Here is a 524,788-nt window from a genome sequence, read left to right as displayed (position 1 = left end):
CCCTCCTCTCTAGCACCCGCTCAGCTGTGGTCCCCACCTCAGCCTCCCACCACTGCCTCACCCACATCCTGGACCACTCCCTCCATCGTAATCTCTCTATCTGCCTCAAGTGGCACAAGGCTACCCGGCGGCAGTCAGCTGTTTAGGTCTTAGACCAAGGCTTTCTTGAAGAGGAATACTTTATCACTGTCAGTGTTTAGAACTGCTTGTGCATCATGATAATAGACAGCAGACTGATTTTCGTTTTATTATTCTTACGTTCTCTGTAGGTCATGCCCCCCTGATGGCCTACACCCAGAGAGGACCTCTCCCACTTCCTACCCCACCATCCACATGCCTCCACTGCCACCTCTGCCTCTTAACTGGCCTGTGCTTTGCCTTCTCTCTACCCCTACTGCCCTCCTTACTTTATCCCACCCTGGGTGGCTATGGAGCTCACAGCCTCAATCCCTAAAACCGCATCAGCTGCTACTCCCCAGCTACTGAATGTTGCTGAAGGAAGTCCCAGAAACATAGACTTGAAATGCTATAAATTCAAGCTGTTTGCCTTCAAATTACTTCTTAGAAATGCTTTTATTCAATTTCATTAATTCCCGAGAACAGGTATTCTCAACCTGGGGTCCATAGACCCCTAACTCTTTATGCATGATTTTGTATATATGTGCTTTTTTCTGGGTCCATCATACTATTTATCATGGTATTAAAGAGATCACAGAACCCAAAAGTTAGACATTTATTCCAAACTCTCTCCTCTTGCTTTTATCTCCCTACCAGCCTGCATCCTTTCCTGGCCCAATATTCCTGCCCCTTGTTGATTGAGATGATCCGAGTCATCTGGTGTGAGCTTCCTTCTCTAGCCTCAACTCTCACAAGACCCATCTTTTCAATGGGAATAATAATTGACACTTTTCTCAGAGGGTTAACGTACAGATTAAGTTAACTAATACTTGCAAATTGCTTAAAATGATATCTGGCTCAATTTTTGTAGTAGTAGTAGCATTTGTAATACAAATATAGGCAAAACCTATATGGAAAAAGTTATAAAATTTTATACATGGACATAAAATAATTGACCAAAAAATAGGAAAATATATGGATAGACATGGCCATTTTCTTGAAAATGTGAATTTCCCCATTTTAGTCTATTAATTCAATTCATTTCCAATTAAAATGCCAACAGATTTTATGGCCCTTGAAATATCAAATCTAAAATATGTAAGGAAGAATAACTGCACGAGAATAACCAAATACAGTTCTGAAATATATCAAGAAGGGTACTAGGAATTAAAGTATATTACAGAGCTATAGTAGAAATACTACAAAGAGTATGTACTGGTTAAGGGAATGGATCAAAAACAATTCCCTGTGTACGTGTGAACTTGGCATAAGGAAGCATTAAAATAAATGGGGACCAGTTCTTCAATAAATGGGACAACTTGTTTTCTTATGGAATATTAAAAAAATTAAAAGACCCATCTTTTCCTTCTCTTTCACTCTTAAAAGAGAAGGTGTTCTTCTATCTTCTCAAGGTCAATAGTTCCTCATTTTAATCTTAATCTTATATCTTCTACTTACTTAGATACCTTGCTCCATCAATTATCTCATGTTTTTCTAGCATCTTTAATGGCTTATACTCTCCCCACTTCCCCTTCACGCACTGTGGGGATTGTTCAAAGGGGAAAATGCCTCTGCCTCACTCTACTGCCCATCCCCTCCCCCTGATATTTGATGGGCAGGGAATGAGAGTAATTAAGGTGAGCACAATCTCCGCCTTGGCAGAATGTCCACTGTATTCAAGGATGCAGACAAGTGACCTCACAGTGGTACTCAGAACCATGACAAAAGCAAAGCTGGGTGCCCGTGAGAACACACAGCATTAACCCAGACTTGGGGTCTGGGAGGCATGCAGGGGGATCATAGCAGAGTGATTAAGAGTAAAGATGCTGGGCCACTCGTCTGGTTATCAAACCTCATCTCTACTATTGTATTAGTTATGTGACCTCGGGCAAATTATTTGATTTCACTGGCCTGAGTTCCCTCATCTAGAAAATGGGGATAAGAACAGTGTCTGTTTTCTACGCTGTTGTGAGGGTGAGGTCGACTGATACATGTAGAGAACTGGGAAGAGTGTGTGGCACATAGGAAATGCTATATGTGTTAACTAGTCTTGTAATATTTATACCAGGCTCTGGACTAGACTGTTCACATACATTATTTTATTTATTCTTCACAATAATCCTATGAATTAGGTATTAGCTTTCTTTTCTTCCTTCAATTTTTAAAAATTATAGTTTCCAATTCTACACTACTTCTCCACTACAGAATTATACACTGACATCCTTGCTGTGAGATGGCTCAGGACCTCCCACTCAGGCAGGTGGAGCATGTTTCTCCTCCTACCTGAGCTTATTGCACGCGACTTGCTTGAGCTTTGGAACGTTAGCAGACAGGACACAAACAGAGGTCTTGAATACGCCTACACGATTCAACTGGGTCGCCTGTACTTCTGAGTACATTTACCGTGAGAAAATCCCATCTTTGTCCAAAGGGAATGAGGAGATGCATGAAGTCAACCTGAAACTGACCCGCAGCCCAGGCCAACTCCAGCTCACCATGTTCTGAAGCAGAGCCATCCCGGCTGACGCAGGAATCTAGGTTTGTTGTTGTAAACAGTTGAGATTCAGGGTTGTTTACGAGGCAGCAGTATCACAGAAACAGATGACTTGTACTTCCCCTGCCACGACCAGCTATTTAAAACTGTACTCCTACTCCTGTCGTTTCCAATCATCCTCACTCTGTTCTTCCACAGATTTAACACCTGCTAACACACATGTTAAAGATGAAGCTTACTGTCTCCTCCCAAAAATAAGCTCAACTTCGGGCAGGTCTTTACGGCTCTTGGAGCAGCAGCAGTGCCCAGTGACGGGATGGCATGAATGAATGTTTACTGCAATTTTGCTTGACAGAAAAAATATGAAGATAACAGGAGAGGGAATATGTAAACTGTGGTTCAGTACCGTATCCAGAAGTTAAAATGAGTGAATGGAACTAGATTGACTAAGTAAGAGTGAACTTTGAAAATATAAAGTTGGTGTAAAGCAAAAGTTGCGGAATACTACTAATATATTTGTATACATTTAAAAGAACTATTTAGTGTGGTTTACGGATATGTCTGTACCTGTGTGTGTTTATAATGAAAATATGTCTGAGAAATGATAAATACCAATTCAAGAACACGGCTACTCTGGCAAGTTAGGGAGGTAGTGGGAAGGGAGACAGAAGAATTCAACTACGTCCACAGCAAAATGTTGAGATTCGGCAAAAACAAGTGTTGGATACGACAGTGTTGATTATGATATTCTCTTTCATCATGTTTTAAACACTATCCATTTAAACTTAAAAATTAATTTCTTGATTAATAATATATGCACATGGCTCAAAATTCAAAAGATGCAATGAATTATTTAGTAAAAATATTATCTTCCAACTCTATCCTCTGGCAACCCATTTCCCCTTTATTTTTTTAATAATGGCTTTATTGAGATATGATTCACATACCATAAAACTCACCTTTTAAAAGTGAAATTTAGTGCTTATAGTATACTGACAGAGTTGGGCAACCATCATACTATGTAATTCCAGAACATTTTCATCACCCCCCAAGAGAAAGCACCAGCAGTTACTCTCCATTTGACCCCCAACCTCCCAAACCCTCAGCCACTATTGTAATTTTTGTCCCTACAGATTTCTTGTTACGGACATATCATATGAATGGAACTGTACAATATGTGGTCTTTAGTGTCTAGCTTCTTTTACTTAGCAGCATGTTTTTAAGGCTCATTCATGTTGTAACATGGATGAGTACTTCATTCCTTCCTATGGGACAATAATAGCCACTCTACAGATACACCACATTTTATTGGTCCATTCATTAACAGATAAACATCCGAGTTGTTTCCACCATTCGGATATTATGAATAACGTTGCTGTGGACATTTGTGCACACACTTTGTGTGGACATACATTTGAATTTTTTAATAAAGTAATACATGTATATCGTTTTAGAAGTCAAACGTTACCTCCGGGTTTATAATGAAACACTGGTCTCCTGACACACTCCTTCTCTACCTCTGATTCCTATTCCCCAGAAACAATTATTTTCAACAGTTTAGCTATTTCTTCTGCTACTTCATATTTCTAGAGCCTATGCTTATACTATGTCTTGATTGTTCAGGTTCAATTCTTTTTTAACTTCTTACTTGGGAGCTGAAGATTTGACCCTCTCCCTCCCCCAGTGTGTACACACCAGCCTTCCCACCATCCTCTAAAATAGGTTATAATACCTTTAAACCAACGTGCAGTTTTGACAATGACTATGTAAATACTCATAGTTATGTAGAGCAAAATGTTTATATTTCCTTTCCCGTATCTTGCTTTTTTCATTTGTTAGGTTTCTACGTGCACATCAGTAATCCTGTACTAAACTCTCCAACAGAGCTAAAACGCAATTTGAAAAACCAGGAAATGAATCCATTCCTCTCTTTCCCTCCTGGAGAGGTCCTTCCCAGAGTCTTCCATCCTGCTGCCTGGTCCTGCTTTCCAGCTGCCATCTAGAAGCTTCCCTTCACCATCATCCTGGGAATCCCCTTCTCCCTGTGGGTTGGATCTTCTGTTTCTGGACCACAGACCTTCCACTTTCTTGGTCTACTTCATTGTCTTAACAAGCATATCCTCCAGCAGATTCCTGAGAAAGACTACATGGGACAGAAGCTTCTTGAGATGTTTTATAGCTGAAAACATACATAGTCTACCTTCATTCTTGGAAGTCCACACCATCATTTTCTTTCAAAATTCTGAAGAAATTGTTCCAGTGCTGTTGTTGAGAGATCTGCTGACCTATGGTCCTGACTTACAGTCCCTTGCATGTCACTTTTTCTTTCTGGAAATATTTAGGGTTTTTACTATATGCCTGACATTCCAAAATTTTATGCTATGTCTTAAAGTGGGCCTGTTTCCATCCACTGTGCTAGGGACTCAGTGGTCTCTTAATTTGGAAATTCAAAGATTTAAGTTCTGATAAATTTTCTCTCCCTTTTTCTCTCTTACTCCCTTTCCTTACTTTTTTTATGTTCTTTTTCCTTGAGACTAGATTTACTTGGATGTTGGGCTTCCCAAACTGATCTTCTAATTTTCTGCCTCTTGACCTTCCTGTTCTACTGTCAGGGAAGTGTTTTAACCTTTTCTTCAAAACTTCTATTGAACATTTTCTTTCTTTTATCATTTTTAAAAATAACTCAAAGCTCTTTCTTTTTCTATGAATCTCCCTTTTTTATAGCAAGGTAGGGGTCAGGATGGGGTTAGGAACGTCTTGTGCTCCTTATATAAGCTTTCTACCCATGCTTCTGTTTGATAGCTCTATCCTGCACCCCTGCCTTCAAAGATACATGGTATCTCAGAGGTCTGAGCTTTGCTGAGAGTCTATGGTGGGCTTTGAATTGCTTCGTGTTGCCTTCCCTCATTACAGGTTTGGGGTCCAGCTCTGTCATGTGTGCTTGGGCATTTTCCACAGTCCACCTGTTCAATGGCCCCCAACATTCTGCTGACGTTGCTCGTCCACTGTTGCCTCATTTGCCATTGGTCTCTCCTGCGAGACTGGGAATCCCATGAGGCCAAGGGCTGTGTTTGTTTTGTTAACGTCCAAATACTATACCTGGCATTTCGAAAAGATTTGTTGAATAAACAAATGAAGAGGACTAAGCTGAGACTTGAAGGATGAGATGGAATGGAAAGGCAGAAATGTACTCTGACCGCAAGGGACTGGCATGTGCGGAAGATCGTTGGTGACAGAAAGCAAGGAACATCTAGAACCTGATACAGCTGAGCACTCCTGCAGTGAAGAGTGCAAGGCAGCTGGGGGTGGGGGTGGGGTGGGGGGAGGATGCAAAGAAAGAGGAAAGGCTGGAGAATGCAGCAGAGACCAGGTGGTGGTGGGTCTTCTAGCTGTGTTAAGCACTTTGGGCTTTACCCAGCAAGCAATGGGGAGCTCTTGTAGGGTCTGTATTGGTGCGCTAGGGCTGCTGTAACAAAGTGTCAGAGATTGGGTAGTTTAAAATAACAGAAACGTATGGTCTCATGGTTCTGGAGGCTAGAGTCCGAAATCAAGATGGCAGCAGGGTTGGTTCCTTCTGAGGGCTGTGAGGGACAATCTGTTCCATGCCCTTCCCCCAGCTTCTGGTGGTTGCTGGCAAAATGAAAAAATGGGATTCTTCGTTGAAAAATGATTAAGAATTTTCAGACCCTGACAGCAGAGCATTAAGCCAAGTGCGGAGCCCTTCTGAGCACAGGGCCCCACGTGGCAAATGCCACACGCCCACGGAGGGGCCCCCAGTCGAGAATCCTTCCTTGACCATCAATCTAGTCTTTCTTCTCCTCCTAAAACCTAGTGTTGGTTTATAAGCTATTCTTTACATTGACTGCATGCTACCTTTGTCAATTAGTCTCTATGACTAGCTGTCTATGTGTTTGCAGCATCTTTGTTCATTCAACAAGCTTTTATTAGGAACATACTATGTTCCAAGTCCTCAGAAAACAAACCCAAAAGATTCAGTCTCATAAACTCGAGGAGTTCACAATCTGGGAGGTTACCCAACGCACTAACAATTATCATCCCCTGTGACAAACATTGTGATAGAGAGATGCTTAATGTACCAATGACAGGGGAGCGGGGAAGCAGGCAGGAAGGCGTCTTAGAAGATGTGTAGCTGAACCTCCAAAATGCTTAGAAGCTCGTCAGGCAAAGGACGGGAAAGAGAGCGATAAAGGGCGTTTCAGATAGAGGGACCAGCATATGTACAGTGTGGTCATCTCCCAACTAAAATGTCAGCTTCTGGAGGAGAGGAACTGCACCCTCTCCTACCACCTAACACAATTCATTGCTCACAGTACAAATTCAACAAATATTTGGTTAGTTGAGAAGGCAAATTGATTTTATGAACAATATGGCATTTAAAGGTTAAACCAAAGAGCAAAGGCAATTAGATGTTTTAAATATACCTCTAAAATTCACTAAGTATGATAGTTCTCCCAGAGAATTTATATATGCAGCTGCCATATAAAGACTGACTTTCACACATGTTTAATGCTAATTTTACTTTCCCTTTCTGATAATGGTGCAATGAAAGCTAATTATAGCTATTATTGCCAGATAGATTATAAAAGGAAGAGGGCAAAAAAAAAAAAAAAAAAAAAAAGGAAGAGGGCTGTTCATAGCTGCAAATTTTATTTTCACAAAATGTCAAGTATATAAAAATGTTATCTCTGCAATATTTCTAAGTATTAAAAAGTTGAATCCAGCACAGTATGTGGTCTATGACCATTTCAGAAGTAGAGCATCTGCACATCTTTAGTTTATAACAACTCCCTAGATATTCACTGACATTTAATAACCCATTTGCACTAACAGAGTCATTAAAACAGATGCAGGCTGAAATGTACACTACTTACATTCAACTTACACTGGAAATACAATATTTTCTCACCTTTTGTAAATAGATACGCTGCTGCTCCAGCTGAGACCATGTTTGAGACACTCCCAACCACCAAGAATACAAATACAAGGACAATGATTTTTAAATAAGCATACAGAAAACAATAAAAGAAAAAGAGTGTGAATGAGCCTTTTAACAATGCAAACCTAAAAATAATAAAAATTTAAAAACTAATAAGAAAACTCTTTGAGGATGGTACACAGGAAAAGCAAAAGACCTGAAATTAAAAATTTTAGAGGCAAATCCTGATTCCAGCATACGCTAACAGATCTTGAGTGAGGCATTTTCCCTTTCCTTAGCTGAACTTACATGTACATTAGAGAAAATACCCCCTATATCATAGGGTTACTTTGAAAATTAAACGAGATGATATATGCTAACACACCCAACACCGTGGTCCTAGTTAGTGCCAAATTTTAGTTGAATCTGAATTTGTAAATTGTGATTTATATAAAATACCTAAATATTTCATTATATTGATTCAAATTCATTCCATCCATCAATCTTGTTTTTTAGTAAGATTCAGTTGGAATTGATTTTACATCTACTACTGCCCTGAGCTGGGGGCCGTAATGCATCACATTGAATACCTCCAACAAACCCATGATATAAGTGGCATTTACTCTATCCTAAAGTAAAGAAACTGAGGCCCAGATGAAAAGTTTTTCTCTTTTCCGTTTATCTGCAGCTGCAATATGAAAATACTTCTGGTCAAGTTCTCCATTCTTTAAATAGAGATATGAATCAGCCGCTAATTCTCTGCGTATTAGGCCAAAGGATAGTCAGCAGAGTTTCAGTGAATTCACATGATACAGTTTCCAGATTTCACTCACTCACTTATTAAGCAAGTATTTACTGTGTACAATGAAGTGTCAAGGAAGACACAAAGCAGACCCAGGTAAAGAGCATCTTAGGAAACATACACAATAGAAAGTAAAACAGTGAAATAGATGATTTTAGATTAGTCTGGTGGCAGAGAAATGGGATGGATGGGAAATGACTGGAAACAGGGAGAAGGGTTAGGAAGCCATGGCTACTGACAAGGTATGAGGCAGTAACTGCTGGGTCTAGACGGTGGCAGTGGGCACCTAAGAGATGTTTCTGAGGCTAACTGTCTATAGAAAATAAATGAGAAGATGAGTCATGGATGACTTTGAGGTAAGTCAGCTGCGGGAAGAGTGATCTCCTGGATGGAAATGTGGCACTTAGGGAGGAAAAGGATGAACTCCACGTGACCACAATGAGGTTAGGGCCACACGGAAAAGGCTCAGGAGAGCTCACCTGTGCAAAATGCAAGCTGTGTAACTGCAGGGTGAGGCTAGATCAAGGCAGAAGATACAGATCCGAGCCTCATCACCATGGAGATAACTAAAACCATGGGATGGAGTCAACTCTCTAGGAGGGGGAAGCGTTTAGAAGCATGTGAGCAGAAGTTCGAGGACTGACATCTAACATTAAGAGAGGGAGAAAGAAGGGCCAATATGATCAATTTTGGGCGTGTACTGGAATATATTTAGATAATATTGTTTTAGCATTCATATTATTTTAAATTAGATGAGCTAATAAAGGACTATATTTTATTCCTGTTTTTCTGTGCCCAGTAAAGGTTAAGTATCAACAAAAGAGAAGGCACATACACTTTCAATTCTGCCCATTTTGAGAAGAATCATATTCAGGGAAAGGAAATCATGGCTGAAAATGAAGTCCCTTCAACCAAATGGGAATATTTAGAATCCATTTCCATTTACACCAACGTGTAACATCTGTTTCCATCAGCAAGACCCTGAAAGTGCCCAGCTTCTGCCTTCAGTGATCCCAACATCCAAATTCATTCACTATTTTCCTCATTCATCCTACTTTCTGCAAGGTGCTCAGCCAGACACTGAGAGGACAGTGATGGATAAGACGGACACACTCTCTGTTCTTGTGTAGTTCATAGTCTAGTCCACAATTCATATCCTGCCTCTTTGCTTCTAATCCAAAGCAATCAGGATTGAACTTCAGTAACATTTCCCATTGTCCTCTGGCCACGTACTTCTTCTTTATTGTTTTAAATTTATTTATTTATTTTTGGCTGCATTGGATCTTCATTGCTGCACGTGGGCTTTCTCTAGTTGGGGTGAGTGGGGGCTACTCTTGGTTGCAGTGCACAGGCTTCTCATTGCGGTGGCTTCTCTTGTTGCGGAGCACAGGCTCTAGGCACGGGGGCTTCAGTAGTTGTGGTGCACGGGCTTAGTTGCTCCACGGCATGTGGGATGTTCCCAGATCAGGGCTCGAACCTGTGTCCCCTGCACTGGCAGGTGGATTCTTAACCACTGCGCCACCAGGGAAGTCCCTGGCCACATACTTTTTACAGATGAAGGCTGAGCGTTTGTTAACCAGCAAGTAGAAGTCTTCTTTTAAATGAATTATAGAGTAGCCAGCAAATGTGACAAATATATGCCCCAGTGGTTACACATTTTAACCTGAGTAGTTTAACAGGAACTTGTGGTTCCTGTTACCACTCCAGAGGGTTGTGTCAGTTGTCAACACAGTGAGGTCTGGGCCTTACAGAGGCCTCCTAGTCCTTTATGACTCCAGTCAGAGGAATGAGAACATGGAAGGGGGAAGAATCCTTTGCCATCTCATCTCCTTTCTCATCTCATTGCTCCTTCCCATGTAAATCAAAAGAAACGAAGGGTAGGGCTTCCCTGGTGGCGCAGTGGTTGAGAGTCCACCTGCCAATGCAGGGGACACGGGTTCGTGTCCTGGTCCGGGAAGATCCCACATGCCACGGAGCAGCTGGGCCTGTGAGCCATGGCCGCTGAGCCTGCACGTCCGGAGCCTGTGCTCCGCAACGGGAGAGGCCACAACAGTGAGAGGCCCGCATACCGCAAAAAACAAAACAAAACAAAACAAACAAACAAAAAAAGAAATGAAGGGTAAACAAAAGATAAACAAAAATATATATACTTTAAAATTAGGAATAAAAAAAGAAATGAATGAGCTAGAATGAATGAACTTCTCCAAAACTACTTCCAGTGGTAGTTTCACTGAAACTACTGAATTTATAAATTTTCATTAAGTGTTCAGAGAGAGGAAGCAAAGCTTCAGAGTAAGTACACAACTCTGCCTACTGTAGCAGGTGGCAACAGTGAGCACACAGGGTTGTTTTAATCTCTAAGCCATTTCCCTGCCTATGGTTTGAGTCCATCTCAAATACCTCCAGGGACCAGGCAGGTAACTAAACTGAGCTAAATGGGCCAAGTGTAGGTGGCAGCAACTGACACACACTGGAAAATGTATGTCTTGTCTAAAGGTAGTAGCAGAAGGAAGGCAAATTTGATTGTTCAAGAGAAACCAAAAATCTGATTTTTTTGGAAATCATCTGATTTTTAAAAATATTGGCAATGAATTTAAAAATATTAAATGTCATATCGGTTACTCTGTAACTGATTCATCCAGAGGTCATTAATTTACAACCTCTGGTCTATGGCAAGTTTGCTGTGTTTGCACAGAAACATGGAACTCATCACAGGTTTACAAACATGATTAACCTTAGCATATGCAATCAGTGCAAAAGACTTAAGAATGCTGAAATAACCTAAAGGAAGAGGCATGCAATTATAATTGACATGACAAAAGAGAAAAATTTTAAACTTAAGAATAACAAGAAAATAATGACCATTACTAGTGCATATTGGATGAAGATGTGACAGTAAAGATGATACTGAAAGGTTGATAACAAATCATGCAAAATGTTGAAACAGGCTTTACCTATGTAATCATTACCATCATCATCAACATCAACATATCACCTGCAAGAAACTAGGGAAAAATCTTTGGTGTGATAAATGTTGGATGTCTAATGTTAATTTAGAGAAAGAAAGCTAAGAATCTGAGTCATAACATACTGCGGCAAATTACTGCTCAAAGTTGTTGCAAGGCGTGGATAAGTCTATTGGTTCAAAGCCTGTTTCACTAAGGCTTGTGTTGAGGTTCCAGTACAGATTCATGCATCCATCCATTCATTCAACGAATATTTATTGAGCACTTACTATGTGCCAGGTACCATCAGAGGCACTGGAGATACAATAGTGCATGAATCAGACAAAAGTTCCTGACCTTCTGGAGTTGACATTCCAGTTAAGAGAGACAGACAATACACAATATAAATAAGTATATTCTATATTACATACTGATAAGTCTTAGGGGGAAAAATTAAATCAGGAAAGGGGAATAGAAGTTTGTTTTTGTGTAGTATGTGTGCATCCTTTTGCAGGGAGAAGGGTGAAGAGGATTTGAAATTCTAAATAAGGGGAACAGGAAAGGCCTTACTGAGAAAGAAACGTTTGCATAGAGACATGAGGGGGGTGAGGGCTGACACTGAGGGAGTGGAAGCGGAGCAAGCCTTGAGATATCTGGGGTAAGAAAAGTCCAGGCAGAAGGAACAAGTGTAAAGGTCCCGAGGGAAAGGTGCATGTGTCACTTTCAAGAGCAACATGATAAATCCAAGAACTAGGGGCAGAGCAGTAGCAGATGAGGTCAGGGCGGCCTGATCACACAGAGGGCTGGCTTTTACCATCAGTGGTACCGGAAGTCATTGCAGGGAAGGTGGTCTAATCAAAGGAGTTACAAGATTTGACATATGTTCTAAAAGGATCCTCTGACTGCTGTCATGATTGAACCAAAAGACAGCAAAGCCGGGGCAGTGAGACCAGTTGGGAGGCTGTTTCAATAATCTAGGTGAGAGACAATGATGGCTTGGACTAAGGTCTTGGCAGTGGAGACAGCAAGAAGGCATCAGATTCTGTGTATATTTTTATTGTAGCTCTGGGAGGATTTGCTGACATTCTTTGCGGCAGATGAGAAAATGAAGAGGCAAGGATGACTCCAAGGCCTTTGGCCTGAGCCACTGGAAGGATGAAGCTGGCATTAATTGATGTGGAGAAGACTAGATGAAAGCAGGCTTGGGGGTGGAGAACAGCAAGAGTTCAGTTTTAGACCCATTAAGCCTACTGGGGATCCAATCAGGAGATGTGGCATAGGCAGTTGGATATAGTGTCTGGAGGTCCACACTTTAGGTTTAAATTTGAAGTCATCAGCATATATTTGGTATTTAAAGGTGTGAGATTGGATGAGATCACCTAGAGGGTGAATACAGATAAAGAAGAGAAATGGACCAGGCTCTGAGCTTTGGGGGCACTCTAACATAAAAGGTTAAGAAAATGAAGAGGGACCAGCAAAGCATACTAAGAAGGAACTCTTAGTGAGGTAGGAGATAAATCAGGTGATGGTAATGATTTGAAGGCCTAGGGAAGATAGATCTCAAGTTGGGGAGAAGGCTCAACCTCTGAAAAGCCACTGGTGGTCATTTAAGGATGGACAACTACTGGCCACTAGATACAGAAACACGGAGGCCGTTAGTAGTCATGTAAGAGCAGTCTGGTGGAGGAGTGGGGCAAAAGTCCCATTGGAGAGCTTCCCTAAAAGAATGGGAGGGAAGAAATTGGAGATAGCAACTATAAACAAATTTCAAAAGATTTATTATAAAGGGAAGAAGAGAAATGTTGTGGAAGCTTGTTCAAGGGGGAAGTGGGCTCAAGGGATTTTTTTTTTTTAAGACAGGAGAAATAACAGTACATTTCTATGATTCCAGGAATTATCCAGCAGAGAGAAAGATAAAAATAATGCAAGAGACAGGGGGAAGATTAGCTGGGACAATTTTCTCGTATAAGAGAAAAGATAAGAAAAGATAAGCTCTAGTGAACAGTAGAGGGCTCAGCCTTGGCTAGGAGCAGAGACAGCTCATCTACAACGACAGGAGAGAGAGCTGAGTAAATGGTCACAGGTGCTGGGAGGTCGGGCTGTGGAAATTCTTCTGATTGCCTCTATATTCACAGTGAAGGATTTGGGGGAAGCTATGGAAGGGTTAAAGAGAAAGCAGAGTGTATGAAATAACTGTTGAGGAGGTTGGAAGAGTGAATGCTTCAGGGGCAGAGGGTATGATGGCTGAGCAACATCTAAGGCTAGTGATTACATTTAAAAAATATTTTTCTTTTAATTTCTTAACTTTTCATCTTGAAATCATTTCGGAACTACAAAAAGACGCAAAAATAGTTCAGAGAATTCCCATGTGCACTTCACTCAACTTCCCCAAATGTTAACATCTTATATAATCACAGTATAACTGTCCGTATCAGGAAGTTATCACTGATCCACCACTCTTCATTAAACTAGACCTTTTTCAAATTTAGAAAACTGTCCTATGAATGTTCTTTTTCTGGAGTAGGATCCAATCCATGATCCCATATTCTATCGAGTTGTGTTGTCTTCTTAGTCTCCTGTAATCTGGGACAGTTCTTCAGTCTGTCTTTCATTACCTTGACACCTTAGAAAAGGCTAGTCATAGAATGTCCCTCGGTTTGGGCTTGTCTGTTTCCTCACAATTTAAATCAGGTACATAGTTTTGGCAAGAATATCACAGAAGTGATGTGTTGTTTTTAGTACATCGCATCGCGGCACGTGATCTCTGCCAGGGTTCCCCTCTGTAAAGGTACTATTTCCTTTATAATTAATAATACAGCGATCATGGACTTTAAAATACAAGCATTCCGTATGTTTTCTTCCCCACCCCATTCATCTCCACTGGTGCAGGTACTGAGTAAGTGGAGGGTTGATTTAATATTGTGGTTTATCAAGTGAGGACCTCAACCAAGGTATAACTAAAACAGTTGTAGATATCATCAAAGAGAAGGGTTAACTGCCTCAAAAGATTTTTAAAGTACACCAAGACAATCAGTTATAGAAGAGATGTTTGATAGATTGATTATCAAAGGAGATAAACAGACCTGATTTTAAAGTTTTCCAGGACTGGTTGATTTACACCCATCTTTACTGGAAATACTTCTGGGGACTTTTGGGAAATACTACTTCAGTCCACTTTCATCATTATAGACTTATATACAAGTGTACTTGAAAACAGCCTTCTGAAATCTAACCTGTTCATAAGTAGAAAAGAGATTCTAGATTTTCATTCATCCATCCAACAAATACTTATTAGACCAATATCTGGTCCAAAACCTGAATACCTGGTTTGTGCTACAGGTGACAGAGAAAACGAAAGATGTGTCAAATATCTGATGAAAACATTCCAGAGGCTCCATGAAAAGTCAAATATTTTCCCAAATGACATTAAAAATATGATTAAATATTCTAAACTTCTGACACAGTAGATATGCCTAATTAAACATTTTTCTTGCAATAGGATCTTGAACTACTCTGTGGTTTCACCTATATACTCTCAAAGAAATGGAGGCCTGGGGTGAGGTGGAAAATACACCTGACCACAAGTCAAGAGATCCTGGATCAAAATTTGGCTGTTTCAACTTGTGTGGCCAGATGAAGCCAGTATAGCTAGGTGATAAACAGCACATGCCCTGGAGTTACAAAGGTCTGGGTTCCTAACTTGGTTCCTAGGTTTATTGTCTTTGTGCCTTTGGACAAGCTTCTTAATCCCTGTAAGCCTGTTTTTTCATCAGAATGGGAAAAGTAAACAGCACTCACAGCCTAGCATAGTTACAAGGTGTACAGGAAGTGATGCATGGAGAGCACTTAGTATAATGACCAATATACAAGATATGAACCAAAAGTAAGTCGTATTTGATAATTTTTATTATAGTTACTATTATTATTAGTCACGATTCTGTGCTTCGTTTTACGTAACTGTAAAATATGAGGGGCATCAGCTAGACCAGAATTTCTCGAACATGAATAAATATCTGGAAAAATTATCCGAAACGCCCAAAGTTGTCTTTATTTCTATTACGTGAGCAACCATAAAACTTGGCATAAACTGCTAATGCCGTCAGAGCCTAAGTATAAATCCAAAATCAGGTTAACTTCAAAACAACAATAACAACAAAACCAAATTATTTTAATGAGGATATTGGTGATTTTCTGGAATTAAATCGCCTTGTGAACATGGCGCTGATCCCCCATTGTGCGAGTTCTTCTGTGTTCACCGTCCAGGTTGTCTACTGTGTTCTGCTCAGTTCTCCCACTTCGCTTTCTTTGAACAACTGCAGGCTTCAGTGACATCATTTGGCCTTCACTTTGCATGAGCTCATGAATTACCTGGAGCTGGTTCTTTTTCATTAGCTCTTGAAAATTAAGGGAGGGAGTTGGTCTCAATTCTAGATACATCTCTTAATGCAGATCCCCGTGGATTCCCAGCTCCAAATCTTTCAGTAGCTCTCTGCCTGTCAAAATCCTGACATTTAAGTCTCTCCCAGACTTACATTTGCAGCCTTACCTACCCATCTTCTCTCTAGTCAAACTAGGATACCTCTTGCCATAGACTGTCGGTGTCCCTTCAAAACTCATACGTTAAAACCTAATCCCCAGGGTGATGGTATCTGGAGGTGAGGCCTTTGGGTGGAGCTCCCATGAATGGGATTAGTGCCCTTTTAAAAGAGATCCCAGAGAGCTCCCTTGCCCCTTCCATCATGTAAGGACACAGCAGAAGACAGCCATCTATGGAACAGGAAACGGGCCTCACCAGACATCGAATCTGCTGGTGCCTTGAACTTAGACTTCCCAGCTTCCAGAACTGTGAGAAATAAATGTTTATTAGGCACCAGTCTATGGTAATTTTGTTATAGCAGCCAGAACAGACAAAGACACTTGCAAAATATTTTTTTAGAATTTGCTGAGATTTTCTTTATGGCTAAGTAAGCATCAATCTTGGTCAATATTTCTTGTGTACTGAAGAGACTGTGTGTTCTCTGGTTATTGGATACAGTTATCTATATATGTCTATCAGATCAAACTTGTCAATTGGGTTATTCAAATTTTCTATATCCTTAGTACTCTTTTGTTTGCTTGATCTCTTAGTAACTGAGAGACGTGTTTTTTTAAAATCCCCATTTTAGAAATGAATGTATCAATAACATCTCCTTGTAATTTTGTCCATTTTTGTTTCATGTATTTAGAAGTTATGTTGTTAGGTACAGACAGTCTCATGTTGACATGTCATCTTGATGAATCATTTCCTTGCATCCTTAAAAAATAAGTCCATGAGAGCCTACTTTGTCCAATATTTGTATATTTCTTGCCCAGCCTTATGGTCAACTTCCTTGACACTTCACTGGCTAAGGTGTAGATTTTCTAGCTCCAGAGGATGGGTCTCAGTTTTGAGGCTCTCAACTTTATTCAGAGTGTTTTGATTCAGTTCTCTGCCCACTGCAGACTAGAGAGCTCATCTTTACTTCCTGTGTCAGTGGTACAATCCCAGTGCCTGGCCCCTAAAACTTCACGTCGGATACCAAGATCCATTTCAGTTTAATTTAGCAACAAAGAAAGCCACTGTTATATGTAATTATAATAATAATGATCAGGAGTGTAGCCTTTTCTTTATACTATTAGATTCTGGAATTATCATTGGGAAAAAATGATAGCTGACATTTATTGAGCATTTTCAATACTCCAGGGACTGTATTAAAGCACTTTGAGGACATTCTCATTTAATTTTCACAACAGTTCTATGTAGGGTAGGCGCCATTACTGTCCCAATTTTACAGATGTGGACGTTAATAGTTAGAGGGTTGAGAAACTTGACCAAAGTCTTACAACTAGTAAATGGTGGAGACAGTACTCAAACCATGCCTGTTTGGTTTTAGGGCCCAAATATGTAACCACTTTATGTCTCATCTTAAATAGCTGAGGTAGACAAACTGGGTACATTAGGTATCTATACTATACAAAGATTCCCTTCAAAATCACCAGGGGGAATAATAAATACTAAAATGTAAAAATAGGCAAGAGACTAGAGTAAGTCATTTATAATAGAAAACATTCAGTAATAAACAGAGGAAAAGATGTTTAAGCTCATTAATAATCAAATGCTAATTAAAATAAGATGTTATTTCCCACCTACTAGAATAGCAAAGCTTAAAAAATTGACTAATTCCCAGGATCAGTTAGAATGAAGGGAAATAAACACTCTTACACACAGCTGATAGATGCTTAAATCAGGATTTCTAGAAGAAAAATAGGGGGACTTCCCTGGTGGCACAGTGGTTAAGAATCCACCTGCCAATGCAGGGGACACGGGTTCAAGCCCTGGTCCAGGAAGATCCCACAATCCGTGGAGCAACTAAGCCCATGCACCACAACTACTGAGCCTGTGCTCTAGAGCCCACGTGCCACAACTACTGAAGCCCACATGCCTGGAGCCCCTGCTCCACAAGAGAAGCCACCACAATAAGAAGCCCGTGCACCGCAATGAAGAGTAGATCCCACTCGCCGCAACTAGAGAAAGCCCGTGCGCAGCAACGAAGACCCAATGCAGCCAAAAATAAATAAAAACCTTGAGGATATTTAAAAACACAAACAAAAAACCCCACTCTGGATCAAGTCTAGTCCTCAGGTGTGGGTCTAAAAATCACAGCTGCTCTAATTCATTACAGCTCGTCTTACACCAGAAGATTAGCAAAACCGGCCATTCTGGTTCCTAACTAACTAACTCCTACTAAGCAAATGGTGACAAGCTGGATTTGTTATACTTGTGGTTCCACTTTCAGTCACTGTGGTCTATCAGCTTAGCTCCTCACTGACCCCATAAGTCCCTTTTCCATTCACTGGGGACATCAAGTGCCTCACGACCATGTACTGAGAAGAAGCAGAGTGAGTGTGAGGCTGAGATGCTTTTCTCCTCCCAAAAGGGATCACCTGGGCAAAGTGATATGAGAAGGTACAACTCCCCTGGATGCAAATCCTTTTCCATGCCAGGAGTCTGGGTTTGGGAAGTGGGTGTTGGGGAAGAAGGGGATGGTCTGGTTTCCTTAGCTCCTACTGAAAGAAGGGATGAGTAGAGGTATCTCCTTATGGGTCTCCTCATGGGTCTGATTCGGGTGGGTGGGTAGTGTGGGGTTCGTGGGTGCAAGGAAGGTACCCCACCAGCAATGGCATGCGAGGTCTCCATGATTCAGGACGAGGTACCATCTGATGAAAAGCAGGAGCACAGACTTACTCTCATGCTATTTGGTGGTTTGCATGCAAATCTCTCGTAGTTACCGAACCTCTTCTTTAAAGCAAGTCTTAAGCGGAGCCATATTAATATGTCAAACAGATAAAAGGGTTGTTGCTCTACTTGGAACTGCGGTGGAGGGAAGAGCAAAGCCCCATGATCTGTCTTCCCCATGGCTCCTGAACAGAGCTGGACACCGTATCTCTTCCATTGGAGGGTATTACCTCATCTGGAATAACTGGCAGAGGAAATGAAGGAACAGTACCCTGGGATTTACTAAGTTCAATCCTGATATACTCTCCAACATCAAAACATAAGGGTGGGGGGACTGAGATTGTTGTAACTCTTGAAGAACTGTCAAGAGCATATTAAACTCACTGTGTGACACTGAAACAAAAGTGATGGTTCTGTTAGTCCGGTTGTGGTGTAAGAAATGTGAGTTCTTCACCAACATGGAGAATATAAAGCACCATGACATGTGCAGGCAACCTGTGCTCTTCCCCACCTGCCATCCCCAGGCCTCATTACACTTAGGACTGTCAGCATAAAGCAGAGTAAGTTTGAAAAGCAAATCCACCATATTTACTGTTTAAGATCATAAATTGCTATTTGCCTTAGAATGAAGAGTAAGTCATTACAAAGCATTTCTGCTTACCTATGGTTCTACATGCTAGAGGTCTTTTTTTTTTTTTTTGCTTTGCGGTACGCGGGCCTCTCACTGTTGTGGCCTCTCCCGCTGCGGAGCACAGGCTCCGGACGCGCAGGCGCAGCGGCCACGGCTCACGGGCCCAGCTGCTCCGCGGCGTGTGGGATCCTCCCGGACCGGGGCACGAACCCGCGTCCCCTGCATCGGCAGGCGGACTCTCAACCACTGCGCCACCAGGGAAGCCCCATAGGTCTTTTTTGAGGACTGAACAGAAGGCACGCAGCGCCTACACCTCCTGCGTATGGCACATACTCCTTGTAAGTTTAGGACTAAATCCTAGCTGGTCCCAGGGACTCAGTAGATTATTCTCCCAAAGTCCAGTGAGCACTTTAGAAAACCTGAGAAAAATTATATACTTTCAGAACATCTTTCCCTCTAGCAATTCTGAGGAGGGACACACTGCAGCCTTTTGGCCTTTTCCACTTTTGTTTGGCTCACCAGCTGGCCTGGAGGACACCGAGAACAAGGCGGCTTTCATCCTTGGGTCACAGGTTGACATTCATCATGGATTCGGTCCAGCTCAGTCAATGCTGACAGCAGCTCACGGACTCAACTCACGTGAATGACACAGGTCAAGGTCTCTTTACTCACATCACTGCACTGGGACATTTTCAGGCATGAGCTGTCCCGTGGCTCCTCTGCGGCCCAGAAGGGTATAAGGACCAGTGACAGAATGTAAGGACCTGCCCTGGAGCATGCACTGCATTTGTTCACAATCTGAGAGGTGCAGACCTCTTTCACCAACATACCAGAGACGCTAGCAAACCAAGTGTGATACTTTATGGATAAATGCCCAGGATTCACCCTTCAACCCTCCAAATACTTTGCTTAACATCGACTATAATCACATAAAGCAGGGACAACGCAGACAGGAAATCTGAGCTATTTGTTTTTAACGGTTAGCATCTAATGAGGACTCACCTGTACCCAGCAGAACCTAAGTCCTTGACCTAGATTCTCTCTCTAAATCCTCACAACATCCTGAGTCAGGTACCATTTTACCCGAGTTTTACAGGTGAAGAGACCACAGGAGCTTTAATGGGTTGAGTAGCTGGTCCAAGGGCACAGAGCTATCAAGTAGCGGCCAGGGATTTGAACCCAGCCGAGCTGAGCTATGCTGCCTTGGATTGACATATGATGCAGGTCATAGAATTTTCAGTTAACGTGAGAACTGTGGAGTAAGATAAAACATAAAATCAACACTTAGACCAGTGCCTTCCACATGGTAAGTAACCACCATTGACATTTCATCACTCACAGCATGAAAGGCAATGCTGCTTAGTCAACCTAACATTAAGGAAACAAGTATCATCTGCCCTTTTCTGGTGAAGGTCACAATCATACAATATACACAGATATCTAGTATCAGCTGGGCGCAGACAGTCTAAAACAATCACTGAAACTAGGGAAATACAGAACTGTTCCTAAGTGTTCGGGGTACTGTGAATACATAACAGTATTCTATCCGAGCAACATAATAAGAAAATGTTAAAAAAAATTTAAAAACCTCAAGTAGTCATAATTATAAAGACTGAAAAGATTTAAAATTTCATTTTAATGTCTAAAATTATAAAGCCTCAAATGAATCATTACATGTTGTTTTAATAAAGTTTAAAGTTTAGCACCTAGCAAAGAGCCTTACACACAGGTTCCAATAAATCATTCTGGAATGAATGGCTGAATTCATGAATATGCTTTTATAACAGATAGACATTGTTCTTTCACTATGTCTGGGAATTTTTCTTAATTCTATGATGCAGGTTGCATGACCTTTCCTTATTAATAATGATTTTTCTGAAAAAAATCCCAGGACTATCATCATGAAAGACAAAAAGGAAAAACTAAATAACCCGCCCCTAAATAATTAAGAACAGAAACGAAGTTTTTGCCTTTGCAATGAGATAGGAGAGGTAAAAAGAAAAGCAGCTTCTTCAAAATATCTTTATTAACATTTAAGAAAATATAAAATTGCTCTCTATGCAGCAGCATGAAAACACATGAAACAAAAGTATACATTTAAGCCACTGTGACTGGTGAAGAGTAAAGACATTTCTCAGTATATATATAAGAAAACAGGTAAACTCAGATCAAGAAAATACCTCTTTCTCAAAAGCTTTTTGTGCCTTGGTTTACCCTGGGGACTCAACAGTTTATTCAATGTGCTCTCAAAAATAACTGTTTTTTTAAAAAGAACTTCTAAAAAACTAATATGAGCACAAAAATACAGATCACTGCAGTTATTTCCATAAAGTAAAATGCTAACTTAAATCTACACTGACCAAACTATTTTGTAAACCTCCATCCTGTTTAAAAGGAAAACAAACAAATAGAGCGGTATATAGAGAATAGTTTTTCTATATATAGAAGATTTCCAGCAACAGTTTCTGCACCATTCCAACAGAGCTGTGTCCTTTCACCAAGAGCAAATCTGAGATTCCCCAAGTACTCCCCACTCGTTAGGAAAATCAAAAGCATTACCTGCAGGGTGCGTAGGGTTGCTTGTGCATAAGGCTTTTATCTCATTTTAGCAACATTAAAAAAACAACAAAAAAAACCGCAGGATGTATACAACCTTGGCGCTCACCATTACTGTGGCCTCCTTAATACAGTCTGCTAAAAGTGCTGTGGTTCAGTTTGACAAGCTTCATCACACAGCTAATGCGACAAACAAAAAGGATGACTGTACTGTGTATCAGGTGAAGGAGACCCTTAAAATCAGAGGGAGTTGTATTATTTAAAGAGACATGATTATTTTTAAAAAAGAAAAGGAGATTGAGGTAGCAATATTTCCCCCTCAAATTTAAAAATTAATAAATTAAATAAAAACAGTAAAAGAATCCAAATTGAATGTGATGTGTACTTTCTAAATCCGGCCTGCACTTGTACATCATTTCCATAGACGAAGCACGTAATCTGTGTCAGAAAAACTGATATATGCATATGAAACACACCAAGCCATGAATTTAATTTTCATAATCACGATCTCATTTACCTAAATGTTTGGTGCTAAGTAACAGAAGTAGTAAGTAGTGGAAGACAAAATATTCACACCTAAGGAGGTTACATATTAAACAGCCTTAGTTTCTGCCTGCTATTTGCTAGAAGAAATCTGCAGGGAATGAAGCCTGATGCCTGATTCCATGTGTGACAAAGCATTTAAAAAAAAAACTACTGATAAGTGCATCGCTTTGATTTTGACTATGCAGTACTAAGTACAAATTTTAAAGGCCAAGCATTGGTCAGTAAAACTGAATCCCAGTAGTTCTCACGGTTCAAACAACTTTTAAGAGGACAGGAACCTGACTCAATTTATCTATTGGAACATAACTATTTTTCATGGTTAAAAATATAAACATTTTTCACACTTACAAAATATACACAACAAATATTACTTGAGACAAAACCTAGCAAACAGATCTGCCTATTGTCAACTTTCTTAGCTTTCTGAGAAGCTAATTAATCCATGCAATTAAGAGTGGAATAAGTTCATAGAGCTGAGCAGCAGCTTAATTGGGACATAGTTATCTTACAAGGAAAAGAGACCACATACAAAGGAAAACAAGGTGCAGAATATTTCCCAGAGTCTGAGGAAATACTTTTTTACTTTTCCACTTTTTTCACTGACTGTTTAAAAATATATGCTTGTTCCTAAGGAGAAAAAGGAAGACTTGGTTAGGGAGTAAATCTTCAAAGACCCCAGAGTTACAAAGATTTACACACAAGTCTCATCTTCCAACAACTGTACTGAAGTTCCTACACTTGTACTTGCAAAATAAAGCAAAACAAAACAAAACACAAGACTGGAAGGTAGCTCCGTCTACTTCACTTTCTGAGCTGGGATTTACACACCTACCTAATGAGTTTTCTCTCTCGCACTTTCTCCATCAAATCTCCAGAGAAACACATGCGCATACATGCAAACACACACGATGTATCGATCACTGTACTTACAGGTTCATCAACAACAGGACACAAGTCACAACACGATAGAACAAATAACTAGGACAGTGAGAAATGGGTTTCATTTAAAGCTTTCTTGGATCCTTAATGCCCCTATGCCTACACATTTCCTATTCATCCAGGCACTTTAAAGGATCAGAAAGACAAAACAGGTTGCATTAAAGGAAGAGAAACAAAACATAATGTTCGCTATTCGGGGGCCCTGTAAAATCAGCCCCGGAACCCGGCTGCGCAGAAGTGCAGCATGAAAGAATGCCAGCCTGGACCCTAGACACCCGAGTTAAGCACCTTGCAAGCGAGGAAAGTAAATACATAATAGTGGTCATTGTCATTAAGAATAAAAACAGTAATAACGATTGTCACCACGGGGTTCCGTACAGCAGGTGCACGTGGAGCGGGCTTCTCCTGCAGCCCGGCACAGCGGCTGGGCAAAGCGAATGGCCTCGGCGCGCGCCGCCCGGTGGGGCGGGACCCGCTGCGCAGTGCTCCGCAGGCGGGTGCGCTCCCCGCCCGGCCCCGCCCGGCCCGCCCTCCCCTCTGCGCCTGCGCATCCGGCGGCCGGGACGCTTTTATCGGTTTCCGGTTGCTAGGGCCTGTCTCCTTGGCCTCGGGTCGCACCTGGCGGTTGGGTGAGGGTGGCCTGGGTGCTTTCTTTCCGGACAGCATATACCGCGGGAAGACCTGCGACCTCACTTGACCTTAACCTGCCTAAATTCCCAGGAAGAGGAGATAAAAAAAGGAAAAGCTGATTGTTTTGAGAAGCAGCTGATTGCCCTAAAGGAGAGCGTACGAGTCCAACGTTTCCAAGCATCTCTTCCAATAATGAGAACGGAAAATTACAGGCATCAAGTGGGACGTACTACCAGGAAGCATACCTTGAGTGCTTGTGTGCAAGTCATCCTGGGGGTATAAAGCGGCCCATTTGTGCAGCTCCAGAGCGTACCTGCCTAGACTGTCAACGGAATAGTGATGTCCCAGGCACTTTGATATTGTCCCGACTAAGCACACATATTTGGTTCTATCTTCTGGTGTCATTTCTCAAACAGTACTAATTGGGACCGCGATCCTGGAAAATCTCATTATACTGAAGACCATTTTATTTTGGGGTTAAATAGTTATGGCCGAAGTGTAGTGGCTGAAATTTAAAATAAGTCATTTTTACAGAAAGGAAACAACTTATCTGTGAAGAGTTAGGTACTGTGGGTCTTCAGAGGCCATGGAAGGACTTCCTCACCTTTTTGACCAAAAACTCTTTCCAAATTTATAAATTGATAATATTTTGGAGGTAGAAAAAAAATGAGTGTCAGTTCTACTGTTCTGGAAAATCAGTATTTACTAGCTGAAATAACACTGACTGAACTTTTTGCTAACGTGAAATTTTAAAATGATCCTGACTGGTAACAGTATATGTATTTTTAAATTTTGTATTAATTATAAACCTAAATTTTATTTAGATTCTAGAAGTTTTAAGAAATTATTTTCTTCCCCTCTTTTCCTTTTATAGGAATTCTGCTTGGACCCAGTATAGTATTAGTGCAGAACAAGTTTCATTAGGATGTAATCTGCATTCGAATGAATTATTTTTCAGCAACAATTCAAACATATTCAAAAACTTTTCAATTCTCAATAGCTGTGAAAAACAGTGCTTATTAGTAAAATGCAAAACCATCCACAACTTCTTAGAAGACCCTTACCTCCAAATCTCCCTAAGCTGTCTTTATGTCAGAAGAAAGCCCGTGCAGGTATGTGCATTACTCAGATGTTTAACTTTATTTTTTTACAGAAGTCTCTCAACCTGCACAGCTCAGAATCACAATAAGGACATTCACTAATAACCAGCAACTTACAAATGTTTGTTGTAAGCTGGTAACATCCAATTCATTTCTACAAGTACAGTTTATCCTCATCATTTGTGGGTTCTGTAGGAGTGAATTTACCTAACTGCTAGAATCTATTTGTAACCTCCCAATCAGTACACTGTACTATATTTTGTCTTTTTAGCTCCAAAATATACCATGAAGAACACTTCGGAGCAGTATATAGAGCTCTTTCTCAGTCCTTTTATAACAGTGAAACTGTGCAGGAGGGGGGTATATATGATAATTCTCGGACACATGCAGGGCATTGAAAACACACATGTTCCCAGCTGAGGTCAAAGAAAGATATGGCTGTGCCTTCTTGTTTTAGCTCTCATATTACAAATAACTGCCCTTTTCCTGGTCTAGTTTGTACCATGTTTTCTGAATTCTGTACTTTCTGTTGGTGATTTAACAGTCTAAAATAGCCCCTAAGTATAGTACAAGAAGGCTGTGATGTGCCTTTTGGAGAAAATATATGCCTTAGAGAAGCTTCCTTCAGGCCTGAGTTACAGTGTTGTTGGCTGAGAGTTCAATGTTAATGAATGAACGATCTATATTAAATAAAGTGTCTTGAAATAGAAGCACATATAAAACAAGGTTATGTATTGATTGGCTGCTGGTAATGTTGAGACCAGAGGCTTGGAGGAACCTAACCCCGTATTTTCCCAAGAAGTAATGGTTCAGTGTTGGATAACTCAGTGCTCACTGAGACTACAGAACAGAACTGCCACAAATCGTGAGAACTGAGTGTACTTATAAGCACAGTGCTAAGAACTGGAGATATAATAGTGAGCAAAACCACGTCTGCCACTCCTCTCTCTTAGTTACCCTCTGGTGAGATCCAATGATCTGATCACACAACTAAATGTAAAATTATCTGTGGTAAGTGCTGTGAAGTAAAGATGAGCCACTTTTATGATTATAACTTTATATAATACCCTTAATCCTCTATTTCTGTATATGGTATTTATTAACTCCTTACTTACAAGCAATGGTAAAATTAGCATATTTCCTCTTCTTTCCCCTTTTCAGTCTCCTCTACCCCGATTTTAGTTGATTATATTAATTATTTCAGTGTCTAAGTGTGAACTAAGACTTGAGGAATTAGTGAAAGTGAAATGAAATATGTTTAATTATAGAGGAGACCCATGTAGTTTTTGATGGCAGAGGAGTCTATTGGAAAAGTGGAATTTTAACGTACTAGAAGAAAAAGAAATCATGGGGATGGGGAAATGTATCAAAAAATAGGGAAGTCTATGGGCTTCCCTGGTGGCGCAGTGGTTGAGAGTCCACCTGCCGATGCAGGGGGTGCGGGTTTGTGCCCCGGTCCGGGAAGATCCCACATGCCGCGGAGCGGCTGGGCCCGTGAGCCGTGGCCGCTGAGCCTGCGCGTCCGGAGCCTGTGCTCCGCAATGGGAGAGGCCACAACAGTGAGAGGCCCACATACCGCAAAAATAAATAAATAAATAAAATAGGGAAGTCTAAATTGAGAAGACAGATATCATCTTCATTGGGCAGATTTCCCTAAGCACCTCTTCTCTCTTCACCCAGTCAGAGTGCTTACCTTTATGGTCCCAGAGTATCCCCTATCTACCCCCTTACTGAGCTCTTATTCTCTAGTGTAACTGTTTACCTGCCTAGTTTCTATATTAAATCATGAGATCGTTGATGGTAGTAAGGTTTGTGCTGTGTGATTGTACCCTCAGCACTATGTGTACAGCTAGCACATGGGAGGTGTTAAATGTTTGTTTCATTAAGTAATGAGAACGGTAAGTATGGGTTGTGTTAATCAAGAAGGATGGATTGTATAAGGTTTAAGGTAGACTTTGGCAAAGGAAAATGATTTAAATTGGTTGGTAAGAGAAAGTATTCCACACTGTGTGAGCAACAAAAGAAACTCAGGTCTACCTAAAAAAAGAAGAGTGTCAGAGAAGGATAAGTGATCTCACTTGATCTAATAGGTAAGTCTCTGTTCTAAGCAAGAATAGCAACGATGTACTGGGTGATTATAGCACAAGGATAAATGGAACGAATGACGGCGGTGTTATAAGGAATGGAGAGAAGAATTGGGACTATTCTGTTAAAAGATACTCGCCATACCCATTAGGCAGTGTAGTGTTTATTGAAAGTAGACTTAGATTCGCTGTAAATGTATATTGCAAACTCTAGGGCAACCACTTTTAAAAAAATTTTATAAGTATAATTGATATGCTAAGAAAGGAATGAAACTGAAGGAGAGACACTGACTCATAAAATTCTCACCTAAAACCAGAAAAGACAGAAAAAGAGTGGAAGATTTCAAAAAGACAAAGAAGTAAAACAACGGCAATGAATAGAAAACTTTACAAATGTGGTAGATGTTAAGCCAACGATGTCAGTAATTCGTTAAAACGTGAATGGTCTAAGTGTACCAGTTAAGTGATAGAAACTGTCAGAGTAGATAAAAGACAAGAGCTAATTATATACTGTCTGCAAGAAACTTCCTGTAAATATAAAAACACAGATAGATGAAATGTAAAGGGATAGAGAAAGATACATCATACTAACACTAATCGAAAGAAAGCTGGAAGTGTATATATGGCCATGCTACTCTCTCACTTCGTCCCAGCTTCCCATCCCCCGCCCTCCACCCCTGCCACAGTGTCCTCAAGTCCATTCTCTATGTCTGCGTCTTTATTCCTGTTCCGCCCTTAGGTTCATCAGAACCATTTTTGTTTTTAGATTCCATATATATGTGTTAATATACAGTAATATTTTTTTCTGACTTCTTCACTCTATATGACAGACTCCAGGTCCATCCACCTCATTACAAATAACTCAATTTCGTTTCTTTTTATGGCTGAGTCATATTCCATTGTATATATGTGCCACATCTTCTTTATCCATTCATCTGTTGATGGACACTTAGGTTGCTTCCATGTCCTGGCTATTGTACATAGTGCTGCAATGAACATTGGGGTGCATGTGTCTTTTTGAATTATGGTTTTCTCAGGGTATATGCCCAGTAGTGGGATTGCTGGGTCACATGGTAGTTCTATTTTTAGTTTTTTAAGGAACCTCCATACTGTTCTCCATAGTGGCTGTATCAATTTACATTCCCACCAACAGTGCAAGAGGGTTCCCTTTTCTCCACACCGTCTCCAGCATTTATTGTTTGTAGATTTTTTGATGGTGGCCATTCTGACTGGTGTGAGGTGACACCTCATGGTAGTTTTGATTTGCATTTCTCTGATGATTAGTGATGATGAGCATCCTCTCATGTGTTTGTTGGCAATCTGTAAAATAGATAGCTAGTGGGAAGCAGCTGCATAGCACAGGGAGATCAGCTCGGTGCTTTGTGACCTAGATGGGTGGGATAGGGAGGGTGGGAGGGAGACACAAGAGGGAGGGGATAGGGGGATATATGTATACGTATAGCTGATTCACTTTGTTATACAGCAGAAACTAACACAACATTGTAAAGCAATCATACCCCAATAAAGATGTAAAAAAAGAAAAAAAAAGCTGGAGTAGCTGTGTTCATTGGCTTGTTTTCTTATTGTTGAGTTGAAGAGCTCTTTATTTTGGATGCAATTCCTTTATCAGATGAGTGTTTTGCAAATATTTTCTCTCAGTGCATGGCTTGTCTTTTTCTTCTTTTAAGAATGTCTTTCACAGAGTAGAAGTTTTTAATTTTAATGAAGTCCAACTTAACCGTTTTTTCTTTCGTGGATTGTTGTTTTGGTGTCATATCTAAAAAGTCATTCTGAATAGCACAGGGAACTCTATTCAATACTCTGTAATGACCTGTATGGGAAAATAATCTAAAAAAAACCGGAGTGGATAGATGTGTATGTATAACTACTTTGCTGTACAGCAGAAACGAACACAACATTGTAAATCAACTATACTCCAATAAAAAAATTAATTAAGAATAAAAGTCACTGCCACACCTAACATCACCTAGATTTTGCTCATGTTATGTTTTGTTTTAATATGAGAAAGAGAGAAAGGAAAGTTGAAGATGGTGGTGTAACCATTTTATGGAATGAGCTAGCTTTGATAAGTTCCATATAAGCAGGAAGCAAACATTATCCTTCTCCTACTACTGCCCTTTAAACTCACATGGCACACATCTCTCTACCGAGGCTTTTCTAGTCACTTTCATCTATTAGCCTTGTCTCGTTTCAATCTAAATCAATACTTTCATCTAGCATGCAATTAAACCTTGCCCTTTCTCCCAGCTCAGACTAGGTCTGCTAATTTTTAGACAAGCCAAGGGAAACAGGGGCATGATAAATGCTTCCATCTTGTTCTTTTACTTCTCTTCCCCAACTCATAGTTTCTGGTATCTTCATAGGTGTGGCTAGGAGTGGGAAAGAGTTAAGGAGTTAAGAGTGAAGGTGAGAATCCGTCATCAGTCTCTGTACCCCCCTGAAATGCCAGAAGGTAGAGGTCAAGTAGATTCAAGGATTCTCTTGCCTTATACAAGTTGCGACACAGCAATGGGAGGGCCAATACATTTCTGTTACTCTGTAGGTATAAGGGGGTTGGGGGAACCATGGCAGGGAGTGATGAGATGTTATCCTCTCCTTGTGGCATACACTCCTGTTCTCTGTAGATGGTTCTCTGAGAATCCCCCTCACTTGGTTTGAGGTTGGGGTAAATCCTCCTCTACCCACCACAAGGAGGGGAAGATCGGAGAAACACATAGCACGCCAATAGCTCAATTCAGAAGAAATCCTCTCTGCGAATGTAGATCAACCTCTAGCCATCTCTCATATACAGACAACAGGTGAGACTTGGGCTTGTTTTGGCCATCTCTTTGCAAATCTTGCCTCAATAAATCTCTTATCTTCTCATCAGAATGCTGAGGTCCTCATCATTTATTGTACTCAACTGAGATGATGGACAAAAATGTTATTTAACATTCTGTCACAGAAGAAAGAGAAAGCACGATTTGATATAGTGAGGTCCCTAAGAATGCAGACACAATGCATTTTCTGGACCTAAGAGAGATAAGAATACTTCTGGTTGTAACCTGAGTGAACTCGTGGTACCCTGTAGCCAGTATCAGCATGTTATCATGTTCCAAAGCCATCTTGGTCTGATATCTGGCTTTGAAAAGAAATGTAAATCTTTGCTCAAAAAGTTTCAAATGAGGAAGTGATAATGATAAATAGCGAAACTTCAGTGAGTCATTTTTACCTCTCCATATTGCCAGAGTTTTCTGTGGCAACTGCTCAAAAATCTCCCTTTATGTCCTACTCTTCTTCATCCATTCTGTTCTTCCAGGAGTAGCCCCCTAATCTTTCTAAATCTAATACAATTTAGCCTTCCTGATTCTCCAATTGTTCATGCAAACTTTATCCCAGTAAGGTAAGCAAAAGTCCTGATAGCTGAGTGAGTGTATACAGAAACGTTTTTATAAGGTGAGAGAGGGTGAGTGGATAAAGAAAAGCTATGAATGCTGAGACGTTAATAGTTCTGCCCCTGACACCTTGATAAACATAATCTAATTCTGCCTTATTTTTTTTTTTTCTGGTTTAGGAAAGACTGGTGAAACTAAGCTACCACGTGTACGGTTCATTCCAGATAAAACCGCTTCATTTGAAAGAGATAAAACTAGTTTTCCTGACGTTCCAAGAGATCAGTCACAACCCCCTGTTAATATTCAAAATCTCTTTCTTGATCATCGTGTACAAAAAAGAGTGACTACTATTTCAACAACCACAAAATCTTCTAAGCGTGTCTATTGGCACATTCCAGAGACTGCTACTGGTTCCATATTTTTTCCCAAGTGTCGTTCAGCTTCAAGTCGAGTTTTTGGGAAAGAAACAAGCAAGATGGAAAGTTCCAGAAAATCAGACGAGCCATTAAAAATAACAAATATTTATGCTAACATTTTAAAAGAGATTCTGATTCTCTCCTCAGAGTTCTCCAAACTACCAAGTGCCCCTTCTTCAGTGCCCACTCCCAAACTCAAGGAAGTTCATTCTGACCAGTTTTTACAAATGAGCAGTACCTATACTTTTAAGCAGCCCCTGTTACGTTTAAGTGCAACAGTGCCAATCCCTGTACCGAGGACTATACCTGTTAAAGCTGAAAGTCAGCAGTCTGACCGTTTACAATGTCGTACGGTGACACTAAATATTAAAGATTTTCCAGGTCCCATTTTCATACCGACGCCGGTTTTACCAAGGAAACCTCGAAGACAGTCTGTGATAGGTAAATCCAGTCTGAACATGGTCTGTAATAATGGGGTCAAGTAGAGCAAAAGGGAGAGAAGGCATCCAAGCATATGGTGGTTCCCCCGTGGGTCTGCAGAACGGGATGGTGGGATCCCTTTTCACCTGTACATTTAATGTATGGGGCAGAATGCAGTAGCAGAAATCCTGACCTTGCAGGTCTGCCAAGGGCAAACTGGGAACTCCACCCAGATGGTGGTGATGGAAACCAGATAAAGCAGTTCAAAGGATCAGAAAAGCTCACATAAAGGAGGAGTGTGAATGAACAGTCATCCGTAAGGTGGTCTAGATGAACTCTAGAAGCAGAATGCCAGTGCTCATGGATGCCTTCATGGGCACTTTTCCATGGATAACCTCAATTCATTAAAAGATGAACAATTATAATGAAGTCATAATACCCTCAACATGAATTTTCACACGGATTTAAACATTATCCTATTTAAAATTTTTTTCCTAGAAAGTCGTGTAACAGAATATGAACATGTAGAAAGTGTCCCAAAGCAAAGCATGCTGAACGTATGTGAAGGTAAATGCTAGGTTTATATCATTCTTTTAAAAATTGTATATATGATTATCTCTCCATGAAAGTATTTGTGATTTTGTGTGTTTGTGTATATGTGTGTGATTCACACATATGTCCCACCTCATTTTCCATTCCTTAAGCTATTTACTGAGCAACTATTTTTAGAGTGTTGACTATAAACCCAACTTTGTACTGATGTTGGGAACATAAACGATGGAGTATTCTTAATCTGGATGGAGAAGATAGACATGCAATCATGACAGTTAACTGCTTGCCATGTGCCAGCACTGTTTTAAGTGCTTTGACCTTAGTTACCTAGCAGAAACAAATGAAAAATCATCTTTCAAGAAAGATTACATCATCCTACATCTCACACTATTTCTATAAACAATTTCACAAATACAGTGTGTAGCAAACAATTCACAATTATCAGGTACACAAAGAAAAACAAAATGAATGAAAACTAGCAGAAATAGTAAGCAGTAGAAACATACCCACAGGAGTTCCAGCTATTAGAATGATCAGATTCAGATTTTTAAATAACCTAATGACTTTTGGTTCTAGCCAAGATTGAGTAGCTTGTATTGGACAATCCCTCCCACCAAAATCAGTTATTAAAGCTGCCCACAAATATATAAAATAACCATTGAGGTTACTGGAGAGTAACCCTTGCAAGCATGACTTGAGTGGTTACCATCTTTGAAATTAGCTGAATTAGCTGTACATTTACCTTGGCTTTTGCTTGAGGGGTTTTGTGGTGTTGGAGAACAGGGCACAGGTAGAAAGAAGGTGATAGTTTTACTGGATTGAGGAGATAGCTGTCAGACTTCAGAGTTGACAAGATAGCTGGGATAGAGGGGTAATATATCAGAGAGGAGAGAACTGAATTCAAATATCTGCATACAAACTCCCTTAAGAGTGTTGGCTGATTTCTAAGCTGGGCATGTACAGGACAATACGCTAAGAAACACACCAGAAACCATCAGCTGAGATGCTAAGGAAGTGAGCCTAGATTTTGACAGCTGCACCGAAGACAATTATTGGAGTTCAAGCTCTGCTGAAATGAAGGGGTCTTGGTAAACACACTGGGCTTTCAGTTGCAGACCCAGAAGACCTATGCCTTGGGAATAAGAATGACGCTGTAGGAGAAAGGACAAAACTAAAATAGGTTATCCCCTACAAAAGTCAAAACCAGTCCTTGATAAATCAAAGTGGTACTTCCTGCCTAGTCAAAGAAAACCTAACACTTATTAGACACAGATAATATTATCCAGACCCTTTAAAATTTTCATTCACAATGTCCAGCATTAAACTTAAAAATCACAAGGCATCCTGAAAACAGGATTAAAGGTCTGGAAACCAGTAGAAAGAGGCAAAAGAAAGAGAACCATAGGATCAGATATGGGAGTTTTCAAACAAGGAGTTTAAAATAACTATGATTACTATGTTGAAGAAAATAAAAAGTTGAAGAATTTTATCAGAGAACTGGAATTTCTGCTTTTAAAAATTAGAGTCATATCAAATTTTAGAACAGAAAAAGTAATATAACAAATTAATGATTCACAGATGTGTTTAGTAGGAGATGATACACAGAAGAACACTCCAGCCATAAAACTTTCTCTTTTTTCCCCAGTTGTATTGAGATACAAGTCACATGCAACTCTGTATAAAGTTAAGGTATACATTATAATGATTTGATACATGAATATACAGTATGGTGAAATGATTACCACAATAAATTCAGTTAATACCCATCACCTGACAACTTTTTCTTGCGACAAGAAATTTTAGGCTTCACTCTCTCAGAAACTTTCAAATATACACTGTAGTATCATTAACTACAGCAATCATAAGACCTTCTGAGCACACGACCCTTCCAGCAGTTCCCTATCCCTGTCTGTGACATAAATTAACCACTGGGTCTCCTCCACATCATAGGCCTAAACAAGTCATGTTACCATTTCTGACTTAGGGAGTTTATTCCACTCTGGTGTTTCCCTCTTTGAAAAGTTCCCAGGGAAGTCTAAGCATCCTGAGATCCTTCAGAGATCTTTCAGGGAATTTCTAGCCACCTCTGCACCTCCATCTCCCTCCTTTTCACTCAAAACTCAACTGCTTGAGCTTAGCCCATAAGTGTGGGTGGGCAGGAAGCAGGCCACAGACTTAATTCTTAACTCATTCTCCATTCCTCTTGCTCCATCCCCTCCCACAAGACAAGGAATCTCCATATCACATCACACATCTTTCTTCATTCTGTGGTTAACTTTCACATCGATTGACCTGAAATGGGCACAAAGGCCTGTTTTAGAAATTAACAACTGAACATTGTTTTCTTTGGTCTAGGATGCCTCGTTTCTTCTCATTGAAGCAATGGTATAAGAATTATTGAGATGATAAAATATGTTGCAGCAAGTAATACAGCAAGAATGGCTGGGAGTGTAAAATATATTTCAAAATATTTTCCCACCACACCTGGGTGTGTGCTTGAACATGCCATTTTTGACAAAAGGGGAAACCCACGAGGGTTGTGATAAAGTAAATGTAGGTGGTCGCTGTTTGGCTACTCCTGAGTGGTCTGCTTTTTCCCCCCCCTTTCTTGTGTGAGGTCTTTAAACTGAGGGAAGAGCTTAGTTACATAGGGTATTTGAACCATGCATCAATGTGTTATTAAAGCAAAAAGCAAGATTTCTCCTTGGGATATGATCTCTATCTGAGATATGCTTATATGGTGTCCTTTATTCATTTTGTGAAGAAAGAAGTTGTTTATGTAATTCATCATAAAATAAGATGTTTTTACATACAGCACAAGACTCAGACTGATGGAATCTAAATTATTGAGGTAGAAATCTATGAGCTTATGGTTTTCTTTTGGGAAGAAAAGTTTGCTATCTAATATTAGTCTGCTATCTAATATTAAAATGTTTGGCCAACAGAACCAACTGAGGTTGGGTGGATGGAGGTTATAGGGAATCTCCAACGTGAGGTTGGGTGGGTGAAAGTCATGGGGAATCTCTTCCAAAGGAGGCATCCAGGTAACCTATTTATGATGACTTACCGTTATCATAACATGAATACCTTTTAACTTTCACTCTAAGTGATGACACATTTACGTTTCCTGTCTTGTTTTATTTAGGTAGCATTAAATCTAGAAGAATCGAAACCTCAGTGGCACATATCGTACATGGTGACGGTTTAAAGCCTGTTGTGGCAACATGCTATGGAACAGTAACAGCCATGACCAAGCTGGCCATAGTAAACTGTCAAATTCATGGAAGAAATGCACTTAATCTTAAGGTATTACTACATCTTCTCAATGGCAATTTCCTGTTGTATCATCGGTCATTTTTGTTTTACGTTTCCTAACTTAGGTTATTCTCCATGGTATTGAAGGAACAACATAAAGTGGTGGTGGCTGAGGGAGTGATGGAGTTGTATAGTAACAAAACTTTTGTGTGCTATTGAAGTTAACTTGGTATCAATCCAAACTAGACGTTTTAAATTTAGGATGCCGATCGTAATCTTCATGGTAACCACTCCTAAGAAACTGTCTTAAAAATGTACACAAAAGGGAATGAGAAAGGAATCAACATGACAGATTACAAAAAATTAATTAAACACCAAGGAGGCAGTAATGTAGTAAACGTGAAATAACAACAACAAAAATTCCAGAAAAGGTAAAACTATGGTGACAGTAAATATATCAGTGGTTGTAAGGGATTTTGGAGGGAGGGAGGGAAGGATGAATAGGAGGAACACAGGGGATTCTTAGGGCAGTGAAATTATTCTGTATGATACTGTCATACTGGATACACATTTCATTATACGTCTGTCAAGACCCATAGAATATACAACAAAAGGTCTGAACTCTAACATAATTTACGGATTTATGTTGATAATGATGTGCTAATGTTAGTCCATTGATTATGACAAATATACTGGTGTGTGAGATGTTGATGGTACTGGATGTGTGTGGGGAAGGGGTATGTGGAAAAGAAAGATCTCAAATAAGTAACCTAACTTTGCACTTTAAGGAGCTTGAACAAAAGAGCGAACTACACCCAAAATTAGCAGAAAGAAGGAAATAAAGATTAGAACAGAGATAAATAAAACAGAGGATAGAAAAGCAATAGAATCAATGAAACCAAAAGTTAGTTCTTTGAAAAGACTGACAAAGTTGACCTTTGGCTAGACTAAGAAAAAATAGAGACAAGGTCCAAATAAATAAAATCAGAAATGAAAATGGAAACATTTCTACTGGCTTCACAGAAGCAGAAAGGATTATAAGAGAATACTATGAACAACTGCATGCCTGCAAATTAAATATCCTAGATGAAATGAAACATTTTCTAGAAAAACATAAATTACCAAAACTGACTCCACAACAAACAGAAATTTGAGCAGACCTATAAAAAGTAAAGAGATTGAAAAAATAATCAAAACCTCCCAACAAAGAACAGTGCAGGTCCAGATAGCTTTATGGGTGAATTCTGCTAATCGTTTAAAGAAAAAGGAACATATATACTTCTCTAAATCTTCCAGAAAATAAAAGAGGAAGGAACACCACCCAATTCCACTGTTGTGCTGGTGGAGGGGGTGGGAATCCCACATCACCCAACAGTTCTTGGACACCAGCTGGGTGTCCTACAATTCAACTCAATTCTGACACTATCTACCCCGAGATAACATCAGATTCCACAGGTAAGGTGCTCAGTCCCATAAGACTGCTCTACACTTCAGACGCCAATCACAAGCCCAGGTGGTTACCTGTGATTCTGACCAACCACCTACAGACTGGAGGTTCCAAGGACCCCCTCCAACTCAGGATGCCAATCACAAGTTGTTACCTATAGTTCTGATTGACTGGCTATAAATCAGAAATTCCCACAACCCCTCCTGATTAATTCGCTAGAGTGGCTCACAGAACTCAGGAAAGCTATTTACTTACTTGATTACTGGTTTATTACAAAGGATATTAAGGGATGTGAATCAACAGTTATATGAAGAAAAACACAGGACATGGTATGAGGAAAGGGTGTGGAGACCCTACACCCTCTCCGGGTGCTACTCTCCCCAAATCTCCAGGTGTTCACCAACCTGGAAGCTCTCCAAATCCTGTCCTTCTGGTTTTTATGGAGGTTTCATTAATAGTATAATTGATTAAATCATTGGCCACTGCTGATTGAGCTCAGTCTTCAATCCCTTTCCCTCTTCAGAGGTGAGGGGATTGAAAGTTCCAACCTTCTAATCACATGGTTGGTTCTTCTGACACCCAGCCCCTTTCAAAAGTCACCTCATCAACATAAATCCAGTTGTGGTGGAAACGGGTTTGTTATGAATAACAAGACACCCATTTTGCCTTTATGGTTCTGAAGCAATTTCAGGAGCTGAAGATAAGAGAATAAGTATTATGACAAAAGACGCTCCCATTGCTCTTATTGTTCAGGAAATTCCAAGGGTTTTGGGAGCTGGTAGCGAGGAACCATGGATAAAGTCCAACTACATATGAGAAATGGATTTTGGTCATTCAGATGACCAAATATATTTTTTAACAAGTAAAAATATCAACAACATATAACACATTTTATGCTATCAGTATAACCCAGATATCAAGGGAAGATAAAGACACCACAAGAAAACTACAGATCAATATCCTTTGTTAATTAATTAATAAAATTGCTAAATCCATGATAGGATTAAGAAAAAAGAAACACTAAATACCAAATTCAAAATTTAAAAAGGGGAAATCACCACATTTCCTACAGACATTAAAATAGAAAATAATGAAATAATAAGAACATTTTCCCAATAAATGCAACAACTGTGATGAAATGGAAAAATTTTTTGAAAAACACAACTTGCTGAAACAGGCACAACAAGGACTAGAACATCAGAATAGTCTTGCACCTGTAAAAACCTAATTGAAATTTTAATTAAGAGCCTTCACACAGAGAAAGCTCCAGGCACAAACAGCCTCACTGGTGATTCTATCAGACAATGAAGAAGGAAATAATATCAGTTTAGGCTAACTCCTTCAGAAATCAGACGAGGAAGAACACTTGCTAACTCATTGTTTGATGCCTGTGTAACTCTCCTACTATCTCTTCAGATATTGCTCCTGTCTCATTCCTTTTGTCCTCTTCTATCAGACTCCAGCTACATGTATCTTAGGCCTTTTCATCTTGTCCCATATATCCCTTACTCTCTTCCTGTATCCCTTTTACTCTCTGTGCTTTATTCTGAGCATTTTCTTCTTACCTAAATTCTGGTTCATTCATTCTCTTTTCTGCTTTGTGAAATCTGCTGTTAAACCCTTTATCAAGTCCTTAATTTTGGTTGGTTTCTTTTATAATCTAATTTCTTTGAACTTTAAATGCTTTATCTTATAATTTGATTTTTCGAGCCTACTAATCACAGTTAACTTTTTTTTGTTTAACACATCTGATGTATCCAAAATATGGACCTTCCATGGGCCTATTTCTATGGTCTATCATTTCTCTTGATTTTTGTCCAAGTATTATCTTTTTGCATGACTTTTTATTTTTGATTGCATGATAGATGTTGTGTAGAAATAATTTGAGGCCCTAGATAATGTTATGTTCTTCCAAAAATTTTTTATTGTTGCTTCTGACAGGCCAAGAGGCTAGGGGATGTTCATCTTAATCTAATCAAAATCAGCTGGTTTAATGCTGGACTTTAATTTTTGTAGAGATTTCCTGTTAAACTTCTTTCCTAAGGCTGTAGCCTTTAAGCCACCTTGTATCAAGTCTGAAGTCCCTTCTCCTTGGGAAGCCCTGAATTCCAATTTTTGTCTCCCTAGCCCTGTGAGACTGGCTGTAGTTCACCACCACAGCTTTGAATTAGGCAAATGACTTTTGGAGAAAAATAGTGTTGAGTGCTGTGTTTAACACCCTGAGATTCCCTTCTTTCTGGAATTTTGGCTTAAGACCTAGCTACTTTAGTCATTCTCCAAGTCTTTGTTTTGTTGTGTTTGTTTCCCTTTTTGGTTTTAGTTGAAGGGCTGGTTTGAAACAAGGCTGTTGCCCATTAGTATAAGTGAAAAAATCAGATTATCTGGTTTTGAAGTGAATTACTTTATTTATTTATTTTTTAATAAATTTATTTATTTTATTTATTTATTTTTGGCTGCATTGGGTCTTCACTGCTGCACACAGGCTTTCTCTAGTTGCGGCGAGTGGGGCCTACTCTTTGTTGCAGTGCATGGGCTTCTCATTGTGGTGGGTTCTCTTGTTTCAGAACACGGGCTCTAGGCTCATGGGCTTCAGTAGTTGTGGTGCATGGGCTCAGTAGTTGTGGCTCGTGGGCTCTACAGTGTAGGCTCTGTAGTTGTGGTGCATGGGCTTAGTTGCTCTGCAGCATGTGGGATCTTCCCGGTCCAGGGCTTGAACCTGTGTCCCCTGCATTGGCAGGTGGATTCTTAGCCACTGTGCCACCAGGGAAGTCCCAAAGTGAATTACTTTAAATCAGAGGTTGGCAAGGTTTTTCTGTAATGGGACAGATAAGTAAAATTTTAGACTTTGAAGTCTACATGGTCTCTGTCATAACTACTCAACTCTGTTGTGTAGTATAAGAACAGCCATATTACAACACCCAAACTTAGTGTGGCTGTGTTCCAATAAAACTTTATTTATAGAAACAGGTGGCAGACTGTAGCTCACTGATTCCTGCTTTAAATTGAGGAAGAGTATATCTTCTAAAGAGTTAAATGGAGCTAGTCAAGAGAAACATCTACTTACACAGTCATCAATATTACTTTAAAAGAATATTTGACTCCAGAGTAGAATCCTGAGCTCTGTGGGGGTGATATAAAAGAATTGAAAGTAATAATTTCTAATCTATCTCATGGACTTATTAAGGAAACAGATTTTACATGAATAGAATTTACACAAAACAAATGTACTGATTAATTTAATACAGACTCAGTGCATCAATGCTTAAATGTTGCTAGAGCAATTCAAGAGATTGAGAAAGCCTCCACTTTCTTGGTGTTGTTTAATTCTTCACATCCTTATTGTGGTAACTGCAGCAAACAGGTTTTATGATGGGATGGTAAAAGAGAGATCCAGCATACCTATGCTGGGCAGACCTCATAGTATATCCACAGTGAAGGTCCCTGGGATTCCATGAGGCAACAAGAAGGTCCTGGATAGTCACTCATTCAGCCAATATTTATTAATAACCCACTATGTACCCAGTGGTAAACTATGTATCTCATTATGTATCAGTGTGCAAAACAGAAAAAAGAAACCTATTTCATGGAGCTTATACTTTAGTAGGATGAGATCATACATACATACATACGTACATTTATATATAGTCTGTCCTCTGGTGATAAGAGTTATGAAGAAAAATAAAGCAAGTGGAGGGGACAGAGAGCCATCAATGGGGCACTGGTTTGAGAGGTTGCTATTTGTGATAGGATGTGATGACTTATGAGCAGACAGCTGCCTATAAGCAACCTGTGAATGAAGTGAGAAGATACTTCATGAGGACAGATGGGGGAAGAGCCTTCCAGGCAGAAGAAAATGTAAAGGCACTAGTTATCTGAGCACACTTAGTGGAATGATTACAGACTGTGACAGACACTTTCCTGCTACATAATTTAGTGTACTACTAGTTATGTCGAGAAGAGATGAATGTTTGGTGACAGGAAGAAAGAACACGTACTCTTCTATAGGTGTATATGTCTACCAACATCTAGACATTTACAAATATTGATATTTTAATAAGAGGTCAGTCTTGAAACCAGTACTGTCAATTCGAAGATTCTTTAGCCATGAACCTCATCTCTCTCATACAGTGCGTGCCATAACCCAATGCATTGGTAGCAATGCCTCCCTTCACTATAAGCTGAGGTTTGATCCTTCAGCATTAGAGTTCCTTGGTTCATTCAGTTGAACACTACTGATCCTATGATACTTAAGAAACAAATGTACCAACTTTACTGGAATATTAAGATACTGGGGGCACTAAGCATGTCTTGGTCAATTTGGGCTGCTACGACAAAATGCCATAGAGTGGCTTAAACAAGGGACATTTACTTCTCACAGTTCTGGTGGCTGGGAAGTCTGACACTGAGGTGTCAGCCAATTTGGTTCCTGGTGAGCGCTCTCTTTTTCACAGCTGGCTTTTTGCTGTATCCTCACATGCAGAGAGAAAGAGATCTCTGGTCCACTGTTCTTCTTATAAGGACACCGATTCCATCGTGAGGGCTCCATCCTTAAGACCTCATCTAACCCAAATTACTTCCCAAAGACTTCACTTCTAAATGCCATCATGTTGGGGATTAGAGCTTCAACAAATGAATTTTGGGGGAACACGAACATTTAGTCCATAACAAAGGCATATGTTTTCCTCAATCAGAAATTGGCATATTTAAGCAAGAAACTTTAAGAATATGTTAGATTAATAGAAAGATAACAGAGAAATAGAAGTAGAAACATGAAAAAAAGAGGGGGTAAAGAGAATTAAATATAAAATATATTTAATGACTTATTTCAGCATGTAGTGGACAGTCAATAAATGTTTGCTTGTTATTAACTGAAATAATGCCTTTCACACATGTAACACTATATTTATTACATATGTAAATACTTAGTTTTTCTATTTTGTTTCTTTACATATTTAAGAAATTATTACCATGAAAGACTAAAATAAATGAATGGAAGATTATTATAGGCTTGTTATTAGGTCACACATTTAGATTATGTGCTCATTTTTTAAACACTTGTATAAAATATTTTGTGCATGGTAAATAATTAATTCTTATCTTTTGTCACTTTCTTTTAGGGCTTTTTTCTCCTGAATTGTCCAGACCTAACACCTTTGGCTTTCCAATTGATATATCTTAATTTATCATATAATAACATCTGTTGCTTTCCCACAGAAGTGAGTCCATTTTTATTATTGTATATATTGTCATAATTTCTTATTATTAATAATAATTTAAAAATAGACACTTATGATACCCTGGAGTTACTATAAATAAATATATTTTGGATTGTATCCTAAAAGGCTTATTTTTAGAAGTACCAAAAGTATAGTACATTTTTCTTAGCAAGTCCCATGACACAATCCTCAAAGACTGTGTTATGGTCAGGCTCTCAAATATGTTCTCATAATTGTACAACGTGTATAAAATTATTTATTTTTCTGATTCTGAATAAAACCTAAGATATACTTTATCCATGTTAATTGGAAGCTTTAAAGGCAATGTTTAGTGACAAGGTAATATGATGTTGTAACAAGTTTTAATTACAATAGGCTGAAATAGGATATTCTGCTTAATAAAACATACCAAGGATAATCAGATATGGGATGAGATGATTCAATGTCATTATATAAACAAGTCATTATAAGTAATTAGGACAGATTATGTTTTCAGTGTCTTTAGTCATTGTTTCATTGGTCACGGGGTGTTTTGTTGCTTTGTGAATTGATTTCCAGAGTATTAACTTTTAGTGAATTGATTTCTAGCAAATTGACTTGCTTTCTATTTCAAACACGTAGTATTAGAAACATGTATTTTCCATAATTTCTATGATATTGTGTTTTTATTTTCACTAGAAGAGTTATTTGTTCTTTTCTAGTATATCACACTAGTTTTATTAATTTGACTAAGACAAGTTGACAAGAATTCCCAAGGAATATAGGGATCTTACTTCTTCACATTAATTTTAACCTTTCTTCTAAACAGTCATATATGAGACTTGTGCATCTGCCAAAGAATACTCTAACCACTCAAGGAGAATGTATAACCATATGGGAGATTTTCAGGTGTAAAATATAAAGCGCTCATTTTTAAAGTGATAGAAATAAGCAGAACTTGCCATTAAAATGCAGATCAGTGTTGTACAGCTATAGACAAAATGTTCCAATGAAAATGGCAATATCCAGGCTTGGAAGGGCCGTACTAAGGGTAGGCAAATGATGCCAAGCTATTAGCATAGTGTAAGTGAAATGAACAGAAGACTAGAGGCTGGCATACACGTGGTGATTGGACAAGTTTCATGGAAAATTCAAGATGGTAGACTCTGGCAGAGACAGAGCCTACTGAAATAGTTTAGCATAGGAAAAGGTAGAAGCAGAAATGGTAAATATAACAAACCATATAAATATATACTTGGTTTCCTTTCTTCTCTTAGCTTCTTTAAAAGACACAAAATCACATACAATAGTAATTAATTATAATAACGTATTGTTACGTTTGTAACATATATAGATGTAATGTGTATAACAATTATAGTACAAAAAAGGAAGAGGGAATAGAGCTATCTAGGAACAACATCTCCATATCTCACTGGAATTAAGTTAGTGTAAATCTGAAGTAGATTCTGGTAAGTCAAGGTGTATATTACAACCCCTAAAGCAATCACTAAGAAAATAACTGAAGAGAATACAGTGGGAAAAAAAATCATTAAAGTAATTAAAATGTTATACTAGAAAATATCCAGTTGATGCAAAAGAAGCCAGTAAAGGAGGAACAAAAATGACATGACATTTAGAAAACTATAAGTGACATTGTGATATAAATCCAACCATGTCAATAACATTAAATGTTAATACATGAAACAATCCAATAAAAAAATACAGTTTGTCAGCCCCAGTGGTAGTCTGTCTAAAGGAGATACACTTAAGAGTGAAAGATCCAAAGAGGTTAAAAGTAAAAGTATAGGAAAAGATATACCATGCAAATAGCAATCATAAGAAAGCTGGAGTGACTATACTAATATCAGACAAAATAAATTTTAAAACAAAAAATGTCACTAGAGATAAAGAGGGACATTTTGTCAATCTTTCAGGATGCTGTAACTATAAACATTTAGGTACTTAACAACAGAGCCCCAGAATACATGAAGCAAAAACTGAAAGAACTGAGGGAAGAAATAGAGAATTCAAAAATAATAGTTGGACACTTCAATACCCCACTTTCAATAACACACAGATCAACTAGACAGAAGATGAAAGTGAAATGGAAGACATGAACAACATTACAAACCAATAAGACCTAACAGACATTTATGGGACACTCCAACCAAAAGTATCAGAATACATAATACTCAAATTCACATGGAACATTTTCCAGAAGAGACCATAGGTTAGTCTACAAAAAATTTTTTAAAAATTGAAAGTCACAGAAAGTGTATTTTTGGGCCACAATGAAATGTAATTAGAAATCAGTAGTTGAAAGAAATTTGGAAATAAATGGAAATTAAGCAACACACTCTTAAATAACCAATGAGTCATTGAAGAAATCAAAAGGGAAATTAAAAATTACTTTGAAATAAATAAAAATCAAAACACAACAATCCAAAATTTATGGGATGCATCTACATCAGTGCTCAGAGGGAAATTTATAGCTATCAGTTACTATATTAAAAAGGAAAAAATCGAAACCTAACATTCCATCTTAAGCCACAAGAGAAAAAGAGCTAAATAAATCTAAAGAAAGAATAAGGAAGGACATAATAAAAATTAGTGAAACAGGGAACAGAAAAACAATGTCAGCAAAACCTAATACTGTTACTTTGAAAAGATCAACAAAATTGACTAACCTGACATGAACTGACCAAGAAAAAATGAAGATTCAAGTTACTAATATTAGGAGTGAAGGATGGGATATCATACCAACCTTACAGAAAAATTTTAAAAAGATTTTAAGAGAATACTACAAATAACTGTATACCAGCCAACTAGATAATGTAGATGAAGTGGACACATATTTAGGAAGACACAAGAATGGACTCAAGAATAAATAGAAAACCTGAATGGTTCTCTAAAAAAAGAAAGAGTTTCAGTAGTAATTTTTAAACTTTCCTCAAAGGAAAGTCCAGGATCAGATAGCTCCATTGGCGAATTCTGCCAGATGTCTTAAAAAGAATTAACACCAATCCTTTACAAACTCTTATGAAAAATCGGAGAAAATGTTCTCATTCAAACTATGAAACCAGTAATACCCTGATACCAAAACTAGACAAAGATATAGAAAGAAAAGCAAACTACAGAACAATAGCTCATGAATATAGATGCAATAATCCTCAACAAAATGCTAGTAAACCAAATTCAGCAACATATAAAGAGGGTTTTCCACCATAACCAAGTGAGATCTATTCCAGGAATGCAAGGATGGTTAAACATACAAAAATCAATGTGATTCCACATTAACATAGTGAAGGGTTAAAAAAAACTATACAATTATATCAACAGAGACAGAAAAATCATTTTACAAAATCCAACATACTTTCATGACAAAAGCATTCAACATCTATGAATAGAAGGGGGGCATCCTCAACTCGATAAAGGGTGTCTACAAAAAACCCATAGCCAATACCATACTTAATGGTGAAAAACTGAAAATTTTCTTCCTAAGATCAGGAACAAGATGAAGATGTCTACTCGTGTCACTGTGTATTGTACTGGAGTTTCTAGCCAAGACAATTAGACAAGAAAAAGAAGTAAAAGGCATTCACACTAAAAAGGAAGGAGTTTAAACTATCTTTTGTTGTAGCTGATACAGTCTTATATATAGAAATCCTAAGGCATTCACTAAAAACTATTAGAACTAATGAGTGAGTTAATCAAGGGTGCAGTGTGCAAGATCAATATACAAAAATCAATTGTATTTCTACATACTGGCAACAAACAATTCTGACAATAAAATTAATAAAGCAAATCTACTTACACGAAAAAGAAGAAAATACTTAGAAGTTTAACAAAAGCACAAAACTTATAGTGTGAAAACTACAGATCATTGTTAAAAGAAATTAAAGAAGACATAATTATATGACAAGACATCCCATGTTCATGGATCTGAAAACATTGTTAAGATGGCAATACTTGCAAATTGATCTACAGATTCATTGCACTCTCTATGAAAATTACAACTTGCCTTTTTTTTCAGAATTTGACAGGCTGATCCTAAAGTTCATATGGAATTGTAAGGGATTCCAAATAGCCAAAACAATCTTGAAAGGAAAAAACAGACTTGGAGGACTTAAACTTTCTGATGGCAAGAATAAGCATGCTCTACTCCACCAATTTTAAATCTTCATGATATAAAAAGTTTTAATTTAATGTTAAAGAGAGCTAATGTAAAAGCTTGTTAAGATTCACTAGAGAAGAAGAAATATATAAATCAAGCAAAGATTGTGGAATTAAATGGCATACTCTATTTTTAAATTTCATATGAAAAATCAGTTATTTACAAATAACTGTGATATCAGAGTGAATCAAGCTGGCTATGACATCAGACACCCCATGGTTGCTACGGTTAATTCCACTTATTTTCTTGATTCTGCAGGTATCTCCTACATTCCTCATTCTTGACATGGTTGCCTCTTATGAAACCGTGAGCTTGATCAAACAGCATGATTTTCCCATTTAGAAAAGGAACATTCTTGAGTCAAGGGCCTATGAGTACAGTAGCTGCACTATCTTACCATATCATACATATGAATGCTGGTTAGTTATTTTCAAGGCTTACCAAAGGTATTTATTGAGATATATGACACAGCCAATTAGTGTTACCATACCGATTTGACTGCATTAGTTCAAAGGGTTTATAAAATGGAAAAAATAAGGATTCGCACACTTTAGTATTCTACTCATGCTTATTTCTCTTTTCCATTTTTCAGATATTCTGTCTTAAAAATTTACAAATACTGAATCTGAGAAATAATCCTATCAAAGAAATCCCTTCTACAATTCAACAACTTAAGTTCCTTAGAACTTTCAACATCGCCTTTAATTTGATTACTACGCTTCCACCTGGGTAAGGTTGATAGTCTGAGATTCTAAACACAGAAAATAAAGAGCATGTAATTTAGAAAAGGATCAATTTCCCTTCTGAAAGCAGCTAGCTACTTTTTAGCCATTTGATAATTTTTATTCAGTTCCAGTTAGCTGATTTGCTTCTAATTACTGTGTTAAAAAAAAAAAAAAAAACACCTACCAGCTACATAGATGGCAATTAATCTGGGGCTAGTAAATACATATCTAGACATCCATTATCTGAGTATGGATTAAGTCATATAAAGAAGCTCAGGTGAGAAACTTACACGTATCCCTTGGAAGCCTTTTTGGATATCGAAAGAACTCTGAACTTGGAATTAAGAATTCTAGCCTTGGGACTTCCCTGGTGGCGCAGTGGTTAAGAATCCACCTGCCAATGCAGGGGACATGGGTTTGGGCCCTGTTCTGGGAAGATCCCACATGCAGTGGAGCAACTAAGCCTGTGCACCACAACTACTGAGCCTGTGCTCTAGAGCCCGCGAGCCACAACTACTGAAGCACATGTGCCTAGAGCCCATGCTCCACAACAAGACAAGCCACTGCAACGAGAAGCCCACACACCACAACAAAGAGTAGACCCTGTTTAACACAAGTAGTGAAAGCCTACACACAGCAGTGAAGACCCAATGCAGCCAAAAATAAATAAATAATAAATAAATTTATTAAAAAAAAAAAGATCGAGAATAAAAAAAGAATTCTAGACTTTTAACTTCAAAGTTGAGAATTATCTATTTGATCTGGAGAAAGACACAAGTCCATTCTAGGCCTCAATTTCCTAATCTATGAACTAAGAAATTACCTGTATGATGTCTAAGATCCTTTAAACTCTAATAGGAATGTTGATATCCAGGTATAAAAGAGATGGATTTTTTCCCCACATATGGACTGGTAATTATTTAAGCCTTAATGAAAGTTTTGAACCAAAACCTTAACCAAATGCCAAAACAAGATATCTCTTCCAGTTAGATTTTAACAAATTGAATGTAGGTTAAGGGCAAAAAGTTAAGAGCACAGGGACTCTTAAATAGTTGAATAACATTTTGCAAAAGAAGGTTCTTATAGTAATTAAGAAAGTGCATCAAAATTCATTTATAAAACTGTTCATCCAGCATTGTTTGTAATTAACAATCCAAGATCTACATTAAAACACTGTAAAACTATTCATTTTGAAAAATTAAAAAGTATATAAAAGTTATATCATTTCTGTGTAAAAACGCTTATATACACATCACACATTACACATAAAGTGTATTTTAAAAGAAAGAATAAATACTAAGTAAAGATATTGCATTATGAGTTTTATTTTTGTTTGACTATCTTTCCACAGTAACATAAACTGTACTGCCTTGATTCCCTGCCTTGATACTAGAATCAGCCATTCCTCTTAGGAAACCCTATTTCCTTTTTATTGGAGGATGGTATTTAAAAAACAAGATCTGGGTGCTGGATATTCCCACTGCTATTGGGATGATATTGATTCTAGACACTCTCAGTGGACAGAGATAGATAACTTATGTATGTATACTAATCTGTGTACACACATATCTATAATTGTTTCTGTGTACACACACACACACGTACATCTTTGTACACACACCTCACTCCCTGAAGTTATGAAGCCATAACTGTAACAAAAGTTTAAAAAAAATGCTCTTATCTTTTTCTCAGTGGATACCAGGAGGAAAATGACATAGAAAATTACTACTTTTAACTAACAGAATCAAAGTTTTGCCTTGTTTTGGTTCAGTTTGATTTAATTAGCCAGCATGTTCTTTGGGAAAGAGAAGCTGTTTGGAATAAAGAATTTAAGAACATACTTGTGAACCCTGAAGTAAGAGCTGATTCTAAAAATGCACAAATTTATTTTCCCATATTGGTATTGATTAAAGATAGGGATTGAATTACTTTGTATCCATATACTTGAAGAACAGGGAGTACTAATTTGATTTCATACTGACTTGGATAAACTACTTAACTTCTTATAGCTTCCTTTTTGTTTTTTTTTACAGTTCTTTTTTTTTTAAAATATCTTTATTGGAGTATAATTGCTTTACAATGTTGTGTTAGTTTCTGTTGTACAACAAAGTGAATCAGCTATAAGTATACATATATCCCCACAGCCCTTCCCTCTTGAGCCTCCCTCCCATCCTCCCTATCCCACTCCTCTAGGTCATCACAAAGCATGGAGCTGATCTCCCTGTGCTATATGCAGCAGCTTCCCACTAGCCATCCATTCTACATTTGGTGGTGTATATATGTCAATGCTACTCTCTCATTTTGTCCCAGCTTCCCCTTCCCCCCCACCCCGCATTTTCTAAGACTGTGTCTTTATCCCTGCCCTGCCACTAGGTTCATCAGTACCATTTTTTTTAGATTCCATACACCTGTGTTAGCATATGGTATTTGTTTTTCTCTTTCTGACTTACTTCACTCTGTATGACAGACTCTAGGTCCATCCACCTCACTACAAATAACTCAATTTCGTTCCTTTTTATGGCTGCGTAATATTCCATTAATATGTGTGCCACATCTTCTTTATCCATTCATCTGTCGATGGACACTTAGGTTGCTTCCATGTCCTGGTTACTGTAAATAGTGCTGCAATGAACATTGTGGCACATGTCTCTTTTTGAATTATGGTTTTCTCAGGGTATATGCCCAGTAGTGGGATTGCTGGGTCATATGGTAGTTCTAGTTTTAGTTTTTTAAGGAACCTCCATACTGTTCTCCATAGTGGCTGTATCAATTTACATTCCCACCAACAGTGCAAGAGGGTTCCCTTTTCTCCACACCGTCTCCAGCATTTATTGTTTGTAGATTTTTTTGATGATGGCCACTCTGACTGGTGTGAGGTAATACTTCATTGTGGTTTTGATTTGCATTTCTCTAATAATTAGTGATGTTGAGCATCTTTTCATGTGTTTGTTGGCAATCTGTATGTCTTTGGAGAAATGTCTATTTAGGTCTTCCACCCGTTTTTGAATTGGGTTGTTTTTTTGGTATTGAGCTGCATGTGCTATTTGTATATTTTGGAGATTAATCCTTTGTCAGTTGCTTCATTTGCAAATATTTTCTCCCATTCTGAGGGTGTATTTTCATCTTGTTTATGGTTTCCTTTGCTGTGCAAAAGCTTTTAAGTTTCACTAGGTCTCATTTGTTTATTTTAAATTTTATTTCCATTACTCTAAGAGGTGGGTCAAAAAAGATCTTGCTGTGGGCTTCCCTGGTGGCGCAGTAGTTGAGGGTTTGCCTGCCGATGCAGGGGACACGGGTTCGTGCCCCGGACCGGGAGGATCCCACGTGCCGTGGAGCGGCTGGGCCCGTGAGCCATGGCTGCTGGGCCTGCATGTCCGGAGCCTGTGCTCCACAGCGGGAGAGGCCACAGTGGTGAGAGGCCCGCGTACCGCAAAAAAAAAAGATCTTGCTGTGATTTACGTCAAAGAGTGTTCTGCCTATGTTTTCCTCTAAGAGTTTTAGAGTGTCTGGCCTTATATTTAGGTCTTTAATCCATTTTGAGTTTATTTTCGTGTATGGTGTTAAGAAGTGTTCTAATTTCATTCTTTTACATGTAGCTGTCCAGTTTTCCCAACTCCTCTTATTGAAGAGGCTATCTTTCCCCCATTGTATATTCTTGCCTCCTTTGTCAAAGATAAGGTGACCGTATGTGTGTGGGTTTATCTCTGGGCTTTCTATCCTGTTCCATTGATCTATATTTCTGTTTTTGTGCCAGTACCGTACTGTCTTGATTACTGTAGCTTTGTAGTATAGTCTGAAGTCAGGGAGCCTGATTCCTCCAGATGTTTTTCTTTCTCAAGTTTGCTTTGGCTAGTTGTGGTCTCTTGTGTTTCCATACAAACTGTAAAATTTTTTGTTCTAGTTCTGTGAAAAATTCCATTGGCAATTTGACAGGGATTGCACTGAATCTGTAAATTGCTTTGGGTAGTATAGTCATTTTCACAGTGTTGATTCTTCCAGTCCAAGGACATGGTATATCTTTCCATCTGTTTGTATCATCTTTGATTTCTTTCATCAGTGTCTTATAGTTTTCTGCATACAGGTCTTTTCCCTCCTTAGGTAGGTTTATTCCTAGGTATTTTATTCTTTTTGAACACTCTCATTTACCACTGCAAGGAATCAAGGTAGCTTCCATTTTTTAAATCTGTAAATAATATTAACAATATTGCTGTGGTCCAATGAAAGACCATTCTAAACTGCCACAAACACATAGTAGGCTCTCAATAAATAATATTTATGTTGCTGTGGTGGTGATTAATGTTATGACATGCAAATATTAATGCTAGCACAATCTTCCAAGCCAACAGCAAGCGTCTAGTTTAAGCATCTCATTGCTCAATGATATGCTGATAAATAAAACAATGAAATAAATGTAAAACATTCTATACACCCTGAAAATTGTGATAGATTTGTTGCTAGTGGGGTATAGAGTATCAAACCAAACTAAGGCTGTCTAAACAAATGTGCTCTCTAAAATCATATATAGATGAGATAAATTTCAACTCTAGAGCCTATGAAATTTCATAATTAGCTTTCTCAGTGCTGTCTACAAGCCCAATTAAACATCACAATCAATAGGAATTTATCATCAACAGTGAAAGCCTAGAACCAGACTAGTTTGCTTGTACTGAAGTAATAAGGGAATACAAAATGACTCTAGAAACTGCCTAAGGCAAGAAAATGAAATAACATAATTTTGAATTAAAAAAATGGAACAGATGGTACTAATATTTTCTTTACAGAGGTGGAAAAAAAGTCTGAGATGAACACTGAACTGAAAAGTTTTTTTTTTTTTTTTTTGCTTTTCTATTCAATCTCATTACTTTCTCAGAGCAAATGATTTTATATTAACTGGGGTCACCATACCTTTTATTCAATTGTGATTTCATAAGCACTTTTGATGTGCTAGGCACTGGCCAAAGCACTGGATATACAGAAATGTAAAATAGAATCCTTGGCCTCCAGAATGTCATAGTTTAGGAGACATTTATTACACAGTGTGATAAATTCTATGATAGTGGTAAGCAGAGAAGTACAGAAGAGGCAGCTCACCTATTCTGAAAGATGCAGGAAGAGTTCCTTGGAAGAGGTAACATCTAAGCCAAGACTTAAAAAATGAAAGACACTGATCAAATTTGGGGGAACTGGAGATATGTGAGAACTGGGCTAATTCAGGGAAATTCAGCAAATAAATTCTGGGCCTGAGGTGAAAGTTGGGTAGTGTGAGAGGTGAGTTGAGGGAGTAGTCTGGGGACAGATCATGAGGACCATTATAATCCACACTAAAATAGTACGAAGTTAATGAAATATTGTGCTCGTGATGCCTTAGTTAATAATCACGCAAGTAATTTTTCATCCTTTAAGGAAAACAGGAAGGTATTTGAGAAGAGCATTCACAAAGAGGGGAATATTTACTAGGGATTTTGGTAAATGTCATACTTCAATTCCAGTCTCCAAGAAGCAACTCCCACTCCCACCCCCCAGGAGACAGGACTCTCTGCGTTAGCCTTTGTGTTCTTTGGTTCTTACTTTTAAGTACTTTGCTTAATAGAAAGAAAGACCAAAGATATTTCACCAGGAAAATCTTAATGCAACTGCACTGGGTTGAATGGTGCCCTTCAAAAATTCATGTCCATGCAGAACCTTAGAATGTGATCTTATTTGGAAATAGGATCTTTGCAGATGTAACTAGTTAACATGAGGTCATACTGGATTAGGGTGGGATTAGGGTGGGTTCTAAATCCAATAAATGGTGTCCTTATAAGAAGGCCATGTGAAGACAAAGGTGGAGATTAGAGTTATGCTGCCACAAACCAAGGAACACCAAGGATGGCTGGCAACCACCAGAAGCTAGGAGAGGGGCAAGGGACAGTTTCTCCCTCAGAGCCTCCAGAGGAACCAACTCTGCCGACCCCTTTATTTCAGACTTCTGGCCTCCTGTATTGTGAGAGAATAAATTTCTGTTGCTTTAAGCCACCCAGATTGTGATATTTGTTATGTCAGCCCTAGGGAACTAATAGAGGTGGTTTTTTCTAGATGGGGCTTTACAAACTCTAAACATTTCAAACCAGTCTTAAGGGATAGATGAATCATTTTTAGGAAATTTCATTGTAATTATACCATCTATAATTTTTTAAAAAGTCTATAAGTTGAAAAATCTTAGAAAAATACAGTTTCTCTATGCTTCTATTTACTGAAGAATTAAATTCTTTATTAATGCTCAGTAACTGTAAACATATAATCATTTTCTCTTTCTATTTAAGGTTATTTTGCTTGTTTAATCTTGAGGAACTTGATATTTCCTACAATAGTATTGCTTTTATTCCAAACGAAATCCAGAAACTCAGGTATTTTGGAAGTAGTAAGTACCCATAAGACATATGTCCCTTAAGGATATATTAGGTGATGATTGTGATGGATAAAATTGAGTCCTTTCATTTATTCAGTAGCCATAAAACATAATATGTGAAGCATAAGGTTTACCGAAATGTAAAGTGAATGACTGGTGTTTAGTATTTTTAAGACATAACATTTTCAGTAATTATTTAAAAGCTAGTATTGATGACCACCTTAACAGAATGACAAGCTGCTTTTGTCCATTTATCCATGCGTGCACGTGGAATTCTTATCAGTTGATTTTTTTGTAAGGAAATACATATACACAAAATGCTAGTAATACACAGTGCTTTAATACTAAGATCTGATTCTTTCTTGTACTAATTTCTAAAAAGTCTCTGAAGTTGATCTCTGACCTTCTAGGTCAGTACCATACTATTTTGATTATGACTTTGGAATAATTTTAATAAGTAGTATGGAGATTGTTTTTCAATAATAGTCTCAACTAGTCTCTTTAGATTATGATCTTTAAAATCATTTAATATCATTCTAAGCCCCTCCTCCCCCCAAAAACATACAACTGTGTTGCTACTATGAATGTAGTATTTTCTGTAATTTCCATTTCTAGTTGACTATCGCCAGTGAGAATAGAGAAATAAAGAATACAACAGAATAGAGAAGAGCTATTTACTTCTTTACATTTTAAAATCAAACTATGTAAAAAATTATCTTAGTTCTGATTGAGTTTTACTAGATTTTATTTGGTTTCTAGAAGCATTATCTTATCTTCAGTAAAATGAGATCATTTTGTTTCTGCTTTCTAATATTTATACCAATTATTTAATTTCCTGTGTAACAATCCTTGTACTTTAATAGAATGCAGCCTGTTCATATTTGTTATAATTTTTTACCTTCTGTTTTACTTTGTATTTACTATTTATTCACTTTCTCCTTTTCATATTTCTTTTTTTGGGGGGGGAGAATTTTTTTTCAGGATTCTATCTGTTCTCTTTTTTTCTCCCTTGTTAATTTTGGAACTCCACTGAACTTTCTGAGTCTATTGCAGACTATCTTTCCTTCCCCAAAATTCACAAACACATTTTTCTTTAATATTTTATAAAAGCAAGATAAAAAGCTTCCCCCAGCATGATGGTCTGTTTCCCCACTGCTGCCTTCCACCCATAGTTGAGACCTTTACCCGAATGAATAAAAAGTACGTGTTAATGTTTAATTTGTCTATGAAAATAAATTCTTTCTTTGTATCACTGTACTACACTATATTATATTTTATGTAGTGTAACATTCATTCTTCTGTTTGTGATTATTTCTTTTTCCATAGCGATGACTTGTTGCAAAGACCCAAAATATGTGCTTTAACTCTACTATTTACACAAATGCACTTATTTCCATGATAATATATTGGTTTGGTTGCTTTTTAGTTAATTCTCTTGATTTTAAGGAAATACTTAACACATATTACTACTAAGTTTTATACCAATTTTTGGGAACACTGGGACAGATTCTTCTTCTATCTTTTAAAATATGGTTTCCTTTATTTGCAGATCACTTGAAACACTGATCGCTGATGGAAATGAACTGACTAGTTTTCCACATGCAATTCTGAAGCTTAACCTGAAAAAAATCCTATTTGAGAAAAATTTCACTCATCCTAGTTTTTGGAAAGAGAATTCTATGAATAGTCCACAACGTCTTACTCAACTCACTTCTTTGTTCTTTTTAAAGAATAATCTACATAAATATTATAATGTGATCCCAGTGGAAATTCAAAAGTTACTAAAATGGTGAGCAAATTCTGAAGCTCTATTTACCAAGACACACTTTTAGGGTTTAAAATATTCTTTATTACAGGGCCAGATGATAGTTTTACCGTACACACACACACACACACACACCACCACACACCAAAATATCCATGCAATCTTTCAGACTGTTCCTCTGGCTCTTCAGGCATAATGCTGTAGTCTGAATTCAGCCCACCTTCTCAAGTTATTACTTAAATCCAATGTGAGGTACAGACTGCTGGGGGTATAGTGGCAATATCTATACAGTTGTAGTTTAAGTCTTTTCTATGAATCCCTAAGGACAAAGAAGGGGATTCTTCCAGAAAAAGATTCTTTAGTGCCAGGCACACTATGAAGGGAAATGCTTTATTCTACTCTAACTTCACAGAGACGAGGAATAGAGCAGACACACACAGGGCAACTTCTCTTCCTCAGGGGTCGAAAGCCAGTGTGGGAATTATTGCCTCTCTCAGGACTAGGATTCTCAAAGCCCACACACTAAGAGTCCACTCAGGCTCACCTCTTATTTCCTTTCAGATGGTGTAAAACTATTTTTTTACCGCACTACCGATGATCAGTGCTTGTATTACTGATATAACTTTTTTTTTTTTTTTTTTTTTTTTTGGCTGTGCTGCATGGCTTGTAGGATCTTAGTTCCCTGACCAGGAATTGAACCCAGGCCACAGCAGTGAGGGTGCTGAGTCCTAACCACTGGACCACCAGGGAATTCCCTGATATAACAAATATTTGTTGTATGTCTAAGTAAAATGGTCTTCCAGGACTATATTAGTCAACAATATTGACTGAATAAAAGAAAACCTGAACAGACTAGTAACCATTGGAGAAACTGAAAAAGTAATTAAAAATCTATCAATAAAAAAAGGAACCAGGTGCCAAAGTTTTCAATTTTAATGCACTATGTCAACGTTTATGAGTTTGAATGCACATAAGAAAGTAAGAAAATCACCAAGGACAGAAACATTTAAAAAGAATTAAAACCTAACTAGTGACTGTAAACATATATGGGACCAAGAGATTTGAATTCACCACAAAGCAGGGAAGCTGAAAATGGTATTCCTGAGTGAAATCTGTACCGCCAAAGGGGCTGGTGGCCCCAGAGCAGTGAATACTTCTCTTTCAGCAGAACAAATGTTTTTGAGAGAAACATCCTCAATTTAGACATTAAAGATTCCAGAAAAGTAATTTCAAATGAATATTATCTCAAAATTAAAACTTTCAAATACATGAGGAAATAAACCACCAAGAGTAAAAATTAGCACAATCAATAGATATGAATCTCCAAGGATCCAAGATATTAGAATTGCTGACAGAATATGAATTACCTTCTTTAAGAGTTTAAAGAAGTAAGATATAATTTTTTAAATTGTTAAGGAATAAAAGACCATCAAATATGACCAGGCAAATAAGAGAAAGAAATTTTAAACACAATTAAATTCTAGAGACTAAAAGTGCATTGGTTTAACAGACAATTGGTGCATGGGTTTAACAGACAATTATCCACATATGAAGAGAAATCTGGAGAAATTATTGTGTGTATGTGGACAGGAGGCAAAGAGACACGGACAGTAAAAGGAGAAAATTTCACATATCCTTAGAGTCCCAGAGAATGTTGGGAGTCATTGTTCAATGAGGTAGTGACTGTAAATTCTCAGAAGTGATGAAAGGAGTGAATTCACAGAGATTGAACACTCTACACAAGCCAAGTAAAACACCTTGTGGTGAAAGTGAAGAACACCAAAGACAAAGACTTAGAAATCAGCTGGAAAAAAAGTCACTTACAAAGTACAACAAATAAGCTGCTAGCAACAATGGAACAATAACTGAAGAAACGTTATTTAGCCCAGCAAAACTAACTTTTAAGAACAAGGGAGAAAAATGGATTTTCATATAATAAAACAGAGAATTTATTCCCCACAGATTTTCACTTTAGTGAAATGAAACTTGCAAGGAATGTGCATCAGAAAGAAGGAAGATAACTCCAGAAGTATGTTCTGAGATGTAAGAAGGGATGGAGGGAAAAGAAATTAAACAAATATGATCTCTACGACCTATAAAGTAATAGTAACAACAAAGTCTATGGTGTGGTGTTAAAAAGAAGATGTAACTAAAATCAGACATCAAACAGTTAGAAATGTGATTTTTAAAAAGATACCTTTTATGATAGCAATAAAAAACATAATGTACCTAGGAATACATCAAGTGAAGTATGTCCAAGATATTTATGGAGAAAAAGATTACAACTTTACAAAAAGGTAAAGAAGGCTGAATTAAATGGGAGAGATACACACACTCAGGTATAATAAGATTTAATACCAAAAATATATCAGTTCTGGGCTTCCCTGGTGGCGCAGTGGTTGAGAGCCCGCCTGCTGATGCAGGGGACACGGGTTCGTGCCCCGGTCCGGGAAGATCCCACATGCCGCGGAGCAGCTGGGCCCGTGAGCCATGGCCAATGAGTCTGCGCGTCCGGACCCGTGCTCCGCAACGGGAGAGGCCACAACAGCCAGAGGCCCGCGTACCGCAAAAAAAAAAAAAAAAAAAAAAAAAAAAATATATATATATATATATATATACACATATAGATAGATACAGATATAGAGATATATAGAGATATATAGAGAGAGATATAGATATATATATCAGTTCTCCCCAAATAGAGCTACAGATTCAATGCAATTCTGGTCAAAATCTGAACAGAATTTTCTGAGAAACTTGATACGCTGATTATAAAATGTGTATGGAAAAGCAGAGACTCCAAAATAGCCAAAGCAAGCCTGAAAAAGGAGCCTAACATTGGGCACTTGCCTATCAGATACAAAGACTTATAAAACCAGAGAAATACAGTTGATATTACATGCAAGGAAAGACAATCTAACCAATGAAGAATACATAGCTCAGTTATGTTCTCATGTACATGTGAAACTTGACGTTGGACAAAAATAGCACTGTGGATCAGTAGGGAAAGGAGAGACTTTTCAATAAATGACACTGAAACATCTGATCATCTGTAAGTAAGAAGTATATAATTATGTTTCTGCTATGTATATGTTACCATCACTTACAAAATCATTTCCAGTTGGATTAATGACTTAAATACGAAAAGCAAAATTTTAAAGCCTTAACAAGCAAGTATAGGAGACTATCTGTATGACTTCAAGGTAGAGAAAGATACCTTAAACAAACCTCAAAAATATAAACAGTAAAGCAAAGTTTCATAAATTTGACAAAAGATGTTTCTACATAATATTATAACCATCAATAATATTAAGAGGCAAGCTATTAACTGAAAGAAGATATTGCAATGCTTATAACTGTCTAAACATATATCTCCCACAAATCAATAAGAAAAGATATAACCCATAGGAAAGTGGTTAAATGATAGGAATATGTAATTCATGGAAGACAATACATAGATAGATGATAAACATAAAGAATGTTACATCTCTCTAGTAACCAAGGAACTGCAATGTAAAATAGCAACAATAGGGCTTTTTACCTGTTTTATCAAAATTAAAAAGATTGATATTAAGTGTTGCCCTTGCATGCCCAGAAACAAGATTACCACGCACCATTGGTGGCACTGTCAGGTTGGTGGAAGTTTTGTGGAAGGTTAATCTGACAGTATCTTACATATTCCTTAAAACAGAAATTTAAATTTTAGTAATATGTCTTATAGAAATAGCGGTATGTGAACACACAGTTAGGCAGAGGGATGATAACTGCAGACCAAGCAGGCATCAATAAAAACGTGGTAAGATAAAATGGTGCATCCGTATTTTGGAACATTATGGTGCTGTTAATAAGAATGAAGTAAAACAAAATGTATTGACACAGAAAGCTGTCCAGTGCATCTTGTTAAATCAGAAAAGCAAGCTGTATGTACAGACACATACAGAGAGAACACATACACAAGAGAGATTCCATTTATGTAGAGAAGAGTCATGTGTCTGGGAGCTAGAGGGAACACCACCAATATGAGCTTTAGTTATTCTACAAAGGGGAGTTAGAATGATTTAAAGGAGGAATAAAGGGGAACTTCTGTGCTTTTTTTCCTGTATGCGTCTATATTTTTTGGGAAATTTTACAAGGATGGGTTTTCATGTAAATAAAGTGACAAATGAATTACAAATAAAAGGGGCTAGGGAAGGAAAGATTACAACTACAGCTGGGAAAATAGGGAAAAGATTTAGGAATGAAACGGTGTTTGAAAAGAGTCTTAGAAGAACAGGTAAAATTTATATATTTGGAAATATGTGTTGTATTGAAGAGACATTCCAGGGAGAGGGAACCAAGTGGGGAAATGAACCGAAGTTGAGTAAAAATAGGAACTTGGGCAAAGAGAAAAGTGAATGTCCAGCCAGAACAAAACATCTATGAAGAGTAGCAAAAAGTAAGTTTAAAAAGGAAGGTTAGAGCTAGCTTATGGAGACCACTGATGGGGTCTCTTCTTTAGGCCATGGGAGCCATTGCAGGTGATAGCAAGACCTGGCAGTAGTGTCGAAGATGGGCTAGAGTAGCGGAAGGCTGGGTGGAGCTCACTTAAAGTGCTCTTGTAACTGGTAAGGGGAGATTAAACTAAAGTAATAGGCATAGGAGTAAATGGGTAGGAAATGACACAAGACAAATTATGAAGGTAAAATGAACTCAATGGCTGCCTGAGTATGTGAGGCAAGTAAAAGAGGCAGGAGTAAAAACGATGAGGGGTTCAATCTCATCAAGGACAACTGTCATATTAATAAAGAAACAACGAAGGAGGCATTTGTCACCCAACCCCACCCTCATCCTCTAACGTCTACTCTTGGCTTTGATCCTTAATTTCCAACCTCCGTCCCGAGTACTATGTTTGCTGAGTCTGGATGGTGGCTCAGCTCTGGGCTCTGTACAACGTCTGCTCCTAGGCTGCTCCAAGCCCAGCTTCTGCCGCTACCCCAGTGATTTGGGCCCTACCCATTAGCAGCTGTGAGCTTCTTTTTTGACCCCTACAACTTCTCTTTGCATTTTGCCTCCCTGTGTCTCTACCTGCATTCTATCACCTCAATCAGACAGAGAATCTGCCTTTGTTGAGAGCTGGGTCAGAAGACTCACGTTCCATGGGATTTTACCTTAACTTCCTTGCGCACGAGAATGATAGAAATGTTTACTTAGAGATATAGACTAAAGTTTCAAAAGTATTATTCAGTTTCACTAAACTATAAAGCCTTGATCATACTTAATACTTGGAAGTCATCTTTACTAGAGATAGATCAGTATGTTTTTTTTTAACATCTTTATAGCCTTCCATTTTTCATTATTGTGCAAAAGTCTTTGAATTTTTTGATAAAATTATATTAAATATTGCAATTTAATTTTCCATGTGATTTTATTAGTACCAGCGTATTTTCTCAAGTATATATCGCTTACTTGGGGACAGTAATAGAACTATTTAGTTAGAGGAAATAAGGAAATAACAACTCAGGCCACTAAACTCCCGTATTCTGAAGATGACATTCCTCAAGAGTTTAGGTGACCTGCTCAACCAAATTTTCTTCTCTTTAAAATAATTTTATCTTTTATGGGCTTCCCTGGTGGCGCAGTGGTTGAGAGTCCGCCTTCCAATTCAGGGGACACGGGTTCGTGCCCCGGTCCGGGAAGATCCCACATGCCGCGGAGCGGCTGGGCCCGTGAGCCATGGCCGCTGAGCCTGCGCGTCCGGAGCCTGTGCCCCGCAATGGGAGAGGCCACAACAGTGAGAGGCCCGCGTACTACAAAAAAAAAAAAAAAAAAAAAAAAAAAAAAAAAATAATTTTATCTTTTAACAACACAAGTATTTAGTTTAAAAGATCAAATGTTTACTACGGGTCTTTCCATGAAACTCACCCCTGCCCGCATCTCTATCCCCCTTCACTCTTTACCTCCAGAGTCACCTATTGCCAAACTCTTTTTGCAATTCTCCTCTGGGTGTTCGCTCTCATATTTTTTTAAATTTTATTTTCAATTGTGGTAAAATACACATAACAGAATTTACCATCTTGGTCATTTTAAAGTGTACTGTTTAGCAATCAGCACATTTTTATTTCTGTGCATCCAATCTCCAGAAGTCTTTTCAACTTGCAAAACTGGAATCGGTCTTTATACCCATAAAAGAACAACTCCCCACTTCTCCCTCCCCCTAGCCCATGGAAAACAGCCTTCTACTTTCTGTCTCTATGAGTTTGACGACTCCAGAAACATCCCATATAAGTGGAATCATGCAATATTAGTGTTTTTTTGTGATGAGCTTATTTCACTTAACATGATGTCCTCAAGGTTCATCCATGCTGTAGCATGTGTCAGAATTTCCTTCCTTTTAAAAGTTGAATAATATTCCATTGTATGGATACACCACATTTTGTTTATCCATTCATCTGTTGAAGGACATTTGCATTGCTGCCACCTTTTGGCTATTGTGAATACTGCTATGAACATGGTTGTACAAATACCTGCTTTCCATTTTTCTTCTATTTCCAGAAGTGAAATTGCTGTATTATATGGTAATTGAATTTTTCATTTTCTGAGGAACAGCAACAGTGCTTTTTATAGAGGCTGCACCATTCTACATTCCCACCAGCAGTGCACAGGGTTCCAATTTCTTCACATCCTCTCCAACACTTATGTTCTGTTTTGCTTCTGTTTTTGTTTTTTATATTGGCCATCCTAATGGGTGTGAGGTGGGATCTCACCGTGGTTCTCACTGCATTTCTCTAATTATCAGTGATTCTGAGTATCCTTTCATGTGCTTTTTGGCCATCTGTGTATCTTCTTTGAAGAAATGTCTATTCAGGTCTTTTGCCTATTTTTAAATTGGATTGTTTGTGTTTTCTCTTGTCAAGTTGTAGTTGCTTATATATTTTGGATATTAACCTCCTTTAAAATACAATTTACAAATATTTTCCCCCATTCAGTCAGTTGCCTTTTCCCACTGTTGATGATGTCCTTTAATGAACAAAAGTTTTTAATTTTGCTGAAGTACAACCTAATCTATTTTTTCTTTTGTTTCCTGTGCTTTTGGTGTCATTTACAAGAAGTTATTACCAAATCTAATGTCATGAAGCTTTTCCCCATATATATATATATTTTTTTTTATTAATTAATTAATTTTTGGCTGCTTTGGTTCTTTGTTGCTGTGCGCAGGCTTTCTCTAGTTGCGGCAAGCGGGGGCTACTCTTTGTTGCGGTGCATGGGTTTCTCATTGCAGTGGCTTCTCTTGTTGCAGAGCACGGGCTCTAGGCACGCGGGCTTCAGTAGCTGTGGCTGGCGGGCTCTAGAGCGCAGGCTCAGTAGTTGTGGCGCACAGGCTTAGCTGCTCCGTGGCATGTGGGATCCTCCCGGACCAGGGCTCAAACCCGTGTCCCCTGCATTGGCAGTTAGATTCTTAACCACTGCCCCACCTGGAAGTCCCTCCCCTATATTTTTTTCTAAGAGTTTCATAGTTTTAGCTCTTACAGTTAGGTTTTTGATCCAGTTTGAGTATATTTTTGGATATGGTGTGAGTAAGGGTCCAACTTCATTTTTTTTATGTGTGGATATTCAGTTTTCCCAGGACCATTTGTTGAAAAGACTGTCCTTTCCCCACTGAATTGTCTTGGCACCCTTACTGAAAATCATTTGACCAGATATATGAGGATTTATTTTGGAGCTGCCTCTATGTTTTTAAATAGCATCCTTGAGTCATTCTTCTTGTGTTTTCAATTTTAGCTATTATCTCTAAATTTCCTACTAAGCAAGATAGGTATTAGGACTCTTATCAGCCCTCATATATACCTGTCTTCTTCCTCCAACCTCACAATATATTTATAGAATGTTTAAAAGTTCAAGCATCCTATGCCTCACATTACTGGCACTCCTTATTCCTCCCTCTTCATTGCTTTAATTTTTCTCTGTAGCACTTACCATCACCTCATTTTATATTTTACCTAATTATTTTATTTAATATCAGGCTGGTCCTCTAGTATGTAAACTTCATGAAGAGAAGAACACATGACAGTTTTGTTCATTAATGTTATCTCCAGTACCTAGGATAGTTCTGGTGACATAATAAATGATTAATACTTCTTAAGTAAAATAATGATTTTAAGTTAAATCAATAATTATTATTTAAATTATTATAAAATCTAAGTAATGCATAGTTAGGCTACACAGTGTACTATGAATATATTTCTTTTACTGTACAACTTTTTGTTTTTCCTAGAAAGAGTAATTGACTTTTATTCATTTACTTTGCTTTATGTGTTTATCATTAATTCTGCCATGAAAATTCTAATAGAATTATTTAAATCTTTATCAGTATGAATGTATCAGATATGGCTATCAGTCCTATTAATTTTTTTTAATACATCATCCTGGAGCCCTGTGTCTTTCTGCCCTAATTTAGAAATGTTGCTGTCTAGATCTGGTGCACAACTGTTATTCCAAGACTTCCCTTCACTATTATCTTGGAATTTCCTTTACTATAGTCACATCGGATACCTTGTTCTTTGTTTACCTCCACATTTTGGTGAAGGCAGCCCTCCAGTGTCTCCCTGCAAAAGAATGCATGGAAATAAAAATTTAACACCATGTGTATTTGAATATGCCTTTATTCTGCACTCAGACTTGATTGATAATTTGGCTGGGTATAAAACTCTGGGTTCAATCATTTTCTTCAGGATTTTGGAGACACCGCTTCATCATCTTCTACTTTTCTATTTTTTATTTGAGATCTACAGCTTTCTTATTCCTTATCCTTTATATATAACCTATACCTTTTTTTTTTTGGAAGGGGAAGCTTTTTGAATCTTCTCTTTTTTTTGCTAGTTGTTTAAAATTTTCAAGATGATGTGCCGTTGTGAGTGTTTTTTTTTTTTTAACTCAATGTGTTCAGTACTTGATGTATCCTTTCAATCTGGAAACTCATGTATCTTAATTCTGAAAAATGTTCTTACACTATTACTTTGAAAATTCTATCTTCTATTTTTCTGTGCTCTTTCTGGGACTATAGCAAATATTGGACCTTCTGAATTTTTCCACTTTCTTAAGGCTACCAGAATATGCCACCCCAAAATATGCTTCTTTGACATAGGTATTATTTTGAGCTTAAGGCAACTGAGATCTAGCAGATGCAGGAAAAGCTCTTTACCTCCCAGTAACTACCTTAAAATAGAACATAAATATCTCCTTTTGGAAATTTCCATTTGTAAAATGTTTTCACACCAGGAAGAGAACTACTTCAGGAGACAACCCTTATCACCTGAAAGACTCTTAGCTGTATAACAAGACAACCCTTATTTACCATATATTTCCACCCTTTGCCTTCCCATAACTGGGCTTCTCAGCCCAGAAGCCCAAATCCCCTTTTCCTTTGTTTAGCCTAAGATGGTATATAAGCCTCAATCATTTGGCTGCTTCTTTGAGTCTCATTTCTTTGAGAAAGTCCCATGTATGTGTACATAATTAAACTGTTTTTTTCTCTTGCTAATCCGTTTGACAAGTTTAAACTGACAAATTTAATTTCCAGGGCCCCAGCCAATGAACCTAAGATGTATAGAGGAAAAGATACTTTTCTTCTCTAACAATTCCTGGCCAGAGGAGGCTTGTTTTTGTCTTTTTTTTTTTTTAACAATATTGTATATATTTAAATTGTACAATAGGATTATTTGATATACATACACATCATGAAATGATTACAAAGATAATGTTAATTAACACATCCGTTGCCTCATATAGTTAGCTCTTGTTTTATGAGGTGAGAACATTCAAGGTTTACTTTTAGCAAATTTCAAGTATATAATACCACATTAACTATAGTCACCATGTTGTACATTAGATCCTTAGAACGTATTCATCTTATAACTGAAAGTTTGTACCCTTTGACCTACATATCTCCATTTCCCTCTTCCCCCAGCCCCTGGCAACCATCACTCTACTCTTTCTATGAGTATGTACATCTTCAACCTAAGTAGAAATTGCCAAGTTGCTCCAAAGTGATTACACCAATTTATACTCCACCAATTTATATGTATCCTCACCAAACTTTGCACTATCAGACTTTTACATTCTTCCCATCTGATGATTTATGAAATGGTATTCTTTTGTTATTTTGTTTTGTATTCCCTGATTACTAATGAAATTGAGAAGCTTTACTTTTCACTGTTTTCTGGATGTTCAAGTTTCATCTTCTGTGAATAGTCCATTCATGTGCTACTCTTAATATACTAATGGGCTGATGTCTTTTTTTAACTGATTTGTGAGCATTTAAAAATATACATGGACACTAATCCTACACTAGGTTACAACAGTCCCTTTATTTTTAAAATGATATATTTATTTTGAGTTATAAAAATAATATGTATTTATTATAGAAAATTTGGGAAATACAGAAAAACATTATGAAGAAGTTTAAAATTCCCTGTGATCACATAGGAGAATAGGTCCAAGGATAATTACTGTCTTCCATTTGGGGTTTATCCTTAGGGTGTTTTCTTACTATGAATCTATACTTTTTTTGTTTTAGAGAACTAGGATTATTTTATACACATATATTTATTTTTTAGCATTTAGTTTTTCACTTGCGTATGTCTTAGCTCCTCAAGGAGATGGTAAGATCGATAATGAGAAAGGCCCTATTTTATACTACTTTGAGTCTTACATAGCATCAAGCAAAATGTCTTTCCTTTAGTAGATCTGATGTTTCCTTCATTGCAGCACATCCCGATGTGAATGGTGTCATGGTCCAATGTTCGGTGAAGGTTTTCGCATCATCCGATCCTGCAATATTTTTGGAGTAACACAGTTTCCTGTTATATTTTATGTCTGTTCCTCTTCCTGCTACAGAAAAGTAAAGGAAAGCAATTTTGTTTTCTATAATGTTCCTGGTAAAAGAATATCTCTAAATCCCGAGTTGATGAATCATACAGTGATTTATGAGTCCCACTCTGAAAGCCATTAAAGTTTACGTATATAATCATTCATGTCTTTGAGAGCACAGGTTCTGTGTGGAAGATAAGTGTCTTCTCATGTGAATCCTCTTTGTAATCCTAGCTCCTAATGAAAGTCTGCGATTGTTAGGGAATCTTTGCAGAATATTTCCTTAAGAATGATTAGTAAAAAGGTCTTCGGGGATTTCAAAGAAGATCTAGAAAATTTCTTTCAGCGCATGTTTACAATAAAAAGAAAAATGTTAGAATCCTTTGCAAAAAGTGTTTATCTTACAGTTGGCCTTTTTATGCATCCATTCTCAGGGATAAGATAGTAATCAAAGTCGTCAGTGGGGTTTGGGCCTCATATGGATTCAAAGTCATGTACCCAAGTTCTCAATATTTGTGCATTTCTGTGGAAATTTGTCCAGTGCCAACCATCTCAACTGTGGATTGCTTTGGGGAATAAAAGATTAATTCCAGGACTATATTTAGTTGTTTGAATTCATTATCCAGGCTCTAAGAAAACTGGTACAATTTTTCAGTTATCCTGACTGCCATCTCATAAAGCCTGATTCCACAGGCTAGTGCCAGCATTCAGCAGGCTTTCAGTGACAGCCTGGCAAGAAAATAAAGTAAAACGTACAAAATTACATTGCAAAGCAACATATGGATACAGTAGAACTTGAGGCTTTAAGAATTAGTATTTAGTAAGAAGAAGGTAAAAGAGCGTTGTGAGATAACAAACAATTTTAGAAAGGCATAGAATTGTTTCATATACGGCGTATCTTTTATGTGCAGGTAACTTAAATCTAAAATGTCATTGCTAATGAAACCTGATGAAATGAAACGACTTAAATTTATACAACTATCGTATCATTAGAGAATGTCAGAAAATACATTTTATGTCAGTTTGTGTGTATCATGTAGTAGTATCGTTTAAATAAAAAAAATAGGCCAGGCAAAATAATTTTTCTGACTAATGAATTCAATAAATTGGGATGCCTGTATTCTTCTCCTTGAGAATTAATTCAATTTTAAGCAGAAATAGGAAAACCTTGCCTGAGAAGTATACAAGGTATTGTCCAGCAAAAGAATAAACGTATTAATGTAGGAGAAGTAACTACCATATCACACATGTAATCCAGAAGGGGATATTTACAGCATGATAATAAATTCATTAAAAATGTAATATACCCATAATTGTGAAACAAGATTTAAAAAAATAAATCCTAATTCACTAAATCCTAGTGGCATATAGCCTACTAACGCTTACACTTGTCCCTGAAATATTTCTTGGAGGAAAAGTATATTTATTTTTTATTTAAAATAATGTTGTTTCTTGGTTTGAGTAACTGGGTAGTGTCATACTGAAATAAGAATAAACAGGAAAGAATAGGGTTCATGGGAAATTACAATATCTAAGAGACATTGCAGAGAAACAAATATACCTAGACATTTGGACAAACATGAAACATACTTAGAGCTCAATCTCGCTATTTCTTCATGTTCAGTACAAACCCAGAATCTAAGTGATCTCTTATAGATCTTTAAAAAAATAACTTACAGTGTGTTTCTTAAATATGAAAGTAAGACGTACATTATAGAGGGGTTTCCCTGGTGGCGCAGTGGCTAAGAATCCGCCTGCCAATGCAGGGGGCATGGGTTCGAGCCCTGGTCCGGGAAGATCCCACATGCCTCGGAGCAACTAAGCCCGTGTGCCACAACTACTGAGCCTGCCCTCTAGAGCCCACGAGCCACAACTACTGAGCCTGTGCACCACAACTACTGAAGCCCGCGCGCCCTGGAGCCCATGCTCTGCAACAAGAGAAGTCACTGCTCACTGTAGCTAGAGAAAGCTCGCATGCAGCAACAAAGACCCAATGTAGCCTAAAATAAATAATTTTTTTAAAAAAGGCATACATTACAGAAATATTTGAAAATAGAACTAAACCTAGGGAAAACAAAATCTCTGTTGTAATGCCACCACACAATGAACAAGAGATAATCATTCTGACAGGTATATGTGTATATGTGCACACTGAAATAATGTATTATTCTACTTTAAAAAATGGGATCTGTATCTCCCTCACACCACACATAACAATTAATTTCCAGATTCCTAAAGGTCAAAATTGAAAATATAAAGAGATAAATAGGGTCTTAATAAAAATTCAGAATGAGAAGGATCTTTTTAAGTAGGAAATGAAACCCAAGAGAAAAGATGAACAGATTCACTGTGTAAAATTTTTAAAAATTCCTGTACAGCCAAAACCACTGCAAATAAAGCCAAAAGACAAAGCAGCATACTGGAGAAAACATCTGTAATACATACGACTGACAGAGCACTAGACTATTCACCCAGGAATCTTGATTGTAAATGACAGAAACCCACTAGAACCAGTGGAAGCAACAAAAGGAAATGTATTAGTAGTCATTTGTGCATGAGTCTTCAGGCAAGCAAATTCAGTTCAAACCGTGTCATCAAGGCATTATCTATTTTCCTATCTATCTATCTATCATCTACCTCTTAGTAACACCTTTCTGTCAGTCTGTCTCATTTCTAGGTAGCAAGGATGACGACTGATGATTCCAGGTTCGTGTATCGGAATGTCAGGAACCTCAGAGAAAAGGGCACTATCTATCTCCACTGTTACTGTAAAACACATTAGGGATGATTTTCACTGGTTCAACATGGTTCTCACATGTCCATATATGAACAAATCATTCTAGATGCATGAATGGAATACTCTGATTGGCTGAGTCACATGCCCATTTCTGTAACTGGGAAAAGGGAAATTAGCCCCTCCCCAAACACATGAAATAGATTCTTTACAAGGAAGAAGAGTTCTGGAACTGAAAATTGGGGAAAGGAAAAATGTTTTGGGCAGCTAAAATCTAGAGCTATCAGAGACTTTTTTACAAATAACAACAAAAAGATGAACTAAATATTTAAATAGCTATAACAATCAAAATTTAATATGTGTATTTTTTATCCTAATAACTGTAAGAATTTATTGCTCAAAAATACTTGCACAGGACTTCCCTAGTGACGCAGTGGTTAAGAATCCACCTGCCAATCCAGGAGACACGGGTTCGAGCTCTGGTCCGGGAAGATCCCACATGCCACAGAGCAACTAAGCCTGTGCGTGAGCCACAACTATTGAACCTGCCCTCTAGAGCCCATGCTCCGCAACAGGAGAAGCCACCGCAAGGAGAAGCCCGTGCACCACAACGAAGAGTAGGCCCTGCTCACTGCGACTAGAGAAAGCCCGTGCCCAGCAACGAAGACCCAACACAGCCAAAAATTTAAAAATAATTTAAAAAAGAAAACTTGTACATGTATGCAAAAATATATCCAAAGACATTCACTGCAATGATACTTACAATAGTGAAAAATTAGAAACATTCTAAGTTTTCATCAGTGGAGAGTTGGTTAAATATGGTAAATCCAACAAGGTAGTATCATTCAGCCACTTAAAAAATTAGATAGCTTTGTTTTGCCTGACATGAAAAGATATCTACCAAGTATTGTTAGAGAAATATTTACCAGGTATTAAAATCACGTAACTCAAAATTTAAAAGATACAAAAGAGTATATCTTAAAAATTCTTTAACCCCAGTGCCCTGTCATCCATTTCCCTTCTCAGAGACAACCAATGATATCAAGCCTTTTATATTCTTCCAGGATACTTTATGTACATGTAAGCTAATAAATATATATATTTCCTACTATTTATAAAATATTAAAATAATACATGTTCCTTTCTGCACCCTTCCATTTAATATTATGTCACAGAGATAGTTTCGCATCAGCATATTATTAGCTTATATTATTTTTTATGATTGCATATTATTCCGCTGAGCACTGTATATGGTTTATTTTACCAGTTCACTTTAGTAGTGAACTTTCAAATTTTTGTAAACTCTTGCTATGAAAAGAAAATGTTGCAGTGAATAACCTTGTCATTTGCACATGCTTAGATATAGCTGTGGGATATATCCCTAGAAGTGACAGTGCTGGTTCAAAAGGTATGTGTGTTTATATTTAATAGGGGATATATATTTGTTTTATTTACTTTTGAATGAATAACAGTAGCACATAATACCCAGTTCAAAAAAGATTTAGGTGAGAGTGAAAAGTAAGTCTGCCTCATATGAATTTTTTTCAGAAACCAGTTTTCAGAGGCAAACAATGCTACCAGCTCCAGAGAAATTACAAGCACATATAAGCATGCATTTGTATACAGAAGAACCTCCCCTATTCCAGTAGGCTTAAAAAAGTTTTTTGCATTATATTCTATATTAGCATCATTTGTAAGCTTCTTGGAAATGCAGATTCTCAGATCCACCCCAAACCTACTAGATCAGAATCTCTGGGGATGGTATCCAGGAATCTTCATAACTACTATCTCTCCAGGTTGTTCGAAGGCTCACTGAAGCTGGAATCATTGGTCTCCAGAGGCCAGAAGGCTCACAGACAGATGCTGATTAAATAAGAGATGCAGATTTTGGTGTAAAATACTTTATTGTCTTCTCATTCCATCTCAGCCATACACTGTCATCTTTGAGATCCCATCTATAAAGATCATCCCAGGAATGCAGGACTGGTTTAACCTTCAAAAATCAATCAGTATAGGGGCTTCCTTACTGGCGCAGTGGTTAAGAATCTGCCTGCCAGGCTCCCTGACTTCAGACTACACTACAAAGCTACAGTAATCAAGACAGTATGGTACTGGCACAAAAACAGAAATATAGATCAATGGAAAAGGATAGAAAGCCCAGAGATAAACCCACGGACATATGGTCACCTTATCTTTGATAAAGGAGGCAGGAATGTACAGTGGAGAAAGGACAGCCTCTTCAATAAGTGGTGCTGGGAAAACTGGACAGGTACATGTAAAAGTATGAGATTAGAACACTCCCTAACACCATACACAAAAATAAGCTCAAAATGGATTAAAGACCTAAATGTAAGGCCAGACACTATCAAACTCTTAGAGGAAAACATAGGCAGAACACTCTATGAAATAAATCACAGCAAGATCCTTTTTGACCCACCTCCTAGAGAAATGGAAATACAAATAAACAAATGGGACCTAATGAAACTTAAAAGCTTTTGCACAGCAAAGGAAACCATGAACAAGACCAAAAGACAACCCTCAGAATGGGAGAAAATATTTGCAAATGAAGCAACTGACAAAGGATTAATCTCCAAAATTTACAAGCAGCTCATGCAACTCAACATCAAAAAAACAAACCACCCAATCCAAAAATGGGCAGAAGACCTAAACAGACATTTCTCTAAAGAAGATGTACAGATTGCCAACAAACACATGAAAGAATGCTCAACATCATTAATCATTAGAGAAATGCAAATCAAAACTACAATGAGATATCATCTCACACCAGTCAGAATGGCCATCATCAAAAAATCTAGAAACAATAAATGCTAGAGAGGGTGTGGAGAAAAGGGAACACTCTTGCACTGCTGGTGGGAATGTGAATTGGTACAGCCACTATGGAGAACAGTATGGAGGTTCCTTAAAAAACTACAAATAGAACTACCATATGACCCAGCAATCCCACTACTGGGCATATACCCTGAGAAAAACCATAATTCAAAAAGAGTCATGTACCAAAATGTTCACTGCAGCTCTATTTACAATAGCCCGGAGATGGAAACAACCTAAGTGTCCATCATCGGATGAATGGATAAAGAAGATGTGGCACATATATACAATGGAATATTACTCAGCCATAAAAAGAAACGAAATTGAGCAATTTGTAATTAGGTGAATAGACCTAGAGTCTGTCATACCGAGTGAAGTAAGTCAGAAAGAGAAAGACAAATACCGTATGCTAACACATATATATGGAATTAAAGAAAAAACATGTCATGAAGAACCTAGGGGTAAGACAGGAATAAAGACACAGACCTACTAGAGAACGGACTTCAGGATATGGGGAGGGGGAAGGGTAAGCTGTGACAAAGCGAGAGAGAGGCATGGACATATATACACTACCAAACGTAAGGTAGATAGCTAGTGGGAAGCAGCCGCATAGCAGAGGGAGATCAGCTAGGTGCTTTGTGACCACCTAGAGGGGTGGGGTAGGGAGGGTGGGAGGGAGATGCAAGAGGGAAGAGATATGGGAACATATGTATATGTATGGCTGATTCACTTTGTTATAAAGCAGAAACGAACACACCATTGTAAAGCAATTATACTCCAATAAAGATGTAAAAAAAAAAGAAATATTTAGAATATAAAATATAAAAAATATAAGTATAAATAAAATATAAATAAATATTAACATGAATAAATATATAAATATAAAATAAAATATAAAAAATATTTTAAAAATATAAAATTAGTAGATGTTGAACATGATGGAGGGAGGGAAGTCTCTAGAATGATTCCCTTGTTTTATACTTCATAGGAGGACGAAGTATGAAAAAAATCTTTATTTCATTCATTAATTCACCAAGACTATAACTTTGTTATAGGAAAAAATTAGTTTTATAGAGCTGATATGATATTTAAAAACTATGTTAGTTTTAAGTCATATTCTGTTCTCTTCTGGGCACTGAAGTGGAGTTGAGGCCACTTTACGCAAGTGTCACATATTAAAAAAATCTAGGTTTGTCAAACAAAGTAAGGGTGATTATTCTCTTAATAAAAGCATTCTTTGAAAATCTTTATATGGCATCTTTAAATTATTAGCTCTAAGTATGATTTAATATACCACTCCTCAGAAACATATTTATAAAACCATACATATATAAGGACTTCCCTGGCAGTCCAGTGGTTAAGACTCCGTGCTCCCAATGCAGAAGGCATGGGTTCGATCCCTGGTTGGGGAACTAGGCTCCCGCATGACGTGGCCTAAAAAAAAATAAAGAAAAACATACATATATATATACTTTCAAGTTGATTTATGTTTTGTTATTTTAGAGTAGGAGGCAGGTCAATATTTTCTAGGATGTATTCAGTCATTCACTCAATTAACAAATATTTATTGGGTTCCTATTGTATGCCAGACACTGTCCTAGACCGTTCAGTTATAGCAGTGAATGAAAGTGACAAAAGTTCCTGTCCTCATGAAATTCACATTCTAATGGATTGGCCATTCTTTTTTCCTTTTTAAAAATAGGGTATGCCATTTTCCCTTTTGCTAGTTTTTCAGGTATTTTCTACTACAATGCCTTACACATAGCAGGCACCTTCTATGTTTTTATTCAATTGAATAAATTTTCAACAGAACAGAAAGTGAGTCTAATAACATATTGTAAAATGACTTCACAATATTCTGATCTATTGCCAGACTCAGATGAGATGCCAGACTATACATTCTCATTTAAAAAAAAAATTCAGATATATGGTCACAATGTTTAAGTTATTTATCAGGAGAAAAAGACACTACGATTTGAATACTCTTAATTTGCTCATTTAACCTCTCACCAAATAGTGCCCTGTCTTTGCATCACTTCAAACTCTTACAACCCATTAGAAACCAGATTACATTGCTAAATATTTTATAATTTGCAAAGCATTTTCATATACCAAAAGAATGGAGGGATTTTAAAGCCATTGCTTTTCTAGTATTACCTGTGTGGCACAGAAGACTGATAACCCACAGCATTTCGTTTCTCCTTTTCCTCGTTAGGACCAGAATCTTGATTTTTAGCTAGGCACATTGCCTCCCAGTATAAGATACTGAATTTCCCAGGCTCCCTTGAGGCTAGATTTGATGACGAAATTATGGCCAATGAGACATGAAAGTTTCCACAGGGCTCCAGGAAGTCTGTTTAAAGGGATCAGATTGATCCCAGAGAAGACCCTTTCTGCCCTTTCCTCCTTCCTCCAGCCTAGGATGAAAACCAGACAACTGGAGCCATTTTGGGCCATGAGGTGACCTCGAGAATAGAAAGAAGGATCCCAGGTACCTCATGACACCATAAACCACAATGTCAGACCTGGTACTGCATATCTTGTATATGAGAGAGGAATTAATTTCTAGCTTGGTTTAGCCACTGATATTTTGCATTTGCTGTTATCTCCAGCCAGACCTAACCCTAACAAATATGGCTTGTCGTGTGACTCCAATCAACCATACCAGCAAAGAGTAATATGCCCCCTGCTAAAGTCATCTGTCTTGAGCTCACTTATTTTTCCCTTGAAGCTGCTCTTTTAAACCTGATTTCACTTAGGTTTATAATGTTAGGTTGGGAACAAGGTTAAGCAAACTGACAAACTGATTTGCTGTGATCCCACTCGTGGGGTGGGGCAGGGGGCCCGTGTCTTTCACCTCACCAGACACTGGTCTATCTAGCCTACTGGCAAGGAAGAAAGCAACCACTCCTTGTCCAATTACTTTCTTTTTTGTACCTCTGTACACCTCTTCAAAGAAAAAAAAATCTTCTAAAGAGCAAACCAAGATAGACTGGGAACAGCATGTAAGATCTGCTTTGTTATTGAGCCCCCAACATCTTCTGGGACCAGCAGACACCTAGCCCCGCGTCATCATATTCCCCAGCTCCCTGCAGGCATTACTAATCAATCCTAACACTCACACCTGCTAGGTCCTGACCTACCTCTGAATCCTTATCAGTATAACTTGTCAGACTAAGTTTTTCTTTGTTTACATGTTAGCACCTTATAAATGCATTTGATATCACTTCTTGGGTTCTAATCTATTGTTTGATACTGGTTAGCAACTGTAACAGGATGCTAAAGTGGGACTCTTGGTGTTTGTTTTGCGGGGGCCTGAATGCTTAAAATAAGTTTCCAAATTGAGGTGTTACACATAACATTTCAAGTCAAAACGTTATATAGAGCTTGGAAATAAGGTGGACAAAACTAGATTTGTGACCGTCGCAGACAAGCAGACAGACAGGTATCCTCCAGTTACCCAAAAGAAATCGTGGAGGTAGCTTCCCCCTTGCCTTAAGGCACCTGGGAGAGGTTTCTAGGGCCTGCTTGATGAGTTGTACGTTCACTGGAACTTCACGAACACAAGGCACTGGTGAAGGACACGCACAAAGAATTCTAAAGGGAAGAGGCTGTGGCTACAGGCCTGAGGTGGCCAAGCAAAGATAAAAGAGACAGGACAGCTTGGGCACGAGCGGCAGGACCACACTCAGGCGCAAGGATGCAGGAGTTTCCCTTTGAGTCAGGTGACCAGAGGGAACATCAGGCCTGGAGTCATTGTGAAAGGGTTCTCTCTGGGAGCTCTACTGGGGTGTGGAGTCAAATGATTCTGCAGGGGGATCTACTGCTGTAGGTACAGGGCTTGAGGGAGACGGAAGCGGCAACTGAAGGAAGCATTGCCTGACTAGTGGGAGCCGCAATGGGGGATTCCTGGGCGTGGCGGACTCTCCAAGAAACCCCCAAAACTGCCAGAAAGAGAGGGCTTCGAGCATCCACCAAGCCCACACGGCACACTGCCAGATCATGACAGCGACACAAGACTGTGTCCTTTTCTCCTCATCCCCTCCCCCCCGGGGCACCTCTCTGAAAGGTCAGAAACTGTAGCTAAGCAATCAGAGAGCAAGGTGGGGGAGGGTAGTGAGGGGTGACAGATGCAGCCCCTCCCCTCCATGGGTTCCAGGCCTGACCCAATATGTTCTTACTTGCTGAAGAGCTCAGAGTGTGATTATCTCACTGGACTGGTTGCTTTGGTACTGAAAGGATACTGCTTAGGACACAGAGGGGAGGAGGACTTGGGGATCTAGCAGAAATTCCATGCAGGGGCAGGGAAAGAACCAGCCCTTGGACGTGGATATAAACGGCTGTGCTGAGAAAGGGTCAAGTTACTCGGTGCCGCCCCCTTCCCGACAACGGCCTCCGCCCTCACCGGGTCCCACTCGCTCAAAAAGGGCAGCTGCAGCCCCCTCGCCATCGGGCCCTCGTGGCCCAAGGACAATGCACGAGTGCAGGACGCTGGGACCACCTGTCCCTTTTGAGAGAATTTCTACCCCGGCTGCTTCTGAAAATTGGAAAGGATGTTTCCTGGCGCCGGAGCGTGAGAAGAACAAGGCTCCGCCTCCTCACGGTGTCAGTTTTGAAATGCTGTCTGACCCGCCTTAACAGCATTTCCACAGCAATTTGCTGAGTGTGTTTGATCCCTGGGAAAACCTGAACCAACTAAATTTTCACTGGGTTTCAAATACAGGAATTTGATGTTAGAAAATTCTGCAGAAGCCAGAGTTGAAACTTTACGGGGACAAGTGGCATATCCCTTGGCAACTCAGCTAAGCCACTTACCAATAATTTTAAAAAGTTCAGTGAGAACCATGGGCTTACTTGAAACTGTACAAATGACAGTCATCTTGCTTTTCTTCCTTTACTTTTTCTTAGCTCAATTTCACACAGCCTTTAAACGGTGGGTGTTTTCTGTACTAAAAAGAGATGCACACTGATTGCGTTTTTTGATCCCTGAGTCACTCTTGCTTTGGTCATACACTTTTCACTTAAGGAGCAAGGCACTAAAAAGTAAGAATCACCCCGGTAATTTATAGTAATGCAAAACTTGGCTCAGCTCACAGATCAATAGTCTCCATAAGGCCTAGGACAGATACAGAGGCAATTACAAAAAGTCATTATCTATTTGGGAAATATCTGCTCGGCCACCACATTTCCAATTGACCTTAACTGAAGAGGCTCTTGGCCCAGAAAGCACGATAACAGGCAGTCCTTGAAACAGCGTCCAGGAAAGGGCGCTGTTTTGTAACATCACGTGTCATAGAAAGAACTGCCTTAACTGGAACTTTCCAATTTCATTTTCCCCGTCCGCCTGGCAATACACCAAGAAAGAGACCCAAAATGATGTACAGTATTCCTTTTGGTGATTTCTCAAAGAACCCCCAAACGTCCCTGAATTTACTTTGCAGCTGTCTTCATTCCCTTGTGATGACAGAGGGTGTTTGTTATCATGACTGCTGGATCTATCTCCTTGACCTCCTTTTTACAGAGCAAATGGAATTACCACTATTTATAGTTCACAATGGACACAAGCAGATAGCATGTCCTGTGTAAAAGACAAACAGGTTTTTAAAAGATAGGAAAACAATATTACCTTATAATGGTAATGGGGATGCCATTAAGCACTGTCCCAGCCTGAGGGTCTCTCTTTCAGCTGACAAAACACAGGGCAGGTGGAGCCCAGGTTTACCCTATATGCAGCTCAGCAGTGGAGGGGACGGAGGTCTCTACATGTGTGAACGCTTGTGGGTCAGTGATGGAGACACCATTCAAGGCGGCTCCAACTGCATGAGAAGGACCCAGGACAGGTCTATCAGTCTACTCCCCTCCCCAATTCCCCCTCTCCGTCCCCGGGCAGCCCCTCCGCATTCTGAGCATCCCCTCTAAAGTCCCAGGTAACTAGCTCTCCATCCCATAAACACTACTTTCAGCGTTCTCTTCTCTGTTTTCTGTGAGTTCCTGTTGCACACTCCCTTTATTGTCTTCCCAAAAAGCCGAATTCTCCTCTTTCCTTTCACAACAGACTTTGATTTGCTCATCCAAACTACAGCCCAATCATTACCAGCCAAAGCAATCTGAATTCCTGTTCCTTAGGGGCCAGGAAGGCTCATCATCAAAGACCTTTGAAAACCTTCAAACAGACCCAGACCCTAATCCTACACACCTGCTGCTTATAAAGTTCAATCAGCCCACATGAAACGCACAATTCCAGGCACTGAGTGCTCACTAGAATGTTCCCTCAGAAAACGAAGTTTAGGGACTTCCCTGGCAGTCCAGTGGTTAGGACTTCACCTTCCAATGCAGGGGATGTTGGTTCGATCCCTGGTTGGGAAGCTAAGATCCCACATGCCTCATGGCGAAAAAAACCAAAACATAAAACAGAAGCAATATTGTAACAAATGCAATAAAGACTTTAAAAGTGGTTCACATCAAAAAAATCTTAAAAAAATCAAACAAAGTTTACCCTAAAAGCAATCCATAAAAATTATATGTGTAGTTTTCTTACGTCAAAGAAGTCCTGGACTTCCCTGGTGGCGCAGTGGTTGAGGGTCCGCCTGCCGATGCAGGGGACACGGGTTCGTGCCCCGGTCTGGGAGGATCCCACATGCTGCAGAGCAGCTGGGCCCGTGAGCCGTGGCCGCTGAGCCTGCGCGTCCGGAGCCTGTGCTCCGCAACGGGAGAGGCCACAACAGTGAAGAGGCCCGCGTACCACAAAAAAAAAAAAAAAAAAAAAAGAAGTCCTTAACCCTTTTTATGACAATATGTCTGAATTAAATCAAAAGCTCCAGTTTACGTAACTTTGAGACATCTTAAGAGATCTATTTCCAGAGCTGAATGAGCAGTGGGTGGACCAAAGCTCTCTTCCTAAAATATTTTTTTAGGTTTGTTCAAGCACACAGGGTACCAATATCTGAAAGTTCTATGCCACCATGTTGTAATAATTTTTATCTGGAAAGATTCTTATTTTTTTCATCAATAATTCTGCCTAACATTTGTCTAGCACACATTGTGTGCCAGTTTTCCATTATTTAATTCTCAAATCACCCTATGAAATAGTCTCTATTAATATCTCTATTTTAGAGATAAGGAAACTGAAAGGATGAGTTTAAAAAGGATGAATTCTGAACAGTATCATTTCAGGGTTACATATATAAACACGCTGAAGGCTCTTGACACAGAAAGCCAGTTTGCTTTCTGGAAAATGTGTGTGCTCACTCATGTACACACCAGCCATCTACATCACCTTTTTCACCACGCACTCACCAAAACACTGAGGACTGTCATTTAAAATTTTTAATCATTTGATAGGGGAAACTGGTATCTTATTGTGGTTATTTGAATTGTCTTTTTAAAATTTCCTATTTTCTACTAGTTTAATTTTGTAATAAAATTAAATAAATTTGATTGCCATAAATCTTAAGGAAATAGATTAAATGCTTCACTATTTTACCTGGAGCCAGACTTAGCTATTTTATTCTAAAAAAATTAGGAAAGGGGGAAGCTAAAAGTATCCCACACTTCTACAGCTTGTTTCAGAAACAGAAACAGCTTCTTTACTCTGAGAAACCACTAAAAAGTTTGTTCCTCTTCTCAACAGCCAGCGGGTCCCCACCAGCATCAGTATCACCAGAGAAGCTGAGGGCGACACACCCATGTGATTGGAAGCGAGCAGACAAGCATGTGTCCAAACTGGGTTGAGCCTCACGCTGCATTTTCTCCTTTTTTTATATAAACTCATCACTGGCAACGGTCATATTATGGTGTCTCCACACGCTGAGAATTTTATGCAATGTAATGAGTACCCAGTTATGAAACATGCAAATCCCAATGCCTGTGCTCGAGTATAAGGAAGTGGGTCAAACAGAGCAGGTCGCTGCCCTTTCACACTGCATCAAAGGCTTGCATCAAACAGGATGATGGGTGTTGCAAGGGGCAGAGACCACAAACCGTCTGCGGCCACCACTGCCAGGCACCACGGAACCTCATTGTTGCTGCTCCCTTAACCCTTTCCTGGCAAACAGCGCCTGACACATTGCAAGAAGGCAGCTCTAACTAAAATGTACAATCAGGCAAGAGAAAAACAAAATCAGATTATTAGCTATTTTAGAATACATCTGAATTCCCAAGTGTGATGACTCCCAAATGAAATCACTGTTTCTAACCCACATAGCTAAAGGCAACTGAGAAACAGCAGGAGAGAAGCTACACCCTCAAAAGAAGCTGGCTTTCTGCTCTGGCTGGCTTTGTTAGAGCATATTCTGCCCCAAAATACCACTATGAGATATGTCCTCCAAAGAGCTATGTCTTCCAGAAGATAAGTAAAGGCTGCTCTAGGAAAGCAGGAATCACGCTCAGATGAAAGGTATATTCGTTTCCTAGAGCTACTGTAACAAATTACCACAAATCAGTGGCTTAAAACAACACAATTTTGTTATCATATAGTTCTGGAGGATTTATGTCTGAAATGGGTCTCACTGGGTTTAGGGTTTAAGTCACGGTGTCGGCAAGGCTGCGTTTCTTCCGGAGGCTCTAGGGGAGAATCCATTTTCTTGCCTTTTCCAGATTCTAGAGGCTGCCTTCATTCCTTTGCTCATGACACCCTTCTATCTTCAAAGCCAGCGATGATTCTGTCTCTCGCTGTCATCTCTAATATTTCCTCTTCTTTCTCCGTCTTTTGAGGATTCTTATCCTCTTGACAATGGTCCCACCCAGATGATCCAGGATAATCTCTCCATCTCAAGATCATCTGATTAACACACCTTAACTCCACCTGCCAACCTAAATTCTCCCATTGCCATGTGACATGACACAGTCACAGGTTCCGAGGTTTAGGACCGAGACATCTTCGGGGGACCATTATTCTGCCTACCACAAGAGGGAACACCAGAGACGTTAGTTTTGTATCTCTAATCCATACAGCAAACGTCAAGGTGGGACGTTTACGATATAAGAAACTGAGGTTTTGAGAATCTAAATAATTTTCCCAAAGATATTCTTCTAGTAAGAGACAGCTGGAACATGACCCCTTTCATCCTCCACATCCAGGAGGGCAACCCTGGCCCTTCCACTAAATCCCATGTCAGATGGAGCCTGAAGACTATTCAACAGGAATCTCAGAGGAAATTCATCTTCCTTTGGGAATTTCAGGGGGTGCTGGTGAGGAGATTTAGGACACTTGGCCTTGACTTCATATGGAATTGCACCCACTGTGTGACTCTAGGCAATTTACTAAAACTTTCAGGTTCTCAGTATCCTACACTGTAAAACCAAGGATTTGGACTGGATGGGGTCTAGCATTCCTTCCAGCTCTAAAATTCTAAAATTGAATAATCCTCTGGGTGAAACCACTGTGTTGCAGGACAGTGCTACACGATGCATGTTTTGTGGCTCCCTGTCAGTCCACAGACTATTTGTTACCTATCTGGTAGTCCGTTCAGGCTGCTACGACAACACAACACCGACTGGGTAGCTTGTAAACGACAGAAGTTTATTATTCACAGTTCTGGAGCTGGAAGTCCAAGATCAATGATTTTTGTCTTCAACTTGTTTGGTAAACTTGGCGTTTTTTCCTCTGCTTTTTTGTTCCGCCCAGGGAATTGAATCAACAGTAGTAACATTTATAAAGTGTATTATGAGAAACACTAATTTTTAGAAACAAATCTATATTTTAAATACAGGAAGAATTTCTACAGGAAGACTTTCTGTTACATGGTAGGCATGGATGTACAAAACGCCTTTATTTCACTTCACTCTCATATAATAATTTAGGCAAGTACAGAGTTCCAGGCTGATGACAATTTCACTTCAGCACTGTGACATTTATCTTTTGTACCTATTGTTGATAAGTCTGTTCTCTGCATGACTACTATTCTTTCGTAGGTAACCTATGGATCCTCTCATTGTGTTTAGTATTTCCTTGTTGTCTTTGATATTCTGAAGTTTGACCCTAATATATTTAGTGTGGACTTGGTTTTATTTTTTATGCTTGGGAATTCAGAATGCTTCTTCAAACTGAGACCGCATACTGCTCCTCTCTAGAAAATTCTTAGCCATTGGCTTTTCATTGGCCTCTCCCTCCTTCCCTCCATGCTTTCCTTCTAGATGTAATTTTTAAAAATCTCTTATTTAGTTCCCCATGTCTTTGAACTTTTCTCATTTATATTTCCATCTCTTTATTTTGGTGTACTGCATTCAAGACGATTTCTTCAAATTTATCTTCCAGTATTTCAGCTGTTCCTAACATGCTGTTTAATTCATACAAGTTTTTTTCGATGACTTATTTCTAGAAATTCTATTTGATTCTTTCTTAACTCTCTTTTTCATAGAACGTATGCTGTTATTATGATTTCTAAGCTTATTAAAAATTTGGTCACTATAAATATGTTTATTTCATTTGTTTTGGCCGTGACTCTAGACCTTTCGATGCCTCTGGATCAGTTTGTACGTTCACTTCTTGGCTTGAGTTTCACAATCCATACAAGCAGGATACATTGATAAGTCATGCCTGTTTGTGGTTCATGCCCAGAGTTTTCATTTTTTATGGGTGACTTTTTCCCCCACGTGCCCATAGATATGATTAATTTTCCCACAACTTCCTCAAGCAAGTGGCCAACATTTTTCTAATATTGTATTTATTTCCAGAACTGCTCCAGGGCTTTGCTCACAGCCCTTCAAATTCCATTTTTAGCAGGAGTGTCCTTGCTCCAAACCTGCCAACTCCCCCACCTTTAGCAGTAGTTACCATAAATCTTTTTCTTTTTTTAAATTTTATTATTTTTTATTAATTATTATTAATAATGTATCATTGATGTGGGAGTTACACTCTTTTTTTCTTCTGGTTTTTTTTTCTTTTCTTTCTTTCTTTTTTAACATCTTTATTAGAGTATACCATAAATCTTTAAGTTAAAGGGTCCAGCAATAAGAAAGGAAGCTACAAACAGACAAAACCAGACGGGACCAGCTGGGACCAAGATGCTGAGGAATCTGACCTCCAACAGACCCTGAGTCTCATTATACGCTGATTTTACTACATTAGCACATAAAATAACACACCCTCCTGCAGCCAAAACCTAAGAATAAGGACCCAAAAAGGATAAAAAGGGGGTAGCACCCCTCTCCCTCTGAAAAAGCCCTGCCCCTTCTCCAGCGGACTAATGCACATGCCTCCCCTCGCTCCTCCTCCCTTTGCCTTTAGTGTTTAAAATTAAACCACTCTCCCCAGGTAGGTGAGAAGCTGATCTGTGAACCTAGTTCCCGCTTCTCCATTCTTTGGCCACTGAATAAAGCTTGTGCTGTGTTGCTATCTCCGCTTCGGTTTCCTTATTCACCTACTGAACCCAAGTGGAAAAAGAACCCTCCCCTGCAGAGACAGTGGGCCTCTGTGGGGCTAGGACCCGGAAGAGGGTCCGTACTCAGTTAGGTAACATATCGGATCACCCCCGACTCCGTTGGCCAACTCTGCCCCCCCCCCCACCCCCGCCCTTTTCCTGTCCAGGGCAAAGTCCAGCTTCAACTCTTCTTGGGGTTTGGAAAGTTCTCATCCCCTGAGCTTCATCATTGGAGTTGGCATCCTCCAGCCACTCCCTTCACAGTTCTGAGATTTTGTTAAAACCAAACATTTTCCAAACTCAAAATTCGCCATCTTAGTTTGCTACTTTAGAAAATCCCTGGGCAAACTTAGAATACTAGTGGCATACCTCTGGTGGTTCCAGGTGTCAACATGGCTAAGCTAAACGGCATTTTCCAGCATCTCCTTCCCGGTAGGTGTCCAGGTAGAGAGAAACCACAGGAGTTACATTTGCACGCGGCACCAGGCCTCTCTTCCCGCTGGAGACCGAGGGCGAGCGGAGCCTGACGCAGCGCACGCGCACTGTCATGGCTCTGCCGGCTTCTCTTGCTGAGGCGGGGCAGCGGCTGCGCCCAAAGCCCCTCCAGCTCCCGCGAGATCAGCATACAGAAGGAGAACACCAACGGTGTACCGTTTACTTGTCCGGGAAGAACAATACTTTTAGTACTTTTAGTGCCTTGTTTGTACCAGCATAGTTATTGCATATGCATTTGTATTTACTCTCCTCTTGCATTTGCATGAAACTCATGACAAAACTTTCGTTTGTGAACATCGAAACAACGAAGTCTCAGCGGCGTATTTCATGTTTCTTCTGGTGAGACTCATTTGGTTGCAAGCAACACAAGACTTAAAGCTAACTCAAATAAAGGGACTTCATATAGGACACGAATAAAGTAATAGGGAAGGTGGGCTGTCTTTCAAACTTGAAAGCACGTCCTCTTACCGGGACTGGATCTGGAGAGGGTTTCTGGATCCACAGACACCCTAGGGGTCTGAGTAGCAGCTGTGGTATTCTTTCACTCTTGGGCTGTGGTTTTAATACGACTTATCTATACTCTGTGGGTCCCTTTATTCTTGTCCTACGGACAAGAGTTTTTTTTTTTTTTTTCTCTTTAACTTTGCTCATTGCTTTACCTTCACTTCTGTTGTTGTTGTTTTTTTTTTATGCGGGCCTCTCACTGTTGTGGCCTCTCTCGCTGCGGAGCACAGGTTCTGGACGCGCAGGCTCAGTGGCCGTGGCTCACGGGCCCAGCCGCTCCGCGTCATGTGGGATCTTCCCGGACCAGGGCACGAACCCGTGTCCCCTGCATCGGCAGGCGGACTCTCAACCACTGCGCCACCAGGGAAGCCCCACTTGTGTTTTATGTGAGACTTTTTCAGTATTATTTTTCAGCCCTTTACTCTTTTGGAACTATCATTTTTAACCTCAAAGAAATTTGTCTTCTTTTGATTATTTTCATAGTATCTTATTCTTGTTTGGGATGCAATACCTTCTCTTAACACACTGAGGATATTCGTTTTTTAACTTTTTATTTTGAAATAATTATAGATGGTTGGGAAGTTGCAAAGATGCATAAAGATGTAACACCAGGAGGTCCCAAGTACCCTTTACCCAGTTTCCCCAAATGGTTATATCTTACGTTAACTTACTTGTAACACAATATCAAAACCAGGAAACTGACATTGGTACAATGTGTGTGTATAAGTCTATGTTATTTTATCACATAAGATACATCACCACCAAGATCAGCCTGTGCTATCCCTTTAAAATCTTACCTTCCCTCCTCCACCATAGAATGTTAATTTATTTTTTTCTGTTTTCAGCATGATCTGTTTCCTCTATATTTGTTCTTTCCTTCCTCCCTCCCTCCCTCCCTCCCTTTCTTCCTTCCTTTTTCTTTCTCTTTCCCTCTCTCTCTCTTCCATTTTGTAGCTACCCACAAAATGCCGGTGATCTTGCCTATTCTTTCACATTTAAGCACGAAGCTAATTGCAAGTTCAGTTGTGAGTATTGGTGGGGCGTCACCCCCGGGAGATCAATTGGCAAGTTCCCGTTTTCATTTGGGGGGAGGGAGGTCCTCCAGTGTTGGTGCCTGGGATCTTTTTTCTTGGTTTATTCACAGGCTTCAGAGAAGAATCCCCGGAGTGTGGGGTGGGGGATGAGAGCCTACTGTTCAATGGGCAGATTTTCACTTAAGTCCCTTGTTTTCAACTTGTATCCCATCTCTCCCCACCCCACTTCACTATGATTCTCCCAAGTTTCTTAAGGTCAGTTTCTCTAGAGAATAAGCCTCCAGACTCTGAGGGATGGGGAGGGCAGTTACCAGACTTCACGAGGATGGGAAGGACGGCAAACTGCTCCATAGACAGACTTCCAGAAAATCCTCGTTCTCAGCGTGTTGCCTTGTGGGACTGCATACCTTGGGAAGCCTTTCTGTGGGTCCGAAGAGGAACCCTTGGCTTCCCATCCTGCCGCCTTCTTTGCAAATCCTCCATCACCCAAAACTGTGTTGAAATCTCTCTCATCTGATGCTGTTTCGTATCCAATTCACTTTGTCCTCTTGGATTCTTTTATTTATTTATATTTTACTACCTTTGCAGTCATTTTAATAAGATTCTAGGAGGGAGGGTGGGAAGGAGCATGTAGTGAATCTGCCAGCCTCATGTAGCACACAACAATCATTTTTTAAAAAAACAATATTTGAAACATACGATGAAAACCAAATTTTTCTCTGAGTGCATTTTCAATATAGATGTAACATGGGAGTTTAGTTCAGACAAGGCATTACAAAAAAAGATTGATTCCTTCCACAGCTTCAGGACAGAAGTAATATTTTTTTCCTCATTTGCCTTTAAAACTTTGTTGCGTGACATACGGCTCTATCTTCCACACATATTTACCCCCCTTTGCTGCTATTGCATTATCAGTGTTGTGAAATTTGCCAGGATATGTGAGGAGGGCTAAGTTTAAATGAGCTCCAGACAGTAGGAACCTTTTGTCTCTGGAGTTAATTACCTCTAACGAAAGACATGGACCCACAGGACTCTTTCTTTGGGTTCTTGGCAGATGACTTGAATGAATGATGATTTTGTCTGCTCTTCTTTGTCTTATAGAATCCACACTGCTTCTGACTGACCATGGCCCAAGGGGATGTCAAACAGGGTGGGAGGGGGCTGAGTACAGGGGTTATTCATTGAAAAGTTGGCTTTGAAAGATATGAGTAAGGTCTCCTGAAGGTTGGAGACTGGCAACAAGCATGGAAGCATGAGAGAGACCCCATCAAGAAGAAAGAAGTTAGTAAGAATGAGAACAAAGAGATAAGTGGACAGTAATGGAGAGAAAGACAGTGGAGAATATATAAGAGAAAACTGAAAGCAATGTGAAAGACAAGACACATACCAAACAAGAAGAAAGCTAGGACCATGAACCAACAAATACTGACCTGAACAGAATTGAAGTCAGCACACTCATTCACTTAACAAAATTCATTAAATCTCTATTGAGCAGCTACTATGTACAAGCCCTGTATAGGACAGAATAAAATAGACCATAAACGTATTTTTTTAAGTGAGAAAGGAAAATATCAGATAGTGAGAATTAAAATAAGGTGAAGTAGTTAAGAGTGACAGGTGTCTCAAAGTGGTGATGTTTAAGCTCAAATTTTAATGACCAAAGGGAACCAACCCCATAGCTATCGGGGCAGGTGATCAGCAAAATGCAACGTTCTGTAATTTGGAAACTATTTCAAAATAAAAACGTTTAAAAAATTAAGGTATTAGAGCTAAGGAAGAGAACGAAAAGGAGGGAGAGAAAGAGAAAGTGAAGGGAGAAGAGGAGGAGACCTTGGAGGAGAAGGAGGAGGGGGAGGAGGAGAAGGAGGGGGAGAGGGAGGAGGGGGAGGAGGAGAAGGAGGGGGAGAGGGAGGAGGGGGAGGGGGAGAAGGAGGGAGAGAGGGAGGAGGGGGGAGGACTATTCCCTCTGAGCACATACATACCCACAGGCTCTCCTGCAATATGATTCCTCTCCATAAACACACACCATCAATGTTGCCTTTGCCATGAGGTCTGTAGTCTGACACCGCCTTCAAAACTTTATCTCCATTAAGCAATTTAGTTGTAGGAAACTAGAGACCCAAACAAATTGCTTTGAAAAAAAGCGGGGGACAGGCTGCTGCAGAAACCCTCCATCTCCTTCAGCCCTTCCCTGGCACACGGTCCCATCCCGCTCATGGCCCTCGTGCCTCCTGCGGTGTGTGTGCTCCTCTGTGACACCTCAGCCCCGTCCCCTCACCTGCTGGCTCGGAGTGGTCACCCAGGCCTCCCTTGCCCCTTTCTCCCTCATGATTTGTCAGCTGAACCCCCACTGCTCATCACCTCTGTCTTTTGATAACTTAGATCTCAGGGAACAGGGGACCCAGCCAGTTGAAGGACTGGACACCCTGGGCTCAGATGTGACTGGAGAGGAGGGAGGAGCACAAAATATGGGTGTCTGAGCCCCAGGGACTGTGGGTGGAGCAGGTTCCCTTAAAGGGGCCTTGGGTGTGAAAAATGCTCTCAGGCTCAGCCTGTCAAATGCCATCTTGAATACGTCAGTCCTCCGAGCTCGTCCGGAGGAAAGGACCAGTACAGAATCCGGTGTTTCCCTTTTTTTTTTTTTTTTTCAATCCCTCTCTCTCTCTCTCTCACACACACACACACACACACACACACACACACACACACCAGCAGCTGCCTCTCATTTCAGCTCGGCACTGCTGTTAACCCATTTGATGCCGTTCTTCCTTCCAGAAAGATTGTTTCCGTCCTGCCGTCCAACTCCACAGAGAATGTTCCTGGAGTAGATTTCCTGCCACTATGTTGGTTTTGTAAGTCATGCTCACCAGCTCCACAGTTAGCCTCCTGTGGCTATAACTGCAAAATCCGGTTGTCGGATTCCGTCATCTGCAGGGTCTCTATCGGTTCTCACATCTGTGGTTCCGCAGCTCAGGAGAAATCCGACGGAGGAGGCGGGCAAAACTGCCTGCAGGGCTTTCCAACCGGATTTGAAAATGCTTGGAGGCAAAAACTGTGTGGCTGGCGCCCTCTTGTGGGCACATCTGACACCTCGAACAACTGCAGAGCCGTGAGGAAATCACAAAATCAGAGCACCAACAAAACACTTAGATGATAATGGTTAACGTTGAGTTGAGGGCTTAGTAAATGTGCCTGCTGGCCGTTATCTCCATTAACCCTGTGGCACCCCTGCCACTTTAGATGAAACTTAGGAACCCCAGGCTGAAGCCACCTGTCCAAAGTCACAGCTCACAGAGCGATCCCACTCAAGAAGCAGGATTCCAAGCTGTATTTCAGAACTCGACGTTACGCTGTCTCATCAGAGGAAAATGCCTCTAAATGTTTTTTAAAATGCAAAAACCACGTTGGAGATCATCTTGCCAGCATCTCCCCAAATGGCCCACGGTCTGGAGGTCGTTGTGCATGAGGAAAATAAAGTTATGGGTCTGTGATGGTGGGGACAGGGTGGCAGAGTGTTCCATGATCAAACGAGGCTGAGAAACGCCAGGTCAAAGAGCACTTACGGTGATGCTTCTGTCTTCATCATGCTAATGTGTGTGGAGAAAGAAGGTGATGGGATACGCTCCGTAAGTCTCAAGCTCATTAGACCAGGGTTTCTCATTAAATCTTAGTTCCTCAAACTTATAACACTCTGGGAGGGATAATTCTTTGTCCTGGGGACTGTTCTATGCATTGTAGGGTAGGTAGCAGCATCCCTGGCTTCCACCCACTAGAAGCCAGGGCCGTCCCCCTTTCCTAATCTGTGACAAAAATGTCTCCAGACATGGCCAGATGTCCCCTGAGGGGCAATCAAAACGACTGCTTTAGACCACAGAACTCTTTTCTTCATGGAGCAACTCAACGGACTAATGTTCCAGGGAACTCACTGATTTAGTTCAGTTCTGCTCAGTTTAAAGGCAAGGAGATGAAGGCCCAGAGAGGCGAGGTGACTTGTGTATGTCGGTCGTATAACTTAAGCGATGCAGGGAAGACCTATGTTTCCAAATAAACCCTGGCCCTTTGGGCTTCAGGCCTATCCTAGCCTCTCTTAGGTGACACTGACAATGTGGGCTGGGGGTGGGATCAGGAGACAGCCCTCACTCAGCTCTGTGAAGCCCTATCTTTGTCACTGGTGCTGCTTCAGAGATATTCAAATACTGTACACATTTGTTTTTCTTCTCTTATTGATGCAGTTCATGGACCCAGGGCACTTAGACACTCACTGAAGGACAGACCAGCTCATGGCTGACCCTGTGGTCCTACTGTAATGAATTTCTGGTTTTCAACCAAAAGGAAGAAAAAGGCTAAGTTCAGAAAGAGTCCCTTTTCCATACTGGATTCTCCAGTAGTCACTTTCCTTTGTGGATTTCCTAACAGTGGTAGTGTTGGGGCCAACATTGGCATCTCACACCTTCTTTCCCTCAAGAACCTTTGGAATGGGGGCAGATTTCCATTTATTGAGGCTGATTTGAATGTGGAATTAGGATCGGGGTGTAAATGACAGGGGGTCAGTTGACTTTGGGAGAGCACACGCTGTGCTTTCTGAGGCCAGGACGCCACAGGAGCGGGAGGTTGGACCAGGTGCAAATTTAGGTTCCACTCTGCCTCTCCATGGGCTTGACGTGTAGCCCATTCTAGAAGCAGGGACACACCTTATGCCTCTCTGTCCACTTCAACTTGGGGTTTTGACCACCTGGATTCTATCCTTGAGAAAATAAGGAGGTATTCTGTGACCCGTTGCTCCTGGCTTGGGGTGGTGAGTGTTTGGTGCTCTGCAAAGCTGTTCTCACCCTTAAAACGCACACACGCGATAGCGACAATATTCACCATCAATTGTATCGTGCTTCCCAATGCAGCCAGTACTGCTCTGATGCTTTACACTTACAACCCATTTAATCTTCACAACAACCCCATGTGACAGACGCTGCTGTTATGTACATTTTACAGATGAGGAAACTGAGACACAAGCATTACATAACTTGCACAAGGTCATAGAACTAGTAAGTATGAGACAGCTTTGAAACTCAAGTGGTCTGGATCCTGAGGTTCCTAAGCTTTGCTCTGCCCATCGCCCCTTCTCCACCCCCCCCCACCCCCACCCCAGCCCCAGGTCTAAGAACAGCCCTGGGAGTTCCACCTTTAAAGAGGTAAAGACACTGTAGATTTAACCAGGAAATCACTCCTGGTGCAGTGTGGTGCTTTGTAATGGCTGGAAAGATAGGATAAACCGACTCTTCCTTATAAAAAGGTGATATGTTGTCCTTATGGGGAAATGACATGTTTAAATTACAATCTGATCGACCACCTTCCTAAAGGGTGATTTTCTAGATGATGATAATGATTGATTCGCTGCTTCTTTGCCTGTGGAGACACCAAAGTGAGCTTGAAATGCTGTTGATTTTGGTAGCTTTGATGTGCACGTTTCACTGCTTGAGGCTCAAACTCAAAGCCGTGCTGCCACCTGCTGTAGAGATGGATGATATTTTTTTTCTTTTTTTCTCTTTCCTCAACCATGTTAACAGTCATAGAAACAAAGGAGGGAGAGAGGAGATGATCAGTCTCAACCGATCTCCCCAAGCGCTGAGTGGGGTGCCTAGCTGCGGTCGTGGCCAAAGATGTAATTTTGTTACTGCATTTCTTCTCACAACGGAGCCTAAGTATACTTCGAGGTCTTAATCACAACATTGATGCCTGGACAACAGACCATCAACTTCTCTCAACTCCACTGCTGCCATTGCAGTTTTTGGCACCATTAGCTCCTGCCTGGACTTGGGTTGCCTCCAGCTCAGCCACCACTTCTTCCCCTAAACATGCCCTTCTCCGGGGTGATCACTTTATTTATTTATTTAACTTTTTATTTTATACTGGAGTATAGCCGATTAACAATGCTGTGATAGTTTCAGAAGCAAAGCAAAGGGACTCAGCCATACATGTACATGTACCCATTCTCCCCCAGACTCCCCTCCCATCCAGGCTGCCACGTAACATCGATGATCACTTTTTTTTTTTTTTTTTTTTTTGCGGTACACGGGCCTCTCACTGTTGTGGCCTCTCCCGTTGCGGAGCACAGGCTCCAGACGCGCAGGCTCAGCGGCCATGGCTCACGGGCCCAGCCGCTCCGCGGCATGTGGGATCTTCCCGGACCGGGGCACGAACCCGCGTCCCCTGCATCGGCAGGCGGACTCTCAACCACTGCGCCACCAGGGAAGCCCACGATGATCACTTTTAAATGTAGAGCAGACCATGCTACTCCCCTTCACGCAATCCTCCAATGGGCTTCTGCTTCACACAGAACGAAATCCAGACTCCTTCCCATGGCCTCGGCAGCCTCACGTGCTCCAGCTCCTGCCTGCTCTCTGATTGCTGCCTGGGTTGCTCTAGCCATGATCTTCTGGTTTTTGGACTTGGCACTTTGGGTCTTCAGCCTTTGCCATTTTTCCTGCCAAAGAATGCTCAGGCCACGGATCTTTGCATGTCCTTCTGCTCTTTGTTATTTAAGGCTCAGAATCAACGTCATTGCCCCAGAGAGAATTTCTCCGGCCATTTATTTTTAAGATAGAAAACCTCAGACTCTACCACATAACAGATGCACAGCAAATATTCATTTTCTCCCTTTTCCCAGACATCCCAGGCTCTGGTGCTGTTAACACAGACAAAGCTGGGGGCAAAAGATTTATCGTTTGAAGTCCTTACCTGCCCCCAGCTCTGAAGTTGGTACAAAACTGGGAGAACGCAATAACCTGTTAGCATAAGTTAGTGTAGCTGGGAAGGCTGAGGGGATAGTCATAAGTAGGTGAGTTTGGCTTGTGTCGATGTGAGGCTGAGGCCCTCGGGACACGGAGGTCTAGTTGAAGCATCAGAGGACCTCGTTAAAGGAACTGGACTAAACTAAGGGAAGGCCGGGGTCCATAGCCATCCTCCCCCTACACACCTGCCTGTTCACCCTTACAGTTACCCACACCCTGGGTCCCCTACTGCTACCACCAATCCACATTTATAAAAACAAACACCTCCAGATTAGGTCTCTCCTCTCAGGCCGAATATCAGAGAGGGGTCTTGGGACAGAGAGAAACGAGAGAGTGGAAGGAAAGAAGTTGTTTCAAGGCCAGACCGGAAGTAATGGGCACCATCTCCACTTGAATTTCACTGGTCCCTCTTTTGCTACATTGGCTGAGCCAGATGCATGGGGCTAGGACCATGTGCCCAGGAAGAGAAGAGCAATACTGATGGACATGCTACAAGCTGGAGACACATCTTTCTTTCTGTTTTTTTTTAATAGACTCATGGTTCACGGGAGCCACTGTCCATTAACTTGATGTAATAAAGATCGCCCACCAGCTACTAATAAGCCATCTTCTGTTCAATATTAATAGAGAAGCTGTCCCCAGAGGCCTCCCCCTTCAGCGGGAAGGCACGGTGCTCTTGTCTGCCACTTGTGGGGTCCATAATGAGAAGAGTTCAGGGGAAGGAGTTCAGACCCTGGTACCTCGAGTCTGGGTTCTAGCCCTTTCCCAAAGGTACCTTTATGTGCCTGGCAAAAGCACCCCCCAACAAATGGCCTATGGAATAGCATCGTTAATTTGTTTTCAATGTTGAAATTTGTTTAAAGTGAATGGGACCGAGGGCAAGAACAACAGAGTGGGGATAGGGCGGTGGCAGAAGGGGACACTTCCCAAATGAGCAAGTAGAAGCTTCTCTGCCTCTTTGTAGCTGCGGCAGGAGGGCTCTGTGGGCGGAAGGCTGCTTTGCGGGCTCGTGGCTCTGGACGCCAAGACCGGACCTAGTGCATCCTGGCGGCCTCCCTGCAGCCGCCTTCCTCTTCTCGCTGAAAGGAACAGTGTAGACATGTGAGCGAGGTGTTGGGAACCTCGGTCCCTGCCGCCACGGCTCAGCTGGTTTCACGCCAACCGGATATCACATACACGAAGCCTCCATCACGAGACTTCTCAAGGTCATTTCCGAAGGGGGACGTGGGAGAGAATCTCACCGTCTCGTTGTCAACATCCTTTATAAGGTGCTTCCTTATAAGGATCTCTATCTTTAAATAATCCCCCAACTGGTTTGGAAAGAGGAATCAGAGTTCTCTTTTTCACTTCACCAGAAACTAAAATAGTGCTTTCATGAGTGATGTCACAGATGGCAGACTGCAAACACAACTGGAAAACCTCAGCCTAAAACTGAGAAAACACGCTTCTCCGCTTCCTCACACACGTAGGGCCAGCTCTCCTGGCCGACAGGACTAAGGATGTGAGAGATTAACCCCAGAGTTGAGGCAAATCCTGTGCTTCTCTCTGCATTTTGTCAGGCTCCTGCCTGCACCTCCAGGCATCTCTCTTCCCAGGGCCCCTCCTGACCTTCATCTTGCTGCGTTCCTGCCTCCATGCTCCTTGCCTCTGCTGGGTGCTTCATTTTCGTGTCAAATCCTCATATCCACTACAGATCGTTATTATCCCCCAGTTTTCACACAGAAGCTCAGGTACTGATAATTTAAGTAGCGTGGTCAGAGTCACACAGGTAGGAAGTGGCAGATCTGGGATTCGGTCCATAGTTCTGGCCAAAGATTCTTACCCGAGTCATCACACCAGGACGACTTTGGGATGGCTCAGCCTCCTTGCCCCATGTCCCCTGGTATAACTCCCTACTTGCAGCTGAGAATCACGACTGTAAAGGACATGTTATTGGGATTTTCCCAGTAAAGAGTATAAAGGCAGAAGATTGACCCCTGAGATCCTGGGACTGAACCCCAGTGCCTCACGGTGGGCGATGGCCTGATGAGAAATGCTAGGTCTTCGTCTACCTTCCAGCAGCCATGGGAAAACCAGGCAAGGAGTAAATCCCATTAAAGAGCAAAATATGTCACAACTAATTACTCCCCTCCGGGGTGGGCTGAGGCCACTTCTCTGTTCCAACAGGTACCTCACTGGGAAGGAGCCTCTGTTACCAGGGCAGGGAGGAACCACAGCCCAGTCAAACCTGTGGACTGGTGATTTAAATGGCCTCATTCTTCCTCAAAATAAAAAACCAAAAGCATCACTTCCTGGTAGCTCCTGTGCACGCTTCCTCAACATCAAAAATGTGTCTCACACCCATACACACACGCACACACACACACACACACACACACACACACAACACTGGATGAGGTGAGGGAACGACCTGTCCCACTTTACTGCTTGCCTGTGCTGTTTGACAAGTTCATTCTGAGTAGGTTTACTTAGGGCGTGAGAATCCTGGGGACATGACACCACGTTCCAGACTAAAGATGTGCCGAGAAGGGACCCAGCCCCAGGGCCCTTTCTGAAGTAGGAGAAAGTATATAGGAGGTGGAAGAAAAGCATGTAAATATAAGAAATATTAGGAAAAAGAAATTTATAAAGGTTTAGTGATTCACTTAACCTTGTTAATGGAATGTCTATGATTTTAAAGTTATTACTACAATCACATTGTGTTCATCAACAGCATTTCCCCACAGCGTATTTAAGTCTTCAAATATCTTATGGTCCATTTTATGTCTATGAGACAAAACACTGAAAGTTCTACCCACCCATGCGTCCCTTGACTTTGTGGAACAAAGGTGACAAATACAGGTTTGATTTGTGCCACCTGAAAGAGCGCCATCTAGAGGCAACTGCTTCAAACGGCACCTGCGTACCCCGCTAAGCATAAACTCATCTTGACACAGATGTAACTGCAAAAGTCATACGTACCCTCTGTACAAACCCTGGAATAAGTAAATCTGTAAGACTGATACAATTACAAAATGGAATTTAAGTTGGAAGAAAATGCCTGAGCAAACAGATTTTTGGTTGCCTTTTTGTTCCTTGGAAGTACCAATCCCTTTCACGAAACAAGCTTCACGGGAAGAGGAACTGAGTCATTTGCCTTGTCAGTTACAATTCATAAAAAATAGGTTCTACCATTAGCTAAATACAACTATTCAAATACAATTTAAGAATTATCAAAAGAAAAAAAAACCTTAAAAAACCAGTAGCAGCAAAAACATTGAACATCTGTAAACAAAATCACCGGTAACAACCCTAGGCTTAATAGCAAAGGATCTGCATTCTTGTAAAATATTAAATATATATAATGAAGAGAATATTGGCCATCTTTTTTCTTAATAGACAACACTCAATAATAAAACAATCTTGGGCTTCCCTGGTGGCGCAGTGGTTGAGAGTCCGCGTGCCGATGCAGGGGACGCGGGTTCGTGCCCCAGTCCGGGAAGATCCCGCATGCCGCGGAGCGGCTGGGCCCGTGAGCCATGGCCGCTGCGCCTGCGCGTCCGGAGCCTGTGCTCCGCAACGGGAGAGGCCACAGCGGTGAGAGGCCCGCGTACCGCAAAAATAAAATAAAATAAAATAAAATAATAAAACAATCTTATCAACAGGAGACGTGATCATAACAAGTGTTTCACAGTCTTTCTCACGACAGTCAAGGGCATGATGTCGCCACAGAGGGCAAACTTTCCAAAAGTCTTCTCCTTGCTGCGATCCTCGCACACCGGGGGCACTCGGAGGCCTGGAAGCACTGCTTGTGAAAGCAAGCCCTGCATGCTGCAAGCAAGGAGGACAGCCGTCAACTAACAGGTAGCTGGTTTTCTCAAATATGTACAGACGCTTATCCCCATCCCGGGGAGAGAGGGGATCTGAACCCAGAAACCAGAGTCTTCCAAAGAGAAGTCAGGCAGGTTGAAACTCAGAGGGACTATAAAGTCCCCAGTAGGTCATGAGGGCCAGTAGAACATGAGGCTCAGACAGCTTGATGTCATGGATGCTGCAGTGCCTCCCAGATCTGTCCAAAGACCACCCCCCAGGGTGCTAAGAGTGCATCACCACATCAATGGCTGATGGCTCAGGAGGAAGCATCCCTTCTCTGGAAATGGCCCTGACTAAAGAGAGCTGGATTGATCAAGGTCATGCCCCCTCGCTGGCCCCAGCCCGCATCTAGTGACTGGTCAGTATGAGGTTTAAAGACCTGGCTGGCTCTCTTGTCTCCAGTTTGGCAAAATGCCGTAAAACCATCCCAGCTCCCCTGAGATGCACTGAGTCTTCATGGCTACCCCACCACAGTTCAACTTCTCCCTCTGCCCAACCCTGCTGCCTTCATACTCTCGCAGGTGTTGAACCTGAGAAGTGCCCTAGTGAACTTGGGATTGACTGTGATTCAATTACAAAACAGGGGGGCAGCTGGGGCTTCCCTGGTGGCACAGTGGTTGAGAGTCCGCCTGCCGACGCAGGAGACACGGGTTCCTGCCCCGGTCTGGGAAGATCCCACATGCTGTGGAGCGGCTGGGCCCGTGAGCCATGGCCGCTGAGCCTGCGCGTCCGGAGCCTGTGCTCCGCAACGGGAGAGGCCACAACAGTGAGAGGCCTGCGTACCGCAACAAAACAAAACAAAACAAAACAAAACAAAACAGGGGCAGCTGTACCTTGCCCTGATGTAGAAGAATTGGGGGACAGGCCAAACAGGGACCACCTCCTCTCTCCAAACCCTGTTCCATAAGACATCATCCTTTAGCTCTGCCCCACTCAGATTCTCCCCCCTGTGCACCCAAACCTTTATAGGCTCCAATTCAACACAGAAGCACACACCAGCATTATTATACTTTAAAGAAATAACACAGTGCTTTAGTTATTAAGCTGTTTTTAAGCTTAAGTTATTTGTGCTTAAGTCATCAAACTTAACTTTGCACTTAAGTTATTAAGCCACTATAAAGCTTAAGGTATTATCGCATTATGATACCTGAACATCTTCTACACGTCGCGGTCTGAAATGGGAAGATGACAGCTGTACTCCGGCAAAATTCACAAATGAAACCCTTTCCTTGACACAGCTGTAAGAATAGGAGTCAAAAAGTGAGAGTCCTCATTGGTAATGCTTCTCCTGACGCAGAAGCTGCGTTACCACTTTCACAGAACTTTATAAACACCAGTTTTTTCCCCAGGTATTGAAATCTTTTATTCTAGCATCCCCCAGATTGACTGTGGAAGTAACAAGTTTCTGCATTTAAAACGCTTATATAAATTCACGAATTGCAATTTTCATAGAAGTCAAATGAAACATTCTGCATAGGACAAAAGATATGCCTATGCAACATATCATATTTGCACAAGGCCACTGAATGTCGTGGACATACGTAACAATTAAAAAGCTTGTCTACAGCAGATGATGTAAAGATTTCAGCTTGGTATTCTATAAGCCAAGACTGTACACTGCTCTTACTATACAAGAGTTCTAATGACATACAGAGTTCTGTAAACATCAATGTTTAAATGTCTATGACTCTAGCCTCTAGAAGGAACGGGATGCTGTAACCTGCCACAATGGAAGAATCAGAACAATAAATGTGCATTTGTTTTGTCTGGAGAAATTACACATCAGGGCAGTTTGAGGCACCAGAGAAAGATCATGATTTTAAGTAGGATCTCATTTTGTTTCTGATAGCTCCCCTGCAACTTGTCAGGCTCTGAAGACACAGAGGTCCTGATCGACTGGATCCTGAGTCTACACAGCTGCATTTGGCACGTCAGGGCAGATGGGAGTCGAGGGAGGCCCCCGCACAGCGCTGGGCGCCCAGACGACAAGTCGGTTGGCCCAGGCTTGCATCCCAGTAAGATGCTCTTGGTCTGGTACTTAACAGCTCTGAACCTCATTTTTTCTCATCTGCAAATAGTGTTGCTGGTACTTTCCTCAGAGATTGTGAGGGTTAAACGAGGCAAGTGCAGAACACCCTGCCCAGGCCTGGCCACAGAAGGGACAGTTCAGGGATGCACCCACCAGGGCAGACAAACCTCACCTCACAGCTGGCCACGTGCGCGAGGGAAACTTTCAGAATGTCCTTGAGCAGGGGCGCCAGCAGCCCTTTCTTGACCCGGACCAGGTCCTCCAGGGAGAACAGGTTAAGCTCATCAGTCAAGTGTCCTGGCACCTGTTCAAACTCCTTTAACGTGCTGCCGGAAAGGAAACCAAGGGGAAATCAAACCCACCTGACACAGGCAAGGGCAGAAACAGGGGGGTGCTTTTTCCTGGCACTCACACTGAATATTTTGAATTCAACTTTTTAAAAAATTGCCCCAGGAACAAGTTAACTTTACTCCCCACTTTACATTTTGCCAATCTGCTTGGAAGCCAGGAAGTTAAAATTCCATAAACACCGAATTTCAAAAAGCTGAACAAGAAAAGTGTCTCTGGCAGCCTGCCCATGTGCACGTTGAGCAAAAGAAAACTGAAAATTTGTTTTTCCAGTCCTGCAAACGTGTACTGAGATAAAAATTACCACTTGATTCATTTCCACTACATTTCAAGTCCATCAGCATCACTGAGTGATGCCTCAGGAGGGTTACTATGACTCCCAAACCACTGGTCCAGCACTGAGATTAAGATGCAGGCATCCAGTGCTTCCCTGGTGGCGCAGTGGTTAAGAATCCGCCCGCCGATGCAGGGGACGCGGGTTCGTGCCCCGGTCCGGGGAGATCCCACATGCCGTGGAGCGGCTGGGCCCGCGAGCCATGGCCGCTGAGCCTGCGCGTCCGGAGCCTGTTGCTCCGCAACGGGAGAGGCCACAGCAGTGAGAGGCCCGCGTACGGCAAAAATCTCTGCTAAATTCATGCCTGTGCCTTTATGGACATGGCCTTCAGAAGTTCATCCTCAGGCTATACCCATGGATGCGGTCGGAGATTCAGCTAAAGCTTAGTGCTTTTTTTTTTTTTAATAACAAAAGATATTTAAAATGTATGAGGTGTTCAGTAATAGGACAATACTTAATACCACATCATAGTACAGACTCTAACACAGCCAATAAAAGTTGACATGCCTCTCTATCAGCATAGCAACACTCGTCACAACAAGCAAAAGAAAGCAACCCAAGAAGGGTGGATGGGTCCACAACAGGTGGAATATACATACAATGCAGTGTCATTCAGCCTTACAAAAGAAGGACATCCTGACACAGGCCACAGCGTGGGGTGAAGCTCAAAGACATGATACTACACGAAATAAGCCAGTCACAAAATGACAAAAACTGTTTGATTCCACTCATATGAGGTACTTGGAATAGCCAAAATCATAGAGGCAGAAAAGAGAAGGGTGGTTCCCATGGGCTGGGGGAATGGAGCTGGGGAGATGGTGTTGAATGGGTACAGAGCTTCAGTTTTATAAGATGAAAAGAGTTCTGTGGATGGATGGTGGTGATGGTTGGCCAGCAATGTGAACGTACTTAACCCCTTAACTGGACACTTACAAAGGGTTAGGATGGTAAATTTTATGTTATGTGTATTTTATCGCAATTTAAAATAATGATAATAATAATAATAGCCCACTGGTTAGAGCTGTTCCATCCTTATACTGGTCCATTCTTCTTAACATGTTAAATTCCCTGCTAGTGAGCTAGAAGGCTTCGCAACACTCAAGAGGGGCTCCGCATCCCCAAGGAGAGTCACAAGGTGATTGCTATGTACTGGAGGAGCTGGGCCTGGAGGCACAAAGGGTCAGCAAGTGCGTGGGGTTATCAGACCTCCCATTCACAGGCCCGCCCGCCAGCCCAGCCAGCAGTAGCACCTTTCAGCAAACCTGCAGGTCTTCAACAGCTTCCTGATATGAAATAGCTGCTCCTGGATTTCCTGATGTGAGGAACCAAACAGGGGGAAAAGTAAATGTGATAAAATAACACTGGAGGATGTATGTACACGTGTAGCTGATTCACTTTGTGATACAGCAGAAACTAACACACCATTGTAAAGCAATTCTACTCCATTAAAGATGTTAAAAAAAAACCACTGGAAATGTACAAGTCAAAATTAAATGTTATTTCTAACCTTGAAATGCTACAACTCTAGAAAATAAGCTTTTGAAATACACGGTCTTTATAGCAGGGGTTCATTACTGAGTCCAGAGATCTACAGAGGGTCCAGGAGGGACCCAGGTCTCGGGGAACCTGAAGCTTATACAATGTTGGGGGCCTTCTTTAAGAAAAACACCAAACTATATACAAAAGGATGAGGTCCTGCGATTTGACACACCATGGATGAACCTGGAGGACATTATGCTAAGTGAGATAAACCAGACACAGAAAGACGAAAACTGCATGATCTCACTTGTATGTGGAATCTAAAAAAGTCAGGTACATAAAAGCAGAGACTAGAAGGGTGGTCCCTAGGGGGGAAGAAGTGAGGGAAATGGGGGGATGCTGGTCCAGGGTACAGAGTTGCAGTTACGTAGGAGAAGTCTAGAGACCCCATGTATAGCATCATGACTACAGTTCACGAGACTATATTAAATACTGGAAATCTGCTGAGAGAGTAAATTTCAGGTGTTCTTACCACACACACCCAGCAGGTAACTGTGTGTGGGGACGGATATGTTCATTAGCTTGACCAGCAATCATTTCACCACGTATACGTATACCAAATCGTCATGTTGTACACCTTAAACACATACAATTTTTATTCAAAAGAGAATAAAATTCAAAAGCTAGGTATAAATGAAAACTACGCATAAATGTGAAATTTGGTTTGGGACCACGGAAAGAGCCCAAGCAGGCGAGGGTCTCTGAAGCATAAGCTCCATCCGCTGGATGGTAAATCCGCCCCTTTGAGGGTCTGTCTGGATGCCCTGAGCTGGGGGAGATGTCCATTTACTGCCACAGGACCCGTTCAGCCACTGGACTCCCTTCCCCGGAAAGGCAGTTGCTCACCCTCACTCTGTCCAGCTCCTTGGCCTTCGTATACAGGCCGTGGCCGACGTGCAGCAAGTTGAAGATGGGCTGGTGCCATATGCTATCCAGCAGCCGTTTGGAGAAATTGCTGACATAGTACCTCCTGAAGTCCCACATCCTGAGGATGCGGGCAGGGATGCACGACTCCGCGTACGAGTGGCAACAGTCACAGAAATACTTGCCCAGGTATTCGCAGTACCGGAGCCGCTTCACAAATTCTGCAGGACACACGGAAGGATGAGCACTGATCACCTGACGCTGGAAACCCACCCTTGCCTGTCCCCGCCTCCAATTCCCTCCCAAGGGCAAGACTCAGCTCGCTGTTTTCACGACGCTGAAGCCGTGCTGGGGAAGCTCTGGCAGACACCGGAGGCCTTGAGTCATGGCCATGCATGAGCTTTGCTTTTGTGTAACAGATGTTGGGAAATAGAACCCTCCCGAAACACTCTTGGATTTGGAAGATGGGCCTTTTAAACTGACGTGTGGTCAAAAGAATATGAGATTCAGGGTCTGGGGATTTGGTGGGAGTCCAGTCTCAACCCCTTACTGGCAGGAAGACTCTTATAAGCCCGAATCTCTTCGGGCTAACTGTCCTGAAGCCACGAAAACAACTCAGAACTGGATTCCGTGATATCACACATATGAAAAATGCTTTGGAAATGATAACGCACTCTGTGTAGACTGTTAGGAAGTAGCACCCCAAAGAGTTCTTGAATAAATCAGTGAGGAAAAAAATAAAAACACGCACAAAGGCTGGGAATACATAGGAAGAGGAAACACAGCCAGTAAAGATGTAAAAAACACTCAGTCTCAGTAACACAGACATGCATATAAAATGAGTGAAATACTTGGCTTTGCCTCAGACTGTCACACATTTAAGAGATCCAGAGCTGGTGAGGTGTAGAGTGGTGGGCACTCACTCACAGGGCTGACAGGAGAGGCTACCTTTTAGGACATTTCCGTGATACAGTTCAATTCTTAAACATGAGGCAGTAATCTTAATTCTGCAGCATTAGACAGAAATGCTAACTTACACGTGTGGCAATAGAGAAAAGCGTTCATTACAGCACATTTATAATAGATGCGGGGGGCGATCTAAATATCCATTAAGAAGCAACTGGTTAGATAGATAAGCATGGCGCACTCAACAGTGAGATGCCCGGGGGTCTATGAAATACAGGGAAGAGTGTGGGCAGTGGCCGTGCAGGTATAGGTGTGTATAATGTGATCTGTATTTTGTTTTTAAAAATAACCTCACACAGTCCGAAAAAGTGCCCACCAAAAAGCCATCACTGAATACTTCTAGAGGGTGGGGGAAAGAAAGGAGTTTTGCTCTTTGCACTTTTTAATTTGCTAAAATGAACATGCATTGCTTTTGGAAATATTGTTAATAGAACATATTGACAAACAAAAGGTATAGAAATTAATGCAACCAATACCTGGGTGCCCACCCCCTGGCTTAAGAAAGAAAATGGCAGTTCAGTTAAGCCTCCTGTGCGCTCCTCCCTCAAGACTAGGGTCTAAGATGAGCCGAGGGTGACCTTTATCATTCATGAAGGAAGCTGATTTTCTCCTTAGGGCACATCACAGCCTTCCTGTGGTTAGGAACACTGGACAGCATTTCAGCACTATGCTTGGGGGCCATTTTAAACAGCTGAAACCATCCCAAAATGCAAAAACGTAAAAACACATGGCACTAAACAAACTGTGAAAAGGACTTGTTTACAGCATGAGAGCTGAAACAAGGAGGCAGAGCTGCCTTGTTCAATTTCAGCTGAGAGCGAGTGCGTCGGGCAACTCACATTTCAGGCGACACATTTTTCGGTGCTTTGCACATACCTGTGAATGCCTGTGCAAACACCGTGAGCACTGATTGTGGAGTCACAAGTAAATTTTAGGGAGTAGGCAAATTTGCAAATACGGAATTCGTGAGTGATGAGGGTCAACAGTAAGTACATATGTACACACGCTATTATCAAACTCTACATTAACATATGACACTTCTCTAGGGTTGACAAATTATTTGTGAAGAACTTATTAAGTGCTTAATGATTCATGTCTGAGCTCTCAAATTTGAAACTTTGAAAAGTCTACTGTACTGTGTCTACTTCCCACCTTGGATTAAGATCTCTAATATGAAGAATAATGAGTATTATTTTGCGTATGATAGGACCTCAACGCGTTTTATATTAAACGGGAAAAACACAGGGATATCCCGGCCCCTGAACTCTAGTTTCCTGATCGAACTTAGCAAGATGCGAAGACAGAGGAGGACAGAAGGGGCCAGTGCATTTTCCTGTCAGAGTGCATCTTTCTCTAACATCTAAAATCCTAACGTTTCAACATCCAGCCACTCATTCACCAAATTTCATTGAATACATACTAAGCATTATACTATCAATACAGAATGAATTACGTCCATCTCTTTTGGTTTCCTCAGTCCTTGAATTAAAACAGAACAAAACAAAGCACCCTAAACCAGCGGTTCTCGACCAGGAGTGATTTTCCCCCTAAGGGACATTTGGAAATGTCTAGACAACTTTGGCTGTCACCACTGGGGAGCTGCTAGAGGCATCTAGGGATGCTGCTCAACTTCCTACAACTCACGGGGTAGTCTCCCCCATGCCCCTCCCAACAACGCACAGCATAGTCTCTCCCACCCCATCCCCCACACATAACAAAGTCAGCAGCACTGAGGTTGAGAAACTCTGCTCTGAACCACAGTCGTCCTCATCTCAGGAAAAGTCAGTGTCATAGAAAAAAAATAAGAGGGAAAAATTCTAGAACAGCGCTGTCCAACAGAGCTCTCTGTGAGGACAGAAACGTTCTTGATCTGTGCTGTCCGATACAGTCACTACTGGCCAGAGGTGGCTGCTAGGCGCTTGAAATGTGACCCGTGTGCTTGAGAAACTGGATTTTTTATTTTAATTAACTTTAATTTTCAGTAGCCGCAGGGGCTAGTGGCTACCATACTGGACAGTGCAGTTCTAGCATAAAGCTGACTAAAGAGAAATAATGACGAAATGCAATGTATGAAACTTGGTGGACAAATTAGCTATAAACATCATCTTGAGGACCACGAACGAATCTGGACTAGTATTAGACAACATTAGAGAATCGTTGTTCATTTTCTTTGGTGGGATAACTGTTCATCAGCCTTATTTTTAGGACCTGCTAAAGGGTAAAATACCATCCTTTCTGCTGCTTACGTTTCAAATGATTCAGTTTGTGTGAGATCGGAGGAGAGTAAGAAGATACGACAACTAAATTGAGTGTGGAATTCTGGATTGGACCCTGGAACGGATAGTGGTCATTAGTGGAACCCAAATAAACACTGTAGGTTAGTTACCAGGATTGTATCAATGCTAATGTATCAGTTTTAATAATTATACTATGATTATTGTAAGGTGAAGGGTGGGTGAAGGGTATATGGGTTGTGCCTGTACTATTTTTGCAACTCCTCTGTAAGTCTAAAAATATCTCAAAATGAAAAGTTAAAATTATCCTAAGAACTATAGGAGGTTCACGGGAAAAGTCCGAAATGATTTCCACGGTTGCTAACGCTCCTGCCGTCTGTGCTCTGCCTACCTCTGTGGCATGTTGTCTGATCTTGTTCCTACTCTCCAGTCATACAGGACTTCTTTGCAGTAGCCTTGGGCCCTTTACATATGGTGACCCCCCAAACCCGTATACACACACACACACACACACACACTATCTCTCCCCCTCCCCCTCCCCTCTCCCTCCCCCTCCCTCTCTCTCTCTTTCTCTCTCTCTCTCTCTCTCTCTCTCTCTCTCTCTCTCTCTCCTTTGGGGACAGTCACTTCCTTATGAAACCTTTCACTCCCAGCCCCCTGAGCCCAGACTAAGTTCCCTGGCTTAAGTTCCCATAGCACTCTTGCCTTTCTCTTTTGTCGCAGGCATCACCCTGTTATTTACTTGGCTGATGACTTCCTGTCAGCAAGCTCCATGAGGGAAGGACCATGCTATTATCAGTGGTGCAGGCCTACGTCTCCACATGTGAACAGACTCTGGGAAGTACTTTAAAAGTTGGTGGAATCATAGGCACGCATTCACACTTTCTGAGTCATGCATTCAATATTTACTGAGGTACCAGGATACAGTGGTTAACCAAAGAGACATGGTCCCCACTAGACCAGCGGGGAAGAGGGTCATTCAAAGAAAATTAGTTACAACTGTGATGCATGGCAGGCACTATCATTCAGCATGGCAGAAGGAAGTTCAGATAGATTTCTGCTTTCTATTTTTATTTCTTGAGGTGGAGATGCTCAAAGTCTTTTTCCTTCCAAGATTGCCTATCAAAGGAATGCTTTCCCACAAAGCTCCTTTCCCAGCCTTCTCAGGTTAGACCTATGGATGCCTTCACAGCAAAAAACAAGTGATTCCCAGTCTCAAGAGAGCAACTCGCCTTTCTGACGGGGTGAAACCTAATTTTCTAGGCCCTGGGGCCACTCCCTGAAACCCTCTTAGAGGAGTCTGGCTAGCTCCTGCATAAGCCATTCAGTCATTCAACAAATATCTTCTGAGTCCCAACTGTGTGCCAGGTACGCTTGTAGGAGCAACAGATAAAGCAATGGATAAAACAGACCACATATCTGTCCTCATGGAACTAGAGTCTTCTGACGGAGACAGACAATAATAAGAAAAATCAGTAAAATAGGAAAGAATATTTTAGGGAGATAAGCGGTTGAATAAAAAATAGGAAGGGGAATATAAAGTGTGTATGTGTGTGTTTGTGGCCAGGAGGGTGGTGAGGTGGACAGTTTCGATAGGGTAGCCAGGGAAGATCTGTGAATGAAGATGGGACGGAAGGAAGAGAACCAGTCAGGGGGACGCTGTAGGGAGGGCATTCCAGGGAGAGAGAAGCACAAATGCAAATCCCGGAGTCAGGAGAGAGCCTGCCGCCTTCAAGGACCAACAGGGAGGACTTGTGGCTGGAGCTCAATGCCCGACGGGGAGAAAGTTAGGAGATAAGTGTCGGAGAGGTAATGGGCAGTCACAGAGCCTTGCACGTCACGGTGGCCTCTTCATGAAAGAGAGGGCGGCATCATGAAACGCCTATAACTTCTCATCAAAGGCATCTCTGACAAAAACAATGCACCGCCCAACTCTGATGTATAGAGGGATAAACAGGAAATATAAGAATTGGTTATTTGGGGGTGCTTTTTAACTTACAGTATTTAAAAATGCAAGGGTATGGACATGAAATTATGTAAATTTCATTCACATGCTTATGAATCAAATCATTGTTGAACAGAAGATTTGTTGCTGTGTAATTATTGCTTGTATGCATTTGAGAGAAAAAATATACCCATACTTACGTTTTAAGAAAACAATGTTATCACCTAATAAGCAGGCAACCCATTTTCCATACTTACTAGGTTCTATCGGAGTTCCACAGCCAGCACAGAAAAAATTTTGGGCCGCTACCATGAGATCCCTCCTGAGGGCAGAAAATGATTAAGAGTTACATTTCAGAAAAGGCCAAGGGGGATATTTTTCACTGATTGGAAGAGAAATTGACATCATCATACTTTTCTTGGCATGGGGGCTTAATTTTATCATTTTTCATTCGGGAAAGAAATAGAATTATTCAGTAGAGTTTTCTAGTTGAAATCTCTCGGTCTTTTAAAAGCCCCTGCTACCACCAAAGCAGAAGTCGGTATCACGAGTAACTATTCCACCGAGGGGTCTTTAGAGACTTCTCACTGGGCATACACAGAATTCTCTCTCCACGGAGAACTAGAGGCACGTAATACACGGGAGAACGTTCAGGGGTACGAGACATCAAGAGATGATGCACTCGGGCAGTTTACAGATGGACCCAAAGACATTTAGATGAATAAGAGGTAATATAAGACAATGCCATCAAACATTTTTGGTGAAAGATAGTCTACTGAAGTGTTTGCTATTGAACTGTTAGTGTCACAGTTCCACATGGGATTTTGGAAATATGGAGAAAGTTGTAAATGTTTAATACAGTTTAGGGTCAGCAAAAGTGGCCACGGTAAAAATATGTGGAACCCTACTCATGTGTCTTTGAGAGGACCCAGGGAAACCCCAGAGGAAAGACATCCCACACCAAGGGAAATGACCCCTCAACAAGGCTTGGAGAGGGGGCTCTTCGGCCCAAGCAGCCCCAGAGAACTTCCTGGCATTCTCTTGAGAGAAAAAAATAAAGTCAGTCTATAAGGCACCGCCACAGGGAAGGCAATGACCCTTACCAGTCCCCTCATAACACTGCAGTCTGTACACTGAATTAAATACCAACCAAGAGGAATGAAAAAAACTGTATTTCGTTACAATGTCCCTTTGTCTACAATGCCATCTAGTCTCAGAATAAACACTACTTTAAATCATTATATATATTTATATATAATGTATTTATTTCCTTTTTTTGCACCATCTTGGTTTTTTTGTCTTTTAGGATTTTGTTACTTCACAGAGAACAAAGATGTTTTTATTTGCATTCTGTTATGTTTCTTAACTATAGGTGCGTTTTTCAAGATTAAATTTTCCTTTAAAAAAAGTAATTCATTGATTTTTACTTCACATTGCACTGGAAAATAGTGGGCTAGTCTTCAAATTATCGTGTGTAATTTTTAAGGCTCCCTGTTAGCCACTTAATACGAGCCTATTTACTTTTCAATTGTTATGTAACGTTCATAATTAAGGACACATAGTTAAATTCTCAAGTTGTCAAAACTTACAGAACCCAAAAGCCCATGATAAACAGGGTGCCAAGAAAGCTAACTCAGAAAAATATACCCAACTCTACTCTTCCTAAAACAAATTCTTCTTTGTCCCTTGGTATATTATTTTTTGCCTTCACCTATTTTCAGAACGAGTCAGGTGGGACCCCTAACAACTTGTTTTAACTGGACTGGAGGGTCCAAGCAGCAACCCAGACTTACTTGAGTGGTGGATGAACATTAAATATGATTTGAAACCTAGGGGGCGCCCAGTCTCCAGTGCCTCTGATCCTCGACTTCAATTTAATTTCCTGTACTATATCCGTGCTGGATTCAAAGTCTTTCTGGACACATTCTTCATTTACAACCTGCATAAATAACCCAGAAGAGGATTTAGGAGCAACAGGCATATTTCAGGAACTGAAATAAAAGAACATTCAGGGCTTCCCTGGTGGGGCAGTGATTGAGAGTCCGCCTGCCGATGCAGGGGACACGTGTTCGTGCCCCGGTCCGGGAAGATCCCACATGCCGCGGAGCGGCTGGGCCCGTGAGCCGTGGCCGCTGAGCCTGCGCGTCCGGAGCCTGTGCTCCGCAACGGGAGACGCCACAACGGTGAGAGGCCCGCGTACCGCAAAAAAAAAAAAGAAAAAAAAAAAAGAACATTCAAATGTGTTCCCAACATTAAAATTTACCTTGAGAAATGAAAACTGCTTTCATCTGAACTAAAGGACCTGGGCAGAGCCTTCCCTGTGTCTAAAACCCTCTGCAGGAGACTTGCTTAAGACACCACACAGCTGAGATCACTTTGCTTGGTATTTTTCGGTTAGTTCTTTTGTTTCCAGACTTCAAATTGCTGTAAGTAGGTCAGTGTGACCTGGAATGCTTTCCTGCACAGCAGAACCTTACCCTGCCTAGTCAATAGGCTGACAAATGGTGCGGATCAGAATCCCCTGTTGTAGTCAGACTTTTCCAGAAGCAGCTCTCTGCAGACACTTCCCGGCTTATACAGGTGCAGAGGCACCTCTCCCTACCATTATACTTTCCTCTTAGCATCTAAAATCCAAACTCCTGAACTTAGCATCTATGCCCTCCATAGTTTGGTCGTTTTCGAGCTTAATTTCCAAGGAAGATTAAGATTAACTGTCCCCAAAACACACCCAGCTACACACAAACACACGTTTTCCAACCACACCGAATCACTCTGCTCAAGAAACACACCATGTGGACTTCCCTGGTGGAGCAGCAGTTAAGAATCCGCCTGCCAATGTGGGGGACACAGGTTCAATGCCTGGTCCGGGAAGGTCCCACATGCCGCGGAACAACTAAGCCTGTGCGCCACAACTACTGAGCCTGCACTCTAGAGCCCGCGAGTCACAACTACTGAGCCCACGAGTCACAACTACTGAGCCCACATGTCACAAGTACTGAAGCCCGCGCGCCTAGAGCCTGTGCTCTGCAACAAGAGAAGCCACCGCAATGAGAAGCCCACACACCGCAACAAAGAGCAGCCCCCGCTCACTGCAACTAGAGAAAAGCCCGCCAGAAGAAACAAAGACCCAATGCAGCCAAAGATAACTAAACTAATTAATTTTTTAAAATATTAAGAAAAAAAAGAAACACACCACGCGGACTTCCCTGGCGGTCCAGTGGTTAAGACTCTGAGCTTCCACAGCAGGGGGTGCAGGTTTGATCCCTGGTCGGGGAACTAAGATCTCGCATGCCCTGTGGCATGGCCAAAAAAAAAAAAAAAAGGGAAACACACCCCGCACCTCCCTGTCACTTTTGCTGCAGCTGCCCTTTGCCAAGAGTGCCCTTCACGTACCCCTACCTGCTACAATTCTGCCTGGCCTGACACTTACCTTGAATTCTGAGATCGCCTATCAGCCTTCCCAAGTTCCCCTGATGAAATGGAACACTGCCTTCCCTGCACTTCCAGAGTGCTTTTCTCCCACCCCGACTTTAGCCTCTGCCACAGAGTCCTCTGCCGCGGTGGGTGGCCTGCTCGGCAGGCAGTGTGGAAGGGAACCAGCCTGGGCTTTCAAACAAGGCAGCCTGGGGCTCGACTCCCGCCACTCTACCACTGACCAGCCCCACTGAGGGTCTGGAACTAACACTTTAAAATTAAAATAACAGTAGCATCTACCTAATAGGAGACTTGTGAGGATTAAAACATGAATTGCTAAGCACAGACCCCGGTGCATCACAAGCGCTCAATAAACATCAGATCCATCAGCACCCAGCAACAAAGAAAGACAGAAACATCTGATGTGAACAGCAGGCAAAATGAGAATTCAGGAACCTTTGATTCAAGGTCAACTTCTGTTGATACTTACTATGGAGCCAGCTGCATTCAGGGAGCCTGCCAGCTGATAATTAACTTCTGACATCCAGCATTTCTTGAAGAGGTGGTATAACTCTTTGGCTATTAGCTCAGCCGAATTGAAGTTTGGCTCATAAACGACACTAAAATGTAAGAGATGCAAAAATGGAACACTATATTCACGAGGAGTGTTTTACGGTCTTGTGCTTCAGGTTTTCAACTATCCTTCCCTCTCCAAAAACCAGAGGAGGTGTCATACGACAGACCGTGCATCTTACCGTGCCCACCGACGGTTATCTTACTCGACTCAATGCCTCCACGCTCAACAGGGCAGCTTGTGTTTGTTGAGGGTACCAAGGGGAGGGGTGGTGAAAAGAGCACCAGATGTAGAGTCAGAAGACCTGAGCGCAAAGCCCTACCTCTGCTCTTTAACAGCACGGCGTCCTGAGGCACATCTCGTCCGAACCTCAGTTTCTGCATCCATAAAATGGGGTTTAAGAAAACCCGCCCATCCCACCCATGAGGATTAATGAGAATGTGTACAAGAGTCTTTGAAAGGGGCTTCCCTGGTGGCGCAGTGGTTGAGAGTCCGCCTGCCGATGCAGGGGACACGGGTTCATGCCCCGGTCCGGGAAGATCCCACGTGCCGCAGAGCGGCTGGACCCGTGAGCCATGGCCGCTGCGCCTGCGCGTCCGGAGCCTGTGCTCCGCAACAGGAGAGGCCACAACAGTGAGAGGCCCGCGTACCGCCAAAAAAAAAACCACTTAAAAAGAAAAAGTATTTGAAACACTCTATAAACACTGTAGGAACTTTAGTAGTGATGGCTTCATTTCTAAGCAGTAATCCTTGTTATTGGAACTGGCTGAATTTGGCCCAAGATGTCAGAGGCCTGGGGTCTACGGTGCCTCAGAGGTGATGGCCCGGGGGTCTGTGTGCAGATGATACCTCTTAGAGGAGCTGCAGGAACATCCACAGGTCTCTGTGGTATTACTGAAATCTCCAAGTTCTGTGGGAAAATCAAAGAAAGGGTAGTGAGGTCTTTTAATCTGTTTCACCTCATCGTAGTCAAGTTTATGAGAACACAGAAAGAGCTGCCTGCATCTCAGAAGGGACCAATTATTCAGCATCTCCATACTTCACATTCTTTTGTGTTTCTACTATGAGACTACAGCTAATGACCAAAGATGGGATTTCAAAATAGGCCCATCTGAAATTTCATCAAAATATAATCGAGGCGCCAAACAGATATCAGACCATAACGAGCACCTGCTTTTGCATTCAAATCTACAAATGAGATGAGAGATTAATATCGAGACATCTTATTTTTTATATCAGGGACATTGTCTGATCTTGGGAGGAGCTTCTCTGAATGCCACGTAAGGTGGTACTGTGTGTGAAGAGTGCCAGTATGTATGTGGGGAGGAGGGTACCTAGTCACAGATCATGAGTTTCCGAATCTTACCTACGATAACGAATTCATCCAAGTCACATTTGCAGTCCTCTTTCATCACATCACAGTAAGTAGGTGTTTCAACCACTGGGCTGACCTGTAACACAGCACAACCTAGAAGAAGAAAGGAAGGAGATTTCACCAACAAGAAGAAAAAGGACTGCCCAACCTGCAACACCCAGCTAAATCGAAATTGGGGAATGAAAGGGCTAGTTGATTTTTTTTTTTAATTTTAAAATTCAGCTGTAAGAATTAAAAAGTACAGGGAGCTCTTTTTGTGGGGTCCATAGGAATATTCTGCCTACTTTTATGTAAGTTTGAAAATGTCCGTAATACAAAGTTTTACAAAATGAAAGAGGGGGAAAAACACTTTTTTTTTCACAGTGAGGCAAAGAGTATAGGTGACAAACATTGTACTGGGTTGAACATGTCCCCCAAAATCATGTCTACCCAGAACCTGTGAATGTGACGTGATTTGGAAATAGGGTCATTGAATTGTAATCAAGTTAAGCTGAGGTCGTACTGGATCAGGGCAAGCCCTAGACCCAATACGACTGGTGTCATAAAAAGAGGGAGATTTAGACACAGACACAGATATTCGGAGAAAGAACATCCTGTGAAGATGGAGGCAGAGACTGGAGGGATGTGTCTACACACCAAGGAACATCAAGGATCCCCAGCAACTGCTAGAAGCCAGGAGACAGGCGTGGACCAGAGCCTCTGGAAGGAACCAACCTTTCCAACAACTTCATGGCTGACCTCTGGCCTCCACGACTGTGAGAGGATAAATTTCTGTTGTCTTACGTCACCCGGTTTGTCATATTTGGCTACAGGAGTCCCAGGAAACGAATACAAATACGTGTATGCTTTTCTATCCCTAATACCAGTTTGGGGAATTATCCTAAGAATGTCATTAAACTGAGGGAAAAAAGTGAAAGAGGAAGGTTTTGATCACAAAGGAGCTATCTGCAGTCCTTTTAAAGTGTTAAAATATTGAAAGCTACCTAAATGCCAAAGAATTGGGAAATGATTTTGCAAATCACGGTATTACCTCAAGAAACACCCTCACTGAAAAATGTGATCATTGAAAAACCATTCTAGCTGGGGGACAATCAACTTCTCAGCTTGCTTTCCTCATGGGTTAAATGGGGACAATTTCACCCACCTCTGTGTTTCTCACACTCTTTCGATCATGGTCAGCAGTAACATACAATTTACATAGCAACCTAGTACAGGCACAAAAATAGACTTAACTGATAAAGTTCCAGGAAGCATCGCTCACCCTATGTGAAGTGCATGCTGATACTGTCTAGTTTTTTGTTTTTTGTTTTTAATACTCTCTTGATCAACCTGCAATTTGTTGAACGCCTGCCTTACCTCATGGGGTAACCTCTATGACCATAAATGTCACAAGAGTGATAAAAGATAAATATTTTTATCTGTGTGGTAGAAATATTTTAAAATTTCATTTCACATATTCATATTTTTAAAAATTTTCAGCTAAGGGCTTCCCTGGTGGCGCAGTGGTTGAGAGTCCGCCTGCCGATGCAGGGGACACGGGTTCGTGCCCCGGTCCGGGAAGATCCCACATGCCGCGGAGCGGCTGGGCCCGTGAGCCATGGCCGCTGAGCCTGCGCGTCCGGAGCCTGTGCTCCGCAACGGGAGAGGCCACAGCAGTGAGAGACCCGCTTACTGCAAAAACAAAAACAACAAAAACAAAATTTCAGCTAAGCATGAGCTTCCAGTCAACCATTCAACAAATATTTATAAAATATTTCAGGCCAGGCACTATATTGAATGCAAATATAAATAAGACAAATTCTAATCTCTCAAAGAGCTTAAGACCTCATGAGGGGGCTGAGACACCGACACATTTAACCACAAGAAAGCAAGGTGTGTGTCGTAGGCCTTCAGAAGTTCAGAGGTCGGGGGAGCCATGCACATAGATAATCACAGAGCATCCTGGAGCACAGCTTACGATTCATTTCCCATGAATGGTCCCTCTGCCCTGTGATACAAATCAGGGAGCACGCCACAGAGCTCGTACTGGGAGATTGCTTTTGAAGAATGAGAAGGAGGAAGGAACTGGTGTGCTGTTCCTGGGGAACCGGCAATCCAGGGGAGCCCAGGGAAGCAAAGGGAGGGAGGCAGGGGCTTATGAAAAATGTCTGCCAGTGAGTAGAACAGGCTAGTAAAACTGGAGCCCATGGTACAGCACAGGGAAGCAAATGGCGGGAGATGCCTGTTGGAGAGGCAGGGAGCAGGTGGACCCCAAAGGCTGAAATCCCAGGGTAAAATGTGGAACAAACTCAGCAGGCCATTTTAGAGGATTAGAAGCTGTGTTCTAGGAGAACAGATGTGTGTAGAATAAACGAGGGGAAAGAGGCTGAAAGTAAAGAGAGAAAACCAAAGACAGCAAACATACACGGAGGACCTAGATGCAGCTGTTACAGAATGACTGGCCAGAGGCTGCTGTGATGGTCCAGGTTAAAGGTGGGACTGGGGCACAGGTGGTAGGATGTTGTGTTACTGTTAAGTCAGAACTGATTTTTTTCCCTTGTAGAAACAGGACGGAGCATGGGTATGAGGAAGAAGAGGCACAGGTAGAGCCCCGTGTACAGGAATACGAACCCCTTCTTTTCTCCCCACGGGTGGCCTCAAGGGGGACAATGGTCCATATCACATTCCCCGGCTCCCCTGGCCACCGCTGGCTGACCAGTTGTGGACACCCAGTCAAAGCAGGCCCAGCCAGGTGCCGTTCCCTGGGAATGTGGACTTGGGGTCCTGAAAGGCTAGGTTGAGCTGTGAGACCCTGACTGAGCCATCAGGGGGACTGCCGAGCTGAAACCAGATGCTAGGGGGAGGGTAGAAGTCTAGCCGCAGGAAAAGACTGCACGAAGAGAAGTAATGAGAAGCCACAAAACCCCAGAAAAGACAGATACCAGAGCTGCCTCTCTACTGGTCAGTTCTGTACTGGCCACCACTGGGTTCGATGAGGATGCTTTGTATCCTTTTTTTAACAAATCCCTGTAAATATGAGCGAGGTAGTATATTTGACATCTATTGATCGCACACCTGTTTTGTGCCAGGCATTGTGCTACACACGGAGCCGGTGCCTCCCTCGTCACTGGAAGGTTCCTGATTAAGATGCTAAGTAAAGGCAGTCCCAGCGAAAAGGAGGCTTTAGTTTTCATCTTTTTTTTTGAAAGGAGGGGGGTTGTAAGGGAATGATAGATGACTAGCTTAGACAAGTTAAGTTAGTTACCTGCCCACCAGGTAAACGTGTTCAACAGCTCCCAGGCTTGTGAAGCAAGCCCTTAGAAGAGAGGTGAAGGGCTGGGAAGAAACTGGGGAGATATCAAGGGAGAAGGAATAATGGAAAAGCATTGCAGCGGATGGAATCTCCCAGGAAGTAAATATAGAGAAAGAATCTAGGACTGAAGCAGGACTCAGACTTAGGAAATGGGAAGAAAATGGTTAAGTCCTAACTTCAGTTCTCAGCTTAGGTCCCCTCCGGTCCAGGAAGGCTCCCTGGATCCCAGAATAAAGAGAGATGCCCTGAGCCCGTGACTCGCCATGCCGGGCCCTTGCTTCTGTTAGCCCAGCGATCACGCATCCCTTTCTCAGCCTCTGCTCTGGCGTGACGGCTCCCTGGGGAAAGGAGCACATCCTGTTTCCTGCGGATTCCCAGCACCCAGCGCGTCATGGGCTCCTTGTTATTGGGATGAATGAAAGAGGTCTACGGGGTGGGGGGGGGGTGAAGGAAGCCTGTGTAAGAGGGATGCTGAATGACAAGACAGAGGAAGAGGGAAAGCAGGATGGTGCCCAAGAAAAAAGCACATCGATTTCATAACTGAATGGAGCACAGTGACCAATGCCAAGCCAAGCGGCAGAAATGGTGGGCATTGTACAGGTTACTCCAGAAGCTTTAGACAGAGGGGATGCACGTGGCAAATACAGCAGGAAGCTTTCTCATATTTGCCCCACTTGCCTTCAGAGCCACTGTCGGACGAAGCGGAAGAGCCGGATTCCTGCTTTATGTGGCTATAAAACATCACTTCCAAGTCTGCCGGCTCATTCCCGAGCGACCCGCTGGCCCCTCCTGTACTCCAGGTCTCTGTGTGCTGTTGACTCAGAATACTACACTTCATATTCTCCATGACTGAGATAATCATATCTGCGATGTAAAAGTGGGCATTTTCCTGCAGAAGAAAAGATGATCAGTTAAAATTCTCACAGGCATAATCAACTTTTTTTTTCCACTGAGGGTGTATTAGATTGAAAAATCAAGAAGTCGTATTTAAGCGGAGTTAATGCGTAGACATATAAATGTTTATTTAACTGCGTTATCATAGGTCATTATATCAAGTACAGCCCATATCTTCCAGAGACGGAAGATTTAGCCCACTGCAACCAAAAGATGACCCAAGTTGAACTTCTTGTGATATGAAACCCTAGACCGGTGGTGCCTCAGTGGGAGACCTCATTCATCAATCATGGAGAACTTCCCAGCTGAGTGCACACATTACCAATCAAATGCTGAAATGAAACTTATTTGCCACGTGTCATCCAGTGAAGCTTCCAGACTGAAATCAGAACAGCACGTTCTAGGGGATTACCGCTCTCGGTGGTTTTAAAAAGAAAAAAGAAGCTGTGTTCACCTTTTCTACATCCACAGGGAGCACGAATGCCTCTGGTGAGACGGAATTTGAAGAAACGGTTCTTCCACCGACTTGAATAGCACCTGCCAATACAGCAAGTTATTAAAAATAGAGAAAAAGAAGTTCAAAGGTTATCTGAGAACAATTCTAGGGAGTGGTTTTTAAGTGCTGTTTTAAAAATCAGCACAGGCTCTTCCCTGGTGTCCAGTGGTAAAGAATCTGCCTTGCAATGCAGGGGACGCAGGTTCGATCCCTGGTCGGGGAACTAAGATCCCACATGCCGCAGGGCAACTAAGCCCGAGCACCACAACTACTGAGCCCGCGTGCCGCAAACTACGGGGCCCACGTGCTCTGGAGCCTGTGCGCCATGCGCCACCACTAGAGAGAGAAAACCCACACACCACAGCTAGAGAGAAGCCCTCGCGCCGCAACAAAGAGCCTTCTGATGGTAGACCTTGCAGATGGCAGAGGGTCATCATTTCTGCAAGAAGCTTCTGGAGTAACTTGGGAGGAATCCTCAGAGAAGGATTCCCAGAGAGCCATGGGAATGGAGGAGACCGATGAGGAAAGAGGGTGGAAAGAGAAGAGGATCGTGGAATCTACCTACAGGAGATGCAGGGTGAGAAGGGGCAGTGTAGAAGCAGGGCCTCAAGAACTGTGGGCTCATTCCTCCAACTCACTGCATTTGACCTAAAACTTCCTGTTTACAGAAACAAAATCTATCTGAAAAAGGTCAGCGCTGCTTCTCTAAAACGTTCTTCCTCCAGCCAAGAACAAGAAGAAGATGCAGAGGATAAATTCAGCTGACTCATCCACTCTGCGTCCTTATTAAGCCACTCCATTACTGGCAATGAACACCACCAAGACAAAAATGAGGCCTGTCATGTGACATCTTATTGCAGCTTGTAAGGCAAACCATTTCTGTGAGAGCCATAAGCGCTGTTGTCCCAACCTGGTGAATCAGAACTAAATGGTACAGATGTTTTGAAGGCTTTACAGCTCTCGGGGTGGCAAACAGAGAGGCAAGCAGAATCCCTCCAACCCCTCTGCCTCGTCTTCAAGAAGTCCACTCTTGCATGAAAACTTTGGACCTCTTAGCTTCAGAAGCTGTCTGGGGTGGGCAAACTTTTCCTGAAAAGGACTAGGTAGTAAATATTGTAGGATCTGAGGGCCACACAGCATGCGTTGCAATTACTACTCAGTTCTGCCACTGTCCTGAGAAAGCAGCTACAGACAAAACAAACACAACGGTATTTGTAAAATCAGGAGTCTGGCGGGGTTTGGCTACAGGTCATAGTTTGGGGACCCTGAGGATAGAGGAAAAAGCACAGAGCAAAATCAGACAGTGGATTCCGGTTCCAGGCCCACCCCCACCCCACCCCACCCCACCCCCGTTCACCAGCTATGCCTCTGCAGTAAAGTTTCCTCATCCCTGGAATTGGGATAATTATTATTATTGGGATATTTACCTTATTAGGAAACTGAAGGAGATAAGGAATGTGAAACCACTTTGTAAACGTGTAGATCCTACGCAGACAAAAGGAATTGTTTCTTACAGCCCCAGGAAATGCTGACAGGCTCAGGTGTCTTTCCCTCCCAAATAATCTAAAAAAGGAAAACCCTGCTGCTGCCCTTTGAGAGGCAGCAGATCCAGGAAAATCCCAGGCCTTGTGGCAAATGCCTGCTCTCCCCACTGCTGCCCCCATATCAAAGAAAGAAAGAACCATCTCCCTCGGGACTTCTTTTTCTTAAGCCCATGGAATGAATCCCCTTACCAAGTTTAAGAGATACTCTCAAAAGACAGAGTGGTTTTTAAAGGTACTTAGATTGCTGGGAATCACTGTTTTTGGACAAAGCGGCTGGGGTGCCTGTTTTCTTTCTTGGAGAAAGGATAACTTGAAATTGCAGAACCACTTCCTGTAGAGGAATACAAAAAATGATTTGGGGCAGGGGTACACTAGGCCCTACAGGTCATCTTCCATCACTTTATAAGTTGTCGTGGTGGTGGCCTGCGGGAGAGAGGCCTTTCAATTTTCCGTTTTTTCCTCACTCTCCCCTGAGACAACCTAGTAGGAAACTAATTTCTCACTTTTCAACCAGTGGATTTACAAGTCACTCTTTTCCTGAGAGCTATCCGACCAGGTGAGCGAAAAGAGAAAAAAGGCCTATAGTCAGACTGTGCCATTTTGCTCAAATTTGGTTCTGAACTCAAACTTAGCCCACGGAGACTGTCCAAAATCTGCTCCTCTTAAACTATTAATAATATGTTAAAGATGGTCACCATCTTTGACTTTTCAAAAGTTTCAATAGAACAAATAAACCCCGTATCTTAGGAAAGTGGGAGGACTGGTTCCTGCTAGTGAGAAATAAATACACACACACACACACACACACACACACACACACACACACACACACAAAGGCAGGCAGCTTTTAAAACTGTTTTGAAAGAAAAAACTTCATTGACTATTTGAACAAGGATTCCAACAGAAATACACATTAATGCAAAGCGTGAATATAGGGCTTCCCTGGTGGCGCAGTGGTTGAGAGTCTGCCTGCCGATGCAGGGGACGTGGGTTCGTGCCCCGGTCCGGGAGGATCCCACATGCCGCCGAGCGGCTGGGCCCGTGAGCCATGGCCGCTGAGCCCGCGCGTCCGGAGCCTGTGCTCCGCAACGGGAGAGGCCACAACAGTGAGAAATGTGAATATAGCATAATGAGTATTTAAAAATAAACTAAGCATGCCACACATTTTAACAAGAATTGCTAATTTATTGACTCTTGAGTGGCGTTTGGTATGGATTATCCCATTTTAGGAATTTCAGTATTTTAGGAATATGTGTGTCACCTCATAGCCCTGGTTTTAACAGGAAAAGGTTTTCTCCAGTTTGGAGGAATTGTGGTTACTGTGTTTAAGTATTACTTTTTTTCTAGCCACACCCTGTCCAGGTAAATCTAACAGGGGAGGCGAGTTCCTCTCCTACCTCAGCACTGGTGTGAACCGGAGCCCACTCTGTCCGGACCACCTTCCATCACCACACTGAATGCAGAGCACTTCTGGTGCTCTCCTGCAGGGCACATACCTGCTCCAAGATGGCAGGTGACACTGATTATCAACTAAGTTGAGCTAAGATGACATTTCCCTACAGTCTAAGGAGAAGGGGAATCCTTGACTCCGCCCATCATGACCCATGGTGCTGGGCCAAAGACAGCATGAACTGAGCCCATGCCCTGGATCGTGGGCAAAGTGGAAACTCAGGAGCTTTTCCCTCGCGAGGAACACCTGGCCTCAGCCCCGGGCAGAGCTGGTGTGAGAACAGACAGGAAGGAGGGCAGTCCCCACCAGAGTTACCTGCATCAGTGGAAGCTGTCAGCTGGGAAGGCTTGAAAAAAGTATTGTCAGCCTCACGACACGGGGAGGCAGCCAAGTCAATCTTGGAGCTTGTGAACAGAGGCGTCCAAGGACAGCGTCCTGGGAGCACTGCCCGTTCTTCCTTTGAAGTAAGAGAGAAGTCACCGCCTTTTTCAGCTGAGCCCCGGGCAGAGGAGCTGCCCATGGAGTCCACAGTGCCCTTCGACAATGATGTCTCCACCACGGAGTCCCCAAGAGATAACGGTGAAGGGCCCAAGGGAGAGGCAGCGTCCCAGGCAACACGGCTCTCTCTGTTCCCCACTGCTGGCACCTGGGGGGGCAAGTCCTGCAGCTGTTGCTGCTCACACTGGGGGTTAATCCAGGCAGCTCTGTGCCTCGTAAACCTGATGTTTGATGCGCAAGAGAGGTGGTCCGTGTCCAGGAGGCTGGGCGAACCATCAATGTCGCCAGGGTCATTGCTGATTCCTTCCCAGGGGTCCACAGGAGAGGCCTGCCGGCCCGCCGACTGTGACACCATCTTCGAGGCTCAGGGCTGGTGTGAATTCCCTTGTGCTGTTGGATTAGGACCTTGAACTCACCACCTGGTCAGCTAGAGGGCTAGGGAGCTTACCTGCAATGAGCAAGAATCATTCACGATAAACAAGGGCTCGATCATATTTTTAACTCCAAATTCTTTTAAGGAAGCAAAGAAACAAGAAATAAAGTTTGTACTTCGTCCTATACAACACAGTAAATTCCGCTTGGATTAAAAAGGAAAAAATTAATAAATGAATCAGCCATAAAACTAGAAGCAAATGTAAGGGATATGACATTTGGATAGGAAAGGGATTTCAAAGCATAAAAATATTATTTTTATACCAGGATAAAGTCGTATAAGGATACTGCTGATAAAAACACAGGTAAAAATGTAAAACGTCCATGCATTAAATGTCAAACTCAAAATGGGAATGCCATCTGGAAGTAAAGACACATGTTCATAGTTTCTTATTCCTATTTAGTTTGTGTTTGTATTTCAACAAAGTAGGCATGTGAAACTGAGAACAACCAATAGCACCAAAAACTTTTGTTTTGTATAACTTTGCATGAGCCTGTAATACTTAGATTATAACAGCAATTCAAATTTACGATTAGCTTACAATATCTAAAGACCACACTACAAACCTAGACTCTGTCTTTAAGATGGTCCACTCACTTTTCAGCCCCGTCTTTAGCTTTAGTAAATTAGGCAGTGATTACGATGTTGAGAGCCACACAAATGAGAAGCGCTCTCGTCACTAATTACAGGCCCAGCACATGTGTCTTCCTAATGTTCTCCCACTGTCCTTCACGTTGTCAAGCTCCAAACAGCCTTCAACAGCCAAAGCAAGGTTGGCAGGGGGAAGGTTTAGAGATGGAGGTGTCTGCTTGGGCAGTGACCCTAAAGGAAGGGTGAAATCCACGGGCACACTGCAGTGAGCCTCCGACTTTGGTTCTCATAAAGTTCCAGGGCTTTGGGCTTCCCTGGCGGCACAGTGGTTGAGAGTCCGCCTGCCGATGCAGAGGACACGGGTTCATGCTCCGGTCTGGGAAGATCCCACATGCAGCGGAGCCAATGGGCCCGGGAGCCATGGCCGCTGAGCCTGCGCATCCGGAGCCTGTGCTCCGCAGCGGGAGAGGCCACAACAGTGAGAGGCCCGCGTATCGCAAAAAAAAAAAAAAAAAAGTTCCAGGGCTTTAAACACCATCATTATGTATAGGCGGCTCCCACATGGATCTCTATTCCTGACCTCCCCTGAACTCTGGGCTAGCGTATCTTACTGCTTATTTGACGTTTGTCAAGAAGGCATCACAACCTGATATATTCAAAAGAGACACTGATTTTCCCCCCCCAAATCTGCTCCTGCCTGGTTTTCCCCATCTCAGCAACCCCCTAGTTGCTGAAGCCCCGAATGTAGGAGTCAGTCCTGACCCTACCTTCCCAGGCGCTCCATCTTTAACCTACCAGCAAGCTTATATCTACAGCCACCACCCTAGTGTAAGTCAGCATCTTCTCCCACTGGATCTCCCGCCATCTTCCCAATGGTCTCTGTGCTTCCACTCTCACATATTTATAATCAAGTTATTCAGAGATATCTTTTATAAACCTAAATCATTCCCCTAATCGACCCCCCCCATAGCTTCCCATCAAATCTGGAATAAAATCCAAAATCCTTACCTTGTCCTCCAGGCATGACATGATCCTGTCCCGCAGACCTCTCTCACCTGGCTAACCTCCAGAAGTCCCAACCATGCAGCAAACTCTTGAGTCCCACACGCCCTTGCCCACTCTCTGGGCCCCGTTGTAATCTCTCTGCTTGGACCACTCTTCCCTCAAATGATCACACATCTGGCTCCTTCCTGTCTTATGCGTGCCTGGGTTTATGAATGACTTCCTCAAAGAAGTCTTTCCTAACTACCTCTCTTAACGTAGTTCCCTGGTTATGCCTTCTCACAGCACTTTGCTTAATTTTCATCACAGTAGTTCTCACTTCCTGATACTTCCTGTCATCTCTGCCCAGCCCCCTGACTAGAAGCTCCGGGAGAGCAGGGGCCTTGTCTAAGAGTGGCAGATGGGGGCTCAATAAAAGTTACAGACTGAATGAATAAATCCAACAAAGTGGAAATAAAGTCATGGGTAGAGGAAAGCCGTCTGTGGTCGATACAACTGCTCTATTATGGTAGCAGATTTACTCATCCAGGGATGGAAGTGAATCAATGTTTCCTAAAGATACAAAATTTTTCTCACCCAATGCTTACAAATAGACCAAAAGAAGGTAATGTGGAAACTGGGTTTTCTTGATTTGTGGGTCCTCCATTGTAGGTCACAGTTTTTGGAGTGATGTAGGACATCTATGTATATATATCATCCTGAGAACACAGCACAAGCTCCAACTCACCAGTCACAAAATATCACAGGATTTGGTGAGAACGGCCAGCGCTCACTACCTGAAGTGTTTCATCTTCCTTCTTCCGACCTCAAATCTCACTTTGTGCCCCAATTTCTCTTTGTCGCACATCTTTTCCTCTCCAGTAATTTCGAGTGTTATAATTACCAAAAACCCCACTCATGACTATGGTTTTATAAAATGCCAAAAACACAGAAGCCTGGAGTAAAAGCTGAAGCAGTGTCACTGCACCAAGCCCCCACCAATCCTGCTTCTTTCCCAGAAATAACATCGTCAACCATTTTATTCCATCCAGACCTTTTTCTATGAATTAACATACATATGTCAGATCAGAAGATATGTCTTATTTTCTTTTTTATATACACACGAGATCATACTAAACGTACTCTAAACCTACCTTCTTTTTCTCTCATCAACATGTCTTGAGGGTATATATTCTTTTTTTAAATTATTTACGGCTGTGTTGGGTCTTCATTGCTGCACGAGGGCTTTCTCTATTTGTAGCAAGCGGAGTCTACTCTTCGTTGCGGTGCGCGGGAGGTGGCTTCTCTTGCTGCGGAGCACGGTCTCTAGGCACGCAGGCTTCAGTAGTTGCAGCACACGGGCTCAGTAGTTGTGGCTCGTGGGCTCTAGAGTGCAGGCTCAGTAGTTGTGGCTCACGGGCTCTAGAGCACAGGCTCAGTAGTTGTGGCGCACGGGATTAGTTGCTCTGCGGCATGTGGGATCTTCCCGGACCAGGGCTCGAACCCGTGTCCCCTGAACTGGCAGGCAGATTCTTAACCACTGCACCACCAGGGAAGTCCCATTGAGGGTGTATATTCTTTACCTTAACTATTTTACCACTTTTTATGGTACAAATATATCATAAGTTCTTAGCCAGACTCCTATTGATGAAACTTTTCAGTTTTTCACTATTATAAAATATACAGCAATGAACATCTTCAATCACGTTGCTTTTGATTGACTTTCTTTTACTAGATCTTTTCTTTCACAAGACAAAAGTCTTGCAGACCTTAAGCAGCCAGCATTTTGATGGTAGCGAGGAGATGGCTTTAGCTCCTAATACCCCTAAGAATCTTAAAGATCCTCCAGGGCTAGGAGCGAGCATGTCAGGTTTAGGATTTAGGATTTTCTCTGCCTCAGCGCTAGTACCTGAATACATAACTGGGAGCATCAAAGACTCATCTTAAATGTGACCTTCTCTGTGAGGCCTCCCTGCTCACCCTATAAATAATGGCAACTACCCCTCGCCCGTAGTTCCTCTCCCCCTTCGCAACTATCTTTCTCTCCTTACTCCTCAGCACTACCCCTCATTTCATTTAACCTCAGTGACTAACACCCACTAGAAGGTAAAATCTTTGAGGGCATTTTAAAAACTTGTAATTTTCTTCAATGATCTGTCCCTAGTATCTAGAACAGGGGCATATCATAGGTACTCAATAAATATATTGAGTATATGAATAAAAGAATGAACAAACTGACCAACAGTACCTAAGTATGGTTATATTGGTTATTTCTGTTGCCCAAGAAAGGAAGCCAAGAACAGACGTCACCCTGTAGAAGAAACTGGAGATCACGACCTAAAATACCTGCCAACCATTTCCTTAGAATAAAGGGTATTAGAGAAATCACAAACGAGAGTTGAGGGTGAAAGGTCAAATTCACTTCTCTCAGTTTCATGGTGTCTTACTGAGCATATGCCAGGTGAGAGACAAAAGCAAGCAGAGAATGAAATGACCTTTAACCACAGCATGTGAGCTCTTTGGTTAACACAGTTCCCAGGACCTCTTCCCATCTTTCTGTATCTACTTCCATTCATGCTTTGACTTTAAGCAAAGGCTAATATCCCCCAAGGATGTCTACAGACTCAAGCGATCACAGATCACACAGAAACCTTTAAGATGCCCAATAATGCAACTCCATAGCTTCCATGACAGTGGCCAGGAATCAGAGTAAACTGCAGTTTTGAGACAGCTGCAGCTTCACTGCACATGTGCTGAATGCTGTGTTCTCATACGAAAAGCACCAGGAAGGAAACAGTGCCACACCGCAGTGGTGGCTGGTGACATCACAGGACTCCTCTCCGTCCAAGTCAACCTTTGGCAATGACCCTTCATCTTGAAGGTCTGTTGTCAGAAGAACACAGAGGAAGGACAGAAAGCAGGGTGGGGTGGGAAGGGGAAGACCCAGCCAGGGAAAAGTTCAAGGAAACCCAGATATTTGCCTAAGAAAACTGCAGGGTTGCACAAGATGAACAGATGACTAACTTTCTGTGGCCACTGCATCTGTCATACTCACCACTCTCGTTCTGCACAATGAAAATTTATGATATTTCGCGTGTTATTAGGCCAATTTGGGAACTGAAATGCAGACCTTTAGGGGACTTGCCCAAAGTCTCACCATTAGTAATCAGCAGAAGTAGAATAAAAATAAAAGTCCAACACCTGATCCAAAGCTCCTTCCACTGGTATTTACACGTTCCATTTGGGCTGAAATTAGCAGGATATTTTCAATTTCTTTAGCAAAGTAATTTTAAGAATCTCCCCATCAAAATTGTCACAAAGCATGGGATTAATGACCACACAGCTACATATATTTGATCCCATGCCTTTAGAACAGTTGTCCCCAGAATTTTATATGACTTCCTACTTGTAAAAAAAAAAACCTTTGCATTTACATCTCCAATATAGGACTAGTTACTTATAAACCTTACATATACACAGATATTCTAATACATTGTATAATTATAAAGCATCATTGAAAAGATGCAAGAACACAGCATTTTGTTCTTGTTTTCCAATGAATCATCTTGTACCCTAAAGGTACATAACTTCCACTTTGGGGACCACTGCTCAAGTAATGCTTTACTCAAAAATCAAAAACAGGGGCTTCCCTGGTGGCGCAGTGGTTAAGAATCCTCCCGCCAATGCAGGGGACACGCGGTCAAGCCGTGGTCCAGGAAGATCCCATGTGCCACTGAGCAACTGAGGCCATGCACCACAACTACTGAGCCTGTGCTCTAGAGTCCGCAAGCCACAACTACTGAACCCGTGCGCCACAACTACTGAAGCCCGCGCACCTAGAGCCCGTGCTCTGCAACAAGAGAAGCCACCACATTGAGAAGCCCACGCATTGTAACAAAGAGCAGCCCCTTCTCGCCGCAACTAGAGAAAGCACGCGCATAGCAGCGAAGACCCAACGCAGCCAAAATATAATTTTAAAAAAAGAAACAACAAAAAACATCAATAACAAAAAGGCTTCTACATGAATATAATTAGATAACTAAATAAGACTTAGAAAAATATGAATACAAAAATTTACCCAAAGTAAGGGTGGGTACCTGCACTTGAAAGATAGCTAGATTCCCATATTTGGGCAAAATAAACTGGGGAGCTATATTATTGAAAGAAAACAGTCTGACAGTTCCTCAGATGGTTCAACATCCAGTTACCATTTGAACAAGCAATTCCACTCCTGGCTATATACCCAAGAGAAATGAAAGTATATGTTACCACAAAAATTTACACATGAATTTTAAAAATCAAGATGTAATTGACACACAGCCCCGTATAAGTTTAAGGTTTACAGCATAATGATTTGATTTACATACACTGTGAAGCAATGATCACAGTATGTTTAGGGAACATCCATCCTCTCGTATAGGTACAAAATCAAAGAAATAGAAAAAAACGTTTTTTCTTCTGATGAGAACTCTTCGAATTTCCTCTCTTAACAATTTTCATATATAACATACAGATGTGCTAATTCTATTATAATCATGTTGTACATTACATCACGAGCACTTATTTGTGTTATAGCTGGAAGTTTGTACCTTTTGACTATCTTCATCCAATCCCCCTCCCCTCCCCCTCCAACCTCATCACTGGCAACCACAAGTCTGATCTCTTTCTCTATAAATTTGTTTGTTTTTGAAGTATAATTGACCTACAACACTATGTTAGTTCCCGTTACAAAACAGTGATTTGATGTTTCTATACCTACGTGAATGTTAATGGCAGTATTATTCAGAATAGCTAAAAAGTGGAAACAACCCAAATGTTCATCGACTGAAAAATGGATAAACAAAGTACACTACAGCCATATAATGTAATATTATTCAGCCATCCTAAGAAGGGAAGTACTAATGCATGCTACAACATGGATGAGCCCTGAAAACATCCTACGAAGTGAAAGAAGCCAGTGACAAAAATATTTCTTATGTATTTATTTATTTATGAATGAATGAAATGTCCAGATAGGCAAATCCATAGGACAGAAAGCGGATTAGCAGTTGCTTTGGGGGATGGGAAGATAGGGAGTAACAGGTCAAAGGTATCTTTTTGAGGTTCTAAATGTTCTCAAACCAACCGTGGGAATCCTGGCACATACCTGTGAAGACACTAAAACCACGGATTGTACACTTTAATTGGGTGAATTCTATGTTATGTCAATTCTATCTCAATCTCAATAATGCTGTTGAAAAAATGAAATGGGCCAAGTACGCATCTCCCTTCAAAAAGGTCTGAGAAGACTATAGAGCACTGGTATTCCGTGTGCCACAGAGATCAAAGGAGCACAAGCTGTAAGTCAGGCTGAGAAAAAAAGCACTGAAAGCTAAAAGGGGAAAAAGAGAGTAGATAAAGGGAGTACGGGATAAATGTGCCTAAAGTAGGCATGGAGAAGGGAGAGAGTAAGTAGAAGTGAAAATGCCATGACTGAACTATGTAGGAAAAAAAAAACCCAAGGGAGAGTAAGGACAATACCATCAGCATGATGGCTGAATAATGGGAAACCGATTGTCTACACTGAGGGCTCCAAGCATCCACCCTTATCTTTACACAAGCACTGCAGGGGAGGTTCTGCTGGTCCCAATTTAGAGATGGGAAAACAAAGTCAAAGAGATTAAGTATCATGGTCATGTTTGGTTAAGTGCCTATCTTTTAGAAATATATACAGAAGGATTTAGAAATAATTGATAGAATTTCTTGAATTTGCTTTAAAATAAAACAGTGCCAGTGGGGGGATATGGATGAAACACAATTGGCCATTTTGATCATTGTTGAAGGTGGGAGAAGGGCACATAGACTGTTCTCTCTACTTAATGGTTGAAATTTTCCATAAGGAAATTCCCAAGTTAAAAAAAAACTTCAACATGTGCTATATCTGTCTGTGTCCCTAAGTTACCTTTCTGATCCCCTTATTTACCTCTGTACCCCTACACCTCTATACCCCTCTGCAACCCTACACCACTATACCCCTTTACACCCCTACACCCTCCTACCCCCTGGTCTTACTCAAATTTACCTTTGGGTTGAGAATTTCCCTATCACCCTGTTAAAAACTGCATCCCTACAAGTATACCCTATCCCCATTTACTGCCTTTTTTTTTTTTTTCACACTGCACAGCATGTGGGATCTTAGTTCCCTGACCAGGGATTGAACTCATGCTCCATGCAGTGGAAGCGTGGAGTCTTAACCACTGGACCACCAGGGAAGTACCTGCCCTGTTTCTTTTTCCATAGCACTCATCATCATTACTAACACTTAGATGGCATTTACTATGTGCCTGACACTGTTCTAAGCTTTCTACACACACACACACACACACACACACACACACACACACACACACACACCTGATCCTCCTAATAACCTATGAGGTAGATATGACAACACTGTCTTTATTTTACAGATGAGAAATTGAGGCACGGTTAGTCAATGGAGCCAGTTTCCCAGCCAGGCAGTCTCGCTCCAAATCCACATTCTAACCTACAACAGCACAGGGGTGAAGGGAAGACCTTTAAATAGCACGGATCCAAACATCACTCCAGATCATCAAAATTCACCAAGCGCGGACCGGCTGCTGTGAGCCTGGCCACATCAGTAACACTGACACGGTTACCTCCCTCAGCCCAAATCTCCATCAAGACCACACTCTAAATTAAGAGTGAGAACCTCCCCCAAAAAAGATTTTACGCAGGTCACAGGAGAGTTCAAATGATTTGACAGCTGAACCGTATTGTTTAAAATACACTTAATATAAGCATATATGGAAATTCAAGTTTCCTCACCCACCAGATTTAAACTGGCTGTCCCAAAAGCTGTCTTCTAAGAACAATTTCCAAACAAAGAAAGAGAGGATAGGGAAGTAACTTACATATATTTTCAGGACTCGGTTGTTCTCTGACCCACTATAGCTTGTTGGAATAAAAGGATGTAGAATGTAAGGATTAAAAAACAAACAAACAAACCCTCCACCCTCCAATTTTCATCACCTGAACTCAACCAGAGAAAAGCACGTGCTGGCTGTGAGTGTTATTCAATGTTACTTGCCAGAAAAACTCTGAGGTCTAATTTGCATTTATCTCTTTTAATAAACGTAACGCTAAGGATCCAAGAACAGAACTCAAGAATTTTTTAAAACAAATTTCAAACATAATTGTTGGGTAAATCACATTGTGTGTAGTCTCCTCCAGCTTTTACTCATTTGCCACCTGCCAGCCTACTGTTAACCGATGACAAAAACACTTTGACTCTGAAACTTCCCTTTACATGCTGAGAAGTATTTCTTTCACAGTTCACGCTCCATGTTCATGTGAGAAATAAAGCATTCGCTCAATCTGGAATTATTATCACTATTTTGTGGATGAGAAAACCGAGGCTCAGAAAAAAGTAAAGACCACACAGCAACTTGGCAGCAAGCTCAGGGTCCTGAATCCCTGCTCCAGAGCCCTTAGTCTCACTCCTGACCACCTGTATGTGTGGGAGAAAACCCAGCGCAGAAGTTAAGAAATAAACACAAGAGTACCAATCAAATGTAATTGTTATGCCAATCTGAGAGAAATTCTCCACTACTAGCTGTGTGACCTTGGGCAAGGCACTCAACGTCTCTGTGCTTCAGTTTCTTTACAGACTTTTGTGAGAACTAAATGGATTGTAACATGCATATCAGAGTCTGGCACACAATAGTCTATAAAAGTTAGCTTTATTATCACCCTTTGTGTTATTTTATAAAGTATTAGACAATCTAGTTTTTTTATAAACTTATTTATTTATTCACTTATTTAATTTTTGGCTGCATTGGGTCTTCGCTGCTGCACGCGGGCTTTACTCTAGTTGCGGTGAGCGGGGGCTACTCTTTGTTGCGGGGCGCAGGCTCCTCATTGCGGTGGCTTCTCTTGTTGCGGAGCACAGGCTCTAGGCGCGCGGGCTTCAGTAGTTGTGGCACACAGGCTTCAGTAGTTGTGGCTCGCGGGCTCTAGAGCGCAGGCTCAGTAGTTGTGGCGCACGGGCTTAGTTGCTCCGCGGCATGTGGGATCCTCCCGGACCAGGGCTCGAACCCGTGTCCCCTGCATTGGCAGGCGGATTCTTAACCACTGCGCCACCAGGGAAGCCCCTAGACAATCTAGTTTTATTTCCCAATCTCTTAAATGAGTCATCTTTCAACTCCTTTTAGTTAAAATGGAAAAGCCAGTCAGAGGTCTTGTTTGGTATCATGAAAAGATACAATATGACATACAGGCTCTAGCATTGCTCACTTTTATAGCCTCTGGAAGGGCTGGACACGCTTATCTCAAATGGACTGCTTAAATTTTAACAGTAACACAACCAACCATGCGAATCTCTCCTTTCAGTATTAGATATATGAATCTAAATTTGGTAATAAGAGAAACTCTTCTAACTTGTCCTTGCTAATATGTGCTATGATTTGTGTGGGAAACATTTCCTGAGCTCTTTACCTAGCTTCCTCTAAAAGCATTCGAATTAAAATGCTTATTCTTGGATGTCTATCCTTGGCTCTGACAGAATTTTCCCCGCGTCAGAAAACAAGAACTCCAACTTCAGAAAGCCAACAATGTTTTCGGAGCTAAAGCTGTTCTCCTGAAGAACACGTGCAATCAAATCTAACCCCCCAGCCGCTCCAACAAAGACTTTCAACTTTCGTGCACTCTCCCAGCACCTCCCCCGCTTTGTACCCGCCCTAAAGAAGCTGATGAACAAGACAAAGTTCCTGTCCCCTGATGTCACACTGTGCTGGGCAGTTTCACGACGGCTGTGCCGTGAAGAGGAACTGCAACAAGAGATTGAGAAACAGACGCATGTCGCCCCTCTGACAGGTAACCAGGAAAAGGCCCTCACTGCCGCGAAGTTCCTGCCTTAACTCGGCTATGAGCAAGGTTCCGTCGGTGTCCAGGAAAAAGGTGTGGGCAGCAATGCTTAATTTGTACAAACCACACTTTATACTTTTCAAAATACCACCGTCCCTCCAATTCTCTTCCAAACCACCCAGTGAGGTGGGGCAGGAACCATCCCCACGCTTCTCACACTTAAGTTCAAAGAGGTTTCCTGACTTGCTGAGACCTCTGCTATTCGGCCTCAGGACAGGGTCTAAGAAACCCAAGTCTGCCGACCCTCAGTCCTTTGCACTTTGCCTGCACATCTTCAATTTAAAGATCCTTCCAAATTGCACTGGCATAACACAGGGAAGCTCTTGAATATCCCCTTTCCTTTGAGTCTTCGTTCCCATTAAGGTTAAAGGACCCCTCTTCTGAAGGTGCTCTACCTTCTCCAAGCCGACAGCATCAATTTCGCAGGGGGTCGGTAGCAAACCTCCCGCGCGGCCACGGGCAGGCGGGGTGAGGGTGAAACGCAGCATCCGCTATCGCCGCTGCAATCTCAGCAGGTGGATGTCACACCTGGCGGCCGGACGAAACCTTGCGCGGCGCTTTCGCACTCTAACGTAGTTCAGTTAAGCCGCCAAAAGTTGCTTGCCACCAGGTTTGGGCGTGTTAGGCGGGTGCTCCTCCGCAGACCTTCGCCTGCTGTGTGGGCGCTTTTTGTAGAACCGGGAAAAGCCACCGAGTCCGGAGCCCAGCGTCCGGGACCACGCAGGGCGCAGGATTCGCGCTTACTGAGAGTCGCCCTGCGCAAAAGTGCCTGGTGATCCGGCTCCTGCGCCCCTCGGACCCAAGCCGAGCACAGGGTCGTCCCCACCCCCACCCCCTGCAAGGCAACTCCACAAAAATCCGCCACCCTTACCCAGATGCCCCCTCCTACCTTCTCCCGGGGCGGGGCGGGGAGGGCGGGACTCGGCACTTCCCTGACCTACCTCGGGGTCTCTCGAGTCTCCGCTCTGTGCTCGCCTACCTGGCGTCCCTCCCCCTCTCCCAGCACCTCCCGCAGCTCTCGCGTCCCCGGCCCCGCATGGCTCAACCAAGCGGCGGAAAACCATGTGGGCGCCGCGCGGCGTCTCGTCTCTGGCGCGGCTCCGAGCCGCGTTGCGCGGTCACTGCGCCCCCAAGCGGCCGAGAGGGGGAACGAGGAGGGGGAAGCGGCGCCCTGACGCCGCCACCCCCATCTCCCCGCGCCAACCAAAAAATCCGGGGCTCCGGCAGCAATCCGAGAAGCCCCCCAGGGAAGCGAAGCGCCACTCCCCGGCCTGCTGCTCGCGGGAAGACGCCAAAGAGGCGAGCTGGAAGCCACTCGGGCCCCCTGCGCTCCCCCCGACACCGGGCCCTGGGTGATGCGGGCTGGGGACCGCCGGAGCAGCTGTGCTCCCTCCTCCCTCGGTTCCCTCCGGAAATCCCACCCTACCCCTCGCTGGGGGCCCAGATGGAACCGCGCTTTCCGGGGTCGAAACGAGATAATCACACACCTGGCGGACTTAGATGTCCAACCCCAAAGCTCAAAGCATTCATCTTCAGCGTCGGTGCTATGGCCTGAAATGATCTTCCTTAGTAATTTGGATTCAAGTCTGCACTGCAATCAATGGGCCCAGCGGGGACCTGCAACTTACCCGGAGCGCGAGCCGCGTCTTTCTGACCTCAGCGGGCTGCTCCCCGCGGAACCCCACTCCGAGGACGCCACCGCCAGCATTCGTTCAACCTAATCGTCCTTGTCCGCCTGCAGCGAGGGTTTGGAAACCCATCACAGCTGTGCCGCGCAGAGCACGCAGATCGCGGTGGAGGCTGGCGAGAAGCAGCCAACCAATACAGAAAGTTTTCACAAATAGAAACCTAAGCCCTGACAGTACGGCTGAGTGCACGGCGTCCCTCGGCCCCTAGGGAGCTTCAGCGCGCTCCAGCAGCGCCCTAACGTCTCTAGGGGAAAGAATCTCCCAGTTACCTGCTCAGTAACAACACGCAGGTGAGCCAGTCCTGGCCCTTCTGCTCGGTAAAACCAAACCCGCACCGCAATCCTTTTGGTTCCTTGGCTTTGTCCTTTGTCACTTCCAGGAACATGGAAGTGACATTGTGGAACCATGTCAGAGGTATTTTTGGCTTTATTTGCCGGGGGTCTCTCTGAAACATCCCCCTCCTTGGCGCAGCCTGGCGTGGAGTTAGTTAAGGGGCGGCGCCGCGTAGACGCTGCTTCTTCTGATGAAGACCTAAGGGAGAATCAAGATCAAAAGCCAGGTGAATGCTAGCTGTCAGTCACCCGCTTCCACTGAGGGCAGCCGGTGTGGAGCCTAGTTTGGCTTAGACCTGAAAGAGCTCTAGACATTTGGGGTTCTGTCTCAGGAATTCACGTCTGCGGAAGGCCGACTGGGAAGGGCTTACACTAAACTAGATCAAGAAAGGAAAGGGCATGGGATGTGTGCTAACGTTTGCCGAGTCTCTGCTATGTGCCAGGTACTTTTCCTGATTATTTTCAACATCCCCGAGAATAACAAATCATTTATTCCCATTTCACAGAGGAGGGATCTGTGGCTTAGAGAGGTTAAGTCACTCGCCCAAGGTCACACAGCCAGGAAGTAGCACAGTCAGGCTTTGAAAGCAGATGTATCTAACACAAAACCCCATGTCCAATTGCCACCGTGCCACTAGCAAGACACAGAGGAAGAATGAAATGACACAGAAGGGGCCAAGCCAGAGCCTTTCTAAGGAATATTTAAAGGAAGAATCAGGAGGAAGCTGAGAGAAAGAATCTTAAAACAAGGGCAAATGTCATGCAAAGTAAATCAGAGAGTCTACTAGTCAAAATCAAACAAACAGGGGCTTCCGTGGTGGCGCAGTGGTTGGGACTCCGTCTGCCAATGCAGGGGACGGGGGTTCGTGCCCCGGTCCGGGAGGATCCCACGTGCCGCGGAGCGGCTGGGCCCGTGAGCCATGGCCGCTGAGCCTGCGCGTCCGGAGCCTGTGCTCCGTAACGGGAGAGGCCTGTGTACCACCAAAAAAAAAAAAAAAAAAAAAAATCAAACAAACAAACAAAAAACAACAACAAGAAAAACTGAGTAGGTACTAGACTACACAGAGTCTCAGGCAAGAAAGTATTCTTGTAGAGAGACCAGGAGATCTTGCACCAAGACGATAAGGTTTGGTCAGTTCCCTCTGAAGCCACTTTGAAATCATCTGTACTAACAGGTAAAGAGGTAAATAGCCTGGCCTATGCACTGTTGTGTGGGGCATTCTATAAATTTGAATGTACACATTCCACATCTAATCACAGATAAAGGAAGCCCATGTTCTGGAGGAGTATCTCTAGAATTAAGAAAATTCGAGGACAGATTTTTCAAATTAGGAATACTCACTGGAAATCTGCCCTGGCCCCTCAGGGATCTGGAAGTAGAATTTTCCAGTCGCTAAATGCTGAGGGATAGATAGGCTTTCCAAGACTGCCTTATTGACTGGTCAGTCCTGAAAAAGTCACAGATAATTACAAACCAAGAACCATGCAGGAGAAGCAGAGGCAAGTTTTATTTTTCATGGGGAAGGTCATCTGCCAGGTCATAGTGCCCTCCAGGCCCCAGGTCTCAAGGGCAGTGAGAGCAAGTACCAGGAACAACTTAGCGCTTCAGCCAGCAGGGCTCCCCCCCCCAGCACCCGTTGGTCACACACAAAGCTCCTTTGTGACCGGGACAGCCTTGTAGGAGACTAGAAGCCTGGCAGCTGCCCGTCCAAACCCAGCCGGGCTGCACAAGGAGTTATTTGTGCCAGGAGCAGAGACGCGACCCTGCTTTTAAGCTCAGCTGACAGAGCCAGCAAAGGGGAAATCAGCTTCTGTACGGAGCAGGGAGGAACTGAGCTGAAACGAACAGCAGAAGGAGCTTCAGGAAGGCACATAATGGTATGGTCACCATGCAGACGTGCAGGGATGAAGGGGCCATCCTGTGTGGGAGGGAAGCCAGGACACGTGCCAGGGGATCTGAGAGATACCCACTTTTTTTTAACCCACAAAACCCCAAATCTGTATGATTCCATTTACATGAGGAAGCTAGAATAGGCAAATTCATGGAGACAGAAAATAGAATAGAGGGTACCAGGTCCTGGAGGAGGGAAAATGGGGAGTTGTTTCACGCGTACAGAGTACTTGTTTAGGATGCTGAGAAAGTTCTGGATATGGATAGCGGTGATGGTTGCACATGACTGCAAAAGTACTAAATGCCACTGAATTATATTCTTAAAAAGTGTTTAAAATAGTGTCATGTATATTTACCATAATGAAATAGATATGTATTTTATTATAATAAATACATATGTACGTATTGAAAATCTACTATCACGATGTGACACTTCTTTGGAGTAAAAGCCCAAGTGAAAGCACGATGCTAAGAGAGGGGCCCCGACCTCTGGGGATTAGTTTCTTAAATTTTAATAAATCTTGCTCTCTTTTGCTTTCCTTCAGGGGTATCAGAGACCAGCTTTGGGGAAGGAAGAAGAGTCCCGCCATTTTACTATTTGCTTCTGCTGCGATAGGTAGCCTGGGGTTTGTTAGTGGCATACTCAGAGATACCACGCCCTGAAAGAGCCTCTTTACCTGCAAGAGACAGAGGCAGCTAAAACAAAAGGATTGTGGCCCCAGGTGAAAATACTCTTTGCTTCAAGGAATACCTGGCACCAACAGTCCCACAGCTTCAGGCAAACCCCGATGCCCAGGGTCAGCCTGTTCCACGGAGATGTCAGGATGAGGGGCCTGTGCCCTTGGCCTGACAGATAATGAGTAAATATTGCCCTCTATTCCTCCTCCTCCTCTCTCTCTTTATTACGCAATTCCTGCTTTTCCTTTCTGAAGATGCTCTCAGCTGGACGAGTAGAACCGGAAGCTGCACCTGTTCTCTGGTCCCTTTTCGTGATGAAAAATGTGGTATGCACAAAACTCTGAGGTCTCGCATGAGTGCAGTGGTAAACGGTTATTTGCGTTAGAACTAAAAATACTACGTTGTTTGTATTCTGTCTTGCCCACTAGATTGTGGACCCAGAGGACCTTACTTATTTCTGAATTCCTTCCCCCACGATGCCTCCTCCCCAGGACCCAGTCCTGTACTTCATATGTTTTAGGTGTTTCATTAAAATTCCAACTGTTCATGTGGCTTGTGGGGTATAATTTGAATGCCATCCTACAAAAGAGGAAGACATTCAGCTAAGATTATCCCATGTTTGGGGACAGTTAGTGTGTCCAAAGTTCAGTGTCTTAGTCAACATTTAAAGTGTTCTTTACTGTGGTCTCGACCCAATTTTCAGTCTCTTCTTTCACCCCTGCCTCAATTACTCTGAGATCCACAATGGCCCACCAACTGCTCTGGGAGAATTCTTCATATTTTCCTACCTTTTGTAACTCAAGCGATTAACCACGTCTTATATTTTTCACACCTGCTTCCCAGAGCCTGCAACTCCTGCCTTTTTGCTTATCGTATGACAAAACCACAATTACACCAAATACAAAAATCTCTTATCTCTGACCCGGGGGATTCAAAGCCCTGCTGGCCCTTTCCAGGGAGGTAAGAGAAAAGTGGTCTCATTCATTCAGATTTTTCTGCAAAGCAGTAAGAACAGAAAAACTGAGTTTCTTAAGAAATTATTTTGCCACATGAAATTTAAAAATTAAAAACATTTAACGTGCCAGTACAATGAATACCAATGGATGAACGGAAGTTACGTCTCTATAACATAGATGGATCCAACCAACAGCTTCTCTCTCACTGATTCATTTCAGCAGCCATTAAAATCATTCAGCTTTATTTGATGTTCTGATTTCATGCTCTCCAAGCTATCTTCTATTTAAAAATTGATTTTCTGTGTCAATTTGCCTACGGGGAAATGAGATGCTGACCAGCCAATATGGGCATTCCCACCTACTCCATTTCCCCAGAGTTACATTTCTCACAGTAAATAGTAATAAATTATCGTTCTTGCTTATATATAAATCTCCAGTGAGTTTCATCAGATCCTGTGATAGGGAGAGCAGTGGCCCCCCAAAGATGTCCACATCCTAATGCCCAGAACCTGTAGTTATGTTATGTTGCATAGCGAGGGGGAATTTAGGTTGCAGATAGAAATAAGGCTGCTGGGGCTTCCCTGGTGGCGCAGTGGCTGAGAGTCCGCCTGCCGATGCAGGGGACACGGGTTCGTGCCCCGGTCGGGGAAGATCCCACATGCCGCGGAGCGGCTGGGCCCATGAGCCATGGCCGCTGAGCCTGCGCGTCCGGAGCCTGTGCTCCACAGCGGGAGAGGCCACAAGAGTGAGAGGCCCGCGTACAGCAAAAAAGAAATAAGGCTGCTGATCAGCTGACTTGGATGATTCCCCATGGGCCCATTGTAATCACGAGCGTCCTTATAAGTAAAAAAGGGAGGCAGGAGAGTCAAAGTGATGCAAGCGACAAAGATTCAACCAGCCATCGCAGGCTTTGAAGATGAAAGGAGGCCATGAGCCAAAGACAGCCTCTCTGTCTAGGAGAGACAGGAAATGGATTCTTCCCTGGAGCCTCCAGAAGGAATGTAGCCCAGCTGACACCTTGATTTTAACCCCGTGAGACCCATTTTAGACTTCTGACCCCCAAAACTGTGCAATAACAAGTTTGTATTGTTTTAAGCCACTAAATTCTTAATACTGTGAGTCGGCAATAGGACACTGCTACAGCTCTACGATAGGGAATTGTTACTGCTATAGTACAGACCGCAAGAGACGAGTGATTGATTGATTGATTGATTTTTAAATTTATTTATTTATTTATGGCGGTGTTGGGTCTTCGTTTCTGTGCGAGGGCTTTCTCTCTCTAGTTGCGGCGAGCGGGGGCCACTCTTCATCGCGGTGCGCGGGCCTCTCACTATCGCGGCCTCTCTTGTTGCAGAGCACAGGCTCCAGACGCGCAGGCTCAGTAGTTGTGGCACACGGGCCTAGTTGCTCCGCGGCATGTGGGATCTTCCCAGACCGGGGCTCGAACCCGTGTCCCCTGCGTTGGCAGGCAGATTCTCAACCACTGCGCCACCAGGGAAGCCCGAGACTAAGTGATTTTGATTGCACTGATGAAATGCAGTTCCTGGAGCTGCAGTCTCGTATCCGTGCCAAATGGGTTCCTGCACTCCCCTGAAAATATCTCAATATTTTTCCCTCTCTCTGATCAACAAAGTGCTCTGAACATAATATAGGCCCTTAAAAATATTTGTTGAATCAATGAGTTTTTGGCAAAATATAGAGACGGTGAGCCATAACTGGTGTGTTATTGATAGTCTGAAAATTTTAAGGCTTAACCATCTCTCTCTGTAACTAGTTGTGAGTGAATGCCTCTATTATCAGGACATTGGTAGTTAAATTATACGGACTTGAAGTAACAGAGAATTTGGGATGAGAATACCCAGCTCTCTTTTCCACTTACAGGGAAAATGTGAATTCAATTTAAAAATCAAAGCTTAGTCTTAGCCTCGGGTAGTAACTTCCCTCCTGCAAGAGGAAGCTTCATTTCTATTCTGAGGCACGTGGAAGCTCTTCAGGCTGGCTGGTGAAAGAGCTGGTGACATTCTTGTCAACACAGCTGACATCCGTATCATGTCCAACACTAAACACTAGGCCTATTTGAAGAAGGAAAGGCAAGTACAGCATGTCAATGAGTCATGACAACCTTTGGTGGGCTAAGAAGAGCTCCGGAGCGTCCTGTTGTCATTCTCCGGTATTGGAGCTGCTGCCAGAGAGTCAAACCAAGGGTAAATAAAATGGTCCCTTGGAAAATGCCATCAGTTGAAAGTTGCTGACTCAAGAACCCTTCTGGGAAGAGAAGTGCTTCTCACATTGAGCTGTGTGAGGAGCTGATACCCTGACTTGGCCACAGTCACACTCGCCAGGCTCCTACGGGCCGGGAGAGCTTTCTCATGTGTTCATTGTTCCTAAGCGCTACTATATTTCTTTGGCTTTAGAACGCCCCTATTTCAGTTTGCAGAAATATATGCAGCACGTAGAGTGAAAAGAAAGCCTGGCTGGTTCGCACAGCTGCTCTAAGTTGAGTCTGGGGAGAATATAAGAGGGAAGAGGAGGGAGAGGCGCCTAGAGACTGAGTCTAAAGCCCCCTTAAGGAGTTGGAGCCTTATCCTCATGGCAGTCGGAGCTACTAAAGGGTTCTGAATGATGGCACTGATGTCTGCATTTTCCTTCCTTGGTGATCTAATATGTCTCAAGTTCTCAGACTTTAATGTGCATAGGAATTACCTTGAATCTTCATAAGATGCAGATTTGGATCCAGTAGCTCTCAGGTGGGGCCCCAGATGCTGCAACAAGCTCGTGGGTGATGCCAGAGCTGCTGAGCCATGGACCACGCTTTCGGTAGCAAAGGCCTAAACAGAATTTCTTGTCTGCATCCACCATTGATTTTTTTCAGAGCCTGCAGGAAGGCGAAGGAGCAGCTGGAGGGCACACACCAAGCTCTTTTCCACCCTCAAAATGCCTGTGTGTTTTCCTGGGGTGACCTAATAGCCCGGGCAGAGAACATTGTGGAAATCTCCTTGGTCATTCGTTCCGAGTGCTTCGCTTGTTCTGGACCATTGCTCCGACTCTCTGCACTTTTAGCTCAGAACTCTCTGTCTCATCTTGCCGTCTGTATGCTTAGTTACCAAATAGGCATTGAAATTCCTTTTTCCTGATGTCTTTAGCAGGATAGGCTTCTCAAATTCTTGAGGATGACACCAAGCCAAGAATCTCACATTCTTCAAAAATGACCACCGTGCTGTGGTTTGGATAATTGAGGGATGTGAAGGAAGGTTGAAGATAAATAAATTAGGTTCCTTTAAATTGACATTACAGAGTGAAATACAGGACTCTTAGAGCCTTTGCTTGGTCAATATAGTATATATACACACCATTGTACACTATAAATGAAATGATCAATGTAAAGTATTTCAACACAGTGTCTATCTAGCACAAAGGAAGCATCCAATATATGGTAGCTATTCTTATTATTTTTACAAAATGACATACTAGTTTATTCAATGTTTTGCAACAATAGATTAACACCACCTTTTTGAAACAAATCACATCCAGTCTTATCGAATTTGTTTCCTCAACTGTAAAATAAGCATAATAATACTTGCATCTTCAGGTTCACATAACTTCGTGGGTTCAAATTCTGGCTCTGCTACTTTTAGCTCTGTGACCTTGGACAAGAAACTTAGTGTCTCTGTGCTTCAGTTTCCTCATATGTGAAATGGGGCTAATAAGAATAGGTATCTCATAGAGTTGTTTTAAGAATTCAGTGAGTGAATAGATGTGAAGTGCTACAGCAGAGACTGAAACAAAGTCAGGCTCTGTAAATGTTGACTATCATTATTATTAGGGGAGGATTAGCTATGATAACACCTGTGAAAATGAATTGTCACATTGCAGAAACGTAGGAGAAGCTTCAGGTGTATACGTGTGGGTGTGTGCATTTTTATCCTCGCCACAGCAATGAATAGTGCTTAAAGGTGTGGGCTCTGTAGCTGTATTGTTCAGAATCAGATTCTGGATCCACGTGTACCAGCTGTGTTTACTGGCAAATTACTCAACCTCTCTTTTCCTAAATATCCTCACTCATCTTAAAAGTGACAATAATAATAATAGTAATAATACCTCCTTTATTGTATAGTTTTGTGGCATACATGCTCTTATTTGTGACGGATCCAACGTCACTGAGGCCTTAACGTACCAACGCCATTTACTCTCCCAGTTCTACAGCACAGTCTGACCTTGTGTGTCCGTTTTGGCGAGTAAAGCGGATGGTGAGAGGCTGAATATTAAGTCCCAGCCTTGGATTTAGCTTATTCTGCCTTATAACATGCAAACACTTAATACAAATCTGGATTTTTCCCACCCTGGCTAATCATTACTTCTCAAAAATGCTGACCAAATCTGAAAATAATCTTCAGATCCGTCATTCATTTAAGACGTAATGCTTTCCAGCATGGCTAGCTTTCTCAAGCCACTCTCCCGCTGAATTACATTCATTACTGTGGTGGGTATTCAGTTTTGCTAAATTAATCTTTTAAGAGTGAGTGGTGACCACAGCGTTGGAGTATTTTTCTTCTCGGAGTGGGGGATGGAGCTTGTTTATTTTTTTTTATTAATTTTTATTGGTGCGTGGTCGCTTTACAACGTTGTGTTGGCCTCCACTGCACAACAAGGTGAGACATACACATACAGATATCCCCTCCCTTTGGGACTTCCCACCCATTTAGGTTGCCACAGTGCATTAGGTAGAGTTCCCTGTTATGGTAGCTATTATTATCAAAATCTATACCTGAGAGACAGGTCGTGAGAGTTGAGTAACACATGAAAAGCGCTTAGAACAGCACAAGGTAGATGTCGGTCACACTATAGCGATCATGTGATGATGGTGACGAGAAGGAAGAGGATATGATGATGATGGGCTTCTGTCCCCTCTTCCGTCAGTAGAATTCCCTCCCTAGGATGAGATTTTGGGAGGATTAAGGAAGTAAGGTAAGTTGCTTAAACACATTTCAACAACCAACAATAATCGCAACACGACCGAAACCCTTTCTTGGCATTTCTTGAGCATCATCAAAGGTGATCCAGAGCTTCCCTGGTGGCGCAGTGGTTGAGAGTCCGCCTGCCGATGCAGGGGACACGGGTTCGTGCCCCGGTCCGGGAAGATCCCACATGCCCCAGAGCGGCTGGGCCCGTGAGCCATGGCCGCTGAGCCTGCGCTCCACAACGGGAGAGGCCACAACAGTGAGAGGCCTGCGTATCGCCACAAAAAAAAAAAAAAAAAAAGGTGATCCAACTCAGAACTCTCCACCCCCACTTCATTGCCTTCCTTTTCCCCCTCGCCTCCGATTCATTTACACCCAGAATCTACTCCCAAGCATCCCTCTCTCTCTCCAAAGGCCACTTTTTGCGTCGAGTTACTCAACTCACTGTGGCTTCCTTCGTTTGACACAGAGCACATCATATAGTGAGGGCTCAGCAAACAATTGCAAAATTGAATGGAGTTTTATCAGAATACAGAGTTCTTACTCCAAAAGTACTAGAGTAAATGGCTATTTCTTACCAAAAAAAATAAAAAATAAACCCTTCAACTTCAGTCACCTCTCTCACCCACCCAAGACAGAAAAGAGCACGAGGAACAGGATGTGGGCGTCTCCCTGACAAAATGACACATCAGTACTTCCCCATCCTATCATCCTACTGGATTAATTCAATAAGACAGTGACCAGGGAGTGACCTCAGTGAAAGTCAGCATGCTGTGTGCTCTCCGGCTCTGGAGTTCTCCTAACTCCTTAGGACGGAATGAGATGTTCTTCCCCAAAAGTGCACGACCTAGTTTTCCCCTAGTTTTTACCAAGGGGAATTGAATCCCACCGTGCAAATTAACCTCTCCTCTTCACCTCTATCAACCCAGATACACATATACACCTACTCTTCGCTATTCTGGTGAGAGAAGGCTCCTGTCGCTGCTTCCGCGGATCTCATTACAACAGCAGAATCCTCAGAGGCATTTGTCTCTAAGGAAAATATAGTAGGCTATTAGATAACACTTCTGGAAAAAAAAAAAGAAGAAAAAAGCTTATTCGGAAGTTCAAGAGAGGTTTACAATCCCTTTAAATATGATGGTAACAAAAATCAAGTTACAGTCTGATAAACGACGTTTTCTGATTTGTAATCATAGAATTCATAAAGTTATAAAAATTGAGCTAGACTTGCTTAAACACATACTAATTTGCTTTTATTGTAAAGAAAACAATAGAATTTAATCGCACTTGTCTGGAATATCCATGAAACAAGGCTACCTTGCCCATGTGGGTTTCGTTGAAGTGCCAACGGGCATAATTCTAAAAGCAGCTCAAATTCCCTAAATCAGCTTATATGCTTGTGACTCTGTTTTTTTCTTTCTTATAAAATTTAAATGGCTTCAAATTTACTTCAACACATTTCAACAACCAGCAAAAGTTGTAATGCAACCAAAACCCTTTCTTTGCATTTCTTGAGGGTCATCAAAGGTGATCCACCCCCTTCATTGCTTTCCTTCACCACCCGCAATTCATTTATACCCAGAATCTACTCCCAAGCAGCCCGCTCTCTCTCCAAAGGTCACCTAAACTCTCTCTCAACACACTAGCCAAACAACTTTTGGCTTCTCTCTTTTATAGTATATAAACCTTTTTAGACACTTTCCAAACAAGCAAGACTCTTTGTATAAGTGACAAAGTGGCAGAAACTAAACAGGCAAATACAGGATTTGTTTTACAGGGTGCATATGGTGAGGAAAGACCAGAATACTTACATGCTGATAATTTTTTGGTCCATCAGATATTATTGTATTCAATATACGTTTTCACCTCCCAGGAACTTTTCTTAAAAATTTATGTGGCTTTATAATTTAGTTACTATAGTAAACTGTGTTAAACCTAGGTCTTCTTTTCCTTCCAACCTCAGAAAAACAGTATAACTCACTAGTGAATGCTAAAGGCTTTCATTGACTAATTGATCAAGGGAACAAAAGAGAAAGTCCAAACACAGACTCAGAGATCTATGGTCACTTGATTGACAGCAAAGGTGCCACTGCAGTTCAGTGGGGCAAGTACGGTCCTTTCAGATAAATATAGATGGTGCCTGGGCAATTTGATTGCATGTGGAATAAAACTGAACGTTGACCTCCACCTCACACAATACACAAAAAATTAGCTTGAGGTGGATCACAGACCTTAATGGGAAAGGTAGAACAATAAGACTTCTTTTAAAAAACACATGAACAAAGATTACATAATCAGGACACAAGAGGCACTAATCATAAAAGATATGATTGGCATTTGGAATAATATATTCAGTAATACCTACAATTTAGCTGTCTTTTATACTAGCTATGGTTTGTATTTATTAGAGATTCACAATGTATTGTGAACAACTACTCAGATGGACCCAGATGCTCACACACACAAAGCCTTACGTTTCACACTGATTTTGTGGCTGCATTACAGTTGCAAAATACCAGACCCTTTCCCAACTCATGATTTACAAGAGAGAACATAAAAGAGGAATCGGTTGTGCTTTTAGAATCCCCTTAAAAAGACCACAGGATAGGAAGAAAACAGGCTCTCAGTGCATAGAGCTCTTGATGAAAGTGTCAGCATAACTTGCGTCATGGGACCCTCCCAGCCACTGGAGTGATGATCTTGTTTTTCTCAAACTTTTTTCAGCAGGTCATTCACCATCAGATGTAAGGATGAACTTATTGACCTTAAAGGTTGGTAGTTCTGGGGACGTCTTTAAATAAAATGCGAGACCATCATCTGTGCAATGTGCTTTGGATTCCTCTATCAGAAAAAGAGGATAATAAGGTAGATAATTTCGGAAAGCCCTGTGACTTTTTCTTTTTTCGCCATACCACACGGCATATGGAACTTCCCCACCAGGGATCAGACCTGTGCCCCCTGCAGTGTAATCCTGGAGTCTTAACCACTGGACCACCAGGGAAGTCCGATTCTTTATTACTTTAACTGCTTTTTTCCAAGCTAAAAATTTATGTCACACATTTGGTTCATTGACTTCAGTTACCATCTTATCCATTTTATTTTCTTCCATAAATCCTCATCTTCCTCTTATGGTTTTTGGTCCCTGACTCAAATCTTTTCGAAGGTAACAATGAGAAGAAGCTGAAACAGGATTGGTATAGAAACGCAGTCCCTCTTCCTCGGCCAGCAGCCTTCCCCTCAGTTCAGTTTCTGAAATGCTAAGCTGGGTGTTTAGTGCTGGGGCTCAGAGACAGATATCTACAGGTTCCCATCCTCTTTGCCACTTACCAGCTGCGTGCCTTGAGCAAGATACTTCTCTCTGAGCCTTAATTCCCTTCTTTGCAAAATGAACATAATACTAATACCATCTAGCACGTAGCATTAGACATCCGGACCGTAGCACAGGGTCCAGCAAGGGGGAGTTAACTATTCGTATGATGATCATACCTCTTTTGTGCACCAGAGCTATGTTTCTATTTTTGCCCTACACTCATACTCCTTAAGATTCAACCCCCCCAAATGCTTCATATTTAATCAGGCTCTCCTTAACGCCTAGAATCTATGCTTCCCAGGGTCCCAAACAATAGTGTATATCACATTATTATGGAAACTAAAGAAAAATGGGCAGCCTTAGTAGACTGAGATGCAAGTTTGAAGACATGGGATCCTCTTTAACCCAGGCTTTCACTGATTATCAAGAATGGAAAAGTAGGGCTTCCCTGGTGGTGCAGTGGTTGAGAGTCCGCCTGCCGATGCAGGGGATGCGGGTTCGTGCCCTGGTCTGGGAGGATCCCATGTGCTGTGGAGCGGCTGGGCCCGTGAGCCGTGGCCGCTGAGCCTGCGCGTCCGGAGCCTGTGCTCTGCAACGGGAGAGGCTGCAACAGTGAGAGGCCCGCGTACCGCAAAAAAAAACAAAACAAAAAAAGAATGGAAAAGTAACTTGCCCAAATTTACCTATCTGGTATTGGAATGTATATCTCAGAGATAGGCTTAGGACTAACAGAGACTAAATTTTTTATGTCAAGGACAGAGCAATAAATAGTAAAAATGATGTATGTTTATTTGACATTGGGCATGACATTTAAGGTCTCTAAGCCTCCATTTTCTTATTTGTAAACCGTACTACATGAGAAGAGTATCTACTTCAATAGGGTGACTATGAAGATTAAACTAGGTATATGGATATTTAGTATAGCCTATCATATAATAAACATTCAAAACATTATTGATTCCTAATGATGATAATTTCATTATAACTTAATTTCCCCAACTGTAAAAGAGGATACTAATACCTATTATATAGGTTTTTATGAATATTAGATGAGATACTATTTTAAAATATGCATGGTACAGTTTCTGATACACTGTAAGAACTTAATAAATGTTAGCTTTTTAAAGTAAATTTTTGTTAGTTGTTTGCTTCACTAGCCATGTAGACACACACACACACACACACACACACACACACACATGCACATTTCCCCTGGTCAGCATTGATACTGTTGAGCAAGGAGGAAAAATCTGCACGTTGTTTCATGAACCTGTGTAATGCCTGAGGTCTTTGGAAAGGCTCAGGTCCAGTCATAGTGATTTGTGCCATCAAACTTATTGGATAGATAAAAATGAGTATTCTTTTTAATGTATTCTTTTCCTTGAATAAAATTATACTTGGGGGTTTTGTAATAACCTATAAGGGAAAAGAATCTGAAAAAGAATATCTATATATCTATATGTATATATATATATAACGGAATCGCTTTGCTGTGCACCTGAAACTAACACAACGTTGTAAATCAACTCTACTTCAATACAAATTAATTAATTAATTCCTGGAACCAACAAAAATATTATACTTGGTGGCAGAAGGGCAGTTTCATCTTTTTTTTTTTTTACATTTTTGCAATTGTTTCTTTCACTTTATGGTTTCTCTTTTTTTTATTATGTGTATTTATTTATTTATTTTCTTATTAGTCATCCATTTTATACACATCATTGTATACAAGTCAATCCCAATCTCCCAATTCATCACACCACCACCCCCAACCCCCAGCCACTTTCCCCCCTTGGTGTCCATATGTTTGTTCTCTACATCTGTGTCTCAACTTCTGCCCTGCAAACTGCTTCATCTGTACCATTTTTCTAGGTTCCACATATATGAGTTAATATATGATATTTGTTTTTCTCTTTCTGACTTACTTCATTCTGTATGATAGTCTCTAGATCCCTTCATGTCACTACAAATGACCCAATTTCATTCCTTTTCATGACTGAGTAATATTCCATTGTATATATGTACCACATCTTCTTTATCAATTCATCTGTCAGTGGGCATTTAGGTTGCTTCCAATACCTGGCTATTGTAAACAGTACTGCAATGAACGTTGGGGTGCATGTGTCTTTTTGAATTATGGTTTTCTCTGGGTATATGCCCAGTAGTGGGATTGCTGTCATATGGTAATTCTAATTTTAGTTCTTTAAGGAACCTCCATACTGTTCTCCATAGTGGCTAGATCAATTTACATTCCCACCAACAGTGCAAGAGGGTCCCCTTTTCTCCACACCCTCTCCAGCATTTGTTGTTTGTAGATTTTCTGATGATGCCCATTCTAACTGGTGTGAGGTGATATCTCATTGTAGTTTTGATTTGCATTTCTCTAATAATTAGTGATGTTGATCAACTTTTCACATGCTTCTTGGCCATCTGTATGTCTTCTTTGGAGAAATGTCTATTTAGGTCTTCTGCCCATTTTTGGATTGGGTTGTTTGTCTCTTTAATATTGAGCTGCATGAGCTGTTTATACATTTTGGAGATTAATCCTTTGTCCGATGATTCATTTGCAAGTATTTTCTCCCATTCTGAGGGTTGTCTTTTTGTCTTGTTTATGGTTTCCTTTGCTGTGCAAAACTTGGAAGTTTCATTAGGTCCCATTTGTTTATTTTTATTTCTATGACTCTAGGAGGTGGATCAAAAAAGATCTTGCTGTGATTTATGTCAAAGAGTGTTCTTCCTATGTTTTCCTCTAAGAGTTTTATAGTGCATGGTCTTACATTTAGGTCTCTAATCCATTTTGAGTTTATTTTTGTGTATGGTGTTAGGGAGTATTCTAATTTCATTCTTTCACATGTAGCTGTCCAGTTTTCCCAGCACCACTTATTGAAGAGACTGTCTTTTCTCCATTGTATATCCTTGCCTCCTTTGTCATAGATTAGTTGACCATAGGTGCATGGGTTTATCTCTGGGCTTTCTACCCTGTTCCATTGATCTATATTTCTGTTTCTGTGCCAGTACCATATTGTCTTGATTACTGTAGCTTTGGAGTGTAGTCTGAAGTCAGGGAGTCTGATTCCTCCATCTCCGTTTTTTTCCCTCAAGATTACTTTGGCTATTCGGGGTCTTTTGTGTCTCCATACAAATTTTAAGATTTTTTGTTCTAGTTCTGTAAAAAATGCCATTGGTGATTTGATAGGGATTGCATTGAATCTGAAGATTGCTTTGGGTAGTATAGTCATTTTCACAATATTGATTCTTCTAATCCAGGAACATGGTATATCTCTCCATCTGTTGGTATCATCATTAATTTCTTTCATCAGTGTCATAGTTTTCTGCATACAGGTCTTTTGTCTCCCTAGGTAGGTTTATTCCTAGCTATTTTATTCTTTTTGTTGCAATGGTAAATGGGAGTGTTTCCTTAATTTCTCTTTCAGATTTTTCATCATTAATGTATAGGAATGCAAGAGATTTCTGTGCGTTAATTTTGTATCCTGCAACTTTACCAAATTCATTGATTAGCTCTAGTAGTTTTCTGGTGTCATCTTTAGGATTCTCTATGTATAGTATCATATCATCTGTGAACAGTGACAGTTTTACTTCTTCTCTTCCAATTTGTATTCCTTTTATTTCTTTTTCTTCCCTGATTTCCATGGCTAGGACTTCCAAAACTATGTTGAATAATAGTGGTCAGAGTGGACATCCTTGTCTCGTTCCTGATCTTAGAGGAAATGCTTTCAGTTTTTCACCATTGAGAATGATGTTTGCTGTGGGTTTGTCGTATATGGCCTTTATTATGTTGAGGTAGTTTCCCTCTATGCCCACATTCTGAAGAGTTTTTATCATAAATCGGTGCTGAATTTTGTCAAAAGCTTTTTCTGCATCTATTGAGATGATCATATGGTTTTTATTCTTCAATTTGTTAATATGGTGTATCACATCGATTGATTTGCATATATTGAAGAATCCTTGCATCCCTGGGATAAATCCCACTTGATCATGGTGTATGATCCTTTTAATGTGCTGTTGGATTCTGTTTGCTAGTATTTTGTTGAGGATTTCTGCATCTATATTCATCAGTGATATTGGTCTGTAATTTTCTTTTTTTGTAGTATCTTTGTCTGGTTTTGGTATCTTTGGTATCTGGTTTGTAGTATCTTTGTCTGGTGGCCTCATAGGATGAGTTTGGGAGTGTTCCTTCCTCTGCAATTTTTTGGAAGAGTTTGAGAAGGATGGGTGTTAGCCCTTCTCTAAATGTTTGATAGAATTTACCTGTGAAGCCATCTGGTCCTGGACTTTTGTTTGTTGGAAGATTTTTAATCACAGTTTCAATTTCATTACTTGTGATTGGTCTGTTCATATTTTCTGTTTCTTCCTGGTTCAGTCTTGGAAGTTTATACCTTTCTAAGAATTTGTCCATTTCTTCCAGGTTGTCCATTTTATTGGCATAGAGTTGCTTATGGTAGTCTCTTAGGATGCTTTGTATTTCTGCAGTGTCTGTTGTATCTTCTCCTTTTTCACTTCTAATTTTATTGATTTGAGTCCTCTCCCTCTTTTTCTTGAGGAGTCTGGCTAAGGGTTTATCGATTTTGTTTATCTTCTCAAAGAACCAGCTTTTAGTTTTATTGATCTTTGCTATTGTTTTCTTTGTTTCTATTTCATGTATTTCTGCTCTGATCTTTATGATTTCTTTCCTTCTGCTAACTTTGAGTTTTCTTTGTTGTTCTTTTTCTAGTTCCTTTAGGTGTAACGTTAGATTGTTTACTTGAGATTTTTCTTGTTTCTTGAGGTAGGCTTGTATAGCTATAAACTTCCCTCTTAGAACTGCTTTTGCTGCATCCCATAGGTTTTGGATCATCGTGTTTTCATTGTAATTTGTCTGTAGGTATTTTTTGATTTCCTCTTTGATTTCTTCAGTGATCTCTTGGTTATTTAGTAACATATTGTTTAACCTCATGTGTTTGTGTTTTTTATGGTTTTTTCCCCCGTAATTGATTTCTAATCTCATAGCATTGTGGTCAGAAAAGATGCTTGATACGATTTCAATTTTATTAAATTTACTGAGGCTTGATTTGTGACCCAAATGATTATGTGATCTATCCTGGAGAATGTTCCATATGCACTTGAGAAGAAAGTGTAATCTGCTCTTTTTGGATGGAATGTCCTATAAATATCAATTAAATCTATGTGGTCTATTGTGTCATTTACATCTTGTATTTCCTTATTAATTTTTTGTTTGGATGATCTGTCCATTGGTGTAAGTGAGGTGTTAAAGTCCCCAGTATTATTGTGTTACTGTTGATTTCCTCTTTTAGAGCTATTTATCCTGTGTCCATTGATTTTTTTCCCTAATCCAAATGGAAATCATAAACCACATAATCTGTTTGAAACACACATTTCCCTGTAGTACTGTTCTCTCTCCTCAAGCCATTGTCATAAAAAGCCAGTCACTTCCCATCTAACTTCTCATAAAGCCCAACTGGTGTGGTCTTTGTCCCAGTCCATCAGACCTCAGGTCATTTCTCTCTAAGTGAATCAACATCATCCTTTTTCGTAGGCTTTTATATTTACGTTTATGAGTAACTTGGTAATGTGTCCCAATAAATGTCTTTTTTTTAAACAAAGAAGTATTTGTTTAAGCAGCTAAGTAGAGTAATTACTCAATACAATTTTTGCCCCCTCCACATACTTTTAGGAAAGGAACTGTGTTTTGTGTCAATGACACAAAGCAATGGAGTACAAATGATGTCTTTGTTTGATCTTGGGCGAGATGGTTAAGGTCTCTAAACCTCAGTTTGAAAGTTAAAATAGATAGTATGAATATTTAGTACAGTCCTGTTTTTCTTTAGATGACTAATTATCTATTAAAGGCATCTAAATCATAAGAAAAAAAGTCTTCCTATTTCCCATAGAGTTACCACACATTTATCCCTGTGGTCTCCATTTCCAGCACTCTGCAATCCTTTGTGTAGATCCAGGTAGAGCTGAAGTAGAGCATAGGGCCACCAGGTCCCTGCAGTTCCTGTCTAAGCCCACTCTGTCAGTGCAAGTCTGAGGTCTCTAGGCTTCCTGGCAGGAATCCCCTCAATGCCAGCACATGGCGGTTCACCAGTTACAGAGGGTGTTCAATGGAGTTGTAAGCAAGTGGACACCTTCAGGTTATTCTTGGGCATCAGTTACCTCCTGGCAGTGATAATGCCACTGACCAACTAAAGGAAAAAGACTTCGAGCTGCTTCTCCAGCACTTTTCAGTAGCTTTTTGTTTAGAGACAACTCTGCAGATTTGGGGTAGCATGTGGCTGAGAAACCAAAGGGAATAGTTTGAAAAATGATCAAGTTTATCTTCCTGGCCTTATCAACATCTACTTTAATCACCTTCACTAGTGTTCCAGAAAATAGATTAGACACTTTGGGATTTACAGTTCTTTGAAATGTTCAAAACGTGAATTTTTTCCCCTAATTTTAAGTAAAATATATCCATTGTAGGATAGCTGGAATGGAAAAATATTCTAAATTTCTAAATCATACATAATCTTACAACTTATAGACAGCCACTCTAAGTATTTTGTCATATTCCTTTTATATTTTTACATCTATATGTACATATATGTTATATTACATATGTATATGTATACACACACATTACAAAATGGGAACTTATCTTGTATATACAGTATTATCCAGTTTTTAAAAATAGTATTATAGCATCAGCGTTTTTACAATTCATGAAAAATATCTTTTTAAAAACCTGATTTTGAGTGACTGGTTAATAGTCCATCACATGACTGATCCACAATTTATTTAACCAACACTCACTGCTTCAGCTGATAAAATTATCATTCTACCACAGGGAATCTTATAGAAAGAATGAAATGTATCTCAGGTACTGCCTAATATATATTCTCTTTCTGGGGATATAATTTGCTCTTTTAATGCAAAGGGTGGGTCAAGCTCTATTTGTATAGTTGGAGACCAAAGGATACCTTAATGGTTTAAATATCTGAAGTGGAAGATGTACAAGAAATGACAGCAGACAAGTACTTTGACTGGGTCTTCATTTTTTCACAACCCCAAAACTTTGCCTTGAAGGGGGTCACACGATGAACGATGTGTGTGTCTATGGAGATAAACACTTGGTAAGTTTTTACATTGATTCCCATATTTAGTTCTTCACTCACATATTCCCAGAGGATCCTAAAGAATAAAAGCCCTGATGGTGAATGAATTATTTGTTCATTTGATAAACTAACTCCTACCATGTGTTGCTATTCCTCTTGGCCATGCCGAGTTGTAGATGAATGAATTCTAATGTGAGAGGAGATTTGTATTTACAGTTGAAAGAAAGGGATATTCAAACTAAGTGAAATGTATATTTTAGACTCCACATACAAGTGATATCATACAGTATTTGTCTTTCTCTGACTTATTTCACTGAGCATAATTCTCTCCAAATTCATCCATGCTACTGCAAATGGCAAAATTTCATTCTTTTTTATGGCTGACTGGTATTCTTTTGTGTATATATACCACATCTTCTTAAACTAATAGGTACTGATGGGGAGCAGGGGAGGGGGGGAGTAGGGGGTACAAGCTACTGAATGTAAGAGAAGCTCAGTGATGTATTATACAACTAGGGGAATATAGCCAATATTTTGGAATAGCTGTAAATGGAAAGTAACCTTGAGAAGTTGTATAAAATTTTTAAAATATCTTTTAAAAAAGCAATGCAAAACTTTAAAAAAACTAAGTTAAATGTAAACTCTTCCCATAAATCCTAAACATATCTAGCTCTTCCTTTTATTTTCAAAAGGTGAGGTGTGGACTGATTTTCTTCCATAAAAACTCTTTTTCTGGCATTGCCCCACTTTGCCGCTGAGCCAGCCCCACTCTCTGGCCCATGCCAGCCCCATATACCTGCCACCCTCAACTGTGAGCTCTGCCTGGCCCTCTGGGGATGGGTTTATGAGGAACCCTCTGCTCACTGCTATTCTCATTTTAATAATCGTGTCTTATTAACAGAGCAGCTGAGGATGAGAACTGACCCTAAAACCGTAATAACTGCAAACATCTCAGTATCCTATCCAAAACACTAAAAGGAAGTCATATACCAAGCTGACTACTTTCGAAACTTATAAAGCACTGCAGAATTTAAGGAATCTTTCATTAAGAAAAAAAAAATGCTGCAGTACATCCTGGTGGAACGGGGATGTATAATACATGGACTAGATTTTATCCAGGGCAAACGGAAATAAAGTGAGACTTTGTTTGGGAGAGGGGTGAGAAGGCGGTAGGCGGAGGCAAGGAAGGACGTCTAATCACTTAACTTTGTGCTGGGATTTTTTTTTTTTTCTTTTTTTCTTTTTTTGGCCTAGACGCGCAGCATGTGGGATCTTAGTTCCCGCCCCAGCCCTGGCATTGGGAGCCTGGTGTCTTAACCGCTGGAGCACCAGGGAAGTCCGGGATTTGTCTTTTTTTAATCTGTTGGCAGCAAATGAGAGAACAGAGAAAACATACCTCCCAGCCCCACCTGGGTATGTTCCCGGGTTGCAGAGGTAAAATCAGCTCCGAAGTTGAACTCCCAGCATCGACTCTTTAAAGGGTATTCTTACGCTAAACTCTGCCGCGTGCAGTCTCCAGAAGCCATGGCACCCTGACCTGTGGCTGCCGGAGACAGCCTTCAGCTGCTTTTTGCAGTCACCCGATCTCCCTCCGCATGGAGCTACCCAACCGCCTTCGCTCCAGGAAGGAGAGGTCTTGACAGGAAGTTTGGCTGAGCACCAAGTGGTCGTCTAAACTTCCTGTTTCATTTCCTCCTTTTTCCTGGATTTGCTATCCTGCAAATGGTTATGTGAGAGCTAATCTCGCCCATTCCATAACTCGTTGGTAGGAGAATGTTTGGCTGTGCGAGGGGTAGAAACACAAAGGCAACGGGGCTGTGCGGGTCTGCCTGGGGATAAGAGTAGTTCGCTAAGACTGCATAAATCCAACTCCTCAGCAGCTGGGAGCCTGGGTAAGAAATAGAACCTGCTGATGCAGCCCTTTGTAACCACCGCACACTGGCCAGACTACCCTAGTGCGGAGCATGAATGAGCTCAGAGCAGTGGGTGGATTTATGCAACAATTTCTTGGAAACACAATGGAAGCGTCTGACTTGGTTGCCAACATAAGAGGGTTTTATTTATTTATTTATTCATTCATTCATTCATTCATTCTTTGCCTCAGAATGATCACACTCAGAGTTTAAGTCAGTTCTGGGTGACACCACTGATACAGAAAGCCACGTTTGGAACAAGGTCAAGAGGCGTGACTTTCGTTACTCATGGCAACCCAGAGAATACACTCAGGCCCTATTTATAAGATTGTGTGACATAAATACAACTGCACAAACAGGCTTCCCAGAAGATTTAGCTTGAATCAAAAAACTCACTAACGTCACTACTTTTAAAAAATTGTTATAGGGGCTTCCCTGGTGGCGCATTGGTTGAGAGTCCGCCTGCCGATGCAGGGGACACGGGTTCGTGCCCCGGTCTGGGAAGATCCCACATGCCGCGGAGCGGCTGGGCCCGTGAGCCATGGCCGCTGAGCCTGCGCGTCCGGAGCCTGTGCTCCGCAACGGGAGAGGCCACGGCAGTGAGACGCCCGCGCACCGCAAAAAAAAAAAAAAAAAAAAAAAATTGTTATAGTCTAGAATTAGATGATCTCAATTCTAAGAGATATGAATGTGCTCTAGAATTGGGGTACTTCAAAATGCATTGGTGTGTTCCCTTTGAAAACCCTAGAGAAAAGCTTCTCTTTATAAGAGATGAATTGTTAGCGGCTCCACGTTGATTGTTTTTATCCAAGATTGGCTAACTCTTCAATATTCTTTTCCTACCTCAGGGCAATGGCCTCAGGAATTCTCTTTCTTTGTCCACAGAATAAGAGCTTGTATATTTACATACTAGGTGCCAATGCAAGTCACTGAGCATTTGGATCTCTATTACAAATGTGCAGATGTAGAGATAAGAGAGCGTCTTATGTTCTTTGTTTTGTTGAAGGGGTGAGTAGTAGGCAGCTGGGAGGGAGAGTCTGTGCTGCAGAACTGGGTTTACTATTACCGAGCAATCTGGAGAGCGTAGCAATAAACCCCACCTGGAAACTGCAGGTCACATTCCAAGGAAGCCTGGACTGAGAAAAGGGTGAACGTAGTAATAGTGATTCTTGCTAGATTCTGCTAGTACAGGCAGAATGGCAAAAAAGGAAAATGTGTTTTAAGAACAACTTTCTCAGAAAAAATTGTGACCATCAAAGAAGTAGACATAAAAAATACATATAGGGCTTCCCTGGTGGCGCAGTGGTTGAGAGTCCGCCTGCCGATGCAGGGGACACGGGTTCGTGCCCCGGTCTGGGAAGGTCCCACGTGCCGCGGAGCGGCTGGGCCCGTGAGCCATGGCCGCTGAGCCTGCGCGTCCGGAGCCTGTCCTCCGCAGCGGGAGAGGCCACAACAGTGAGAAGCCCGCGTAACGCATAAAAAAAAAAAAAAAAAAAAAAAAAAAAAAAAATACATATGTTTTGTTTCCATTCATATAAAGTTCCGAATAGACAAAACTCAACTTTATTTTTTAGGGATGTATACATAAGTGGTACAGCTACAAAGGAAAATGAAGAAATAGACACAAAAGTCAGTGTGGTGGTTCCCACTAGGACTTGGGGTGGGGACAGGTTGCAACTGGGTAGAAGCATCAGAGGGTTGCTTGATCGCTGGTCATGTTCTATTTTTTAATCTAGGTGGTAACCATATAGGTGTTTGCTATATAATTATTATTAAATGACACATGTGTGCTTTATACATTTTTTTCTGAGTGTGTGTTTTACTTCACAATTTTAAAAAAGAATATGAAACAGATGGCTGCTTTAATCATCCCTAGGAAGGTAAACACTCTCTTAAGGATGAGACCATTGACTATTCAGTGACTGACATACTCTGGGTTGTACCAGAGAGAAGCTCTCACTTGGAGATCTCTGAAAGCCCTTCATACTTAGGACTCGAGGCTGAGAGTGACACTGACCTTGATGTCGTCTTCTCCGTGGCCATGCTGGGACCCCAGGCAGCAAGGGCAGGAGCTGGAATGAGGAGGGTTGGCAGAAAGGTGAGGGAGTGAGATGAATGAGGCAGAAAGCACAGTGCGGCCAAGGAGACCAGAGGTCACGATGGGGGCTGAAGGTCCAGTGGGCAGAGCTATTGCTGGTAAGAACAAGGCTACACAGGCAAGCCGAGGTCCAGACATCTATGAATTATTGGCAAATTGTCAGAATGGAAACTTAGTGCTCAGGAGATGTGACGCTGAGCCTCCTGGCGTGGGGCCAACTGAGCTGGGGAGGGAGAGAGAGGTGGGAACTGGAAATTACACACCTACTGTCATGGCAGCAGCACTTGGGGTCGCAGACAGGCTCTGTAAGAAATAACAGAGCGACAGGCAGTTTAGCCTAAGGATTCATTAAAATACTTATATATATATTTTTTGGCCACTCAGCTCGTGAGATCTTAGTTCCCCAACCAGGGATTGAATCCAGGCCACCACAGTGGAAGCGCGGAGTCCTATAACCACTGGACCACCATTAACATGCTTATCGAGAAATCTAGTGTAAACAAAATAATCCGTGCATTCCTGGAACTTATATTCTAGGATGTAGTGAAGTAGCAAGACAGACCGTTGATAAGTAAGTAATTCTACAACTAAGCAGGTAATTCCACAGAGTACTATCAAGAAAATAAGACAGGATGATAGAGAATGGCTTGGGGAGGGGGAAGTACTCAAGACTGATGAGAAATACTCACCTAGAACAAGAGCAAGTAGAAAGACCACGAGATAAGACGTGACCTGTGTTCTGAAAGGAGTTGTCAAGTGCAGAAAAGAAGCAGAGATGAGGCCTGTTGAGTGAGGTTCAGCTGTTGAACTTGGCTCAGGGTCAGGACTCTAAGCACCTGGGAAAATTGGAAAGATCAGGAACAGCCTGGTCCTAAGAGGGCTGAGACCACCGGACCCGTGATCAAGGCAGGGGGCCAGGCTTGGCCAAGCCCAGCAGAGAACGTGACTTCAAGGGGGGTCGACCTGGAGCTTGCTCCCAGGGACGTGTCAGAAGTCAGAGCCAGTCCACACAACCAGAAAATTCTCCACTGAAGTCACAAGATTCTGTTTCCTGAGCCCATTGCCTTTTCCCCAATGAAACCTCAGATCTCTGATTTGGAGCGTTCACTGTGATGTATCACATACTGCTTGAAGCACATCAAAGCACGTGAAAGCTGGAGGATGCTACCGGATTCTCTCTTCTTCGCTTAGGATGGCTGCCATATTCTACTTGTCCTGAGCACACAGAGACAGACAAGAGCAGAGTAGAGCCCCTGAGCCTCCAGAGAAGTCCAGACACATTTTGTCAGTGGTCTACTTTCAGAGTCTCTTGATAAGGCATTTTTAGAACACTGATCTTGGAAAGCCATGGAACCGAACAGGGTAGGGTTGGTGATCTCTTACAGCCTTGTCTACCTCATGGCCTGCTTCTTTACATATTCACAATGAGCCCTTAGCCATTCAAGTATGCATTCTGGGAGGGTCACTTAGCCTCCCTGCTAGGTTATAAACTCATTTTCTGGTAGAATTAAGTTACTTAAGGAACATCTGTTGGTGTGCTTATGGCGGCTACAAGCACCAGCAGTGTTTTGGCAATGGAGTTACTGGGATCAAGAAGGCTAGATGCCTGCCCCCAAGGAGTTTGCGATCCAGTACAATAATTCTCCAGATTGGCTGCAAATTGCGGTCACCTGGGGAGATTCTGATTCAGCTGGTCTGGGATTGGTCAGGCACGTGGGGAATCTTAACTTTCTAGTTGGCTTCATTGTGCAACCCAAGGTGAGAAATGTTCTTCTAGTGGATGAAAAGAAGCACATCATTGCAGTATAATGTGGAGGGTGCTATGGCTGAAGCAGTCCTGGGGTGCTGTGAAAGCCCAGAGGTGAAGCACCCTTCCAGAGAGTCTCAACCTTGTACGTTAGAAGCACTCGTGGAATTTACAAAATGCCCTGGCTCTCTCCCAAGCTCAGGGACTCAGAATCTCAGCTCTCAGGGCATGAGTGTGTTTTAAAAGCTCCCCAGGTGATTCTGATACCCAGAGGGGCTTGAAAACCATTGGAACGCACCTAGGGAGATATAATGGGGGAATCGCTTTCTAGCAGAGGTAACAGCTGCATGGAGACTAGAAGAGTACACGTGATAATTCAGGCAAAGGAGGAGGGTAGGCCTTGTTATTCTACCTTGCTCCTTCCGTAATGCCCACATGGACCCTGGAACATGGTAGTTACTCAATAAACCACTGTTAAATAAATGTTCAGGACATAAATGATCACTGGGGTTCATATGTGGAAGCACACCTATATTGGTTTCCTAAGGCTACCATAACAAAGTACTCAGGACTGGGTGGCTTAACACAACAGAAAGTTATTCTCACAGTTCTAGAGGCCAGAAATTCGAAATCCAGGTGTTGGGCAGGGCTGCTTCCTTTTTGGAAAGTCTGAGGGAGAATCGACTCCATGCCTCTTTCCTAACTTCTGGTGGCTGCCAGCAATCCTTGGCATTCCTTAGCTTCTAGATGCATCACTCCAATCCCTGCCATTATTGTCACGCGAACTTCTCCCCTTGTGTGTGTTTCTGTGTCCAAATTTCTCTCTTTCTGTAAGGACACCAGTCATTGGATTTGGGCCCACCCTAATCGGTATGACCTCATCTTAACTTGATTACATCAGTGAAGACCCCATCTTGAAATAAGGTCATATTCACAGGTAACTGGGGTTAGGACTTGGACATATTTGGAGGTGGGGGAAGGACACAGTTCAACCCACAATGACATCCCAAAGGGCAGGAGAAGCTGGTGGTCACAGAATGGAGGGAGGTGGGCAGGGGAGCAGCCCTGAACTCAGCCTGTCCCTGCTCCCACTACGTCTATTCACGTGAGTGACCGGTTTGAAACTTTTTCCACCTTATGAACCCCTAGCTTTTGTATGACTTCCACACATAGCACATTGGTGATTTGTGAAAGTGACGTTTCTCGTTTTTAGGGAGCAATGAGAAATATTCTCTAAACCAGTTTGAGATTGTGTGACATCTCCTTTCCTCCATTCAAGCCCGCAGGCTGTATTGATTTGATACTCACTTTAGCTCTGACTAAAGTGGAACACACACTCACAGACTCAAGACATTCTGTGCTAAAACTGGGACAGTCCCCACAAACTGGGACAGATGGTCAGTCACCCTGTTTCTCATTCTGTCTTTGTCTCTCCTTTCCAGCCTCCCTGTTTGTCTTCTGTTTGGGTGTGCCCTGTTGAAAAGAATAAAGACACATGTGACATTTATAGCTTGGTTAAAGGGCTGTGAGGACCTCCAGCTGATTTTTATCCAACCTTAATACTTAGATACTGTTCAAGAAGCAGCGTGGCCTTATGATTTGGTAAAATTTTAAAAGAAATATTTTATCCCCTAAGGCCCCACCTAACTGCCCACACTGTGAACTGGCAAATAATAAACCTTAAAATGTTGTAATTCAGATGTAGAGTGGATCAGTTTTGAGTATATAACCATGACTTTCACATGAACTTGGAGCCTTCCCTTGTAACAAGAAGTCTCTGAAAATTGCCTGTATTCATTGTCTCCTCCTTCCATTGCTGTCTGGTTTGTGGACCCACAGCCGTAATGCAGATGGTTTCATTTTTTAAAAATATGTATTTATTATTTATTTTTGGCTGCACCGGGTCTTAGCTGTGGCACGCGGACTCTTAGTTGTGGCACGCGGACTCTTAGTTGTGGCACGCACGCGGGATCTAGTTCCCCGACTAGGGATCGAACCCAGGCCCCCTGCATTGAAAGCACGGAGTCTTACCCACTGGACCACTAGGGAAGTCCCACAATGCAGACGCTTCTGAAGATTATCAGAACGTTCGATCGTCAGAGTTCATGGACAACATATATTAGAATGGCTGAAGTTAAAAAGCCTGCTGTACCGAGTGCTGGGAAGGGCATGGAGGAATTGGAATTCTCAAATACTGCCGGCGGGAAGGTAAAATGGTACAACCGCTTTGAAAAACAGTACAACCATTTCTTAAAAATGTTAAATATACACATACCCATATGAGCCAGCCTAAGTATTTACCCAAGAGAAAAGAAAGCATATGTTCACACAAAGACGTGAACATGAATATTCAAACCAGCTTTATTTGTAGTAACTGAAAATGGGAAACAACCCAAATGTCCACCAACAGGAGAATGGATAAACAAATAGAGATATACCCATATATCCATGGTATATTCACAATGGAAAACTACTCAGCAAAAAGAAAGAGAGACAGGGGCGGGGGAGGGGAGAGAGAGAGAGAGAGAGAGAGAGAGAGAGAGAGACTATTTGATATATGCTCCAACATGGGTGAGTCTTAATCTCAAAATAATCAGGTCAATTCTCAAAATAAGGAAACCAGATTAAAAAAGAGTACATACTGTATGATTTCAATTATATAAAATTCTAGAAAATGCAAACTAGTGGTTTCCTGGGGAGGATGGCTAGGGGAGGGTGGGGTGCAGGGGTTACAAAGAAGCAGAGGGAAGCTTAGGGGGTGACGGATGTGCTCATTGGTTTGATTGGGGTGATGGCTTTAGGGTGTGTACATATACGAAAACCTATCAAACTATGCGCTTTAAATATGTGCAACTCATTGTATGCCAGTTAAACTTCAAAAAGTGGTTTTGAAAAAGCCCCACGCACACATTTCAGTCCTATATTTACTGATTTATCTGCGGTATTTGGGAAATCTGACAGTACCCTCCTCTTTGAAATACTTCCCTTCCCAGGCTCCCCTGATCTCTTTCTGCCGAACCACACATACAGGAAGCGGCCACAGCAGTAGCTGTACAGATGAGACTAGAGTCTGGCTTGTTGACTTTAAACATATATACGCATCTTTCTCTCATCATCTGGAGCAGCCACGGCAATCACAGAAAAGCAGAGAAACTTCGAATCAACCTGAAAATCCAAATGTCTCATAAGCACTTTTCTATTTCCCGGCTGCCATGACACCAGAAAGGGGGATGGGTTAGTGTGTTTGGGAGATATTCGGTATTTTTCATCCTATGTAAATGACTACCCTTGTAAAATAATGAATTCAGGAAAGACGAGAGATTCAAGAACCGGCTCCCAATTAATCCAACAGCCTTCCAGTGTGCCCCTCAAAGCTGCAGAGGGGGGCTTCCCTGGTGGCGCAGTAGTTGGGAGTCCGCCTGCCAATGCAGGGGACGCGGGTTCGTGCCCCGGTCCGGGAGGATCCCACACGCCGCGGAGCGGCTGGGCCCGTGAGCCATGGCCGCTGGGCCTGCGCGTCCGGAGCCTGTGCTCCGCAACGGGAGAGGCCACAAAAGTGAGAGGCCCACGCACCCCCCCAAAAAAAAGCTGCAGAGGGAAGGAGTTGAGGCCCGGTTGCCTGGATGAGCTGTCTGGCTTTTCACCCTTCGCTCCAACGTATCTGGTGCAGAGGGTGGGACTTGGCTGGGCTTCATTCTTCTTAGATGCAGTTCAGACACATATCCCTAGCTTGACCCCAGGCCCCATCTTCACCCGCTCAGGAAAGAAGAGCAGCTTTTTCAGTCCTCATCCATCCTGCAGCTGCTCACATCAAGGGCTTAAAGAAATGGCAAGTGGCCGGGCTTTCAAAAGCCGCCTTGCCTTACCAGACAATTGAGTAACTTTCTTAAGATCTGTTGCCAACTTTTCAGTTTTCCCTATAGTTACCCAAATATGTTATGACATATGCTTATTTAATATCTCTACATGTGGTTTGAATTTAAGAGAAGTCTACCAGACAGTGGATCTGCAGTTTTACCAGGACGCTGCAGTGCAAAGTCAGAAGATATCAGCCCAAGTTTCTGTCTACACGCCCGGGTCACAGTTGCTAGTCCTTGTAGGAGCCACATGCTTAGGTATTGACAGGCGCCTGTTCTGAGATTCCTCTGTTTTACTAAACTCAGGGTTGTCCTGGGTAACAGTCAAATTTGTTTAGTAGCACACAATTTTTCATTTGCTTTTTTCTAGGAAACTTTCAGCTGAGTTTCACTTTCAAATGGTGTCTTAAGGGTGGATGTTCTTAAGACTTAGTTCAAAGATCTCACTACAAATCTATTTGTTGACTTCTTCCAGATAAAGGTTTAATCCATTGTTCTGGGAGAGAGACATTCTTTTCGCCTTCTGGGGAGAAAGCAAACACTTTCTGATGGAACCACTGTCTAAGGGCCAGGCAAATCCCACTGGACTAGGAGAATGTGTGTGTTAAGATAAAGGAGAAGTACCACTGCATCCAACAGTGAAAAGTAAAATCCAGGAGCTGAGGGAGCTGTGATTGCTATTGGCTCTTTTTGGATACAGAAGGTAGTTGGCCGGAAGGTACTGTTAGCTCTCTGATCCATCAAGGGGTATTTGTATCATGAGTCAGTATTAAAGGAGACAAGAGGTCACAGGGATGGAGCCCTTTGCAGGGAAGTAAAAGTTATCAAAGCCAAATAATGCCCCAAGACCCAGCTTCCCTTTGGGGTGAGTCCATTTAGAGAACCTCTGAGAAGCAAATAGGCAGGGCTTCCTTTTTCTGTATTGACAAGTCTTAGCCAGTTCTTTAAAGAGTTTCTTACCTTGAGCCTCTGAACCTCAGAAATGGGACATGCGGAAGGGCTTAGCCTACGTGGAATGATGGTATTGAAACTGTTTTTTAACTTTGAAATCAAAAGAGAGAGAGACAGAGACAGAGAAAGAGAGGGACCAGACAGTTTTGCTGCTGTATATAGCATAGTAGGTGAAATAAGCTTTACTTTAGAGAAATCACCTATCAAAGATTATAGCTAATGCAAAGAAACATTTTAATTGTGCAGTGAATTTCACCAACGTAGACAGTCCCATCTGGATAACTGAAATAATTCTTCAAATAATAACAATAATAGATAAAATTAATCAAATCCTTGACTACATACCAGAACTCATCGAATTCTCTCAACACACGTAATTTTTCATTTATTTTGTATATGAAGAAGTGAAGGCAGAGGGGAATCAATTTCCAAGGGCCATAAACAGATAAATGGCAGAGCACGGATCCAAATGCAACCCCTCGACTCTAGATTCCTCCATAATATTCCTGATACTCTGCTGATCCTATGGGAGTGTGGTTGATGGTTTTGTTCATTTGTTTTCATTGGTGGGTTTGTTTTGTTTAGTTTACTTTAGTTGGGGGTGGGGACACCTGGTCAGTGAGAGTTGCTTGTAGTATCTAAATACTATCTTATTGTTTACTGAAATATCGTGTGTATGTGGTACACAGACAGCCGAAATATCAAGGACAGGAGTCGAGCTCCCTGCCAAGGGGAAGCGCTGTGCGATGCGATGAATGGAGTGTGGAACTGGGAGTCATGGGCCCACGTTCTAGCCCTGGCTCCATCACTCATAAGCCATGTGACTTAGGGCAAGCCTCACCTCTGAGCCCATGCTCTTTATCAGTGCCTTGAGTCCTACCCTCCTCACACATCCGTATCAGAGGGAAAAGGCAGTGCTTACAGCTCTCTTTAACTCTTAATTGCATCAAGGGTTTGGTTTGACTCATCACTTCCCAAAGTGCAGAAAGAGGCTATGGAAAATGTACCTTTTCCTCCTGACACTTAGGCAGCTTTGCAAGATGAGCTGCTGGTCTTCTGAGGGTCAGGAGGCATGAGGATGGACTTGACCTGTCAATATTTTGGAATTATCTTATTAAGTACATTCTCTTTCTTTAGAGAAACTCCATAGGACCTCAAAGTACCTGCCCTGGCTACTAACAGAAAAATCACATTGAGTCTGACTACATCTTTGGTGGGGTGGGCTCTTCCAATTTGAAGTTGTTGAGAGACATGGCTAGCGGAAGAAGCGATGATTCTCAAGGAAGCAGTCTTCCACCACAGAGAAGTTCTTTGCAAGTTAGTGGAATAAAAATTTCCCAGGACAACAAAGTAAAAGACCACAAGAGGGCACCAGACTTCACTTTTCTGGATTAAGAAAACGTGGGCAACGCAAGGTACAAATGCAGAGGAATAAAGACAGACCTACTAGAGAACGGACTTGAGGATATGGGGAGGGGGAAGGGTAAGCTGTGACAGGGCGGGAGAGTGGCATGGACATATATGCACTACCAAGCGTGAAATGGATAGCTAGTGGGAAGCAGCCTCATGGCGCAGGGAGATCAGCTCGGTGCTTTGTGACCACCTGGAGGGGTAGGATAGGGAGGGTGGGAGGGAGGGAGACGCAGGAGGGAGGAGGTGTGGGAACGTGTGTGTATGTATGGCTGATTCGCTTTGTTGTAAAGCAGAAGCTGACACACCATTGTGGGGCAATTATACTCCAATAAAGATGAAAAAAAAAAAAAAAGGTTGGGGAGCCCTAAAAAAAACAATGCAGAGGTCACAATGGAAGGGATTTATCTCTTACTGTTTAACGTGTATTTTTGTCCTCTAATAAAATGAGAAATATAAATATTCATAATATTTTGCATAAATGTGAATATGGCCTGAGTGGCTTATAAACAACAGAAATTTATTTCTGACTGCTCTGGAGGCTGGAAATCCGGGATCAGGGTGCCACACATAGTTGGGTGGGTTCTGCTGAGGACCTTCTTCCGGGTTGCAGATGGCTACTTTTGCCTTGCGTCCTCACTTTGCAGAAAGAGAGAGAGAGAGCTCTTCTGGGGTCTTTTCTTATAAGGGCACTAATTCCATTCATGAGGGTGGAGCCCTCATGACCTAATCACTTCCCAAAGACCCCACCTCCTAATGCCCTCACATTGGGGGTTAGGATTTCAACAGAGGAATTTGGAGGGGACACAAACATTCAGTTCACAACACCTCCTTTACCTGAGAGATCAGCAACGTGAGAGGCCAGGAGTAAAACAGGCTGTGTGTCCAGGGAGTTTAGAACTTGAATACTCATACCATTTATCAGAGACCGGAAAGCCAAGTATGGGAAACGTGATCTTAATTACAACCACGTGAAATTGCTCAGTGATGTGGTCGCGAGGAATTAGATTTCTGAGAGAAGGAGAAAATCATAGCCGGTTTGTTCGTAGAATTTTATTTCTCACTCAGAGGTGGACTAGGGGCCCGTGGGTGACCACTGGCAAAAAGCATTGCTGTTGGAAACCAGACAAGGAATATATTGACTTTGTGAGAATTTGCCAAACCTACAATAAAATAATATGGTTCTATTTTCAAAGTGCCTCAGCTGTGAGACTCTCCTGGAGGGTCACAATTGCTTAAATCCCTGCCCTGCTGGAAAACTTTCTGGAGGTAAAGAGTGAAAAGGCAGAAGTGGGGTCTGGGCACAGTTCACTGCGAGGCTAAAAGAATTTTACATTAAAGATAAAGGACATCATTGATACAAAACTCCCCTTTTCCCCTAACTGAAATAGACTACTAGCATAGGATTTCATATTAGCACACTTTCAATGCCTCAAGCCTAAAGTAAATCAGGTTGGTTGAATAGAAAACAGATGGCAAGTCTTTTGCCCTCATTCCTTGAAGCCTGGTTTGGTGGGGAAGCCGCGGGAATAGGGTGGTGGTTAGGTGTGCAGGCTCTGGAAGCAGACTGCCTGGTTTAAACCCTGGTCCAGCCTTTCTTAGATATGCAGCCTTGGGCAAGCTAGTTCAAGTCCCAAGCTTCCGTTTTCTGTAAGATGGGGGATCGATCGTAATGCTATCATAGGGTTATGAGAATTAAATTAGATGGTAAATGTAAACCCCCAGCACAGGGGTATTGTTGGTATTATTATTATTAAATGGCTTTGTGATTGGATCTGTTTTTTCTTAGCCTACCGACCTTAAGCAGGGTCACCGTGTGATAGAAAAAAACCAACGGCCTCTGCCGTTGCATGACCTTGGAGAAGTCACTACATCACTGATCTCAAAACTTAGTGTGATCGTCTGTCTAATGATGATGAAGCAGATACGAACTTAACTCCACAACCTTGGGTGCACTAGATACTATTATATTCTTTTGTTTTTCTAAATCCAAGTTTACTCTGACCTTGACCCTATCTGGGAGGCAGAAAAATTAGTCTTAGTCTTGTGAATAGGCTACTCTCTCCCCAACCAACATCTGAGAAAGGGCCCTCTGTCTTTAGTCCAAGAGCTGCATTGACGCTCCATCCTTTGTCCAAGCCTTTCGAAGGTGGGTCACTCTGATCCTTCTCTGCCAACCAAGCATAAGGTGCTGGTCGGGCATGGGAGCCCCTATGTAGGGTGCCCACCCACCATTGGTGTTCCAACCCTTTTAAAGCCTGGTCACCCCCTCACAGTGCTGCAAAGGACGGAGGCTCAGGTCACCACTGCTTCACCCCGTCCATGTTCCAGGCTTGGGAGAAGCCTTCTCCTCACTCTATTATCACAGCTTCTACCACTTCCTGCCACAAAGACATTCACTCCTCCCCAGTCCCCCTAGGAAGATACTTTAGGCTTTTAAGAGTAAATGCCAGGGGACTTCCCTGATGGTCCAGTGGGTAAGACTCCGGGCTCCCAATGCAGGGGACCCAGGTTCGATCCCTGGTCGGGGAACTAGATCCCACATGCCACAACAGAGATCCCGCGTGCCACAACTAAGACCTGGCACAGCCAAATAAATAAGAAAAAAAAAAGTAAATGCCAGGAAGGTAGCAGTAATAGTGAGGTTATGTCCAAGAAACCTCTGTTTTGGGCCTTGAAATAAGAGGATATAAAGCCCCAACCATCTTCCAGAATCAAAAAAGAAGTTAAGAATCCAAGGAAAGTAGGACATAAATTAACTTCTCAATGACTAACACCACTTCAAGTGGGTTGAACTAGGTGATGATTCTCAATTTTGTCTCTCCAAGAATTTCTTCCATTATTTTATTCTGTCCCCAAATATCAATTAGTAAATGCTTCTATGCACACTTTCATGAATATCATGTATATCAATATTTAAAGTTTTTAATATGACAAATGTATTTGTTTATTTTTTTGTTAACTAAGTTGCAAATAATAACACCATCCACAGAGGACAATGTACATCTAAAGCATTTCTATGTTCTGTTTTCTACACCTAGTAGAGAAGCTAATCTCAAAGAGATATATAGATAGGAATGGAAGAAGAGATTTCAAAGGAATTTCAGCAAGAAAATAAGCAAATAATGCTGTACTTTCAAAAGTTATCTCTAACCTTTCAGTACCCAGTTTCAACAAATTTATCCTATGAAAGCAACTGTAACTTATCTCTCAGGGAAAGAAGTGGATCCCAGATTTTACACATTTTACACATTACAGTTGGCAAACTAACCTTAAAATATCGCATGGTAAATAAGGACCTCTCCAATGAGACGCACCTCCAGTTCACACTGCATCCTGCCCACGACAGGAGTTTGACAACATCCAAACTGATCCACGCCCTGTTCAGTAAGATGAGTCCACTGACCAAACATTTGCATTTCACAGCAATAGTAAAGCACTACGAGTTTCTAAATACTTACTGTAAATTTCTGTAGGTATCTTGGGTGGGCTGGTGACAGTTCTGTCAGTGTGGGAACCACACTTTGAGTAACACTGCTCTATAGTACTTTGCCAAGGCTCTCTGTGGCTCTCTATAAGCTAACAGAAAAGGGTGTGAGCTCCTCTGACCTTTTTCTCCTCCTCATAAGAATTCTGTATTTTCATCCATAGGCAACTTTTTCCTTCCGTAGTTATTCAATAGGGAAATAGTTATTCTCTCTTACCTTGCCTACATTATTAATCCCATCTTTCCTGATATTCTCGGGACCATCTCTACAGCAGACACTTTTGGTTGCCTACTCAGCTTTCTTCCTTGCTTCTAGGGTCCCAAATTTCAGGATGAAACCTATCCCTCAGGAAAGGTGACTCTTGTTAAAGAATTTTTTTGAAGGTAAAATCATGTCTCATTCAAATGTAAAATAAACATGTGTCAAAGATTTTAACCCAATCAACAATGAGAGAACCAGTAAGATGTTATAACCAGTTCAGAGAAGAATTCAAATAATCATACATAGACAGGAGGAAGAGGACTGCCGAGACGAATTTACAAACAGATGCACAGAATCACAAGGCAATGACCAACTGCATTCCACTGCACATAATTTGTTTGCATTTCTCACGATAAGAATTTAGGAACTTAGGAACCCAAGCAGGGCCAGCCACGTGGGGTTTGCTCTCATCCATTGTGGGGAGACAGTTTGAACTCTAGAGATCTGAGTTCTTTTAAGATGAATTTATACTAAAAAATAAATCTTTGCAAACAGGTATTCTGAACTAGTTTTTCTTTGGGGGCTAGGTCTCAAATGTGAATTAAGGTATCATTTAAGTCAATCTTTATTCCTCCGTCTAGCAGAAAGCCACAACATCCTTTAGAGCAGCAGTCCCTAAACGTTTTTTTTTTTAAATTGCTTACAACCATTAATAGTAAGCTTTTGAGCACCTTCATTTACATTAATTTCTCCATGTATAAGTAATATGTGTGTACAATTTTCCTAAAATATTAAGTATATTAAAAAACAAAAACAGGGGCTTCCCTGGTGGCACAGCGATTAAGAATCCACCTGCCAATGTAGGGGACACGGGTTCGAGCCCTGGTCTGGGAAGATCCCACATGCTGCAGAGCAACTAAGCCCGTGCACCACAACTACTGAGCCCGCGCGCCACAACTACTGAAGCCCGCGCGCCTAGAGCTCCGCAACAAGAGAAGCCTCTGCAATGAGAAGCCCGTGCACCACAACGAAGAGTAGCCCTGCCGCAACTAGAGAAAGCCAGCACGCAGCAACGAAGACGCAATGCAACCGAAAATATTAAAAATAAATAATTAATTTGAAAAGATAGAAACTTAAAAAAGATTAAATAAAGAATGCATAGAAATTCTAATATGATGCTGTTGTACCCCAGTAGATTGGTCCCCTTTGGGGTGGGCACCTTCCATTTTGGAGATCTCTCCTTAGGAATATTAATGGTGAATTACATGGTCTGAATGGCATAACTGAGTTTTCCAACTACTCTCGCCAGGTCTGGAAACATGGTTCTTATTCCTCCCATTCATTAACCTGACAGTGTAGGCCTTACAGAGCCCTATCTCGGTTATTCTGAATTATTCTGATTAATGGCAGACAGTGCTGGCCTCAGATGGCCATGTTGCTCTACCCTGGTCGTCACAGCAAAGATAGAGTGAACTGATCCATTTTCTGCACCAAGAATATTAGGCTCCAGCTGCTGAGGTCAAGGGCCAAATGAAACGTCACCTGGGGCTCAGGTTCAGAGCCAGAATCTATCTATTCCCTGGAGATCTGGGGCCCTGGGATCAAAGGACAAGCACAACTGGACACTACAATGCTGCTAAAGCAACGCTAGAGATGCCTCATGGGACTGCGGTGTCGTGGCTGTTACCACACCCCAGATCCTTCAACCTGTGAGCCTGAGCCTTGAACCCTAGCAGTCTCTGCAGAACCCCCAAACTTGCTGAGGAGTTTACAAAATCATCTCGTTACCCACTTTCACAGATTTTCTAAATAACAGCTTTACTGAGATATAATTCACATTTCATAAAATTCACCCATGTAAACCAATTCAATGGTTTTTAATATAGTCACAGATACGTGCAACCATCACCATAGTCAATTTTAGAACATTTTCATCATTCCAGAAAGAAACTCATTAGTAAGCACTCCCCAGTTTTCCCCAACAACCCTTCCCTCCTCCCTCCAGCCCAGGGCAATCTATTCCCTGTCTCTATAGGTTTGCTTATTCTGGACATTAGATATAAATTGAACCGTATAATATGAGGTCTTTTGTGACTGGCTTCTTTTACTTAGCATAATGTTACCAGAGTTTTCAGGAATGCTTCTAATTGAAGCCCAGGAAGAAATTAACAATCAATAAATTATGCTCTAACTATGTAATGGAATGTTATGAAACCATTAAGAGGGCTTCCCTGGTGGCGCAGTGGTTGAGAGTCCACCTGCCGATGCAGGGGACACGGGTTCGTGCCCCGGTCCGAGAAGATCCCACATGCCGCGGAGCGGCTGGGCCCGTGAGCCATGGCCGCTAAGCCTGCACGTCCGGAGCCTGTGCTCCACAGCGGGAGAGGCCACAACAGTGAGAGGCCCACGTACCGCAAAAAAAAAAAAAAAAAAAAAAAAAAAAGCATTAAGAAGTTCTGTATTAACTGACATGGAAAGACAACCACAATATATTTTTTGATTAAAATCAAAACAAAGCAAAACCAAAAAACTCTGACCCAGGTTATAAAACAGTATATGGCCCCCATATATGTATATACTTCTATATGTTTTTATAAAGTCTAATTTTATAAATAATGGACAGAATGTATATATGGGGGTGTTCTCGAGAGGACTTGGTCTACAGCAGCTTGAAGCAGGATTTCGATTCCTGGCCAGAGATGGAAGTTGGGCCATGGCAGTGAGAGCACTGAATCCCAGACAGTAGACCAGTGGTCAGTGACAAGGCCCTGGCCCATCAGCTCTGTAGAAATGAATTTCCACAAAGAGACAGAAAGTAGTGAAGCAAGTAAAGTGTTTATTAGGAGGGAAACGAGTACGTGTGGATAGACATATGGGCGGGCTCAGAGAGAGTCACGCCCTCGTGGTAGTTTGAATCACTTTTACAGGGCATTTCTTCCGGTTTTCCTTTGGCCAATCATCTTGCTTGGCCTGGTTCTGAGTCTGTATTTGGTATCTCTCAGGGTCCTCCCATGTGTGGGTGTGTACTTCTTAGCCAAGATGCATTCTAGCGAAGAGGCCTATGGGTAGGTTGACATAACTTACTATGAAGTGACGCCCCCTCCCTTTTGACCTCTGAGGAGCCTTTCTGCGCATGTGTGGTCGGGGAGGTCTCCTTGACTTTGAGAAGGAGGAATGGGTGGTCTTTTATCTCTCATCTGGGCAGGGCTCAGCTCCTCTCTCCTGCCGTTTTGGAGTATTCGTCCACAGGGGAGAAACTGTCCAGCCTGGGGCCCATCTATCTCCTGCCTCAGGGCGAGGATTTACTTTGTAATTTATTTTTTTCATTTTAATGTTTGTGATGAAATAAATATATTAAAATTGAAATTTAGAAAGAAATTAACAATCAAGCCTCCAGAAGGCAGAAAGCAAGACAGCACCAAAGATCTCAACAGCATTGTTCCTGAGTTCTGCCATCAGCTGATTCAGTCCTGAATCAGCTCAAAGGATCCCAATTTTTTTTTTTTGCGGTACGTGGGCCTCTCACTGCTGTGGCCTCTCCCGTTGTGGAGCACAGGCTCCGGACGCGCAGGCCCAGCGGCCATGGCTCACGGGCCCAGCTGCTCCGCGGCATGTGGGATCTTCCCGGACCAGGGCACGAACCCGTGTCCCCTGCATCGGCAGGCGGACGCTCAACCGCTGTGCCACCAGGGAAGACCAGGATCCCAATTTCTGTGACTCTTTTCCAAGTTTCAAACTCTCAGGTGAGAGAATCTGATTGGTGTATTTGGGTGAGATATCTTCCCTTAAAGCAGTCCGTTATGGCTGGGAACATAGTTGCAGAGCACAGACATTGTTACTGTGTTACGGGGCCCATCTTTCTGTTGGGAACCATACAAAGACAATACATCCAACTCCTGGACCACTGCAGTACCATCTTAACTTTTCTCCCTGTCTCCAGTCTTTCTTTTTTTTGGCCGTGACACGCAGCAAGCGGGATCTTAGTTCCCTGACCAGGGATGAAACCCAGACCCCCTGCAGTGGAAGCACGGAGTCAACCACTGGACCGCCAGAGAAGTCCCTCTCCAGGTTTTCTTAACTGGAAGGGTGTGAAGTACTAAGCCCTACAGAAAGTGATTTGAGTGACTGTTTTCTCAGTTCTCCCAAGTCCACAGCTAGTTCCATTCTAGATATGTAAGAGAGAAGTTGATCTATCAAAAATATATCAGATGCCTTAAGGCATTAAGGATTAATGTTATGGAGGAACGCCAGTTGAGAAGGGCGGGTGGACACTGAGGAAGTTAGATGTGTAGGCATGTGCTCTTGGCTGGTAGGTGTCCAGGGGTATCATCCTCATCCCCCATCCCCACCCCTGCTCACATACGTACATCCACATGCAAGCATGTGGGTGTTCTTTGCATACGTAAGCAAAAAGGGAGACCTGGAACTAGATAGGACCAGACATTCACATCCCAAGAGTAAGCAACATTTTATAAATTGTATAATCCTACTCTGTTTATTTCTGTAGCGCCAGAGCTCCAGAGTGTGAAAATAGAGCATCTGGATGTTTTTCCGAAAATAAAAGAAAGCAGCAGTTACCTGATTAAAACTCTTACAGCAGCTCATCACTACCTGTAGGATAACATCTAAACTTCCTGACCCAGCCCACCTGACAGTCACAATCAGGTCCTTGCCCTCCTTTTCCTTCCCTCCCAATACACCTCATATCCTAAACACACATATACCTTAAACCCATGGCCTTCTCACTCTGCTCCCTTTGCCCATGCTACCTGACCTTCTCTTGTTGATTCTTCAAGACCCTGCTTTAATGTTACCTCTACTATGACGCTTCCCGATTCATCCTCTCTCCTTCCCACAAAATTAGAACGTCTCTATTCCACGCTCCCTTGGCCCTTTCTACATCATTCTATCACATCACTCTCACATTGTCTTCATCACTACCTATCTATCTCCTGCCAAGAACATGTATTTCCCCAGAGCAGGAATCTCTTCACACCAAGCGTAATCTGTGTTCACCGTAGATGTCAAGGAATGTTATTGAGTGAATGTGTGTAAAGAAATCGCACTGATTATTTTTGCTGTTAGGCAAAGTCCGCCAGTTATCTCTAGCAATCAAATATAAAGGATGATGTTTATCTCCGATTTGAAAAATCCAAAGGATTTTCCCAGAAGCCTTTCCAAGAAACTATGATCACCTTACAACAATTATTCTGGTAAATCAGGAGAAATGACTTTCACCTGAGCTACTTCGAGTAACTGCGGGTGAAGGATGGCCAAGTGCGAGGAACTATTCAGATTAGTGTTTTTATTACTTAATTTCACTTTAAAAATGCCAGCATTACTTCATGCTGCACAAAATCTTCGAAGGAAGGCTAAAAGGTTGATGGTCCAGTTTTTTTTCTTTCCTTGTCAAAAAGAGGAGACAATGAATATAGTTATCATTTGAGAGAAAAGTGGAGAAACCACAAGCCACTTGCCTGGTTAGTGACACTATTTCTCAGCACGAAATGTCACATAAATCCTATATCCTGTTTAGTGCAAGGAATTGTTATTCATCACGTACAGGGCAGCATTTGAAATTCGTTTATCTGAGTTCCGTAGCCTTGTGTTAATACCTGTATTTGGAGGCTCTGATTTCATTCTCTGGAGCAAGGAGGACCTCACAGACAGCCATCCGCATGCATGAGATTTTGTACAAGAGTCAAGATTTGGTCCCAAGAGAAGGGCAAATAAGAATAGAGGAGAAAACAAAACAAAGCTAAGAGAAAGAGAAAAAAGAAACAATAAAACACAGAGAGCAACCTATTAATCCGGGAAGAAAATGCATTCCATCATTTTCATTATTAGAACTCCCTTTGTTTTTACTCTCAGTCAAGTCAGTCAACATAAGTTTCCTTTCCCATTTAATTCCCGAGGGGCACCTTTGATGTCCAGGAAAAGTACCAAGCTGAATGGCTTCGGAAATCTATTTACTCCTGGTAGAAATACTACACAGGAGACCAATTTTGTTCTTGCTCAGATATTTCTCCTCCTCTCGTTTCCTATAGGGATTGGTGTGAAAAACCCCAAACCGAAGGCTTACGTGCCACGTCCAGGAACTACAAAGAATGGGGTCCGGGGCAGCCACATCCGACTCCTCATCTTGGCGTGGGGTGAGGAGCCTCGAGAGCGGCTGTGGAGGGAGGATGTGCTCTAGCGAAATGGGAAGAAGCCGAGTGCCCGGCCCTGTTCCCAGGAGAAAAAACAGTGCAGAGTGGACCTGACCACCACTCAAGCGTACAGGTACTCAGGAGGGCGTTGTCCTTTATTTTATTCTCAAATTTAGAGGAATAAGCCACTTATCCCCACTCTGTAGCTCCAGGTCAATCATATGTTTCCTGGTTAGTTCTTCTTCTTCTTTTTTTTTTTCTTGCGGTACGCGGGCCTCTCACTGTTGTGGCCTCTCCCGTTGTGAAGCACAGGCTCCGGACGCACAGGCGCAGCGGCCATGGCTCACCGGCCCAGCTGCTCCGCGGCGTGTGGGATCTTCCCAGACCAGGGCACGAACCCGTGTCCCCTGCATCGGCAGGCGGACGCTCAACCACTGAGCCACCAGGGAAACCCAGTTCTTCTTTTTTGAAATTCAATTTCCTCCAGACACATATATCCAAATGCCCATGAGATGTCTGGCTCAGTCTGGGCAATGCTAAACTCATCTTCTTCACTAAATGTGCTGCTTCTCTGGCTGTCACCTCTGTCTCGGTATTGGCACCACCTCGATCCCAGCCACACGGGCTAAAAATTGAGAAAACACCTCATCTCCAGGCCCTCCTTCAAACCCAGCCTCCCACCCCAGAACCACATCACCAGTAACTAAATTCTGGCTAATTTATCTCCTAATTATTTCTCAGTTTCTCCCACCAGCCTTCTCTTTTTCCACTCTAGTTCACCATTTCTTCCTGAAAAGCACTTTTTGGTGCATAAGAGACACTTCATGAATGTTTGGCTTTGATAGAATGAAAAAGTATCTTCCCATCCATTTCTTATAGGGTGAATGACTACCAGATTCTCTAGAGTTGGGCTGAAGAGGGAAAACCGAACAGGATTTCATGAGATGCCGAAGAGGAAGTCGTGATCAAAGGGGAGATAACCCAATTTTCCTCTGCTTTCACCAGCCTATCACTGAAATACTTCATAGTTGACCCTCTGTCCTGTATTTTGTTTTTTTTTCCCCTGACACTCAGCACTTTATTAGTGAGGAGCTGTGGTCTGGGAAAGAGGAGGCTGGGATGGACCAGCGCCCATCTCGGGGGATTTTCCTGGACATCAGGCGTTCCTCCACGCAGGTTTAGGGGAAACACCTTCACGGATCAAATCCCCAGAGAGCAGCGCTGTGACTGCCAAGCAGCAGGGGTAGGAGGGGCGCCCGAGGCACAGTGGGGCCCCTGGGGCAGCAGGGCTTCAATGGCAGCCTCGAGGTCGAGGGTCAGAAAGCGGCGGCTGTACGTGTGCACGGCACACAGTCCAGGCCCACCAGGAGCTTCTGGAAGTCCCAGGCGACGTCGCTGCGGCACACTGGAGACCAGGCGAGGAGCTTGTGGTCGGTCACGAGGGCAGGGGCGTCCTCACTGTGCGTGCCTAGCGCCTCGCGGAGGCGAAGAGCCGGTGCGCCTGCGCGCCGTTCCCCTCGCCCTTGGCCAGGAGCCTGAGATCCAGCTCAAGCCCGCCGTGTGGTTGGACGTACCTGAGGCCCTTCAGCATCTCCTCATTCTTGGCATTTTCGTGCGGGAGAGAAGAGCAGCTGGGACCTGGGACCGTGACGGGAGGGGAAGCCTTCTGACCACAAACATGGAGTTTGCCCATGAGTCACTGGACTGTTGCCTTTCTTGCAAAACCCCTGGGTGGACTTGAACCCCAGCCGGGAACGAGCGCCGGCGGGAAGCGAGCCAGAGGCCCGCCTCTCCACGCCCAGGGCGCGCCGGCGCTCCTGACCCGGGTCGCGCTCTCACCCCCGCTCCGCCCTGCGCACCTGTTGCCCAAACTGCTTGCTCGGGAAGCCGAGCGCGACTAGGCCCGGGGCCCCCAGAGGTGCCGCCGCTGCAGCTCATTCATCTGGGTGTGGTCCGGGACCGTCTTGCCTCCGAGCGACGCCACGTTCTCAGCGAGCAGCGCCTTGGCCCGCAGGGAGCCCAGGCTCACGGCTTCCTCACCGGCCAGCGGGCGCGCAGAAGAGGGGACACGGAGCGCCGAGCTGCGCACGTGGCCAGGGTGTGTCGGAAAGGGGAGAGCCGCGGGCTCGAGAGCCCCTCTGTCCTAACATCCTTTTGCAGCTAGGCTCTGCACATGGAATAGTATCCAATGATCTCTGTCATCTATGGGTTACAAGAGTGCTTATCAAAAACCCCAATTGTCTGGAATCTTGTTGAAATGCAGACGCTAATTGAGGAGGTTAGGGTGCAGCCTGAGCTTCCTAACAACTTCCCGGCGATGCTGAGGCCGCTGGGTGACAAAAGCTTAGATAATCTCTTTCAGAGTAAAATGTCATTGCCACAAACCATAGCCCTGTCACTATTGAAGCATTAAAAGTGACTCAAGGCTCTGCAAGCCTCCAAGTTAAGTAGTTTCAGAGCACGTCAGGACCAGAGCAGGACAGAAAAGGGCAGGAAATGGATATGGGCTGGTTAGGGGGAAATTTCTGCAGCTCATCAGCCCTTAAAATAAAAGCTTCAGACTGGATTGGGAGTTCTCATCCTCTTTGTAGAAATGCGTGACCATTCAAAAACATGTCATCCCTAAGGACAGAGTGGAGATAAGGCCACTCTTGACATGGTCTGTTGGACACTCTGACCAAGAGTCGAGGTCAGGTCTAACAGGAAGCAAACAACAGGTGGTGGACACCTCAGGCTAGTCCCCTTCTCTTCCTATTTTGGCTTCGGACACCACACAGAGAATCGGACTGCAAACTCCCACCTCACCCTACAAGTCGAGCTTTTTAAGGACCCTGGGCAAGTATGTATTGGTTCAGACACTATTCTAAATAAAAAGGCTGGCTTTTCCAGGTAAATTCCTGCCTTCTTTTCCAAGGAGCACCTTCATGTCTAAGAAAACATAAGTAGGAGGGAATGGTTTCCACACACTAAGACCTACTCCAGATGCATTGAAAACTCAGCTGAAGAAGCCAAGGCAAACTGATGATGGGAAACACATAGGACATTTGAATCAGAACGTTAGCTTTCGAGTTCATCGTCTACAAAGCCTTAGAACGCAAACTGCTGAGGCTTCGCACATCCAGCTTAAAGGGAAAAAGGATTCTCTGACCTCATTGCCTCAGAAAAGTTCAATAGGTCACAATTCCGGCTTGGGCCACCAAGCCCTCCTTTGGCTTTTCCTTCCTATGCACAAAATTTCAGAAGTCACTGTGTGGCTGAATTTCCCTCAGTAACAGAAAAAACAGTCATTATTGTTGAATGCAAGGAACTGATCTGACCTAGAGTCAATGATTTCTTCCTGCAAGTGACAAAGCCTGTTTCCTCCAGCTGATAATGAAACCCTGGAAAGGCACTGAACATGCATTTTCAAAAGTAAATCATCCATGGCAAGGATGCAGTCCTGTACCTTTTTCAATCAAAATTTGAAGAATCGTATTTTAAAACAATCTTTTCTATTGTGGTAAAACGTATGTAACATAAAATTCACCATTTTAACCATTTTTAAGTGTACAATTCAGTGGCATTATGCACATAAAGAATCATATTTTTTAAATAAATAGCTATAAATGGGTCCCTAGTCTCTCTGAAGAAATATACTCAATAAAGGCAACAAAGAAAGAGCTACAGTTTTCGTTCCAGAGAAGGATGGAAAACTGTGATACTTCCATACGAATAATTTAAAGGCCTAGAGCAAGGGGAAAAAAGTCCTATATCCTTCTTTTCCAGGGAAGGTGAGCTAGAGTATTAAGGAGATCTCTACTCACCTTTCAGCTTCAGGAAAGGTCCCTCAATATTTGCTGGATGTACTGTCTGTGCAGCCAGCAGGCCTGTGCTGGGCTCGTGCCATTTGCAAGATTCACTGATAGAGAGTACATATTCCTACATATGGAGAAAAGATAGTCTCCCTATCCCACATAAAAGAGTACAGTTTAGGGGAAAACTGTACTAGGCTTTGGGGTCAGAAAGATCTGGCTGAAACACCAGTTCTGCTGATTCTGGTGTTATTGCAAGTCCCTTAAGCACTTTGCTATAAGATGAGGATTAATATTAGTATCTACTTCACAGGGTGGTCATAAGGGTTAAATTAGATAAGAGGATTAGTCAGGATACCATAGGTTCTGCTGCAGTAACAAATGAACCCCAATATTTCAATGGCTTAACCTGATAAAATTTTATTTCTTGCTCATGTCACAGTCTGAGGGGGGCAGGTGGCTTTCCTCCAAGGGTGATCAAGGATCTGGGATGCTTCTAAATAACATCTCTGACATCTTGGAGGTCTTTGCTTCCTGATGAATGTAGGACCCACACTGGCTCTTTACACCCTTGGCCTCAAAGTAGCTATGTCTTTTCTGGTTACAGTTCTTTGGAAATAAGCATGTGTGTCAGTCAGAATCTGAGCAAAAAAGAAACAAACAAAAACAGATGGCACGCTCTAAAGGGCCACTTATTTAATGGCTTACTTACAAAGGTGTAAGCAGGGTTAAAAGAAATCAGAAGGGATGGTGAGACCTCCCAAGACTGCCAAAAACTCAGTGCAGGTCCTGGATTTTCAGTAGCTGAAACTCAGGGAGCAGATGTGAGATGGGAGTCTGGAAACAGATAACCTAATCTCTCTCTCCTCTCATGTTTCTGACTCTTGCTGTTGCCTCCCAGTGATCAAACTCAGCTACACACCAGAAGTCAGTGGAGCCTGGGGGGGATGCATCCACGCAAGTTCAGCTTCCTGGGGGGGCCCAGAGAAGGGTGGAAAAGTGGATCTAGAGCAGCAGGTGGAGAATCCCCACCACAACATGCAGAAGGCTTAGCAATGTTCTGAGTACATAGTGGGCACTGAAAACAAATGAGTGAAGAAAGCACTTAAGAAAATAGGAAAAAAAAATTTTAATGTAGCTTATGTTTATTGAGGTCCTCACAATTCACTTTACTTCCGACAAAGAGAAATATACATTTGCTAAGGAGAATTTTTCTCTCCACAGCACAGATTTTTCAACAAGGGCTCAGTGTCCAAAGCTGGGCTGTCCTTTCTCTCTCCTAAAAGATGGGTTTAACGGGAAGAATAGTGTTTTGTTTGCAAAGCAAGAAACATTGATAGCTCCGCCCCGAAGAACTTTATCTGTGCAGCCAGTAATTACAAGCTAAGTTAGGTTGAATGGCACAGTTACCCTGATAACTGCTGTTACTGTTTTCACTCTTTCACTTGCCAACAAGATCCTCTGGTCCCTTATCTTGTACTGGGGCCAACCCAACAAGAGCGGGAGAAGTTGAAATTCTGACACTTCAAAGCACAGGACAGTGCGAACAAGCTGGTGAGTTGTTTGTGTTGGGCTTTGCTAAGTAATGGGCTGGGTTCAGTGCCAGTAAAGAGCTTTGGGGAGTAGTGCTCGATGTTTATTCATATATAGTCTCTCATTCTGCACGTAAGTGAAATGATCTTTTCCAAGGATCAAATTCATTTCTTGTTGCTTTCCTCCAATTCAGTATTTTGATGTCAGAAACTCAGGGAAGTTTTGAAATTGAAGGAAATTTAGAAGTCGTTTTGCTCAACCTCTTCACACACCATCGATGCCTTGGAGAGACTGAGGTTCAGCCTCTCCCTGAGCCCATTCAGTGATGGGACACTTCCTGGTGCAAGCAACTCCTGTGCGTGTGCTTTGAGCCAGGTAGGGAGCTCTGGCGGCATTATCTCCTTTAGTCCCCACAGCTCCCTGAGGCAGCTACTATCATAAGCCCCACTTCCCAAGTCAGGAAACCAGAGCAGAGAAGTAACTTGCCCAAGGACACACAGCTAAACCACACTGAAGCAGGAGCTCAAACCCAGGTCTGTTTTTCTCCAAACCCCAAGCTCTTCTCCATTAGGGTCTCCAAATACCTTTTTGGACACCCCGTCCCCACCAGGAACTCTCTGAAATATTCTTACCCATCATTTTAGCTAATCACTGTAAGTTTTATGTGATATCAAAAGTGGGAATGAAAAAAAAACTGTTCCTGATAATTTACATTTTGTACCACTTTACTGTTTACGGAGCATGTCAGTAGTTTCACTTGAGCCTTTCAACAGTTCTTTGAAATAGTTATCACTATCTCTAGTTTACCTGTTAGAAAGTTGAGTTTCACAGCCATAAAAAGGAATGAAATAGGGCTTCCCTGGTGGCACAGTGGTTGAGAGTCCGCCTGCCGATGCAGGGGACACGGGTTTGTGCCCCGGTCCGGGAAGATCCCGCGCACCGCGGAGCGGCTGGGCCCGTGAGTCATGGCCGCTGAGCCTGCGCGTCCGGAGCCTGTGCTCCGCAACGGGAGAGGCCACAACAGTGAGAGGCCCGCGTACCGCAAAAAAAAAAAAAAAAAAAAAAAAAAAGGAATGAAATAACGTCATTTGCAGCAACATGGATGGACCTAGAGATTGTCATACTGAGTGAAGTAAGTCAGACACAGAAAGACAAATATGATATCGCTTTTATGTGGAATCTAAAAAAATTGGTACAAATGAACTTATTTACCAAACAGATATAGAGTCACAGATGCAGAACACAAACTTTGGTTACCAGGGCAGCGGGGGGGAGGGATAAACTGGAAGATTGGGATTGACATATACACACTACTATACATAAAATAGATAACTAATAAGGACACAGGGAACACAGGGAACTGTTCTCAATACTCTGAAATGACCTATATGGGAAAGAAATCCAAGAAAAGAGTAGATATATGTATATGTATAACTGAATCACTTTGTTGTACATCTGAAACCAACACAACATTGTAAATCAACTATACTCCAATTAAAAAAAAAAGAGGGGACTTCCCTGGTGGTCCACTGGTTAATATTTCACCTTCCAATGCAGGGGGTGCGGGTTCGATCCCTGGTCAGAGAGCTAAGATCCCACGTGTCTCGCGGCCAAAAAACCAAAACGTAAAACAGAAGCAGTATAGTAACAAATTCAATAAAGACTTAAGAAAAAAAAGAAAGTTGAGTTTCAGAGAGTAGGCATGTGGTCCTAGGTGTAAGAGGGCGGTAGAGCCAGGAGCAGAGCCCAGTTCCTTTAGATTTTGGTCCTATGCACTACTCCATGCTATCGACAGCAAAAGGCGAAACAAGGAGCTATCACTTTTGTCCTGGGTTCCATATCGCTTCCTGTCTTGTACTGGTGCACCGTGGCTTTCTGAACTGTTGCAATTAGGAGGTTCAGTCTTTCTAACAAATCTGCCTCACATCTGCTCCTTAGATCTGCGTCCCAATGAAAAAATTCTATCTCCATCCACTTTACTACCTGACCTCGACCCAAACTAGTATCTGCCCTGCTTTATCAACCGTGTTTGTGGGACTGTATGTTAGGGACAGTGGGGCAGATCAGACAGAAAGGGATCTAGGGCCACAGCAGCACAATGATGCTTCTATTTGTTCCACAGGCTGCCAAACAGCTGCTTTTAAATATCCAGATGTTTGGCATCATGTAGAACAAAACTTTGATTCATTGGCCAAATATTCCATTGTCATCTAACTAATCAACATATGCTTGAATGTTTTGTCATCTCACAGACTGCATGTTTGCTTAGAAGCGACTAGATTTTAATATTTCAGCTTCCAAAAAGTATCTCTCAACAAAAGCCCCCCCCCCCACTATTTTCCAATGCATAAGCCTTCTTTTCTTGTTGCTCGCCAATCTGACAGAGAAAAGTCCCGCACATGTTGTAAACTATTTAATCAGCTAAATGCATCTGCGTCAAAGGCCAGTGTGTTTTTCTGTTGAGAAAAAAGCAAATCTTGGGTTTCCCTAGTGTGATGAAGCCCAAACCCATGTAAGCAAGACACATTAAACATTCCTTACTCTGTCTTTGAGCTCATTATTTATTTTTTTATTTAGGCATCATTGATTTATTACATGATATTAGTTTCAGGTGTACAATGTGATGATTTGATATTTATACATATTATAAAATGATCACCAGGGGCTTCCCTGGTGGCGCAGTGGTTGAGGGTCCGCCTGCCGATGCAGGGGACACGGGTTCGTGCCCCGGTCCGGGAGGATCCCACATGCCGCGGAGCAGCTGGGCCCGTGAGTCATGGCCACTGAGCCTGCGTGTCCGGAGTCTGTGCTCCGCAATGGGAGAGGCCACAAGAGTGAGAGGCCCGCGTACCGCAAAAAAAAAAAAAAAAAGATCACCACAATAGGTCTAGTGACCATCTGTCCCCACGGAGAGTTACAAGACTTTTTTTTCTTGTGATGAGAACTTTTAAGATTTGCTCTCCCAATAAACATGTTAAAAAAAAAAGATTTGCTCTCTTAGCAACTTTCAAACACCTTTGGTTTTATATCCTGTACTTTACATAAACTATTCAGTGAAAATTATTTCACTGTCTTTCCTAATTATTTTCCTCTTACATGGCTACCTGGAAACACACTTTCCAGGAAATTTGCAATGAGGAGTGGAAGTGGTCCAGTGAGCAAGATATCTAAGCTTACTCTCCAGAAGCAGTGGTAGCTTTCTCCTCCTTGAGATCCTTAGATACACCTTAAATGTCTTTAATCTCTTTTGGACCCATTAACCTACTGCTACTCAAATTACTAATAGTATCTACTTTGTATTAAGCTATCACTACAGGTGTCAGACTCTGTGCTAGGTGCTTTCAAGACAGGACTCATTTAATTCTCCCAAGAAGCCTTTCTGGTATATTCCATGAAGAGCACCAATTTGCAAATGAGGAAACTGCAGCTTGGAGAGGGTCATCAATTTGTTCAAGGTCACACAGCTACTGGGCATCAGAGCAGGGACTCTGAACCCCAGCCTGGTTGCCTCCAGAGCCCACGTGCTTAACCCCTTACTCCTCCGCTTTCTAAGTGATAGTCCTCGAACACGGAATGGAATCCACCAGCCCAGAGTGAAGCCCAGCACAGGGTGGTCCTTCCCTGACTTTAGGCCTCCTGTCCTCCTGTTCCTACCACATCCTAAGGTTCAACCCCACAGACCGCAAGTCGTTCCCCAAACACCATACTTTTTCTCCTGCCTTCATTTGCACACTCTGCTCTCCCCACACGGAGCATCGTACATGTCCAAACTCAATGTCTCCGTGCCCAACATCTTCCATGGGAAAATCCCCACTCATCCAGCAAGGATCACTCAAAGGTTAACGCCTCCCCAAAGTCCCCCTGACTCCATGCTGGACCCCTCTTCTCCCATCATACCTTCCTTGGTTACAGTACCTAACAGCTTTATCGTCCTTAGTGTGCTGGTCACGTGTTTTTTTTTTTTTTTTCTTGTGCTACGCGGGCCTCTCACTGTTGTGGCCTCTCCCGTTGTGGAGCACAGGCTCCGGACGCGCAGGCTCAGCGGCCATGGCTCACGGGCCCAGCCGCTCCGCGGCATGTGGGATCTTCCCGGACCGGGGCAGGAACCCGTGGTCCCCTGCATCGGCAGGCGTACTCTCAACCACTGCGCCACCAGGGAAGCCCTGGTCACGTGTTTCGAAACAATTCGTTTGACTGTCCAGCTCTCTCATCAGCCCGGGAGCTTCTTGAGGAAGGGGCTGATCTCATCTCTGTGTCTCCAGGGCCTGGCGCAATAGGTCCTCAATTGGTGTTTATTGAATAAAAGATGAACTAAATATGCACAAGTTGTGATGATGTGTGAGTGATTACTAACATCTATTTAACACCTCCATGGAATTCAAACTGCTCAAAATTTGTGTTTCTATAGATTTCATTAGGACAGGACTCAATTTTTGTCTTCACAATCCTCCAGGCAGAGAGTTTCTGCTTTTGCTTTCTGTAGGACTGTGAAATTAACTTTTAATGAGAGAGAGAGAGAGAAATAGACACAGAGAGAGGGGGGAGGGAAGGAGAGAGAAAGGGAGACAGAGAGAGAGACAGAGACAGAGAGAGGAAGGGGGGAGAGAGAGAGAAAGAGAGAGAGAGAGAGCTCTTTTTCTCTGCATCTCAATCCCAAAGTCTCAAGGAAGATTCGATTAACTCATTTCTGACACTAGAACGATCACCACCAATGATCACATTATCCTAACACAACTGTTCCCATAATAACCATGTCGTTGGGAGGAATTCCATTAAGTGAGAATGGGGGTGGGATGCTGAGCAAAGAAAACAACAGATGTCTGCGATAGTCCGCCGATATCAGGGCTGAAAAACAATTTCTTACAGGGTTAGCAAAGCCTTGTTTAGGAAATCATCTCTCTCACTGTTTTGGAGATTTTAATAAGGGCCTCTTAAAGACCAAAAGGTCACCCAAACTCAGAGAAATGCCTTTCTAATAGAGGCATTACAGGCCTGATGGATGGGATACTTAGAGGCCTAAAAGGCTTCTCGGAGTCTTCAGATGTAGGGAGTTGTGAGGTCCTTTCATAAAGCCACAGACCTCTGCTTATTGACATGGATACTTGTATCACCGGTAGAAGTTATTGGGCGGGTAAGTTCTAAAAGTAAAAATCTGCAAAGCAAATGGTATCTAGAAGCCTGGAAGCACTGGGCCCAAGTCATCACCCAGTGAAACAGGTTCTGTATTCGAGAATGGATTACTTCATCTCTCAGAGTTTCTCTTTCCTCATCTGTGAAAAGGAAATAGATAACAAAGCCATCCTCACTGAGTTGCTAGGAAGATCAAGTGAAACAAAGTGTAGAAAGCCCAGATGTACAAATGTTATTTACTTGTGTTATTTCAGGGAGAAACAGAAAATAATGGAAGGGAATGGTAAATAAGGTTGCGCAACTACTCATATTTTGACGTTAAATTTTTCTCAATAATTAAAATGGAAACAACAAAAAACTATGGAGAAATGACGGTGGTACAGGTTAAATGAAGATGATTAATGTTATATTTTTCTACTATAATTTTATAAACAACATGAATACACATGAAAAAGAACTAGAAAGGGCGTTCAAATAAAAACTATTTGGGGGCATCCCTGGTGGTGCAGTGGTTAAGAATCCGCCTGCCAATGCAGGGGACACAGGTTCGAGCCCTGGTCCGGGAAGATCTCACATGCCGCAGAGCACCTAAGCCTGTGCACCACAACTACTGAGCCTGCGCTCTAGAGCCCGCGAGCCACAACTATTGAGCCCTCACTCTAGAGTCTGCGAGCCACAACTACTGAGCCTGTGTGCCACAACTACTGAAGCCCGTGCATCTACAGCCTGTGCTCCACAACGAGAGGTGCCACCACAATGAGAAGCCCGTGCACCGCAACAAAGAGTAGCCCCTGCTGGCTGCAACTAGAGAAAGCCCACGCACTGCAATGAAGACCCAACACAGACAAATAAATAAATTTATTAAAAAAAAAAAAGAAATACAGCATCTTAAGCAGAGGTGGGAGCATGGAGGTAGGGCACACGTGGGCAAGTTGGCACAATTCCCAATTTTTTTCCCTACCCACAGTCCATTTGTCCTTCTATCTGCACTCAGTCTTCCTCTGGTAGGACTCCCCCCCTCCCATGTCAACATGTTCCAGGGGCAGAGCAGATTGAAGGTTTGAAGTCAATCAGTATATCTGTCAAGACACGTGAAGTCCCTGAGATTTTACCCTACTTGAAAGAAAGCAAGTTAGTCTGCTATCATTTTATGGATGCTGGGAGAGAACATAAGACTCCTTGACAAACTCACACACATAGACACACACACACACACACACACGGTATTACAGCAAAAGAAGCAGCCAGAGTGTCAGCAATTTGCACTGCTCCCCAAGCTCCAGTCCCCACGGTGACAATAAGGGCCAGGTGACACCTGCATACATAGTGGGTGGTGTTACAGCAGAGGAATTCAGAGCTGAGGGACCTGTATACTGTGGGCAAGCAGAGAACACTGTGACCAGCAACGAGTCCGTCTTCCCTCCCCAGCTCCCACCCTGAAAGCTGTGGTCAAACTCTAGCACCTTCACCTACTTGGTTGCCTATGTGACCAGGTACAGAGCTTCTTGGGAGAAGGACAGGCCATGCACACCCAGCGGGTATGTGCAAGATGCTCAAGGCCATGATTCTTCTGACAGTATCATATTTTCTTGGCCATATACAGGGATGTGCATGTGATCCAACCAGAACTACTGAGATGAAATGAAACCTTTGAAGCTTTTGCTTCAGATGACAGGCATCTCACTTCCCGCCCCACCTCTACCTCAGAGGAGAATCTAGAAGAGCCATCTTGTGACCAGTAAAGTCTGTATGAGAATGGAGTCCACTCAAAGAAAGCAGAATTGAGAAATGGAGAGATCAGGAAAATTGATTCTGGTGTCGTCATTTGATCCACAGTATAAAGCCAGGCTTAAAACCAAGCCGTCTACCTCCAGAGTTTCCATTTATGGAAGGCAATTTAGGTACAGTTTTCTGCCGCTTGCCATCAACAGAGTCCTAACAGACAAACATATCAATGTAAACCTGTATTAGTCAGGGTTCTCCAGAGAAACAGAACCAATAGTATATATAGAGAAATCTAGCTCTCTCTCAGTAGATAGATAGATGATAGATAAATCTATAAGGAGAGAGAGAAAGAGAGAGTGATAGAATGATAGAGAAGAGAGAAAGAGAAAATGATAGAGAAGAGAGACTTATTATAAGGAATTGACTCATGTGATTACAGAGGCTGACAAGTCCCAAGATGTGCGGTTGGCAAAAGCTGGAGACACAGCAGCACTGATGGGGTAGTTCTCGTCTGTAGACCAGGAAGCTTAAGACCCAGAAAGACCCAGTGGTTCACTTTGGGTCTGAAAGCAGGGAAAAAACTCAATGTCCCAGCTCAAAGTTGCCTGGCAGGAGGAATTCTCTCTTACTCACAGGAAGGTAGGGCTTTTTGTCTTCTTCAGGCCTTCAACTGATTGGACGGAGCCCACACACGTCAGGGAGGGCAATCTGTTTTACTCAGTCCACCAATTCAGATGTTAATCTCACCAGAAATACCCTCAGAGGCGCACCCAGAATAATGTCTGACCAAATGTCCAGGCACCCTTTGGCCCCATCAAGTTGACATATAAAATTAACCATCACAACACTTTATTAAATACCATTTATCAAATGTTATGAATGTGCCTAAGTCAGTGATTCAACTTCACGATTTTTATTCTTCCAGACTCTTGAAAAAATGGGGCTGTTTAATGAATCATTTGTTGATTCATTTCATCCAAGGTTTTGCAGGGGTTTTAAGAATTAGAACTCTATTGTCACAGTTGTGTTGTTCCCGAGACTACATTAAATCTGCTAGGTAAAACCTTTCCCTCTGTTATAAGAGCTATTCCCGGACACGCATCTCTCCTATTCCTGAAATAGGACCAAAAAAAGAGGGGGGAGAGAGAATTTTTCAAGATAAAAGACTGTTTGGATTTTCTTATGCTATTTTAAGTTCACAATCCTGTCCATTTGATATTCATTTTACATGCCTGGCTTTCATCACAATGATTATCATTTAATTACATTTTAGCTGAAACAGCCATATAACATTTCAGTGAGATTGAGGAAAGACTGAGCCTCACTTCCAGGCTTTTCTGCAGCCTTACATTATATCTCTGTGTTAACTTTAGAGGCTGCCTTTTATAATACAGGGGCTACAATGTAGATAATTAGTCTTCTGATGATGTCAGGTACATTAAAAATTGGCTTGATTTCCTTTCTGTTCCACACAAAGTTTTCATTCGTGGTTCATCCAAGTGTTTTTCCCCATCAGAAGCTTCTTCTCATGGAGCCCACAGTCCATCTGCCATGGGACCAATCAGCCCAGAAGGAAATATATGAATGAATGAAACCTAATTCACAATAGAGTGGGATTTCTTTTCATTCTTGTCCAGTGCATTCCCTCTACCTTGGCTATACAGTGCAAACTCCTGGATGCTCCAAGAGATGCTGAGGAACTTGCCCAGCCCTTCAGTCCTCTTGGAGAGCAGCTGAGAGGAAACGTTCCCTCCTGCTGGCTCCTGACCATGGCAGAGAGACCACAGGAATGGTGAGAACAGGACTCACCATGCTGGCTCTTACCTGCCAGCAAACAGACAAGGTCTCCTCCCAACCTCCTCCTCTCCCTCAGTCAGCTCAACAAAGAGGTTTCCCACCCTGTTCCCCACCATTCAGCCTGTGTCTGTCACATTGGTCAGGGAGAATAGGAAGCTCTAGTTCAGGCTTGGGACAAGCCACGGTCTCTAGGCACCAGCTGTACCTGAAATAGAGCTCATGTATTACAACGGAGTTTGGCTTCTTGTTTCTTTTTTGAATCAGTTCAGAATCTGGAGGAGAGACTAGGTAACAGGTATGATCAGCTCCTTTCAAACCCCAAACATACACCAAGGACCTGGGAGAACTGGCAGAGCTAAGTAGGTTACTGTAATAACTTGATACCAAGTTCCTAAGGCGGAGAGGAGATAAGATGGCAGAGTAGAAGGACGTGAGCTCACCTCTTATTACAGAAACACCAAAATCACAACTAATTGCTGAACAACCATCGACAAAACAAACAAACACAACAATGCTGGAACCTACCAAGTTCCTAAGAAAACATTCTCAGAAGACCAAAGGCACTCAGAAAGTGGGGACCCATTTTCTCTTCCATTCTTTTCCACATCCCATCAAACATATAAGGCAGTTGTGAGATATTATACACAGTATAAAGGGCAGTATTTAGTCACAAGCTAAGACCCTTGAGTTCCCCTTTAGCTCCAGCTTTTGAAGTGCAACCTAAATGATTAAACAAAAACTGCAGTTCATGTTTGCAAAGTAAATGACTATCAAACTTATGACTCTGATGATCTCTATTAAAAAGACTAAAAACAAGGTATTGAGAGATAAACGAAGACTTGGGTAAATGAGACACAGCATGTTCCTGGAAAGGAACACTAAATTTTTATAAGCATGCTAATGGTTCTCCAATTAAATTACTGTTTTAATGCAGTTCAAATCAAAATGTCAGAAATAGGGCTTCCCTGGTGGCACAGTGGTTGAGAATCTGCCTGCTAATGCAGGGGACACGGGTTCGAGCCCCGGTCTGGGAAGATCCCACACGCCGCGGAGCAGCTAGGCCCGTGAACCACAGCTATAGAGCCTGCGCGTCTGGGGCCTGTGCTCCGCAACGGGAGAGGCCAAGACAGTGAGCGGCCCGCGCACCGCGATGAAGAGGGGCCCCCCCGCTCGCCACAACTAGAGAAAGCCCTCGCACAGAAAAGAAGACCCAACACAGTCAAAAATAGATAAATTTAAAAAAAATTTTTTAAATTAAAAATAAAAAAGAATGTGCCAAATAACTGTCAACTAAAAAATTACTCACAATCTGAAAGTTGAGAGTTATGTTTTATTTGGTGGGAATTTTTAGGACTTCAAGCCCAGGAGGCAGCATCTCAAGTAACCCTTGGAGAACTGCTCCAAGGAGGGGAAGGGGGGAGCTAGGATACACAGGAGTTTTGCAACAGAGGGCAGGTAGTAGGAACAAAAGATTACCGTTAATTAAACTAGAAATCTCAAGGAATGTAGCGCTTTTCTACTATGGGAAGATGCAAGAGTCTGGGCTCACTGAAATCATTCCTTAGATATGCACCTCAGCTATCCTGTATTTTCACATCCTGAGTTTCCTCAGGGCTCACCGTGGGGAGTGGTGGCAGTCTGATGGCTGCTAGATGGCCGGTATTCTTTCCTTCCTGGGTCCCCTCAGGGCTCACCAGCTTAACATAGGCTATTAAGCTGTTAACATAGGCTGTTAACATAGGCTGTGGCTGCCATCAGAGATGGCTGCCATCTCTGATGACTGTGAATACTGAAATGGCAGGCAATATTCCATTTATCAAACCACTCCAGCCGTAAACGGGGCTGTCTGGGTCAGTTACCCTGGGGTCCTCCTCATTGTAGAGCTGCTCTCCTTGGACCAAGAGTTGATTCAATTAGCTTGACTTACATGGTGGGTTATTTTCTGCTAGTCTAACCAAAAAGAGTCTCCCCTCACTGATGTTTAGGAATGAAGAGGGCACGTCGACTACCACCATGCTGGTGGGTAGTCGTGCAAAGGTCTTCCATTGTTCTGCTGACGGTATTGTCCTTTGTCACCTTCCCTTCCTCCTTCCCGAAGTCAGCACAGGCAGTGTGAAAGGGACAGTTCAGGAAGTCAGACAGACCAAAACACATGCGCTAAACCAGCTGTCCTTAGGGGAAAAGCATGGTCTAGACCATTATACTCTTAGATAATCTAGTTCAGATAATCCAATTGCCCCGGAAATGGTCACCTCTCCCTTTTCATTTTGTTTCTTGGAAGTCACACCTCTGACTTTATTCTTTATTCTTTCTTGGTGATGGCAACATCTAAGAACAGGCATCCAAATTAAAGAGGGTGTTGTTCACTTACGTCAGTGGAGATACAAGAGTCTCATCTCCAGTGATTGCCCAATAGGTCTTGAATGCTACAGGAAGGATTAAGCAGATTAGGTAACATGATTCCATCAGCTGAATGTCTTGCTTTCATCATCCTGCAGTTAAATCTTTGCAGCGTGCATTGTGACCCCAGACTACAAGCCAACGTAAAAAGCTTCCGCTCTTGTGTATAGTGTTTTTCCACAGTTGAAAAAAATTCCTTTAAGGCACACACATTCCTTTAATAGCCATAGGCTATTGACGTTTTTAATAAAAACGAGACTGTGCTTAAAACATAAAATCTAAATAATGGAAATAGTTATGCTAATAACAACGGCTAACAGTCCTGAGGGCTTACAACTCAGTAGGTACCAGGAATGATACAAAAGCAGTCAACAAACAGTGTGGCAGGGCACTGACCAATCAGAACTGACATGGGTCTTAACCCTGCATTAGGATAGCTGAGGTCTGTTGCCATGCAGGACACTGATCTTGTAGTTGCCGGGTCCTGAGGAGGTGAGACCGGCTGGGACCTGGGACCCTTTGCTGCAATGCTGCAGTGCTTGCACCTGGACACACCTCTCTTCAAGCAACAGAGTTCAAAGAAACTATATGGGACTAAAAATAACGGCATGCAAGCGCAGTTGGGGCAAATTCTGGACAAACGATTCAAAGAGACCAAAAAAACCCAACTGCCACTTTTGAAGATCCTGAAGCGGAAGCAGGGTACCGCGCATGCCCCCAGCACACAACACCACCTAAGCGGTGGGCAAAACACCTACCAGTGTAGGTGGTCACCCCTCCAGCCGACCCCTGGCCACACCCCTACTCTCACCCCATATAAGGAACGAGCTCTCCTCCCCCAGCTTGGGGAGCCAGCAAGCAAGGGAATTGTTATTTGTTCTCGCTCCCCACTGCTGCAGGGGCCCCAATAAAGCCTTGCCTGAAATTCTTGTCTGGCCTCTGATCAATTTCTGTTGATTAAGGAGGCCAAGAACCCTGGTCCATAACAGAAGTGTGAGGAATCTAGGGGGAAGGTGTCTGTGTTTGGGGACATGTGCTCAGGGAAGCTATTCACTAACTGGTAAGGAAGTGATCCACATCTGAATAATGTGTACAGATGTACCAGGTACACCGGCTGAATATCAGAACTGCCAGGCCCTGTGCTATAGCCCCTCTTCCCACCACAAGCCTGTAAGGGAAGATCCGGCACTTATATCCCTTTTACAGATAAGGAAAGGAAAACTACAGAGTTTAAAGCTTTTGCCCAAGAGCACACAGTCAGTACAAGGAAAAAACCAATTTGGAAATAACTAATTTAAAAACAAATTAATAGATTTTTTGCAGGGGAGCAGTTTTAGTTTGGTAGAAAAATTGCGTGAAGGGTAGAGAGTTCCCATGTACACCCTCACCGGCCCACCTTCAGTTTCTCCCATTATCAACATCTTGCATTAGTGCAGTACATTTGTCATATTTGATGAGCTGATATTGATACATTATTATTAACTAAAGTCCATAGTTTGCATTAGAGTTCACTCTTTGTGTTGTACATTCTATGAGTTTTGACAAATGTAGAAGGATGTGTACCCAACACTAAAATAGCACACAGCATGGTTTCACTGCCCTAAAAATCCTCTGTGCCCCTCCTATTCGGCCCTCCCTGCTTCCCCCAGCCCCTGGCAACCACTGATCTTTTTACTATCTCCATAAGTTTGCCTTTCCCGGAATGTCATATAGCTCAATTATACTGGATGTAACCTTTCCAGATTGGCTTCTTTTGCTTAACAATACGCATTTAAGTTTCCTCTATGTCTTTCTGTGGCTTGATAGCTCATTTCTTTTCATCACTGAATAATATTCCTTTTGCCTGGGTGTACCACCATTTATTTGTCTGTCGAAGGACATCTTAGTAGTTTCCAAGTTTGGGCAATTATGAACAAAGCTGCCACATACATTCCTGGGCAGGTTTTTGTGTGGACATAACTTCTCAATTCATTTGGCTAAATACTAAGGAGCACGACTGCTATATCATATGGTAAGAGTGTGTTTAGTTTTGCAAACCTGCCAAACTGTCTTACAAAGTGGCTGTACCATTTTATACCCCCATCAGCAAGTAATGAGAAAGAACTAATTTTTCATATACGGTTTTATAAATTTACAAAGCACTTTTAACTCTATGAACTGAACCTGGAACACAGAAAGACATAGTTCTTCAAAAATAAAGCCACATTATCTCTTTGGTATGCTATGGACTTTTCTGTGTAATTATTACTGACAAATAAAGGCTACTACTTACTCAGAACCTATTTGGTGAATGACGTTCATTCCTTTATGTCTTATTTAACCTTCATAACAAATCCTGAAAGGTAGGGATTGTCATTTATTGAAAAGGAAACTGAGACTCAGAGAAGTCAAGTATATCGCTCAAGATGACAAGGGAATTCAAACCCAGGGCTGCCTGTCGCCATGTCCTGGGTTCCTTATACTCTATAGCATTACACCCCTTCGCTGTAAATTGGCAGGAAAGATAGTGAAAGACTTGGAAGGGAGAAAAAAAGAAAAAGGATTGCTGAATGTCCTGTTCAGTGCATCTTTCTGAGATATCTTCCCCTTTCCTTGTCTCAGAGCTATTTTACAACTCTGTAAATTGTAGAAAACTAGGAATAATGAAAATGATTTTTGTCCACACTTGCAAATCTGTTGTGTCTGGTGGAGTGCAATTTTTTTTTTTTTTTTTTGGCTGCTTTGGGTCTTTGACGCTGAGCATAGGCTCAGCAGCCGTGGTGCACTGGCCCAGTTGCTCTGGGGCACGTGGGATCCTCACGGACCAGGGCTCGAACCTGTGTCCCCTGCAAAGGCAGGCAGACCTCCAACCACTGCACCACCAGGGAAGCCCTGGTGGAATGAAATTGACAATCGATTGCCCTGTGGATAGACTGCTTTTTGTATCTATTTGTAAATTCACTTCAGCATTCCTTATCTGCCTTTATACGTGTGTATTAATTTGAATTCTCCTTGGAACCGACTGAAATACCTTACTGGTTCAGTGATTAATTAATGAGTTCAATTCCTTGACATGTGTTTATTTTATATAGGTGTGACACTCATGATTTTACCCTTAAAAAATTCTTTTAACAGAATGTATTTTGTGTATCAATATAATCAGAAACAATGTCAGCGTTATTTCATTATTATGGTTCCTTTTGCATAACTTAGGTTCATTAGCATATCGAGACATGTGAAAATTCTGGACTTTCCCTAAACCCACCTGACTGACTGGCTACCTTTTTAGATTGATGTTGACATGGTCCTTCCCTCAGTTCTTTCTCCAACGCTACCACTGCATCATCTCTTATTTCCTTCTGAAACCGTGTTTCTCTTTTTCTGCACAATTAAGATTTTCTGCTTACTGTTTCTATAGAAACAAGGGAGTATTGGAAGGGGACTCTCCAATAGTAGATAATCAAGAAGAATCTTAGAATTAAATTTGCCTGCAATACTTCACACACCTCACTGTACGACAGATTATTACGTGTCTTGTGGCTTATTCGGGATACTAGTTTCCCCTTCTGCCAGCCTCAGGCTCATTAGCCATTCATAGTTTTATCCTATTCTGAGCAGGCAGGGGACACTTTAGAAATATGTCTTTTTCTGGATAAGAAGTACTGTCAAAATACTTTTGGTAGAAGAGAAACTTGAAATTATTCATTATAGTTTTGAGAATAATGACATTTTAGAGAAAACAAGATCTTAGGCATAAACTATCCAATCCCTTCATTTGACAGATGTGGAAACTGAATTCTAGAGAAATTAAATGACTTGGCCACAGTCACACAGATGACTGTGGGCCTTGCTAGAAAGAGGGCTGCACCCTCATTTCCAGTTAAGTTCTCTTTCCAGGACATACAGCATTTCAATGACCTTGGCCTTCAAGAACTCAGGTTAGCTCGGTAGCTAATAATTATAGCAGGCATTATTTTCCCAAACTTCTCTGATTTTATGAAATCATGCAGTTTATAAAAGCTTATTGTTTTACGTACTTGAAGGAAAAATCAAGGGCAAGGTCAGTGGGAGCAAATTTGCATTTAAATGACAACTTGCAAAAATAAATTTGAAGTTAATACCAGATTTTCGCGGTTGTTCTCACTAACAGGACCAGATCGTGTGACTGTCACACATTGCACCTCCCTCCACGTATGCAGGCCCTCTGGATTTTTCCTGGGCTTGCTGAAGTTAGGCAAGGTTGGCCAACGGCTGCTGACCACATATTTGTTTGCCTACTGAATTCAACAGTTCAAGAAAGCAGTCCATTATTAAGAACCCTGCATTTAACACCTCTCATTTGCATTCCAATTATTTTTTTAGTTGACAGGGAAGTTTGAGGGGGAAAAGTGAATAAAAGCCTGGCTTTATTTTTAGAAAACCTTAAGCCTAGAGGATCCCTTGGACTTTCAAGAATGATAAAGAGAAACAGGTATTGCTTAACGCAGCCATCTGGACCTCAATGGTCCTGTTTACAGGAAGAGGCACATAAAATTAGAAAGAGCCAGTGGAGGACAGCATAACCTAGTCAGTACCAAGGACCTGAAAGATGTGTGCTTCTCCCTTATCCGATCATGAGGCTACCATCCACTCTCTGGGAGACCTTCACCTTTCAGTCCCCCCATTGCCACTCCCCAGTTTACACATAGAAGTGCCAACCACACAAGGAAACCAACACGCTTACCAGTTTCCCATCTGATGAAGCATGAAGACAAAGTACCTGCTTCCGTTGCAGATACCTAGTATGTTTTTTTAACATCAGGCTTGGAAAATGTGTTTCCTCTCAGTCATAATTCACTGTGTGATCTGAGTAATCTGGAAACCCTTGGGGACGGTGTTGGGTGTTTACTGTAGTATCAACTGAACTCAATATTAAAGCCCTCCTTGCCTCCTGATTTTTAACCTTGCAGGGGTAATGGGCTGTTTAGTGAGATAATCTCTGTGCCTACGAGGGAAACAGCTCTAGGTAAATGGAAGGTGATGGATGACTTAAAGGGAGCTCAAACACATTTATGCCATTTACCACCAACTCAGCCCAGCGTGGGAAGAACCTCAGTCATGTGTGTCCTAGTTGCAGACTCATGCCACAGAGATGTCTTGTGTCAACCGGGAGTGAGCCTCACACTGGGAAGCCATGCTGTTCATGAGGGCAGGGCTGTTCCCCAACCCATAGGTGGGTGCCCATATCCTGCTGCTGGCATATGGTGCCCCATCATTAGCTAGATGTCAGCTACTCTGGAAAGGGCCTGAGGATAATCCAACCTGGGCTGTGGAAGGCGATTAGGACTGGCTGTGTGGGGATCAAACCAGTGTGCATCTGGGGAAACCTGAACAGGAGTTGAAGGTGTTAAAGACGGGGGCCCTTGGTCAGCGAGGGAGAATCTTCAGCATGAATGTCACCCCAACTCTCCTCTCCTTTCCTTCCGTGTTGGAAGACAGTTCCAATGTTGCACAATTCTCTCTGTGCCCACAGGAAATGTCAGGGGTTCAGGACCAGAAAAACTTGTTGCACATAAAAGGTAGAATCTTTTTTGAGATTGTATCATGGAACACATTACTCCTCTTGAGATTTTTTCTTTGTTAAAAAATTAATTAATTAAATTTCGGCTGCATTGGGTCTTCCTTGCTGCGCGCAGGCTTTCTCTAGTTGCAGGGAGCGGGGGCTACTCTTCGGCGCGTGGGCCTTTCACTGCGATGGCTTATTCTGCTGTGGAGCACGGGCTCTAGGCGTGTGGGCTTCAGTAGTTGGGGAACGGGGGCTCAGTAGTTGTGGCTCACTGGCTCTAGAGTGCAGGCTCAGTAGTTGTGGCACACGGGCTTAGTTGCTCTGCAGCATGTGGGACCTTCCCGGACCAGGGCTTGAACCCCTTGTCCCCTGCATTGGCAGGCGGATTCTTAACCACCGCGCCACCAGGGAAGCCCTGAGATTTTTTTCAATAAAGAAGGTTTGTTCAGAGTCAGAGTTGACTAGATGATGCTTGATCTGCCCTAGAGGATTCAGAGAGCCTCTAATACCTTTGAAATTGTATACAAAACAGTATTATAGGATTTAATATTCATTTTTCTGGGAAGAGGGTATATATATCTCTTGTCAAAGAATCTCAAAAGATCTGTGACTCCAAAATATTTTGTAGCCACTGCTGTAGAGTTCAGAGGAGCCCAGCCTTTCTGATCATGGCAGAAAGAATCCTGAAAGGTCACTGCATGACGTGGATATGAGGTAACTCACGGCCTGTGCTTTGCCTGGTCCCTGGGTACCCCTCCATCACCCTTTAGCTGGCCCAGGGCACACTGCCTGTTCTGTTCCAGAGACAAGTAGCTAGACCATCTCAGGTCCCTCCAACCATATCCCAACACAGTCCTTGCCCAGCATCAGCCCTGTGAGCTAGCACCCTCGATGATATACCTTTAATAAGGTTACACTCAGGCAAAAGGCAAATGAACCATAATGATGGAAGGACAGGAGCAGATGTCCCAACAGGGCAGGTGTGGCATAGTCAGAAACTTCCGGTGTTATGGGGGACAAGGAAAACACAATGGCCAGGACATGGAGACCTGAGTCCGCATTCTGCACTGGCCAGTGCACAGCATTGGGCATTTCACCCTCATGTATTTATTTCAGTTTCCCAATCTGTAGAATGGGGAAGTTGGACTAGATTCCTGAGGCCTCCCTAGCTGAGGACATGACAGGCTGTGGACAAACTTGGTGACGTGGCCCTGTCTGCAGAGAGGTATTGGTAGAGGAACTGGTCTTCTGTTAGGAGCTGGTTTATTCTTCTATCTTAAACACCAAGCTATATGTTTTAAGACATGTTGGATTTTGCAGTCTGTAGAAGGATTATAATCAAATACGTACGTCCAACAGTAAAAACATCACCGTCATGATGTCGGTGATGGGTTCTGGGTTAGTTAGGGCCGAAAGCCAAAGACTGAATATTTCTGCCTGCTCTGTGGTTTCTGATTTGGAAGTACTGTTCGAAGTCTCCCTTCCCACCTCCAATCTCTAGTTCTGTTCGTAGCGGATCATATATATTTCCATTCTAGACTCTTCAGCGTACAATCCTTAAGGTGTCCGACTCGATACTTTGGCATATTAGTCATACTCAGGTCCCCTGACATTTTCACTCCAGGCTCAAAGGAGGCCTCTGAGTCCTCTAACCTCTCCTGGATTCCATCCTTCTCATCCCCGTCCCTGTTCCTGGATGTCACATCTCCAATCGTCCGTTCCACCCTCATCCCGCTTCCTCCTCCGGGTGTTTCAATCTTGCCTTCCTTGCAGTCTTGTCCTTCTCCTCCCGGATCTTCTCAGATCTTCCTTATCTTAAACATCAAACCAGTTTCTCTGCTCTATTTGTCTTTTTAGTCACTTTTAAATCTAATTCCTTCTCCCAACCCACAAATCCTCGGAGTAAATAGCTTATACCTACTAATTCTATTTCCATCTTCTTGCCTCTGCAGTCTGGATGTTCATAAGCTGCCCTGGAACTGTTCCCTCCAAGCAGGGCTTTCCATGCTCTCCTTCCCTCTGCCCCTGGTTGTTGATATAAATGCAGGGTAGAGGCAGCATGTCCCTCCGTCACCTTCCAGGGCCCAGCACTGACCATGACTCAGCAGCAGCTCAGGAAACATTCGCTGAACACGGAAGCTCTCTGTTGCCTCTTCCTTCCAGATATTTCTCATCCGTCCATCCTGTGTGTCCTTGCAATACAAGCCCTCCTTGTCTCACCTCCTATCACTGTGGCAATATTCTGGCTCGCTTCTTCACTTCTAATTCATCCCGTAGAGCATGGTATCACTTACATCTTCCTCAGGACTCACCGACAGTTCCCCAGGGACTATTGATCTAAGCTCCATCTCTTCAATGGGTATTTTTAAAATGTAATTAGTTAACTGCTTACAAAAGAGCTATAGATGCACAGGTGAAACATTTAAACTGAACAAAAAGGTACCAGAGAAAGAGAAAGTCCCTCTTTCCTCCCATTCTCCCTGTTTTTTCTCCCAGGAGCAATCACCCGTTAGCAGTTTCTTATACATCCTTGCCCATCCTCACAGAGATATTTTGTGCGTGCAGTTCTTCCTGATTGGTCTACAGTTCACCACCGTGCCTGGGGCCCCGTCTTGAATCCAGCCATTTGGGCTGTGGGCCTGTTTGCCTACTGGCCATTCCTCCCAGAGCTGGGCTCTACCATACATATTCCAAATCATAGCCTGAGGTTTGCTTCAGGCTGTGCAGCCTGAGACTCCTCCTTGCTCTCACTAGATGGCTGGGGACTTCTGGTGGCTGGGAGGGACCCGCAGACAACATGCCCCCTGTGGCTGCTGTGAGGGTTTCCAGCACTGTTCACCCTCCTTGGAGTGAAGCTCCTTTCTGGTCAGCGGTCCAGTCTCAATCCCACTAATCCTGACTTTGCTCTTTCTGCACCAACCAGAAATTGAAGGAAGTTCTAACTGGTTTGCCTCTGAAACACGGTGGGTTGTGCTCCCTCTTGACCTGGTTGCCAGGAGATGAGCCTGTGATGACAGCGTTCCTTTGTTTCTGCATTATCGCTTCATCGTGTGGCCTTATTACCGAGTCCAGGTCTGAGCTCTCTTCAAATGATGCACCAGAATGATCTGAGATATAAATCAAGGTTGTACATGTCTACTGGGTACCCTGTGATAGCATCTGGGTGTAGAAAGCTGGATGTCCTTATGGCCAGAGCGCCGTTCCGTCTAAATCCGGGGAGAAGAGTCACTCTGGGAGCCTCCCTCTAGTTCTGTGTATGATGAGGCAGTAATGACAGCCTTGGGTTTGGAAAATACCCCTGTAATGACATCAAGAGTATTAAAGCTGCCTTGAGAGAACATAAATTACTGTTTTCGTTAGATGCGAAGTAACTTAAGAATAAATAGGAAGACTTTTTTGTTCTTTTGAAATCCATCTAATGCACAACAGACCTGGAATGGTATTTACTGAGGAGGTACTGCCTTAGTGACACTTGGCCTATTTAAAATATTGATTTGGAGGTAAATTCTGATCTGTTATGTACTATAGTTATGCTATATATGTGTGTTATATATTACATATGTTACACATATGTTAACATATATAACATAAGTATATATGGTAATGTTATCTATCTATCTATATGTATATAATGTATCTCAGTATGTGGTCCAAGGATAACAGTCTTGCAAGAAGAGGTTTATTGCTAAAATATGTAAGAGAAAAGCTTGATGTACACCCTCCCTCTCTCTTGCATATTCACAGTACACTTTAGCATATCAAAGGTTCTGAGAGGTTCCGGAGTAAAATAACTTCTAAACTTTTTTATTAACTCAAACTTATTTGGCGATGAAACCCTTCATGCACAATGTCTATTAACAGCCTAAAAACTAAGGTTCAGAGGGACACATACTGGATAGTACTGCTTCAGTTTCTCCATGCAAGTTAAGCCATTTATTTGTAAACGAACAATTGGTTCCCTTAAATATTTCATGCATCCATTACGTTACAGACCAATAACATGCATTATGTTATAAACTAATAACATAATATAATGAATAGGTGAATTATTAAGGGAAGCTAATCACAGAAAAGCTATTATCTATTATTATCTATGATCTAATATTTATATTCACATCTTTAAAAAGCCAGTTACTTAAAAATACATTTCTTGGGCTTCCCTGGTGGCACAGTGGTTGAGAGTCCGCCTGCCGATGCAGGGGACACGGGTTCGTGCCCCGGTCCGGGAAGATCCCACGCGCTGCGGAGCGGCTGGGCCCGTGAGCCATGGCCGCTGAGCCTGCGCGTCCGGAGCCTGTGCTCCGCAACGGGAGAGGCCACAACAGTGAGAGGCCCCTGTACCGCAAAAACAAAAACAAAAACAAAAACAAAATACATTTCTTTATAAGTTGCAGTCCAGTTAGCTGGGGTCCTTCCGTCCTAGTTTCCAGTGACTTTTTCCCTTGTATCCTCTTAAGAAACTTCTGGCAGGAACCAGACGGTCAGCTGTTGGTCACTGATATTTTTTTCCTTAAGGAGATATCAACCTTATACAGCCAAACAAATTCTTTTTGCTATAATCAGTTTCTCACCTGAGTGGTCCAAACTATATTTTCCTCATAGTTTCCTGCCTCATAGTTTCAAATGCTATTATGTCTCATAAGTGCTGGTCAGAATGTTGTCTTTCTGCTACACAATTGGTTATAATGTCAAATATATGTATTTTAAAAATTGTATATATATATAATTTAAAAAATATTGTTTAAAAATATTCACACAAAATTGGCGTTTTATCCTAAGCCCAAGTAAACTTCTGAAATAGAACACAGATTAAAGCCCATAAAATCCACTAATTCATGGACAGCTCCTCTCTTGTCATTCAGAGGATGGTTCTAGAAGGCAGCTTCTTTGTGACTGTCGTCTGGATGGCCCAGAGTTTGTGGTTTCTTTATTGAATAGGAGCTGTAGTGGAAAGGACGACGTAAATAAAGTCGCCCTGGTCTAGAGCTAGAGCTCTGCTTTGTCTCTGAGAGAACAGGCAGAAAGAGCAGGGCAGGGCCTGGCCACAGGGGAGGAGCTTCTGGTGCTTTTCTCGGTGAGAAGTAAAAATGAGCCCCTGTTAAGGAGGTTGAGGATTTTTGCTGGGAGGTTGGAGTGGAGAGGGCAAAAAAGCTGGATCTGGACAATAGCCATCTGCGAAATAGTTTTTAAAAGGCAGGCAATATTTTCTTTTCAGACTTATGATAAATTCTGGAAGGAGAATGCTTAGAAAACAGATAGGGGTGGCGACCCAAAGAAACCTTACACTCTCAGAAAGATACTAGGTTTTACATTAAATTACAGTTGGTGTGAGCACAGCTTGAGAAAAAGCTTGAAGGCAGGTAGCTGGAGTTTAGTACGACTAACTCTCTTTTAAGAAAACCAAGAATCTAAGCAAGTGGTTCGTAGGCTTTTTGATTTCACAGATAAGTAACATTAAAAAAAAACTTCTTGGGAAGCTGACTCTAGTAGCCTACTTTTTTTTTTTTTATTCCAAATAAGGATAGACTAATTTGGCTAGAATTTATTATTACCATTGTTTTCTTTTTTTCCACTAGGAAAAAAAATAGGAAAGCACGGTCTCACATTTACATACATAGTCCAACATTTATATACAATTCTTAAAATTGATTGCGTTCAGCTTTAATGAAAAACTTGGGATATTATTCTAATCTTTCCATTTTGCCAGGTTTGCTTTGTCAGATTAGTGTTTTGGAACGCTATAAAAAAATCTAAACATGCCCATGACAGTATTATTAACTATTGTCAGAGAAATCCACATTGGTGTCATTAGTTGCCTTACAATATACAAATAACTCAGACAACATTATTTATTGACTCTTCTAGGAAAAAAAGGACTGAGCTCGGCATCTGATGTACTTAAAGGCTAATGAATACAAACTACGTACCCCGATCATTTACAGATACATATTTACTGATAAATATTTACAGATACAGTACAAAGAGAAAACTTTTGTACTGAGAGAGTGTGGAGAGAGTAAAAAGGGTGGTGTTAGTCAGGGAATATTCTTTCTCCTTTTTTAGGAAAGAGGAAACCAAAGCTGAGAGGTTGGAATATATCAAGGTAAAAGATATAAATAAGCCCCGATTCTTCCTGCCTTTGGGGTCAAATGCCTGTTGTTAATTGCCTATGGTTTTGGAGTGCTTTTGCTTAAATTTTCAGGAGAGTTGGTAGACACACTTATCCACCCTGTGGCTGGAGGGGGCAGTCAGGACCATGAAAGACACACCTGCCTCAGCATATATCCAGAGAAAACTCCAATTAGAAAAGATACACACACCCCAAAGTTCATAGCAGCACTATGGACAATAGCCAAGACACGCAAGCAACCTAAGTGTTCATCGACAGATGAATGGATAAAGATGATGTGGTATATATATATATACAATGGAATATTACTCAGCCATAAAAAAAGAATGAAATAATGCCATTTGCAGCGACATGGATGGACCTAGAGATTATATTAAGTGAAGTAAGTCAGACAGAGGAAGACAAATATCACGTGATATCACTTATAGGTGGAATCTAAAACAATGATACAAATGAACTTATGTACAAAACAGAAATAGACACACAGACATAAAAACCAAACTTATGGTTACCAAAGGGGAAAGTGGGGGGTCGGGGGGAGGGATAAATTAGGAGTTTGGGATTAACGTATACACACTACTATCTACAAGGACCTACTGTATAGCACAGGGAACTATATTCAATATCTTGTAATAACCTACAATGGAAAAGGATCTGAAAAAGAATATATATATGTATATATACGTATATATATAAAACGGAATCACTTTGCTGTACATCTGAAACTACCACAACATTGTAAATCTAACTATACTTCAATTAAAAAAAAAAGACACACCTGGCTGACCATGCCCACTTCTTGAGCAAATGTTTTGATCACTCTCCAAAAGATAATTCCCAGTGATTTTCTGAGAAGGTGATATGGGCTGAATAGCCCTGCTCAAATCTATATGCTATTCTTAACAGGTTTGATTCTTCCTTTTTTTTTTTTTTTTGTGGTACGCGGGCCTCTCACTGTTGTGGCCTCTCCTGCTGTGGAGCACAGGCTCCGGACGCGCAGGCTCAGCCGCACATGGCTCACGGGCTTAGCCGCTCCCTGGCACGTGGGATCCTCCCAGACCAGGGCACGGACCCGTGTCCCCTGCCTCGGCAGGCAGACTCTCAACCACTGTGCCACCAGGGAAGCCCATAAGTTTGATTCTTATAAGCCTGTCCACAACTCCATTTTCAGGTGAGAATAAAAGAGCTGGGTCTTAAATGTGGAAGGCTCTATGTGACCTGATATGTTTTCTGAGCACAAGAATTAAAAAAAGATAGGTTCTAAAATGTTTTGATTTATTGATGAAACTGATCAATTTTCTCCTAATAGCCAATATTTTAAGCAGGAAATATTTCCATTTTCTCAATCATGTGAATTCTGTTAACTTTGAATGATTGGAAGGTACTAAAGACAAAGCATGGAAAGAATCTGCTGCCATCATCCAAATAGTTTGTAAAAGGTTATTTGTGGACCATCCACAAATGAGGCTATATAGGAAAACAAGGGGGAATAAAGACTAAAACGTGGTAAATTAAATATATTAATCAGAACCCTTCGCTGCATTGACCGAAAACCAAATAAAATTGACTTAGGCAAACAGCAGAATGTATTATCAATACACTACTAGCTATCTCATAGAAACTAAAGATGTGAATTAGGAACAGTCAGAATCTAGGGTTTGGACACAATCAGGACCCTCGGATCCTCTGGGTATTCCGTCATATGGTCAGAAGGCCACTTCTGGAATAACCAAGATGGTTAGCTGGGTCGATGTAATAACACAGCTGTTATCAGAGGACTATATGTAGGGTGTGGGGAGAGTGAAACAGGAAGAGGGTTCTGTTTTCAGAAGAAATAAAAAGGGTATTGAACAAAGTAGAAATGTCCACCTTCTTAAAAAACTAGTGAAGAAACAAGACAGCAAGAGAAAGTGGCTTGTCAAGTTTCTTGAATATTTATGAATAACCAAGATCACTTTCAAGGGTAAAGTCCTCTCCCCCATTTGAAGGAAAAATTCCTTCATTCAAGGACATCATTTGTAAGATGCATCAACAAATGGCAGCCTGTAAAACACCTGGTCTATTGTGCAATGCTTAATTACTAATCTTCATTGTGCACTCATTATATGCAAAGTACTCTTGGATTCTGGGATATGGGGAAGAAGTTGCAAAGATGAATAAGTCCCTCCCTCAAGGAGTTTACATTTTAGTAATCTGGAGAAGATAAAGCAAGCTATAATAACAAGGTCAACCTAACATAAGAACCGATTACTACAAAGCAAATCCTGAACTTATATCCCATCTTTTCCTCTAAAAAAGAGTTTGTGGTCCTAAAAGAATTATGCTCTATATGATGCAACACCACAATTCACGGTCTGAATTACATTTGCAGTCGCCAGAAGATGTCCTCAACCATACCCTGCATACTGATCTCACAGACTACCACCTGGTTTTAGCTGAAGACTGTCAAATGAAAATTTTTTCTGTGTTTCTCTGTTTCTCACTGGCTTTTTGGGAAAAGACCAGTGAGGAAAGGGAATGGTAGGTTATTTTTTACAAGTACACTTTCACTTTCATCATTATCATCATTATTATTTTCAAGCCTGGCTTTTAAAAGTCTGGGAGGCAGAGGAGAAAAAGTTGATGAGGGAAGAGGTTTCCGGGGAGGCTACCAGCAGGTGGCGCTTGTCTCCTCCTCTGAGGTTACAATGTTGGACTCATCCTAGAATCCTGTAGGACTCAAGGGCTACGTACTATGCACGCAGTCAATAGTACAGTAGTACGCAATCTAAAGTACTATGCACGCGGTACTTTAGATCCAGCCCGGTGCTCAGGCCACCACGTTTCTGCATCACCACTTAAAAAACCGCCTCCTCTACTCCAAGGGTTGAATTATTTTTGTACTGACCCGCATCCTCACTTCCCCTAGCTAAGTTGCTCACAGGGACGCTGCTCAAACCTTGGGTATAGAGCAAAAATAAAGGCCCTAGAGAGTTGGAGCCAAAACTTCGGAAAGGAGTGGGACTTTATTAATCTTCCAGCTGGTCTGCTCTTATGTTGTCAGATGTTCTGTCTCCCATGGTGTGCCAGCGTTGGTCTGGGCAGAACATGAATTCGCTTGCAGGCGGACACATCAGCTCCCACTCCCCACGGGGGCTAGAGGAAGCGCACAAGGATACCTTGACGGTACCTGTGCGCAGGCTCCAACTGTGACTCAGTTATTCGCTAGTTGGGGTCACTGACTTTCTGACCTTTCCAGCCCCACCCAATTCTGGGCTCAGCCAGCCACAGCCAGCCCCTCCTCCTCATAGGACAATGGGTTCTGTCCGCCATAAAAACGACCTGCATTTTGAAAAGTCCTTCCTTTCCGTGTCTGTAGTTTTCTGCCATCGCTCAGAAAACCCTCTGCCTTACTCCTATTTGTTTGCAGCGAGGTGCGGCCCGGGAGGGCGTTTACAGGAAGGAGGGCAACCCTAGAGTCTGAAGGCTCCGCCTCTGACTGCATGGGTGAACTCAGACAAGTTTCTTTATTTTCTTTTTTTTTGTGGTACATGGGCCTTTCACTCTTGTGGCCTCTCCCGTTGCGGAGCACAGGTTCCGGACGCGCAAGCTCAGCGGCCATGGCTCACGGGCCTAGCCGCTCCGCGGCATGTGGGATCTTCCCGGACCGGGGCACGAACCCGTGTCCCCTGCATCGGCAGTCGGACTCAACCACTGCGCCACCAGGGAAGCCCTCAGACGAGTTTCTTAACTTCCTCTGTGGCCTGGGGGAAACAATTTTTCCGCTCACGGGGTCCCTGGATTAATGAGGTCACGAATGCAGACCACCTGGACCAGCGAATGGCTCATCGTAGGTGCCCAAATGCCAGGGGTCGTCTGTTGGCCTGACCCCACAGTGAAAAACTGCATCTCGGGGAACTCTGGGTCAAATAACCAGAATAATTTGCAAAATTGAGATAACCTCTCACCTCCCCGTGACCTCACGGCCTCCAGCCCCCCACGTCCCCGGGTAGCTGGGCCGAGCAGCAGGGCCACCGCAGCGGGCGGCGGAGGAAGGCGCGGGGCTAGACTGACGGCTCTCGGGTAGGAGGAGGAGAGAGCAGGCGGCGGAGGAGGGGAGAGCCGCCTAGAGGAGGGAGCAGAGGCGGGAGGAGACACATGCGCGCTGCCTGCCGCCGCCGCCGCCGCCGCAGTCCTCAGCTTGCCAGGGACAGGAAAGCTTCGAGACCGAGCTGCCGCTGCCGCCTCCCCTTCTCACCCCCCCCATTCCGCGTGCCTCCCACACCCTCCTCCCCTTCTTCCAGCATCTCTCGGTGGAGCACTGCAGGGACCCGGCCCGGGCTGCCGTCTCCCCGACCAGGGGGAAAGCTGTGACCCCCCCCGCAGGAGCGGCAGGGCGGGGTGGGGGGCCCGGGAGAAGATGGCGACGCCGGGAAGTGAACCCCAACCTTTCGTCCCCGCCCTGTCAGTGGCTACTCTGCACCCCCATCATCATCCCCCCCACCACCACCATCAGCACCACGGAGGAGCCGGAGGCAGCGGCGGGGCCGGAGGAGGCGGCGGCGGCGGCGGCGGCGGCGGGGGCTTCAACCTGCCCTTGAACCGGGGGCTGGAGCGCGCGTTGGAGGAAGCGGCCAACTCCGGGGGGTTGAACCTCAGTGCTAGGAAACTGAAGGAATTTCCCAGGACGGCGGCCCCCGCGCACGACCTCTCGGACACGGTGCAGGCAGGTGAGAGAAGGCCGAGGGCGGGCAGTGGGCGTGGGTGGCTCTCTGGCTGGCTGTCGTCCCTTCCCCGACGCGGTAGCCAGTCTGAGATCTGGCCTTGCTGAGGGACCAGCGGCCCGTGCTCTCCCGAGGAAGGGACCCGCGTGGGCGCTGTGGCGCCGGGAGAGCCGGGCTGCTCCGGGACGCTCGGCCCGCTAGCGTGTGGGAGCGCGTGGGTCTCCGGCTCCCCACCCGCGGCGGCCGTGTGGGGGAAGTGGCCGCCGGGCTGGGACTTGCGGGCGCGCCCGGTGCGCGCAGTGAAAGTGGGAGGTTTCAGGCGGCCGCGGCCGTTTTCTGGGCCCCGCGTAGAGGCTGGGAACCCGGCCGCGGTGTCTGCGCCTCCGCTTTGCGTCGAGGCGTCGCCCGTCCTGGTGAGGAAACCCAGACAAAGGTGGCGCGCCCTCCGCCGACCCGAGGGCATCGGCGCGGTGCCGCGAGGCCCCCGCCGCGACATCGCTGAGCGCTTCAGCGACTTGGTGCCGACTGCGAGGAGGTGCCGAGGCTTCTCCTTCCTGCGCCTGTGCGAGGAAGGAGCGGCTGCCGAATCGCAGCGAAACCGAATCGCCGCCACTTTGCTGGGGGGGTCGGCTCCCCGGTTCTTTGCCTCTAGCTAACCGCCCACGCGGTTTGGTTCCTGCCACCGAGGCTACCTAGTTCTCAGTAACCCGAAATGTGCGGGGGCCCTGGAAAGAGACGGCATGGCATATTAAAAAAAAAAAAAAGAATAATTAAAGTGAGCCGGTTTTCCTTCGTGAGCCCGACAAGTTGCAACTCGCGTCAGTGAGCATACAGCCTTTTCAAGTTATGTCATGTGTTGACATATTTCTGAGAGGTCTGCTTTCTCTTTGGTAGTTGGAGTTACTGGAGTGGGATCTATAAACAGGAAGGAGGCTGCTGGAATGCGATTCAGGCCTTGGGATCCCTACAGAACTGACTCGGTTCCTGACCGTCCGGTTTCAGCTCCTTGGGGGAGGGTTTGTATCTTGGCAAGCGCCCAGCATTTCCCAGAGCAGTGGGTGCCCCGTTTTGGAACCACCGCCCAGACCTCGTGGCTGTCATCACATCAAGGGCCGAGTGTCAGACCCCTAGGATCCTGGACGGCATGACTGTCAGCTCCAGATCTTCCAGTTTCCTCTCCTGCGGGAAGAGGGGTTCGGGGGAGGGAGCAGACAGTTGCCTTTTGGAGCTAGGTTTCTAATGCTCCCCTCCTTTAATTCAATAAACTTTTATTGAGTCCTAACGAATATTTAGACAGAGTTCTGAGTTCACTGGAGGCAAAAAGGGCTCTTAAGGGTCATTAAACTTTGTAATTTGGATTCAGGGATAGTCAGAAGTGGGCATAAAGGAGGGAATTTCCAGAGTCGAGCTGTCAACAGCTGGGGAATCTCTTGATAGGACTTCTTAGTTGCATTTTCTCAAGTGGAAGTTATTCCAAGAATTGCCTGAATCATTAACTTAAAAAAAAAAGTCCGTTGTTAAGTTCGACTTCCCTTTTGCTGTAGAGTGTACAGTGAGCTGTGGAAGGATTGGATATGACTGCAGAAAATGGAGCTGGCATGACCAATAATAATATGTGTTTGTCGTTCCGGATGGGGGCATTGAAAGTTGTTCCTCTAATTCAGTTATGCTGACGTTTATTTCAAGATGGGTGAACTGCTCTGTTGGCATTTCTTGGAGAAGACCCGCGCTTTTTTTAAAAAAATTAATTTTTTTGGCTTTCTTGGGTCTTCGTTGCTGTCTGGGCTTTCTCTAGTTGGGGTGAGTATCATTGCAGTGCGCGGGCTTTTCTTTTGTTGCAGAGCACTGGCTCTAGGGCCCGCGGGCTTCAGTAGTTGTGGCTCAGGGGCTTAGTTGCTCTAGGGTGTGTGGGATCTTCCCTGACCAGGGCTCGAACCAGTGTCCCTTGCATTGGCAGGTAGATTCACAACCACTGCGCCACCAGAGAAGCCCAAGACCCATGCTTTTCAAAGCAGAGACCACCTCTTTCAGTGAAGGCCTTACCATGTGAGGCACGGCAGTGCTTAAAAATATTTTGTTCTCTCTTGCTTGCTTGTGGCGAGCTGTGGTGGTGAGTTCCGCAGGTTTTAAAATTATGAACCCCACTTGTGCGTGTTTGATGCTCAGAAAATTCTAACTAGTTAAAACTTGGAGGCTTAACTTGCCGTCAAGAAAGGCAGTGTTAATTACGGGAGGCGGAGTGTCACTGAAGTTTGTAGAAAAGTTAGGAAAACCCTATAAAGATAAAGAGAATTCAATGCAGACAGCTATTTTACATGAAATTTCAGTACCTGAATGTGTTAAAGAGTTGCTTTTGCAAAAACATCTTTGCCTCAGGTCAAAGCTGGGTGTAAACCAAATGTATTCTGCCCTTTGTTCTATTTACCGAGCACTGTTCCTTATTTGGAAGAGCAAAACTCAAAATAAAGCAAGAGTTAAAATTACCTCCGTTTGCACAGTGTTGACATTTCCTGCATATAAAGAGTTCTAGTAGAGTGGAGTGTATGAAGAGTAACATATACAATAAAGACAGTGGTTTCTCTGGGGTTAAAATTTAGTTTACAGAATATCTCTTAAGATCAGAAGGACATACGAAGATCCTTAAAGACCTAAGATGTAAAGTGGACTTTTTCATAAATTTTGGAAGACAGCGAGTGACATGGAAAGCTTTTTCTCGCTGTTCAGTTGTATAATACAGACCATTTGGTTTATGCCTTGTAAAAGTAACTCCTCTGGCAGCCCACCTAAGCAGAACTGCACTCTTGGGCAGTGTAGCTTATCTGGACAGGAGCTGTGAAACCCCAGATGCAATCACAGAAACATAGAGGCCCTGGGCTGCTCAGTAGACGTTTAAGCTCTGTCAATCGAGTGCATACATATTTTTCATAGGAAAAAAGCTCTCAGGCTCTCCCCCTCACTTTGAGCCTATCGATTTACTCATATTTGAGTGAAAATAGTTTGGTTGTAACAGGGTCTAGTCTTTTTGCAGGTGAGAAGGGGAAAGAAAGGCTGATCCACGCGGGTGTGGTGGAACAGGTGACACTGGCTGAATGGGAGAAACCTGAACAAAAGAGCCACAATGAGCACCGGGTGTGTGTCTGCACTATCCTGCCCGGTCCTCGGTAGAAGCTCTTCAGATCCTCATGTACAGCTGGGGAGAGTTGAGTAATAGTTGCTGAAGATCATAGCCCTACTTAAACGGTGAATCAGGGATTGAACTCTGATGGTTTCACTCTAGTGTATGTGTTCTTTTCTTTTTCTGCATTGGGTCTTCGTTGCTGCACACGGGCTTTCTCTAGTTGCGGCGAGCGGGGGCGACTCCTTGCTGTGGGGAGCGGGCTTCTTACTGTGGTGGCTTCTCTTATTGCGGAGCACGGGCTCTAGGCGCGCGGGCTTCAGTAGTTGCAGCACGTGGGCTCAGTAGTTGTGGCTCTCGGGCTCTAGAGCGCAGGCTCAGTAGTTGTGGCACACGGGCTTAGTTGCTCCGCGGCATGTGGGATCTTCCAGGACCAGGGTTCGAACCTGTGTCCCCTGCATTGGCAGGCGGATTCTTAACCACTGAGCCACCAGGGAAGTCCCTAGTGCTAATATTTTAAATAGTGTCATTTTGGGTTAAGGAAGTTCCAGAGGAACTATAAAGCAGATTGAAAAGAGGAGTAAGAAAAGAAAGTGTCTGTCTCGGGCTGATTGCAGGAGGTCCTGGAAAATAAAAAGGAAGCTCTTGGATTTGATATGCAGAACAGTTGTTGAAAGTTGCTCTCATTAAGGAGAGGGAGAGCTGTGTCATTGCCAGTATCTTTTTGGGGTGGCTTGAAGCAGAAAAGTCTATATGGGAAATGAAGGGCTCCCCCAGCGTGGGGGACAAATACTCATCGAGGTCCTGTATGTGCCAGTGCAGGTGCTGGAGGAGGTGCAAAGTGTAAGACATGACAGGAGCGCCACGACAGGTCCAGGAGGCCACGGGACTCTCAAGGCAGGTCAAGGTGAGAAGCCAATAGCGTAGATAGACATTGCAAAATTCAGGAACTAAAAGGCCATTTCAGTTAAATGAGTTAGGAAAGACTCATAGCAGAGGTGGGATTTGGGTCAGGTTTTGTAGGATGGCACATTCTGTGGTGGGAAAGATGGTTTGAACGTGTGGAGTGAGAACCTGACAGCCTGAGACTTGCTGAGAATAAAACAGTAAGAGAGGGCATTCAGGCCTGTGCTTCTGGTCACATTCTCCCACCCCACTGTCACCATGTAATGAGGTAACAGAGCACAGGGCTCTTAGGACCCTTTGAGGATGCTGGGGATGGCTGAGGCCTGGGATATGTCAGCCTGTGGGACTGATGCCCTAGTCTGTCTGAGATACCTCTCTCCAGTGTCTACAGAGGCAAAGAATCTTCTCTGAGATTTGTGGGCAGGCTTATCTGCTGAAGCCTGACTTTCCCCCGCCCCACTCCCATCCTGTAGCAACCGAATCCTTGGGATATTAGCATCCTTTAGTCATTGGGGTGCACCCAGGACTTGGTGATATCTATTTGGTCTTAAAAACCATTCCATTTCGGTCATAAAGATTTTTCATTACAAATGTAATGAAACTTGAAATCACATGTGTTTTTGTAGAACGTGTGTTCTTTTATAGTTATATCTTGTTTCAAATTATGCTTCTGCTATTGAACTACATTTATTAGTCATTGCTGTAATGATTGTTTATTGTGGTAGTCATTATTTAAAGGGCTATATTAATGACATCTATTCTGAATACTTCATTCATAAACAATGAGTCGCATCCTTTTCCTTCCTATTATTATTTTTTGCTTGTTGATCAGTTTCAATGCAGAGGACTTCTAATAGTAAAAGCTGTCAGAACTACTAAGACTCCATATATATGGTGTCTCTGAACCATATCCAGATGTGCTCTTCCACGTTTCTGTTGGTGGCGGAAACAATCTCCACAAACATACCTCTGTTCTCATTGCTTGCATTATGGGCTGCTCTTTATTGAGAAGGCAGAAGCACACTTACCATCTTTCTAGAATAACAGCGTACAACCATAGGCAGCAAAACCTCTGGTCATTTGTGATCTGTGCCAGTTTATAAGGTCAGCCTAAGGTTTGACCTTCATCATTGAAAGGATTCTACCGGACTGTCAGTCACTGCGACATCTTATTTGATTTTTGGTGAGCGTATGTTATTAGGCAAAAATTCGGCACACCCCACTATTTAAAATTTTTAACTTCGATTGTTGACTAAGTTTTTTTTTTTGAGTTTTGTTGCAAACTTAAATTTTTCATGCTGTGGTTTAGCAGTTCTTTGGTGTAAGCATTTAAAGGGTAGATACCTTTTGAAATCCATGTTGGTGTTGATCAGTGCAGAGGTTAATTTCCTTTTGCTCTTGCTGTCCTACTGGTGTGAACAAAGGCTTTTTCTGTCCTGTTACTCAGCTTCATCATTACTTATTTAAGCATAAATTGTTTCCTTCTTTTGTGTGTACTTTTCTATTTTTCCCCTTTTTCATATCTGTTTGTCTACCTACCTACCTATATCTGTCTACCTATATCTATAGGTATATCTATTTACCTACGTTTATAGGTATACTTATATACTTGTATTTATAGGTATATATCTATATCTATATAAATTTATGTAGGTGTGTGACTTGCTTAACCAAAAAAGAAAGCCCAATTATATTTGCATATCTGATGCCTTTATTTATGTATAATTTATAGGAAGTCTAGAGGCATCTCTCGTTGCTACAGTTCTTTTGTTGCATGAAAGTATTTTTTTTGCGCCAAAATTTTCATTTGCTCTATAAATTTCTATAGATAGAGATATAGGTATAAAGATGTTTTATCTTTAGGCTGGGCAGCATTTACTTTCTCTTCATCTCTTCCCAGAGTCATCTCCCCCAGGTGCCGTATTGAGTATGCTTTTTCAGAGACTTGGCAATTTAAATGGCAGAACTGCTATGAACTCTATTTAAGGTACTTATGGGTTCATCAGTCAGACCACCTGACTTGAAATTTTGTCTGTGCCTCACAAAAACCTGTCTGTGATGCTACTTTCCAGATTTGGTTTAGCATTTTGGAAAATTAGACTTCTGCCTTAGAAAGACACCCGGGAAAACTGGCCTGGGCTTTGACCTGGTACTGCCACCAAGATCACCATTTGTGAACTGTTTCAGTGACTGTGTCACTTGTTGGAATTAAGGTAATTTGGTGTTAATTGCAGTGTTTATTTCAAATATAAAATTACAATCTATCATGAAAGGCTTAAGGATGTAAGACCCCAAACCCAGCTATATTTACATATCTGATGCCTTTATGTATAATTTATAGGAAGTCTAGAGGCCTCTGTTACCGCTGCTGTTTTTTGTGGCATGGAAGTCCTTTTGCCGCAGAATTTTCAGCTGCTGTTATATTTCAGACAAGTTTTTGTGTGTGTCGTGTGAATTGTTTAACGAAAAAAGAAAGAAAAAGGGAGAAAGAAAAGAAAAAATACGGGAAGTCAGGATCCCATGTAAGCCTTAGTTCAGGAAAACTAGGCCTGCCAATAAAGATGCAAGCTTGAAGCATGTCTGTGTTTTCTTCATCTTAATTTCAGAGTTCAGTAGTATTGCTTCCATAAACTGTAGTAAGAAGTCATACATTTGGAAGCCATCTGTTCCCACAGAGTAATTCAAAAATCGAGTGAGACTGTTTACATGAACAGAAAGTTGAGGAACTGTGAGAACGTGACTTCTCTTGCTTTTACTCCATCAAGGCAGTAGGAGGGAAATGCCTTTATACTTGGATTTCTGTGCGCTCGTGCTTTTGCCCGCCCCTGTCCTCCTTCACTGGCCGTAGAGGAGGAGTATGGGGGGACAGAAAAAATCAGAGAATGACAGTGTTTGATTTGCATCACAGAAACATTTTATCTTTTTGCTTGATGAGACATTATTGCTCCTGTGTTAATATGATGTTGATACTGAGCCAGCTTAACTTATGGTAGCTGGAACTTTTCCAGGATTTAAAAAATTTTTTTGCACTCATCTTCATTTTTTGTTGCTAGTATATAGAAATGATTATTTTATATAAATTTATTTATTTATTTTTGGTTGCATTGGGTCTTCGTTGCTGCGTTCGGGCTTTCTCTAGTTGCAGCGAGCAGGGGCCACTCTTCGTTGCGGTGCGTGGGCTTCTCTTGCAGTGGCTTCTCTTATCGTGGAGCACAGTCACTAGGCGTGCGGGCTTCAGTAGTTATGGTACGCGGGCTCAGTAGTTGTGGCTCGCGGGCTCTAGAGTGCAGGCTCAGTAGTTGTGGCGCACGGGCTTAGTTGCTCCGTGGCATGTGGGATCTTCCCGGACCAGGGCTCGAACCCGTGTCCCCTGCATTGGCAGGTGATTCTTAACCACTGCGCCACCAGGGAAGTCCCTCCAGGATATTTTAAGTCACCAAGGTCAGGCTTTATAATTTTGGAATCTACCGTGATACTCACATTCTTCCTTTTGCTGTGTTTCCTCAGTCTCTTTGCTGGAGGGGCCCTAAGACCGTGCGACTTGAAGCAGAGCCGGGATCCCTCTGGCTCAGTGGGCCTTGAATTTCCCCTTCACTGTTCTCCCCAGATGGGCAGAGAGAGGCCCCATTTTAGTTTCCTTAATCTTCTGGCTTCTCCCGTGGCCTTGCTTTTGACAGCTGACTCCTGCAGTGCAGGCCGTGGAGTTTTGCTACTCAGTGTATTTCCCTAACGTTCTTTCCTATTTTTTGATGTTGATGCTGTACAGTGCTACGAGTAGCATCAGTGCATCTGACCTGGTTCCGTCAGCTTGGCTCTGATTTGACGCACTTTAGCTCTGCAACAGTGACAATTTCAAAGACAGCATCACTCGCAGACTGCCTGACTTGGCCTTCCTTTAGATTGCCTCCGTTTTGCTTTTCCAGGTCATTTCCCTCCCTTCGCCCTCCTCTCTGCCCTGGAAGAGTCTCCTTAACCACGCTCCTACTTTATCCAGTCCCCAGCCTACTCGAGACGCGGGCCTCCCTGCCATCCCTTCCTTGCAGATCTGAGCACTGAATCAGGCATAGCTTTAAGGCACTTTTGCGTTATTCCCTTATGGCATTTTTTTGTTAGTTATTGCCTTCCTCTTTGGTGCTTTCCCCAGGTTTCAGCTTTTTCCTTCTTCGCTGGCCTGTGAGGTCTGGCTAGGCAGGGGTTTTTCCTTATTTTCGTATGTGCCCTTCATGCCTGTCACAGAAAATGCTAGATTAACATCAGTGCACCGTTCTGTCTCCTCTTTCCTACTCACAGCCCTCTCTTAGTCCCCACACTCTCAATCCATCATCTTGGATCTGCCACTACGCACGGTTTGCTGATCTGCTGCCTTTTTTTTCAGCGCTGACCTTATTTTTTTTCACATGGCATCTTTTTGCTTCTCAGCGTCACCCACTGTATTAGTTGGCTCGGGCCGCATGACAAAATACCACAGACTGGGGGGCTTAAACACCAGACATTTATTTCCTCCCAGTTCTGGAGGCTGAGTCCAAAGTCAGGGTGTCAGCAGGGCTGGTTTCTCCCGAGGCGTCTCTCCTTCGCTTGTCATCGGCCAACCTCCCTGTGTGTTCCCATGACCCTTCCTCTGTGCCTGAGAGTCCCTGGCGTCTCTCTGCGAGTCCAGATTTCCTCTTCTTATACAGACACCAGTCACACTGAATTAGGGCCCACCCGTAACCTACTCATTTAACCTTAAGTACCACTTGAAAGGCCTAATCTCCAAATAAATCACATTCTGAGGGACTGAGGGTTAGGGCTTCTAGGCGTGAATTTTAGGGGACACGATTCAGCCCAGCACGCACTCCCTCTGGTGTTGCTGGTAGCTAGCTACTGTTCCTCCCCCAGCCTGGATACAGTGACTTTGTGTGCTGTGCAAGTCTGCCCTCCCACGAGGCCCAAGCCAGGCCTGTCTCATTCACCACTCCAGCCCCAGGACCCAGCATAACACCACGCTGATCCCGCCTGGGTGCGAGGTAGACCCTCAATAAATGTTACTGAGCACATGACGTGCTGTAAAAGGGGAAGGGGCCACGTTCATACTTAAAAATGGGTGACTCTGGCCAGTCTGGGCCCCCCTTCTCCCCACCATCTCTCACAAATTTAGAATCTTCTTTTTGGTGGTTGGTGGGTCCCCAGAGTTATGCTTTCTCAACAGTAGTTAAAAAGGAAGATAAGGTTGCTTTCTTCAACATTTGCAAGTGTTTGATAAGCCAGGTTACATCTGGAGGTAGAGTTATCCTGACATCTGAAGGGGATGGGTACAGTTTTATTGTATCAAATAGTGCTTGAAATTAACAAGTAAAGTGAAAGTAAAGTTTTTGAGTACCTATCATGTATAGGAGCTGTGGATGATTAAAAAAATTAGAGACATAGTTCTACAGTACGTTGCAGAATTGCATAAGGATTAAAGAAATAACATCTTTGAAAGTACTATACATGTATAGTATTCTCATTAACAAGTGTCTTTTCCAGATAAAGCCTTTCGGTCTGTCTTCCATCTTGTGTAGATTAGAGGTTAAACGTCAGTTTTCTTGAGCCTCAAAGACCTGGGTCCAAATCTTGGCTTTGTCGATTATAAACTGTGTTACTCTGACCAGATAACTTAAACCCCGAGTATCAGTTTTCTATAAACTGATGTCAGCTATAAAATGGGAACAATAGGTACTTAGCTGAGTTGTAAGAACAATGATTATAACAACAATAGATAACATTGTCAAGGGCCCTCTCTGTGCCAGGCATTCCTCCAAGTGCTTTATATGTTAATATATATATTAAGTATATGTACTATATACATTACCTCGTTTAATTCTTGCTGAGTGTTCTGTTTTAACTGTAGTAGGCTCAGTAATTCCTGACTCTTCCAGCTGTTAGCTAGGTTCCACTCAGCCACCTGTATCTGGTTGAAATTCATCTGCCTCTGAAATCCCTTTCTTGACCTTTGTAGCCTGAAGAGGGAGTTCAGATATCTAGAAACCACCGATTCACATCTCTCCCTCATTTAATAGCTGAGAACACTGAGGTTCAGAGAGCTTAAGCCCCTTGCACAAGGTCACACAGCAGGGCAGTGGGCAACTCCCAGCAGAGGGCCGTTTCTGTGGAGCCAGGAGGCTACATTGGATGGACGGAAGACCTCCCTCCCTCCATAGACTTCTCAGGTCAGCCCCACCCAGACCAGCCACGAGGAAGGTCCCTAAAAGAAAAAATACTGTGAAACCTTTAATAACATGTGGTCCAAAGCTGGGGAGAACAAGATAGAAAACTAAGAGTGGTTACAGATTAAATGTGTTAGTTCAGGATTTTACTGCATGTGGTTTGGAGGACATGCATGGGCTCCGTGTAAATTGGCTCCCAAGTACTAAAAGGCATGTTGGGAAGTCCCACCCAGACTCACAACCTGGAGGTCCACAGCCGCCTATCATAGCAAGGGTTTTCTTGGACCTTGCAATACATTTTCCTGTGGAAATACAGTAGTGAGTGGTGGTTTGGTTCCCCCGCCAACCCTCTATTTAACCCTAGCAGAGGTGGGCCTTTGTGTCGATGATGTTTCTTTGGAAAAATGTAAGCTCCGTCCTGACAAGGAATTCTGAACCTGGAGATCGTGGCATCAGGATGTGAACTTCCTGCCTCTTGGGGATAACTCTCTCCCCTGCGGCCGTTCCTACCCGATGTCAGAAAGTTCCCCTCCCTTCTAGGCCCCTTGGTCAGTGGGCCCAGCAGACTGGGTGTCCCTTCCCCCCGGTGTGGGGAGCAAGGGTCGGTGTAAGTTGGGGGTCAGCTCTGGGACTCCGTGAGGCCTCAGGCCTAAGAGGAGCCGGCCCAGGAGATGCCCCCTGAGGGAGCCGGGCAGGGATTTAAACACCTCTCTGCCTAATGGTTGTATTTTTTTTTGCATATTATCTCCCCAACTTATTTATTTTAGACTTTGAAGCAAATGACGGAGTCTCCCTGAACTTCAGGTTTGTAATTTGTTAATAGTGAAAATACTCTTCCTCACTCAGGGCTGTTTTAAAAGGAGGTACACGGAGTTCGGGTCTGGCTCAGAGTGAGTGGCCCGCAGATGTCGCTGGCCTTCCTAGATTCCCATGGGGTTATGCGTCACAGTAAAATAATATAACATCGGTAAAACAGATAACTGCCCATTGTTAGCCTGTCATTGGCGTAGTGGCTAAGAGCACACGTGGTTGGGTCTCAGTCCTGGTTCTACCAGGATATGGCCGGTACTTAAGCTCCCTGAGCCTGGTCATACAATCAGGGATAATGATCATAGGGTTATTGTGAGGAGGAAATGAATGAGTATAGGTGTAAAGTGCTCAGGTCAATGCCTGGTGTTGACGTTTGCTGTTATTATTATTATTATTTTTTTGCGGTACGCGGGCCTCTCACTTCTGTGGCCTCTCCCGTTGCGGAGCACAGGCTCCGGAGGCGCAGGCTCAGCGGCCATGGCTCACGGGCCCAGCCGCTCCGTGGCATGTGGGATCCTCCCGGACTGGGGCACGAACCCGTGTCCCCTGCATCGGCAGGCGGACTCTCAACCACTGCGCCACCAGGGAGGCCCCCATTATTATTATTATTGTGGCCGAGCTGCGTGCGGGATCTTACTTCCCCAACCACGGATTGAACCTGCGCCCCCTGCAGTGGAAGCTTGGAGTCCTAACCACTGGACCGCCAGGGAAGCCCCGCCATTATTAATACCATAGTCCATTATCTTTAGAAAAGAGAGTCAATCTTCTAAGGCACAAAAAGACTAAATTCCTAGAAATATTGTGACATTAATAAAATAATCTTGATATCCAGAAAGCTTCAGTATACATGCTTTAAGCATGTGTAAGCATTATATTCTTTTGACTGTCTTTGGAAGGTGATGGAGTAGGTGCTATTTATTCTTCCAGCTCTGAACATTCAGGGCTTACATGTAAGGAAACCCAGACTGAAATCATTTTCAGTGAAATCATTTCAGTGAAATCATTTTTCTTGGGTTATGTTACTGGTAAGTGTTTGAGCCAGGACTGTATCTTCTGAGTTTTTATGTGATTTCCATTCATTCCTCAATATAATAGCCCTCGTCGGTTTGATTTGATTTCATCAAGACAAAGAAATCCTGAGGGGACAGGCTGGTAGAGAAGAGTGCTCCCCAGTGGAGAATGGGGAGCGTATTCTGGGGCTACACTATGTATTCCTGCAAAGGGTGCTGGGACCAAGGCTTGTTTGGGGCCTTGGGATGGAGGGGTAGGAAGGAGGGGGTGGGGCCTCAGAGGAGGGCTTGTAGCACAGCTCTCTGCCCTCTGCAAGAGTCCTGCCATAGATTTAAGAACTCTTCCAGATCAAAATAAACAAATTGATCACCTTTGATCCTCTTGGCAAGAAACAATTTGTGAATCTTTTTATGTTCCTGGCAACTGCTCCGAAGATGTGTAGCAGATACTTCTCTAAGGAGCGAGAACATGTCTACGAGGAAGCAGAGTTTAAAGAATAAATACTTGGATTGAAACGTATCATTTCTTTTCTCATTGTTTTCCTGGCACCAGCATTTGTTTTGAACTTTATCAGAAGTCATTTCTTCAAAAGCCTGGTGATAGGTTCAGTATCACCCTGAAGTCACTGACAAGGGAACTTTTGAAAGGGCGATAGGGTCTGGGCCCTTCAGGGTATTTCCTCCTTCAACCCTCCTAAAGGTTAACCCCTACTCTTGCAAGATAGGTAGTGTCCTTGGAGCGGAGAAGGAAACATCGGTTAGGCAATAACGTTTGTACGTTTGTAGAGCCATTAAGGCCAGAGCTAAAGTTGGGATCAGAACTCTGGTTGAAGAAGTGCTGGAGTCTCTTGCCATTGAAGGGGAGCAGAATATGCCACCCCAAAATATGCCACTTTGGCATATGGATTATTTTGAACCGAAAGTTACTTAAGAAACAGTCGGTGCAGGGACACTGTGGCCTTCTTTGTCTCCCTGAAAGCAGGAAATAAATCTCCTGTGTGAAAGGTACTCTTCCTGTACCAAAGAGGGGTAGAAGGCATTCTTATCACCAGAGATAGGGAATCCAGGACCGAGAAGGCTGTATAAACAAATTTACTTCTTCACTTGTTTACCACCCCAAGCTCAAACCCCTTTGTCTTGTCAATTTTTCACAGATTTATTTATTTATTTATTTAGTCTAAAAGATACAACAGCTGCCTGCTTTGGTCACTTCTTTCAGTATCGTATATTTTTGAGCTCCTGTGCATAGGGAATTTGTTTTTTTTCCTGTTGTTTCATATCAATTTGATTATTAGGCCAGCCAAAGAACCTAAAAGGAAAGGAGGAATTACGTTTTCTTCCTCTATGCTGTGCTCTATTGTAGCGTTACTGCACATTTAGAGCTGGAAGGACAGATCGCAGGGGGAGATTTTGCAATGAGAATCGAGCCCAGAGCATTCTGATAGGCAGTCCTCGGGGTGATTTATAGACTGAGGAGTCAGATTCCAGCCTAATGTTATTTCTCTCATTAATCTGAAAGTGGATGCAGGGGACCAAGGTGCATGCATGGGGATTTCTAGCCCTAGTCCTTACCTATTGCTAGTGGCCAGTTATCAGTTCCATTTCTAAGAGCTGTGCTTTCCAGCAAGCAACAGTATTGGTTTTAAAAATCCTCCAACATGTCTATTATGTGAAAATTTAAATAACACCTTCAGGTTTTTAGTTTTGGTATAAAATTTTGTTAGACTTTATAATACGTAACTTATTTGAACAGCCTATTTAAAATTTACTTTATTTTATTCCCTCCAATGAGAAATGAATGAATAGCCATTGGGTGAGTGACCAAGTAATTTACTTTCTAGACCATTCCCTCTGTAACACAAGTGCTTACATTCTCAAAGTTGATTTTTTAAGTAATAATCATTGAGTCAATCTCTAATGCATTTTATATTGTAATGAAGATCCTTCAATGCATTAATTAATTGCTTTTAAAATCTTATAAATGAAATAACACAGCAGCCCATTTTGGCTAAAATAGCAGCACAGTTTATGGCTGAATAACCAACATTTTTTGTGTTTATGCAAATTGATCTAATTCAAAGGAATCCGATTGTACAATTGAAGGCAAATAGACCTCTCTTTGTGCAGTTCCCTTGGAGGTGAGGATGATAATATCTGCATGCAATTTAAGGCAATTATGTGTATTTTTCTGTCTTTAGGAAGCCTGGATAAATCAAAGTTAATTTTAGTTGTACCACTCCTTCCAGTGGCTATAGTCTTGTAATAAACCCTTAACCGTAGTTTGTTCAGATATTTGCATTTAATGCTTTCTTGTGTCCGTGCAGTACCTCAAAGGGTGCCATGCCATAACTTTATGAGTGTTAATGAGCCAAAGTCTGATCTGTTTTATGAAATTCATTCGGCAGCTGTGAAGACTTGCTGTTGCTTCCCTACCACCCCACCCCCACCCCCCCCCCCACCCCCCCCCCCCACCCCCCCCCCCCCGCCCCGCAAAGTCCTTGGAATCAGTATGTTAATGAAGACTTGGTATCTCAATATGAAATTGGCACAGTGGGAGTTCCGAGGTAATGTGCCCTGACAGAGCCCTTAATGTCTGCCTCTTAGGGAGTGAATGACAAAGACAGGATAGGCCAGCTAAGTGCTTTCACAGTCAGGCTGCCTGGGTCTTTCTAAAGTCCGTCTGTGTCTTCAGTGTGTGCACCCTCTGTGTCTTAGGAATCTCCTCTCTTCTGTCAACCAGGCCTCCTTGATTGTGGTCTCTTAATACCACATAGTAGATTGGGTTGGATGAGCCCCATCACCTTTTTTTTTTTTTTTTTTTTTTGGCCTCACCACGCCACATGTGGGATCTTAGTTCCCCTACCAGGGACCCAACCAGTGCCCTGTGCAGTGGAAGCGAGGAGTGTTAACCACTGGACTGCCGGGGAAGTCCACTTTTTTTTTTTTTAATTGAATGAAAGAGTCTTTAAATTCTTCAGTGCTTTACAATTTTCAAAAGTTTCACACACATGATTTCATATATTCCCATAATAACCCTTTTCCCCCTTATCCCTATATTCCCTCCCCCCAACTAGTAACCACTAGTTTGTTCTTTACATCTGCGAGTCTGCTTCTTTTTTGTTTTATTCACTAGTTCGTTGTATTTTTTAGATTCCACATATAAGTGAAATCATATAGTATGTGTCTTTCTCTGACTTATTTCACTTAGCATAATGCCCTCCAAGTCCATCCATGTTCCTTCAAATGGCAAAATTTCATTCTTTTTTATGGCTGAGTAATAATCTATAGTATATATATACCATATCTTCTTTATCCATTCATCTGTTGATGCACACTTAGGTTGCTTTCATACCTTGGCAGTTGTAATTAATGCTGCCATGAACCTTGGGAGCTCCATCACATTTGGATGAAAGACTTCAGCTTTCAAACACATTGCTTTGTATAATTCTATGCAACGCTCATTCATTTTTCAAGAGAACATTAGGTCACTGTGGACATCACAAGAAGTGCTCTTATAGGATGCCCCTAAATAGTGTCCATCTAAGTCCAGGTTTGCTGGGGACAGTCTGGTTTATACATTTTGCCCTGGACTACTGAATAATAGCACCTCTTTTTAACACATCCCGATTTGGATGATAAATTACATGATCACTATACTCATGGGACATAGACACCATGTTTTAAGATAAACTGAAGTGGAGACAAGGTAAATGACTTGCCCAGGCCCTCTGGCCACTTAAGTGTCAGATCAGGTCTAGGATATGAACAGTTTATCCTGGTCATCTCTGTCAACTGCCCATACTGCTGCCCTTTGAGGGAATGACAGTGCTTGGCTGGTTTCTCATTTTAACTTTCACACCAAGAAACCCTCGCAGGAAGGTCTTTGGCATTTGTCTCTAATTTTAGTGGGCAAAACACAGCACTCATTTTAAAATTGTGAAATATAGCACACGTAGAAAGGAGTCTATATAAAACATAAGCATGGTTTAAATGATGATAGTAAAATAGGCATAGAGACCTAGAGCAGACAGGGAGCTGGGACTGGGGTGGGGAGGTGATTGCCTGGGGCAGGACAAGGGATGATAGAAACAGTCTCTGTCTTGAGTTAGCGGTGAACGCGCAGGTAAGTATGCATTTGTCAGAACGCATCAAACTCTACGTACAAAATGGTTGCATTTTGTTGTATATAAATTATACCTTACTAAAGTAGACTTAAAATGCCCCTATGTACCCATTACTCAACTTGAGAAGTGGAACATTTCCCATACCAATGCATTATCCCTGATTAACAAGCCATTTACAAGCACAGAATAATTGGGGCCTTATGGCTGAATAGGTGCCTACTACAAGACTGATATTTCTGTATTAGTGGACAGATTCTTTGATCTTCATTTTCTTTATTTCAAAACAGCTTGTTAACTGTCTACATAGTCATACTAATCAAATATTCTAATTCTCTTTATGAGTGGCACTTTAGTTTATGGATAGAAAAAACTGAAACTGAGCCAGGCTTCCTGGCCTCACTGGGATGGTGCTGGCTAATGAAATCCAGGGCCTAAGAGCATTTGCTGTGCACCTGCTGGGCGCCAGACACTTTGCAGGCCTGATCTCATTCTTCCCCTCAGCCTACATGAGAGGTGTCGTGTACCTTAGATTTCGTGGAGTGCACATGTTGAGGCTCATAGATGCTCAGAAGCTTGCCCAGGATCCCCACGTGGAAAGTGGAGGAGCCGCGGGTGTCACCCCCAGCAGCCTGACTCTAAAGCGTTTGTCTTTCCCACCAAGAGCAGTCATTAGAAAGAACTGCCTTCTGCTGGGGAAAGCAGGGCCTTTTGGCTAGCTCCTTGCTTGTCCCCTGGAGCCTGGGATGGTGTGATGTACCACCCGCGACCTTCCTGTGTGACAGCCCTGACCAGGCGCACTCCCTGCCCCGCTTCCTCCGGGGCTCCCTCCTGCCCGCCCAGGCCAGCTGCCTGATCTGATAGGCCTCTGGGATCAGCGCCACCCTGCTTACCCACTGGGTTTCCCCACACCCTCCTCACCAGGCTTCGTGGCTCCAGCTGCCTTTGTCTTTAGCCTCCATATGTTCCAGGTTAAGTGCCTCTACTTTGCCTTTGATCATGCCTTCCCTTTCCTCTCTGCATGTGCCAAAGAAAATAAAACAGAAAACAAAACAATCAAAAACGAAAACTCCAGATCTCTAGTCCCTGTCAGTCACCCCAGAATCTAAGCACCTGCCTCTTCTGTGATGTCCCAAACCCTGGCCTCTCTCTCCCGCTTCACCCCCATCTTTTCTGAACTTTAGGCTTTTGGTCTGTAACTGGCAGTGTAATTGATTGAGTTGATCCTTAATTGTTATTTAACTTCATTTCTTTTCTCTCCAATTGATAATAACAACAAGAAGAATGATAATAGCTTTATTTCTTGAGACAGGTATTGTGTTATGTATTTCAGTTAATTCTGCCAAATAATCTTAGGATGTCAGTACATGTTTTTTCCCTGTTTGACAGATTAGAAAATCGAGGCTCAGAGAAAACAGCCTAAGATCGCATAGCTACTAAACTAGGATTCAAACCTCAGTTGAAACTGGGATTCAAATCCAGTTTGACTTGAGTGATCCCGTCTTACTCTTTACTGACCCCTTGAAAGTCCCTTGAAAAGCATAGAAAAGAAAGGAAACTGACATTTATTGTGCCTTTACTATAGCATGCGGTAGAGGTGGCTTACTGTATTATCTCACAGGATCCTTATTCTAATGCTAAAAATTAGATATCGTGGTCTCCCAAAAATTGAGGCCCAGTGTAAATAATTTCCTCAAGGTTAAAGAACTGATAAGTGAGGCATCAAAATCAAAGCAGGTCTTTCTGCCCCTAGGGATGCCCGCTCTGTGCATGGGGAACTCCTAGTATATATTCCTTTTTAAATTCTCTGTGAGGCCTAGCACAGTGCTGGATGTTAGTGAAACTTTTCAATTAGTTACAGGTTGATTGAAAAAAACCAAAGGTTCTTTTTATCCTGTTAGAAGCATGAGAAGTAGTTCAGTGGGGAAGCGTAGAACCCACAAAGAATGTTAGCTTTAGGGAAGGGACAGTATAAAAACAAAGACGAGGTGGAATAGGTTCTCGAATGCATGGAGGAACCATAGAATTTTGTTTATCTTGAGAGAATGACTTTATCCCTTCCTGAATTTTGCTCTGGTGGAGCAAGAATGTCTAAAACTAAAAGACAGGAGAGGATGACTTAAGTATTCTGGTTCCAATTTGGAGATGCTATGTTGTTGGCTTTCTCCAGTCAGCTGACTTCCCTACTTCCAGCTGCCCCTCTCAGGTACAGAAATAAAAGCTAATGGCCAGTTACCCTGGGCCCTTTCATTCGTGGATTTGGAGACCATTGAAATCCACCCTAGAGCTCACCCTTCAAAGTAATTAACAATTAAAAAAACAAAAACTAAACCAAATAGGAACTCCTCTACGTTCTAAAAATATGTTAGAATTTTGTTGTTCAAAACACACACATTCTGACTACTCAGTACATCTTGTACATCTTATCGTTCTTAGTACAAGGAATCTAGTGCGCAGAGAGGACAGGTCTGCACGAGGTGTAGTTCCTGGGTCTTGGAGTGTATCCTCCACTTGGTTTTTGTCAGCAGAGCGTTTCTGCCGAGTGTACTGCGTGCCAAGGGAGCAGTTGTCGGTGGTATTCGCAGAGATGTGTGTTAGCACAGAGCCAGAGGGGACTGCGGTGTAGACTCTTGAGTGACGGGCACCAGCTCTGCCTTCCACATGTGGCCCTTTGTGCTCTCAGTAACTGGAGAAATGCTGGCTGTGTGCGCTGGGTTTTCTCAAAGTGTGCTAGGGATGGCATCTCCCAGCGCTGGTTGTGAGCGTCTTAGAATTGTGTCAGTACATGATGGGTGAGCTCTCCCAGAAAGAAACACCAAGGGCTCACATCACCGTGTCTTTGTCACCGGCTTCCATCTGTTGCTTGCTGAGGTTTAAAATGATTATGGCTGTTTAGGTAATGGGCTTGTAGTCCAACAGATGAAGGTCAAATCCCTGCACCGTCAGTTACTAGTTGGGTGACTTGGAGCAATTCTGAGCTCTGATTTTTCATCTGTAAAATGAAAGTAATAAAACTTATCTCCTGGGGTTGCTGTGATGATTAAAATAACAAATTCTAAATACATGGCACTTGGCACATGTGTGCGTTGTGTATGTGTGAGACATTAGTAGTAGCTGTTCTTTGAACTACGGTGGCCCCAGAGGGAGAGCTATTTTTAAATGACTGATGTGCTGCTCACTGCTTCCAGTCCCCATCCAGGCTGGGTACCTGCATCTGTCTCTGTCACTAGTCTGGGAACATATCTCTTGGCTGATACAACTGTCTCCCTGTTCCCTTCTGCCAGCCCTCTGCATCCTCTTTGTACTCCCCCAACCCAGGCAGTGCCTGAGGACTCCCGACTGTACACAGGGTGTCAGTGATACTCAGCCAGACTGGAGCTTGCTGCTTGTTAATGGGAGGACTTTGACTGTCTCCCCCTGGCTGCCTGGTCAGCTGCAGCTCCAATGAGGCTGTGGTCCCCTGACCAGTTACATTAACCATCTTATTTGAGCCATCTGGGAACTCAATGCAATACTCCTTGAAGCTCCATGACTTTCTTTCTTTCTCTATCTTTTATTTATTTGGTTGCCTCGGGTCTTAGTTGCAGCAGGTGGGCTCCTTCGTTGTGGCTTGAGGGTCCTTAGTTGTGGCTCACTGGCTCCTTAGTTGCGGCACACGGGCTTCCTAGTTGCGGCATGTGAACTCTTAGTTGCAACATAGATGTGGGATCTAGTTCCCGGACCAAGGATCGAACCCGGGCCCGCTGCATTGGGAGCTCGGAGTCTTAACCACTGCACCACTAAGGAAGTCCCCTCAGCCCTGTGACTTTAATTTGGGGCCCAACTATGATATGGCAGGGCATCTTAGCTCTTGATAAAGATGAAATGGGAGGGAAAGAGAAAGAGCGAGTGAGAGAGAGGGAGAGAGAGAGTGGTGCCAGCCGGAGAGCAGGGTGATGTAAAGGCCCATTTTGCTTAGCGGTACGAACGCTTAGGGTGATGACGCTTGACGGACAGGGATATAGTTCGGAAAAAATGTTTGTGAGCATTATTTTCATGACACTGACTAGAGAAAAAGAGCTCAATAAAATCTTAACCAACCTTTGGGGGCAACGTTAGGACGCAGCGTGAGAAGGCAGTGTACTGGGACACGGGCGAACTGAGGTAGTGAAACAAGGTCTTTAAAAGGCTTTTTTTTTTTTGCGGTACACGGGCCTCTCACTGTTGTGGCCTCTCCCGTTGCGGAGCACAGGCTCCAGACGCGCAGGCTCAGCGGCCATGGCTCACGGGCCCAGCCGCTCCGCGGCATGTGGGATCTTCCCGGACCGGGGCACAAACCCGTGTCCCCTGCATCGGCAGGCGGACTCTCAACCACTGCACCACCAGGGAAGCCCTAAAAGGCTTTTTAAGTTCTGCATTCACACTTCACACTTTATAAAGTAAGAAATGCTGTGTTTTGTTCTTCAGTCCTTCATCCACTGTGTACTTAGTATCTAGTATATGTAGACTGTTGATGAGCTTGTCCCTTCCCTCTGCTTATCTCCCTTTGTGATAAGAACAGCAACGAGCACCTGGCCAGATCCTCACTGCCAAGGTTGAGCTTCCTGCTCTTCCACCTGCTGGCCTAGTGACCTCAGGCAAGTTACATAATCCCTCGGTGCCCCAGTTTCCTCACCTGTAAATAGAAATGATAATAGCACCTATTTCAGAGGGAGCCGTGTATAGCAGTGCCTGGCGTATGAGAAACAGTCATTGTTAGCTATTATTTGTTTCTTATATATTTGTTCCCTTCTTTCTGGTCATTCTCTCCCTCCATATCATCAGATGTGGAGAGCGACCCTGTTTTTCTTTTTGTCTTGTAACTAGTATCCTTAGTTCCCAGGATCCCTAGTCTGGCTCATGGTAGGAACTTAGCAAGTATTCAAGCTCAAGAAATGAATGAGTGAATGGATGGATGAATGAACACAAGGCTCCAGGCTGGATGCTTCATCTACACTGGTGAACCAAATGCAGTGCCTGCCTTCATGGAGCTGGGGGTTAGTCTAGGGGAGGAGAAACTGGAGACGTATAATGACACATGGCGACAGGGGACATGCAGGCTGAGAACCAGGTGGGACTGTTTTGGATTGCGTGGTCAGGGAGGAAGGAGCATCTTCAGACTATGTTGCATGTTGACTGTTAAACAGGACATCTTTTTCCCTTCATCCGTTCGAAGACTTAAAATAATTATTTGTGGGTTCCTCCCCCTGCTTTTTAAAGCATTTCCACTCAATTATTCCCTCCCTTCAAACATGTAAACTATTATCTGCATGTTCTAAAGTTTTTAAAAGGAAGGCAAACAAACTTTAATGATTTAAAAGATTTTAAAAGGTCAACCCGTGGAACTTAAAACTGGTTATGAAACACTCACTTGTTTGCTTTTGGTTGCTTGGAATTAGTTTTTTTTTTTTTTTCTATTTTGGTATATGGGATATTTATTGGTTTTACTTCATCTTTCCCTCGTCTGTTTGGATAAATTCAGCCAGTAAAATTCTTTCTGGATGCAGTAGTGATAAAGATTCTGTCTTAGTCTTAGGATGAGGTTTACATTAAATATTTACACGTACATTCTTTTTTTTTTTTTTTTTTTTTTTTTGCGGTACGCGGGCCTCTCACTGTTGTGGCCTCTCCCGTTGCGGAGCAACAGGCTCCGGACGCACAGGCTCAGCGGCCATGGCTCACGGGCCCAGCCGCTCCGCGGCATGTGGGATCTTCCCGTGTCCCCTGCATCGGCAGGCGGACTCTCAACCGCTGCGCCACCAGGGAAGCCCTACACGTACATTCTTGAATGTTAGCATTACAGGTTCTTTTGGCCAATGGATAGTGAGATAACTGAAAAAAATCAACCCAAAATGTCTCATGGACAAGAAGCACCTTCTTTTATTAGATGGGAGTCCTCGTTAAGGTGGACTCTTCCTTCATTCCTGTCCCACCTTGGGAATGACCCTGACCATGGGCAGCAGAGAATTGCTAGAAGGGCTGGCTCTTTGCTGCTGCTTCCCCCAGCACAAGTGATTATGTTCCCTGCTGCAGTCAGTAATTTTATACATGGGGAAGTTAGCTTCAGCTCTGCACCCCAAACTTTGGTGAAGATTGCCTCTTGTACAGCTCAACTTCACACAGCCAGGAGATGTGTGTGTGGTTATCTTCAGAAAGAACCGTTCTGGGGAGGGCTCTTCATTCATCTGCTCTGCACACAGAAGGTTTTCTCTCCAAGCTGAAGGAGACATTGCTCTGTAGCATAGATCTGCAAAACAGAAAGCTGTGCCTGTGTGTGTCTGGGAGAGGGCTACAGAGTGGGCTCTGTCCCGCCTGTAAAAATCATCAGGCAGGGATTTCCAAAGCTTTGCATAGGGCTGGTGATTCTCAGCTTCTTGTGTTGACTAAATATTAGCAAAGTTTCTTGAACCCTGCCCAGTGCCTTGAAAACAGTCGAAGAGCAGCGTGTGCTCAGGGACCCATTTAAACTGAATCGGAAGATTGATTCCATTTAAATTGAAAGATACAGAAAGCATTGCCCAATCTGTATTTAAGTAAATTTATATTTAGGTATTTATATTGTCTTTCACTCTATTTAAATTTTTCTTGAAATGCCAGCAGGAACCTCCTTTTGGCTGAAATGAGAGAGCGAAGTGGGCTACTGAGCCCTTGAGCTCATGTGCCTGGTGGAATAGTTCGAAGATGTGCCGGGGAGCTCAGAGGGCATGAACATTATCAGTAGAAGTTGAAGGAGGAAAGCCCTGGCAGGGATGACACAGAACAGTACATCATCCGAGAGTAATGGATATTTGACCTGGGAATGCATTTGTATTTTTGGCAGTGGATTTACCTCCCATGTTCTGCCTGGATGAACACTGGAATTCGTTGGTACTCCTGAAGCACACGCTGATAACGGCCAAAGAAAGTGGCAGCCCCGAGGCATGCCGGCGACCAGGGGAAAGCCATCTGGATTAGACATTTGCCATGGACCTTGTGTTCGTGTAACTTCTCCCTAAGTCGGAGAAAGGAGAAACTGAAAGGCATTTTCAGCGAGGTTCTCATGCATGGCAGTGTGTTTTAATAATAGTGCTTCCTTTATGGCGGCCCTAAATGAGAACACTTTTTTTTTTTCTTCTGTAGGGTTCAGGTTGTCAGTGTAAATTAAAACTTGTTAGAATTCCCAAGTTAAATACCTCAAATGCCCTTCTGATGACCTGAAGTTGTCGCTTGGTGCTAAACTCAACAGAAAGAATTGCGTCCTTTATGCTGATTCTCTGTATTTCAAGACCCAAGAGGGCTTTCACTACATGGTTGCAAGGCTGCTGTCGATTAGAGCTCTGAGTTTTAAAAGGTTATCAACCTTCGAAAAGTTGGGGAGCAGGCTGCTTGCCTTTAGATGTTCTCTTCTTCCGCCACCCAGAATTAGAGGCTCCCTCGCTGGTCCCATTGAATTCTGTACTTACCCTTTATCATATATATACACCTCCCAGTGTCCCCCTTCTCTCTTTCTTTGTCCCAACATCCCAGCACAGTCCCAGGCCCACATTGGCATTTGTGTTAGTTTTCTATTGCTTCAGAAGAAGTTGCCACAAAAAACACAGTGGCTAAAACAACATATATTTATATCTCACAGTTTCCCTGGGTCAGGAGTTAGGTTTTGCTGGGTCCTCTGCTCAGGGTCTAACAAGACTGTAATCAAGGTATTGACTGGGGCTGCTCTCATCCGAGGCTTGGACTCCTCTTCCAAGTTCATGAGGTTATTGGCAGAATTCAGTTCCTTGTGGTTGTAAAACTCATAGAACTCATGGTGGCTTTTAATTTTTTTTAAAAAAGGATCCAAGTTCTTCTTTTAGAGGTGTCACCTGATTAGGCCAGACCACTCCAGATCACCTCCCGGTTGATGAACTCAATGTCGACTGTTGGGATCCTTAATTATTTGCAAAATCCCTTTGCTCAATAAGTTAACATAATCCTGGGAGTGATACCCGTCATAGTCGTGGGTCCCACTTACATTCAAGGGGAGAAGCTTATACAGGGTATATATATCCTGGGGGGATGCAGCTATCTTGGGGACCATCTTAATGTTCTGCCTACCAGAATGCTCAATAGTGTTGAAAGAATAAACAAATGAGTTCTGGTGGGTGGCAAACAAAGCAAGCAGCTTATGGTAGAACGAGTGAGAAGGTACTGAATTCCTTATTGCAAAATGCAGTTGCAAGCAGTTTCTTTATCACTAGTGAGAGCTATTTCCTGGAACTATAAAGCCATAAGCAGAAGAGAGGAAACAGCAAGAAAGGAAGGAAGGAAGATGAGAAGAAGGAAATCATGTCTTGGGCTGATTTCAGGTGGCAGTTCCAGGAGCTCTACCCACCTGCCGGGTTGCTGACTTTTATAGTTGGTCAGAGACCAAGGGCTGTGAGTCTTCCCTCACTTCTGCTCCCAGGCACAGCCACTGTGGACACAGAAGGGTGGAGGCACCCAGGAAAGGGAACCCCCTTCAAGTTTGCTTTTAGTTTCCAGAGATCAGGTTCTCTGCCTTCGGCTGAAATGAAAACGTGGTGCGAGTGTTTCTTCGATCCCTTATAACCACACGCACATGCCGTATCCCCTTGGAATCCTCTGGCAGTGAGATGCATTAGGTGTGGAAAGGAAGCCTTAATTTCAAATCTCCTGGCTGCAGTTGGCTATAAAAAGTCAAATTGAACCGTGCCCGTCTGTGTTTAATTTGGAAGGGCAGAGAGGATGTGTGCTTTATGATGCCCACATGGTAGAAGAGTCTCCATGACATAATACCGCTCTGCCCAGCCTTAGAAGCTTCCCGCGCAGACAATGGCCCTGCTTCCCTGACAGTTCCCAGGCGTGGGTGCCACTGTGTGTAAACACGGCTGCTTTCAGTGCCTGCAGAAGCTAAAGGATGACACATTAATAGCAGCTGGAGGATGTCATTAGAATTCGGAGGAAAATATGAAGGCTGGAGCCTGGTAACGTACAAACAGTAAAAGAGTCTTTGTCTCATCTGATTAACAGTCGGATACATGCTCAGTGCTTTTCTGGATGGTAAGAACCAGCATTTCAGCTGGAAGGACTATGTTATTCTTCTTTACGATAGCCTACCCCTGTTTTTCAATTCTCTTTTCCCTCCAAAATTAATATGCCGGTCCGTTGGACTTCCTTGAGAACTGAAGTAGCTTGGTGGCTGGTCCCTGCAAGCCGGTGCAGCATTGGCAGTTGCTAGGTTGGCTTTGGGAGCATCTGGATTATACAGTCAGATGCTAACAGCCTGGGAGCTGGAAGCATAGGGCTTGGCCCTCCTGCCAGAAAGGACAGGGAAGCACACTCTGGGGGATCTCCCTGGGGAGGAGGGGTTGTCACTCTCTTACTTTTATTAATGTTTTTAACTGAGGGAGCCACACTGCAGCCTCCCAGCTCTGCAGAGAAAAAAACCCTAATGCCAGTGAAAGTGCCCTCATTCATGAGAACGTTGAGACATTTTCCATGGTGTGAAGGTGGGGGACTTGCCCCGTGCAAGTCTGCATTTTCAAGAATTTGTATGTAGACCTTGGAATAAAAACAAAATATGCCAAAGGACTGTTCTTTTGAAACCCTGGTCTGCCTGACTCAGCCAAGCAGGAGTGTTGTCATATGCTCGCCTGTAGCATCTAATTATGGGCAGAGTTTGCAGCCTGGATGGCCACCTGATGTGAACCTGCAGAACACAACTTAACTCTACCTCCGACTGCCAGCCCGCATCAGCGTTCATTTCTTTAAGTCATCAGAGAAATATTTATCACTATGAAAAGTGGCCTAACTATGCATGTAGCTTCCTAGAACTCCATAGAACAAGAGGTCAATCTCAGATGGATTAATAGGTCCTGTGTCTTTTTGCTGATGGTTAATTTTTCTTTCTTGGTAACAGTTTTTCCACATATGACAACTTTTAGCTGGTGGGAAAGAGATTATTTTTCCTTATGTTAATCCCTCTTTCAGCCAAGTTGAACAGAGGGTAGGGTCGGCTCCTTTTCTTGGCTTTATCACTATGGATCTGATGATGTGATCAGTAAAGAGGTAATAACACCTCCATAATCGAGCAAAGTAAATAATCTGTATTTTCTTCCCTAAATTGCCTTTTCACCACCTTTATACATTTCAGAGTTAATTTTCTGTAGACTCACCTGAAGGTAGGCGCCTGCTTCTTTGTCCCTTCCGTACCTAAGCAATGTGAACATGAAAATAACCATCAGTTAAAAAAATCTGGTTTCAGAAACACCTGTCCAATTGTTCATCACCTGGCGACTTAAAATGCAAAAGCATGAGGTGCTTGATCTTAAGTTGCTCAGTGTGGTAACATTGTTAATCTTGTGGAGCTTCAGGGTAATTTGGGAAGACTCAGAGTCTGTACCTGGGCAAGGCAGGTCTAGAAAGTGGCTTCACCAAAGAGTGAAACCTCTCAAGGGCAAGTGGGATGGGCCAGGGAAACTGCTGGAGTATTTGTTTTGAGTTTCTAGCTCAAGACCCTTTTATAGCATTTGTTCCTCTCCCAGGTCCCCCTCCAACTGCCTCCAATGAAAAAAAAAATTAAGTCCCATGTCACTGACATTCTTGTTTGATTGTGAACTAGCTCTGGAAAAGCTTTATAGAACTATTTTCAATGAAGAAGGAGTTTTAAAACTAATTCTGTCATTTGTCATCAAATTATAAGCTGACTATATCTAAAGTTCTAAAATAGTTAAAAATGCTTCAGTTATTTTACTCTTTCTTACAGGGCCCTTCTCTTCTTACTTCTTTCCCGGAATTGTGTGTTTTTAGAATGAGAATATGAAATTATCCAAAGTGTAATTTGCAATTTGCATCCTACCTGGCAGTTGAAACAACAATAGCAAAACTGCTAAGAAAAAAGGAACCTATGTCTTCTTGTAATGCCAGCGTTTAGGGTTAGTGTACCCTGCTTTCTGTTTCAGGGGCACTAACGTTGGAATTGGGGACTTTCTGATCTGGCACAAATCTTTAAGATTGGTAAATCACCGGTCACTTCACATTTTGAAGCCGGGCTTGTTAGATGAACTTGTTTGTGAGACCAGAAGGAAAGCCCCTTCCCTTTTTGCTATTATTGATCCTATAATGTGGGTTAATTAGTGCTGACATAGTGACAAAACCTGTTGTCATCTGTCAGACCTTCCTGATATGCAGCAGACTGAGATGGAGAAGCTTAAATACGTTGCAATGACATCAGAAGTGACAGAGCTTTTGGGACAAAGTTCTTTTTACCAAAAAGGAGCAGAGCACAAAGGGAATTAGTAAAAATTCTATAGTTTCCAGTGCTGGGTTGGCTCTAGTGAAGCTCTAGGAAAGGGAATTTATGTACAAGGGTTGACTCTAGGCCTCTACTAACTATTATTAGTTGTAACAGCAGCAGCAGCAATGTTATCATGACACTTCGGAATTGAAGTGTGTAGCTGGAACTCATCCCGGTGTTCATAGATGCATCACCGGTGAGCATCTAAGCAAGGCCTTTGCTTAATGAAGGAAAGGAAAACACAGCCCCTGTGGCACTGTTGTACCAGAAAGTGGGTTCCAGTGTCAGCTCCCTGCTGACATTTGGAACCTTGCAGGTGGGGTTGTGTTTGCTTCTTCGGTCTCCTCATTCTTTCATTGCCTCGGTGAACCCCACTGCAGCTGGTGGCTTCTGCCTCCTGTTTCTGCCCCCCCACCCCCACCCCCACCGCGCCCCGTCTCCCAAACCTCTGTGGGCTGAATGGAATCCAGTGTTGACTGTGCTTCTGAAGCATCTGAGGGAAAGGCTGGGAAGGCCATGGACAGAAAAGGAGGCAAAGCAACAATAATCACAGCAGCAAAAGGGAGGTGGGAGCTGGTGTAAAGGAAATGCGGCACAGAGGATTTGGAGGTGGGGATTGAGAGAGCGGTAGGTAAGACTCGCCAGCATCCACTGAACATGTACCACGTGCCAGGCGTGGTTCCCAGCGCAGGAGATGTATTATTTCATCTCAGTCTCACAAGAACCCTAAAAGGCTATCATTATCATCCTTGTATTATTATTATTATTTATTTTTTGGCCCTGTCAAGGGGCTTGTGAGATCTTAGTTCCCCGACCAGGGATTGATCCCGGGCCCTGGGTAGTGTGAGTGCCGAGTCCTAACTACTGGACCGCCAGGGAATTCTCTCATCCTCGTATTAGATGTGAGGAATCTGCAGCGTGAAAAGGAAGTCATTTTTCAGTTGCGAAGTAGCCCTTTCAGGGATTAAACTCTTGTTTATACCCTTAAGCATTATACGGACTGAACAAAGGGTGGGCCGAAAAATCACAGCGAAAGGTGGTGATTTTTCAGATTATTCCACCCACTCCAGCCCTACCCCCGCATTAGTATTCCATCCTTTCAGGCCCACGTACTCGTGTTCTTCTTTTTGTTTTCCCCTTCTTTCCATTATTGATTGCCCTTCCTTTATATAATCCAAAAGAATTTAAAAAATTATTTGAAGAAAGTGAAGGGTGTAGCTAAAAGCTGCTTATTCCATGGGACGTTGGCAGTTTTAAAAATCGGAGCGTGGGGCTTCCCTGGTGGCGCAGTGGTTGAGAGTCCGCCTGCCGATGCAGGGGACACGGGTTCGTGTCCCGGTCCGGGAGGATCCCACATACCGCGGAGCGGCTGGGCCCGTGAGCCATGGCCGCTGAGCCTGCGCGTCCGGAGCCTGTGCTCCGCAATGGGAGAGGCCACAACAGTGAGAGGCCCGCGTACCGCACAAAAAAAAAAAAATAGAAAATAAAAATCGGAGTGTGTTTTAAGATACAAAGGACACTTATTACCAGGTTTTTCCACCACTGGGAAAACAACTGTTGCTCTCATCTTTTTTGCCATTTCATCCTTCCAGTGGCTGAAACCAATACGAGACGCCCCCCCCACCCCCCCCCCGCCCCCCGTGGTTGTTTTGCATTCCTTTGCCTGTCTTAACGGGGATGAGCCTTTTGCTGTTTGACGGAATTAAGCCGTAAGTGCTACGAAGCACTTCCAGAGGTTTTTGGGCTCAGAATAAAGCCTCCAGCTCTTATAACACCTTACATCACAAAGACTTGCGCTCTCAGAAAGAAAACAAATGGCAGTTCTATGCAACCAAGGGCGGAACCAGAAGTGCAACACGTTTCTCAAAAATGTATTCCCAAGAACTGCACTTTAATCCAAGCCAGAGACCATCCAGTGTCTGTATACTGCCATCTCAAGGACCGTTCTGCCACAGAGTCTCCAAGGACTGATCTTAATGTCATAAAACTGAAAACCTTTTTATCTTTTAAAAGTTACCAATTCTCACATTAAATGCTTAATTTGATAGCCATGAAGACAAATCAGTTCTAGCTTCCCTTCAAGATCTTGGTGAAATTTGCTGTCACCTCCTGCCCATCTTCAATCAACCATGTTGGAAGCATGACTATTTTGTTCTTTTTTGGGTGCTCTAGAAATATAGCCAGTGAGAATACTGGCCAAATTAAAAAGAATGAGTTTCACTGGACCAAGACAATTTTCCTTGGTAAATTAAGTCCGTGGCCTCTCTCATGCACTGGAGGTCTTTGTTGGGAGTATGGCGGGGTAGTTTTGTCTTCCTTCTAGTCTTTTGCTCTTGAACTTGGAAGCCACTGCATGAGCTTTTGGCTCCAAAAGATGCTTTCAGATTCCTAGCTGCATTTGCACATATCATTACTCACTCTGGGCAGGTTATCTAGCTTTTAGGTTCTAGGCAATTGAGAGTAACTTCCCTAGGTTTCTTTTCTATTTAATAGAATAAATGTTAGTGATGAGATTTGATCTGACCAGATTACTGCAAACTTTTGACCTTAATTATTGATTTGTATTTTTGTTAATGGTTCAACTAAGGTGTTTTTTGTTTGTTTCTTTTTTAGTCACCTAGATTTTAAACGCCATGAGCTTAGGAAACGTATTTTTCGCATAATGTGTTTTCCCTTCATGTGGAAGACTATTTTCTAGGTATTTTTTAGAGATGATGTGAGTAGAGGCTCAGGATGTGACCTCTGAAGACTCCTTATTTTACACAGATCCTGGCCTGGCCACTTGCTAGCTGTGTGGCCTTTGGCAAGTTCCTCAATATCTCTGTGCCCTGTTTTTCTGTTCTGCAAAATGAGGATGACAAGGGATTCTGGGAGATTTAAGTGAGATAATCCACCTAAGGTGCCTGACAGTCAACATTCCATAAATGGGAACTAATATTACTATTTCTATTCATATTATTTTATAGCTTTTTAATCACAAACAGGAGAGTGACACATGTAGGTCACTACAGTGATTTTCTGAATAGAGCAACTAAAATAGTGAAATAAATCAAAACCTTATTATTCAAAGAATGGTTGAAGAAACCAGATGTTTAGCCTAGAAAAGAAAAAAGAAATACAGAAACTACGGTAACTGTTTTCCAGTATCTCAGGGGAACACACGCCTTCTATTATAAATTTATTTTAACTATCAGAAAGTCCACATAAGGTTGGAAACACATTACATTTGTTAATAAAAATTAATCTCTCTGTAACTTTATCTGAGGTATGCTTGATTCTGAAATTCTAGGCAACAGGACTTGTACTCAAAGACATAAGGATAATTAAGACACTTAAATTATAGTCTGCTCAATACATCACTGGTGGAATTCTCATTTTAGTTACAGAGTGGCTTTCTTCCAGGGAACTTAAAGTTCTTTACACACATAGCCTCATCCCTTCCTATAGCATCCTGCTATGTGAATCCTATTTTTTTACATTTGATTTAAGATCTTGCTACCCAGGGTGTGTTCCCTGGACCAGTGGCATTGGCATCCCCTGGGAGCTCCCAGAGAAATGCAGACTCTTAGGCCCCACCCCAGACCTCCTGAATCAGTCTGTATTTTTAACAAGATCCCCGATGATTCAAGTGCATATTAAAATTTGCAAAGCACCACTCAAGACACCAAAGTTAACTGTGTTTCAGAGTCACATGGCAAGCAGACTAGCCTGGGTTTCGTAGCTTGTGTTGCCGATATAGCAGAGATGCCCATCCTTTCTTTCCCACAGTGCTGCAGAAACCTCAGTGCCACCATGGGGCCTCTGAGGGTCCCTGTATCCTGTATTTCTCTTGCTAGGCTTTTTAGCTATGCCCCCGTGTGCTTTTGTCCTTTAAGATTTTGTCCCTTTGATTTCTTCTTAAGTCCTCTTGAACTTAAGCTTTTTATTTCTTAATTTTAACATGGCATTTCAGTCTGGTGATAATTTTATAGTCAAAACCCACGTGGTACCTATTTAATAATGTTTAATAAACCTCCACTTGTTATGAAAAAAAGCAAATCTTCCTGAGATGAGGCTATATGTAAAATAGGGATGGAATTCATGCCTCATTTGTGAACTGATGGAGAAGTATATTTTGGTCTGTTATAAAAGTTCCTTCCTGGAACTGCTTCCATACAACTAAGCAATGAAAGCACAGAGAATTCTCAATTTGCTTCACTACTGAAAAGTAAAAAGAAATTTATGGGGTAATAGTGACATTGAGAAGAAGTAGTTCTTTAAGAGAACTGCATTTTTCATAGGTAACTGGAAACATTTCCAGCTTTTAAAATGAACAGATGTCTTTTTCTGTCATGATTAGGAAGGTTTTGGAAATGAGTAGGAACAACTTGGTAGAGTTCCTGACATATATTTCAAAACATTTTGGATCTACTTGTTAAGTATGATGTTTTAAAAGGCGTTAGCACTTGTATTTCTGCTACTCGTAAGAATACATTCAGCATTTCTTTTTTTTTCCCAGCATTTCTGTAACTTGCAGCAGTTTTGTAGAAATCAGTGTGATCTGACATTAGTGTTCCTGAATGCGCCTTACCTACATAGGTATTGTTCACTTAAGTAATTTTCATTCTTTAGGTTACATCTCTCTCTTTTTGGTTGTAACTGGATTTACCGGGAATAAGAATGAACATGGTCGTTTTTTCTCCCCTAGGAATGATAAATGTAATTGCAGTACTGAGAAATCCTTTCCAGCTGAAGGAACAAACCACGAAGACTGTGGTTTAAGTTTTTGTACATGTATTTTTCTGCCTTTTAAATCTAAACCATGCATTCAGACTGGGTCGTGCTGCACTTTACAGGTGTCCACTTTACAGTTCCCTTGACTTTGTGATCTCCAGTCCTGGGGAAAAAATTGCCCTTTCAAATTTATTTTGACTTTTCATTTCAAGTTTTTAAACCTTAAAAACATCATGCATCTTCCTCACCAGGATAACATGTTTATTGCCAGTCTAGCATCTAGAAATAGCTTGACTTAGAGGAGATGCAAAGTCAGTGGTTGTAAAAATAAAGAGAGGGCAAGAAAGAATGACAGACAGGGAGAAAGATCAGTGGATAGGACCACGGAGGTGGCACGTTTTGCTAAACTCAGCCTTGTTACCCAGGAAGGGCTGAGGAAGGGCCACACATGGGGTCCAAGGCCACCTGTCACATGTGTTTGGCGGCCAAGAACAGCTCCAGCAAAGGCTGAGGAGAACTTCAGTTCATTTGTTTATTCGTTTGGCCAACTTTTATTGAATCCCTCCCTGGGCAAAGGAATAATTTTACAGCTGTAACAGTAATTGTTGGGGGTCAGGATAAGTCTTGCAATATCTTGTTGTCATGAGCAGCTTTCCTAACCTTTGATCTCCCCAAGCAGAAAGCGTTGTTGGATGTTTTATATAGATGTGGTTTGTCTCAGCTTCAGCAGAGGGACCGTGGCTCTCACTGGGTCTCGATTTCCTCATCAGGAAAATGAGGAGTTGACCATTGAATGACCTCAGCAGTGGCTTCCAGCTCAGACCCTTGAGATGTCGTGCGGCTTTTTGAGGATCAAACAGCTCATGACAGATACTGGAAGAGGCTTATAAGTCTAGACTTCTCTTTACCCATCCAAGTTGCTTGAGTTGTAAATGTTCTAACGGCAGCACCCTGAGGATGCGGCTTGCTGAAGGTAAAGCTTCATATCTCCATTTGCCCTGATTCTAGAGAAGAGTGGAAGCATGGTCTTCAGTGCCATCTTGGTCCGAGCCTCTGTTTACGTGTCACACTTTCTTTAGTCAGTGGCAATTCCTTGAAAGGAAACTCTATCCTCAAATAGGCCCTATGCCTTCACAAGGGCCAGGTAGGTTGCATTGCACATAGAATGTGCAGATTAAGTGAAAAATGTTGAGGCCGGACAACTGATTTTTGGCATTGATGAACTAAGGCAGATTAGACAGCCTTTCAGGACACTTTTGATAACCTTGCAGTATGTGAAAGACATTTTTGAAGGAGGATCAGAAGAAAATGAGGGTGTTGGAACATATTATGGGTGCCTGAGAGGAAATGTTTGACTCAAGCTAAATTTTAGGTTGTCCCTGATTTGTCAATGGGCCTCTTAATAAATGCTTTCTTTGGCAGTTCTGATTAGCTAGGAGTTAGAGGCAAAGTTTAGAGGAGTGCATTGTTATTATTGTTGTTTTATAGCAGACTTTTGGAGGTCAGTTTCACTAAATGCCACTGGTTCTGTTGGTGAAAAGTTGAAACAACTCTACCTTAGTGTTAACATCTGTGATAATATAGACTGGGAACTATAATCTTAACATAGGTCAGAGAGCCGCGAGAAACAGTAAAAGTACACATATCACTTCCATTATTATGTACTGCATGAAATTAATGATTTCTCTCCTTCCCCATCTCAATTGCTGGAATTAACCTTAGCATTTCCATTTCATTTTTAGTACCGCCGAGTAGTTAAGAAATGGCGGGGCTACGATTATTAGCACTATGGGGATATTTAAATATAATTTGACATGAGGAAATTAAAGGCATGTGCAAACTTGAGGCTGTATTTCTCCCTTATGGGTAAATGCAGTCATATATCTCTGATAGAATGGTAAATGCAGAGTTATTTGCTTTTTCCTGACTGACTTACCTTGGAGTAATTAACATTTACAACCTGCTGTGCAGGAAAGCATGAAAACCAGAACCATATACTTTCGTTACCATCTGAAGTCGTGACATGTTTTTTGTGTACATAGTAAATCTGGATGAGATTACTGTAGGCAGCTCCTACAAATCTCAGATACTGAAGGTGGTAGCCACTTTCAGAGATCAATAAGTTACTTATTAGTCTGATTAAATGTCTCTGCTAGTTACAGGATAAATAATACATAACTTGTTCATTCTTCTAAGTTTCCTTAGAGATAGATTAACTTTTTTAACTTTTCACATGTTTAAGGTCTTAACAGCATTTCCCTCAGCCCCGCCCCTCCCAGCTTTTTATTATAAAACTTTCAAACATAGAGAAATTGAAAGAATAGTACATTGAACATCCATGTGTGTATCTACTGCCTAGATTCCTTAGTTGTTAACATTGTCCAGCATTTGCTTTATCCGGGTGTGTGTGGGGATGGGTGCATATATACATGTATATATATATATTTTTTAATATAAATTTATTTATTTATTTTTGGCTGCGTTGGGTCTTCGTTGCTGCGCCTGGGCTTTCTCTAGTTGCGTCGAGCGGAGGCCACTCTGTTGTGGTGCGCGGGCTTCTCATTGCAGTGGCTTCTCTTGTTGCAGAGCACGGGCTGTAGGTGCGCGGGCTTCAGCAGTTGTGGCTCTTGGGCTCTAGAGCGCAGGCTCAGTAGCTGTGGCACACGGGCGTAGTTGCTCCACGGCATGTGGGATCTTCCTGGACCAGGGCTTGAACCCGTGTCCCCTGTATTGGCAGGCGGATTCTTAGCCACTGCGCCACCAGGGAAGCCCAGTACATGTATATTTTTTGCTGAACAATTTGAGGCAGGGGTAGGCAGACATCATGATACTGACTCCCTATGTTCTTAAATATCTCCTAAAAACAAGGACATTCTCCTACATAACCACGGTAATATTTCAAAATACGAAAATTAGCCATAATTGTCTCATGATCCCTGATAGCCAGTCCATAGTCACACCCCCCCCAGTTGTTTCCAGAATGTCTTTTATGATTGTTTATATTTTCCCTGAACTAAGATCTAGTCAGTGTTCATACATTGCAATGATATGGCCCTAAGGGCTCGTTTATTCTAGAATCTAGAAAAGCTCTCTCACATTTTTTTCTATGACACTGACTTTTTAAAGAGACCAGGCTGTTCGCCTTGGAGAATGTTCTACCTTGAAGATGTGTCTGATGGATTGTTGCCCCTGGGGCCATTCAGTTTGCTCTGTTCCTGTACTTCCTGCCAATTGGAAGTTAGGCACAAAGGTTGGAGGTTATTACTTCTACTCTTTTTTGGGAGTGGGGGAGGAAGATTAAGAAAAAGCAAATGTTGTCTTTTCAGGGCAAGTTTCCTTAACACCCAGGCCTCTGTGCTACTGAGTAAGGGGGAGAAGAATAATGGCTTCATTGGAAGGTAATACATGTACGTTTCTAGTCTTCAGCTACTCCCAAGCGAAGTGATAAGTAAATGTGTTTATCAGTGGGTGCCCTAGCTTTCAGGAGTTGATGTGTGTCAATTTTCCACTGTCTGTGGCGTTTTATTTTCTGTTAGCGCTCTGCCAGCTGTACCCGTGGAAACACGTGGTCTGTCTTTCGCTTACCCAGGTTAGACAAAGTTCCTTCCCGCATGGACATTCTGATTGGCTCTATGGCCTTAAAATATCATGTTAAGTCTACTTCTTTTTGTGTGCCCTGCAACTTAGACTAAACTTTGCTATAAATGGCAAAGTTACTGAGTTGCTGTGGCTTCATGCCAAATGTTGGAAATTTTAGGATCTAAAAACACGGTTTTCATATGAAAATATTTATTTTACGGGCCGTTGATAAGCATGTATGTGTGCTATTCATTTTCATAATGAGTTAGTTCCTTTTTTTTTTTTTCAGCTGTAAGAATAAACCTTCATTAATATCTAATTTGTCAGAATGGAAATGATTCCGGTAGCATTATTATGACTTCGTTGTGACTCCCTTCTGGAAAGGCATAATGAAATGGATACTTTAATCAAATTCGAAGAAAGAGAAATATTACTCTGAATGTGCACTTGATAAGTAAGAAAGGTGGCTGTCAGCATTCACTTCTAAATATCGTTTTCTCAGCTAGAGCTCCAGGCTAGCCACCAGGTTCCTGAAGGCAGTTAAGCAGAGAGTCAGGAGTTTGGAGAGCTCTCAGTTTCCCAAACCTAATTAAGTTCGAGTTCTTAGATCTGGAAGGGGCCGGAGAAAACCAGCAGGTCAAGACCCTTGCCTTTAGGCCAATAAGATATTAATCCCTGTTCCCAGGTAAGAATTTGAATGCAAATGTGCTTTGAAAAAATGAAGGAGTGGCACAGCGAACTGGGGCCTGTGTTGTCTTCTTTTATCGCACTTTTCCTTCCCTAATCATAGTTTTATTTTCCATTCAATTAATTTGGTTAATATCAAGGCAAATAATATTTACAATCTGAGAACTTAGAGGAGTTCAATCATCTGTTTACAACTTAAGACTTTGTCGTGGAGTCCTTCTTGAACTTTGGAATGGAACTGGGTGAAAAAAACGTCCCTGGTTTTCAAGGCCTCCCCAGCGTCACGAAGTATTTGAATCAAAAATAGAATCTTGTTTTAAAACTGTCCGAATAGGCAAAATTCCCACCCAGCAGTGCTGTCTGTGGCTCAGTCCTTATTTTGAATGTAGCAGTGCAATGCCGAGGCCCCTCAAAGTTTTCCGTGACTGGTGTGAACCACTGGATAGATTTTTAAAGTGTATCATCTCATCAAAGCCTCACATAAATAGAGAATGAGGGTCTCCTGGTTTTGCTAATTCTGTTTCAGAGTGAGCCACTGCTCAGAGGCAGCAGTGTTTGGAGATTGCATCCCCAGTTAATCACTCATGGACCTTGAAAATGTAATGCCTGCGATGTGTCCCAGTGATACATGGCACTGTGTCATTCCATCCTTCTTGCTTCTGTATTTGCCTTTTCCAATTCAGAATAGGCAGGGCAAGGGAAGGAAGAACGTTATTACTCGCTCACAAGGTGCTGTGATGCCTTGTGGGCGTGAGGATTCCCTATGCCAGTCATTACAGGACTTTGGAGTCACAGTGATCTGAATAATTTATTTAATCCTCGATGTCTCACTTTCTTGTCTATAAAATGAGATTAAATTGCTAGAGTACATCAAGCACTTAGCAAGTATGTTACAACTGGGACTTAGCATGACGGGTCCACTTACATTTCTGCCAGTTTTATTATTCAAAACCACTCATTTGATCACATCATCCCTCTTCCCAATCCCTGGTCTTAGAGCTGAGGAACATTTGGTGATTACCTACTGCGTTTGGGCTAAAATCCAAACTCCTTGGTGTGTCCTGTGAGGCCCCCTGTGATCTGGCCCTGTCCTACCTGTCTAGACTCAGACTTCCCTTCCTGCTTGCATTGGACCTGCTGTCATGCCGAACACACTGCTGGATTTCTGGCTTCCATAAGTTTGTGTCTTTCCTCTACCTAAAGCTCCCTCATCACCCGAGTTCTCGCGCCCTCAGCCGCCTGCCCTGCACCCTCCAGTCTTCACCTGCTCAAATCCCCTTGTACCTTCTGAGACTTGCACCCCCAAATAGTCTTTCTTGTTTCCTTCCAAATTGGAAATAATGTCATCCTCCTCTGAATTGCTAACTCTATATTTGTAGCTCTCTTAAAACCCTAAGAAAGTTTATTTACAATTCAAGTCATTAAAAATATGAAACAATGTTCAGGACTTCCATTTACGTAATATGAAAGTTTATCAATGTATTTATTTATTATTATTATTATTATTTTGCCTGCACGGTGCAGCACGTGGGATCTTAGTTCTCAGACCAGGGATCAAACCCGTGCCCCCTGCATTGGGAGCACAGTATCTTAACCACTGGACCACCTGGGAAGTCCCTATCAATGTATTTTCAAACATTTTCAGTGAGAATTGAAACAAATGCTTGTTTTTCCTTAGGAGTTTATTTTATTTCACGTATTTATTTTTTTTGTCTTCCTAAGACCTGAATTTGATTAGGCAAATGTAGTTAACTGGAACATGCCATTCTTCAGACATTTCTGGGAATCCCAGGACTTGGTAGCTGACTAGGCCATGCTGCAAAATACAAAGGCAGAATGAAAAATCTCCCCAGAGAGTCACTGAATCTTAGAGCCAGGAGAAACCACAGTGACTTTTGCGAATCATCACTGTGATCTGAGTCAAGCATAATCTCAGATAAGTGAGGTGATGTTCTGAATAACTTTGTTCTGTGGGTTGATACGAATGGCTCGTTTTTCTCATGCTGCTTCATGAACCAGTGGTCACACCTGTGCATTTGCAGCGCGCCCTTAATCCCGCCGCCCTGCCAGGGACATGACCCAGGTGGGGACCATCTGGTAGCCGGTGAGGCCCTGAGGTGATGCCGGTGCTCCCACTAGATCAAGTCTAGGGAGTATGGGATTGCCCTGTGGACCCGTATTTCACTCCCCCATCCCTATCAGCTTCTTCTCCTGCCCTTCTGAAATTTAAACTCACCTTGCTCTGATTTTATACTTGTTTATTGTGGTAGTTTTGGTTCATTGGCTCGCAATAATGATAGAGAAAAACCACTGCATTTTTTGTTAGGTATTTTTATCATCTGTCATTGCCCATACAGGCATACCTCGTTTTATTGCTTTTGATTTTTTGCAGATATTGCTTTTTTTTTTTTTTTTTTTTTTACACATGGAAGGTTTGTGGCAACCCTGCATCAAGCAAATCTGTCGTGCTGTTTTTCCAACATCATTTGCTCACTTCGTGTCTTTGTGTCACATTTTGGTAATTCCAAACTTTTTCATTATTATTATATTTGTTATGGTGATCAGTGACCTTTGATATCACTATGGGAAATGGATTATGACTCACTGAAGGCTCAGGTGACAGTCACCATTTTTTAGCAATAAACATAACTTTTATATGCACTGGGAAAACAAAAAAATTGTGTGACTCACTTTATTGTGATATTCGCTTTTCTTGCGGTGGTCTGGAATTGAACCCTCAGTATCTCCTCAGGTATGCCTGTATAAGGCTAATTTTAATTTGATATGGTAAAATGTAGAGATATCGTTATGAATTAAGTATTATAACTTCAAATGGTGCAGAATTTGGAATGCTAAAGTCATCGTCATCATCAAGGGAATAACACACATATAGCATTTACTACGCGACAGGAACAGTTTTAAGTGCTTTACATATTTGGTTTACCAGTTTAATTCTCCTAATAATCCTATGAGGTTGTGGCTATTAGTATCCTCACAGAAGCACAGAGAGTTTAAGTAACTTGGCCAACATCACACAGCCAGTAAGTGGCAGGGTTTTGATTTAAACCCAGGCAGTGTGACTCCAGGAGACAAGTCAAGACATTCGTTGTCTTTACTTTCTTACCGATGGTCTTACTGTTTGGCACTGGACTCCTCCTTCATTTCAGCGAAAAGAAGTGGAAAATCCATATTTAACAATTAAGCAAACTAAGCACAGACTGCAGTAAATTTCCAAGCTGATAGGGTATTGTTGAAAAAGTCTATTTGTTGTAAAGCAATTATACTCCAGTAAAGATGTTAAAAAAAAAAGTATATTTGTGGATGCGGTTTATAAGAATGTCACCATAGGACAGATGTGGGACCCTTGTTATCTGATGAGTGCTACTCACCCAGAGGAAAATTTAATGAGGGGATCCTTACAGAATAACAAGTGATTTTTTTTTTTTTAATCCCCCTGGAAAAGTAAAGACCCTTTGGTTTAAAGCCACTATCGTGCTCTCTCCTTGAGGTGTAGAGATGCTTAGGGCCATGGGACAGGTCCCAGCTACTCTGGCCCTTCGGTGGAAGGAGAGCTGGCTTCCAGCTGAGTTTTACGGGAGAATTTAATATTTGAAGTTTCTCAAGTTGCCTAAATTAGCACACATGACTTCATAAGTGACTGCTTCACTTAGCTTTGATGAATAATAAAACCACCAAATTATGGGGCTGCAAATTCTGAAGAGACACTCACCCTACTTTCAAGTCTGTGCCTTCTAGAAATAAAACATCTCAGTCTGAAACGTGTAAGACTGTAATAAGATCAAATAACGAGAGTGTCATTTCGGAAAACGTCATTGCCTCCAGGCTATCAGGAAAGTCTCATAACAGATTTTATCTGACTCCCATTCACGCTGTTTTCAGTATTGCTGCTGTTAACTTCCTCTAATTTTTCAGGCTTTGGATTTTCTCCCTACCTTATTCTCAGTTTACAGTCTTTATTTAATTACCATCTTTATGACGATCATTTTTAGGTTTGCTTTTCCTCCTAGGTCACTGTGGGTTTAATTTTATACCCTTCCTGGTCTTTCCTAGTTGGTCCTCTCATTCCCTGCAGACTCCATGAGAACGATATTCCCTCACGGCACACGGGAATGAACGTTAACAGTGGGTTACACGTTTTCTTCTCTGGGGAGCTAAGAGGATGACTAGGCCTGGTGCAGCTGTTGGGAGAAGCCATAGTTTTCCCAATTGTGCCACCTGTTAAACTGCCCCAATCATGTAATACGCTCACTCCGTTGCGACAGACCTGCTCTGTGCCTCTGTCCCATTTCTGGATTCTGTTCCAGGTTGTGTGTCTGTCTCTACACGGCGCACTCAGAATGTGGAGGAAGCAACTGTGATCCGCTTTTAGATTCGTGTCAGCATTTTCACTTAGCATGCGTGATGGATGTAAAATAACCTTTGTTGCTCTCTGAGGTTTATTACTGACATCTGTTCTGCGTGAACATCTCCAGCTGGCGCTGAAGCCACATCTGCACTTTAAACTTCCACCTACCTTTTTGCTTTAAATGTATTTTTAGATTTCGTTTGTTTTTAATGGTGAACTCAGGAGAGAGAGAGGGTTCCAGCTATGACTCAGGGTGGGTTCCTATGTCCTAATTCTACATTTCTGGAGTGTTTGCACCTGACAGGAATTGACTCAAGGAAACAGAAAGAACAGGAAGGGCCCTAGGCACATACTGGTTGGCCCAGACAACGGAGTTTTGCTGGTGACTGGTAAAATCAGCCATGTGAAAACTAAACCATGGCTCAACACTTTTTCTTTGCATGTTTTATGTAGGAAAGGGGATGTTAAAGGTGGGAAAGTAACTAAGAACAACAAACATATCTTTAAACATAGCAAATCATAACTTCAGTGCTCAAAAGCTTTTTTAGTTGTGATGTCAAAAAGGCTGTAAACAACTTTAGAAAAGACTCTAAAAACCAACCTAACTTCTCCATGGTGTTTGTCAAATCGTTGGCTGTTAGAAACACGATGTCAGTTTCTCATTCTGGACTTGATATGAGACGTCATCTTCTCCTGCCCAGTGATTTATTAGATTCCACAGGAATAGAATAAAGGTGAATTTTGTGTGAAAACAAGGCTTTAAAAAAGTAACCGGTTTCGAGACTTTTAAAAAGCAGAAGTTTTGGAGAGCAGTGCTTCCTATTTTAGTATGACTGGACGGAGGCGGAGCTGAGAACTGAATGGCGGTGATGGGGGAGGGAGCTGAGACACAATTAAAGGTTTCCTTTCCAAAGAGCATCTTGAGCGCTTATTGCTCTCATTCCAGGAGAGTGTTGGGTTGGTGAATTTTGAAGTTTCCCTGCAGCTCTGAAGAAATACTGTGATCCTAATAAACTCCCAGGGCACCTGGCACCTGTCTTATGCCCCTCAACATTTTCTGCCTCAGAGAGGTAGCATGATTTGGTGCAGTCTGATATAGTGATGATAAATCAGAGTCTTTACTTCTCAGAGAGATCAAAAATCATTTGCTATTTTGCAAGGACCCCGTGTTAGTTGCATTATGTCTGTTGTGTGTTTCCATTTTTGTGACGGGAGACACTTGGTGAGGCCATGGATAGTAAATAGGAAAAAACTGGGCATCTTTTAATCTTGAGTTTTCTCTCCAGCATATGTATGGAAATGAAATATTCCGAAGGACAGAGAGATCTTTGTTAGAGTGTGAAAGAACGCCAGCAAATTCTAACTTGAAGTTACATTCAGATGAGACTTTAAAGGCATGAGTAGACAAAGGGAATGATTTTGAGGAAGTGCCTTCTGGAGATGATGGGAAATCCCGTGGTGGGTAGACGGGCGGCTGGTGATTGGATCCAGGTCCCTCAGACGTGGTGGTGGTGGTAGGTGCTGGTAGTCACACTGCTAGGTCCATAGTGATTGGCGCTCTGCCCAGCGCTTGGCCTGCGGAATTGGGGGGAGGGAGGGGAGCATTCCTGCCATCTCCGGCAGGCAGTCACTTGTGTGCAGTATATGCAGCTCAGAACACCTGAGTTTTCAAACGGTTTTTAAAAGGGCTGCCGCTAAGAGGTTGAATAGACTTCGTGTTTATTACACGAAGGTGAAGTCTAGGACGGTTCTCTAGTTGGCTAATAAGCGGATCCTCATTATTCAAGAATTCCATACGTTTGAATTCTCCTGGCTGAGATTCATTTCTTGCCTCCACATTGGTACCCGGCCGCTCTCGTGCTCATTTGCAGATTTGTAGATGCGCAAAACACTGGAGTCGCTGGAGGCGATGCTCCGCCTTCTTGTTTCAGCTCTCACTCTAAACAAGCATCCTTTTTGCTGTTGTACCACACTTTTGGCATTTCTGTGCTTTCCGGTGGCGCTGTCACTGTTTAAGTGCCCCCAAGCGTAGTACTGAAGTGCTGTCTGTGTTTCCAAGTGCAAGAAGGCTGTGATGTGCCTTTCGGAGAAAATATGTAAGTTAGGCAAGCTTTGTTCAGGCGTGAGTTACAGTGCTGTTGGCCGTGAGTACAATGGTAGGGAGTTAGCATCATATATCAACTAAGATGCTGTTAAACAGAAACACACGTAAAACAAGGTCAGTTGACTAGAATGTGGGGACCAGACCTACTCAGGGAACCTAACCCTGTTATTTCCTCCAGCAGCGATGGTTCAGTATTTGCTAATTCAGTGTTCGAGGTGACTTTCTAGAACAGAACGACCACACATAACGAGGATCAGCTGTACGCAGGAGTTTCTTTCCTTCTCCCCCACCTGTTTCCTCTAGACTTTTTTTTTTTTTTTTGCGCTGTACGTGGGCCTCTCGCTGTTGTGGCCTCTCCCATCGCGGAGCGCAGGCTCCGGACGCGCAGGCTCAGCGGCCATGGCTCACCGGCCCAGGCGCTCCGCGGCATGTGGGATCCTCCTGGACGGGGGCACGAACCTGTGTCCCCGCATCGGCAGGCAGACTCCCAGCCACTGCGCCACCAGGGAAGCCCTTCCTCTAGACGTTTTACGAGAGTAGTTAGATCATAAACCATGTGACCTCACCAACAGCACCCAAAGTTCTGGGAACCTCTGGAAGGTTCTTGATACCATTTTATAGTTGGTCCATCACTACAAGTGTGGCTCCTTGTTACTGTGCTGGTCCAGAACCACAGATATGGTAAAATGATTAAAGAATTCAAAATTCACAGTTTCAAAGGCAGTTTCAAAGTAAGTCAGTGCAGACATAGTACACTCTTTCCTCCACGGGTTCCAGAAACACTGCTATCTCTTTATGTGTAAAATGGCCTCTTTTGAGCATCTCTAGGGTGGTTTCCTCTGGCCTTCTTGCAGCCAGTGTGCACCAGTCCAGTGTACAATCAGAGTAATAATAGGCAACACAGGAACTTGCCTGTCTGGGGGAAAGAGAAGGTTGCAGACTTTTACAAACTTTTGCATCTGAATAGATGATATGCTGTAGGCTCTAAAAAAATCCAATTTCAGGATGAAATTTTACAGGATAAAAAAATCCAATTTCAGAAAATTCAAGGGAAAAAGTTGTCTGCCTTTTTAGAGTCCCTATGACTTTTTTTTTTTTTGCAGTTTCACACCGCATCCCCACCCCTGAAAGAAAAAAAAGAAAGGACACGAACAAAACAGCCTTGTTCTGTGTTTTGAGGAAATGCTTTTGTGAGGCTATTTGGTTAGACAATGAATTAAAGATTCAGAACTTCCTGGATGGGCTTTTTGGAAAGGAAATGTGTGTGGCTGCAAAACTGGGGGTTCAGCTTCCACAGGACACTTGAAAAGTTGTTCTTTACATCCAGAATCACAGGTGCACAAACCCCCAGAGCTAATATGCATGTATATATGTATATATATATGTATATACATATATATATGTATACATACGTATATACATATATATGTATATACATATATGTATATATATATGTATATATTGGCTATATATATTAGCTATATATTTTTTAATTGTGGTAAAATACATAAAAATTTACCAGCTTAACCATTTTTTTTTTTTTTTTAACATCTTTATTGGGGTATAATTGCTTTACAATAGTGTGTTAGTTTCTGATTTATAACAAAGTGAATCAGCTATACATATACATGTGCTCCCATGTGTCTTCCCTCTTGCGTCTCCCAACCACCCACTCTCCCCCTCCCACCCCTCCAGGCTGTCCCAAAGCCCCGAACTAATATCCCTGTGCCTTGCGGCTGCTTCCCCCTAGCTATCTACCTTACTACGTTTGTTAGTGTGTATATGTCCATGACTCTTTCTCGCCCTGTCAAAACTCACCCTTCCCCCTCCCCATATCCTCAAGTCCGTTCTCCAGTAGGTCTGCGCCTCTATTCCTGTCTTATCCCTAGGTTCTTCATGACATTTTTTCCCCTTAAATTCCATATATATGTGTTAGCATACGGTATTTGTCTTTGTCTTTCTGACTTACTTCACTCTGTATGACAGACTCTAGGTCTATCCATCTCATTACAAATAACTCAATTTCATTTCTTTTTAAGGCTGAGTAATATTCCATTGTGTATATGTGCCACATCTTCTTTATCCATTCGTCCGATGATGGGCGCTTAGGTTCTTTCCATCTCCGGGCTATTGTAAATAGAGCTGCAATGAACATTTTGGTACATGACTCTTTTTGAATTTTGGTTTTCTCAGGGTATATGCCCAGTAGTGGGATTGCTGGGTCATATGGTAATTCTATTTGTAGTTTTTTAAGGAACCTCCATACTGTTCTCCATAGTGGCTGAACCAATTCACATTCCCACCAGCAGTGCAAGAGTGTCCCCTTTTCTCCACACCCTCTCCAGCATTTATTGTTTCTAGATTTTTTGATGATGGCCATTCTGACTGGTGTGAGATGATATCTCATTGTAGTTTTGATTTGCATTTCTCTAATGATTAATGATGTTGCGCATTCTTTCATGTGTTTGTTGGCATTCTGTATATCTTCTTTGGAGAAATGTCTGTTTAGGTCTTCTGCCCATTTTTGAATTGGGTTGTTTGTTTTTTTGTTATTGAGCTGCATGAGCTGCTTGTAAATTTTGGAGATTAATCCTTTGTCAGTTGCTTCATTTGCAAATGTTTTCTCCCATTCTGAGGGTTGTCTTTTGGTCTTTATTATGGTTTCCTTTGCTGTGCAAAAGCTCTGAAGTTTCATTAGGTCCCATTTGTTTATTTTTGTTTTTATTTCCATTACTCTAGGAGGTGGGTCAGAAAGGATCTTGCTGTGATTTATGTCATAGAGTGTTCTTCCTATGTTTTCCTCTAAGAGTTTGATAGTTTCTGGCCTTACATTTAGGTCTTTAATCCATTTTGAGCTTATTTTTGTGTATGGTGTTAGGGAGTGATCTAATCTCATACTTTTACATGTACCTGTCCAGTTTTCCCAGCACCATTTATTGAAGAGGCTGTCCTTTCTCCACTGTACATTCCTGCCTCCTTTATCAAAGATAAGGTGTCCATATGTGCGTGGGTTTATCTCTGGGCTTTCTATCCTGTTCCACTGATCTATCTTTCTGTTTTTGTGCCAGTACCATACTGTCTTGATTACTGTTGCTTTGTAGTATAGTCTGAAGTCAGGGAGCCTGATTCCTCCAGCTCCTTTTTTCGTTCTTAAGATTGCTTTGGCTATTCGGGGTCTTTTGTGTTTCCATACAAATTGCGAAATTTTTTGTTCTAGTTCTGTGAAAAATGCCAGTGGTAGTTTGACAGGGATTGCATTGAATCTGTAGATTGCTTTGGGTAGTAGACCATTTTTAAGTATACAGTTCAACAGTGTTAAGTTTATTCATGTTGTCGTGCAACCAATCTCCAGAATTTTTCTTTCATCTTGCAAAACTGAAACTCTATACCCATGAAATACTAACTTTCCATTCTCCCTACCCCTCAGACCTTAGAAATCACCATCTACTTTCTGTCTCTATGCATTTAACTACTCTACATATCTCACGTAAGTGGAATCATATATTATTTGTCCCTTTGTGACTGGCTTAGTTCATGTAACACAAGGCCTTCAGGGTTCATCCAAGTTGTAGCATGTGTCAGAATTTCCTTCCTTTTTAAGACTGAATAATATTCCCTTAGCTATGTACACTACGTTGTGTTTATCTGTTGATCTGTTGATGGACGCTTGGGTTGCTTCCACTTTTGGCTTCCACTTATGGAGAAACTGGTTCCAGTTTCTCCATATCCTTGTCAACACTTGTTATTTCTTTTTTCCGTAGGCATTTCCCTACTAATCAGTGATGTTGAGCATCTTTTCATGTGTTTGTTTGGCCACTTGTATATTTTCTTTGGAGAAATGTCTAAGTTCTTTGCCCATCTTTTAATCAGATGGTTTGTTGTTTTTATTGTTGAGTTGTAGGTTGTTTTTTTTTAATATATTCTGGATATTAACCCCTTATCGGATATATAATTTTGAAATATCTTGTCTCATTCCCTGGGTTTCCTTTTCATTCTGTTGCTAGTGTCCTTTGATGTAGAAAAGTTTTTGGTTTTGGTGAAGTACACTGTATCTGGTTTTTTCTTTTGTTTCCTGTGCTTTTGGTGTCATATTCAAGAAATTATTGGCAAATCCAGTGTCATGAAGATTTTCCCCTATGTAGGTTACAAATAAACCTGATAGAACCAGTTTACCTTGTATTACCTTAGAACTGTGGCTGATGCCTAGTAGATGCTCAATGAACTTTTAAAAAAAAACATCTTTATTGGAGTATAATTGCTTTACAATGGTGTGTTAGTTTCTGCTTTATAACAAAGTGAATCAGCTATACATATACATATATCCCTGTATCTCCTCCCTCTTGCGTCTCCCTCTCACCCTCCCTATCCCACCCCTCTAGGTGGTCACAAAGCACCGAGCTGATCTCCCTGTGCTATGCAGCTGCTTCCCACTAGCTATCTATTTTACATTTGGTAGTGTATATATGTCCATGCCACTCTCTCACTTTGTCCCAGCTTACCCTTCCCCCTCCCCGTGTCCTCAAGTCCATTCTCCACATCTGCATCTGAACTTCCGTTAAACGATTGAATCAGTGACCATGATGTCAGTTGAGCTGTTATTTGTCATGGAGATACATATTGAAAAGATTTAGGGTAAATTTTTATTAACTCTTTAGCTATTTCAAAAACATAAAAATATTGACTTTAAATATTCAAAGGTAAACATTTAATAAGTTTAAAAGAGAATTTGGGTAAATGTAACCCAACATTAAATGTGTTAGTTATATTAAATATTAAATGTGTTAGTGCTTTAAAAAAAAATGATCTCCTTCTGTTTTCCCACACTAGGCCATTGCCCATGTGACATTAATCTCTGTGGTGTTCCCAGGGGCCACCTTCAATGCTTTTTTAGTATGCATTGTCTACTCGGCCAGGCTTTTATATGTAGAAACACAAACATTTTTATTCTAGCAATATCTTTATGGTTTGGGAATGTGGCTTCCTTTCTTTTAAAACTTGATGTGATTTTCTTTGTGTGTGTGCCGTCTAAACACTTGCATTTGAAATCTTTCAGGTGTTCACGCATAGTTTTCTCAGATAGTTGAATTCCATTGAGCCAAGAGTAATAAAGTAGAGGGTCCAGACAGTGAACTGTATGGTCAGCCCTTCCAAGGAAGTATTTATTTTTATTCATTTTTGTTTGCCTTTTCTTGGGTCCCTTTTGCTGCTATTACTCAGAATTGAGTTTTCCACTGAGCCTAAGACAGCAAGCTTTTAAAATCATTTTACATCCTGACCCGTTTCACACACAACTGAACCTAAAGCATTTGTTGCAGTGCATACAGGTCTTTCTAAGGGTATGTGTTTCCATGTCTTTGCATAAAATGCCAGTCACTGAATTGATTTATTTTGTCGTACAGTTTGATAAGCACTGGCATCGTAGACCTTTGTTATTCATATTCTACAACAGCAGCCAATCTTTCTGCTGGTGACTTACTGCCTGTTGCCATGGGATGCTGTCAGCCCTTTAATGCAGTTTGATTGTAGATGTCATGCCAGCTCTGGCTGTACATTCAGTTTTACCTGTGCAGGAGCTGCTCCACAGGAGGTGGGACTCTCAGAGCAGATTGAATGTTCCACAGAAACAGCTTTATACTTGGGGGCGGCGGCAGTGTTCACAGAGGAAGACTCAGCAGGAAGGAAATCACATGTCAGCCCACTCTGGACCTCAAAAGCGTAGTTCGTGGCCATTTGGAATAGCATGCGATCACCTACGATGATTTACCTCATGGGTGCTTTGAGCAGAGGGGCTGTGTCTGGTTTCTCTATTAATAATCCTTAGCACGACGCCTCATGGAGAAGATACATCAGCCTCGGGTCCGGTAGAGTGTTTTCATTCTCCATCTTCTTTTCTCCAGTGCTTTTTCTTCCTCCCTGCAGAAAACAGAATTATATATAGCAAGAGACAGTGTGGAATGACCTGGGGGGGTGACTTGCTTGGGAGGTGGGGACTGCTTGTATGTGAAAGTTTATGTTTGAGGCAAATTGGGGCAAAAGACTCTTTAAATTAAGGAAAAGTAAGATTATAAAAATTTTTAAATGCCATAGTGAATACAGAAGAATGATTATTAATTATCTCATTGGTCATAGGTAAATAGAGGCTTTAAAAATGTTAAGTGACTTGTCCCCTAAGGTTCATTCAGTGTCCTCTTGCAATCTGAATTTTCTTATCCGATCCTTTTAAATCCAGATGGGGCTTGGATCTATATGAAGTATCACAAAACCATTAATGAATTAAGTCTTAGATTAATAAGGCTAATTGGATTTCTGTAGCCATGTTCAGGTGGCCCACTACCCAGCACCTGTCAAGCCCAACCCTGTTGAGTTCGTTTTCACCCTGTGAAGACCCAGTAGGACCAATGTGCTTTTTGTAGCTGGGCCATGGAGTGGCAGGTCTCCCGGCAAGGTCACCAGTGCCTGGGACATTAGGGACATAAGCTAGGCTCGCATCATGGTGTCAGCACTGCTCCTAACTCTTGGAATCCAGCTATGAGTCCGGGTTTTCACCTATGGTACTCTCTTTTTTACTGGGAGGAAAGAGTCTCTTTGATAAACCTGAGAATTAATAGCTAGTGTGTCGTAGTTGGGTTTGTAGGCTGGACGTCTTGTGTCTACCAGTTTGCACCACTGTCATATAAACTAGAGATCATGGATCCACCTATGGTTTAATGGTGACCATCCTGGATGTGGATTCAAAAGATCAGAATTTGTGTCTGGTTTCTTTCTGTTCTAGCTTTGTAGCCTTGAGGAAGTCACTTAACGTCTCCATACCTTAACGGTGTCAGGAAGATGAAACGTGACTAGGTATAGCTGACTCTGAGGAATTTTGGGTTCAAATTGAATAGAGCCTGTATTTTGGACGTGGGAGCTTCTTTGGAGATGATCTAGCTTCAGTGTGTAACTGAGAGTTAGAGAAATTGAAGTGTGTTTCCTCTGTTGACTGTGTCAGTGGCAGTGTCATGATTACCACCCAGAACACATGTCATTTAATCTGGGACAGGGTGTCCACTCAAGGTTAAGAGCATGGGTTTTGGATTGGTCTCCTGAGGATATGAATTATTCACCTGCAGTTTACTGTGTCCGTAGCCTTGGACAAGCGACTTAACTTCTTGAACTCAGTCTTCCTGTGAGATTGAATAGAAATAAGAATACTTTTTTTTTTTTTTTTTACTCATAGGAGTGTGATGAAGATTGAATGAGATAAATTTATGCAAAACTCTTAGCACTACGGCTGTACCCAGAAAGCACTCAGCATCATTATTATTTCTTAATCAAAGGGCATTGCTATTGATCCCCCAACATGCTTCTTTGGACACCAGGCTGAAATTCTGCATGGTCAGAAGGTTGATTATTGACGGTCCCTTGGTTATGGATAGTCATTGCTCAGTACTTTAAAAAAATAATACGTAAATTTAAATACACTCATATCTTGCTGAATAAATGGCTTTATTTTTATAACAGAATGTCTGCATTCTATGCAGACATCTTGGGCTCCATCTTTTAAATAATTTTGTACCTCTTGCACTTTCCATTATCCAGGAGGGAGGAGGCGCCTTCTTTTTTTATTATATGCATCAGAGATATGGACGATCTCCAGATGACTTCTTTTCGGCCCGGCTTTGTATTTTGAACATGGGTGTGTCTGACCACTCAGGGAGGAATAAAGCCGCACCGCAGAGATCTGAGGTGCTGGGAAACCATCCAGTTTCCTCCTCCTGACCCTGACTCAGGTCTCCCTTAAATCTTCTGTCAGCCCCATTCTCTTTCTATCAGCTGCCCTCCTTACATAACCCGAATGGGTTGTTTCCAAGGCTGGGGTCCGCAGAGGTGTTCTGTGTTTAACGAGAATTTCCGGGTGGGGGGGTGGTTCATATGTGTCACCAAAGCGAGTAATTTTAAGTGGAAAGTGCCGAATGCTAACACGGAATGCCATCAACAGATTTGAAAATTATATCTACCATAGCAACTTTAGTCAGTTGTCTTAGAAGACTTTTTAAGTATTGGTGAATTTTCAGCATTTAAAAACACTGTCTAATCTACCTTCAGCTTTTTAATCAGATGATTTAATATTCAGAGTACTCTGAAAAGAGGTTATGTTCTGCAGACCCCAGTGCCTTGTTTGTTTCAAGCAATGAAAGTAAACCCTTTAATTTCAATGAGGTTCAGATTTTGCAGGGGGCGGATACAGTGATCATGTCTAAAATCCTCTGGCCTTGCAACTGTTGAATTTTTTATAGCAGCTCATTGATCCCCCCTCCCCATTTGTTCTGCTGGCAGGAACTAATTTTTCTTCTCCTATTGTAGATTACCATAGAGGAGTAGTGAAAGGATTGGGGGAGGGGTTGCCAGATTTAGCAAAAAAAAGTTTAGGACAAGAACTGCATTCGAATTTCATATAAACAATGAATGTTTCTAGTGTAAGTATGTCCCACGCAAGAGTTAAATTCGAATTTCAGATAAACAAGGAAACATGCTTTTCGTATAAGTATGTCCCATGCAACATTTGGGACATACTTATACTGAAAAATTTGTTGGTCGTTTATCTGAAATTCACATCTAACTGGGAGTCCCTTATTTTATCTGACAGCCCTAACTGGGGTAGGGAGCGGTGGGGAGGGCCCTGAGTGTGACTGGAGGAGAGGTCTCTGAAACGCAGCAGGTTCTCGCAGCTGCCGGAGATGACTGCGGTGTGGTAGCTTTACTCGGTGAGTCTGTGGTCCTGTAGTCAGAATAGGATGTAGGGGATGGCTCGAGGTGATAGGATAGCTTCATTCTGAAGGAACTCATTAAGGTCACTTCATGATAGTGTTCTCTGAATTATCAGTTGTCTGCCTTTTCTTCCCCGTGATACTGAATAAGCATGAGTTATAACTGGAGTAGAGCAGGTAGAACTTGGGTCGTGTTGGTCCTGTTCTGCCCTCAGCCTGAGACTTCCTACAAGATTTATCTTTTCCTCTCTTTTTTCTTCGAGACCCGAAGACTGAGCTATACCAGAAAGATCTGATGGGGGTTTGTGAAATGCTTTGAGCTAGATGAGCTTAGGGCCTAAGGACTTTGATGTCATTTATCTCATCACAGACTATCCACAGAGTTTTCGACCCTTATTCTCAGGAACCAGACATTGTCATGACCATTATCGAATTAGCAGCAGGCACTCTCTTTTAGTCCTAATGCTTTGATGAGAGGAAAAGGTGCATAAGAAAATGTTCTAGGCCATTTTGGCTATTGGTTGAGGGGTAATGAGTAAAAACTCACATGGATGAGAAGAATGGTGGGTTAACAGGCAATACATCATGGTGCTGTTTCCTCAAGAAATCCACCCATTCGTTTCCTCAGTTAGGAAAGGCAGTCCTGTAGGCCTCTGCTTCCTTAGCAGAGAGCAGCACTGAGAAGTGTATGGAAATAGTAATCCCCACCTACTCTTTGCAAACCTTAACTGTTCTGAGTTTAAAGCACTTTTTCGTTAAGAAAAGTTGGATTGACATAATAACACACGTGTCTGGAATTATCTCTCTGAGTCCTTTATAAATAAATAGGCCAAGACTTAGAAGGGCACACCTTAGGTTACAGAGTGTTTTCCTGGGCTGGGCTCCAAAGCTTCCTGAGTCCTGAACAATAATGGGTTCTTTCCATGCTACTTTACGTATTTATTTTATGGCATTCCTGTGCCTTTTATCCATTCATATCCATTTGGAAAACATACTTGGGTCCTGCAGGAGCAGAGGTATAAAACTTATGGAGTATTTTATGTTTAGAGGCTCCATGTGCTGAGGAAGAGAGAACTCCCTCCCTTCCCCCTCCCTCCACATTCCCTCTCTTCTTCTCCCCCTCCTTCCCCCCCTCTTTCTCTCCTCCCCCTCCCTCCTTGGGCAGCCTTTTTTCTTTTTTTTTAAATAATCACAAGGATATTTTTCCTCATCATGTGCCTGTAAATATTTTTGTTGGGAATTTTTGACTGTGATTTTTAAACATCCTGATAGGGGAAGCTGGGTATTTCTTCATACGATACATTCCTTAAGGAAGGATTTGAAGGGTTTTGACCTATGAGTTTTCTTTTTTCTTTCAGTTTCCTCACTGTATAAAAACCTTACATCTCTGGTTATGAGGCAAAACCAAAGCTATCATTGGTGATAGTGGCTGAAGCATGTGATTGGAATTCACATTTTAAGTTTAATAGTGACAATTCACTTATAAATATAAGATGTCAGAACTACGAGAAATCTTAGATTTGATCTAGTCCAACACTTTCCCTCATTATAGGAAATGGAGACTCAGAGACATGAAGTGACTTCCCCTGAGTCACACAGCAAAGTTAGTGATAAAGTTTGAGAGTAGGTACCTGGGTTGCCCAACTCCAGAGCAGAGCTTTCTCCCAGCTGTTGAAGAAAAAGGAGCTAGTATTAAAATTGAAATACTCCTTTAAATGTCCAAACTCTAATTTTGACAGTTTTTGGTAGAAGTCTTTCTGAAATACTTTATCTTCTGAAGTCAAAATGGACTATGTAGCATGCACTTTAACCTTTTCTAAACCCCATCATTATCAGCATTGTCTTGTGAGCATCAGTTATTGTTTGTGGTTTAACACATAGATACCCTTTGCTACTGTGAATACAGTAGTCGCTCTTATCTGAGGTTTTGCTTTCATTTGTTTCAGTTACCTAAAGTCAACTGCGGTCCAAAAATATTAAATGGAAAATTCCAGAAGTAAACAATTCATAAATTTTAAATTGCATGCCATTTTGAGTAGTGTGAAGAAATCTCCCACCATCCTGCCAAGGAGTCCTGCCAAGGCTCCCCAGTCATCAACGTTGTCATGGCTCCGTGATCCATGATCACCTGAAGCAGGTGATCCTCTTCTTCTGTCGACAGATGAGGTCAATAGTAGCCTAACTCTGCATCACAATGCCTACATCATTCACCTCACTTCATCTCATCACATAACCATTTAACCATCTCAAGTCATCACAAGAAGGATGGGTACATACAGTACAATAAGATATTTTGAGAAAGAGAGACCACGTTCACGTAACTTTTATTAGATTATATTGTTATAATTGTTTTATTTTATTACTATTGTTGTTATTCTCTTACTGTGCCTTATTTATAAATCAAGCCTTATCATAGGTATGTGTGTATAGGAAAAAACAGTATATTTAGGGTTTGGTACTATCTGTGGTTTCAGGCATCCACTGGGGGTGTTGAATGCATCCTCCATGGATGGGGAGGGTCTACTGTATATAAAAACTCTGGGCCCTTAGGTATGCTAAAACTCCAGCATGTCAGGCTCATTAATGCATAGATCTGAACTTAAAACTTTTTGGTATTCTTCCTCATTGTCGCTCCTCACTTTTTGCCACCTTAGATAGCACTTTCTAAGTCTCACTTCCCAGTCTGACTTAGCTACATTTATTTCTGTGGTGAACCAAGAAATCCCAAACCTCTTGGAGATGTGTATATTTTGTGTATATTTTCATAGAGAGATGTCTGGAAGGGTGGGTACTTTTTTGCGAGTGGTGGGGTTTGGGATGGATTTTTACTTTATTTTTGTGTTTTTCTGTAAATTAGGATTTTTTAAAAACAAAGACTAGATATTTTTATAATTAGAAACAAGGTTATTTTATTTGGAAACACAGTATGCATAAGTGATGAATAGATTCTGAGTGAGCATTTTCTTGTCCTGGGACCCATGATTCATTTTTTTTCTTCTCCTTGGAGAGGTTCTGTAGTGAAATTCTACCTATGTTTTAAACTAAGCCCAAGTGCCATCTTAACGGTGCAAGCACTGTTTTTGTACTTTTAATATGATATTTACTACTTTTGGGTTTTTTGCCACGTACATTTTCTTTCCTCTACTAGGCATGGTCCCCTGTTATCTTATGTCTTCCCCTTAGTGTCTGGTGCTGAGCTGTGTACTCAGTAGGTGCCCATAAGTAAATATATTTGTTGACTGACACGTATAGTGGCTTGTTGTTTGCTGTTGTTACTTACCTGCTGGATGTCAGATTTGTTTTGATAGTTGAGGCTGTCTGCTGAGTGACTCTTGGAACGTAAGAAACTATGTAATATCTGTTAATCGGCCTACATATATAAAATGTTATAAGGCATTAGACAGGCCTTACTCAGCATTTCTGGGTCTAATGGGGGTAATCCTGCATTTTAGGGGTGGACTGAGGCAGAGAAAGGGAGTTTGGGGTGACCAAGGTCAAATAATGAAAAATATTGAATCAAAAATACTTCAACCTAGTTTTATTCATTTAGTAGGCAGAAATTATATTTTTATTTGAATGAAAATCCCCAGTGCCAAAACCTTTATGAAGAACACTGAAACGTAATTTATTATTGTGGCAGGCCCGCCCCCCATAGATGTCCAGGTCCTGACGGCAGAACCTGTGAATATATTACCTTACATGGCAAAAAGAACTTTGCAGATGTGATTACGTTAAGGATGTCGAGGCAGAGACATTATCTTGGATTTTCCCAGTGAGCCCAGCGTAATTACAAGGGTCTTTATAAAGGGAGGTAGGAGGGTCGGTCAGTCAGAGGAGATGTGATGACAGGACAGAGGCAGAGGTTGGGGTAATGCAGGTCCACGAGCAGCTTCTAGAAGCTGGAGAAGGCAAGGAATGAGCCTCCTGAAGGAACCTAGCTCTGCCAGCTCCTTCCTTTTGGGCCTGTAAGATCCATTTCTGACTTCTGGCTTCCAGAACTGTGAGTTAATACATTTATGTTGTTTTAAGATGCTAAGTTTGTGGTAATTTGTTACAGTGACAGCAAGAAACTAATACAGTCTGCGTCAGATTTATTTATAATTTCCTAATTCCTGTTGGGTTATGAGTGCTGCAGACACTTGGACTGAATGAAAAGAAAGGGTTCACACATGGTACTCGGCTAAGCCTTTGATTTCTACATGTTCTCAAATGATCAAAACAAGACCCCCCTCGCACACAAACTCCGCCCTGCATTCTGCAGCAACACACACACACACACACACACACACACACACACACACACACACACACACACGCCTGCACTTACTTTAGAGGAAATAGATGAGAGAAAGAATGTGTGTTTCGGTTGGTTTTAACTGGCTGGATGCCCCCAGCGTGAGATGCTGCCCGGATTCTGAAAGATGCTCGGGTAAAGGAAGGTACAGCCTCTGCCTTTGCACAGTTGAGACCAAAACCTTTCATTTATGAGTAAGTTGTCAGCATTAGACATTTTCTGTCAGAAATAACCAGCTCTTCCCTTTTTAAAATTTCTGCTCTCATGCGAACATTTAAATGATGCTTGGCATGTTAAATGCTTTTATTGGTATCGTTTAAAGCATGTTGTGAAATGTCCTCAGATGCTTTAGGAAAATGCTTGTCATTCCTCGTCTGCTAACCAGGTGAGCAGCTTCGTGCAGGGGAGAGGTGGAGTGGGGAAGGGCTCAGAGGCCTGGCGGAGAAGCAGAGAAGCGGGGTTCCCTTTGTAATGAGACACTTAGGCTCTGGCAGAAGGATCTGTGGCACTGAGTGCAGCCGTTCATTTCTAAGAAACTTAATAATTCCTGATTAGTTTTGAAGCAGAGCTGAAGGCAGGGCATCTTCTCTGCTTGTGGGGCAGTCAGGAGACTTCCCTCCCCACGAGGTACCAGTTTTATAGTCAGAATTGAACGTGATGGGTTACTTTCTGGGAGTTGCTGGCAGATGTACTCTGACCGTATGGGCAATCAGAGAAGTGAGGAATCTGTGAGGACGGGAGTCATAGGTCACGGATGCTTTTCCAACAATGCCAGAAAGTTGGGCCCAGTGGACATTGAGTTCTTAGTCCGAGTTCAAGTTTGTTTCCTGATCCTTTGCATTAACACTAGTTCACTGCAGGGCAGAAGAAAAGTATAGGCATGTTCTCGTGTCTTTTCCAAATGTAGTACAAACAAAGGGAGGGACTCTCTCATCAGTAGAGGTGATTTGCTTTGGAATTAAAGAAGCTTAGGCCTTTGTGTCCATTGCTGATCATATTTTCCACAGACAGTGCCTTGTGTCATTGCGGGTAACTGATTTTTATTTCCACTCAGTGTGAGGAAAAGACCATAAAACACAGTTGGAGTAATTTCTAGAAGAAAAGAAGTATATGCTTAGTGGAGTCTTTTCATAATAAGTATTTGATGAACCTGCTTTTATGAACTGTACTTCTCTGGGAAAGCAAATCGAGTTATCTTCCTGAGTCTACAGATTCGAGGGTTTTTAATGTAACCTATACCTCCTCCCTCCTCCCACTTTTCTTCTTTTCTTTCTATACAATTAAGAGGGCAAAATTGAATTCCAAGTGGGTAACATTAAAATTTAGTGAAATTTGTCAGTCTGTTGTTAAAAGACTTAAGAAGCATTGTATATAATTATGTAATGGATTTTTGTTTTGTTTTGTTTTTTTGGCTGCATTGGGTCTTCGTTGCTGCACACAGGCTTTCTCTAGTTGTGGCAAGCCGGGGCTACTCTTCGTTGCGGTGCATGGGTTTCTCATTGCGGTGGCTTCTCTTGTTGCGGGGCATGGTCTCTAGGCACGTGGGCTTCAGTAGTTGTGGCTTGCGGGCTTTAGAGCGCACACTCAGTAGTTGTGGCACGTGGGCTCAGTAGTTGTGGCACGTGGGCTCAGTAGTTGTGGCTCGTGGGCTCTAGAGCATAGGCTCAGTAGTTGTGGTGCACTGGCTTAGTTGCTCCGCGGCATGTGGGATCTTCCCGGACCAGGGCTCGAACCCATTGGCAGGCAGATTCTCAACCACTGCACCACAAGGGAAGTCCCCACGTAATGGATTTTTAAAGATAGGTTAGTTTTCCACGTAATTGACAATTCACTTCCTAAGTTACGTTCTAGTGATTTAAATTCTTCTAGAAATTACTGTACACTGTATACATCCCTCTTTTAAGCAAAATGGACAGAATGCAATATCATTCTCTTTCTGGAACTTGGTTTTCCCTCAGTTGTTCATCCTGCATATAGCATGTAATTGTGTGAGCCAAGCTGTATAACCATCCTGAGTGAACCAGGGAGAAGCAGCCTCTTCCCTATGGTTTCTTAGCGTCCATAGAGCCTCACTGACTTCAGGTTAGTTGTCTGTGACCTTTAATTATGGTGACCTTGTCACCATAATTTAAAAGGGGTCAGTGATTTCTTCACAGAGAGGGCATCGAGCGCTACCTTGTCTGCCAAGGCCAGCCACTTGGTCACGTACTCCACATTTGGGCACCGGCGTAAGGCATGAGGCCTGTGTGCCTTTCCCCATTTTGTGATGTCGTCCTGGGCTGGAAGTTGCCTTAAACAGAACATCTACATTCTTCATCCTCAGAGGGGGAACGGTTTTGCTGACAAGACCTGGACATGACTTTTCCCTAAGTTTTCATACCACTTGTGCCTCCTTGCTATTCATTTATAATCTTTAAGATTAAAAACTGCGTTTTGAGAAAAAGCCGACAACAAGAGTAACAAGGGGAAAAGTCGTATATTTTTATAAACAGCTGGCTGCTGACCTTTTCTCTTTATTCGAAGCTGAAAGCATCATTTAACGAAGATCTCATAGAGAGTTTTAGAATTTCAGAATGAAAAGGGGTCTTAGATGAACTCACCAAATAGCCAATTAATTCATTCAACCAGAAAGACTTAGGGAACACCTACCGGGTGGAGGCTTCTGTTCTGAGGGCTCTGATTATTACATGTTGAACACAACAGCAGTGGTCCCTGTCTCCCGGAGCTCATCTTTAGGGGGTGGGGGACAGTATTCAAGTAATTGGGAAAAAAATCTCACATCATAAACAAACTATGGCAAGTCCACTGTAGGAGAGGTTAGGGAGCTCTGAGAGCATGTGAGGGGAGGGGACCAGATCTAGTCGGGCGGGGGGGGGGCGGGGGGAGGGGAAGGAGGCGGTGGATGTTTGAACAGATTAAGAGGATGAGGCGGAATTAATCGGAAGAGGGAGGAGGGAGGAGGGAAGGGGATCTACCCAAGGGTTTGGCAGTCTGCGAGAGGGACCTTCTTGAAGTCTTAAACCAGTGTCCTTATAGAAGGAAGTCAAGTGAGGAAAGGAGAAAAGGCAGTATTTTTCAAAAAAATTAATTAATTTATTTTTGGCTGCGTTGGGTCTTCGTTGCTGCACGCAGGCTTTCTCTAGTTGCGGCGAGTGGGGGCTTCTCTTCGTTGCGCAGGCTTCTCATTGCGATGGCTTCTCTTGTTGCGAAGCATGGGCTCTAGGCGCGCGGGCTTCAGTAGTTGTGGCACACGGGCTCAGTAGTTGTGGCTTGTAGGTTCTAGAGCACAAGCTCAGTAGTTGTGGCCCGTGGGTCAGTTATTCTGTGGCATGTGGGGTCTTCCCGGACCAGGGATCGAACCCATGTGCCCTGCATTGGCAGGCGGATTCTTAACCACTGTGCCACCAGGGAAGCCCTGAAAAGCCAGTATTTTGTGAGTTGTGGTTGTCAGGATGTCCGGGAGCCAGCTGGACAAGATCTCCATTTCTCTTTTCTCCTTTTTTTCATGGCTGCCAGCTAGACCTTTGGTACTGTTCACTAGCTCTACCATCAACATCAGACAAACACAAAAGAGGAGGAAGTGGAATGCTCCCTTCTTAGGGTTAACTTTAAATCCTGGTGCAGATTTATTTGGGAGACAGTTTGAAATGACAGTCCAAAATGATCTCTCCCTTGGGACATCTGTAGAAGTTAATCATTTAACTTGTTTTTAACACTTTGTTGTATTTTTTGGCCCATTCTTTTATGTTCAAAGGCAAATTTCCTAGGGTAGTAATGGATTTATTCTGCCTCTTTCAGACCATATCATCCTGTTTTTCTTTTTTTTTAATTTGGGAAAAAATATGGTCACTATATTTATACTTTTTCTTTAAGATCGTGTAACATTTTATTAATCTACTCACCCAAATCTTCCTCCCCAGAAATAACACAGTAGTTTTTCAGATATGGATTTATCTGACATGCTTTCTGCCATCCGCCACAATGCAGGGTATTTAAGTTTGCAACGTTCACAAAATCAACTGGTAATGGCTTAGGTAAATGACGTGGAATATAATTTACCCAGTAATCGCTGATCCTGTTAACATTGGTATTGAAGAGGTGACTCTTAATTTTAAAATGTTATTTGGGAGGTGTTTTACAACCAAAGTTAGAACCTGCTCTAGAGGTGCTGTGTCCAGGAGCCTTAGCGTTTTTGTTGCAGTTAACTACCCGTGCTTTGGGAAGCTTTAGGATAAGATTCTGGTCCCATTGTCCTCTGTTGGCTTTGCTTCTGAGGGCCAACTTTGCAGCTGTCACCTAAATGAGATGTATCTCCACCCTCTGAACCCCCATGGAGGTCCTCCAAAGGCCTTACTGGACAGCACCCATTTAGACTAATGAGGGCCAGCCTCTCTCAACACGCCCACACTGGTGAACCCTATTTAGGGCCGAGCTGCCATAGCTCCCTTCCTCCGGCTCCTGTGGACTTGGGTGGTGGGGTATGTACCAGACCTTTTGGAGAATGAAATAAAATAGGTCTTCTAAGAAATAACTTTTATGTTTGCTGCTTTTTACAGTGAAGACCTTAAATAAAAGTGTGTGTATTTTATATACATGTTTATAAAGGTATGAACATATTGATGAGTAGAATAATGATTTAATAGTTCTTTCTATCTCGTAGAGTTTTCTTTCACTTTTTAAAATATTTTATTTTTTACTTTTTCAGCACAAATTCCAAGAGTCTTTTATTTGATACTTTAAAAAAATTTTTTCACTGTGGTATAATCAACATACAACAGCATTACATACCTATTCCATAGTTTTAAATGTGTATAGGCAAAAAATAACTTGACGCGCCATAATGCTTTGGTATTGGACCTGTTACATTATGGGCTCCACGTGTAAATTCATAAAAGGAGCCCACAGTTTTGTTGGAACTCTCACCTCATAGGAGAGATGGGCCTGGTCTGTATGTGTTGATTCTGAAGCCTCCATTCTTGCCCTGAGATCAGGCAGATCCCTCGAAGAACCACGCTATTTTTACCTTTGGGTTTCCTGGGGAAAATGTATAGGCTAGCATGCTGGAGTTGCTTATTTTAAGTAGGTTTAGTTTTGTGTTTTCAAAGCAAAATCAGAGAAAGAAAGAAAATTCTATGCTCCTTATGCATGGCTTCTAGATTAGCAGATGATTTCTGAGAAAACACTGCAGTATTGTTTTGAAGAATAAAGCTATTTCCTTACTCATCTTCGAGGCTATGTATTTTGTTTTTTATTTATTTGGTCAGTTAAAGAACAGCAATTTAAGGAAGATTCTGTTCATTTTTACCTATTGCAATCATAGAATGAAATGATTAAGTAACTGCGAGCGTTCCTGGTTAAGAATATATGTACATTGGTGGATCACGTAAGTTATTGAAAGCCAGTATTTCCTGCTCATCTCCAAGGCAATACAGTTTGCTCTTTATGCACTTGGTTAATTGTGAAGAACCACAGTATAAGGAAACCGCTTTCATTTTGACCTATTGAAATCATACAATGTAAAGCTTAAGTAATCGTAAGAGTTTTCTGGTTAAGTCTGTATGCTTGTATGTACGTTGATGGATAATGTAATTTGTTGAAAGCCAAAGAAAAGCTGCAGGAACCTGTAATTTGTACATTATTATTTCAGCATAATAAATGTTATCAGGTTTTCTGTATCCTTGGAAAAAAGACCCCACGAACCTCTAAATTTTTACTTACCACTCTCTGCTCCTTCCCCATCAGCCATCACTTCTTCCCATCCCCATCATTTCTTCCTTAATAATAAAACCCCAACGTTGCTCAGGCCTCTACCTTCTATGCTCTTTAGGTAAGTGGTGTAAGACCTGAGGGCTGAAACATGACTAGCCAGAGCTGTGATTGCTCAAACCTGGCTGTTCATTAGAATCGCTCTGGGAGCTTTAAATACAGATGCTTGGGCTCTACCCACCGAGATTCTGATTTATTGGTCTGGGGCAGGACCTGGCTTAAGCCATTTTGAAATGGATTCTTTGTAACTTGTAGCTGAAAGCATTAGAATAGACACAAGATAAGTAAGGTGACCACAGAATTTATCGCTCAACTCTGATATGTTCCTCAACATCCTCTGAATTCCTAGCTCCCACTCTTAGGCTTTTGAAGTGGCTTGGTCCAAACACACTTTTTTTTTCCAGCATCAAAAACATTAGTGGGTTGTTTTGTTTTAGGTGCATCAGGTTGTATGTATTTTAATCTCTTGACCCTGGCTTCATTAATTATGCCTTTTGAGGGAACATACTGTGATGGTTGTTGATCACCGAATTCTGGGAAGCTTTGTCTGGTTCCAGAGATGAAACTGATAGAGAAAGACTAGAGGAAAGAATATGAGAAGAGCTTAAAGATGATCTGTGAACAAAATCATAAAACTAAAGTCATAAACATCTGCCAAACAAATCCACATAAGGAAAAAATTAAAAAGAAATGTTGAATTCATAAAAGACTAAATAACCAAAATGTTCTTAGAGGGAAAAGCATGCACAATGAAGAAAACATTTTAAAAACAAAGTCTTAATAAAATCTGATTTCTAGCGGTAGATGCTACTTCCCGATCACGTCTATAATTTTACCCTGAGTCATGTTTTCTGGTTGACAGTTTTGTTCGTTTTTCCTTTGAAAATGAATAATCAGTGGATTCTCCTTGTTTCAAGTCTCCTATATATTGTTGTGTTAACTCTCTCTGCCAAACTCAGATGAAGGGCATTATGACATTCGAGATGAATAACGACGTAAGAAGGACTTCCTCTATTGGATATCAGTGCAATATCAAAACATTTTGTCCCAGGAAGAGATGACAGTGACTCAGAAAATCCTGTTGGAGTTGAGTCATAATGTAAGAAACCATTTCAGAATCACTGTCTGACATTTGGGCACCTGGGACTCTGACCTCATTCCGCAGCCCTACCTCCTTATAAATTTAATTGTGAGGGTGCTGTTCTTTTTAGGGCTACAACTGGTTTCTTGTCCACATTGATGGATTCATTGCGTAACAATGAACCTGAGTTATTGCTACTGATGATTTGGTTCTTTTTCTTTTTATTCTTAAAAAGATTTCTTCCGTGGCTGTGTAGCATCCGATGTAACTCTAGCCACTTTTGCTGTTTGAAAATCCAGTTTAAAATCCTGTTTAAAATCTTCATCTGTTCCTTCTTGTTGAAGGAACTGTTGTTCAACTGATGGAAAAATTTCCCAGGAAGGCTTATGCTTTGAGTGCTGGTGAGGAGAACCCACCAGATGAAGTACAGCAGATCCTGGGTCCTTTCCCGCCTTTCCTGTCTGTTGGCACCCCGTGTAAGGTGACCCTGGCCCTTACAGTTTGTGAACAATTTGAGCAGCTCCTTCATATTTCCCTCCTGGAGTAATTAAACATTGTTTCTTGGAAATGTAAACATGAGACTTAGAATCAAGTTGCGGTAATGCACTTGGCAAAGGAATTGTGTATTGGAAAAAGAAAAATATCCTGGAGTGAGTTTCAGTTTTGTAGATAAGGAAACTGGCTTTCTTTAGCCAATTGGAACAATACAAGGTATGGTGCCCTGATATCAGTACTTTCTCTTCCTAGATGAGTCTACCTGGTCACAAGACCAACTTGCAAATAAAACTTGAAAGTAAATGGCACAAAACAGAAACAGAGCCCTATAAACTAAGATTTTTATGCTACAGCTCCATAAAAATAATTTATTTGCTATCAAAATAAGCTCAGAACAGAACCACTGTCTGAGAGACAGCTTTTCCGATGCCCTTAAGAGGACAGCATCCTTCACTCTCATCCTTGGTTGTAAGCCTGACCTGTAAAAAAAAATAACAGGGTGGGTGGGGTGCAAGTGCCTGTTGGTGGGGGGCGGACAGCTGATGTTTATCTATTATTTAGTGAGTTTCTAAAAATGAAAGTAAGTGTAATTTCTTGAGTCACTTCCAGATTTTTCCCAGAGAGCTTTAAGTGGTACTGTATTGAAAAACAGAAGTGAACTATCATTTGTTTTTTAAAAAATACCCCAGAACAAATCTCTCTTCTGTTGGGAGGGTAGGTGATCTGAACATTTTTTGATACTTGTTTTTCAGAGGTGGCATAACCCCGTGTTCAAAACGGTCAGACCGTCTGTGTCAGGTGAAGAGCTTTCCAGGCGGGCTTCTGGCTGATGGCAGATGTGTTTTGGGTTGTTTGTACTTGGATGCTTTGGACGGGAGTAGTCCGGGAGCCAGCCTTTCAGGAAGAGGAGTGTGGTGAATTTAGACACAACTCTTGACGCAGGGCCAGGAGAGTTTGGTTTGCATCCGGGGGCCAGTGACTTACTAGCTGAGTGGGCAAGTCACTTCATTTGTCTGAGCGTCCCTGTTTTCTTTTGTGAAATCAGGATGTCGGCTCATCTGTGTGGTCTCTTCCAACACTGTGTTTTTGTGAGTTGGAGCCCACACATTTGAAGCAGGAGCTCACAGAGGGTCATCTGAGCTATGCATTCCTTTGTGCTGCTGGGGAGGCTGAGAGAGGCCACTGTGTGACCCAGGGCAGGGTCCTTGCAGGGCCAGTCTTGACTTCTAGTCCCCTGAAGGTCTCATAGTCTTGGATGTCATTGGTCCTTGCCTAACCCTTCTCTTTAGAAGACAGACATCAAGCCCTCTCTCTGTTGCGGTTAAGTGGTCTTACTGTCTTAGAATTATTTACTCAGATTCTCCTTAGAAAATGATCATTTTAAGAAAGTTCCTGAAGAAAAAATAAAAGCTCTCCTCCAAGATGGGCCCCAGCACCTTCTTTTGATCCTGATAGGATGCCATTTCTTCATTTCGTATTTGTTTGTTCACTTATTCATTCATTATTTTTTTAGATTTAAAAAAATTTTTTTAAATTGAAATATAGTTGATTTACAATGTTATGTTAGTTTCAGGTGTACAGCAAAGTGGTTCAGTTATACATATATCTATTCTTTTTCAGATTCTTTCTCATTATAGGCTATTATAAGATATTGAATATTGTTCCCTGTGCTATACAGTCCTTGTTGTTTATCTCTTTTATATATAGTAGTTTGTATCTGTGAATCCCCAAATCCTCATTTATCCCTCTTCTCCTGCCCCCGCTTTCCTCTTTGGTAACCGTAAGTTTGTTTTCTACGTCTGTGAGTCTATTTCTGTTTTGTAAATAAGTTCATTTGTATCATATTTTTTAGATTCCACATAGAAGTGATATCATATGATAGTCATTCAATGAATATTTTTGAGAGTCCGCTGGGCACCAGGTATTACTAGATAGTTGGACACAGAGATAAATCAGACACAGCCCCTCTCTTCTAGAAGCTTTATACCCTGCTAGTGACACCCTCAGTGTGTTACATAGGCTGTGTATATGGGTGCTCCTCTACTGAAATGATAGCTACTTCAAATTTTAGCAAAACCTGGTGTGTAGGAAAATTATTCTTTTGTGTTGGCTGCACTAAATTTTGCTTTGATATTTTCCCCTTAATTTACAAGAAGAAAGAAAAGTTGCTGCCCCAAATCCTAAGTATAGAGGCATCTCCGCATTTCCCGTGAAGACGATGTTGAGAACATGGGACGTTAGATTACAGCGGCCCCTCAGTGGGCATTTCTTCAAAGCCTAAGTTTAATACAAAACAAAACAACGACAACAACAAAACTTAGTGTACCCTGAGTACTTTGTAGAGTTTTCCCCCTTGTAACTGTTCATTTTCTACTTCATCAGTTATGTTTTTTTGTTTTTTATTTTAACTTTAGTTTTGGTCATGAGGAGGTACAGAGTTGAGGTCTGTTAGTAGCCACATAGGACTTTACTGCCTCTATGGCTCCCCCTATGGCATGTTTTCCCTGTGTGGGTTTTATTAATGTATTGTTATTAGGTGAAATAATAACATTTCACCTAATATTGTTATATGGATGGTGCTTCACAGTTTACAAAGATGTTTAGAAAAATCCTCCCAGATTCTTGGGATCTTCAGCTTCATGTCTTAAGTATCCATTTAAAACATTTTCTTCTGACTTCTTTCGGTTTAAGAAGTTGGGTTTGAAGCAGTGACCAAGTATTTCCAGAGAATCCATTAAGGAATGAATTATTCAGCAAAACAGGCTCAAAATGAGGGCCCCGGTTTGAAGGACAGAGGCAAGGAGATGGTAATGTTCTAGAAAGAGAAGATATTCCAGTATGGAAACCATCCTTGGGGTAATTTTGTTCTGAAAAAGCGATCACACACAAAGCTCAGTGTTTGAAGTCAGAAGAAGGGAAAGTGAACATTTGGATGAAGAAGCTGTTGGATTGGCATGAATTTTACTACTATTTTTCCTTTGGAAGATGCAGCAAATTGTGAGCCTTGTGGATTTCATGTGTTGAGAATTTTAGCTAAAGTAGGTCCTTATGCTGAAACATTTCCTAGACACTGCACCCGCATACTCAGCCCTGGTATTACTGCTGGCAACACGTTTTCCAGAATGCCAGAATTGCATTTTACTTCTTTTAATATCGGATGAAGTATATTTTCAAGAGAAAGAGTACAGTTAATTTCCTTTCGGTTCAGTAACAATTTAAATTATGAATGGAGATCATGTAATTCTGGTGTCTGTGTTGGGCTGTTAAAATATTTGGACTCAGTAATTCATTTCCATGTTTTCAGACTTGACAGACACGAAGAGGTACAGAGTGCAACGTCCTTACCAGATCTATCCCCAGCCGCCCAGTTCAACTTCTTCCAGGCAACCAGTGTTACCAGATTCTCGTATGTCCTTATATGTACCAACAGATACGAAAGAATATTATTTTCTTCCTCTTTTTACACTAATGATGATGTGCTGTGTTCACTGTTCTATGGTGTATGCATTTATGTTTGGTTAATTCTTGAGGGAAAAAATGAAAATATAAATTGAAAGTCTGTGGTATTCTCCACTAGAAACAGGTGTGGGCCTCAAAGGACAGTGCTGTAATCATCACAGAAACCTTGCTTAGGTGATTTATCAGGCGTGGAGCTGTGCAGTGGTGAAGTGATCTGTGTATGATCTGCCATATTTTTCTAGAGCACCGATGAGTTGTGTCGCTGAAGTCGACAGGAACCTGCTTTTTACCCCATTGTTTAGGGATGATTTTGCCTTTGGATTTGGACATTTCCATGTCTCCCATTTAATTTAACTTTTAGTTATGACTATACTCAATTCGCATTTACTTCTTTTTCCATTTTACAGGGATATTGAGTAAATCATTAGCTGATGATAATTACTTTATATCACATGCTGTGATGTTGTGAGGAACTTATTACGCTTCTTGGCTTCTGTAAGAAATGTGTCATTCATTGAGCTCTGACTGCATTTAAGGCAAACTGGTTTAGGCATCGTGGGCTCTGAGAACAGGCTCTGGGTCTTGGTCTGCCTCGCGCACACACGCTCCTTTTCCCCTAGACTCTCCCCTTCATGCTCTGCGCCTCAGCACCCAAGACATTTTGGGGTCATTAAAGTAGAGCCATGTGTGAGCACGTTTTCTTGTACCTAGCAGCCTTTTCACACCCCTTCCGCAGCCCAGACAGATCTTCCAGTATCATGTAAATGCAGTCAATCAGATACTTCTCCACCTGCAAAATGGCATTTGCCAGCCTGTGGGAGATGCACTGCAGGTACCACGGTGTGTTCTCTGCGTCTGTCCTTACATCCATCTTTCCCACTTAGCCCTGGGTGGCTTCAGGGTCAGGACTGTGCTTACCCCCAACGTCTAGCACGCGGTGGGAACGCCACGCATGTTGAACGAATGGAGACCAAGCTGACTCTCCAGAGTTCAGTTCTGAGCATAGGCGATTGAATGCCATACAGACACGTGTAGACAGCAAGTTTAGACTTGGTCTGGAAACCAAAGTAGGAAACAATAGAAGGTTATTGATCAGGAGAGTGACAGGCTTCCTTGTGCATCCTCATAAATGAATTCTCGTGGCATTAGGTGAGGGGAGAGGTGGTTGGGGTGAGGCTTTTGACAGAGTCTAGGTGGGCAGTGACGGAGCTCTGCAGTACTTACGTCCCATTGCTCCAGCTAAATTACTCAGAAAAAGGTAAATTTTATATCAGAAGTATATAATACATTTGACATTGTAAACACCCTTCATATTATAAAGTTATAGAAAGGCTAGTAAAATAAGGAATATAGGGAGTTAGTAACCACCTTATAATCAGAAAGGATAATATTTTTTAAACAATTGATATTTTTTACATTGTCTTATGATAGTAAAATAGAAAACTCATCAAGTGGGTGGGAGTGATTTAAAAAGTTTGCGTCCACCTCTTATCCCGCAGACCTTCATCTAGTCCCTTCTCTGTGCGCTTAGAAGCTAGAAGGATTTCCAAGATGGATAAGATAACACGGTTATTACGCTTGTGTTCCAGACAGTGGACTCCAAACGTGAAACAAGTACTGCATTATTCTTCCTTAGGTAATAGAAATGTTTATGCAGGGTTGTGTGTAAATGTCCTGAGTAAATTGAATTAAATGGAATGTTGATGAAACTTTTGTGAAATAAAGAACTTAAAAAAACTGAAATCCAAATAAGCACACTCTCCTTCCTGTGTTCTGTTCTCTTCTGTGTTGACTGAGTTCTAGCTGGCCAACTTCCTGCTTGGTTAATAGAGTGTAGTATCCACCAACTCAATGACACCGGAACCCCTCCAAAGGGTGTAAATCATCTAGCGTTGTACAGTCTCAGCTATTAAATAGATTTTAATTCTTTTCAGCTTGGGTGGGTGTGATTTGCATCTTTGCTAACAGACAGGCATCTGCAAGTGTTTCGCCTGCGGAAGCTCATTAAAAATCAGTGCAAATCCTGACAGTGTCTCTAGCAGCAGGCATTAACTCGCAAGAACCCTTGTAAGTGGATTGTGTTTCCAGTATCAGTGAGGCTTCCTCACTTGTCTCATGCCGCCTTGAAAGTTTAGTCCTGTAAGACATGAGTAGCACCGTTCAAGAAATGCTGACCTTTTAATAAGCCCTAGGGGAACTGTCAAAGAACCGAAGAACCTGTAAAATGAGAGGGAAATTGAAATTCTCAGATTGTTTATTTATTGAAATTAATTTATGGTATGAATTAAGCTAAGAAAATTACTTTCTAATTTGAACAACCAGACAGCCTGCAGGAATTTCCAGCAACGTTCAAGAACACTGTGGTAGAGCCGGCATTTCCGTCGAGATCCTTCACCACTCCCTTTCATTTTTGTAAAAAGTTTGCAATTAGTAATTTCAGTGAAGCAGCTTTGTTGTTGTGTCATACTGCTCATTGAGCTGAAGACTTTTGGGAAAAAGCAGCATTTGCAGAGAGACCCAGGGTATAATAGCTGATCCCACTGGTACGTGTCCCAGAGAAAGCAGGGCTGGAAGCTTTTAGTGTAGTTAAAAGATGCAGATCTGTCATTTGCATCCGTTGAAACTGAGCAAGAGATTTCAGACTGAGCTTTATATTCTACTTCCGCTGAGAGCAGCTGGTGAAGGGCTGCAGATTCCTTGTGAGTTGGAGACCTATCATCTGGTGTGTTTAATGCAATCCTGCCTCATCTTGGGAGCAATTTCTGGGACCTAATAATGATAATAAGCATATTCTTGGTGAAGGATAATGCTTGCGCTTATTAGAATGTGCAGACTGAGTAGGGGCTTTGGCATTAAAGGTGATAGTGGTGGGAGAAGGCAAGTATTTAGTAAAAGGATAGTGATGAGGGGAAGGTAAATATTTTGGATAAGGAAAGTTACAAATACATGATTAAGAGCCTTAAAAAATGTTTATAAAGCGATAGCTTTTAAGTACCAGGAAGAGAGTGTCCAATCTCTAGCTTCCTTTATAAAAATCTGCTTTATCCTTGGAGGGTGAGTTTTTTTGTTGTTCAAAGTCAGCCTTTTCCTCCAGGGATATGTTTAATTAATCATCTTCCACTAGTGATTGTGCCAATTTGATCATTCTTTTCCCTTCTGCCCCACCCCCCTTTCTTTGACTTAAAGAGTAATTTATGCAACCACGACTCTGTTTTTAACTTGCAGTACATTTTCTGCAGACTGAGTTTATGTGGGTAAAATAGAACACTCCACTGTAATCGCTTCTTTCATTGGGTTTTGTTCTCTGGTGTTCGATTTGGCTGGTGTGGAGCTTGAGAGCGGGTGTGCTGTATACCTCATTAAGGAAAGCACTTTGAGAGGCCGCCAGGACCCACTAAACTGAGTTTCAGAATGACCTCCCTTTGGCAGTCAGTCCGTCAGTGTCTCGCTATTACTAACTCATACCTGCTCACCAAGTCACAGGCTGTTGCAGCTGATAAAGCTCCATTTTCTTTTGTTCTTCCTTTCTTTCCTTTTTTTTTTAATATGCTTGACATTGTTTCTTGTCATTAACGAATTGTATAGAGGCTTTTTAAAAATTAATTAATTTATTTTTGGCTGCCTTGGGTCTTCCTTGCTGCACACGGTTTTCTCTAGTTGTGGCGAGCGGGGGCTACTCTTTGTTGCGGTGCACGGACTTCTCATTGCAGTGGCTTCTCATGTTGCGGAGCACGGGCTCTAGGCGTGAGGGCTTCAGTAGTTGTGGCACATGGGCTCAGTAGTTGTGGCTCGCATAGTAGTAGTAGTTGTGGCTGAGTAGTTGTTCCACTGCGCCACCAGGGAAGTCCCTGAAGCTCCATTTTCAGTGGAAATGAAATTTTTCATTTTTCCTTTGTAAGAGGACACAAATGCCTCTTAAAATGGTTTGAATATCAGGAGATCCACAGAGTTGAGAAGTCTTGCAGGGAATCAGTGGAGCCTGAAGGGATTCTGTTTTGAGAAGTCCCAGAACAGGTGCAGGACTGGGCGGGTAGGGAATCCCTTGCAAAGTTAGAATTCGGCTTCTTATCTTGGGGACACAATCTGTTTTAGCCAAGATGAAGAAAAAAAAGTAAAACTCTGCTAACACCTTTGGCATGACCTAGTGATATTACTGATGGGAAAAATCTCAATATTGTGAACTTAATCCAGCCACTCCAAATGTGTGAATTACTTTTTCAAGATACACTTTAGCCCTTGTGACAACAGCATTTACTTGTGGAGTGGAATGTTGTATTAGGCAGATTCATTGTGATCAGTGATCTTCCTCCCACTGAAACTCATTCTGTTACTTTCTTAAAAACCTTCGGTGGCAGATTTCCTTGGTGGCGCAGTGGTTGAGCATCCTCCTGACAATGCAGGGGACACGGGTTTGATCCCCGATCCTGGAAGATCCCACGTGCCACAGAGCAACTAAGCCCGTGCACCACAACTACTGAGCCCGCATGCCACAACTACTGAAGCCCGCGCACCTAGAACCTGTGCTCCGCAACAAGAGAAGCCACTGCAATGAGAAGCCTGCGCACCACAACGAAGAGTAGCCCCCGCTCGCCGCAACTAGAGAAAACCCGTGTGCAGCAACGAAGACCCAGGGCAGCCAAAAATTTTAAAAAACGAAAACAAAAAACCTTCAGTAGCTCAGGCAGCCTCTGGGTCATGTTCACAGAGAGCCTTAACAATCTGTTCAGCCTCATATTCGGCATTGCCCCTGTTCTGACCATACCTGCCTGCTTTGCCTGTTTGGATGCCCAGCCCTCTCCCCGCCCACATACTCAGTCATGCCCTATTGGCATGTGGGGTTTAAGCTTAGGTGTCTCCTCTTCCCTGTCTCCTCAGTCCCCATTAGGACCGCCTGCTTCCAAACTCCCCTCACATCCTCTGCGGACCTCTGTGTTCCAGCTTTCCTCCTCTGTGGAACAGATCACCCTAAAACAGTGGCTCCTTGGGTCATTCAAGGAGTTGCGAAGTAGAATGACTTCCTTTGTTTGTTGGTTAGTTTCTACGTAATTACATTTTAAGCCTGGTAACCTGGATAATGAGATATTATGTGTAAACCATGTGATGTTAGACTCAATTTTCGTTAGATCAGTTTTAGCCCTTTTCATGTGCTGAGATGGGTGGAAAGAGGACATATGTTAATATAGCAAATAAATAGCCATTCTTGCTTTTCTTTGCTTTCTTTCATTATTTGCCCCTAGCAGTGGGTTTACGCAGAAGAAGCAAAAGAAAGAGAACTCCCCAGAACAAAAACAAAAGTGAAAGTGATTTTAAAATCCTGACTTCCTGTTTTATTGTATATTAAATAAACACCAGGTAGTGTTTCCTTTAATTTTTTCATGTTTTTATCTCAAATTAATGTTTGAGGAATGGTTGGGAGTTTTCATATAACCCATACATCTTTTATATAGACACATGGTAAAATGGAATAAACTCTAGATTTGGAGTCAGATGGGCTTAGGTTTGGGTTTTGTTTCTGTCATTTACTCGTAAGCATACTACTTGGAAAAAGGGGAAAAGTAGAAATAATAATAGTTTCTCTTGGCCAATTGGAAAGATTCAGTTCAATGCAGCTGACCCGTGTCTGAAAGTATATTTGAAATTTGATAGTAACGTTTTGGTCTTCAGCGTCTGCGTGCTTCTGTGTATTCTGGTGTTTGTAAATGTGATGACAGGTCCATCTCCCTGGAAACTAAGGTAGTGAGAAGGCATGGCTCTGTTCTAACTCTTTCCTTTTGTTTAGTATCATAGAGTTTTAGATAAGACAGGATTTTTATTTGACAGATGGGGAAACTGAGGGCCAGAGGATTAAATGAACCATGCAGGTCCCTGTAACACGTGAGAGGCGGAGTTGGGGACTTTGTCCAGTGTTTTATTGTATTGCTAGGTCACTGCCTGTTCTACTGTTTTCCCGCGGTCTTTCCCTCCCCTTCTCCCTCCTTCTCAACCTGGTCCACCTTCCACTAGGGCGCGTGTATGCACACACACACACACACACAAATGGCAAAGATCAAGAAGGATGCAGCGTCCAGGCTCCTTTTCCACGGGAGCTGCCAATACCATTCCTGGCTAGACATGACCCATGGTTGTTGGTCACTTAACAACAATAGCTTATTTTAAAGAGCTAAATATAATTTTTTTCTTTCCAGGTTTTCCTTTTCATCTGTAGTTTTGGGACCCATGTGATATCCTTTTTTTTTTGCGGTATGTGGGCCTCTCACTGTTGTGGCCTCTCCCGTTGTGGAGCGCAGGCTCAGCGGACATGGCTCACGGGCCCAGCCGCTCCACGGCATGTGGGATCTTCCCAGACCGGGGCACGAACCCGTGTCTCCTGCATCAGCAGGCGGACCCTCAACCACTGCGCCACCAGGGAAGCCCCATGTGATATCTCTGAAGCGCCTGCATTATTTTCTCTTTTTCTCAGTTTCTGTGGACCGAATTACCATGACAGGTATCTCAGTGAAAACTTTATACACACATTCCTGAAAACCTCAAGTTCTACAAAATCACACATTCGAAAGAATACGGCTTGCAGAAAACAGAGGATCCGGCTGACCACTCTAAATCTATGCTAATTTGCAACTAGAGCACTGACAGCAACAGTAAAAACCTGAATAAAAAGCACAGTTCAGAAGACATATTAAATTCCTACTGTATACAGATACCCTTTGGTAAAAATGACTTTAACTTATGAAAAGATGTGAGGCTGCTTGATGGAAGGGGACGTAGGGAAGGAGGTGAGACTGGTGGGTATTGGGAGCAAGAGAAAAGCCCAGAGCTCTGGGAGATTCCCACAGAGTGAATGGCAGAGGGATGCCTAGGACGCGAGGTCCAGCAGGCGCAGACCACGATGGGCATCGGGCACAGTGGGCTCTGGTGCTACACGGAGTGTCTGCTTCATCTTACACTTTGTGTCCAGCTGCTGTCACTTGCACGTACAAAGCAGTGATGTGGGGCAAACGTGTATGAATGAGTGTGACTCCCACTTTGTGCTCAGCCAGTCCCCTCTTGCCCGTCTAATTCACATGACAGAAAATGCTGGGTAGCGACAGACAATATCTAGTGATGCCGATGCCACTGAACATCACTGAACGTACCCATCGGATTACCCATAGAGTAATTTTTACAAAATATTTTGAATGTCTTATTCACTGTGAATGTGACAGGGGCCAATACCAGAGAGTAAAGGTATCGCAGAGGCCTTCCCTAAGAACTTTAATGCCATGTTCCTGGTAAGCTAAGGAAACGAAGAAAGGACCATGTTGCAGAGCTTTTCGAGCGTTTCAAACCTGGGCAAGCTCAGTGAGCAGAACAGCAAACTGGTGAGACCCGGATAGGATCCTTTGTAGGAAGAAAAGACATCTTTCCCCAATTAATAAGACAGTACCGATGAAAACTGTCTTCTCTGGGTCTGTAGCCCATGTCTGTCTTTTACTTTTCACATCTCACTTGTTTCTATTTTGACTAATCCTATGGAAATGTATTTTGTGTTATCTTGTATGCCAGTCATCATAAGATGACCCGTTGGCCAAGAATCCAAGGTTCACTTAACTGCATCTCAGCAGTCCCACAATTTGATGAGAGCTCCACCCAGCAGTCCCTTCTGTTTCTGGATCAGTTGTTCTCTGCCAGGCTTTTGTGTGCGTTAAGAAATTGGGACTGGGAAAGGACCACGTTGTTTGTCAAATGGAAATTATACTCAGCATCGAAGCTTTGAATGCATGGGGAGAGGGGCGTTTTGACTTTTCTTCCTTTTTCAAGTGCATTTAAACTGATATTTAGAACAATGACGAGAAAGTTCTAATTAACTTAATATGTGATAGATGGTAAAATAAATGAGGTGGGAAGTCATTTACAGAAGACATTTATGAAACTGCAGGCTTTGGGGAGCACTGCTTTTCTCTGGTTTTCTCTAGCTCCCGTCCAGTTCTGCTCCCTAGGTCTTGAACTCTCTGTCTGAAAGCCACCAGGAGACCTCAGCTTGGGATCTATCCTCTCCTTCCTATTTTAGATCTGCAGTAAAGTTTTGAGGCTTTTTGCAAGCTTTCAACTCTGAGGTATTTTGGAAAACTGTAATTTTGTTTGTTCTCCACTGTATGCATGTGGTCTCTTAAAACACGCATGTGATTATTTTCTGCATCCTTTCCATAGCAAACATTTCCCCCTAAACTACAGCTTCCAAAAGTGGATTCTCGAGTGCATCTGGCAGTCTCCCTTGGAATGAACAACTTGTTACAATGTTGAGGCTTTCTAGGTGGCTTCCAACCTTGTGTTGGGGTTTGCCCCTCATGTTCAGAAGATAGACCTGCCCAGTGCATTCCATATTTTTCCAGCAAGCCATGCGGTGCTATTGAGTTATTATGAAACTTAATTTGATGATGATGAGGGTGGTCTATAAAATAGCACTTTGGGTAGTTTTTCCCATAAAATAGCAATTTGTGGAAGACCATTAGCATGTAGCCTGGACTCTGAAGCTAGATTATTTGGGTTTGAATCTCAGCTTTGCAACTTTTTTTTCTAGTACTTTTGTTTCTTTTTACTGTTAAATTTTTAATCTACCTGGAATTAATTTTGGTAGAAGGAGTCAGGTTTGTCTCTGACTGTTTATTCTTTTCTAAATGATATTTTAAATGATTTTTGGGGTGAAATATTATGTAACAAATTTTACCATTTTAACCACTGTGAGGTGTACAATAAGTACACTTATTATGGATCAAATTATTTTACCCCTCTTTGTCTCAGTTTCTTCATCTGAGAAACTGTTATCCAGTGGGCATAATATCCCCATTAAGTTTTTATGAGCTGATAAGCTCATAGAAAACACTCGATGTGCCTGGGAGACAGTAAGTGCTCAATAATGATTAGTGGCCATGGTGACTTATAGTACTGGCAGGGCCCACGTTTGCTGGTAGGAACCGTCGATGAACTAGTGCCGTATGTGTGGTGCATATATATGTATGAACGCTTAGGTGGGGCACTTACTGCCCACTGACTCAGTGTGAAGACCAGAGACTTCTCATGACAGACACTGAATAATTTTGCATCCATCATTTTTGTGTCCACTTTAGCATGGGACTAATGTACGGTTTGAACTTCAGGAGGAAAAAAAAGATTTTCTAAGATTTGGATTTCAAATTGTTTGTGAAGCAATTACTAATGAAAAGATAAAAACCTATGTTGATTTCAAGTTTAAAGCATAATTCAAGAGGCTGAAAGTGGGTAGACTTCTGAATGTATTCCATGCACACTAGCTCTTTTCAGAACCTTGGATAAAAAGCTCTTGCTTTACAAAAATGTGAGCAACAATTATTTGTTACGCATGAATTGTAGATGAAGTAAATTGACCAAAATGAGAGGAAAAAGAGAAGTCTCAAGAAAGTGAGCATTTTGTTTACATTTAAATCTTCCAGAAAGCATATATTTGAAAATAATATACCAGTTAAATATATTTTCTTAAATAATTGAGATAAACTGCATTTCTATTATAGTTTCTAATAAGTGATAATGTGAAGCAGTTTCTGTTTCATTATCAACAATCTTATTACTTTTTGGTTCAGCAAGAAGCTTCCAGCTAGATCTGTAAAAAGGATACAGAAATCATCTGAAACTATTTCTAGACTTAAAATTCATGTTCCTACAATGGAATATACTATACACAGTCACCATCACAAAAATGCCTTTCTTATCAGTGCTGCCCCAGCTAAGTGTGAACTTTAAAAATTGGAAATCAGGCACTTTGTAGACAGTCCACACTTTGTTTCGTATTCTTGCGCTAAGAAAAAAAATTGCCCAAGTAAGTGTTTCTGGGAGGAGTCAGATTTCTCATTTGCCTTGGCAGTTCAGCCTACAGTATTTTTGTTGTTTTAGGAATTGATCGTGACCCTAAGTATAACTGAAAGGACACTCATTTCTAAAAGCATGGATCATGATTGGTTCCTAAAAGGTGAGTGATAATGTAGCAATTAAATGCTGTCATCATATTACACACACTTGGTCAGGGTGTCAGTATAAAACTATCGTTATCACTGAACTGTAACACACGGGACAGAATGCTATAGTGGAAATAACACTGGATTTTGGTTCAAAAAGTCTGAATTCCAGAACTTATCATGGCTCTCAGGCCATGGAACCAAGCCTTTGGGTTTCAAGAAGTTGTGATTGGAAAGAGAAGGACATCGGCTTTATGGTAGCAGCTGCTGGAGATCCTTTGCTAGCTCATTTTCTTTCGTCAGTTTTCACTTTTTTCCAGGGTAATGTCATATATGACCACTCCTTATTTATATGCTGATGTCTTCCAAACCTACATTTTAGCCAAGACCTTTCTTATGGGCTCCAGACCCAAAATCCAATGGTCAGCAGACCACGCTGTTGCTCCATAGATACATTAGATCAATGTATCAAAAACTAAACTCAGAATGACTCTCCTCTCCCACCATTACCCACAAACCTAGTTCTTTTTTTGAGCAAGTAGCATACTTCCGGGCATTTACCCAAGCCAGAAACCCCAAGATGCCCTCAGCTCTTTCTTTCTCTTCACTTTCTATATTTAACAGAGCACTAAGCACTGCCAATTCTGCCTCGTAAATGTCTCCCTTATCCGTTCCCTCCTGTTGATGGTGGTGGTGATGGTGAGGATGACGACGGTGCTGATGACCATTCTCCCCTATCAAATGTCTTTGCCTTACTTCCGGCCCTTCTCATTTCTCACCTGGATTTTTGTCGCCACTCTTTTTAACCATGCATCCCTGCTGAACATCAACCCCACGTGCCCCAGCCATAATGCCAGTGACAGTTCCTCAGCGAGCTACCCCGTCCCTCCATTCTTCAAGTGGGCTGCGCCTGTTGGTCTGGAGTGAATGACCCGCCCTGCCTCTGGTGGTCTCCCAGACACTTGTCCAGAGACTCAGCTTATAGGTCAATGCCTCCTTGAAGCCTTTCTCAGCCTTTCAGACAGAATTGATATTTAACCATGCTGATAAATATAGATCTAATTCATCGTACGTTTTCTTTGATTTCTCTTCCTCCCCTGTTAGACCCTGAGTTACTTGTGGTTATGAATTGAGTGTTCAATTCATGTTGCTCTATACGACATCTGGAATGTTGTGCCCAGCTTGTAGAGACCTCCAGAAAATGACTGAGTGAGTGTAGATGGTTTTACTTGTGGTGGGAAGGGATAGGGAAGATGCCACACAGCCTTGGGAGTCCCCCCCCCGCCCCCCACCCCACCTGGCCAGCATCTGTGACTTACCGCTGAGTAGGCTCACCTGTGGTGGCTTTGCTTGGCTCTCTCCAATTAGATCCGTACTCTGGGACCAGAGCTGCAAACTATAAGCCAATACTTTTTTTTTCATCTCTATGTTGAGCTTTTTGATAGGCAAAGGTACTGAGGTTGGTTGGACATGACCAAATGAACACAGTGAAATATGCACCTTCTCTCGGGCATTTGTATGCACTGTGGCTGTCCCAGCCGTCTCACTTTCAGTTCACGACCACCGGCACTCACTCTATGTTTCTCTAGTGCTGTCACTTTCCTGCTCTCTTATTGACGACTTCAGACTTTGTCTCTCCTAAAACCGTTGACATCTTCTCCTCCCTCCCTCCCTCTCAGCTATTTGGGCTTGCAGGCAATCAGAAGGGAACTTCGCTGTGTGCCCACCACCCTATCCGCTCAGTTATCTGCATCTGTGCCCAGATCTGCTCGCTGCCTTACCTCCGTTGCTGGAGAGGAATTGTCCACGTCCCTGTGGAAGGCTGCCACCTCCACCTTCTTAAGATCATCACACTGGTTCCCTCTGCTGGAGCCCCACAAGGTTCCCCGGTGTCCCTGCCATGTGGCCCCTCCTCCCACCTTAGGGCTCTTCCATTTGCTGTTCATCCTGGGGAGAGGCTTATCTCCCCAGATATTCCCATGACTTCTTCTCTTCCTTCCTTTAACTCTTCACTCATTTTCACTGTATTGGTGAATTCTCCCTGGTCATCCTGTTCAAATTTGCAGTCCCCTGCTCCAGACTTCCTATTTCTTTATTCTACTTTATTTTTCTCTATTAGTTTTGTTTAGGTCACACCCCACTAGAATGTAAGCTCTGGAGGGCAGGGATTTTGCCAGTGATCACTGCTTTTTGCCCACTGCTCAGAACTATTCCTGGTACCCAGTGGGTGCACAAAAAGTATTTGTTGAGTGACTCTGTTGCGAAGAAGCTTTCCCAAACAGAAAAGCATAGTGAATTGTCCTTTTCCCTCTCTTAAAACTATAGGCTTCATTTGAAATTTCAAGTTTCAGTTTTATCCAAAAGATAACAAAGTTGAATTTAAAATTCCCCCAAATAATGTGTCTATTTTCAAAGAAGGACAGACAAATGAAACAATAATTTAAGGCTGCTCTGAGCATTTTTATACACATAAAATGTCATTAGTGGTAAAAATAATATTTTTATTAGGTATTAGAAGATTACTATGGATTTTCAAATAGACTGATGTATAAGACTGGCTTTCTTATGGAATATTACATTTAAATATTACAGTAACTTTAGATTTCTTGAATCATATCTGCTTAAAAATATCACTAGCAATGTCTTTAAGGTTTTTTTTTTTAAATTAAGTTTGTGATAATGATTTCTCCTTTGACATTATCAGCAATATGTGGAAACTGGCTCAGAACTTGTGGGTAGCTTTTAAAATTTCGTCTCATTTGAGATTAATCAACCACTGATGTAATTGACACCATATGCTATAAATTTTGAATTCTGTATGATTCCTATTTCAAAGTGATGGCTGTTACCCTCACTCTCCTTGATGTTTAACACAAGTATTTGGGGAACTTGAATCATGGATTATCTGGCTAGTAGAACTGTGATTTAGTTCAGAGTTAATAAAAGGAAAGATTCATTTCTTTATCTTAGAACTCTTTGAAAATGTACTAACGTGTTTCCATGCCAGTTAGAAAGTCTCTTGGAGGGTCAATAATTTTATCTTTGATAGTTAAAGATCTTACACGGTCTCATGCCTGAGATGATTTACAGCATTGCAAAAAACGATAATATTTGATTTGCCTCTAGAAACCTCCTTTTAATGACAGACCAAATCAATAATAGAAAATATAAAAGCATTCCATCCTCTTTACCTTGGGGAGGTAATATTAACTTTCCTAATGTTTTTATTTGCTATTTTTAAAATATATAATAAAAGAATCTAATTAATTGATGCTTATAGTTTTCTGACATTCTGTAGACTGTTTCACAGTATATTTGATTTCAAAAGCTAACAAAGGTAAAAATCCTGGAAAAAAATTATGGTAAGGTCGTTTTTATTATAAAGGGCTTTCTTTCAGCAAATAACATTTGTTTTATGGTTGAGAGTGGTTTTTTTTTTAATGAATTTATTTATTTTTGGCTGTCTTGGGTCTTCGTTACTGCGCATGGGCTTTCTCTAGTTGCGGCGAGCCGGGGCTACTCTTCGTTGCAGTGTGTGGGCTTCTCGTTGCAGTGGCTTCTCTTGTTGCGGAGCACCGGGCTCTAGGCGCGCAAGCTTCAGTAGTTGTGGTGCATGGGCTTAGTGGCTCCGCGGCATGTGGGATCTTCCCGGACCAGCACTTGAACCCGTGATCCCTGCATTAGCAGGCAGATTCTTAACCACTGCGCCGCCAGGGAAGCCCCTGGTTGAGGTGAATATTTATGTAATCAACTCACAACTGTGCCTTGTTTCATTCTGGGTAGTAAACCTGGAATGATAGTAAACTCCAGGCAGACTGAGGCCATGGAGTTCAAGGTTGGCCACTCTGTCTTCTGCTCTGTTCACAGAAAGTCCACTCTCTTCCTTTAACTCCAATACACTCATGTGAGTTTGAGCCCTTAGAGCCCTTGAGACTCACTTTCTTTGCATTCCCCATTTACTCATTGTGCAGCCCTTGCCAGATCCCTTAATCACTAGTAACTAGTTTTCCTCTAGTTACAATGTGACGGAGACTATCCATGAACTGGCTGGTGAGTGATTGTCACCAGCTGCTCAACTTTAGTCCAGCAGCAAGGTAGTTGTTTCATTTTAAATACTTTATCATGTGCTTTACTGAAGTGCTCTTTGAGCTCTAGAACCTCACAGGGAAAGCTCCAGAGATTGTGTTCTCCCTCTTGCACCCCAGAGAACCCAAGGGTTCCTGCCCCGCTCACAGCACCTGAGCAGTTGCCCTTAGTCTGACCTGCCAGGGGGCTGGCCCGCACACTCCCTTTTCCCCGCCTAGAGTCTCAGCAGAGCCCCATGCTGTGTCTCCTTTGGGCTCCTCTGCACCCTCAGGGGCCCCCCGTTCCTGCGGTTATCTGTGACTGTGCCTCTTCTCACATGTCTCTCTAGAATTTGACCATTGGGCTCTGTGTCTCTCTTCCTTTCTGCTCTGTGAGATTGTTAAAGCCGAAGCCATGCCCTAATTTATTTCTTTTCTCAACTGTCATTTGTTGAGTTCCAGGCGCTTCTATTCACTCTTCTTCCCAACATTTATGAGGTGCAATTGTATCAAGCACATAACAATGGTTGGCAGTGTGATGAGTGTATACGTGTATATGGATCAGTGGGTGGAGGCAGAGAACACTGTTAGGTAAGGTAAGTGCTGATCTAGTGGTACTTGGTCATAGAGCTGCCTAATAACGTTGATGGTGTAGACGTGCCATCTGTCCCTGTGTAATTCCCCAAAGTTGTCCCCTTCACTCAGGCTTCCAGCCTGGCATGGTAAGTAATTTCTGTTATTCTGGGAAATTGTAAGTTCAAGGATAATGTTTGTATTTTGTGACCATTTTAAAAAGCATTCTTTGTTTTCAATTGTGATAAAATAATATGTAGCATAAAATTTACCATCTTAACCGTGTTTAAGTGCCCAGTTCAGTGGCATTAAGTACATTCACGTTGTTGTGTACTGTCACCGTCGTCCATCCACAGAACTCTTTTCACCTTGCAAAACTGAAACTCTGTGCCTACTAAATAATAACTTAACATCCTGCCTTCCCCCGGCTTCTGGCAACCATCATTCTACTTTCTGTCTCTATGAGTTTGACGACTTTAGGAACCTCGTGTAAGTGGAATCGTACAGTATCTGCCTTTTTGTGACTGGCGTATTTCACTTAGCATAATGTCCTCAAGGACATGTGGTAGCATATGGCAAACTTTCCTCCCATTTTAAAGCTGAATACTAATTCATTGTATGTATAGACAACATTTTGCTTAGCCATTCATCCTTCGATGGAGGTTTGGGTTATTTCTACCTTTTGACTATTGCAAATAATGCTACTTAAAGCAACCATGTTCTATGAGAAAATTAGTATTTTCCTTTCAAATTAGTATTTCTCATTTTAAAGATTATTACTGTTGATGGGCTGTTTTTATTATGTCTCAGAGTAAAAGTTCTGTTTAAGCAAATGGGAAATGATTCATTAGCTAAACAGAATCACTAGGGAATGGGTCATTTCAGAGAAACTGTAACCACCTAAAATGTTTTTGTTTTGAGTGATTTTACACAAAAACATTAAAAATAGACACTGCCCTGTTCTCTTGAACAGAACATTTGAAAGATAGTTTAGGGCTTCCCTGGTGGCACAGTGGTTAAGAATCTGCCTGCCAATGCAGGGGACACAGGTTCGAGCCCTGGTCCCTGAAGATCCCACATGCAGCGGAGCAACTAAGCCTGTGCGCCACAACTACTGAGCCTGCGTGCCTAGAGCCTGTGCTCCACAACAAGAGAAGCCACAGCAATGAGAAGCCCGCGCACCACAACAAAGAGTAGCCCCAGCTCACCACAACTAGAGAAAACCCGTGAGCAGCAACAAAGACCCAACACAGCCAAAAATAAATAAATAAAATTTAAAAAAAGACCGTTTAATTGCAAATATGTTAACTATTGCTAGGTTATTCAGCATTGTGAGTATTATTTTGGTGCTACTAGTACATTGTGCTATAATATTTAGAAGGGCTCTGACCATTACATTTAAAATACTTGAATTTTAATATGTCTGTATATTTCACTCTTTGTTACTATTTTTTTTTTAGAAGCACACTTTCTTATGGCTACCTCCCTTTAAAAAATCTATTTGTTGCTTCTGAAATGCAGTGGGACTGAAACAGTCAATAATAGCTTTTGTTAGAATTGTGTTTAAGAGTAAAAGCTTCTGAGTGAGGCTTTCAGAGATTCTTTAAGTAAAATGATTATACTTTGGAACAGGAATTTCCCGCCACCCGCCAATTCCATCTGCGGTGGTCTTTTAAAATATTATTTCCTCATTTTGTTTGGCAACACTTTGGATAGGAGAAGTACAGTAAAGAAATCAGTTTTTGCTATCAACATTTCAGTGATGCAGTTGTTCAGGAAAAGGCCACCTATAGGTAATTACCTCTTTAGTACTTTGTGGACTTAATGGGTATCAGCTGCTAATAAAATCACCAGGCCAAGAGGCTGTCATTATATCCTTTTTGGCATTTCCCAAGACTAATTTCTATATCTTATTTCCTCCTTCACCTTGGGAAAGGGAGCCTTCAAACCAACTTATAGGTTTTTCACTCATAATACACAATTGGTTTTTTCTATTCTTTCATCTCTGATTTATTATTGTCATGAGGCATTTGTACATATGGTGTGCTTCATATGCTTGTCAGCTAGATTTGAAACTCCTTCCCAGCCCAAGCCTTTTTTCTTGCTAGAAATACTGCATTTGGAACCCAGCATTAGCTAACATAATGATAGAGACTATTCTTAGAGTCCTTCCCTCTGTGCCAGGTGCTGCTCTAAGGACTTTATATGTATCATCTCATTTAATCCTTCCAATAATTCAGCGGAGCCAGTACTATTATTATCCTCATATTATAGGCAAAGAAACTGCGGCATAGAGAAATTAAGTAATTATTTCCAAGTCTACACGCTAAGTGGTGGGATCAGGATTTGAACTCCAGCTGTCTGACCTAAGAATCTGCTTTCCTGCCACATTTACTCAGTGAATATTTATTAAGCTCTTACTGTCTACCGGTGAACAATGTGAAGATCCCAGCCTTCATGGAACTTTCATTCTAGTAGAGGAAGAGAGAAAATGAACAACCAAAATACATGAGTAAATTGTATGCTATTTTAGAAGGTTATCCAAGTGCTAAGACAAAAAAGAAAATGTAGAACAGAGGGAGGGGGGTTAAGATGGACATGCTGACATTTTAAGTAGGTCATCAGGGAAGACTTCATGGTTCATACGGAGGAATTGTTTAACAAATCTCTAGTGTTTGACAAGGTTTTTTTTATTGATCTCTTAGAGATGTAGCATGAAATCTTGGTTGACTCACTCGAAACTTTTATGAATCCTCTTACTAGTTCTGCCTGTTTAACACTGGAAGTGTCTGGTGGTTTTATCTCCAGAGTCAAGGATGAGTCAGCCCATGGGCTCTGCTTCACTGCCTGGAGTAGGCTCCCTTACTCCAGAGCATTTCCAAATGTGCAGTTGTCCCGGGAGTGCCCCATGGGGGCTGAATCACGGGGCTGGGCGGGGTGTCTGTGCTGAAAGAGGAGGGGCAGTCCGACACCCAGGACATTGTGGAGCACTCCCCTGTGAATAAAGGATATAGCTGAGATTCTTCTGGAGAGACGCCTGCCTACCTAGAAGAAAAGGGATATGGATTGTCCAGACAGGGCAAGTGGCCCCAGACCATCCTTCCACCCAAGCATTATCTCTGAACAGTGGACCCAGGAGGGGCCAAGCAAGAGGGTGCAGATGGCCTGGCACAGAGTGTCCCTTCAGTACAAGGAAGACATTGGGTCCCATATGCTTGTCTGTGGGTCAGGGGGTTAGATTTATATGTGAAGGACACATATTTCACCCAGTTATTGAGACATCATGATAGGTGCCAATAGGCTAAAATTAAACTTCCATGATAACATGTTTATCCTTCAACTCAAAACATGTCTCGTTTGGTCCTTTCGGAACTGGGCGTGATTCGACCGCCAGTGATCAGGCCTTTTCTTCTGACCAGAGAGCAAGACATTGCAAATGAGGTTGCCAGCTGTGCTGGTCCATTAGGCTTCTGCTGGCGGCTGTGACGGCTGATAGCTCAGCATGTCGTCGGTGCAGAGTGGGAGGCCCCGTCCGGTCCCTCCTGAGGCACCACTTCCCTTTTTTATACACAAACAACACGGTGCCTCTGAGGGTGCTGACTGCATACCAGATTCCACCGACTGTTTTTCTACCCTCCTCTGCTCATTTTTATTCCTTTGGCTACTTTATTTTAGGGCTTTGCAAAAAGCTTGTTTTGGCTGGGTCAAGACTTATTGTTTTATTTCTGGCTGCTCTGCTCTCATGTGAACGTTTCAATTAAGAAGCAGACACGAGGAGGACGTGGTTCTGGAGTTCCGGTTTGCTGCCCAGCTGTTTGCCCAGAGCTGCGGTGGACCCCGCTCCCCAGGGCCAGGCTAGACCGCCGGGCAGGTTTCCAGCAAGGAAGGACGGAGTCCAGCTTGGGGGTAGGCAACCGGGCACCATGACACGTGCTCTTCTTCCTGGAGAAAATATTAGGACCTGGTCAAAGATCACCTACTTTTAGTCCAGAGCTTTGGGATCATTTAATGCCTCCTGATCAGGCACCAGAAACGGATCTGTTATTATTATTGTTTTTTAAATTAGAGATACGCACAAGAACAACTGACCTTCCCTAATCGCAGTCCTACAAGGCCGACCCGGCAGTGGCTCAGAACTACCTACTGGTTTAGTTCTTGCCTCTGCCACTTACTAGCTCTGTCACCTCAGGCGAGTTACCTAACCTCTCTAGGCCTTGGTGTCCACACATACCAGGGAGTTATAACAGCACCTGCCTCCCTAGGTTATGGTGAAGATTCAGTGAGGAAAAAACCAAATTTTCTCTGATCGTAGCCAACCGATGATATGAAAACTCCGTTGCAGATCGGATTTTTGTTGCTCTGATTGTATCCAAAAAACAGTTGAGTTGGAATTTAGAGTAAGAATCTCGCTGAGCAGTGGTTAACTCTGGATTGGCACAGGCTTTCTTTCCCAAGCCTGTTGTCTAAACCGGACCCTTCCTGGGCCTGATGGCCTGCTCCTAGGAGAGCGCCACCTGTTGGTGGGTTTTGCTTTAGGTAGGAAGCTGAGAGGGTGCATCACCGGTGTTTCCCCTGGGATAGTGGGAATCAACTGGATATACAGGGATGCCCAAGTCACACCCTAGTACTTCTGGCCATGGACCCCAGACTTCAGGATTTTTAAAAGTGATTCCAATATACCAACGAGATTGAGAAATGCTAGGCGAATACTTTATTTAGGGAAATAGCTCATAAGTGGGTTCATTTATACCTCCATGTATTTATAACAAAATTAGAGAAATAAACAACAAAAAGAAACACAAATTCCTCATCACTGTTCATCTCTAGTTTAAAAGCTTACTTATCTTTCTATCACTCGGAAAGTACTGGGCTTCTCACAGCTCCTGACCCGTTTGCCCAGGCTGGTTTGGGTTGTATTTCAAAATAAAGATACAGATTGCCTCCTTAACACTTGCCTGTTATCTTTGAGCTCTTATTCTTTCTGTCTTTCCTGGGTTGGAGAACCTTCATTGCTCCCATCTTGGTCTGTCTGTAGTCATGACTGGGACAGCCAGGCTTCTGCTTGCTACTTGAGCGCTCTCTGTCTCTGTCATGGATCTGCCCTTTCAAAGTCCCGGTTAGGGACACTCACATCTGTGTGGGTACCATGAACCGACCGTCTGCTCACGTCTTTAATTACAACTAAGTCCTGGATCTCTTCCTCCTCCTGTGTGTGTGTGTGTGTGTGTGTGTGTGTACGTGTGTGTGTTTTAAAAGAGGGACCAGACCCCATTTTAGTTCTCTGCTTTCAGCTGATAGGAAGAATTTTGAACAAGCTGGTATGTCATTTGTTCCATTGTTTATAATCGGATTATCCACTCTGGATTATCAAAGTCAAAACGTCTTAATCCAGACTGACTTCCCCAGCCTTTCTGGGCATCTTTCCCATTGCGGGTTAGTGGATGCCCAAGGATCCAAGATGATTTCTGCATGAGCCTAAGTAAATTATAGGAAAGCAGACCTGCTCGTTTTTTCGCACCCTCTTTTTCTCTTCCAATAAGAAAGTTAGTTGAGAATTAAATGATATTCAGACCCAAGCAGGAAAAGTAAGTCACGTATTTGAAAACTCATTCTAAACTCTTCAGTGAAACAGAGTGCTTATGTAAGATTAGGATAATTGGCAGTTGAAGCCAGAGTTTCTACTTACCAGGTTTCCTATAGCCACTTCCAGAATTTAGCCCATCAGGTGACATATTGTTTTCATTACTTTCTCTTTTGAACTTAATGTTTATAACTTTCTTATCCTCTGAGTCTTTACACAGAACATGTTGACTCTGTTTTTATTGCATTTTGGGCAAATAAAAATGCAGTGAAGATTTAATCACTGTATCTTCCTAATTATCTAGCTGTGGGACGCATCATGACCTCACGTGGTCTCACTTGGGGAACTCAGTCAGGCCTTGCAGTTAGACATACTTAGGTGTGAGTATGATTACTTATTTCTGTGGCTTTGGACAAGTCACATAAGCTTTCTGAGCCAGTTTCCTCATCTTTAGGTTGGTGGTGACACTGCTCCTTGCATTGGTTTAAATGAGGTACTAGATGCAAAGCTCCAGGCATAATGCCTGGCTTTATGGAAGTGCTCAAGGGATGATAACATTTACCCGTCTGGATTTTAGCTCTTTATTTGTACTTTTTTTTTAAGCACAATTAGAACCTTTGACCTTATGGTTCAATTCAGGGTTTGTGCCTTTCATCTTTCAAATGATAAACTTTTTACAAGTAGCCCTCTGTGCTTTTCATTTCTGCAGAAATCATGTACTTAGTAAATGTTGATGAAAATGTCAATAATCTGGGTAGTGATGCTAAACAAACAGGAAAGGAAAACTTTTGTTTCTGTTTTTCAGCTTTGTTTTAATTTAATCTAGGCAACTGTTTCTATTGATATACAGGCATTGAAAGAATCTAAGCTACATGTAGGTTTTGTGATTTCTTCCCTTTTAGTTTAGAAACCGGTACACAAACCCAGGATGATAGGGGTGCGTTGCATAGGTAAATTCTCACTGACTCAGTGGACACGGAGGTCTGTTCATTTGGCTAGCATTGTAGGTTCGGACGTGACAGGTGCCCACCATTAACACCGTATAACTTTATTTATAGTGGATAATATAATACTCTCAAAAAAAGAATTCCTGGAAAAATACAAAATAGCTCAATTAAAGGATTAGGGCGATACTGTTGGCCAGACCCTGGACAGCTGATAGTTTTGCATGTGATTTTCCTATTGAAATTCTCAGAGACCTTAAAAGAAGTTTACTGCAGTGTGAATCATAGAAGAAGGGGAAGGGAAAACAAGGATGAAAGTGGAGAGATGATCATATACTATTTCATCTTTCACTCTTTTTATATGATGAATTGTTGAAATAATTTTTTTAAATCCTTATATTCCTAGAATACGTCCCACTTCATCATAGTATGTTAATCTTTTTATGTAAGTGCTTAATTCTGTTTGCTCATTTTTAATTTAGGATTCACGTCAGTATTTGGAAAGGAGACTCATATGTAGTTTCCCTTTTGTGTGCTTTCTTTGTTGGGTGATGGTATCAATATTATACCTTGCTGTTTAAATAAGAATTTGGAAACTTCCCTTCCTTTCGTATGGTTTGAAACGGTTTAAATATTAATCAGAATTATCCCTCAAAACGTTCCTGGAATTCCCCCTCTGAAGCAATCTAGACCTGTTTTTGTCGATTTATGTGTTTATCTATTGGAAGGTCAGTCAGCGAGGTAGCCTTTTGACTTACATTTCATTATAATATTGACCTATTTAAGTCCCTCACCCACATAGTGTGATTCCTTAAGTGTATCTGAAATATTATTTACGGAACATCTTCAATTCGTACTGATTAAGCCCCTGCTAAATAAGGGTGAGGTGCTCTGTTGTTGTTGAGTTCCTGTTTTCAAGAGTTGGTGGCTCTTTCTTATCTTCAGCATTTCATGGCATTTCACAATCATGTTTACCATTCCCAGATTTGGATGTTAAGGCCGATTCCATATTTTTATTGTTGAGGTGGTGATCCTGTAAACTGTACAGTATGTTTACGTTACTCTGTAGACCGTTATTACGGTCCTTGGTTCACTTGGCAAGGGAGCCAGTTTTACTGAAGGTCATGTGGCATAGTATCCATCCTTCATAGACACAACTGATTTATCTCTTCCTTGTACATTGCACGTGCTCAGTAATTCTAGGGAATGAAATACTTTAGTATCTACTATGTGTTTGTTTGGGAAAGGTATAAAAGACATGTTCTGAGAGCTAATATGTTATGAATGCAAAATTGAATTAAATAAATGAAATATTAAGGTAACGATGTGTATTCAGATATATTAAAGGATTCAGTTTTACACATTTGTCCAGGGGAAAAATAATTTTCAGATGGAGCGAAAAGTAAATGTTGATTCGTTTGCCCTTATACCTGGCCTGAATTTACAAATTAATATAAAGAGCTAGGACTTCCCTGGTGGCGGAGTGGTAAAGAATCCGCCTGCCAATGCAGGGAACACAGGTTCGAGCCCTGGTCCGGGAAGATCCCACATGCCGCGGAGCAGCTAAACCCGTGCACTACAACTACTGAGCCTGAGCTCTAGAGCCGGCGAGCCACAACTACTGAGCCCACGTGCCACAACTACTGAAGCCCACACGCCTAGAGCCTGTGCTCTGCAACAAGAGAAAACACCGCAATGAGAAGCCTGTGCACTGCAACGAGGAGTAGCCCCCGCTTGCCACAACTAGAGAAAACCCACACGCAGCAAAAAATAAATAAATTTATTTAAAAAAAAAAGAGCTAAAACTGTTTCAGCAGTATTTTTGCTTTTCTATATGAATTGGGCTATAAAACGCTAGGAAACGGGACTCACAACGCCATAGTAACAGTGGTACAAAAAATGATAGTGTTGATCTAAATGTAGATGATAATGTTTATTTTAAAATGTGTTAAGGAAAAAGTATTGATAGTTGATAAGATGGTATTAGATTATGTTGAAGAGTTATTAACAAGATATTTTTTCCTTTTCTTATAGATTTATCTAAAAACAGACTGGTTGAAGTTCCAATGGAATTGTGCCATTTTGTATCACTGGAAATTCTGAATCTGTATCATAATTGTATCAGAGTCATTCCGGAGGCCATCATTAATCTGCAGATGTTGACTTACTTAAATTTAAGGTAGGTTGACTATAAGGGTTATAATCAAATTCGATGAAAAAAAATAACTGCTTGCATTTCCATCTGTTTTTTTTTCTTTTTTTCTCTTTGATCTTTTCTGATCACCCTTTGAAGTAAATCACCTGAAGATTATTGAAGAAATATCTTTCCTAATACATTTGTGGTGCCGTTAATTTCGTTTTTGGCACTAGACTTCTCTGAATGTCAATAGGGCAAGATGTTTTGGTTTCTTAAAATAATTTATACAGCATCATTTATATGTTTTGACTGTTTGGTACTTGGAAACTTGTTGGTGTATTTTCTTCGGGTATTAATGTAGATTTTGGAGGAGGAAGGATGAAGGAAGTGGAAAAGGTTTGGGGGTTGGGACAAATTAGGGCCTTGCAGGTTTGGGGGGATTATTGGTGCCATTCGATTTTGTTACCCAGCGCTGACTGAGCCTGTTCACTTTAGGCCACCGGAGAAAGTTAAGGAGAAGCACTGAACAACTCCAGCAAGATACAGAGTTTGCTGTCTTTAGCCCGTTAAATTAGGTCAGTGTTTGCTGAGGATGGGTCAGTGTTCTGTATTGACTCTGATTAAGCACAACACGGTGTACCTATTAATGCACTAAGTAGCCCTGAAGTTAAGAAAACTATTTTAAGGTCTAACTTTTAGACTTTGCTGCTGTGACTGTCAACTTCTCTGGCCAGATTTAGACTCCTTGTTTCCTAAATTCTTGACTCACATCTGGGATGTCAGGAGAGGAGGGGAGCTGTTTTATCAAATCTGTCTCTACTATGAAAACAAAGTTGCAAAGTTCAAGCCTTTGTGCAGCCTTCACTCTTGTCAGTCGCATTACCTTTTTATTTTATTTTTTTAAAGAAGATGGTAGGGGTAGGAGTTTTTAGTAATTTATTTTTTGCTGTGCTGGGTCTTCGTTTCTGTGCGAGGGCTTTCTCTAGTTGTGGCGAGCGGGGACCACTCTTCATCGCGTTGCACGGGCCTCTGACTCTCGCGGCCTCTCTTGTTGCGGAGCACAGGCTCCAGACACGCAGGCTCAGTAGTTGTGGCTCACGGGCCTAGTTGCTCCGCAGCATGTGGGATCTTCCCAGACCAGGGCTCGAACCCGTGTCCCCTGCATTAGCAGGCAGATTCTCAACCACTACGCCACCAGGGAAGCCTCAGTTGCGTTATCTTAATGTGCAAAGAGTAGCGCCTAACTAGCAGGGCTTGTGCTGTGTAACAATACGCCAAACTTTAAATGTCAGGATTCCCAGTAAACCAGGTATAGCCTTAATTTATGATATGATGTTTATGAAATGATGTAACTTTCATTTTTCCAGGTTTCTAGTTCATTTGAGTTTTCTTGTGTAAGAGCCATTCATGCTGTTTCTTCTGCAACAGAATGTTGATTACTTTGTTGCCTGATGGAACCAGTAGAGTGGTGTCTACAGACATTGGCTCATTATCTCCCTAAAACATCTGCCTTCTAATCCCAACCCATATAGGGGAAATAACCCAAGAGCTATGTAGTTGGTCTGTTTACTTCACTTACCTACTCCTGATGCTTTCACCTCCAGCAGCCCTGCATGCAGCAAGTAAATAGATTTAACTTTGCATTGTTGTTTTAAATATATATACACTGAGAAACTTTTGGCTATAGATGACATATTTCTTCTGGCATGATGTAAACTACAAAATTCTACAAATACTAGAGAATCTAATCTTAACTTTAAATTTTGCTTTAAAAGCATTAATAAAATTTGTTTTGATAGGGTGATTTTTACGTTGAGTCTAGTTGAGGGTAGAATAACGTTGCCGTCTTCAGATGGTAGAAAGACTATATTGGAATATGAATCTTAGGAGTCTTTAATTCAAGAACAGAGAGAATTTGTTGAAACTGACAGTGGTTGAAGAGGAAGTGTATGGAGTATTGTAAACAAAGTTTTGTGATGAATTTCTAAGTAAGGGAAAGGAAAGAAATAAAGGGATCATTAAGCACCCAACTTTTTTTTTTTTTTTTTTGGGGTACGCAGGCCTCTCACTGTTGTGGCCTCTCCCGTTGCGGAGCACAGGCTCTGGACATGCAGGCTCAGCAGCCATGGCCCACGGGCCCAGCCGCTCCGCAGCATGTGGGATCCTCCCAGACCAGGGCACGAACCCGTATCCCCTGCATCAGCAGGCGGACTCTCAACCACTGCACCACCAGGGAAGCCCGGACATCTCCTACTTTAATATTACCATGTGTTAAGACATATTCTCTAGTGTTGAACTCATTAAAGGAATTGATAACTAAATGGAGAAGATTAAGAAAAAGTATGTCTCTTACTTTTCAGAGATACTGTATCAGGGTATATGAAAAAATGTATGTAAGTCCTCTAATCTCTTTGAAAGTCAGGTACTATATATATGTATATAACTATCATTATTATATTTTAATAAATTCACTAGGTTTTTAAAAAAATATTTACTTGTTTATTTGGTTGTGCCAGGTCTTAGTTGCAGCTCACTGGCTCCTTAGTTGCAGCACATGGGCTCCTTAGTTGTGGCACATGGGCTCCTTAGTTGTGTCATGTGAACTCTTAGTTGCAGCATGCATGTGGGATCTAGTTCCCTGACCAGGGATCAAACCCAGGCCCCCTGCATTGGGAGCGTGGAGTCCTATCCACTGCGCCACCAGTGAAAGTCCCTATACGTATATAATTATTTTTGATGCCTTCTATCAGATTTACTTCATGAATGTAAACGTGTAATATAAAATAGTAACATAGGGCAATCTGAAAAGTGACCAGGAGATGGTCATCTTGTTTATTCAATTATAAGGCCTTTAATTCCTGTTTGATTATTGGGTTTAGTTGAAACATGTCCTCTAGGAATTGGACCCTTGGAATTGAGTTATTTCTCAGTTTGGGAATAATTTAAGGTGGAACGTTATGTTTGCATAAAAGATTTATTTGTAGCTTGTGAAATGGTAGGTGACTTATCTGTTTATCTCCAAATGTATAATAATATCTAGAAAATACCAGTGCCCTCTAATTAAATTGTAAGTCTTCTGAGATATGCTGAGTAATAACATCACATGATAGTCGTGTTGTCTATGTGAGTTTTTGCTGTCTTCAAACTCCCACCTCCACTCCCACACCCCACCTCCCCCCACCCCAAGCTGGTAACCGGGAGGAATTTAGAACGTTGTGCTTGTTTGTGATCATGACAGACTTCCCCTTCATAACAACCAGGGTTGAGCGCTGTGGCCTTTTCATGTCTTTTCTACCCCTCATGAAAACTAAGTCAACAAAATAAAAGCTATTTCTTCTTGGGTGTGGTGAAGAGGCATGGTGGAATTCTGTTGACTCTTGGCCTTTGGAGGAGAAACTGCCAATCCATTTAACTGCAAAAGAAACAAGGCACTCAGGTTGCTGCAAAAGGACTGCTTTGTAGGAGAGCTGCTGAGTCCCCTTCAATCTAATTTTTTCTCTGTGATAGTTACAAATGAGATATTATGGCAGCGAAAAAGAACTCGTATTCTATTTTTTAGTAGTCCATTTGATTGAGTGATTGATTATTCTTTAATTGAAGTATAGTTGATGTACAGTATTATATGTTACAGGTGTACGACATAGTGCTTCACAGTTTTTAAAGGCTGTGCTCCATTTATAGTTATAAAATATTGGCTGTTTTCCCTGTGTCGTACAATATGTCCTCGTAGCTTATTTATTTTATACATAATAGTTTGTACCTCTTGATTTCCTACTCCTATATTGCCCCCAACTTCTCTCTTCCTACTGGTAACCTCTAGTTTGTTTTCTAGATCTGTGAGTCTGTTTCTTTTTAATTATATTCACTAGTTTGTTTTATTTTTTAGATTCCACATATAAACAGTATCATACAGATTTTGAAAAGACATTTTCTAGACAGAAGCATCTAATCAAATCAAGCATTTAATCAAATTGTTACTAATTTAGATGTGTTGGGGAAGTCTGTATAAATTTCAGAAAATTAAAGAAATACTGTAAATTACTTTTGAGCACACAGTGTAGACTGGCTCAGATATAGCATGGTGTGAAACAGCTTTAACAAATAGGCAAGTTCAGTAGCCTTTATCAATAAATACCCCGAACACTTCCTTTTCTGTGGTGCTTAGGATTTTTTCTCTTATTTCTATTAGCCAGAGAAAAAGAGTTGCTCGAAAAAGTAGTGCAGAGAAGCTGCTTTTCAAGTTCCACAGATTTCATGTTTCTATACTTAAAATTGAACATGATCTCACTGTGTTTTTAACATTTTTTTTCTTTTTAAATAAATCACAGGTAGGAATTGCTGATTTTGTATGTTCCAAAATAAGAGAGATATCCTGTGAAGGGACTTTGACTGCATGGGAACCAGTCAAACTTGATTACACCCTCCAGGATACATTGCATGTTCCAGCCGAGTAAACAGTCATAAATATTTGATGGTGTTGGTGATAATGATGACAATGGAGGTGATGGTGGTGGTGATGGTGAGTCACTGCCTCACCAGCTTCTTGGCTGACGGGGTCTCTCAGCGACATTATCTTTAAATGTCAGACGGCTGCTTGGTGCCAGCATCCCAATTCCCATCTTAGACTAGAGACGGGTTTATTTAGCACGTGGAAAGAAAACATTCACTGTGAAACACAGTTAAAAACACTGAAGTGTTTTCTAGTTTTTCCTCTCGTGACAGAAATGTCCTGTTTGTGGAAAACATTAATTTATCGCTGTTTATGTAGCCTGCGTCTGAGGAACTGGGCTTTTAATCTTTGCTTCTTGGTGTTCACAACAAAAGGTTATGTTGATTTAATGTATGTGCTACTGGGTCTCTTCCTGTTAGAAAGTGTCTTAATCCAAGAAATGTGGCCAAGAACAATAAAAGTGATTAAGCAAGGCTTGTTCCTATATGGGAACAAACGCTTTGAACCTGGGTTACACAGGAAAGCCTCACAAAATGTAAAATCTGTTTTAAATTGTTGGAGGGATTGTTGTTGATGACACTCATGCAGAAAATGTACCTTAGAAAACTAGAAGAACCCAGAGCAGAGAGGCTTTTGGCGGGTGTAATGGTGTTGTGAATGCAGCTAAGAATAGGGAGCTTAGCTTAAAAGTTTCATCCAGAGAGGTTCTGGAGTAGAGGCAGCGAGGAAATGCAAGTTCTTTACAGCATTTGATCGTAGTCCTTCCAGAACTCTCGGTGAGTGGTTTTACTTTCCTGGGGTGAAATGCCCAGAGCCAGAAGCTGGTTGATTCATTAGAAGCCCCTTTCTCTCCCAGCCTCCTAGGAGTGGATGGTGAGGCCTTGTCTGTAGAGAAGGGGGCCGTCTCTTGAGCAAAATGTTATCACACCCTACAAGGAATCCTTTTTGGCTTCTTTTTCTGAAGGCTGGCATCCTTTTGGCTGCTAAACAATGTGCAGAAAGAGCCAACTTCCTGATGGCTGTATAACCTGTATCCCCACATTCCTTTGGGGGCTCATTTGGAGAATTAATCTTTAAACCTCAGACTATAGCTCTGTATTTGCAGGGCTTGGGAGAAGCATCCTACATGCTAGGATTGCCTTAGAAAGCACAGATTTAATATTTTTTGTTATGAACAAAAAATGAAGTTTCGTTGTTCCTAAGAATTTTGATTTCTATCCCTAGGAAATGTACCTTCTCCTTGTGACTGACCTTTCTGAAGAAAGTCTCAGTTGTAGGATAGTGGTTTTTTTTCTTTCTAGAAACGGAGAAAATGGACGATGTCTTCTTAAACTGGAAAAGGGGAGGAATTTTGCTCAGTTCAAACTTGCATCCCTCTTTGTTTTGTGAAGATCTTATCTCATTCAAAGGGAAAGGGAGAATATTTTAGTGTATATATTTTGGAACTGGCTTCTGGTGACTAGGTTGTGCTTTGTGAATTGACAGTCGGCAGGAAGACACCGAAACACAATGAACCATGTTGGAATTTGGAAGTATCGTATTAAAATTTGAAGGTATTTTTCATAGAATGCTGGAGTTGGAAGTGGTCACCAGAGTCACCCATTGCAGGAGTGGCAATTTGTGGTTTAAGCCTTGCCTTTTCTAATGTGCTCACTGGGCATCTGTTTTTAAGGTGGAACCTTGAGTAAACAGTCCCTAAAAATTTTAGTACACTTATAAATTACTGTGCCTGTAAAGTTATTGGCGTTGGTAGTTGAAGGGCTTCATTAAATGCGAATGAGTTCGTAATAGGTATTTCTTATCAGATTCCATTCCTTTTAGTATAACCCATGCTTGGCAAGACTTCCAAAAGGGATCTTTCCATTCTGCACATCACCTGATCACAGACGTTTCTTTAGATCAGTGTTTGTATTGAAAAAAAGAACAGAGAGACACAAAAGGGGCATTATAGCTTTGATAGCCAGACTGCTGTCAGGATGCGCTGGTTTTGTGTTCAGTTCTGCTTCTGATCTTAATAAAGTTTTTAAGATCTTTGTGCTGCAGATTTGCTTTCGGAAAATAGGGTGAACACTCACTCCTAATTCATTGTATAGATTTTTTGTTTATGGAAATTCTCAAAATTTTTTCTGCAAGCTCCCACCAAGCTCCATGCTCCAAATGAGCAAGCAGATTACATTTATTTTTCTCACCAGACAGACCAAAGTCCTTTGAAACATTGTCACTTCATCAGTCATCAACTTACGTCTACTCCAAGAGCATTACAGTTTACCAAGTCTTACAACAAGTGATGTAGATGAGAAGAGGCAAAGGAAGAAAAGCAGAGCGTAAACATGTGAAAGGAGGTGTGGAAGTTTGAAATAACTTTCACCATTGTCGTCATCACGATCATCATCATCATCATCACTTCTTAATAGCTAAGTAGGATTTCGTTGTTACACCATCATATTTGAGCCCTTCAGCAGCCCTTTATTTATTTATTTTTAAAATATTTATTTACTTATTTTGTCTGCGCCGAGCCTTCGTTGCGGCACGCGGGATCTTCACTGTGGCACGCGGGATCTTTAGTTGAGGCATGCACGATGCATGTGGGATCTAGTTCCCCGACCACGGATTGAACCCTGGCTCCCTGCGTTGGGAACGCGGAGTCTTACGCACTGGACCACCAGTGAAGTCCCAACAGCCCTTTACTTTAGGTAGGAAATAGGAAAGTGATTTATCCCTAGGATACACTATTTCATAAATAAGAATAATAGGAATTAGTGGAACTTATTTCTATGACATTTATTATTTGCTCAGCACTTTCACCGTTGTCATCTTGCTTAACGCTGTGCTTTGATGCATTCCGTGCTCCTTTGAATCGTTTCAGAATCATAAACATGGTTATTACAGAATTTTCCAGGAGGCCAACCTAAATATTTAAATAAGGAAATTAAAAATATTCATACTGCTATACTCATACTCGATTCCCTTTTTAAATTTCTAATACCTATACATTTGTGCCTTTGTTTTTTCCTTTATTCATTTTTTCTGAAGTTTGTCTGTTTTTATTGTGTTTCTTTTTAAAAATCAGCTTTTAAGTTTAACGACTGTTGATATTTTCCTTTTCATTAATTTCTATTATCTATCCTATTTCCTTTGGTCTATTTTCTTGTAGTTTTATTCTTTTTCTAATTTCTGGAATTTCTAGCTATTTTTCTTTTCTCATAAGAGCATTTAAGGCCATGGATTTCCCGGTACTTAGTGCTTTAGCTGATGCCCAAAAGTTTTGATGTACGGTATTTTAGAAAATCACTCCTAACTCTTTTCTGATTTCCAGTATTTCATTTTTGACCCATGAGTTTCCTATAGAATATATATACATTTCAAAATTTTTATTGGAGTACAGTTGCTTTACAATGTTGTGTTAGTTTCTACTGTACAGCAAAGTGAATCAGCTATACGAATACATATATCGCCTTTTTTTTGGCTTTCCTTCCCATTTAGGTCACCACAGAGCACTGAGTAGAGTTCCCTGTGCTATACAGTAGGTTCTCATTAGTTATCTATTTTATACATGGTATCAATAGTGTATATATGTCAATTCCAATCTCGCAATTCATCCTACCCCACCCCTTTCCTCCTTGGTATCCATACGTTTGTTCTCTACGGCTGTGTCTCTATTTCTGTAAATAAGATCGTCTGTACCAATTTTTTCAGATTCCACATGTATGCGTTAATATACGATATTTGTTTTTCTCTTTCTGACTCACTTCACTCTGTATGACAGTCTCTAGTTCCATCCCTGTCTCTACAAATGACCCAATTTCATTCCTTTTTATGGCTGAGTAATATTCTATTGTATATATGTACCACATCTCCTTTATCCATTCCTCTGTTGATGGGCATTTAGATTGTTTCCATGTCCTGGCTGTTGTAAATAGGGCTGAAACAAACACTGGGGGGCATGTGTCTTTTTGAATTATGGTTTTCTCTGGGTATATGCCCAGGAGTGGGATTGCTGGGTCACATGGTAGTTCTACTTTTAGTTTTTTAAGGAACCCTCCATACTGTTCTCCATAGTGGCCGTATCAATTTACATTCCCACCAACAGTGCAAGAGGGTTCCCTTTTCTCCACACCTTCTCCAGCATTTATTGTTTGTAGATTTTGTGATGATGGCTGTTCTGACTGGTGTGAGGTGATACCTCATTGTAGTTCTGATTTACATTTCTCTAATGATTAGTGATGTTGAGCATCTTTCATGTGTTTGTTGACCATCTATATGTCTTCTTTGGATAAATGTCTATTTAGGTCTTCTGCCCATTTTTTGACTGGGTTGTTTGTTTTTTTTGATATTGAGTTGCATGAGTTGTTTGTATATTTTGGAGATAGAATATATTTTTATAGTTATCTTTTAAAATTGATTTTTAATTTAATTGCATTGTGTTTGGAGAATATTTTGTTTGTTATTGATTCTTTAGATTGGTTGATATTTGCTTTATAGTCTATGCATAGTTAAATTTATAAATATTACACATGAGCTTGAAAAGAATGTATGCTAAGTGTTGTGTACAGGGTTCTAGTAAATCCACTAAGTATAACTTACTGTTGCTTTTGCATCTCACTTATTTTAGGGTTTACTCTCCTTCCTTTATAATATGCATCCTTAAGTAGTTCATTCAGTGAGGGTACATAAATACAGTCTTCTTTCTGAAATGTCTTTCCTCATTCTTAGAAGATTCAATTATTTGTACAAAATTTTCATTTGTATTAGTATAAAGTTTTAAGTTGACAGTTCTTTTCTGTTGTATATCAAAGACATTATGCCTTCTGGCCTCTGTTTTGCTATAGAAAAATCCTTGCTTGTCTACATATTTTAAGTTTGTAGAAAATCTTCTATATTTTTCCATTTGATTTCCCATATCTTTGTCTTTGGTGTTCCTGTACTTTATGCTATGATATGTATAAGCATATCTTATTTTGATTTATCTGACTGTACACTTTATTTTGCTTCCTGAGTCTGAAGATTCATGTCTTTCATCAATTATAGAAAAAAAATTTTTTTTTTTAATATTGTGCCTTCCTCTATTTCTCTATCATTTCTGTCTTCTTTGTATACTCCCTATTAGTTATATGTTAGACCTCTCATTCTTTCACATTTTTTAGTCTCTTTATTCGTTCTTATTTCTTTATATTTGGGGTATTTTTCAAGCATGAATATGCCTTTAACATATTGAGAGTGAAAGTACGGTAATACTTTGAAAGCAGGAAAAATTGTAGCACCACGGGATTCCTTAATGGAGAAGACTCTTAGTGATTGAGATGTGTAGCACAGTAACTATACATTTTGACTCATTAGTGAAATCTTATGCACTCTCTTACTCTTATAGTAGTATACTTTGTTGGTTGCCTAAAAACAACTTAATCCTGAATTCCTTTGAGTTGTTTCTTTTATTATAAAACTTGATAAGAACCAGTCTTGTTGCCTTCGACCTTAAATTGAAGTTTGTGAAAATTTGACTTCTTAATCTTCAATGCTTTCTTTGTTGAACTCTGCTTTTTCTATCCTGTCAGCATCCTCCATACCTTCTTCCCTGGAATTAGGGCTTTAAGGAAGTAGGATTTGACTGCAGTCTGGAGGTATAATGGCCAACCCAGGGCTTCCCTTTGTTCTCTTAGTGTTCTTTGTTGCTTGTTAGTAACAATTACAGTAACTGGACAAATAAAGTTTTTTATAAGAGTTGCTTTTGAGAAAAAGAGACGCAATATTGGTTTTCTGAGTTTCCCAATCCAGATCTAAATGCATCACTTCATTTTCAAAATTAATAAAACATACACTGTAGTGGCTAGAAAATTGCAGAATATGTTAAAAATGTTATCCTACTTCTGAAAGGAATGCTTGTGCTCTGAGAACTCAGGGAGGGGAAATCTTGATAAAATAATGTAGCCAGGAGTTGCAGCATGTGTAATAGTTCCAAACAACATTTTGTTTTCATGGACGAGAAAGTCAAGAATAAATGCATAGTCTGTAGTGCTTTATCTAGAAAGAGTCAAGCGATTGGGTGCTTAGGGTACAAAAGGAGTGGTTGTGAGGTGAGCAGGTTATTCTGTAAGGCATTTTTTTCATCTCCTGTCATCTTTTGGAATACCTTTATACTCTGGACCAGATGGACTGTCAGAACAGATGGAATGAGATGATCTCTCTGAATGGTGAGATCCAAATAACCAGAAGATTTGGGTCATTTTGAGAGTTGGATCGTGTGGAACTGTATTATCTATTAATCCCAGCTTATCTACCTTATCCTCATGAAATCAGGCAATGTGTTTCTGAAACTCCCATTTGGCAACTGGCAAACCATCACAGAAAGGGATGGGAAAATAATATGAGAAAATTGACCCATTCTACTGAATGATGAGTCCTTCTGTTCATGAATAGAGAGCAACAGAACTGGAGAAAACCTGCCTGCCAAATTCCCTAGGAGAAAAGAAGTTACATATTTCTAACTACAGGGATGCCATTAGATACATTAGGGTGTAAGTAGAACACCATCTCCTAAAAGTATAGTCTATGGAAAAGTGTTATGTTGGATGTTAATAGGTATGCTTGCTTTAAAGAAAAGTCCACGTATTGTGCGATCAGAGCTCTCCTCCCTTTTTTTGTGAGGTCCGCCTATTAGCATCTCCTAGAGTGTGCTTTTCAGAACACCATTTTGTAAACACTGATTTAGAAGAATGTTTATCACCTAAAGATTTAGGAACTGACCTCACGTCTAAAAAAGGATGAGGTTAAAAAGTATGTGCCTTCGTGATGCCCTGTTCAGAGGCCAAGATATCTGTATGGACTGGATGTGTTGAAAGGCATGATGAAATGTGAGTAGAAAAGAGAAAGGCCCAGGAAGTACTACAGCATCGAGTGTGTTCACACAGCTGCCATCCAGGCTGATTTATTCTTTATTTAGCACCTTTTAAATGTATATAAATCTGAATTTTGTTTATTATTAATGATCAATTAAAATATGCAATTAATTTTGAGAAAAAATAAGTACTGAAAAGTGCAAAGAATATATCAGTCACTCACTTAGTACTCATGTTTAAGGTTTTTTCTTCTCCCCAGCTCCTTAATAAGATTGAACTTTTTCTGGAGGGCGTGAGGGGATTTTTTCAGTTTCTGAGAGCTCTGTATTATATAATGAGGAAAAGAATGACCTTGACCAAAAGTCTAAAGCAGCTGGGTCTTTACATTAAATTGTAGGCCCTGAAATTTCATTGTTGAAACACCAGTCGCTATGGCTAAAACTAATCACCTGTTAAAGGGTAGTTCTTTTAAAAAAGGTAAAATCATGACTCTCATACAAATATAAAATGTACATCTGTCAAAGATTGTATTTAACCCATTAATTAATGAAGGAACCAGTAGAATGTTATATCCTGTTTAAAGGAGGATTCAACACACACACATTAGTGGGCTTACTGAAGTAAATTAACAAATAGTTGCAAAGCTGGTCAGTATCCAGTAGTCAGTTATAATTCCTCCACACTCATCATAATTCATCTGTATTTCTGTGGACAAAAATGATTTGCATTACAATCCATTTCTACAAACACAGAGTTGTACAGTAACTCAAGGACAATGAATAGCAGAGATAATCTGGAAGGGTGTGCTAGACAAGACCCCCAGTAATGGTTTTTGTCACAATTTTTCCTGATACACCAAATAATTTAATTTATATCACCACGTGCAAGAACTATATAGCTGTGTGAACTATTTGAACAGGACTATAGGTAGAAGATAAAAATAAAGAGGTGTTCAGTGGGGATTGTGAAACTCTGCCTTTCAGATCCTGTGTTCTAAAGACTGTGAAAGGCTGTTTGCATGTAGGTGGGCAGGGAGGACTGAGGATATAGTGAGAGTGCCTTGAAGGCAGTGCATTGCTTTCACTTTTGTTTGGCCATTTCAATGGATGATCTTCAGGGAATTTAAGTAAACTGATATGAGTGGTGGCCCCTCTGGTGCATTAGTCCCTGCAAGAGACCACTGTGACCTCAGTACCAGGAGAGAACACCTGGGGACTTCGGCAGAGGCAACCTTTGAGCATCTGACAGCGGTGTCCAAATCTGCAGACACTTGTTTAAAGAGTTGTTTAGGACGAGCCTGGAATCCTTCATTCCACCTTACAGGATAAGACCCATAAAGGAAGTCTCACTTTCTTTATTCTTTAAGAGTCAGTCATTTTTTATCTTAAATTTGAGAAACCCAGTAGGAAATATTTGCTGCTCCAGCACTTTTAAAATATAAGATCCACGTTCAAGTAGGAGGTAGGGTACATCCCAGCTCAGAGGGATGTTACCTATCTTGGTAGGAGTTAATAAGCTTTAGGATTCATGTACATTTCACATTTTCTCGGTGCTTAGAACAGGTTCTTGGGCAGAGTGGCACTCAGTAAGTGTAAGAAATAATTAGCTTCCTTTCAGCACTTGACACCGTACGTAGCATCTTCCTCCCTTGATTTGGTCACATGCTTTCCTGCTCACTTTTCGACTTCTTTCTGTCTCTTCTCTATTCGATGTCCTTTCTCTTCCTGCACCTTAATGCTAGTATTCCCCGAAGCCCCATCTTTGGCCCTTAAATCTTCTCTCTCAGACCTCATGCCTTATGTGTGTGTATCCAGTACATTCTCTGTCACTTGGACTCATTTTAACACTAGTCCTTATCTTCCCAATGGACTAAAATTCAGTTCCTCTTAGATGGAACACCTCAAAGCTCAACGTGGGCTAAACTAAGCCCGTTTTTTCTTTCCCAAATTAGCATATTTGGAACTTTGTTCCTAGCCATGCTCCTACTGCTTTTCTCCAGCACCCTGTCCTCCAGCTTGGAATCTCAGAGATGACCTTCGACCCTTTCCTCCATCCCTTTTCATATAAATCAGTCATTGAATTGTCAGTCTAGTGTCCCAGTTGCCTCCGTTTGGAATTTGGAGCTCTCCTCCTACTGTTTTCCTGGTTTACCTGTACTTTTTATTCCAAAGTAAAATGAGAAGAGGCTGTATTTTACTGAGGGAAGACCACAGACTTTGATCTAAAGCCCAGCCCGCATGGCTTCATATCTTAGCATTAGCTAGGCAGCTTGGAGCAAGTGATTTAAATTCACTGAATAACATCAGTTTTGGTGTCTGAAAAGTAGGGGGTTTAATGTTACAGGATTATTGTGAATATAAATAAAATAATGTTGTGTAAGTGCCTAGCGCAGTGCCTTATGCATAATAACCACCCAAGAAATGTTTGTTGAATGAAGTTTGTGGCATACTGTTATCTTATGGATTCCAAAATGGGTTAAGAAAAATAGTGGCAAGAGGTCTAGTATTTGAGTAAAGTAAATGGATTTTATAGCATTTTTAGTAAAGAGGATAGACATGCTGATTTGTTTACGTTTTCGAGCAGTTAAGTGGAACTGAATTGTTATTGGCTGTCAAGTTACATGAGAGAAGCTTCCTGAACACTCACTTACTTGGAAGGATACGTGGGAAGAAGAGGATGTATAGAGAGTAATATATCCATGCATGTCTACCGGCATTACACATTCAGAAATTCCTGGAGACGGATGGAGAGGCACACGTCTTCAAATGATAAACAGAAATGCTCAGGCTCCTTAAATTTTATTATGAACGATTTTTGTTAACTCAGTCCCCCTGGGTAAAAGTTGATCTGAGCAGCCTGTTCTCATTTCAGTCAGTATCCATAGCCCTTTCTTTTTTGGCAGGGAAAAATGTTAAAGTAAAAAAATATCTATTTCCCTGGCTTTGGTGTGGAGTGGCATGGAGGAGAAGGCTGGTAAGGTAGGCGTACCTTCCTGGGGACTGAAAGGTGGTGTCCATTCTGCCTGGGACATGGCTCCTAAAAGTGGGAGGATTCTCTTCAGTGCCAGTACATCTTTTCCAGCCATTTAGTGGTACTTTTCCCACTTGGCAGCAACAATGTTTTGCGTAAGGCTCAGGCCTCTACAGTCTCAATACTTAAAACCTCAAATCTACGTTGTTGCCTCTGGAGGTGTTTGGCCAATTATTATTCTTGCTAGTATCAGGTGTTGGGTTCTCTTTGAAATCTAAAGCTTCCTTGGTTTTGAACACTTAGCTCCATTTTACAATGAAGGAAGGAAATGATAAATATTATAGAGGAAACTTTAAGGAATAGTTTTTAGAGACTTGTCCTTATAGAATTGAAGAGATCTTAGAAAAAAGGAGAGGAAATAGCTGAGAAAGGGACAAGTTATCAATAACTGCACTTTGAAATCTAACTACAGACACTGGTAGTGGTGGTTGCTGACTGTTAGGGGTGTAAAAAGCCAGAATATGTTAAGCAAAGGTTTATTTGTACTCAAGAGGAGACTGATAGGCTGTTATTTTGGGAAACCAGTTCAGCTGCAGAAGTCAAATATGGTGCAGGTATGCACAGCAAAATGGCTGGTGCAGCAATTTGCCTGAACTTTGAGCTGCTTTAGATGCTCGCTTCTTCCTTTTCTTTTAGTTTTCTAAAGTTGCCTTTTACTTTCTCAAAGAATGGCCCTGTTGTGTAGTGTGAAATGGATTGGTATAGTGTTCAAAACTCGTTCGAGATTCACTTGAAATGATGACTCTGTGTTTCTAGTTTTGCAACATTTAAGTTTTCAAATGATTGTCATTCTCAAGTTGTAGGGAGCAGAACTGCTTTCAAAGTTAGATGTAGGTGTGGACTCCCAGATTTTATGCGTATACATAAGGTCAACAGAATTTCTATCTAAAAAATGTCATGTGACACATTAGTAAAGCTATGTTTATAGAATTTATATTTACAAAGCTAATGTTGGCCAGGATATCTCCAGGCAGCTTAAAGCCAGGCTCTGGTTGTTGTTGGTCCTTGTCTCAGGTACATGAGGATGGTGGGAATGAAGGGGGAGGGCTGGCCATGCAGGGGAAGTATTTAGTCATTTGAGGAAATGAGGGTGAGAAATTTTGCCATGGTGGGTTTTCAGAATGAAGCAAGCAGGAAAAAGGAAATAGTTCTCTATGGATATTGTTCACCGTTGTGTGTGGACACGAAGACAAGGAACAGTCAAGTGGCAAACACACACCAGAAAAAAATCACTCTGCCTTTAATTAAAGGCGAACAGCGTATGCAAAAAGAACATACAGCAAAATTAGGTGAGGTACCCTGTGCAAGAGGAAACTTATTTGGCTCAAGTAAAATAACCGCTCTTCACTGTGGTTCATGTGCCAAAAGCACAGACAGTGTGATTCAAACAAGCAATATACAGTAACTCCCCTGTGCTTGTTTATTCCCTTCCTTGCCTGAGACCTATACAGGGTGAGCCTGAGGTGCCGATACCATGAACCCTGCCCTGCTTCCTCTGTGCCCTTTAGAGGCACACTGTGACATTTTCTTAATTGGTTTGTGACTTCACATTATTATTTCTGTTCGTTTTTGAGAACTAGTAAATAGAGATGATGACCCCTGGGTATTCCTGTTTTCCCAGAGTAATGGTAGAATCTTGGAATTAGAGAAGATGGGAGAGAAAAGGTCATTGGTGTGATTTTTTTTTGTTGTTGTTCTAGTTCTGGTTCTCCAGATTGGAAAGAGTTACTTGGTTTGTTTTGGCCTGAAACCAGCCTGGTTTTCCCCAACATGCCTCCGAATCGTCATCTTTAATTGGCTTATGTTTTTGAAAAATTGAACATGCAGCCTTAGTTTAAGAGTGGTTGAAATGTTAGCAGTTAGGAAATAAAATCAATAACTAAAACCTAATTAAGCTCTTTTTGGTCACCTCCCATTGCTTTGCTACATCAGTGGTGTTGGGAACGGTTTAACCTTAATATATGGATTTAGTGTTGGGCTAAAAGCACTTTTACATCCATAATCTCATGTATCATGTTAGGTGGGTATTATTATCTATGTTTTATGGCTGACAGAGTCAGAGAGGTAGGTGACTTACCTGAAGTTCTATGGTCGATTATGGCAGAGATGAGACTTGAACCCAGGTTTTCTAATTCCACAGTTGGTGATCTCTGTACCAACTGAGTAGGTGAATCTGTTACAGAAATCTTTCTATAAATTAAGTGGATTCCATGTTTCATTATTAAGTGAACCCATTCACTTACAAAAAGGATCTATTCCAGTAGAATAAAAAACACATATGCTGTCTGATAATAAAATCACATGTAAGACTATAGCATGTTTTTCTCATCACATACGTTAAGGAAAATAACTTTCTGATAAACCAGTAATAAATAGTGTTAAATACCAAAATTAAGTCTGAAAGCATGGATATTAATAATTAAGGAAGGCCATAGTCAAAATACATTAAAATAACACTCTCTAAAAGTGAAACCGGGGCTTCCCTGGTGGCGCAGTGGTTAAGAATCTGCCTGCCAACGCAGGGGACATGGGTTTGAGCCCTGGTCCGGGAAGATCCCACATGCCGCGGAGCAACGAAGCTTGTGTGCCACAACTACTGAGCCTGTGCACTGGAGCCCGTGAGCCACAACTACTGAAGCCCACACGCCTAGAGCCCGTGCTCCGCAACAAGAGAAGCCACCGCAGTGAGAAGCACGCACACCGCAACGAAGAGTAGCCCCCGCTCGCCGCAATTAGAGAAAGCCCCCGTGCAGCAACCAAGACCCAACGCAGCCAAAAATAAATAAATAAATAAAATAAATTTATTAAAAAATAAATAAATAAAAGTGAAACCATGCAGAAGTGACTTGGTTTGTGAATTCCTTAATTTAGGACTTTTGTTAAGCGAGGGTAGCGCTACTTGAAGAGGAATTTAACCTGCAAACTTAGGCTATCAGAACTGTTGAGGTTATGATGAGCTGCCTTGTTTCACCCTGAAATGAGGAAACAGACCAGTCACTCTAGTAGGAAGTCATTCAGCCGAGAAGGAAGGAAGACAAAGCGTTAGCAGTAATCACAGGCTGGTAAGAGCCCGCTGCCTTCCCGCCCCGCCTCCTTCCTCCTCGCGCCATCCTCCACCAAGCCTGAGCAGGGAGAGTGACAAGAAACACTGGGGAGGCCCTGCTCTGTGCTGGCAGGAAGGCTCAGGCCACCATGACCGAATCTGTAATTTCTACTTCTGAATAAGTGGCCCTTTTCCCCCCGTTAATTTACTTTTTTGTAATGAGTGAGTTTAAAAAAATCTTTTTTTTTTTTTTTTTAAATATATTGCTTTCAGATGTGACTCCCAGGCTGGATTTGAAAATAAATGTTGGCCATTACCTGATCAGATGCTGTACGGCCTTATTTTTAACCACTGTTTCCTTCAAGGGCCTGTTCATAGTGCAGAGGGCTGCAGGAGACAAGTGGGGGCCAGAGTGGTGGATTGTGGCCTGAGGCACTTACTTGCTTGAGAAAAGTTGCTGCCAGATGAGTAGTTTCAAAAAGCTTAGGCTGGGCTTCCCTGGTGGTGCAGTGGTTGAGAGTCCGCCTACCGATGCAAGGGACACGGGTTCGCGCCCCGGTCTGGGCCGCGGAGCAGCTAGGCCCGTGAGCTATGGCCACTGAACCTGCGCATCCCGGAGCCTGTGCTCCGCAACGGGAGAGGCCACAACAGTGAGAGGCCCGCGTACCGCAAAAAAAAAAAAAAAAAAAAAAAAAAAAAAAGCTTAGGCTGCTGTTGTGGTCTTTAGTGGGGAGAGGATTAAAGGGCGTGCAGTTTCTCCTCGTCTTTATAAATATTTGCTGGAGAGCTAATGGGTTTTTGTGTGCGTGTGTATTTCCTTTTTCTATGGGGGAAATTACCAGTAATACAGGAACATCCTGTGATAAAATATACAAAGTACAGGCTGAGGGAACGGATGGATGAAATAGAAGAAATGTGCCCCAGGCCTGTGGCATGCTGTATTATGACTAGTCCTGGCATCTTGATTTGCCTACAGGTGATTAACTACAGTGTAGATAGAGGAATGTGTAGGGCATAAATAAATAGGCTATTCCATCAGCTGCTTTAATCATAAAAAGCATTCATCCCCGTCAAAGAAACCGCAAATGCTTTACAAGCCTAAATTTTATTTTAAATTAGTTACCCATCCTGGAAGAACTGCAGTGGGAATAATCCCATGTGATTTCAAATGCTCACGTGTCTGAAGGAAGCAAAAGCTTCACTGCATTGCTTAAATGGTATATAGATGCTCATCCAATGCAGTACCTGCGAATCTGATTAGATGCCTGCATCGAGGTAGTGAGACAGGGAATACTTTAAATCTGAGCTTCCAAGCAGAGAAACACAGGAAAGATCTCCAACTGTAATTGTTGATTCTGTGGAAAATAGCGTAGAAATTTCTAAAAATGCTTATCTTTGTTCCCGTTATCCTCTCTTCCAGAGGAAGTTCAAATATGGCTCCAGAGTAAGAGGATTACCGTATTAACGTTTTAATTTAGCAGTCCTTACTATGTGAAATTGTATATTAAGAAATATTTTAAACCACAAATGCCAAATTATTTACTTGCCGCCTTTTAATAAACTGGGTTCTCCTTTGCAGAGGGAGTATCTCAGGAAACTTTTCTGGAGCTTGAAGAAAGCTGTCCCAGCAGGGCACTGGGAAGGCCCCCTCCTCAAGACCGAGGAGCCCTCCTGGGCTCTTGCAGCTGAGAGGGGGCAGCGCGAGGGGTGTGAGAGCACAGAAAGACAGCCTGGTAGCCCTGGCTTCCCCTTCCGCTGCCCCCAGACATCAGGAGAGAGTGTCAGGGCGAGCCCATTGCCCCTATTCTAGCCTGTTATCCTAACCAAGGGGAAGCTAAGAGCCAGCTGGTCCTTCCAGCACCAGGATACAACCTCCACCCTCAGGGCTCTCACTCTCCTTCCCCCTCTGCTGGACCCCCTGAGAGAAAGCTCTCTTCCTTCTGTGCCTTTTTGCAAAGAGCTTCCTTTTCACATCTGGGCAGGGGAGAGAAGACATGGCTCTACATTTTCTTGCTAGAGTATGGTTACCTGGCATCAGGCCCCTGGTCACAGTGGTCACAGGGGGGACCCAGGTTGGAAAGGCTATTTTGACAGCACAGCACCTGCTTTTTCTGAGCCCGTCCATTAGAGACACCCTTTCCTAATCAGATACCCACCCCCTCACACGGTAGGGTGAGGGAGTAAAAGGTTCCGCTGAACTATAACATATGTGTGGAAAAGTACACAGATTGTAAGTGTACATCTTCATGAATTTCCACACCTAGAAGCACCCATGTAGCCAGTATCCAATGAAGTTTCTTTTTATAATGATATTTCTTCCCAAATTATGAAAGCACTTGGTAGGAATTTTGGAAAATACAGCAAAGTGTAATAAAGAAAATAAAATCCACTCACTGTGCCTACTCCCCAAAAATGGCTACTGATAACATCTTGGTGTGTTTCCAGTCTAGCTGTCTGTTCCCATCTCTCACACACAAAGACATATGCACACCCACAAATACACACATGGTACCACAGCTTCCGAAGTCTCACACGTGTGTGCGAATACACGCAGAAGTTCCAAATACAGATTTGTAGATATTTCACTGTCTGGTGGTTGGCTCCCTCAGCAGAATGGCGAGAAAGAAAGGGAAACTGAAAACCATCTGTCTCCTTACTTGATAGCAGGAAAAGGACTCCTTGTGGAGGGGGAAGGTAAATAAATGGTCGACATATCCTTGATGTGATTCGTAGATTTCATTTATCCTATATTTTCCTGTCTCTCAGTCAACTAGCGTTGATGATGGGAAATTTAAAGACTTCTCAATGCGGACCATTAAGTAGAGTAGAGACCTTTTGGTGAAGAGCAGAGGTGAGGCCTGGGCTCACACTTTTCATGCTCCTCTGTGAAACTGAACCCCTCTTGGCTCCAACTTCACTTTTGCCAGAAGGCCGACTTTTCCTTTTTCTTTTTTAATTAGCTCTCTCACAGATAACCCAAGCAGAATTTAACCACAGAGCTCTTGCTTTAACAAAACGTTGGAAATGGGCCCGGGGGTTTTGTGAGTTACAGCAAAATGATCTTCCTCGTCACTACTAAGATGGATGCGATGATGCTTCCTTGCGCTGCAGCGGCTGGTTGCTTTCGTCCTCGCTGCATCTCCCGTTCACACTGTCAGAGAGGGAACAGTTGGCACCAGCTTCCCGTTGCTATTGGTGGTACAGCCTGTGTTGCCCATATGCTCTCGAGCTGGCCAACAGCTCAGCATCTTCAGGGGGCTTGATAGGGTCCCTTGTTGTGGAAAAAGTTGTTTCCCTCACAAGTGCCTATGCCCCTCATTTTTAAAAACTATTTTTTATTTTCTTATACACTTGGGATTTGCATTTTTATAAAAGTTTATCAGACTTTTTATATTTGCAAAATGTTTTCTTCGGTCACTCCTTTCTCCTTGTTTGTTGAAAAAACATGTTCACAAACAGTATGAAGTAGCCTGCCTGTTTACCAGAGTTCTTTTATTTCTTCGCAGTCGGAATCAGCTGTCCGCCCTGCCGGCCTGCCTGTGTGGTCTGCCTCTCAAAGTCTTAATTGCAAGTAACAACAAACTTGGATCGCTGCCTGAAGAGATAGGTCAGCTCAAACAGTTAATGGAGTTGGTATGTTACTGATTTTTAAGATGCCCTTTTTGTTTGTTTACTAATTGTAGCCTATCAAGGTAGTCAGAAAGACTTTTTGCTCCAGTGGGTCAAGGAGGGGATCATGTCCCGTGGGAAGGTCTGTATATGATAGAGACATTAAGTGGGGAAAGGAATAATCATGGCTTTGCTGTGACAGAGTTCCTGCAATTTATAGGTTTCCTGTCGTTTACACTTCCTGAAGTTTTCAGGATTTACAGTTCCTGAAGTTTACAGATTATCCTATGGTATTTAGATCACTTTTTTTTCAGATTGCATAAATAAATTTGTGATACATTATGGATACACTGGCAAAATAATCAGCAAATAAGTTAGTAGGCCAAACTTTATGAATGTATATAATTAACTTGGAAAGAAGAGAATGTCCTGATTCTCTAAGAATTTTAGGAACCGTTGCTCCAAATTAATGTAACTTTAAAATGTGTCCATATCCTCAGGGAGAAGAAAGAAGAACAAGTTATAGATAGGCAGGGGTGGCTTGTAAGTGTGTACCTGAGACCGAGATGTCAGCTCCTTCACTACTAATTGAATTACTGACCTTGTTTCTAAAATGGGAAAGAATGAGTTCTTTCTGTACTTCCGTTGAGCTAAAGATATCTTGGGTGAATGAAGAGTCAGGAATGAGCAACAGGTCTCAACCATGATAGTCATAATTTATCCTCCAACAAGCATTCTTCCGTACTGCCCTTGTGTCCAGCACAAAGCTGGATGTTGTGATTGCAACCATGAAAAGGACATAATACCTTCCTTCAAGTAGACTCCAATCTAGAACATTGATGGCCAATAACTTTTCTCTTGTGTGTCAGTTCCAGTTAATTTTTTCAGGGCCACCTGGAACACTGGGGTGGTGGCTTGTGAGGCCCAGATAAAGAGTGCTGTGACTCTATGGTCATGTGTTCATCTGGAATTGGCTCTGAAAGTGACAGCCCCCATGTCACATATGTATCCACTTTGATTTTAGGACAGAAGTGAGTAATTTCTGTATAAAGGCAATAGAGCCCTAAAAAGAGTACCTTTTTCAGGATGGCAGTATCTGAAACCCATTCCAAGTAGCTCACACCAAGAGTTGGGATGAGTCAGAAGGAGACAGGGGTCTTCACGTCCCTAGCACCATGACATCTGGTCAGGGATCGTGAGTGACTAGAACAAGGTACTGGAAAGTTGTCAAGAACCACGGAAGCCACTGGTTTTCTTGCTCAGCTTTCTCCATACAATGGAGAGGTCGCCTAGCCCATAGATCCCAAGTTTAAATGTTCCCCCAGATAAAGCACATGGCAGGACCTACTAGCATGTCTCAGCCTTGGTTTCTGAGTGAGAGAGGCGAGACCTGGTTCCAGCGTCCTCTCCTGACTTGGTCAGCGATGCCCAAGGCACATGGTCACATTGCCTGGACACAGCTGCTCGGCTGCCACCGAGAGGGGTGATTCTGCAAGAAGTCAGATATTAATTTGGGCAGACACCCTCCTCTCCACAAAGTCTCTATTACAAGAAGTAAGTGCATGGCGTAGGAACTGATTGATTGATTCAGTCTTGGGGTTGGGGAGGGTTTGTACAGGAAGAGACCTTTGAGAGGCGCCTTACATAAGTCCATGTAAGGGACAGAGGAGGCACTCAAGAGAGAAAGGACCGCTTGTGCAAAGGCCCGACAGCCCGGGAGTGCACGGCATGCCCGGGGAGTGTGAAGCAGTATGATCCCATTGAGGCTAGGTGGAGTGAGGCTGGGCACTGCATCCTCGAGGCCACGGCTTAGATTTAGGCCATCATCACCTCCTTCCCAGAGTGTTCAATGCCCTGCTGAGTCTGGCCCCTGCATACCTCTCTAGGTTCATCTCTTGTCCCTGGCCCCTTTACCCTCTGAATTCCAGCCTTGTTCATTTTCACTTCTAGACTTTTGAGCACATCACTCTTTCCACAAGGACTGATTCTTCCTTCTCTTCTTCCCTTGGTCAGTTCTTAGCCAAGGTAGATTTCACTTCCTCCAAAAGCCTTCCCAGACCCTCCAGGCCAGGGTTGGGTGCTCCTAAGGCCAGCACCCTCTATGTGTCACTGAACTTTCAGGGAACCACATTTGTCTCCTCACTTGGCGTTCTCCAGGCCAACACCCGCTACACCTTGAAAGCTGATTCAGCACCGGAACTGGGTGTTACTTGCTGTTTTATCCCAGTGCTTGGCACAAGGTAGATGCCCCCAAAAATGTTTGCCGAAGGCTGCTGTCAAATCGTGGACAGTGGACCAGGAAGGTGGCTTGGGACCGATGGCGAGGACTCCCAAGGGCCGTGCCAGTGAGTGACGACTCTGTCTTTCAATCCAAGTTAACTCAGAAGGTTCCATTTTAACTGATTCTGGAAAACAAAAGATATAGCAAATAACACTTCGGATGAAACTGATATTTATTTGCTTTTTAAAAAAAATGCTTCTTTCAGGAGTGTGATAAACCCCCAAATCCGGGTTTGCTAGAATTTGGATTAGGTCTTGCAAACATTTTATGAGTACAGCGTCGGTGTTTTACCAGTTGTCGGGCTCCTGCGGAGTGGATGTGTGGCACATCGGTGAAGTCAGCCTTTGGCAGCTGTAATGTGTTTCTGTCCCACTGCACCCTGGGCCTAAGCTGACAGCGTGCCACCCGTGGGCTGTGCTGCTACAGAGCAGCTCATCTGCTAATAGGTGCTGCACGTGCTGAGCCCTGCAGCCAGCCCCACACGGGGCAGGGCTTTCCTCAAATTCTCCTGTCAGCTGCTGGTGGCAGGCGGCAGAGGTAGAAGAGCACTGTCTCTAGGCTCGGGGCACATGAGCTGCTGGGTGGCTGTAAGGGATGCCCTGGGCTTTTCTTAGGCCCCCATCCGGAGCTCAGCTCTAGGGAAGCTGCTTTGCCTCCTAGCTCCAACACTGCCATCAGCCTGTCCTGTGTCTTTTCTCCACCAGCAATAACTCTTGCACACTTGAATCCTAGAATGTTAAAGCCATAGTGGTTTTAAAAGACGTCTAGTCCGGAACTTCCCTGGCGGTCCAGTGGTTAAGACTTCGCCTTCCAATGCAGGGGGTGCAGGTTCGATCTCTGGTCGGGGAGCTAAGATCCCACATGCCTCGGGGCCAAAAAACCAAAACATAAAACAGAAGCAATATTGTAACAAATTCAGTAAAGACAAAAAAAAAAAAAAAAAAAGACAAAAAAAAAAAATGTTCTGCATCAAAAAAAACCCAATCTTTAAAAAAAAAAAAAGACGTCTAGTCCAAGCTCTCAACATCTTACAAAAGAAGAAACCCAAGGCAGAGAGACAGTGAGCGATGCCCAGAGGGTCAGTCACCCTGGCGTAGCTGATTTACAACCCAAGCAGAAACACCCTCACCGGCTCTGTCCCCCACCCAGCCCATGATGCAGACAGCAAATGTCATTTTAATTTTTTGTTTCTGTTTTTTGTTTGTGCCTTTAAAAAAATTTTCTTTGGATGTATTTTTTTAACATCTTTATTGGAGTATAATTGCTTTACAATGGTGTGTTAGTTTCTGCTGTAGAACAAAGTGAGTCAGCTATACACGTACATACATCCGCAAATCTCCTCCCTCTTGGAGTATAGTTGATTCACAATGTTGTATACTTCCTGCTGTACAGCATAGTGAATCAGTTATACATACACATATATATACACCCCCATTCTTTTTTAGATTCTTTTCCCAAATAGGTCATTACAGAGTATTGAATAGAGGTCCCTGTGCTATATAGTAAGTCCTTATTAGTTATCTATTTTATATATAGTAATGTGTATATGTCAATCCCAATCTTCCAATCTATCCCTCCCCCTCTTTCTCCACCTGGTAACCATCAGTTTGTTTTCTACATCTGTGACTCTGTTTCTGTTTTGTAAATACATTTATTTGTACCATTGTTTTTGAGATTCCACATATAAGCGATGTCATATGATATTTGTCCTTCTGCAAATGTCATTTTACATGTACTAGTAGCCACATTAAAAAAAAAAACAAGCAAATGAAATTCATTTTAGTAATATATTTCAGTTTATCCTAGATAGCTAGAATATTATTTCAGCATCTCTACAATATAAAATTAATGAGATATTTTGTAGTCTTTCTTTCCTACTAAGTTTTTGAGGTCTTCCACTGACACAGCACAGGTTGGACTAGCCCCATTTCTCCTGCTTAATAGCTACATGTGGCTGGTGGCCATCCTACCAGACAGGGCAGCTCTATAGCTTGTGTTCTTCCTGCTCTATGGGCAAGTGTGACCTTCACAAAAAGCATTTATTTGTGAAGTTGGTGAATATTTAATAACTTGCCATTATTTAACTGCAAGGGGTGACTGGCCTTGCTTAAGGTCACAGACTAAAAAAGATTAGTTTCCATCCATTCTTATTTATTTTTCATATCTTTTTGCTTAAAATAGTATTGATACTACAGGTAACCATGTCAGATGATTTTTAGCTATCAGTTGGAAAAAAAATTCCCTGGAGAGCCTGAAGTAATTCTAGAATTGCGTAGGAGGCTCCTGTTTTGTAGTTACATAGTAACCAACTTGTTAAAAACATTTGGGTGCTCCCCAGGCATTCAGAGTACCTTCAGTCACGTAGCGCTGATAAAATCTCTCAGCTTATTATTAGGCTCTGAGCCCTGTTGAACTATTTTGGTAGAAATATTTGAGAAATTTTCACATCAGACTCAAAGAGTATCCTAAACTGAGTTGTAAACTCTCTTCTCTTCCAAGTTTGAGCGAATGTTCCAGAGTCATCATTCGCCGAAAAAACAAAAACCAAAGCACCATGGCCATCTGCAAGAAAGGTGCCCTCTCTAATTTTTGAGAGGAGTTGGATTTGGAAAACAGTATCTTACTTTCTTGAATATATCACAATTATCTAAGAATCTTAAAACATAAAGCGTTGCCATTTAGTGATTGTGATTGCGCAAAGAATATGGACAACCAGTTTTTCCTCCTTCCATGAAGACTTTCATTAAGTAACACTTCTGAGACGTCTTTTCTTGAGTCCACAGGAGAGGCGAGGATATATTTCCACATTGTTTCGGGTGCCGGAGAACTTAGGGGAACCTAAGCTCTATGGAGCTGCCCCTCAAGGGTCATTTCTGATGAGAATGATGTAGAACTTTCTGACCTCCTCAGCTACTTTGAATTACTTCTGTACCGCTTGTCTCCTTAGAGCTGTAGCTGTGTGTCTGTGTTGCTTTGTAAGTCTTTGTATCTGCATGTTCTTTCTATCCAGGAAAGAGATAAAGCACTGGCATTTACTGAGCACCTACTGTATGCCAGGCACTCTGCTGAGTACTTGACATGTGTTCTATCATTCGACCTTGACAATAACCCAGCAAGGTGGATATCCTGTCTACCTTGCACAGGCAAGTGTGGGTTTCAGGATTACTTACCCAAAGGGCGTGGGGCCATGACGTGGTAGAGCTGGAGTGAAAACCAGGTTTGTCTGTTGAAAGCCCAAGGCCTTTCCGCAGTACAATGCAGCTGTGCTCACTGGGTCTGCATCTAGATCGTTAAGCCTCTTATGGAGAGGAGCCATGATTTCTTTCTGTGCAGTTGCCCTATTTCAACTTGCAGTGGTTTTCCCATTCAAGTTGGGGCAGGCCGGGAGAATGTTACAGAAGTAGGGTGTGGTACAAATGGACCGTGTCTGTCTGAGGGTTCCCTCACTGAAGAACCTCAAGCCAGGCACCAGGGTCAGCAGACTTCTCTCGGGTTGACGAAACCTCATTTTACTCATAAAGACAGTGTCAGCATCCTGGAAACATGTTTTTTGTGTTTTTTACTTGTCAAATCATACCCGAAGGATAAGGTGTGTTAAATATTTGGTAAGAAATACTGTATGAATGCCATGTTATACTTAACAGATGGCTCCGAAGAAGACAGGCACACTAAGGAAGAACACAATAAATTTGAGAACCTTTTATTGGGCATTTGCCAAAGGTCTTAGAAGTTTTCTTACCAGTTCTCTGTACGTGCTGACACATTGGGGTCCATCTCTTGTTTGGTTTTTCTCGATTCTGCCCTCTCCTAACTCATGCCGTGTGTGAAAATTGTGTCTTCCGGCTCTAAACTTCATATAAGAGAACATAATATCACTGTTTCAGAAACCTGCTTTTACAACCCCAAACTCACTGGGCCTGACTCAGATAGTAACTGACTGGAAGGTGCATTTCCTGGCCCTGACTAGACATGCTACTTTTTTTTTCCTCTTTTTTGTGAAATGTTTGGTTGTGTGGAGAGTTGGAATTCAGGGATTGATTATAGACACAGAATGTATTGAGGAACTTCTGAGGAAAATCTCTCCTTCATTTTTTTATTATGTTTCGCATTCCAGTCTCTGAGGTAGGTGTAATGGAGACGTGAATTCATGTCTGATGTAATCGTAGGTCCATTCATAGTCTCTGGAGATGCCTTCTAACTTCTCTGGTTTCTGTGAGGGAATTGGAAACTCATGGCCTGTGCAGGGTCCTTTCTGTTGCTTCTATCTCTGCGTTTCTTATGAAGAGCAGTGGCGGTGAGGTATGTGTTTGCTGGGTATGTGGAAGGGTGTGAGGTAGAGTTTTATACTAGAAGTAGACTCTCAGTAAGTGTTGAGAGGTAATAATTTGTCATATCAGAGGTTGCTTGAAAAAGTTTTGAGTTTAAATGAACATACTGATTTGTCTTAAAATTGAAGTTCTCATTACAGGCATTTAGGTTTTTGATTGCTGAAAAATCAAAATTAACATTACTCCTAAGTGAGTTAAGTATCTATCTTTCAAACAAAATCTCTTCATTATTTTTGATATGGTAGATGGATTTTCCTGATGTTGGAAGGAAATTGGAATTATTTATAATCTCACCTCTTCTTTTTACCTAGGAACAGAGAGGTTAAGATATTTACCTAAAGTTACACTGAGTCATACAAAAGACATTTCCAAAAATGGACATGCTTACATGATGGGAGGCCAGTATTAATAGCTTATATTTCCTGTTAGAACGTTTGCATTTTCTTCAATTAAATAAAGAGGTAGATTTTTAAAAATAAATTTATTTTATTTTTGGCTGCATTGGGTCTTGGTTGCTGCACGTGGGCTTTCTCTAGCTGCGGCACGCGGGGGCTACTCTTCTTTGTGGTGTGCGGGCTTCTCATTGCGGTGGTTTCTCTTGTTGCAGAGCACAGGCTCTAGGCGCACGGGCTCAGTAGTTGTGGCATGCGGGCTCAGTAGTTGTGGCTTGTGGGCTCTGGAGCACAGGCTCAGGAGTTGTGGCTCACGGGCTTAGTTGCTCCACAGCATGTGGGATCTTCTTGGACCAGGGCTCGAACCCGTGTCCCCTGCATTGGCAGGCAGATTCTTAACCACTGCGCCACCAGGGAAGCCCAAGAGGTAGATTTTAAAATACGACTTAAGCTGTAGTATAACCACGCTAAGTTTCTGAAAACCTAAGAGTCAGGGGCAGGTAGCTCATAGAATACCATGTGCAGTTCTGCCGCTTAGCCTGGTCTTACTGGAAACCTTCTGTAACCAAGATCATCTTGATGCAGTAGTTATGTTGGCTTTCATCAGAAGTCACGACTTAAGAAAGCATGTCTAGTCTTTTAAAAAATATATTCTGAAAGTGGACATTTCCTAGTTTAATAATCCTTGAACCTATGCTGTTGTTTTAAATCCTTGTCATTTTTGCATTCTGAAGGTAAGGTAGCAATTAGCAGTCAGTCAGCTAAAATGTATTTATCTCCAACATGCGTTTAACCCTTCTAGAGACCTTTTTAGTTGCCCAGAAGAGTTGTGATGAAATGAGAATCTTAACTTCTAAAGTTTTTCTTTTGGTTGCTTAAAAGCATCTTGATTAAACCAGTGGAAAATAAGTGTATTTTAAGTCATAGCTAAAATTCTCTATTTTGTTTTTTTTAATCTAAATGACAAAATTAGACTGGCTGGTTCATAAAACTTAAGTTTGAGTATTTATGTGATTATATATTGCATAATGATTAGATTCATTTCTGTATCAAAGAATAGAATTAGATTATATAATGCATAGTGATTAGATTCATTTCTGTATCAAACAATAGAATTGGGCCTACCTGTATATTTATAACTTTATAATGCTGAATATAGGGTAATTTGATTTCACTGTAGTTTGGAATAATTATTTTCCAAGACATAGCTTAGGACTAATAGACCATTCAGAAGGGATTCATTTGACTATTCTAAGAAGTTACTGGATCTGGAACTCATAGCTTGATAAATTCTCAGTATTGCAGAAATATGGGGCACTAATGTTGTTTATTTTTTAAATTTATTTTCCTAAATCATATCTTTTTTAAATGAACTTCCCCCCCCCCAAAAAAGCCATTATTTCTTTTAGACTAAATGTGGACAGACATGTTATAGAGAACCAGGCTATTCTAGGAATGTTGCTTTTATACTTTTTAACCAGAAATACGTTATCTGAAAACATCTAGACTATTTTCCTCTCTGTCCTCCTCCTCATTCCCAACTAATTAAGACATAATTACCTATGGGGTTTTATTTTTGTGATGAAATTCATAACCTTTTTAAAACTTGGCAAGGTTTAATAGCTGGGAGGGCATTGAGTTTGCACAGTTTTCTGCAATATTGATCATACAAGAGTGAAAAGTCTTTATCTTGCTTTTTCCCTCATTATTTTGGCAGGACAGGAAGTAACTGAAATCAGTGCAGAGTACTATTAAAATAATTTGACCTTCGCCATATACCCTTCAAAATGTGAATGGACAATTGGACTTTATGTTTCTAATTGTCTACAGATGTCCTGTCTTGTAAGTTAGAAGGAAAAACTTGTTTTATCATTATGTGAAGTTCTTTAAAAAAAATAAATTAGGAAAGCACTTTCCCTGCAGGTAAACAAGTGTTTAAATATAGCTGAGGGGAGTCTCTTTTCTTTGATAAGGCCATTTAGAAATATATGTTGGAAAAATTACCTTATATTTATGGAAACAGCATGCTCTTAATTTCATGGCTAGCTGGGGTTAATCAACAACGTGCAAGGTGAGTGTAGTACACAGGAAAAAAATGGAATAAAGATGCATTTCATCTCAGGAGATTTCATGGTGAGACTGTACTGCCTAAATATATCTGTTCTCTTTTAGTTTTCCTCTCCCACCTCTCTTTTTTTTAAGAGAAATGTTCTTTTTTTAATTATGTCCTTAAAACTTTTGAAAATCATCAGTTTCACATTGAAAAATACGTGATTCCCATAATCTGCAAAAGGGTCTTTCTCATGCTATCACTCGCAGACTTATAAAACATTTTAGGTGTCAACATAAATCCTCCTTAGAGGTGGAAAATAATTCTCACTAATTCTTCTCCCATGACCTCCCCTCCTCTCAGCCATCACCAAGATGACTGTGCCTGGTCCTGAGTCCAATAAAATGATTTAATTTCCTATATTTCTAGGGCTTACCTGTGTACCATTTGTGTGAGGACTCTTAGATTTTAAAATGGTACCTCTTGCTTATTGGTAACTTGGTGGAAGCAAAGAAAGATAAAACTTTCATTGAAAGGGTTTGGTTGTTGACTTTTGTGGCTGATGAAATGCCACAGTAACTGGGAAAAGGTGGCATTTTACTTTTCACTTCTCATATGTGGAAGTATATTCAGACAGGCAGATGCCATTGAACACCTAATGTCCTTAACCTGTCACGCGCCAGCCCCCTGCCCCACCCCCAAGTCAGACAGCTGAGTATGGAACAGTACGGCGGGCTGATTCCAATGCGTACACCCAGGCTTTACAGATCACAGCTTCGTTTCCTTTAATAGGAGCGGTGTTATTCCTCTTCATCAAGTGATACCCATTTAGCGCCTTCATGACCTTGACAGATTGGCAAGTCACCTGAGGAATATGTAAATGAGATGAGGTTAGAGGGCAGTGATCCACTGTGTTCTGTACAGCCTTGCTCTTAACACGGAGCACAGAGGTTTCAAAGAATTGGTCAATGGTGAGTTCTCATCCGAGTGAATATGAAACCAATTTCTGAAACAAGGCTTTGCTGCTTTCTAAGAGGATGAGTGAAGGGGAGTTTTTGCAGGTTCAGCAGTGATGTGGGATGTTTAAGGACTTGATCTCATTGGGATCATTTGTGGCCCAAATATATTTGTGGTTCTGTGACACCAAGCAAGACCTGCAAGAAATTTGGTGTGTATGTTGGAGCCTCTTGGGCTCCCAGCCAGAGACAGAATAAACTGTACATTATGGAACATCAACATAAATGGACTTCAGAAGTTTTATCCAATATTTATTGATCCCTTACTTTATTTATTTATTTTTTTTAATTTATTTTATTTATTTATTTTTGGCTGCATTGGGTCTTCGTTGCTGTGCGTGGGCTTTCTCTTGTTGCGGCGAGCGGGGGCTACTCTTGGTTGCAGTGTGCAGACTTCTCATTGCGGTGGCTTCTCTTGTTGCAGAGCATGGGCTTCAGGCACGTGGGCTTCAGAAGTTGTGGCACGCGGGTTTAGTAGTTGTGGTGCACAGGCTCTAGAGGTCAGGCTCAGTAGTTGTGGTGCACGGGTTTAGTTGCTCCACGGCATGTGGGATCTTCCCGGACCAGGGCTCGAACCCGTGTCCCCTGCATTGGCAGGCGGATTCTTAACCACTGCACCACCAGGGAAGCCCCTGATCCCTTACTTTATACCTGGCATTCTGCTCAGCACAGGAGGCAGAGTGACTAAGACACAGTCTCTTCCATCTAGGAGCTCACAGGCTCACAGGAGAAGGCAAACATCTGAGCAGATTTGAGTTTGGGACTTTATCCTGAGGAGCCGTTGCAGGTGTTTGAGCTGATGAATGATAGAGTGAAATTCACACTCTGTAAGTTTTCACTCTGTGAAGGATGGAACCGAGGAGGAGATTGATGCCTGGAAACAGCCAGAAGATCATTATAGTGTCTAGCTGAGAGATACTGCTGGTCTGGACTAACGGAGTAGCTGGGGGAAGGGAGGTGGAGAGCAGGACAGAACTACTAGGGACAAGAGGAAGAGTGGGGTTAGGGGAGGTAATAATGATACAGAAGATTAAAAATGTCATGGCCACCGTTTTGCATGTGTCAAGAGGTGGTTCCCATCAATGATTACTAATAGAGTATTACTTTTCCAAAGCAAAGAAGACACAGTCCGCATACCCCACAGTCTTGCTTGTAAAATGTTTGTAAAGGTGTTCAGGTCCAAAGTTTCCAGCCTTCTGCTAAGAACTCCATTTTAAATAAATAATGCATCCAAACAGTGCAGTAATAATATATATAGGTATACACTGTAAACTATGGGCATTTTGTAAGGTAAGGTAGTGGCTGAACGGTCGGCTGGAAATTTGTTCCAAGTGTTAACCCTGGTACTTGCAAGCCTTGGACAATTGACTGAACTTTCCTGAGCCTCGGTGTTCTAATCTGTGAATATTAGGCCAGTAATATTACCTCATGGGTTTGTTGTGAGAAATAAGACTGAAGCATGTGAGAACAGCAGCCCTCGAGGCTGGCAGAGTAGCTACCGAAGGCTACTAACAGAAAAGGCTTCTTTTCTCCGTTTTCTCTCAGAGGATGTTTTAAATGTTGCACTTTCTTTTTTCTTCTCTGTGCTAATAAGCCTCGCTTGACCTCGGACCCGGAGACCAATATAAAAATGTCCCTGTGTAGTTGTCCTAATACTTAAATTCCGTAAGGAGATTTCACATGAAATGCTTGATCTCCCGGCAAAAGGCGTTTACTGTTTCCCTCTTTGTTTTCAATGCAGGACGTCAGCTGCAATGAGATCACAGCCTTGCCTCAGCAGATAGGGCAACTGAAATCCCTACGAGAACTGAATGTCAGAAGAAATTACCTTAAAGTTCTACCACAAGGTAAAAAAAGAAAGAGGAAAAATGAATCAATCAAACAGGAGGCTTTTATTATTTTTTGTTTACCTTTGTGAAGAAGGTAGCTCTAGTCATGTTTGTGTGTGCCTATTATAATTTGAATTTCATGTGCTGATAACAGAAAAGTTATATTCAAGTTGTAATTTTAGTCAGGGGTTCAGTAACAAAATCATACTCCTGTATAAAGCTGTGTGTGTGTGTACGTGTGTGTATTAAGTTTGTTCAGGCTCTCATAACAAAGCACCACAGACTTGAGTGTTTTAAACAACAGAAATGTATTTTCCCGTGGTCTGGAGGCTGGAAGTCTGAGATCAGAGTGTAGCTCAGTTTGGTTTTTCCTGAGCCCTCTCTTCTTGGCTTGTAGATGGCCGTCTTCTCCCTGCATCTTCCCTCTGTGTCTGTGTCCTAATCTCTTCTTCTCATGAGGACACCCATCATACTGGGTTAGGGCCCACACTAATGACCCCATTTTAACTCATTTACCCTTTAAAAACCCTATCTCCAAATACAGTCACATTCTGAGGTACTGTGGGTCAGGGCTCCAACATATGAATTTGGGGGGCACACAATTCAGCTCCTAACAGGAGGCAACATGAATTGCTTTTGGTATGGATGGACGTGGATGTCCTGGAACATCCAGCCAGTAGTTAGTTGCTGCACTTGGTCCTGCAGACCCAGAAGTCAGGGTTTGGGGCTTTGGGGATCTGGGAGCCCTGACCGGGAACCCTGAGTGTCTCGAATCCGTGCTTCAGGCGAGGGCATGCCTTTGCTGAAGTGAAGCTTGGGCTGATACCACTGGTTGTTTTGATGAATTTCTTGAAGCCTGGAGCAAGGATGGCTCCAGAGCCTCAGCATTGAGACTCGGCACAAACACTGAGCCCCTCACACAGCCCCACCCAGGAGCCAAACACGGGCAAACCCTTCCCTGCAGCTCTGGGCTTCCATAGTGTGTGCCTCTGATATGTTGCGTTGAAGTTAAAATAAAAAGATATTCAATAAAAAAATTATCAGGGACTTCCCTGGCCGTCCAGTGGTTAAGATTCCGTGTTTACACTGCAAGAGACATGGGTTCGATCCCTGGTTGGGGAACTAAGATCCCGCATGCAGCGCAGCCAAAAAAAAAAAAATTGTCAGCCAACTGTACTTCAATAAAACAAATATAAATTAAAAATAAAAAACATATATTTATTCAGGGCTTCCCTGGTGGCACAGTGGTTGAGAGTCTGCCTGCCGATGCAGGGGACACGGGTTCGTGCCCCGGTCCAGGAAGATCCCACATGCCGCGGAGTGGCTGGGCCCGTGAGCCATGGCCACTGAGCCTGCGCGTCCGGAGCCTGTGCTCCGCAACGGGAGAGGCCGCAACAGTGAGAGGCCCGCGTACCGCAAAAAAAAAAAAAAACCGATATATTTATTCAGAAATGTTATACCATTAAGAACAGTGATAAATAGCCTTGCAGATCATGCTGGATCTGAATTTCACATTTTGGGATCCTCGTTTGGACCTACTCAGGAACGAGGTGACGAGCAGCAGGACACTATGCTTTCTCCGAAACATCCTCTGGTTCTCAGAGATCACATTGGTTTCTATCATTTTCATTTAAGCACATGAGGGTACCTGATAAGCTAAAGGGTAGATTTGGGAACAGTCAGCATTTGGCTAATCGGATTCTAATGCAGCTATTTGAGAGCTGCCTGATTTTTATTATTCTGTTCCTGCTTCGTGATCTTTGGCTTGAAGTGCTTCATTATTCAAGGCAAGAAAATGCAGCTCAAGAAAGGGAAAGAACTTTATAACATGTAATGTGCCCTATAGATGGGAGTTTTAAGTGTTATCTGCCGTCTTCACCTTTCTCATGCTGGCTAGTGTTTAAAGAAGAAGAGTTAGAAACTATCTCGGCCTGAAGATTTATTACTTTATTACTTGAGATGACTTGGTATAAAAACATTGATTTTTCATTTTGTCATTGTGCGCTTCCAGTTCTGAATGGATGAAATTGTTTTTCTTGGTTTGAGCAAGTATAAAGAGAAAACTCTTACTAACAGCAAATGTATAATCATATAGCCTTTCATAACATTAAAGAAAACTTTCATCTAAACTTAAGCTCTTAGGTTAATTATTGAGAGGTCATCACAAATTATTGAACTCTTGTTTTCAAAAGAAAAATTTAATTTAATCATTTAAGTGTTTCCTGTAATGGTTTAGAAACGTGGGAAGAAAGTGCATGTGTAAAATCAAGATATTTGTTTCTCTCACCATTCGTTGCTCGCTTAACTTAAAAACATTCCTTCTCCTAAAAAGATCACTTACAGATTTCTATACTTTTCATAATTATGTTTTCTCAGGCTTAATATTTTAATATACACTCGGAGCTAAAACGTCAGTTTACTGGAAAACCTTCTTTTAAAAAAAAATAATTTCCTGAATATCAAGTTTCTTTTTGCTTTACTCTGGAGAACTCTGTTAACAAAAGAGCATTGATAATGCTCTCAGGCAGTGAATTTAAAGACCTTTCATATTTACTCACTCGTTTTTCCTCTTTAGTACCCCTCCTCATATGCTTTCAGTTTGAGGAGGGGGGAAAAGTTTGTGGCCTAATTGCCCACATCAATCTTGTGGTGGTTATACTACAACTAATGCAACAGGGAGACTCTATTTTGTTCTTCCTGGCACCAGAATGGACAGAGCATTAAAGTAGTCATTCATTGCCCCTCTTTGCAATGGAGAAAGAGGAATGGGATTCATTTTTCTTTTCTCTTACCCCTTTTTTCCTGCTCTGTCTCTTTGGCTTTTTCTGAGCTGGAGTTATCATTTTCTCCTTCGTTTCCTTGTTGTGAAAATGTCAGATTCTAGCTTTCCTAAACTAAGATGGTAATTGTGTCCCCAACAGGCACTAAAAGGAATTGTCATTATAAAAACCATTTCTGACTTTATTTAACTGTAAGTCGCCTTCCTTCCCCTCCTGCTGTGTCTTCCAAGCACTTAGCTCTCTAGTCTTGCTTAAAAGTCTTCATTTTAAGTGGCAAATTGCTGAAAAGCAATCACCCCTGATTTGCCAGCCTAACTTGAGGGAGTCAAGTTAGCCATCGGAGAAATGGATTCATATTACTGGAAGTTCTAGCAAGGAGATACTCTTTTTACATACAGTCCCCCTAATTCTCAGCCCTGTTTTCAAAACAAACTATTAACTGGAAAGATCTTACTTTCCCTTTCCCTTTAACTTTCTTGATTCCATGCCATCCTCTGGCTTCACCTCCTCTCTTCATCTCCCACTGCTCTCCATGTGCTTCTTCGAGGCAACCAGGACGAGTGAGACCTGAGGCAAATCACTTATCTCGCTATTGGTGGGAGAGCTGAGTTTGAGCAGAGAATTACTTGGGGCAATTTAAAAAATACACATCCAATTTGAATAAGAATTCAAAAATTCTAATTTGAAAATTCCAATTCCAAAAGATACATGCACCCCAATGTTCATAGCAGCACTGTTTACAATAGCGAAGACATGGAAGCAACCTAAATGTCCATCAATAGATGAATGGATAAAGAAGATGTAACGTGTATACACACACACACACACAGTAGAATACCACTGAGCCATAAACAAGAATGAAATAATGCCATTTGCAGCAACATGGATGGACCTAGAGATTATCATAGCAAGTGAAGTCAGTCAGACAGAGAATGACCAATAATATGTGATATCACTTATATGTGGAATCTTAAAAAATGATACAAATGAACTTATTTACAAAACAGAAACAGACTCAGATATAGAAAACAAATTTATGCTTACCAAAGGGGAAAGCGGGGGAGGGATTAATTAGGAGTTTGGGACTAGCAGATACACACTTATATATAAAATAGATAAACAATAAAGACCTGGCAGGGAACTATATTCAGTATCTTATAATAAACTATAATGGAAAAGAATCTGAAAAAGAATATATATACACATATATATGTATAACTGAATCACTTTGCTGTACACCTGAAACTAACACAACATTGTAAATCAACTATGCTTCGATAAAAAAGATTTAAAAAGACACATCCTGAGCTTCTGTTACACAGCCGCCTGCCCATCATGGACCTGAGTTTGGGAGCTGCTGAGCTGATGCTCCTGTCTTTGTCCTTGCATTTCAATCTCATGACTCTTTTCTCTAATACAAAGTAGTTCACTAAGGTATGAAAGAAGGAAAGTCCCTTCCACACCCAGAGCGAGTTGAATTTGCAGACACTGGTTGCTAAGTGAACCTTTGCTGGGGGAACATGAAGTAGTCTAGCTGAGTAACGTGAAAACCCTCCAGCAGTACAGGGGGAGCGGAGGGATAGTATGAATTCTTTCTACAGGTCACTGCTTTCTGATCCTCTTCTTCCTATAGTCCCTGCCCTTCATCTGCTTGGGAATTCCTTGAGTATTTGAAAGCACCGTGTATCCTCCCTTACCAGGTTTCATAACAAACGTGAGGCCCGTTCTGAAATGAACCCTCCGTAGCCTCTCACACGGAGATCTTGGTGGTTTGCTCCGTGTCACCCTACTCTGGCATTGCTCAGCGTCTTTGCTCTATGGAATATATTTGACTTCGTTTCTTGCAGCTGCCAATGTCGGTTGGAATACTTGAAATTACTGAGTGTTTGCTATGCCACTGGGTGGGGATTTTAAGCTAAATATAATGTTCTGTCTTCTTTGTGGAGCTACAGAAGACTTTTTTAAAGCAGTAGAATAAAGCCTAATCATATCAGGATTACAGGGTCTGTTGCAAAGTTCCAAATTTGATAGCATTTCTTTTTTAAAGTGGAGTTAAACAATCAAGAACATATTTCTAGTAATTCGTTCTGAGATTCTGCCAGCCCACATACATGGAATGCATAAGAATATGTTGTAATTAACATATTATTTATAAGCTAGCAAGCTGTTTGAAAACAGTTTGAAGTTAAGACATAAGCATATCTTGTGTGGTGTGGCTTATGTGATTGTTTCACTGGAAAAAAAGCCTTTTTAAACAATAGGTGTTATATATGTCAAGTGTTTCCAGCTCATATCAGAAATAACAACAAATTAAAAATTGTTGGGCCCCCGATGAAAGCTTTCCTCTCCTCTTTAGTAAAGTATTATATATACATAACTTATGTTCCTAATACACAACTTGGTTTTAATTATGCTAAATGATATATTTCCAGATAAGCAGAAAAATTTTGAATGTGTTTAGCCATTTAATCTTGTTGCTTTCTGAGTTTTTTTTTTTTCTTTCTTTTTTTTTTTTTTTTTTTTTTCTGTTCCTTTAGAACTAGTAGACCTTCCCTTGGTAAAGTTTGACTTTTCCTGCAATAAAGTGCTCGTGATTCCCATTTGTTTTAGAGAGATGAAGCAGCTGCAAGTATTACTGCTTGAGAATAACCCTTTGCAGTCTCCTCCAGCACAGGTGAGGGGTCTCACAGCAAAGCTGTTGCCGGGGGGATAGACTATCAATAGCATCTAAGCAACTCTCAGCAGAACTGGTTTGTTGATATTTTGCAGAATTAATGTATGGATACGATCATAAACAGACACAATCTCTTAAAAAATGAAACCTCGTGTGAATCTGACTACAGTATGTTGTCTTCTGTGACATCAAAATCGTTTACCACCATTTGCCTCACTGTCTGGTCACCGCAATCCCAGAACGATGATGTTTGATGATTTCACTTATTCAGTTATTATGTTTATCATTTTGTACATGCATTTGAAATTTTTTCATGGAGTGTATGGATTACAAAAGGAGTAATAGATTCCTTACATTGAAGTTAGCTGGAAACTAGAGTTTAACCATTTTAAAATATTGTCAGTCATTTAGAGACAAGATTCAAGCTCAAATATTAAACTATGTGAGAACAGAATGAAGTGTATATGCTTTCAGAATTGGAACGTTACCAGGTTAGTTATCTGACGTATATACGTTTTACACTATTTGTACTTAAATGTATTTCTCTTAGAATTTTGCGGTTTAGTGCAAGAGAAACTAGAAATCTTTTGAACATGGTTTTCTATTGAAGTAGAATTTGGAGGAAATGATTGCCTAAAATCTTACCTGTTTTGGAGAGGTCAAATTTGGTGGTCATCGTTGACGTGTTACTTAAAGTGAAAATGCAAAAACTAAATTATACAGAGTGAGATGTCTAGTGTTTACATTTTGTTTTGCCGTTAAAAATATATATATTATTAATTTCTCCATAGATATGCACCAAGGGCAAAGTGCACATATTTAAGTATCTCAGCATCCAAGCATGCCAGATTAAGACAACCGACTCCCTTTATCTCCACACCATGGAGAGGCCACATTTACACCAGCACGTGGAAGACGGGTGAGTGTGACCCCCCTCGGCTAGAAGCCCCCGTTTAGAGTTTGCTTAAGCCAAGGCGCTCCAGGTAACTAACTCCAAAAATCCTTTTGTTTCACTCAGCCAATGCAGATTTATACATCAGAGTCTCGAACACTTTTGGAATAAAAAAGGGAAAATTGATGCTGTTGATAACATTTTGGCATCTTTTAGGTTTCATCTACCCTCTCCTAATCAAGAATCAGTCCTTCCTGAGTGCAACATATGTGTGTGCACATATTATAAATAAGATCTATAATATAAATATATGTATTTTTTACCTATCATTTAAAACAACCACATCAAACTGAGACATGGTTTTTTGTTGTTTTTTTAAAAAATTTTTTTGGGGTGTAGTTGATTTACAATGTTGTGTTAGAGACATGGTTTTTTAAGTTAATTTTTAATATGCTTCCAGAACATTGTTAAGAAAAAATGCAGACTTTATTTGTTTTAATTGTCTTTTAAAAATGCACTGTGCATAGTTTTTGCCATTTCCTGTTCAGAATGGAAGTTTTAGAATCGTTTAACATGTCCTTGGCCATTTTGTGGTGTAAACCATTTTGAATTTTCGGAGAACAAAATTCTCACACTGAACACACTTGTAGAAATGCAGGTTGTTTTTGAAATGTCTTCATTGCAGAAATCTTTCTTGAACTTTTTACTAAAAAAAGTAAATATACTGTAGTGACTTAAAATCTCAGCCTACCCTAATGGTACCTTTATATAATGCTTAAAATATGTATTCATTACTTTATTGTTTTAAACATACTATCAAATTTATTTAGTCACTGAATAAAAGTTTACAGAATTATTGAAAGTTAGGAAATTTCATAACCTAAGAGGTAAAAGCAATTGGTAGTTTTTGCTTTTTCATATGCTAGAATCAATAAAATAAGAAAATTATTAACTGTTTCAAAGAACGGGCCACTCAGGTAGAGTATAAATCCATGAAACTCTGAACACAAAGAATTTATCTTGTACCATATTTAGACGGTCCAAGTATCTGATTTTCATTAGGCCCTTGTCTTAACAACTTTCAATACTGGGCGGATTTGTTGTCTTTTGGTAATAATAAAAATTTGTTTAGTAAAGTCATTATTTGAATATAAGTTGATGTCTCTTGTTGTGAACTTCGTGATTTTAATTTTTTCTAAATGAATTCAATATCGATGGCATCTAACCCAGCAAGAAGGATTCTGACTCGGGCGTTGGGAGTGATAATGGAGACAAGCGATTATCTGCCACAGAGGTAAATTTGTGATCAGATTTTTTTCCTTTTGTGCTTCTAGATATATCTACCTGCATTCGCTGTACTCCTTTCGGATAAAAGGCAGTTGCATGAGAACATGTGATAATGCTTGTGAAAGTTATTTGAAATCCTCTGTTACGTAAATATTAACTGTTGTTAGCTTTTTCTGAATCTTTAGTGTTTTGGAAATGTCTCAAGAATAGAGTCCCTATCTCCTTCCCCTCCCACCACACCCCTCACATTATCTGGAATATTCTTGCATGCTTAATAAATATTATAAAATGACTAAGTGGTGTGCAAGAACCCGGAAGGCATTTTTATAAATGTTTGTTTTTAAGTGACAGAGTAACTTAGGAAAAAGTTGTTATATGCCTGCATAAATGTGAAGGAATCAAATGTACATTGCCTTTTTTTTTTAACATCTTTATGGGATTATAATTGCTTTACAATGGTGTGTTAGTTTCTGCTGTATCACAGAGTGAATCAGCTATACATATATCCCCACATCCCCTCCCTCTTGCGTCTCCCTCCCACCCTCCCTATCCCACCCCTCTAGGTGGTCACAGAGCACCGAGCTGATCTCCCTGTGCTATGCGGCTGCTTCCCACTATAAATGTACATTGCATTTTACCCACAGGAAATGCATTTTTGAGTAGCCATAATTTTTATATCAATATTTGTTTTCCTGAAATTCTTAGATTGTGTTGTTTTCAGATAATTGGATATAAGTTTGGTTATTTGTGAGCTAAGAGGCCTCCCACACTGGAGCTTTGTAAAGTGGTTATATATAGCTCAATTAGAACATTTGTTATCTTATTTATAGTCTGTTAGGTTCCGTAAAATCTTTCACTAATAAACCATTAAATGGGGTTTATTGACCAGCAGAGCTAGGAGGGATAGCTGGAGTAGGGGATGTATGTATTATCAGGCCTTCCTTTTTTGAGGGAACTTACTGAGTTTTTGTGGTTATTGAGTTTTGAAACATTGTAATACTCTTTGAAGATGTACTTAATAGGTCAATTACCCTAAGAAATCCACATTTTTACTATATGTAAGTCCAGGAAAATTGCCTTTTCCCTGTTCTCTTAAGGCCTTTGAGGTTTAATATGTAGCTAAGATATTCGAATTTGTTTTCCACAAAATACTTCATAAAGCACTAGGATACCTTAAAAGCTTTCTAATACAGAATATTTCAAAAGGAAGAAGAGTAGTAGGCAGAAAAAGAAGGCCAGTATCAATAAAGTAAAATTACCCTCATGAACCTACATGAATAGTTTACTATGATTCCCTGGGGGAGAAAATACTCAACACATCGCTTTACAAGTTGTATTTAATTCTACTCCCTTAACTTTATTAAAACTCGTAAGTCCCCTGAAATAGCCCTTTGTTTCAGAAATTACTCACCCGAGCTTATTTTCTGTTAAATTAAAACAGACTCTGCTTTATCCTTTATCTGCCTTCTAAGGATAATTAAGTTCATTAATAAAACATTACACAAAGAACTTCATTATCCTTTTGTTCTCACTTAGTATAAGTAGGATGCTAATATTCTAAAAGGAGGCCAAGGGTTTATTTTCTTCCTTTTAACTAGATGCATATCTTGGAATTTTGCTAATAAGTTTTTAAGATGGGAGGAGGGTGGAAGGAAGGACTACAGAAAGGATTATGTTCAACAGAATGAAGTGTGTACATTTTCCCTTTGGCTTTTTTTTTTTTTGTCTTGCATTGTGGCCTCCTTACCTGAGAACACCTCCTAGAAATGTTTTTTTTTTTTACAAGGATAAGGGTTCTGGATTATTCTGTGTAGCTTTCTATTTTCACTTTATTTGGCAAATATTTTATTATCTGTGGTCAGTCAGTCTTGCTTCCTGCTTACGTCTCATTGTGGGGTTCAGAAGTCACACCTGATTCCTTTCTCTCGCTGTTGCCATTGGTTGATTTAGCATTTGTCACTCTGATTGGTTTAGCATTTGTCACTCAGATAAACAAGCAAAAAAATGTGAGGCCCAGTGAATAGCTGTGCAACGAATGAAACGTACATTTGTTTTCTGCCAGTTTCTGAACAATCTGTGCACGTGTCCAAAAGTAAATGAACACTGTGCTGTGAAAAATTATAGCCTCAGGAGTTTAGAAGCAAAGCCACAGAAACGTGCTCTGTGGAGGTTCCTGATCCCTGTGATTTTGAAAAGCTTTTCGTGAGATAGCGACGCTAAAACGGAGACATAGCAAAATAACTGAGGCTTCATATTTCATTTGTGACAGAATCATAGATTATGTGAATAAACTTCATCAGTTAGTGTGGGAAACAAGACCCCCAGGGAGAACTAACTCTGATTACTGAATTGAAGCATTATTCTGAAAACTGCACAGATCCCCTGTTCCTTTTAAGAACGCTATATTATCTATTTAAAGCATCTTCTTATATGTTTAAAGCGGCTTCCTCAGCCTAAACAGGGAAATAAACTGAAGCTTGATGTTGCGTGTAAGATTCAGTGTAAATAAATGAGATGTTGTCGCAGAGGCTGACTGCCTGCTTTCTGGGACTGGCCACGTGAAGCCTTAATATAGTTTCGGTAAATTTGTGTTGCCAGATCTCAGAGCACCACTACTATTGAAGCGATCGATTAGACTTAGGGCTGGTATGGTAGTGTATTTCCAGTTATTTCTTTGTTCTCTCAGGTGTTACTCAGTCCTTCTCAGTGCCCTGACTGTGGCTCTTAGGTTTGAAAATATCATCAGGTACCTGAAAAAATTTCAGCTCGAAACATGTACGGAGAAGCACGTGAGTGTTAGCTTGATGTATTTTGACAAAGTGAACGCACTCATTACCAGCTCCCAGTTAGAGAAACAGAACTTTACCAGCCACCCACAAAGCCCCCATCATGTGCCCACGCCCCTAACCTAAGAGCAGCTGCTATCCTGACTTCAAACACCGTGGATTATTTATGCCCGTGTTTGAACTTACATAAGTGGCATTGTCCTTTGGTGTCTTTTACTCCGTATTATGTTTGTGAGAATCACAGTATATATTTTTTTTAATTACGTAGCATCCTCTTAATCTATATTGATAACACTTCTCCCTTGAATGAGGCAGTGTCCTGTTTCTTTTCAGCCTTCTGATGAAGACACCGTTAGCCTCAACGTGCCAATGTCAAATATCATGGAAGAAGAACAACAGATCAAGGAGGACTCCTGCCATCGCCTTAGTCCAGTTAAAGGTCTGAGAATGAAGGATGGGGAGAAAAAGCTTGTTCTTAAGTTTCAAATGCTATGTTTAAAATATGCGGAAACATGTCAACCGTAATAGTTAATGTTTATTGAGCATTTCATATGCCCCAGGCACTGTGCTAATCTGTGACGGTCATCTCATTTAAAATTCAAAACTCTGAGATGGATACTCTAATCATCTCCATTCTATAGGTGAGTCTCAGTTTAAGTAACTTGCCAGTGGTCACGTAGCTAGTAATAGTAGAGCTATTCTCATTGTGACGATTTATTTAAGATTCTTTAAATCCATTATTGGAAAAAAATATCGATGTGTAGATATACTGTTTAAGACAACTCTAGCTATTGTAACACATAAAATCCCCAAATTTCATTGACTTAACACAATGCAAAGTAAGTCCAAAGGGGAGTTAGTGACTCCCAGGCAACTCTCCTCCACGCAGTGCTTCAAGAGCCCAAGTTCCTTTTATCTGGTGATTCTACCATCTTTAATTTATATTAATTTGTATTTCCAAGTCCATCTGTTTCGAGCTAAAGCGGAAAGAGCATGGAGGTTCGCTCCAGGAATGGGAACAAAGGGTCCAGCTCCCAGTTAGAGAAACAGAACTTTACCAGCCACGTGGAAAGCGTGGGCTGGGCCTTTCACAGGCCCAGGGCTCACGTCTAACTACATGCAAGGGTGGGAAATGTCGTTGGGATGTGTGGCCAGGAATCTACTTGACTTTGAACAAGTCAGTTGACCTTAATTCTCTCACCTGTAAATGAGATGATTAGATGAGGTGATTTGTAATGTTTTGTGTAGCTCTAAAAGCCTGTGATTCTTTGATAATCACCAGATGATCACTAAACACTCTACGTCTTGCCTACTTTAAAATCCTGGTAATACACTTCATATCTTGGTGAGTAGCCCTCATTCGATTACATTATGACAGTAATTTGACTGCTTCTGTTTATTCAGTGACTTTTAAGTTAATTGTAAAATGTAATGTTTACATTTGTGGCAGAGACTGTTTGATGACGTGTGGATAGTATAGAACTAGATTAATATGCAGATTATCTCCCTAATAGTTTGCCTTGCCCTCCCTAGTGACGGGAGAACTGTTTAAACCAACTCACACTCTACTGTTTGCTTTCACTTATTATGCTCAGGTTTTTAAGGTTAGCATTTGTTTATCTGAGATGATGATTGGAACCATACATTGTCCCCAACTATAACTGTATACATTATGCCAAAATATGACTGCCACTTCAGTAATTTAGATAAGCTTTGTAACAATATATGCAGGATGAGAGGTACTGTTTTAGGCAGATATTTTAAAATAAAAGAATTACATCATTTGTCACCAGTTTTTCTCCCCTCTGTTCTAGAAGTGGGTATTTTTTGCTGGCTAGGAGTCCTTGAAGGTGGTGTGGTCCTACTTGTTTCTTTCCCAGTGTCCAGATCAGAGAGAAGAGATCTGCTTTTCCTCCTTTCACCTCTCCTGCACCATCTAGAACACAGACCTGTTGGATGAGCTCTGTGCTTTCCCCTCCATGTGGCTCTCATCATAGTCACTTCTTCTGTTGTTATGATTTTGGGTCCTTATTTTAGTACTTTCCCACACTCTTTCTGGCAGTTGTTCACTAATTTTTTTTAAAAATAAATTTATTTATTTATTTATTTTTGGCTGCGTTGGGTCTTCGTTGCCGCACGCCGGCTTTTCTCTAGTTGCGGCGAGCGGGGGCTACTCTTCGTTGCGGTGCACAGGCTTCTCATTGCGGTGGCTTCTCTTGTTGTGGAGCATGGCTCTAGGCATGCAGGCTTCGGTAGTTGTGGCTCACGGGCTCTGGAGCACAGGCTCAGTAGTTGTGGCGCATGGGCTTAGTTGCTCCGCGGCATGTGGGATCTTCCTGGACCAGGGCTCGAACCCATGTCCCCTGCATTAGCAGGCGGATTCTTAACCACTGCACCACCAGGGAAGTCCCATTCACTAATTTTTTTTTTTTTTTTTTTTTTTTTTTTTTTTTTTTTGCGGTACGCGGGCCTCTCACCGTTGTGGCCCCTCCCGCCGCGGAGCAACAGGCTCCGGACGCGCAGGCTCAGCGGCCATGGCCCACGGGCCCAGCCGCTCCATGGCATGTGGGATCTTCCCGGACCGGGGCACGAACCCGCGTCCCCTGCATCGGCAGGCGGACTCCCAACCACTGCGCCACCAGGGAAGCCCCACTAATTTTTTAAATCCGCCAAATGTTTGGTATTTTACCTGCCATTTAGTAGTTGTTCGGTAACTACGGAATTTTGAGTTTGAAATACTTACTTGTCACACGTTGCTGAGAGCACAAAAAGCCCTCTTTTATACTTTCTATTCTCTGTTCCTTAAAAAAAATAAGAGGAAATTTCATTTCTTTCATAAGGAACTAAGCCATATAGGGGCCTTGACTTTTAAGTTCATTTGATTTGGGGTTTTCCATTTCTTTTACTTTTCTTCCTCTTCTTCCTCCTTTTTTCACCTTTTCCTCACATTCTTTTGGAAAGAGAAAACTTGGGTCATTCGTATACCCCCAGAAGAGGTCAGGGAGAAGATTGAAAAACTAGGTGATGTATTTTACAGTCATCTATGTTTTGCTCATCTGTTTATGAAATCAAGCTTTCTATCTTTCTCTATATTTTCCTAATAGGGGAATTTCATCAGGAATTTCAACCAGCGCCTTCCCTTGTGAGTGACAATGAGAACTCAGGAGAAGAAAGAGACCAATTTTCCCACGGAACAGACATTCTCCATTCGGGATTTATAAACTATATTAAGGCAAGTGGAGGATAATAATTTTTTAACTTATTTACTTCTGTTTGGTGCCTTAGGATTTATGTTCAAGGTTACCAATCCATCACCTTAAATGTCAGCTTGCTACCACCTTCCTTGGGCCTTTATAACATCTTCTCAAAGTCCAGCGTGCTTATTTGCCGATATTAGGAGCTTGTCGCTTTCATCCATACCTCTCTATTTGTCTGTGTATATGGATGATTTTCCTTCGTATTCAGAAATTACTCAGCTCTCTGGTAGTCAGTGCATTGTATAAGTTATCAGAATTACCATGACCATCCAGTAAAAAAGGTAAAACAAAGTTTCACATGCTTTTCAACGTATTCTAGGTACGTAAGTTCTTCTTGGGGGTATATTCATAGTAAAAGAAGATAAATGGAGACTTTTAAAATTTGGAAATGAATGTCTTCCCTTTTTAGAAGGGTCACTCTGAGGACACATTCATAAACAGGTATAGTGGCGCTGAGGTATTGAAATGTTAGATGAAGTCATCAGATTGTCAGGCCAACCTTCGTCATAGGAGCGGCAGAAACAAGAGAAAAACTAGCCCTTTATAAACCTGGTAGTTAAGGTTCCACTTGGTGACACAGTTAGGTGCCTTGGTACGTTTCTGCCAGTCCTTTTGGTTCAGGTCGTGGCACCCAAGGATCACGAAGATAATCCTTTCGGTGAAATTCAGGTTCCTTGTGGCTTGTGAGAGACAGTGGTCTCTGAGTTACTGTGTTAAAGTCAGGCCCGGGGTCTCTAGGTGCTAGTTCTTATTTCCTGAGGATGGTGTTAGGATGGCTGGGCTGTGTCTCAACTAACGTCTTTGGGCATCACCTTAAGGGAAATGGGAGGAAAACAGCTGAATTGTACACTGTAGGAGACTCTGGTGTACTCAAGACAAAAATAATGAACCTCTCATATGACGTACATCTGTCGAAAACCTAATTCTTTATTCTGTGTATTTAATCCATCATAAATCCATCAGTTCTTGTTTCAAAATATCTCACACCCACTGCCTCCTTTCTGTCCTCCACCTCCACTGACATGACTTCAGTGGGGCCTTATCATTGCTTATTCTTAGGACATCAGGAGTCCCTCCTACCCCAGCTGAGCACCCAGAACCCCGCCCCTGCTGCTGCCAGACATTTTCCGAAAGTAAAAACCTCATCCTATGACTCTCCAGCCAGTGGTTCTCACAAGGCTCTCCCAGATTTGATGCCTGTCTGTCAGCTCTGAGACAAGTCTGTCAGCAAAACATGGAAAATTGGGCTTCTGTCTTTCTTTTATGAAGAGTTTATCTTAAGTTGAGGGTCTAAAGTAAAGATGGAAGCCTTGAAGGAAAGCAATTAAAGTGATTGGTAAAATAAAACATGTTGTTTCAGAAAAGCAAATTCTTCTAGATTTAGAGATTTCAGGAGGCACAGGGCTCCGTGGGAATGGCTGCTCTACAGCGTGGGTCCCGTGGTGTAGAATCTAGGGGAGCCAATGGGGTGTAGAAATCTACAGCAAATGTTTCCTGAGTGCCCACTCCTACAAGAGGCTTCTGTTGGCAAGTGGAGAAGAACGCTAACAATAAAATAAAGCATAAATCTACAATTAAAAGCTGTACGCTTCAATTCAGGCCCATTTTACCCTTGACTTGCATCACTTTTAAAGTCTGTGAGAGTGTGTTTTATTGCCAGCCAGTGTGCTGAACTACTCAGTCCTCGACGATCGAGAGTTCTGTGTTTTATATAATCCTGTTTTCTCTCCACTGAGTAAGCATCTTGTGCTTTTGTCACTACGGTGGATCCTTATTCACAGCAGTTCTATTTGATGGTTTCCTCAAACACTGAATTATCCAACCCTGAACACGGGAGATACAGGGTTAGGTTCCTGCGAGCCTCTGGTCACACATTTTTGTCAACTGGTCAGTACATAACCTGGTTTTTTGTGTACTTCTGTCTCAAGACACCCTATTTAATATGTACTGTTAGTGCATTAACACTGAACTTGCGGCCAGCAGCCCCGTAACTCATGCGGGAAGGAAGCTTACCTAACAGGTGTTTTCTCTGTAAGGTACAGTACATATCACAGCCTTCTTGTGCGTAGGATAAGACAGCACTTCAGTACTATGCTAGGGGGCATTTTAAACAGCAAAATCACCAACGAAAGGCACAAAACTGTGAAAATGCGATATTAAACAGGCTCTGAAAAGGACACTTTTTTACAGTCTGAGAGCTGAAACAAGAAAGCAGGTCGCCTGCTACCTTGTTCAGCCTCAACTGGGAAGTGCATTTTGGGGTTGGGAACTGTAGTTTTTCACCACCTCTACGTGTGTCTGCAAAAGCACCACGAGTATTGGTTTTGGGGTGACACATAGATTTTAGTAAAGAGGCAAATTCATAAATACAGAATCCATGAATAATGTGTATCAACTGTGTCACCATCTAACTTAGCAAAAGAAACCCAGTATACCTCTGTTTTGCATACTGAAAAAAAGTATATTTTCTACTACCGGCTACTTTTTATTATGAAACTGAAAATTAGAAGGAAATACCCATGGCTCCGATAGTTGAAACCCAACAGGAAGAGATAAGAACATGTTTTCTTGGTTGTTTCTCGTAGTATATTTTCACCCATGAATTTCACTAGCATTTGGGTGGAGGCACAGTAATTTATATATTGATTTTATAATGCACTAAAAGTATAATCTATATAGAAAAAGTCTGAGTGTTTTTCAAGCCAGAGGTTGACATCATGCAGCTGGATACCTCCTCAGAAAAAGACTTATTTTCTGTGACACATCTGGAGAATTGGCTGGGCCTGCGTTCGTTAATGAAGTGTCAGAACTTTGACACAGAAAACAGTCCTTTTGTCTGTTGTTCCTTCCTTGCTAGGGGAATGTTTGCCCCTTCGGGGATGGCTTCCGTTTTAGCTGTCAGCTGAGTTAAAGCAGCATTTCTCTGTGTCAGAGATCAAGATGGAAAGACTCGCATGGAAGTTCCAACAGTGGGCCACGCCTTTCTAAATACTCCCACCACAGTGTTTCTTCGGGATATTAAGAGGGGGGTGCATTTCAGTGAAATCTGCACGTTGTACATGTGAAAACTATTAGGTGCAATTTGAGGCATTTTTCTGTCGTTAATACTTCCTTTTTTGTTAACAGTGGGCATGTGCCCGGGTGCACGCACACACACACACACACACACACACACACACACACACACACTGCTTCTCTCACCAACATCAGAATGCACATTCTCATGTACCTGACAAGCCCAGCTGAGGAATCTGTCAGCATCAGGAGGTGCTAAGAGGGCAATCATGAATGGAGTTAAGCCTTGCATTTCTGACTCTTTTCTAAGTTAACAGGTATTGTAGTCCTCGGCCAGGTTTTCTTTTCTTCTTTTTTAAAATTTTATTTTATTTTTAATTGTGGCAAACTACATACAACATAAAAACTTACCATCTTAGCCATTTTTCAAGTATACAGTTCCATGGTACATTCACATTGTTGTGGAACCAAAACAATGTTGCGTACTCCATCTCCAAAACTCTTTCATCTTGTAAAACGGACACTCTTTGCCATTAAACCATAACTTCCCAATCCCCTCCCCCCTCTCCTCTGGCAACTACCATTCTTCTTTCTGTCTTTATGAATTTGACTATTCTAGGAACCTCAGGTAAGTGGAATCATACAGTATTTTTCTTCCTGTGACTCACTTATTTCACTTAGCCTGATGTCCTCAGGGTTCATCTATGTTGTAACATGTGTTAGAATTTCCGTCCTTTTTAAGGCTGAATGATATCCCATTGTATGTATAGACCACATTTTCTCCATTCATCCATTCATGGACACTTGGGTTGTTTCCACCTTTTGGCTGTTGTGAATATGGATGAGGGCAGGTTTAGACTGTTGACTGTTACAGCCAGTGGCTCTCAGAAGACCCATGTGTTCTGTCCACAGGAAAGGACTGAGGCCTGTGAAGAACTGTTACGGATAGAAGAGGACGCGCACTGGCCATCCGAGGGGATGTGAGTACCGAAGGCTGGTGATGAGCCACCATCCTGTAAAGTTCATGTTTCAAGCAGGATGGCAGCCTTGTCCTGATAGAATTTTGGTCCACTTTTCTTTAAGCAAGCTGATACCTTCCTCAGTGATATTGCTCAGAAGTTGCAAGGTTTCCTCTGTCTGATGCTTACTGCCATAGGATTGGGGCCATACTGTGCCAGGTCATACCTGTTCCTTGGCCTTGAGTTTTATCTGATTCGAGGCTGTGGGTAGAATGTGATTCAGGAAATTAGATAGAATTTCTAGACCAGAGATTCTAGCTTACTTTCCTTTCTCTGAACAAACCGACAACCGGACCTAAAGTGATACGTGGTCCTGTTCCCACTTCTTTCCCCAGAGTCTTCAAGTTCAAGATCTGAGAAAACCATAGACCTCAATGTCTTGGTCTTAAGTCTAATAATTGTAATAGCTAACAGTTATTAAATACCACGTGCCAGGCAGTGTCCTAAAATACTTCACAGGTAGTAACTCATTTCCTCTTTACAACAATCCTGTAAGTCCTATTGTTATCCCTCACTTCACCGATGACAAAACTGAGGCACAGGGAGATTGATTATCTTGCCCCAGGGTTACAGAGGGCTGGGATCTCGTACCAGATGGACAGCGCTTCTACTCTATCGCATATAAAGATTTACACAGGAGGGCATGAGTGATCCATCTAACAGACAGTAAACCACTTTACTGGTTTGCCACTCAGGGGGATTGAGTTTGGACCATATGGCAGAGGGTAGGTTTTTGATTCCCAGGATTTTGTTTTCCATGATCTGGCATGTAGGCCTGGACCGTCCATCAAACCTCGTGAGGGTTTTCCCCGTAGTGAGAATTTACTCCATTGTTAAAAAGTTTCTCCACTTACAGAAAGACATTGGCTTATATTCTGCAATGGAAAGCAGGAACCGTGATCAGATCTCTCTTGCCTTTTAAAAATATTGCAGAGTTCCTTTCAAATCACGGTCCAGTATAACCAGCTATTTGCTGGATATATTTCTGTGATGCCGAGGAGAACTAGCTTGATCATAGAATTACAGCGAAAAGGATTTTATAGGGAAAGAGTTTTTAAACTGTGTAAAGCTTTGGAAACCCCATTCTCAAGCTTATATCTATTGTTCCCAACCCTGCCTGTAAAATCAGTATCATCTGATTAAGAAAATGTCCGGGGCTTCCCTGGTGGCGCAGTGGTTGAGAGTCTGCCTGCCGATGCAGGGGACGCGGGTTCGTGCCCCGGTCCGGGAGGATCCCACATGCCGCGGGGCGGCTGGGCCCGTGAGCCATGGCCGCTGAGCCTGCGCGTCCGGAGCCTGTGCTCTGCAACGGGAGAGGCCGCAACAGTGAGAGGCCCGCGTACCGCAAAAAAAAAAAAAAAAAAAATCAAGAAAATGTCCAAGCCCCAGACAGATCTACTTAGGAGTATCAGACCCGGCATATTTTTTAAGCACCATTAGGTGATTTTTGTTGCTTAACGAGCCTGGACTGGGAACCAAAGTCCCACACTGAAGTCCCATATTGTATGAAAGCAATGAAACTGAGCCAGGCTGGTTGAACTGGAATTGGAAGTAGTGCGGACCCGCCGTAGCTGAGCACCCCTGTGGATCCCCCTCAGGCTCAGGAAAGTACAGCGTGAGAACTACCCAGCCAGTCCATTGCCCTGATTTTACAGGTGAGCACTGCCCACGGGCACTGAGACTTTGTGTGAGCTGCCTTACAGCCTAGCTGGCTCCTCCCACCCAGCAGCTCTTCCGCTACGCTCTGGCAGCCCACGCCACAGGGTACTGACACATCCTCGCTAAAATGTTGAGTTTGTCAAAAATCATTTTTGCCGTGTCAGATGGATCTTTATAAGTTTGTTCTTAAGAACCTAGGTGCTGTTCATGTTCTAGTGATCATTTTCAGTCTAAAGCTTGGTTTCATGTTGCAGAATAAGTTCATCCAAAGACCAGGACATGAATATAGCAATGATTGAACAGCTGAGAGAAGCAGTGGATTTGCTGCAGGATCCCAACAGGTATGTGTGTCTTTCCTCGGCCCAGGTTTCAGGTGTCGGTAAGGTACACTAATTTATTGAGTACATTATCTCAGTTTTTAAGGCATTTATACACACAGTATGGGCTTAGCACTAACCACTAACGAAGAAAAGTCATTTTAACTGCCTGTTTTCCTGAGATCGTAAGTAAAAGAGTCAAACTTCTGGAGGGACTGAGAGCAGTTCCCCGCTTTTCCATCCCTTCATGAAATTCATTCACCCTTCGTGGAATTCATAGGGCAATTTTTGTATAATTCTTAGACAACAGAAATACAATATATAAATGCATACTTTATATAGCTTGAAGTTTAAACCCCTGGAATAGAGAAATATAAGAGAGTTTCCAAAAAGGAAAGACTTGGTTTATCAATTACTACCATATTTATTTCTGATGGTGCCAAATATGTTAACTAAATCATGTATTTCTAAAGATTTGGGTGACAAGATAATTTTTTAACTGAATTAGTCTTTATCAATAATAAGCACTTTATATATAGGTGTATTTTTTGGTTTCTTAGCTGAGGATAACGGAATTCCTACAGACAAAATATTTTTCAGTAAAGCAGTATACCTGGTATCAGATAATAACTACCGTACTAATAGAGAAATAGATCCGAAGCTTATCCCTGGTAAACTATTCAGGGATCCTGGGAATTTCAGTGTGAAGATAATGTGGTCTTATATTGATAATATGGTGAGCCTGGAAATCACACCACATTCTGGGAATTTATGAACAGGGTGATGAGTGAGTCCCAGAGTGCCAGTGAGAGTACACCAGCACTGTTGTCTGACTCTAAAAGAAATAGTTTTAGCTCGGGTTGAGTATGGCTGGAAATCTTTAGCAATTGATTTGAAAAGCACTTCCATTCTGCAGACATTAGCTGAGTGCTTAGAGCATGGAAAGATCTACAGTATGCACCTTGGGGGATGTAAAGATGAACGAGACACAGCTCTTCCTTCTAGGAACATAAACTATAGTAATAGACATTGCTTTGAGTAGTGATTTATACATGTCATTGATTTAAGTGCTTGAGATGAAGGGGATCCTGACCCCAGATGGAGAAGGGAGGGTGGCTTGGCTGACCTTCCTGAAGGTTGGAGTATTTTACCTGGGCCTTTAATAGCTGGCATTTTCAAGGAGAAAGCAAATTCTGGATTGAATTAAAAGCTTATTCAAAGGTACAGAGGTCAGAAAGAATGGAGCAAGCTTGGAAAATCTCAGGCAGAAAAGGTGATCTCCGTGCTGGCTCTGCTTCAGTATCATTTGTAGAAGTTCCAGAATACAGACACTCTGCCCGACACCACCTGTGGCGCTGGGGGTCTGGCCATTTTTATTTTTTAAAAGTTCTACCAGTGCTCCTGATGTGAAGCCAGGACTGAGACTCACCAGAGAGACCTTTGGGTGTGATGCAGGCGTGACTTCGAATGCTGTGTGGAGGAGCTGAGACTTTATTTTATATGTAGGGGGAGGTAATGATGGTTTTAAAATATGATTATTCATGTGGTTAATTCTCCCTAATGTTTGGCTCAGGGCCTGGCTTATTAGCAAGCACCTAACCAAGTAAGTCCCTTAAAGAGCTGAGTTTCACATCCTAAGAGAGAGAGAGAGAGAGAGAGAGAGAGAGAGAGAGAGAAATTACAAGGAATGGGGAAATAGCATGGCTGGAGAAGAACATACCTTAATCAACCAGATACTGGTTGCAAACCCAGCTCTAATACCAGTTAATCTGGGTAAATTATATAACTTCTCTGTACCCCAGTTTTCTCATCTATAAGATGGGCTATAAATACTTATCTTTTAATGTTGTGAAGATTTGAAATAATAAATGAACTGCTGGTGGAAAGGTAAACAGGCAGAACCACTCCAGAAGACATCCTTGTAGTTTGTAGCCATAGTCTAAAAATAGACATAAAACTTTTGAATTAATTCTAAAAAATATCCTAAGGGACAAGGAGACATGAACAGCAATTGTGAGGGGAGAGGCACTTTTAATAGCAAAATATTTGCAAAAAAGGAAACGATCTAACAATTTGGAGATACTTAAATTTTGGTCATTAATAAGATGTAATATGTGACCAATAAAATGTTTTTTAAACTTTCCACTATACCTTAGATTGCTCATTATATAATGTTAACTTTAAAAAGTATAAAAAATGCATAAAGTTTGATCACAGTGATATAAATAGAATAAAAAATGCATAAAGTTTGATCCCAACGATATAAATAGAATTAGGTCCCAGTTGTAAAAGAAGCTTAGGAAAAATTAAAACTAGAAAGAAATATATTAAGATGGATTTTTTTCTGTGGGTATTTCTAAATTACTACTTTTCTTTATACTTTTAAATATTGTAGATACACAGTGGTAGGTACGGTGGTAGTTCTCTGGTGATTGTTTGAAGTGGATGGTGAGGGTGGGAGGGAACAAACAGTCCCTCTGTTTTAGACCTGACCCCTCATGTCTCCATCTGAGATGGGGAACCAAGAGGAACGGCAGGTTTTTAGGAGGAGGATGTTGGGGTCAGTTTAGGACCTGCTGAGTAAAATCCAAGGTGGCAATGTGACAACGTCCATTCAGCAGCTAGACGTTCAGGTCTGGGGCTTCGAGACTTAGGTTTAAAAGTTACTTTCATAAGGTGCTGCCATAACAGGAGTAGTGTAAGGGGATGAGGTTCCCAAGGGCACGCATAATCAACGGGAAGGAAAGTGAGTCCAGGACAGAGCCTAGAAGACACGGTGTGACAGAGAGAAGGCCCCACTTGGGCTCAAACTTTATATTGTTTTCATATTTCTACATTTTGTATTACTTTTCCAATAAACTTTTCTTACAAATTCGAGATTACGATGTGAGCCCCAAATTGAAAAAGAACAGCCTTGTTTGATGGAAATAGCAGCGGCCAGGGAATGTGGGACTGGAACCAAGTGTAAGATCGGGGTGACCTGGAAGGTGTGTCTCCCCGCTCTGGACCTCAGTTGCATCATCTTTCCTGAGAAGTGGGATGAACTGAGGATCTGCAGATTACTCTCCAGCTTGGAAAGGTCTGAGGCAAAGAGTCGCCAAGGATGTCAAGCAAGTCAGCATGGTGGGCGTGGAAGAAAACAGCCTTGAGTAACCTTCCAAGGGATAGTTGGTTTGCGTCTTTATGGATTGCTATTTTTAAATTATTTACATTGTAAAACTTTATGGGGATTTAATTTCCTCCCTACAATAATCCACTAATTTGGCGGCTGCAGATCTTTGTTGTACATCCTGAAATAGATATTATAATACGACAATCCTAACTTGATAGTAACGTGTCTTTGCGCCAGTGTAATAGGGATAAAGAAAGAGTCCTGTTTTTGTCCTAATAAAGAGAGAGGGCACTTCAAGAGGTCACTTATTTCTAGTTGCTTTTGAATAATAGTAATAAAAAGTTTATGTACACACTAAGGTTTTCCTTTATCTCGTATTTCCTAGATCCAGATTTCTTTGTTTTAGTCAAGCCGCTGATTACAGGATTAAATTTTAGAGCTTTCTCTTTCACACAACCTTAACATCAAAAAATTGAGTTGAATATTGCTATCCTGTTTTGCTTTTGTGTTGGTTTCTTAAGGATTTCTGACTGTTGGTTTGATACCATTTTCAATGGGCATGTATAATATGAACTTATCCCTACTTTTTCAAATAGCTTTATAACTTGTATATGACTTATAGAAATTCCTTATTTTATAGATCTTAAAAAAAAAGTTCAGCTCTTAAAATCACAGAAATTCAGAAACTGTAAGACAATTTCAGAATTTAAAATGCATATCAAATTGCTTATAAATTCTTATTTTTTAAATTGAGAGTATTAGGGTCTATCAAAGAGATCTTCCTGTTAAAACAAATGCCCTTGGTACATATACCATAATATAGTACATGTATAGTATAGTATAGAACAACTTTACTTGCTTCTGTAAACTAATAAATTTCTAGAATAAAATTTAGTGTGTGCTACCTATGAATATTATGACCTTATCAGAAATTACTAGTATATTTCAAACAAGTTGGATTTTGATACCAAAGCATATGGAAAATTATATTAAAACTACATTATATTGTATTTGGCACATGGCGGGGAAATACCATGTAGTTTGAAATTTCTACCATAAACCTTTCATTATTAAATCTTAACAATAGACATAACTTTTAAATATATGACTAAAAGCAGTAGAATTTATTAGAAGTTTAATACATTTGGTGACACTTTTTTCCCCTTACTCTTTAGATTAAGCACAGATATTACAGAGAGAAGTGTTGTCAACTTTTACCCTGTGGACTCAGCAGAAGACTTAGAATTACAAGACTCTGCACTAAAGTATGTTGACCGTTTTATAACAATATATTTTACCTTTTTACATTGAAATATTTTTGCTTTAAATTCCACTTTGTATCCTTTTTTCCCTCTAATTCCTACAGTGGTCAAATACAGTTGGAGACGTCTCCAGAATGTGAGGTAAGGCTGCTCTTGGATTCACCAGAGCTCTGGTGCAATGCTCTGCTACAGGAGAGTGGCCACCGTATTTTATCGAGATTTATCGTGGGGTGGAACATTCATTAGTGAGATCAATATTCAAATTAGTTCAAGGTCTAGTTTTCAGTTTTTTTATAGTTCTGGCTTCTTTAGTTTTCCTGCTTATCTGTTATACTCACCTCCCCTTAAAGATGAGAGTTGGCTGTTTCCATTAAGTTCTCTAAATTTTTTATGTCAGGCGGTCGGTCTTAAGTCAGGCCCTGGCAGCTAAGACCCACACGGAAACCTCCTCTGTCAAAAACTGGAGGTAGGGGCTTCCCTGGTGGCGCAGCGGTTGAGAGTCCGCCTGCCGATGCAGGGGACACGGGTTCGTGCCCCGGTCCGGGAAGATCCCACATGCCGCGGAGCGGCTGGGCCCGTGAGCCATGGCCGCTGAGCCTTCGCGTCCGGAGCCTGTGCTCCGCAACGGGAGAGGCCACAACAGTGAGAGGCCCGCGTACCGCAAAAAAAAAAAAAACAAAAAAAACAAAAACTGGAGGTAGGACCATCTGATGCAAGTTTTACCAGCCACAGATGAACATAAACTAGGAAAGACTTGAGAGACAAGAATGAGTGATTTGGGATATGCCTAGGAGGATTAAGTGACTCTGGCAAAGAGAAACTGGTGGAGGGTTGGGTTTGGGGACAGAGTAAAGGTAGGTCAGGCAGCTACAGACGGTGAAATTTGGGTGTCTGTAAAGAAAGCAGATTTGATATAATTAGCTAGAGATGAGCCTGGAAGGTCCCGAAGAAGCAGGCCTAGAGAGATAGGCTTGAGTCAGTGACATGGGAGTAAAACATTGTTTACATACGACCTGTTTTATCCTTTCTTACTGAATAGGCTTAGGATGGCTAATTTCAGTACAACCAATTTATGTCCCCTGAGGTGTCTAGACACGTACCATAGGCAAGCAGTTTCACACTCTTAACTAGCTAAGTCTCTGTGTTAAATGAGGAAAAGAACTGTAATAGAAAAACCCATGTTCCCAGAGAGCGTGGCTTCATATTTGAGTGTAGTGACTTGGAATTATGTTAAGTTTCGGCCCTATCTCAAAGACTTGCTAACTGTGAGCTCCTGTGGGCTACCTTTCTAACTTCACCTTTATTTTCTATAAATTGGGATCAATCTTGTAACCCAGGACACCTAACTTAGCTGTTACTGTTACTCTGCTCTGTGAGTGTCATCAGTGTGGTCCTCAGAATCATTGCACTCCCTCTCGCCCAGGTGGAGGCATCACTGAATGACCCAGTAGTGGGACATCAGGAAGCCTCTTATGTGCAAGCTGCCCTGGGCCCATTTCCACAGGCTCTTCTTTAGAGACATGCTGCTTTTGATTCTGTACAGACTCACTTTTAGTTTTAGCTTTTTATTTGGAAATAATTTAAAATTTATAAAAGGTTTATTAAAAATTACAAGAGTCTACAAAAGGTTGTAAAAAATTATAACCTTGCACCCCGATTTACCTGTGATTGACATTTTAACACATTTGCAGTGTCTCCCTCTTCCTCCACACACATAGTTCTTTTTCTGAAAATTGGAGGAAAAGTTTTGTATATCGTAGTCCTTTTCTCTAAACATTTCGGTGTACCTTTCCTAAGAATAGGGATTTTATCCTATATAACCCCATTTCAGTTATCACCTTCATAAATTTACAGTGATAAAATATTTTCATCTAATCTGCTATCCATATTCCAAATATTTAGGTTGAACTAATGACGTCTTTCATAGCACTTTTTCCCCTTCAGTGTAGGATCCAGTCTAGAGGCAATAATTGTCAGGTAACTATATAGTTTGCTTTATTCTGGAACATTTCCATAACCTTTCTTTGATTTTTTATGACCTTAAAATTTTGAAGAATATAGTGCTCTTCTTTTTGTAAAATGAACTGCCCCTTATTTTGTGGGACAGAAGTCCCTCATATTTCTTCATGATTAGATTGAGTCCCTGCATTCTCGTTTGGGATGCTGCACAGGTGGTGCGGTGTCCTTCTCAGGTACCACATTTGGGGGCACATTGTGTACATCTGTGCTTCACTGGTGACATTAATTTGATTACCCAGTCGAGGTAGAATCTGATTTCTCCACCATCTAAGTATTCTATTTTCCCCTTGCAATTAACAATCAGTCAGTGACGAGGTACTTGGAGACCATGTTAGAATCCTGCCGCAGACCCACTTTTGATTCCAGTAGAATAGATGCCCTCCTGTGTGCATGATTTCCGGAGTATCAGGCAGACACCAAGCCTCTAGGAAAAAAGATCTCCATTCCGTGTCTGATTTACAATGTTAATAGTTTTTTTCCCCCTTTTTGGTTGAATGAGGAGTCACGTTCAGTGTAAGGAATTCTCACACATTGTCTTCCTTCTTTGGGCAATTCTCTGTCCACATGATTTTAAAAAGGGAGAGGAATTGCTGGCTCTGGTGGAAAAAAGAAGTCACAAGGAGGAGGAAAAGAAAGTGGTAGATTAGCAAGGCCAGTGCTGATAGTTATATGGGACTTAAGTGGGACCCTCCTTTATGGTTTGGTGATTTTTATATTCTCTCTTCCATCTCATTCAGGAAGAAAGCAGTATCTTTACAATAGTCTTGAATCAGTTAGCCAGTATTTGTTGAGTCCCTGTGCTGGATTCAGCCTTGTTTGGGGTGTTGAAGACTGGGATAGGAAGAAGATGAAGTTGCCCTCACTTTTTTTTTTTTGCGGTACGCGGGCCTCTCACTGTTGTGGCCTCTCCCGTTGCGGAGCACAGGCTCTGGACGCGCAGGCTCAGCAGCCATGGCTCACGGGCCCAGCCACTCCGCGGCATGTGGGATCTTCCCGGACCAGGGCACGAACCCGTGTCCCCTGCATTGGCAGGCGGACTCTCTACCACTGCACCACCAGGGAAGCCCTGCCCTCACTTTTAAGGCATTTTAAAAATTGTGGAGGAAAGAAGGCTTAGACATTGAGAAAACTTAGAGAAGCATATGAGAGAGTTCATAATCCTGAGTGTTTTAGGTGCTCTGTGAGACTGGGGAAAGGATAAGAGGTTAAGGAAAGGGAAATAAACCTAGATTTGGGGGGCAGCTAGGATTTGGATTGGTCCCAGGAGGCAGCTTGGCCATGGTCGAATCAGCATAGAGCATGAACCGGACAGAAACACTGAGGGATAGGCCAGTGCCCAGTTAGATAAGTGAGGCCAAGATTATGAAATGGTTTGTAATTGTCGGCACATCACATTATCTGACTTTTAACACACTTTACATGACTGTCCACATCAAGTTTGGGTAGCAATGGAAACCATTCAGGAAAAATTGCAAATTATACTCTCATACATAAGTAATATCCAATAGGGAAGGATGCTGTGGGGACAACAGGGAAAATTAGAGGAATGAGTTTCTTACAGAGAAAATCAAACCTGCAAGTTATTTGTTAGCAATTCAGACATTTAATTGAGTAGGGAAATGAATGACTGTTTATTCTAAAAATATGTTATTCCCTTGGATTTGTCACAGTTGGGAATATTTTTTAATAGCACTCCTCAACAATAGAAATAGGAACAGACATCTGAAATTTATACTAGTTTGGTGACATATATGAAGATGTTTATATTAGCTATCACCAAATTTTTTTGGATCAATGCTTTTTTTTTTGGCTGTGCCACCCGGCTTATGGGATCTTAGTTCCACGACCAGGGATCAAACCCGGGCCTTCAGTAGTGAAATCGTGGAGTCCTAACCACTGGACTGCCAAGGAATTCCCTCAGTGGGGTTCTTGATTACCTTATGAAGAAGGCAGATCTGGGTAAAATAAACTATCGAGTTCCCCATTGGTTGACAAAGCAAAGTGATGTTGAATTGACAGCGCAGAATTTTCCTAGGTCCGGGTATGTATATTTATTAAAAAGCTCCCAATGAGATTCTGTGTATTTGGGAACTACTGCCTTGGACCATTTATAAAAACCCTTATGCTCCCAGCAGGTGGGAGCCTGCAGGTTGCTTGGTAACCTAGCAAGGCAAGCTGAAGTTCGCAGGTACTTTGGACTGAGTGCTTTGCTCTGGGAAATCCCTTGTCTTAGTTTGTGTGATAGTTTAGTGGTATTTTTCTGTGAATATAGTTGCATGTTTTTAGAAAATGTAAGTATGGCCTACTTAACTACTAATTAATTAATTCAGCGTATTATTCATTGTGTCCCTATGTGCCAGGGGTATGATGGAAGTTAGAAAAACTCAGTTCTTGCCTCACTAATTTTATAGTCTGATGGAACGTACCGTGCATTTTTTTTCTTCCTTAAGGTGCAAAATGATCTAACATTACAGAGTAATGGGAGCGAGTATTCTCCCAATGAGGTAAGTTTCCTGAAGATTAATGAAAGCTGAGGTATTTTGTGAAGACTGAATGGGAATGTCTTGTACAGAAATCTATAATCTGAGACCGTGATGATTCATGAGTTAATTGTATTGCAGAATCTCTGAGGGAATCTCTCATTAGCTCTCGTAGCCAGATCCGGCCCTATCCATAATTAAAGGCTCATTTTATAAGACATACTTTGAAGACCAAACATGGGAACATTTTTATAGAAAACGAAGTGAAAATAGCTCGTGTAGGCAACATTTAGAATGTCTCGTTATCTATAAGTGATTCAGTGTGTGGTTTCCCTATAGCTGAGACACCTGTTCAGTGTTACCTGTTTTCTCATCTCGTTGTGTTATGAAATTCTTTATCAGATGTGCCCTCTGTGAGGTGGATGTGAGTGAGTGCTTGTGTGTGTCAGTGCCTGCACCTGAACGCACGCATCTATTCGGGAGCAGAAAGGGATTGCCAGTATCACACAACTATGAACTGTTTTTATAATGAGCACATACACAACTGGACGGATCTCCCCCAAAACAACATTCTCTCGATTCTACCACTTAAAGCATTAGCAATGTGAAGATACATCAATTATCATTTTTTAGTCAGGACTTCCTCACGGCAGCAAATGCAAGGAGGTCGTGGTTTTATTATAATCCTTGATCATAGAGAGGCATGCATAGTTCTGCTCCAGTTCTTTAAAAAATGTCCTTTTCTTCTAACACCACAGATGAGAGAGAACTCCCCTGCCATCTCTCCTACCAACACCAGCACAGCTCTGTTTGGCCTGAAGCCTCGATCAGGTAAATTGAAACCTTAGCGTTCTTGCACGTGTGAACAGCTCCGGAGTTTCTCTTTAGCCTTTTAAATGCATACATTGTAGTGTGAGCAGCCTTGTCAACTCTGGTGGGTTTGAGTCCTGGCATCAGAACCCCACTACAGCGTGGGGAGGCCATATTTTCGAGCCTTGTGGTCGTGAATCACCTGTTAACGCCATGTTATCAGTAATAGATTATCTTACCTTCTTTTGAATCAGAGCAAAGAGAAAAAGATGTTGGGATGTGTAAGTGGGAAAGAAATACTCTGTTGATAAAATAGCCACCCCTTTGCCCCGGTGGTTCCTGGTACCTTGCTAAATTAAGGCTGGTGACTTTTCTGAGACACCCCTCATTTGCTCTCTGGGCCTTCGTAAGGACTGTATACTTACTCATGTGACAGGGTGGTCGTTCCAAGACTCACATGAGTGGTCAGGAGACATTTTTAAGAGCATTTCTGCTTATATTACCTACTTTATTTTAACTTAGTATATTCACAAATGTAAATTATGGCAATGTGCAAAACAACTGCTGATTTTAAAAAGGACTATGTATAGAAAATTTTGGTTCTTCTGATTTCTCCACGTACTTAAAGTTCTAGCACTATCTACCTTCTTTTAGGTGCTTCTTTGTTTTAATATTTTTGATTCTTAAGTCTTTTGCATACACTCACTGCTAATGCTTTTCAGTAAGTGCTAAGAAAGGACTCGGACGCTTTAAGCAAAAGGTAGTAAAGAACTCATATGTTCTTGGGTTTTTTAATAAAGCATTTGGCAACAATTGAAGTTATACATGTGTATATTTTGAAAAAGGGTACCCATAGAACAAAAACGAAGATGGTTCTTTTATAAAGGAATGTTTCTTCGTTTTTGGAGAAAGTTGATTGATGGGTAACATGTGGCCAGGTGTAATGGCTTCCTGGCATTTTGAATGGGCTGTAAGACAAAGCCATTTGAGAAGATGCTTGGGTGTGGCAAGGGTTAGGAGGTGTTTTATGGAGAACCAAATTGTGCATGAAATAGGACTCAAATGGCTGGCCTCACCATTCATGGAGCTGAGAGTATGCAGCCAGATCTGGGTTGGGCCTCCATTTCCAAGGTCTCAGATTGTGCTGGGAGGAATGGAGGCTTCCATGCCCTGAGTGATGATCTGCCAGGAATGTTCTCTATACACTGAGGACTTCATGTTGGGCTACAGACTTTCTCCTATCCCTTACAAGCACTTTTACAGAATTTTTAAATATCTTAGGGGCTTCCCTGGTGGCTCAGTGGTTGAGGGTCCACCTGCCGATGAAGGGGACACGGGTTCGTGCCCCGGTCTGGGAAGATCCCACATGCCGTGGAGTGGCTGGGCCCGTGAGCCATGGCCGCTGAGCCTGCGCGTCCGGAGCCTGTGCTCCACAACGGGAGAGGCCACAACAGTGAGAGGCCCGCGTATCGCAAACAAAACAAAACAAAACAAAACTTATAATTGAGCAAATCAAAAGTTGAATGAATCTCCAAAGAATAATATTCTTTTGAACGTGCATCTTTGCAATTTAGTTGCAGAATTGTCTCCGTGACTTTTTCAATTCTTTTTATGGGGTCCAAACTCAACTTATCAACCTCATACCCACACTGTTGAACCATTTCAGACTCTTTGTGGTGGTGAAAAATAAATGAAGTATTTATTCTGAATAGCAGGAAACAAAGATAATTTCCTTTTCTAGCTTCCAACCTTTCTATAATGCTGACTAACCAGTGTGGAAATTGTGCCAGTTGTAGAAAGCTTTGTGGAGTTTGGTTGTCGTAAGTAATGCTGATTTTTCTTCAGGAACATCAGTTGGCATGTTGGAACGTTACGAAACTAGCATCATGTATTGGGAATTTTAAAATTTTTATTTAGTGACTTTAAAATATTACAGTATGTATTTTTCGCATTTTCTAGAAAATAATATACCTACTAATCTTAATTGAAGATCACATGACTACAAAAGAGAGAAATTATTTTTGATTGAGTAGCTTTGGAACTTTAAAAAGTGATTTAATTTTTATTTTCAAGTTAAGTATACGAATTCATGTGATTTCTGTGTTAAAAATAAAAACAGACTGCTCAAATTAGCAAGTGGGAATAGAAACTTAGATTCTTAAAGTAGACTAATAGTTTTCTTCAAATGAAATTTTATTTTCTGTGTTTTCCTCCCAAGAAAGACAACTGTGTATATCCAAATATGCATTACTAGAATCATGTCCCTGTATTTTATTGGCCCTGCCTTATGATTGAATAAAAATTGTATAGATATTTCCTAAACATCAAAAATTACTATATGGATAGTTAGTCCAAAAGAAAAAAAGAGGTGTTATTTCATAAATGACCGATTTAGAAGTGCTTTGAATTGACTGACATCTATCGGTTAATTAGGTTTGTTGTTAAAGAGACTCTACTAGTGTCCGAAATAGGTTCTATACTGATCAGTATCTAAGACAGTATTGAGAGGTATAGCTGTGTGTCAAGGGTTGAGCAGAGTTGGCTAGATTCACTTATCAATAAAGCATGCCAGCAGACTTACAGATGTCTTTAAAGAGAAATTTTACATTACCTTGGGATAAAAATCCACCAGTGGCAAACACTGATTCTATAATAGATTTATTTCTAAATAATTGACATATTTATACATATTAAGCTTCTTCTATGTAAACAGATTTTTTGTGTGAATGATATTTGCTAAGATTGTTAGTTATTTAGGTCTTTGGTAAAGGTATCTGGTAGGTCTTTTGCTTTTTATCTGCATAATCTATGGGTACTCCTTCTTTCCACTGACATGATTCATTAGTACTCTAAGTCTGTGGGCTTGCGAACTGTTAACGATTAACGGTATTAACTGCATGCCAAGTATATGATTGATAAGTACTAACACTCAGTTTTTTATCATTCTTTTTATTCCATGCGCCATCTTTCATTCTTCTCCTATATTGTACGTTTGAAATTAAATTCCATAATATGAAATTCGCTTCATTTCCATACAATCCGTATGCCATTTGTGAAATGCTGCTGCCCCTTTGGTTTTTCCTGGTCCTTGTGCAACTGTACGCGGACTGGCTCTCTCGCTCTCCTGCAGACCCAGCCCTCACTCTTCCTCCTATCTCCTTCAACAAACTTACACAGGCACAAACATGGGACAACTCTAGCTACAGTGTTCCATCTGAAGGAGACAGTGACAATGGTAGGTGGCTTTGTACCTATTCTTCGATGTGCTCATTAATAAGCCAATGAATGAATATACTGAACATTCATTTCTGTGTAGCTGAAGATACAGTGTATATTCTCCTGCATGCCTGACATAAGAGATAATAACAGCAAACCTGGAAAGTCCAGAAAAGTGCATGTGGATTGTTCTCCGGCAGTTTATCAAACTACATTTAATTATCTTGAATATTCTGAATTTTGGAAGGACTGTACAATAATTTCTTCTCTATCCTTTCTGCTTGGGGTTTTTTCTTTTTTTTTTTTTTTTTGGTGTGTTTGCTTGTTTATAAAAATTGGGGGTTTGTACATTTGGATAATCTCTGCTGCTCCTGCTTCTGAACTAAATGCTTTCAGAGTTTCATCTTTTATCATCTATGCTTATTTACCATAGGAAATTTTTAAAGTAATCAAGACATTCTGTGACTGATCCAAGAGGACTGCACTGAAAATAGTTAGAAGTGAGAAATTCCTAAAAATGAAGAGAAATCACTTGCTTTTTTTTTGCAAATTATTTGCACATTTTGACTTTTGATACCTTCAGCCCTTTTGAGTGTAATTTCATCTACATGATATTTAAGAATGGTAATTTGGCTTGAGAACCAAATGTGCAAATAAGAAATTGCAGACACCTAGCTAGGAGTCATGTGGATATCGTTTAATTTCATGCCACTAAATATCTGAAGTAGCTTAAAAGATGAACATAAAATAAATATAGTTATTTAGATATACTTACCACAGACATCTGAATCTCCATACTGGTCTGTTACTTCAGATTTTAAACATTTTACTCCAAGATACCAGAAGATAAAAGTAACGTGAAATGAAATAGAGAGTATGATTTATAGGGAAGAGAAGTGATATGTGGGGTAAAACCACGATGCAAGCACAATAAGAAGATGTATTTTCTGATAATACTTATTTTTTTTATCTAAGTATCAATATGTGTAATGAATAGAAACCGTATATTTAAAACATTTTCTGTGATTTCTGGTCAAAATTCAACCAAAAAATGCTTTTCCAGACATCCTTATGTACAAGGATAATGTATATCTTGGCAGGTTAGTTACAAAAGGAATTTCATTATTTCATAGATTTCTAAAATTTTAACTGAAAACAAGTGTGATTAAACAACAACAACAGGGAAACCAAAGTCCCTTCTTATATCATCCCATTTTAAATTCTGGAAGTTGAGGAAGGCTAAATGAAAACTTTCTTGATAAACCTGTTCCTTTACTTAAAAATAAAAAGGGGAGAGAGGCATTTTTGTTTTTCAGAAAGCATGGCTATTTATGGATCTGATGTTATTTAAAGGAAATGAGCCTAGAATGAAAGATTTATGTGTGATTTGCTATTTCCTTAGGAGTGATATCTGAAACCAAAGACTTCTTTTTTTTAAGCTGGGTAAGAACTAGACATCTTACGTAGCAGTAAGATTTCTATCTTTATGGATGAACCAACCAAAACGAGAAAGGTGGGTCACACTGGGTCACGCTGGGTCACGCTGTTAGGTAGAGGGAGAGGTGGGGTCACACCCAGGGCTTCTAACTCTCTGATCATCTCCTCTCCATCTACAGCTTCATCTACAGCTGTTTATTGAGGGTTCTTTGTGCAAGCTACGAAGCCAGACGGCCTTCTTTTTATTGAAAGTCCTAAGATTTCCATAGAAAAATAATCTTTGTGAAAATCTTTCTGAAAATAAAATAACCTGGCAATACTTCTCTGGTAGTTTTTGTTTGAGTGAAAATTCCAGGGATTCATGTGTAGCTATTATGCTGTAACACACACACACACACACACACACACACACAAATAATAAAAGGATTGTTTTCAGTATTCATCTACCTGGGTTAATCATGTCAGATATTGGATAGTTGTTATTTCCCCCTATTTCCAATTTGTCTACAATATGCCCTGGGCAAGAGATGATTTTCTATTAATTATCTATTAATTTTCTGGCAACAGAAATCTTGGCAAATATTTGTGTAGGTTCCCAGATCTGACCTTTCAAATAGAATCTTCATTTTTTTGTGTGCTAAATATTGCCTTCGGATTTGAATACATTTTCCAGTACATTTTTTTAAATTAATGAAGAAGCACTATATGTATCCCCAAGTATATGTGCTAAGGTTGGAAGAGGAATACAGCCTACTTTTACGTTGTTCTTACCAGTTCCTCTGAAATAGTAGATCCTATTCAGTGGCCTCTCACGGCATTTCAAAGCTGATTACCCCAGCAGTTTTGTTTCCTCATATTTTCTCCGTTATCCAGTATCTGCAGCTATCTCACCCTGTGTAAATAAAGGGCATCATATTACCAACTCAGCCCAGCATAATGTAGCTTGCCTTTCATTTGTATTTTTATTAATTATTTTTGGTAAAGTTGGCATTTTTATACCTTGTTCACTGTCTTTATGTTAAAATTACCCTTTTATTTAAATTCCAATATTTAAGTAAAATTTAAATTTTATTTAAAAATAAACATAGCTTTCTAATATTTTGTTTCAAATATATCTCATTTCAAATTCCCTATTTTCCCTAAAACTCATTCTTCAAAGAAATAAAAAAAGGCAAACTGGCTAGAAGGTCCTTGGGAGTTTGAATTCCCACAATCCCCAAAGTTCTACCTCCTAAAATGGATGGGGAAGGATGTGGATGTGTGTCTATGTGTCTTTCCACCCCTGGAGCTGGATGGGGCAGCTTCACTTCAAGTTGTTCGTAACTTGATAACTTCTCTTCTGCTCCGTTTCTTGTGCCCTCTTACTACTCTGCATCTTTCCTTCCTTTTCCCCTTCACTTTGAAATTAAAATGATTCCTATCTTCCTTTGAATTATTTTCCCTTTTTCATTTGCAGTGAATTGGTGGGTGCTAATTTATACTTAAAATTGATCTTTAAACTGTCACTGGAAAGTGAATGAATGGACATATCTATCTTGGGCCAGTTTACAGACATTTTCTGGAATTGTTTTACCATAATCTTGCACTTCTAGGTATTATTTTCCCCATTACAAAAATGATGAAACTGAAGCTGTGAGATGAGAGGTGTTTCAGTGGTTCAGTATTTTGTCTTCATATTAGAATCATCTGGGCATTTTATAAACAATAGCTGCCTATACCCCACACTGCCTGTGCTGATTTTTTCGGAGTAGCATGGAGTCTTCGCACTGATTATTATTATTTTACTGATTTTATGTTATGTTTAAGTAGGTGAAAACCACTGGGTTGAATAAACTGCCCAAGACCATAGAAAGCATTTTGAGGGCACAGGATTTACGTAATTCATTTTTGGGCACCAGAGGGAATAAATGAATGCACTAATTAGATTTCTGATTTACGTTAACCTGGATCTACAGTTCACGATACTTTTTCAAAGCCACCATACTGCTGCCCTTGAATTTGTATGTCTTCAACATCACACCCAGTCCAAGTTTTTAATTTCAAAGGAGAAGTTGAGAGCCAAATTCCAAAACCTCATGTGTCCACAGAGAAGAAATCTAGAGTTAAATTTAGACAACAGAGGTTAATGATATAGACTGATAATTTCTATGCAAAATTCCTTTCACTTAATAATGAAATAAGTAACATGTCAGGCAATTTTTAGAGGAGCGAGCTTTCTTTGCTTAACTGAAAGATACTTTTACAACATTTAGAAAAAGTTTCTTGTTCACATCCTTAAATATTTCCTGAGTGCCTCCTATGTGTTAGGCGTGATGCTCATTACTGTGGATACAGATCTGAAAAAGACAGACTAGATCTCTGCCTTCGTGGAACTTTTATTTCAGCCTCTAATGCATTCAGACCTGGAGACTAAGTTTTAGGAGATTTTTCATGTTAAAAAAAATTGAGATGACTGATTATCAGGGTAGGGTAATCTCTGACAAGGTATTCTCCATATAAAGTGATCTTTGAATGAGCGAATTTTTGAAACACTTGTTTGTTTATTCATCTAACAAACTGCTTTGTGGGGCAGGGGTAGAGGTTTAAATTGGAAACAAACATAAACTCTTACAGATTCCTCATGGAGAAAAGCAGACCTCTCCTGTAAGACAAAGTGAAGAGTGCCGTGAGAGACACAGATAAAGCATGTTGTACATTCACAGCTGACAGACCACTCCCAGGTCAGGGATGAAGGTGAAGGAGAGGGTGAAGGAGGAGGTAGAGATAACGGAAAAGTCAGTGGACTTGGACGTGTACCTGCAAGGACGCATTTGATATTCTGCATAAGCATATTCACCATTCCCTGCAGAGTCTTTGCTTAGAAATTTGTCTCTTCAGCTAAAGAAATTGCAAATATAAACAAATCGTCCTTTTCATTCTTTGAATGTTATCAGTATTTGATAATACAGTAATTAAACAGCTAAGCAGGACTCATTATTTCCTGCATCTTAAATCACCTATTTCCTTGTCTCTTCCTACCCCTTGTGCATGCATATGTGTGTGTACACACACACACACACACTGACACACACCCTCACTCTGCTCCCTTGCCCCTCTTTTTTTCTTCTTATTTACACAATCAGTGTGACATTTGATATGAGAGACAGTTACTAACAGGGCGGCTCTTAATATTGTCTTGCAGCCACAAGCTAAACTTTTATTCCCCTGAATTAAGTAGGGGAGTTCTTGAAACGTAGTGATACGAAATTAAGGAAGACTGGAATAATTCCTCCATAGATCAATTTCCTGAAGTTTTGACCAGGCTGGTCACTGCATTTATTATTTAAATATGACTTGAAAGAAAGAAAAAACAAAACAACTGTGGATAAAATAATCAGAGCTACCATAATGGTCCTATTAAAATTATTCTGTCATAACAAACTTACGTGCTCTGTAGATTTATTATTAAATAGTTCATTTTAAATTCTAATATACTCTACAATAATTAATCTATTTAGAAAACTAGTAGTATTATAGTCAGGTTTCCAGTAATTTTATGTACATTTGAAGTATTCAGCTTAAAAATAATGGTTCACATATGTTTTAACACTTTTTGACCGCTTACCTTCATAAAGCAAATACCCGAGCATGCATTTTGTATTTTTTGAGACGTATGGGAGTTTAAGATGAAAAGCAATGCCAGGAAATTAAAGCCCAGATACCACTGAATTATCTTGGTGTCTTACACAGGGCTCTAACAGGGTATAGATACTTGAAGAGTGTGCTGTTAGCCAAAAGTTCACGGTTAATTTAACTTCCTGATAGCTTCGTATTCAGAATGAAATCTGCCAGTAAAAACATACTGAAAATATTAAACATGTAGTATTAGATAAGATTTCCCCCAGAAGAAAAGGGAAAGGAAAATAAAACCTCCAAAGAAAACAGTAGATTTGTTTAAACGGTTCTGGGGCTCCCCTTGCTGGCCAGTGTGTGTATTACTCAGCTAAGTCCACATTCCTTGACTTTTTTTGGTAAATTCGGTTGACTTTTTCTTTGGTGGTGTGGATTATTTCTAGACTTTACATTTTAATATACATCTCTTCTGGTCCCTATGTTTAAATGGGTAGATTTTTTTGGTTGGTCTCAATATGGTGCAAAGGCAAATTTAATGCATTTCCAGTTTCTTCCGTGCTTCTTCTTTTGTCAAATTCTTCCTCGTTTCCCTTTGCTCTGTGAACTTCTCATCTCTCCCTGCTGGTTGGTCAACCCTACTTCCTTTGCCTGCCTTGCCTTTGTTTTTGAAACAATTGGTCTCGCTTCCTGTGGGGTTTGGTTTTTGTAGGTCTTGGTGACAAGACTTTGGCTCTTCCTTAGGTGGCTTGAGGCAGAAGCCCAGGCCCCAGGCTGACTTCTCTCTGAGGTTCCAGAAGGTGTTAACATATACAATAGATCATTCCCTTGCTCCATTAACTTCTGTAAGTCACGGATTTCTTGAGATGTGTCAACTTTCTGGTCCTCTGTAGAGCACCAGAGGGCTGATTCAGATATCCGAGAACTGATTTAGAAAGAAAATACTGAAATGTGAGAAGTATAGTGCAAGACACTTATTAAAGTGTTTTGGTTCAAAGATACAAATTGAGGTTAAAACGACATAGTTGGGTGAATATGGGATAATTGATTATATGGTAGACTCCAGTTGTTTTTATTCAAAGTATATTTGTAAACCATATTTCATTAAAAAACAAATAAATTGAAATGCTTTTAAAGTGGTTCATAGCAAATATTTGGCAGAATAGAATAAGCGTTACATAATCTTCTTATTCTACATCATTGAAGATTCGGTAATTGAAACTCCTAGAATTACAGTATGTCAGTGCAGCCTTCTACGTGGTATTGATTTTTAAAATTGGAGTTCTCTGCCCCAAATTTTCTGAAGTGCCCCCCTCATTTGTCCCCCTCGCCCCCAATCTGAAAATCTATGGGACATGGGGAACCAACTACAGCTCTTAACCGTTCTTTGCCCCCTCTGGTGTGCATGGAAAGTTGACAGTCTTAATAAGATAAGAATCTCAAGGAAGAAAAAGATTCAAGTTTAAATTCGCCCTGGGCTTTGTATCCTAATAAAAATTGCCATAATCACTCTGCCCTTACATAGCATATTTTGTACCTTCTCTGTTAGTCTTTAAAAGATGTCATCCTTCAAAGGTTGAGAGCATTCCTTTTCTCTGCAGCCAGGGCCTTAACTCCTTCCAGAGTTGCCACTGTGAGTCGCCGTTTCTGGAGGTTGTAATTTTAAGGACCTGCAGCCAGAGATGATCTCTTAAAACTGTCTCCCATCTTGCCAGCTTTTCTAAAAGGAGTCTGTGGTCATCTCTGAAGAGCTGACTTTTGGGATGTGCTGTCAGTGACATGATAGAAGGCAGAATTTTTCCCTCCACACTCAGATACCTATCTGAGTGGATAGTGTGTTTCATCACTTAGTTCCTAACCCAGGCTGATGAAAAACCTCAGCCAACAGAATCCTTAACCTGTGCTTGTTTGTAACCTGTAAAGCAATTCTGTCTTATTAGCTGAAACAAAGTATCCAAATTTAATGAAAGGATTGTGAAACCTGGAGTGTAGATGAAAACTTGGAATAAAAGCAGTGGAAAAAAGAGAGAAGGGGTCTGGAATGGTGCCAAGGATGACCAATCCCTTTCCTGGATTCAACTGATGGTTTGTCCACACAAACCAGAATAATTGAATACATAATCTTCTCTAGCATATTCGAATTAAGCTTTTCATGTGAAGTCAGAATTTATTGTTCTGTGAGTGGTGAATGAATTATTTGGGATAAATAAACTATTTGATTTAAATATGAGCAGCCCTATACGGCATCCTGTACTAGGCGCTCCATAAAGGCTTTTTTCCCTTTCTGTTACAGTGTTTCTTAGACCACAGAGAAATTTGGAATCTATAGACCCACAGTTTACAATTCGGCGGAAAATGGAGCAGATGAGAGAAGAAAAAGAACTGGTGGAACAGCTCCGAGAGGTACCGGGAAACATTGTATAACTGAATAATTCTTTCCAGAATTGAAGCAGCCTTCTGTATTTTTCAAAAGTAGACATTGGGGACTTCCCTGGTGGTCCAATGGTTAAGACTTCGCCTTCCAATACAAAGGGTGTGGGTTCAATCCCTGGTTGGGGAGCTAAGATCCCACACGCCTCGTGGCCCAAAAAACAAAACACAAAACAGAAGGAATATTGTAACAAATTTAATAAAGACTTTAAAAATGGTCCACATCAAAAAAATCTTTGAATAAAAAAAGTAGACTTTGAAGCACTGCAAACTGAATATCTAGTTTCAAATCTAGCCAGCTCACTGTTTGATATTGGACAAGTCACTTAACATCCCTGAGTTTGAGTCTTTTCATGTATTAAAAACAATAGTTCCCATCTACCTTCATGGGATTTTATGAGAAATATATGAGATAATGCAAGTAGAAATACTTAATACCTATGTATAAAAGCTAGTATTATTTCAGTTCTGGTATGCTTTAAAAAATGCATTGTTATTAATTTACTTAATAATATGCCATGAATTTAAAGATATTTATAGTTAGCCTTACTACGTACCCCAAACCGGCCAGAATTTTCGAATGTCGTAATAGGCAAACCATTTGAGTTCCTACCAAGGGTGAAGTCTCGTGCTGGGTGCCAGGGAAGATTTCAAGCTTGGTGATGGCAGGGACCATGGCTGTCTTATTCCTTGTTGTGTTTCTATCCCCAGCACAGCTCCTAGTGGGAACTGTGTATGTATTTTTCTACCCTCATGGTCTTTGTGTCTAGTTAGGAGGATCGTATGTAAATATGTGGAAGATCGAACAGCAGGACAAGGGTCAGTCACCAAAGAACACACTGGTATTAGTTATTAAAGGCAGTACATCATGAATCACTACATAAGTTCTTTATATTTAAAGAGAAGTATCATAGCCGTGAACTAGACGAATATAAGAAGCTTCTTGAAGAGGTAGATTTTATACTACATCTTCTCCTTTCACTAGCAAATGATTATTGACTGCTCTCTGTGCCAGGCTGTATAGTCTAGGTGACAGACAGAGAAAAGAACAAAAAGGTCCCTGCTGCATGAAGCCTGTAGTCTATTGAGAAGACAGAGTAAGTAAGAAGGAAACAAATAAATACACAATTTCAGATAGCAGTGAGTTCTACAAATGAGCAGTGAATCCTATAATTAAAATTAAAGCTGAATTAAGGCAGGTCAGAATCTTTGTTGTTGCAGATGATACTTTATATACGGTTTAGCACATAGTCAGGAGGAAAGAAAAAAAAACCCAGAAACCTCTTACCACCACTTTAAGCCACTGTGGTTGACTCAGCATTCACATAGGGCAAGTCAGTCCTCTGTCATTTGCCTAGAATATTTGGATGTGCCGGAAACTTGGGAGGTGAACTTTCGGAGATATGTAAAAATAAGATCAGAAGTTGAGCTATGCCTCTCAAAGAGTGATATAATTTTCTCTTAAAGCCTGGGTCATATTGATAGCTTATGTTTTAATTTAGAGATGTAAAATTAGAGACTGAAAGCATGCTTGCATCACATGGGCGTCACATGGGCTCTCTAGTTGTGGCGTGTGGAGGTGTCTGTACAAGACAGTTCTGAAAGAGAATTATGCAACACTGTTACATGCACTGATTTTCAAGTGCTTCACTTATTGCAGATCTCCCAATAAAGGCATCCTTGCTTACGCTGTTATCCATTTACAAGGAGCTTCTGCTGTAAAGCAGAAATTTGTATTTGAAGTTTTAAAAACCGATCTATCTACTTCTGCTTCTGAGAAGATAGAGTTGATGTACTTTTCCCCATTCATCCCACTAAGTACAACTAAAACCCCTGGTGATTATATATAAAATAAGCATAGAATCACTCTGAAAAGTGGAGAGAATAATTCAGACTAGCTGGGCTCCTTGGGACTAGGAATGACAGTGGTGGTGAGTCCAGTGGGATTTCTTTTTTGCTTTATCTTTCTCAGACTTGAAGGTGAAGTAGTTAGAAACCGGAAATGCTAATGGATACAAATTAAGAAAAAAAAGTCCTAATGAAAGCTTGCTTACTTTAGTCAAAGGACCAGAAAAGGGGCAGCCTAGGGAGAGAGAAAATTTTTAGACATTAAAGGCTCTACTCCAGCTAAACACTGCAGAAAACCCGTGGTCCCACCCCTACCCATGCCTGCAAAGATGGCGTAGGCAGCTAGACTTTAACCTCTGCTGGGATGGTATCAGAGAAGGCCACATTGGGAGCCAGGAATTTCATTCCCATGAGCTAAGAATGATCCCGTCCCCTTCCATAGTATCAGTGGAGCCCACATGGGGAGCCTGGATTTCCACACCCACACCAGTCACTGACAGCAAGTGGGAATCTGCATTTACACAGCAGTAACAAGGTGGTAGCCTCCCTTTCCCTGCCAGAGCCGTGTCCAAAAAAGCCAGCTAAAACAGAAAGTTTAAGTAGGATCCGGAGTCTCATAATACCAGAAATGTCCAGGTTTCAACCAAAAAAATCACTCATTCTACCAAGAACCAGAACGAATGTGAAAAGATAATCAACAGATGACAACACTGTTGTGGCAGAGATGTTACCATCTGACAGAGATTTTATACTGTTCATGATAGAAATACTTCCACAAGCAATTACGAACACAGGTGAAACAAAGAAAAAAATAGAATGCCTCTGCAAAGGAATAAAAAATCTTAGCAGAGGCTTCCCTGGTGGCGCAGTGGTTGAGAGTCCGCCTGCCGATGCAGGGGACGCGGGTTCGTGCCCCGGTCCGGGAAGATCCCACATGCCACGGAGCACCTGGGCTCGTGAGCCATGGCCGCTGAGCCCGTGCGTCCGGAGCCTGTGCTCCGCAACGGGAGAGGCCACAACAGTGAGAGGCCCACGTACCGCAAAAAAAAAATCTTAGCAGAGAAATAGAAGACATAAAGAAGGACCAATGGAAATCTAGAACTGCAGAATACATTATCCAAAAGAAGAAGCCCAGGGGTTGGGCTCAACAGCAGAATGGAGGTAACAGAGAAGAGAATCAGTGAACTGGAAGAAAGAACAACAGGGATTACCTAATCTGAGTAGCAGAGAGAAGACAAACTGAAAATAAATGAGCAGAGAACCCCAGGGACCTGTGGGCGTGTAACACATGATACACATTCATGTCATGGGGGTCCTGGAAGGAGAGGAGAAGGGGAGTAGGGCCAAAGAGGTACTGGGGGTGGGAGGGAAGTGGGTGTGGCTGGTAAAACAGCATTGTGAGAGATCCTTGTGGTGATGGGCGTGTTCTATCAACGCCAGTGTCCCGATTGTGAAGTTGTAGTATATATTTTTGAAGGTTGTTACCTTAGAGGGAAACTGGGTAAAGCGTACAAGAGATCTCTCTGTATTACTTCTTATAACTCCATATGAATTTATAATTATCTCAAAGTGTTTAATTTTTTAAAAAGGGAGAAAAATTGATTTTTGAACTAAAACATGGTCTTAGAGAAAAGCATCTCTTAATCCCTTTTCTGCCCCTTGCAGTCTGTCTGAACCAGTTGGATTTTGGTTTTTTAATTTATTTTTGTTTATTTTATTTTATTTATTTTTTATTGAAGTATAATTGACTTAAAATATGATTTTAGTTTCAGGTGTACTACATAGTGATGTGATATTTTTACACATGGCAAAACGATCCCTATGGATTTGGCTTTTATTGTTCAACTCAGTCTGGTTTTCTATTTTCATTGCTAAGTCTGAGGCAATGTTGAACTTAAGAAGTCCGCTTTTTCTTTTTTGGCTGTCTCGGGTCTTCGTCGAGGCACATGGGATCTTCACTGTGGCATGTGGGATCTTTGGTCGCGTCACATGGGCTTCTCTCTAGTTGTGGCGTGTGGGTTTTCTCTTCTCTAGTTGTGGCGTGGGGTCCAGAGCACATGGGCTCTGTAGTTTGTGGCACTCGGGCTCTCTAGTTGAGGTGCGCGAGCTCAGTAGTTGTGGTGCGTGGGCTTAGTTGCCCCGCGGCATGTAGGATCTTAGTTCCCTGACCAGGGATCGAACCCACGTCCCCTGCATTGGAGGGCGGATTCTTTCCCACTGGACCACCAGGGAAGTCCCAAGGAGCCCACTCTTTTAAAAATTCAACTAATTAAAAATTTTAGACACAACTGAATTTTTTTTCTACAGAGGGATTTTTATTTTAATATCTTTTGAAAAGGTTGAAATCATGTCAGTGTTTTTCCACGTGTTCTTATCCTTCTCCATAATGAAACTTAAGTCTCAGTTCATAAATACCCATAACTGTATTTTACCCTCAGTTGCCTGAGAGCAATTGGCTTCCTTCTGATTCCTTCCCAGAGCATCGAGATGAGACTCAAGGTCAGCCTGCACGAAGACCTGGGGGCTGCCCTCATGGATGGCGTCGTCCTCTGCCATCTAGTCAACCACATCCGCCCACGATCCGTTGCAAGCATCCATGTCCCCTCACCAGCAGTCGTAAGTAACACCATATAAAGGGAAACTAACTCTTACATCAAACAAACTCCTTTGGGACAGTATTGCTGGTTAAAGATACCGATGGGATCTCCAGGACCCTCCTCAAATGCTCTGTGCTGGGCCCCAAACAACCAGAAGAGCAGAAAAGGAATAGCATTTCTGAATGAAGCAACATTTTCACTGTAAAAAGGGAAAATATTTAAAGTAAGTATGTAAATGACAGAAAAGGAACTTACTTCAAATATAAAGCAAAACACGTTAAAGAAACGCTTGGGGTGCTAACTTTAAGACTGTACAAAGATTCATTCCTCACAAGGCATTATTTAAACAGTGAGAAGTCTTTTGGGGAAACTTCTTTTGGTTGATGAGTTCTCTTCTAAATGGAAACTCTTTCCTCTATTAATTATTGAGGATTTTAGGATAGCTCTGAAAAGATGTGGATTCTGTATAAAATATCATTAGTAACTTGTCAGGCCAGAGGTTGGTCAGCTGGTCATTACTTCAACAATTCCTTGATCACTAGCTGTGCTCAGGGGTAGGTTGGAGATACCAGGGAAACTGGGGAAAGATGAAAGAGACCGAGCTAGATGCCATTAGTCCCTAAAAATCCTCGTCTCCATGTGGGGGAGATAAAGCAGGCACTGGCATCCTTTTCCTATAATCATGGACCATATTACCATCCAGAAGAGAGCTGTGGAGTCATGTTATGGTCATTCAGATGAGGGAGGGGGAATCAAAGATAAGCTGCTCTTTGAAGCCTACGTAGGGTTCAGACAAGTAGAGAAAACCTCTATCCATACTATTTACTATTAGGTGAAGCAGAAGAGTTTAGGGGCTAAGAATGTAGGGGTTGGATTCCAATTCCACATCTATATAATCCATACGAATTTGGGAAAGTTATTCAACCTTTCTTGAACTTGATTGGCTCTTCTCTGTCATGGAACTGCTCCCATGAGGATGAAATGAGGGCCTACATGTGATATAAATGTGAATGCAAGCCATTGTGATCGTTAGTGTTTTTGAACAGATTTTTCAAAAGCCAGAGCCCCCAACCTCAAGGCACAGTGTTCATAAAATATCATAGGAAGAGTCTGTGGAGTGAAAGCCTCACGTGAAGCCCCACCCCCCGCCCAGGAAAGCATCGTAGTGGCATTATTTTTCTTAGTTTCTTTTCTCTTGGCAGCAGGAAAAATTAGCTGATGATCGCATTTCAACTGTCAGTTTTCTTTCTATACCGTTGAATATATTTTTCCCTTCAAAAGACTGACCACTTTTTTGCCTCAGAAAACACAGGAAAAAAACCCCAAAACAAAACAATTTGTCTTCTGATTCAAATCTGCTTTATCTGCCTTAGTTTGGGCAGTAAATTCTGTCCTATAATCGAATATGAAAAAGTTTTAAAGTCCAAACTGCTGTTAAGTTGTTAGAGCTGTGTACCAGATTCTCATTCAGTATTTTTCCCCAACTTATAAGAAAGAAAGTACGATTCCTCAGCCTCCAATTTAAATATACAGTTATTGTGTTATAAGGTATGAGGACACTATGAATCATGTTATCTACACACATTTGTATATTTGATCAATTCTTCAGGAAAAAAATGCTACATTCTTTGGTTGTCACCTTTTATCTTTTACAAATAAAAAAATTTAATTGAAAATATAATGGGAATAATGCTTGATCGGAGAAAATGGAAAAATGCAGGAGGAAAATATATCATGTTCTATCCCGCCACCCAAAGACAACCACTGTTTACATTTTGGCTTTTATGCTGCTAACATTCCTTCTACATGTAAGTTGTTTTTTGAATTGTGAGCTTCTCATATATACTACTTAGTAGTTTTTAAAATGTATGAAAACCTGAGTATTTCCCCAAGTCATTAAAACTCTTCATAAATATCCCTTTTAACAACTGTGAAGTATTTTAGCTTATGTTATTATATTGTAGTTTTCCTTTCTAGAAATGTTTCTAAATGTCCGCTTCTCAGAAATTCCTCTCTGAGCATCTTGAGCTCCCATTGACCAGACCCAGCCACGGCGTAGCGGTAGAGCCCGCTTCCATCTCCAGTCTGTGTAACATTGCCTTACAAACACTGTCCACGCCCGTGTTTGCACAAGTTGCTCACTCTAACCTAGAAGGCTGCTCTCCACCCTGCCTCTAAATCTCCTTGCCTTGCAGCATCACCAGCTTTCTAATAAAACCGATTGCTTTGGCGAGAAAGAGAGTCATTGGCCTGGTGAATTTAACCCTTCATATAGAAATATATTTGCTGATGGGAAAAGGTGATGTTTATGGTGTACTTTTAAGTAAACTAAAGCAGGTTACACAACAGTATGATCTCATAAAAACTGTGTGTGTGTGTGTATGTGTGTATCCACACATATACATTCACATACATGTGCAGAAAATCTTGCACATGTGTATATACATATATACACGTATGCAGAAATTCTACATATAAACACATATCTATGTGTATATATGCACGTCTTTGTGTACACACACAGTGTCTAGAAGAATATAATCCAAAATATTAACAGCTCTTTAGGTGAATGTTTCTGGATAATTTTTTATTGTCTTCTGTTTGCTTATGTATTATTTTTCCCCAGTAAACGTGAAGTACTTCTGCCATTTAGAAAGTTTAAAATTTAACCTGTTATTACAAGTATTTCTCTTAGTAATTCTTTATTTCTGAATATTTGCATTCATAGCCTAAACTTAGCATGGCCAAATGCAGAAGAAACGTGGAAAACTTTCTGGAAGCATGCCGAAAATTAGGAGTACCAGAGGTAACGTCAAACTTAGTTCCAGTAACTATGTTTGAGTAAAGATTTTACTTAATATATGTGTTTGAACCTATTGAATAGATATACACCTTTGTCCATCCTTTTTCATCTCAATCTTTCTTGAGGAATAATGTTGAGTAAGTTATATAAAATTTTAGTTTAAATTACTCTATTGCAGTGAAATTAAAATGGCTTAAAATGGTATGGTCAATTCTGAAGAAAAGGGGAATATAATTTTTTTAAGGTTTTGAAATAAATACAAAATTCCAAATTAAAAAAAAAAATTTAGCTGGCTTGATTCTCTTCTCAAAGAGCAGAAATTGCTGAAGCTTCAGTGAGCCTTCTGTGGGTTACATAGGGTAGAATTTTGGAGGTAATGAGTAATGATTTTTCCCTATCCAAAGCTCTTAAGCACAGTAGACCTGTAGCTGACCACTGATTTGTTGATTTGCACTCCTTGTAGGTTTGGGGTATGTAGTTCAAAATAATAAGCATTGAAAATATTATAATTATTGTTACTATTATCATTAATCACAACCATTCATAATAACAATGTTTGTGTGTTGCTTTATAGTTTGTTAACTGTTTGTATTTACATTTTCCCCTTTAGTCCACTGTAGACCCAATTGGCAATTCCTTGTAGCCAGCCCAGCAATGATTTGCTACTTTTTCTTTCTCCCAAGCTAAGCCCCAGCCTTAGCCTCAGCCAGATAAGATAGCTGATTTGGGTCTTCTGACGACTTTCCTATCAGTAACATAAAATGATTTCTTAGGGAGATAAAAGACAGTTCACTCAGAATTTGGGGATAAGTTGACAAGCTTTTCATCATTGTGATAAAGGGAAATAGACAGAAACTACATTTCTTAAAATTTTCTTCTGTCTTTTCTAATGTTCCAGGAATAAAGTAACTACAAACTCTATCATGAGATACTGTTTTTGAGTATATGAAGGAATTACATTTTCATGTAGTTCTGCTAATTGATAGGAGTTAGTTATTGGAATTGAGTAAGGCTTTTTCCCCCTCCCTCCCTCCCTCTCTCCCTTCGTTCCTTCCTTCCTTCCTTCCTTCCTTCCTTCCTTCCTTCCTTCCTTCCTATTTTTCAGCTTGGTGACATTTGAAGGTGAGAGTTAAGTGGTGGGCTTCTAATCTTATTTGAGGAAAAGGAGAGATTTATTAAAACATCTTTAAGTCAAAACTGTACCAATTAAAAGAAGCTTTCAAATTCGTTTTTAAATAGAGTATAATCTTTATATAAGGTACTAAATGTCTTTATGATCAATCCACATGTCTTTCAGCAATGTTAATCTGTGTGTCTGTATTGTATGTATGCATTTTACTATTGCCCGTACATTTCTTGGCTTCAGGTGTTTGTGAAATTCTCATGCGCCTACCATTTTTAATGATTTGATTCTGTCATGGGTTAATAAGTGTGTGTGAATCAAAATGATCACACCAAGTTTCAGATTGTAAATTATTTGTGTCTGTACTCAAAAACGCTGATGAGTTAGGACCAATCCCCTGTGATATTTTAAAACTCATCATTTTTCTTGGCTTACGATGACACAAAATGACGTGGAAATGCCCTTAACCATTTATTGTGAGTAAAGATTGGTGATTATGATTTCCTTCTAAAGTGAGGCAAAGGAAATTAAATTAGCATCAAAATGCAGAGAAAATTTTATCATAATATCTGAATTATGCCCCTGGCACTAATAGGCAACTGATCATTCCAGAGACAATTGAATTACAAGAAGTAAATCATCTTTTTTGCCAGTGTTCCAACTTAACTATGCTTAGTAAGAAATAGATCACTAAGGCTATTTTTGAAAAGATTTTTAAGATTTGAGGTGATTTTCAAGTTTGCATTGTGTATGTGTGTGATTGTGTGTACATCTATATCCATCCTGATGGATAATCCAGTAGCATCTTACTGGTGACTAGAGTTACATTAAGTTCATCGTTACTAGAAAAAATCTGTTCGTTGGTTAGCAGTTGAACTTCTTTAATGAGATATGTTAAAGGAAGGGAGGAATATTCTAGTGGAAAACCAGAAATTGCAATTGGAGTGCAGCTGGCAAAACTTGCTATATATACTCAAAGGAACGTGCTTTCATCTCTTGGAATAAATGAGTCATAAATTGTTGGAAATGAGGAAATGTTTTCATCTAGGAAAGCGATACTAAGTTGGGGGAGGGGTGGAAATAACCCTTTCTTCCACTGCTTAAGATGGTTGATGATTTGAGTATATATGTGGCACATTGCAATTCTAGTTGCAGGAACTCTCCCCTTGCAGTCAGACATTTTAAAAGCCTGGCACTTAAAAGCGGAGGACCTTTAACGTTACATTTTCTTTTTTTGCTTCAAGCTTAATATTTGGGTAACAAAATACTCACTGATTTCCCGGGAGCTTAGTGAATTCCTCCTAATTTGCAAGCTTGCCCTGCTTTCTTCTCCATCCCTAACTTATCTACATACACAGACCGATAAGTCACGGAGATCTGGAATTCTGTATTATTTTAAGCTAAATAGCTAACTGACAATGATAAATCATCCTGTAGAGACTGAGAAGTCGCAGCTGTGCTCTCAGCCCGAGTTTGTTGCCCTTTGTAACAGAATCACAGTTTGAAACTACAACCCAAAGTCAGGGTTGGCAGCTTACTCAGTTTTATCAGGTTCATCTGGGTGGAATGTGGTCACTGAGCAAATGATGACATATAAATTAATACGATAGGAAGGAAGCGATTTAAAAATTGTTCCAGTTGTTATAGTTTTTATTATATTTTCTCTAGAAGTCCCCAGGTGTGGTCAAGGTTCATGAAGCATTTTATTGTGTGCCCGGTGGAGTGGCTTCCCTATAAATGTGGCTTCTTCGAATTGGGTGCATTCAGAACTGCAAACAGTGTAAGCGCCCTAGTTTATTTGCAGAAGGTCGGAGTAGGCACCAAGAGTAGATGGATACGGCGACTCTAGACCTCTGTCTGTTATTCCTGACATTTGGATGAGGCTACATCTATACCTTTCTTAGTCCAGGGGCACAGACAGGACTTGGCAGTCAACGCCACCTATAGAAAGGAGTTGACATCACAGAAAGAAGTCGGCGTTGGGTTTCTGGAGAAATTCTGTTAGGGCGACAGCAGGCGTATTTGCTATCATCTGTGAGGGATCCTGGGAAGAGGTAGAGGTTTGCTGATGACAATAGCAAGGGCAGATGCTGAAAAACAAATCGGAAATGCCGCCCCCCACCCCGCCCCGGCCCCAGCAAGTTCCTTTTCCGGTGGCAGAGTTAATATCTCTTCAGGTAGTTATTTCAGCCTGGGTCACTTCTGCTGCCCATTTCCAGTGCCTTGGGGTTTTTTGTTTTTGATTTTGTTTTCCTGTTTGGGGCCAGTTCTTCAACTACTGGGACAGATTGAGTGACTGCCACCTGGAAGGAGAGGCGTGAGGGCGAGTGCGGAGGATCTGTGAGCAGAGCGCGGGACACGGGGTTTGGGGTGAATTAGCCGCACCTGTGCTGTTAACTGGTTATGTGCCCTGAGGCAAGCCTATTAAAGCCTGGAGCCGTGAACCACTCGCCGGGAGCTTCTTGCAGCTGTATCATCTTCTCAAATGCTCACGGTTGAGGCTCGGAGGCCAATATTTTATTACCAGGCTCTGAGGAAAACGAGGCCCAGAGACATTACACAATTTCCTAAGCTCACGCCCGCAGTTGGGAGGCAGCAGAGCCGGCGTTCGAACCCCGGTCCGTCCGCGTCCAGCGCCTGCCTTCTTTCCGGCACACGCAGGGGCTCTCTGCGTCCGAGTTCCCTGCTCTGCAAACTGCAGGTGTTGGACTTAAGCAGTGGATTAAGCCACATTCTCCAGAGCCCCTTGATTCTTTCGGAAGCCAAGCCGGGGCTGCACGTCACTCCCACCCCCTTGATTCAGCCACAGCAGTTTCTCCTTTGCCCGTGTGGCATGTATCGGCTTTCCAGTTAAGAGTTCCTTTGGGGGAAAAGTGTCCTGTTGCTAATTATAGTTTGAAAATCACTAGACCCTTAAGGTTTCTTTGAGCTGATAGCCCATGGACGCTCAGCTCCATCCCGCAGCGCCATGATCGCTTTCCCCCATCAGCTCCTCTGAGGCAGGAAACTTACTCGACGTGCCTCAAGGCACCCTTGGAAAATCTGGGGGTCAGGTGATGTTGCTGGCACCATCCCATGGCCCCTTGTAGTGTTGATGTCGGTGGTCAGACTGTGCAGCTGTCTCTGACCTCCGGTGCAAGTGTGTCAGCTTGATCTTGAACACAGGCTTACCCTTGGCGGGCTTCCAAATTCTTCACTATATACTCTTTGTATCACCCAGGAATCTGACTTCAATTAAGCCTTGGGGTCATGAGGCTATTTGCGGACATACTGAGGCTTCCTTTGCCTTTTCTGAGTCAGCTTGGTCATTCCTGGCCCCTGATCTTGATGTTGAGGATTCACAATTGGCTACTGGGGGTCTCCAGTTTGATCCAAATTTAGGGCTGTTTTAGGGCTCTTACTAGTATTGTCTCAGGTCGAGAGAAATCTCTCATTTGTGAAGCATCGAAAGTATTAGAAAATAGATATATTTTTTACTCACCGGGGAAGTATTTCACCTTGATTTTATTTTTTGATTTTTTTGGAGGGGAAGACACTCTGGTCTTTTTCTAAAGGGAGATCCCCTGGTCTCTCCCTCTCAGAGGAGACAGCCTGGTATTTTTCTGAGAGAAATTGCCCTGGTCCCTGTCTGAGGAGAGACACTGACGTCTCTGTCTGAAAGGAGGCTCCCTGGTCTCTGTCTGAGGGAAGATGCCCTGGTCCCTTTCTGAGGGGAGACCCGCTGGTCTCTGTCTGTCCACTTGATGTTAAATAAGTAGCCTTGACCTCCAACCTCTGTAAGGAGCAAGGTCCTTAACTTAACAGACCTGCGCTGTTTAGAGGAGGAAGAGACATGGAATAGAAATGCACCTTGTTTTCTAGCTGCCCAGCCTCTCCTGTTCATTACTGTCTCCAGAGGGGAATTGGGAGGAGGGTCAGGGCAGCACCTCCATCAGCTGTACAGGGCTCTTGCCTGCCGGATAGCACAGAGGCCAGGGGTCCTCACTAGACTGCGGGAGGTGGAAGGTTTTCCTTCCCTATCTACAAGGACAGGTCCCTTGGTGTCCAGCCTCTGCATCTGCCAGATGGAGTTAAAGATAAAATCCTAAAGTACACTGAGATGCTAAGGATGATTGCATTGACACAGGTGGAATTATGGCTGAGTCTTCTTTTCAGTGCCTTTCATATTTGTATTTTGTTGACTTTTATAAGGAGATACTATTTTTGAAAGTAATTGCAAAGCTTTTCCTACTTTATACCTGTTGTAAGGGTTTAGGACAGTTTATGTAAATGATCTGAAGTTTTAAATTGAAAGACGTTCTGTAAATTGAAGCTACCTTTTTTGTTTGTTTGTTTTAATCTTGAGAATAGGAGATACGAATTCCTTCGCCTCTTTGAACCTTATGTCTCTTTTTTCCCCCAAATCAATGACTTTAATATCAGTTTAAGTCATAACTAATAAACACTTCTGGGGGATGGTGAGATTCTTATTACAAGATTTATTTTAAGTTTCCATTTACATTGGTTACTTCCGAGGTTGGATGATCAGAGGTACAGATTGACACCAAGTTATTATTTTATTAATGTAAATTTTTAAATCCCTGATGCATTAAGAAGAGCCAGTCTCTAGCTTGTAAAACCAGTCATCTCCAATGGTTAGTAGGTGTGTATCACCATTCATGTAAGAATCCTTTCCCCCTGTGTGTCTCCTGGTGGTAGAGCCACTTCCGGTCAGTGGTCTGACATTGGTACATGGTTGAGAACAAATACTTTCTCGAAGCAGCATCTTCAAAGACCTTGAAATTGCATTTCTAGATGAATTAGCTTACTGATATTAGAGTTACTAAGTGCATAAAATTGGTGATTAGTTCTTATATATCTGGAGAAAACTCTGGAAACCTTTTCCTACCTTGCTCCTCTCTCTGCCAAATTACACCTTGTCAGTTAGGACTTTACATTTTCAGAATGACCATTATCATTCTTGTGCTATGACATTTTAGATTAAAAATACTTTGTAAGCATACTGCCTTTCAAAATTAAATAAACAATATTTATAAGCATACTGCCTTTCAAAATCAAATTTAAATAAACAATATATTCTAAATTTCTTAGAATTTAGTCTGTATTATACTCAGAATGCCTGTAAATTAGACCTTTTGATAGATCTGTATACATTTTTGTTTCTATCTGTAGTGTTTGGGGAACCTGAGTTAATCTCTAATAGTAATCTTATTGTGATTTCTGTTCACTGTCACGGGAATTAGCGCCTGCAGTCGCCTCTCAGGACTCTGAGTGTATTAACTATGTTTTTTAAAGGCCTTGCAATAATTACTAATGCTCTGTAAATACATGGTGAAATTTGGCCTCTTTAAATTTCCTTCCTTTTTAGTGTTTTCCTACTTTAATTGTAAGAAAAAAATAAAGCATAATCTGTAAGTCCCTCTTATTATTAAGACTGAAATTTGGAAAGCACAAGGGTCAGAAAACTCCAAGGTTCCCCGGGCAATTTCAGCCCTGGCTTCCCATCATAGCGTCCTTGAGGGACTGATCTGACGGCCATGGGCCGTGTGACGGGGGGTAGAATCAGAGAGTAGCCCACACTCCACACGTGGTGATGCTTCAGATTTTGCCTCCCAGCCAATCTTAGACCCATACTTTTTTCTTCAGAGATCGTGATTTAATTTAAACCACCCGCTGTAGACTGTGAGTCTAAGCTTTACCCACTTTAATCTGAATAAAGCCCAGAATCTGTGGGCATCATGAAATTATTCCCAGCTTGAGAAGAATGGTCTGTGTTGCCTACCCACGCGAGAAGTGTACTTCTGAATAGATACACTGGAAACTGCAGACAATCTAATTCTTAGTTGTTTGATGGAGTTGCTGGGGAGCAGACCAGACATTTTCCTTAGGGTTCCGCGAAATGTATTGAAATATATCCTGGAGATAAAATGATTTGCTTTTAACGTGGAAATACCACTTTGTGACAGTCACATTTTGGTGTGCACGTACCTTCTGTCTTCTGTCTGTTTTGCTCAGAGTTCACTGATTAAGCACACCATTGCAATAGAAAACTCCTCTTAGATGTTTCCCCATCTGTTAATTCCTGATCAGCATCTCTGTCACAGTGAAATCCATTCTATGTGCAGCTGTTTTAATTCTTGAGAAAATAACAATGGTAGCTCGATTCCTCTAAATGCGCTGAGAAAAGATGCACAGTCTGAATAGATATAACATGATTTATTAATATCCTTAAAAAAAATCTTTTGTTAAGAGGATCTCTACCTTCATAACTTAAGATTAGGAGGTTTATAATCTTATTCAACGCACTTACATTGATTATCCCTCTTTACCAGAGGGCATCAAGCTAACTGCAGAAGATACGTGCAAGACAGAATCTCTGTCTTAGAATCATCTTTCAGTTGCTCTGTGATTTGCATCTGCTTAGCAGTGATGCTAAAACAAAGGGCAATATTGTTGCAAAGTATATTATAAAATATATAATATATATATTTTAAATGCTTTGCCTAATTTGGACATAAAGCTGCATTTATGAAATATATCACAGATATTTTCAATCCTTGTTTAATTTGGAAACAAAGCCAGAACTTTGGTACATACTGACATGGCAATTATAATCATTTTTAATTTGAAGCTGCGGTCATTTCTGGTTCAGGAATTCAGGGTATCAGAAAACCATTTGCTTCCTGATAGCAGTAGGCATCCAGAGGTCAACTCATAGGACTATCTTATTTGTGCGTTTAGTTGATAAAGTAGGAATTCTGCCTCCTTACGTGGTGACTGTCAAGTAGACAAAACGCGGAGGCCTGTTCTCCCCGCCCCTCCCCCTACACATACCTGTTCGGTGGTGAAGAAAGGTACACAACTCCTCTATGCAGGAATGTACTTTTATTCTAACTGCAGATCTAAGAAGCCTCTTTTAAACTTTTGGTTTATGTCCAGGTGTAAAAATGTGAAATTTAATGTAGTTTTTGGGCACATGTAGGCACATGATTAAAACTAGCATTCCCCAGAGTTTCTCAATAATCCTAAAAGGAAAACAAATTAGGCGCATGTATTACCTTTCGGAGAGAAATACTTTATCTTCAGTCTTCATAGACCAGGGTAAAAAATGCACTAAGAGAATGGTGAGGAAAGGTGGGGATTAAATTTTGAAGTCTGTGTTTTTCCCTTTTGTGTAGTGAAGACCTCAATGTCCCAGGTGCAAAGCTCTCATTCTTATGCCATTGCTGACTCTTGATACCACTTAAATATTAGAACTGTTTGAATACCAGAAGGATGTATAAATTACAGAACCTCCTATTCCTCAATAGTGAGATTCTGGCTGAGGAATTTCTCTGTCCTATTTGCATAGACTGTGTTGGGTATGCTGCTTTTTGTAATTAATTAAACAATCTGTGGTGGAACGGGTTTTACCTGCTTGAAATAAGGGGTTACTCTTGCCATTTGCTAGTAACTAAAAATGTGTGCTTCTTTTCAGCCGTTGTTCTGTGTATTTTTAATTGTATGCACTGTCTCTTTCTGTTCTGATGGCTGCCCTCGGAATAGGCTGACCTCTGCTCTCCGTATGACATCCTGCAGTTGGATTTTCGTCACATTCGAAAGACTGTTGACACTCTGCTGGCACTCGGGGAGAAAGCCCCACAACCAACTTCTGCCCTCCGCTCCAGGGACCTTATAAGCTTCTGTCTTGTCCATATTCTCTTTGTAGTGCTGATATATATCACTTACCGCTGGAATGTTCTGTCTGCGTAATGCCCGCGTGTGCATCCCTACACTCTGCTCTGTCGCCCTGCTCCATGACAGGGTCCTTCCTCCCTCTGGGCCTTTGCCTTGCAAACTTCCATCCCTGTCATCTCTTCAGTAATCTCTGGAGTTTAGAAGCCGAACATTTCCACATCAGATTTTCCAGAAGCACAAACTTTGTAGAAAGCAGCTCCCATTAGATAGTTTCTCTCACTTGCTGAGAAACAGTGAGGACAGAGTGTATCCATACCTCTTGCCTCCTCATCCCCATAGTGCCAGCAGCAGTGCTCTGCAGTGCCTCTTCTCTCTCCCAGTGAGCTTTGCTGCCTTGGGTAGAGCCGAAGAAGATTCCAGAACAGGAGCAGAGGGGATTTAGCGTATGAAAATCTTGCCATTGGGTCAGTATTTAAGTCGACTCCTAATTCAGGATTGGGCGATTTAACTGTAGAGGGAAGACAGAAAGCCAGCATTGGGGGTCCAGTTTGGTCTATAACAATCTTTAATAATGCCACTGTTGACCAAGTTGAAAAATACCATCTGGAGAATGACTCCTTTGCTGGCCAGCCAGCTGGCTTCCTCCCTGCTTCCTGCAGCAGGAGCTGTGAAGGGCACCAGGGAGGGTGACCCCCCCCACTTCCACCCTGAGTGAGCCCCTCTGCCCTGCTGCCTGAGACAGGGCTGTGCAGAAGGGCGCTGGGGAGGAAGGGTCTGGCGCAGTCAGAGTGCCCCCTGGAGGATCCACGGCACACCACTCTTTCTGTGTAGTTCTACTTATTCCTTGTTTGGTCTACTCTGACCGAGGCTCTTAGAAAAGCATTTTCCAAAAAGGGTTTCTATTTTTAAATAATGTAATGGGTCATTTCGCTTTTTTTTTTTTTTTTTTGCTACATCACATCATAACTTCAGGTCTAGAATGTGATGGATTTGACAGTATTTATTTTCAAATAAAGCCGTGAGTCATGGAACATTCTTGGGCCTAGGGCTGGGGTTACTATGACAGGAACCAATAAGATTGCTCTTATTTTAGAAGAATGTAGTTTCTTCGGTGACTTGAAATTTCCATTTAACCTTTGATTTCCAGTGACATTAGCAACCTGCTTTTATGTTTAAGTAAGCTTAAAGGATTATATATTAATAACTATATCTGCTTTCGGAGCAATGTGATCAGTTTGCAATTAAAGAAAAAAGACATTAGAATCTTATCTAGGACAAGATATTCCTGGTTCTGGGATGTCGTCTTATAATATGAGACGGCCCTGCTCCAAGGTGAAGACAGACTCCCCTGTGCTTCTGTTTACCTCTGGTTGCCAAATATTGTTTCTTAAATTGGTGGTGGGGGGGGGATGATGGAGTTCACTTCCTCAAGATAAATTTCTAGTTTACTCACATGGAAACAGTCTTTCTAGATGGCTACTAAGAAGATAATTTTATTTTTCTGAACATTTCCATGAATCCAGGGGACTTGAGGATGTGGAAAGGTCACATAGTTAGAAGAATATATTTATAAAGATCCTTTGTTGGTAAATCAGATGAGATTTTCTAACAGGAGACATTCTTTACATGATAATATCTTGAGTTCACTGAGCTTTTCCCTCCTGATTTTGGGTTGATTGGTGAAATACAGAGTATGCGGAAGTTATCTAACGTCAGTTGTGTAATAAGTAACCCGCAGATGTACTGAATTGCCTTTGGTGCTATCTTGTACTCTTCAGTCTGTAACACAATAAAATCCCTTTGTACGATGTCTGATGAGCGCCCTGAGCCATAAGTTGCTTAATAAACACATGTTGGGTGACAGATCCAGGTTTTTATGGGCCCATCAGTACGTTAATTTGTGTGTATCCAGAGTCGCGCTCAGCACTTCTGCCCAGCTGTTTGGATTTTTCTTCTTGAAGTGGGTGGGGGGCACAGGGGAAGAAGAGAGATGACTTACCGGGTGACCGCCTGAAAGAAAATTCTGTCAATGAAAACTGAGGAGCGCAATCCTGGGAGATCAGATTTAATTTTCAGCGCTGACTTGACATAGTTCTTTGGCTGTGTTCATATTTCAGTTCTGGCATCCAAAGTATTTTTTAGATGCACCTTCACCTCTCATGTCATTAGTGTATCTGTACCCTAACGCGTTGCTCCTCTGGGGATCTGTTAGGTGGTATTTTTTCATCAAGTAGTCTGGTAACAAGCAGAGCACAGTTAATTTAGCCCTTTAGGCAAAGCTTGGAACGAACTGTCTTGTCCATGGCTACTCATTTCTATTCAGAATATTATTAAGCCTCCCCATGGTTCTTCCCCAAGGTACTCACACACCGACTCATAGGCTAGTATGATGCCTGCCATTGCCAGGTGACTAGGGACACTCGGCCAACCCACCTGTCATCTGAGAGGTGGTTGGGTGATTTATATGCGCATACTAAATCTTCCTCTCACAAGGAAGACCTTTTTTTTCAGGACTTACAATGCCTGATAAAAATTACCAAGCATTTATTTACATATTCTTTTTGAAATAGAAAGATCTATTTGAAATAGAAAGTTTCTCCTTCTCCAGTTCTTCCAATTGGTAGTAACTTGCTACTCCGTGTCAGGATTGCCAAAATAGGTGACAACTAAGTAAGTTCTATTAGTTCCTTCTCGTTATGGATTTGTGGTTCGTATGTAGCTCATTGTACTTGGGGAGAGACATATAAAACAGTGCTGGGGGGAAGGGCCCTACAGAGCTCAAAAGCAAGACAGCTGAGTAGGAGTTTCATCAATGAGTAGATAAGTAAAGGCACTTGATATCCTGATACTAGTTATTTGTGAGTGAGAAATTAAATTTAGGGCATAGTGGCTAGGGTTATCTCTCTATAATCCATGCTGGTCTCTGTCATAAGGAAAAAGGGCGTTTCACCTACAGGGTAAAAGTCATGGACAGTAGATTAAAATTTCAGGAGCTTGAAAGTGGTTCCGGATGAGGTGAAAAATATTTTAATGTGATTTTCTTTCAGGAGATTAGGTTTTTAAAATGAGGCTTCAGATTTTGAAATTAGTTCTCAATAAACTATCAGGTATATATAATAGAATGTACGCTTTTCTCCTTAAGACTGTGAGGGTCCAGTTCCTTGCTTTTTCACTGGATTTTGTTTATGATTGTGTTCATTCATTCATTCCTCACATATTGAAGCACCCTTTGCACAAGACCCCATCTTGGGGATAAAAAGGTGACCATGACACGTGACCCTGTCTTCAAAAATCAGGAGTCAGCAAACTTCTTCTGTAAAGTGCCAGTAAATATTTTCGGCTTTGGGGGCCATACCATCTCTGTTAGGACTACCCAGCTCAGCTGCTATAGTGTGAAAGTAGCCACAGACACTCGTAAATGTGTCTCAATAAAACTTTATTTACAAAAACAGGCTATGGGCTGGATTGGCTTGCAGGTTTTTGGACCCTGTGTAGTGGATCTAGTGGACAAATAAAGAAGAATTCAATGTGATAAGGTCCTGTGATAGGTCAGATACAAGATTCTGTATATGAAACACGTGGACACGGGGGCCCAACCCTGATGGGAGTGGGTGATCTTTGAAGCCTTCCTAGAACCGTGATGTTTGCACTGAGGCCTTAAAGATATGTAGGAATAGCCAGGTGAAGGGTGTATGGATTAGGGAGGTGAGAGAAGGGGTAGTTGTGTGTAGAGAATAAATGTTCTAGAAAGAAGGACTAGAAAGTAGCACGGCTGGAAAGCAGAGAATCAAATGAAGAGTGACAAGAAATCCTCTCTGTCTGGAAGAGGTTGACATGGTCTGCATTTCACACCGGAAGAAGCTGCCCCTCGGAGCCCTCACACGGCAAAGCAGGAACTGAAGTTCTCTTACATGAAAATGATGCAGACAGTTTTGTTTTAAGGTTCAATCAGTTAGTGCCAGGACTTTACATTTTAGAAGCAGACTGAACAACATGAAAAGTGCTGCATGGGTGACTTTATTTTGTCTAGCGGTGGCCTGGCAGGAGGCCTGTGACTGCTGGGGAGCGTAAGAAACTATAGAAAAAGGAGAGCCAGGCGGTGATGGCGATCTGCCTACTCCCATGAGGCATTTGCCGCCGGAACAAGACGTCTGGCCCTCACTGCGAAGAGAAACCAAATGAGCTGAGTGACAGAGCTAACGCCCTTCCCCGAGCTGAGGGTTCTCTGATGCCCACCTGACGTTGAATTTGGTGGGACTGGCCTGGAGAGGACTCCGAGGGGCCAGGGGCCTCTTCCTATCTCCCGGGCACAGACAGGACCTGCTCGCTGGTTGGTCATCAAGGACCTTACGGGAAGCAGCATGATGTCATGGAAGGGGCCCCAGCTGTAAGATGAGACACAAGTTCAAATCCTGGTTGCAGTACTTACCTGTTGTGTGACTTGAGCAAAGTTAAACTCTCTACATCTCAGTTTTCTCCTCTGCAAAGTAGAAATCTTGTATCTACCTCGCAGAGTAGTCATAAAGAAAAAGCCAATGCAAATCCATAGCATTGGTGCCAGGCCTGTAGGAGGCACCCCCAGAAGTCTTGCAAAGTTGGAATTTAGTCTTTATGGCTTACCTGCCTTTTCCAACCCTGCTTGTTGTGGCTCAGAAGAGGGGTGGGTGAGGGCATAAGAGTGAATATTTGTTTCCGCCATTGGAGAAACAATGCGAAGGACAGGACGAGTCCTTCAGAGGGGGCTCAGAATATTTTTATGCAGGATACTGCTTTATGTGCTGTTCTGTGCTTTAAGAAGAAACACAGCAAAAGGAGCTCATGGGTATCCTAGAGCAGTCTGCTGCTGCATTCTCAATGAAAGCCACTCATGTCCTCTAACAATGAAACTGATGCATTTAAACTCAGTGTAAATATTCACCTCTCTCCTTTAGATCCATTATATACAAGGTGAGGTGACCCTTCTCTGTCATTTCCCATCAAGCTATAGATCCACAGCAGTTCCTTCCCCATCACAACTTGTAGCTCACTTCAGGGATCCCCTCCCCCATGGGATATGCAGCGACAGGACTAGTGTGCTGGAGGTGGCCTTCTGGCCATCCTCAAAGCCCCTCCGCATTTCTGGCAGGCTCCCCTTGCTTGTCTTGTCAACCAGCATCTGAAGTCATGATTCCCATCAGTCTCCCTCCCAGTCCTGTGATAGAACAACCACAGCTGCCATGTTTTCATAAGGTTTCTATGATCTGACGCTAGTCTTCGTAGGTACCTCCAACCCTATAATGTAATCTGAGGGCACCTCAGGGCTTCTTAGGACGTCTGAATTAAAAGAGAAAGCCAGAAAGGATGCAAGGGATACCTTTTTATGTCTTTTATTTACTCCTTGTCACCAGCTGTAAGGGTGGAAGGGAGAAGTTTGAACTCTGCACCTGGTTTAGCAATGAGGAGACCAGGGAGGTGAGAAATGCCTGGGAGAGGGGATGACCTTAAGCTGACTCGGTGTGTGACACCTCCAACGTCCTGTCAGCAGGAGGCTGAGGCCTCAGTATCTTCCCATCCTTGTTTCTCTGGAGCCCCAGCCCTTCCCAAGCATGACCTCGAGCATGGAAACTCAACTCTGCAGACCACCGGCCCCACCACTCATCAGTGGAGACATGTCACAGCTCAAGCAGGACTCAGGATAGCCCCCTCAAAGCCATGTTGCACAGAGATTAGGCTTTGTGCAAATTTTAGTTGTAGAATTCAGGAACGTTTGTGACTAAACATAGGGGAACACAGGTCAAGAAACAAAATGTCTTTTCAGAATGCCTTGGGCAAATCTATTGCTCTAAAATTTCTATTCACGTTCCTCGCCCAGTCGTGCTGCATGATTGATCTCAGTGTTTTTCTCACCGATTTGTTGAGCTCTTATGTGTCAATATAAAACCCTTTGTAATTTGACGCAAATAATTTTTTTTTACAGTTTGTTGTTTATCGTTTAATTTTTTTTTTTTTTTTGGCACACAGAAGCTGTATACTTTCAGGTGATCAATTGTTTTTATCTTTTCCTTTGTGATTTTTATATCACTTTTTCATCCCCATCCATCTACCAGAGAAAATATTAAATACGTATCTATATTTTATTGGGAAGGAATGTTGTGGACGTTTTTTAACATTTAACTCTTCAACTCATATCAGATTGATTTTAGCATATGGTATAAAGTGAAGACATTTTTTTTTCCCCCAAGTAATACCTTGTACCAGGAACTTAACCATAATTAGCAGCCATTTATAATATCCTACTGGCGTGCTGTGGAAGCCATAAGAATGAGGAAAATGTATCGCTGCCCCCGTGGGACCAGCCTTACCAATGAAGTGAAATTCAGCTGATTTCACAAGCCCATGGCAAGCAGGAGGTGTCAGCAAAGGGTACACACTGACCTCTGGCTGCGGCAGGAGGAGGAAGCACCGTCCATCCTGGCCTAGTGCCCTGTTCACAACTCAGGCTGACGTTTGGCTGCTAAGTTGGCAAGCAGCGTAAAGTTGCCTCCCCTCGACACCCCACTGATGACAAGATAATCCTATTTGACACACAGCAGCCACTTGAAACAATTGTTAAAATTGTATCGTAAAGAATCGGCTGTTTTATATTGACAAGTGGCCATTTCTCAAGGCCTGGAGTCAGAGTCTGGGATACTCTGAATTTACCATAAGTTAGGGAAGTGGGAGGGATGGGGGATGGTAAGACTGCAAGCGTGGAGCCCACCAGCATTTCGAGGTTGTGGGACAGGTTCTTGGAGATGTCACGATGTGTCTTTGGATGACCTTTTTAAGAGCACAGTACCCGCATCTGGGGCACTTAGTGGAGAGTCCTGCATTGGCGCAGCCGGAATACCTGATTCCTCCAGCAAGAGAACTGCAAGGAAGCAGTGCTGATCCGAGACCTGATTGGCTTCATGTTAAACACTGTGTCCACCGCCTGGGGCTTGACGCAGCTCCCAATTTCAACTGTCCTTAAGACCAGTGGTTATTGGACTGTGGAAAACACACCATCTTTGGGTAGATGAGAGGGAGTGTTTGCTGTGGAGTTGTTTCCCAGCCAAGGAGACACACTCTGGAAGGAGATTCCCTTGTATGGTATCAGACCGGGGTCAAATGACAAAAGTGTAAAATTATTTGTTTTTGCTCTTTTGTAAACTGGTGGTTGAGCATGCAGGGTACCACACACAGGGAGTGAGCCGCCTTGGTTATCTTCCTTGAGTAGTATGTGCTGGACATTTCCCAAGAGCAAAAATACGGTATGAGAAGGTAGCAGGATATTTGTGTCTTTGACAGTTTTATAAAAGAGTCTTAAAAGGGAGGCTCTTAAACGCTGTGGTTAAAATTACTTATTTACAAGGCTGTTCATAAACTGTGAAGAAAGCATGCCTCCATTCCAGAGATCACAGGAAATAAAATGAACTAAGTCAAGATTTATGGTCAGTAGAATGGTGTGTGGTCTGCATAAATGAGTACTCAAGTTCCTTTAAAATGTGTGAGAGGCTATGTGAAATTTTGCTGTATAAGAATATAAGCTAATATGTTCTTGGTGGGTGGTTTCCAGCTGATGGTATGTAGCTCACTTATTTAGTGTCAAGGTTTTTAAAAAATGTTTAGCTCTTTTGCACATTTCAGGATGATTGGAAGTCTTTCTAGGACAACCCTCACTTGTGGAAAATCATTGTTTTCTTTGCAAACACAGAAAAGGTCTTTGCAAAATGCGTTGAAAGCTAGGGAGAGAGCACAGTCTGAAGTGATTAGATAGACATACTTCAGAGCTCGACTTAACTCCTGTCAGTGGTATCTCGAGATGTTGTAATTAGATTCCAGTCATCTAAAAATCAATGCTTTGTTCTTCTTCCTTTTAGGAAAAACTGTGTCTGCCCCATCACATCCTTGAAGAGAAAGGCCTGGTCAAAGTGGGCATCACCGTTCAAGCATTGCTAGATGTAACTGTAACAAAGGCTCTATTCACATGAGACCAGCTCCTCTCCTTTGGGTCGTGGCTCAGACGTTTTTACGGTCAGAGATCCTAAACTCTCCTCTCAGCACCTGCCCCCTCCAACCTCCCACTCACTGCTTGTCAGTTCCCCGACTCTAGTTGAATTGACGGGAGGACACAAAAGAAGATTTTCTACCTTTCATAACTGACTCTGACATTAAGACCTGACAGGTATTTGCCTAAAATCCCGTGAGGGAGCTGGTTGTGAAGGACCAAGCAGCTCATCAATGCCTTCTACAACCTCCTTCATCCCTTCCATGCTCACCCACTGCCATTACCAAAACACCAAGCACAGCCGTTTTGCAGCAAGATGCATTTGTTTTATTAAAACCAAACGCAATGTGTATTTTGGGGGGGGTGGGGAGGGGAACTTGCAGTCAGGTTTTTTGCCACCAAATTTTTCAAGAAGTTTCTTGAGACCATTGCCTTTTAAAAAAACTATTTTCGACATACAAAATATTTATATAAATATTATTTATTAGTGAGTTGTTATTCATCCTTTGGATGCAAATTGTAAATTAGGAAACTATTTTATTACTGCTTTTTTGTGGTTAAACACTTTATTTTAATATTATAAATATTGAGTTATTTTCTATCCTCTTCGGTGTGCAAGTAGTTCTAGGTCTCCATAGTCATGTTTTCTGGTGTATATGACTCAAAAAAAAAAAAAAATTAAGCAAAAAGCAGGTGCTTCTGTGACAAGAACTATTTTCTGGGGGAGGCGTTATTTATACTTTGGTTTCTGGAACATTGGTCTTATTTATATTTTCTGCATTCCATCCAGCTTCCTACATTCCAGCAGCCCTGTTGTCCCCTGATATAATGAACTGACAGAAATCAAGAGAGCACCCCAAAGTTGTTTGTAAATAGCTGTGATGGAAAAAAAAAAAGACATATTAAACTTGAAGATAAAATGTGAACAGTTAATTTTTTGGGTTCATACTTACTTTGCTATTCACAAAACATTCACGTTTTAACATGAAGAAGTAACAAGTGTTGGCGTCATGTGTCTTGTAGTGTAATTTTGCACTGTAACTTGGGTAATTAAAAGTGTAGCACCAAAGGTAGATAATAAGGAAGTGGTATAGGAAAGTGGAGATGAGAAAAAGGTTATCGTTTAACCAAGAAGTTTTTTAAGGGCCGCTTCGGTGGAGAGTGGTCAAGAATTAACTGAAGGTATATAGGACTTGGATCAGGAGACCAGCACTTTTTGCAGCTGCCCGTTTTAAAAGAGGAAACTATTCTGAGATGTAGACGTGCTTATTTTATTGCAGCTTAGTTGGTGGCTTTCAACGTAGTCCGTCAGACACGGCAAGATTCACAGCCTCTGGCGTGAAACCGCGGGAGTGAGTCAGTAAAGCGGTGGAGTAGTTGCATGCAAGAGCAAGGTGGGCTCAGGAGAAGGTGAAGTAAGTAGCGTTTGTGAGGCTGAGTGGCCCAGGAGGGAGCAAGTTCAGAGAAAGCAATGACTAGAGAAAATCCAGCTAAGGAAAGGGGTCCGTGTTGGTCTGAGAGAGTCACATAAGACTTCACAGACACACGACCTATTTTAGGCAGTTACGTGCGTGTGCACTCGCCCTGCAGTTACAGACAGCCCAGTAATTCGTCTTTCAACATCTTGCGAATGCTGACTGCATCGTCACCTCTGTGAAAAGCCATTGTGAGTTTTTAGAGCAGCAGCCACAATTTATAAGCCAAATATAAAGGCGAACACAAAAGAAAAGACACCAGGAGGACAGTATGCATTGAAATTGAACACAGACTTGCAGCAGCCACAAATTATAAGCCAAATATAAAGGCGAACACAAAAGAAAAGGCACCAGGAGGACAGTATGCATTGAAATTGAACACAGACTTACATCAGCCAACGCCAAGGCTGCCCTCCTGTCTAGGCAAGGAGGGAGGGGTTACTGAAAATAGTCATTTGGATTGGCAGCTAGCAGTTACTTCCTATCAAATGTACTTTGCACTTTAACCGAGTTTAAAATATATTTTAATATTTTCCCGTACTGCACAAATACCTGTTTTGTCCAATAGCGTAATGGTGTAAAAAAGAAAACACTCTGAACGAAGAGCGTGTTCAGTGTAAGCGACAGCCAGAGGTTGATTATAGAAATAGGAATTTAGATGACTGCACCTTGATGGGCATTGAGAATGCAGGGTCCTGAAATTTTTTTTTTTTTTTTACATGTATATATGGCAACATGAAGCTCTGTAATCCTTGTTTTGAGAGATTTTCTTTTTCAAAATTAAAATATTTCTTTTGATATTGATTTCAGTATTTTCTTGCGGTTGGCTGTATGATATGAATGGCTTCAGTATTTTGTAAAATGGCTTTTTTTTCTTCGAAATGCAGTCCTCGTATGGCTAAGACGTCTTCGAGATCTTCGTCCATTGTTCATATGTGCAATAAGATGCGTGTGCCCGGCTGACAGCACCCTAAGTGAACACAATGTGCACGGTGCAAATACCCTTCCTTTTATGATTTAACAGCCATTAAAACTTTGAATTTGTACAAACCATCTTCTGACTGACGTACCCATCAGTTGCCGTGGTGGAGTCCAGGTGTACATCAGGTGTCTCCACCTGTCCCTCGGGTGGTGGCTCCAGAAGTGTGTTCAAGGAAACCTGAAGGTTCTGTGGCACATGTTGTGAAACCCCAGGGTCTGGTCCTCTCTCTCAACTGTCTCCTGTGGAATCTGACCCTCAGGGAGTAAAGTGGCTTCCTGATTATACCTCCCATAAATCCGGGTCGGTGTTACCATTTTCCCCGCACGTCTCGCCCACCTCTGGTAGAAGAGCAGCTGCTTTGAGGAATTCAAGGGAAAACCGTGACGTGTCGTTTCTGCCTTCTCGTCCCAACCCACACAGAGCGCACAAGACTCGAGACTCACAGCCTGAGCAGGGACAGCAGGGACCAGTGTCAGGGCCTCTACGTTTAAGACCCGTATCTACGGAGTCAGGAAGAGCTATGCCTTGCCTGTGATGTTCTGACTAAAAGTGCTGCAGCTGTGCCCACCTCCGAGAGCTTAGCCCTCTTGGTCTCTTGTGCATTACAGAAGTCCAGTGCTTCACAGACACTTTGCATTGTAAGTTGGCTGGAGCAACTGGGAATGTGTGAAGGACAAGGGGAGGGATGGCAGCGGGAGTACTGGGGGAGCCTGGCAGGGGCATGTTTGCATTAGGGTCACCCATGCAGCTCAGCCATATGGCATAGGCCACAGCTGGGGACTGTCCCAGAGACTGAATTCTAGCCAACAGCTGCATCTGGGGACCTCCTAGTTCTTCCTGAGTGAACCTGAGAGATGGGGCAGCGATGACCCCAGTGGGACTGGTTATCTAATCTTCCGTCTTCCACTGGCAGTCAGCTAGCAGACATCAGGTCCCGTTGAGGGTGGGTGTGTGTATGCAGGGTTTCACTCTAAAGAACTCTCTCTCCTCCCCACACTCACATGCTAATGGGCCACCTTAATGGCCAGTATGTATTGAGTGCTTACGGTGAGTCACGTGTTTCTTCTGAACTCTAAGCTCCATGAAAACAAGGCTGCTTGTCTATTTGGTTCTCTGCTGATGCTCCCTCCATTGCTCAGAAAGCACTTATCATGTGGTAGGCATTGGAGAGGTGCCAGTTAGAGGAGTTAATGAACTTTACATACATTATCTCAAAAAACTCCTACCAAAATGCAATAAGGAAGGGACTTGTAGTAGACACCGTGGGGTTGCCCCCTAAGACCACGTGCTTCTAGGAACTAACCCTGCATCCTATACCATGAGGTTTTGTATGGGTTTATTTGTTTGTGTGTGTTTGGGTTGCACTGTGTGGCATGCAGGATCTTAGTTCCCCAACGAGGGATTGAACCTGTGGCCCCTGCGGTGGGAGCGCAGAGCCCTAACCACTGTACCGCCAGGGCATTCTCTATGTGGTTCTTTTTTAAATTTATTTATTTATTTATTTATTTTTGGCCGCGTTGGGTCTTCGTTGCTGCGCGCGGGCTTTCTGTAGCTGCAGCGAGTGGGGGCTACTCTTCGTTGCGGTGCGTGGGCTTCTCATTGCTGTGGCTTCTCTTGTTGCGGAGCATGGGCTCCAGGTGCATGGGCTTCAGTAGTTGTGGCACATGGACTCAGTAGTTGTGGCTCTCGGGCTCTAGAGCACAGGCTCAGTAGTTGTGGCGCACGGGCTTATTTGCTCCGCGGCGTGTGGGATCTTCCCGGACCAGGGCTCGAACCCGTGTTCCCTGCATTGGCAGGCGGATGCTTAACCACTGTGCTACCAGGGAAGTCCCTCTATGTGGTTCTTAACTGATGCTGCCCACCCGGCTGAGGAGCAGCCCTCCTATTCACAATTGACCAATAAGTCTCTTGCAGGATTTTAATTCTTTCCTGGTGACTGAAGACAGAAGACATAAAACCTGGAAAACACCTAGAGGATAAAAGTGACATGCAGGGAGAAGTAGCAGAGAAAACTCTGCTGTTTGCATTCCTGGATCCAGTAGTAAAGAGTCCTGTATTTCTGAAGCTTATGTAGTCAAACCTTCCGTGAGTGCTTCCAAGAGGCTATGACTGCATCAAATCAACTTGAGCTGGGCTTCTATCACTTCTAATCTAACAGTGCAAATTAACAAGGAGAAACTGAGACTCAGAGTATTCAAGTCACTCGTTCAAGGTCACAGCAGGTGAGAGCAAGGCGGAGTCAAGTTCAGCTGTGTCAGGCCTATATCCTTTTCACCATGCAGAAGGGCTTCCCAGCAGAGCTAACCCAGGTGAAGTTTCTAGAGTTAGAAGAAAAAAAAGTCGACATTAATTAAGATGTTTGGAGATACAAAAGAAAGCATATTTATATAATAAAACCTGTTAAGCTGAGCTTGTTGGGACCAGTCCAGATGCTAAGTAAGACAGGTCAAGGTCAGAGCAAAAAGTGCAGGAAAAAAAGAGATTTACAAGACAAGCACAGTGAGAGGAAGCACTCCTCACCTTGATGTGAGATCCAGCAAGAAGCCTCTCGTTTCCTTGCCATTTTTGTCTCCCTATTTAATAAAACATTGCTGTAATGTTTTTTTTTATTTGGGAACTTTTCTTTCTGTTTATCAAAGTGGTACATGTTCATCATAGAAACTTGGGAAAGTATAAAGAGGTAGGGGAAAATCACCAGTAATCCCACCTTAAGGGAACTGTTAAACTTTTGAAATATTTTCTTTGAGATATTGCTATGTATTTTTACACAGTACAACTTTATATACTGGCCTTTTTCTCCCCCTTGTTAATGGTAGAGCATACGCATTTTTTCCAGGACAGTACTGTTTGCTGAAAGAAATTGTGGGCACTAAGGCATTAATAAGATACTTCAGAGGCTTCCTCTAGAAGCACCTAGAAGAATGTCTAGTTCCTAGAAGCATGTGGTATTAGGTGGGCAATACCTAAAAGAAGCAGACATACCCTGAGATAAGGGTAAGGGCCCTTAGGTCTTCGGTGATAGGGAGCCAGCCAGGGTGTGGGGTGGGGGTGGTGGTGGTGGTGCATGGAGGTGGGAATGGGGAAGTACCATCAGGAAGAGGTGGCCGATAGGGGGTGCATTCTAGAATGTGGCCACTAAGGGGGTGCATTCTTAAACCAGCTCCACAGTGAGCCACTGAAGCTCAATCCTGGAGAAGCTTTGAGAAATGGTATAGAACACCTCACACTTCAGAATTATCCCAGTCAAGCTCCCAGGAGGGAGGGGAAATATTCATAGCCCTGAAAAACCTCCCTCAACAACATGCCTAGAAATGCTTAAAAAATAAATAGTACACATTTAAATGCTTTGGTTATTATAAGAAAATAAGGAAATGCCCAGGCTGTAAAGAACAGAACACTCAAGTGGCGTAACCAAGATAGAAATTTATTTTTCTTAACGTGTAAAAGAAGTCCTAGACCAGAGGTGAGCTGCCAGGGCTGAGATGGGTTCCCTTGTCATCAAGAGTCCAGGCTTCTCAGTGCTGCCTTCTAATGGGTGATCAGTCCACTTGGTAAAGGCACTTGAGGAAGAATCATCTAAATAGGTAAGCAGAACCTTCCCTCAATGGTACTGGAAATCTGTGTCAATATATACCCAGGGCTAAGACAGCTGTGTTCAACCAAAAGATCTTGGTGTTAAGAAGAACACATGTTAGTGGGCGGAGGACACTGTCCTGTCAGGCGGGTCTGGAGCTGAGAATCGTTGCATTGAGCACAGGGTCACTGAGAAGGCGGGACAAACGTCCTCAGGAAGAGGGCAAAGAGGCCTTGTCTAAGTCAGGTGATGAGACCAAAGGAATGGGAGGCAGTTACCTGGAGAAAGTCCATCTTACTACTATTCTCTGTGCTTTTCAAACGCTGGATTGGAAGGTCAGTTGGTAACAGCAACACTCATGAAAAAGTGGCTGAGGGTTTGGACAGTGCGGCGGGGCAGTCGTGGGTATTTCTGCAGGATCAAACGGGGTAGGGTGGGGTAGGATTGGGGAGGAAAAGTGGGTAGGGGTAGGCTGCCTGCTTTCCCCAGTGATTAGACCTGCCAAAGTAAATAAAATTGAGTACTTGGCCAATAAACGCTCCCTAACAACTACTGCTTATCTTTGAGAAGTAAAAGAAAGTATTTGACCTCTTGGAATTTGATCCCCACGTAAATATCTGCTATGTCACAAGAGCTGGGGGCTGGGGACAGAGGAGAAGACACCTTTGCTGCCTGAGGAAGGCTCCGCGCAGCCTCTGTTGAGCATGGCGTGTGTTAGGTGTGTGTTAGGCGAAAACACCGCTACATGTTCTTGTTGCTTAACTGGATACAACTCTGCTTGGAAGTTAAGGTTGACTTGTGTCCTTTGGTTCTTTTCTTACTTTCTGATTCACTTCTTCAAATTGCTGTCTAACATCTCCTTCAGTCTGCTGTCAGCTTGTCTCTTCATTTACAGGGAAAATGGAGGCCATCAGATGTGAACTGTCAAATCATTTCCTGTCTTGGAGGAAAAAAATGACCCCTCACCCTTCCAAGGTTAAACACCCACTCCGCAACTGCAGGGGATTTTGTGTGATTGTCTCTCTCTGTCTCTGTCTCTCCTACCTCCTCCCTCCCGTCTTCTCCAACCTCTCCTCTCCATCTGTCGTGATTCAGCCACAAGTTGAAGCCTTACCAGCCCATAAGAAACACTTCCCTTGAGTTCACCTTTCTGCTCAAAAAACTGTCTGGTCTCTTGTCTTCCCAGACCCTTAGGGAATGTTCTTTGAAGAGTAGTCTGTAAACAATACTGGTGTGCATGCTCCATGAGTCCAGGAGTCTGTGTTTTGTTTACTGCCCTACCCTTGAGGCCTGGACAGTGCCTGATATGTAATAGGTGCTTGATAAGTATTTGTAGAATAAATGAACAAATGCCTTCACTTTCCATTCATTTTCCCTGCTATCCTCACCACTCCATTGAAAACACTCATAATAACGTCATGGGTCCCATCCCAATTACCAGATCCAGTGGCCTCTTTTCAGTCCTTGTTCTAGTTGATCCTCCTGTAGAATTTGGGATGGTTGAGCCCTTGATGCTTGAAACCCAAGCTTTCTCTTCTGGTGCTATTTTTCTGTCTCAGAGTGTTTTTTTTTTTCCCATTTTCTTCATAGTCTCCACTTTCTGTTCTTTTTTTTTCTTTAAGGAGGAATGCTTGGCACTCTTCCATCCATGCCAGAGATATCTGGTGGTGATCAACAGCGGCAATGATGTATAAATCTACATATCTTTACAATTCTAGATCCTGCTTCCTCTCTGACATCCAGAATGATGTAACTCTGGGTGTCTTCACTTGGATGTCCTTGTGAAGGTCATCCACTTGGAGGTTCTTCAAACTTAATGTATTTGAAATTGAACTCCCCCTCTACCTTCCCAAACCTCTTCTTTTTCTCATGTATTTCCTGATTCAGTGTTTTCACCACCTCCCCAGCCTCCCAGGCTAGACACTGTAGGGTCATCACTGGTGTGTCCCTTTCAGTTGGTCACTAAACCATGTAGATCCAGAAACATCTCTCAGCCCCAGCACCCTCTCTTCATCCCTACCACCTTAGTGCCAGCCCTCATCCGCTCTCCCCGAGATGAGGTCCATCTGGTCTCCCTGTCTCCCTCATTTTTACTACCTTCCCCTTCGACCACAATAATGTGAATAAAGCACAAGTCTTAGCATGTCTCTTCCCTACTGGAAACTGGAAACCTTCAGTACCTCGCTATTACTTGTTCAACAGGTTTCAGTTCCATGGATACCTTTCCAACCTATTAACAATTTGCTAACATCGCCTGATGCAGCTCGGCCAGTCTCCCCCTACCCCCCAACCCTGCCAGGGTCTCTGATGTCTTTGTTTCCTGGGCTATGCTTGCTGCTTAGAATGTCCTCTCACCTCTTCTTGACTTTGCAAAGTGCTACCCGGTCTTGAAGACCCAATGTTGTAGGCCCAATGCTTTCCATTTCGGTGAACTTTCCCCTCCCCCTCCACATGATTTCTTTCTCCTTGGCACTCCTGAAAAAAGAATGCATTCTGCTGTAGTTGAATGTTTGTTTCCTAATAAACCTCTTTTATCAAGTTCATATTAGACAAATAATAATTTCAATGGGGAAAAGGGCATAAGACCCACAATAATTTATCTGTTCTCTTATAGAACACTTAATAATCAGAGTAGTCACAGATCCAAGTGATGAAGGAAACTAAATACAATAGCTGATGCTTATTGGGTAGTTATGACCTGACTGGCCCTGTTCAAGGTTTGTACTGTCTCACAGCAACCCTATGAGGTAGCACCTACAATAATCTCTCAGCCTGGACTTTGTGCAATGAGCCAGATCAGAACAACTGAACAAGGCTGGACTATTAGCGGGATTATTTTAGAATTTATATTTAAAAATCAAAATGATCATTCCAACAGCTGTGTACAGCTTCTCTGCTCTATGACCAAGACATGGGCTGCGTTATTCTACATTGAAGACAGGAAATTTCTATAGTCCGTCGGGTTTTCTTTATATTTAACCAAAAAAAAAAGAGTTATTTGCTATTTATTCTGGAAAACTTTTTTTTACTGTGTGGTCTGCTGTGCTTCTCCTAATCAAAACACTGGGTGGCAGTGTTTTTACTGAAATGATTTTAGAAGAAAACCAAAAGGACTAAGTTTTAGTCTTTTGAGAATAACAATCCTATTTATCCAGCAATGACCAAAAAGGCAATACACCTTCAATCCATCACCTGAACAACCTGTGCTCAATATTACAACTCTGCATGCAGGGGTTAAACACACACGCACGCGCGCACACACACACACACACACACACACACACACACACACACACACCCCTAGCTAGATTTCAGAAAGTTTTCTGAAATACCATCTTGATAAATTAAAAAAAAAAAAAAGTCTCCTGTCTCACTCAGTTCTCACCTCCAAGCCTCATTTTCCATTCATATTTGAATTTGTCCAACAAACCCATTAAGATGAAAATGTTATTTGACTGGTTGAATACATACTGCTGTCATCCCAAAGAGGAAGTGCTAGGATTCTCTTCTTCACCCCTACTATCACTCATTAAGCATCACCAGTGGCGGGAGACTGACACCTGGTGCCAAAGAGACGAGAAGGAAATGGGAAATTCATTGCTCTTGGATTGGAGTCCTGGACTCAGGCCAAATACTACAAGGATCTAGATTCCTTTTATTATCTTTGAAGACCAAAAGGACATTTTCTCTGGATTGGCCAGGGCTACTAAAAGATGTGAAGAAGTTTATGAGCTATGTTTTCCTGGAGGAAAATATTTTATTTCTACAGCCAAGCAGCCTGGGAACAGGCAAAGTACCTATTAATAGCACAGCAGATATTCTGTGTTGGTCCTCACAGACTCTTTTCTTTTACACACAAAGCTGTGGTAGGGACCTTTGGGGGTCTCACACTTGCCGCATGTATCCCCAGCATATGAACTATTTCCGTATAATTGTATGTATTAACATACCACAGTGTTATGTATACTATAAAGCATGCCGAAAAATACACATCTTAGCAGGAGGGAATGATATAAAAATTAACACAGGCAGAAGCTCTGTTACACTCCCGTGGACAGTCTTGTGCACTCTTCTTAGAGAGCACTCCTCGCTTTGGAGTCCACTGGCACTAAAGCACTGGTCACTAACATCTGGGTAGGAAGAGAGTGATTTCATAGGGGCATCTTGTCTTGCTATGCTCCACGGTCCCGTGAGTTAGAGGGTGAAGGGGCTCTTGTTCACACCATTTTCAGATGAGGAATCAGCCTGATAAGGATGAAATAACTGATAAGGATGAAATAAGCTGCCCAAGGTACCTACGGAAGCAAGACACATATCAGGTTTTCTTCTTCTGCAAGTATCATTATAATAATTCTTTTTTTAAAGAGTGTTTTTGAATCAGAACTTAAATTCTCAAGACTGTAAAGAAAGTAAGAAGCACTAAGATGTTGACACAGATTGGTGTAAGCACTGTTTTATCTTCTTGGCTTTCAACATTTATTAAACATTAATGTTCAAAATTCATGTTTCACAACTCAAAATATACATAAATAACTTGTTTGTGAAAATGTTCTCATCCATCAAAAGTAAACCCCCTTTGACTGTCATCCAACGTGTATGTCCTACGTGGCCAAATACAAGACAACCTTGAACAGGAGGAAGCCTGCATTTTTCTGATGAGAATATGCAAAAAAAGTTGTTTGGCTAATTTGAAATACGTTTATGAACACTTCAATACAAAATTCGTGTCTATTTTTCACAGCTTAGTATGACACATATTAAAAATATTTTTTAAAACATCAGCTTGGAATTTTTCCACTGTAAGTTTTCAAGAAATAATTTTATCCAGACTCTTGCGTCTTCAAAATTAGAGAACTCACAAGCCATCATGCATCACCTTCACATCTAAGTGGTTTCTAAGTGAGATACAACATTACTTGAATCTATAAATGATATGGCCACTGGAAATTGTATCCTCTCAAATAAGCATCCTGGTATATTGTCAGGAATTTTTTCTTCTTCATGCAGTAGTATATCTATGATCTCCACATCATGGCTACTTAATAGATTTTTACGTAAACTTCTCTAAAGTATAACACATATGAAAAAGTGTATAAATCTTAAGTATATGGCTTGATGAATTTTCAAAGTGAACACACCCATGCGACAAGTACCTAGATGAAGAGAGCGTCACTAGTCCCCTAAAGGACCTTGCATGTGACTCTCTAATCACCTCTGCCTAGGGCCCGCCCCTCCCCCTGCTTTCCCTAACCCCATCCTGACTTCTAACATCATGGATGAGTTTTGCCTGGCTTGGATCCTTATATGAAAAGGTACAAAATGATTTATACAGTTTATATTTTGTACTTGATTCTTCCACTCAAGATTGTGTGAGACATCCTCCGTGTTGCTGCATCTAGTTTTAGTGTGTTCGTTAATGTGGACTATTCCACTGGATGAATACTCTGATTTTACCCATTCTCTTGTAGATGGGCATTTGGGTTGTTTCCAGATTCGGGCTGTTAGGAGCAGTGTTGCTCTGAACATTCTCATGTAAGTTTTACATACACGTTTCTGTTGGGTAAACCTCGGGTGGAATCATTAGGAAGGGCCATATGTTCGATCTCAGCAAACCCTGCCTGTTACACTCCCATTAGCAGGTCATCATACAGCCAGGCCAACACTTGGGATTTCTGTTGTCTTAACTTTAGCCATTCAGGTAGGTTTGTAGTGGCATTCTTTTGTTTCCATTTCCCTGATCTTATGAAGTTAAGCACGTTTTCATGTATTTATTAAGTTTGTTAAGTACCTAATTGAATCTTTTGCCCATTTTTCTGTTGGTTTATCTTTTAAAAAATGAATTTATGGAGCTCTTTGTATATTCTAGATACAAGTTCTTTCAGATACCTATATTGTAAGCACCTCTACCCACTACATGGCTTGCCGCTACTAGTAATGGTGGCTTTACTGTATCGTATTGTTTCTTAAGGGTATCTTAACGAGGGTTTTACAACATTTGTAGTGATCCAGCAAATCTGTCAATTCCTTTGCCTCCTTTTATATCTGATTCTGTCAGGTGACTTTTGGAAGCAAACAAAACTAGTATTAGGAGTTCATTTATAGGTTATTTGTTGTTTATTATAAAGTCATTGAGATGGTTCCTTATTGAGAGACTTTGAGAATTTTTTCTGATGGGGGAAACATCTTACAGGTATATATGAGAATTCATACCTCCCCAGGTCAGTATTTGTGGCACATAAAAGCAAGTTAAAATTTATTGGCTCCCTATATCTCCTCCATGGTCAATTCTGTATTGTAACTGAAGGCTTTTGTCTTTATTAGTTATCATTGGCTATATGTTAGCAATCATTTACTGAGTATTTAAATGTTTCTGCATTTACCCTGCAAAAAGGCAAAGCAACTCTTTTCTTATAATGGTGCACCAACTTGGCAAGGTAATAGTTCCCAGTTATTCAATTAAACACTAATCTAGGTGTTACTATGAAGGGATTTTGCAGATATGATCAAAGTCCCTAATCAACTGAATTTAAATAAGGAAGATTATCCTGGATAATCTGGTGGGCCTTACTGTTAGAAGGCCTTAAAAGCAAGACTGAATGAGGCTGAGAGAGAAGTTCCACCTGTGGACAACAGCTTCCGCCCAGCCCACGGAGTCTCATCCTGCCCTTGGACTTCCCTTCCTGATGGCCTGTCTTTTGGATTTTGGACTTGCTTAGCCAGCCCTTCCAATCACATAAGCCAAGTCTCTGTAAAAAAATCTCTTAACGTACATATCTACTACTAGTTCTGTTTCTTTGGTTAAATCCTCAACTAATACAAAGATCATAGGATCACACAACTGTTTTTCTTTACAAAGGAATTACCAACAAGGTGCAAAAAATTTGTGAATTAAAAAATTTGTCTTGTTAGAGGACACAAGTCTGTTTAGACTTAGAACCATTTTGTGTGTAGCTCACTGTAGGGCTCAATCTTGACTACTGATATTTATTTTTATTGTTTAATTTTTATTTATTTGGCCGCTCTAGTGTAGCTCACCGTAGGGCTCAATCTTGACTAATATTTATTTTTATTTTTTAATATTTATTTATTTATTTGGTCTTAGCTGCAGCATGCGGGATCTTCGTTGCCGCGTCCAGGATCTTTTAGTTGTGGCACGTGGGCTCTAGTTCCCTGACCAGGGATGGAACCTGGCTCCCCTGTATTGGGAGCGCAGAGTCTTAACCACTGGACCATCAGGGAAGTCCCTTGACTACTGATAATTTAAATAGTACGAATTAAAAAGTTTTAGTACTAATTCACATTTACATAGTACTTATTTTATAACTTTAAGAACCTGATGTCTTCCTCAATTACCATGTAATACACATTCTTATTGAATGTTTAAAATGTATAACTTTTGTGCTCTTTTAACAGAAAAATATATTTCTTTTAAAACAACCAGGGGACTTCCCTGGCGGTCCAGTGATAAGGACACAGTGCTTTCACTGCTGAGGTCCCAGGTTCAATCCCTGGTCATTGGGAGTGTCCATTTAAGTTTTTAAGGAACACACTTTGGTATTTACAAGTTCTTGGCGAGCTCATCAAGCTAAATTTCTGCATGTAACTAAAGGAGAATATCTTCTACAGTAACATATGAAACAAGTTTCCTTATCTAACTAATTTCAGATTGAATCTGGTATTTAATTCCAGTCTCTTGAGAGAGGTCCATAAACCAATGTCCACAAATCTATCTGACTCAACAGGTAAGAAAAGAAATATCATTGATTGGGCTCCGGAAATATGACTTCTAATCTTAGTTCTCACACAAATAACTGTGTAATGATGGGGAATTCATTTAACCTTTCTGACCCTACTTGCTTATTCAACAACTAACAAATAGTTATTCAATTCAGTGACTACTAGAAGCGCGCCAAGTGGTTGCTAGACACTAGGTGTGTAACAATGAACAGGAAGAAGACAGGCCACGCCTTCAGAGGCTCAAAGTCTGGAAAGGTGAGGAGTTTAGGCTAAACTACCTTTAAACTCTCTGTTCCAGAGTTAGCATTTAGTGATTTCAATGGGATTATATTCATATTCTGTGCCCTGAGGTCAACACAACAATGATTTCCAAATTACCTCGAGAAAACTGTGAAGTATTAAATATTTCCCATGTGAACACTGGTAAGGTAACTTTTTAAATCAGAAGCAGGTTTGATATATTTATTTAGAGGGTGATTCAACTACAGAATGAAGCATTTTTGGCACTACAAAATCCAATGTTTTAAAATCTTTTTTTCCTTGCCAGTCTGTTTATTACAATTTTATCATCCTGAAGAGATTCTCTTATCCGAAGCTTTTCAAGCATTCAGGTATTTTGCATGATGTCTGATGTGATCGGTAATAAAGGTTGCAATGAAGTAGTAGCTATGATCATAACCCTAGAAGACAAAATAGAGATAAGACATTTATCTACTATTCAGAAAAATCGATATTAGGTACATTAAATATATCTTGCATGTCACTTAATTTGCTTATAAATAATCAAACTGTCACAACATGTGGAAGGTTTATAATCAAAGTAAAGCTTATTACACTTGTACTTCAACATTTTCACTGAAAAAAGAGTAGTTGAAAAAAGTTCTAACTCAAAAAAGCAATGCACCACCCTCAATAAGGGAATGTTAAGATACAAAATAAGCACACATAAACAATACAGAAAGAACATGAAGAACGCCCAAATGCCCTATCACTGGGAAGTTAAACACAGCCATCATAAATCACGTTAAGAATTTGACCTCCTGCATGGTAAAAGCATATTGTACCTTTATCTGAGGAAAAAGGAATAATTCATTACACTCTGACATCCCTCAGCAATAAATCAAACTGGGTAAAAAGTCAGTAAACTTTTGAAAACTACCATGAAGCAGAGAGAAAATGTGCCAAGTAGTTGAGTTGAAACAGATTTCTATCTGGTCAAATAAAATCCTTGATAGGTAATCAATGGTAAATGGAGAGGCAATCCTTTCTCGGAGTGTCCTCTGAGTACAAAATAAGTAGCTCTCAAAGGAAAAAGAAAAGAAAAATAGGGTGGGAAGAATCAGAGAGTTAAAAGCCAGATAATTTGGGGGACAGCCCTTACCTTGCCAAAACACAATTAAAATACAAAATAGAATAATCTGAGAAAGATGAAAGTCTAAGATCGAGCGAATGGTCTCTGATGGGAGGAAAACGGAATTTTTCTAAGCACTTAAGAAACAAAAAAAACCTAATAAAAATATCACCTGGGTTTCAGGGAACAAGGTAAAGTCCCTAAGGTTTTGATGAATCAGTAAATGTTCTCTACCTCTTAGTTGGCAGGGGTATGCAGTGCGTATCTTGGGAACAGCAGTTAATAAAGAGTTCTAGTTTAAAATCATCAAAGTAACTTAAAAGCAATCTGTCTTCTATTTTCAGTGCCCAAACTGTGGAAGTGAATCTGACATGAATGTTGTCAAAATTAAGGCTGAGCCTTGGAACTCTTTGGTTTCATGTCCCTCGACGATCAGACCAGTCCCAGTTAAATTAGTTAAATTTAGAGCTGAAGGACAGTTTCTTACATAAAGTTAAAGAAAAGCATTTTCCACCATGGAATTCTTGAGTTGTTAAGAGGCTAAATATGCCCATGATTTTCAGGCCACAAGACCTGTGAAATATAGTACCAAGTACCCGCCATTTTTCACCGATGATAAGATGGATCTGACTGAAAACAGGTGTAGATGCCTCGAAACACTTGTTAACAGAGAGCCTAACGCGACTGACTATGCTGTATTTTCATGTTTAGTCGCACGTATGTTCAGTGTGGTGCAGTTTCAGGCACATAGTGGGTAGCCACTATTATTATTATTTATTATTATTATTATTTTATTAGAGAAGTCCCAGAGTAAACTAAAGTGACAACTTTGAGCTCTCAGGGGTGTATTGCAAGATAGCAGTGTATTTCACCTAAAATACAAAGCAAATGTCCTTCCACAATGATATTTAACTGAAGGTCTACCTTCATGAGAAAATAGAAAATGCCTGTCATGAGGAACCAAGAAAGATTTTTTAAAATATCAACATAAAGGCAAGAGAATACATTTGAATTACTGCCATTCTGGTAGATACAAGACGTTTATATAATTAGAGCTGACTGTGTCATTCTTGATGAGTTTCAAGCTCTGCTGGTCAATATTATTAAATGGGGGTAGCTCCCTTCATCGAATTCTTTGAATTGGTTTGTACATTAAGCAGCTTGTGTAACTACGTTCATTTAGTGACACTTGAAAGGGCCTTCATTTCCTCTTCTACCTCACACTTGAAATGGAAAAATCCTTGGTAGCAAAACTCTCTTAGAGTATAAAAATAAACGAACTCATTCTTTTATTCTTTGCTCAGTTCTCAAAAAAAGAAGCAGTGCTTCCGTGGCTATGTTGAACATTTATTCTAACAGGCAATATTTTCCTACATATTTTCCAGACCCAATTAGCAAAGCTCAGATATGAATTCCCGAGTTATGAAGTCTCCTCAGAGTACAAAGAAGATGGCTGAAAGCTGCTCATTTGTTTATTCAATAAGCACTTCCTGAGGGTTTATGTGCCAGGTAATGGTGCTAAGCATGGGGATACATATGAGTGAGAGAGCCCTGCACTTCTAGAATTCTGTGCCATGTTCGTACTCTTCTCTAACAGGCAGGCACAGAGGCCAAAACAACCTCTGAATCTTCAAAAAGCGCCTGAGACTTGAGAAGGTACTATAGCCTTGCTTCAATGTTGGTTTCTGGAAGTTTCCATTCGGTCTGAAACTGACAATGTTTCTTCACTATATTACTCCAATAACTGATAATAAGACATACTAGGCCTTTCCTCTTCAGACTAAGACTTGATCTGTGTATATTGGCTATCAGAATTCTGCTACCTTGTGTATTTTCAATTTAGATTCACTGAAGTGAAAATAGAAAAAGAAAAAATTATGAAGTATAATAAAAACCAAATTAATATCCCTATAGACTACACTTCCCCCTCAATTTTTTTTGACAGTTGATAGAAATGTAGATTGTGAGCATTTAACACCATTAAAAAGAGGAAAATGAATGAAGTTGGGTAAACCATGTACATGATTGCAATAATTTTTTTTTCCTCCCTAGATCACTTATTTATATTACCCACTATTATTTTCAGCTTATTTAATCCTTCACAGCTCCCACTTCATAAAGAAATACAGATCAACTGTACTTATAATCAAGTGCCCTCAGACCTGAGGTAATCTGAAGTCAATGGAAGTTGGCTTGAAAATCTGAAAAGTTGCTTCCCTGGAGCCAGTGCCCAGGTATGTCCATTCAGTCGCTCATTCAATTACAACAAACCTAAACATAATCTGCTTCAGACTGTGTAGTTCAGTTTTAACCTGTCCATGCTGGAAGGAAAGTGAACAGAAAATTGTGCCTGAGCTAAAAACTGTGACTGATGATTTCGATACTTTCTCACTTTTTTTTTTTTTTAAAGAATTGAATGCTTTGTACTGACTCTTCATTAAGTACAGACAACTACGTTTTTCAGTTGCTTGGGATTTAGTCATTTTAGAAATAAGTTGATTTATTTTCTGCCCCCAAGAATTTCATCAGTGTTCTAACTCTGTTGTTTTTATAACAAACTCTAGAGATTTTTCAGTCTTTGTTGGCAGGATGAAACTTGGTTGTTGGTGGTAACAATGAAATTTCCTGGCACAGACATAAGGGAAGCAGAAGAGGCAACAACGCCACTAGAGCCAAGAAGTTAACGTCATTTGGAAAAAACATGCTTTGTTACATCACTTAGGGTAATAGTTAATATAAACATACTATTATGTTTATAATCAAATTTATCAAGGTTGATTATTGATCTAAAACATGTAGTTCTGATGATAAGTGTTCAAATTAATCTAAAAAAATCTATTTCTATATGATGGATACCCACAGACAAGGTATACATAATGTATTGGTTTTGGACATATTTTCCCACATGATATATATGTATTGTGTACATGTTAAAAATATTAAGGAGATTAAAAGGACATCAGGGAGATTGCTAATATCTGCTGCATGAGATCTTAGCAAGTAGCAGCTTATGCACAGCTTCCCCTATGTCAGCTCTAATTCCATCCCTTGGCTCTTCAGGAGTACTGCTTTGCCTTGCTTTGGAATGGTTAGACAGATGCAAGGAGGATAGTATTTGCAATCAGACGACCTTGCTTCCAGGCCTGGTTCCACCACAAACTAGCTGTGTGACCTTACATAAGTAGGTTACTTTTCTGAGCTTGTCTCCTCATCTGTAAAACAGATGGCCAGGAGTCATGCATGAAAACCCATAGCAAATGTCATACTTAATGGTAAAATACTGAAAGCTATTCCTCTAAGATCAGGAATAAGACAGGATGCCCACTTTTATCACTTCTATTCAACATAGTACTGGCAGTTCTAGCCAGAGCAATTTGCAAGAAAAAGAAATAAAGGCATCCAAATTGGAAAGGAAGAGGTAAAATTATCTCTGTCCATAAATAATATGATCTTGTATGTAGAAAACCCTGAACTGCTAGAGCTAATAATTCAGCAAAAGCAGCAGGATAAAAAGTCAAACACAAAAATCAGTTGCATTTCTATATTCTAAAAATGAACAATCTGAAAAGAAAATTATGAAAACAACTCCATTTACAACAGCATCAGAAAGAATACAATACTTAGGAATTAACCAAGAAGATGAGCTACTTGTACAGTGAATAAATCACTGCTGAAAGAAATTAAAGAAGACACAATAAATGGAAACACATCCCAGGTTCATGGTCTGTTAAGGTGTCAAGACTACCCAAAGCAATGTATAGATTCAATGCAATCCCTATCAAAATTCCAAAGGCAATTTTTGCAGCAACAGGAAAAACCATCCTAAAATTCAAGTGGAATCTCAAGGGAGCCCAAATAGCCAAAACAATCTTGGAAAAAGAAGAAAAAAACCTGAGAACTCATGCTTCCAGATTTCAAATTTTTCTACAAAGCTACAGTAATCAAAAAGTGTGGTAACTGGTATAAAGACAGACATATAGACCAATGGAATAGAATAGAGAGCCCATAAATAAACCCTGGAATATATGGTCAAATGATTTTTGACAAGAGTGTTAAGCCATTCAATGGCGAAAGGATAGTTTTTTCAACAAATGATGCTGGAATCCACGTGCAAAAAAATGAAGTTGAATCCTTACCTAACACCATATTCAAAAATTAACTCAAATTGGATTAAAGACTAAATGTAGGTCCTAAAGCTATAAAACTAACTATAAAACTCTTAGAAGAAAACGTAGAACAAAAGCTTCATGACAATGGACTTGGCAGTGGTTTCTTGGATACGACACCAAAGGGACACGCAACAAAATAAAACATAGTCAAATTGGACTTCGTGAACATTAAAATATTTTGTGCATCAAAATACAACATCAACAGGGTAAAAAGGTAACCCACAGAATGGGAGAAAAATATCTGCAAATCATTTATCTGATAAGGGATTAGCATCCACATTACACAAAGAACTCATAAAACTCAATACAAACAGCATTCAATACAAAAAGCAACCCAATGAAAAAATGGGCAAAGGACTGGAATAGACATTTCTCAAAAGATATACAAATGGCCAATAAGCACGGAAAGATGCTCAGCATCAGTAAGCATTAGGGAAATTTAAATCAAAACCACATTACCACCTCACAGCCACCGGGATGGCTACTATCCAGGAAAAAAAAAAAAAGAAAGAAGAGAAAAGACATGTTGGGGAGGAGGTGCAGAAACTGGAACCCTTGTGCACTGCTGGTGGGACTGCAAAGTGGTGCAGCCGCTCTGGAGAACAGTAGGGAGGTCCCTCAAATAACTAAGACTAGAACTACCATATGACCCAGCAATCCCACTTCTGGGTATATAACCGAAAGAACTAAAAGCAGAATCCTGAGAGATATTTGTACACCCATGTTTATAGCAGCATTATTCATAATAGCTAAGACTTGGAAGCAACTTAAGTGGTCCCCTGACAGAGAACGGATAAGCAAAATTTGGTATATGCACACAATGAAGAGCCTTAAAAAGGAAGGAAATTCTGGCACATGAGACACGGATGAACCTTAAGAGGACTGTGCTACGTGAAATAAGCTAGTCACAAAAAGACAAACACTGTATGATTCCACTTATATGAGATCCTCAGAGTAGTAAGAGACACAGAAAGTAACATGGTGGTTGCCAAGGGCTGGGGGCAGGGAGAAATGGGGAGTTGGTATTTAATGGTAACAGTTTCATTTTACAAGATGAAAAGAATCGTGGAAATGAATGGTGGTGATAGCTGTATGACATTATGAATGTATTTAATACCACTGAAGTGTTCACTTAAAAATAGTTAAGGTGGTAAATTTTATGTGGTATTGTGGTATTTTAGCACCACAACAAAAAAAGTTGAAAAAACCCCAAAAAAACCCAAACAGGTGGATAGGCTAGGAATGGTCTCTCATCTGGTCATATAAGGCTAAAATGAGCTAATGCTGTGAAAACATTTTTGTAAACTGAAATATACCACATTACACATTGATCTAGATTTATTTGAACACTTATCATTATATGTTTTAGATCAATGTGCCTGACATATTACCCTTAAACATGAATAAAAATGTTTAAAAAAATCACAACCATGTATAATTTTCAGTGTTCACTTTTCATCCTGAAGTAAAAATTTTGTTTTTATTATGTTCTGAAGCTTATGAATACATAATTAAAAAAAAAAAGGTAGAATTTCTTTAATTATAGCTGTATTAGCATAGAGTTAAGTGAGTAGTGAATAGTCAAAAGTATTTTAGTCAAGGAAAATTTGCGAACCAATTGAAATTCAGTAATTATTCTTAAACAACTAGCAAGTAGCACAACAAATAGATTAGCACCTAACTCAAACAATATAAAGTGCGTGTGTGTGTGTGTGTGTGTGAGAGAGAGAGAGACAAATAATACACAGCTTCTGAGGCTAAGATGTGTACATCAAGTGAAGAGTAATGAAGGCGGAAGCTTGTCCTTTTATTTTACTGCAACAATAGTCGCACGTGTCAAGAAAGATATACCCGATAATGTTGACAATTAAGTACTATTCAAGCGTTAACTTCGTTTTATTTACTGATTTTACAGTGGGACAGAAAATTGTAAATACTTTTCACTGTCAAAAGCTTTCCTATTTCTATGGAATTTGGTCTTAGATATCATTAACTTAATAGGAAGGCTTTCATTTTAAATGTCTTATTATAATTAAAAAATACCTTACTAGAGGTAGCTTTTCAAATTCTAAAATAAAATTAAGAAGGTACTATGGAATCTTGTTATTTTTATAGTTAATTTAGAACAAGCTAAGGTTTCCTAGTACTTGCCTCTTGTAATCTGAAAACAACAGGGATTTTCTTTTCCGTACAGGCAGCTATGAAGTTATCAGGTAGTAGCTGTCCATCTGAAAGGAACTGGTCGTCTTTTCCTTGATCAATTAGTATATCCAACTGAGTACCTGGGCAGGCCTTCACAAGATGGGTAGCATCATAAGCCTATAAAAAGGGGAGAAATAATGAAAAATAAATTTGAAAGTGCCCAGAAAGATATTCTGCAGAATCCCCTATACTAGAACTGAATAGAAATTTAAAGTCATTTCAGCTCTAAGGCTGATTAAATTGAAAATATGCTTTTAAGTTGGCTTGTCTGGTTTTTATTTACAGGCCTTCAGAATTCTATCGTCAATTACAGCTTCTTCCCTACTTTCAACCAGTCCTAGACCAACGGCAAGAATTCTATATCTCAAGTATTCTTCATAGTATATAGCCTTTTTTCTTCCAAACCTTTAAGGTTTAATCACCTCTCAACTCCAAGAAAACCAATCTGTTTTCTTTGTAAATCCTTTTACAAACTGACTATTTCTTCTAACTCCATTATCTTTTTCTACTTCCAAATATTCTCTATTTCAAATAAATAGTCTATTTTTTGTCCCTTCTTTTTGACTAATTCCAGACATAAATCTCTCTTTTGCTATCTGCTGAATGGCACCAAATGTCTATCTCCAGGAACTTTCAGGAAGACTTGATTTGAACAATCTGAATCATATCAACAACTCAAATTTATTATGTGAGGAGCTGCCACTAGTTACAATTTTCTATTTTACCATCCATCTTTAAATATTGATTATTCATGTATATTCACTAATGACAACTTTTATGCATTGATCAAGACACACAAAAACCAAAAGATTTCCCCTTCTAAAGTAGCATGCTTTTTAAGACTTGCTTTTTTTAATCTTAAAAGGAGAGGGTGGAAGGACACCTATAAAGTCCAACTAGTTCTAAGTTCCACGATTTCATAATTCTGCATGGCCTCCTTATTCCAAGAGTAAATTAAATGATAGCCTAAACACTGCATAATTAAAATAGTAAAATCTACTGCCATTTGGAGAAAAATGATACAGATTCCTTTATAGGGTACCTCTCCCCTACTTCTCCCAATCAGTTGGTCTTTTACTCAAAACTTCTGTTAGACCATAAAGGCCCCTGTGGACGGGAAAGGGTCATCACCTTCTTGACATAAGATCTCAAAACCCCACACAAACTCTGCACATGGTGAGGACTCAAAACACTGAGGCACAAGCACCGTCAATGCACTGTCCCCAAAGTAACTAATAGTAATAATTTTCAGCATTCTTCCAATATAATAAAAATCTAAGACTAAGCAAAACAAAACTCTAATGACTAAAAGATGAACCTTCCAATTTGTCAGAATTTCAATGACCAATCTTAAATAAAATAGGGGTCCATGTGTAAATGACTTTGAATAAACAGCAATAAGACAAAAAAGGTTTTTTTCCCACTCGACGATTTTCTACTTGCTAACATGCACATGATGATGCGTTCGCCTGCAAAATATTCAAACTCTTGGTGGAGTTTTCAGATAGCCCATTTCTGCACAAGAGCAAATCAGTCTCAGGAAAAAAGGGCCGTTTTTATTTTCACTTAGAAGCATCTGCTCCTATGCGTGAAAAAGCAATCTTACTGTTGGAAATATTCTCATAAATGTATATTACATACACAATATCTATTTTTCAAAGCTTTGAAGTCTAGAATTTAAAATCCAAATCTGAGAGATGCTAGACTTTGAAACAGATACACAAAATAAAAAGCCAGGCCTTGGAGTTCTTATCATACAATTAAGCACACAGTTAATATGAGGTAAGTCTAAATTTAGTAATATGGGGTATTTTTTGTGATGTTAATTTAGAAAATAAACATATAAATGAATCATTAGCAGAAAAAAAATGTAGCCGCAGAATATCTCCCCTAATTCAATGCAATTGAAATACTGTTCTCTGTTGTTGTTTATTGTTATATGTATACACTTTAATTATTTTTTGATCTGAATCCTTAACTTGAGTAAGTTAAGAATATAACGTCTGTAGTGTGTAGCTTTTTAACAAATTTGAAAACTTAAGAATGAGTATGAAGACCGCCATCCAGTACCTACCTCCCATTTACTTTGATCTGTTCCCAAATATCCACTAAAGGCTTTTTTGCCCCAAGGACAGAGCACTGGGTTGCAAATTGGAGCAAATGCTGACACAGACTTCAGAAACAAACAAACAAAAAAATTAAAAACAAGTTTTATTTTGCTAAATTGAATATGAACAGGTATTTACAACTTGCTTAAAAACTCTGACTTGCCATGAAAATCCCCGTGACCAGTTTTCCTTTTGCTATATTATGGGCTTAGATTATATGCCTCTCCAAGATACCACATCCTTTGTGTGTTCTAATAAAAGAGCTACATTTTCATTAAATAAGGCACAAATGAAAGTTTATGTTCAGCGTTTCTACCCATTTTTTCCACTTAAAACAGTGGAATAATCAATTATTAATCAATAATAACTTTTAGGGAAAAAAAGCCTAGAAAACTATAGTTTGAATAGAAGCAATGAAAGCTGCTTTATAATACCTCTAATAGACCAATGAGAAACCACTGGGATAAAATTCCTATACTTCTGATTCTGTAGCACTGTATTGTATGGTCGAATTTAATGCTCTTTCCCCACAAACCCCTTGAAATTCCCAAGACTAGAAAAGTTTAGTCCCAATACTAAAACAACAGTATCTTAATTTCAATCTTTGAAAGTTCCTAATATTATACTATTCAAGAGAAATATCTGTCACTAGAAGCTTAGGTAATCTTACTTTGTATTTTCCGGGGTTCTTCAAAGCACAAATCAGAGCTCCATGGCCCCCCATGGAGTGGCCAAAAATAGACATCCTTTGGGGATCCACTGGAAAATTGGTATTTATGAGTTGTGGAAGCTAGAGAGAATTTAATAGTGGGACAAGAGATATGACAGAAATAAGTTTAGGCTTTCTCAAAGTCATCTAAAATAATCAATACTTCCAAATTCACAGTCTTAAAATGGTTCACACTAGTAAAGATTAAAAAAAAAGTCACACAGACAACGATCATTAATATATCACTGGAGAATATACGTTACATCTTCCTTAGAAAGCGACTTTAAGAAGATAATGCAGAAGGAAACTTTAAAATGTAAACTTTTGATCTAGTCATTTCACTTCCTGGAATCTCTTTCTAAGGGAAGAGTCCTTATGGGTAAAAAATTATAAACAAAGATAATCAATGCAGTAATACGTATTATGGTAAAAAAAATATGTAAATAGCCTCCATTAGAAAAAATTAAATCACAGCATATGACAGAATATTATACAATTATTAAAATTATGTTACAAATAGATCAGAATATTAGAAAATATTTATATAATTAAAAAAAGAAGAAGATAAAAATGTTTTACTATATATGAAAACTAGTCATAAAAAAATGTCTGGACTATACGAACATATAGTTGTTTGGGGTGACAGAATTATGGGTGATTAAAATTTTACGTTATCGTTTCTGAGTTTCTATGATGTGCACATTAACAGTTAAAATCATAGAAAAACGCATGAACTGTACACATATTAATAGAAGCAGTGCTTTACCACTTATCCTTTTTGATTTTAATCACTATGAAATATGTCTGGATGAACCAGCTGCCAGAAAATACAGTTTTTTCATACACTGTTTTCTTTGGATAACCTGGGTGGTGTATACAGGTGTCAGTATAATTATTAAACTCTTTAAAATTGTACGTAGTGTTCATTTAAATTGCAGAAAATAGTACTATAGTACTTGTAAACTTTGGAATTTTTACCAAGATAATTAACAAATATGGACCCAATAGATTCAACAATACCATACCCTAGTTTAAAATTCTCGGCACTGGAAGGACTTTGTGTCCCAAATCAAACTTTTGGCAGTCATCAACTAATAATTACACTGTAAATTAAATTACCTCCTCCGTTACATACGAGTACATTCTGTAGTTAGTTTTCCAAGGATCTTCAGTAGCATCCACGTAAAATCCAGCCCCAGTGCCGAAGTCCCAGGTCTCATCTTCTCCTTTAATATTGCAGCCACCTATTAAGGAAAAATCTTGTGGTTTCATCTACTCTGTAGTAATGGCCCATGTTTAATAACACACTTTAAAATGAACCTGAAATTTCACTTGCATTAGAGCTGTTCACCAAGTATTGTGGGCTCTCTGCGTTTTGGGGCACATACCTCCTTGCCCCCTTGAGTGCGGTCATGTGACTAGTTCTAGCCAATGAGGCAAGAGAGGGAATGGCCCTCTAGGCCGGGGTATTCACTGGCTTTCTTCACTGATGGAGCTCTCTCCTATGTATTCTGAACATATCTTTCCTCACTCTGTTTTACCTGTCAAAGGGCTTATACTCTTTTTATCTTTCAGAAATGCGTTGATTCCTTCTCTGATGCCCCTCCTCATTACCAACACTTCTTTACTTCTCTGTACCGCTGTGATCTTAGAAGGGAAGGGGAACAAATGCTTGTACTCAATTCACTATTTTGAACTGAAGATGTCTCCTTATGTACTTGGGAATCATTCCATCCCGTTTCCCCTATTTACCCATCCCCCAATGGGATTTTCTTATATTCTATTTTAACTAATTACATTTTATTTTATATCCTTGCATACAGTTAAAAGGCCAACCACTGGGATTCTGAATAAAATTATAGTGATACGTAATTTGATGGAAATGACCTCTTCACAATAGTCAGTCTACCCATCCAGGAATATGACATTCTTCCACTTACAACAATTAGGAAATTTTATGTTTTTTTAAAAAATAAATCTCCATACTTTAAAAGTTTATGCCAAGGCATTTTATATTTTTGATGCTCTTCTGAATTAAACATTTTATTACATTTCCTGTGACACATCTTACTTTTACATAATATGGATTGTGAAAGGAAATGCATTACTTCCAAGGCCAGCCATTCAACTTCCAGATAGTTTTAGCTACCATTTAAATTCCATTTCCTGACTCTTCTAGGGTCCCCAAACAAGTTTCAATTATCTGATGGATTGAATTCTCAAATATTTGATATTCTCATTTCTCTAATGTAAACATTATAATCATTTCTATTAAAACTAATACTTGTTTAACTGTATGACTATTTGATGACTAACAGAAATGAGAAAAGATAATTACCACATGACAAGGCAGTTTACCCAAGGAATAAAAAAAATTATTTCCTATGCATTGTAGGTTATTTTATATGATACATTATTAATTGAGTTGCTCAGTCTCTGTTTTAAAGGGCCTTAGTGTCTTAATCTGTAAAATGGGAATAGCAAAACTGTCCTCTCTCATAAGAGTGACGTTATGAGTAAAATTCAGTGAGGAAAATATACAGCATGGTATTTTAGAGTCATGATGTTGCTTGAAAGATTGATAAATAGCAAAAATATGAAATGAATTGTGCATTATTAGAACTTAAGTCTTAAGGATTTATATTTTTACAAAGGACCTCTGGAACAAGAACACTTACGAGGGCTGGTATCTGGAGCAATGACGACAAGGCCATGTTCCGAGGCAGCTTGATGATAACCAGATTTTGATATAAAATTTTGTTCTGTGCAAGTTAAACCTAAAGATCAAAAATATTGTTATCTCATGATATGCTGTGAACTGTGAACGGTTTATAAGCTTTAATCTTCTTATAACACAGAAAACAAGCTCACTTATTAGAAAGTTTTTTCTTTGTTTGTTTTAAGAAATAATGCTGAAAAAGACACTAAAGTTTCCCTTCTCATAAAATACGTAACAGTATTAATCCAAGAACTGTCTTAGGTTAAATGCTCCCATAGCTGTCCTTTGAAGGTCACTCACTAAAATTTCAATTACTGAAATCCTTTGGACCAGGTGTGTTTGGGAATTTAGAATTATTCAAACTGTAGAATGGCAATATGGCGCATTAAACAAATGTTATTACAACCCTAATGGTGTGTTATTCTTTTAACAAGAGATATGACTGCAGTAGCTCTCACCAGAAACAAAAGGTAAAAAGAACAGGAGAAAAGAATACAGCTTTGGACCATGAATCAGAAAACGTGTTCACTCTTTTATGTGACCCTGGGTAATATATAATTTCCCTGGTACTATGGTTTCCTATTCTACAGGTTACGTGATTTCTAAGAGCATCTTTAGCTACAGAATACCATGTTTCTAAAACAAACATGTAATGTGTTGTTGCTTTTGGCAATACCCTGTTCTTCTAGCAAAATTGGTTTGCTTTTTCCAATCAAAGAAATTAGTTGTTGAGTTAAAACTAGATAGGCACATCAGAAAGTCTACAAACAATAAATGCTGGAGAGGTGTGGAGAAAAGGGAACCCTCTTGCACTTTTGGTGGGAATGTAAATTGATACAGCCACTATGGCACAGTATGGAGGTTCCTCAAAAAACTAAAAATAGAACTACCATACAACCCAGCAATCCCACTACTGGGCATATACCCAGAGAAAACCATAATTCATAAAGAGTCATGTACCACAATGTTCATTGCAGCACTATTTACAATAGCCAGGACATGGAAGCAACCTAGGTGTCCACTGACAGATGAATGGATAAAGAAGATGTGGCACATATACACGATGGAATATTACTCAGCCATAAAAAGAAACGAAATTGAGTTATTTGTAGTGAGGTGGATGGACCTAAAGTCAGTGAAGTAAGTCAGAAAGAGAAAAACAAATACCGTATGCTAACACATATATATGGAATCTAAAAAAAAAAAAAAGGATGGTTCTGAAGAACCTAGGGGCAGGACAGGAATAAAGACGCAGACAGAGAGTGGACCTGAGGACACGGGGAGGGGGAAGGGTAAATTGGGACGAAGTGAGAGAGTGGCATGGACATATATACACTACCAAATGTAAAACAGATAGCTAGTGGGAAGCAGCCACATAGCACAGGGAGATCAGCTCAGTGCTTTGTGACCACCTAGAGGGGTGGGATAGGGAGGGTGGGAAGGAGATGCAAGAGGGAGGGGATATGGGGATATATGTATACATATAGCTGATTCACCTTGTGATACAGCAGAAACTAACACACCATTGTAAAGCAATTATACTCCAATAAGGATGTTAAAAAAAAAACTAGGTAGGCACTTAATTTTTACCTTTTAAAATGAAATACTATTCTCATTTTTAAAGACTGGTATTTGGGGCATATCTTTGAGGAAACATACATAAGGGAGGATTTAAATCAAAGTTATAAGAAGCAATTTTAAAGAAACAAAAATAGAACGCTATGACATAATTTGGTTTCTATGAGTCTCTTATAATGTCTGCTTCTAAAGATGAAGTGCCAATGTCTTGTGAAAGAAAAGTTAGCATAGAGGTTCAAAATTACTCTCTCACAATCCATTCAAGAATCTTTAACATTCACCTCTGATTAAGAAGCATTAGTATTCTTTTGTGATGTTCCAGATTGTAGCCAGAGAAGGTGAGTCCAATTAAAATATTTCCGAGAACACTGCAAGAAGTTTCTTGGCTGTGGTTTCTAATTAGCATATCACAGGTGCCCTGGTTTTACCTAATACTGTTCTATTTGAGTGGTAAAGTCTCTAAGAAACACTTCAGTAGGAACAAAGTAAATAACTTTTCTAAGCTCTTGTCACTGAGTCTAGAACTTTATATTCTCTGCTGAATTACTTGGTCTAATTGAAAAAGAAGTATAATAAATGTAATTCAGTAGGTCTGAAATTATTCTTGGGATAAAGTAAGAGTAGACTATGACAGGCTCCTAAAGTCTTTTATAAATGGTTCAGAAGGCACACCAATAAGTGAAGATTAAAGAATAAGATTAGCTAGTTAAAAAGAAAAAGAAACTCCTTTATAAAACTCAAAGGCAGAACACTTACCAGACAGCCAATATAGTGCAGGGCATTTTCCAGTTTCTGCCTTTGGTGGTAAATAGATAGCAAATTTCATTTTGCATTTCAGTTCAACACTGTAATTTTAACAGTCATACATACAAAAAAAATCAGTTGCCCTGATTGTCATCAGTCAAGACAGAAACATAAAATAAGTGATTTAATGTCCAAAATAAGTGATTCCACCAACATTTAAGGAATATACCATAGCCCTTAAAGAAAGAATGAGGCCAATTTAGCATACTGATCTATTGATATTAACCGAACTGAGCCTATGCTGTGCCTGGTACACAGTCATTCTGAGCAGGCTGAATTAAAAGAATAAATGTAACACCCTCAATGCAGCACTAAAATTATTAAAAGAAAAATTGTTTCTAAAGAGATATATGAAATAATAAATCAGCTTTTATAAAAAATGAATTCTAAAGCTCTTAAACTACATGTTTGTTCATGGGCACTGAAATGCATCACGTCCTTAATTTGCTTTTTACCACTAAGAGTTTATTACCATCACCAATATCAAAACTAGATAAGATAAAGCTGATAAAAATCACAGGTATTTTCTACAGGTAAACAGTAATTCAGGCAACAGAGATCTTTCATGGGCTTATTTAAAGAATCAAATAGACGGAAGCAGAATTAGAGATATCTAAAATTGTATCTTCTTAGTAGTTACCTGTCATGTTCGAAAACTTTCTGCAATCCCCCAAAGCACTTGTTGCTGGAAATCTGTTTCAACGCCATTCTTCTCCTATTAGTGAAGATTAATCTCATTAATTTCTAGAGAATCAGTTCCTAAAAAATTTGAAACAAAACTAACTGTTTTTGGGATAAGTTATCTAAACATGCAACTGTCTGCCACCCTGAATTTTTTTCACATGCTAATTTCCTCTCATAAATAATATTATGAAACTAATTTTGATACTTACACTTGGTACTCACTTTAGGAAACTTTAGTACTTTGGAATGTCATTACTAATTTATTAACAAGCTTTTTTGTCTGTATGACTGTGGACTGCCCCAAATTCTTTTTATTTATTTTTTTGGCTGTGTGCGTGGCATGTGGGATCTTAGCTCCCTGATGAGGGATCAAACCCATGCCCCCGGCAATGGATGTGCAGAGTCTTAACCACTGGACTGCCAGGGAAGTCCCTTTCCTTTTTACTTTTTTCCAAATTCTTTTCAGAAAGAGGCAGAATATAAATAAGTTACTAACTTTAGCTTAGAAGATTAAAAATTGTTAATAGTTTACCAGTTAACTAACAAAGGAGGCAATGGTATGACATTATGGTTGATATTAGAATGGGAGGAAAATGGTATAACAATAATGATTTTGAAAATAATAACAGGTAACATTTACTGAACACAGTGTCACAGGCACTTTCCTACATGTTGAACGAGATCAAATTACTCATCCTAGGAGAGTGTTTCTGAGAAAGTGATATACAATTTTCAGATCAACATTTCTCCTTTTAAAACAAACCAGCAAGTAAAACAAAACCCTGTCCTGAGTGAATTAAAAGTACAGCTTGTCATGGGGAAATTTTGAAGTTTAGTACTTCTTTTCTCTCCAACACATCTTTAAAGTTTTCACAAATAATTTTAAACTTAAATGTTAAAATACCACACATTATTAATTTTTAATAATAAATACCAAAAAAACTGGAACACCATCTTTATGGTAAATACCTGTTGAGTAAAGAGAAACCAGACTGATTCTGATTTGTATCTCTCGAGGAAGGATTCCCTTCCCCTCCTTATTACAAATCACTAAATCGTACAAACTAAATAAAAACTCCTCAGATACCAGGCACAGGTATTACCTCTCTGGTGGTCTTCTCAGTGAAATGTTCTACTGTACACTGATCAGTTGTGGTGTTAAGGTTACTCTAAAAAGATACATAGCAATAATCTTAGGAAGCTTATTTTGGAAACACCTTTGCAAAATTCTAAATAAGATTAGTTTCAATCCTACGTTTAAGTAATCTCCTCAATAAATCCAAATACTGAGCTTTGCATTGGAAATGTGGGATGTGAACCAGAAAGTCTGACATCAGAGCCCCTACTCTCCTGCTATGCTTTCCTGCCTCCTGAGAGGGTTTTTAAATACTCACAGAAAAGACTAATTTTATAGCATTAGGGTATTACAATTACAATTATACACAGAGGTAGAATTACCTTCTATTCACAGGTTTATGCTTTTAACCTTCAAAAGACCAATTTTTAAACAAACTGCCCACAAAATGTTATTAATTATTGAATATTAACTTCAGCTATTCTTGTTTATGACACTATCTTAAATAATGAATTAACAGAGATAGATGTATACTTTTAAAATATATACACATGAGACCAAGGAAAAAAATTTACCTGAATTATTCTTAAAGGAAATCCTATTTTTTTAGATCTAGCAGGGACTATGTCTGCTTTCCCAAAACATGGTACACTGAGCATATATCTAGTACGTGAGAGGTACCTAATAATTATTTGTTGAATTAATGAATAAATTTTTAACTTCTAACTACCAATTATGTGAAAGTTTTTAAAATTAGCTTATTCTTTACCTCTATTGTTTTTATAGTTTGTTATTCATCTATTTTGGTAATCCGTAACTAGTCTATTTCTTCTGCTCTTTGAATGTTCTTAATTAAAATTCAAAATCAAACACTTTCCATTAGGCCAGAGAAAACAAAGTTAAAATACTGTTTTTTAAATTGGTAGAATGAATTAATAAAAATAAAATCAAAGCTTTTAAAGTTTTTCTTCCCCCTAACTACCCATTTTAGAAACTATCTTCAATTGTCAATTAAGAAAGTTGGGCTCGATAAAAAATAAGACATAAGCTAAGAACTAGATATGATATACTATGATATATGAAATGATATACTAGGTGATTACATTTTTCACTAAAATTTTTCTATGTGAAAAATAGAATATTTTAAACCAAGTTACTAGATTTTTCATTCAACTTCCGAAGTAATACATAAAAATAAAACTTTAATGTACCTGTCCAATTACTACTTGCTTTTTTATCTGCACCAAAGGGTAGATGATCCTGAAAAAAAGATCAAATGGTGTAGAAATGGGACATACTTTTCACAACAAAGGTTATACAGACATGTATAGTACACTACACATTCTCAACAGAGACATCTTCCTCTTGTGAGGTAGATGACTACCTACTCTGGGTATGGCAGTGTCAAAAGGGCAGCTGATGGGACAGCACCATCGCTTTGCCTCGGCCCATAATCTAAGTACCTTAACACCTATTTTGCCACAAGGCCTTGTGTTTGGTTAAAAACTTCTCCTGGAATAAGAGTCCTATGAAGACAGGTTTTTTTTTTCTTTTAAATAAACAGAAAACGTTTTAGATTGCAATTTGAAAGTACGAGATACAGTCAACTGCTGAGAGTGAAGAAAACAGGAGTGGAGACGAGAAAAGCAGAGAAAGATAAAAAGAAGCCTAGACTCATCAGCTAAGGGTTGTAGGTCAAACGTGTAACGCGGGGAGGATAAAGAAGGAAAGAGATGACGGCTTAAGGACTACTGGGTTGACTGGCTAGAAAGGACGAACTGGTGAGAAAACTGACTGGGCTTATGAATGATGGTGAAGTTACTGATACACAGAAATAAACAAACAAACAAATAGAAATGTACATAGTAGTGTGCACCAAATGACACCAAATGTGTCATTTGTCTGACACGTTTCATTTTGGTTCTAGAACAGATTTTGGGGGAGAAACGAAGTTACAGAGTAGAATAGAATAATAAAAAACACCCTCCCCCAAGGAAAACCAAAAACAAAGGCAAAAAAAATTTCACAGTGCCAGTCTTCCTAGAAAGTCAATGAAATGTACATCAATATTCTTCAGAGAACAAAGTTTCTCTCGATGCATGGTACATGGAAAGCCAATGAGGTAAAAAGTATCAAAGTCATCTTTATTCACAAAGCATCCATTCCCCCAAAAGGCTAAACTGTCAAATCTTACTTTTCTTCCCTTTACTTATTGAAGTTAAGTGTTATTTATCTCCAGCAATCTGTGTTCTTTGTATTTCACCCATTCTTTCCTTCTTCCCATAAGCCTCAAAAGTTTTCTATCTATCTCTACCTGGGTTTTTGTTCTCATTCCCTCATGGACTTTGATCCATTTCTCCATCTGCAATGTGTCCCACCCCACTGGCTCTCGATAACCTACACAGGCCTTCCCAACATCAGCCGATTATGGAACTGCTGACCATCACTTCCTTGTTCAAATTCTCTCCTCCGTGAAAAAACAGGATTCCATTCCCTAAGTTTCCGCTCTATTTTTGCCTTGAAACAATATAAATCTGCCTCTCTTGATTCAATCGTTCTCAGGCATTGGTGCCAGAATTTAAATTTCTTGCTGGACCCTTCTCACAGGATGTGCCACAGGCTAGTAAAACTCAACGCATCTAAAGTCAAGCTTCTGTCTCCTACCTTCAAACCAAGTGTTTCTATTCCTTTTTTTGCTTCTCTTTTCATCTATGCCTGTCTTGCCCAACCTACATTTGAAATGTCTTAAAGTTACCCCGTCTCTGAATTCCCACTGCCACCATCCTAATTATACACAAGAAATTAAATTTTCCTTCCTACTTTGTTTGCTTCTTGTGTGTCTCACTAAAATCAATCCTGCATTGGAGGCCTAGGGCTTTAATCCATTTAACTTACTGCTCAATGGATCCCTATACACGACACATCTTCAGGCCTAACATGGTCTACTTGGAATTACTAGTCAATTAAATTTATTTTTAATTTTATTTTAAAAATTGTGATTAAAAAACACATAACATAAACTTTACTGTCTTAACCATTTTTAAGTGTATAGTTCAGTAGTGTTAAGTACATTGTCAATTTTAAAACATGGTTAGCTTGCCCACATTAACTAGCAGATGAAAAATGCTTGCCCAGGGCTTCCCTGGTGGCGCAGTGGTTGCGAGTCCGCCTGCCGATGCAGGGGACGCGGGTTCGTGCCCCGGTCAGGGAGGATCCCACATGCCGCGGAGCGGCTGGGCCCGTGAGCCATGGCCGCTGAGCCTGCGCATCCGGAGCCTGTGCTCCGCAACGGGAGAGGCCACAACAGTGAGAGGCCCGCGTACAGCATAAAAAAAAAAAAAAAAAAAAAAAAAATGCTTGCCCACTTCCAGGATGCTGCTACAGGTGTCCAGAACTAATCCCGCTCTGCTGTCAGGGCAGTAGTTGAAAACCAATAAGTCATTGAAATGGAAGATAGTGTCAATAATTATGCAATTTTTTAAAAGCTTGATGCCATTAAAACTTCAGAAAATTGAAACTATGAACTGACAAAAAGGATGAGCAGCACTCCATATATACTTTGGTCACATTATTAACTGTACTATGCATAATCGCTTTTCCTTCATAATTCACATGGCTTGCCCATACATGAATTTTTAATCCACCCTGGGGAAAAACATAGCATCCATGAACTCCAAGCACCTTAACTTAGCTCTCAAAATTGTCTTCAATGGTCCCACAGTATTTTTCTGGCCTTGTTTTCTGTTATCTTAATTTAGTCAAACTCAATTATGTATAATTCTAGCATAGCCTGGATGTTTCTACTGGGTGCCAAGGTACAATGGTTTTTTAGAGCAGGTTGTGGAGCCAGACCCTCCAGGTTCAAATTCTGGCTTCACCACGTACTATACACGGTAGTTCTTTGGTAGTAGTGGTCGTGACTTCGGGCAAACTATGTCATCTTTCTATGCCTCATTTCCCCATCTGTAAAGTAAGGATATTAATAGGATCAGTTTGATAGGGTTGTTCCCGGGACTGAGTTAATTCACGTACTTCGAACACTGCTGGCCATGATACGCACACAAACGTTAGCTATTATTATTCTTGCAACCTCGAATGCCCTCCAAGGTCCGCGCAAATGCCATCGCCCTGACGACCCACTCACAGACGACCGCCAGACTGACTACACAACTGACACCGCATTTACAAATACGATCAGCCTTCCAAAGTGCTTGCAAGCGTGTGCGGAGAAGCGGGATCCCCAGGTGCCCGGGCCCCTGACCCAGGCGCCCGTGGAGGCTGCGAACGCTTTGGGGTCTGTTTCCTCCATGAGCGAGGTACCCATCCACCTGATGCAGGAACAGCTACGCAAACGTAGTGGGGTATTTGATAAACCGGCAGATGCCCTCAGAGACCTCACGCCCGAGCGCCCCGAGTTACACATTCTTGGAAGCTCAATGAGGAAAAGGGATCCGGGAAGAGGCCGAGCCTCGGGACAAAGTCCTCGGCTCAGCGCCCCTCCCTCGGCCTCCGGCCACGGCTCGTCGCGCTCCGGGCCCGGATCCGCGTTCTTCGCGATCGCACCCACGCGACTCGCCGCAGGCCTCAGCGTGCGCCCCGACCGGGCCCCGCCGTGTCACCGGGGCAGCACGAGACCCAGACGGGCCGAGGACATCCGGGCCTCTGTCCAGACCTAGCCTTACCTCGGGCCGCGTAGGGAAGAGGAGCAGCAGTCGTAAGGGAAAGGCGGGGCCTCATCATGGCCGCCAGGGCCACCGCCTCGGCCCCGCCCCTCTAGGGTCCGCCCCCTCTAGGCCCGCCCACTCCGGGATCCTAACTCCCGAGCCCCTTCTCCTCAGCCCCGCCCTTCATCGGTTCCGCCCCCCACTGTCCCCGCCCCCTCCCTCGCCTCGCACTTCCCCGCAGCGCTTTGTGGGCGGCTTCTCCTTTTCTTGACGCGAGTCCTACGTCAGGGAGCCGCCGTCCGCCTTGGCCCAGACTCTTACCAGCGGGGGCAGGATAAGGCCCAGGCTTGAATGAACGTGAGTTCTGGCACAGCTTAACTCGTGGAAAATGTTTCCACCGTAGCCTTTTGAAGTTATTTAGAAACCAGGACATAATTTCAAACCTCCTCCCCCTCGCCAGCCCCAGTCGTTCCAGTTCACCTACTTGGTAGCTGGAATGAAATAGGAGCCATTTAAAAATCTCCAGTGCTGGAAACATAGTAGAAGCTTCCCCAGTGTCCTCTTTTCTCCCTTCTCTCAATGTTAGTTGAATTGAGCAATACATTGTAGGTTGCTGACTTACAACAGATGCTCACCCTTTTGCTTCTGTTGCCTGATTTAACGAAATTGTCAGTGTACTTTGCCTGTTGAGAAAGTTAAACATGATTACCAAAAAAAATTTTTTTAACCAACAGCTAGATAGACATATTGTAAATGACATCTTCTGAAAGACAAGGCTGGTTTTGTGGGCATGCAACCTGTCCAGTGGAACAGGACCTCAGAAAGACGCTGAGGTCCTAGTTTCTTTCCTGTGCCACATTATTAATAAATTCTGAAAGGGCCCACATATTTCCATTTTGCACTGGGCCCTGCAAATGATGTGGCCGATCTTCTGAAAGGAGTGGTAGGTGAAGTGACCTCTATTGGAACCTATGTTATAAATATGGATGCCACTCAGGAGACTACCTGTCAGCATTTGTCCCCGTGGCCCAGGCCTATTTGGCCATAGTGACCTATGGACTGAACTAATCTGTGGAGCTGTGGATCGACTGGAATTCGGGCTGAAGGTAGCATTTATTTAATCAAAATAATATTTTTATTCTGAGGAAGCATTGAAATGAAAAATTCATTTTACTTTCTACTATTTTTTTAAATTAATTATTTAAAAAAATTTATTTTATTTATTTTTGGCTGCGTTGGGTCTTGGTTGCTGCCTGCGGGCTTTCTCTAGTTGCGGCGATCCGGGGCTACTCTTCCTTGTGGTGCACTATTTTTTAATACAAGTCACTGAAAATGGAATTTTCTTCAAACTGAGTTTCACAACTAAAATAGAATACCCAAGTTTGCAAGTTATTTAGAACTGATAGGAAATATTTGGAGAAGCTTAAAGGGGATTTATTTAATAAATTGATTGCTCTGGGGTGCAGACTAGCCTAAGAACTGTGAGATCAAGCTTTTACTGAAAGGTTCTTGTGTTGATACAGTGTGATGATAACCGGAAGTAAAATTTTAAATTTATTTTACTCAACATAAATACAATTATAATATATAGCTCCAATAAATTTCTGTTTCTTCTTTAATATTATATATATAATTTGAAAAGATATAAGTGTGCACCCCCCATATTCATTGCAACATTATTTACAATAGACAATACATGAGAACATCCTAAGTGTCCATCAATGGATGAATGGATGAAAAAATGTGAGATTTTATGTATATGTGCACAATGAGATATTACTTAGGGATATTACTTTCTTATCCTTAAGAAAGAAGAAAATCTTGCCATTTGTTACAAGATGAATGAACCTGAGGGCATTATGCTAAATGAAATAAATCAAAGACAAGTAGTGAATCATGTCATTTATATGTAGGCTCTGAAAAGCAGTTCAACATGATGACATAGGAAGAGCCTGAACTCACCTCCTCCCAGAGACACACCAAGTCTACAGCTACTTATGGTACAGTTCACTCCGAAAAAGAAGTGAAAATTAGCTGAGTAACTCCTTCACATCAGCAAACACATCAAAGCAGGTAGGAAAGGCTGAGACAGAGTCTCACCATAAACCCAACCCCTGGCATGGCAGCCCGCAATCCCAAGGGACCTCACAGACCCTGAGCTTCTCCCCAGGAATGAAGGGTTATCCCCTGCTTCAGGCACTCCAACTTTTAAGACCTGCAACTGAAAAATGAATCTCCCAAACATCTGGCTTCGAAAACCATGAGAGCCAAAAGGCTGTTCTCCTCTCTTTCTTAATATCTCAACATCCCCAAATTGATACCACTTTCACCTTACCTGTCTTTCACTAATTTCAAAGCTTCACAAAGTAAAACTTACATATTCCCACTTTCATGATTTCAGTTAGATTCATCCCAAGGTCTAATAAATTTTAATTATATTATTAAATACAGTATTGATTGTATTAATACAAATATATATTTGAAAAGAACACTTAAAATATAGAAATTAATAAAAATTAAATCACCAATAATCCTAGTATTTAAGAGAGAAATTCATTTAATTTTTCTGATAGGTCATTTTGTTACGGACCAGGTTTCTTGGCCTTCTTTTTTTTTTTTCTTTGTTTTTTTTTGCGGTACGCGGGCCTCTCACTGCCGTGGCCTCTCCCGTTGCGGAGCACAGGCTCCGGACGCGCAGGCCCAGCGGCCACGGCTCACGGGCCCAGCCACTCTGCGGCATGTGGAATCTTCCCGGACCGGGGCACGAACCCACGTCCCCTGCATCGGCAGGCGGACCCCCAACCACTAAGTCACCAGAGAAGCCCTTGGCCTTCTTAATCAATAGAAATTGATCAGAGGCCAGACAAAAAATTCAGGCAAGGCATTATTGGGGCCCCTGCTGCAGCAGGGGAGAGTGAGAACAAACAATGGTTTCCCTCGCTTGCTGGCTCCCTGAGCGGGGTGGGGGTGGGGGTGGGGAGAGCTTGTTCCTTATATGGGGTGAGGGTAGGGGTGTGTCCAGGGGTCGGCCGGAGGGGTGGCTTAGGTGTTTTGCCCACTGCTTAGGTGGTGTTGTGTGCAGGGGGCATGTGCAGTACCCTGCTTTTGCTCCCAACCCCCTGCTTTTGTTCCAGACTCTTCAAAGGTGGCAGCTGGGTTTTTTGGTCTCTGTATCTTTTGTCCAAAATTTGCCCTAGCTGCAGCTTGCATGCAGTTATTTTTAGTCCCATATAGTTTCTTTGTATTTTGTTGCTTAAAGAGAGGTGTGTCCAGGTGGAAGCCTTGCAGCACTGCAGCATGGGTCCCAGGTCCCGGCCTGTCTCTCTATCTGATCATTTAAAGTTTGAAAACAGTTGCCTGAAAAACTTTTGTGGCTGACAAATTTTTGGAAGCAGTAGTGACACCTTTTTCACTTTCTAACATGAATATTTAGACTTTTTAAGTTTTTAAGATAAATTTTAATAATTTATGTTTTCCAGAAAATCTCTTTTACCCAGGTTTTATATTTTTTGTAGCATTTTATTTAAAAAAATAAAAATCTCCATGCCTGTGGTTATCACACTTTTCCCCTTGTTAGTGCTGAGTGTTTGGGTTCTTTCTCATTTTAGCTTGCTTCTTTCATTCAGAGATGATTCTTTTTAGTTGCCCTTTCCAAAGAACGATACTTAGATTTGTGTATGAATTTTTTAAATGGAATTTTAAAATGTATTCCTACAAGAGGGATTATTGGGTCAACTATTTTGAAGATTCTTACTATTCTTGAAATATACTGCCAAATTGCTTTCTAGAAAGTTCCTAAGATTTATGTGCAGTGTTTGTTTATTTTTATTTCTCCCTTTCATATATTGGTCATAACTGCCAATTATACCTCAATAAAGTTGGAAAAAAATAAAAATAAATAAAAAACAGACTAGGGTCATATTATATGTATTGTTCTAAAATTCCCCATCTTTTCTTTTTAACAGCTGTATAGTGTTTCATTCTGTGCATATACCATATTTTATTAAACCAATACCTTATTGCTCTGGTTATCAATGCTGCATAAAAATGACTCTAAAACTTAGTCATGTGATATATCATTTTCTTGCACTCACTCAGTGAATTCAGACAGAGCACAGTGGGGATGTCTTGTCTCTGATACATGATGTCTGGGGCCTCAGCTGGGGAGAACTAATAGCCGAGGTGACTCAGTAACTGGGGAATGAAATCATCAGTAGACATTTTTACTTACCTGCCTGGTGGCCGATGCTGGCTTTTGTCCAGAGCTCCTACCTCTCCATGTGGTCTGACTTCTTCACAGTATGACAGCTAGAGGGTAGTTGGACCTTTTACATGGCGGCTGAAGGCTCTAAAAGGGATTGTCCTGAGAGGATCAGGCAGAAGCTGCATACCCTTTTCTGGCCACTTTTGCGTTCTATTGGTCACAGTAGTCAGAAGCCTTCCTAAATTTCGGGAGAGGGGACATAGACCCCCATCTCTTGATGTGTCAAAGAATTTGTGGATGTGTTTTAAAACCACCACACCTATTATGAACATGTAGACTCTTTATGGTTTTGTTCATTACAACAATAGAACAATGAACATGTACATAGTGTATCTGTGTGTACACTGCAAGGATTCCTACAGGGAATATTTCCCATGAACAGGGCATGCACATTTAGAATTTTGGTAAATCTACCTAATAAGAGTCCTACAAGACTGCCAAATTTGTGCACCTTTCAGCATATGAAAGAAACTGTTTCCTTATCCCAATAAATCTACCTAATAACAGTCCTACAAGACTTTGCCAAATTTGTGCACCCTTCAGCATATGAAAGAAACTGTTTCCTTATCCCTTTTATTACACCAACCTGTATTTGAACATTCCAAGGTAAAAATATTTTTCTATCAAGGAATTTTTAATGGGTAAACAGTTTTCCATATAAAGTATTTTACCACCCTCATTTGCATGTTTAGATTGTTCCTAATTTTTCATTACTATAAAACAATTGATGATGTATATCCTTGTAAGTAAACCTTTGCCCGCTTTCTTAATTATTTCCTAAGGACACGGTCCTAGAAGTGGAATCTCTAAGTCAAAATTTATTCTCATTTTTAAGCCTCCTGATATGTATTGCCAAAATAACAGAATGTTTATACCATTTTACATTCCTATCAGCATCTTCCATTCTCTTTATGCCCCTTTCATTAGGCCACATTGCTCGGCTTTTGGGATCAATCTCTAGCCCCCGGCAGTGGAAGCACGGAGTCCTAACCACTGGACCACCAAGGAATTCCCACATTAGGCAATGTTCTTCAACAGTGGGATATTTTGCATTTTGTAATGTATAACCCAAAGCACATTTCATTACAAATTCCCAATGTGAATTCAGAAATCACACAGAATAACTGTCTAGTTGTAATTCTTTATGATTGGGATGTTTTGATGAATACAATGTCTCTTTGCTGCATACCATGTGTTAAAAAAATTAGAAAACCTAATACCTAGACTACACCATTGTCATTATCTCCCTGCCCCTACTATAGCTGCATTTTCAGAATGATGCTTTGGCATTATTTTCTTATACAGATAGCTGAAATGAAAACATGTAACATTTGAAATGGCTTTATATAATATTTATAAAGCAGTTCAATGCCCTCTTACAAAGTCTCCTATGAGTATTTCTCTTAGCACTAGGGGTCTTAATAAAATTTGCTTTCCCAAATAAACTACTATACTTCTGTCCATCAGTAAGAGCTGTGTATTGTATTTCCTTCTTTGTCCTGTTTTTTAGGATGTCCATAACTAAGTTTTACCCAATTACTATAGCACTGTTTACTTTAATCAAGATTTTTATAAATACAGATTTTCTTTTCCTTTATTTCTTATTTCTCTCTCTCTTTTGGGAATCTTTGACTCTGACTGCAATGAATCTACCTTCAATAATTTTTAGAAGGTGGAGAGGGAAGTTCAAATTATAAATCAATTGATAAAAATTACATCTTTGATTAGTAATACAGATGATTTGGAGGTTGGGCTAAATATGTATTAGTTTTTATATTAGAACAACTTTGAAGCACTTTAAAAATTAGAGTGTGAAATGCCTATTTAGGTCTTCTGCCCATTTTTTATTGGGTTGTTTGTTATTTTGATATTGAGCTCCATGAGCTGCTTGTATATTTTGGAGATTAATCCTTTGTCAGTTGCTTCATTTGCAAATATTTTCTCCCATTCTGAGGGTTGTCTTTTGGTCTTTTTTATGGTTTCCTTTGCTGTGTAAAAGCTTTTAAGTTTCATTACGTCCCAGTTGTTTATTTTTGTTTTTATTTTCATTACTCCAGGAAGTGGGTCAAAAAAGATCTTGCTGCGATTTATGTCAAGAGTGTTCTGCCTATGTTTTCCTCTAAGAGTTTTATAGTGTCTGGCCTTACATTCAGGTCTTTAATCCATTTTGAGTTTATTTTTGTGTATGGTGTTAGGGAGTGTTCTAATTTCATTCTTTTACATGTAGCTGTCTAGTTTTCCCAGCACCACTTATTGAAGAGGCTGTCTTTTCTCCATTGTATGTTCTTGCCTCCTTTGTCATAGATTAGGTGACCATATGTGTGTGGTTTTATCTCTGGGGTTTCTATCCTGTTCCATTGGTCTATATTTCTGATTTTGTGCCAGTACCATACTGTCTTGATTACTGTAGCTTTGTAGTATAGTCTGAAGTCAGGGAGCCTGATTCCTTCAGCTCCGTTTTTCTTTCTCAAGATTGCTTTGACTATTCAGGCTCTTTTGTGTCTCCATGTAAATTGTAAAAGGTTTTGTTCTAGTTCTGTGAAAAACGCTATTGGTAATTTGATAGGGATTGCATTGAAATTGGGTCATTTGTAGAGACGTGGATGGACTTAGAGGCTGTCATACAGAGTGAAGTATGTCAGAAAGAGAAAAACAATTATTGTATATTAGCGCATATATGTGGAATCTAGAAAAATGTTATAGATGATCTTATTTGCAAAGCAGAAATAGAGACACAGATGTAGAGAGCAAATGTATGGGTACCAAGGGGGAAAGGGGGTGTGGGAGGAATTGGGAGATTGGGATTCACACATATACACTACTGATACTATGTATGAAATAGATAACAAATGAGAACATACTGTTGAGCACAGGGAACTCTACTTAATGCACTGTGGTGACCTGACTGGGAAGGAAGTCCAGAAGGGAAGGGATATATGTATATGTATGGCTGATTCATTTTGCTGTACAGTTGAAACTAACACAACATTGTAAAGTGACTATACTCCAATGAAAAAGTAATTTTAAAAAGTTAGAGTGTGAGTTATTTTGCTATTCACCTTTCTGTGCCTGGCAAAAGAATATAGGAATTTGGGATTAATAAAAGTCTTTATTTTAGGTTTAATCTAATTTTGTTTTCATAAACTATATTTAATAAAACATCTAATGGATTCTTTTATAACACAAAACTATCTGTAGAAGAAAGTTTTGCACATTTTAACATTTTGCATTTATAACAGTGATAAATCTAGCAACCCTAGGTTGACATCCTGAAATATATATTTTTGAAACATTATTGTGTTTGGAATTTTATCTTTCTATTAGTATGTGTTAGCTTGGAGCAGACCAAGATCTACAAGAAAGGCAAAATCAATCCCACAGAATGAAACCTGGTAAGTGTTTGTAAATGACCATTGCTTTCAGCCCAGACTAGCTCAGTTGAATTTGAGAAGACATAGCCAGTATCTCCTGATTCTTTTAAATTCTGATTTTTTCCAGTCTACCTCCAACTAATTTAAACCATAGAATATGGAAGTCAACAATGTTATATAAACACTCTAGGAACATTATGTTGTGAGTAGGAAACAGCGGGAATGAGCCAGTTCTAAAAATGTTTTTATTGGGATCAACAAAGGAAGAAGAGAGGAGTTTTTAAAACTGTGAGTAAAGTAAGTGAGTGGAGAATAAAAGTAATAAGAGAATAAGACATGTGAATAGGAGAGATTTTTATAGATTGAAACCTGATTCAAAATGAAAGAACTAGAAAAATGCCAGAACCATTTTGAACTTATTATAAGTGGTAAGGAAAACAGTGATAATTTTATTATTACATTTCGATTGCCTGGTATACAAAAGACTATTCCTGCAAAACTGACAGATTTCTGGTATTTTCACAAACCAGTTATATAAAATTATAGGCTAGGATGTTTCAGGAATACACTTAGGTGAAGTCAGAGCTGACATAAGAATTTATATCTCACTTTAAATTTTATCATCACTTGATTAATAAACAAACTTTCTTGATAAATCTGGTCTCACATTTCTCAAAGTGACATTAAGAAACTCTAATTCCATAGGATTTTATTTAGGTTCATGTTTCTATGATTAAATATGAGAATGGTAGGCTAAACAAGGGAGGCTTCCCTGAAAATTTAAGGTGCTGGTGTGCATTATGAATCTCCCATTGAGAGGTATGGTACCATTTTTGTCACAGAGCATTCTGAGAGATTTGTGTCATCTGGAACACAGTTTGGGAAATATCGATCTAGTTTTGGGTTGGTCATGTTCCCATTGAATTAGACCCAATCATAATCTTTTTCTGTTTATAAAGTCCATAACTCTTTACATTCCCTTAATCATTGGAGGTCTCTATCTTAGTTTTCAATACCATAGTATCACTCATTTCTCAAACAAGAAACTCCAAGCAATTTTACATTTGACTGCTTTTTATTCTATCAGTACTTCCCCCATCAATTGCCAAGTCATGATGCATTTTTTTTTCCACAGAATTTCACAAATATTTCTCACTTTTTATTTTTCTGGACTTACATCCTCATCTGGGGGCTTTGATCAACACATGCTTAGGCTGTAGCCTTTTCAATAAGCCTAACTTCTCTGCATGGAAATTTGTTTTTGTTACTGTTAAAGGTGTCACCCCTCCCTCTTCTTTCAGCCATGCTGCTGTCTTTGGTTTCCTTAGAGGAAACACTTGTTACCTTATAGTACTTCCCATGTAATTTTAAGAAGGTTATGTGCATGATTCCTATACAAATAAAAACTGCACTGAATGAAAGATTTTATTCAACTCATTAAATGAGGGACCAGTAAGATGTTAAAACTGTTCAAATGGGAGTTTGAGTTACAGAGATGTATGTTTTCTGCTAGATAAAATCAATTCATATTAATTACTATGAACAGAAATCATTTGCATTGCTATTAACTGGAATTCTTTGCATTGCTATAAGTTTTTTATAATTTAACTTCTACCTCTATAGAGTTGTAAAACAGTGTAGTCAAGAGAACATCAATCACAGATGCACATCCCCATGAAATAGGATAATACCCAGAGTGTCCTTAGACAATACCCAGTTCCACTGGGTTTAGCTTGCCAGGGAAAAGGCCTAGCACAGTACCACTAGATTTAAGAGTTTTAAGGCTTTTAATGAGAATTCGCAAGAAAAGACTTTTTCTAGTTAAACAAAATTAAAAATAAATTTCCATGTAGATTTAGATAGTCTATGATTTTAACCTCTGAACAGTACCCCACTTCCTATTCCTCAGGCCCCCAAATACTGAGCTAAGTATACAGTCCCCTGATAATAACTGCATATGGCTGTAGAGGTGTGCGTACATTTTGTGGTCTTGAACGATATCTCTGTGAGCAAGGGTAGCTGATCCTTTCAAAGATGAAACCCGGGACTTCCCTGGTGGCACAGTGGTTAAGAACCCGCCTGCCAATGCAATGGGACACGGGTTTGGACCCTGGTCCAGGAAGATCCCACGTGCCGTGGAGCAACTAAGCCCGTGTGCCACAACTACCGAGCCCATGTGACACAACTACTGAAGCCCATGCGCCTAAGCCTGTGCTCCGCAACAAAGAGAAGCCACCGCAATGAGAAACCTATGCACCGCAAGGAAGAGTAGCTCCCAGTCGCTGCAACTAGAGAAAGCCCGTGTGCAGCAACGAAGACCCAATACAGCCAAAAATAAATAAATAAAATTAATTAATTAATTTTTAAAAAAGCATGAAACCCACACATTTGAGCTCTTTTAGCACCACTCTTTAAAATGGACACTACTGACAGCATAATTCAGTTATAGTGGGGATACTTGTTCAAATCAAGCAAATAAACAAATAAAAATCCTTACCAATTCATTGGATGCTTTGTCCTTTTAGTGAATGAGATCAGGTCCTTTCAGAAAGCAAATACCCCTGAGAGGCTGGCTTGTTTATGCGTTAATCAGCCCTTTAACCAACCAGTACCTCTGAAACTGTCTGTGGTTAACTATGCATATATAACTTCCAGTGTCATTGACTAATATAATAAAAATGACTTTCTAGTAAAATGAGACCAAAAAACCCACAAAGGCCAAAATACATGGTCCAATTTTTAATTATTATATTCAACGATGTAAATTACATTTCAGTAAATATAATTAGAACAACGAAGAGCCCCAAAGAAAATAATCATGAAAAATGTTTTTTGAATGTTGCTATAGGTGGATAATAGAGAGAATCACTAATAACTTTTTTTTATTCCACAATCATAAGTAAATTAAAAGTTGAGGGCTTCCCTGGTGGTGCAGTGGTTGAGAGTCCGCCTGCCGATGCAGGGGACACGGGTTCGTGCCCCGGTCCGGGAAGATCCCACATGCCGCGGAGCGGCTGGGCCCGTGAGCCATGGCTGCTGAGCCTGCGCGTCCGGAGCCTGTGCTCTGAAACGGGAGAGGCCACAACAGTGAGAGGCCTGCGTACCGCAAAAAAAAAAAAAAAAAAGTTGAATCAAATAATGATTTCTATATATAAAATGCTTATATGCATACTTTGAATGAACATAATGCATATCAATACTAAAAGTTTCAATGTGGCAAGTGAGTTTGCTTCTCGTGTGTTACCTTATTAATCTAGGATGAATTGATAACCATGTTACCCACAGGGGATAGTGGATGTCTAAACTATTTCTACGTTTTGTTTTAATGGCACCATGCCGGGGAAACCAGTCTCAAGGAGGTGCATTGCAAAAGTGGCAGAAGAGATTTTAAAAGAATTTTAGCAACTTGGGATATTCATTTTTGGGTAATATTTTGTTATGATATAATTTTAAAGTTACAGAAAAGTTGCAAAATTAATATAAGAAACCCCTGTGTATCATTTACTCCTTTTGCTTTATCAAGGACACTTAGTACTTAAATTCCGAAATAACCTAGTACCATTATTGAAATCAAGAAATTAACACTGATAATAACTCTATTATCTGATCCACAGTCACATCTAAATTTTGTCAATTTTCCCTTTGATTATTCAAAGTGTGTATGCATGTACGTATGTGAGTGTGTGTGTGAGTGTGTATCTACCCCTCTCAATCCAGTATCATGTATTTAGCTGCCACATCTCTGTAGTATCCTTTAATCTAGAGCTGTTCCTTAGGTTTGTCTTTTCTGATCCTGATACTTTTGAAGCATACAGACCAGTTACTTTAGTCTTAGAATATCCTGTAATTTTGATTTTTTGATGATATCTAATGATTATACTCAGGCTTTTTTTCTTCTTATTTTCAGCAGAACTCTGAAATAATGTTGTATCCTCAGAGCATCATACCAGAAGGCACAGAGGCACACAGTGTTTGTTTATTCCAATATCGGTGATTAATGTCGATCATGTCATTAAGTTGGTGTTCTCCAAGTTTCTCGATTGTAAAGTTAATAATTTTACCTTTGTAATTAAGAAATAATGTATGCCTTGTGACTATGTAAATGTCAAAGATTGAGTTCCCCAGGGAGCAGATTCTGAGATGGACACTAGCCTGCAAAAGTTTAACAGAGAATGCTCTTGGGATAATACTTGTGGAAAGGAAGGGAAGGATACAGGACTGGGCAGGGAGAAGTCAAACTGCAGTGCAGTCTCAAATGGGCCTCAGTGGATCCTACAGGATATTCTGAAGATGGGATGACTGTTAAGTGCTGTCCTGAGTTGATGAGAGGGCTGGGCTTTTATACACTTGCATTGATTAGATATTGATTATCAGGTGCCCAAAAAAAAAGGTATGACCTTGGGTGAGATGGGTCTCTTTGGTTGGAGCAGTTTCCAAAAAGGGCTAATCGACAGCTGGAGTCGGGCCTGCTCACAGACCTCCAGCAGCTGGGGTAAAAAGTCCTTCACACCTGAAGTAGGATCTGACAGGCACATCACAGCATCCACCAGAGTAGCTTTCCTCTTATTAAGCTTTTAGTCACTAGTTTTAGTACTCACTGATGCTTTTCTAACTCTGTTATTTCTTCTCTATTTATTAGCTGGCATTCTACTGTAAAGAAAAGCTTTCCCTTCTCCCTTATTTGTTTGTTTATTCATTCATTCACTATTTTTTATCATATTGTACTCATTAATTTTTATTTTTCAGTGGATTATGTAATCCACAACTAAGATTATTTATTTTAATGCTTGAATTGTGCCAGATTTTGCAAGCAGCTCCCATGTCTTTTTGATATGTTCCCATCATTCTTCAAGCAATTCCTTACTTTCTGGAGTAACAAGATGTTATAGGCTTATCCCTGTCCCAGAGCTAGAATTAGATTTTTCTCCAAGGAGACCTGTATCTATAAACTAAGATCTGGGAGCTAAGTGTGCTTGTTACTTCCGGTATGTAATAGCTTCTGGGTCCTTTCAGGAGGCCAAACTAGGATGGACACACACACACACACACACTTTCCTGTATGTATATATTCCTATATTTATTTCTATATTTTTCTCTATACATATTAAAATTAATGGGTTCATACTGAGATCCCCAACTCCTATCCGACATCATAGGTCTAGTCTTCTCCCCTTTCTGTACTGGTACTTCTCCTTTTCATCTTCTCTATTGTCATTGATTTTCAGTTTAATTCCCTTGCAGTCAGAGAACATATTGTGAAAAACTGCAGTCTTTTGAAATTTACTGAGACATTTTTGTGACCCAGCATAATGTCTATCTTCATGAATATTCCATCTGCTCTTGAAAAGAATATGTATCATGGGGTTGTTGATTGTACAGTTTATAAATATTCATGCAGTCAAGTTAGTTGATAGTGTTGTTCAGATATTACATATCTTTACTAACTTTTGTCTAGTCTTAAAAGTGTCCTATTAATTATTCAGAAAAGAGTGTTTAAATGTATAACCATGATTGTGGATTTATCTATTTTTCCTATAGTTCTGTCAGTTTTTGCTTCATGTATTTTGAAACTCTGGTATTAAGCATGTAAGCATCTCTTATTATTATACTTTCCTGATATTATTGTTACACCTTCTTTGTCATTATGAAGTGTCTTTGTCCTTTAATTGGAAGGTTTAGTCTGTTTATATTTAATGTAAGTATTGATGTGATTAGATTTTGGTCTTTAGCTATCTATTTTCTATTTGTCCTGTTTTATTATTTCTATAATTCTTCTTTCTAGATTTCTTTTGGGTTTGTTAAATATTTTTCAGTATTCCATTTTCAGTATTTGGTCAGTATTCCTCTACTGGCCCTTTAGTTTTACCTCTTTATATTTTTCAAGTGGCTTTTCTGGGAATCACAGTATGCATTCTTTTTTTTTTTTTTTGCTGTACACGGGCCTCTCACTGTTGTGGCCTCTCCCGTTGTGGAGCACAGGCTCTGGACGTGCAGGCCTAGCGGCCATGGCTCACGGGCCCAGCCGCTCCGCGGCATGTGGGATCTTCCCAGACCAGGGCACGAACCCGTGTCCCCTGCATCAGCAGGCGGACTCTCAACCACTGTGCCACCAGGGAAGCCCAGCCAGGTCTTTTATTCTCTTGACTCTTGAACCTTTTTGAATGAATTGTTCTTCTGCATGTTAGGTTAGCAAGAGAGTAAATAAATATACCGAGAAACGTGTCTTTTCTTATGCATAAGTTAACAATGGACTGTTGAGAAGAATGCTGGTTTGTGTGTAGAGACTCTCCTCCTCATCTCAGCCTTGCAGCTGGAAGCACTTTTACCACTTGTGTGTAGAAGGAGTGCTTTTTGTGACTACTATGAAATGAAGGGCAGATTATGTATTCGTTTATTACTTATGTAACAAATTACCATAAATTTAGTGGCTTAAACAACACAAATTTATTATTTTCCTGTTCTGGCAGTCAGACATCTGCAATGAGTCCCCCAGGGCTAACATCAAGGTGTTGGCAGAGATGCGTTATTCTGGAGACCCTAAATGGATTCAGACCCTAAGTGGATTCGGACCCAGACCAGCAGGGAAGCCAGTGTCGCTGGACAGAGCCAGGAGAGTTACAGGAGATGAGCTCAGAGAGTCAGGGCTGGGGCAGATTGTACAGGAATTTCTAGGCCCCAAAGGACTGGGCCTTTTAGTCTGCATGAGGTGGGGAGCCATTGGACACTTGAGAGCAGAAGACTGTTTCCAGAAGGATCCCTCTCACTGTTGTGTGTGAACAGATGTTTAGGGTGGGGTAAGAACAGAAGCCAGGAGACCAGGAAGCAGATTATTGCAGTCATCCAGGTGACAGATGATGGTTTGGGCAAAGGTGGTAGCAGTGTGGGGTGATGGATATATTTTGAAGATTGAGCCAACGGTATTTCCTGATGGAGAAGATATTAAATGTATTCTTCTCTTTCTCTCTCTCTCTCTCTAAATGTAAATATAAAAGGAAAAACAATTGAATTCTCCCTTTAAACTACTCCTGGAGCATAGGAACAGGTGTGGAGGGTGTGGAGACTTGCACAAAACTATTGTCAATGGCGTGAAGTAGGAGAGCTTCAACAGCTGTAAAAGGAACCTTCCCATTTTGCTGTGTGTGGCTGTATATTTGAATCTTTTACAACAACAGTATAGCTTTATGTTACTCGCATAGGTTTTTTAAAAGTTACGGGTAAGACTGACAACTTTTACCAAGGACACATTTCTCTTCCTTTATGCAACATGTATGCCATTTTAACATGAGCTTTACAGAGATGCTGGTTAATCAAGAGAAATAGTTTGCATCTACAGTTAGCAAGGGCACTGCAAAGTGCCATCGAACCATCTGATAAATATAGCATTAGAAAGAAAAATTCAATCAAGAATGGAACAATTATATTTGTTACTGACTCAGGAGATTGAGGTGTAAATACAATTGAGGTTAACAGATACATGATTATAGATCGTGGTGCATTTGTTTAGAAGGAGAAAAGTTTACTGATTGAAAAGAAAATAGTGGTCAAACCATACTGTTAGAACACTTGAAGGGAGAGAGGTACAGGCTGCCCCCCCCTTTTTTTTTTTTACAGCAGTCCCATAGTGCAGTATTATTTGATAAATTCAGTATAGATTTCCACATTTTTCATATTGATGTGGAAGGACAACTAATTAGAATGAGTGTGGCTCTGTAGATTCTTTTTCCCAGAATATCAAGACTTTCTCTGAACAGAGAGGCTTTTCTGGTATTGAATATATTTTTTGAAACATAACATATGTAAAAATAAACTGAATGAAAAAAATGAAAAAAAATCTTTTTTGAAATTAAGATTTAGCTAAGTGTAAGCACATGCATACAAAAATGCCTTGTGGTTCAGAGGACTCAGAGCAATAATTATAGGAAGATGCTCCATAAGTTCTAAAGCACTACAGTGATATAAGGCATTGTTTTCCTTCTCACTTATCTGCTTTTGAAGAGGTTTGAGATATTCCAGACACGGTTTTCTAGATATGTATAGTGATGCATTTAAACACTGTTTTTTAAAAAATGAATAATTTGAATTGGAAAATTCCTAAACTCCAGTGGAAGTTTCCTTAATTTTGGGAGCTCCTTCTTCCTCATTCTGGATAGTGATAATCTTTATTGTCTTAAACCCAAACCAGAAACAAAATTTTTTCCTCTCCATCATGTTCATGGCTAGGTCTTGTTGATCTTCTCTTCTCTCTGATGCTATGTATTTGTAAACTCAGATTGTTTTGGTTTTAGAATGGTAATCTAAACCCTATAATTCCAGAAAATATGTCTCCAACAGGGTCTAGAACAGCTCCCAGGAATCATATACTTTAATATTTCTTCAGTGAAACATATGAATAGTCACACCAAGTGGGTAACTAAAAATTATGCATAGTTTCATAGCTCAGGGCAGATTTTGCCACGAAAGATCAGGTCAGGTATTGTTACCAAATCAGTTATTAAGAATTATTTTTTAGTGTCCAGAACTTTTGGGCTTTGGAATTGAGGATAAAGGATTTTGGAATTGAGGTTAAAAGACTGTGAGCCTGTTGTGTAATGGTTTCTGGAGGGCTTGATGCTACAGTTTTCTCCCATCTCCGATTCATCCCTTATATTAGCAAACAATTTCCACATTTTGTGCTTCTTCACTTCTGCTACCATCGTTTTTGATAAAACTGGGCTGTTCAGTCGTAACCATCATCAACTCCACCTTCCACAGAGGGCTTTCCACTGGTACCAATTTGTAGTTTCTCTGCCTACTTTTTTCAGTGGCAGTCCCATACCTCAACTGTTCTTTATTATTATTAAATTTTTCTTTGAATTTTTGAATTTTATTAATTTTTGTATACAGCAGGTTCTTATTAGTTATCCATTTTATACATATTAGTGTATATATGTCAATCCCAATCTCCCAATTCATCAGAGGTTCTTTAGATCCGACTTCCTCTCTATTTCCCACTCTCTTGTTTCTTACCTATTTTGTAACAAGGGACCAGTGGACTGTGATTATCCCCTGATCCTCACAACAATCTCGAGGTGCCTGGGACTTCAAGTTTATAAAAGTTGTGGGTGAGAGAATTTTGCTCATTATCTCGATCGAGTGACTCTGCTTCAGGGTTTGAGGGCATTTTCTATGGAATAAAGGGCAGAGTTGGTCTATGGCTACTCAGAAGTTCTTTTTAGTCATTTCTATTCATAGCCCTGTTCTAGGATGATGAGATTGCTAGACAGCTGATGCTAAGAAAGTGTCAGCCACGGTGTAAGAATTTCCCTGTTAGAACAGGATCGTTCTGCCCAGGGAAGGCTTACCTAGAACAGAATGAGGCTGCCTTCGGCATGGGCATGCAGGACTGATAGTCTATCATCAAAAGGCAGATCTGAAAAGGAAATGTCACTTTCCCTCATTCTTCCATCTTATTACCGCTCTATACAATAACATTTGAGAGAAAAATATCACCTATTTTTCTAAATAAAAATAAATCTGGGCCTGATTTCCCCTGTCAGAAGTTGGTGAAAGTCCAGTTTTGTCACTGATGCCCGGAAGCAACAATCCCCCTACTTTAGAAGAATCCAGGTCCTAGACCAGAAACTTTGAGATGCTCGTGTCTACGGCTGTGCAGTGGAGGGAGGCTGGGAAGCTCACTCGCTCTATGCCAGCATCAGGCTTGGAGTGCTCTTGGCAAGGCACCTAACAGAGGCCTTACTAACTGCAGATCTTTCGCACTTGTAGAAGTACTCACCCCTTACTTTCTGAGTCTCAGGAAAACCTTGGCATAAGCCATCACTCCCAGCTGCAGTTCAAAGCATTCGTTCCCAGCCTCTCTGCATGTGACGTGACACACTCTCAGTGCTCCTGAAACAGGCCTGTGGACCAGCCCCTTTTGGAAGGAACCTCAGACCTTTAGAGACAGGTGCAGGTAAGGAAAGGAGATGCCTCCTTTTTAAGTCCATATTGGTAAAAGAGTCCCAAACAATAGTAGATTGTTCTTGTTTTTTTCCTATTATATGAACACCAAGGGAAAACCAAGATGGGGATAGATTAGTTTGACAGGCTGCCAGACCTCACATGTAAATTTTGCCTATTTTTTTTAAAATTTATTTATTTTTGGCTGCGTTGGGTCTTTGTTGCTGTGCACGGGCTTTCTCTAGTTGCAGCAAGTGGGGGCTACTCTTTGTTGTGCGTGGGCTTCTCATTGCAGTGCCTTCTCTTTTTGTGGAGCACAGGCTCTAGGTGCACGGGCTTCAGTAGTTGTGGCTTGCAGGCTCTAGAGCGCAGGCTCAGTAGTTGGGGCACATGGGCTCAGTAGTTGTGGCTCGCGGGCCCTAGAGCGCAGGCTCAGCAACTGTGGCACACGGGCTTAGTTGCTCCGCGGCATGTGGGATCTTCCCGGACCAGGGCTCGAACCTGTGTCCCCTGCATTGACAGGCAGATTCTTAACCACTGTGCCACTAGGGAAGTCCTGCCTATGGTTTTTAACTCTGGAGGTTCCTTTGCCTACATTTTTGTCCCCCTTTCTGTGGGATATAGTCACGCAGTTCCTCCTAACAAGCAGTTACCTCTTTGCTCTTTAGCTAATAATGTTAATATTTGTCACGTGTTCTATAATTGGCCAAATCCTGTTCAAGGATCTACCTCTAATTCTCACAACTCCACAAGATATTATTGTCTCCGTTTAACAGATGAGGCTCAAAAAGTTTAAGTAAGTTTTTCATTTTAATATTTCCAGTAAATAGCAGAGGAAGAATTTGTTCTTTTTAAAAAAATATTTATTTCTTTATGGCTGTGTTGGGTCTTAGTTGTGGCATACGGGATCTTTCCTTGCTACGTGTGGGCTCTTCATTGTGGCACATGGGCTTCTCTCTAGTTGTGGCACTCCAGAGCCCGTGGGCTCTGTAATTGTGGCACAGGGGTTCAGTAGTTGTGGCATGCAGGCTTAGTTGCCCCGCAGCATGTGGGATATTAGTTCCCTGACTAAAGATTGAACCTGCGTCCCCTGCATTGGAAGACAGATTCTTAACCACTGGACCACCAGGAATGTCCTGCAGAGGCAGAATTTGAAGTAATGTCTATGTAACTCTTGAAAGCCCATGAAATTCCAAGCATGTTCCTAAATCTTTTAGCATGAGATTTAAAATACAACCTTCCCTTAATGGCCTTACCATGAACTTTAACTCATTGTGAAATTCACTAAGATAAAGTTCCCAAGCTCTGTTATGTAACTTCTTGTTTTTGTGAACCTAAGGAGTATGGAACAACTCAAACAATTCTTGCTGCACTGCAGGGGGAAGTATTTTATTAGATTATTTTTACTTATGTCCTATAGTTAATTCTCTCATTTCTTCTTAGAGTTTCGGTTTGTAGATAATTAAATCCATGCTCTTTTCTACTTACAGGTGTAAATTGAGCATCTTCCTGAGAGCTGCAGGTCCATGTATCATTCTGTGCCTTTCTTCTCCTAGGTATATCTTCATAACATTGGGGGATCAGGCGGTTGGAGGCCTATGTCGGTCCCATGACATAAATGTTTCTAATTCAAATACTAAATGATTTTCTTCTCTCTCAGCCTTGGCAGATTTTTCCTCCTGATTTGTCTAATTTTCTTTAGATTGTAACATGGCTATTTTAATCACAGTGCACTGTGATTGCTTGTTGAGGTCATCGAATCACGATTCCCAGGGCAAGTGTTGGAAAAGCGTCACCTGAGTTTGGTTTATTTCCTGTCCATTGTATTTCCCGGATTTCATATTTAAGCTTCTGTATTTTAAAGCAATGACTCTTTTGCAGATTGCGCTGTAAAAGAAAACTGGCTGGCTCACTTGTTGGTGACATTCTTTAAAGTGTGAATCTTCTGTTTTATAGATTAGGTAACAGATAGGAAACTGGAAATAGTTGTACCGGAAGGAAAATAACGTAAAGTAAGAAATGGGAGTGCTATTTGAAAGAGACAGCAACACTTACCAGAAGAATGAGTCAATAGATTCTCTCTTTTTTTGAGAAGGTGTTGACTAGACACAGTGCTGACCCTTCTTAGCCCCTTGTGTGAAAACTCTTTCTGTCCAGGGATCCAGCAGGGGGAACATTCTGCCCCGCTCACCACAGCTGGTTGGATTGCAGCAACTGGCCATAATCTGGTGAGAAGACTATTAGAGGGGCTCAGAACAAAATCTCTGCCCAAACTGAGAGAACCTGGACAGACCTGATTACCCTCTCTTAGAAATCTGAACAGGGGAGTATAGAAAAGATCAAGTAATGAGTGGCAGGTGTAGAAGATGAATGAGGTCGTGGTGGACCATGAGTGAGGATGTGAAAAGTAAGGAGAAAATGAAGGAAGCCGATGGGTAGGAGCAGAGGAGGAGAGAGGGGCACCGAGAGGAACGGGCCGGAGAGAGTAGCTGAATCCCATGGAGAAGTGGGGAACTTGGGCCTGCGTAACCTCAGGCAGCTGTAGGTTTGGTACAGAGCTGACTGTGTTTTTCTTTCTGGGCTTCTGTGGGGCCTCTTTGACATCAGTGCTTCCTGCTTGCTCACTCCTATGTGTATCCTGACAATAAACTCCATTTATTGATGGAGGAACTTGATGGAGTTTTTTCAACAAATCAGCAGGTCAACACTCATTTTAAATGGTACTTTGTACCCTCAGCCCAAATTTATTCTTTTATTTGTTAGTGCAAGAAATAGAAAGGATATATAGAAATTTACTTTTGAACATAATTCTACTGGATGAAGGGCATAGAGTTTACTCATTTTTCCCTTCATTTAAGAGGAACTTAATGTTAGTTATATTCTCTGGGCAAGAAAGTGAATCAAGAGAAAAGACAGCAATCAATCTATCATGACTGTATGTTATAAGATCAGGAATGCTCCTTTATAGAGAGAATGAATCATGTTGACGGTGAACTATATTTATGGGTTGAAATTGTGTTTATTCAGCAAAGTCTAATTTAACCTGTGTTGTAAGTTAGGGACTTGGAGAGAAACTGTACCTTCACAAGGTTAGAGTTTTGTTGAGCATATTCTTCAGTTTAACTGAGGCAAAGCAGACTCAGACATAATGCAGGCCTATGGTGATGTGCTCTTGCATTTCTGAATTAGGCAAGACATAGGGCAAGGAACAGAGAATATGAATGTTGATTTAAAACCCGGCTCTAAAACTTACTACGGGTGAGCTTGGGTACATCACTTAATCTCTACTGTCCTTATATACAAAATGGAGATGATAGTGGTATTAAGCATGTAGTATTGCTTTGTGAGAATTAAATAAAATGATGTATAAAAGGACCTAACACAAGAATTGGCATCCAATAAGGACTCAAATGCATAGTTGTGAAGGCAGTAGTTGTATGGGTTATAGTGTTGTATTAGTTGTCATTATTAGCGTAGTCCAGAGATTGGCTAACTATGGCCCATGGGATTTGTCTGGCCTGTTTCTATAAATACTGTCTTACTGGAAGACAGTGGCATCCTCTCATTTGCTTATTGTCTGTGACTGCTTTCAACCTACAACAGCAGAGTTGAACGGTTGTGATAGATCACATGGCCCACAAAACCTGAAATATATACTGTTTGGCTCTTTACTGAAAATGTTTCCTGACCTTTGGCGTAGTAGAAACAGGAAACAGTAAAAACTTAACAGTCATACAGATCTGCTCTTGAGTTCTGATTCTACCCCTTAGTTTGGTGAAATTGGGCAAGTTTCGCTCTGAGACTCAGTTTCCTCGTTGGTTACAATGAGACATAAATAGATGTTACTGTGATTACATATGGTTGTTGGAATGTATATAAATATTTACATCCGTATCTTCCTTTTACATTCCTTCTGCATTTCTCTCCTATAGTAAGGAAGGTAGGCTGATGGTTCTGGGTTTAATTTAATTGTTTCCCAAAAAAAGGTCAAAACATTGCTAATTTATGCTTTATGTACACATTATCATTTACCTATCAGTGGGTAGTTGTTCTTCATCTGAATTCTTAGAACCAAGTAGGATTGCTCAAAGCCATGAGCAACATTAGCTGTTACTAAATTTAAATTAAAAATATTCTTCTCCAAGGGGAAAATAATTTGTCTTTCAAAGTCATTAAAACAAATTTCTTAAGGAACATTAGATAAATGCACCCATAGCTTCAATATTTATTTATTATGCTTAATATAAATTGAGATAACTTGATATTTGCATCATGGTTATGATTAGAATCCCAAGGTTGACAAGACTTACTCCTTTTCAGTGGTCCTGATGGGTTACTGGACTTGGTCCGATCCATCTGGTGAACGGGTAGAGGAACAAATGTGGTCATAGCTTCCACTTTCTACTGCAGACAAGTGCAGGGATGAATTAATCATAGTTGAGTTCTCTGGTGATAATATTTAAAGGCTGACTATAGCGTGACATTTTCATGCAAATCACTCTTCTTTCTCTTCAGTCTTAAAAATGTTTAGTTTTCCTAAATTTGTCATACTCAAAATCACTCATGAATAACTACTTCCTATTTTCCTGCTAATTCAGAAAAAAACACACATCATATTTCGAAATTAAATACTTGTAGATATATCCCGTTTTTAGTGGTCAGAGAGGCATATTATTAAATGTGTGCATGCTGAGCAAATTAGTTTTGATTTTGTTATCATTGTTTTTTAATTTCTTTTTTCTTCTATTTAAAAAATTCTTCTTGGTTTACTTTTCTATGTTGACTTAATTCCCATCTTTTGGATATTCTTTTTTATATACCCCATTGTGAACCCTGGGTCTTAGGATGCAGAACTTGAGTAGTGGAGCCTGGAGATGGTGATATTGAACATTTTATCTAATTTTTAATTTTTTTCCCTTTAAAACTAATTTCCAAATGCTATGTTCTTAACACTTTTGCCAAAGGTGGTGGCATTGCCTCAGGGGACTTCTATCAGATGCAGTTTCTCAAGAGGCATCGTTGGGTAGGTGTGTCAAGTTATCAACATATTAATTAGGCTAATTTTTGACAAATGTAATGAGTTCAACAAAATCAACATGACTTTTATAAAGAAGACAGGATAATTCCTCATGAAACATCTTATTTCTATTCTTTAAAAAAAGACTTCTCACATCCCCAGACTTCCCACATTTAATAATGTCTTAAGTATAACATGCACCTAGTAGACCCTTGCTAATAAACCTGTTGAGAGAATAAGTGAATTTGTAATCCTGATCTCTCAACCTGATTTAAATATATATTTGGTGATATGACCAAATAAACCATATGGTCCATAAACCAATGGGCCCTTCTTAGACCCATTTTTCATATAAGAGGAGAAAAGTAGAGATTGGGTACCATGAGGGAGGTCTGAATCCCATAGCTGACTTGGATGCTACTAGGCCATTTTTGTATAGAACTCATACAAAAAACGGGGCTAAATAAACAGAACTCATACAAAGAATTGATCATTTGCCTGTTCAGACTATACAGGGCTTTTTTTAGGTCTTTTACAGCTCCGGTAGGAATGATATTGGCTGACCATAACCATCTTAGCAGAGCTGAAAAGAATTATCTGCAGCATGCTTCTGAGTCTGATTCTGTATGAAACGTGTATGCTGGTCAGAGAAATAAGTTTAGATGTGATTGCGTTTAACGTGAGTAAGTTTAGATGTGATTGTGTGATACGAACGTATGTTTATTTAAAAATTGTTACTAACCATAATAATACCACTTGCTATTAAGAAAGCATAATAATTTTTGAGACCATGATTAATTACCAACTGGATAAAACATTCATGCAAGATCTTGGCCAGGTGCTGTTGGCTCACCTTTGAATTTAGTTGTACCCATGGTGCAGAGTTCCAGGTCATCTCCTACTGCTGGTGGAATTGGGTCCTGTCTGCGGTAACCTTGGTACCACACCCTTAATTAGAATTTTACATCTTCTTTACTTCTGTCTGCTTCCTGGGATCACTTCCCACATAAAACAATCTGCTGTCAAATTCTTGTCTCAGCTCTGCACTTGGGGTCACCCCAACTAAGACAAGATCATTTGAATAATAACATATTATTACCTTTCAACATCTGAAATAAATGTAGGATAGGAAGTACAAATTGTACTGTTCTCTAGAAGCCAGAATAAACACCCCCTTTAAGAACTCATAATCTTAATTATAAATAAAAACTTAAATAACCTTGGCTCACTTTCAACAAAAATTTAGCTTTTGAAAAAGAGATTTTCTCTGCAGTGTTCATTCTAAATCTATTTGGGCTTTTAAATTTTAACTGCTCAAGGACTCAGATAGTGGGAACATTTGTTCTACAGCAAGCCTAGAGGCTGTTACAAAGAGTAACCCGAGATCAGCTCGGTGCTTTGGGACCGCCTAGAGGGGTGGGATAGGGAGGGTGGGAGGGAGGGAGACGCAAGAGGGAAGAGATATGGGAACATATGTATATGTATAACTGATTCACTTTGTTATAAGGCAGAAACTAACACACCATTGTAAAGCAATTATACTCCAATAAAGATGTAAAAAAAAAAAAAAAAAGAGTAACCCGATATCTTGGAGCAGCTAGAAACTACAAAAGGGAGGCTGACTTTGAGAAAAATGCCACAGCAGGAATCCTACCTGTTGATATCTGACTCTTGGTCTCATATCTTAGAAACTCCTTAAATCACTAACAACTTGATTTTTCTCATAAGATTCCCATATAAAATTAAAGCTGTCGTTTATTTGAAATTCATCTAAAGAATTTAAGAAAATGTGAGAATTGTGGGTTCCAGAATATTCCTTGCACATGAAGCTGTCTTCATGTGCAAGGTTCATCAAAGCTGTCTTGACTGGACGCCCTAGCACTCAAAGAAGCATAGACTTAGACCCTGAAATGATCATTGACTCTCAGTCCTTCATAATACTCTTGAGGGAAAACAGGTTTTGACTTGTCCAGTGTCAGACAGTAACAGCAGACCTAGGTTTCTTGCCTCAATCTTCTGCTCCAGTGGGATCCCATCAAATCCTGAGGCTCCAACTGGATGTGAAAACTTCCCATAATGTGTTGGCTCAGGTGGACATACTGGTGTTAAATATCAAAAAGGAAGAACAGAGCTAAGATTGACATGAATACTATTCAGGGAAAATAAGGAAGCTATTTGTTTTTGCAAACTGCCTGCAAAGATAATCAAAAATTAACAAAGAAGTTGTGTCTTACTGCATATTTACTGGGGCAAATATCCATTGAAAGAAAGCTTAGTAATATTATCGTCCTCAGTTTAGAATGAAATCTTTAAAGTCACAAATATTTCAAAATCATCGTTATTATTGTGGATTAAAATTCAGTGTTAAGTTATAAAACTTTATATAAATTATGAAGTGTCTGAAGGCACCTGTTTTTTTGCTGGTCATTTGAGCAATACCAGGAGGATGTTTCTTGCCCCCTGATTTCTTCTTTCTCACTTGTGTCTCTGGTGCCTAAAATTTTTGCCTTTTGTTCCTGCCTTTTGGTTTATCTTCATGGTGGACAGCTAAAGGGATCTCAGTGAGAGACAATGGATTACCAGCTTGAATTACTCATTAGTGATCTAGCAAAGAGGAGAAACCTGAGGGAATGGCACATAAAGTAAATAGGTTTTGATGTAAGCAGTAGAGAACCAATGAAGGGAACTCTATGGTGAGAACAAAGCAGAAACAAATAGCTGTAAAAAATGAGAAGCATTCAGAGAAAGGATAGAAGCCGTTGAATAATAATGTTGCTTATCCCACAGTTTTGTTTAGAATTTGCTCTGATGGTTAATAATGTATAGAGGCTTTTTTTCCTTTTTAATAACAACACATTTACAACATTTATACAGTGTTTTACAGATTATCAAGCACAGCCATAGCCATGATCTCATTTAAGCAACATTGTTAGCCAGGACAGGTACTAGTAGTTCCATTTTAGAGACAGTGAAATTGAGGCACAGGGTTATTCAATGAACTGTCCAAGTTCATGTAACCAGTGTACAGGGAAGCTAAGATGGGAACTTGCATCTTTTGGTTCTGAGCCCAGTGTTCTTTCTCCTGTACCGAACTGAGCAGGGGAAAGAGTTTATGCTTCAGAGTCAGGCTTGCACTTGTCACTTTTCTTGCCAGCTGTGTGACCTCAGGCATGTTACTAACTGCTCTGAATCTCAGTCTCTCCATCTATGAAAAAGAGTGAATAATAATACCTACCTTGTAGACTTGTGAGGATTCCATCAGGTAGAGTAAGCGAAGCAACCAGCTTAACGCCTGGCACATGATAGGTACTCAATACATGGAGCTGTAAACACCTGGAAAAGATACATACTGTCCCTATTTCCCTTTCCCTACATTTAGAGTAGGATGATGAATCAGAGCAACTTTCCTGTTTATTCAATGATATAGCGTCTCCTTGGTTTACTTGAATTCTTGAAGCTAGCTCCTGCAAAAGTGTGTGTGTGTGTGTAAATGTATCTGTGAATGTCTTCAGGTACACCTGTACACGTGTACCCACGGGTGGAACCAGACATAGTGATCAAACATGGAACATTTGTCTGCTACAGATAACTAGAAACGGGATCATTACTATAAATCTAACTCAACCAGGTGGGTCCTAGCTCTATGACCAAGCCCCAGAAGCACAGGCTTTGTACTCCCAGAACACCTGGATGGTACCTGGAGTTCCCAGCCTGATGAGATGGGAGGTTTCGGGCAACTTTCTTTTAGCGGACACAGCTATAGACTCAAAAAGTTGCATTTATTTTTGAGTATACTTTATTTACAATTATTCATTCTTTCGTGAAATCTTTTAAATAGCCTTGATTAAAACCATGACATAAAAATCTTCGCTGTATTTGTTACGTATGGCACAGAATAATTTAACGCTTTATAATATGTTTCATTGATGCACAAATGGAAGAAGCACCTTGTGCAAAATTAGTACAGTAACTTAGTTCAATTTGGCTATGGTAGCATTTTAAAAAGTGACCATGAGATGGTGCTGTGCCCAAGTCGATTGAGTATGCTTTAAACTGAAAGTTTTCCCTAATTATGGCACTTAATTCTACTCTTTAAACTTAGAAGAATCTACCATTCAACTTAAAGTAGAATAAGGTTGGTCGCTTTAACAATATTGACTAGGAGTGAGTCCTTTGATCACAGATCCATGAATAATTCAAGGACTGTTTCACTCCAGTGAGGGGTGTGTTAAAAAGCCTTAGTGGGACTTCCCTGGTGGTCCTGTGATTTGGACTCCGCGCTTTCACGGCCCAGGGCCCGGGGTTCAATCCCTGACTGGGGAATTAAGATCCTGCAATCTGCATGCCGTGGCCGAAGAAGAAAAAAAAGAAAAAAGAAAAAACAAAAGCCTTAGTAATCAGAACGTCCCCAGACTAAACAAAGGGCCCAAAGGTACCATTTTATTTAGGATCAATCAACTATGTAAAAGGAGCATTGTTTTCACCACCCTCATAGAACTGTGTTAAAAGTCTTCCCACAAAATTAGGTCAACATCCAGTTTATTTAAAGAGCTGACATTTCTGTTACAATCTGCTTTGACAGCAATGGAAGGTCATAGAAACATTAGAACATGAAATTCACATTTAAATTGACATGATACAAACATGCACACGTGTATATACTGTGTTTTCATTAATGACTTGCTTTTCCTCCATATAAATATATAAATACTGAATAAAGTGCATGGGAACATGTCTGTACAAGAATACAGATACATGTTTGTCTATATACACTTGAACAGATAATTATGGAGAGAAAAAACATAACACATTTGTCATATATATGTAGTCAAAAGACTTATCAGGCAGTATTTATGTTCATTCTCATCAAGATTGAGTATATGGCTGTAGAATCTGTAGTCTTTTCTCTAATATATAATGAGATGGGCAGAGTTACAAACTAAGGCAAAATACATTAGAGTAGAGACTTTTTAACATTTGTATCAGTTAGTATGGTATAATCGTGAAAATAGTTTAGTTCAAATGCAGCCTAGATACTAGCAGCTTATTATAAATTCTAGCTTTGAAAGAAACCCCTCTCAATGTACCTAAAAGGACATAATTAGGACAGACCTAATGCATTTCCAAATTACACAACAGAATCTCCCACATTTTTAGTTTCCAAATATATAGTTTTTTCTAATGGCATACAGCAAAAACTATTTCTCATTCAACAGAAATGCTTCAGTATTGTCATCACATATCTAACATCCATTCCAAGAAGAATGTGCAATGTAACCTAGAGTAATAGTATCAAGGTGAATTAACTGCTGTTAATCCCTGTCTCCTTAACAAACTTTTCTATGAAACATTATATTACTGCTTTTTGGGGGGTAGGATGTCCAGTGTCAGTGAGTAATAAATGAGTTTGTCTTCGGGAAAGTGGAATCATATTTTGCTCAAAACTATGGTAGTCATAGTTGGGGTCCAAGTTGAAGCTCATATTCCTAAATTAATTGCAGATTTTGACCTCAAGTGGTATTTTCCCCCTCCTTTGTTTGGTTGGTATTCCTTGGCAACCAGTCAGGAAACTTACTGAGAAAACTGCCCTTGGAGTTGAAATAAACTTGTTTCTGAGCCAGGTGAGAAGGAAATAAATCGAACTGATTCTCCAAATGTCTGTTAATTACTGTTTTGATAAGTGCCATTCAAATTAGGTCCTTTTCTTTAAAGGCAAAGATCTTGTTTGAATTATTTTTATATCCTTAGTACCTAGGAAATTTCTTCACAGATGGTGTACACTCAATCAATGGTTGTGAATCCAAAGCTGAACAGTTTTAGTAAATAATATAGATTGATCTGAAAGCATCGATTTATCTGATGGGTGCCAACAGGTGGGTCAGCTGCGTTTTACAGAGATGTCCTAAGACTCTACTGCTGTCAGTAGCCAAAAACCTGACTTTATTCCTCAATCCTGACACAGTTACATCAATACCGCTTACTGCTCAGAGGAGCGCAGGCATGATGCAGTCATTAAAGAGCAAGTTACCAAACGCTTCTGTGGTGCTCTTAGGAGAGGCAATTTCTAAAAATGTATCTGGTAATGTTTGATTATCCTTTTGATAGTTTACCTAATAGAGCAAACACTTAAACAAGACCACACTGGAAATTCAGAATAAAGCACAAGTAGTAGAAGAGAAAGCAGCAATAGTTATTAAATAACACTTAAAATCTTGTTCACTTCTGAGAAGAATTAATTTGAAATGCAGCAAATACCAGCGACTTTGTGAATATTGCAAAATGGCATCTATGAAAAAGCAGGATTGAAAAAGTTGTCAAGTATTTCTTTTAAGTATCTTAGCAATACAGATTTCATAACACTGTCTTTAGTGTCTTTTTGTTATTGTCATCCAAAACGTGTATTATGGTAAGTTTTAAAGAGAATTTTTTCTTTATGTAAGAGGCCATTATATTCATCCAATGTTTCACTATTTAGAGCTATTTTTGTTTACAGCGACAGGTAACCAACTCATGCCATCAATTAACAACATAGTAGCAAGTTTTTCACTTGCAAATAGAAGAAAATTTAGATTTATTTATGGCCTCATTGTAATTATACAATAAAAGCTAATCATTTTAAAGACATATAACTTACAATGTTAAAAATAATATCATAAAGCTCACAGCTGAAATGCTGTCAGAATATTTTTGAAGTGCACGTTTTGTGGCATTGAACCCTGCTTTTCACTGACATAATAAAATGAGGCATATAGATATTATTGTTGGTTCCATTAGACTGGCCTAATCTTTTCCAGTCTCCCTATTTTCTTTTCTTTTTCCTTTTTCCTCCCAGATAAGGGGAAAATTGCTCAGTGTGCCCTCCGCAGTTGCCATGGCAACCAGTCCATCACACACAGCTAACCTTTTCATTCACTGTGTTGATATTATCTGTAGGAGCATCTTCTGAATGTTGTTTTCCTAGAGCAACCATAGTGCAGTCGTTATCTGTCGTCTTGTCATCTTCCTTTGAATTCTTTCTTTGTCCCATTTGGAGTTGACTAGACTTGTAGGCCAAGGCCGGGATAGTGTTCACTAAAATTAACTGCAATGGTTTTTTATTTTCCTTGTACTGACACTGAATATACCTGGAAAAGGCCGACCTGTAGGTCTTATTGAACAGTGTGTACACTAGAGGGTTGACCGCTGAGGAGAGGTAACCGATCCAAACGAACACATTGAGCAGGGCTCCGATGACATCCTCGTTGCAGGACTCTTTGCAGATGACGGCCATTATGTTGGTGATGAAGAAGGGGCACCACATCACCACAAACAGAAAGAAGACGATGCCCAGCACCTTGCAAGCCTTCTGTTCGTTGCTGATGGACTGCATAGTCCTTCTGCCGTAGGAGCCTGGCTCCCTGTGGATGGACCGCTGGAAGAGCTTTTCTGAAGACAGGGAGCTCTGAGGCAGGAAGCTGAAAGAAGCTAATTTGGCCCGTGTTCCAAGATCACTCACACACAGAGTAGCTTCTTTCTGGAGCGACTTGATGGTTAGAAAGTAGGTGATCACCATGATGGTTAAGGGAATGAAAAAGGACACGAAAGAGCCAATCAGGACAAAGTTATCATCGGCGAGTAAGCAACTCCCTTCCTTAAAGACCTTCGAATCATCCTGGAGCCCAAAGACTGGTATTGGCATAGATATACCTGGAGTTGGACAGAAAATGAAACATGATTATTAAGGAATTTTAGTATATGAAGGCAGGAGCATCACCACATAATGGCTGTTCACAGGATTTTATATTAGCATTGTTCAAAACTTAACACAGGGACTTCCCTGGCAGTCCAGTGGTTAAGACTTTGCCTTCCAATGCAAGGGGTGCAGGTTTGATCCCTGGTCGGGGAGCTCACATCCCACATGCCTCGTGGCCAAAAAACCAAAACATAAAGCAGAAGCAGTATTGTAACAAATTCAGTGAAGACTTTCAAAATGGTCCACATCAAAAAAAAAAAAAAAAATCTAAAAAAACCCTTAACATATGCTTTCAAAGAGAATTAAAATTCCCTTGGACTTACTTATCTGTTTTATAAATATATATTACATAGTTCCTTATATTTACATTGCCCTATATAGACAATCCTTTACTTATAAAGAAATACAATAAATCTAAGTTTAATTTTTTTCATGCTATATTTTTCTGATTATAACATTATACTTATTAACTGAAGAAGAAACATAAAAGTTACCAAATGATGCCACCACCCAGAGATAATCATCATTAACAATTTGATGATGTTTATTTTAGGTACACACACACACACACACACACCATGCACGCACATTTAAAAACAAATTCAGATTCTATTTCATATACAGTTCTATAGCACTTTTTTTCCCCTTACGTATCATGAGCATGGCTTATACAAATAACTTCATAAAATCAAAAACAAAATATATTTTCTTTCTAGAAAATTTGGAAAATGCAAAGAAGTAACAAGTAAAGAATAATAACATGTATTCTTGCCAGTCAGGGGCAACCATAATTTACTTTTCGTGTAGTTTTATTCTTCCATTTCCATGCATATATATATATGTGCATGCAATATTTTATGTGTAGTTTTATATCTTCTTATTCCATTTAACATTAAATCATAAAATTGCACATATCTTAAAGTATTTTTGAAAAACATGTTTTCTAAAGTGAATTTAAATTAACTTTAACCAATTTTGATTCTTTTTTAAATATTTTTATTATGGAAAAATTGTAACATATACAAACAACACAAAACAAAACAAAACAAAATCCAGCACAATGAACCTATTGCCCAGCTTCAACAATGATCAACTCAAGGCCAATCTTGTTTCACCCATATCCCTACTTGCTGCAACCCTCCCATGTTATTTTGAAACAAATCCCAGACATCATATCATTTACTCTGTAAACATTTTAGTATATATATATATATATATATATATATATATATATATACACACATATATATACATATATATAAGCTATTCACTCTTAAAAATCCTAATACTATCACAATACCATTCCTACTCCTAAATAGAAATTTAATATTTCCTTAATATCATTAAATATAGAGTTGGTGTTCACATTTCCAATGTCCCATAAAAGTCATTATATATTTTTAATAATATTTTTATAAGTAGCGCATACCAAAGGGTGGATTACAAACAACTAAGCAGCCAGAGACTTTTCTTATTGACAAATACAAATTTGGGTACGTATTGAGAAATATATGGGAACGTGAGTCGTGGTCAGTTGCTTTGTCACTGCCATTTGGGGAACCTGTAAAGGTCTTAGGCTCAGGCAGAGGAGGGAGCAGGGGGAATGAAGGCAACAGTTGGCCTCTAATCATGCTAATTTCTCCCCCATGATGATAGGACCAGCTGGCCACAACCACCATTGTACAGTTCGGGGCAAGTGGGAATGTCTTCCTCTACTGGCCTGGGACTGGTCAGGCCAGGCAATCATGTGTTTTTCATAAAGGAAGAATCAGGATGATGGAGAAAGGAGAGGAAACATGAATCAAATACTCTTTATGACTTAGTTTAAGGTTGCTTCCTTTGTGAAGGGTAGATACCACAGGGGCACCCTGGGATAGGCAGCAAAAAGTGTCTTCCTAACTCTTGCCCATGTTTTCAGCTCCTTCAGAACTGTATAATAGGGAGTGTCCTGGTCCCTGCTTCTGACCACCCTTTAGAGTCTAGTAAGTTGTCACAATCCAGCCAGGAACACAGGTTCATTCCAGGGGTGGGAGCTACCGCGTGCTTGACTCTTGCTATCCGTGGAAAAACTTCCTTTGAGGATCTATAATCTAACTTCTGCATACTCAGAACAGAGCTCATCTCCATCCAACTATGGATCGGACTGTCCTAACCTCGCGTCACCTCACACTGGCCATCCTTGCAAGGAGGGTACATTAGCTTGAGTTAATGCAATGCTTAACACAAATCTCCCTCAGTGACATTCGCCACTATCTTCACAGACTGAGTTGTCAATATCTGTCACTTGTCTGTGCAGGGCCATCCCAGGATTCGTGGAAGGTGGAGGCAAATGACGTCAGAGCCGTTCTTAAGGGCACTCAGTGTGGTTGATGACTCTTCATTTCCTTCATTCCTCTCTGTCCCTGGCCTGTTTCTGGGAACATTGTGTGGGCCAAGAAGAGACGGAAGAAATGTGGCTCCAAGCGGGACATCCTTTGAGATTCTGGATACGCATCAGTTTTGCTTATCCTTCAAAAAACTCTTGATTGTAAAAGTTAAGACATGGTTTCCAAGAAGAGTGTTTTGTTGTTCTAATGTTTGAACATATTATCTGTGAAAGGTGTTGCCTGTACTAATCTACAGGATCTTTGCTAGTGTAGTTATTCACTAATTAGAACGGATGCAACCAGCATGCCTCCATGGATGTGGCGAGGATAAAATGAATCAAATATGCAGAACACCTAGGACAGTGCTTAGTGCAGAGTAGATGTTCTACCAATGGTAGGTAAACATGAGAGTAGCTTTCTTTGCAGGATTATTCAGATTAAATACACGAACTTGATTTTTCTCTAATTTTGTTCTATTTTGCTTGGCTTGTGTATGCTGGACTATAACGTATAATAGATCTTAAATCAAACGAAGTTAAAAAGACTTTTGGCTATTGTCGCTATAGTTAATAAATAATGATGTAATTATTATCTTCTGCCAGGGTGGCAAAGGGTCTCGATCCATTTTAGTTTTGTACAGCTAGAACTGTAGATTGCTTTTCTGAAGTGATGAATTATAGCCATTATGATTAGTCATGATATACAGAAACAAAATATCAACTGTCCAAGAAAAAAGTATATGATTTTGTTATTCAACTCTTGGGTGTGCATTTTCCTGATTAATACAAAGGAAGTCACCACCTTGAGAGCCTTTTGCCCTACTTGTTTGTGACCTGGTAATTTATATAAGTGGCAATTCTCAATTACCAGAAGATAGGATTACCTAAAACACCAAATTTCATTCATTTGGAATTCAGATATGTACCGTGCCCTTGTTTGAGGAGAAGACATACTTTCTCTCTCTCTCTCTTTCACACACACACACCCCTCCAGAATGGCCCAACTTCTGTGGTCAGGGAGGGAAAGGGATGATGGAGCCATTTCACTGAAGTACAGATTCCTCCATTAGCTCCCTGGGATGAAGAGCCATTTTAAAGCAGCTGGGGCAAGAGGACACAGATAGGTCATCTACTAGGGAGACCTTGGTTTGGAGGGGCAGAATCAAACTGATTAGGTCTTTCAATGGCCCATCCTCTTTATATGTAACAAAAATATCTTGAATGCTCTCAAATACCATTCTTTTCAGTGTCTTACTCATAGTAGATGGTAAGCAAGGGTTTAGGGAAAGAATACCTAGACAGTTAAAGCAATACTCTATAAAAGAGGGGGAGGGATTTATGGCAAAGAACATTTAGATAGACTTTGTGGGTACAATAAACAATTCGAAAACGAGCTCCTACCAAGAGAGACGAAGACACTCCCTGATAGCCAAGATTGTGGTCACAGCCATCTCCAGTGCATTAATTTTCTGATTGCTTTGTTTGATAATAGCTGCTTTTGGAGACCTGAGATCTCCTCTCACTTGAAATTTCTGCGTATAAAGCGTTTTCCTTTATGAACAAACAGACAGTAGCTTGAGCTACGTGACTCTGCATTTTGTTCAACATATTTTTCTGAGGAGTGGAAAACAGCAATCAAAATTCAGTATGAGTATTGGATACTCCTTGCTCATTTTTATTTTTTTTTATTCAGACTAAGACAATGAAATAATAGGAAACATTGACACCCAGGAACATGAAGGCTCTGGCTGGTGTCTTTCTTTTAGGGTAGGCCTGCCTAGTCTTTGTGTATAAAGTTTGCACTTCTGGTTAACATGTTACCACAGTCAGGATAAATGGCTCTAACCCTGTAGCACTGGCTGTGAAAAGCAAGCTTTATTCTTAATCCTAGATTTTTACACTTTAATATTTGGGGACTGAAGGTATTTCTGAGACAGTGTTTCCTTGGGAAATAAGAAGGTTGATTTACTAGGGAGAGATCCTCTGATAGGGAACCAGTGGGAATCCCCAGGTCCTCAGGTCAGGTAGGAGGTGGAGAGGAAAGAAACAAATACCTCAGGACTCCCGTGAAAAAGACCAAATTTTGGTTCATAGGTTTAATTTCCCCTGAAACTACTACTTTCCCTTTGCATTTTAACACATGCTGAAATTTTTCAACGTATAAGTATGGATTTACTAGCAGTTTGACAGAAAGTGAATACTAAAGGCTCGTCATCATACCACAGGGAGAGAGAGATTGAATATATAGGCCAACTGGGGCTGGGACTCACCATCCATCTAATACAGAGTTAGTTCTGAGTTAGCTCAAGAGTTGCTGAATTCCTTATAATTGATGGTCTGCTGACAGGGCAGGTGTACATAGCAGTGAAAGCGAGACATACATCTCAGTTACCCAAGAAATTGTATATTTCTTCTTAGATTAATTCTGAATATCTCTGACAATAAATCGTAACTTTTCAAAGTACTTTTACTTGTATTCATTTACTCTGAATTGATTTTTTTTTTTTACAAAATTGTAAAAATACTAACCACATTGCCCTATAGGCAGATAAACATTTCATTATATAGAAAAACTGAGGCTTAGCAAGCTTAAGTAATTTATTTAGAATCACACAGCAACTTAGGGGGAAAAATCAAGACTCAGTCTTAGGTTTCTCAGTTCTTATGGCTGATTATTTTTATCTGCTTATTTGTTTCTTTAATGGTAGTTATAAACGTCTATGATTATATCAGAGGTCCTTAACATCGGTTTTAGGAAGAGAGTGATAGCCCTAAAATCTGCAAAATTTGCATTATGTACACTGTTTTGGAGAAGATAGAGCCTTCATCAGATTATCAGAAAAGCTTCTGCTCCCAAGGCTGTTAATAACTACTGAATTATATCAACACCCTAACTATAGAACATACACATACTCACACACACACACACACACACACACACACACACACACCCCAATGATTCTCTACACCTTGATAATTTCTTTTTCATTCTTTCATCTCAAAGGCGAAATTTCCTCCAGTGAGACATTATTTTTGAGGCCAGACAGGTATTTTAAAACTGAAATCCTTAAAACCAACACCTGTTTTTTTTTCTTTTTTCAATACAGCAGTTATTCTCAACTATGGCTGCATATTAGATTTACCTGGGGAGCTTTTGAAAATTACTTTGCCTGGGCTCCATTCCCAGAAGTTCTGACATTAGTACCTTAAACAATACTAATATTCAGGTCCCACAGGGACATTATTATCAACACAAAAGAACACCCAGCTGATCCTAATCTACAACCAGTGTCGAGAACCTAAGAGGTATAGGATTAAAAGTGTAGTAAAAATGTGTTGATTTTAAAATAAAACCAAATCAAGTAAAGTTTTACAATTCTGCCCTTTGCCTTCATTAAACACATCTATGAATTTTCCAAGGGGCTCAGGCTAACTTCCCACAGCAAACAGCAAAGGAACCTGGGGAATTGATGGAGAGGAAAAGAAACCTGCCCTTTATCCCTCCCCCTTCCTGGGCAGGAGTTGTCCGGGGGTGGGGGGGGGGGAAGTGTTGAGTGAGGTTATTATGTTAAGCCCCAAGTCCTTGTTTCAATTCTTTGACTGTTATGACTGAATCTCCAAAAAGCTTTTAAAGTTTGTGTTCTACCCTAGTCCATACATGATACTTGGAAGAAATGCTCAAAGTCTCCTTGCGGTACAAGCAGTCGTGCACTCACTGCCCAGGAGCTGGTGGCCTTGGTTCCCGGTCCTTGCTTCCTAGAAAGGCGATTTCTTGCTCTTCTGATCCTCGCTCCTTTCCCATTGTGTTTCATAGCCCAGAAATTGTGCTTTTTTAAAATTTAATTTTTATTTTATATTGGAGTATAGTTGATTTACAATGTTGTGTTAGTTTCAGGTGTATAGCTGAAGTGCTTTAGTTATACATATACATATATCCATTCCTTTCAGATGCTTTTCTCATGTAGGTTATTACAGAATGTTGAGGAGAGGTCCCTGTGCTATACAGCAGGTCCTTGTTGATTACCTATTTTATATATAGTAGTGTGTATATGTTAATCCCAATCTCCTGATTTATTCTTCCCCGTCCCCCCCTGGAAGTTGGGCTTTTAATGCGACGATCTTGCTCTGAAAGATAAAGAAATTGAATTCTGACTTGTCAAACATGGATTGTCAGCTGTCACTGGGACACCTGAAAGTCCATCCACATCTCTCATCCCAGGCAGATTGGCGTCCACCCACCACCTTCTTCCCCTGACAGTATGTCATGAAACCCAAACAGAATCTGAATGATACAACGGAATTTGAAAAAATTATCAGAGCCTCATTTTGTTGTTGGAATCCCAATAAAGCTACTTTACAAATTCTTCCATTCAACTTGTCATCTGTAATAAGTGGATATCATCTTATCCACCAACAGAAAAGTGTTCTTTTCTAGACTGCATATTTAGCAACGTGCTCATGAGCAAAGGTTTATTTGCCAGAAAAATTCATCTCTGACCCACATGATGGAACCTCACCTTTAACGAACTACATCCTTCCATTTGTTTAAAAGGGGGTAGATTTTGGAGTGATTCCTTCTGAAAGCTTGGAGAATGAAACTCACATGTGACACCTCATTTCAGAGACTCTGATCTAGAAGGTGTGTGTAGAAATGGTTACAGCGTCTGAAAAGTGAGCTTGTAGCAGGTGCCCTCATAATCCAGGCCTATGGGGAGTCCGTTATTCCCCCATCCTCTCTCATCCACGGCTTCACAAAGCACCACATTTACCACATTACGTTATGAAGAACTACAGTGTCCCTAATGCTCGAGCCATTACCAACGACGGAGCCCACCCTACCCTACAAGGTCTCTGTGATCTGGTCTTAATGTCATTATTCAACCTTCTCGGTTTTGACATAGCCATGTGGTGTGCTCTCTCTATGTTATATCTTGAACTATTCAGGAGGGTATTACACGTAGCTCGACTTTCCAGCTAATCACATAGTGTGGTCTGGGTAGCTCCCGAGATCCCTCTGCCCCGTGTCTTCCCCCAGTGGTGTGCTTGGTATACTGCAGTGTCCCGCTGCTAGAGTGAAGGGTCCCATTTTGCGTACCTATAGTACCTCGGTGGGTCAACTATTAATCCAAACTTGAGTTGTAGAGGCACAGAGATGCACAGCAGGGGAAACTCCTGAGGGCATGGGCATCGGAAAGAAGCCCATCATAGGAGAGAGACACAGAGAATAGCTTGGGATGCAGGTCAGAGAGGAATGTGGTGTCCGTGGCATGTTGAGTTGTTCCTAAAAGACTTGAGCACCATGGGGGAGGAAAGATGCACTGTACATAGTATCTGGGAGGTATGGACTCACTTTTTCATTTTGCCCTGGACCAGTTCTGATGCCACCCATTCCCCTGAAATGCTCTACCAGCCCATGGGGGGGCTCCAGAATTTCTCTGTAGCAAGGACCTAGGGGTGGCAGCTGGCTGGGTGTGGGGAGCCAGGCAACCTGTCTTGTGGCTACATTTGTTTTTAATTTGACTGTTTGATTATTTGGGGGTGGTCTGGAGGCTGTAGATGGAGATCATGTTCCCAGACCATATTCTACGTTTCTTTTGAGACATATCTCATGACATCCTTCTTTCAAGACATCCCTTGTATGAAGCGTTCCCCCAATTATTTCTCTCTGTAATAAGAACTCCTTTTTTCTTACTCTCTAGTCCTTCATCGCCTCCATAAATAATTTACACTGAGCTAACTCACACTTCTAATGCCTTAGAATTTTTCTCTAGAAATGTCATTTCAACCATGCGATGATAATCTCATTAATGGCAGGGATATCATTTCTTTTACTTATGGCAGGTCCCTCCAGCAGCATGCGGCTCTGTTCATACTTGGAGCTTAGTAAATGCTTGTGGGATTAGTGAGCAAATGAATGAGAAGAAGAGAAAAGATAAGGAATTATAAAGGTAAAGTATAATCAATTTTATAGACGCAACTTGCATTTCTGGATTATCTCAGAATATTTTCCTTAATTTTTGCCCAAAAACCAAATGAGTAAATGAGGTTACCAATTAGCCACATAGGGCAGAAAGAGGGAAAACTGATATTTATGTGACACTTAACGTGTATACCTTGTGAGAGAACTATGTATAGGATTAACCAGCATGTGTGCTGACTACCTTAACAGCTAAAATCACAAGGGAAAAGATGGCTGTGAAATGTAGCACCTGAGAGAGAATCAGGAGACCTGGGTTTACTCCTGACCGTCCTAACTCATAGATCTAGAGCTGTTGTTTTTCTCAAAGCTCTCTTTCAAGTAAATTAAATAGGTATGTATTAGGAAACTAGAGCACGATACAGTGGGGAAAGCACAGACTAGGGCATCACAGGACACAGGCTTGCACCATCACTAGCTGAGTGACCTTGGGCTGCTGAATTTTAAAGCCTCCCTCTGGAAGGTGGAGATAATAAAAAGAGGCCTTCCCTAATTTACCTACAGGGCTTCGGTGAGAAAACAGTGAGGTGATGTGTCAATTATTTTGTAAACTCTTAAGTTCAAAGTGATTATTATTAACTTGGCACTATGCTTGATTCTGTGGGTACCACAGAAGACCTTTGAGAACCTTCGTGAAGTCTAAGATCTTGTAGGGAAAATGAAATAGACACAGGTGATTTAGAAAGACAGCAGTGCAGGATAGAATGAGATCAAGAGGCAAAACAGGTGACGGGGATAAACACTCCTACACGATGTCAGAATGTGGTGATCATTGTGGGTTAGTGTCTCCAGGAAAGAGTTGTGTAGGGGACAGGATGGCTAAGCTGGGTCTTGTGGGTGAAGAGACTCTGGACAGGGGTCAGGTCCAAAGGCAGGGAGACAGGTATACGATCGCTGTCCATCGGGGCCCGAAGTGCACTTGGCCTTGCCGGGGCTGAGTTGAGCTGGGTTTGGCAGGCAACTGAACTCAGGAGCGAGCGCACATGCTCTTCGGAGGCATCGAGCAGGTCCCCTGTCTGTGACAGCAATCTGTTTTAGTCATTCATCCAGTGACCAAATATTAATCGAACATACAGTGAACTAGGTACTTTAGGAATTGAGAGGAAGAAGCTGCTTGAGTCTATAATCACTACAGTTCAAGATTTTCGGCTGTCATTCACGAACTCATCAATCCAAGTCAAGACTAGGAGGAAGAACATACGAGGTGGAAACAGAAAATCTAGGTTTAGCACTGGCATCAAATTGTTAAAATGCAATCAAGGTAAATCTGTATCTACCCTGGATATTTTTTTTTAAGGCAGCTATAATGCAGGATAGCGGTTCTCAAACATTTTGGTCTCAAGACTCTTTTACACATTGAAAAATTATTGGGGACTCCCAAGCGTTTTTGTTTCTGTGGGTTACATCTATAAATACTTGCTGTATTAGAAATGAAAGCTGTGAACACTGAAGATAAGTTATCAATCCATTTTAAAATAAAATGAATAAACCCATCATATATTAACATAAATAATATTTTTTATGAAAAATACTTATGTTTTCCAGAACAAAACAGTGAGAAGAGTGGCACTGTTTTGCAGTTTTGAAAATCTCTTTAATGTTTGGCTTAATAGAAGACAGCTGGATTCTCACATACGCTTCTGCCTCAGTCTGTTATATTGCATGTCAGGTATCCTCTGGAAAATTCCCCTGCACCCTCATAAAAGGATGAAACAGAAGAGGGCAAATGACACTTTATATTTTCCCAGCTTTACTGAGATATATTTGACATATACCATTGTGTATGTTTAAGGTGTACAGTGTGACGATTTGATACACATATATTTTGTGAAATGTTTACCACAATAAGGTTAGTTAACACATCCTTTACCTTACATAATTACCATTTTGTTGTTTTTACAGTGAGAACATTAAAGCTCTACGCTCATAGAAACATTCAAGTATACAGTAAGTATTGTTAACTATAGTCACCACGCTGTACCTTAGAGTCCAGGACTTATTCGTCTTAGAACCAAAAGTTTGCACCCTCATTTCCCCCAACCCTGGGGTTCCTAACCATCATTTTACTCTGTTTGTATAGATTCCACATATAAGTGAAATCATACAGTATTTGTTCTTCTCTGTCTGATTTATTCACTTAGCATAGTGCCTTCAAGGTCCATCCGCGTTGTCACAAAAGGCAGGACACAAATATATATACACCATATTTTCTTTATCCATTCATCAGTGGACACTCAGGTGTTTCCATATCTTGGCTATTGTGAATAATGCTGTGAAGAACATGGGGGTGTAGATAGCTCTTTGAGATAGTGATCTCCTTTACTTTGGATATTATTATTACTATTATTATTATTAAAATAGTATTGACCTCCTTGGCTTCCCGAAAACATCCCAGAGATCCCTGGAACCCACATTGCAAGCCACTGACGTATAGAAGAAAAAGCCACCAGCTTCGAATCAGAAAACTCAAGTTTGGATCCCCTATGACCTTAAGCAAGCCACCTAATGTGTCTGAGCTTTTTCTCCCATAAAATGGGGGATTTGGGCTATCCCTGGTGGCGCAGTGGTTGAGAGTCCGCCTGCCGATGCAGGGGACACGGGTTCGTGCCCCGGTCCGGGAAGATCCCACATGCCGCGGAGTGGCTGGGCCCATGAGCCATGGCCGCTGAGCCTGCGCGTCCGGAGCCTGTGCTCCGCAGCGGGAGGCCACAACAGTGAGAGGGCCGCGTACCAAAAAAAAAAAAAGGAGGATTTAATAGTATCCCCATTAAAGGATTCTCATGAGGACTATAAATGAGAATTGCTCTACTGTTTATAGTAAATACAGAATTGTCTAGCAGACAGAAATAATAGAGAAGAATGTTCGACAGCCTTTCTTAGTGTGCAGACCAGCTTGCTGTCATCCTTGCAGCTTAGCTTAAAATCTGTCTTGCTTGCCTCTTTGCACAGAGGTCTGAGAAGAGGGAACCAGTTCACTAGTCGCTACAAGGGCCATGTAGAGCAAGACCATCTCCCAGACTGGCTGAGAACAGACTCCTCTGCTCTGACATTTTCCACAACTGACTAAGTAGCAAGTGGTGAAAACTTAACGACCTCTTCTGCAGATGGTGACAATTAAGTCAACTGCCACGAGTACTGAGTAATGGGTGTGCAATGTGATATGACTTCAGAAAGTACATGTTAGGATTCACAGAGCAAGGATATAAAAGAGTTTTCTCCTGTGCACTTCCTCTGCGGGAACAAGGGCGGCCTGATGACATCTGGGGCTTCTTTCACAGGTGCTGGGATTCGTGGAAATCAGCACGAATGGCTTTCTCCCAAGGCAACCCCAGTGAAAGGTTCTCAGAGATGGATCCACCACTGCTTGCTTTAGCAGTCATGGATTTTGGTTTCAAGCAATAGAAGCTGATTGGGCTGATTTAGCAGAAAATGAGTTTAATAAAATGATACTGAGTAGTTCAAAGAATTCTTGAGAGGGCTGGGCTCCAGGCTAAAACTTCAGGAGTAAAATTGCGTTGCCGACCTGGTCTGATGAGGAAACTTCTGCTGTTTTCTTTGTCCACTGAGCATCAGAGCCTCCTGCCTCGTCAATGTCACTTCTTTACTAGGGAATCAATTATGCAGCCGCTGGGAACCTGATGGCCCAGCTACCTCCATGCTGGCAAAGACATCATATTTGTTCACTTTGCCCTTTTCCACATCACAGTTTTGCCAGGAACCACAGTTTTGCCATGGCCTTTGGGGAACCTAGACCATGAGCCAATGTCCTAGCTACCAGGAAGACTGGGAATTTGAGTTCTGCCTCTCGGGAATTTCTCCAAAGATAGAAAGGCTAGTTGAAAGAGACAGGCAGCTATGACTATGGTGGGTACCCATTTCACTGGACCTAGGTATGGCCGATTTGCAGCTGTTTTAATTGGGCTGGGTGTGGGGAGATGCCTCGTCCAAAGATGGCAAGGCTGGAATTTCTAGCCTTTCCCTCTTCTCCTCTTTTCCCTATGATTGTTCTCTTTCTCCGTCATCCCTGCAGTCGGCATATGTTCAAGTATCCAATACTTAAAAGTCAGTCAGTCTGGAAATTACATACCAGTAGCTGTGAACCTGAATGCATACGGGACTAATGTAGTCGTATAGCCGGGTTATGGGTTGGGGTATAAGATGACAGGAGAGTGGTGCTTGGAAAACTGAACAGGACAATTGGGTTCAATTAAGAAAAAACACATTGTGCAAGTCAAACCAAACAGATCTCTGGGCCAGACCGATTTTTCATTTTTCAATTAGCTTGGCATAGGTTTGGAGCTTTAAAAAGTGTTTTGGGTGGATTCTTCCATATTCACATCTCTTATAGGCTTCTCATCTTGGCCTCGTTCTCGGGGTCACTGTCCCTGTCCTGATAAACCGACACTGTTTCTACCATAAGGCTCACGCACATTTTAATTTTTGTTCCTAAGTCCTTTGATCAAGCAGCGTCTTTCTCAGCGTGGGTTGCAGATGCACTCCCCTGGGACTCAGATCAGTGCTGCTGCCACACAGGTGGATAAGCTCTTGTTCCGACAGGAACAAGGGGGAGGAGGGGGACACAGAAAGTCCCTAACTAGTGACTCCCGTTTTTAACCTGAGCTGGTCTTCTGTATGGCCCTCCTGTCTTAGCCCCTCTCTCTTGGAGCTGGTAGGATACTAGAAGCTTCTTAACAGCGTCCCACTCTTATCCCCCATCCATCTGGTTGGCTCAGACCTCCAAACTTCCCATCCAGTTTAAGGGAGTCTGAGATGAAGAGCTTTGTGTTTTGATTCTCCTAGACTGTGTTTTCAGCAAGTGCTACTAAAAGTACCACTCTGTGAGATTTCATTTACTCTAACTTCTACAAGGTTATTCCTACCCTGAAATTTTACGGATGTTGGGGGAGATAAAATTTTTGTAACAACTGTTGGTGGGAATGTAAATTGCTACAGCCACTATGGAGAACAGTATGGAGGTTCCATAAAAAACTAAAAATAGAGCTACCATACGACCCAGCAATCCCACTACTGGGCATATACCCTGAGAAAACCATAATTCAAAAAGAGTCATTTACCACAATGTTCATTGCAGCACTATTTACCATAGCCAGGACATGGAAGCAACCTAAGTGTCCATCGACAGATGAATGGATAAAGAAGATGTGGCACATATATACAATGGAATATTACTTAGCCATAAAAAGAAATGAAGTTGAGTTATTTGTAGTGAGGTGGATGGACCTAATGTCTGTCATACAGAGTGAAGTAAGTCAGAAAGAGAAAAACAAATACCGTATGCTAACACATATATATGGAATCTAAAAAAAAAAAATGGTTCTGATGAACCTGGGGGCAGGATAGGAATAAAGACACAGACACAGAGAATGGACTTGAGGACATGGGGAGGGGGAAGGGTAACCTGGGATGAAGTGAGAAAGTAGCATTGACATGTATACACTACCAAATGTAAAATAGATAGCTAGTGGGAAGCAGCTGCATAGCACAGGGAGATCAGCTTGGTGCTTTGTGACCACCTAGAGGGGTGGGAGAGGGAGGGTGGGAGGGAGACACAAGAGGGAGGGGATATGGGGATATAGCTATAGGTATAGCTGATTCACTTTGTTGTACAGCAGAAACTAACACAGCATTGTAAAGCAATTATACTCCAATAAAGGTGTTAAAAAATTTTTTTTGCAACATTCGGAGAGACATTTCTCTGGTCTAATGCCTGCTTCTGAACGCTGCATCTTCCCTAATCTAAATGTGACCAAAGCTTGCAGAAAGATGTACTAATATTGGGTTCAAAAGTAGCTTTAACCAAGAAGTTTATCCAGTCGTTATCAAGAGGATGGTTTACTGGTTTTCAAAGAGCTGAAATAGAGCTTAATGATCATCTAGCGAAGCATCTTCTTTTTACATTTGATGAACCAAGGTAGAGAGATAGTAAGTAAAAAGAGTGAGAAAAAAACCTATATTTACAGATGTCCACCATAAATAGTATAGGCACTGTGTAGGTGTTCACAGATGTTAGCAAATTTCATCCTCACAAGGCACAAACGAGCCAGGAATTATTATCCCCATTTTACAGGGGAAGAAAACTGAGGTTCCAAAAGATTCTATAATTTGCTCTAGGTTTTTCAGTTAGTAAAGGAATGAGCCAGGAGTCAAGCCTAGGAATCATTTGTTTTCTTCTGTACCTTTTTTTTTTTTTAAGCTTTACTTTTGAAGAACTTTAGATTTACAGAAAAAATGTGTTGATAGTACGGAGAGTTCTCATATACCCACACCCAGTTTCCCCTGTTACAGACGCTACATTACTGTGGTATGTTTATTACAATTAGGGAATCAATATGGATACGTTATTGTAAGCTCATGCCTGATTCCCATCTTTTCAGTTTTTACCCACTGTCCTCTTCCTGTTCCAGGATCCCATCCAGCACCCCACACTACATTTTGGGGTCATATCTCTTTGGCTTCTCACGGCTGTGGCAGTTTGTCAGACGTTCCTTATATTTGATGACCTTGACAGTTTGCGGAGTACTGGTCAAATATTTTGTAGAGTGAGTCTCAATTGGTATTTGTCTGATGTCCTTCTCATGGTTAGTCTGGGGTTATATGGGGTTTTTTTTAATTAATTTTTTTTTATAGAGCAGGTTCTTATTAGTTATATATTTTATACATATTAGTGTATATATGTCAATCCCAATCTCCCAATTCATCCCACCACCACCCGGCACCCCCTCTACCTCACTTTTTGTCATGACCTTGGCCTCATGGTGCCTAGGCTAGCAGTCCTTTGACTACATCAGAATGTTTGGTTAGCTCCTTCACTGCTTTCACTTTTTAACTAATACTTTTTTGAGTGTTAGGGATTAAGAATGTTCATGGGTCAAGAGCCTTGAGACGCAAATGAATGTTATGTGGGATCTTATACACTGGAGGTAGGAATAGAAACAGGAGATAGAAGTGGAAAACAAACAAAAGGGTTGTGCATTGCCCTTGATATAACGAGACTTCACTCTCAGGGCTCTTCAATACAAGTATCCTATTCAAGGTCACAAATAATTCTTTAATAAGCAATAAACAAATATGTAGTTGCCTACTTGGCCTTGCAACGTGGACGTCTCTAATAGGCATCCTAACTTTACACGGCCACAATAGAGCTCTGGATTGCATCCCTCACCGCTCCGCCAACTTTCTCCACTTTCCCCGTCCTAGTTAATGGCACTACCATCCATCTCTATACTCCAAGCCATTAAGATTCACACCTGGATTACTGCAAGAGCTTCCCCACTGCTCTCACTGTGTCCACCCTTACCCATGTAACCCTTTGCTTGAACCCTTCAGAGATCACCCATTGCACTTAGAATGACGTCTACCTCCTTACCTTGGCTGCAAGGCCTTCTCTTATCAGCCCCGCCTCCCTCTCTTTCCTTGTCTCCTAACACTCATCTCATCGCTTCTTGATGAATATCTCGAGCTGCACTGGCTTCTTTCTGATCCTTCAACCCCATCAGCTGGTTTCCACATAGGACTTAGGACCTGCTGTTCCCACTGCCAGGAACGTGTTCTCCATGTTCCCATGGCTGGCTCCTTCTTTATCATTCAGCATCAGTTTTAATTCCCTCTCCTTAGGGAGCCCTTTCCTGACACCTTAACCTCAATTAGCCCTTGCTCACCCTGCCTGAGTCACTCTAGAGCACATTTCCCTGATTTGTTTTCTTTATAGCACTTGTCATTATATGAATTTTTTTATTGGTCATTTATTTGCTTGTTTATTGTTTGTCTTTTTCCATGAATGTAAAAAACTCCATAAAAATCAGGGACTTTTCCCAAGATGGTGCCTGCCACACAGTATCTAAGCATTAAAAAACAAAGAAAGATTCGTAGAATAAATGAACAAGCAAATTCAGAGGCCTTTGGGACATAAAAAGAAGAGCAGAAAGCAATTATGATCAGACAATAGACTTTCTCATTACCTTGGTTATAGGGGTAAGGGCAAGAGGTTGCCCAAATATAGGTCATTTGGGGCACTAGAAATTCTAGTCAAATTAGGTCTTTGTAGGTGATAAAGGTAAAGCTATTAAATATGAAGGCTTCCAAGAGATAGTACCCTTTCTCTAATACCCTGCAGTTAATAAGATCCGTCATCTTTACAGCCTAACGCTTCTTTAGGGACACTATGTAGTGGTGGTAGGGATGGTAATAATAATGTAATAGTAGTAGCAAATAGTTGTATGATATTTTCTATGTTCTAAGCACTGTCCTAAGTGCTTTACACAAGTTAGCTCACTTAATTTTCACAGCAACCCTGTGAGATACGTACTATTATTATCTCCATTTGCTGATGAAAAACTTGAGGCACTGAGAGGTTAAGTAACTTGCCTAAGGTCACACAGTAAGTGGCGGAACTTGGATTTTGAGATGCAGCCAGTCTGGCTCCAGAGTGTGTATGTTTCTTTGCTCTGTGGTCTCAGCACAGTTCAGCCGTCAGGCATGCAGGCTCGAGGGGTCAAACTACCTCGTTTCAGCAAATCCGCTACTTAACAAATCACATCACTCCTGGATTCTGCATCCTCAGGTCTGGATCCTGAAATTCATGCTGGGCCCTAGCTATGGAACATGCCGATGAGTGCAAGCCTCCTTCTTTCTTTGTGTATCAGTTTCACATTGAGAGTCATTTAGATGCTATTCACGGGAAGGCCAGTCATGGCTTTCCGTAAGAGAGAAACAAAAATGAAGAGATACGATATGGAACCGGTCGTTCAGGAGCTTAAAGTTAAGGAGGAATTATCTACTATAAGTCTTTAATGCACATCTCCCAGTTTTTTTAAGTTGACATTTTTACATTAACATGAACAATTTTAACATTTTTAAAATTACAATTTCCTCCACTATTTTTTTACACTCATTCTCTTTCCCCGGTTCTCAGCTGATCGATATCCTGCACCTGCGCTGAGGTTGAATGTTTTCCTTCCAAGTTAACCTTTAGATGATTTCATGGATGGGGGTGGGGCAGAAACCCCCTGAAAATGAATGCAAAAGTTTATGTTCTTCTGACTACGCAAAATTTTCAGGGGAAAGGTAATCCCGCAAAACTCTGTAACACAAAAATGATTCTGGACCATTGAACCTGGATATACAAAGGCTACATTTGTGTGTGTGTGTGTGTGTGTGTGTGTGTGAGAGAGAGAGAGAGAGAGAGAGAGAGAGAGTATGTGTATATGTGCCTTCTGATAAAATCACAGCTTCACAGCTTCATAGTTCCATATCTCCTGGAGAGTGCGTTTCTTAGAACATGGAAGCAATTTATACTTTAAAAACACATCAAGAGACACAAGTCACAGTCAAAAATTTAATGAGCCAGTTAATTTTAAGCAAAGGCAGGAAAACGATAAAGGGATGACCTTTTTGATGAATTGTGTATTCAGGTTAAAACACACGCACGTGCACACACACACCACAAAACACATTAGTATGCTGGGGAGAAGGTAATTTGCTAGTTACATACGTGTTAAAATTGAAGCAATTCTTAGAATAAGTCAGACCAAAAGAATACTTTCACATAGACAAAAGACAACTTTCATACAAAGGAAACAGGAACTTCTGAAAAATTGCTCAGTTGTCCAGTTTACAAGGGTAGGATGGTTTTAGAGCAAGTGGGAGAGAGAGAGAGACCCTCCTTTTAACAACATTTTGGGCATGTGGGGTAGTGGTGGATCCGGTTAAGTAAACTGTGAACTTCTTGATGATACGCTCACTGCTTTTCTAAACTTCGTGACAGTAGCAAAGGTACTGTTTAATCAGCTCCAGCCCACTAAATTCTTAAACAGATACATTTTGTGGGGGACAGAATAATGATCCCCTGAAATGCTCACATCTAACTCCGGGAACCTGAATACGTTGTATTTCACAGCAAAGGGTACTTAAGGTTGCAGATGAGAATTAAGGATGCCAATCAGTTGACCTTCAAACAGGGCGGGGATCCTGGATCATCCAGGTGAGCTCACGGTAATCAAAAGCATTCTTAAGGAGGAAGAGGGAGGCGGGAGAGCCAGGTCAGAGTGATTCAGTGTTGGAAGATGGCGGCCGGTGGACTCCAGAAGCTGGAGCGGGCGAGGTGATGCTTTCCCGCAGCCCCTGGAAGGAACGCAGCCCTGCTGACATCTTGACTTGGCCCGGTAAGACCTATTTTGGACTTCTAACTAGACTTGAAGGTAACACTTTTTTTTTTCTTAAGTTGGTAGAAGTGTTGCGTAAGTTTGTGATAATTGTTACTGCAGTAACAGAAAGGGAACACACATTGCCTGGACGGGTTCCTTCTCTGATACTTGGGTGTTGCTGTAAGTAGGCACATTCAGGGGGTCAGCCAGAGAGTGAGGCCTTTCCAGCCTTTGCTTGTACACAGCACCCTCTGCTCCCACTGTTTTGATGGCACTGCCTTTGTTCATTTGGAGTGAGATTCACCCGGCAAACTCGTCAAAACTTGATGAGTTTTGATGCCATCCAAGCTCATGTATGAACTTTTAAACCTTCCTGTGCGGAAGAAAACTGTTCCACAATATGAAAAGCAGCCTTGCTTTTCACCTTTATTGTTATTAAACCGCAATTCACAGCTGTAGCCACCTGGGGTGAAATGAGCATGAGACTGGGGGCCAGAAGCCCTGCCTTTTGTCTTTGGTCCTTCCTTTTCTTCATACAAGCTACGGATGTGACGGACTTGTTCTCCCATAAACATTTACAATAACTTTGTCAAGTTCCTCAAATCCTTTTGATATTTGAATTGAAACTGGGTTTAATTTGGGGGGAAACTAACATCTTAGTTCTGCAATTTACAATGTCAAATTATCCCAATATGAACATGTTATATGGTTTTAACTGGCTAAGTCTTCTTATTTTGTCTATAATGGTTTAAGGCTTTTTTGTCATAAAGGTCTTGGGAATTCTTATGTCATCTGTTTTGCATCCAGTATTGCTGCCTGTGTCAATCTGTGTGGTTATTGTTCCCTTGTATGGTGTGTTACTTCCGAATTGTCGGGTAAAGGTTGGGCTACTAGTATTTCCTTTATAGATTTGCTTCTCATGGGCCTAGGTATTTTTTTCTTGAGTTCTGAGGATTTAAGCTGCCACAGCTGATTGTGTACAGCAGGAGAAGGTGTTTTACAGCTCACGCTCTAGCCTGTGTGCTTCCTGGTGATTCTATTCGGTGTGCGGGGGTGGGGGGGGAGGATGGACCTTAGGGCAGAGGACCTCTAGCATTAAAATGTGGGCTCGAAGATCCCCCACTTGCCCACATCCTGCCTGAATGCCTCCACGGCACCTGCGTGGGCTGCTGCTCCAGCCCCCAGTCCCCTATCCCTTGGGCTGGGAGGGGCAGGAGGTAAGAAAGCTCGGGGGCCAGCTGGTTGCTGCTCCCCTTTCCCTGGGCTCTGATTCAGGGGTTCTCGACCTTGGAGCACATTGAAACCACCTCGGAGCTTTAAAATACTGACACCTGGACTGAACCTATAGTCTGATTTTGAGCCCCAGGGGAGGCCTAGGACACAAGGTTTTTACAACTCCACAGGTGATTCTTATGTGCTGTGAAGGCCAAGAGCTACCGCCCTGGCCTGAACTTAGCCCACCGGCTGGAGGAGGTACCAGCCAAGGTTGCCGTTTCTCTGTTTGGTCACCAGGCAAGCAGTCCCTGCCAAGGGCAGTGGCTCTAAAGGGGAGCCCACTCCACTGTCTGTGGCTCTCGGCGCTTTTCCCCTCTGGGTTATGTGTGTCCCACGTGTAGACCTGATCACCTTTTGTTTTCCTAGAGCTTTTTCATAGCTTTTATGCTAGTTCTACGATTCCCCAATTCCCCTCTTCTGTTAGGTTTAGAAGAAGTAGTCTGCAGTCCCAGTGAATCTGCCTTTGTAATAGCACCTGGAGGCCCTTCTTTTAAACCCGGAAGACTAAAGGGAAACCAGCCTGAGGAACAAAGCCAGAAGGGCCTGGTCAGCAGCAGCACGTGTATTTTCCTCCAGAACATTATCAAATTGTAGGGGGAGGGCTCTGGACACAGTGTCAAGTCTGGGATTTGATTCTTTCCTAACAAAGAAAGTTTATCCCTCAGAGTTGTGAGGATTAAATGAGAGAAAGTGGCAAGGCCCCCAGTGGCATCTTTTAGGAGATGCTCACAGATGTTAGCCGAACTTGAACTCTTGTGGTGTGAATAGGACAGAAACATTCATTAACTGATGTGTGACGGGAGGATCAATGCTCTGAGAGTAAGAGAATCATCTAGCAGGTGGTGTTACAAATATCAAAGGCTTAGGTATTTCTCTGTGGCTGTGAGCCATACCTTTAGTACTCTTGTTAGGATTGCTTTTAGACTCTGTTAACACTTAATTAGACTCCTGTTAGCCTGTAAGAGGGACACATAATGAGCTCATACAATTTAGCTCATTTCAGGCTTGTACTGGCTTGAGGTAGAAGCTGCTAGAATTGACTTTTATTGTCAGGAATTCCAATGGTGGTCTGTTTTTCTTTTTTTTTTTAGCCTCTATTAGAATAAAATATCACTATTCCAGGTCTGGCCCTACCTGACTTCAACTCTTTCTAGGCTGAAATTTTCCCAGGGGTTTTATGGTGTACGTCACTAATAAAAGAAGTCAGCAGAGACCCCCTAGGTTCAGGGATGTGATCATATAATTAACATTTGATTAAGGGAGAAACAGCACAGCGTTTGGTTAAGATCACAGATTACATCCCGCTCTCCCCACCACCCATCCGCAACCCCCGGCTTTAGTTGAAGAGTATTCCTGGAAAAGATGTTGAAGTCCTAATTCCCAGTATCTGTGAATGTGACCTTATTTGAAATTAGTTTTTGTTGATGATCGAGTTAAAATAAGGTCATGATAATGAGCCCTAATCCAGTATGACTGGTGACCTTATAAAAAGGGGAAATTTAGGGTGCAGAGAGAAACACAGGGATCACATTACGTGAAGATTAAGGTAGAAATTGGGTGGTGCATCTATCAAGGCGAGGAATGCAAAGGATTGTCAGCAAAACACCAGAAGCTGGGAGACAGGCATGGAGCAGACTCTCCCTCACAGCCTTCAGAAGGAACCGACCCTGCCTATGCTTTTATTTTGGCCTTCTAGCTTCCAGAGCTGTGAAACAATACATTTCTGTTTGAGTCACCCTAGGAGGCTAGTACACCCTCTTTCCTTCACTCTGCCTCCTCGGAGAAGTGATGCTATGGATCGGTCAGATTCAAGGACACTCATTGAATTATTAGGTTGAAACATGAAAAGGTTGATAGTTAGCCACCTTTGACCTTCAGAAAGTAGTTTCACGTGATCCAACCTAACATTTTGCTTGTGTGAGACCCTAAATAAATCTCATTAGGGTGGGATGGGGGCCTGTCTCATTTCTACTTCTTCCCTCGTCTGGAGTGTGAAGGGGCTCCCAGCTGGGAGATATCCTGGCCGCCGTTTTCTCTGGCCTTTGCTTATGCTTCTGTGGATGCTTTTTATTACATGTAGCTAAACTGTAACAGAGACAGAACTCCAAAGCTTGCTTTCCCTAAAAAGGTCTGAGGTGGGGTGGCAGGTGGGGGCCTTTTGGTGTTCTGAAGGGCCTATGAAAATGTTAAGATCTGGAAAAAAATCCGAAACACGTGTGTGTAACCTTTTCCAAATAAACATTTAAGTGTCAATACAATGTAACATCTAACAGGGCTGACCTGGCTACATTAATAAGCCACATGGAACATACATGTTTAAGATGATGTGGGTGGAGCCTCTAGAAATAAGAGTTACCAAAGGTCTTAAACAACCCTGGCACTGGGGCGAATGGTCTTTCCTCTGGCTACCACCATCTGTTACTTACAACTCTTCCTTGCTGGTACATTCTTGACATTCAAGACAAGAGACTGGATTTAGGACAAACGGGGTAGAACAAAGCAATCCTTTGTCCTGCTTCATCCTCTGGTTATACGTTTCTCTTGGAAAACTGACAGTGTTCTAAACAGTGGGTTAAGAACAAGATTCAGGCATTTGTGTCCTGCTAATATGGTTCTCATTCTCCTTATAAGAGTACCCAATTTGAATGGTTTTTCTCTGTAAAAATCCCTCAAAATAAAGCAAAACAGTAATCCCTCATGGCTTTCTAATCAACCTAATAGGCAATTTAGGAAAGACTTGAAATAAATGCAAATACTAGGTACAGCTTTATCTTTCCAGTGAATTCTCAATAAACCTAATTACTTAACCTCTCTTTTTTCCCAACAAAGACAGGAAGTAAAGACGTAGGAATGTTACTTCACTCACTATGAGCTTATGAAACTCAAGAGATAAAAATTGCAGCAGGGTTTTGAATAGAAATGAGTCTTTTAAATGGATATGGGGCTTGGCTAGCCCTCTACCTCATGGAATATTGATCTGTTAAGTCAGTACGAGTCTTATATATACCTTAAAGTTCGTGAAAGGTAACTTCAGCTTGCGTTTCTCTAGTGGAGCCCGTTCAACTCTTAGTACAAAATACTAGGGCGAACGGGACTACTGGTATATCTAGTATGGTGGTTCTTATATATGCTCTCGCACAGTACTTTCATCCTGGGATCAGGGTTTCTTACGAAAAGGCTTATAACTTAGGTTAAAGGGATGTCATTAACTACTTATCATGCATGGGGAAAATAATTTTTGAATGTCTCCTAAGTGTCAGGCGTGGTGCTGAGCACCAAGGATACAACCTTGGCCGAAACAGCCCCTGACATCAGAGTTTACAGTTCAGTAGAAGGCATTACAGGGTAATACATCCTAGGGTAGCAGCAGTTTCAGGCTACAATGAGGGGCACAGAAAGGCACTTGGATTTGGGGACAGATCAAGAAAACTTTCTGTAGAAAGGGATCAAAAACTGAGACCTCAAGAATAAGGCTTTATCCAGACAAATTGGATACATTCCCTAGAGACAAGAAAGCACAGCACATAATAAGAACTGAAAGTAACTCAATATGAGGTAAGGATCCTCCGGAGAGAGATGGGCCTGAAGAGGTATGCAAGAGCTATGTCTTGGAGGGCCTTGTGAGCCATTTGGAGCAGTTTTAACTTTATCCTGGGGGCCATGGGCAGCCATTAAATGATTTAAGGCAGAGAATGGAAATGATCAGATGAAAGGTCTGGCAGTGTGGAAAATGGATTAGAAGGGAACTAGACCAGTAAAGAGGCTGACGCAGTACACAAGGTGAGAAAGTGACAGACAGCAGTGGGGACAGAGAAAAGTGGAGGATTCATAAGACATTAAGAGAAGTGGTAGAACTTAGTGATTAGGTGTGGGTACAGGAAGAAAAATGAAGACTGAAGGTTTTTAGCTTTGTAGAGTGGAGCCTGAAATAGAAAACAAGTTTTAGGGCTTCCCTGGTGGCACAGTGGTTGAGAGTCCGCCTGCTGATGCGGGGGACGCGGGTTCGTGCCCTGGTCCGGGAAGATCCCACATGCTGCGGAGCGGCTGGGCCAGGGAGCCATGGCTGCTGAGCCTGCGCGTCCGGAGCCTGTGCTCCGCAACAGGAGAGGCCACAGCAGTGGGAGGCCCGCGTACCGGAAAAAAAAAAAAAAAAAGAGGAAGAGCTTTATGGAAAGAAGTCCAACTTATACTATGTTGTCTCTATGGCTATATTCTTAAGCGGAGAGATCCTGAATGAGCCTTTCTCCAGAAGCTGGCTTAATTGGATTCCAACCAGGCGGAATGAATTCTTAATCAGAACATATTTTATTTGCTTAAAATGAATATTGTTGCAGTTACCCCCTATTTATTAACAAAGTGGTCATTAACAGCTATCAGTGGCTGACCTTGACAGATTCCATTACTGAAATAATGAAGTCTGATGGGTTCCTATTATTAACATTTGCTAATGGTTTTACATTTGCCGAGCAAGAGATTGGAGTGAAATAGAGCTGCTTACTCAGGCAGGTTGACCACAGGGAGATGGAAGGAAGTAATGAAAAGCACAGGGAGCTTGATGAAAAATGAATGACTCCCAGGAAGAATTTCTACAAATGAATGCAAATTCAGATATATATCTTTTAATCACCATGTTGAAAGGTTGATTACTTAATATTAGAATCACCAGATGTTTTTGTTGTAGGCAGAAATGGGAAAATAGGAATTTATCCCTTTAAAATGTCCTAGGCATTTCATAATAGCTGGTAGGAAACTGAACCAAAACGATAAAGTGAAGAAAGCAACCAGGTTCAGAGCTAAATGGAGGAGAAAAGCTTAGCAGCAAGAAAAGGAGAATAAGATGAAGCAGCAAGAAAAGGAGAATAAGATGAAATCCTATTGAGTGTTAGCATTTCTGAAACTTGGAGTTTGGGATTCCAAAGGATATGATTTTATTTTATTTTTTCTCCTAAGCAGCTTCCTTCTCACTGACATACTTTTAGATTGTGAAAAATGTCCTCCCCTTATCCCCAAAACCATTATTAAATTTTCAGTGCCTCTAGACACATGACCCAGCAACAAATACCAACACAGCTCCTTCCACCACCCCTCCCCCATCCCCAATCAGCTGTGGGCCAAGGAGTAAACTTGGCCTTGTGATATAGTTTGGGAGACATAGGTCTGTTTTCAAATTGTCTCACCCACCTTCCCCAAATTTTCCCATCACAGGTTCATTTCTTTATATCGCACGTCTTGATCTTTCTGGCACTCTGTACTTAAAATGCACCCATTTCTGGAAGGCATGATAACTTGGAACCCATTAGCTCTTACCAACTAAAACCTTATCCCAAATAGAAGCCCTGTAGGGGCTGAAGCAGATGGAATGAATTATTTTGGAGAAATCTCCCCTCCTCCAAGTGCTGCTTGGCAGAGGTAGAAAAGCCCATTTGCGCCTCTCTTACAACTCTGAATGGGAGGTTCCTTCCCTGGCTTAATCTCTATTGCCCAGACGTCCTGGATCACTAATTACCGAACTGAAGTCAGTTTGTTTTATGCTTTTAGCTATTGCCAAAGAGCCCAAGGTAATGAGGAATACTGGATCCATGTGGGGACAACCCCCCTGTAGAAGACAAAAAGAGACTGTCTTGCTGTTGCCTGCCCTTTATAGTTCCTGGTGGATGGGGCAGGATCCTACTAATTTCTGACATAAGAAATTCGCTGCGGACTTCAAAATGACCTCTGTGCGAGCATGCAAGATAGAGAACCAGACGACAGTGAAGAAGTTCCTTGTCGGATCTGACTATTACAATGAATCAAATTATTGTACCTTCTGTAAGTGTACTTCAACCCAGCAGTTGGTGCACAGTATACAGGCAATGCATACGGTTTTGAACCAATCAATTTAAGCATTTCACACTTCAGAGGAGGTGACTCACAGCAAGTAGCTCCTTGAAAAAACTTTTTTTTCCCCCCTGTGTGTTCAGTCATTAAGGGCCTATTCTGCAGGTACCACAATCTAAGAATAGAGGTAGGCACTGTATAGGATATGTCCTATGCAAATTAATGTGTTAGGGAAGGCAAACTTTACTATCAAGTTTAATAAAATATAAGCAGGACAAGGAAAATTAGCAGGGAAAAAAGTACTGTAGAACTTTGGGATAGATCCAGGGTGGCTCTGAGGGACATAGAGGCCCCCAAAGAGAAACCACCCTAATAGGAAAGAGGAATGGGGAAATAAAAACTGGGTGACCCTTGATTGGGAGATGCAGCTGTTAGTGACTCCTATTAAATGAAGTCTTTGTAAGACAACTTAATACATCTGTTGGGGCAGTTAACTCTAAGGGTGTCCTCTAATTGGTAAGAACTTCGCTGGTAAAATACTCCACTTTACAGAACTTGGAGGCAAGACCTACAGGAAGAGTAAGAAGTGAAGGGTGGGTGGGATCGGAAATGATATTTCAACCCTGAAGCCAAAGAATCTAGTAACTGGGGGAAGAGTAGGCAGGTCCTAAGGGAGATAAGGTGCAAGTGAGGTGAAATGAGGGTGGAGAAATAGGCAGGTGCTTTAGGGCAGAAGGACTTATTTAGCATTTAAGCCTAACAAAAGCATTTCACAGTCATCCTAAGGGAGATGGGAAGCCATTGAAAAGTTATTAAAAGGTCTTTACTTACATAGCTCATACCTCTGAATTCTGTTGAATAATGAATCAAACCTGTGGTGGTTTAAACACTCAAGTGTTCATCTACAAATATAAACATGGGTTAATAGGTGTATGTATTAGTATATAAACATGGGTTAATAGGTGTATGTATTAGTATATAAACGTGGGTTAATAGGTGTATGTATTAGTATATAAACGTGGGTTAATAGGTGTATGTATTAGTATATAAACGTGGGTTAATAGGTGTATGTATTAGTATATAAACGTGGGTTAATAGGTGTATGTATTAGTATATAAACGTGGGTTAATAGGTGTATGTATTAGTATATAAACGTGGGTTAATAGGTGTATGTATTAATGAGTATATAAACAATTTTGGCACCTTTGTGACCAGTTGATTACTATGAAGGCTTTTATGAGAATGAAATATACAGAATACAGGGACCACAGCTGACTTTTCCTTGACGTAAATAATGGTATGACTTTCTTGATTGTGAATCTTATCAAGTACTGAAATCCAACTTTTTAATAAAGTAGTATAGGGGGTTAGTTTTCCTAAGTTATAATGGAAGTTGGTGAGAGCATATGACTGTTACATGCAACATTTTCAATAACACCTCAAGTGAGGCAAAGAACTATAGTAAGGCAATACACCCAAGCAATATTAAGTTCTTTGCTTGGTTCATTACAACACTTTGAATATCCCTATCTTGGACTATGTAGAAAAATACTGGTACTACTTATAAAATGACATTTGTTCTACAAATAAAACAAGTTATTGGTGGAAATATTAACTTAAAAGAGTAGAATGCTTTTAAGCACTTGTTGGTCATTTCCGTGTAAATGACTTAAATCACTAATTATACAAGTTTTCAATTTAATCCTCAAAGAAAATATCACGGACCTCTATACTGACAGTCTCTTTGGTATAACCCTGTTTTACCATGTACGTTTGAGAGTAAGAGTTTCTTTTAAAATCTGTAACTTAGGTTCTTTAACTCAGACTTATTTTCCCAGCAATTAGTCAAATAAAGTCACATTATAAATGCTTACACAACTTTGAGTTAGCATATTACTTGTATAGACTTTAAGGGCAAATACAAATTAAAAACAAGAGGATAAATACTCCTTATTACAAATAAGGGAAGAGGCCTTATTTCTTCTTATCCCTTCCCTTCTATTAGAGCATTTTCTTTTGTAAAGTTGTAAATTCTTTCTCTGGCTTTGGGCTTTAAATCTTTTAAAAAGCCTCTTTCAAGTCTTACAACTAGGAATGTCTTTCCCAAGAACCAGGCAGCTAACTCTTTGAAATGCCATCATCAAGGGAGGTAAGACTTTTAAATAGCAATAGACCTGTCTAGTGGCTATCTTACAGTTCAGAACTATTGGATTCAAGGCAAAAACATTTTTGGGTCACTTACTTAGAGTATATGTATATATGGGTACGTGTATGTATATACACACCTGTGCTATTGGGGGCAGGGGGAGGATAAATCTGAAGTATGGAATGCTCAGCAACATTTATCACTGACTGGAGGATACACAGACTGAAGGTGAAGCACTCCTAAAAGTTGTTAGCAGCAATGGGAACGTGTGGATGCTCAGAACAAGGTAAGCTTTTCTGGGCTCCCTCCAGCCATCTCATGAGACCTTTTTGCTGTCTTCATTATTTTCAAGTTCTGCCGTCTTTATCTTGCCTACATCCTGGGAATCCTAAGAGGATTCATCTGTAAGAGTTTTATAAATCTCTTTGTAGATTAAAATTCTCTATAAAGTGTTTATTACTCTGAGCAGTCCTGACTTGGAGAGATTAGACTTCTGACAGTTCACATTGCCAGAGAAATGCATCTGTGTTATTAACCCAGGAGGCCGGCTCACACAGACACAGTTGGATCAGGTGAGCCGCTTCCTGATGTGCTTATCTGTGAAGCTGACCCGTCCTTCAGCCTTAGCCTGGCCTCACAGTTCTCGCTTTTTTGCTTCCTTCTTTTTCCTGGGGTCTCTCAGCTCTTGGGCAGAGCCACCCTAGACCTGCCTAAAGGCCTTAGGGTAGAGAGAGGCTGAGGAAAGATAGTGGTGCAGAGTGGAAATAGTCACGGACTTCAAGTCAGAAGACGTGCATTGGACCAATTCTGCCTTCTTAATTATGAAATCGTGACTAGCTACTTAGTCTCCTTGAGCTAGTTCTCATTTAACAAATTTATTGAGCACCAACTATTGGGCTTGGTATAGTATGTGGGGCTGGAGATTCATCAGAGGAGTAGACTACAAACCCCTACCCTCATGGAACTTCCATTTCAGCTGAAGATAAAACATAAGTAAATATATAATAGAAGCTAATAGAATAAGGTAGAGGGGGACAACGGATGGGGAATAGATGGGAGAGAATGTGATAACTTCTCTGGGGAGATCAGGGTAGGCCTCACAAAAAATAAGCATTTGAGCAAAGGCTTAAAGCAAATGAGGCGATAGAACATGTACCTATCTTGGGAACAGCTTTCCAAATGGAGTCCAGAAACAGGAAAATAGGAAACTAAAACCTAGCTGTTGACCCTTGCCTGGAACTAATAACAATGACAACAGCATATTCTTCGAATGCTTACTGTATGCTAATCATGTAGTAGACATGAGTTATCTGGCATATATCTTATATCTAAAATAGATCTATTCTACAAGCTGGTTACAGCTGACCTTCATCCCGGAAAGTGAAGGCTAACCCCCAAATCTTAACAAATTCCCAGTCTCGGGGAAGGGGCTATTTTCAGTTTGAATGTCTTATTCTACAGTCTACCGTTTATGAATTTATATCAACATTATGACAGAGCCTGGTACTAATGTGAATACAATGTATTATAAAATTGTGGAGACAATTCTTCCTGGAACTTTGAGTTGCTATTTCTCCAGAGTATCTTTTCAAAGATGTCTGAATAGTGAACAGCCTTGGATGATACAGTGTATCCAAAGGGGGAGGTTGCTTACTGCTTATCATAAAGGATTTGTGTTCGTGACACTCAGATTCCTTTTCTCTGTGCAATCTACTGCGGCTCCCTTGGCATTGCCCTGTGTGAAACGGGGCTCAGGCAACCAGCACAAGAGAAGGATGATACACTGGCTGTTACTGCCGGGAATCTCTGGTCCAAGAGTCTCATGTCATCTGCCAGCATCCATGAAACTGTGGCAGGCTAACCTGTTAGCTTGCAAGTAAAGTAAAATCTAAGATGCACCCTTCAATCTTCATGTGCACTTTTGGAATGAATTGGCAATTTTCTTAGACCAAGGGAATAGTTAAAGGAATGTAAGAAATGATGATATACCTTATAAACAAATTATTGAAGAATTTCCTGAAGTCTAAATGTGAACTTTGTCCTGACTGAGTACAAAATACCCAGATAACGTAGGAAATAGTTCATCAACTGTCTCAGCACTGCTGCAAAGAGGGGGTCAGTTCTTCAGTATCTGGTTTCCTTAGGCAACTGGGAACCTAGTCAGTTAAGTTCACAAGTTTATATTATCAGTGGAAATTCTGTTTCCATATTCAAGCAAATTTTTTCCCCCATCTCTCTAAAGGTATGGGGATGTGTTTTCCCTAAAGCGGTCAGACTTCAGGGAGCACAGAACATTTGAGTAATCGGAATGCTCAGCATTCTTGGATGTGCGATGCTACCAGAGCCAGGGCAGAGAGTCGAGCTGAATGGAGTTACTGAATGTGTTTGTGTGGCTGGAAATGCAGCTTGAAGATGAAATGGAAGGCAAAACTCTGACAGTTTGGTATTGAGATTTAACGTTTGTACAAGGTCTTTGAGGGTGAAGGCATGGCTAAGAACAAAACTACTCAGAAGATGATGTATTTGGAGGAAATGACCATATGACCAAAAGCAAACTTCTACTCAAGGAATTACAAACTAACACTTCCCTAAAATATCATCATTGGATTTTTTTTCCCCTTAAATTAGGGAACTGCACCTTTAAAGATGTATAACTATTATACCTAGTTTTTTGAGAGAGACTACTCACAGGAGTTATACCTTAAATTCCCTATATTTGACCGAGTTTCTATTTTATCCTTTATACAGAATTTACATCATTTATCTTCAGGCACTTCCCCAAGGAAGTCTAGGGTGGCTATTCATCCTTGAAATATCCAAAAGGGCTTATAAAGTAATCTACATTCCCTAACAACTGGAAGATTGCCATTTCTAAAGATGGAAAAACTATTCTCAGCTTTTAACATTGTCACAAAGAAATTTCAATACTTTAAAATAATCGTAGGAAAAACACTTTTTGCAAGTCTACTTTTTTCTCAGGTAACTACTGTTGGATTACTATTTAACAGTAATACTTGAGGTGATAAAGTCACTTAAAGGAATTGGAAGGGAGTAAAATGGGAAACTAGATTGAAAGAACAGCGATTGACACCAGAAGCACGAGCAACAGAAGAAAAAATTGGACTTCATCAAAATTAAACTTTTGTGCATCAAAGAAAGTAAAATGACAATGCAGAGAATGGGAGAAAATGTTTGCAAATTGTATCTGACAAAGGTTGAATATCCAGGATATATAAAGAATTCCTAAAACTCAAACATTCTAATTAAAACAGACAAAGGACTTGAATAGATATTTCTTCAAAGAAGGTATGCAGAGGTCAATAAGCATATGAAATAACACTAATCATTAGGGAAATGCAAATCAAAGCCACAGTGAGATAACACTTTACACCTACTAGGATGCCTATAACAAACAATAACAAGCTTTGGCGATGATGCAGAGAAATTGGAATCCTTGTACATTACTGGTGGGAATGGAAAAATGCACAGTTACTGTGGAAAATAGTTTGGCAGTTCCTCAAAAACTAAACGTAAAATTGCCATATGACCCAGCAGCTACATTTCTCAGTAGATTCCCAAAATTGAACATGGGACTCACAGATCCTTATATGCCAGTGTTCGTTACAGCTGAAGGATGGGAACAACCCAACTGTCCCACAGAAAATGTACGTGCAATGGACTATTCAGCTATAAAAAGGAATGAAGTTCTGATAACGTGCTATAATATAGATGAACCTTGAAAACATGACAAGTGAAATAAACCAGACAAAAAAGGACAAAGTTTCACTTACATGAAATACCTAGGATGGATAAATTCATATCCAAAGTAGATTGGAGGTTACCAGGGGCTGGGGCAGGAGGGAATGGGGAATAATTGCTTAATGGTTCAGGGTTTCTGTTTGGGGTGATAAGTCTAGAAGTAGATAATGGTAATGGTTGCATAAGACTATGAATATAATACTCCTAAATTGTATACTGAAAATGGCAAATTTGTTATTTAACCATAATTTGTTTCATTTGTGACTTTTAAGTAATTTAGCTTCTAAATTGGTCAAGGGAGTTTTAAAACTAAAAAAGTAAAATTATTGGGACCAAAGTAAATATATCTGAGGTAATTATAAGCAAGTGAAACTAAAAGGACAAATAGACTACTGTAGGGATAGAATAAGATCAAATTATGTGCCAAACTACTGTCTTGAATACACTACTTTATTAGTCAAAACTAGTTGGGAAATTAGTTGGGAATTGGGAAAATGGCTAATAGACTATATCAACATGAGGGAATAATTTGTAGCCATTAAAATCATAATTATGAAGCCCATGTGGAAAAATAAAAACACATTAATACAACATATGATGTATCAGAATATAGAATAGCATATAATATCTTTGCTAAAATACATTTTATGTGGGAGTCAAAGCAAAAACAGTTCTAGGAATAATTCTAATGCTGTTGCTTTAATTTTTTCAAAAAAGGAAAAATGAAACATTGGTGGGCTCAGTACTTCTCTCTAGTAATTACCTATTGTGCAAAGTAATGCTGGTGTTTTGAACTAGATTCCCTTTATCCTGGAGGTGTATCAATTATATTCAATTTTAGTCTGAAGACATGTCTAAATTGGGCTACAATTAATGACAGAGTTAAATCAGTGGTTTAAAGGTGTTATAAGTTAAACTCCAATTAAGTGTTGCTTGGGATCTCATGAAATATTCTCATTTAATGCCAAGACTTGAGGGTTCCTTTTATATAACTATAGGACTACAGAGTTAGGAAATTGGTAGTCCAAACTCATTTTACAAGTGAGGAAACATATACACAGCCTGTATTCTGAAGAAAGCCGGATAGTAGCCCAGGTTGCCTGGGTCTTAATACTCTGCTCATATCCAGTGCTGTACGTGCATGACAATGTGTTATGGCCAGAGGAGCTTGGTGCTGGAAGATTCATCTTCAAAATGTCAGCGTATTGCTGTTAATACTAGATTAACCAAACCCGTCATCCCTTCTCTCCTCCTTCAACTTGTAGGATATTTTACACTGTGAGAATTATTTCAGCTTATCAGTAATTAGGCTTTTCTGCATGCTAGAAGCTTAATGCAGAAAAAGCTTTCTCAAGAAATATAAATGCAACCTGATTCATATTTCATATCTTGTGAAAAATCTGTTAAAAGCCCATAAACTAAACAGGTCCATTTTTGACCTGAAAAACAAAAAAGGAAATCAATCGCAAAACCCTGTCTTTTATCACTTGAAGCTGGATTAAAAGAGAACCCCTTCTGGTCCATCAGTCCCCTCCTGGCCTAATTCAGGCTGCTGTGCCACTGACTGGGTTGCTAAATAAATTGTCTGCTCTGCATTCAACCATTATGGAAAAAGAAAAACAAGCAAATCATTCTGAAAATAGACTTTTTAGCATTATTCTCTCGATAGGGTCTGTGATTTATTGACTCAAACCAACTCTATTTCAAAATATCAATAATTACAGAGTGTTAGCAGACTCTCCAGGTAGGCAAATGGATGGGAGTTGGAGATAACACCACCTGTCTTGGTCAGGCCAGTGCCTTTCTCTGTATCTTGGCACCCAACTTGCTCTAAGCGTAGTTCTGAAGATCGAATAGAATCCCTCTGTACCAGAACAAAAGCCTGTTCAGCGGCTTGCTGACAATCTTAGGTATGGAGACCTAACAGTAGAAAATATTATAGAGCCGGAAAGGATTATCAAAATGTGATTTAATTCTAGACAAATCCCACATAAGTCTTATGATTTCAAAAGACCTCCAGGGACATCACTTCAATCGTATCTTTTATTTCTTCCTCTTCAGTTCTGGTAATGTTCATGAGGTGCAATGATAGCTTTAAAATATCATGGTGCTCTTTGAAATGTGAGAAGGTATCTTGTTACCTTGACCAGTTTGGAATGAAAACCGTTCTTGAATTTAGATTTTAAATCAAAGATAAAAGATGATAAAGAATCAAGGCCAATGCACTTGGTTGAGGAAATCAGGATTGGCTCACTTATGGTCAGTTTTGCCAGCATTTATCAAGTGCCTACTGTGCTAGTGATGAGTGAATCAAAGACAATAAGACGTGACCCCTCCCGGCACCTGAGAGGTTAAAAACCCAGTATGCTCTACTGCACGGGTTGACAGCTCTGTGCAACACTGTCGTTGGTTCGTTGCGAACTAGGGTACGTGCGATGTACTTACCTGAAATTCTAGAAAGAGCATATGTGAGGCGATCCCTGAGAACGGACATTAAAAGGTCCATCCCAATTCTAAACTGATAGCTCAGACGGTGCTTCTTGGTGCACACCAATTCTTGGGCTTCCCTTTGGTTTCTCTTGAATCAGATTACCTGGGAGTGGGCCCTAAGAATATGCACTTTCCTGTGATTCTAACACACTTCCATTGTTTCCTTAGAGAAAAGTCATCCTTCACAGCAATAGTTTCTCACCCAAGGGTGAGAGGGTCTTCAGTGATGGGTCATTGTTTTTGTGTCTTTCCCATTGTTTCAGAAACTGGTCTGAGAGTGGTTATGAGGGATGCTTAGAGGGCTAGTTCACTGTTTATCTTTGAGTCTTTCACTCAGTTTTCTCGAACACTTGTAAACGGTTTAGCCAAACGTGAAGAAAACAACACAGGCAGGTGAGCAAGTGCTGGCTAAGACCATTCACTGAGGAAAGGGTGGCTGGTGGAGACTTCGTTCTGAAAGCCATACCCGGTATCCCAGAGTTCTCCACTCCCCCGAGGACATTCCCTGTAACACTGCTCCTGTAATGGCTTTCACTTTTATGATATACATAAACAGTTAAAAGTGAAACCCTCATTAATGTAATGAAACTACTTCTTAATAAGGCTCTCTGATGCCGAGTTTAAAGCACTAAGTTACTGAAAAGATAGAACCATGAGTTAGCTTTGCTTGAAGTTAGAATGTGAAATTTTCATGGTATGTGTCTTGCATTCTTAGCTTCTATGACAAGCCTTGCCAAACCTGTTTCTATGGAAACAGACATTAAATCTGTGAAAATACTAGAGAAGCTACAATCGAGATGTTCTTGTAAATTTTCATTTGCTGTCCTTTGCCAGGTGACGCCCCCAGCTGCAAAATGGGCACAGGTGGACATTCTAAAGATGACTTGCTATCAGGGAAAAAATTACAAGGGCTTCTAGGAAACCCTGTTTCTCTTCTCCCTTTATTTTCCTATCCTCTTCTTTTTTCTCTCCTTTCTTTGTTCATTCATTCCTTTTATTTAATCAATCAACAAGCATAATTGAGCGCCTATATGTGGTTAAATCTAGACATTTTTTCCATCTTACATGGGTCAGATAGATGTCTTTAGGAGACAAAACCAACCGGGATGCTGTCTTCAAGTATATCTGGGGAGCATGTCAGTTAAACACACTGATAGAGAAGGGCAGGGTTGTTGTCTCTGCATCCCAACCGTCCAAAGCATGATGGCTCAGTGCACATCCAAGAATGATGTTGCGTGAATAGAACGGTTGGAGCCACAACAGAACGCTGACGCACTCTCGTATGGGAAGACGTTGGCGAGTTGGGGTAGCTGAGAAACATAAAAGGCATCTCTCCTTTCCCTTTAAGTAGAGAAACCACAGGTACATGGCTTGTGGTACATCATGGACATCTACCAGGGGTTCAGAAGCCAGGGCCTAAAGCAGAGATAGACACGATAACCAGTGGGCCGAGGACAAACAATAAATGGAGATCAGCTTTCTTCCAGACAGGCTTGAATATCTTTCATGGGATGAAACAAAAAGTTGAATAAGCAACAGCCCTTACCCAATAGGTGGGTTAATTGCTGTATTAGAGGAAAAACGAGAACCCCTGAGTAGACAGACTTTTGGTTTCTATATCAACTGGGTGGTTTCCAAAGTTCCTATATCAAATGGAAAAACTGGGTGGTTTCTTTGAATAAAACACACAGTGGGCATTAGCTTGGTCATGTTTTAACCATCGGAGTACAGCCTGTAAACAAGGTCACCCATATAAACCATTACAATGGTTCATCTGGGAGTTAAAAAGGAATAGGAATATGAAAAAGAATCCATCCTATAGAATATAGAGAAATGGAAGTAATTTTGGAAATGTTTTAAAAATCTAAGATAATGGCAAGAATTGATAACTTATCATAAAGGTTCTCATGGGCATATTCTAATAGGAATTAAGCAAAAGTTTCTATCCACCTCTACACCCCACCATAGCCAACAGTCCTAACTCCTGAAATCAAGCTTTAACTTAAAAAAATAAGAAATACGAGGCTAGATTAGAAACTAAACTTAGGAAGACATTTTAAAGTACCAGCATACTTCATACTTCCGGACTCTGTGGCCAAAACTAAAGGCTGTTACCCCCCACTAAGCAAGAGAGCAGAATACAGGGCAAGACCAGAAGGTGCCACCTTCTAGAATTAAAATCAAGAAGGATCACAATAAAATGGATGAAACTCTTCATCTGCAGAATTCTTCCTAGAAGCAACTCTGTAGAAGAAAGTTTTGAAAATGTTTCTGATAAAAACATAACTTCCTGTTTATCTGAGACTCCAAGGTGCCTCTCTTAGCCAGCACCTGTAACATGACTAATGCAAGCAGTCTTAGAACCATAACGTTTATATATAATGGACTATTTTGATGACTGAGATGAAATATCGAAAGAGTCCGAGAGCTAAGAAATCTTCAGCATTCTTTCAGTGCCGTCCAGGGGAAAGATGTTCTGATACTTGATGACCGGTCTTGCTTATTTAAAGACAAATATCCCTAGAGTGGAAAAGGGCATCCAACTCATTAGTTAGAGTTAGATGAATTTAGACATCCTTTAAAGGATATTTTGATATCTCAATCCTTTGTTTATCAAGCTATATCATGTCTTTTGCCTGCATTATTCTCTTTCTGGAGAGTTCTGTCTCATTCTCCATTTCCCCAACTTTTTCCCCTTTTTCAAAGCTCAACTCAAATGTCTGTTTTCATACAACCTTCTCTCATCCCCAATTCTGCCGAGTTCTTTTCATTTTTATTATAATGGCAAATTCTGGTTTCTGTTATAGATCTTCCTTCATTAGACTGTAAAGCCCTTTGCTGTGTACTTATATTTTGATTCACATTTTAAACAAGCTTAAATGTATGCGTCAAACCCTTTGCTACTTGCTTGTATATTCAGTTCTCACTGTGTCCATCACGTGCTTGTACTGCCTCTGGCCCATTACGGATCCTCCCTTACTTCACGTTGCTATTTTGTACGGCCATCTGAAAGGATTGCCCTGCCAGGAAGGAGACTCCCAGGCCGGTGAATGGGTCCAGGAAAACGGGTATATATTACCTATGTATTAAATAAGTCAGCTTATTGGAATTTGACTCTTGTAAGTCAACTTCCCAGAGTGTGATTATTCCTGGGCAAAGCAGGGGAAAAATCTGAACTTGCAAAGTTGATGTCTGGACTGTAGAATGTGGACACCCCACTGATGTCCAGCTGCAACAGTGAGATTCTGCCTGGGAGACCCATGAGGCCTCTAAGAGACACATTACCTGCCTTCTCATAATGAGTTAGAAAAAAAAAAAAACAGCCAATGGAAAACTACCCTGAGATGCTATGTAGATTCTGACTTGAGAGAACTGGGCTTAGGAGTGGGACGATTGTCCTACGCTTTCCAAATAGGTCTTAAAATCTCAAACTCAAACTCACCATCTGGTGGGGAAAAAATTCCACATCTTTCTTACAGACCCTACTAATTAGGCATTTAGAATAACCACAACATGAGTGGTATTAAGTAGAAAAATAAAAGTAGCTAGCTTATGGGGAAAGCAATCTAAAAATAGGTTTTTGAAACCAAGCGCACAAGGAAATAAGTTTCTTAAAGATGCTTTCAGCCTCTGACTCTAGAAATTAATTTTTGGATAGGCATTATCTATTATATAACTTCGGCTTAAGAGGAAGTATATATTTTTTTGTTTTCTCTGGGAACTCATCTGGTGAGGGAATAAACAGATGATTATAATATGTGAAAAGGTAATACATGTAGAGGTTGTGGAAGACTCCAAGCGGGGCAAGTACCTAATCCTTGGAGAAAAGGGAGAAATCAAGAAGGCTTCCTGAGCCTGGCAGCTTCCACTCCTTGGAACACAGTCACCATGCTGTGAGGGGCCCAAGGCTCCTTGGAGGAGAGGAGAACCGAGACACTCAGTGTCTGGCCCCAGCTCAGCTCCCAGCCGACAGCTGGCATCAACCACCAGCCATGTGAGTTCTCCATGGCAGATGTCCAGTTCAGATTGTCCACTAGAGGCCCAGCCAACAGCACATGGAGCAGAAAAGCACCCAGTGGAGGCCAAGTCAACCCACAGAGCTGGAAAGATAATAAAATGTTGGTTGTTTCCAAATAAAAAAAAAAAAAAACCAAGAAGGCTTCCTGGAGGAGGTGGTGCCGAAAGAATAGTAGAAATTAGCCAAGCAAGGAGATGAGAAGGCATTTGAGGCAGAAGATGCAAAAATTAAGGTGAAATGACGTGGGAATTAGGGGCAGTGTATTGTAACTGGAGAAGAAAATGTGAGGCAAAGTATGGTGGGAGATGAAATGGAAGAGTGGACAGGGAACATACTTACAGGGCCTTGTGTCTCTCACTGAAGAATCTATAATCCGTTGGCAGCAAAGGCATTCAAGGGTTTCCAACAAGAGAGTGATTTAGTTAAACCTTTATTTCATATGGTGACTTTGGTGACAAGGTGGAGACTGATGGCAAAAACAAAACAACCAGAAAACCCCAAACCCTGTGGACAGGGAAATGTGTGCAGTGTCACAGGACAGATGATGGGGCTGAATGAAAGGAGAGAAGGCTGATGTATGCAACAACTAGCAAGTGACACCCAGAAAACCAAAGGACTAGTCAATTGCTTAGATGTGGAGGTAAGGAAGGGGAGGAATTTTGGGTATCGAGTGACTGAGCAGATATTCATGCCATGTTCTAAGATAGGGATTTCAGGAGGAGGAATGGCAGACGATGAGCACAGCTTTTGATCTGGTAAGACTGGGGTTCCCGTGGGCCTTCTGGCTAGAAGCACATAGTTGGATGCAGGAGTCTGAAGCCCTGGGGAGCACTGAGGGCTGGAATACAGATTTGTTAGTTCGTCAGTGTTCTGCTAGTAGCTGAATCCATGGAAATGGAAAGGACCCAGCAAAAGCAAGGAGGAGAAAAAATGAGAAGGTAGAGAATGGATCTCTAGGGAACTACCATATAAGGAATAAGACAAAAAGGAGCTTACAAAAGCAACTGATCAGAGAGGGAGGAGAAGGTGATAAGGAAGGAGACAGTTTCGAAGAGGAGACGTCAATACACACAAATAAATGCATAAAAGAATAGTAGATAAAGTATGATATGTATAAATAAAATTTGGATCAAGATAGTATCCAAGCAGTGTCCATGTGTCTCTACTCCCTCCTAAAATTCCATTTAATGATTAGAAAATAGAAAGTACATTGATCAGAATAAATTATAACCCATGAAAATGTCATCTCGTTAGTATTTCACAAATGATGGAGGAATCTCTGGAAGACAGCAGATGGGACCTGGTTTAGAAGTAGAAGTTGAAGAAAGGGCCAAAACGAAAGAAAAAACTGCAGCAGAGGTCAGCAGGGTCTGGAGGGCATAGCTTGATATGCAAGCCCAGAGTCGAAGGACATACCAGTAGAAGGGGGACTGAGGGGGCTTGGCTTGGCAGCACTCCCTCCTCTCGTGCTATGCTCCACATTGAACGGTCACAGAGAAGTTCAAGGTTAGCATAGTACCTGTGGGTGCTGGTCTGGAGACACAGGGAGAGATGAAGGGCAAGTTCACTTCTATTCCCTATAGTGAGAGCCGTTTGACTTTCTCCCTTTGAGGATGTATTCATGTATTACCTGAGTACATTATTAAAATAGAAACAATCTTTTGGATTTAATTGGGAATCAGGAAGGTTTTGGTGACCTTGAAGAACAGTAAAAAGGAGGGAGGTCAAAGCTGGATGGTGCTTGGAGGTACAAACGAGAGGTGACAAAATAGAGCAAATGAGTAGAATCTTCAGAGGGAATTAAAATAAATCAGGGAGGGAGATGGAGAGAAGTCAGGAAAGATTCTTCTGGGAGGGATAGGAGGTAGAGACAAAGTATGGAAGAACCTGCGTCTTCTTGGGATACCCATTTGGAAATTGAGAACTGAAAAGTGGAGTTGGCACGTGGGAGTAGAAATAGAAAACGAATTGTGCCTGACGGCCCCTTAGGACAAAAGGGAGTAAGATTGTCTGCTTAGAGAATGGCACCTCTGGTTGCTAAGAAGACTTGAATAGGAAAAAGACTTGAAAAAAATCCCCTAAGGATAAAGCAAAAGGATTGAAAGCAATGAGAGTCGAGGCAAGGTTGGAAACCACAGATAGATGGTGTCCGATTCACAGCATGTGACTTTTTCTCCAGGAGCACTTGGTTACAGAACACAGCAACAGTAGAGTCTGGTTGTGCAGGGTTGGCGTTTTGTTAGGCCACTGAAAGAACAGGTACCAGGGCACAAAGGGTGCGGGTGATAACAAATGGATCAGGTGATCTGCTATCGCTCCTGACTTAGTGAAGGTTCCTACCTGCGGGCCCAAAAGGGATGGATAGATTTGGAGCAAGTATATGCCTCCATAGCCTGTGAGTTCCTGACACGGTCCAAAGGCAGGAGGGGGCGATATGTGGATGGTAGTCCTCTGCTTTAAGTGGCCAGAAGCAACAGGAGTCCCTGTCCTTTGCTTCCTCCTCTAACTTCTTCTCCTTGGAAGAATGATGAGTTAAAAGCCAAGAAACTCAGTCTATGACGAAGGTCAAATTAACAAAGGATAAAGCGATTCTTTTTCATTGGGTCATTTCTTAATTGTGCACACCAGTTTCCCGTGGCCGTGGAGAGTGTATGCTACTAAGTGCTGTTTTATTCAGCACGTAGTCCCGTGGCTATGGCTAGAGTCTGCCATGCAGAGAGAAGTCAGCTGTCACTCTGGAAGGCTCTGAGCTGCCCAGGCCAGTAAGTCTCCTCTTACCCGTGGGACGGTGTCCTGAAGGACAACCAAGGACACATCCTCCAAGAGCACCGTCTTTTTTGTGATGTTATGTGCTGAAGTATGAGAAGAGGTGGTCTGGTGGGGGAGATGTCCCTAAATTCCCTGCACCCGTGTACAGAGAGGGACAGGACCGCTGCACTCAGGGGTCAAGAGAAGGAGATGGGCTGAGTGGTGGCCCTGCAGAGGCTTTGTTTCAGCGCAGTGACGGTGACAGCTGGCTCCTTGGCGGCTCTCTGGTGCTGAAGCACCCTAGGGAAGGCCAGCAGCCCCCTCTCGCCACGGCTGTGAGCATCCCTGCTCCTGGACACCAACCTGCTCACCTGCAGGCTGCGGCAGTGCCCAGAGCTCCTTCCCGGACCTCTGATGCGCTAATGCGTTGTGGTAGGGACAAAAAAGATGGGGAAAAAGGGGAGGCGATTTTACTTCACCCAGGAGAGAAATTAGAAGATAGAGAAGCTGAGGGAAAGGCGGCTTAGACTAATTCTTCACGTTTCCTTTTGTATCTCGGTAGATGCTCACCTACAATGTGATCTCTAAGCAGGGGGAGAGAGAACAGGTAACCCAAGTCCTTTCCTGTCCTGGTTGCATGATGAGTATCTGAAACCCAGTTCCTAGGCAGTAAGGGACTCAGGCCTAAACCTGTAAGGTCCTAGAGGAGAGACTCCAAAGTGGGCTCCTCAGATATATTTGTTTCTGACAGTGGAGTTAGGGATGTCCCCCACTCTAAAGGGCAACAGAACACCATCTGGTTTTGAGCCCATTTTATTCAGCTAATTTATTTTGTGTTTTTCCAAGCCATTTTTCCCCCAGAAGATATGGTATGATAGGAATACTCAACATACATATTTCACTATTATTCCTTTTGGACCTAAACATGCATTCAAAAATTTTTAAACCTAAGTGCTAAAATTTTAGGTTTTATTTGTTTATATACTTTCACTTTATTCCATATAGAATTTGAGGCTGCTTACAAACCACAAAAAATAAGACCAAAAATAGTACACAGGTATGCCAGGAAAAAGGTCTAGAAAGTTGACTTAAAAAGTTACAGCTCTAATAAAATTTTCTGGGACTAGATAGAAGCTCATTCCTAAAAGACTCAAAGAAGCAAATGAAAAGGGTCAGGAAAAGTCTGAAAGAAAGCAATGAAGGAATACTAGATTTAAGAGATAATAAAAGCCATATTACATATCCTCAATTAAAAATATACTGCAAGTGAATGAGCAGACTGATGAATAGACTATAAAGTCTAGAAATAAACCCAAATCCATACATGAGAACTGAGTGTACTGAAGGTGACATATCAAATCAGTGGGGGAAATAAGTGATGTAATGAGTAGCTGTGTAGAAATAAGATTGAACCACAGGTTAAATCCTGAATGGGTCAAAGACTTAAATGTATAAAACAAAACCATAAAAATAATGGAAGAATTCCTCTTATAACTTTGCAGTGGGAAAGGCAATTTTAGTCACGATTCAAAACTCAGAAGCTGTAAAGGAGAAAAGAACATTTATAGATAAAATTACATAAAAGTCCATGTGGGGGAAAAGAAAACCACTATAAACAATGGCAAGTGACAACACGCTGGGAATACGCAAATCGTGAAAATACAGACAAAAAGTTAATTCTTCTATTTTACGTTAGGAAAAGTCCAAGAACCTCACAGAAAGGAGTTCAAATGATGTTGTCAGCTCTTAACATTTGAGACAAATGCTGTATTTATTTAATCATTAAAGCAACCTCACCGATATATGTACTGTTACTATCATTTATTCATCAGGAACTGAAGGTGCAGAGAGGTTAAGTAACTTGCCCAAGGTTACACAGCTTATGGGGACAGAGCCAGGTATTTGGCTCCAGGCTCTTGCTTATAACCACCAAATTCTACAGCAAAAACTAAGCAGCCAACCATAGAAAACATAATATACATTTGCTCACAAACATGAAAAGATCCTCAGAATACTATAGATCAGATAAATACAATTTAAAGCTATAGTGACATATATCATTTTCATTCTCCCTCAAACCTGCCTTATTCAGCCGCACTGTCTAGGAAGGTAGGTTTTTTGACCTGCCTGAAGGCATGAGGTTGGACCCAGTGTTCTAAGCGTTTAGTTTAGGGTTCTATGTGTGGTGTCCCAGTTTGTGAAGGCAAAGGACAAAATAAATGGACACAGCTTGTCTCTTCTATTATAAAAGTAATAGTACATAAAATAGAAAGTCATGCTTAGCCTTGAGGAAAAAAATCTAATTTACACTCACGATACTTCAAAATTACTCTTTGAGCTGCAAATATATTTCTGCAATGAAATGAGCACAAGAAAAAAATTAAATTGGTGTCTTTGCTTGCTTGTCAGGATATGACAATGTGAAAATAGGCATTTTCTATCTAATATGTACTTTAACCTGCTAAGGATGGTCAAGGAATAAGTAGCATCTACTTTCTCTTCTCACGTGGCATTAGCAAGGCAATCATCACGAGGAAAATGTTTGCTCATTTTATATGTTGTAGTTGAAGTCATGGTTTCCCCTGATCAAGGGAACTGGGTTTATGAAGGCAAAATGAAATCCAGAGAACCTCAGGATCATTCTTAATTTAATGCTTCAATCTTTACTCTTATCACTTCTTTACTCAGAGAAGCTCACAAGTAGAAAACTCAATTGATTTGTAATTATGTTAATTTTCCTCAGAGTTAGATAGAAGCCTTGGCGAAAATAAGACGACCAAGCCGGTTGCAGTAAGGAGGGGAAAGAAGAGGCTAATTTCAGAAATACTCAGTGCAAGAAAACTTGAGTAATCTATGATGTGGTCACCAAGGTTGCCGTCTGTTAGATCCTCGCAAACTTTGAGGGTCAGCCACCTCCTCCATAGAGCCCTCCCTCCCATCATGCAGGTGTAACTGTTTCATTCTTGATCATCTAAAGCACTTTTATCATCATCATACTTGTGGCAAAACTATACAGAAATATATAAGGGAAAATATAACAATCTTATCATTTTAATTTTACCTTTTTTATGTTGTATACATTTCTTTTAAAATTTTTATTGGAGTGTAGTTGATTTACAATGTTAGTTTCAGGTGTATGGTAGGTTCTTATTAGTTATCTATTTTATATGTAGTAGTGTGTATATGTCAATCCCAATTTATCCCTCCCCATCCCTTACCCCCTGGTAACCATAAATTTTTTTTCTACATTTGTAACACTGTTTCTGTTTTGTAGATAAGTTCACTGGTACCCTTTTTTAGATTCCACATGTAAGCGATATCATATGGTATTTGTCTTTCTCTGACTTACTTCACTCAGTATGACAATCTCTAGGTCCATCCATGTTGCTGTAAATGGCATTATTTCGTTCTTACGGCTAATTTTACCTTCTTGACAAGTGTGAAATCTTTCAGTAGTTTCTCAGTGCTAATATGTAAATGTATCCATATATCATTACTATTATCTTACCCGAATGGGCCCAGACCATGCATACCACACTGAAACTTATTTTATTTTTTTGCACTTAACATTCCTCCGGTGGAATATCAAATAACCCCAACTCGATATTTTTAAGAGCTGCAAAATATTCCATAATTTAGGCAAAAATAATACATTCAGCCATGACCTAGCCTTTCCACTTTTCTGCTATTTCCCCCAAATTCCCATAGATTCTTAAGAGTACTTTTGTGTTTCTGTAGAACAGATTCTCTCAAGTGGGGTTGGTAGGTCAAATTTTAATATTGAATAACTTGCTAGATTTTCCAAGAACAGACAATTCAAATTCACACAAACAGAATCTGAGTACATAGGGCACCATATCCAAAACTGCAGTGGGTGTTTTCACTCATTTTAATGTTGCGAATCAGATGGGTGATAGTACCGCATTGTTGTCTTAAATTACATTTCCATGACTGTAAAAAGGCTGAGCGTTTCTCATGAACTTTGTCCATTTTAACTTTCTGTGAATTGCCTGTTCATATAGTTTGCTTATTTCCCTGTTGGGTTGCTTGTCTTTTCATTTTTATCAAAATGTGGGTGCTCTTTGTATGTTAAGGGTAGCAAACCTTGGTCTGTTATTCACAGACATTGAAATTTTTCTTTCGACTTTGTTTATATTGATTTTAGCTACATAAAATGTACTATTTCTAGTGTAGTCAGCTATGTCTATATCGATCTTTATGGTTTCTGCATTTTTTGACTTAAAAAAGATCTGTTGTGCCCCTAGGTTACTTTAAAATTATAGAAAAACCTATGAATTGGGACTCGGGGTGAATGAGGAAATAAAACGATTTAGTGGGGTTATTTATTTTGTATATAATAATAGAAATATCAGTGTAATGATTATTTGGGATGGGACAATAATCACGAAGGAGTGGAAAAGCCAAGTAGAAATTCAAACTAACGGGATGGGGCTAGGGAAATGAAGAAAACATTGTGTAAGTCAGCAAACATGAAATGGGGAAGAAAATGAACTCTTACAAAGAAAGATACATGATGAATGTAAAATGGGAGGAATAAAACCAATTATGTCAATGGTCACAGTAAATGGAGACAGGCTGACTTTCAATATCAAAAGGCAGAGACTCAGATTTTATTTTAAAAAATCCCTCTGTAAGTTACTTGTGAAAATGTTTATTAAACAAAAGAACAAAGATATTAAAAATGAAGAGGTGAGAAAAGATAGCCTGGAAAGATTCAAACGAGGGAGGAGGTATGGAATATTAGTGTCAAATAAAGCAAAATTCAAGGCCCCAAACTGTGTCTCAGCGGGGATTGGGAGATCAAAAACTGGTGTTAGGGCTGTCTAAGCAGTCAGGATTTCAGGGGTTAGGATTCTGGAGTGAAAGGAAGAGGAAAAAAGTAAGGTAATAGTATGAGCCTCCTTTCCCTTTAAGGTGCTTACCAACTTGTTAGAAGAACAGATGGAGAGGTTGAGTAGAGACATATACACACTACTCTAGAGAAGGGAAGTCTACTCAATTCTCTGTAATGACCTATATGGGTAAAGAATCTACAAAAGAGTGGATATGGATAACTGATTGACTTTTTAATTAATTTATTTATTTTTGCCTGTGTTGTGTCTTTGCTGTGTGCGGGCTTTCTCTAGTTGTGGCGAGCGGGGGCTACTCTTCGTTACGGTGCGCGGGCTTCTCATTGTGGTGGCTTCTCTTGTTGTGGAGCACGGGCTCTAGGTGTGTGGGCTTCAGTAATTGTGGCACACGGGCTCAGTAGTTGTGGCTTGCGGGCTCTAGAGCGCAGGCTCAGTAGGTGTGGTGCACGGGCTTATTTGCTCCGCGGCATGTGGGATCTTCCTGGACCAGGGCTCGAACCGGTGTCCCCTGCATTGGCAGGCGGATTCTTAACCACTGTGCCACCAGGGAAGCCCCTGCTTCACTTTGCTGTATAGCAGAAACTAACATGACATTGTAAATCAACTGTACTCCCAATTAAAAAATTTTCAAAAAGAGTTAGCAGCAGCCTTATAGGGCTTGAGGAGACAGAAACTCGAGTTGAGGGCTCTTCAAAATGGAGAACACCTTGGTCCTCCATCTGAGCTCATGGAGGAATATATCCCAGGTATAAGGGCAAACTGAAAACAGACCAGTAGTTAGAAAAACTCAGCCTAAACCTAGCTTAATCCCTGATTGGATTTAGGGGACCTATTCTAACTGCCTGCTAAAGTTAAAGGACCCCTGTCTGAAGAATGAGAACATCAGTGGAGTATCCACATTTTTCTCCCCCATTGTCAGTGTTTAATAAAATTACCAGGCTTACCACCTGACAGAACCAAGCAGAAAAAGACCCCAGAAAATAGAAATTCCCAGGTAACTCAGATACCCAGATACCTGTGATGAGTATTTAAGAAAATAGATAAAAACATGGAGAGTTATTCCAGAGAACCAGAATCTATAAAAAGAATCAAGTGGCAATTCTAAAACTAAACATGCAGTACCAAATTAAAAATAAAGTATATAGGTTTAAATAGCAAATTAGAAATAGCTGGTGAGAGGATTAATAACCCAGGAGAAGAAAAATCAGTAAAATTATCCAGACTCAAGAATTGAAAAAAGGTGAAAAATGTAGCAAAGCATTTAAGAGTCATAAACATGGGTAAAAGTTCTACCATACAAGAAATTGGAGTCTAAGAAGTGGGTGGGGGAAGGGAGAATGGGGCAGAAGCAGTATTTGAAAAGATAACGGTCAAGAGTTCTCCCCAACTGACAAAAGGCATTGAGCTACAAACTTAAGAATCAGTACAAACACCATGTAGGTTAAGACCAGAATGAACCCACATCTAGGCACATCATAGTAAAATTACTAAAATACAAAGAAAAAATCCCAAAGCAGCAGAGGGTGGTAAGAGATGGCAGTTTCTCAGGCAGCGGTCCCCAAACTTTTTGGCACCAGGGACCAGTTTCGTGGAAGACAATTTTTCCACGGACATGGGGAAGGGGCGGGGGGATGGTTCAGGCTGTAATGAGAGCGATGGGGAGAGGCAGTTGAAGCTTCACTCTCTCACCGCCCGCTGCTCACCTCCTGCTGTGTGGCTCGGTTCCTCACAGGCTGCAGACTGTTACTGGTCTATGGCCCGGGTGTTGGGGACCCCCCCTGTTCTAAGGAACAACAGTAAGTCTGACAGCAGAGTTCTCGCAAAGGAGCAATATAAGCTAGAACTTTATGAATGTTACCCATAAATTGCTGAAAAAAGATAACTGCCAAATTTGAATTCTATACTGAACAAAAATATGCTTAAAATGAAGGCAAAATAAAAATGTTATAAAAGTTTTTTGTTATAAAAATAACAAAATTCAGTTAAATATTCTAAGGTTTTTGCATCATTTAAGAAGAGATAAGGGGCTTCCCTGGTGGCACAGTGGTTAAGAATCCCCCTGCAAATTCAGGGGACACAGGTGCGAGCCCTGGTCCGGGAAGATCCCACATGCTGCGGAGCAACTAAGCCCGTGTGCCACAACTACTGAGCCTGTGCTCTAGAGCCCGCGTGCCACAACCACTGAAGCCCGTACACCTAGAGCCCATGGTCCGCAACAAGAGAAGCCACTGCAATGAGAAGCCCGCGCACCTCAATGAAGAGTAACCCCCCCTCGCTGCAACTAAGGAAAGCCTGAGTGTAGCAATGAGGACCCAACACAGCCATAAACAAACAAACAAACAAACGTGATACAAGTAATTTGTATTAGCCTCCTTTAGGTCAAAAATGTATGCTGTAATCACTAAAAGAATGGGATAACTTAAGCTTATAAAGGGGAATAATGAATTAACACTTGATTAGTCTAAAAGAAGGCAAGAATGGAGAGAATCTGGAATATAGAATAAATGGGAAATAAAAAGAAAATTGTAAGAGGGTAAATTTAAGCCCAATATATCTGGGTTACATTAAATGTAAATGAACTAAATATTCCAATTAAAAGATTGGGGACTTCCCTGGTGGTGCAGTGGTTAAGAATCTGCCTGCCAATGCAGGGGACACGGGTTTGAGCCCTGGTCCAGGAAGATGCCTCATGCCATGGAGCAACTAAGCCCATGCACCACAACTACTGAGCCTGGGCTCTAGAGCCTGTGAGCCACAACTACTGAAGCTCTCATGCCTAGAGTCCATGTTCCGCACAAGAGAAGCCACTGTAATGAGAAGCCCGCGCACCACGATGAAGAGCAGCTCCTGCTCGCCACAACTAGAAAAAGCCCGCACGCAGCAACGAAGACCCAACAGCCAAAAATAAATTTATTAAAAAGGCAATCTTCAAAAAAAAAGTTTAAACAAAAAAAGACAGATTGACTAGATAAAAACAAAACAGCTTTATATGCTTCTTACAATGTACTTAATATTAAGTCAGAAAGGAGTTTGACAGTATATAGGATGGAATAGGATATATCCAGAAAATGACAACGTAAAAAACCTGGCATAGCTATACTAATATCAGATGAAGCAGAGTTTAAAACAAATAGTATTACACTTAATAATGATAAACAAATCAACACAAAAGATAACTTAAACTTTGTTTTGGGTCATTAGCTGCATACAATGTAGAAAATGTAAATGAAAAATTTTGAAGAGGTTTGTGATATAATTAAAGACACCATTTGAAAAGGCACCAGGACGAGAAAGATTTGAACTAAATTCTATATAACCTTTAAAGTACATTCCTACTAAATATTTCAAGACCTTAGGGGAAAATCAGAACCCTCCCAAATTTAATAAGGCTACAGAAAGAAACCTTATAAGAATAATAAACCAACTAACAAAGTCATAGAAATCCAATTTCATTCATGAATACATTCTGGGCATGAAAGGGCAGTTTAATATTAAAATCTACAAAGAAAATGAGATACATCAGGAAATTGAAGGGGAAAAACTGATACCAGTAGATACTGAAAAGGCTCTAATAATTGGTAGAAGAAAACATGTTAAACCATATACAAAAATGCTAGCCTAAGGATTTAGATGTACAACACATAAAAACAACAATGGAAATAGAAACACTAGAAAAACGATTCGGGAGGCTATCTATGCTAAGCCCCTTCACTAGAACAGACATTATTATCTTACCTTTACCAACTCCTCAGACACACATCGCACGGACTTGTGGTATAGAGCCTACGTAACTTCAGCGTTTCTTACGTTTTCTTATCTGCCTTCCCCGACCACATGGTCAGAGATCTCTGAATGCGTACCTTACTATACTCAGTGCCAAGCACATAGTAGTTTTGCAGTAAAAGTTTGGCCGAATGGATCATGACCCCTGACCATCACCCCACAACTATTCATTCCAGCCTGCCTGCCTCCTGGGGTGATGGCTGGAAGGAGAGGAAGCAGACTGTCTTTACTGGGCAGTAGTAAGGGTGTAAGGCTGTCTTTACTGGGCAGCAGTAAGGGTGTAAGGCTTTCAAATAGGACTGACCCAGGGTGATTCCTGGTTATGAGCTGTGTCATCCTGTGTAACTTATTTCTCTGCAGCTTGTTTTCCACAAGGTGCTTTGAACGTGACTGTGTCTCTGGTCGTTGCTCAGAAACAGCCCTTACTACTACCGCTCTTATTAAGCTTGACTAAGGCAGGGAGAGGGGTGGCATGCGGCGGAGGGTAAAAGATCGGGTGACTCTCCCAGCGTCTGTCTCACCAATGGGACAGTGTCCAGGGGTAAAGCTACGTAAATTTGACAATAGCCTGGCTCGCTTCATTCACGTTATTCTTGCCCCTCTAATTGCATTTCCCTCAGCGACCGTCTGTCTCATTCCTCAACCCTGGCTGCACCTCAGTCACCAGGCCCTGCCATGGACCAATGAAATCAGAACTCTCCCCAGGGCTTTTATGTACAGCTGGGATTGAGAACAACTAGTCCTTCATTCTCTTGATCCTAGTAGGTTGAGTCCAAGATTGCACAGGCCCAGAAACTCCAAGCGTATTTTGGGAGCGACATCTGTTTCCCAGGAAGGAACATATTAAGTTCAGCAGTGCAAGCAGGGTTTGGAGTCCTCGATGTCAAGCCTGCCACCAAATCCGTTTCTCATGTTAGTAGATACTGGCACCCATCTGGCCGTAAGCAGGCACATCGTTCCCACTTGGCAACTTTAAAACAAATCCCAGGGAATTTTTGGTTATGAACCAAGCCTGCTTAGGGGACAGGTGCAATTGACTTAGCTGCCTGGGAGCTGTTCCTTTAGCTTCCCCTACCTGGGCTTTCCTGTTAGGTGTGTGAGAGGAGATCAATACTGGCAACAGGTGAAGGTGTGTAATCAACCTGAGTGAAGTGGGTTGAAATCCTCTGGCATGTTTTATCATAAGAGGAGGGGGAAGGTTACAGAAGTGCTGGGTACTTCTGCCACCATCCTCTGTCCTCACTTTCGTTCTCCCTCTGAGTTATGGCACCTGGTACCTTCTCTATCCCCCAGAAACTGTATTCTCCAGTATGGGGCTCTGTATTCTTATACTGACCACAAGTCCAGTGATTATAAACATTGTAGGTCTCTGGGAAACTCAAGATCTAGGAATTTAGAAACTTGAATTGAGTGAATTTGAAAGTGTGAGATGGGGAAAGTGTTTGGAAGTGCCCATGGCACAGTTATTCTCACGTTTGGCTTTACTGGTGTATATGTTTTTACCTGTGCAAAAAAATACAAATTTATGTCGTCAGCCAGTGACAGTAACAGATTTTTCTTTCCTAAAGCAAATCTAATAATTACTATAACATGTCTTGCAACAAGCAAAACAGTACATTCAGGATGTCAGGGTTCAGTGCAACAAAACAGGACAGGTCTACTTAGAAGGCATGAACTGTCATTGCAAATGAGATTCCAAAATACCATTCCTACTTACCTACTGATATAGTCCAAACAGCAATTATTTTCAGAAATGCCTTAGTTCTGGAGTTGAATCGGCTGTGATGGATGGGGTTCTGGATGGCAACATAGCGATCCAGGGAGATGGCACAGAGGTGCATGATGGAGGCCGTGGAGAAGAGCACATCCAGGTAAATCCAGACAGCACAGAGCTTGCTAGGCAGAGGCCACCGGTACCCTAAGATGCAGAAGGTTAGCATCAGTTAGCGACCTTGACCTTCTCTGGTGTGTGGAATTTACCCTGCTTGAACAGTTTCCATCCTGGGAAAAGGCACAGGTAACAGCAAAGGGCAACACAAGATAATAACATTTTCAATATTTCAAAAGAGCCTGATGGCAACTGTACTTAACTACAATAAGATTGCACTGGCTGAATACAAGGTTTGAAAACTTCTTGTGGCTGGAATCATGCTGGTGTGTTGTAAACTCAGGGTGTGTCTCCCTGGGGTTTCTCTCGTTCTGTCTCCTCTGCCTAACAAAATCTACCTCCTTTTTTTTTTTTTTTTTTTTTTGTGGCGCATGGGCTTAGTTGCTCCATGGCATGTGGGATTTTCCCGGACCAGGGCTCAAACCCGTGTCCCCTGCATTGACAGGCAGATTCCTAACCACTGCGCCACCAGGGAAGTCCCTCCTTTTTGTTTTTGATGACTTAGGTCAGGAGCTATGAGGTACTATGGGTTCCTCTACTGAAGCACCTCTTGCAGTGTACTGTCATTATTTATTCACATATCTTTCACAGATTGTAGGTTCCCTGAGGTTAGGCCATCTCTCAGCCATTATTACAGCTGCTCAGTCTGGCACAGTGATGGCATCTAGTGGTCTCTCAGAAGTGCTACTGGTGTGAATGAAGAAATGATTAAAAAGCCAGATTGGGAATTTCTTTGTGAAAATGAAAAATTATTACCTAATAATACTTTGGGGGTTAAACTCAAACTTGGGGGGTGTGGGGTGAAAATGAAGACAGTGGTAAAGAAAAGCATGGTATTCTTGTCCTGAGAACTGTTTCAGGGCAGTGGTGCTCAAACTTTAACAAGCCTCCGAATCTCTGAGGTGGTTTCTTACAATGGGACTGCTGGACCCCATCTCCAGGGGTTCTGATTCTGAAAGTGTGCAGTGACGCAGGGGGATTTGCATTTCTAACAATTTCCCATCTGGTACTGACGCTGCCGGTCCAGGGACCACACTTGGGTAACTTCTGCCTAGGGCAGTGGTTCTCACCCAGGGTTGCACATTAAAATCAGCTGGACAGCTTTTCTGTAGGTCCTGATGCCCAGCAGGGTGGGTGGAGGGCGCCCTCCAACATTAAAGTGATTTAAAGCTACCCAGAGGATTCTCCTGTGAGACGCACTGCAGGAAGTCACCTGCTGCACTAGGAAGGCAGGGTATGCCTTACGGACACACAGTCTCCTGTTTGTGTGTTAGAGGGAGACCAAATAGTTATATAAACCTTAATTAGTTTTGATGACAATATAAGCAATGGTGTTAAATCTGTGCACATGTGAGAAGGAAAATTATGAAGACCACCTTTCTTTCACGGCATTCTAGATCCACAGAGCTGAACGAACTCTCTAGTCACAAACATACTCTCTACCAAAATGCCACCACCGATGTTTAGAAAAGTAAAGGGTGCAGGATACAGGTCGGACTTGGTGCCTTTCACGCCATGTGCAGAGAGCTTGAGCTAAAAGAAGAGAACTTTTCTTAGCAGTGCCTGGGGGGAAGCCATGCTTTGCCTGGTCGGAACTGATGTTGACCCTGGGAGGAGTTTTCTGTGCAAGGAGGCAGCCGCGGGCCGTAGTTTGGGTTTCCGTGGTGGGGATAAGGAAGGGGGCATTTCCTCACCCACCCAGCGGTGTCCGGAGGACCAGTTCAGGAACAGTTCAGATGCCTGCCCAGGCATCTCTGGGCAGGAACCAGCTGTGCTCAGTGATGGCCGCCAGGGGGCGCCGTTGCACCCCGAGCCGGAGGCTACGGGCAGATGTCGGCTTTCTAACCCGGCTGGCCGTTGCTCGTCCCCACGGGCTTCTCAGGGGTCCACCTGCCGCTCGGAGGTCCCCCCGCCCACCCCCCCCACCGGGCTTTTGGTTCCCGGACAGGCCCTCTGAGAGTCATCTCCCACTCATGGAGTTTGCCTTCAACGCAGCGGGGTTTTAGGAAGCGGGAACCTCTCCAGGATGTCTGGGAAATGACAGGCGAATTTAATCAAATCATCCTGGTGTGACACTGTGAGTGGTCAAGTGGAGGCTGGCCTTGCAAAGAGCACTATCGACCTTGTGTAAACCGGCGCCCCTGCGCTCCATTGCTCACCTCCTTCCTCCTCCATATTCCTTGGGGCTGGGTTGATTTTTTTTTTTTTCTTAACACTTAAGTAAGACTTGGCCAGAACATCGCTTCTAAAAGGCAGCGCTCATAACTTGTTTCTAGCCCTGGGTGACTGCCGGTGTGCCTGTATCAGCAGTCTGAAGATTCTCTGCCCCCTTTTAAAGAGAGAAATCTAGCTGTATTACTCATAATTTGTAAAGAATATCACATTCTGCTTCCCGCTGAAGCCATCCCAGTGTCTGCCTACTTGCTGAGAGGTCTGACTCTTTCAAACTCTATTGAGAAGAAAGCAAGATTAATCTCTTCCCATGTGTTTGCCACCCTCCTCCAAACCAGACGGGAGGAGTTTATGCCTCTGCATTTTTAAAGAGTTGAGGTTCTAATTCAAAGGCACACTTCCAAATTAGCTTCTCTGGGCAGGGAACAATTTAAAACTGGTATAATTCATTGATTCTAATGGAGACTCCATATTTTAACAGTAAACCCACTGCACCACTAATATTCTCTCTGCAAATGTTCCAAGGTAATTGGGAAAGTTTTACCCCTTCATTAGAAGTGCTGAAAACAGTGTGACAAAGATAAAACTGTCCTGTCTTGAGGGCTGGAATATTTGGTTGAGAATATAAAGGAGCGAAAACCAAGTGGATTCAGAACGACAGATGTCATTGCTTCATGACTGTATTGGGACCTTTATAATTGTACATAAGATGTACATGTTTTTCAGCACAACACCTTATCTCCCTGCATAAAATATACATGTTTCAAAGCACAAAACTCTCCAGTGATCACACATAACAGGTTGTCTGATTTCTTAAAATGTGAGGTCTCATTTTAAAAGTAAAAGTTCAGCAGTATAAGATGGTAGACCCTCCTGTATAAACAAAGCCCTGCTCTTAGTTTGTCCCGTGAGCCCTGACTCATCTGCTAATAACATGCACATGCTTCGTTACCAGTGTGGATACAGCTGGGAAACCAACGCCACTCACCATAAAGGATGGTTAATGTGGACACGGGCATGACAAGGAAACCCAACAGCATATCAGCTATGGCAAGTGACATCAGGAAATAGTTGGTGGCATTCTGCAGCTTTTTCTCTAGGGACACTGCCATGATGACGAGTATGTTTCCAGCAATGGTTAGAATAATCACTACAGTTGTCAACAAAGCAGACCAGTTCTTTTCCTGGAGATGAAGTAAGGAGAAGCAGGGTGGTGACAGGCAGCCCTCACAGGAAAGGTTGGTTCGATTTTCTGAGTCCACTGTCCAGTTAAACGCATCCGAAGTGTTAGCTTCTCCGGAGTTGAAGTCGTTGTTGTAGAGCCTTGTGTCATCATTTAATTGCATTAAGGAGTTTGTAGTTGAGCTCAGAGAAGTGTTTTCTTCACAGAGAATATCCATGTCTAAGCTGGAACTCGTAACAGATCAAGTGCCGAAAAACCGAGTTACAGGCTCTGCTCACCATTCAGCTTTACGTCCCCATGCTCTGTCACAGGCTGGCATACGTGCCGGGCTTCTTTGGTCGGCTTTTTTTCTCCCATTATTACAACAGTAGTTAAAGAACTGCGGTGGCTTCCTTATATTTCCTTCCTTCACAATTTCAGTAGAATCCTTTGTCTGATTTGATTTTTTTTCTCCAAGGCAAGGGCAAAAAAGCAGAATGAACTTTTAACATAGAGGTTGCTGAGTTTTTAGCAGTCAGGGAGAAAAAATGTGATCCTGGCCAAAAAAGAAAAGTTTTGTAACTACCGGGAATCTCTCTTAGCTCTGTCTCATTCGGTTGGTTATGCTGGTAATACTAGTTGAACCACAGCAGCATTAAAACAGCAAGCAATCCAAAACAGTGGGGCTGGAGGCACTCTACACTGACAGTCAATTAAAAATACAGACAGGGTTAATTCCATAGTAATTGGATGTACTTTGGGTTATAGGTCTCCGTCAGTCTTAGGCTGAATCGCCGCAGCTGCCGGCAGGAATGTCAGCTTGTGTCATGTGGCTTAGTTAATCAAAGAAAGAAAAAGTCCTCAGCAAAGATCAGCAGACAACTTTCCACTCCAGAGATTCTCACTGAAACGATTACATTTCGGCCAAGCAGCCTTTCAAGCCAGAAAGAAAATTATACAGCAATAAAATACAGCAGCCTGACTTACGCAGGTCGGTCTTCAGGGTCCACACGGTAGACACACTTGGCTGTTCCGTGACTCGCTGCATCCCTCATGGCGATTAAGCCGGCAGAAAGCCCCTTTTTCCCTGAGCGTCGTCCACCAGCGTCATAGTAATTCGATTTCTGTTTTGCTGACTTCAAAAACTGCCTGGGAGAGTCGAGCCAGTTCCAGCGCTGCAAGGTCCGCGGCGGCTCCCTCTGCCCCCGCCTGGCTGGGTCCCTCCCTCCCTCCCTCCCGCGGGGCTCGCCTGGGCCGGGCGCGCGGTGAGACATCGTCCCCAGCCCCTCTCAAAGTCGCACAGAAGACATCGCAGGGCACAAAGTAGGCAGAGGCGCCTGCACACGGGCACTCGTGGTTTCCCCGGGAATGGACTTGCTGCCGGGCCGCCTCGTTCACTCCGGCAGCCCTCCCTCTATCTGTGTGTCATAAACTGCAAGGTAGCAACAGCCAGGGAGGGCGGACCAGACGGGCTTTATTTATTTATTTAGTTTTCTTCCTTCTTTTTGCTACATATTAACAGTGGGAAGTTTTCCATTGTTTTTTAAAAAGAGAGAAACGGGAGAAATCGCCCTATGTACAGATTCCTAAGGCAGGTAAGCCCCAGTGTGACGTTTTTTAGGGTGAAGGGTGAAGAGAGAACGTAAATAAAGCCAGAGAACGGTATATCCTACGAGCATCGGTGCTTCCACGCAGAGCCCACCGAGCTTGTGCCTGAAGTGGAATTACTGACATCGGTGACTTGGGCTCAGAGTGGCCGAGCAGATTTTTGGTGATAACGCTGATAAACTATCAGTACTGTTTATTATTAAATATATACGTCATTCAACTAGCTTATTTTCTCTGGCAGAAATATACCCCCTAGAAGTAATTCAATACCTCACATGTGGAAGAGAATAATGTCCATCTTCTTCTTCTTTCCATTTTCCCTAGACAAATTAACCTCCTCCCATGCCTTCAACATGTTTTTGGCCAAATCTGTACCTTCACGGTGGGTTATTTTCTTCAGCTCCCAGCTTAAATATCTAGCTGCCCAGCAGGCCCTTCTATCTCTAGCCTAGGTAGACCTTGACCTTAGCATCTTTTTTTTTTTTTTCCCCTCCCGCTGCCCACCTCTCAGTGCTTATTTCCACCCGTTCACTTGGTAAAGGATTCACCATCTCTTTCCACATCTATTCCCTCCTTCTCACGGCCCAGTCTTAAGAAGTCCCCAGTGCCACCTCTGTGTACTTATTTCTCAAATCTCTTCTCCAGCCCCCAGCTCTCACTTCTTTGGTTAAAGGCGGCTGCATCGTTGTCTCCTGGGCTGGAGCATGAGTTCCCTCCTCACTGCCCCTCTGCTTCCCGAGTAGGGGTTGGGTGGGTGAGGGTAAGGGGTGATTGCCACGTATTGTAGACCCAGTAGCTGAGAGAGCACAGGCTTTGGGGTTAGAGTTCCCTAGTTTTGAACCACAGCTCTGTAACTCATAAGCAGGAGAACCCTGGACAATCTAGTTGCTCCCTTTGATTGTAATGAAGCTGAAGTGTGATAACGTGTAGAAATAAGTAGCCCATGTCTGGCTGCTCTTGAAGAATGTTAGCCATTTTAATTCTTATGAATATTCTTATTGATATTACTAAAAACCCCTGCAGTTTGTGCTTGCATTCCTTCAGTCTCTGTAGGGCACATGGATTCTGTCTTTGCCCAAGCCCACCGCTCCCCCTTTTCAGGCCTGGACTCCTGTAACTCTCCCACCAGCAGCCTACCTGCGGATGAACTTGGCGGTTTCTGATGAGTTTTAAGCATTGGTACTTGCAGTTTCCTGTGTCTGGAATACTCTCACCACCCCCCTTTTTGTGTCCATTTGGCAAATTCCTACCCAGCTTTCAAGGCTCGGCTCCAGTGTTAGGTCCTCTGAGAAGCCCAGGCCACCACTTACCGCCTGTGTGACCTTGATTAAGCGGCTTAACCTCTCTGTGCTGTGATTTTCCTCACCTGTAAATAGGGAATAATAATAATACCTACCTCAGAGGATTGATGTGAGGGTTAAATAAACTTACATATGTGCTTGGCACCTTTTACACCCTCAGGAAAGGTTAATGGTCATTGTTGTTGAGCTTACTGTTAGAAAGTTTTCTGTGGCTACAGCACCTTCTCCAGTCTTCTGTGTGAACACTTCTCACACTGTATGTAAGCCCCATGAGGGCAAAGGCTATGTTTTTGTTGTTCAAGGTATGGTGCCTAGGTATATTTGAATGAATGAATGATTTAGAATTACCTGTTTACATGGCCGTCATCTTTATTAGATGGTGAACTTCTTATTCATCTCTGTACCCTCAACACCAAACATGATGTCCTTTAATGGGATGTCCTTGGTAGATGCATTTTGAAGGAATATATGAATTGATTGTTAGCATATATTGAAAAGCAGACTCAGGGAGACTCCTCTAAATGCTTTTTAATTATTTTGTCCAATGGGATACTAAATTTTATTTTTTTAAAAAAAGGCAAAGGAAACAACAGGTTCCTACTGTATAGCATAAGGAACTATATTCAATATCCTGTAATAAACCATCATGGAAAAGAATATGAAAAAGAATGTATATATATAACTGAATCACTTTGCTGTACACCAGAAACCAACACAACATTGTAAATCAACTATACTTCAATTTAAAAGAGTGAAAAAAAAGAAAAGGAAAGGAAAATATGAAAAAAGAACACTTCAGTGTTGGAAGGTGATTCTAAAGCTTTTTGATGCTAAATCTTGTTTTACTGATTGTTGTGTTTTAGTTCTTAAAGATATCTGATGTTCTCAGACCATTATTCTTCCTGAAGAACAGCTAGGTTTCCAGTCATGGCAAAGCTAGTCATAGGAGTTTCTTGGTGTATAGTTTATATTGCGAGAGAATTTTTTTTTGTAACCATCTAAGATTATTTGCACTTTCTATTGCGGTTTTGTGAATGCTTGTCAAGGACAAAGCAATATAGGCAAAATCTCAGTCCTTGACTCCTGGTACTCAAACAGAGCTTGTCTATTAATAGCCTGAGAATTAGATTTGGTCTGGAGGGTTTCTTGCAGATCAGACACCCCTTTGAGCCTGGTGAAAGGGGTGTGTATTGGCTGCTGTAGTGGACACTGGTGTGTGGCGCCTCTCTCCCTTCAAGGCTGAGGCACTCTCTCTGCTGCTGGAAGTGTTGGTAGCTGATGGCTCTCAGCTGATCCTCCCTGTGGAAATTACCCTCAAAGAGGCCACCGTGCCCATAGTTGTGCCCCTTTCCTAGGGCAGCCAGGATACAGTGATTGGTCTGTTGTGAAGATAGAAAAGTCTGGCCCCCTTGCCTCAAGGCTGGACAACACTTAAGGGCTGCCCTGGTTCCAGAGCTCCCCACCTTTGTTGTGGTTGTATCACAGTTACACTCCTCCCCCTGCCTAGTCGTGTTTCCCGATAGGTGTTGGTCTGGAGCTTTCAATAGTAAACGGGTACACAAGGGTTCCCAGGGAACCCAACCTAAGACTTCTATTTTTAAATTTGTGTTTCAATGACTTGATGCCACCTCTGGATGAGCTGCATGTCCTACAGAGAACAGAGAGATAAGTATTGTCTATATCGTTGCATGCTTTCTTGACACAAACTTGGAATTGTTTGACAGACGACTGGCTTTATTGTCTAATAATTGCGAGAAGGAATTTGAGGTCAACAACTCCAAAATGAAATTTATTATTTTGGACAGAATTACTCCAGTACGTAATTGGACTTTCTTTAAGGGTACGTTTTGCAACTAGTTTATTCTGGGGGATTCACTAAAAAATGTTGATTTTATTTTTTCAGAGACTACAGTGGTATTTATAGCCTCTGTTTGAATTTTTCCAGACTAAAGTTACTGGGTTCTGAAACATTAGTGCCTTAGAGAGGTTAATATATGTAAGAAAAACATAAAGTTCCTTGAGCAATTGAACCTGGAACATACAGCATCCTGTAGCCTCTCTTAGAGAGTTACAGTGCCCGGAAGCGTGTTCAAGGCTCTGAGAGATCCTGCAGTGAAGGCATTTGTTTTTTATTTTTCCCACTCCCCCTCCAGTCCCCAGAGCCCCCAGAGCACTCATTGCAGGAAAATTTGTTAAAATTGAGTTATCTTTTACATTCATTAAAATATTAATATCTTAAACGGTTCAATGCATTTTGATAAATATATTATACACCCATATAACTATTACCCAATCAAGACATCTACCATTTCCATAATTTCTGAAAGTTCCCTTATGCCCTCTTTGGACCTTCACTTAAGCGGAAACACGTAGTACATGCTCATTTTGTGTCTGGCTTATTTTGCTTAACTGTATGTATGTAAGATTCATTCATGTTGCTGTGAGTAAATTTTTTCTTTTTAATGGATTGCAGTCTGGGAAACTTAAATGGCCTGGACATTTGGGGTGTCAATCACTTATTTTTATTCAAATAAGCATAGACTAGATCCTTCTTCTGTTCTTTTTAGGTTTTGTTTTTAAAGACAGTGGCCACCTTAACCTCCACTCAATTGTACCTGATTTTCTTCTAAATCGGCCTCATAGAATTTGTTTATTTCATGTTCATTCTTCACAATATGTCCCTGAGATTTCTATTAATCAAATCTTACTAATGGTCTAAGAATGAGAAAAAGAATTTCCCAGATTTCCTGAATGATATGTAATCCATCATTTCCTCTGGGTGTTCCAGTTCTGAGGTTTGGAACAAGCCTGACCACTTGACCACTGCATGCTTGGAAAGCAGTGTCTTGCATTGCCTTCTGTTAATGTCATTGGCATGTGTGAAAAGAAACAACTCCTTGAAATTAGCTAATGACTGTCATCTGTCTTTTCAGTTTTCCCACAGTGGTGTCTAGTTTTAACAATATTCATAAAGTTAATGGATAATTACCAAGTGCTGTGTCAGACACTGTTTTAGGAGCTAAGTAATACCGTGAAGAGGGACAGTGTTTCTGCCTTAATTCATTCATTTAAGGAATTGTTGGCGGTAGCAAGTGTGAGTATAGGGTTGAGGTATAAACTGGGCTGTCAATGGCCTGTTGATGGTATTTAAAGTCTGAAACTGGGCGAGATCATCCAGAGAGTGAATGGGGATATGAAAAGAAAGAGGCCTGAGGACTGAGCCTTGGATTACTCCAGTCAGGGAGTTGTAGAGGGACCAGTCAAGTAGATGGAGTAGAAGCAACCAGTGAGTAAGGAGGGGTGCAAAAAGAGAGTGATATCCTGGAAGTCAGGTGAAGACTCAAGCATAGAGAGTGCTCAACTGGGTCAGATGCTCGTGATAGCCTGAGTATCACGAGAACCAAGAAATGACCATCAAATTTGTCAAAATGGAAGCCTTTGGTGGCCCTAACTGGAACTGTTCCAATGGAGTGGTTACAGTAAAAGTCCAACTAAGTGGGTTAAAGAAAAAATGGGAGAAGTTACAATGAATGTAAAAACTACTTTGAGGATTAAAAAAAAAAACACACAGCAGAATAATGCAGTAGTAATTGAAGGGTGATAAGAAGAAAAGACTTTTTTTTTTTCAAGATAGGATAAATTATGACATGTTTTTGTGCTGATGGGAATGGTCCAGGAGAAAAGGGGAAATTGACAGTGCAATAGAGGCAGGAGATAATTGTTGGCATGATGTCCTTGATTTGATGAAAAGGGATGGGTCAAGGACACAAGTGGAAGCGGGGTTCCTCCACCATAACAAGAGAGAAGACAGAATATGTGGGCTCAGGTACAGGCAGCTGGTAGATGTGTTGATGTCAGATGATGATCAGAGTCCTTTATGAGGTTTGTATTTTAGTTAGGGGAGAAGGTAAATATATTTATGTGTCATTTAAGTTCTGTGAGGAAGTGGTGTTGTGATAGAAAAGGATGAGGGACATTTTTTATAAGGGGATCAGGGAGAGGGTCTCCTGCGGTCTTCTGATCAGAGTTGAGATCAGGAGGATGAGAAGATGGGGGAAGACTCGGCAGGAGTCTCGTGGGGCAGGGTCTCGTGGGGAGACCCTGAGGCTGAACCAGGCTTGGTGCGGCGGGGCGAGGCGAGGTTCTGAGGACTGGTTGGGATTGGGGGGGGGTTGGTGTGGGATGAACCCTGAGAGGTGGTCAGGCATCATTAAGGCTTTTTGGGCCAGGATGAATAGTCTGGATTATATTCCAAGTACAGTGGGAAGTCACCTAGGGTTTCAGGCAGTGAAATACCGTAATTTAAGTTATAAAATGTGATGCCTATTTAGATGAAGGCATTGAAGAGTCCATTGGATTTGGCAACATGGGTTGGTTGGTGACCTTGATAAAAACCAGTTTCATCGAAAATGTTAAAATGTATGAGAGCAATGTGGTAGTGGTGAGCAGGGTGAGTTCTGAGAGTGTGAGGTGGAAGGATACAAATTATATAGTGTCTCCAAGTGATAGGTGTTGTGGAGAAAACTAAAGCATGGGAAGGGGATAGGCACTGGAGCAGGGGTTGTGATAGTAGGTGGTCAGGGAAGGCTGTATTTGATCAGTGACTTGAAATAGGAGAGGGAATGATCCAGGCAGGTAAAGGGGGAGTGGGGTGAAGATTGTTTGGCAAATTTCTCTCTGAGCAAAGGGCTTGAGGGGCATGACTGGGGTGGGTAAGAAAGAGCAATGAGGTCACTGTGGCTGGAGCCGCATGAGTGGGCTGGGAGTCCTGTGGATAACCTTCCACGGGTCACTATGGGCAAAGGATTTGGCATTTGGTCATAGTGACGTGGGAAGCCATTTGATTTGGGCGGAAGTGTGCCATGCTCTGACATACAATTTTTTAAGAATAATTTTTATTGGGGTATAGTTGCTTTACAATATTGTGTTAGTTTCTGCTGTACAGCAAAGTGAATCAGTTATATGTATACATATATCCCATGTTTTAGATTTCCTTCCCATTGAGGTCACCACAGAGCATTGAGCAGCATTCCCTGTGCTCTACAGTAGGTTCTTATTAGTTATCTATTTTATACATAGTAATGTATATATGTCAATCCCAATCTCCCAATTCATCACCCCACCTTTCCCCCTCGGTATCCATAAATTTGTTCTCTACATCTGTGTCTGACATACATTTAAACGGATCACTCTGGCTGCTTTGAGAACAGAATGAAATGAGGGGTGGGTAGCGGGTAGGATGGAAGCAGGATGTTGGTTTCAGGTGAGAGAATGGTGGCTTGGACTAAGGTAGTGCTAATGGGTTTGTGAGAAGTGATCAGATTCTGTGTATATTTTGAAAATAGAGCCAACAGGACTTGCTGATGGATAGACAGCATGTGGCATGTGAGAAAGAGAGCGGTGACAGGACGACGGAGGCTTTAGATCTGAGTAACTGGAAGGATGGAATTGCCCTTCACTGAAGTGCTTCAGTGGGGAGCAAGTTTGGGGAGCAAGGGTGAATATCAGATCAGTTTCGGGCATGTCAAACTTGAGATGTCTGTGACAAACAAATGACTATGCTGAATCCAGGGGAGAGTGGAGAGTCCAGGCTGCAGATGTAAATTAAGAAGTTGTCAGCGTATAGGGGGTATTGAAAGCCATGAGATAGGATGAGATTTCCCAACATCTGAGAAGAGAAAGAAGCAGTTGGAGAGCTGAATCCAATGATACCTCAACATTTAGAAGTGAGGAAGAACCAGCAGAGGAGACTGGTGTGTAGGCGTGGTGAGGACGGGGGAAACACAGAGAAATATTTTCTTCCCTTGGTCTTAGAAGAAAATATTTCAAGGAGGAGAGAAGGCAAGTGAAACACCGTGAAGCTTTAAGATTCATATCGTTGAGGAGCATTTTGTTATGTGGGAAGTTCCTCAAACATTAAATAAAAGCAGGATAAAAACTCCAAAGGGTATGACCTCAACTTCAAAAAACACATGTGCATGGTCCTGAACTGAAAGGAAATGCACGAAAGCGTTCACAGTAATCACCTGGGCCAAGGAGTTATGGTGATTTCTTTACTTATTTATGTTTATTTTGGATTTTATAAAATTTCTGAAGCATGTATGTGTTATGGTTATAAACATAAAATAATTTTAAAATATTTAAACTAATTAAAGGTCATAGGAAGAGAGCCAGGGATAATCTTCTGTTCTAACCATGACTGGGATACACTGGGTTCAAGGTGAGATGTTAAAAAGAAAAAAAAACCAACAGCTTGTTCTCTTTAAGCATAGCAGTTGTATTATTCAGGATAATTATTGGCAAATGGCAGAAATCCAAGACGAAGAAGTGTCAAAGGAGGTTCTTAGGTAATTGACAAGTCCAGGAATGGAACTGGTACTTCAGGCGTGGCTGGATTTAATGGTTGAAAAGGTGCAGACTCTATTTCTATCTCTCAGTTGACCTGATTCTCTTCTGCTACACATGGTTTCCTTCATGGGACTGGGAAAGATGGTTGTTGGCAGTTCTGATTTTACATAATTGAAGCTCGTGAAAGAGGATTTAACTTTGTGACGTTCCTTTAGCACCATGCAGGGAAGACCCTCACTGGACCTGCATGGGTCACTTGCCCGTTTCTGAACTAATCATGGTGGCTGGGAGGAATGGAGCCCTCGAATTGGCCAGCCTGGGACCTGCCACCTGCCCATTCCTGGGGGGAGATGTCAAGGCAAAGTGATTGACTGCTTCCTTGGGACTGTACGGAATGGACCCCTTTCCCAAATAAGGATTTCTGCCCAGACTAGTAAAACGATGCCTATCCACTCTGTTAGTGGAAAGTCATACTTGGCTTATCTATTTTTTTTGCCATGTGTTTCTACTCAGTCATATAGGCTCTGGTGCCCGAGTCATACTTAGGTATTACTATGTCTTAAAATTGGTTTTTATTTTAACTAATAAAATACATGCATATTATTAAAAAAACATGTAGAAAAGGATCTCCCTTCCAATCATACTGCCCATATTTTAGATCCTCTCAGATACTTTCTTTGCATATGCAAGTGTGTTTGCATGAGTGTGTGCATACATGCGATATATAGACATATATATAACATATACGCATACATGTGATACATGTATATATAATATAAAATTTTTAATATATAAATTTTAAAAATATAGGCAATAGAATTCTTCTGAAGGACACGCCATGATTCATTTGACCAGTCTCTTCTTGATAAACAGGTAAATAATGTATTAGGATTGAAAATACTAAATTTCAAAGATACCACCAAATATCTATTCAAAATAATGTTAATTTATATTTCCACCAACAATTTAATAATATTTTCCTCACATCTAACACAGGGTTCTTTAAATTGGCAGCTCTAACATTTTCACATCTTATGAACCACCATTTGGTTACTCTAATAAAATGTGACTCACTAGAAAACGAAATTATTCTAATGAAGATATCTATGAATATAAATGTTTATGAAGTATTGTTACTTAGGAAAAATTTCTTTTCACTTATGTATAAACTTTCAAGGCCTAAAAAATGTAGCAATTTTTGGAAGCCACTGTCTTAGGAGCCACTTAAAGACCTTGACTTTCACTTGGAGTATCTTCATCCCTCATTTGGAGATTCTCTGCTTTTATCATTTCCATCAATGTTCATTTTAACTGCATTTTAGTAACTTGGTTCCAGGTAATTTCTCTACAAAGATCAAGTGCTTTTCTCTGGATGATTTGCCATTAAAAAAGTCAAAGGCTGTAATGTGTTTGGAGAAAATACTTCACCTACTAACGCACTGTGAAATTTTAACACATAGGACTTGTGCGGAGCTGCGTCTGTGATCACGGTCTTTACAGCGTTTCTGACTTAAGTGTATGTGTACCTTTACTTACCAGCATTACATAAGATCTATAAAGGAAGAGAAAATCATCGTGCTCACATTACTTCTTGCTTTCTTTCTGATATTTCCTTCCGGTTTTGTTAATTATATCGTTTCTAAACAATTCTGGGGCTTATAATGTTAAATCCATTTTGTGATCATGATCTTCACAACTGCTCTAGGCTTAGTCCTACAGTTTGCTGGCGTCAATGCTTACCAACATCTGTTTTGCCATTGCTGTCTAGTTATCTCTTGGTGGATTGTTCTTTAGCAGGTTCTTAAAAATGAGTCATGGAACTGTATTCCCTGAGTGCTTAATAGTTCAAAACCATTTCTCTATCTTTACACTTTAGTCTAAAATTCTTGTCACGTTTTCTTTCCTTGAACACTGTGTGCATTATATATATACGTATATATGTGTATCTATGTGTGTGTGTATATATATAACCATTTTCAGGTATGATTGACATATAAAAGAACTGTACATATTTAATGTATACAACTTGATGAGTTTGGAGATAAGTACACATTTGTGAAGCCATTACCATAATCTATGTCATAAACATATCTATCACCTTCAAAAGATTCCCCCTGCCTTCTTATCATTGTTTTGGTGATAAGGACACTTAAGGTCTACCCTCTTAGCAAATTTTTAACTCTGCAACACAGAATTGTTAACTGTAGGTACTGTGCGATATAACAGATCTCCAGGACTTCCTCATGTTGCCTAACTGAAACTTTGTACCCTTTGACTAATACCTCCCTGTTTTCCCCTCCTCCCCAACTCCTGGCAAAGAACATTCTTTCTGCTTCTGTTTGACTATTTTAGATTCCTCGTGTAAGTGGT

At 41.4% G+C, this 524,788-nt stretch overlaps 5 protein-coding genes, 1 non-coding gene and 1 pseudogene across 8 annotated transcripts; 2 read left to right on the top strand and 5 right to left on the bottom strand.

Annotated features, from left to right (window-relative positions):
• The first annotated feature begins 24,878 nt into the window (after positions 1 to 24,878).
• Positions 24,879 to 65,754, top strand: LRRC63 (leucine rich repeat containing 63). Its single transcript, XM_065895923.1, has 9 exons — positions 24,879 to 24,963; positions 30,610 to 31,287; positions 31,765 to 31,833; positions 34,964 to 35,124; positions 41,638 to 41,736; positions 46,482 to 46,618; positions 52,917 to 53,000; positions 54,552 to 54,791; positions 65,511 to 65,754. Exons 1-9 carry the CDS (start codon positions 24,879 to 24,881, stop codon positions 65,752 to 65,754), a joined length of 1,797 nt encoding a protein of 598 aa, XP_065751995.1.
• Positions 55,446 to 55,517, bottom strand: TRNAE-CUC (transfer RNA glutamic acid (anticodon CUC)). The gene has a single exon. It is a non-coding gene; the product is annotated as a tRNA-Glu (tRNA).
• Positions 65,755 to 95,041: 29,287 nt separating the features above from the next.
• On the bottom strand, positions 95,042 to 119,356 carry RUBCNL (rubicon like autophagy enhancer). Its single transcript, XM_065895922.1, has 13 exons — positions 118,819 to 119,356; positions 115,468 to 115,550; positions 114,798 to 115,008; positions 110,819 to 110,920; positions 110,302 to 110,362; positions 109,369 to 109,498; positions 107,258 to 107,403; positions 105,722 to 105,786; positions 100,302 to 100,540; positions 99,167 to 99,228; positions 97,407 to 97,560; positions 96,353 to 96,443; positions 95,042 to 95,163 (listed from the first exon to the last, which is right to left on the bottom strand). Exons 1-13 carry the CDS (start codon positions 119,354 to 119,356, stop codon positions 95,042 to 95,044), a joined length of 2,004 nt encoding a protein of 667 aa, XP_065751994.1.
• Positions 119,357 to 173,873: 54,517 nt separating this feature from the next.
• LOC136137520 (glutathione peroxidase 1-like) lies at positions 173,874 to 196,303 on the bottom strand (annotated as a pseudogene).
• An 8,799-nt stretch (positions 196,304 to 205,102) lies between these two features.
• On the top strand, positions 205,103 to 392,359 carry LRCH1 (leucine rich repeats and calponin homology domain containing 1). 3 transcript variants are annotated; one of them, XM_065895828.1, is made up of 20 exons: positions 205,103 to 205,412; positions 295,296 to 295,440; positions 316,261 to 316,387; positions 328,172 to 328,277; positions 333,577 to 333,713; positions 334,505 to 334,632; positions 335,836 to 335,899; positions 339,012 to 339,117; positions 341,783 to 341,910; positions 345,863 to 345,930; positions 347,883 to 347,969; positions 352,233 to 352,322; positions 352,424 to 352,460; positions 356,789 to 356,842; positions 357,577 to 357,649; positions 360,759 to 360,863; positions 368,184 to 368,293; positions 372,647 to 372,784; positions 375,494 to 375,571; positions 384,237 to 384,443. In XM_065895828.1, exons 1-20 carry the CDS (start codon positions 205,103 to 205,105, stop codon positions 384,441 to 384,443), a joined length of 2,298 nt encoding a protein of 765 aa, XP_065751900.1. The 3 variants fall into 3 exon arrangements, with proteins under 3 accessions (XP_065751900.1, XP_065751902.1, XP_065751901.1); XM_065895830.1 differs by lacking the exons at positions 360,759 to 360,863; positions 384,237 to 384,443 and adding an exon at positions 392,249 to 392,359; XM_065895829.1 differs by lacking the exon at positions 360,759 to 360,863.
• Positions 392,360 to 406,594: 14,235 nt separating this feature from the next.
• Positions 406,595 to 428,283, bottom strand: ESD (esterase D). Its single transcript, XM_065896048.1, has 9 exons — positions 428,226 to 428,283; positions 422,425 to 422,499; positions 421,737 to 421,825; positions 419,362 to 419,460; positions 417,803 to 417,927; positions 416,645 to 416,764; positions 415,941 to 416,039; positions 413,816 to 413,983; positions 406,595 to 406,824 (listed from the first exon to the last, which is right to left on the bottom strand). The coding sequence occupies exons 2-9, from the start codon at positions 422,490 to 422,492 to the stop codon at positions 406,744 to 406,746; spliced, it is 849 nt and encodes a 282-aa protein (XP_065752120.1). The 5' UTR covers positions 422,493 to 422,499; positions 428,226 to 428,283; the 3' UTR covers positions 406,595 to 406,743.
• A 29,385-nt stretch (positions 428,284 to 457,668) lies between these two features.
• Positions 457,669 to 513,402, bottom strand: HTR2A (5-hydroxytryptamine receptor 2A). The gene is made up of 3 exons (XM_065896065.1): positions 512,988 to 513,402; positions 509,657 to 509,857; positions 457,669 to 458,481 (listed from the first exon to the last, which is right to left on the bottom strand). The coding sequence occupies exons 1-3, from the start codon at positions 513,397 to 513,399 to the stop codon at positions 457,682 to 457,684; spliced, it is 1,413 nt and encodes a 470-aa protein (XP_065752137.1). The 5' UTR covers positions 513,400 to 513,402; the 3' UTR covers positions 457,669 to 457,681.
• Between the last annotated feature and the right edge of the window lie 11,386 nt (positions 513,403 to 524,788).

The sequence above is a fragment of the Phocoena phocoena genome, chromosome 18 (assembly GCF_963924675.1).
Source record: "Phocoena phocoena chromosome 18, mPhoPho1.1, whole genome shotgun sequence".
Classification (NCBI taxonomy): Eukaryota; Metazoa; Chordata; class Mammalia; order Artiodactyla; family Phocoenidae; genus Phocoena; species Phocoena phocoena.
Note: the sequence above shows the minus strand (reverse complement) of the source record. Positions and strands in the feature narration are given on the sequence as shown.

Bases quoted from the DNA above. Each gene is read 5' to 3' on its own strand.
- LRRC63 (XM_065895923.1), top strand. From the start codon at position 24,879: ATGCAAAACCATCCACAACTTCTTAGAAGACCCTTACCTCCAAATCTC. The intron at 24,964-30,609 runs GTATGTGCATTA...TTTCTGGTTTAG, and splicing joins TCAGAAGAAAGCCCGTGCAG to GAAAGACTGGTGAAACTAAG. The intron at 53,001-54,551 runs GTATTTTGGAAG...CTTTATTTGCAG, and splicing joins AACGAAATCCAGAAACTCAG to ATCACTTGAAACACTGATCG.
- RUBCNL (XM_065895922.1), bottom strand. From the start codon at position 119,356: ATGGTGTCACAGTCGGCGGGCCGGCAGGCCTCTCCTGTGGACCCCTGG. The intron at 109,499-110,301 runs GTATCATCTGCA...CTTACATTTTAG, and splicing joins TCCTGCAGCTCCTCTAAGAG to TGTCGTTTATGAGCCAAACT. The intron at 97,561-99,166 runs GTGCTACTGCTG...CCTTTCCGGCAG, and splicing joins ACCTGCAGGTTTGCTGAAAG to CACGTTAAAGGAGTTTGAAC.
- LRCH1 (XM_065895828.1), top strand. From the start codon at position 205,103: ATGGCGACGCCGGGAAGTGAACCCCAACCTTTCGTCCCCGCCCTGTCA. The intron at 295,441-316,260 runs GTAGGTTGACTA...ATTTCTTCGCAG, and splicing joins TTGACTTACTTAAATTTAAG to TCGGAATCAGCTGTCCGCCC. The intron at 372,785-375,493 runs GTAAGTAACACC...TTGCATTCATAG, and splicing joins ATGTCCCCTCACCAGCAGTC to CCTAAACTTAGCATGGCCAA.
- ESD (XM_065896048.1), bottom strand. From the start codon at position 422,492: ATGGCGTTGAAACAGATTTCCAGCAACAAGTGCTTTGGGGGATTGCAG. The intron at 419,461-421,736 runs GTAAGTGTTCTG...TTTGATCTTTAG, and splicing joins TGCACTATATTGGCTGTCTG to GTTTAACTTGCACAGAACAA. The intron at 416,765-417,802 runs GTAATTTAATTT...AATTCTCTCTAG, and splicing joins ACTCGTATGTAACGGAGGAG to CTTCCACAACTCATAAATAC.
- HTR2A (XM_065896065.1), bottom strand. From the start codon at position 513,399: ATGGATATTCTCTGTGAAGAAAACACTTCTCTGAGCTCAACTACAAAC. The intron at 509,858-512,987 runs GTGAGTGGCGTT...TCTGCATCTTAG, and splicing joins CACATTAACCATCCTTTATG to GGTACCGGTGGCCTCTGCCT. The intron at 458,482-509,656 runs GTAAGTAGGAAT...GTCCAACTCCAG, and splicing joins TGTTTGGACTATATCAGTAG to GTATATCTATGCCAATACCA.